Here is a 576,716-nt window from a genome sequence, read left to right on the forward strand (position 1 = left end):
AATTCCTTCTGAAGCAACTGAGGTCAAACTAACGGGTTTGTGACTACATAGGTCTCCCTTTTAGAAATGGCTCCATTTGCTATTGTCCAGTCAGACAGTATCATGCCTGAATTGCTTCCTACCATGTCCAGCATTTCATATTCCCTTTTTTGTCAGAATTTTAGAATAGAGTTAATTTGATATCTCTCCTTGGCCTGGGTGAATTGTTCTTTTACCTTTGTTTCCAATTTGGTAATTTCTATCACCATGATGTTATTATTTATTCTGTTTCATATCTGGTCAATATTAATGAAAACAAATAGGAAGTAGTAATTTATTCTTTAATTGTAATAGCTTTTTCTCTATTTCCATTGACTCCCACTGTATTGAAGTCACTTTTTTTTTTTTTTTAATATCTCATTTTATCTGCATGACTGTTTTGCTGTTTGTTTCAATATACCTTCCAAAATGTAGTTCAGTTCGACTATTGGCAATTTTCACTTTACCTTACATTTTGACCTCTAAAACACATTGGCCTCTGATGACATTTTTTTCTAACAACCTTCTTGAAGAAATTCATCCTTTGACTGGAGTAGCAAAGGAAGGAATAAAGTCACTAACAAGACTTTTTAGATTATCAAAATTTGCCCTTAGCGGTATAAAGCTTTATTTGGATTGTTCCATTTCATGTAAAGAAATTTCCTTCTTTTTTTTTTTTTTTGACCAGTTTCACATAATATTTGTACTACTTATTAAAGCAAAGACAGTATTAGTTTCAGCTCTTGCTGACTTTTGACTGCGTGGTAAACATTTGCATTAATCTGGCCCAAATGTTTTCTGTTTGATGCATGCAAGCCAGATACTATTTCCATGAGTCTTCACTTTTTAGGCATTTTTTTTCCCCACCTAAAATGAAATGTTTTAGTGTAATCATCTTTGATTTATTCCAATGGGAATTTTGTAGAATAATTTTCCCACTATGAAAAAAAAATGAAATTAAAGAAAAAATAAAAGAAAGAAAGAAAGTTTCTTCTCTGATCCTAGCAGAATCCTTTTTCCTTTTTCCACCCACATCCCACATCCTCCTTCTTGGGAAATGACCTCGCATCCTGTTCTGTGGAATTAATCTAGTGACAATTTAGTTGTTTAACACAAGCTCCCCATTCATGTAGATATTATTTTTAACCTTGGCCCATTTTTTCCTTCTGTTCTTTCCTCTTCACAAACATCTCTGTCATTCTCACTCATCTTATGATCCAGGTCCCCTACAATTTTTTTCTGGAATTAACTTTTTCACTTTCTACATTCAGATTTTTTTTTTCTTTTGTACTTTTTCAGTCTCTGAGGCGGCAAGCAGATTCTTCAGCTTTCCTCTCTTTCCCAGACCATTCCACTTACTCTTGTTGTTGCAAGCTTCCCTGACTCACTGGTCTCTCCTGAATTATATTTATACAACCTCTCATTCAACAAGTTCCTGTAAGTCCCTAGCTGCCTATTCAGTTTGTTTCTTCTTGCATTGTTTCCTCAAATTCACAGTTTCATTCAACATTGTCTCCAGGCACATTTCTAGTAAGGTCTTCTCTTCATGAATTTTACCAGATGACACTTCAGGCACACATATCTTTCCAGAGAATAAGACATAACCCACAGCTTCTGCATTCAGTTCACACTGTTCCTGCAATTTTTCTTGTACCCTCCATGTCTGTCTTGAATCCTTACATAGTAATTTCCTCTTACCTGTGCCTTGAAGGTGAAAATCCATGTTATTTCTGGACATTTCTTTCTTTTTCTGGGCTTCTCTGATGTAAGTGGCATACAGGTTAGTGGGACTAAGTAGTTATGCTGTTATCAGCTCAGAATACTGCAGGACAGAGGGCTGTGTATTGAAGGTTACAGAGTAATAGGAGCAAACTTGGTTCACAGTCCATCTCTTTCAAAACCAATTATCAAACAGGATGATGCTTTCCACAGCTATCATATACAAGTTTCATGTTGAGACAGCTTCTGAGTACTGTCTAAGAATTCATCTGCTTTTACTTGGTGAGTGGTCACTGGAAAAAGAACAAACGAGAATATAAGTAAAACTTGGCATCTGACATACATGTAAGACATGAACAAAGAACAAGGTTGAGAAGTTCTGGAGAGTGCACAGGGAAGGATGAAATTTCAGTCAGGTTAAACATTATCTGGGTAACTATTCAGATACAGAGAGTATAGCTGAAGGATCCTCCCCTTCTCTGAATAAACTAATCAAACTCCCAAACCATGCCCAGCGAACCATGAGCGTTTCTCAGAGGAAGCACTATGGGGCTCAGGCAGACACCAATATCTAGGTCACATACAATTTATTAGACAATTCAAATATATTCTCCACTACTTTGTCCAATATCTGCCACAAATTTTACTGTAAATGTAATTATTTCCAAGAAGCAATTTCTTATGACTAGATTAAGTGGAGCACTTGCTATATATTTCATTCAGATAGAAGCATCACTCTGGAATCTGTGTTACAAGTAAAGATTGGAATCCTACAATAAGAACTAGAGCTTTACCCCAGAAATGTGGATCAGGGACTGGAACATAACAGACATGTGTTGGACTCAGCTTGATCTGCAAATGGCCTGGAGACAGAACTTAGTGCTGACTGTCCTTGTAGACAGTTTTATTCTATTGATCTCCAAAAAAGTAGTATTTTACAGTAAGACATACTTCTTACAGGATAAAGTTAAACTGTTTTAACTACAGGACCTTTTGTCCCACCAAATGTCACTAAATAATAATTGTCAAAGAATGGTAACTGCATCCATTCCTGTTTTTAATCAGTAATGAAAGGACATGCAACCGACCATTCTACTCTTTTTTCATGACTTTCGTAATAATTTCTGTGTGGAATGAATAATGTAGAGGTTCACAATCTATGCTATCATGTCGAAATAACTTATTTGAAGTACTCTAAACAAAAGAAACAAAGTTTAGTTCAAGTTCCTCTTGGATTGGATGCAGGTTCAAGAGGGTTGAACATACTCTCATATTTCTCTAATCAGCTTAAGTACTGCATTTAAATCAAATCAGGAATGTGCAACAGGTAATGTTTGTGGTATTTATGGTAATAAGGGAGAAATTCTGAAGTGGTTGAATGCAAATTTTTTGTCTCTCTTTTGTCTTGATAGATTTTAGAACACATTGAAAACACTGGCTGAAGCACACACCATTATCTTGTTAGTGATCATCCTGCACAGAAATGCTTTGAATTCTGCCTTCTTTAACTATTTTAAGGACACCTGAACATTCACAACCAATAAATCTGTTAAGCCACCCTTGGAGATATCCCATCTCCATTTGTACAAGTTACTCTGTTCAAAATATTTCCATATTTAAAATCATTTTCTGGGTTTTACCAGATTTATAATTGTTCGAGGCTTGCAACAGAAAACCCCAGCTGCATGACAGACTGAGTTATTAAGTGTTTATAGAAATCTGATCAAATGAACCATCAGAAGCTGAGGGGAGCAGCGGGGCGGGGGGGGAAGAATGGTGAAATCTGTCTTAAACTCCAACGTAATAACAGCTTTCCTCATTTTACAACTGTGACATGAAGAGGGAGCTGTAGCTCTTCCGAGACACAGCTCTGCCCGAACCAGCCTATCCAGCCGAGCACCCCGGCTCCTCTCTCCGTCCTCGCTACCCTCTGTTCCTCTCTCTCCTTCCCTCACTCACTTACTCTTCCTTTTTTTTTTTTAAAAAAAAAAAAAATCTTTTTTCGTTTTCCTTTTTTTTTTTTTTTTTTTTAATCCCTGTGCCCCTGTGCCAGTTAATTTAAATGTATCTGTTCAAGTGGAGATAATCCATGCAAATCAGAGGCACTGGCTCCCAGTGCTTGATTCACAAAGAGAACTCAGCTTCAGGAGGTCACTCGTTCACAGCTGCTCCTCCCATTATATTTTTTTTCCCTTATTGCAGAACTGCTGCATGTATAGAGTGACTGAAAGGACTCAATTTACTGCAACTGCTGCTTGGGTTTACTTTCTTTAAAGGGGGACTTACCTTCTATCAGTCTTGCTAAGGTAGGAAGTTGATTCTTCTAAAGACGTGTAATGCCTCCAGTGTTTGCTCATTATCAGATCCCAGTATAATGATGCATATTGTCCGAATTAGGTCCTAATATAACTGTGCCAGGTGCCTGGTGATTTTGTTACTTTTGTGTAAAGGTGCAACTGTTGAAACGGCTATTTTACTGTTTATTTACCCAGTGCTGCGTACTCCCCTGTCCCCGGTCCCCTTTCCCCCTTCCTCACCCCCTTTCCTTTTGCTTTTCATAATGGCAGGTAAGATCTTAGCACAGCAGCTTTCTAATTTGCAAAATCTAATCTTCAGTCAAGTTTGTATTTTCTTTTAAAAATATTTTCTGCCTTTGTAAGTTAATGCAGTGCTCTGTACCCCCACAGGAACCATCAAGAGAGCTTTCTGGTCTGAAACATTATTAAAACGCTATCTTTGGAGCACAACAAACTGTTGAAAGGTTTTAAACAAAAACAGAAAGGTCACCTTTTACTCTGCAGTGCTGTAAATAAGAAAACTCCAGGCCTCTCTGAAAATGGGCCTGTCATAATTTTAGACCACAAGATAAACAAATAGTTAAAAGGATTGCCACCAGAAGTGGTGAAATGGAACCCTCGCAGATCTCTGTTAATATCTATTGTTTAGAAAGGTTGGAGAGGCAGTGCTTGCTCTACAAACAAAGTGCAACTCAGAGACAACTATTTGGATATGATTCTTAAAAAAACTCCTTAAGAAAAGGAAAGTCAGGTACTACTTCCATAGTTACATTCTAACTTTGACCACCCCTCACATGAAATACTGAGCTAACACGTCTGACAGCACACAATGGTTTTATGAAAGCAGACAGTAAACCTTACACTTACTTATGTGCATTTCTTTGAATTTGTTGGCAGAATTTTAGGGATGCAAACTATAAAAATAACTATAAAACCAACTTTGGATGCATTACATTACAAATAATGAATTTTAAAAGTAATATGTTGGAAGAAAATTAGAATTATTCTGACTTACACTTGCCCCACAGTAAAGTTCTTGTTTGTTGTCATGCACAGCTAGAGTTAAGAAACAATGATTAGATCTGAAGCCACCCTGGTTTTGTACAGACTTACTAACACACCCAAGTTGATCAAATAACATTTCTGTGAAGCTTTAGACAGAGTTTAAAGTGAAAATTTAGTTGATCAGTCAGGAAAAAGAGAGATCAGTTCATCAGTCAGGAAAGAGTCTAAGATACTCCAAACACAGCCTTTCTAGTATCTTCAATACTAGAGGTACACATTTTCCATTTTATCTTTCTGGATTAGAAATTTTTGGCTAGCATGCTTCGGGAAAGATGACTTGCTCACTATATTAAGTATTTCAGTGCCTAAATTGTTCATCTTTTCTCTTTGATAAACAATCTGCTTTTCAGAAAAAAAAAAATGCATTTTGAGTTCAGAGTACAGTACAGACGTAGAGACCCATGTCATTTTTAGCATAGAGAAGACATCTACACAAGTATTGCTGTGTAGAGAGCAATCTTCCTTTCTCTGGCATTTCTTAGGTTACTGTACATAGATTTTAGCAGATAAATGTTTTTTGCTGCATGGCATTTTGGAGATCCTATTGGTATGCAGGTTACTTTTCAAGGATGGCAACTGAAAAAAGAAATATGTTTTATCGCAGTGTGCAATAAAAGCCCTTCACAATGATGTAAGTGGAGCCTGACCTTTCATTCTTATCCTGTAATTAGAATTTTTATTAACTCTTTCAAGTGCATAGATTTTTGCATGAATTAATGTTACTTTGGGAGACAGAGCATGTATTTTTGATCTATGAGTTCTAAAAGTAAAATTTTAGACTAATTTTTAGAGAGAAAAAAAAAAAGAAAGATTCTTCTGAGCAACTTGTTACACAAGAAAAGAGATTTGGTACAGGCATCCTTCCTCCTCCTCCAAAAAAAAAAAAAAAAGAAGGTGGGGGAAGGCATTTCTAAATAGAGACTTCTATGGTTTTTTGAAAGAGGAATGAATGGACTTCAGAGAACAGAGCTGAAATTAAGGAAAGACATTAAGGATCATTTGACTGAGTCCCTGATCAGGATAAAGTTGGGAAGTAAAGGTGATCCCCGTGGAGTTTAGCAATATACAGAGGTGGCATTAGATGACTCACCACTAGACATATGAAAAAGGGAGAAAAATGCTTTTCCATGGAAGATATTTTTGTAAGTGTATTAAAATATTGTTGTAGGAGACAGTTATTTCTTGCTTCCTTTCTACCTTTTTACTGATTGACCAGCGTTTCACAGGGACAAAATTGTTCCTCAGTGAGTCAGCAGCAGAGTTTTGTATAGTACTGAATTTGTAAGTACTGAATTTGCTTGTAGGTTCACCAGGTTTACCTGACATAACTCAGTTTAATTCCTTGATACACTGAAAAAAATGAGAAGGAATCAGGTGTTTAAGTTGTTGAGGCTTCTGAAGGTATTTTTGACAAACTGTCAAAGGAGTGAATCTGTGTTTTATTTCAGCGTACTTTATACTATACATTTTTCTAAACAAGATTGTCTGTGTCCTCCTATGGTCAGTTCCTTTTATCTATTGGTGCAGTCTGCTCCTCTGCCTTTGCAAAGTTGCCATGGCTATAGTAACTCAGTCAAATGTCTCCTCAAGATAAGTTACCTAATACTACACTGTAGTGTGCCTTGCAGCAGAATCTATAAGATGGAGTAAACTTTGTAGCTGTATATAATGCAGAACTCTTAGTCCCATCAGGCTCTTTTTAGCTGGTTTTGCAGAAGACATTTAAAAAGACAAAATATCATCTTAAAAGGATACTATAGAGATTGCTAATAAATTCCATCCAACTTCTTAACAGTCTTAGTTGTTTTCTGCTCTAAGAAGGTACATTTTCTGAACTATGCCTTAAAATATTCTAAAGAAGGAAGATAATTTGAGAATCTTAAAATGTAAGGTACAGAGCTTTTGAGAAAATATACAAGTATAAATGGGAAATCTGATTGTCATCAAAGTCCTTGGACTAATTTGTCATTAATACTTTCTATAATTGCATAGAAAGAATGTGTTCCCCACAGCTTCTCATCAAATTGCATACACACTTGTAATAGGAGTCTCCTTTTTCATCATGGTTTTGTGCTGTAAAGTAGATTAATAAAAAGGTACATCGCAAAGTACAGACCTTGCAGTTCTTTTGCAGATAATGCATGCTATACCTCTAGGGGTTAAAAGCTGATTCAGATCTGTAACTTGCCTACTGACAGCCTTTGAAGTTGATCCTTATTTATTTATTTATTTTGATCTAAAGGTTTAGATTGACATCCTTTTATATGTTTGGAATTCTTCAGCAGATGTAAAATGCTTGGTAATGACTGAAATTAACCGGCGGCTCTATATAGCCATCTTCCCCAGGAGCTACACTGAAGCTTTAGTAACAGTTGAGTACTTTATGTAAAAGAAAAAAAATTTAAATTCTCCTGAGAACATTTCATTTTTCTGTCTGAAAGTACTCCATTTATAATTTCTAGATGTGTTTTATGTTAAGCTGGACCCTTTTGCTTCCCTCTATCCACAATATCTGTTCTGAGGAGTCTACATGAAAATTTTCACAGATGAAATGTACTGAAAGAGGGTCAGATAAAAAGAAAATAAATGCAGTGGAAATTAATCTTTAAATGGCAAGCCTCTGAAACATTGAACTTGCTTATCTGACATTTTGTTGGCGAGTGTTATCTCTTGATGAGAAATGAGCAAGACCAGTCCACACTGGAAAAGTAATTGTTGCTTTACTTCTGTCTGTTTATTTGGGATAACTTGAACTGTCTCCCGCTTTTTTTATTTCTCTCAGTGTGAAAAGATTAACTATTAGAAATGCAGCCAGTAGGCATCTGACTCAAAAACAATGCTCATTTGACCTCTGGACACAAAGTATCTAACCCAAACAAAAATCTAAGCAACCTCAAATATCACTGAGTGGTAGAAATACACAGAATGTGGGTCACTAGAAATTCAACACTTAGAAATCAAAATAAAATAAACCACCAAAATCACTTGGTTAAATTAGCATTTATTACTTCATTCTACACCAGAGTGTCTCATGCTGAAGTTTTGTCCAGTGTGCTTGACATAATAAAAAATTGTGGCAAAATGCTTCATTAATTTTAACAATTGCAACTGAAATGTTAGGAGGAGGGATAAAGGGAAAAAGAAGGGCAAAAGATACATAAATACCAAACCAATACATACTTACTTCTCAAATGTTGGGTTTTATATGAGACAATGAGTACATAAGAATTAAGACGTATTTAAAGTCTGTGTGATGCTGCCACTGCTTTATATAAAGGTTAAATTTGTCATGTAAGGGACTTCGTATCTCCCACTGTTCTAATTCTACCAGTTCAGTTGCAGAGGAGGTGGTTTAACCTTAGGGAGAATGTTACATGAAAGTGAATGGATAAAAATCCCTCAGTAGCTAGCCACTTTTTCTTACTTCTCTTCCTACCAAGTTATGAAAGAAGAACGTAAAAGAGACAAAACACATCCATGTGAGACAAAAGTCTGAAAGAGGGATGCAGGTTCTGTCTCTGGAGAAATAAAGCTACTCAGAACAGGCATTGGAGCCAGGACTTCAATATCTGACTCACCCCTACGGTATAGTCTATGAGTTGGAAACTACCCTCTAAGGAAGAGTATGAAATACTTGTTAAAGTCAAGTGACACTCCCCATGCAATTTCTGATACCAGATCTTTGCACTATCTGCCTTAAATGAATTCCTAGAAGAGTAATACTATGGTGTTAATTGACAACCTAAATACTTTTTTAAAAAAAAGACATTTCAGAATTTGCTTTGGTGAACCTGAGGACATATAATTCCCATCATTTTTGCAATGGAGGCAGAATGCTTTACGTGGAGCATATAGGGGAGGTACATTCAGTTTTTCTCACTACAACTTCATCGTCCATGTTGATCAGTGAACAAGCAGCTCAGAAGGGGGGAATCCACAGGGACCCCAAGTGTAAGCAACCCTTGTACCACATTTCCTACACCTGCATCAAACTTTTCCAATGTTCCAGTAGCTTCTGCACTTCCTGTGCAGTGATTTGAGTTACCTGTTGTCTTCTTTTTTAGGGGATGGAGGAAGGTGCAACAAAGAGATGCCTGAAAGTTAAAGGAATATAAATATTGAGCTTGCCAGAATATTATGCAAGCAATAAATGGCAAGATCAGAAGTGTTTCACAATTACGTATTATGTCGGTAGTTTTCATGTGGAGCAGTCAGGACACAGACACAGGACTATGGAGGTAATAGGAGGGACAGCCAAGGAAAGGCTGCTTAAAAGTACAAGATGTAGTTTTCAGCCAGAACATTTGGGTTTAACTTATTTAGATATTATGTTAATAGATTGTGAAAAACTAAATACAGCATAGTATTTCTGGGGATCTTCCCTGTCTTGTTTGGCATGTGCCTTTTCTCTGATGTTCCAGTCTCTCCCACAGACTTCCCTCTATCGCCTAAAAAAATCTACCAAAAGTGTATCATAAAACCTGTTTAATTTCCTATAGAAGATTATACTAAGTGTGCTTTTAATGTAATGATGTCAGTGGTGGATGATAACATGTATTAGGTAGTGCAAACTGCTGATGATCTGTCAGGATAAATCTGTTTATTTCAGAAATAGCAGTCTGACAACCCCCTGTTGTTAATCATGAAAGTACATGCTAATGCCAGTTACTGTTTGGTAGCAGTCCCTCAGAGAAATGCGTTTGCTAGATGTTTGCTTTAAAACTGAATTTGGTCTTTAGACCAAATTTTGCAATTTTTTTGTATATGTATTTTGTTTTGGTTTGGTTTTAAAAGAGAGGCTAGAGCAAAACTGCTGATCTACAATTTAGGTTCACAGCAATTCAGAGGAAGGAATGACTTGTGAAAAGAGAGAGTGGATTATAGGATTACACAGCGGTTCAGACTGTGCCCCATGGCAGGGTTCATCTTTAGTAATTTCAATGCAGACCCATTAGTGGTGAACAGAAAAAAAGCAAAAGGAAATTTAGGGAGTTCTTTTTCCCTAGGAGTCATTCTGCTTCTATTTGTTTATTTATTTTTCAGTATTTACAGCAGTTCCTAATTATATATCCTGAACTATAAAGACCATATCCAGACGATGCTCATACCATTCCTCTTTAATGAGGTAAATGGCAAAGAAGACGACACAGCTTTTATAATGTTGTGAATGTGATCCAGCTTTTGTGTTGTAGAAAATGAATGTGATGTATTTTGAGTGAAACATAAGTGGAATACTGTGGTACAGTTTGTAAAATTTTAGATAAAGAGGTATTTTGTCTGACTTTATTGCATTTTGACCATTTCATGAATGCCATGAAATGCTGAATAGCATAATAAAAAATGATATTTATATTGACATTTCAGGATTCTAAGTATAAGCTGAGCAAATCTAAACAGACTTCACTATCTCTGCAGCTGTTTCTCCAAATCCATGTGAGTTCTGGCTAATTCACTTTTTCTCCCTGCATACCCTCAATTGGCCCTAATATAAACATCTCTCTCTAAAGCAATTTCCCCCCGGAAAATTATGCACATCTTCATCTTAATTCAGAATTTACATGTGTACTTTGCATATTTTTGCATCAGTATGTGTGTTTTAAATTAGATAAAGGTCACTGTCATTCATAATCAAGAAGAAGGTGTATAAAAGGTCAGGATTCAATAAAAAACCCTGATTAGATGTAGAGGTTTGTTCATATGATTCAGTATATCATTGGATAAGTGGAAATCATGAGTCAACAAATTAACCTTGATATAATAGGTTACTTGCTTCATTAGGATCAGAAATGAGACTCACTTTTTTTTCTTTCCAATGTACTCTTTGTTTGTCTCCATAATAAGAAGAAATACTGTGGTGTTGATAGTTACACAACTGACTATTTTTATAATTTAATTTGGCCTAAAATGCAACACAAATGACAATTCTTGTGTTAAAGGAAGTGAGTCACCAAATACATTTGCTATGAATATAAATATCGGTGAAATTAAAATTATCCACTGTAAAAATAGGTAAGTTAGTTAAAATAATGGCCTATATGTTTCATATAGGCTTTATCTTAAGCATACTTAAGAACCAGTGATGAATGAGGCTTTTAAGGTCTAGTGCCAGGAGGAGATCTGGATGCATGAACTATGTGCAAGGATAAATTTGCACTCCACATAGTAGTTCTTCCACAAACTTTCCACATGTTCATGGGTAAACCACCTAGACTGACTATGCCTTTACATCCATCTGCAAAAAAAGGAAGAATAGTTACAGTGCTTATATTGTAGGAATGTTTCTGTTTCTGCAGGCATGGATTTACTAGTAGGGCTAAGGAGATTTTAGGATTTCCGCCACTACCCTGTTCATTACACCATATTCCCAGTCAGTTATTGCAGTCAAAGTGGCAGTATTGTGGATCTCTGCACTTGAAAATATCTAAAAAGTCTTTATCAATATTCTACAGAATAAACAAGAAATATCCAAAGTGAAAGGAGTCCATATTTACAACATAATCTGGCCTAGGAAAGACAGTATCATTTATATAAAGTAATAATGTCGTATTCTCAACATCAGACGGTACAAACTTGGTGCAGTTTTTATGACTCCAACCTAAACTTTTCCAAACTGATTTTTTGGTGGGTGTTCTTTTTGTTGGGTTTTTGGTTGGTTGGTTGGGTTGGGTTGGGTTTTTTGGGGTGTTTTTTTCAGTTTGGGGGTTGGTTTTGGGGTGGGGATTTTTTTGGGTGGAAAGTGTTGCAACTATTTCGACCTGTACCATAACAGAAAAATCTATTACAAAAGCAACATTACAATTAAAATAGTTATACATATCAATGTTTCAGACTTTGTGTATTTCTTTAATCTTTCTTCATGTCTGTGTAGAACAAATATCAAGTTACTACTTGTTCTTTTTTTTTTTTTCTCCTTGGCAGCATTCTGTACCTATTAAACCCTAAGTATGAAAGAAAATTAGACTTGCCTGTTACCACTATAAACTTTCACCCAAAAGTTTTCAAATAACATGTAGGTAATCTCTCTTCTATAAACATCAAGACTTGTGGTTGCTCATAATTACAGCTGCAAGCATCCCAATTTAAACTGACTCTTTTCTGATGTTCATATACCTCATTCTTTCCCAAATATAATGGAAAGAAAAGACACCAAACTATGGCAAACTTTCCTCATTTACAATATTGTTTGGATTTTATGCATTTTTCATACAGTTATAGCATTAGTGTATTATTTCATTTTTTTAAGATCAGTTGAGTATGAGCAGGACTTTCAGATTAGGCCTTAGCAGGTGAGATTGTAGTATCTGTTCCTGATAATTAAAAGGATCAAACAACCGTTTTGGTTATGACCAGGTTTAGCTTACTGTAACTCCCAGCTTCTGGTTCTCTTGTGTTTCATAGGTTTAGAGCCCCAAGTGGTTTGATTAGTGCCCAACCTTACAATGCCCCGTTGTAGGCAAACTCCTGATATATTCTGGGTTTGGAGGTACTAATCTACAGAACAACATGGAGTACATGAAGTGTGTACCTCCATAGAAGTCTACATAAATTAGGAATGCACTTTGGAAGCAAATCTCCTGGTACTACCATTGCAGAAAGCCACTAGCTTCATTAAGCAGAACTAGCTCTCAATAAAGCCATTCTGTCTGCCTTGAATCACCTTCATTTCCCTTATTAGAACTTCTAGGAGGATCTGTTCCATGATCTTCCCAGGCACAGAAGTGAGGCTCATAGCTTGGTAGTTTCTGAGGTGCCCTTTTCAATGTGTTTTTTTTAAATAGGTATAATGTTTTCCCTCTTACAGTCACCAAGGACTTCCCCTGACTGCCATGACTTTTAAAATATCATGGAGAGTGACTTGGCAACTACATCACAGGTTGGACTTGATGATTATTGAGGACTCTTCCAACCTTATTGATTCCATGATTCTCTGATCAGCCAATTCTCTCAGGACTCTGGGATACATCCCATCAGGTCCCATAGACTTGCATATGTTCAGGTTCCTCAAGTGGTCATGAACCTTGTCTTCACTTACAGTGGTCCCTGTCTTGTGGCCACTCAGGAGGTGTGAGGTAAGAGTCTGCCAGGGAAGACAGGTAGAAAAGTTGTTGAGAATCTCAGCCTTCTCATCTGATGTTACTAGCTCTTCATTCTTGCTCATCATGGGGGGTATATTTTCTTTAACTTTCCTTTTCTAGTTGACATACCTGGAGACATCCTACATAATTACTTCCTCATTCTTGCTGCAGACATAACATAAAAGGGAGCTTTAGTCAACTCATCAAAGCTAGGAAGTATATCAATCAAGGAACACCCTTCCTGTACTATGGCCATCTCCTGTTACTGTCAACTGATTAGGAAGATGCTCCTCATAGTCTCTCTTCTCTCCATAACATCTACAGAGTAACAACCAGAATTGAGTCCTAAGAATATGAAAAAAACAATTCCCCATGCTCCACTGAAGCTGAGGAAGTGACATAAAGACACTGCACAGGACTGGTGCATAACTTGGAAGAGTGTAAAGAAAGATAAAAAATAGGAATTTTGAAGGCAATAACACATCTATTCCAGGCAGTTTTGTGAGGGCTTTCTCCATAACAAGGTAGGAGGTAACATTCAAGTGGACAAGAATAAGAGTTAATGTAAAATGAGGAGACTTCTTCAGAGTCCTCTCCTTGAAATAGTGTTGTATCACCCATATTTGCAATTAGGCTTTTCTGGAAGGAAGGGACATTTCTCTTTTCTTGCAGTATCTCATACAAATCTTTGGTCTATGACATCATGCATTAGTCCCTGCCCACACCAACTTGATTTAGCTGCATAGATAATATCATTTTGTAAGTGATTCATTTAGCCCATCACATTTGTGCTGGGATCTCTGTGAGACTTGTAAACCAAGAATCCCATAGACTAACACTGGTTTGTATGATACCTTTGGAAAAGTCACCTAGGTCAATTTTTTCCAAACTTGAAGTTGTGAATTTAAGTTTCATGTTTAAGCATCTAAATTAGTGGTCTGATTTTAATGTGTGCTGACACTCACACTTTCAATCAACTTCAAAGGAGTTGTGAGTGCTCAGAAGTCTAAACCTATGAAAATCAAGCCAGTTAGTCAAACTTGAAAGGTTTCTCCTATACTATTATTGTTATTTGCATTACTTAGTAGCTTGAAACCCCAGTTATAGTACTAAAGAGCTAAGCACTGTATTTTATATATATATATATTTTTCCCCTCCTTTATGTGTAACCTGGCATAAAAGGATGCTGTGATAATTGTTTCATTAATATTTGTATATAGCTTTGAAAAGTAAATGTTTTATAAACACAGAATATAATTATTCATGGAAAAAAAATGCTATTCCTATTATTTGTTCCTTTTTGAAGTTTCTTGAATTTCTAACCTGTTGTTAGGACGCAGAACTTATACTGCATTCAGAATACATCCTATATTAATACAGAGGCCAGATCCATAATTTGAACAGCAAACAGAAATTAAATTTGTATACCATGTTTTATTTGAACAGAAATCCACATTTAACAACTCTGACGTAACTGTCAGAGAAATTGTGTGTTTATGAACTACAAAGCTTTCCTTAGAAAGTTTTGTCTTATCCATACCTCTTTATTTTAATTACACCGATCCCTTATTAGCAAACAGTAGATTCTTTGTAACTGGGACCTACGTAAAGCTTGCTCTTCTCCCTGTGGATTCAATAACTAAGCTGCTTGAAACAGCTTTGAAGAAACCATCTTCTTTCACATAATGCAGTTCCAGTAGTGCTGATAAATTCTACAAAATGGTGTCAATTTAACTTTGTTTTCTTTGGAAACAAAACCAAAGGGGAAACTGGTAACATACTGGTGTTTTCAGAACAAATTTCTCTATAGAAACTATTTTAGTTTGAATGTTTTCAATACCACAATTTTATGCAACAGAAAATTAAAATTAAACATTTTGTTAAAATATTTTGCTTTTCAAAAAAAATGGTTTTAGCTCACAAATAATTAAGAAATAGTTCAAAGATAATTTTTAGTTTATTACTTTCAAAATGTTGAAGTGTTCTGTGAATCAGTTTTCAGACTCTAAAAAGCTAATGAAGTCAGTAGCTTCCCATTGACTTCAAGAACATAACACAACCACTGTGTCTGAGGAAATGCAATCATGATCTGCTTGCATTTTTGTGTGCCTAAATGCAATATGCATATGTATAATCCATCAGATCCTTTATCTTAGATTAAAACAATGTGTAAACATTTCTCAAGAAAAGGAAAACTGTTTGTTGTTTTTAGATATATATATCTTCATGCTATTACTCTTTGGTGGTGGTATGGCCCATGGCTATGACACTTTGGCATAAGCACTTCCTGCAGCTATCAGATCAGGAGTGCAGTTTTAATGTATGTAAAACTGCAGGTTGGTTTGTGGTTGGTTTGGTTTGTTTGCTTTTTTTAATAAGACAGGTGGTTTAAAATCAGGCACTAACTGACTAATAAATTTATCCATGCAGACTTTCACCCAAGCAACAGGAGTAAGTGCTCTGTCTGCTTGATAAATATCCAGGCTAAACAACAAATGTTGTTATTTGTCAAATAGTAACTGTTTTAATGAGCAATTCTTTATGATCTTTAACAGCTATAAATTGATCTTCCGAACTCAGATGTCACAGCATAGTCCCAGTATTTCTAAGAATCCAGCTTGAAGGAAACTACAGTACAAAAGAAGGAAATGATTTAATTTACTCCAGGGACAGAGTATATTAGGCATAGTAATGAGGATTTTAGGAACAAGCAGCAAGTTAAAGATATTATATTCCTTCAAAGCAGATAATATAGTAATTAATCTAGACAATCATTGTGTGTCATCCAATACTTAGGATTTTAATATAAGTAATCATCATGACTTCTATTTAGACTTTCAGACCTTTACATCTTGAACCATTAAAAATAATGATATATGTTTTTAATCTGTTTGGTGTAAACTGATTGATTTCTTGCTTGTAAACTGCACACTCTTCAGATAGATCAATTTCTAAATTTACCACATCTAATTATTTTCTTCTTTGAAAGGTATAGATCATTTGGGGCTCCTTTTTCTTTGCTGACAGTTTCTTGACAGCTAGCACAAATAAAAAAAATAAGTCCCATAGAAGAAATAAGTTTTATTTTATAAAAGGTTTAGCATAAGTATTTATATCCTTTGAGTACAAAGGGTTGTGCATGCTTCCTTTATCTTGTAGTCTCAGGTGGCAGCATTAGCAAACCAACATTTTCTGCATTTCATACATAATGTTCCGTGTGATTATAAACCTCAACCTGGATAGCTGAATGAAGTTTGCCCCAAAATGGAAAGAAAGACATACTCCTGAGAAAAAGGACTAAGGCCTATACTTTTTTGAGATCTGGGAAAGTTGCTTCTTCGGTAACTGCATAGAGAGATCAAACGTGGTAATAAAGGCCCACAATTCTAGCAGGTTTCCCTAGAATAGTACTTCAGAAATGTGAGTTGTGAAGGAAAGGCAATCTGTTCCAGATACTGATTAAATTTCAGTCATCTATCCAAAGCAGTCCCTAGTTGCTTGTAAAATGCTCCATGTAATTACAGTAACTACAGTTTTAAAACCAATTTACATATTAGCCTTTATCTTGAGTCTCTCTTTGTGGGTGCATTTCTTTAGAATCAATATTCTTAAAATATACATTAAAAAGCTATCTGAATTTATAGCCATGTAGATTTTTAAAATTCCATCTCTAATATTTTCCTCATGGATTCCTCTAGGCTTTTGGAAGAGCTTAACTGTAATCAAATATCACACTCTGGATGTTTAAGTAACATTGTTCGGTGGCCCTAATGGTAAGTCACAACTGTATTTAAAATTGTTGAGAAGTTAGGAGCTGTTGGAAAATCAAGCCAGGATATATTAAAACGCTGCCAGGATAAAATAATATCAAAGGCTAAACTTTGTTCTTTTCTAGTTACACAGGTGCAAATGTCAAACTTGGCAAATCCTTTCAAAATTTTGTGTCCCCTAATCTTTCAAATCTTCTCCTTGCTGGGCATGGAAGATTTCGCTAATGCATGAGAAACATATGTAGTTACAGGATGAATGCTGGCCAAATAAAAGGGTACTGGATCATTGCTGTGATATTCCAATTTTAAACTAATGTAAGTGTGAATTTTGGAAGGCAACTAAATTGACTATTTCATTAAAGTTGTACTGGCTTAAAACAGAAGAAATGCAGGGAGTGATTAAAACTCCTCACAGTCAGTAAAACTGTTCCCACCAGAGTTGTGCAGTGCAGCTGCAGGTAGTTTAAAACATTTCTTGTTGTTGTTTTATTCTTTGTTAAAGGTGCATTTTGTAACTGCCAAGTACAGTAAAGTTCCTTGCTTATTCTGCTTCTTACTGTTACCAAAGCTATTATCCTAACTGGGGCTATTAACATGAATCACATTTATATTTATGTAGGAAAACTAGGGTCACTAGAGATAATCCAAAAAGTTGTTCCACAATGGATTATCTAGAAAACTGCTTTCCAGAACTGTCACATAGCAGAAAAAGGGCAAGGCCCTTGTAACTCTCGTGATTGATCCTCTGTCAAGTCATGATTGCTGCCACCAGCAGGTTTCATTCCTTCAGCAAAGCAGTAGGAGCTGCTGCATTTTATGGTAAACAGTAAGGCTTCCAGTATCCTATTCCTTTCCTTATCTCTTTCCATACCTCATTCTCTCCCAAGAGATAAATTTGCAGTTAACAAAAGATAATATGTGCAAGATCTTTATTTAGTACATATTACTATATCTTAAAATTAGTGCCCCTTCTATGCTGCCATTACGTTTATTGTTCATAGCTATTATATCTGGCCAAGAAATGAGTTCTGCACACACTGGTGGTCATGTATATGACACCAAATGCTGTATTTGGGCCTGAGGAGTTTTCATAATTGGGCTTACAGGCCCTGAAATCCCAAGACTTAATTTCCTTGAGCTGTGAGAGTATGGAATGGTTCATCTGTTAAAGCTTTAAAGATAGGCTTTAGTGTCTTATTGGACAAAATTGTGTGTTTAAGATCTTCATAAAATAACAGAAAGACTTTAACTTAATTTTGGATTTAAATGCTTGTATATGGTTCCAGCCAAATACTCTGAAGGGTCTTGTACCACCAAACACTATTAGTTTGTTAGGCTGTGGTCAAGGATGTACAAAGCATTGTCTTGATCTATCCAGACCACTCTGTGTTTTTCTTATCCCCTGTTGTCTTTCAAAGTGTTATGTGGTTAGACTTAGATATTTCCATGTACTTTTCTACAGAATGTCAGAGATTATGTTGACTTTCCTAGTGAATTCTCACACTTGTAATTTATTTACATTCATTAATTTATTGTAATTAAATACCTACCTTTTCTCAAAGGTATTTGCCGACAATGATATCTGTCAGTAAATCAGGTAGATTTCTTGCTTTCATATCCACATATTAAGGTGCATGTAAGATTTGAATTAAACATTCACTTATTGTTTTTAAAGTTAACAGTTTTTTCAAATGGTTGTCAGTTAACCACAGTCTTTTTTGCTAAAGACTCTCCAATGAATGCCAGTGTATGCAAAATTCTCTCTAGTAGCCTCACTGGGCTAGATTTTGGCTTGCCTTGCATAAAAAGTAGAGCTCTGTCTGCTTTGACTTAGAGTTTAAAGAAAAGCAATGGAAATTCCTGAGCAAACACTGAAAAATTACTCTTCCCACAGTAGTCTGTCATCTTCCTATGTCAGATGTTACCAACCTCCCGTCTCTGCTTGTGGAGGAGTTTGTGTACACATTCTTTTGCATTGCAGGCAAATAGAGCTGGGAAAGCCTAATGAAATGTTGAAGGTGAGTATGAGCTAACCTAGCACATTCTGTCTGAAAGGGATTGAAAAGCATTCAGATGACCTCCTTTCTCTGTCAGAGCTCTGGGGTAGTCATATCTTCCTGTGGTAGAAAACAGCACCAACCAATTCAGCAAGATCTTGAAAAAGACTTTTGTCTGTTTCCTGAAAAGCAAGTTCATAGGTCACTTTACCTTTTCTCCAGCCTTTTACAGAAGGACTTACATCAACTGTAAATGAGGAGCTGACTTTTAAGGGAGGCTAAGCGACTTGTAATGAACTACAAGTAGGCAACACAGAGGTTTTTTTGAAGTTGTGGCCATAGTCTCTATCGGTCATTTCAATTACTGAATGTCTAGGAGTTAAATATCCAGGCCAAATTTAGCAGTCTGCAACAGCAGTAGTAAAATGCTGTCTCTGGAAAATTCTCTCATCTATAGGTGGTTGTTCATTTAAAAAAAGAAAATTAAAAAAATACTGTCCAGGTGGTTGAGACCACTATAATCCTTAGCGAAGAAACTTCAGGGGGTGAAAGGTAACACCTGTATTTTGAGTCCCACTTTTTAACCCATCTTTCTCCTTATAAATATCATGCAGAAAGTTGAAGAACCTAAAATTTCCACATAAATATTCAAAAATTATCTCTTGCTCTCCATACTTATGAATGCAGCTGATGCCTCCATTATTTCATACATTAGTGAGGCAACTGATTCATCTCTGCTACTCTTTTGTCCTCTAATATAATGTTTGAATCAGGAATTGTTAAAGTTCTCATTAGGTTTGTTGTGGGGTTTCATAATGAATTCTTTTTTTGCAAGCTGAAGAGTCTTTTGATTTTTGCTTGCATATTCATAGAAGAACTATGTCATAAACAAAGTCTATATCTGGCACCACTCTTGTTAAGCCATGCTAAGACTGTGTTGTATCTTTCTACACTTTACCTCATAAAGAAAGCAATGTCAATGCCAAGCAAGGAAGGTGAAGAAGGTTGCTATTTAAAGAATAATTTTCTGTCCCATGCAGCAACTTTGGAGGCACATCATAAACAAAAAGAATGTATAGTGTTTTTCTTCCACAGTACAAAATTCTGACTTGGTCTATCCCAACATAAAGGACAATACACTTCTCTGCAGGATTGTTCAGTACAATCCATCTGCTCAGCAGGAAAGCATCTCTCCCTGTATTTACATATAGAGAGATAAGTAAAAAACACACATATTTTCCAAGACTTTTTTTAACCCACACTCTCCCTTTAACACAAATGCCCACATGAATCAATGAGATTTACACTGTCAACATCAGAAGTAAAGCATATATTGATAGATAATGTGCATGAATGCACTGGTCAAGTAACAGATACAAGCTTAACTGATATGTTTCATTCAGTGGCAAGTAGATATGCTTAGAGCAGCAAAAAATTCTGTATCTCCTAATGATGTGGAACTGAATTCTTTATCTCCCCTGCTGCAAACTTGCTTTTAAGGCAGAACTGGAGATATCACAACTAAATAGGTATTTTGTAAACTGTACTTAACTTAGCTACCTTTAAGAAAAGTTCCACACCACATATTGCATAATCATTGCTGGAGATTTTATCTAGCTTGGCTGAAGGAACAACTTAATGCTGAATTCTTCTTGCCAATCAGTACAACAGAATTTTGGCCTTTTTCTACTCTTAGCTAACAGGCTAGTATTACAAGCAGAATTTTGACATCCAGTTACTGTTTTCTTTTATACTGCAGACCTGCTTAGGGTGCAAAAGTGTCAACAATAATACATAAAATCACTGTCATGCGAAATAATTGATTACCTGATCAGATTGCCACGCTATTTCTTTAATATTTTTCTCCAAGAATAATGATCATATTTATAGAAATATAATAATTCTCCATGCTAAAGGAAAATCCTATTTGACATTAACAAAAGGTCAGGTGTCATACTGTAAACCACAATGAGTATTGCTTTTAAATATTATTGAATTAAGAGGTACATATATTTGACAAAGTATAGAATTGCAATAACTGCAATAGTAGCAGTGCCCTTTTATATGCCGTGGATTTATTGACATTTTCTAACTGTAAAGATGCAAAACAATTTGGACATAATAGGCACCATAAAAATGTCTCGTTTTTAGAACATGTCTATTTCCAACAAGTCCTTCTGATTTTGCATGCACACGTTTAGACACTCAGATATCTGTTTGTGCATCCCACTGTGATCGTGGTTCATTTGGACAAATACATGTTCACTTTTTGAAGGCTTAAAAAAATAGTGCTACTGCCCCTGGAAGCTGATCCAAGACTTTTCCATGGAGTGAGTTAAAATGTGTGTAAGGGCAGCATCATAGTCTCTCCATGGTGTTTGCCTACACCACAGATCTGTCATGTTTCACTGTGATTGACTGGCTTTAACTGAAGTCTCAGGCCTTCTAAGGGTCAGAATCGTTGTTGGAATTATGCCAGAGCTTGTCTGGGTGAAACACCAGTATTTCTAGAACTGCCAGTGGGTTTCTAGCTGCAAAGGCAGCTTAACTAAAGAGGAATTTCAGCATTGATAGATTTGAGTAATAATCTTTTGCACATGTAATACCTTTTATGTGTACTTGCAGTTAATAATAATAAAAAAGCCATAGAGAAGGAGGCTCCTTCTGTTTCACAAAGCTGCCCCACACTGCTATAAAACTCTTATAGGAAGGACATGGACTTGATGGAGAGGATCCAGAGGAGGGCCATGAAAATAATCAGGGGGTTGAAACACCTTTGCTACGAGGACAGGCTGAGGGAGCTGGGGGTGTTTTGGCCTGGAGAAGAGAAGGCTCTGGGGGAGACCTAATAGCAGCCTTCCAGTACCTGAAAGGGCCCTACAGGAAGGATGGGGAGAGACTGTTTACAAAGGCCTGTAGTGACAGGACAAGGAGCAATGGCTTCAAACTAGAGAAGGGCAGATTTAGATTAGTTATCAGGAAGATGTTCTTCATTGTGAAGGTGGTGGAGCACTGAAACAGGTTGCCCAGGGAGGGGGTTGAGGCCCCTACCCTGGAGATATTCAAGGTGAGGCTCAATGAGGCCCTGGGCAACCTGATCTAGTTGGAGATGTCCCTGCTGATTGTGGGGAGGGACCTTTGGAGGTCCCTTCTGGCCTGGACTATTCTCTGATTCTATGAGTCTTACAAGAATAAACAATTTATTAACCAAATGAGTTAACTTCCACTTTAAAGAGATATTGAGCATTCAAATTCGTCTATATTTTCAAACAACTTTATCTGGCAATATCAGATGAGCCTCTTATAACAGAAGAGGATGTGAGGTGTTTATTGTTTGTTATTACTGTGGTAGGTTGGTGTGTTTTTTTTAATTTGCAGTGTATCTTTCGGTATTTAGTGACACAGCCTGGCCAAAAAATCCTCGATTGGTCAGTTCCCTGTTCAGTGTTTAAACAGAGATATTTTCACCTGAAAATTTGTCCTTGAAATAGTTTCCTATATTCAGAATGTGGATTCAAAGAAAGGCAGCTATCTAACAGCTTTTCATCATCCACTTGTCATCAGAAAAAGTGCCATTCAGGTTACCCTTAACTCCTCCTTCTTTTGTTCATCCTTTCTGGACTTTTTAAACTTCTGGATTGCTAATTCTACTAACTATTCTATTTAAGCTTCTGGATTGCTAATTCTACTAACTATTCTGTGTCTATTCTGGCTATTCTCTGTCCTTTTTCCTTCAAACTCCTGTCAGCTATTATAGTCAGGAGGTGAAGAATTGATTATAAAAAAACAGGTAAAATTGAAACATGTGGTAATTTTCTGTAAAATTAGTTTTTTAAAAACAAACAAAACCCAAAGACAAAACCTGCATGTATTGTATCATCCTGTATGTTGGTTGCATATAGTACCTCAGGTTTTGATGTGAAAATCGCATGATGGATATGTAGAAGGCTTGTTTTCACTGAACAGCAGCACAAATACAGTCACATGTAACTCAAAGTCAGCACTCAATTTTCAAACATGGGTGCCTTAACAACTTTGCCAAATCTTGCATTCAGTGTATTAAATCAGCACTTAGGCAAATAAAGCAGCCATTTGAGTGACAATTTCAACATACTAATGAGGTATTCAAATGTCAGTAACTGGAAAACACATTGGCCTTTTGAATTTAAGCCAAAATTTGGTTTAGGTTACACTAAGTAGGTTTTCAACTTTCTAAAAGGATCAAAATAATTTCTGAGTTTCCCTTAATCTTTGTGGTAGAGGGGCAGATGGGATCAGATTTCTTTGTGAAGTCTTCACTGTTTTCTTACCTTCCATTGTTTTTTGGTGTGAAACTTTCCTTTGTCAAGGGTGGTGGGACTCTGAAATAGGCTTCCCAGGAAGGTAGTGGATGCCTTCTTCCTGGGGGTGGTCAAGACTGTGTTGGATGAGGCCTTGAGCAGCTGAGTCTAGTTGAGAGGTGTCCCTGCCCATGGAGAGGAAGTTGGAATAGATGGTCCTTTCCAATCTAAGCCATTCTATGATTCTGTGATTTTATTAATAATTTTTTGTATTTGCGTCCATAAGCACATCAAAAAGTATCCCTATGCAGACATTCTCAATTTCACTCTAGTTCTCATGACAATATGACTTGTTCCTTTCACAGGTGATTACTTGACTTCTGCTGCCACAAAACTCTATTGCTATGGCTGTATTCCTTTTCTGCCCTCTGTCCATTTCCAAACAAGTTTAGCTAAACGTAAAGGGATCCATATCGGATATTAATTTTGGCAGACACCCAGACCAGATTTTGCTCTATCTAAACAGTTTTGTTCATACAGATATCAAGACTAAATTTCATTGGTATTCTTTCTTTTTTTATATGTACTCATCCATTTCCTAAAAAATGTTAAGACATTGAAAATTATTACAGATCATATTGGTCACAGAGATGAAAGGTCTCTCTTATGTTTTACTTTTCTTGTAAAACTATGAAATGTATGTTTAACTATGACTGACTTTCAAGAACTAAAGTATGCCCAATGACATTCTTCTTATTAATTAATAACTAGTTAACTAATAATACTAGTGTGCTACCTGCAAGTTCTTGTTCTTACTCGAATCCTATTGTACTGAACTCTTTCTAAACAGGTTAGGAAAATTCTATTGTTATATGTAAGTGCAAGGCAATATAAATAGTATAAAACAGAAGAAGATGAGACAAAATTCAGCAACATAATAAGCAGTATTCTTTGCAAACCATAAACCTTACCATTTATAGGGTCAACAGAGCAAAGAGGTTTTAAGGGGGAATTTGAAGTGGAATGATGATGTGCTATTTTGCAGACAAATTAGCTCAGATATCATTGGGCATGCTCTCTTCCTATTCTGATAATGTTAGCTATTTTAGCTTATTTGCTAGCTCCTTGAAATTGCTAGGTATCCATTTACTGGATTAATTAATTAAACATATTTAAATTATGCAGTAGTCATGGCTTTGGAAAGTTAGGGTAAATAGCATAGGCTTTATTAATATTTTCCCTCTCTTGCAGTTTTCCTATGCCAAGTCTCTAATTTTCATTAATTTTACTTTTTGGGGTTTTGTGGGTTATTTTTGTTCTTTTAAATATTTGTTAATTTTTAAATATTACTGGTTGTTTCACCACTGTCTGAGAAAGGAGCAGGTGTCTTTTCTCCAAAGTGACACCACAGCTGATCTGTGGAGCAACTGAGAACAGAATTGTCTCTAGGGATGGAATGCACCCAGTTTTTACCCATGACAAGCTGTTAGGGTTGGAGTTTTAATAAATTACAGGGAATCTTTCTTATCCACCACTTTTATATTTTCAGAGCATTGTTCTGGCCTTATACAGGAGACAGGGAAATGTAAATGTCACTTCAGTTTAAATGGGCTTGTTATACCACAGCATCTTGAGTTTTTTTCCCTACCAGCCAGTGCTTTTCACTGTCATATCCTGTAAGCACTTTCCTTGCACCTGACTTAAGAGACTAATCTTCCATTAAAACATGTTCAAACTGAGTAAATGCAGAAATTGCAGCCACTTCACTCAAATGAAATTAATCAAAACCTTGTAAAAATAAATAAATCAGGGTAGCTTTGGTGAAGACATTTTGCTGTTTGGTCTGTAGCTAAAGTCCTGTTACCTCACCATTTTCCATCTGGAGAGCAGGCTTTGCCCTTAGGGCATGGACCTGTTTTGACAACAGTGTGAAGAAAATGCTTCTAAACATAGGTCTTCAGCTGTGGTAGAAGTGCCCTACAGACCTCACTGTTCTGGGAGCATAGTCTACCTTTAGTAGTGCACTCCTCAAAGATTGGCCATATTCTCATTTTCTTCTCCAGGATTGTGGCTATTTATTTAAGTGGAACCATAAATATGGCTAACAGCATGGATAATGTTTACTTCTGACTTCCTGCTTTGGTTCAATGTTACTCTACAGGGTAGAGGATGGTGATGTCGCTGACTGTTTCATGGAGGAGAAGCTGCCTCTACCAGACAACTAAGAATTACAGGCTGACAGGGCAAAGGAGGAGGGAAAATATATTCTGACATGGTAAATCACTGGGCTAAATTCTGTGTGCCTGAACTGCACTAAGAACAGAAGGCCCATGGGGCAGCCTTCATCTTTGTAATGTACAGAGCTGAGCACATTCATAATTCTCAAAAAATGACTATATTAAAAGAACAAAAGTCCACAAGCACACCACCACCAAACCTCTTCTACTCTTTCCCGAACTCCAACCCTCACAATCCTTGAAAAACTCTTGGAAACTGCTGCACGGCAGATAATTTATTATACAAGGTCACACTTTTCTACAACCAAACCCATCTCTACTAATGAAACTAGTATAAAAATTAAGGATAAGCAATGAACCATTTAATTTGGAGAGAACCATAAATAGATGTTATCATGCTAGTTGCAATGAATGTTCAACTGCTTCTAACTCCAGGCATTTTGTAACTTTCTAAGTTGAATCTGTGGATGGTTTCTGTTGACATTTGATTCCAGTAAATGATTTATAACCAAAAGAGTCACTTTGCCATACTGATGATGGTCTCTCCTTTTGTTCTTGTTTGTTTCATAACATCATATTTCATAAGCTGGCTTTTGCTGTGTTTCAATAGGAAATTGGAAATCCCTTTGTCTTATGAACATATCTCTCCCAAAACTACTCCCTGAAGTTGTCCCTGTAAGAAATGGAAGACAGCAGTGTTGTTGCTGAGAGACATATCATACATTGGAATGTTCTGGCCAGGGAGGTGATGGAGTCACCATCACTGGAGGTGTTTAAGAAGAGACTGCATGAGGCACTTAGTGCCATGGGTTAGTTGATTAGATCGTGTTGGGTGATGGGTTGGACTTGATGATCTCGAAGGTCTTTTCCAACCTGGTTAATTCTATTCTATGCTGTTCTAGTCAATTTTAAATCAAGACAAAAGAGAGCTGGATTGGTACCAGATGTTTTTCTGGAGGTCCAAATGTAACTAGATACTTCAGAAAAAGTTGTTGTGGGACAGTGATTTAGAATAGCGTACAGCAAAATCAGGCATAATTAAATGCACAAACTCCCTTTCCCTTTCTAAAGCATTAGGGCCCAAGCACTCTGATCCCAAGTACCTTGACATATAAGATCTGGTATTTTTTGGAAAGTTTCCTTTCATAATGTTAACAAAAGACAGTTAATGCTAACACGTTTCTGAGACAAGATTATATGGAGCACTTTTGCAGCTGGTTGTGATTTGAATTACGAATTTGCACAAATGAGTAAAAATGGTAAGAACTCCTTTACACTGCTTCACAAGTTTCAAGTCATTCACATTCTGGAAAAGAAACCTATTAGTATGGCAGAATGTCAGTTTTCTGCTTCTTGTGTTTTTATCTTTCCAGGCATCTCAGTTAATATTTGATACAGACCAGCACAAAAATTATACTCCATCAAGGACAAGAAAGTCGAGAAGTTCAACATACTGCTAAATCACAAGACCTGCTGAGGGTCAAGGGGGATGGGTTATATACCATTTTTTTGCTAATGGATGGGGTTTAAGACAAATTCTAGCCTATAGAGAATACAATAATATGAATCAACATGCTGTTAGTAAGAGAAAACATTACATATATGCAACACTGGAAGTTCTTAAAACCCTCAGGAAAATGCATTACTAACATTGCTGAAGTATTACTAGAGGATTGGGTTGTTTTTTTTTTTAACAAAATTAAATCTTTCTTTGAAATATCCAACTATATATAGAATATAGAAACCATAAATAATTTAACTTGCACATTACACTGAAGATATCTGGATAGTTGTTAACAGTTTAACAATATATTTTTTCTGAAAATATTCATAACCATTTTCTGAAATATCACCTACAATTTAAAAATCTGACTCTTTAGATATTGTTCCTGAAGCAGCAAGATCCACAGCATTTCAACACAATGAGCCATAGTAATTTGTGATGAAACTCCACTGATTTTTGTATAGCTAACCCTGATGTAAATTAAACATGACATTTTATTGTTCTGGTCATCTTGTACAGCAGCCTTTTTTCATTTATAAAGCAATATGGTTTAATATATTCTTCTTGCCCTCAGTCCTTCTTTTGAATTACTTAGTAACAGTTGTAAATAAGCAAAGCTCATATGATACTCCTGTTACTTACTTATTAGCCTCACATTCCATGACAGATTGTACAGCATATTTGGAGATATGCACTTCAGGGGACCTCCATCTGATACATACATACAAGTCATGTTAATATTAATGAGAAATTTAGATAGCATATCACAATTAAACACCTTGTGTGTAATGCAAATAAATAAAAATCTTTTACACTTTTCTCCAAAAAGAATTGGGCAGAAATATTCATTCTCATGCCTGGATATGAGAGAAATGTGAAGGTCACAAGATACGCAGTGAGAAAAATCACAGATTCTTTCCAATTCACTCAGTTTTGAAGGCCTGTAAATCACAAATGTCCCACTGTAGCCACTTTGAGAGACTACAAGGATACAAAAGACTTGTGCTGATACTTTCTTCAAGGATAAATGCAAAGCTGCTTCTCAGCCAGGTGATCCATTCAGGTAATACTGTTCTTTTTCTACACTGTACTGTACAGCCTTTCTCATGCTCCTTCTTCCAGCCCATAGTTCACTTTTATGCTCCCTTGAAATCCTGGTCTTCAGCTCGGAGCTCTCAAAGTCTGTTTGGCTGAGGAATATTCTCACTTCCTGCTGTTCAATATCCTGAGCAGGGCCCTAATTTACTGCTCGAGTTAACTTCATCCAGGCCATTAGGCTCTTGTAAATCCCATCACAGGCACTTTATGGGATTCTTAGTTTTATTTTATTCTGAAAATCCCAGTGCCCAAGGTTATCAGATACAGGGAGCTTCAGTCCTCAGTAAAAACACAAAGCCTAACAGTTAAAAACACAAGAAATAAATAAGAATCTAAATTATAGTTATTGAAGGGGCATTAATCTCATTATTTCTAAGACAAGACCTTGATTTTGCTAGAAGCATAAATCACAATTATTAAACACTTAGCTATTCTGTACCACTCTTCTAGGAAAAAATATTATTTCAAGAAAACTAATCTTAGGATATTTTGTCTTAATACATTATTCCTTGTATTTCAAAGAAAAATGGCAGCGTTCCTCATGCTATTAATGTCTATCATTTTCTATTTGGTCAAATCTAATATCTTAAGCTAAATACTGTTGAAGCCAACTGTGCAACTCATAAATTCTGTCTACCTAACCACATGTAATGTTTTGTAATACCTAAAAACTGTTATGGAGGTTTAGCTGACAACTGTAAGGATGGCATTCATCACTCAGAAAATACACAGAATGACAGGACTGTTTAAAATTATCTCATAACAAATGCCAAAAGGGGGTGTGTGTGTATTTTTTTTTCCTTTAACTGAATTTCTTCAGTCTACTCAACAGACTATTATTTGTTAATTTCAGAAAAATGCTAAGAAATTAGAATAGATTTTGAAATGAAGATCCAGCCAAGCTCCTCTATTCTAATAGTCAGACATACTAAACAATTACATTACAATAAACCAACCATCTGAACAGAAATGATAATTAAACTAATGCATTGGCATGCTTCATTGATTTATGAATTTGTTTAATGATTCCTGTTAGAACAGCAGAAGCCATTATGCATTCACTGGTTTTAAGAGACAATATATAGTTGTGTGACCTTTCACTAAAGAAGAAATGTAATGTTCCTGAGCTATCAAAGAAATTGTAAAAGTGTTGTTATGACAAACTTTACAACAATTTGAAAGTAGCATCCTAAACACATTAATTTTCTTCATGCACAAAGCTGTTCCCATTTTCCACACTACTCTTCAGAAAGAGTAGAAGAGTCTAACTAGTCAGTGCTTGCATGTGGGTTCCTCTCTGAAACAAATAAGAGAATTCAAATGTGAATATATCTGAATTTGATTCCAGCTGAACACAACCAACAACCCCATGTTCCTGGCTAAAAGGTAGTAGACCACATTCCCAACTCAGTTACTGTTATTCATTGGCATTTGGAGTGTCCATCCAAATTCTGAGCTCTGCTGTGAGAATTGTGGCTAAAGCATACACTGAAGCACAGTGTCTGACCCACAACATTTATGATCTAGTCAGACTGTTGGGGAAAACTGAAGCATACAAATGAAAGAATACACATAATAACATCCTGCTGAAATCCAGGGAGATTTTACTCTATTTCAAGCTAATTCTCAGTGATATTGAAAATCTTATACGCAAAGAACAAGCAAATATATTACCTTGCTCTTACAGAGATGGGGAGCATAAGCAGAAAAGATGGAGTGTATTATCCAGCTCTGTGCAGGAATTTTGAGGCAAAATTGAGTCTTAAAAACAGGATCATGGATTTTTGCAAAGGGTCAACATATCTGCTTCCTTTCCGCAGACATATCCTGCTCTGCCCACAGCAGTTTTGTAAATCTTTGCGAATTCCACCCATAATATGCATCCATTAGTGCTAGTAAAATCCACAACAGGTACTAAGAGTAAAAAGTATAGAATGTCTTCAAACCTTGACACAGCAGGAGACATTGTGAAAGTAAGGAAGGAGGAGGCTTTTCATTTAGCTGTTTTAAAATAAATGCAAGGGTCCAGAGGATGCATTTGGCATTTGTCTGTGTATTTGCTTGCTTTTGTTGTTTTCTGTCATTGTTCTGTCATTCTATTCCCCTTGATTTCTGTGTAAACTTCTTTGTTTGTTTGCTTTTCTGATAACTTGTAGAGTAAACTATTCCTTCACAAGAGAAAATACGTCTGGGAGAATAAGATGGGGAAGGGTTTCTAGCTGGAATACTTTCAAAATGGTATCATAGTTGCTTGTGACTTTGAACAATGTGAAACATTTGTTTGTCTTGCTTTCTTTCATTGCTTTTCAGTCTTCTTCAATCTCCCAAGCAGCTGATAGAGCAAATCCTCTGCAACACTAAATGCATTTCTTCTTTTACTGTTAAATCTACATTTTCATGCGTAGCAGAGGTTGCACATTGATACATCTTTTTAATTGAATGTGGAACTTGTCACACTAGGTTGTAAGTCCCTTGAAGTCCCACAGCCCATTTTAGACTGAGTTGACACTTCAAAGAAGAAAGGGAACCAGAATGGAAAGCTCTTTGAATCACAAAAAAACAAATGAAAACACTCCATCAGACTTCAGTCTTCAATTATGCTTTTTCCCTGTGTATTTTTTCTGCCAAAATCCATAAATTACTTTCAGAATGGCAACCCAATGATCTTGAGACAAAAATCTTTACCTATAATTTTTGCAGATCAGCTTATTCAGGCAATTGTACCTTTTTGTATGATTATAGAGGTGGATGAGAAACTGAATTTAGGAGAGGGACTAACTCAGCCACAGAATCACAGAATGGTCTGGGTTGGAAGGGACTTCCAAAGGTCATCTAGTCCAACCCCCTCTGCAGTAAGCAGGGGCATCTTCAACTAGATCAGTCCAGAAGATGGACTTTGTCTTAGTGCTAATTTTTTTCTCATTAGCTGAGGCTGCCACTCAGATTCATCAGCTGAGGATAAGGCTTACAGGTGGAAGTATGGAAAGATCCTCCTACAGCTATTACATGTCCTTTAATTTTATGTTGTAACAAATGCTGTTACTTTAGCAGCAGCCTGTAGTTTCACAAATCTTAGAATAAAAACATAAGGAAAATGGATATTCTGATTTACATTCTTTCATGTCTTGATACATGATGATCATTTGATCACCCTTTGAACTCCTTACAGTATTGATAACAAAAACTACTGTGATACCATGGATTATTGAAGCACTTAAATGAAGTGCAATGAAGCAAGAAAAATGGATAAAGAAAGAGGTGAGAAGACTACTTTGCTACATGAGCATCCAGCCTGCCCTGCAGAACTGCAGTGGCTGAGGAAAACCACCACCCTTCCTCTTGCACCATTAAATTACCTGCAGATAGAAATGTGTGGACACAGTCTTTTGGTCACCAACTTGGTGTGAAAAACAAAAATTAAAGCCACAGTAGGGTCTCTTTGCTCTTACCTCAGAAACAGTGTAGCAACTGACACCCATTGCACTCTTTAAAAGCTACTGAAATCCCAGTGTTATGTTAAATTTGAATACTTCTTTGTACTGCAGGTATTTAAGCCAGAAGAATAGATATTATTCCAGGATTTAAAACATTGTTCAGCAACAGTTTGGATGTGAACTCCTGCTGTAGTCACTATAAGTTATCACATAGCTCATGGCCTCTCTTTGTCCCATTCTCAGTTAATATGTGGATTTTGTGTAACTCCCACACGTGCTTATCTTTGTGCATTGTAGGGAGGCCCATTGAAGTTAGGAGGACTTTTCAGTTTACTGAGTTTCAGGTTAAGCACTTCCATAATTCCTTGATGAGGAAGAAGAACTGGTATGAAAGTTTATGATCATTACTGGCAGTAAATGATAAACTCTTAGCAGTGTCAGCAGAGACTGCAGTCAGAGCGAAACTGTCTTAAATCTAGCAAAATCAGTGAAAATTCTGACTGAGACTCCACTTGAAAGAGCAGTTTGGACGCAGAATCAGTGTGAGTCAGAAACTTATTCAACTGTCAGTCTCAATGTCTTGTGTCTGTTAGCATGCCTAGGTTCATTGTTATTGCTTGTCTGCACATTTGCTAAAATGTAGGCCTACATTTTTCTAGCCTACACATACTTCAGGTGTTACAACTGACTGGACTATGGCAGTTAATCTAAGTGAAGCTTTAGGCATAGGCCAGTGGATTTGACTTTACGTGTGCTTCCTCTCACCTCAGAGAGTAGGCAATTTTTTATCTCTCACTAAAATACTGTACTGTTGTTAAGCTACTTAAATAGTAGAGTTATCAAGGCAGTAAAACCAACTTAATTTTAATATTTGACATTTTACTAGCCATCAGCCCCATGCAATGAGGACATGCACCACTTGCTTTTAGAGACACCAATATCTCTGTCTGGGCTAGTAAATGAAAGCAAAGTTTAGTGTACCTGGCATAATATATGAAGCCTAGGAGCAGTGAAGAAGAAAAGAAAAAGGAAAAAAGGGGAAAAAAAAAAGCAGCACACAACAAAACCAACCAACCAACCAAACCAACAAAAAATGCACCAAAAGAAAAGAAAAAAAATCTGAGCCTATGAAGGAAAGAGATTGGTGAAGTTACCATAGAAGAAATGTTGATGTCTTGTACTGGATGGCTGTATCAGAAACAGTAAATATGCAGGATAAACTGGGTTTAGGGACAAGAGGGAAAGCAACACAGAGAATCTGAGCTGTTAACTTCAGTCCAGATTAGGATAAATTTGTCAGGGAAAAACAAAAGACTTTTAGGTAAGATTATGACTTTAAGCAAGGCATATTTTATAAACAGCATCTACCAACAAGAGCCACAGAAAGTATTTCACACCAGAGAGTTCACTGAGAAACACCCTTTTACAGCCTCAATGCCATAGAAGGAGTTGGGAGGAGGCAGTGATTAGAAGCAATTAGTAACGAGAGAGCTGTAGTGCAGCTGCTGGGGTGGGAGCAAAGCCTATTTCTGTCCCTTCCCACACCCACTCTCCAGTGGCTGTGGTGCAGGATGTGTTTCAGAAGAGTACAGCTGATTGTGGTTTCCTTTGGGCTTGGGCCTGGTATTTGGCTGTTTCCATGGCAATGGATAAGTCATAATATCACAGAGTGTTAGGGGTTGAAAGAGACCTTGAAAGATCATCTAGAGTCCAACCCTGCCTGTCAGAGCAGGATCATGTGGTGTAGGTCACACAGGAATGCATCCAAGTGGATTTTTAATGTTTCTGGAGGAGACTCCACAAGCTCTCTGGGTGGCCTGTTCCAGTGCTCCATCATCCTCATAGTGAAAATATTTTTGCTTATGTTCATGTGGAACCTCTCTTTGACCTTCCTGAGAAGATCCTGGCTCCATCTTCCTGACACCCTTTTACATATTTATAAACATGAAGGAGATTACCCCTAGGTCTCCTCCAAGCTAGAGACCCACATCCTTCAGCCTTTCCTTATAAGGGAGATGTTCCATTCTCTTAATCGTCCTTGTATTTTTGTTACCATGTCCCAATCCTAGTCTCAGGAAAACACTTGAATGACTGAGCTGGAGTTAGTCCTGAGGTCCCAAAAATGGCTGTGATGCTTTCACAGGGAAAGCAGCCTGCCTTGTGAGTGGAGTGAGTGGAGTGAGTGACTGCTTGGTTTTAGAGAAAGGCTTGGTGTTTTCTTTATGTAGAACTATCTCCTGAAAAGTATTTGGAGGATGTGCTAAAGGCAGCTCTCCAATAGGCTTTCCCCAATTAATTCTTGCCTTGTAACAAAGCTAAGTATTTGCATAAGGGACAGCACTTGTTTTTTCCTAGATCCTTTTCCTGACTTGAAATTGAGAGACTTGCTTTTGTTAGTTTTAACTTCCCTCTCTTCATTATTCCCTTCCCTATCAGCAGTTGTGTTCTTCTTTTAGAATAGAATAGAATTAAGCAGGTTGGAAGAGACCTTGAGACCATCAAGTCCAACCTATCATCCAACATCATCTAATCAACTAAACCATGGCACCAAGCACCCCATCAAGTCTCTTCCTAAACACCTCCAGTGACAGTGACTCCACCACCTCCCTGGGCAGCCCATTCCAATGGCCAATAACTCTTTCTATGAAGAACTTGTTCCTAACATCCAACCTAAACCTCCTCTGGCACAGCTTGAGACTGTCCTCTTGTTCTGGTGCTGCTTGCCTGGAAGAAGAGACCAAGCCTCACCTGTCTACAACCTCCCTTCAGGTAGTTGTAGACAGCAAGAAGGTCTCCCCTGAGCTGCCTCCTCTCCAGGCTAAACAACCCCAGCTCCCTCGGCCTCTCCTCATAAGGCTTGTGCTCCAAACTCCTCACCATTTCTCCCCTGTATCTTAGTTTTCCATGTTTCTATAGACTTTGCCCAAGGTCTTCATTTCCTCTTGGCAGGCTGGGTCACATTGCTGAAGGTGTTCAGCTATTTAGGGTTGAGGTTTGCTTTACCCTGAAAAAGGAAAACAAACCACCTAAGAAAATTATAATTAAAAAAAAAAAAAACCAAAATAAAGAGCAGGCAGATAGGCTTGATAAAGGATTTATAAAGTCTGGCTCTCACTGTTTAAAATGGAAATGTGCTATTGATAACCTTTTTTTTTTTTTTAAGGCAAGTAAATAGATCTGTAGGTGAAAAACAGCTCCTGGACTTAAGCCACCAATGTTTGTAAGATCTTTGTTTCACCACAGTAGTAGAGTAGGCCATAGAATTTCTGATTAACGCAACCAAGTGTTCACACCTTTTAGCTCTTACATATAGCAGTTTACACAGACCCAAAACCAAGCATGTTCTTTTGGCAGCACAATTTGAGACATTTTTACCCAAAAGTTGTTTTAAACTGTGGACTTTGTTTTGATTTCTGAAGCGGCAATCAAAGGGAATTACCTTGAATTTTGGATGTGTGTTTGGTCAACATCAAAGTTATGTCAAATTGCAGTTGCTCTTAGATGCGCTCAAGTCTTTTGTTACTGATCAGGCAAATATCTCTAAAATAAGTAGAATTCTTGCATCACTAATTCAATCTGAACATAATATGGTATGTATTAACAGTCTACAGAAACAGTTTGTGTTTACCAAAGCATTTGTATGATTGAGGATTGAGCTTGGTTTTTTGAGTTGATTTGAAAATACTGAAGCTTTGATTTATGTTTTTTGAATAGATTTGAAAATACTGACGCCTTTTGTGAAATAATTTTACTATTTTATGACATATTAAAAAAAAACACAAAGGCAGCACATCACCAGCTTCATAAGGTTTACATGGAGAAGGTGCCCATGAGTATGATCAATACAAAAAACAACAGAAGAATTTTCAGCTGTTGAAATAAGCAGCAATAGTTTGCAACCCGATAGTGGTGGGGGGAAAAAAATCCCAACCTGACTGATTTTTTATCTGATCCTCTCTATTCTGAGTATGAGTGACTGTAAATTGTGTGTCTCTGGAGAAAGAGAGTAGAGATGAAATAACCTGAAGTAATTGTTTAATTGCTTTGACCCATTGAAGAATGAATTTTACACTGGAGAAAGAAGGATAGCTGAGCCATGCATGTATAATCCAAGTGTTTGATGTGTTATGGCCCAGTGTAGAGACACACTTGTCTTCTACATCTGTGTCCGTAGTATTTCTGGCTGGTGGGCTGTATGCATACAAACAATTACAAACGCTGGACATACAGGGAATTGAGGCCAACCAAGTGTAACAAAAATTAAAAAAAATTTAAAATGCATCAAGTGCTGCTTCCAGAGAAATAAGCCATGATGAGATGGTGGTCTTGTGGAGACTGATAGTGCCCTTGAAGTCTGTTTCAGCAGTTGTTTTTTCTGGTTTGACCAAAAAGTAGAGCTATCTTCCTGACTCATACATACAGCTATGATGTGTGAATCTGGCAAGAGTATTTGGCCAAAAGTTTACAGTGCACCTGGGTTCTGCCTGAGCACCTGTTTTATGCTGATTTCAGTGCAGATAAAATTCTTTCAGGGAGATTTTATGACTATAGGATACCTCATATTGAAATTTTCTAGAGTATTTTTATTCAGGGCAGGTCTTTGTTTTACAAAACAATGTATTTCAAGAATGACTCAATGAGGGATGTTCAAATTTATATTGCCTTGGGAGTGCTAGAAAAAATGCTGGCTTCCTCCAGTGAGGAGAAATGTGAGTAATGGCTTATATGTAAGGATCAGTGATAAAATATTCTTTTACTGACTTACTTTTCTCTCTCCATCTCATCAACATGCTCCTTATCCACAGGTATTTTGACACAGAATACCCTTAGGAAACCTCAGTTCTAAAGTTCAGGGTGAAATGAATGACAGGCTACATTTTGTGATTTCTAGAAGCTCAACATTTGTTAGATGAACGTACATTTAAAGGTCCCAAAGAATTTTTTACTTGGGTTCATTAAGTGGTAGTAAATTTGCCCTTTCATTACATAATCTCATATATGTAATCACATAATTTGCTGATTACTTCAATATATATTTGGTGGGAGTATATGTAGATGACTTTACCTCCTGAAAGCTGTGTGTCTCTGCTGGTGCTAGAATGCTAATAAAATGACTTGTTGCAGTCCTGTGCTGTGGTTAAAGACAACTTCTCTCTCTCCAAAACACCAAAGGAAAATCTGTCCCTGGTGTCTGTGGTCTCTCCTAGTCTAGTTCTTGTTTACTGTAACTGGGTGGTTGTTGTTGTCTTGTTTTTCCCAAGTCTGTGGCAGTACATTTTTTGCTGCTGCTCCAAATTGTTGTTTTGTTGGTGTTGATTTTATTCTTGCTTGATTTTTTTTCCTTTTGTAATATCATTTTATTTACCTATATGCTCATAAAATTCTGGTTTATGTTCAGTGATGCTTGAACTGATGTGGTGTCAGGACGTTATTGCCATAAAGTCTTTAGCCTCTGAGCTGTCCTTCTTCGTCATTTAAGCTTGAAGTACACATTTGTTTGGTAATGAGTCAGACTTCAAGAATGCGAAATTCAGTAATGTTTAGCAATAAGATTTTCCTGTCACTAGTATGCTTGGGTTAATAGCATCATGTAAAAAAAAAATGCACTCTATATATTGTCCATAAAATTCCAAATGATAGTTATGCCTTGCATCATTGAGAAAAAATGAATAAATAACACAAAAATGTCAATAAAAAAAACAAAACACAAAACCAAAAACACTCAGTCTGTAAGACCAGTAATATATCTTGTAAAAACACTCAGTGCAGGTTTATAAAAGTAGCCAGAAATTCCAAATATATTTCTGGCATGATGAATACAGCAGAAAGTAACAATGATCAGCTAATAATTACTGTGGCAAATCTGGGCCCAGATTTGGCTCAGTCTGCAGAAATACCAGAGTTAGTTTGGACTCTAATCATATAAATGCAGCAATAGTGTGTGCTGTTACTTGTTCCCACAACAAACACCCTTGTGTTGAAGCTCAGCAGCTGAACTTCATGGTTTCTTCCAGTACGAAATACTTCAGTTTAGGGTGAGATGAAGAATTTCAGTGTTGGAGAAAAGCTGAGGGAGCGTCTGTAACAAATTTCACTGCTGCTTTTCAACAGGTAAAGGGTATAGTTTGCAGAATACCATTACCTATCATCTTTAGGCTCTCTTACCAGCAATCAGTTGGGGAACTTAGGTTGCCTCACTTGTGAGTGCTCAGGAGAGGCTTGGCAAAGTTGTGCTATGCAGAAATCTCCCTTCTGCTCTTGGAGCCATATACATAGATTGACAGTAAAACATTGATCTGAGGGTCAGGTGTATTTACTTCGAGCATTAAATGTGAATGCTAAAGCTCTGAAATTACTTTGATGTGTATGTTCAAAAGGCCTCCTGATTTCAACATTTGCAACTAGGTAGAAATCATACACCTGAAGTTATGTGCATTTTGCAGCATCCTGCTGAATTGGAGTTACTTTGTCACTCTGGCTAGAGTAGATTTCCTTATTCACAGTTCTCTGCTAAACTGTGCCATCTCTTTAAGATGTTTGCAATTGTCTGTATTGTGATTTGCTCCAAGACAATGAAGGAGGAAAAGTATAGGAATTTTTATTGTACTTATGATATGATTTTCTCATAAGTGTCAGTATTATTTTGAACAGGAACTAAAACTTAGAAATATTTATATCTTTAATATTTCTTTGCTGAACTTGAACAGTGGGCTGTAAATGTAGAGCTTTGAAGGAATCATTTCAACACTCAGCAGTACTATTGTCAGACCAGGTGAGAGGATTCCTGATGCTAGTATACAAAAGAAAAGGATCATTCTGCTGTGTAAGCATCCTCTAATTTGAAAAAAAAATATACTTTAATGCAGCAGTAGTTTTTGGAATAACAGCTGGTGCTGTCAACACTGTTGCACTGGGAGAGCTGTAGTGGTAGAAATTTGGTTCTCACCTACGATGGGAACTAGCATACGCGCCTCTCACTTTTTAAATTTTCTCTGGGAGAATTAATGTAGAGTCACTTTAAAATGTAAATGTTGTACATAAAGAAAGATCACAAGGAGGAACGAAGAGTAAATTCCATTTAGCCTTTTGCCATAGCTATGTATTTTGAGGCCAAGAATAATTGCACTACATCTGGGAATATAAGAAGACACCACATGAAATAATTATTTAGAAGTTGGCATCTAGCATTCATTCTTTGCAGAATGAGATGCTAAGCCAAAGATTCACAAAAGCAAAAGGCATCTCAGTTAAGATGCCAGATGTTTCAATGCAATAGTACTTGTTTCACTACCTACTTCCAGCTCATAATTCACTTACTGATAGATTAATTGATATTACATTATTATTTTTGTTCTTTTCAAATGTAAATAAAAAGATTGTGGCAGACTCCAAACGGAGACATTAATGCATTCAACTATATCCTTTTATAGCACTTCTGTTAGACCTTTATATAAAGGTCACAGATGGGAGGAAAACAAAATGTGCTACCTCCACTGTCAAACGCAACAGTTCTTGAGACTAGCAAATTGTCCTGTTACCTGAATCTTGTATCCATTTGGGATTAAACAAATTTTTTTCCTACAAAGCATTCAAACGTGTGTTCTGTCTGGCATGATATATCCATCACAATACTGGAGCTATTGTTCTAGCCTTCTAGCCCTGAAAGTGGTTTTCCTCTATGGATGAATTTATTTTAAAGTGCTAGATCATCTGAAAAGCTCTATATTTGGGGGAGGGGGAGGGAGGGCTTGTGTTTGGGCATGAATCAGGGAGGAAGGAGGTCAGGAAAGTGGGAGGTGCATTTATTTTCCTCCAAAAGAAAGGCATAGGCAGATTAAATAGACTTTTATTTCTAATAAAGGGTGGAGACAGGATAGAGGAAGGAACTGCCAGAGAAAGTGCATGGAAGAAAAATACATTAAATAAAGCATCACTAAAATGTGTGTAATTTATTTGCAGAATATATAATCATGCAGGAATAGCTGGGCTAGGTTTCACACTGGAACTGCATATTTTAGATATTTTCCATCCCTGTTATTTCTGTGACCTTTGCTGTTGCAGTACTGTTAACTGGAAGAAGTGTGTTCAGACTGGTAGAGCCAGTGGCATGCTGGATGGTTTCTCTAAAATGGGGATATCATAAATTATCTCAACATATTCTGCACCCCACAAGTTACCAATAAGTTGCTCTCAGTATTAGCTGTACTTTTGCCTTCCTAGTAAAGAAATGCATAGATTTCTTTATTCTATGGTTCAGATTCCACTTGCCCAACACCTGCCAGAAATAATAAAGACTTTCACTTGATATTTCCATATACTTAGCTGATTTCTAGAATATATGACTTTAATTGATGATTGTGTGTTTTTTCAGACTGCCTATGGTGTGATAGTTGTTCTTTGTTGAGGGGAAAATGCTGTTTTACTGAAGCTGAAGTCATTAGATCAGTCTTTTCCACTGCCATTATGTTTTAGAAAAATAATCTTTAAGGAAAAAAATACCTCAGTCTTCTCTGAATAATGCTTTTTATCCCTGTTATCTGTGACACAGACCTTCACAGTATAGCTGTTCATTAAAATGCTGTTGCACTCAAAGTAGACTGAAGTAACTGCTATCAATATCCTACAAAAATGGGTTCTTTCTGCAACTTTTGATAGTGACCACTTTGTTCAAGTCTTGTTAGATAACTTAGGATTTTGTTTTCTTTTTAAAAAGAACACTTTCTTGGAGGAAGCTGATATGTAGTTTACAAGTAAATTGTTTAAAATTGATCATTTTGGTAATACTGTGCCAGAAAAGTCGTCTTTTTTTTTTTTTTTTAATAATGGCACTAGCTATTTTACAAAAACCTTTGAAGGTCTTAAACTATTGTGTTTTTTTATTAACTACAGTTTTGTTCCCTATGCTCTATTTAAAAGCCATGCCTGTGCTGTATGTTTTTGAAAGTGAAGTCACTCTTTTCAAACTAAGTCAAAAACTGCCATGTTGTGTTATTCAGTCTACAGAACTAATTCTGGCAGTAAGTAAGGAAACAATAAAAAAGAACTGCCAGGGGTAAAAAACCCAACCTACTTCATACTTGAAGCAGAAAAGGAGGTGCTAACAGGGACTGAAATTGGAAGTTATCTTTATCTAGTTTCTCATGTGGCTTTGTCTACTAAAGAAACTTATGCAGAAATAACTTCTATAGCTTACATCGTAACAAGGTATTTATCTGATTCTGTCATTTACAGAATGAATCAATGTGGCCTCTTATGATATACAAAGATTTTTTTCAGTGTCTAAATACTGTAAAAGTGTTACAAATGAGATTAAGGCTTAAATGGCAAAACCCATCTTTTTGTTAAATTAAACCAAAAATTTTCCTTAAAACTGTTGTTGGGGTGGGGGACGACAGTCTTGGGTTTCAGTGAAGTGCTTTGCTTATTTTGTTGATTTCTTTTTTAATTTCTTTTTAACCATACAACCTGATGACTGAGATGTCAGTTCTCAGCTCTTCAGGATTTCCCTGTGGTGCCTGCTGCCCTTGAACCTCAACACAGTCATGAGGAGCAGTTACGGGTGGCACCACCCAATTCAGCTGTGGGGTGGCATTAACCTGGCATCAGTACAAGGTGTGGGGAGCATTGCCTGCAGGAAGAGCTCTGCAGTGGTAATTAGTGTTGAGTTATGCATCCAATACCTTAAGTTTTAGAAGAATTTAGCTTATTTTAAAACAGTACTGCTTTGCTGCTTGTTCCTCCAAGAATCAATTAGCAATGACAACACCAAAATACTAATAAGGCTTTCTTGATGGTTGTTATGATTATAGTAAAATGATGCTTCTAATCATGATTCATAAGTGCTTCAGTACTTGTAATAAAAGGGCAAGTTTTGCTATTTATTGACTTCATAAAGAGAACCCATAAAAACATTAAGGTCAGCTTTGTCAAACTGTTAATTTTCAGAGGTGCCATAGATGCACATGGTCTGACTTCTTTGGTGTTTTGTCTGTGTCACTTGCCCAGAAATCTGGGCTTAATGACTGCAACAGGGGTTGGTTAGATCTTGATATTCTCTTGGAAGGAGTTAGGTGTGCTTTGTCAGATAGACTTAATGTCAAGTAGCTTTCCTCTTGATTGGTTCAAATGTGTGAAAGTTCAAACAAAGAAGAGCCATTAAAGCAAGATTTGAATTCAGACCTGATTTAGAAACTTGGATCTGTGCTTATAATATAAACAGATACAGTTTTTGAAAGAGACTTTCCGTAGTGCCTTTAATTATTAGAAAATTATATTTACACAGTTGAAGCAAATTTACAAATCAAGATATATTTCAAAAACTCTTTTCAAAAATTCAGTTGAGGATTATTTTTCCAGACTTTTAAAAAGGCTTTCATGATACTTGAGTATCAGAATATTTTACTTTCCCCCTAGCCACCTGATATTTTTGCAAATAAAAATCACTTAATAGCCTCTTTCTTTCTTTGTGGAAAGTATAATTTGGTCACAAGTTTTCTAATATAGCATAATATGGTATTCAGTACAGTTATTAGTACAACAATGAATAACTTCCACAGCTAATCAATGTGCTGTTATTTTGCTTTTGTAAACTGCTGGTGTTGAACATCTGTACATGGATACAGGAAAATATACATGCAACATTTTAATACTGTTTCATTTCCAAATTGATGGCTTTGGAGTGTCATGAGAGTATTAGGTAATCAATTACAACAAAATGATTTTGTTCTTGTGGGACAAATCTCAGGTCTTACCACAAAGTCAACCCAAATAACTAACAATTAGAAACATTTCAATACCCAAGGGCAGTATCTCTCAATATCTGGATAAACAGTCCTTATTTGGCAGACATCAATATGAATGCCATCATATTTTAGATCTATATGATTCTAGCTAGTTACTTACTTGATGATGAAATCTAAGCCATGACAGTAGCCCTGAACCAATTTATCAGCACATTATTTGGATGCTGACTTCAGTCATTATCTCTGGTTTTGTACTGTGTGGTTTCTCTTTGGGTTAAGGTTGCTGAGGATTCTTGGTCCATAGAAAGGAAACATAGCTAAGACAGAAGTTTAAAAGTTCTAGAGAACTGGAGTTCATACATTTGGCTATGGATTTTCTTCTTGTATGCTGTAAATTATTTGGCATAAATTTGAGTTTTCACATGCTGTCCAATAACACTTTTCTCCCCTAAGGTTCTTCTGCAATTCAGTCTCATCTATTTTCACCAACTTCCAGTCACAAATGCCAGAAGACCAACTTAATGCTAATGAAGTGTCTAGCCTGGTAGATAAACCCTCAAGGAGGCAAGAAAGAATTTTTTATATTAGAGTGGCATTTCAGAACTAATCCCACATTCCAAAAAGTGGCATACTTGGGTTTAGCAATCTGCGTTAAATAAGCAGAAGGTAAATTTGCAACAGAAGACTTATTCTGCCTTCCCTGAAGCAGCCTGTTATTTGAGATGCCTTGCTCAGTAACGTAATGTGGATTTGTAGCTGAGTGGAAGTACTTCGAAGTCCAGTGGGAAACAGATAGCATCATCTTTGATTTCTTTTTGTTAGTTCTGCCTTTGAATTAGTAATACAAAGAAGGATGAAAGCATGAAGTAGTTCTAAAGCTGCAGGATTTGGAAATTTAGATAGAAAATATTCTGTTTTGTTTGGTGGGGTTTGGTTTTGTTTTCTTCTTGGGAGTGGTGAGGAGGAAAGGCACAGGGCAGGAGGGTGGTGGCAAGGAGAAAAAGTAGAGTTGTCTACCTGCTGAGGAAGCTGATCTAACTAAGATGCAGTATACGAATTATAGCTAGGAAAAACTTATCTAACATTATCTTTTGAATGTAGTTCTTTGAACTGAGTCCTATGTTTTCCATTAAAATGTATGATGAGCTATCTCATCACTTGTGATCAATATTAACTGATTGTAACCACTCTAAGATTACATTCTGCACTCTGACGTGCTTTCTGGCTCTGTGACAAGATTTCAAATGGGTACAAATTTCAATTTGTTGTAATCCAAACTCAGTTCCAACTAGATTCTTCTGGGTAAAAAAAGGCTGTGCATACTACAGCTAGTACTGGCTCAGTTTATTATTGAATTACACTACAGCCAGTAGCCCGTGAACCACAAATATTCAGTCCTACCATAATCCACTTTGTATTTGGGATCTTGCAGGCTTCTAATTCCTTGTTCATCTGTGTTACTCCAGAGCCTTTAACTACCCTACCAGAAAAAGCCTGTTATCTACAGTGAAATAAAAATCAATCTTCAAATAAGATTTTTTTTTAATCATAATACTAATATTTTGAGTTATACCTTGTTTTGAAATTCGTTTATTCCCCATAAATTCTTGGAAACAAATTGATGGTTTACAGAAACTTTTGTCTGAGTGTGAGGAATTGGGTATTCACCAGACAAGGTGATACATGTAAAAGGAAAATTTTCAGTGTTCATGCATGCCAGAGCAGAATTATTCCCAGTGCTCACTTATTAATTTCAGGCTTATGGGAAGAATTTACTTTCCTTTTTAATGCTACCTCTCACTGTCACAATCTACTGAAGAAAGAAATGTGAATGTATTGTCAAAAAGGCTACTCTTACAGGTCTTGTGTCCCAGAGGGAATTGGAGAGTTTGAGAATTATGTTGGAGTAAATTTAATTTTAGACATTTCCTGAGTAATTCTGCAGATACATGAAGGGTGGTTGGTTCAGATTTAAGCCAGGATAAGAAGTTAAACTTAGGCTGTACTTTAGTATGAAAACTTTGGAGTCGATACCAGTCTAAACAGTTTTTAGTTATTCTTTGCTGTAGCTTTTGTGCTCTTGCAGTTTCCTGTATCAGCTCTACTAGTATCAGCATCAGGGAATTGAAATTGGGAACAGATCTAGATTTTTTTGGACATAATTCTTTTACAATAGAGAGCTGGGAAAAGGAAAGGTTAACAAAAGGATTACAGAAAATTTAAACCATTTTTGCTGCTGAGCATTTAATGTTGTCAAATCATTTTGTTTACCCATAAGCCACTGATTCTCTGTGTGTTTTAAATCCATGGAGAATATCTCCAAAGGACAGTAAAAAAAAATAAATATTTTTTAAATAAATTCTGATTATATAGAATTATAATCTTCCCTTGCAAGAAAATGGGAATTTGGTCTTCCACTGGCTGATCCCGGCTCAATCCTGTAAATCATGTGGTCTGGGGAACATACAGGTTGAATTGTTCTAGTTGTAGTATGTTGCATATAAAAGGGCCCTTTCTGGGAACTAAATCAAATTTTAACTTACCAGTCCAGGCAAATGTAGTGGGACCCTCAGAAATAGTCTGTGTTGAATGGAAATAAACTAAATAAACCTTCCTGTAAGGCTCATTGAGAACACCAGGATCTTATATTTGAATGTCAGAGTCCTCATCTGGATTCGCTCAGTAGAATATGGATTTATACAAGATACTGCATATTTCCTACCATTTTTTAGAAACTCTCACAGTGCAAGAAGTTCATAGGGAGCCACAGTAATAGTTTTATATGTGCTCTGATTAATAGGGACCACCCTATGTCTTGCATGTGTGACATTTGAAAATATCTCTTATTTAATTCTGATGAGACAGATCTCAGTAAGAACCTATAACTGTTAATGGTTACTTCTGAAAGCTTGTGTATTAGCATTTCCAGCTGAGACTCAAGCAAAGTTGGAGGGGCATTATTTCTGTGCCCGGTAGTAATTTAATCATGTAATAAAATGCAAAGTCAATACAATTGCATCAGTGCTATGATTCTAATACATGGAACCTCAGAGTTCTGGAAAACTATCCTGGCTAGAGGCTTCCTGCTGTTTCAGATGATTATTGCTTCCCTAGTGAAAGGAGAAGGGGAAACGGTTCAAGCAGGTAGCAGTTTCTTAATTTTCTTCCTTAGTCTCACATCATTCACATATGGAAGAAGCAAAATAGTTTAACACCCAAATTTAAACATAGTAGAGATGTATTCTCATGATGTCAGTAATAAAAGTATGTGTAGAGCAACATGTATATTCTGGAAAGGAAACTAACTGTAAAAGCCAAGAATCATAGTCTGGCACAAATCTCATTACAAGTCCAAAAAGACTTGATGATATGTAGGTAGGTGTAGCATAACAGCAGGACGAAACATGGAAAAGGGGGGTGGGTAGCTGTCTTCTGTGTTAGTAGTACCAGAAAGTGCCAGCTAGTGTTTTGCATTAGGGGTAGCTAAAATTGGTAGGGGTGAAGTTCCACAAAGCTATTTCTTTGTATCACTCTGAGTTTGAAATAAGCACAGTCCAACTGTAGCAAGTTTTTTTTTTTTAATACAGTGAGGATCTGGCACAAGCTATGAAGACAAAAAAATAGGGAGATTCCTTAAATTATCAGGAGTTCAGATCATGTTTGGAGAAATGTTATTCTGTTGTCCTTATAATTGCTATGATTTTTATCATAAGCATTAAGTTTTCTTTATGGTGAAATATTCAAGATGGTTTAAGAAACATGCAGCTATATTTTTTAAAGACCTGCTGGGGTAAAATGTAAGAATAGATTTTTTTGCTCACTTTAAAATGTACTCAGATAGTAAAATGCACAGGCAAATAAAATCAATTTGAATAACTGCATATTCAAAACAGACATCCTCTGAAGGTAGTTACCTGTGTTCTATGACACAGTGTATAAGCAATCAGTGAAATTTTTCCCAGTGATTTTTCCCTTTGGTTTATTCATCGATTATATTTCATTTTTCTGGGGTAAATACATCATAGCAACACAAGCATATTTATTAGCAAATGAGCAGATAGGCCCATCTCAACAAGACCTTTTTACAGTAAATCTTTGCAGTGCATTGGGTTTGGGGAGACAGGAAGGTGGTCTTCTTGAAAGTGTCATTTCCTTTATATTTTCAAGCCCATTGCTAAGCAATCTCTTCGCTTAAGGAGAGGGCTGCAGCTACTGACAAGGATATCCATGTCAATAAGGTAATCAGAGCAAGACAGAAGGGTCGAAGGGGATGGATGGGCAGCAAACAGATTAATACAATTGGCACAGAAACTGCACTGCAAGACACCTGGCTGTTGTAGTGCCCTAGTTCTGTTATACCTGCACTTTTCTAGAAGCTTTCTTGTCATGTATTTGAGCACTAGCCTTGAAAATCTTAAACAGCCACATTCCCAGCCCTTCTCAAGGTAGATACTGAGTGCCAGAGTCATGAAGTCAAAGTAGATGGTTGCTTAGGGTAGACGACTACCAGAGGCAGCAAAATTAGCCAGGGCCTTGCTGTTATTTTGTCTGTCACAGAACCCTTAAAAACCAGACTTGTCACTGAAAAAATGGTCTGAGGGGTGTGGGGAAAGAGCTACTTTGTCCATTACCAGGTCTGGACTGGCTGGAACTGATTTTTATCCCATCATCCTAGGGATGACAATTTTTTTTATTACTCCTCCTCCATTCTAGGAAGCTTTGAGTTAGATACCGGGCTGCTCTTTAAAGACAAGAGTGGCATATTCTCTCTATAAACTTAGAAGTCGTGCAAAGCAGCAACTTAATAATTATGTTATTTCCTTCATCCAGTGACACTTGTAAGAATTAAGAACATTCACAAATCTGAACAACATTAAGAATAAGCAGAGAAATTACTTACTAATCTATCCAAAGTTGCATTACTACTGCTTAGTATCTGAGCTCAGTAGTGGGGAAGAGAGATCATGATAAATGACCAAGGAAGGACGTGCTTCAATAGAGCTCTGCTTTGGTCTGTAAATTAAGCCAAAATGAATTGGGCAGAAACATACTTTGAAACAACCGTCATCTTGCCCTCTCCTTTCCCCCTGAGTACATTAATGATTACAAGATGTGTGCTACATATCTGAGCAGCAACAAGAGCCTGCTTCCCAAAGAGCAGAAGAATATGGGAACGCACCCAGAGGAAACATACATTAGTGAACAGGCTCTTAACATTAAAAAGTACTATCAGCAACAAGGGATTGTAATACCACACATATTAGAACCAGGCTTTGCTTCTGTATTTTATTGGCATGTTAAATGTACAAAGTAACCATTTTCAAATAAACAGAGAATTGTCCCTTCTTTTTTTTTTTTTTTTTCCAGAAGGCTTGTATTAAAAGATCAAATCTTGCTGACTTTTCTCCACTCCATACAATAGCACTTTACATTCCCTGGACATGAAATGGCTTTCTAAGACTTACTGCTACTTCATAGTCAAGGAAACTGCAGCACAGATAGGTAGAATAACTAGCACAAATGGCCAGAGTAGAACTTAGGTTCCTTGAAATCATGTCCTTGAAATCATGTCCTATGCTGCTGGTAAGCAGCTTTTTGTCAACTCTTTAGTGACTTTTTTCTTGTTGTTAGAAGTAAGGCAAATTTAAAAGAGGCATAAAGAGAACACTGTTTTAATGAAAAAAAAAACCAAATCATAAATCTATCTTCCTGTGCCTCGTTATTTTCTTCTCTGAGACATCTGGAAGAAAAAGGCCATGTATTTCAATCCCTTACACTGTCTGCTGTGAATGTATTTGTTCTGTATGGATTGGGAGGGTATGGTCTCACCAAATGACATTTTTCAGATTCGTTTACCCTACAGATGAAAGGTCTCTGCTTTGGTTCTTATGACGTGTTTTAGCTAAGCTTTATTTTGCATATGGTTAATATTCTGATATCTGCCCTCTAACAGTTCAGAATTGTGCCTTACAAGGAAACAGTCTCTTTGGTGATCTGATTGCTGTAGATCACAGGATGTTAGGGGTTGGAATGGACCTCTGGAGATCGAGTCCAACCCCTCTGCTAAAGCAAGACCGCATAATCTAGCGCAGGGCACACAGGAAAGCATCCAGGCAGGTCTTGATTGTCTCCAGAGAAGGAGACTTCACAACCTCTCCGGAGAGCCTGTTCCAGTGTTCTGTGACCCTCACGGTAAGGAAGTTCCTCCTCATGCTGCAGTTTATATCCATTGCCCCTTGTCTTTCAGTGGGTTAATTTAGCTCTGCATTAGGAAAATACACTTTTCATAAGACATGTCTCTCAAAGTCTCTCTCCCTTAGGGTTGCCTCTCCTAAAGATGAGCCAAAGCCTTTGTGCTGGTCTTAATAGCTGTAAGGAATGACATGCTGGGCTCTATATCCTCAGTTTCTAGTTAGACTAAATTATAAATAATTTTACTAAGCATGTAGTATTACTTAAGCTATCAACAAAATTGTAGTTGCATTTTACTGCATTATTGAGAGTTTAACTAAATGAGACTAGAGTGTATTTGGGCTTATTTTTCTGTCTGATCACTGCTGCTACACATACAATCAGACTTAACTTCGTGTGATTTATTCTCTAGCTATTTTAGCAGGAAAAGTTGTATTTAATAATAAAAAAAAATTAAAATAAAATAAAAATTCTTCTCTTATCACTCTTGCCTCCAAAATTATTATAGGCTGAATTAATGTAAAATCTATCGCATTATCCAAGGGCATTTTGTAAATAGCTTCAAGCCAGTGCTAGCTTTGGTGAAGATATAAAGGCATAATATCAAAACCAGCAGTAACTTTCAATAATTTGTTTCTGGGTTAGCAAATGTAGATCAAAATGTATATCTATGTGATATGTCAAGCATATATTATGGGTTGTATACCTTCTTCAGCCAAAGTCAGAACAAATGGAGTAAATGTTTCTGGTTTCTGAAAATACGTTGGCATCTTTATGATAGAAGGGATATTTCTTAGCAAATCAGTGATTTTCATTTGTTTCACCTTTTCTCCTCCATAATTTTTCAGAAATAATGAATTTGCTATTTCCAGTCCGGATTAAATATTTACTTTGTTTGACAATAAGCATGCATGTCCATGGATTTAGATGTGTGGGGTTTTTTCTTTAAAAGAAATGGAAATCATCTTTGTCTAAAAATTCTGCTTTTAAAATAACCTGGATATATAATTATTTCTATTGGTCATACTTATTTGGCTCTTAAAGATCAGCTTCTTTCCCACATTTGGATAATGGAGATAAGAAAGCAGAGTTATAAAGATTTTTATGCTAATTAAATGTTTTTTTTTTAAAAAAAAAAGCCCCAAAGTGTCACCATAGTCACCAATAATGCATATTTTTGCCTTAAAAAAAAGTCATCACTAAGTAGGCATGTTAAATGAATGTAGGACTTGATTGCATTGGGTTCTGTATAGGAATGCATGTGTGCATTTGCACACATTGATGTGCTAATGTACATATATATGTTAATGTAACTTAGTTTTGCCTTATCTCTTATCTCAGTCTCTTCTTTCTTTGTTAGTTTCTGCCCTTCAGAAGCAAACCACTGATAAAAACAGTTGGTGAAGTTCTATCTCGATACTTGAGTTTCAATTATTTTCCTCAATTCTTTTTGATCATCAGCTTGTATTTCTCACCCACTGGTTGGGAGACAGGAAATCTTGGATGTATTTCATGGATCTCATGGACGCACCGTCATCTCACTATCATTGTCACTGGTTTATTTGAATTACTCCAGAAGTTTTGCCATTCATTTTTCTCAGCTGGGCTAAGAATTGATGACAAATGATAGAAGTAGGGCAAAGGTAACTTTTGCAGACCTAGAAGCTTTCAAGATGAGATTACAGGAAGTTTCAGGGCACTTCATCAGCCATTGCCTCTCTCCCTCTATTTCTTCTTCCCACTCCTTTTCTTTTTCAGAGAAAAAGAAAAAAAAAGGCAAAACATTGTTTGTTTTCCAAAAGCCAAACCAAAGGTCCCTGTGGACAGCTGTGCATTTGTGGGCAAGACTTTACTAAAGAGTGCGGGATGATTAAATGTTTTCCATGTTTGTTTATTTTTGTCAGTACAGAGCTAGCAACTATTGTTCAAAATTTAGAGATGCTTTAGAGACCACAGTAGAGTATCAGATAATCTCATTAACCTCTCTGCTCAAGGTTTGTGGTTCACTGAGTTTTCTCTAGAAATAGACAACTTTTTTTTTTTAACTTTATGGCACCTAGGGATGCCTTCTTTATTTAGCTGAAGTAATCTCATAGATGAAGTGCTGACAATGGTTGGTGTACTGCTGTTTGTCTCCTGTTTGGGTCTGTAATATGTGGTGTCTCCACTGCCTGTTGTTGCGCCCCTTAGCCTGCTTGTGCTCCTGTGAGTCCACAGAGGACCAACTTCAACAAAACTCCCCTGCCCCTCTGTGACTGTGGAGGGAGGCCTTGCTGCCTCAGGGCCCAGCTGTGAGCTGAGCGGCTGCTGAGGCTCTCTTACGCCCCACAGGGTTTTAAAATTCCAGTTGGCAAAGGAGTACTCTGAACTGAATTATTCTGGCTGCTGCAGGAAACAAACGGTGGCTGGAGTCTTGCCACCTTTTTGGTTATGCAAATCAGGAATTATGCAGAAGAGCTATTTGAGTCTTGTTTTATTTTTGCTTAATCAGTTGTCAACATGTTTATACTGTTCAGTCACTGTCACTTGCCATTGTTTTGCCCTAACTCCACATTCACAGAGGAGTTCATCACAGGGAAGGGCAGGTAAAAGGGCTGTTCCTTTGAGAAGCAGCCAGGTAAGGCTTGCAGGCAAGCAGCATTCCCCAGAGGTACAGGAAACCACCTTCCTAACCATGCACTGCAAACCCCATCAGGCAGAGAAGAAAACAGAAATTGCTAGCTCTTACATCGGCATATTAGGGCCATGCCAAATTGTTTCCATTGCATGCTGGCTTGTCGTAAGAGAGATGCCTGTCTCTAAGTGTTGGGCAGACCTAGGTTAACTTTATTATCTGTAATCACATTATTCTGAATTTGCTCCGCCCTAAGGTTGGTATGTGGTGCAGGGCCCTTGAAGAAGAGCCTTCTTCATGCTAGGACGAGGGAATAATGGTGCCAGCAAGAAAAGAACTTTTGTGTCCACACTGCCACCTACCTGGGTGCTGTGGCCTGGAAACACCAAGACAGGTAGGTGTGCGCCTAATAGGCTCACACAGTATAAATCCATCGTCCTTACTAGGAAACAACTGCATGAAACTAGCAGTGTTGACCCACTTGTCATTAGGGGAGAGCCCATTGGGGCTCATAGCTTATACTAGCACAGGAAGTTATCATTCCTGTTTCACAACACTAGCTCTTGTAAATATGATGTAGAAATCAATAAGTTGATTTTTTTTCTTTTAACTCATCTTCCAGTTTGCAGGTTATCAAGAAGTTCCTTCAGTCTGGCTTTGTAAAGATCTTACTGTGTGTTCTGTCATATCAACTCTAATTTTTGAGTCGCATCTTGAAAAGACATGCTTGCTTCCTTTCTTGAATTGCAGAAGCTATGAAAGATTCTTAAATTCTCAGATCACCGTGAATCCTGACAGCTGTTCAGGATTCAGAGACCAATTGATAGTGTGTGTTTTGCACGATTTGGGAGTTGTTTGGGGTTTTTTATACTCCTGTAACTTTACCATAATATGCAATCACATTCAAGCAGTGTGTAAATGATGCATCCAGTGTCTACAAAAAATTGGTCCTGCACTACATAATTACAAATTTATAACTATTACAATTGAGGCTTAGAGAGTATACAGAAAAATATTCATATCCCTCAGCTAAAAAACAATCTTTCTTTCTTTCTTTCTTTCTTTCTTTCTTTCTTTTTTTTTTTTCTTTCCTAAAAACCATAGAATTGGTGGCAGGTAGGAGCGGTGCTTTGTTCTCATAAATGAGAAGAGCTGTAAACATTGATTAATCTTCATGTAAATTCTTTTTGCCACAGCCCTGCTTGACAGATCATTATCCTCTCAAATGCCTGTCTCTTTAGCCATACTGCCTTGAGACTTTGTCATACTCTATTAAGTAAACTGGGTTGTGCATGGCTTGGAAAGGAGAACAATAGAGACTTGGATGTTGCAGTCAGGGCTGTTGGCAAATTAATAGATGACACCTCTTGCCACTTACAGAAGCAAGAGGAGTACTAAATCATTTCATCAACACAGTGCTCAGCAGTGGTGTTTTGGCTGGGTTTACCATGGCTGATGAGAGACAAAACTAAACTGTAACAGTTGCTCAGCTCCTTGTATGATTGTTAAGCCTGGAATCTTGGCCAAGTTCCATTTTGGGTCATTATGTTGTCCTTTCTGCTGTTCCCCTGTAGTTTCAGCTGGGTTAATTCTTTTTTTGCTTCCCCTTCTGGAACCTGCTATGTGGCGCTGCTAGCACTCTTCGCTGTCATCTCAGAGGCTGACCGCATGTCAGTGGTACATGGACATGAGGGAGTAATCTTCATCTAAAGCCTATAAAGTATTTGATCTAAAAAGATGAAAGAACCCTAAAAAAGGAAGCACTATCACTGTTATTAGATAGCAAATAGAAAGTAGTTCCTATTATCATCATACTGAGGTGCACACTTCATGTCCAAGAAAAGGAAAAAGTCTTTTGAGTTGGTTTTGGTTTCCTCATTGACCCATTCATATTACCTCTGACAGCCTGCCTGACAGTATTGCTTTTATCCAGTCACTGCTGACCAATATGCATTTGTCACATTCCAGTACCTCCAGGGTAACACTTTGCCAGCTAGAGAGGGAAAGATGGAAATTTTATTATTCAATTTCCTCTGCACAAATGACATTGTTCAAAATACATACAGTAAGCAAAGCATTGTCCATCCAGCACTGAGGAAGGGCACCACCCTGAGTACTTGGTAATCAGAATCTGTATAAGTGAAACAAAAGCAGACTCATAAACCAAAGTTTTTCCAAAGTAGTATGCTCTGAAGTATAGTGAAACAATACTAGTTATTATCTATTCTAGGTAGCATATAGGAAATGGCCAGTTAAATATAAAATATTTCAAACACAGTTTTGCCAAGTAATTTATGTATATTCATGGAATATTTTTTATGTAATCAAATACTTAACATTATCTAAATATCTTATAGCTTTCATTGTTGTCAGATGCCTTTGTCCATTGTATTATGTTGTTAAGCAACCTCTGTTCTGTATTTTCATAGGCTTCTTGCTAATACTGTGCAATAATAGTCTTTGTCCTTTAGCTGAAGGTGTGGGACTAAGTATTACTTGGAGAAAAACAAACGAAATGAACATGCTGACCTCATTACAAAATAAGTGATTGCCAAACAAATATTTCTAGCTTCTTCCTTAGAAACAATCAGATAAGAAAGAGACAAGTATGACTTCTGTTCATCCTGTAAACACTTTGCATAAGTGTAATTAAAGACAAACATTTTTCTTTTCCCACAGTCAATGTCCAAAGATTTCTTACTGAGGTCATGGGGGAATTATAACACTTGGAGGGGATAACAACAAAACTGAGATCCTTTGTTGAAACTGAGATTTCAGATTGCTTTTATCTTACTTCACATTTTATTTCAGAGTGAAGATCCAAATAGTAATCTTAAGGATGTCTTTGTCAAAAATCTTCATACCCCTACTTCCACTTTCATTTTTGAGAAATCTTACTGTAGCATAATTTCTTCCTTGAGAGGTGCCCCAAACATACCGTAGTTAAAGCTATTGGGAGGGAGGATGGTAAATCCAAATGCTAGGATGTTTAAACCCCATTTTATGTCTCTTCTTTTCTTAAGTAAAGCTATAATAATAAATTTCTCTTTTGAATAAAAACTTAGCAGAATCTTAGAACATTGGATAATTTAGCTTGGAAGGACCCCTAGCACTCAAATATTAATATAATCACTGGCCAAAGAATATATTTTCTTAAGACTTTGAGCTAACTTCTTTAGGACTCATTTTTTCTCCTAGACAATGAAAAAGTACTCTGTTAGGTAATTTTAGCAGTTATGACAACTTGCATTTAGTATCTAATTGTATAAAACCAAGAGAACAAATAGTGAAGTTGTGGAGAAGGTTATGGTTGTAATATGCTTAGAAGTTTAAAAAAACCCTATAAAGACAATTCTTTATCAAATCATGCTAGATATATTGTTGTGTTTGCATTAATGTGTTAGAATTTTCTGAGGCTGTTTCACAAAAACAAAATTATATCACTTAATAGTCTTACTAAACCACATGCGTTAATGAAAACTGAAGTGTTTTGAAATCTAGCAGAAGGGTCAAGAGTTTGGCATAATGAAGTCTCTAAAAAGGTTTACACATATGAATGGTGGGATAGCAATTTCATATTGCTTTATGAAGAAAGAATACTAGTGTGGCCTGCAAATTTATTAATATATTATTGAGTGAGGAAGTGTGAGCATCAGTAAGGATAGAGGAATAGTTCTAGGAGTAGAACCAGAGAAATTCAGAGGCAGAAAAATTAGACTTGGACAACGTTAAAGCTGATACCTATGGGAAAAGTGTAACACAGACCAAGAGTACTGAAAGTTTCAAGAAATGCTCTGCTGTTAGTGAAAAGTGAACTAGGCTGGTGTATGCAGTAAGAAATTACTCATTGTTGCCTGCCCACACATGGGTGTCAGTGAACTAGGGTTGTGGAGTATGACAGTGTCTCTGCTGTAGCTACAAAACTATTTAATCAACATGGTAAATACATTAGCAAATCAGAAGGTGTCTGAAGAAGAAATTGAGCATGCTAAGAGATAAATTGCTGTCACAGATAGATTAGGCTCAAGCACTGTAGAGTGCCTTGCCTGTCAGATCCCCCCAGCCTGCTTCTTTGTTTAAAGGTTCACAGGATAAAAAGTGGAAAAAGTAGTGGGCTGGGTTAGTTATTCTGCCAGGTTGGATGGCCTATATGCCTGTGGCATTCTCCTCTCCTTTCCCCCACCTTCTGTAGGATCTGACACTATCACAAAAATGAATGCACACTTATGTGAATAAAATGTGGATAGGTGGAGATCCTGATAAATGGCATATGTAATCCTGGTCACAGGATAGCAGTTGGTATGTGTGTCATATCAGGTAACAATGCTTACATGCGTGCTCACAGCTGACACATTCATCATTTGATAGGATCATATTTATGTCTTAATTTGCAACAAGTAATCTAGATCTTAGGTACCATTTTCCAGCTATTACAACCTTAATTCATCTTCTGGAAATACATGGCTAGGCCTTCAGAAGTAAAACTATTATGATCCTTGAGGCGCCTTCCAACCCTAAGAATTCTATGATTTCTGTCCTTGTGGCATTTCTTTCCTACTCTTATAAATCTAGTTCCTGGCCTTTCTGCCACTGAAGAAGTGGCATTAAGTGGAATATTTTAAAGTATTATTTCTTTGAAAGTAAACAATCAGCCAATATCTCAAGAATTCCTACAAACAGAGTATGAACTTCTGGTCTCCAATTGTTTGTTTATGTGTGTTTACAGGATGAAGTTTAAGGGGAAAACAGGACAGGAAGAGTCTTAGAAAATGAACAATGGAAGTATAAAATTTATTAAGATTGAAAAGGAATTGGATGTGGTTATCCTTTTTATCTTTCAAGGAAAATCAACACTTGAAGTAAAGCGATGTCCTTGAGAATCTCTCTGGAATCTAGATTACAAACAATATTCTGCTAATTCAGCATAAACCTTAGATTTACTTTTTTATGTCTTTGAGTCAAATGCTGCAATTTAGATTTAGTATTCTTGGGGACAAGGGAAGGACTGAAAACTAGCAAATAACAGACACAGGAAGTGAATTGGCTCCAGTTGTCCCAATGCGCTAGAACAACAATAATACTGGGTAGAACAAGCAATGGAGAACTCATCCAGAACCGATTCTGGCATTTAAAGTCTAGCAATGCTTGCTGCTGTGCTCTGAAGAGGCTTCAATAGCTAAAATGGCATCAGGAATATTACACTCCATATTGAGACTGAATCTTGTAATAATTATAAAGTGAGTTCATGTTCTTGGATGTGAAGAGAAACTAAAACAAAGCGAAACGGCATTAAGTCCTGACAGATTCTTTTATTGTTAAATTGTGTTTTCTTTGGACATCTGTTCTTTAGAAGCTACTGATAACCACAAACACCTACTTTTACAGTAAAGATATGAAAATTTTTTTAGTCTACTGTGGGCAATGAAAGGATTAGCTATAATCATATCTAGGCACCAGTTGTTGTTCTGTAGCTCTGTAACTGTAATGAAAGTCCATAATCTACTTCTTGTCTTGCAAATCCTAATTTGCAGATGTTGGTAGCAATTGGACATAAATGTAGTACTGCCATAATCTACTTTCTGTCAGATCTCCACAAGAACAGAAATGAAAATAGAATATTATTGCATTTGGAAATGTGGTGGGTTTGTTTTTTTTTTTTTATTTAAAAGGTCTTTTAAAGCAACCTGTTTGATAATATTTCTAGCACTTGCAGGCTTTCTGCTTTTAAGTGATGGGGGGCGGAATTGAAAGCATTTAATTTAAATTGTTTCATTTTGGTTAATTTAGTCAAAACACTCAGAGCTAGGGTATTGCTGAACAGCAAGCCTTCTGCCTTAAGAATGCAAGTTTCCTACTAGAAAAAGACCATACGTCAGCTTCTGCTGTACCCTACCAGCCTACAAACTCTTCCTTTCCTCTCTCCCTCTTCTTGCTTCAAAATGGGATCAATCAGAAATTAATCTTTCATTTCCAGAAGAAACTGTTTTAGAAACGCTGACCCAATTTCCTCATGATCAGACTTGGGAATGTTCGCATTCAAAATTATTTTGATTCCTCTTTTTATGTTTCTGATTTCATCAGAGTGTTCTTTAGATAATAAGATGGACTAAATTGTTTTCATCCACCAAAGTTTGGGAATGTGTTGCTAATGCAGCTACTTTTGAGTGAATAGTCTTTATTCTGAATAATTATGCATTCCATTCAGGACCTTGCTGATGGGAAGCAAAGAGTTTCTTTCCTTCATTTGCAGTACTTAAGTGAAGAGCCAGATGGGTCCAGTAGCTAGAGCAATAAAAGAAGCTCTGCTTATGCATTTGGTTGGAAGTTCAATACCATTGCATCCCTAATAGCAGCTGCTTCTTTTTGAACCTGGAGTTATGAAAGATGAACTGCATTAAGTGGTAAATCATTAAATATCAGCTGAGTAAAAATACTGTAGTGTGTTGTCCAAAGTAACCGGTATCAGTCTCCTCACATGCAAAGAGTTGCTACTTAAAACAATTCAGTGAAACACTGACAGAAGGGCCAGTACTCAACCCCTGTGAAACAACCTCACATAGTTTTGTTTTTTTTTTAAGGGTTTCAGCCCATGACTGATGATCAGCATATACCCAGCTTAAGAACTGATAATGGAGTTTTGTTAAAATTCCCAGTGTGTGTGCATATGTGTGAATAGAAATGCTTATATATCAATTATATTGGAATTGGTAATTCTATTTTCATTTCACTTTTTCCCTGTTATGTGATTGTCATGTCTAAAATCTGTTTAAATTCTACCTGCCTGATATCTCAGCTATCTTCTGAATGCTGCATTTGCTAGTTTTATCTTGCTTTTATGCAGAATGTGAAGACCACAAACAGAAAAAACATATGCTGTTTGAAAATCAGATCAAATCATGAAGGATGCTGATGGCCTGAATAAAATTGTTTCAAGCTAGACCTTTATTTGTCTGCAAGAATTAGTTTCTATAAAATGTCAGAACAGATTAGTACTGGAAAGCTCCCTATTGTGTGTAGTCTCACAGTGTTTAAACAGATCATTTGTGGAGTGAATTTTTTACTCAGCTTTGCTGTCTTGTGTACTTGCAGGGTGTTTGTTACTGCTTTTCTCAGTGTACAAGCTGTCAGTCCTTTATCATTTTGCATTGTCATATGCTCAAGAATGATATAATAAAAGAACCATTACTATACAGATCTCAGCTCAAACTTCTCTATCCTCTTCTATACCAAAATCCAGGAAAACTATGATATTCCCACTCCCTAAGTTAATGATGTTGAAATAGGCAGCCATGTAAATATGAAAGAGATTAATCTCACCATTTTTAACAGGGAAAAATTTTGTCTTATGAGGCGACTTAGCTAGAATTTGTATTAAAACTTTCAATGTTCTGCTGATATTTGTCTGAAGTACATAACACGTGGTTCCTGAGTTTTTAACTCAGAATGCAACTAGAACCACTAGTTCCACTCATTAACACAGGTCTGTGGAACTATGCAGGATAAACCTATGAAATGGGAAAAGCTTCATGAAACAATAATGCTATCCAGATTTACCAATACACAGACGTACTGCAGACTTCCCCATAGTTTAAGCTTGAAAGTTAGAGAAAGAGTTCAAAATCCTTCTGTAGTTACTTTTGTGTCCTTCTCTTTCCTCATGTAAGAGGCAGGATTCTAAAATGAGTACAAGAGCCTCTAAATGCAAAAGCCAGTACTGCAAAGAACTATGCTTTTTTTACTTAACTCTTTCCATGCATGCAATAGCAGAAAACATCAACAATAACAACTGATATGGCTAGAGCTAGAGAAACATACTTTTCTGGAACATGATATAAATAGTATTTAAATAAATGAAAGTGTTTAAGAGGATGTGAACCTATGCTATATATCATATATCAGTTTATGATAATCTTTGATACTTGCTGAGGCATCAGAGAAGAGTGCTGTCTAAAAGGCAGAAATTCATGGGAATCACTGTCTGCACTCTTGGCATGGGTGTACAGTGAAAATAGGATCCAGAGGACTTCTAAGCAATGAGGAAAAAAAAAATGAACTCACTAATATATAGTATTAACATCACTTTCTTTTCTAATGCTCAGACATATGGTTCTATATGTGATTGTCCCCAGCCTGAACCATGTGTGATTCAGTTGCTTTCTGAAGTCCAAAAGCTTATTAATTGGTTATTGCAATTGATTGGATGCATTTTACTGTCCTGATCTAGCAAGGATGCTATCTGACTGTGTAGTCCAAGAATAAATGAAACAATAGACACTACCAAGATAAGATGTTGGCATTAGAGTCTACTGCTAGCTTGCTGTCTCTAGAGATGCATTTTGGCACTTAAATATTCCATGAATGAAAACTTTGTACAGGCAAACCATGCTGGTTTTTATGTTGAAAATAAGTAGCTGTCATCCTATCAATTAATTATAGTCTCAGGTATAGACTAAGTGGTCCTTTCCCTTACTGTCTTAAGTATAACAACGGACTACAGTATAAAGGTGATTGAATTTGACCTGTCGGCAGTCATTGCCCTTAAAATCAAAGTGAAAAGACAACTGTCAGGACTAATCTGAAATATGTAAGCAGTTACATCCATCAGCCATATTCTGTAGTAGCCAAATATGGCTTGTTGCTGTTAATTTCTATTAAAATTATTGCAGATATATAATAACACATGTAACTTCACACAGGATATAATCTAATTCTGAGCTATTAAAAGTCCTGCTTCTGACTCAGTCATGGCATCTTTTGGCTGTTTCTTCCATCCTCAACTTAGGTAACACAGAAGTATTAGATCATGCTTCCTAACTTTGGTTTCCCTTTCATCACACTAGAAGGTGTGTCCTGCTTACTTGGTTAAGTATCTCCTGGCTGTTCAGACAGGACTGTTGACAAAACAATGTAGCCCTTACATTTTCATTCATTACTGTTAGGGTATAAATTAACTTGTAAATCACATCATTCTTAACATTAAAAAAATAGGCCTCATGGTGAAGCACATCATTAAGTGTTTGTGCAATTAAACACATCAGATACGTTTAGAGTGGCAGCCTCTGAATGTCCTGTATTTAAAATGAGTTGTGCTGGAATGAGCATGAGAAAAATGTAGCCACCACTCCTGTCAGGACAAAATGTCAGTACCCGCCACTCTCAAGAACCCTTTCTTAATCCCTGTGATTAAGTGCATGAATTTATCCACCTCCTCACTCCATTTCTTATCTCTCATTTGTTTTTATATCAGGAACAGTGATTGAGATTCAGTCTGAGGAAGCACAAAATGTAGTCCCCATATGTGGAACATATACAGATATTGTCAGTCTCTCCTTACCAAACAATTATATTAGATGCATACTAGTATAAAGTTGTGGTGTTTTGGTGATGTGTTTTTTTTTTGTTGTTGTTGTTTTTAAAGGCACAAAGGCATTGTTATGTCTTCCATCTGCTGCTGCTTCTTACAATTTAACTCTATCAAAAAATTCAGTAAGAACAAGCTTTAAAATCTTAAGATAAAACACTAAGAATCCTTTACTACCTGAAAAGCTCAAAGATACTGTATATCTTTCAGCTGTTTTCCTTTCATTTTAAAAAGTTGTGCTAATCAATTTCTTTTCAAAGCACTCTAGTTCCTAGCAGTTTCCTAAAACTGGAGAGAAATTGCTGCTCTTTGTACGCTAAATCAATCTCTGAAGAACCTTATAAGAATAAAATAGCTTAAGGATGAAACAGCAGTAAGAACAGAGATCAATCTACCAATTTATCAGTCTATCTATTTTCTTGCCAGATCTATCTATAATGGTTAAAAGTTTTAAAGGACACTAAATTTAAGTATTTTGTATTGCTTTCCATAAGGGCAGTTCAATTTATCTGTATTCTTTTGGAAAGATGAATATTGTCACTGCACATTATAGGTTTGTGTTGGCTAAAAGGAGTCAGGAGCATGACAGCGTTTATAGAAAGCATGAGCTCAAATGTCAGTAGAGCATCCAAAAATGGATGAAGCATCACCCAGCCACTGCAATCTGTTGAGTGTTTCATGACAGCTGTATCTTCTGACCAAAGCTGGTGTGTGTAGATAGTCATGAAAGGCACAGAGGAAGTGTACAACAGCTGTAGAGAGGTGGGGGGTGGGGAGAATTCCAGCTTTAACATTGGTTTTAATTGCACCATAATGCTTTTTTAACAAACACCATGGTATGTAGCTTAGACTCTGGTCTGATTTAAAGCAAACAATAAAACACAATGCATCTGAAAAGCAATTGAAAATTCCTCTGCAGGAATGTTTTGTCCAGGCTAAGCATTTAATAGAGTTTCTCTCAGAGTTTGCCCTAAAGATACTCCTGCCATAATAAAAGAAATAATAAAACTGCCTCAACTATTGTGTGTCAACAAGACTATCAAAGCAAATATTCTTGTTATTGACTTACTAATGTGAATGGAGAGGTGGAGGTTAAATGTTCTTTCTCTTAAAGAGGGCGGCTCTTTTGGCCATCAAAATTGAGGTGCTAACTCTATGAGGTGCATTTAAACTTAATACCAGCTGACACATTATATCATTGTGGAACAGAGTAAAATCATTCCAGTTTTCTTATTTTCCCTAGTGTGTGGATCTACTTTCTCCCCCAAGGCATACAAAACTGCCACCAGACTTTATCACTTTTGATACAACCTCTCATAAGCTGGCAAGCCTTATAGATGAACTGGCAAGCTCGACAACTAATGAAATCAATGGCACAGGCAGTAGTGAAGGGAGGTGTAATTGTGAAACACAGTCTTTGATGTGAAAGCCCTCTTTTACCTTCTTATCTAGCCCTTGCTTTCCCCTAGCCATGCCTCATATTGTTCTGTCACTTTAGTATGTCAGGGTCTCTGTTATTATAACTCCAGGTCATCTTGAAGATGTTGCTGTAAACTGGTTCAGCATGAACAATGGAAGTTTAGTTTGTCCTTTTGATAATGCTAATAAAGCATACTATCTGGGAAATAGAATTGCTTAACCATGTGCCAGTTCTGAACATTTCTGAAGTCAGGAGATGTACAAATTCAGATAAATTTAAAATCTACAACTTTACAGGCAAAAGATGAACTTCAGTTCCTAACTTATTGAAGATGATAGTAATTCTGCTATTGTAACTGTAGGAATTTTAACATTTTATTATTTAAAAACATAGTATAAAATTACAATCATAGCATAATGGACGCAAAGCGATATGCCTAAATCTGCAGGTGTTCTGAGTTTATTCGATAATTCAATGGTTTTTTAATGCAAGTGAGTCTCAACGGGGGTTATTTTGTAGGTTTGATTTTGGGTGTGGTTTGGTGGGTTTTTTTTGTTTGTTTGGTTGGTTTTTTTTTCTTCTAAGAGGCTATAGCTGCTGCTATATAGCTCAAGAGGGTCCTCAATATCTCTGAAGAAATAATCCCTCCCAAAGCAAGGTAACAGTTGTCTATGCAATCTATCCAAAACCAAAATTCTCTTGAAGACACACAAGCCAAAGCTCATTTGTAGGACCGGTGGTTCTTTTATCGATCCCAGAAAGGTGTCAGATTGTAGTATGGCTGCAATATCCTTTAGGGCAGCATTGTTTGTTTTTTACATCCATTCAAACACCAATAAGATGAGGAAATGCATAATTAATAATAATAGGAGTGGGGTGCCAAAGGCCATGACTTGTCTTTGTGATGCGTTGTGTTACGTATCTGAACTGCTCTGCTAGTTCAACTACCTTACACAATGTTGACCTTATCTACCAGCAGACCTCTGTCACTATTTGAACAAGGAGTGGGTTAAAGTAATTTCTGAGATATCATTCCACAGTGTTGAATTACACTTAGGAAAAACTGAGATTTCAAAGACATGTATGTATAAAGGCCATACTGGTTTAAAATACCGGTTTTGCTTCTAGGTCAGTGGGAGGCTCTGCTTAACTGCCACATTAGCTCTTGCAAAATTGGCATTTATATCTCTTTATTTTACAAGTTTACTCTGAAAGAAGCTAGTGAAACAAAACATAAGTCTACCTTCCTCCTGAAAGTCACTTTTATGTTTCTCATTTTTTTAACATGGCAAAGTGGCTGTAAAATGTACTCTTGATTCTTAAATAAAACAGCATGTAAGTTAGGGTAAGTATGGGAAGTGGGCCCCTTTCTCAAGGTTTTATAGACCGCACAGGACCTCAAACAGGAATATCGATGCTAAACGAAGATTTATTTTTTTATTTATTTTAACAGAGTGCTTCATATTATTAAGAAACACACACACACACCAAAAAAAAAAAAAACAAACAGCCACAAAAAAACCCCACCAACCCCCACAGCAGATACTTCTAGGAAGCTCTTAGGTCAAGGAAAACTGTTTGTTAATAATCAAGAGGACAAAATTAAGTTCAATTGTAATACAATTCAGGAAGAAATGGGTGATTTCAGAAGAGCTATTCAGATTCCTGTGAAACTTAACAGGGAACTGGACTGCCACTATACGAAGAATAGGACAGACCATATAATTCGACATCTGGGATCCAGGAAGACCCCCAGTTGAGGGTACCATTGAAATTCAAAACCAAAAAAGAAGTGTGTGTGGGGGAACCCTGAAATAGCTGCAATTGCGATGTCCGCCTTGTTTATGATTAAGGCTGATTACAAATGTAAAAACTACATTTCATTGTAAAAAACTGAGAACTGGAAAACAGAAGAAAAAAGGTTTGGGGATTCAATTTTTAAATTTTTACACCCTAGGATTAACTGTGGAAAGGAATTGAGCTGAAGCATTTGGGGGATTCGTTTTTTTTTAAGACTGCATTGTGTGCTCTTTTTTCCAAGGTAAGTGAATGTTAAGCACACTGACATGCTACTGCTCCATGCTTCCATGCTAATAAGGCATGCTTCCCACAGTGTGTGACAGAAAGGATGAATACCATGCAGTGCTAATGGTTAATTTGTAGTGGCATGTGTGTTTCTTGAATGTTTGTGAAGTTTCATGATTCGCCATCACACAATTGAATCATTCCTTTTTTAAGATATAGTAATATATAATGAGACGAAGCAACGCTGGCAGGGGTTTTGAAAGATATATTGTTCTCCACTGCCTATTCACTTTATTGTTATTATTAGTATACTAAAAATATGCCTTAAATTTGCTAATTTCTGACTATTTGGGGGATAGAGTGAGTCCTCATCAAACAATTTCAGTATTGACCATGGTTTAAAATGTTAACTGCTGTGGAATCTGTCACACATAGTGTCAAACCACAGTGATGTTAATCTGTCATGGATTTGAAACTCCTTTGGGAAGCACATTTAGACTTACTGCTGAGTGAACATGACTGCTAGGATTACAGAGGCCATGGACAGTGAAGAAAAGCAGTAATACTACTTCTAGCTAAAAGGTAAACAATAGGGTGATTGTCTGCTTATTCTTTGGGACTAAACAGCCCAACTGCTGAGAAACTCTAGGTAAAAAACTGCTATCAGCAAGGAGTCTTGATGTTTTCCTTGTGGAGCTAGATGTTGTCAGGGATTCAGCTGAGCCACCCTAGTGAGTGTACAGGAAGCAAAACAGGATATTCTTGTATAGGCCCTGTTTTGTGTAATTATGCAACACTTGAACTCTTGTGTATATTCCAGAATGGGTAGCATACCCCTAAAAGGGAGCCATCAGCAGCAACTAGTGAGTGAAATTGTCTTATGAAAAGTGCTCTTGATTGAAATCAGTGTGTTTACATTTTCATTTATATTTGCTAAGGGTTGTTCCACCTTAGTGCACCTTCAAAATTAAGAAATTATTTTCACCCAGTGTCATTTCCTGTGTTTGTTTCATTTAACAGGCAATCTAAATAATTTCAGCTGTCTCTTAAAAAGAAACAATAAGGGAAATGATCAAGGAAATGTCACTTTATTGAACATCCTCAGATATTTCTCAGGAATATGCTGGATTTGATGAAACACAAACTAATTCCCTGAGAATCATCTGAGAATCTAGCTCCATTTGTGCCAGTGACTCCCAAATTTGAACTGGGGGGCCTGGATACCCAGAAAATCCTGGCATGTGCAGCAATGTTTTTTAGACTAGATGTAATACCAGGAGGGAAAGAATACTGGAAGCAATGGCTTTCTGTATATGCATGCACACATGTGTATCTACATAAGTATGCCATCTACATAAGTTGTATAACGTTTTTATTTACATGATTTGTTTATCTGTTTTAATTAGTGTCCCTTTTGTTCTGTTTTTTTTGGAAATAAACCCCACTTGTTAACTTTTTAATAAGCCCTGGTTTTAATAGCCTGAATCTTGACATGTCCTTTATGTATCACAAACAGTAATGAGGCTACTTTTACAAGAATAGGGATTAATTATTGGAAAGTAATTTTTCTTTTCAGTAATACTCATATTTATTCATTTCCTTTTAATCTGACAGTGATGATGCCCAAAGAAAAATCTTTGGCTAACACAAAGTAATGGCATCCTTTTGTGGTCTGTGGCCTATAGCACAAGCATGTATTTTCTCCATCTTGTTACAACAATATTCAAAAAGAAATCTGTCCCTCACAAAACAGAAGAGAACTAAAATACCCTTCATTTGAAAACTGGTAGTCATGCAGAGAAAAAACCCAAATTCTGCTGTTAGGAGAAGCTGAAGCCGTGAATGTCAGTCAGATTGAAAGAGTGTAAGTGAAGGCAAAATATGGCAAATTATTTGTGAATTTTTGTTCTTGATCTTCAATCTAGCTGATTCCCGATAGCTTGCCTTCATCAGTACTCAGTGCATCATCAGTCTTTATTGTGGAAATTGGAGGGAAACTCAGCTTTAGTTTTCATGTCCTGCTTTTGTTTGCAGTTTGCATAGAGGATATAACCTACCCCTTAGCATAATTTTCATGAAATTATGAGGAGAATGGTACTGTATTTAACATTTGCATTTAACGAATTGGGTAATAATAGAATGAGCAGAACAGGCACAAAATGCGAATGTCTCTTCTCCATAGTTCCAGGAAGAATTTAAGGGTGAGGTTTCACGGGACTGTTAAGCAATCTTACCTACTTCTCAATGTGTTTTTAAAAATAAAGAAAAATAGCTGAAGAAGGAGAAAAAATACACTATTTTTCTTTTAATTTAGAGAGTTCAATATTTTTTTTTGCTAGGGTTTCAGACAAACACTAGTTTCAGCACAAGGGAAGAATTAAGACCACATGGCTGTGAACAAAGCAGGGGAGTAAGGCTGCTTCCCCAGTCAACAGCAGCAAGCTGTCAAACTGGCTCAACTGTTGTGTGAAATCTCAACCTAAAGAATATTTAGTGAAAAAATATCAATTATTTTGTTTTCTTGTGATTTTAGCTTAAAAAGTAAGATGTGTTTGTTTTTCATACTGAAAGAACAAATTTTAAAGTACTGTTTTGCAGATCCCCAAATGAAGGTATGCATAAGCAATCTTTCTATGGTAATAAAGTGAGACTGTTCTGTTGTGTTTTGGAGGTGTTTTTTAAATGGAATTTTGTTATTTTACCTCTGTATAACATGGGTTTTGTGCAATTTTTTCCTCTTCTATATTTTTCTTACCTCTGTTTTTTGGGCTTTGTTTTTGTTTTGTTTTGTTTTTTCAGATTTGGTTTGGTTTTCTTGCTTCCTTGTGTCCATGATTAAGATTCAGGCAGTTCCTTTGTATCTGCTTATTCCCTGTACTTTTGTTGTGGTCATCAACTCTCAGTATCTTAGTGTGAACTTGATAGTATTTCAGAATGTCCTGTTTCTTGATGTTCTTGCCCCTAGATTCATGTTATTTCATGACCTTTTCACTGAGTCTTGGCTTCTTGCTTATTTTACATCTTCTAAAGACAAGCAAGCTCAAAAATGCTTAGGAGGTATGACCGGGAAAGACAAAATTGGAGTATCACAGTATCGCTAAGCCATGGCACCAAGTGCCACATCCAATGTCCTCTTGAACACCTCTACCACCCATTCCAATTTAAAGAAGGGTTTGTTTTTTTCTGCCATAGTTTTAAAGTAGTCTCATTATTCTTAGGAGCCTGGCACATAATTTTTACATAATTTTTGAGTGCTTTAGACATCCTCTAGGTTTCTACAGTACATAATTTTGAGGAGATTTGGGCTTCAAATTTAGGCAATAGTTGAGGGGAGTGTCACAGTCTCTGCCAACTTTTCTGCAGGGGCATAGTAGGAAGCTTTCTGAATAAAATTTTGATTTGTTTTTAATCAAGTACAGCAGGGTAGGTTACGGTGAAGTCTGTATGCTAAAGACCTTTTTAAAAAAGCTTCTCCTCCACCCCTCTTCTTCCTGAAGGTCTCTGGAAGAACTGTCCTGGATTGTATCCAACTCTTAAAGTCATTGTCTTTTTCTTGAGGTGCCTATTCGCTATCCCTAATGTTGCTCCTCTGTCAGCAACCTCAGCTGAGCATTACCACTGCAGGTTCCCACCAGTAGGTGTGGTGAGCAAAGTGTTTTCAAAAGGTTAATCAGCAGCATTCATTAATAACTAGGTAACAGTATCCAGCCTGCAGGCTACTGGTTGTTGGCAAATCACTCACATGGTGCAAAGCTTGTAGTTTTTGTTCAACAGGTTGAGTGCCTTGTTGCCAGGTTTCCTGCTGGAGAAGGAGTTTGGCAGTACTACTGGGGTGTGTTGTGCAATGGCATTAATTGAAAAGCTTCACTGCTGGCACCTCCAGAACTTCCTCAGGTGTCACAACTCCATGCTGAACTTGCTCACAGGAATTTGGTATTTTAAGGAAGAACAGAAGTGCCTTCCTAAAGATCCTGATTAGCTCCTTGAGTGCTTCCACCTGTGGTGTCCAGTCTTGCTAGACTGAAATACAGAAAAATTTCCTTGATCGTTTGATAGTCTTTTGATACATTCCTTTCATGAGGTTAGGAACATGGATAAACCTTCCTACAACTTGCAGACACATAGAAGAGATCAGCTTACAGAGGAACAAAATTATCTATATTGTACACTCCTGCAGCAACACAGCAAGTCTCCTTCTTAACTGTGTTACTTTCATGTACATGAGTGAAGAAACACAAACACAGTAAATAAGTGAGGACTTTGCATCAGGTTGATCACTAGGTAGGCCAAATAAAGGTGCTCAGCCTGGGTTAATGGCGGTGATTGAATCCCATTACATTGCTTACTGGTGTACTTTTCAAACAGAAGTTTGTACTTGGCCTCAGGTTTTGTTGCTTTAATATCTCTGTCAAAAAGGTGCCAGTTCTTTATGTGTTTTTGTATATTAATTTAATTTTCTGCATTGTATTTCTACATTAATTGCCTAGATGAATCCTGTATTAAGACAAAAAACTAAATAAAGAAAGCAAATCGCAAACTTTCTGCCTTTTTTGGAAGGCAATAAACTGCCTCAACAACAACAAAGAACAGAACCCTTTTCTGAGGCAATACAATTACAAAAATATTTGGATTGTCTTTTAGGATTTTTGACCTTAGTGCATCAGAATATTTGTCAAATAGGCTTTTGCCTTTCTCTGAGTGGCTTTTAGCGAATCCAGTGGGGCTAGTTATGGTGTGAATTATTATTGAATGAGAGTAAGGAGATCAGAATTAAGACCAGCTACAGTCAGAAGGAAAGAGGGGTTTATCTGGTTTGTCTATGATAGATCTTTCCTGCTGCTAACTCCCTGGTCCTTCATTTAGTTTCTTTATAGAGACTTTTGTTAAGACTTCCAAGAGGTCCTAAGAGGAAAATTGAGCTTTTTATGTTGCAGGGCTTTTTGTTGATGTTGTTCAGAAGCAGGAAAACAATCAAGTTGTTGGGTTTCTGGTAGTGTTGATTTCTTTTCCATTCATCCTGCAAATATATGTTGGTGATATTGATTAAAAAAAAAAAAAAAACAAAAAAAAAACCACAAAACAAATTGAAAAAATAAAGAAAATAATCAAAACGACAATCAAGTAATATGAATTTGGGCTTTGAGTAAGCAAGAGATGGAGCTTTGAGCTTAATCTGCAGATGAGGATTTCCCAAGTATACAACAGAATTATGTTTAGACCTTACAGCAGGGAGGGTTATAACTTCTGTTTTCTAAGAGAACAGATTTCCATCTGATCTTGTCCCTGTTCAGAAAGGCTTAATAACTAAAGAAATCAGGCAGTTTCTCACAGGATTCCACAAAAATGAAACAAACTGGTTTAGCCTCTGAAGTTAGTGGGCCACTTGCTGGGCTCAGTGGTGCAAAATGACTCATCTGACGACCTGAAGGCTTCCCCTCAGGCAACCTCAGAGTCCTACTTCCTTTTGCACAGGGAAAGCAGTCTGACCAAATCTGGGCTGCCTCTGGCTGTGCCTCTGTGTGAGCCCCTGCAACCAGCACACAGTAGGCTGAGGCCTTCCTAACACCCCACTCTCAAAGGAAGCCTTATTCCTGGCTGTAGGAATAGTCTTATTTTTTCTAGGGACTGGCTCTTTCATCCTTTGTAATGCTTGTATGAAGTGACTAAAGTAAACCAGGGTATCCGTGTGCTGCAAGATGGCCAAAAGAATTTACAGCCTTTGGAGCCAATGGGACTAAATTTGCTCAGGATCATGGCCTTAGTTAGCGTCGTGCAGCAAAAAGGCCTAGAGTTTAGTAAGGAAACTCTCTCAGGGATTTATAGTATTGATGACTGTAACCAAGCCTGGCAGCCCTTGGATCTTGCAGCTCTCCCTGGGCCTAATCAAAGGCCATTGACGTAAACTAAAACATTTGACTTCAGAGAGCTGTGGATCAAACTCTGCATCTACACTGACTGAGTTTGCCCTCTGCTCAGACACTACCCCACTTTGAAATCTTTTGTTCTGATAGCTCCCTACCCTCATTCCTCTCTTCTAAGCTGCTAGGACATTTCACAGGTAAGATACCCAGAAGTTACTTTTGCCTTCTAATGGTGCCGTTTTGCTTTATACCTAACTCAGTGCAACAGCTGGCTAGCAGGAAAAATCCTGTTTTCCTGATCCCAGGTGTTGAGATCACATGATTTTGGAAGGATGATTTGACAGAAGACTAACCCCATTCAACATGTCCTCCCCTTCCCTGCTCCAAAAGGAGTCACTGTACTTTTAGAAGATTTCTCCATTTGCCGTGGATTAGTGTAATGTCACTCTGAGACACGAGTCTCAAAAACCACATTTAATGTATGTTATTATACTTACTATGATTCTCCTCTCTTTTTCTTTTTTTTTCTTAACCGTTAACTTTCAGTCAAAATTTAGCATCTTGTTTTTGACAGGAGTTTGTTCTTGATTTTCAGCCAGGTATTCCTGCCCATTGCAGGTAAGTCACAACAAAGATGAAATGTCTCTCCATTCTTTTCTCTACAGACCTTGGTGTTTCCTTTCAGGCCTAGCTGTTCAGTCTTTATTAATGAGATGCCTTATACTGCATTCTTTTGCCCAGACACTGATGCATAAATAACTTCAGATTTACATGATTAGCTTAATGTTTTTCTTCAGATATAAACTCATTTTAATTTCTTTCTTCTAATTTAGATGGTGTAAATATCATCTACTTCCATAATATTCCAATTTCAAAGTATACCCTTGAACCTCACTTAAAGGCTTGAGCTCTTTTACTTTGGGTATGCATGTTTTCAAAATAAACTCGTAAAAGGACCACAATATCTATTATTCACTTCCAGCTTTCAGTACTTTCAACACATCTTCCTACCCCTATTGGATATTCTAAGCAAATGTTCTCAGTTTCCCTTAGCACTGTAATGAGAAAATCTCCCTATGTATCCTCTCTTCTCTGTGTTTTGAAAATTAAAGCTCCGTCTTTAGCTTTATAAGATGTACAGTGTATCTTCCTGAAAATAAAGTTCATACCGATTTAAGCTACTCAGCTGTTTCAGAGCTCTGCTTTTATGTCATGCTTATGGATTTCATGATCTTGGAAGCAGACTTGTATATGAAAACTGTATTTTCTAGTGATGCTCATTAGCAGAGGTATTATTCTTCAAGTTTTATTCCAGTTTATTTCAATTCTGTTGATTTGAGAAAGTGTTGAAATTCTTATTGAAAAGTCACTCAAAAAAAAAAAAAAGATTACTGGAAACAAGTAAGAGAATAGTTACTGAAATATGTTTGAAGGTCTACTTTATCTCAATGAAATATCTTGTATTAGATAGTTTTCTAGTGATTGCTTGTTCTGCTCTGGTGTAAATTAAAAGTGAGTTATTGTAAGTTAAGTTGCACAGGTATTGTGACTCTGAGCAAAAAAGCTGCTAGTGCCTTGAAGAAGTAATTCACAGGTGATGAAAAAGAACTGCAGTTTCCAAAATCACCAAGAACCAAGCATGTTTTTTTACTTATCATATCTCTTTTTTTCACTTTCATAGTTTCATAGTTTCATAGTTTCATTCAGGGTTGGAAGGGACCACAAGGATCATCTAGTTCCAACCCCCCTGCCATGGGCAGGGACACCCCACACTAGATCAGGCTGGACAGAGCCTCATCCAGCCTGCTCTTAAACACCCCCAGGGACGGGGCCTCGACCACCTCCCTGGACAACCCATTCCAGGGTTTCACCACTCTCATGGTGAAGAACCTCCTCCTCACATCCAGCCTGAATCTCCCCACCTCCAGCTTCATTCCATTCCCCCTAGTCCTATCACTACCTGATATCCTGAGAAGTCCTTCCCCTGCCTTCCTGTAGGCCCCCTTCAGATACTGGAAGGCGACAATTAGGTCACCTCGGAGCCTTCTCTTCTGCAGACTGAACAGCCCCAACTCCTTCAGTCTGTCCTCATAGGAGAGGTGCTCCAGCCCTCTGATCATCCTCGTGGCCCTTCTCTGGACACGTTCCAGCACCTCCACATCCCTCTTGTAATAGGGGCTCCAGAACTGGACACAGTACTCCAGGTGGGGTCTCACCAGGGCTGAGTAGAGGGGGAGGATCACCTCCCTCGACCTGCTAGCCACACTTCTCCTGATGCAGCCCAGGATCTGATTTGTACCTTCTATGTCAACTGTGACCACAAGTTCTCCCACTTTCATCAGGGAAGCTAGAAATTTACCTTTTATGCTGTGTAAAGTAGCTTCTTATTCAAACAAATGGAAAAACATATTGGAATGTTTTCTGGTTAATTGGTTGGAAGAAGCTGAGGTCCTTGCCACTCAGATCCTTCAGCAAATTGCATCTACATGATATTTGTGCACTCACGGCTCTGAAATTGTCTAGTTGGCAGTGAAGTGTGCGACACGAGGAGTGAGAAAAGGTACTAATTCTCATGACAACAGGAATTTCTATCACTCCTACTTGATAATTTGGTATTCCTTTGTCTTACTTTAGTAAGTAAATCTGCTACAGATAAAGACTTCCTAGCAAGATATTGTTTTTTTAAATTATATAGAGGAATTTAGAGAATCTTAATTGTCTTTATATTTCTGTTTCTGGAAATTACTGTATCAATGTAATAACCCTGTTGTTCACTTCTCCCAGTGGGATTGCCACAAAGAAATAAGTCTAGGAAACTGCCAAGGGTGGAAGGGACAGGATGAGAAACCCATGCTTTGCCAGAGTCTTCTGTATTTTCTCTTACATTGACATGCTCATCAAGTCATCCCTACAAGAGGAAGTAGAGAGATGTCTTTATATAGAAGTGAAAGCTCCTCAAAGGTGGAATTTTATCTGTAGAATCAGCAAAGAAAATTGTGTAGGGCTGGCTTCAGATGTAAACACAATGTGCCCAGCAGCACTTTCATCATTGACCTCCTGATTGGAATTAGGACTCTGACCTTGTGTTGTTCTAAATTGTCTGTCAAGCCCCTAGCTTTTCTCTCTCCTCTCTTTCCTGTTGCTACCTCTTCTGAGAAAACTGTGGAGATGTAAATAATGTAATAGATGCTGTTGCAGAAGAGAAATATGAAGTTGGGGCTGAGAAGATGGGAAGGCTTGTGCTTTTCAGAAGGAGTGAGAAATAAAGAACTGCATTTTTGAGAGATTTAAGAAAGATATAATCTACTGTTAAGATGAAGAAAATAGAGAAAAGGCTTCTCCATATATACCCCTGAAAGCTCATTGCATTTCCCTAGTGCAAAGTTTGGCACAACCACACTACATGCATATAATGATCTTTCCAAGACTATGGCACCTCAAAAATCTTAGTGGTTCTGCCATGGCAATACTACCTACTTCAATTTTTGGCTACATCACTGAGTACAAAATTGAACTACGGACTTCTTTGTCCCAAGCGAAGTAGAACAAAACATGTCACCTCATAAAATCCAAAATATGTATATCAAACTGTAGAGACTTTTATATTCCATGGGCTATGGCCATGGCCTGGGAAATTTATGAAGCAGGTTCAGCTTTGCATTCTGACAAGGTCAGTGTGAAAACTTTGGTGAGAATAAAGCCCACAGAGAAGACTATGCTGAGTCTCAAAACAGCCACTTAAATACTACTTTGTTTCTGCAAATCTTTTGAAGGCTTTCTATTAACTCAAAGCAAAGCAACATGAAGTTTTAAAACCACGGATTTGCTGCAAAAATTGTTTTATATCTCCCTATCATTTCTAATTACATGGCTTCTCTCAAAACAGGTGCTTTTCTTTCCAGAAGCCACGTTAGTGGCTAGAGACATGGAAAATAAGTTTCCCAAACAGCTACTTCTGTTACTGAAAAATTCAAATTCACTTGAGGGGATTTCCACTTGATTATAAATATCCCCTGATGAATAAATGAGGAAAGGAGGTATCTTGCATGCTAAAAGTTTTTCTGTTATCTCATTATTTACTGGGACATGGAACTAGTGTAACATTTGTCTTTGTCAGAAATAAAAACTTAAGCTAGGTTTGCAAGTTGCCTTGATTTTTCTAGCTTTCACAGGAACTAATTCTTGGGACTTATTCTGTGAGTGTAAATTTCACTAAGTGCAGCTGACAGAACATTGTGAGGTTATGCAGGACACTTTGCTCTCTTTACCTGGTTCCACTGTGTCTTTTGAATCCACGTATCTCATTCATAGCTTCTAAAAATCCTTCCTTTTAACATTTGCTTTGGTTTTCCTTTTTCTTTTAATACACTAAGGGGGTGTGTGTGTTTTAATTATTATGTCAGTGTGTAGAATCAGTAAACAAAAAGCCCTATAAATTTCTCCTTTCTCTCTGAAATTTGATTCTGAGCAGATTGTTCTCAAAGCTGCTCTGAACTTCTCCCTTAAGACAAACAAAATTTTCTCTTCAGCTATGGAAGAAAGTATTGCTCTCTTACCCAGAATGGAGCATTCCCAGGAGAAATACTGACTTGTATTCAGAGCACTGCATTTTATCATCTTGAGAGGCAGGCATCCAGTCTGTCTTCCAGCTTCTAATCTAAAAAGATGAGTTTTACGACTTATATACAGGTCCAGATTTCCTATTGTCCTCAAGCCTACATAATCATTCATGTAGGTGAAAGAAGTGTGTAAAATGCTACCATATCAAGATGGCTGTACCTTACTGGTCTGACTATAAGAGATAAGGCTATAAAACACTTGGGGGGCCAAAATTCTGCTTTCTGTGTATGTGGATTGAACATGTGGCCTGTAACCTCTTTTCTCCACCACCACCTCTGGAAGTGTTAACTTTTAAGCAGGAAGAGGTAGGAAATGAAAACTGAGTCTTGCACCAGGTTCTAAATGCTTCTTTACTGAGAATCAACATGCTAGGCATGAAATCAGCAAGGCAGGTAGGCTCTGGTCTTCCTATGGAGCAGACTTGGTATGGAGAGGGTGGCAATAGTGCAATGCCTAAAACTGACTTTCTGAAATAGCAACTGTTTCTCAGTTTTCAAAGTGACGGAGATTTCCCCTGTTTCCAACTACTGCAAAGGGTGTAGGCAATACAAGGGAAAGTGTAAATGGAAAGATGGTCTTGTTTCCAGGAGAATTAACACAATAAAATTATTGTATTCTGTTTCTTAAAGAGCTGTTCACATGCATGGTTTAAAAAAAAAAGTGGAGGTGTACCTACAGCAGATTAACATCAGCATAATCTTTATCAAATACTAAAGCTGTTATGTTTAAGCTGCAGACATACATCTCAATCACACAATTTTTCAGTGAAATTGTCTAAGCTTTCCTCTACTGTATGGATGGATAAAGAACACTGTACCTTTCCTTTGTTATTAAATCTTGCCTAAAACTGTAAAATAATACATTGAAATAGGTTATATATATGTTCTGGAATCATTAGGGAGGAAAAATTAAAAATCATGTAAAAGAATCTCTTCTCCATGAGCTTGTAAGTTGTAGGCTGACATGACTCTTTTATATGGGTCACTCAAGATAAAGATAAATAAAAGAGGTCCTCTTCTGTGTTGCAGATATTTGAAAATTATAATTTTAAAATAACTACATCCTTTAATCTTTGAGGAAAATTCTTTCTAACACGCTATATTTTTAAGTATTTAGGCTCTTAATTAGACTATTATGAACCAAGGCATTAAGGAAAGCTGTTGAACCCCGACCTTTCCTGTCTCTCTTACTCATTGAAAATAGACCATTTCTAAATAAGTGACCATTGCCAGCCTGAGGCAGAGGGCAGCATTCACCACCTTATAATATGCTGCATCTCCTGATGAGTCTCAGCTCCTTTTTAACTTCCCTTTCTCATACAATATCTATAGATGTATTGAAAAATTGATTGCTTCATACAGCTTATTGCAGAATTGTTCAGTGAATAAATGACATTGTCCTTAACATCCAGTTATAAATACATTTTAATTTTGAACTCTACATATGCTACTTCCCTGCTTAAACTAGCACCTTTACTTTCAAAAAATATGCCACAAACCCAGGCATGCTATAATAATAATAATACTTATCATCAAGTATGTTCAGTTGTTCTTAGAGGATAGCATCAATATCTCAATTTGATCCATTAGACACAGATAACAAGCTTCTTACTTGAGGCTTCATGTTGATTCAAACTGGTAAAGGAATAGAGCTCATATATCTTAGGTGTGGACTTGATTTAGTTTCCCATTTGCTACTTTGGTCTGAATTACAAAATAAGCTTTTTTAAGCCTATTTGGTTTACGCTGAAAGCTGTTACTCTCTTTTTCTCTGCTTTGACAATATTACAGTTCTCTTTCAGAATCAAATTCTCATATCCCATTTAGGCTGGAAAATTCCTTGAGTACTCAGTTACTAATAACTCTTGTTTCACACCCCTCTTCTCCATAACCCTTATATATTTTTCCTAATTTTTTTTTTTTTATCAGATTAGAAATATATGGAAAGCATTCCTTGGCTTCCAGACATGCAAATAACTTTATTCTTATTATTTAAGATGGAACCACAGATAAACATGTTTAAAACTTAATTAAAATAAGTAATAAAACACTTATCTTCTTCATTTGCCAAAGAATAAGTCTGTGTCTGTTGTCAAATACCTGCAGTTAGTAGAGGAGAAAGTAAGAGAGGAAGATGGATGGAAAGGTTATGTAGGGATGGGGTTACTGTGCTTTCAGTTAAGCCTGTGGAGCAATGAGTTTAGCCACAAAGCAAAACACCAGAGTAACTTTGCTGAATTGAGTGGAAATTTGCTTGCTTTTATTAGCTGTAAATTGAACCGAATGCATAGATTTCATATAAACATCTCCATATTTTAAAGAGGATAGTAGAAAACCAGGATTAACCAGAATTTCACAGATGATGACAAGAGGGGTTCCACTGTGTTTTGTTTCACAGGACGTCATTAGAGAGTTTTAAATCTGCACTGGCCAAGGTTGCTTCAAACCCATTTGCAGCTGACCCATCACTTTGAAATTTAAGAGAAATTAAACATTTCAGGAGATTTATTTCAACCACCGATAGAAAACAATGGGGTCCCATGGCAAACTGAGAGTCTGCCTCTTTTAAAGGAGCACACAATACTTCAAGAAAAAGTATGATGAAAAGAAGCAGTGGTGTGCAAATCAAAATCACCCCTTTGTCTTTCTTGCTGGTTCCATGCTTGGGAAAAAAACAGACTGTAGGGAAGAACTGAAACCTGTCTTTATTCAGCCTCCAGAGACAATTACTTTCCCTCTGGATGAGAAAGAAATTTGGGGTTAATGGTGGTGGCAGACTTCCACTTTAATGACTTTAATTTTCATGATCAATACAGGCAGGTGGCAACAATGCTCACTTCAAATAACTACTTATTGAAGATTACAAATTGATTGGTTTGGATTTGGAGTTTGGGGTTTTGTTGTGGTGGGGTTTTTTTGTTATTATTAACGTCCTTCCACTGCTATATGCGATTCTGCAGGTTTTCACCTTCTCTCTCTGTCTGCAACATTATTCTAACACTCTTCAACATTTACTCCTCAAGGTTTATAACACTCCTTTGGCTAGATAAATACAGATTTTTCTTTCTTTATTTATTTCTGTGATTGGATTTATCATGTTTTGGTTTTTAGTATTTGTAATGCCTTTATTTTAAATTCACTAATATTGTGGGTTTGTTTAATTTGGTGTTTCCTGCAGGTAATAGCACTCCAGGGACATCACTTCATCTGAGACTGGACATAATGAAGCCAAATATTGAGTAAGAGACCCATAAACAACTGGAGATCCTACTGTGCTAGACTCAATTGGACTTCTTCATTGCTGTTTCCTTTTAACATTTCTTCCCTATTCAAAAGTACTTCTGAGCAAGCTGAGGTCAAGGTAGGCCTTCCTGTATTTCTCATATGCATTTACCCCACATCTGAATTAACTCTGGCAGATTTCACTAATGTTGTTTGTTGCAATGCTGTCTGTCAAACTCCTGAGCCTGCAAGCTAGCTCAGGACTCAGGCTAAGATACCAAAATTGCAGCATGACATGCTACCACTTAAGCACTTAATTATATGTAAGTAGACAATGATCCACATTGTACCCTCTACAAAGAGCCACAAGGAAAAATAAAGTCTTACTGCTTTACCAGCCAAAAGAATCTTTGCCAACACCAGGTGGTGGGAAGCATGAGACAAGTGAGACGGGTGACTCCTGGCATTGCTTGTGCAGCCATGGTGACAATTGAAAAAAAAATGCTGCTTTTCAGAGAGAGGCCAGGAGCTTTTGGTGTTTGGTGTCAAGGAGCTGAAAAGGGTGCCACGTGAGGCTGAAAAACCTTGTAGGGGCTCCTAATGAACCATTTTCTGTCCTCCTTGTCCTATTTGGTTGACTGTACTTAGCTGGCCACTGTGCTCTTGTGTCCAGGTTTTGCCAAATGGTTATTTTCCTGCTTGCATTTGTTTATTCTGTATTCACATCTCTGCCTGGAAGGGTGCAGCTGAATATCAATGAAGCTATTGGGATTTTTCTGTTGAATTCAGCTAATCTCTCCTGGAGTTCTCCAAGTGGTCTCATTTAATTACCTTGTTTCAAATAAGAGTTTTATTGGGAAATGCAGATGAATATGAACATGAAAGTCATCCATAAACATATATTACGCTTCTGTGGCTTTTGTACCCAACTCCTCTTTTCCAGTAATACTGGACAATCTCAAAGACACTGGGCAGGGCCAACTGGGAATAAAGTGAGTTTAGTGGCATCTGTAGGTCTTACATGTTTAATAGCTTCATGTAAGGTACATAGTAGAATAGAATAGAATTAACCAGGTTGGAAAAGACCTTCGAGATCGAGTCCAACCTATCACCCAACACTATCTAACCAACTAAACCATGGCACCAAGCACCCCATCCAGTCTCTTCCTAAACATCTCCAGTGATGGTGACTCTACCACCTCCCCAGGCAGCCCATTCCAGTGGCAAATCACTCTTTCTGTGAAGAATTTCTTCCTAACATCCAGCCTAAACCTCCCCTGGCACAGCTTGAGACTGTGTCCTCTTGTTCTGGTGCTGGTTGCCTGGGAGAAGAGACCAACCCCCACCTGGCTACAACCTCCTTTCAGGTAGCTGTAGAGAGCAATAAGGTCTCCTCTGAGCCTCCTCTTGAATACTAATATCATGCTGTAACTTCTTAAAGAATTTTTTGTTATCTTAATAGAAGAAAACCTGTCTTTGTAAGTTTAATTGGTGAATCAAACTATGTTATATAAACTTAATTTTGTGCTAGGGATGTAAATGGTATAATTGAAAACTAATTGCTAAAATCTTCAGAGTGGTTGAAAAATCTATAATCTGTATATCCTCCACTTAGTTTAGAAAATTGAGGCACTGTGATTTGCACTTCTGTGTTTCTGGTTCAAATTTATAAGATAATAATAGCAACACATTTGAAGGCATATCTGTAATGGGACCTAGAAATCATGCTGCAAGGTGCTTAAGGCAGTGACAAGTGTCACTTGAAAATAGAAAGGTAAGCAGTCAGTGATGTCAGTCCTTTCCAAGATTTTGTTGTAGGTTGTGCGAGGAAATCTCATATTTTTTTAACTATGGAACAAAACATTACTTGAAAGAATTATCTGTCTTGAGGAAAATGTGTCTATTATGTGTTTAAAGAGAGATTTACTTTGTACTGCATGAAAGCTAGATATGCAAATGAAGTATTTGCTTATAAATTCTTATGGTTGTTGAAGATATTTGACTCAATTCTTTTCCTTCAAAAGAAAAAAAAAAAGTATGACAAAGAGCAGGAGTTTAAGCAAATGGCTGGGATCCAAAGGACAGATAATGCAGGCTTCAGCTTCATTTTTAACAGTTCACTTGCATAAGTGAATATGTTCTCTATTTAGAAAAATGAGAATATGAAAGATGTAGTGTCAGTGATTCTTTAGATTTCCCTTCTATTGATCAGAGTGGAAGAATTTGTCTTTCTATACACATAGTTCCTTTTTTCAAGTTCCCAGCCTCAGTACTTTTTGTACTCCACATGGAGGATGTATGCAATTATGCCTTACTAGTAAAGCCAGATAAAATAATACAATCGCATTGCATTGTCACAGAGATAAAGGATATGATAGCTTATTGTTTTAGCTGATCAGCAGGATGTCCTAGCACAATGAATTCCCATCTCCTGGCTTTGGCTCCTTTTCCAATTCCTGAGAGGTACAACAAAGAAAAATAATAATGATAGCTGTAGTCCTTTTGCTTTCAGTTTGTGCGAATATTGTAGTAGTGGAGCCTCCTGACAGGACAACAACTACTTACACTTACCTGAAAACCAGTGGCATCACATACTGTAGTGTGACTGTATTGTGAGTCTATTGAAATGTTGAACTTCTTTGATAATAATAGTGCAGGATAATAAAAACCTGTTCAATGTGTGTTTACCTATAGCCTGGTTATAACTGGTACCTTACCTAAAACCTCCCTTCTTAAAACAGGTCTATTGTAAGTCCTAAACATAAATACCAAAAGTTTCCTCCCGAAAGAAGTTCTTGGAATTTTAGTTCTTGGAAAATGCCATTCTGGACTGTATCTGTCAATTATTGCAAGCATTTCCACAAAAGGGGCAAAGGTTCTAGATCTCATCTACAAACCCCTATCAAAGGACAGCAGTAAAATCATTGAAATATTTTTCTCAGAAATAAATAATGGACAGCTTCTCTACTTTGTATACTTAATTTCTTTATAGCAATTGTTTCTTCTTTTGGTTTGAGCAATCAGAAAGCAAAGACAGAGCATCTTCTGCATCTGTTGCTCTTCATAAAAACACTTCCCTGCTACCAGCCAGAGCTTTAGCTCAGGCCATATCAATTTTTGAAGGAACCCCTTGTTAAAATATTCTCAGCACATCACTGAAAATAGGGAATTAGGAGAGATGAGACAGTTTTCTCTTCATACATTCTATTTCCCTGAGGTGCTGTGAAAGACATGTGAATTTCACAGGTACAAAATGTATTCACCCACCTCTTTCTTGCACCCCAGAGGCAGAGTACTGTGCAAAAGCCCTCAGAGCCATGCTCAGGAGGCTGTGAATATTTGAAATGCACTCACAGACTGAGATTTTGCATCTGTACTGGCAATTCAGGTTAAACACTCTAAGTTTTATGGTGAATTTCACAAAATGGGATCGTTCAGAGACCCTGGATTGCACATTGTAGTGGTGTCCTTCAAAATATTCACAATACCAGCTTCTACCCCTCCTCCCATCACTCAGCAAGCAGCATAGCTGGGCTGCCTCTAGTAAGGGCCTTAAAGATCAGCCTTGATGTAATTCTTTAGTTGGGGGATCTTGTGCCCTTCTGAGGCCACTAAGAAGCAGCAAAAACTATACTCCTGAGTCTATAATAGATGTAAATTGTGCAGATGAAGGAGAGGAAGCCCTAACAGCCGTTGAATGCAATCTGTGAACACTACTGTTTCGTTTATAGTGATGCTACCTAGGCATTTGCACTTAAAAGGAACAATAAAGAGGTGTCAGAACAATCGCAAGGCTGCAGAATTTAAACTACAGTAAAGACGTTTTGAGCCATGTGAAACGTTGCCTGAAAAAGATCTGCTTTTTCCGTTAGTTTTTGGGGTTTTTACTGAAGGCTGTTCTAGTTCTCCTTGTTTTATGACACGGAATCGTTCATTTGCCTTCAAAGACTCAAAATGCAAAAAGGTAGCGAAGCAAATTAAGTTCAAAACTGCAATGACTGGTGAAAACTGCATAAAGTGTGTCACGGATCCTCTTTATTTCTCTAGTTTTGAAGTAGCTTTGCTACATAGCTAAATGGTTGATTCATTAACTTGCCATCGAATTCTGAGCAGATAGCAGCAGATTCACTGTAAAGTTCCACTGTTATTCTTGCTGACAGACAAAGGGCCAATACTCAACTGTTGCAAACTTTGTATGTATGCGTGTACTGCGTTGAAGTTCTGAAGTTCTGTTGCCTTTTAGTCTCATGATTTGAAGAGGGTGTTTGGCATAGGTGATAAATTGCACATTAAACAATTAGAAGAAAATGTCTAGTGGCTGTCAACCAACATACAGTTACTGATTAAGAAAGAACAAGGGGCTTGCATTTAATGTCCTGTTAAAAGCACAATACACTGTGATTGTGAGTATGATTATCTGTGGGTGTTGTTACTTACCAGCTGCAAATGTGAAAGCTACATGTGCCTAGAAAAACAAGGAAATAGAAGCATTTGCTGTTGAACTACAACAGGTGTCTTCAAAGTGAATGTGGAGTCTAAAAAGGAATATGTTGTTTGTAAAAAAAAATAATAAAAAATATTAAAAATGCACATATTAATGCTAAGGTTGGCTTTGTTAGCTACAGCAGAATAGAATGCATTATAGGACCTGTTGCCATTCTGGGTCTTCTGAACTTCCTATTATCTAATTTTTAATAATGTAATTAATTTGAATTCCATTAGGTCCTGGTTAACACCTAGTTGGGACAAAAGGTACCATAAATGCAGTAAAGTCCCATACTCTTGTGTCAAGCAGTAAACTTAAATGAACTTGCAAAGTCATGGACTAGTTCAATTTTGTAAAGGAAAACCTGTCTTTGAAACCAACTAAATCAATCCCTAGTTCAAATTAAAATTAGAGTACCCTGTGAAGCTCCGCTACACAACACCAGTAACAATCAGTGCTTAAGGTTCAAGCAAATAATGGTTCATTTAAAAGAAACTGAATGAGAATTACTGACAGAGAAAGTTTTTGATGCTGTTTTGTCATTAAAGTCAAATTATAACATTATTGTCTTAATCCCATATGTCTCAATCATCTCTCACTCCTTCTGTCTCTCTTTAATGCATAAAAGGCCCTGTGCATGGTTGGTCTTGTGTCTTCATCTCATTAAAACCTTGCCATGCAAATGTATCATAAGTGTTGCCTGAAGACTTCTGTCTCATGCAAAATTTAGTTTAAACTCTGCTGGCATCAAATAATTTGTTATGCACAAACCTTCTGTTTGGTTTTCTGACGTTCCTTCTTAGCTGGCTCTCATGGTGATTCATTATCTCATGATATAGATTTCCAAGTATCATCTTTATATTGATTTTTATATCTGTAATAACTACTCTACAGAATATGGCTCCACTTGGTGTCATTGATCGCATCAAAAATTCAAGGCTTACAGAAATACTAGAGGGCTAATTGGTAGCAGAATATTTCAGACTTGATCTTAATGCAGTCTTAATCATCTGCACTAACCTTACTTGAAAATTTCCTTGTTGAAGCTAAGGGAAACTAGTGAATAACTGGAAATGACCTGGTGAGAGCAGGTAGGACCTAAGGACTGTAAATGTGGAAAACAGAGATAACAGACAAGATCTGAAAAAACAACTTTCTTTTGTCTCTTCCTCTCCACATACATATTATTCATAAAGAAAAGGCAGTACATAATTCTCCGATTAGCTGTGTGGAAAAATGCATGCTCACTGCATCGCATACTGTACAGGAGGCCAAATGGAATTGAACATCTCACTTGATGGAAAGAAAGCTATTAGATCTGACAAGTTCAAAAACGTGTGCTGTAGGTAACATTTTTTTTAATAGTAATCAAAAGAAGGTAATTTTCATCTTTAATATTTTATGCAAAAATTAAGGGCTCTATTTGCAAGCTTAAGACCTCAGACAATCCAGTCTTGTCTAGGTTTGAATGTAGAATATTTGAAAAGATGGCTCAGAGCAGTAATCTGTGAGTCCTTCAGTCTGTTTTATTTGTTCTAATGTGTTGTTTAAAGCTTCTATCTCTTGTTAAGTTTTTCACCAACATGACTTGTCAATGACAGGGAGGTAATATGTGTGTCCATACTTTTTTCATTACTGTATTTGTGACACTTTTCACTATGTTATCTTCTAGGATTTCGCACTACTGAGTTATATTCTAAAACTTCAGAACAACTGAAAATAAACTGCACTGATATACAAGGGATGTTTTTTTTTAGAACACGCAGTGATAGACGAAGAACGTGTAGAGACAGCAGCATGTTACAATCAGGAAAGATAATTTCTCAGAAAAACTGCCCTTGTAAATTGCTAAAAAGCTGTTAAAAAAAAAATTTAAAAAAAAAAGTCTCCCAACAGCCACATGGTCTGTGGATTAAACATAGCAAGGCAGATTGTCCAGCTAGTACTAAGAGTATCAATCAGGTCTACTCAATCACTTCTTGCCAGTAAAAGACATTGAAACAGCACCAAGTCTGCTAGTTCAGTCAGGCACTGCATGCCATCTGTGCAATAGGAACTGCCTGGTATGCTTCATAAAAGATTAGAAGAACAGTTAGAAACATGGGATCTCCCAGAGGAATGTGAGAGACATCATATGTCTGGGAATTTGGTGAGAATAAAAATGAAATGTATTGATAAACTAGACTGGAATAAACTTGATCACTTTTTGACCAAATTTGTGGGGAGATCTCTGTCCATACAAAGCCTCTGTGGTAGGCAAACTTCTTTTTTTGCACTAGACTCTATCACGTCTGTCAGCTTAGCAGTAGTTTCTTTCTGAACAACCTAAATTTGGAACTGGCTATAAGAAATCCACATTATTCTTGCAAAATCCAATCGAAAACACATTACACGGTTAACGCATCCACACACCCCTTATGCTGTTATGTTTCTGTTGTCACTCTCAGACTGATAGGAAATTGTCTACATCAACTGAATCTTCTCAAACGGGAATCTAGAGGCTCTTTTCATTTCAGATTTTTACTGTATTCATCACTATAAACTGCAGAATGTATTCATGGAGTAAAATGATCGGTCAGGGAGTGCTGTTGCCTTACTTTTAGAGAAAGGGCCAAAATATACAAGGTCAGTCTACACACTGCTTGTTCAGAGCAGTGAAATGACTCCCAGAAAATTTGTCCATCCCTGCAGAACAATTCCTATGAATAATTCTGTACAAATACACTCCTTGGCCATAGCATGCATGAGGGATTTATGGTTTGTCCCAGGATCCAGAGGCTATTTGATGAGAGAAAACAATAGAACTGGAATGTAATCTAAATCTACTATTTCCAGCCTTGTATTTCCCTTTTTACTTAGTTTATAATTGGCTACCATTTAAAAAAAAATAGAAAAAAAGTTGCACATTCACTGACTTTTAGTATGGACTTGTTACACACCTACTATTTACCAACTGTTAAGATGCACCCACTATTTACCAATTGGTAGAACTGGTAGGTGAAACAAATTGACAAAAATTAGATGGCTGAATATTTGTACCTGAATTCAAATACAGACACGGGGGGAAACTTCTCCTCTGTGCTCCCCCCAACAAGATAATACAAAGGGCTCCTAAAAAACAGTACCAGAGCAAACATGACCCAAACATCTATTGAATCTTTGCCTTTCAATCCTCTTAAGATGTTTTTCATCATTATGTTATTAATTTTTCAAGGATGAAAAGTGAGCAAAAAAGCTACTAGTGCTTCCAGCAGAAAGGAAACTTTGAACAGTAAAAACTTGAAATCACTTGTTTGCTCTCATTTCTACACAAAATGTTTTTATTCCATTCATTCTTTTGTTTACATGAAAGTTTAGGGTTTGAAAGAAAAGAGCAGTGGTCTCATGCCTTAGTCACATGCTATGAGAAAATGGAAGAATTTCAGAGTATAACTCACAGCTTTTAGCAAGCATCATTCTTCAAATATATCCCTTATTTTGTCCACCTGCCAGTGTTCATAGTTCACGACATGTAGCTGTGAGGCCTGGTTGTGCTGCAGGTCATAAGAGTAATTCCCATCGATTTCAATGGGTATTACATGCATCCTGCAGCGGGAGAGTAGGACCCTCAGGTTTCACTGAATAGCAAATAGTCATGTAAAATCCACGGGTCCTATTCTTTCACTGCAGGATATGTTGAAGTCAATGGGAGTTACTTGTTAGATGCTGTGATGGAAGAACTTACCTTTATAAGATAAAGCTGTTTATTCATTGTTGCATTTTGATGAATTTTTTACAAAGACCCTAGTAATCTCATTTTTTCTATAGAAAATATGTTAACTTCTGATCTTCTTTATTCCATTTCAAAAACAAAGCTGACCCCAAAGAAAATAAATACAAAGTGAAAGCCCACCAAAGAAATGGGAGAAATCTGAATTTATCAAATCACCACGAATTCAGCATAAATGCTGAACAATTCTTTGTGAGAAACTGAAATGTAGTTATTCTCATTAAACACTCTCTGCTCACATCAAGTATCCCAACACAAATATTCAGTGTTAGAGCTACTGATCTAAAGTGATCTAGAAGCTGGCAAATCAATACAGAAATTGGAATCTAATTCTCAACACAAAAACTTTCTAATGGCTTAAATTTAAAGGCTTATTTTTCATCAAAGCGATGTTCACACCCAGAGCAGAATTCAAATATCTCCTTCATTAGCATGCTATAACATCAGCTGAAGGAAAAGGTTTCTTCTCTTCCCCTAGCCCTCTCCTACTAGTGCTAACCTTGGTAGTTTGAAAGCAGCAAAGAACTTAAGAAATGTGGGCAGTCTATCAGTTTGCTATGGTTCATTTTAGCTAATCCAGACATCCAGCACAGCAGGGGGAAAACTGCTGTATCTAGTGAAACAAGAGCATGAATAATTAAAACTCTGTTATTAATGAACTTTCAGTCGTTATGTAAATGAAACTGATTTCAAGTCTAATTTGTCAGCCTGAATTCTTTTTCTGTTCTCCTTTTGTCTAGGACAAGAACTCATCATAATGGACTTGATAATAAAACACTAGCAGACATGCTGTGTGCAGTGCCCATCTGAGTTAGGCTTTTAGCATGGTTAATTGATACAGTTACTGCAGGATACATCTATAAGGCATTTTGTATGGCTTTACATTTTACAAGGGTGTTTTTTTTCTATTTTTTAAGCTTTTTTTTTATTTTTCTTTTGACAGTGCTAACTATTCTTTGCACATTCTTCGTTACCGTTTACCTTTACATGAGAGGTGGCTTGTAATTACTGGCTGGTAAATACTTTCCTTTACATGTCATGTGCTGTTCAAAGACAGCAGAGTTCAGAAAGGTCTGTGGGAAGGGAAGTCTGTAGTTATCAAACAATGGCTAGCAGTCACCAGGAGAAAAAGCCTGTCAAAGCACAAGGCTATCAGGCACTGGATCCTTACCCCATTGTCTTGGATTAGGTGTCAGTCATCATCCTGCCCACTATGAAATAACCAGTACTGAAGTTAGGTAGAAATGAAGAGCAGTCCTTTGGGAAGGGTGAGACTATGATCCAAAGGAAACACTGAATTTTACATTTTACTTTACCCAAAACCAGGCAGGATCCTCTGAAAATAGGCCACACACTGTATTGAATTTGTAAAGGTGATGAGGTTGAAGGGTGGCCTCCACCATTTAATTTTCAAATTATGATTTTTTTTGAGTCTTCTTATTGTGCCCCTTAATTTTCAACAGTTAAGTCTCTTCTCTTTTTCTTTTTTTTTTTTTTTCCTCCCTATTACCTCAGATTTATATTGTCAGGATAAGATGTTTAAAAGAAAAAACAAAATGCCAGTGAAGGTTCAGGGAGGATAGGAGGATGAAGAGCATATATTTCCCTGCGTACCTTGTGCTAAGAAAATAAGAGATTAACAAAACAGTCATCAAAATAGGATGAGAAAAATAAATTTGAAAAAATCAGCAACACAAAACCACAGGATCAGCCTAAGCCTAACCTCAAGAAGGGGCACGAGAAACTGTCAATTTTAATCACAAGAAAACATTGAAGTTGGAACTGTTTATTTTATCCTGTGCCAGAAACAATGCCTATCTTTGTCTTTTGCTTTTGCAAGATTTTTTCCATTTGTTTGTTTGTTTTAAATATCAGGTGTGCTCTTTGTGCCAGTTTTTTTTCCTCTTTTTTAATCAGCTTGCTTTCTTTAAGAAGCCATCTGGTTGGAGCATGGCCCCTCCAATTCTGACTGGAATCACTTGCATCTTGTGAAGATTCTTTGGGAGTCTCTTCAGAAGGATCATAAGCTGTATCAGCTACTCTGCCCTTTTTGGGTGATTTTCCACTGGAAACTGGGGCAGAATTCTTCTGGGGACAATTTCCTTGTAATTCACATATTTGTGCAGCTAGGACTGAGGTGGGTTTTCCATTCCACTTGTTCATGTCCTCCCCATGATCACGTAAGTAAAACCATAGGATATGTCATGGCAAGCTTGCTCCTCATACCCAAAACATGGGACCATATATGTGGGGAGTAGAACATGTTTGCTTGGATTTGCATAATCTTCTGGGACAGTTCCTTCACAGATGAAACACAGGGCCTCTACAGAGGAACAGGGATTTCCATTCTCATTCCCAGGGCCTTCTACTCATTTCATCTGTAGTTTGTCCTTGGCCATCTTCCAAAGGCAGAGATAAAGGTTGAGCAACCAACCCTGGCTCTTTCTTTTGTTTCTATGATGACCTTGATTCATTATCATCCTTTGCCAGAGAGGCTCCTTTCCTTAGATATTTCTTTTTCCATACAGGGGCAGCTGATACTAGCACAGGCAGTTTCCCTGGTATAGATGTCATACCTGTTGGTCTGTAGGCACAGAGAACTTCACTCGCCCCTGAGCAGTTTGAACGGTGATGAGAAGGTTTCATTAGGCATGGGCCAGGCCTCAACACAGTGATTTCTCTGTCCTGGGACTTCCCAGGCTGACAACAGAATTTTTCCAAACTTTTCCCCAGCTTGTCAGGATTTTGCACTTTTTCAGGGTGAAATTCAAAACCACTAGAGGTGACCACCATCCTATGCACTTACCCATATTCTCCCACATATCCTGCCATTTATAATTATCCATCCTTGGCACAAATCTCCCATTGGTATTCTTCTGAGAGTGCTCTGTACAAAACCTGGCATGCCAGTAACCAGCACAGCTCCAAGCCATTCCCCTAAAGTGACACTCAGCACTGCAGCAAGCGATACAGGACCCCAGCATATCAGCCCCAGCTGTCCCCAGAAAGCAAATACATCAACACAGTGAATATATCATGTCGGGGGGCTTGGGGGGAGAGAGGCGGGGAGAGTATATATACAAAGCTCTCTTAACAAGTGTCATGCCTTAATTGAATCCTCTCATTATATCACTTCCTGTCTCAACCCTTTTGTCTCCTCCCAAAATCAACTGTTTTAGTTAAGACAGCTGCTTTCATGCCCCATGTTGGGCACCAAATATGGACTGTCATGGGTCAACATAGCCTGCACTCACAAAACCCCCCAAACAACAAAAAGAAAAAAACAAAAAAAAATCAACCCTGACTCTGGATTGAGATAAAGAATATAATGAGATAATATAATGCAGTTACCTTAGCCTGTTTTCAGCAAAGCACAGCAAATGCAGAAGCAGTAGAAGCCAGTGATCCCCACCTGCTAACACACAGCCCTTATGTTACGATCTGAATGTAAAGCCCCGTGATACTTTGCTCTAGCCAGCACTTTTTTTCCCCCCATTTTCTCTTCCACCTTAGGCTTTCTTTCTGTGCCATCTTTGTATATATGTCTAACTAAATGGATAATGTTTAGAATTATCTTCTGAGGCATTTTTAAAGTAGGTTGACCTGTTGGCCCTTCTTCAGCCTACTGGGTGAAGTCAGAGATTGTTGTAGGTGTGGGAGACCCAAGGCAACATGTGAAGGCCTAGGAACTGGAAAGAACTAAAGCAAAAGGAGACAAGGAAGTAGGTGGTGAATGTAGAGAGAGGTGGAGAGGTGACATTTCCTTCAAATGATAATGCTGGGATACAGCAGTAGCAGCAACCAGGGAAATGATGTGTCTGTGGATAAGGAGAATAGAGAGGTAGAGCTGAGGCATATAGGGATGTGGCATTAAGAAAGGTCAGAAGGTATGAGAAGCTGGTCATATAGCCTACAGCAGGATTAATTTTTTTTGCTTTGGTTAGAGATTGATGAAAGATGCTACGAGAATGGGAACCTGAGTGATTTCTTTTATACAGCTTCCTTAGAGATACTCTTGAAAGTGAAGATTTTCTGCAAACGTTGTGTTAGGTATTAGCAGGATTCTAAAGAAACTATTGCTAACTGTAATGATTTTCAAATAAAGCTTTTGCCCTGAATTCACATTCATACATTTTATCAGTGCTAGCATACAAAGACGCTGGATGTAGACTGCTACACAAAGGGGACAGAAAGGTCCATCCAGGACTTAGGGGCACCTCTCTCAGTTCTTGGGTCAGCTTGACTTGTTCAACCTCCAAACCCTAACAGAGCTCACCTGAAGCCTGAAAAAGGGAATGGCTGTCTCCCAAACCCCTGATTGGCTGGGAGGGCTTCCAAGTGTACCCTTAATCCACTGTGTCACACACTAAGTTGTTGTATGTCCAGCAAAACTCTGTCCTGCCTGGAAGAGGCCCAAATGCCAGGAAGGGGGGGGGGGGGGGGGGGGGGGAGGAATATTTGGCACTATGCCTCTTGCTGACTGGGGCAGACACCAACATGTAAGTTGTAAAAGGTAGTCAGGGAATATTGTGCAGTTTCTGACAGAAAACAAATTTTAAACACAACTAATTTCTGTCATCTCTTGAGCAGGGAACTACATGATGCTCTGAGGTTTGGTGTGAGAATATTACAGGTTGAGAATATCTATCAGAATGACTTTTATATCTGTTAGCCTGACCTTATTATTTTTAAAATAATAAGAATTACGATTATTAGATACTTTCTGAAGCTTAAAAATGTTCTTGTAACATAAACATAACGTAAAAATCTATTTTAGCTCTAAGACTAGAGTTGAAAAGAAGGAAAAAGAGAAGATAGGGAAAGAAGTTACATGTTTCAGGAAAAGTTCTGTACGACAAAGCAAGTGTTTATAGAATGCTTAATTTTAATTCAGTGCAGCTAATGTCCTAGTTTATGTTTGGAGTAATAACAGCGTAACACAGAGCTGTAGCAAAAATTTGCAGGTTTCCTTTAGGCCAATAACAGTTGCTATAAACACGTCAGGCTATTTTTAATTATTATTCTACTCCATCTACATCCAGCAACTGGAAGGGAGGGGAAAAGGAGAGGGTTAACAGTTTTTTACCGTTTAGAAGGATTTTCTTCTTGTCACATTTAAACTAAATATACACAGGTGGCTAGGTGGCACTGTGGATTAATGTACTTTTGAATTAATGTGCCTAGAGTGACTTGTATCACAAAGTGAGCGTATCTGAGGTGCAGATTTGCTTCCCCTCCTCATTCACCATGTGTGCAGTCTTTTGGGTTGCATTATTATTCATATGAAATAGATACATGTGTATTTATGGGCCTATATACTACTTTGCAGCCACTGTGCTGAAGGTGGCTGGTTTAACATTAAGAAAGTCACCTAAACTGCAGAAACTGGTTTAAAAAAAAAAAAAAACAAAAAACCACTAACCTTTTTAGATGTTTAACATTGAGTGAAAAACTAAAGAAATTTAAACAATTACTTCTTGAGCTCTATAGGAACTGAGTGTGCTTCAGGGAGCTGTGGGTTCATGCTGAAGCGTGAAATATCCAGAATCACAGACTGTAACCCTACGGAAATCCAACCACATCAAACAGATATGCACACAATGTGCAAAGCCATCAGCAAACAGTTTTTATTGTAAAAATTATAGTTTTTTTTCAAGAATGGTCCTTCCAGTGCAATATTCATTAGATGTAGCTTCAATAGCAACTTCTGCTGAAGTTGTTGATTGCAGTAATGTTTGCATGAAGCCAGATGAACCTTACTTTTCAAAGGAGAAGTGTCACCTATATGAAATACTTTTCTTCTTTAAGAAATAGGCATTAGTTTTATATCACCAATAGAATTCAAATATTGCACATTCTTAGCTTCATCTAGTCAACTCCAGAGGTAATAATCACTATAGGAATTTCAAAAAGGTAATTACTGTGTATTGCTTAATTATAGTTTATTAAGATCAAACATACTTAAGTATTTAGTTAATGTAACAGGAAAACACAGTCTGTGTTTATAGTTTTAAATGCAAACAGAGCAATCTGTACAAAGTCTTAAAAATAAAAAAGTGAGTTTTAGGATACAGCAGTTCAGGTGTCAAGACTACTGAATTAGCCACCTTCCCTGTTGTAATATAAAATAGCTCTTGTGGTGTGAGGCAGCAGTTCTTTATGACAAATGGTGTATTCTGATGGTTGCTACTTCTTTCTGCTAAAGTGGAATGCTGAAACAGAGGAAAATGAACATGTATGGATTATTAACTGCTAGATATTCTTTCATATTTATTATTAGTCAAAGGTGCATGCAATTAGTTAAAAAAACAACTTTGTAAAAATCTACATGCCTGTAAAAAGCAAAGTGGTTAAGAAAGAAGTACATAACTTCTAACTAGATGTATTTTGCTTAAATTGAACATGAAGCTACCACATCTACTAAAGGCCCTTGCAGCCAGGAGACTTGACAGCAGTTCAGTCAGACTAGATAATGAACCTAAGTTACTTTGGATTTTAGCTGACTTTGAAATTAAAGTCTGAAACTATTGGATGCTGCTAGGAGAGCTAAACTATAGCAAAATGGACTTAATAAACTCCATTGTGCAGTTAGATCCCTAGTGAGATTTGCCTTCCATCCATGACCAATTGGTATTATTTTTTTGGTGACTGGTACTTTTGTCTGTGAGGCTGGGATTCCTGGGAGTGATTAGCACTTTTCAGCAATGATTGACAGGTTGTAGCAGCAGTGAGACAATAGGAAGAATCATTAGGAATTCAAATGCAGATTTTTGTTTGCATGCTTTAGGACTGATTTGAGTGGAAGTGAAATCTAGATATGAGGGTAGAAATCAGCTATTATTTTGTCCATTTTTATAAAATACAAAAGGGGAAAAATGAAAATGTGCTGAAAGAGAAAATGGAAAAGAGGATAGACAATAAGATCACATTGTTGAAAAAAAGATTCTCCTTCAACATCAGTTTGGGGGAGAGGTGGGTGGTTGATTTTTATTTATTTTTTTTCTTTCTGTGGAACTTGAGTGTTTTGTACAGTAGTTTTGAATACTTGTCAGAAGTAACAAAATGATGCTTTCAAACTTTCAGAGTTTGTAGTTGAAATATGTTTTCCACATACTGAAGAAAACTCATGTGTAAGACAGCAAAGATTAGTGTCATTCAGCAGAGAAAATGCATATGCTGGGGCTTGATAAAATTATCTCTTGCATCTAAACAAGGGGCCATAGGGAAATAATTATAGTGACCAATTTCAAGCATTGACCAGCAATTAATAATTATTCATAATGGCATGTCAGTGGTGTAAATTATGTAAATACAGGAGTTGTGTCCCTAGATACTGATACCAAGTGCCTCATAAGTATTTTTTTTTTTATTCAGATTATAAATGTAATACACTGTACATGACAATTTAATCTAGTTTGGCATCAAAGCTACCAAGATAATACAGAATTATACAAGCCTAATCAAAGCGGGAAAAATCAGATGAACATCATTATTTTGGAGAGCTAGTTTAATGGGAGCTGACATTTTCAAAAGAGCATGGATTCTTTCTCTTTTTTTCCTCTTTTTTTTCCTCTTTTTTTTTTTTTTTTTGTCAATTAATATGAACTAGGTTTTCGAAGCAATAGGCTAACAGAACAAAACACTGACTAAAATTACAGATGTGAAATTATACTTCATATGTTATGAAGTATTAAATATTTGAAGCATTTCAAGTATGATTCTCTGCAGCCCATACTATTTGCATTAAATGATCATGGCTCTGAATTTTTATTCCTAAATTTTGTTCTTTTCAGGGTGTGCTATAACAATCTTTCAAAATTGTTATATCTTTTTTCTATCTTGTTTCTATCAACAATGTTCTGTAACTTTGATGCTTCAGATCCTAATACATTCAGATTATATTAAAAAATACATTATATTAGCTAGCATAAATTTCACAGAAATGTGTTATGTCTCCCAAGTATAAAATTGCAATCACAAGGGAAAGGGCTTTTGTGAGGGTTACAGCTCTATGCAGTTTGGCTTTGCTGGACTTGTTAACATATGGGCTGAAAGTTGTTCCAGAATTACTCAGTTATTGATGAAATTTGGTCCTGATGATATTTTATTCCACAAACTGTATGATGTTCACATGATAGTTTTACTACATGCAGTTTATGACAAATGCTCATTTCTTACTAATACCAGACATTTTATAATGTTCTTGGTGTTGATGCAGAGTGATTTTGAATAAACTTCTATAAAAGTGCCAGATATTCTGATGCCAAGATGATGACTGAAATACATGTGGCTCTAGCTTAGTACACATACACAGAGTAACTGTTGCTCCTGTGTCATGCATTAGCATGGGAGTGGTTTCATCTCTCCTATCTACGTTCAGGTTTTAATTCTTATAAATCATTTATTGTCAGCCAGAACAAACAGAACCTATCTGTTTGCTTGTAATATTCGTCATGTACTTGTCTCCGACTGAAGCAGGTGAAGGCTTTGCTGATTCAGAACTTGGAGGGATGTAGTGGCACTAATGTTTGCTCAATCAGGATATCAATAGTTAGGATTAAGAGATAAGGTGGAAGAAAGGTGGAAATGTGAGGTGGAGAGCAAAATAAGAGGTACATATTTGTGAAAATGTTGTAGTTACTTTTCAGTGTTTTGCCAGCCCAGAGTGGAGCACCTGCTGTTGCAGTGTGAGTAGTAGCTCCTGCTGTTTCTAGAAGTGAAACCACCCTGCCTGTACTTGCCTGTCAGTACTGCTGAACATTTCTGCTTTAGGTCCAATTAGAACAAGATACTCACCAAAGAAGGCCAGTACTTCAAAATTTTTTTAAAAGGAATGAAAAAACATCCAACTTGCTTGCCAGCTGAAGCCTACCCTTTTTTGTTGTTGTTGTTTGTTTGTTTATTTGTTTGTTGTTGTTGGGTTTTTTTAGTGAAGAACAATTCTAAACTTAGACCTATTCAAAGCATGGTCTTTGTTGTTGGTATTTCAGTGCAATTCCTCATTTTTCTTTTGTGTGGTCTTATTTATATCTCTTGCTAAGCAATACCTATTTGCTTATTCTCACTTAGCATTAGAAGATTTTTTTTTTCTTTATGAGCATTAGTTATAGAAGTAATCTTTTTCAAAAAATAAAGAAGTCTGATTGTGCCTTCTGCAATAGTCTAGACATTCTGAAAAAAAAATAGCTAGGGAAAATATCTATCCACATTAGGGGGAGGAAGGAAAAAAAAAAAAGGTAATTTAAAAATAACTCCAAGATAAAGTGGACATATGGTATGAGATAAAACATGTAACCTAACCATAAAGATATTTGCATTCACACTGCCTTTTTCTGGCTCTGACAGTGCTCTGTATGGGGAGATAAGGGCAGACTTATAAGGCTATGATTCAGTAGAGGCTATTTCGACAAGTTTCCACTCTGAGATTCTGTTCATCAACCTCTAATTAGCACTTCATCGCTTTCAGCTTTGTGTCACCCAGCTGGCTAAGGAAGATGACACCTCCAACTTGAACTGGGCTTTTTTCCATTTTCTTGGAGCTCATCAAGACATGTGGTGCTTTCTTAAAGTGCAGCTGGTGCTGGCACTTTCACTGTAAATTTAAATCGCTGTGTTTGGAAAAAGGTGATAAGAACAGTTTGTTTCATGTCCCTGGTGTTTAGCCTGAGGCAATTCCAAGCAAATATATTCAGGGCTCCTTCTGGTTTGATCTGCTACACTTTTTTGTATTATTATTATTAATAACAATTCTAGAAAATATGCACCTAAAAGAATATCCTACACAGCATATATTTTTTCCCCCCACAGCCACTAAAGTTTAAAAGAAAACAAACCTACTTTAAGTTTCCATTTAGATAAGTAGCAAAGATATGAACTTTGTGTATAAGTTTGAGGAAGGAAGAATCATATTTTTATAAGTAATTTTTCTTTCATTCTCCAATTAATACTTAATGGTTTGGAGAAAAAGACATTTCCTTTTTCTCAATTTTATATTCCACTTTATTGCTCATAATATAGATAAGTATACCTTTCTTCATTGCAGATTTTCCTCTGCCTATCCAATTGTTATATTACTTAAGAAATGATGCTAATAAACAGTGGTGTGTATTTGCCTTTTGTGTAAGAGTCTCAAAGTACTTATGCTTATAAAAATATGTCTAGAAAGCCAGCTTCCAACATTTTTAACTGCGTCCATTACACTCTCTTCTTATAGGCTTATTTGTATGCATTCACACTGTTAAGATCTGAAGGCATACTGGTAATTGATAAATTTTCTGAAGGTATACTGGTAATTGATGCATTTTCTGCTTTGTATACTGTGCTAAAATGAGTACAGTGTTAAGAAAATGCATTAAGAATTTGCGCATCAACTTTTCTGTTTTCAAAATTTCCATGTTACTATGTAAATCTCCCTAATTCTGTGTACCCCCTATTCACCAGCTTAGTTACAGAATCAACCAAATTAGAGAGGAGATTCCATCTCTAGAGAGCAGAAATTGTATATTTACTTAAGGAAACTTGAATACTTTTCAAACTCCCAATTAAAAAGAATATTTCTGTTTGTTACAGAGTAGGAATCAAAAATCATAGTTGCTAGTCTTTTTCCTCCCTTCCAATATTTTTACTAATCCTTACCAGACATGAGCATAAACTTTAGAAATAAAACACATATTAACAAAACTTCTATCAAATTTTTACTAGGTATTTTGGGTTTACTGCTGCACATTTTAATGCTGTTTAAGACCTAGGTCACAAGTACCAGATAAATGGCATTGAAAGTCTAAGAAACTTCAATAATGACCCTACAGAGTGAGCACAGAATTGTGCCTTTCTTCCTCCAGTGAGGCAGAAATGAAAGCATACATAAGAAAAAAATTCAGCTATATCAATCTTTTAGAAACTGAACCAACACATTGGCTTAGATCTAATTTTACATTCTGACTAATAGATCTGGTTAAAATTGACATATTTCCATTGCTATAGAAATCAGACTCTCTAATTTCTGTATATATGGAGAAATGCCAGACATGTAGATAATGGCATCATCCTGTATTTATAATATTCCATTTTTCTATAAATATAGATGTTCAGTGATTATCAATAGAGCTGCTCATTAAAATTCAGAGTTAGTACAAAATTATGCCATTTTGTCTTAATATTTGAAAACCTAAAAATATCTCTTTCTATCTTGTTAGCTTTCTGAAAATTCTATTTCAGTAGGAAATATTTCAAGTAAAAGAAGCAAATTGTCCCATCCCAGTACTCTAATGATTCAGAAGACTTTTTTTTTTTTTCCCAGCAAAATAAATATTACCAAAAAAGTTTAGTCAAATATTTAGTGCTACCATTCCTACTGAAGGTGAGAAATAACTGACTATTTCTCTGAGTTTTTGAGAGTCAGCCTTGTTAGGAATAAGATCAAGCTCAATTGCAGTCTTGCAAAATCGATGTTCCTTTTACTGCATCCCTTATACAAATGGTTTTACATCGTGAAAGGCTTCCTTTAATGATTGTTTGTTCCTTTGACAAACTAGCTAATTGCCCACTGCTCTATTCATCTTAATTCAGACTCATTACCCTTCATTTTTCCTCTACTCTTCAGCAGCTACTGCAATGGCCTCACACTGCTATCATAAAAGGCAATGTAGAACTATTCTGGTATAGTCACACGGGTTTCCTTGTGCTACCTGCCAAGCAGATACAAAGTAAATGGCTATCCATATTCCACATGCTTCAAAAGCTCTTTCTGAAGCCTTCACTCTTACATTCCTACCCTAGTACCCAAAATCTTACTTCAGCAATTTCCTCTATCTTGATACTGATCTACTCCCAGGGGTCTCAAATTAACCCTCCACCATTTGAGAGATTAAGTATGGGCCAAGGTATATCCTAGAGAGATACGTGTAACAACACAATGAGAATTTTTTTGACTTTGAGGCCCAGGCTTCTGCTTTTTGCTGAATGACACCACCTGCCAGGCATAGCTGATTTGGTTCATGAAGGCACAGAGCACTGGTTAGCTGCAGATTGTCAAATATATTTTATGAAACTCTATGTCCAGGGAGTTTCAGGCAGTCAAGTGCATGAATCTCACATTCAGTATGTGGGAGTTGACTGATCTCCAGCCCCTTGTCTAAGGATTGCTTTTTTTTTCTCAGCTGGGAAAAAAGTTATAAATGACAATTCCAGGTTTCTCCCAAATTTGCAAACAGAAGACTAGATTCATCTTGGTCCTGGAACTGATGCTACTTTTACCTCTCCCAGCAGATTTCAGAACAAAGGTATTTTCTAACCTTTGGCTGTATAAATAACTATGTGAATAAGAGTCGCTGGTAGTTTTCGCATAGTTTTTCTTTTCCTGTTTACTGAACAGCAGTCAATCTCTCCAAGAATGGCTCATACATAGGACTGGATGGAGAAATCTGCATGAGATCTTCTCATTAACTGAGGATAAGAGATATTTCCCAGTGAGGGCCCAGTTCTCTACCTAGAGAAAGACAAGAAAGGAATGGTAGCATGGACTATGGGTTAGTTGCTAGGCACTTGATTAGTCCTTAGACCTCAAAGACTCAGCATGGAGAACTACCGAGATAAATAATTTGTGTTGGCTGTTTCAACGCTTGCTTTTGCCAGAAAGTGTCAGTTTTCCCTTGTGTAATAAAATAGCACTGATGGCAATGGTTACATTCTAGTATGTTTGGCACAGGGTAACCTGTATAAACATATATTAAATAACTGGTAAAAAAAAAAAAAATGATCATGAAAATGTTTGTGTGAATAAACCCTACCAAATAAACAGATACAGGTTTTTCAGTGTTATTCAGCACCACAATGATAACCCAACAGTAAAACCAATATAAATAGATATAATTATATGAAATAACATATTGTCAGAAGCAACAAAAAATTATTTTGCATTGCTTAAAAAGGATAGGTCCTCAAGCATGGCAGCAGTTTCCTATACACACCTACCTGCTCAAAGCCATACTGGGCAGAATGTAAGAGCAACAGAAGTGCCAAATTTGTGATGTCTGGTTTTATTATTTTTTTAATTTGGAATTCACATTCCATGAGCATTTAGCATTTATATAACTCTTAATTCATCAGTATACAAACATGAACTCCAAACAGCTGCAGTAGTGGCTCAGATAAAATATGTGAAGATAGGCTGTTGTGCTCTAGGTTAGTACAGCACAAAACACTAAATGGGCATGGAGATACTTCCCTTGTCCCCTTGTGCATGAGCCAGCTTTGATCTAGCTATGTGCAGCCACTGTTCGCTGCTCTGTATTGGCAGCACAAACCTCCCTAAAGCCATTGCAGAGATGTGGGATGACAGTAAGACAATTGCTGCTTTTGCTCTCTTTAGTGTAGTGAAGCTCGCTTAGTAGTTTTAACAAAACAAAACCACAACCCACAAAACAAAAAACAATCTCTGACTGCATGCTTTTCTGAAGGTCTTTTTTGGTGTATATTTACTCAAAGCTCCAGGAAGTAATCTTACCAGTCCTATCATTACCAAATTAGTGTGACACATACACACATTGTGAGATTGGCTTAAACATCATGAAATTAAAGACCTAGAGGGGAAAACATTTTTTTAATTTTTATTATTATTATTTGCTTTCATTTTTGTGAACTTTTGGGACATATGAGGATCATATTTTCAAGCTTTTCCTGACCCGATATTTTTAAGAAACTGGGGCTCTGAAAAACGGTATTGCCAATCTCCATAAACCATGAGTTGCCAATGCATACTGCAGTTGAGCTGGGCCAAATGCTTCTACGACTCCTTGGGCAGTGCTGACTTCTAAGCAGTAGCTACATTTCTGCTTCATCTAAGTGAGGATGGATATTTCTGAAACCTTTAGAGACCCAAAAGAAACCCCAAAATTTACCAGTTGTGGTAGAGAGTTATGAGAAATACACTGAAAACATACAGTTGCCATTATTTTTTTCTTATGACTTGATAAGCATGTACTTAATGGTAAAGAATCTAAATAAAATGGGTATAATTGAGCCACAGAATGATAATTCTACAGCCTTGATTGTAAACTTTAATGAATGATGATTTTTTAAATAATTAAATTCAAAGCAAACCTTTGACTTTTGGAAATTCATAGGACTTAGGGTATACATTATTTAAACCCCCTGGATAATATAATCTTGGTCTTGTTCAAGTCAGACCAGGTGAGACCAGGATTTAAACAGTAAGCCTTCAAACTAAATTTTTTAAAGGTTTATAACATGTTTGTTTCTATTCCTCTGATTGTGTATTAGATTATGCTACTGTTACTTGATCTGTGGTGTAGGAGAACTTATTTTCTGAGAAGGGGGTGAGAAGTTGTTTGTGTTTTATCTAATGCTTGTTATCTTAGCACAAAGCATGCCTTACTTAAACTTCAAGGTTTGATATGTATTTTACATGGATATGTCCTACTGGAGAATTAATTATACATATACAAATGAGGATAACTCTTCTCTTTCCCTGCATTGTTTTGCTCTAAGTGAAGCTAAGCTTCTGCAAATAAAACTTATATGTGGAGTATTTGCCTGTTATGTGCATTTACAGCCTGTGCATAAAGGTAAGTGTTCTTAATTCTGAATTCTTTCTGTTTCATAATGTGATTGCCTTACAAGCCAGAAACAAGTGGTAACGGCTTAACTGTGCCAACAAAGCACTTCACATGGGGCACAGATTTGAAAATGAACTTCAGCACAGACCTTGTAGACATCTGAACTCTATAAATCCACAGGTGTTTAAGTAGCCCTAAGGGCTAGGTCAGATAGCAGACTTGTTTCAGTATGACTTTACAAGGATTTAGTACTGTGTAAACAACACTGGCAAGGTTTTCTCTTTACTGCTGAATAAAACCAGTAGCAGAAAGAGTCACCTTTGATTTTTGTACCATGAAAGGTATAGTGTTCTTTTATTCCATAAACAGTGTGTGCTAGGATGCTTTTGAGCAAGTCTACATACAAAATTAAACATTCTCTGCATGTGTGGTTTGAGACAAGATGACGTGAATGCTACCACTTTTCTTTCTTGTTGTTACTTTTGTTTGTTGTTTTTGAATTTGATCTTTGTTTTGGAAGAAGCATTCAAGTAATTTTGGAGAAAGATAAATTAGACTGTAGTTTTATATGCTTATGCAGCCTGCAGATCTTAGGGTTTCCACCTAGAGGAGATAAAATTTTGTAAGCATATGGGCTTATTTCTCAGTAAAGTAACCCCAAAGCATAGGGTAACTTGCATAGAAATACTTCTGAATTAATGCTGATGAGAAAAAAAAAATGTAACAGACTGGCATGTGGCATGCTAAGAACAGTATTCTATTTTTACCATGAAATCTTGTCTGCTAGTAATAGTGAAGGATTTCCACCAGTAACAAAACAAACAAACAAAACAAAACAAACCTACAAAAACAACAAAAAACACCCCAACAACACCCTCCCTGAATAACATGGTGAAACAGCTTGAATGGGGAAACTAAACTAAGGAGGAGCACTAAGGAGCTGAAAGGAGTGAAACAGCACTCGGAGGGAAAACAAGATAACTGGAACCTGAGTGGAGTACGATAATTAGGAACTGGAGAAGGAAATTAAAATCTTTAGGGAATTCAGTATCTGAGAAAGGAACAGAGAGACATCTATTGAGGTATATGAGAGGACAATTACTCAAAAAACTTAATTAGCTTGCATACAAAGCTTGGTTGAGACTCCCCCTTGTCCCTGTTTTCACATTAGTATATGATGAGAAAATAGAAACCATTTGTTTAGTAGTTAACAAAAGCTTATTGATCAGTATATTAATCTACAGGAGTGGTATCTAATGATTAATTCAGCTATGTTTTCCTGCAGCATTTTGGTTTCTGATCCTTTGCCTCTTATTGTTTAGATTTAAAGGTATTTTGAGCATAAATACAATGGCTACAATTTAAAATGGATCAATTGCCTAAGTGATTTAAATACGTTTTACCATAGCTAACTACAATACTTATGATATGTGAGTTCTTTGTGTAGTCAGCACAGTTGCAAATATATATTGTACAGTTTGCTAGATGTTTGCTAAATTTTTATGGCAGAGAGACACAGAGAGACAGTTTTCATTACCTTTACTCTGTAAGAGTGCACAGTCTAGGACAGAAGTCCAGTCAAGTTTACAAGTTTACATGATATGGCCATTTTTGCTGGGCCAAAATGTTTGCCCCATACGTACACATTGAAACTGATGTGCTCTGTGTCCTCAAGCTGTCAGCTATCCTGACATCTGTTTACTTTTCCAAAAGTCAGTTTTCTTCCTCAGTCAATGACTGCCTGTAACACACACAAAGGTATGACTTCCCTTGTTTCAACTTAAATGAATTGAAACTATTTCTTGAATGCAATGAGGAGAAAAGCTTTTCACTTTACTGCATATTACACAAACTAATTCTATGGAAGCATCCCTATGGCTGCATAAAGAAGAAAATCTCAATTCTGAGACATGTCAGGAATTTAAGAGCATACAGACCTTGTCAGTGAATTTTCCATATTTTGCATCTTACGGTTCCCAAAAATATTATCTGATAAAATGTTTGTCTGCTTTGGAAGGATACCCAAATTATAAGACCATTCAAAAGATTCTGAATTAAGTCTTATTTTTGCCACCAGTTATCACTATTTTTAATATATATTACCAAAAAAAAAAAAAAAAAAAGTGTTATGTTGTCTGGGAAACATTTGTTTCAAAGCATTGTAAACCAAGAACCTTATTCCTGTCTTTTTTTCCCCCCTTCCATTCTTCAGGTTATTTTTAATACCTTCCTCTTTACAAATCATGTTAAGTTTTGCGTATGCATTAAATGAAAGGATGAAAGGCTTTCAACTTCCAGAGCAGCTCTATGAACAATTGTCTTGTGTGTACGTCAACTAGCACCCTAAGTAAGTGCAATGAATTTGGTTTGTGATAATTACAAGGTGCATTTGACTCTGTCTGCATGATAGATTAGCAGTTCCAAATAACATCATATGCAAATGAGAGGAAGTCCTTTCTCTATGCGCAGTGTATTGTGAAAAGAAATATAAATGCAGCTATACCAGAGACTAGTCTGTATGTATCCACTTTCACCAATATGAGAAAACGTACATGAAATTAAATTTTGACAATGTTTACACATAGTGGTGTGTGTGGTTTTGGTTTTTTTTTTTATTTGGGTTGGGTTTTAGACACTTCAAAGAATAGTTCTGTCTAAAATCTGAATGTTAAAGAGTTCAGAGGAAAACATAAACTAGGATACGTCTTTTTTAAACTGGGCACAGGGGCATTATTCTACATTATCCAAATATATTTATGGAGAGACACAAAGAGAAAATATATATAGACATCCTTTGGAAATTTTAAATAGTTAATCTGATTGTTTTCTAATGTTTCTTTTGGTGTTTGGATTTTTTTTTCTCGTGTCATTTTGCATCCTTCATTAATGGAAAATCCTTTTTATTTAATTACCTCAGATTCAAGTGAGAAAATTTGTATTAAAAAGAATGTGCTACTACTTGTCTATTGCTGACAATAAATTCTCAGGTTCAGCAGGATTCACTAGCAGTTTAGGCCTACACTTTCTCTTTTTTTCCTTTTTTCTTTTTTTTAATTTTATTTAGGTAAATTATATAATAGATATGCAGCAAAACTGAATCAATCCCATGAAGTTTCACCATTGTCACTGGCATTTTCATATATTGTAAACATCTTGATGCTCTCAAATATTAGTGTAATAAAAACTATGTGAGGTGCCTACAACAAATGGTGTATTCATGAGGTGGGTCTTTTAACAAGGGGTGAAAGTTTGCCATACACTGATTTTTGTTGTAAGGCAGTCTGTGGAGAGCTAACACAGGGGTGTTTTGCATTTTCCCCCAGGTATCCAAAAGCTGAACTCTGTATAGTTATCACTGCAGAAGTGAAGGTGTGCTGTTTTTAATGGGGTTATATGTAACTGGCAGACCTTCCTGGATTTGCTGCCTGATACAGGAGCAGGTTGAACCCATTAACTGGTGTTATTACCATAACTTTCAGTTAGAGATATTCTGCTGTTCTCTGTTAAGAATAAACATGCTACCTCCCTTACTCTCAGCTTTTCAAAGAGACTGCATTTGGTGCTGTTTTTCAAAAACTTTGTGATTTAATAGATAATCAGGAAGTTTAATAGAAATAAAGAGCCTAAAAGTGGTAAAGACCATAGAGACACATTGAGGAGGACATTAAAATGTTACTGCTGTACTGTGATGCTATGGACATAGAGACAGAGCTTCATGTGCTAAGTGGCTTTAAGGATGAAATAAGCAGCTGTATTGCACAAAGTTTTAGCAACAAGATGCTTTCATTAGGAAGAAAGATAAATACAAATGCAAGACAAGAGAAAATATTTCTCAGTTAAAAGGACTTATGCTTTGTGTAACACACCTGACCAGCAAAATAGTGAGTTATCTATATTGTCATGAAAAATAGCACTGCTGTTTCTATCATTTCTCCTTTTTTTTTCTTCTTTATTGCTTAGCTGCCAATCTTTAATTTGATGTTAAGAATTTGGTCTCATGAATTATTAAGATAGAATTCTCCTTTTCTGACTTTATTCATATTTCTCAGAACTACTTGCTTTATACCATACATCAAAGATAAAGTTGAGACCAATCCCTGAAATGCATGGAGACATATTGGCAATTATTATAAACCACCATAAAAATTAAATCTATATTTCTAATCATCTAATGAAGTATTGGAGAGGGAATTTCGAAAATTGATACATCTTTAAACCCAAAGAAACTGTAGTCACTGTTTATAATCTCCAGGATAACCAAGTCACAAATGCAGTGAGCCTTGTAATTTATGGTTTAGTTTAGCTGCACCTCTAATTAAAAGCAAACACAAAGTGTGTTTGCAAGTTCCCTTCATTTGCATGAGAACAGGCAAACCCTTTCTCAAATAACTACTCTTTCTTCACTCAAGTTGCAGCTCTCTTCTGAGAGCTCTGAAAGGAGCTGAAGTTAGTTGATAGAAAGTGGGTCCCAACAACTAATTCTAGCAGGGAGGTCACTGCCATTTCAGTCTTTTGTGTTGTCATTCTATTTTTAAAACGGCAAGGAGAAATCAGAACACTAATAAAACAGCAGCTGCCAGCAAATACTATTACCAAAAAAAAAAAAATAAAAAAATAGGAATGGTAGGCAGAGGTTTTAAAATCTGTGCCCACACCACAGGAACAGACAATAATTTTGCATTAGTTTAAACTTCTTTCAAAGGTAACAAATGAGGTCATCTTGTGCTTTGGAGATCATTATATACTGCTTGCTAATCCAAGGATTGTCTCTAATTTTTTAGAAAGATTTCTATTTTTATAGTTATTATGAACTAATTTACAGGACCAATTAGAGAGGCTCTAATTTTTGTGTTATATAAAAGTAATTCTGAAATAAGTATAGTAAGGATTTTTTTCATTTCCAGACACTAATTTCCCTTAACATTTCAAAGGTTACTTGCTCATGAAAAGACTACGCTTAGGTATTCAATATCATTCTCTGAATGCTGTCTCTGCATTTGTCTGTTCTTAATTCTGCCTTGTTATGATGTCGTCTTCCTGCTTATTTTCCATTGTTGTTGTACAAAATGGTCTTTGGCAATTAGTGGTGCTGTTTTAAACCTAGGGTGTATACATAAAACAGCAGAAAACTGTCATCCTATTTAAAAAAAAAAAAGCATGCACATCATTATCACTGTGCATGGGAAACCTGTTATATGAGGCCAATACTTCATTTGAGAGAACAATTTAATTGAATTCTGATACAATTAAATTGAACCTTTGTTGAAATCAAAATGACCTTGTGTAAATGTGTTTCAGAAATTCACGCAAGTAAAAGAACAGGTACAAGAATGCAGTAAATGCAGTGTATTTTACAAGGTTGTGTTTTCATTAAATTGATCACAATTTTGCCCTTTTTTTTTTCCATCTATGGGGAGGGAGTAGATTAACAATTTTCAGTTTTTAAATATTCTTGCCTTATAAATTAGTTCCTTTTCTTTCTGCTTTTATACTCCATGCTTCATATAATAAATGTGCTCACAAAAGACTTGTCTGAAATAATGAAGCTGTTAAAGAACATTGTAATTTTTTACTTTAATAAAATTAATCTGTCCCTGTAAACCATTGGAAGGCAAACTTGCTCTTAGAATGCATCGCAGTACCACATTTGTGACACTGATAGATAACTATTAACTCCTTTTAAGCTTTAAAATGCTTCAGAATGCCAGAGTAAAGAATCTAAAACTGCAGATCTTATTCAAATGAATCAGGATAGAGCAGATGGTTGAAGAAGGCACACAAACAAGAAGTAAATCTCCTGTTCTCCCTTTCTGATTGCTTTGCCCACAGAGGAATAACGATTCAAAGAAAATCAGTAATCATGGCGGATATCATTAGCATATTCCCAATAAGGGAGCTTACATAAAAATTCCCAGAGAAAATGAATGGCTGCTAGTATGCATCAGTGTGCAAACAGTGCATTTTCAGCTGCCTCCCAAAACACAGATTTTCCAGGACTTTTAGAAATGAAGTTTGAAAAACTGAATTAAAATAATCATGCATTTGCTTAGAGAATGGACAGATGTTTTATTCACTAGTACAGCAACATTTAACATTCATGTCAGTCACAAAAATGGTTCTGCACTTAATTTTAAGACATCAGCAAATCTTCGATAATATATAGGAGGAACCTCTTGCTACTTGGTTGCTTCTGTCTGGACAGCAGTGCACAAACTGCTGTAAATCCCTTCCCCAACATGTTTTCTGATTATATTATTGTGAATGCAGGTAGTAAACGTCTGCCTCCTTGTTGGTTCACAGAAGTTATTAAGTTGCTCACAAATCAGTGGCAAAGCAAAACATTTTCTTAAAGTGTTGCAGAAAGAACAGTAAGCTAGACAAATGGCTGTTTTCTTGTCTGTCCACAAGCAATGGAAAGCCCATTAGCCAGTGTAAATGAGCATAGCGCTATCTCAACAGTCAAGCTGCCGTCTTTCATTTGATTGAACGTAGGATTTGGCCTCTCATTTTTACTTTTTTACTTGGGATATTTCAAAGTTATTTTTCTTTTCTCACCCCCCCAGAGAAAAATGAGCACAAATTGAATAACTGCGAGCAGCATTGTGACATTCTCCTACGTAATGCAACATTGTGCTATTCCCATTCACGTTAATTCCATAGTATAAGCAAAGTCTGTGAGTAAATCATCTCTGCTTTGGCCTCTGGATTAGGCAGCCAGCTGCCATTGTTGCAACTGGAAAATGCATGTCTAATTTCTTGTGTGCCAGGCTGAATATTTATAACCTATTGGTTCCCAATACAACAGACCAACAGTCACTAAAATAAGCGCCTAGATGGTTGATAAATCTTCTTAGAAAAGCAGCCATGAGACATGGTATTGACAGGTTTTGTTGCTCGAATAAGAAAGAAACTAGGTAAGGGTGACTATGTCCCTGTAGATGCCATCAGTGATTGTGCCAGCAGGAGGCAGATGGTTAAAGGATACAATAGGAACTGTCACAATAGTTTCAATTTTATTGTTGAAACCAAAACTTTTGGTGGCAGTGGACAGATTACCTTCATTTTTCATCCATGAAACATCTTCAACATTTCCTAAAAAAAAACTTTTAAACTAGCACTGCAACCAGTAATGCCTTTTATATAAATTAAGATGGTAGAAACCATTAATAAAATGCCTGTCAACAAGCACATCTCCCTTTTCTCTTTAGCAAAAAGGAAAGAGATCATTAATTACAGTTTCTGTCACACACAGAAGACATGAGTTTTGTTCTGGCCTCTTTGCACTCTAACAGCATGAATTCACCTAGTGGCCACCTATTCTGAAAAATTTGAAAAGGGATATATCCTTATCCATCTATGCAAAACTTTCTGAAGACATTGCATGTGTCTGCCTGGGCAACAAATGTGGTATTTTGGGTTGACACTGAAAAGGAAGATTATGAATATGGATAGGATGCAAATACTCCATCTATCTTAATCAGAATACAGGAATTCAAGCTGTTGTACAAGGAGGGGGATGCAAGGGGGCGAAAAACCTTAGAAACCTAAGCTGTTGGGGCCTGATTCTGCTCTTACTGCTATTAGCTGGAGTTTTACATTGGATGTTAAGTTCAGGATTGGGGATTAAATTTACAGGATCGTTTGTAATGTTAGCATTTTACACACTGCTCTGCCAGATGCATTGACTTTGAGATTCCTTGCTCTATTGACCTTATATGTATTTTAGGTATTTGCTGGAAGATCACTACTAATCGTTCATTTGTCACATCTGAAAAGTATATATTCATGTAAATTTTTACATATAAAAATTAAACAAAAATTCCAAATTTGAGAAGAAATAACAGTTTGGGCCAGGCAGTTTTAACTATTTCAAATTATCTACTCAGGAAAATGCAAGACACTAAAGATATTTGTTTCTAAGCTTTTCCCAAATCCCTTTTTCCTATCAATTTTAGTAGGTGCCTGTGGCACATATAAAGTAGGAATTCTGAAGAAATCTTAAAGATTTTTTCCATTTAATTTATTTCTGTACATTCTGTGCAAACTCATATTTTTTCTTTAGTTCTCTGTTTTTGTTCTACACTATCTCAATATTTAATGAAACCCATACAGAAGATTGCTTTCTCTTTTGAAAGAAGTCACTACTGAAATGTGGCAAATCATAAATCAAAATATGTTTTTATTGTGAGGACATGAGACCTTTTTTTGGTATTCATATCTAATAAAACAGAAAATGGATACAATACTCTCATTTGCTCAGAAGGTAAATATATATCTATTAGAGATGTCTGAAATGTGCTTTGATTTCAATATGTGTCTTATCAATTGTAAATGAAAGGTTTAAACTGGTTTTTGAGGCCTCACTTTTTTACCAAAATATCTGTTTGGAAAAAAAAAATGTTATTAGAATAGAAATTTAAGACCAAATCCTTAGCTGATATAAACCCAGTGTAGATTAACAGGTTTCCATTATAAATGCAGAATATAATTCTAGAAATGGGAAGTTTAATGACTTATTGCTTCTAAATTCAGTGTTATTACTTACAGGTCCTTGATTAAGAAACATTAAATTTTACATGTTTTTTTTTCTGTTATTGTGACTGTAAGTAGACCAATATTTTTTTATAGTCCAATATATAAATACAATATATACTAGAACAAAAGCCTTTTTATTATCTAGCAAATTTAATGTCAAAGTTAAATGGATTCCCAGTCAAAACCATAATAAGCTGTCGAAGCCTTCCATTTCTTGCATGCTTTTTTATGGAGAAGGACAGTCAAGGCCTGTAATTGCCCCTAGAAATGTAAACAAGTAGATTTAGATCACATGTTCTACCTTACCCATTTCTGCAATTATGTGCTAAAATCTGTAGTAAGGAACCAGTGCTGCACAGCAAAAGTCAGTAGCAATCACACATTTTAAAGCCATGGAAATCACAGCTCTATGTTTTTTAATGATTGTCTCACTCTGAAATGTATGGAGTTTAGTCTATTCAAAATTTACCTCTTACACGGATGATTGAATTTGAAAGCAGTGTAATACTTTTTTTTTTCCTTTCCTTGCCAGTGTAGAGTCAAATCTGTGATGTTCTTGCTCTGATGTCAATGAGAAAATTTTGTCAAACTGTTTATTCTGAGTTTGTCATCTCAGCTGTACTATAGGTTTTGATCCAGTTCAATACACAATTCACATCACTGAGACATGTAGTATGAATGCAGGTATTTATCTGTTGTTTCCAAAACATAACTGACCGGTCTGTAAAGCTGCACACACTATTTTTTGCCTGTAGGTCCTTCAATCTATAGTGAGCATAATATTTAGTAGCATTGGTTAAAATGTTATGTCTGAAAAACCTGTGAAGTATTCAGAGTCATTTAATCTTTTACCAAGATTAAATCAAAATAGCCTTATATCTCTTTTGTGCATTGTTAAGTGCTCACCACAATTTGTCCCCCCAATGGTGTACTGACAGATTGAGCCAGAACATTTGACTGTAATTGTGATGTTAACATTCCTAAACTATATTTATGAGAAGAATGTTAACTCTGTGAAATTAATAATTTCACCAGTTTTCTATGTTTTTTTCTTCATAAATAAGCAAGCTATTTTTTAGAAATTGCCTGTGACCAATACTTTGTTTTTTCTGAAAGGCTGCAAATTCAAGTTTTGGAAACAAACCAAACCAACACACACCAAAGAAGCAAACAAAAAGAAAATAAAGTTTTGACCCATATTCCTACATTTTCAGAAGCAAAAAAAAAAGAAAACAAAAAAATCTTTTGAATATCTGCCCTGAGCCAGATTCTATAAATCATGAGTTTCTTATCAATAAGAAAAAAAAAAATGGCTGGAAACATACAATACAATAGGCAGGGCTAGGAAGTGTAGCATTTAGTCTAGTTGTACTGTAGCTCTAAAAGCGCTTTAGGCAGATACATGAAATCTTTTAGTTTTTCTTGACTTTTAAACCACTAGATACCCACCTGCACTTTCAGTGATTTATGGCACTGTAACAAATGTAATGGCTAATGAAGACAGTTTGTTCCCCTCTAATTTTGGAGAGACATAAGACATGAAACTGTGCAGCAATTTCTTACCTACATATTTCAGTCTATAAGGGGAAACAATAGGAGAGAACATGGCATGTATTAGAGAAGTAAATTACAACGTTATACTCCTTGGTCTAATAAACCACTGTTGGCTGTCATACCTCTGACTACTGAGGTGTTGTTTTGCACTACAGTTTAATCAGCTGGGTCTGGGCTGCTCCTTGTTGTTCATGTGCCTTAGGCAGTATAAATGCTGTGATTCACATGCACAAGCACATGAGCCTGTGCTGTGCATTTTATACAATGTTGAATAAAATTATATGTTAGAATGATTGATCACATATTTCTTAGCTACTTAAATTATGAGAAGGTAGAGATTAAAAATATACAGAGTGATTCACAAAATTTTGAAGCTACTTAGGTGTGTATTTAAACTCAGCTGCTTGAGGTTGTAGCAGAGGTGAAACCAACTCAACAGGCTTTCTGGCTATGCTGGATTAAAATGTACCTGTCCACACTATAGCATTTTTGAGGTGGTTGCAAAAATGAAATAGCGATGATGTTTAGTATTTTCACTGTAATTTTAATTTGAAAATAAATGTATATTTATAGATACACACCCCCCACCCCCCCAAAAAAAAGCAACTGTTTACATTTGTTGTGCTTCAACAAAATTCCGAATGTTCTGGAGTCCCCAGCAGGGACACTAGTCTCATATCTGTCATTTTGCTGTGTTCACCCATAGTCAGTTACTAAAAGCGATAAATGGAAGAGAAACAGTGAACTCAGAAGAGGAATAATATTGGGCAGTCATGTTATTACTGTCTTTATGTTACTAAGACCAGATAATTGCACCTCCTCATGAAGTTTCTTATCCTACCAACAGGTAGGTTATAAACAACTACTACTGGGGCAGTGTGGAGGAGACCTGTTTCCAAAGCATCTCTCTTTTTGGCTTTAAATCTGCCCAGATGATATGCAGCTCCTTTTAGAGATGTAGTAGTGTTCTGTGATAAACTGAGCCATCTGGACCCACAACCTCCTGAGGTTTCTACAGTGACCAGATCAGATAGAGTTGGTTTCTTTGAGTGACAGAATAGAATAGAATTAACCAGGTTGGAAAAGACCTTCAAGATCATCAAGTCCAACCCATCACCCAACACGCCCTAATCAACCAAACCATAGCACCAAGTGCCCCATCCAGCCTCTTCTTAAACACCTCCAGGGATGGTGACTCCACCACCTCCCTGGGCAGGACATTCCAATGTCCAATCACTCTTTCTGGGAGAACTTTCTCCTCACCTTGAGCCTAAACCTCCCCTGGCACAGCTTGAGACTGTGTCCTCTTGTTCTGTCACAGGTTGCCTGGGAGAAGAGACCAACCCCTGGCTACAACCTCCCTTCAGGTAGCTGTAGACAGCAAGAAGGTCTCCCCTGAGTCTCCTCCAGGCTAAATAACCCCAGCTCCCTCAGCCTCTCCTCACAGGGCTTGTGTTCCAAACCCCTCACCAGCTTTATTGCCCTTCTCTGGACACATTCCAGCAACTCAACATCTTTCCTAAACTGAGAGGCCCAGAACTGGACACAGGGCCCAAGGTGTGGCCTAACCAGTGCTGAGTACAGGGGCAGAATGACTTCCCTGTTCCTGCTGGCCACACCATTCCTGATGCAGACCAGGATGCCATTGGCCTTCTTGGCAACCTGGGCACACTGCTGGCTCATGATCAGCCAGCTGTCAACCAGTGCCCTCAGGTGCCTTTCTGTTTGGCAGCTCTCCAGCCACTCTGACCCCATCCTGTAGCACTGCATGGAGTTGTTATGGCCAATATGTAGAACCCACCATTCAGATATGTTAAATCTCATGCCATTGGACTCTGCCCATCTGTCCAGCCTGTCAGGGTCCCTCTGCAGAGCCCTTCTCTCCTCTAACAGATCAACACCTGCCCCCAGCTTGGTGTCATCTGCAAATTTACTGATGATGGACTCAATCCCCTCATCCTGATCATCAGTAAAGATATTGAACAGGATCATGGAGAAGTGAAGATTTCTACTCTTTAATCACTAAAATAAAAATCAGTAAAACTAGGGAAACCTTAATTTTAATGGAGTATCTAATAACCATGGCAATAGGTCTTCTGACAAATAGCCCACAGGAATCCCATCTCCCACAACCCAAAGACTGTGGGAGCGCTATGGTCCTCATGGCAAGGACCTCCTTGGCAGCTAATACATCCAAAGATTGCTTTGAATTTCTCTATGTCTTTTTCATGCCCTTAGTGGGCATACTTTTTTTTTCCCCAAATGTAAGTCTCATGCATGTCCAGAGATAGTAGTCTGACTACCAAAAAAAAAAAAAATAAGAGAAAAAGAAAACCAACAGAAATTTCTTTAGCAAGCTTTTTCTAGTGAACTACTATTGTCTGTATTTGTTGACATGTCAGGCGCAGGATGCCTGGCAGGCTAAGAATAAACAAACAAACAAATAGCGAAGGGAAAAAAAGGTCACAAAACCATCATGAACTAATATCTGGATCACCTTGCACAATTGTCAAAGCATACAAGCAGGCACAGAGAATGGAGCATACTTCATAGAACGAGGAAATCACAATCCACTTACTCCAGAGTCAGGATATCTTGCTGGACAAAGCATCTGTCATTTGCTTTTCAGGTGTCTGGAACACCATCACCTCTTCAGTGAAAAGAGCTGACCTGTCTGAACTTTGACCACATCACAAAACTAGGAAAGCTTTGCAGTATTTAGTGCATTCAGGTGAGGTCAGAATTGAGTAAGCATAATAAGTGAGTCATTTATAATAAAAAAGAAGTTCCAGTGGGAAAGAAGAAACTTATTCAGTAATAGGGACTTAATGTTACAGCTGTCTGCTTTGTACTTGGCCTTGGAAGCTACTTTCTGTGTATAAGCATCACAGTTCTCAATCTTACTCTGTCTTTTTAAGGGAAGATAGGTTAGAGGCAAATTAGTTGGAAGACTTGTTAAACTTTTACTTTTACAGATGAGCATCTCTGCAGCCAAGCAATGGGTTCACTGGCAAAGCAATACAAGGTAGCTCACTGAGATAGTCATTTCACCTGACATGTAGTAAACAGTATTGACTCACTTATTTCCTACTACAATGCCTCTTACCAACATAGCCATTAAAAGGTGAAATATTCATGTAAAACACAGAAACAAATTAGTTTGCCATAAGTTTTGGATCTTGATGTGGATAACTAGAGTCTCTTGAATATAGTAATATATGGTCCTTGAGCTCAGAGGAATTAATCTGGATTTATTATACATTTGATCCAGTTGGACCAGTATACATGTGCAGTGTGTCTGTTGTATCTGCCATGTGAAGTTCTTATCCGTTTACACTTTATGCAACAGTAGTGGTAAAAAAACCTCTCTTTCTCTTCTCTTAGTGGAATAATTATTATCCAAGCCATATTTCAGTTGTGATATTTAGCAGACCAGTTCTGACATTTCCACATCTTAACTTTTCAAACTAATTAAATATTTGAGAAGTAGAAGACTGTACACAAATTCTCAAAACCAGGACTGGTGAACACACTGCACTGAATAATTTTAAAACAGGGCAGAATTGCACTTTTCCTTCTGCTTGGTGCCACTGGTCCATCCTCAGGCACCATGCACCCTTTGATCTGCCCTGTGTATGTTGTCTTCATTTCATGGAAAAGAGTGAAAAGGAAAAATCCACATGAGTGGGGGGGATGGGGTTGAGAAGAGTTCATAAAGAGAAGCAAGGGTTCCCCCCTTCAGTGCATTACTTTCTCCGTCCTGCTACCATCATGCAGTTGCATTGACCTTCTGCCCCATTCAGATAACTGCTTTGTAATACAGAATGAATAGCTTTTTGACAGACAGTTTTATGTGAATTTACTGTATATCTCTTGTTTGCTTGCACTGTAGTAAAAGCCACATAGCCAGCAGGACATAAGCAGTGATGTTAGGTGTTGGCTTCCCTCCTTCCCTTCCTCCCTCCTCCATCTGAGCCTATTTCCACATTCTATGGAGGACCACTCAAGCAAGAAAGCTCTTTTAACCGTCATTCATGGAAAGAGTATTAGGCTGCATATAGTTGGACTGGCACACTCTCTGGTTGAGCCTCACTGATCGGATGAATTGTTTGAGCCATGCAAACAGGGAGAACTGTTTCAGACACCCTAGAATGGCATGCAGGGATTTAGCAAAGTGCATGTATAGAACAGCCTTTTTAATCCTTGTAGACTCCTTCTACAACAGAGCACATTCAGGAATGATGAGAAATGGCTCTTACTCTTTCATAGCCTGAAGAAGGAAACAGAATTTTAGATTTTGTTGGGGTTGCTGTAAGTGTGTTTACTACTTCAAACAGAAACTCTGCAAGGCACAGGAACAGGCTGTGCCCACATGCTGAGAGATGAGCTGTCGGGGAAGGCGACTAGCCTGGATGGGCAAGCAGCTCTTGAAGGAATTAAGGGGAAAAAAGAGGGTATATTACCTTTGGCAAGGGGGTGAGGCAACTCGTGATATGTTTAAGGATGTTGCTAGATCATGTAGGAGAAAAATTAGAGAGGCAAAAACCCAGTTAGAAGTTAAGCTGGCCACTTCTGTGAAAGACAGTAAAAAGCATTTTTATAAATATATTAATGCTAAAGAGAGAGGCAAGAAGAACCTCCACTCTTTATTGGACCTGAAGGGGAACATTGTAACTAAAGATGAGGAAAAGGTTCAGGTACTAAATACCTTCTTTGCCTCCATTTTCAACAATAAGGCAGGAGGACTTCAGGATAACTGACGGACAGGTAGATGGGGTCAGGGAGCAGTATAATCCCCCTGAAATCAATGAGGAAGGAGTTAGGGACTTGCTGAGCCACTTGGATACTCACAAGTCCATGGGACCAGATGGGTGAATGGTGCCACATCCAGCTGGCAGCCAGTCACTAGTGCTGTCCCCCACGGATCAGTGTTGGGCCCCATGCTCTTTAACATCTTTACTGAAGATCTAGATGAGGGGATTGAGTCCATCATCAGTAAATTTGCAGATGACACCAAACTGGAAGCAGGTGTTGATCTGTTAGAGGGTAGAAGGGCTCTGCAGAGGAACCTTGACAGGCTGGACAGATAGGCAGAGTCCAACATGATGTCATTTAACAAGTCCAAGTGCTGAGTGCTGCACTTTGGTCACAAGAACCCCATTCAGTGCTACAGGCTAGGGTCAGAGTGGCTGGAGAGCAGCCAAGCAGAAAGGGACCTGGGGGTTCTGTTTGACAGCTGGCTGAACATGAGCCTGCAGTGTGTCCAGGTGGCCAAGAGGGCCAATGGCATCATGGCCTGCGTTGGAGAAGAGGAGTTTCAGAGGAGACCTAATTTCTCTCTACAACTACCTAAGGAAAGTTGTAGCCAGGTGGGGGTTGGTCTCTTCTCCCAGGCAACCTGTGACAGAACAAGAAGACACAGTCTCAAGCTGCACCAGGGGAGGTTTAGGTGTGAGGCGAGGAGAAAGTTCTTCACAGAAAGAGTGGTTGGTCACTGGAATGTCCTACCCAGAGAGGTGATGGATTCACTGTCCTTGGAGGTGTTCAAGAGGGGATTGGACATGGCACTTGAAGCCATGGTTTAGTTAGTCATGAGCTGTTGGGTGACAGGTTGAACTGAATGATCTCTGAGGTCTTTTCCAACCTTATTGATTCTATGATTCTATTGCAATAAGTTTTCTTTTAAACTTTTCCTTAAAATGAATAACAATCTCATGCAATACACTCAGATTAATGCTTCCTGTCTCCTTTAGACTGAGCATACAGTACTGACCAATGACCTAATAGTAACATTAATTTTATGTATCTGGCAGTTCTATGTTTGTTTGGAAAACTAATACTAATGTAGAGTCAAAATACACAGTGATAATTGTATTTAGAAGTACCTATCTGTCAGTTGAAAACAGAGGAAAATACCTGCATGTGTACTCCAAGTGAGTAGAAAGGTTATTGGGAAAGTTTCTGGAAGCAGAGGGGCTGACTAATGCTAAAAATACATTTGTTCACTCTCTTTATAGCTGGGCCTTTCTTATTAATGCCTCTTAAATGAGAATCACAAGAAGAGACAGTATGATATTTTGAAGAATATGAATCTGAGGTGAATGTGTGTTTTTTGACCTCATTGATTTAAAACTAGAAACAATGACAGCATGAATACTTGTGGCTCAAATATCTTGATTACTTATGTGGCTTAGTGACACTGCAAATTGAAAATTACAAATAATCACAACATCCCAGACTAGAGTTTTGTTGTTCAATTCTGTTGTTGTCAAGGTGCAAAAAGAATGAAAAAAAATACCATTGTCATATATTTCCTTCTTCATATATTAGAAAGCTTTAGCTTCACAATTGTTTTCATTGTCTTTGTTCATAGCTGGGGAACTTATTCAGTGCATCTTTAAAACAATGAATTGTGAGAATAAATTAATTGTGAGAATAAAATAATTTGCCACAATAAAGTAGGAAAGTATATTTCCAAAATAAGTCATAGTGAAGTTTACTTTTAAATCAAATGTAAAACTAAACAATGGCAGACTTAAGCCATCTGCATTCCAGTATGTAGAACAAAAAAAAAATGAGCTTTTTCCAGCAAAATGCAAGAGCTACATTTTAATCTTTGATCAAAGTGGAGGCACTTAAAAAATATTATTAATTAATATCATGTCTACCTTAAAGTTATGTTTGATATTTTCTTTTACTGACAAACATTGTTGTCCCAGTGTTTTGAACACTAAATCAACCCATAAAACAAATGGCAGTAGCCAATTTCAACAGTGTTTTTCTGATGGAATATTAGTCTTCTGTTAAGTAAAGGGAGCCTGTCTGAAAAAAAAAAAAAAAAGAAAGAGGAAAAAAGAAAAGGCAACTAGTATTTGGAGAGTGAAAAATGAGAGGAAACAAGAGAAAGTGAAATACAAAGAACAGAGTGTCAGTTCACTTATTAAAATAATATACAAGCTTTGTTGCTTCTTTCTTCATTTTATTGAAACTTTTACAAAATATCCCTTATATCAGCCACATATTAAAATGTTCCTTATCCAGAAGAAATAATGGGCATGTTTTTCTGTTCTTTGAAATTAAATTTGTTTTTAATTTCACAATACATTTTGTGTGCTATTTTTGTTCTGTCACAGTACCTACGAAGTGACAAATAAAGCCCAATTCAAGTCACTGCTAACTGGAGTGCTTTTAAAGAACTATTTATCAAGAATTGGTTTGGCTAGTAAATGTTAAGGATAAGGACTGTATCATCAGTGGCTATTAATTACCATCAATTTATCAAGTGATAGCAAAATTGATCCCAGTTCTCATAGACAAGAACCTTAGTGGAGATGTCAGTCTCTTGCACATCCTTTGGCTGAGGACACCAGCTGTCTGTTCAGTAACTAGCGTGATAGCACTCAGGTGTCTGTTGACTGGCAATTTAAGAGTCGAATCAAAAAGATTAATTTAAATGACTCCAGTACAAAGTCAGCGTCTATAACTGCAGGAAATAACTTCTCTCTTCCCCGCTCCCCTCCCTTTTTTTCCCCTTTTTATTTTCTTTTTTCTTTTATGAATGCCATTTCCTTAGATATACATGTTCATTCTAATACTTCTGGAAGTACCACATCACTTTACTAGTAATCTAATAGATCTTTGGACATCCACAGGAAGAAGCATGTTTTAGTTCTGACCAGAGGCCTCGAGATCCTAGATAGGTGTCCAGAGAACATGCATAGATTAATTCTACAGTGTATGTACAACTGAGTCCAGAAACTCAGACCAATGCTTACAAAGCTGCAAGATTCAATAGGAACACTTTGTAGTTTCTTGGGTTTAAATAAGGGAAGCAACAACCTGGGAAAACTTCCCTTGTGTGTACTGCATCTTTCTCCATGTGGTAGGATTTGCTTTATATATGCATTTTTTAAATGAAAATGAATTGTCACCTGCCATGGTGTTCTACTTGTTTAGTTCTCTCCTATGGTTTATAATACAATGTTCTGCATCAATTATAAGCAGATGAGAGAAGGGTTTAACTGAAGATTTTTCCCTTGTAATCAACTGCAAAAAAAGACCAAGGTCATGTAACAGATTTCTTTTTGACTCTTACTTAGCAAATAAGGCTGTGTGAATGCAAATTGCTTTATTGGTGAAGGGAATTAAAATTATAAAAAGATAGGCTTAAAGAAATGCAAAATCAGGACTGTGTCAGAACAGGGACAATATAATTGTGGTATGGATTCCCATATGGGACTAAATTATCTAGATTTTAGTAATGTCAGCAGTTCTATGTGACTGCTGGAATGCAGCCAATGTGACACATTTGCTTCATCTTTTAAGATGGTTCTGATTCTACACAACTTTAAATATGCAGAATGCAGTTTGCTCTAGGTGTCATAGTGGCACTTCTGTGCTGCATAATTTTGCATGTTAATTTTATTTAATAGAAACATAGAAGTGGCCTAAACTGTATCCTAATCCGAAGTAAAGTTATTAAAATGTTTGCTTCAGCTTATAGTTTCTTCAGGAAAAGCCTGCTTAGCTCTGTGGACACATCAAGGTTGACTCCTTTTACAGTGCATTCCATTCAGTAATACTATTTTGTAGCAACTCAATAAAGCTGTTAGTTTTTCTGGGTAATTACCCACAGCCCCCTGCAGGACAAATTAGCATTCATGACCTGAATAATGCTTACTAGAAAGAGTTCAATGGAATTTACTTAATCAGAATCATTACTTTCTCGTGGCTATGCTATTTTTAACTTGGTCCCTATTGTCTGCTAATAGCAAATATCCTGTCAGTGCCAGGTCCAAATTGGCACTGGGTGTATAAGGAGAGAAAGATTATCCTCCTCAAAGGTACACAGTGTGTTTTTAAAGCTTATGGACTGTATTCCGCAATCTTTACTCAGACTGCTTAGGCAAAAGTGCATTGAAGTCAGCAGGAGATTTGACAGATGACACAACTGTTGAATCAGACATTATGAAGTGTATATATGTTTGCTAGGCAGTTCATGATTCATAATTTCTGGTAACCATGAAAGACTACTAGAGAGGACTTTCAAAGGTGATTTTTCTTTTCTGGGGTTGTAAGAGGAGGAAAAGTTCCTGGCTGTTTCAAGCTGCTTTGTAGGGTGGTTGTTGCGAGTTTTTTAATCACCTCTGATGCTTTCCAAATTTTATAACATAGAAAGAGATATTGCTTTGATGGTCTGTGTTTTACCTTCCACTTCTTGGTTTAGCTGTGTTTTTCATGCATGTGGTGTATCAATCACAATAATAGAAAATGAGTTGGACCCACTTTGTACAGAACTCAAGGACTTAATCAGTGTTGTCTCACCAGTGGCTTCAACATATAGTCCTGTGACTTTGAATTCCTGGCTAAAAGTACTATGCTAAAGAAAGCATATGTAGAATTGTAGTCCTCTGGTGCCCTGTGTTCTTCAGAAGAACATGTATCTTTTACTGTTCTTAATGTGCATTTGTACAGTAAGATGTAGCTAAAAGCAAATTTTAATGACTGATTTAATGGCCCTATAAATGGATGTTGTCAATAGGGGTGCTGGAAATACAGGAAACTCTGGAGGACTCTTCAGGGAAATAGTCTTAGTGAAAGGGGATATATGAATTAGTACCAATATACAACACATAAATAGAGGGTAATTTTCACTTTGATGGCTCTCTCCAGCTCAGCCTACAGGAGTCAGAATAATCCCAGGTGAGATTAAGCAAGGAATGGGACCAGCTGAATAAAATCAATGTGAACTGTTGAGTAAAGAGAGACTCACTGAGGTCAAATTTATCCTCAGCTATACGTTAGCACAATCTTGTTCAGGATGATCCTGACTTACTTGTTTGTGTAATTGTCAGGAGGTATTAAGCAGTGCTGCTCTGTGAGGAATGGAGTAATAGTATTGAAGTCAGCAGTACCTTTTATTGTTTATAGGTTAAAAAAAAAAAAAAAAAAGGAAAAGAAAGAAAAAAAAAGGAGTTGTCTTTCAGGTTTACTTTTCTTTTCCCTTAACGGTAGAAACTATGCCAGGAAGTTGCAGGCAGAATGTTTCCTCTCATCATAACTGAAGAAATACAGTCTGTTCAAGTGAAGCAGGAACAATTGTTTCCTTAAGGAGAGTGAACATTCCAGTTTCAAATGCGTAAGATGAAATAACAGGTTAATTTATTTTAGATGAGCATCATATTGTTTATTTGAAGAGGAGACATAATTATAATGGAAAACTTAATACTAGCAGAGTTTACAAAGAAGTCTTAGTCACTAAGGTGGAGTTTGTGAGTCTGTTTGGCTTTGGTTGGACTGACTCATTTCCAAACTAGACTGTGATGCCTTCCTCTTGGATAATATCACCCTATCCCACACCCATCAATTATTTTAAACTGCTTTTTGGGATCTTCACATCCGTCCTTGAATTAAAACCTTTCCGGAAGGCTAAAGTCAGAATCTAAAATTCTAAATTGTCAAGTTCAGGGTTTTTTTTTTTGCAATTCCTTTAAGAGAATCATTTAAATTTTAGATAAAATGTGGGTTTCACCATTGTTACGTTCATATGCTGTGAAATTTTGAGAGACCCTCACAATTAAAGGGTTTGGTTGTGAAAGTACTTCTTAGGAAGTCAGAATTTCACATTTCCTTCAAAGTTACTTCTCTCATCAGGAAGCTGGCCAAGGTAACAATAGGGGGGAAAATAGTAGGGCAGCTTCATAGGAATTAGTTTTGACTTTTCTTTCACTTCTGCTTTTTGACAAAATGTTGCTAAATCAGTCTTTCATATTTCACTACATTAATAAAAAATGTAAACTATAAACGTTTGACATTCTTTTGATTTCTAGTTCACATAGTTAAGAGAAGATCTGAAGTGATTTTAAAATAAATGTTAAGAAGTAGAAGAGAATCAGCAGATGACCAGACTCCCAATTTTTCTTGAATATCTATGTAAGAATAAGTTACACATGCAAAACCTCAAACTGAAGCTAAAATTAATTTATTAAAGTAATGAACTTGATCACCAACTCCCATCAGGACTGTTCTCTGAAGACAGTATATCAGACTTGTAGCTGTTTTGGTGGATGAGCAAGTAATGAAATTTCAGTAATTTCAAACACTCTGTTTATTGTCTGAGGATTTTAAAAAGGGCTTATTGACAGTGCCTAATATAAAATAATTATAATTCTTCCATAGATACAGGTGGGCAGTATAGAATGCATCAAGCATTCAGCACTATGTGTCTGGATGGGATCATAGCTCTTTGCCCAGAACTGTTTATTCATTCTGATGCAAGAGCAATTAGAACTCACCCACACAGAAACTCTGAATGCCTTCCCAATAAAACTTGCAGTAACACTGATAACCAACAGTATCTGTGAATATTTCCTTGATGAGGTTCTTAGACCCATTTTCCCCAGATGCACTGACCTCTGGAATTAAGTTTTGAAAGTTTCCTGCTACTTACAGTTTGTGCATTATTAGACTACCTACCCTGGACCTGAACTAAGGTGGAAGCACAGTTATCTAGTCAGTATAAGATCATAATGGACTTGTGTAGAAAACACAGAATTTAAAACACCAGCTCGACTAACTCAGAAAAGTTTACAATTCCAAGGAATAAGGAACATGAAGATATTAAAAAAACGGTATTTGGACTGATACATTTCTGCAGTAGTTTGCAGGCACAGAAAAATTAAAGCCCTCATCCCTGACACATGCCAATCGTGGTTGTGTTTAGTGTCCTAGGTGGAGATAAGGGACCAGTTTCGCTTTGCTCATGAAAGCAACAGAAGTGTGGTGCTGACTCCTCAGGCAGCCATAGTCTGGGAACATAGAGCTGTTGATTAGAAGTGAATAACTGAGAGGTTGACATGACTTCAGAATATCTCACATCATGAATCAGGCCCTGGAGTCTTAGGAATTCATGATGGCACTCCATTTTGTAAAATAAAACTAAGAGGACACTGGGATCCGTGTGCCTATCACTTTTCAAGAAAAAATATGAATTATCATTGCTGAAATTCTTTGTTTATCTTGAACAACAAGCAAGTATTCTGCTGTAATGAAAGAAAAATAGTGTAGTGTTTTATCTCCTAAATCAGGAGGATACTTCAAAATAAATATTCAGTAACTCTTTAATGAATTTGTTAAACACTTTCACCAGCTAAAACCTCAGCTAAGAAGTGATGTTCCACCACTGAGGCTCTTCATAGAAGGTTCCCTGAACCTTCAACAATTCTATGTATTGCACAGTGGCAGGACATGGTCCTAACCTATTAAATGGTTTGATTTAGATATTTATTATTGCTGTGTGCCTCCAAGTAGTCATAATACCAGCTTCTTTATTTCCTACTGGTTATTTCTGTAAATGGGGATTCCACTCCCTTCACCATACTACTGCTCAAGCTTCAAAAGATATCTGATTAATATCCACAGAGACCTTTCATTAGCCTCCATTTAACTTTTAATAGCTTTTGCTATGACAGCACAAAAATCATGCCAATGGTGAGGTCACTGGGACTTTTGTGCCATTTTTGCCAACCAGTATGATTGTATGCATGTACTTTTTGTCTTTTGTCCAGAGGACCACTGTTATGGGGAAGCATGGTCATAGTCTTTTCCAGGTCCAAGGCATTTGACAGAGGAGATAAGGGTGGGTGGAGCCCTACGCACAAAATCTTGCATACGCAGTGTTAGGTGATTTGTGTAACTCAACCTTTCCAAAGAGTGGATATTCTTACTGCAATATTTGAAAAGCTTGTCCTAGTCATTAAAAAATGTATAAGCATGTGCACTGTCAAGATTTATTTATATTGTGGTGAATGTGTAAAGATATTTGAGTGGGCTTTAGCAGAAACAAATGCTTTAGATTTGCAGGCAGACTGACATAATTCTTGAGAAAAAAAAATTACTGGTAAAGCAGTGTGGTATGTCTTCTATAATATTTGAGTGGGAGCTTTTTTTATCAATACTCTAGTTCTGTCAAACTGGAGACTGTGACCTTTGGAAAATAATGCCTAGTGACATTAATCTAAATCTAGTAGAGGGATTTGTATCATCACTTTGGTTTATATCTGCATTATTGTAACGCATAGGCTGTCATCTGCATTTATATAATACGAGACTGATTATTCCTTATCGCACACAAAATGGAGACCTCAGGAAAGAGTTCAGTTTGGACCATTTCCAGGGGTATGTGTAACATGTTATGGGTAGAGTACTGCTTTTAAGGCTATCCAGTGCAATTTGCACTTTTTCTCTTCAGTATGTCTTAGGCTTGACAAGATAATTGCCCCTTATAACACACACAAATCCTAAAACACATTCATTACAAAGCCATCGTATTGACATATAGATACAAATATCAGTGAAGAAATGTAGCTTATATTCTTTATACAGGATGATACATGTGCAATATATCTTTGTGGGTAAAATAGCAGTTAGTGATTGTAATAAACTGAAGATGAAGAAACAGAATTGAGAACCTTGCATGTGTCAGTCTTCCACTTGTCAGTGGAACGTAACTTTAAAGAGGTGGTAGCAATCAGAGTTTATTTTTTTTATTCTGAAGTTTCTTAGAAGTTTGTGAGTATTCTAGATTTCAGACTTGTGTGCCTATATTGCCTGGGCATATATAAATGTACTTTGAGTGTGTACATTTGTATGAACATAATATATTCATACTGGAATGTCTTATATGAGTTGTTTATTATTTATTATTATTACATTCTAGAAATCTGATATATATTTACAGCAAAATATAAAAAATTATTCTGTCTTTGAGTGTTTGTAAGCTATGAATGATGTATCTGCCTCATTACAGAACATCATTTCAACACACTTCAGAAAAAATGCAAAAATTAGGTTTAAATTAATTTTGTTAATTTGTTTTTTGATACCTGGTAGGGAGACTAACTTTCCAGTAGAATTATGGTATTATAATATATCATTTATTATATTCACTCCTTTGCATTTTACAGTTCCTTGATTACTGTTTTGGTGTTTGAGGGGTTGGTTTTGGTTGGTTGGTTGGGTTTTGGTCAGAGATTATAGTCCATATCTTGATAAATCACTAAGAGGGGGGGAAAAAAGGGGGGAGGGGACTTTTTCTATACTTTATTCTGAAATTCTACAGAGTTCTTAATTTTCAAAGCACATAATAGGTGTTGCTGGTCTTTTGATATGATTATACATAACTTAAAACATTGTGAAAATGTGATATAAGATAAGCCATGTCGTATTGTACTTCCTGACTATTTCTTAAGCTATAGTTTTTATGTGATATAATCAAAGAGGATCCCATTATAGCAGCATCTAGATCTCACATTCCAGCTTAGTGAGAGCAGTATACATGACAAATAACAAGGCGAAGCTGGTCATGCAGAAAGCAATCATTCCCTTTAACCTCTCTGATGAATCATGTTATGTAAGCTGTGACCTGCTCTTCCTTTGGAAGGCAGTTCATATCCATTCATGACAGTAACAGCGGATTCTCTGAGAAACTTTACATTATTTTTAAAAGATAGGTCCAAGTAATGTGAAATAAACATATATAAAACACAATACTGCACAATATTGTTCTACTGCAAGTCATGTTGAGCAATTCTGAATGTGGATAGAAAAAATCCTTTCTTCAAAAAGGGCTGTGTTTGCCTGTTCCTCTGCACTTACAGGAATTATACCTTTGCTCAGTGGCCTTGATTTGCAGCTGCAGCTAAAAGCACCTCCATTCAGTGAAGGTCATTTTTGTTGTCTCCTAAACCTAACACAACATGTATGAAATCAATGACCCAACATACTTGACAAAATTTCTTTTTTATTAAGGAGTTCCCAGGCAAGCAATTTTTATTCAGGCCTTGCATTTGCAACACCAGCTGTAACTGTGAGCAAGTGTGCACACATAACATTCTGCTTGCTTGGGACTACTGACAAAACCGTGCTGAACAACTGAGGGTTTTGAGGTTGCATTACATCAGTTGAGCCCAAAAAGTCTGGCTAAGCACAGTGAAAAACTGATGCTCTGGTGCAGTGACTCAGTGTTCTTTTCTGTTCATTTATTTTGTCAGATAGAGTACTTCTCCATTATAATACAAAATATTTTGTAGATCTATCCTGAAAGCAAAGATCTGGGAGTATATAAAAATTTCTGTACTATGCATAGTAATTTCCTGTGGGACCAGCTAGATGTAAAAGTGCACAGTAACACTGCAAAGGTGGCTGAATTGCATGTGTGAATTGCATGTGTAAATTGCAGTAATTGTAAAGGAAAATAAAGAGTATGCTACAAATTTCTTTTTTGATATGTTGACGCAGGCACAAAGTTTAGAAAATCAGTACAAAAAACATAAAGGACAAATGAACCACATGGATCAGAAAGCAAACAACCTCAAAAAATCTGCTGCATATTATGTCATCCCTTTGCTGTAGGTCAGAAATAACTTTGTGCTGCTAATTATAGATATTTATCATAGTTCATATGATTTTGTGGGGCCTTGTCAATGATCAAAGGTGGTTCTTTGGATGCCTGTCATCAAGTGAGTTAGTAATTGTAGAATAGCTTATTTACTGAATCTAATATGCCATTAAATAGCCTTATTTTCCCCTTTTCAGCTGTTAATGATGTTGATAAAAGGGCAGCTCTGTTTTAGTGAAGTTGATCTGTTGCAGTCAGGTACAATAATTATGTAGTCTTATGTATACTATATGTTTGCATATTAGCACATGAAAGTTGTATTACACCAATGTTAAAGGCCTGTATTACAGTGAAAATAGCAGGCAGACGTGAATTAAAGTGAAATGGCCTGTGGAAGCTTTGTTTTAAAATTACTGATTTAAAATAAAAAATAAAAGCAAAGAGATGGTGAAATCACTATCATACATCTTTACAATATGCCCACACTGAGTTTTGAAATTATTGTAAAAATGTAAGATGGAAATGTAGACCTCAGCCAAAAATGCTGCATTTGAGACATGGGGACTGCTTTTATAAATCATAATGAACATACGGAATAGAAAAGTAGAGAAGAATTTGAATTGAAATTGAAGTAAATAGTGATGCTCTTAGGCTGATTTACAGGTGGGAACTTTTCTTCCCCTGCTTCTCTGAGCCTTAAAGTACTTTTGTTCTAGCCTTGCACCTGGATTCAACCTGCGTTCTTTGAATCTACTTGCATTCTGCCTAGGAAAACCATTTATGTAAAGAATGACCTCTCTCTGGGTTTTGTAGCTTGTTTGTGGTGCATATGAGTGTGCCAGTTCAGAGCCCTCTGTTCAGTGTTGTCTAAGTCCTTGAAGAGTTCTTCAGCCCTGCTAGGCCACAGAAGAGCCTATTGAGTCTGTCAGCCTTTTTTTCCTGCCAGTTACTTTTTTTTATGAGGCTGATAAACTCCTGAATTGTTGTAAAGCAGCTGCTCTGAGGAGGATTTAGCTAATTCTCAGGGTGCTCTGAGTGTGTGTGAGATATATTTACGTCTGAACTATGACGGTCCCTTGCATTGTAAGACCTAGGTGACCTCTTTTTAGATCAAAAAGAGGTTGCTGGAATGTAATTAAAATGCAGTGTTACTTCCTTGTAAAGCCGTGGTAAGCCAATAAACACTTCTCTTTCCTCATCTTTTTATGGGTACATCTGCACTTTCAGATTGTATTCCCAATTCAAGTGTTGTCTGTGCCAGAATTTGGGTTTACTTTATCTGAAAATGTCTCAGATAGTATTGTTAAAGTTCTCCTAAAGAAAAACAAACAAAAAAAGGGATGGGGGGGTGGAAAGTGTCCTGTCTTATAACAGCCAGTTCTGCAGAGATTCAAGCTATAAATTTTCATATATTGCTCAAGTAAGCAGAACTATGTGCATTTTATTTTTTTCTCTAATAATCTCAGATGTAGTTTTGTTGTAATGTAGTACACCATTCATATTGATTAACATGTCTGTAAGTGAGACATGCATTTTATAGTCACATTCCAAAGTTAAGCATGAAATCAAATTGTAAGTAATGACATTTTCAACAAGGGTGAAATTTTTTCAGTTCTGTGGCAAAAATTTGTACTTACTGAAAAAAAGGTTTGATTAAAACTAAAGCCAAATTTACATTTGTAGGAGTTTCAGCACTGTTGTTTGCAATTTGTTATATGCCTTTACCTGGCATGCTATTTCACCCCTCATGACACACATCAATACCTTCTTTATGTCTGGCTATTACTACTCATTTAAAAATCTATTTTACATGATTCTTTCAGCCAAAAATGGACCATAATCACATAGAATAGAGAGTGTGCCTCATAAATTCTTGAGGAATCAATACTTTGGCTGGGAATTTGTCAGTCTTACAAAGCTATGCATCATTAAACTTTACTATTATTACAGTGGACTGTGCTTCAGAGTTCACTACCTACCTGATATTGGATGAACCCATTTAAACCAAGGAAAAGATATGAGACACAAATGCTTCTGCACTGACATGTATTTATCCAGATAAAGTTTAATTTATAAAATATAAGTAGCTCTTAAAATGCTTATTGGTTTGTGGGCAAAGTTCAACAATATCATTGTTAAAGATTATATGCTGATAACAAGTTATTGGCAAAAGATTTTAAACTGAATCCATTCAGATTATTTCAAATGTGACTTATTTTGCCCATAAGATCTTACACATTAATCACACAACAACGAATTTTTAAGAACAAATATCCATATGAATTCAGATACCATATCCAGCCAAACCACATTGGCAGGAGTTTTCATTGATATTAGATATAAAAAGGGTTTTGTCACTATTCTTAGTAAAATATATGTATTTGTGCAAATACAAATATATATTACACACTACTGATTATGGGATATGCATCAGCATTTTGTGTCAAATATGTTAGCTCCTATAATGAATAGTGAGGATTTTTACATGGCTTAGGCAGAATAATGAATTAACAGTGAATGCAGGAATTTATGGATGACACTCAGGAGGAGAACTGTTTATTTCTACTACTCAAGATTAATTCTGAATACTGAAAACACACCCACAAATCAGGATTATCTTAGAGAAGAGTTATTAACAGAATACAAGCTAAATTCAAAAGAAGACTATTTGTATGTAATAAATGAAGCAGATTGTATACATTGCCTGCCTCGAACGCTTGCTTGATTGACCAGTTCCTGAATTTGAGAGCTATTACATTCCTTTGGGTAGCCCTCATCTGCTCTTCCACAGTGCTTCTGACTATGGGCCAAATAGCAGTCTAATCAGCTGAGAGTACTTGTGCTGACACCCATGGACATCCTGCTGTACCTATCATATGTGAATGCTTGAGAAAATACTTAGAATAAGGATTAACTAAGTATTTCCTCAAGAGCAAGGATCACAAATAACCAAATTTGTTCAAGGGGCTCTCCGTTCTTCCTGCCTCAAAGAAATGTGGACACATGCAAGACTCCAGTGAAATCACAAGTTTCTAAAACTGTAAGTATTTTTGCTAGTCCCGGGAGAAGTCACCTGCAAAAAGATAAAGGAGAAAATCAATAGTTTGTTGGAAGGCATGCACACAGGCATATGCCCTCTCTATTGTCTCCTTGAGGTTGCCACACCTGCCTGTCTGCTGTCTCAGCATCATCTCTCATACTCAGGAGATCAAAAAAGGAGAAAACAAAAAGGGTCATTAGTTAAGAGGCGCAGGTGTGAAGAGACTTTCTAAACCGCAGACTTTGTACACCTGCTCTAGGGAGCTTTGCTAGGAAATTGGAGCAGGTGTACTAACCTCCAAGCCTTGCCAGCCTTGTGGGGATTGCTGGCTATGGACACTGAATGTTGTGTGTATGCAGGAGAAAATGCAGCTCTCAGTACCTCTTTGTATTGTGATTCAGTGCATTCATGACCCAAGGCAAATTATGGTACTGAGATCTCTTGCACAGCTGTAAAGGAGCTGTAAATGGGCTCTCATTTAAAGATAGAACAAATTCTCAGATCAACTATAAATCTTAAATTAAAAAAAATAAAAAGTGTTACTGCTTTGATTACTTTGTCCATTTATCTTCTATGTCTTAAGTACCAAAAATAATGTAAATACACAGGTGTAGGCAGGAATATTGCACTCAAGTTTACCAGGCTTCCCTCAAACATGTTCATTTCAGTTGTGTTGCAACAAGTATTGGGTTTCTTGTACATACTTTTTCCAGAGTAGATTGCGCTACTGGATTGCTTGCTCTTGTTTTGATAGCATCTTAAAGGTATCCACAAGATCAGGTTTATCTTTCCAGGCCCAAGCATATATGAGGATTTGGTTAAGTGCCAAAGTAACAGTGCTAGAATCAACGTTCCAATAGCACAGTGCTAAGAATGCTGTTTGGCAATCATTAATGCCTCACCAAAACCCGCACTTCACTTGAAGTGTTCCTCACAGATAAAAGCCAGATTGATCCCTCAGTACACACACTGTCTTTATATATATCTAAATACACAAAATATCTGTTATGAAGGTTTCTCATCACAGGGGAGAATACCTGAAATAAATGTAATTAATATGGTGGAAGATGAAAGTAAAACAGAGTAGAGAATAACATAAAAAGAGCATGACTTTACAAAACAGGGGTGCATGTGGCATGGCTGATAGAAGGTTCTTAAGGTTTGAGAGAAACTATTCAGCTTTTCATTAGTACTGGGCAATTCCTCAGGGACACCGGCTACATGGAACTGAAAAGATAAACTTACCCTTTCACACACAATCCCATTCAAAACCTTTCATAGCATTTCCAAGTTGGAGCACATGATAAAGATGCAACTGCTGCCTTCATTATTGTCTTAGTATTATTTCATTTATAACACATACTTGCATGCCTGGCATTTCACAGATATAAGGCAATCCAAGGACTCTATCCTTGGCATCCTTCAATCTAATCTGATCAGCACAAATCACATCTAGAGCTATAACTAGATATGTGTCTTTTGGGGAGGGGAAAAAAAAAAAAAAGTGAAAACAAAAGAAAGGCTTTCTAGAAGTGTGACAGGTTTTGTTTGATTTTTGTTAGCCTTATTGCTTTAGTAATATTGGTCTGTTAAGGGGAAGAGTAGTAGCAGGCTGTTCCTTAGTAATGACAAGAGGTGAAATGGGAGGAGAAAGAGAACTGAAGGAAGAAAATGAGGAGTTGCAGGAAGGGGAATGAGGTCATTGAAGACGACAGCCTGAAATAGAGTATGAAGTTGCAGAGACAAAAGGAGCACCGCACAGTCTGTGGTGTCAATGTGGACTATCTGGGGATGGAATGGGAAGCCAGAAAGGCAATGTACTTCTATTAGAGTCATGACAGGGATCCCTGAATGTGAATAATAAAAATCACTGATTCTTTTAAAGAAACAGAAAGGTGTTTTGTAAGCTAAGTGCTAATGGTTTGAGCTGAGAGTGCAAGAAAAAGCTTTGCTAGCTTGAGATATGTGGAAGTTTGCAGGAGAGATTCTGCCTCAAAGCACCTGTATAAATGGTGCACAATGGTTGCTGCAGGCTTTAGACATGTCTTTTCATCAGCCTTTTGAGTCTAAGACACTTTGTGACACATGCTGAATCTACACTGGGCCAAGCCAAAAGAAACATCCCTGCTGTCCCTCCCATAGCCTTCTCATCCTTTCGTCCTTAGCTGCCTGAGACAGGCCACCTTTCAACCCTAGTCTGAAGGTCATCTTGGTATGCATGAAGTACAATGTTCACCCATTTAAACATTAATACTTTCATAGTTGTGGTGAAACAAGAATTTCATTTAGGCTGTTAGTGGCTACCAGCAATCCCAATTTTTTTTCTTTAATGCTACCACTCAGTGGATGCTGATGTACTTCTCACTGACTCCAGTCTGTCTAGTTTCAGCTTTCTGCATCTGTTGAAGCAGGCAGTCCTACCAATGTGGCTTCAGTCTTCAGAATTAATCTGCCTAACAGTCTGTTCTGTTGACATTTGAGGAACATACAGCATATTTTGAGCAAATATATTCTTGTAGGAAAATTTTTGTTAGACTGCATGGAGAATCTTTTTTTTTAATTTTCTCTATTAAATGCTCTACTGTGTTTTTGACCTTCCATATATATGGTATAATTCCATATTTTACTTTATAGTTTTTTAGAATAATTTATTCTCAATTTTCACTGTCGCTTCAACCTTGTTTTGTTCTGCAAGATGTTTGTCTTTTAGGACATAGACACCCATTTTTAAGATAAACTAAATTCACTTTGCTTTTTATTTTGTGTTCAATGCACTGGTAAAACTTTCAGAGTGAGTTATAGGTGCTGCACTCTTTATGCAAACAGCTCAGAATTTATAAATCCTTCTTGAAGTGTCATTCAGTAAGTATTTTTCTTTAAAATTCATTAAGAGTAGATGATTAGTGGGAACAGTTTCTCCTTCAAATCCACACTGCTTGAAGTCCTTTCTATGCAGCCCTTATCATCCTTGTGGAATTCAGCGATTACATATTTGACTACAATTCACAAAAGCTTACCACTAATGTAAAGGTAATATATTTGGTGTTTTGATATAATCTATTTTGTGAGCATGCCTGTCGATATCTGTGAACTTCTCTCAACACACTATATGGATGTTAACATTTTCCTTTTGAATATTATTACTTCTAAAGCAGCAAGGATATTCAGGAGGGAAGAAAGGCAGGGATGTTTTGGATGATCTGCCACTTACAGCCCAGGGGACTACAGATATGGCTAGTCTTATTTTTTTATTTATTGTTAAATTAAATGTTCACATAAAGCCTGAGAGATTTGCATGAATACAACAACATTATTATTAAACAGGTGTGATCCTTGAATTTTTCAAAACTAATTCCAGAAGAAAAAGAAAATAAAAAAAAGAGAGAGAGCAGAACTCATGTGATAAAGTGTAACAAATAGTGCCTCTTGCCTTGTCAAGAAATTACACTGCATTCTTGAAAAATTATCAGCAGTGGTAATTTTAGTACTTCTTTCATTTAATACTTTTTGCATTATTCACACAAAGTCTGTAAAGCCACATAACATGCACATTTATATTCTTTTTCCTGTACCAGGTGCCAATTTTATTGCAAAACATAAATGTATGCTATACAGAGGCTCATTTTTCTCCTCAAAGAAAATGAGATATGTTTGTGTTGTTTTAAATAACATTGGTTGTATTAAAACATCTGGTTACAGAGAGCAGTTGTATTAAGCAAAGGGTTATGCCCATCTATCCTGGTGTATTCAGGACAAGGCCAAATTTAGCATTAAGTGGGTGAATGAAAGGTGAGATGTCAAAAACAGGTGTTCCTGGCTGTGCTGTCAAATATTTAAAATGTAACATCTGCTGACAGACTCCAGTGAAACACAGTAATGGATCAGACTTGTGCAGTTAGTGTATGTGCTAATTCCTTCCCAACACAGCTGATATGTCTTTTGTATATCAGTCCATAACCTTAACTGCCCTCCATTGGCGGAAGCACTGGACCTTGGGGAGCTGCAATGCCTTTGCATTGCAGAGCTTTTGCTCTCCATAAAAGTGAAGCCATTATGGCCCTGCATGCTTACTGGTTTAGGTAGAGCAAGATCAGATAGCAGTTTTGTGGTCCATATATTCACCACAATAAGCAACTGTGCATGAGCAAGCATGTGTATGTTAAAAGCACGTACACTCAGTGATGGAAATTCAGGAAGTGTAGTAAACATCCTGTCATCCAGACAGAAGATAATATATAGTTATCCTTTTTATACCACTACAAGCCACCCAAATTGAGGTTGCATCAGTGAAGGTAGTTTCATTAACTCCTGAACAAGTCCTGTTGAATCCCTTCCCTCTTCATTAAGTGTGCCACTAAAGGGTCAGTATAAGTGAGAAGGCCAAGACAGGTGCTGCTAATTGTGGAGTCAACTATGAGAAATAGAAACTCCTCTGTCCTCCTTGGAGCAGAGGTAGATTGATGTTCACAGCTGTTTGTAATGCTATCAGACATTCTTACCACTAGCACAAGCTTTATTCAGTAAGTGCTGCATGTAAAATATGGATAATAAATGGTTATGCTTATCAGTGAGGAATCTTTAGCTAATGTTAGTAGCCACATTTCCAAATTTCTATAATGAAAGATTTGACAAAGATTCACAGACAATTTTGCTTCAAGCCTTTTCTTTATTTTCAAACCTACATTTTTCTCATTTTAGTAAAATGTCAAAGGATGCCAAATTGCTATTCCAGAGTCGTGAAGGACTGACATGAAGAAGTTGATTATTTTTTTTTTCCCCCCCTGTCTGTTGTCAGTCTTTCTTTCAAGAATGAAATTTTAGTGTTAGCTTTTGTAAAGCAAAGTCACTTCATCACAAGTTGGAGGATTCCAGTGAAGACTTTGCAACTTGTCAGTAAATCTTCGAAACTGTTGGAGGTAAGAGAAGACAATATATCAAAACATTTCCAAATTTTATCCACTCCCATCTTTGCAGTTCCTAGGAAAATGGAAATTATGTCCAAATTCTTGTATCTTTTTACTTCATTTCTGTGTGTCTTGCCTTCAGCCAAGTAAAGGAACAAAAGTTAATGTTGCTCAGTCACTTCCATGTTCCAGCTGTCCAAACTAAAAGTTGTACACTGAACCAGGCTATTTCCTCACATTTGTTTCTTCTTCGTGTGTAACTGGATAGAAAGACAGATGGACAAGCCAGGCCTTTGTATCAGCACCCTTCTCGCTCTATCAGATAGTTTTTCTCCTGCTGATTAGGACAGCTAGCAAGCCAGATGAGGGGAGGAAAAACTGGTTTTCACAACTGCAAGAATCTTTTGTGGAGTAAAGGGAAGGAAAGTGAAGAATGATTTATTTCTTAGCAACAGAAAAATTTCATTGCTATGTCAATTATAGAACTAGAAGAGAGCATTGTAATGTCTTGTGTAGCACAGACTTCACACTGTCCCTGAACCGATCCCTCCTTAACTGTAACAAATTTTTCAGAAACCTGCGGTCTTCCATTTTTTAAATTCCAGTCTTGGAAATTACAGTAGTATTACATATTGTGCCTTGTTCATGACTACACTGAAAAATTAAGTATTGTTTTTAGGGTCTAGGACACATATTTATCCTCCTTATTAGTACAGAAAGACTTTAGTAAAGCAAATGCTTTTCCTTCACTGAGCAGAAGGAAAAAAGAATGACTGGAAAAGGCCTTAGTGAATTGAGACATGGTTCTAGGGAGGTCTCCAAGCTTCAGTAAGCAGAGCTGAGGAAAGCTGGGATGAGGTTGATCTAATGAGTGCATCATGACCCAATGAATCAATTGGTTGTTCCAGCTGTGCTTTGCCTTTGCCTCCTTATTTGAACTGATTTGTTCTGCCACTTTATTGGTGCAGCTGAGTGATTTTCAGAACTTACTGGTGTTGTTTAGCCTCTCCACAATTTCTTCTTAATCATGTGATCTCTACAGTCATCGTTATAGTTTTAGCCCCAGCATGACTTTGTTCATCCCCTTTCCTGTTGTGCAAAGTGGTTAAGCCCTCATTCATAGCAATTTGCATATCTGATTGTAAAACTGGAGTGTCTAAGTTAAAGACCAAGCTGTATTTCACTGAAGATAGTACTTAAGTCACGATTTTTTGAGTGCTGATATTCTGCCTCTGTTCAGCAAATATTCTGGACAAGACATGCACAGCAGAAATGAACTTTCATAATAGGAAAGAATTTTAGAGCATTGCATCGTAAACAGTTTGGTACAGGCTTGAGATATGCAGAGATAGCAAAGGTATATAATACAGAAAGTCCTTGCTGTGGGAATCCTTAAACTTCAGCTGAGCTAACCTGTGAGTTCACATGTAGATGCCAATCATTTGAGCTAGTGGTGCAGTATAAACATCCTGGAAATGAAAGTACAAGTGTTAAGGCACATACCAGTCTTTTTCTGTAGGCTTCAATTTCCACAGAATTCCAGTAAAACTGAAGATTTTGTTATGGCCACATACTTATTGAAAGATAAATGAACTAATGTATCTTATTTAAATTAAAAAAAAAAAAAAAGTCAGACTGACAGCAATGTGTCATAAAAGACATAAAAGCAACTAAAATCTCAACTCAAGATGAAAAAAATTGTTATAATTTTCTCTTTAAAAAGAGATTTTTTAAGTTTGAGAGTCTAGTCTTGCATTCTTTTGAGAGGGAGGATATTTCATACTCAGGCATGTTCTGGAAATTCATTGTGAATTTTCTTAAACAACTTTGCACGGCCTGATGCCTGAGAAGTAAAACACCACATCATATAATTCAGGATTGTTTTAAAACCCTGTAAAGACTTTCTCTACTTTTTCGAGGGCCACTTAATGTCATTTCTTATGTGTATATCAGTGTGAACTCTGACAGTCCCTGTGAAATTAATTTTACTTTTATTGTGTAAGTAGAGAATATTGAAGTAGAAATGAGTATGTGTGTGTGTGTGTGTATTGTTAATAAGTACAGGTACATTTCTAAAGATAATAGGATTATTCAAAATGTTAATTATTCTAATTTGCTCCAGTCTGATAAGAAGTTATGTATTGCTTCTCTCTCTTTCCCAGAAATGGCATCATTAAGTGTGTCTCTGAACTATTTTATTGTTAGGACTTGTAAAAGCACTGTTTTTTACAAAATAAATGGTGCCACTGAAAAGAGGGTGTCTTGTCTGTGTTCACACAGAGTGAAAAAGGAAGAGAAAGGAAGGTTAACTGATTGATTTTCAGATCCTCCAGTACTGTCCAAAACTCACACTAACCAGTGACATTATTTAAATTTTATTCAAAATGTTTAAGCTTCTGATTTTTGGTCACATGCTTAAGGATCTGGGGGAAAAAATGCCAAAATTTTCAGTCTCTCTTAATTTGAAATTAGTATGATAAAAAGTCATCTGGGTTTGTTTCACTGCTAGGATGTAGACTATGTTTAAATCTGGCCCTTGAGTTTGGACTTGGCTCCTACAACATGCTCTTAATCTTTTCATGGATTCATAACACTAAATTATAAGAAGTTGATGAGACAATAAAAATTTCAGACAAACTTTTAAATTATCAGTTTTATTTGTACTGTGAATAGTTTCAGGTTTTGATTGCAGGGGGAGCTGCTGATATATTTCTATCACTTCCTAAGAATATTTTTATGGAAGCATAACCAGTTGGAATATGTTGCTGCTTACTGAAATTTCTTCCAAAATTTCAGAAGCTTTATTTACTTATCAAGAACTAATAGAAGAATTTTTAATAAATTAAAATATTTTGTATCCTCACCTGGCATATATACAACTTTTTTCTCTCCCTGCTCACGCTCACCCCTCACCCGCCCCAAGCCGATTAAAGTACATTATACTTCCATGTCCGTTCCTCCCCTACAAAAACTATTTTGCAGATGTATCAGCAACGTAAACTTCTTTGTATTTCTCTCTTTACATTTACATATATGTATTGATCATTTAATCTTTTTTAAAAAACACTGCTAAAGATGCAAAGTAATTAATTTTTGACCTTTCAGAGGACTGCAAATAATTCTAATTGGGTGACGGTTGTTTTTATGGTGGGAACACTTATTTCCTGAAGTTGGATTTTGATTGACAAAGTCTAATTCATGTTAAAATATCACATAGCCATCAGGTGGTTAAAAGCTTTCAGCTGTTTCTAGCTTTGCCTAGATTTGAACCAGTGACCTAAAGGCAAAAAAGCTTTGTATCTCATTAGCAAAACCCTCAGCTATGCTGTACACCCATTCAATTCAGTTCAATTTAAATGAAAAAGTTTAGCTGTGATATGCAACATAAGAGAAGCATTTTACATTTAATTTTCCACGTGTTTTTTTTAAACATTGGTAGATGAAGAGAATTTCAAAAGGGAGATGATTTTTTTTTTAATTAACATGTAGAGACTGCCATGACTATTTAAACGCCAGAAAACTCTAATCTAAGCAGTAATATTTCCTGCTGAGACTAAAGAAAAAGCACACAATAAAGCAATTTTGCTTCTTTTCTGTTCTAACATATTTCTAATAATAATGATCATTGTCTTCAAACTCTCCCAACATTACTATTTTCTCCTTTGCTAAAGCCATTAAAATGATTAGAACTTCAAGCAGGATTGCAATTTTTAAAATTCTTAACTTTTCCCTTTCTCCAAACAGAACAGGCTGGGTTTAAAGTATGGCGCACATCATAGTAATCCAGTCTAACGCTTGTATCAGTCTGGCTAAATTTCTTCAACAGGTTTGCCCAAAACTATGTTAAAAAACGTAAATCACTGGATTTAACTTGTAGAGAATGATGAAAGCTGAATTCATGTATATACATGTGGTGGTACAAATGGACTCTTTTATTATTTAACCTGAATGAAAGCAATAAATTTGAAACAGGTTTAACTGATGATATTCATAATCCACAACAGATTTCATTAATGTTGTTGAATGAACATTGGTTTTGTTGAGTAATCTCTCAGATTAAAGAAGGGACAGATAACTCAAACAGTCTGTTGAAATTCATATTATTTTCCTGTTCATATTTTGCTCTGTATGAAAGCTTTAGTGGTCACTGCAGTTTTTAGTTATTAATACATAGAATACTTGCTTTGAATAACTCCTAAAACTCTAGTACTCCAGACCAGACATGCTCAAGAGAAGACAACCTTTTCAATGAAGTTAGTTTAGCTCAATTCAAATGTGGAGTTTGAATTCAGATTGGTAATTTTTAGGAGACTTTACAGACTGTGTTAATTCCCCCTTTGGATTGTGGAGAACATGATTCTCCTGTAATTTATTCTGTCCTATAATTTAAGAAGCCCTTTCCTGGCAATTAATGTGAAAGCAATATTTAGCTGCAGGGAACCTTTATGGTGATTTGAATTCTCTAGATGAGAAGGATTTGAACGCAAGCATTGTGGGTGAGTGCTGACACAGACATCATTGCTAACTTTGTCTCCATTTGATAGTGATGGAACATGTAATACAAATGTATGACAACAATACGCTAAACAAGAATATTTTACCAATGAGAGAAAAAAGTATATGCAAGTCTGAATGATTATATTACCAGATTACTGAGATAACCAAGATGAACTGAAACACTCAGACTGAAAATTTAAATATAATGGTTAAGATTTGCCCTCACTTAAACTACTGAAAGTCAGAAACAATATTTGCGCTGACTGCAGTAGAGCTAGGAGTCTTCTGAGTCTTCCACATGGGTATAATTTGGATGGGATGAAAGATTTAGAATCAGCCCTATGGAAGTTGATTTTGTTAAGGAGCTGTTTTGACATTCTTATCCTTCTTTGTCATGTTTGGGTTTTTTAATGAGATACACAACGCCATGCTTCTGTTCTTATATTTTAAGCAACCCACTTGGCTCTTGCATCTAAGAAGATAAGTTGGTATGTAATCTGTGAAAAGAGCAAGGCAGATTGATTACTAGTAAAGTGCACATGGGTATGTATACTGCAGGAAAATCTGAAAAAGGAACTGCAAACATTAATGCATTCAGCATCACATGTTCCATATTTCTGCATATAGTCATTCCTATGCTTCTCATCAAATGTCATTGATATGTATATTTAACATATTTGTTTATTTAGCTGTATGCTTATTTGACAGCAAAGAACATCACTCAAATGTTTCTCCAATACCAACTCAGCAAGATATTTAATCATCTCCTTAAATTAAAATATCTACTTTATCTCAACTAGAACAATGAGTATCTTTCCTCACATGGTTTAGATTAGGCAGGTGCTTAAGCGTCTTCATGAGCTCAGTAATAACTATGTAACTATGGCACAATATGTCCAATGTCATAGACATTCCTTAAATTTTACTTGCCCGTCACTGGGAGTAGAATTTGTCCCATGCTGCTTTTTCTCCCACTGTGCATGTTTTAATTCCTGAACCACACTCTCCACATTAAATATTTCTCTGTGACAATTCCAGTAACATTTTCTAATCACAAAATAATATTTACCATCTTCCCCCATGTGGTTTTCAGAACAGAGGGAGCTGCTGCAGTTCTGTAGAGGTCATGAACCTGCTTGATGAAGCACAGAAGAATATGAAGTATTCTACTGAGCTTAACAGGCTTTATTAATGTGCAAATTTAATACACATTTTTATTTAAATTTATCCAAAGGCTAAAGGACACATTTTTCAATTGTTATTCTGCATTGAGTTTTGTGAGATTAGTTTTGCATGTTTTTTAAAAAGGGAGAGTGATTAGATATCTATAAATTATATTCCATTAATTACAGTCACTGCAAACTCACAGTGCTTTTGGACTTTCAAGGGAAGAATCAAGCAGCAATTTAATGTGAAACAGATTTGAACAAAATTCTCTGCTAAATGTCCCTAAACCACATTCAATCTGTTTTGACTAAGACCCAAACATTATACATCTTTTTCTTTGAAAATTCAAAAGTAATTCTTTAATAGAGTATTTTCCCTTATTTTCTACTTCTCATGCTCTAATAGAGTTCCATCCATAAACCAGAGTATTTTCCCACATTGCCATTGGGGAAAACATTTTCAAAGGGTTTAAGTAATTTTTATACTTGATGTTTGACTAGTTCCTTTTTGGTTTTATTTTTTAAGGTACTTAAAGTAACTAAAGATTCAGAGAAATGATCATCAGGGTTTTTTATTTGTTGTTTGTTTTTTTCATAAATATATGTTAATTTTGGTGAAAGACAAATGCCTTAATGCAAGTATATACTACTGTAAATTCTTGTATGATATGTATCTTTAAACACCTCAGCTTTTGGCACTGAGATCTTTGGCACACACTTCCTTTGCAGTACAAGTGCTGTGTGAGATGTAATCATCTTCCACTGTTTCCCCATGCTGGAGAAGTGCTTCTCTCACTGGAGACCAGGCAGGTTGGAGGACACACCCATATCTCAGTCATGTCAGTAAGGAGTCTGAAGGCTTTACTTTAAACTGCTGACCAAGGTATCTTTAATCTCAGCTATGAAACTATGCATTTAAGCAGCTGAGCAGCATGTATGCATTCCATTCCCCCATATTCAGCAGAGGGGCAAAGCAGATAGTGGGAGAAGGTATCTGGCAATTTACTGCAATTACATTTGCCGCAGCCTATTGGTAAATGCCCTCGTTCCACTGAATTTTCAAAAATACCCTAGGCATTCCTAAGGGATTGTCTCTTATTAATACATTTAGGTGCTTAAGTCACTGCCAAGGCGTGGCATGTTGCAAACAGCACCAGTAAAAACACAGCTGAATAAGCTTTAGCTACAATCTATTTCCTAGTGTTCAATCTTAGAAAGAAATGGAGCATTGCTTCCTGAAAAGTAGTAGTGAGATGCCCACTGAGCAACTCTGCAGATGCCAACCCTGCCATCTGGCACAACCCCACACACTGTAAATATATCCCAGGCACAAGTTAAAATTAATTTAATACAGCATTTCAGTGCTTGTTTCATTTATCAGTGGAGAAAAGATATGTGCCAATTAGGATTAAGCTGTTGTTTCTATAATATAAAGTAGCCAGCCAAACCGGGACTTCTGCTCTATAACCAGAGCCATTTTGTGAAACTGGAGCCTCAGTTGCTCACCGGCTCCATCATTCCATTTTTCTGATGCCCTGATAGGAGCAAACTGGCATTTGTTTAGTTTGTCCTTATAGCTTTCTCATTTATGCTGAAACTATTGCTAATAAACATAAATATGTGTATTTCAGCATATGAATTGTTCATTTCAGTGAAGTTTTATCTGCTTACACTGTAAGTCTGTATTTGTGAACTCTTAGCACTGACATCTGGATACTTGGCTTATAGGACTAGATCTTCAACTGCAGGAGTTGGCACTGCTTGGGAATTTTAAGTCATCTTTATACTTTTTGATCCTGAAGTATTGTAATTATGAAACGTGTCAGACCTGTTCTTAGGTCTTAGGAGTCATTGCATCAGCCTGAAGCCTGCATATAGGTGCAAAGTCATCCTTCCCTCCAGCCATGTCATCTTTCATAGTTGAAAGATTTCATAGTGAAGTAAAGGGTTTTATTGTCAAGGGCGTTGTCTTAGAAGAGCTTTGCACCAATGCAGAAAAAAATCCTTTCCTTATCAGAACATCCAATATTCATAACTAATATTTGTTGGGCTGCTATAAATGCTTCAAGAAAGAAGTAGAAGGCAACTCCTCTTGTTGCATGTAGTCATTGCAAACAAAAACTATTACAGTAAGCTAGTCAGTCTCATGAGGAAAGCTTTAAACTATGTGGGCTAGGATTTGGGGAAATAACCTTGTAGTAAAGTGATGGAACAGAAGTTAGGGTGGTAGGTTGATAGGAGAAAGAGAATCACCTGCAAGGCTAAATCCCACTCTCAAGTGCCTGTGCACGTCCTGAAAAGTAAACAGGAGGAGCTGGAGCTTGACACACAATCATAGAACCATGAGATCTTTGGGGTGATGGATGCAGTTTAGTGGCTTGTAGAACTGGAGTACAGCTAGGGGTATGGTATAGGCTTTAAAAGGCAGATGTGGAAGAAGGCAATTGAGGGAGTGCCATTTATATGAAAGAACAGTTCAAATCACTCTTCTTGGAGCTTTTCTGAGGAAGAGGTAGCAGGCTGGTTGAAGGATGACTTTTGAGGGAACTGGTAGGAGGAGCTAGTGTTGAAAGACAAAGGAGTTCAGAAAAGCTGGCAGAACTCCAAGGGCAGCCTCATCAAAGCACAACACCATTCACAAAAACTGAACATTTTGGATAAACAAGGATAGCTGGAACTCCAGTCATGAGCTCCAGTGCAAAAAGGATGTAGATAGAAAGTGGACATATACAAAATAAAGGAGAAGATGCTAAGAAGGAATGTAGAAGCCTTGCCTAGGTGAGCAATAAGGCTTATTACAAAATGCAAGCCTCAGCTACAGCTGAAACTGGCAAGCAAAGCTAGACTTGGAACTGGCAAGAGATATCAAAGTCAACAGGAAGAGCATCTACAGGTGTATTAGCAGGAATAACATCAACTTGCTGCTGACAAGTGCTGCTAAATAGTAGCAGCAGATGCAGATAAGGCTGTAATGACAGCATCTCTCATGCCTCTGACTAAACACACAGGATTGAAAGAAGACAGAAATTGCCAGCAGTGGGAGAGTATCAAGTCAGAGTTATCTTGAGAAACCTTGACTCATAGCAGTCCACAGCACCAGATAGGAGGCATCCAGATATGCTGGGGCAACTCACTGATGAACTGGCCTGCTTGTGGTTGGTGAAAGAACCTTTCTCTATCATCTTTAAAAGGTCATGGAGATCAAGGAAGGCAGCCAAAGACTGGAGAGAGAAACAAAAGTCATATCCATCTTCAGGCATATCAAGAAAGGCATCCCAAGCCTGGTCATCCTTACTTCAGTCCCTGGGAACATAACTGAGTAATCTTGGAAGCAATTTCTGGGCATGTGAAAGAGAAGGTGATTGGGAATAACAGGAATTTACAAAGGTGAATCATGCTTTACCAAGCTGATTACCCTCTATGATGAAATGAGTAGGCCTGTAGGTGGCGGGGGATATAGACAGCATCATCTAGAATGATCTTAGCAGGGGTTTCAAAATAACTTCTCTTCAGGTTGGGACATCAAAGTTTAATTGAGCGAACTACTATGGAGAAAAATTGTTTGGATCATCCAGAGACCTGGAGGAGGAGACACTCATCAATTTTACAGGTCTAGGAACCTGAAAAAACAGGAACTGGGAAAATGGGACCTGTTTATTTTCAGCAAGAACAAATGTAGAGCCCCAAACCCAGGAAAAAAATTATGCATCTGTATAGGGTGTGGACACAGCAGCTCTAGAAGAGAGCTGGGGATTATGTTGTACAATAGGCTACACCAGAGTCATCAATGTGTCCTGGTAGTAATGAGGACTAACAGCATAAAGGGGTTATATAGCCAAGAGAATAGCCAGGAGATCAAAGTGATTATTCCCCTTTGATTAGCATTTGCTAGACCAGTTTGGGGGACACAGTGCAAGACAGACATTGAAAAACCGAATCAAATTCAGTGGAGAGCCTACAAGAGGATCAGCAGCTGGAGCACTTGGCCTGCGAGGAGAGTTGAAGGACTGGGGCTTGCTCACCCTGGAAGAAGGGATGGCTCCAAGTAGACCTAATAGTAGACCTCCAATATCTACAATGAGGTTACAGAGAAGATTTTGCCAGGCTCTTTACAGAGATGTGCAATAGGATCGTGAGAATTATCAGAGGTTTTCACTAGATGCAAAAATCATATTTATTTTATCCTTATGCTATGAAAATTAGATTTTGAGCAGGTTGCCCAGAGAAGTTGTAGAATTTTCCATGTATTCAAGTGTAAATTTCTTCTTAAATTTTTGCTTCTTACTTGCTTGGTCTAAATTCAGTGTTGAGACAACTTTATCACTATTTTAGACTAACCAGGTCTTTTCCAACCTGAATAATTATATGATTTTTTATTTTCAAAGGTTAGACTTACAAATTCTATCTAAGGAAACTGTTAATTTTCACATATTATTGACTTGTAAGGAAGATTACATGTAGAAAATCCCCAGGATCTGACCTACTTTGCCTAAGTGCAAATACAGATATGAGAAAAGAGGGGAAAAAAATCCAAGGGCAACAATTTGGTGGCATTCAGCTTGCCTGATTTTGTGTGCTTTATTATTCAGCCATCATATCCTAACGCTGCATTTCTTCGCATCAAAAAAGAATTGGCATATTTTGTTGACTCTTGAGGGGTTTTAGATTTTTGCAGTAGCTCAGGAAGGAGAAGCTGTTTAGCACAGGTGGTTCTGTAATTACAAAGTGGTGGGAAAATTCGGTGTTAAATGATCTTCTGACTAGCACTTGCTCATACATACACTATGATGAGGGGTAGGATTCAAATTAATACATTGCTCTGAAATATAAATTATGGAAGAGCAGAGACTGGCTCAGGTGCCATATGGGTCAGATAGATTACACTTGATTAGCCACCTTCGTCAAGTATCCCAGGACAGATCCATTCTTAACTGAAACATATGAGTAGAAGTTGAATTCACAGTGGGGATCTTAAGTTGTAGTGTCCTTGTGATTGACAGTTTAATTCAGACCTGTAGCATTATATTATTGTGATTTACTGTATTTTATGCTGGAGGACACGGATAGGTGATTTAGCTTGCTGTTTGTGGATCTCATCTGTTAAGCAAAACCACAACCATGTGGCTTGGAGCAATGTGATGTTCAGTAGCCCCTGCTACTCAGACCTTGAGACAACTACATTTAGGAGGGAGGGAAAGCCACTGATAAAGTGGTTGCCTCATCCAAAAATCATGAATGAAATGGCCAGCTTGGAGCTGTCAGCTGCTTTGGGGGAGTCTGTGTTGCACCACTCAGTCATGGGGGCACAAACTCATAAAATGTTCAAATGCTATAGAAGCATTTTATGTCCTACCAGTAGTTTCAGCTCTTACTTTTCCATATTGTGGCAAAACTAGCCACCATGGAACTGGTGTATGCATGCAAGTATCCAAGGATTTGATTTTGAGGGGGAAATTCTGCCCTGGTTTTGTATATAGTAGTAGTAATAGAGATTCTAGGGCAGCAAAAAGGCAAAACACTTTTCAGTAATTCAAATCCAGGTGGCTCTTCTCAAGCCAATTTGGCACTTCAGAGCAGAGGCAGCTTTTACTACTGTGGCATTACTTTTCTTTTTTCTTTTTTTTTTTTTGGAGGGGGAGACCCTTGCATCTGTCATGCCGAAGAAGTTGCTGAGTTCTCAGGTTCATGAAGCTTTTAGAGATTTTGCCATCCATTAAATCTCTACATAATAAGTGAGATGTAAGTGCTAAGTTTGGATCATGGTACCACACATAACTGATAGTAGCCCTGCGGCTATCCACTGAATAGCTAAATATAAAACTTTTGTTCATAAATACAGATTAAGATGACATACTGACTGTTACAGCAGTGCTGCAGTTGTGGCACACGAATGCATGTGTGTGCATGCAGACACAATGAAATGGTAACCTCTGTCTAACTCAGGAACATTGTATACTCAGAAGACTCCAAAGGCTCACTGGCACAGTCCCTGTGATTGTAGAGCTGAGTATTTTCTATCCATTCCAGGGGAATCTTAAATGCATGTAGAAAATGCCTGCCTACACCTAAAATTCTGATGACATCCACTAAATGAAAATGAGAATATTCTGTCTTACACAAAGCTCCCTTTTTTTTTTTTTCTTTTTCTTTTTTTTTTTTTCATAAAGAAATCAAAACCAGTTGCAATTAAATGGCAAACAAAGGAGGAACTGGAATCCATAAAACATCAGGGGCAATGTTTAAAGCAACCAAAATAAAATCAGTTCCTTATTTCTCTGCTGTATTTATATATAAGTGCACTTATTTTTAAAGTACTCTAGCACTTAATTTTCCTTTCCATTGTGTTTTTTTTTTTTATTTAGATTACATATGGTATTGTGATAGGATGTTTCAGAAAGCCATAAAGTGTTCCTGCCTGTAAAAGCAATGTCCTTTCTTGTTAATGCCAAGAATGCTTTTCCCAAAACACTCATTCTCTGCTCGAGACACTGTAGCTGCTAATGAGGAAAACACTGCAAGCACCTCATTCAAATGTTTTCTTTTGTTTATCTACAGGGAGTTTACCCGGTAATAGTGAAGAATCCCTAAGTATCAATGAGTCTGAAAGTACTCACATTCTGCCAAGAATAAAGTTGTAAAGCTTTGTGTGCCAACACTTTAAATTAATCTAAAATAATGCAAAGGGGACTTTGTCATCTTGGAAGGCTTTTTAAAGCCCCATTGCTATTGTCTCAATTAATAAGAATATTCCATATCATTCATATGGCTGTCTTCCCTCTATTGCCTATTATAGTTTCGATAGATGATGTCCCTCTGAGAATGCATGTCAGAACTGATGGAAAGAATGATATTGGCATGTGACAAAATATACCTTCACACTACTAGCTTTGCAGCACATCACTAGTTTCCTAGGCAGCTCTGCTTACTCACAACCTTCTTTACTAAGCATCACTTAGTGCCCAATGCTAATCAATCCCTTTAGATGGCATTTATGAAGTAGATAGCACATTAATTTGGCATACAAATTGAGACACTATCTTTGATGGTGAAAAAAAATATATTAAAATACCCATGCTCATATTTCAGTTTCATACATAAAACATAAATAATGCAGTAACCCTCCTCAACATTACAGACAGCTTCACATTTCCTCTGTTGAATAGTGTTTAAAATCTACATCTATCAGAAACTTTTAAAAAATAAACAAACACATAAAAACCCCAACAACCAAGGGGGGAAAAAAAAAGGCCATAAACAAAATATCATGCCTGCCAAAACACTTTCTTTATGTTCCCACCCACAGGACCCTTAGTCACAGTCCTGGCTCAGTATTTCCTCATGAGATGCTGTTTAAGAGCTTTTTAAAAAAACACAATGCCATTCCCATGATATATGCAGGTTTTAAATTTGTATTTCTGTATAGCCAAGGCCACTGTGTTTTGTTATATATATGTGAAATCAATAGATTGCCCAGGTCTCCATTTTTACAGGGGATACTGCATCATTAAATACTAAAAGAATATAAAGTAACTATTCAAACTGATTAAAATATTTCTTAACCATAAATTATTATCCAAAAATATTTTTCAAGTAGATAAAAAGAGTTGTCAATTTTGCATAGTGAATGCCTCATAAGGGGCTCATTTATGGTTGAAAACTGAATAAAAGCAGTAAATTAAGAACAGACGTAACCATAGAGAAGCTGTAATCCACAGCAGATTTCCTTGGTGAATGAAGTATTGTTGTGTGGATTTATCCTCCTTGCTTGTAGAGTTAACCAGTCACATCTGTGGCCAAAGTGCTGTCTGTGCACACAGACAAGTTGGGTTCAGTAACCCCATGGAGGTAAGCACATGCTGGTTTACACTGTATTGATAAAGTGCAAAATAAACTTCACTGGCTGTTTCACTGAGGCATGCTAAGTTGAAGGGCAGATAAAATATTGAAACTGAATTCCTGTGACTTGGAGACATAAAAATGCTAGGATATTTGAAAAACTGGAAGCAGCAGCATGCTTCTCCTCCATTTTATATTAGTATTTCAGGCCTTGTTTTCTGCCAAGTTACAGCAGTCTGTGTCACTGACTCATAGAGTCAGTGTTTGTACTTCCTAAATACGATAATGAATGGGAGCTTCTTGAGCTATAGTGTTTGTGAAGGGAAAGCCACTTGTTATAAATATTCATTTGACAAAATGTAAATAGTTTTATAGGAGTGTAAACTGTTGCAAGTTATTTGATTTGGTACAGTTGTCCCTTCCATGTTGTTTGTCACAAATGCACATAATGAACCAGCCCGGATGGCATGTAGACTTGACATTGAATTGGTTTAGCATTACTGCTGTTTGTTTAATGTTGTGATTACAAACCAATCAGATAACTCATGTCCTTTGCCTAGAGAAAGCCACAGCGACTTCCATGTTTCTTATGCCTCTCCAATGCTTTGCTTGTTCTAGTAGTTCAGCATATCATTGGACACTAATTTTGATTTTACAGCAGGAGGTTGGATCTATTGCAAGATCGTTTGCTTATTAACTAAGCATTTTAAAAAAGAAAAGAAAGGCCCTTTAGATTGTATTTTTGTTATTGAGGGCTTTTTTAAATTTTAATGCATATTTCCCTGACACAAATAGATTTCATTTGAAATATGCTGCTTTCCAGCCACATATGAACTGAATAAAAAAGAAAACAAACAAACAAACAAATTCACAACCAAACAGGACAGACAGCAACAAGTTTTGTACTTTAAAATTCTTCACACTGGTTGCTTAAAATTCACTGTCTTCATAAAGACTGTATTTTCATTATCTAAGTATAGAAACACATCAAGATTTGTTTCCTCTTCAATTCCAACTGTAGAGGACATAGTAAATAATTATGATCATTGCAGCATCAAAAATTAACTGAAGCACCTGCATCTCACTGTGGTGGTGAGAGAAGGCCTAGCTCTCCCTCCCCCACAAAGAAAGAAACCACGGCTGACTCAGAGAAGCAAAGAGTAGAGCTGTATTCACAAGCAATATGGAATGCAGGTTGTATATCTACAGTATTTACAATATATACAGAAATACACAGCAAAGAAAGTAATACAGGACAAAATTCCCTCCTCTGGACAGAGGAGGGTTTCCCCCTCTGTACCCCCTCTCTCCCCCTACCTCCCTTTTTTCCCAAAATGGGCTAGAGAGAGAGAAAAGGTAATTAATAAGGATGAAATTTTGTTAGGCCTCAAAGTGCATGCAGGGATTAGTCCTCTTATCTGTTATCCAAGGTCATTCCGGCTAGTTGCTCAGAAGCAGACAGGCTGGAAAAGCAGAACAGCCTAGACTAGAGTGAGACTCAAACTGAACTAAAACTTAAAGTTGCATTCTACCAATCTACCAATGAAATTCGTTTATAATATCTGAATGTTTTCAAAATATTCAGCCAGAGTTTTCCAGCAAATGTCCCTTTCTTAAAGGCACAGCCTAAAACAGTCACACTTACAGAAGACATATTCAAAGTTTTGTAGTCTTTTTAGATTCAGCCTGCCTGTGAACTAAAAAATGTATGTATAAAATCAGTCTCTTGCCTGTTTGAATTGTGTGCTCATATAAATGGGTACATACACATGCATAACCATTATTACATGTGTGTAGAAAGAGTTCTTACTGAGGTTTTTACAATCAGGAAACATTAACTGCCTTTCTGATACTTAACTTGAACTGAGTGAAAAAGAATTTGCAAACTCTTATGTCCCTTTAAATTAATCAGGCACTTTGAAGGTGGTACATATTATGTCTGATTTTGGTCCTAACATAATTTGAACTTTAAAATCATTGTTGTGATTTTGTACTGAGCAAAAAGGTCACAACTCTGTGCCAACTATAATCATTTATACAACAATAGTGAATTTGGCTTAGGGGCAGTCTTGCTATTTGTTTCTGTGGTCAGAGTCCTTTTATAGCTATTGTTTAGGTCTAGATTGTGTTTTCTCAGAAACAAAACAAGTCTGGTGCTTTTATAAGGTAAAGTGAATAAAGTACTTTGTCTCTAAGTTTTGTCCTGAAATCTTTTCTGTGAAGAAAAGAACTTCTGGAAAGTTTACAATCTGGAGGACTTAATTAGATTACAGGGTTTAGGCTTGTTTCAAGACTTCAGTGAACTTCCATCAGCTCCATAGACATGGCCTGGAAAATAAAAGGTTGTGATTTAAACAAGAATGTTTTTTTAATGTTTACTGGAATTTAACTAAAACCCTTCCTATGAAAAATTCAGAATAGCAAACTGACTCAGTTCTGTGAAAGATAGTTTTCTGGAATAGTTGGAGATTCATTTAGATCTGTCAATTGTAGATGGATTTGGAATATATTTGCCTTTGTTTTTTCATTTAGTAAGATCTCTTTCCGAAGAGGTCAGCAGGACTTTTCTGAAGGGATTTAATTAAAGTTAGCAAGTAATTTTGTGTTCTGCAGCATGTTACATATTGTGAAAAGGTTATGGATTCACCCAGTGCAGCACATCAACAGTGTAAAGGTGATAGGTGAAATTCTTTTTGCTGCAAGTGCTGAGATATAATCATTTAAAAGGTCACTTGCACTCAAGAAGAGCATTTATGTAAGAAGTAACTTGTTTTGGGATATGTTGCATTTTTAAAGGTTAAAACAGTGTCTTGCTGACCAATGTGATCAGTGAGAACTAATTTTTCTTGTTTCTTTTTTACAATTTCTGTGTGTTACATCGATATTTAGAGCATTTATTAACATCCTGTGCAACACATTGATTTGAAAGTTCTAAATGCTATGATTTTTCACAGAATTGCTAAAACTTAAAACATAGAATCTTTGCAATGTAGAATTAGTCTTAGTCTTCACATGCACATTGCGATGGTGATAAAGCTCTAACAATTCTAAGTGTAAGAATACAGGGGACGAGATTTATCACAGTGCAGAGTGTTATTTTGTATATAAATGGTGGTTCTGATATGAAATGCCATTTATCCAAACTGGGGGGGGAAATTTGATTGTTTTATTTTTATAAAGTGATTTGGAACTGAAATAGATTCTGTAGGTATAATAGATAGGCAATAGATATTTTAAATGATAATGTGAAAGACTGCAAAATCAGAAGGGGTTTTTAGGGAGCTGAAGAAGACTTTAAGACAATTATTTAATTCTTACTACATTTATACAGAGAAATTTATATGCAAAAAAAAACCATGTTGGGTGTTTAGAGGAATTCTTCCCTTTTCTTTATAAACACGTCAAATTGTCATTAAAATTCTTTAAGTCACAGTGTTATTTCCACTCATACTGCTCGCTAATCCACAGGCATCAAGGAGGAAAGAGATCTTTTGTAACTGCTCTTTGCTGAATAAGATGTTATGGTCACTCTTTTCAATGATCATAAGGATTGCCGGTACAGAAGAGCATTTTATTCATCATTTTTTAAAACTGCCTTTGTTAAACTGTTATCTTGTGGAAATTATACTAGCCACGAAAAGAAAGCTGTTTTAATCAAATGGCATTGATCACTTACATCCAATGAACACTGGACATTCCAGAGTAAATTATGTGAGCGGTTAAAAACGGGGTGGAGGGTGGGAGGTGGGGGTGTACATAAGGAATTAACAGTTAAAAATTAATTGCTTACATTTGTTTTGGGATAATTTTTACTCAAATAAAGTCATCCTCCTTAATTTGCCTTGCTTTCCATTTGAAAGAGGGTGAAATCTATTTCCTGGGCAATTTTGCACAGCACAGATATTAATACTTTGGGGTTTAATTGTATCCTGTGTTTAAATACACTCTGGGTGAAACCCTAGACCTCTGCTTAATTGCTGTGAGAAAATAGCCTGATTTCTCTGAGATTAGGCACACGCTTATGTATACTTTGACCCACGAGTGCCTCCTTCAGAATTAATCTTCTAAGGTAGTGGGATTTGCTTTTGTACGTGCACTAGACCCATTCATGACAAACAGTGCCTAATAAACCAACTTCACCCTCCAGACCTCTCTTTTGCTGCCAGACTTTTTCTTCAACTATTCATTTCACACATCCCTTGTCCAGTTGCTTATTAGCAAATAAACTTTAAAGCAGCAATAGTAATAAATTTAATGATACCTCTTAATTAGAGAGGCTTAAGGTTTAAATAATGTGCTATAAAACTGGAAATGTAAAGAAATTCCTTTTAATTGTTAGGCAAAAATATTCTGAACCAGATCCAAATATGCTGCCTGTTAGACAATAAATTTTCCCATATTTATTTTTAAAATTTCCTCAGTGCTAGTCTTCTCTTGAACCATCCAGACTATAAAAGCACTTTTCCCTCTATCATCTGCATTACGATTGTTTCTGTAAGATGTAACAAAAAGTTCTGGTTTTCAAATATTTATATTAGTCAAAGTTAGTCCTGTTTATACTTTTTGGCAATATAACTTTTTCCTTAAAAATGAAGTACTTCACTTTAACTAAACAAAATGTGTTGAAATGGATGGTCTTTATAAACTTAAGTATGCTTGGCAACAGAAAGGACTAAGGCTTCAACCAGAAAACACTGGCTCAAGTGAGTAGCCCCTACTCATACAAATATCTCATTAACTTCAAAGGAACAATCTGTGTGCGTTGCAGTTTTCAAAGTCTGGCACTAAAGCATGAATCCTGACTGCAAATGCTGAGACATATGCAGAAGTTTACTTCATTTTATTAATGCTATTATAATCAGGACCTGGGATCATTAGCAAAGTATTCTTTTATGTGTTTTTTTTCTACAAATAATACTAATGCCTGCAGGAGGAGGTCCTAAAATTAGAAGATAAAGACATTTGTTTCAGTTTTGAGTTAGCATTAGACAAAATGACCTTATATTTCCATAGTTCTGCAAAGTGGTTCTCTGTATTTACATGAGAAATATTGAATCCAGGATCCACATACTACATTTGTAAGAGTTTAACTGCAGAGTTTGACTACACTTTTCAAAATCAGTAACATTACAGTAGCAGAAATAATAATGTAGTATATGAAAAAAAATCAGATCAACTGATTCTTTTAATTACATAACTGCATTAGAAATTATATCAATAAAATATTATTTAACTTATATAAGTTTATATATGTTCAAGCAGACTTTTGGCAACCTGATCTAGCTGAGGATGCCCCTGCTTACTACAGAGGGGGTTGGACCAGATGACCTTCAGAATTCCCTTCCAACCCAGACCATTCTATGATTCTATGATTCTATGATTGATTCTATGATCAGTTACTTTGATTTTTTTGTCTATTGTTTTCTGAAGAAGTGATCAGAAACAGATTGAAATGGAAAGGGGTTTTTGGAGGTTGGGTTTTTCGGTTGGTTTGGGGGTTTTAGTTTGATTTGGGGGCTTGTGGGGGGTTTTGTGTGTGTGTGCGTAGTAAACTCTCTAGCTATTGTTACAGCAATAAGCCTTGATTGGCTGATACTGAAATATATGGTTAGGACTCTCATATGGGAAATGCAGTCTTCATTAAACAAGCCTTTTAACAGCAAGTCAAGCTTGATTAAAATCATATACAGATGAAATAATTTCTTTACAATTCCTTTGTAGTTTTGTGCATTCCAAATAACTCTTTAGGCTTAATGATACCTAGGAGACAGCAGGGTTACAGCTTACGACTATTGTTACTTCCAATTATTGCTCAGAAGTCAAAATACATGGTATAATTTCAAATAACTGCAAGTGTATTAATGTGATATATAAATGTGAAATGAGTTGGGCAAAAGTAAGCATTACAGAAGGCAAGGAATTATGGGCTGCTGTCTAACATGGAATTCCTTCGCTAAAACCTTAAGGGGTACAAATTTAAAATCAAACAGGAAACATTCTGTGAATCTTGTTATTGTTACTCTAATGAAGCTGTGATAGCACAAGGCAATCCTAAATTACCTCGTATTGTAAAACGTAGCTACCATTTTGTCTGCTTAATTTATATTTTAACAGTCATAAAGAGTTTACGCTTCCTAAATTTAGAAGCACAATGTAAAAAGAAGCAAACCACTAAAAGCTTAGGAAACCACTGATTCTTTTTCCTGGCATCAAGTCAGAATGAAAATATTGTTGGTAATACTAAACAAAAGAAACAAAACAGCTCTCTTAAATGTATTGGTTAATTTTATTAGCCAGAGTCCAGTTAAGTAACTATAATCCTGTTGATCTTTATTACTGATGTGCATTCCTTCCATAGCATAAATCTCTATAGGAGAGAGCTTAAGACTTCATGGATGGCAGAGGCCCGTCGCAAATGACAATTCACTACTAAACAAAGCAAGAAAACAACTCAATCAAAAGGTCAAATTCCTTTCTGTTGGTGATGACAGAAGGATGATAAGAGGAAAGCCTTTTTCTTTACTTCCTTCTTTAAATGCATCCCTTCCTTAGTAAAGGAAAGTCTTTAAACTCCCCCTAATCAACAGGACTTCAAAAGTAGGTCCACTCTTCCCTGCTAGCAATGAGTAAGTCTGACGTGTTAGTAACTAGTTGTCAGAACTGGAGGGATCAGTTCATGTGAAGCTCTTTTTTTCAAGTACTTGGAATATTGACCTGTTTTATCATTCTCAGCCCACGCACACATTTCTCTTCAACCTACCAGCTGATAGCTTCTGTGTACTGTTCCAGTGGAACAGCCTTAATGCTTAGGCATGAAAAGCATCAATATCTGTGCCATCTTCCCAGAAGAGGGATTCTCGAAACTTATTCTTAAGCCACTGGCTTTTGTCTATAGCTGCTATGAGACAGCTTGTTTGAGCATGAAGGTTGCCTCTAGATTTGAAAGACTACTCCTCCTATTTTCTTTTTGTCAATCCAAACATGGAACTCTTTCTACCACGGGTCTGCTCTCCATGCTCACTTCCACAGACTGACTGTCCCTGTCTGGAGTGAGGATTGCGCCTATACTCATTTCATTGGAGGAGTTTGTATGCAGTTTAACTGGTCACAGATGCTTTTTTTTACGAACCAAAGACTTGAATCATGTATGTTTCTGTGCAGTTTTCAGCAGGAGCAGAAAAAATGCTGCACTTGCACATAAACTCTGGTGAATCCCACAACTGTGCTGAAGTTCTGAACAAGTGACAAGTGACAGCAGTGCAAGGTGCAAGTTATGAATCACTTCAGTCCTGCTGTTCAGTATTTCATATATTCTTTCTTCCTCCTTAAAAAATACACACATGGGTTTGCATCTACTATGCCTATCTATGCTATACACAGCCAGAGTGTATGAATCCCATTTTACAGGCATTGCTGTTTGTATTTGTAGCCAAAGCAATCTTCTGCTGCAACATTTAATAAAAAGAAACAAGTATGAACAATGAAAACAAAATATTGTGGCAGATTCTTAGCTACCAAAAAATCAGATAACACCACTAAAGCAAATGGAGCTGCACCAATTTATATTGATTCAAAGTCTGACTTAAAGTTTTAAGGAATAATACTTTCTGTTACTTTCTCTAAAAAATATTGTTGTGTATTCCATGTTGCATATATATGCACATGCAAAAAACTGCCTTAATCTGGAGGGATTAAAAAAGGGAACATAGGCCAAAAGAGATATCAGTAGATGGCAACATACCAGTAGATAAAAGTAGTATGATCTTTTCAAATAATTAATATGCCTTCTGTGATCCTAATTGAAAACCAAAGGAAGGGATATAGACCATTCATATACAGCCCTTTTTTAGATGGACGTTCAATTTACCAATAAATATTAATAGCTGTAGTTTAAAGTCATAACCTGAGATTTATAGCATTAAAATTTAAACTGCCATTACCCCAGAAAACAAAGAGAGGGTAAGGCATCTGCAAGTAGGGAGCAGAGAAAGATCATATAAAAGCAGTGATCTATCTGATCAGTATTCAGAAGTTTACATGTTCTGTTAATTTTCTTGAACTCATTTATTTTACTTTCTTCTAAATTTTGTGGCTTCCCTATACATCTGACCTATTAGATCTAAAATCACCACTAGTATTTATTTTTTTACCAAGGAATAACTTTTCTGAAGAAACAGTCTATATTATCTAACAGCAGGTTGTTTATACACCTAAACCTTTTCTTTCCTTGCCAATTATTTATTAATGCATCCATAAATATTAATGATCTAAGACAGAATTGTTTCATAACACTGTTCTAGATATGTGGTTTAAGTGATGAATGTACCTGTGTTGTAGCCCAACATACTCTTTCATTCATTGTCTTTTTAGGTTCTTAGTTTCACACTTCAAAAGTATCATGATCACAATAGTGAGCCTCTTCATCAACAAGAGTCCCTGAAAAGAAGGTAGATAGTAGACTATCAGGCACTCTTAAACAAAGAATGCATTGGAGAATGAGTACCGAATAAGATTGTACTCTCCTGGTCTTTGAATAAAAAAATATTTTAAGTGCACTACCAAATTCCAATCAATTAAGTGGATCAGATCTAATTGAGAAACTTTATATAGTACAGTTTGCCTTTAATCACACTTCAGTCTGCAATCAGTCGGGCTTGTCAAAACTTACAGATGTGACATTTACCAAGAAATCATTATTTTTCTGTGTACAGCATGTCAAATTCTAATATTGTTTCATTGCACATCTAAAGTATTAATTGAACTGGCATCTGTTTGCTCACTTGTGAAGCATTCCTGTTTCTCAATAACATTGTTACAATTTCTCTTTGTGTATTGATGGAAAAATAACAGAGTTTTATTCCCCATACTTTTTATGGTAGGTCAGTTCAGCAGCTTTGTGGTAGTTAAAACAAGATAGCCCAAAGAATGATGACATTTGAGAGCAAAACTGTTAAAAGATACTGTTTTGTAGAAAAATATTTTATTGCAGAAAAAAAACCAAAAACAAAACACCATTGGAAACTGTGTTTGAAATTCCTCCAAATATTCTTCCTTCCATTACGTATCACTTGTTATAGTTTAACTTACACGGATGCCACAACATCATTGGTACTTACTTGCATTACATAATAATTATAGTATACTTGTCATTCTTGATATTTAAATGAACAGGTTCCAGCAATAACATTTTGAAGCAGAACCATTATTAGTTTAGTTCCCTTTACAGGACACTTTTTTGATTATAGCAAGATTGAACTTTTAATCTAACATTTGCAAGTTCCTTTTGCTACTTAAGAGCGAGTCTCTTTCTCTTTGTTTGCTTTTTATCACTGAACTAAACTTTTCCTAGTCTCTTTTTTCTTTCCTCCATTTTTCACTCTTTAGTGTGACTTCATTCTAAATTCAGACTGTAGAGACAATATTATGCTTTAAATCTCCTTCAGTTAGTGATCCATAGCACACACATCTCAATCTATGATATAACATTTTCTGCTGAATAATGTCAATGGTGCCCTGCACATTTATAGGTCTCACTACAGTAAAACTTGAACAGGACTAACAAGTCAACTCCACTGTCCAGACAATATGTAGTCTTGTATATTTGCAAAAATATACAAATCTGGCAAAACTGAATATCCACAAGGTGGATAACCTTCCATTCATGTAGACATTGATAAATATTACACTTAACATCTATTTACTTTTACTGCTCTGTTATCTCCATCTTAATTTCCATTATGGAAGTTTATACAACATTTTAAAAGTTCATGTTTATAATTATAAATTTTATACATATTTGAGATCAAATTAAAAGGTTTTTGATATTTTTAAGAAGCAAACTTGAAGTGCTGTGATTATTTATCTGTGACATCTTAATTCCTGAGAAACAGGAGTATCAAATTACTTGTTGAAAATAAATGCATTGAAACAACTTGTAATTACATGCCTATTTTGTTTGCATTTGGTTTTGCTTCTGCTGTTTTTCCTCTAGGACTAACAAATTAAAATCAAATGCCACCCTTACCAAACACCAATCAAATGTCCATAAAAGTAAAAGAAGCAAAACAAGACACAGTCTGCCCATGCTTATTTTACTACTTGTTTCATGTTGTTTGCCTCTAATTATCTTAATAATTAAAAGATTACCAACAAGAATGTGGAAGACAGTGGCTAGTGCAAAAGTTATCCATGTCAGAGCAATGTGAATAGTACTGCTCCTCCTGGCTAGGTGATCAGGAAAGATCAGTTTCCCTGAAATACTACAAAGTATAGCACAGTGATTAGTGAACTACACACATTAATTTAAAAGATAAGAAAAGTCATTAAACAGATCAGCTTATGATAGTCCTTGGTCCCTTTTTTACATCTCTTTCATAGTTATAAATGTATATTATTTCTATTAATGTATTGATAACCCTGGTATTATATACCAGTGTTACTACTTATCTATAATGTAGCTCATCATTTGTATGTGTTGTCTATACATAATGCTTCTCATTTGGATGAAAGCAGCATTCATTTGAGTTTCATAAACAAAACTTCTGGTGCAGGGGTTTCCTCTTTCACATTGCTTGAATGTATATTCAAATCCACCTTTAACCATCTGGTAGAGCTAGACATCCATAACATTTTCAGCCACTAAAGTACTCAGTATTATCAGACTATTCAGAAAGAGTGTTACAGAGAAGGAAGAAGCTCTTGCACTGAGTAGATAGATTTCCCTGATATTTTAGGGGGGATATTTCTATGAATGGGTTTGCTAAAATGGACTTTTACGTTTTTAGGCGAGAGATTGTTCTACACACCTCCATCTTACAATACAAGAGTAAAGCTTCTTAATAACTACTTCATGGTAAGGTTTTCCCAGTAATTTCTCCTTAAACGCCCCTGAAGCATTGTCTGTTATGGTGAGATATTATAATCCTAGAGGAAGCAGTTCACAGTATCAGTTAAATGTTTTTATTTAAGAACAAGAAGTAAATCCTTTCTTGGCCAATACTCTTAGGTGTATACTCAGACTTCTGGTTACTTTTAATCACTTTATCAAGTGGCATCCCCTGTCCCAGCCTCTTTATTAATGGCCAGTTGTAAATGACTTTAGCAAATGGACCACCATTTGTCACACTGTAACAAGTGACGCACTGTACTGTATTTCTAGCCTTACCACTTAATTTAAGCATTGAGATTTATAGCTTGTCATCATTCTCTCTATCTTTCTGTTCCTCCTTTGTGCTTTCACAAGTGCTAAAACAGGTTGTTGGGAAGGGGGTTTATATGCAAAACCAGACATTTTTGCCTTGGTTCAGATAACCGAAACACTCAGTCAACTCCTTCACCTCTATAGTGAATTCTCTTGGTGGTTTTTCTTCTTCTGTTTAATTTCTTCTCCACATTTAACTAGTATTTGATTAAAATGTCCCCCTGTTTTACAATTTCTCTCAAAATAATCCCACTGTAACTCCACTGCAGTCACCTGTGTATACACTATGTTTGTTTATTACTTTGAAAGACACATATGGTACAGACAGCAGCCAACTCATACTGCAAATTAAAAACTTTTGTTTGAACTTGAAATTAGTTCTTGCTTCAGTGTGCTACTATGCTCCATGCTATCACCCAATTTCCCTGGGCTACAAATTTGTAGTCCTCTCCTCTGCCTAGGTTATATAGATTTTTATATAGATTACAGACTCTGTGTGTGATTTATATACTGCCACATGGAAAGTGGCAGACATCCAAGGAGTGACCCCACTGGTTTAAAGCTCCTATGAATCAAACATCTGTTCTGTGTTCATGTGCATTTGTTTGTTTGTTTACTTAAGAGCACCAAGAGTTGGCCTTGCACATGCTTGCCCTGTCTCCTCTAACCGATCAGATAGGTTGTTGGGGTTTGCTTTTAATTATAGTACATTAGAGATTTTTTTTTTTTGGTCATCCTCACACTGCACATTTCCCTCCAAGCTGGTGAGACCACTGGTCAACACTGTGAGTGCCTAGCTTGACCTGAGGGTTTTGAAACAAATAATTGTGTCTGTGGAAGAGTGTAGATTGCAAACATTTTTCCTGTTTGTCTGCTGCCCAATATCTTGTAAAGTAATTTCACTACTATAAAGTGAGTGCACAGCACAAATTCAATGACACACATGCATAATTTCTAAGTACACTTGTGCTGGTATTTTGCACAGCTGTAGCTTGACAGAAAAGGTACAGGTTAGCAAAGGATCAGGATCAGTAACATATGCTATGCGTGCTGTCTGACAGGCCAAAGACAGTGAAGTTAACAGCCCACGTCTCAGTCTTTTGTAGCACTTGTGTCACCCAGTGTGACCAGCTCTGTTTTCTGGACTTAAAGAATGCTGAAGCCATTCCAATGCTTCTTCCTGAATCCTTGCAGCTACAAGCCTAAGCAGGGGCTTGTCATGTGAAAATTGTATAAGAAGCTTTCAAAATTCCATGTAAAAAATGTCATATGACTAACTTTTCAGAACAAAGGAGCTAAAGTTCAAGCAAAGTGTTTTAGCTAGAATTCTAGTTGTACATGTCTGCTTTTCAGCGGTTGTAAGGGCAGCCAGGAATTGACTACTTTACGTGCCTGCTGCAGGCTGCAGCCTCAGCTGAGACTGATGAGCTCTCCATGTTTACTAGAAGAACAATTATTTACTACATTTAGAATAAACCAGGTTGGAAGAGACCTTCAAGGTCATCGTGTCCAACCTATTATCCAACACCACCTAATCAACTAGACCATGCAAAACTGGAAGAGAAGAAAGCCTTACCTGTAAGACTACGCAAATTTGGGAGCTGTCTGCAGTCTTTGGGCTAGCTAACAATTGGGCCCAAAACATTTTCAGTTTCCCATGGGTACTTAAAAAACATAGCTCATAAACTGGGATAGGAACTGAGAATAGAAGAACTGCAAAACAATCCATTGATCTGCTGTTTTCCAATGTTATCTACTTTGAAACTTCAGGATCAATCCCAGAGAGTCTACTAACTTTATGGGAATTATGAAGTCACAGAATTACTGAACTAAGTGAATCAAATCCAATTCTAGAAAAAGGAGGTAAATTTTTGTTACATTTTGTGAAGCTGGACCTGTTAACATCACTTTGAATTTTAACCTTGTATACCTTACAGTAATCCGTTATTTTCTATGGCATTTTCTGAAATGCTTTGTCTCCTCTGATGCAGTTCCACTGCTTCACTTTGACTGTGATCCTTTGTATATGCTGGCCAAAATCACATTTGTTTGTTTTCCCAGTGCAGTATCACATTGCAAGCCCTTATTTAATTTGCTGTTCACTACTAGTCCTAAGTCTCTTTTTTAGTGCTCTTCAAACGCTATCTTCCTTCTGTAGTATACTTGCGTTTCAGATTATTTCCCTTAAGTATTTTATTTTTTAGTTTTCATTACTAAATCTTTTTCTGTCTTGTTTTTTAGATTGACTCCCCAGGTCTTGTAAGCTCTCTAGTTCTCACTGTCATTTATGGTCATTTAAATGAAGCTTCATAGGTAAATAATGTATAATTAATTTGCATTCCCCTCCTCCACCTTTTTCAATTAACTGACAAGTAAAAAGAGGAAAATGCAAGAAGATGACAATGGAAAAATGGAGAAAAAAAAGTTAAAAGTTGAATTAACATCAATGCCCACAGTATTTCTCTCAGTGCCTCTAATTCCCCGTGTATATATGAATATTAGAAGTCAGTGTGATACCTTTATATATCCTCTGACATATCTTAATATGCTGAAATAGACATCTGTTTTCTGTTGGATGGAATATAACACAATAATAGGGAACGTTTTCTCTTTTGAATCTCCATGTTCTTCTTTTTTTTTAATATATATACAGGAATGCATTCAAAAATACTGCAGAGAGCAAAATTGTTCCTGTTACACAAAACAAATTGCTAGCATTTTACCTCTTTTCAGGACAAAGGTGCTCATTTTAGTCAGTGACTACATTAATTGTGTACAAGACTAGAATGTAGCTTCAATGTCATCAGGATGGCTCTTTAAGCAGTGTTTTTCCAATTTCAGACACAATTCTACAAGCATAATCTAAGTCATTCCCTCTGGATCTGCTTCCATATACAAACACACTTTTGAGACCTCTGCTGGGGTCATCAAGACCAAAATGAACCAAATAAGAGAAAAAAAAAAATCTTCTGCACCACAGTTATTTAGTTAGTGACCCAGCCTTACCCTTTAAATATAGCAGGATCAACATACTGGGGTATGACCTCAAAAAGCTGTCATGTCACTTTTACTCTGCTTTTCTTTTCAAATGTTGTGTAAGTCAGGGAACTCACTGCAGTGTGTGCTGTATCATATATCTAGATTTATTTCTCTGGATTATGGGAAATATCTGTGGAGTGGGTGTGTTTAATTATTTGCAGATTTATATTGGTATTTTAAGATTGAAGTAGCAAAACTGAAAAATAAAAATGTCACCAGTAAATTTTTAGCAACTGAAAGTGCTCACCTTATTAGTATTCAGTAGTTCTGTCCAAACCCTCAAACATTCTTTATTACTGCTCTCAATCCACCCCGGTTTAGTTCAAACTTGGACAAGTCTTTGGCTAAACAAGAATTATTGTAACAGAATTGCCAAAGCCTTTTTCCCCATGTAAAATCATGTGTCTTCAGCACCTCCACCTTCACCCATCTTTTTTTTATTATTTTGAGGCTCAATCTGCTGCAGTATTAATGGCAGGAAAATAACTAGATTTTTTTTTTTTTTTGTGCCAGAGGTTTATTTTGTGTGTTGAGAGGATTTTCTTCATACTAGTCTGAGACTGGAACATGAAGGCAAAATCCTCCTTTTTGTACTTTTAATAGCCCCAAAATCCTATATTTCTGTTCACCTAGAAAATAACCTGAGCATATCCAGATCTGACTATTGCATGAATAAAATATTCTGTGATTATTTGATTTTACTTATAGCTCATGATGAAAATAATTTTGTCTTTACTAAATGTGGAAATGTAGTTCTGAGATAATAACTCACAATCATCCCATCTTGTTTCAGAATAGCTATATATTAATTTCAATTTCACTGATATGCAGTTCTTATTGCGACAATAGGCAGGAACAGCATTTGATAGTGTGGGCAGTTCTTCAGTTGTTGTTTTGTAGTTAACTGCCATTTCAAGGATAAAGGAAGAATTCCAGATGTGAAATAACACATTTCAATTTATTGTCTTTTTTAAAAAGTGACACTTCTATGCCACTTTATTTATTTATTCTTTCATTGTACTAACAAATATGTTTTAAAACATAGTTCTCTAACCAAAGCCAACCACCTGTAAGGAAGCAAAAAATGTGACATATATTTTTAGAATAGAATAGGCTGGAAGAGACCTTCAAGATCATCGTGTCCAACCTATCATCCAACACCACCTAATCAACCTAATCACCTAATCCTAGTGTGTTAATGGTTTTGGAAAAAAAATAAAAAAGGGGGGGGGGAGGGGGGAAAGGGGAATAAGGAAAAAGGGAGGAGGTAAGTCTACCGAGAAATAATTTGGAGTCAGTTTGGAAGTAGAGAAGTAATTTTATTTTATTTTTAATAGTATATATATATAACAATAACAGGAAAAGTTAGGAAATAATAATAGGAAAATATATAAAACCAAGTTCAGATGGCCTTGTATTTCCGCCAATGCATATGGATTGCAGTCCTTTGGAGAAACGTGGATGCAGCAGGGAGAAGTCCAGGCCTGACCACGTGGCAGAAACAGGAAGCCAGCAGCAGCTCTTGGTCCTTTTGCACAGGCAAGGCAGGAGCGAAACAGAGAGAATAGTCGCAGTGCCCTCCCCTTTACAGTCTTGCTGGACAGGAAGGGGGAGTGGAACAGATTACCTCAGACCTGGGGGGACCCCTCCTAGGGAGGGAGGAACCAAGTCCACCTGGATCAGATTTCCTTAATCCCTGGGGAGAGCAGGGCTCTTGCAACTCTCCCTCTCCCAGGATGGGTGCAACCCAGCACACTACGGAAGAGGGGTAATAAGAAAATAAGAAAACAGTTAACATTTAAATGAAACTGCTCTATGATTATATATATTTATATATATATATATATATATATATATATATATATATATATATATATATAAATTCAATTGCAACTGCAAAGATAGGCTTCTGACTGTGTTTGCCTGTAGGTACAGACTGCAGTGGGAAGCCAATTCCCAGTTCTGACTGCCTGCAGGTATTGACAACAGTCAGGAGCCAGATTTTGCCTCTGCCTGCCAGGAGTATTTGAAAACAATTGGGAGGCAGCTCATGACAGTGCCTGCTAGCTGGCACTACCAGTGGTCTTTCTGCAGCTCACCAGTGGGCTACAGGCTATTGAGTTATACTGGATCAAACTAAGCTCCAGAGGTCCTTTTCAACACTGTTTTCTAAAATAGTATGATATGACTTGCAATAAATTTCAGGGGTGTCAAAAGATTTTAGGAGAGGCTTTGTTTTAGAAGATGCTAATGAGCTCTGCTGATATATTATCCCACTAGAGAGGAGAAAATGAATTTATTATGGCAACTGGAGACTTTCTATGAAAGTAGCATAAATTTAGGAGCTCTGCAAATTATCCTCTACTAATACCCTGAGAGAGAATGTTAACTGAATAAGTTGTATAGGAGCCTCTTATAACGACTACAGAAATGTCTATCCATGCCCACCTCCATCACAAGAAAAAAAAAAAAGCTGCACCAAGTCACTGATGGATGTGATGGTTCACAAAAGCCTATTCAGTAATTCAATGACTAGAATTAACTCACAAAGTCAACCAGAGCTGAAGAGTTAGAGGGTGGCAGGAGGAACACAGGTGCTCTAGCTCTGTTCCCACGTCCATCTGCCATAGCTTTTGTCATGTAGCCTTTAACACAATGAGTGTCAGGGGAACAGCTAGAACTGTTTTATTAATGTAATGTATTGCACTGAAGCCAATACATGTGAATCTGGACAGGGTTTTTTTTTATTTCTGCTTATTGTATATTGGACTTACTGTATGGACTGTATATTGGACAGAACAAATGTACAACATTGGGGTTTGCTTCTTTTCTGGATGCTAATTGCTGAGTGTTTTCCTTCAATTAAATATGATCCAGTGTTCTTCTCCAGATGTAAATGTTCTCTAAAAGCTGACACAGTTGAGGTAACTGAACTCAACGCTCTCTCCTCTTGTCAATAGTTTCAGGACAGTTAATAAGCTTGATTCTTCAAAGTGTGGTCTGAGAATAACAACCAAAATTTACATCCAGCATTTTAAGTTCATCATTAGTATCTCCATGTTAAAAGTCATGGAAGGGTCTGGATTTATCTCACAGAATGTGTGGCTCTCATCAGTTGCTTTCAGGTGTTTGTTCAGTTATGAACCTGAAATCTAGCTAGGAAGTCTTCTGATAGTGACAGGTAACAGCAGCTTTTATATAAAGATATGCAGAATGAGAGGACAGCAGTATTTGTAAGCAGGGACTGCAAGGCAAGATGGCCTGTTGCCTTTTTTCAAAGATGTTGGCAAAATGGCTTCTAATAAAGGCAGTAGTGAGAAATAGTTCATAATATTTCTGACTAGGCCAGACAGTGTCTCCTTAGTGCAAGGTGAAAACCAGAAATGGCAGAAAGATTTCCATTTTGGTAAGAATTCTGTACCTCAACCAAAACCAAAAATTTAAAACAGAGACTCTAATATTGCAATGCTGCTTTAGCTTTCTCCCAGTTAGGACTAAACAGTGCTGTTACAGAGTATAAAATTATATGTACAGCACACATAAAAGTAGTCAGCTATTCATCAATTTAATGAGGTTGTACAATTTGAAAGCACAAACCACACAACTAGAGCTAATTAAACAAGTCTTATGAACAAGGCACTCACCAAATTTTTGAATCTCTGAACTTACATTTCAATCTAAAAAGAACAACTGATTTGAAGTAAAAGGGTTTATTCAAACTTAGGACTGGTAATATTAATTTATTTTAGAATATCAGTTATAAATGCACATTTTTCATATTTTCAAAGAAAATTTGTTGGGTTTGAGTTAAACATCACTTACAAATGAAAATGGCAAAAGCTTATGCTTCAAGATTTTCTAATTATTATTTCTCTTTACAAAGTAATCACTAAGTATTTATGTAATATACTTATTTTATATGCTTCAACCTTTTAAGATTCCATTTTTCACAATTTCTTGAAAGAACAAATTTGGTTTTCTTTTAAATTCTTAAAGGTCAATTACTGGAAAGTACTTTGCAGTACACAGATGACACAAAACCCAGTAGTCTTTAATACAAACCAGACTGAGTAGTTGAATGTACATCTGTAGCTTAAAAAAAGAGTAAGGTTATGAGACTGATGCTAATGACACATACAGTCCTTAACTACTGAAGTCCAGTGGTGTCTAAGCCTCTCTAAAGATTTAGAAGGCTCTTTTACCTATTTATTTGCACATTGACACTTTCTGAGAACAAAAGCATTACATTCTACGTGGGTTTAGAGTAAAAGAAATAATTAGTTACACTAACTGTGGTTAGTGATGAATACAGTTTCTAGATTGTGACCGTTTGAGGCCTTCTCTCTCAACCCACTACATAGATTAAATTAACTTGTTTGGGGGGGTGTACATATGTACATATTATTTCCAGAGCTATGATTTCTGCCAAACTGTTGTGCAGGCTTTAAAGAATATGGTAGAAAGAATAAAGCTACAATCGGTCAAGTTTTAGTCTTTAAAAGTGAAGCTCATTTTATTGTTTAGAAAATGTCCAGTCTTCTGTTGTCTTACTCCTTCAAAAAGGCATTCCCAGAGTGCTTAAACCAAATATTAAAATTTCATTCTTTCCTTATTTGCAAGTTTCCTTCTTCTACTAGCAGCTGAAAACACTTCAGATAAAATTAAACTAATATACTCCTATTGGCTGTAATTGTCTTGGGATACTTACGATGCTTAATAATAGTGACATGAATTACAAAAGACTTGTAGTAACTGAGTTAAAAGTCAGTTATTCAAAAGCTGTCAAGAAGTTTCCAGAAGAATTTGGTGTCTTTCCTTTTTATCCATTATGGTTGAGTTCAAGACAATCCTTGAGGGCATATATTTTCACATGCATGAAAAAATCATTAAGTATTTTGAAAGCAATAGAAATCAAAGGCAGTTAAGTTCCACAAATATAACAAGTATTTATCTCACTGAGTTCAGAAAAGAAGCAGATGGACTGTATTTCCAGTATTATTAAGCATTACAACTTGTTTAAAAGCTCCTGAATTTGCAGTGCAGTGTACCTGAATCACAGATTGTATATTATTCCCCAGTCTCATTAAAGCTTTCAAGGAGAAAGCCATCCTTAGTTCTACAAGCTACTGGTGTGTCTGCCAATGCAATTTATGGAGCAGGAGTGACCATTAACTCCTACTCCTTTAAAACATATTTTCTCTTAGAGACCTTGACAAGTTAGACATAGGGCAAAAGTGTAGTTTATTGACTCCTGATTGAAGAAGATGGAAAAGTAGTCTACTAAAAAAGAAAGTAACAAAAATAAAGCTTGAATTATGTATACTGTAAGGTAATAAACAAGATGTTCTAACTACTAAATCCTCCCATGAGCATATATTGTTATTTATTACTTGTATTACACTGGAGAAGTTAAAGTAGGGCCCTGTTGTGCTCCATGCTGTATGGACAGGACAGAAGCATTTTTGTCTGGTAGAATATACAAAACATATTTTCATGAAAACATATATTAATAATCCTAACTCTGTCATATATTTTAAATGGTAGTCACAGTAGTCATCTATAATTACCTATCAAAACTAATATCAAAGCAATATTTGCATTCCATTCATGCCCACAGACCCTAACCAAGATTGGGGCAGCAATGTGCTGTTCCTACATTGTATCAGAGCATTAGCACATCAGAAGTCACAGTATCACAGTATCACTTAGGTTGGAAAGGACCTCGAGGATCATCGAGTCCAACCTATCAACACAGACCCCATGCCTAGACCATGGCACCAAGTGCCACGTCCAATCTCCCCTTGAATGCCTCCAGGGTCGATGACTCAACCCAGAGTAGATTACATCTGAAGCAAATAGAAAAAGTGAGTTCAGTCTAGATCAGTTCCCTGTTGTCTTGATTCTTGTGACAGTAATGAAGCCTTCCTTGGTCCAATACTTCCTCATGTAGTATATACTCATGGCAGTGGTCCTATTCATTCCTGTTTGACAGACTGCTGCCAGCACACCATTTATTTAGCTGGTTCTATTCATGAGTAAATAAGTTTTATTAAGATAAAAATGTAAATTATATTTAAAGATACACTAGTTTTAGCAATACTTTTTCTATTTTAAGTATTTCTACTGCTATCAGTGGGAATAAGATTAGATCTTGTTTCAGCTCCAGTCCAGAGAGCATGACGTCATTGCTGAGGTACATATGTGGTTGTGGGAATATTTACAGCATGTAGTGGTATTTCTAGAGACAAATACAGAAAAGAAAAATAAAATTCAGCAACAGATAAAGAATACAGAGAACACAGCTTGACAAAGATGTGAAGTCCAAAACACTAAGGTATCCTAACCACCTTCACTGGAAAGGGTTTCATTGTGCTTTCAGTCACATTGCATGGCCTCCCAGCATAACTGTCTTGTAAGCAGTCTGATTTTGATACAGGATGAGCCCATCTAATTACGTTGTGAATTTCTGGTGAAATGTGGATGCAGATTCCAAGGAAATGTTGTTCAAAAACCTGGAATCTATGGACAGGAAATGACATCTTCCTCTCTTTTCTCATTTAAAACAGTCAGAAATTCGGCAAACTTAGTAAAAATGTCAAATAAATAATCTAAACTATTTCAAATGGAAAGTATAAACAAAGCTTTGAAATTAACCAATAGGAAAGTCAGAACTTGTATACTCTACTACTTTTATGTTGCATCTCAAAAGCACAAATTAAATGTCAGAAAATAATTGATTTTCCAATCTTGGGACTGACAGCTACTTCATTTCTTTGATATTAAATATAGTATTAAAGTAATGGGAAACCCACAAAAGCTCCTTAACTTTCACAGAGATTTCTTTTACCCTCTATTTGTTTTGCTCTCCTCGATTCTTTCTAAGTGGTAAATGGGAAACCACAAATCCCACAAATCTTGAAAGATCCATATAGATCTTGAATATTGAAGGTCTTATTCCTGTGTCCCAACCCAAGGGCACACAGGAGAAGCAACCCAGACTTCACTTGGAGAATGACTGAGCAATTGCTGCTGAGAAAATTACACACAACCAAAAAACCCACCACAGCTTAGTGCTCAGTAGTGAGGAAAACAAAACAAAACAAAACAGAACAAAACAAAACAAAACAAAACAAAACAAAAGAAAACTCACACGTAAAAGCCAACCAACAAAAAACCTACAATATATTAAAAGAGGAAAGGAAAATCATTAAACCCTGGATGAGTCCATGATGCCCTCCCAAACCAAAGACTTTTTAGAGACCTTCCTCCTCCACTTGTTTTTTAGGTCATTATAAAAAATGATACTGGAACATGAGAAGTATAGAGAAGGGCACATAGAATGATCAGAGGTGTGGAACCATTTTTGCACAAGGAATGACTATATGATTTTCAGTCTGGAACAGATGAGTGATGAGAGATATGGTAAAATTCCATAAAATCAGTATAGCATGGAGAAGGTGATTAGGAAAAAATTATTCACTGTCTCTCATAACGCAAGAAAAATGGGCATCAGATTATATCATCACACAGCAAGTTAAAATCAAACAATACGTAACAGTACCTAATAGTGCCTAAATATTTCTGAAGAGGCTGTAGATAATAGAATTTGCATGGATTCAAAAAGAAATCAGACAAACTCGTGGCATCCACCCAGAACTGGCTCAAAATACATCTCACTGGAGATGAGTGAGAGATGGAATATTTACAGAATCATAGAAAGATAGAATGTTTTGTATTGTGTAGGACCTTTAAAGGTCATCTAGTCCAACCCACTTCTCTACTGTTATAGTAGAGAAGCATCACTAGATCTGTGTCCTGTGGCTATACTCTTTTCTAAGCATCTGCTTCTGAGCACTGGACTATAATGACTTTAGTCACTGGACTTAGTGAATAAATAATACTATTCTTACATATTAGATGGTGTTTCCAGAAAGTACAACCACATTGGAATCCTCCTGCTAGCATTTTCTGTTTATGTTTCTGTTTATGTCCAAGATGTAGAAAATTCATAATCTCATTGAAAGCCATGGTGATGATGCTAAACACAACTGAAGACCCATCCCCAAGGTGTCTTTTACAGGGATTCTGTACACAGCTGCACCAAAACTTGATCATTTGGTCATTTATGCTAGACACAAGGGATCACCTTGGCTAGCCTGTGTTTATCAATTAATTTACAATAGTAAATCAAATATTTATTAACCAAAGTAAGGAAGAAAGAGGCACAAAGAATCCAAAGAGAACAGACTGTCTTTCCCCTGATATTTACTGCCTGTGCAGGTATGTTGCATTGCAGCAGCCCCAAAACATAACTGCTGTCAGACTAGTATCAGTAGACTAGTATCTGCCCATTGTAAGTGCAGATCAGGTTCGTGATCATCTGAAGAACCTGAAAGTGTTCAAGTCCATGGGACCCGATGGGATACACCCACTGGTACTGAGAGAACTGGCAGATGAGGTTGCTAAACCCCTCTCTATTATATTTCAAAAGTCATGGCAATCTGGTGAAGTCCCCACAGACTGGCAAAGGGGAAACATTGCCTCCATCTTCAAAAAGGGCAAAAAGGAGGAACCAGGGAACTACAGGCCAGTCAGTCTCACCTCTGTGCCTGGAAAGATCATGGAGCAGATCCTCCTGGAGTCACTACTCGCTCAAAAGAATACTGAAGAGGTGATTGGGAACAGTCAGCATGGCTTTGCCAAGGGCAAATCCTGCCTGACCAACCTGGTGGCCTTCTATGAGCAGGTGACAAAATTAATAGATGAGGGGCGAGCAACTGATGTCATTTACCTGGACCTGAGCAAAGCCTTCGACACTGTCCCGCACCACATCCTGGTCTCCAAACTGGTGACACATGGGTTTGATGGGTGGACCACTGGATGGATAAGGAACTGGCTTGATGGCTGCACCCAAAGAGTGGCTGTCAATGGCTCCATGTCCCAATGGAGACCAGTGAGAAGCGGAGTCCCTCAGGGATCAGTCCTGGGACCTGTCTCGTTCAACATCTTTGTGGGGGACATGGACAGTGGCATTGAGTGCACCCTCAGCAAGTTTGCTGATGACACCAAGCTGTGTGGTGCAGCAGACACGCTGGAGGGAAGGGAGGCCATCCAGAGGGACCTTGACAGGCTGGAGAGGTGGGCACAGGCCAACGTCATGAAGTTCAATGGGGGCAAGTGCAGGGTCCTGCATCTGGGTCGAGGCAATCCCAGGCACAAATCCAGGCTGGGCAGTGACTGGCTGGAGAGTAGCCCTGAGGAGAGAGACTTGGGGGTGCTGGTGGACGAGAAGCTCAACATGAGCTCTCAGTGTGCACTTGCAGCCCGGAAAGCCAATCAGGTCCTGGGCTGCACCAAGAGAAGTGTGGCTAGCAGGTCGAGGGAGGTGATCCTCCCCCTCTATTCAGCCCTGGTGAGACCCCACCTGGAGTACTGTGTCCAGTTCTGGAGCCCCTATTACAAGAGGGATGTGGAGGTGCTGGAAGGTGTCCAGAGAAGGGCCACGAGGATGATCAGAGGGCTGGAGCACCTCTCCTATGAGGGCAGACTGAAGGAGTTGGGGCTGTTCAGTCTGGAGAAGAGAAGGCTCTGAGGTGACCTAATTGTGGCCTTCCAGTATCTGAAGGGGGCCTACAGGAAGGCTGGGGAAGGACTTCTCAGGATCTCAGGTAGTGATAGGACTAGGGGGAATGGAATGAAGCTGGAGGTGGGGAGATTCAGGCTGGATGTGAGGAGGAGGTTCTTCACCATGAGAGTGGTGAAACCCTGGAATGTGTTGTCCAGGGAGGTGGTCGAGGCCCCGTCCCTGGAGGTGTTTAAGAGCAGGCTGGATGGGGCTCTGTCCAGCCTGATCTAGTGTGGGGTGTCCCTGCCCATGGCAGGGGGGTTGGAACTAGATGATCCTTGTGGTCCCTTCCAACCCTGAATGAAACTATGAAACTGTGAAACTATATCCAGAGGTGGGTTTGTTTTGGTTGGTTGGGGTTTTTTGGGGGGAAGGGTTTTTTCTTGTTTGTTTGTTTTGTTGTTGTTGTTTCTTTGTGGGGGGTGCAGGGGGTGGTAGGGTGTTTGTTGGTGTTTGGTTTTAATGGTGTAGATTCTCTTTCAGTGTTTTTTACCATTGTTTTTCTGTTCAGTTAATCCAGGGCACCCAAACTCTGGAATTAAAAGGCAGTAGTTATTGAAGCTGCTAAAATACTGTGTTATCCCAAAGACTGATAATCTTGTGGTTACTACAGTATTACCCATCCCTCATGTTGGCTTTGCTTAAAGTCTACCACATCATGTACACGCACAGACAACACTCCTCTAAGCACAATGCCTTTCAGTGGCAAGTAAATCTACAGAACTGGAGAAAATCCTCACTTCCAACATTTTCTCTCTCCTTGCTGTAATCTGCCCTCATTGCTCACTTCTTCCACCTCCCTTCCACTTTGGCTTGCATTTTTATGCTAAGATTTGGGAGCAAAGAGGGGGAAAAATGAGAGGACATAATTTAAAATAGAGAGTGTGTTGTGTCATGCTTTCATGAAAACTACAGGGGGGAAAAAAAATGTGTCGAGTCCCAAATCCTATCATTACAACTTACCTTGATTTTTCCTCTAGTGCATAAGATAGAATTGACAGAGTTGAAGATGTCTGTAACAACAACGACAACAAACATACAAGGTTCTTTTCCCATTCGTGTATTTTACTCAAGTTTTCATAATACTCTATCTGTATTCTGTGTTCTGATGATACAATATAATAAGGTTCCCCTGGTTTTCCACTTCCTTTTACAATGCTTCTCTAAATAGCAATGGGAATTTACTTACTACCTTGAGGAACAGATCCAAAAACTCTATGAAAATTTTCAGTGTCTGAAATGATATACAAAATGGTGAAGATTAGGTTTCCTTGAATTACAGAAATATACAGAAGTTATGCCTTTCCTTACTTATAAAATATTTCATGCCTGTCTTTGGAGACCAGAAAAAGCTGAAGTTTGTAAACCTTTTGCCTCACTGGAAAATAGAAATGAATAAACTAAATAAAGCACACCATGGGAGCCCACTCCATCATCCCTAAATCCACTTTCTCTACAAATAGGCAGATGTTTGCTCCATATACTCTATCAGACTAAACATTTTGTACTCTAGAAATGTCCAAGGCACTGTTCATAGTCCAAATATATTGTAATTCCTGAAACACAAAATAAGAGAGAAAAGAGAATCCACGTTCTGTTGATTTTTAGGATATATTTAGATATCTATTCTGTGATGTGCACACCAGCACACTTTCACCAACATTTTCAATATCAGTATGAGAAAGATTTAAGGCAACAAGCCCTTTCCCTCCTTCTGACATGTAGCAAAGGAGTCAAACCTTTTGCATGTCTTACGAATTGCCGGCTGCTGGTTCAGTCGCTTGTCACCTTCATGAGCTATTATTCAAAGTGGTAAGCCAAACATGGGGCAACTCACAAAGAAAGAAATAGAAAATTTTTCTTGTGTTGCCCCTCACACTATGTGCTGTGCTACGTAGATTCTGATTATTTGGATTCATACCTTTATATCTTTTTTACTCGCTCCCTCATGCGTATTTCTTAAACTCTGGCCAACTTTGCTGCAGCTTTAATATCTCATCATGTTTTCTTGCAATTCATCACTCCAGCTTCCAGCAGCCTAATTAGATGCCATGTAACTGAATTTAACACAACAGAATGTATAAAAAATATTTTTTTTCTAAATGTTTTAATGTGCCAGCATGTTAGGTACTGAGCCATGAATCTGTGCATAATGGGGAAATAGAAGCTGTATGCCCAATGAAGTACATCTGCTGTTTGTGAATTAATAAGCACATCTCTCCAAAGTAAAACAGTATTTCAATTTACAAACATTTGCTGTAGCTATTGGCATGCCATTGCTACATATTCCTGATATTCACAGATCTTCAAGCCAGCCTCTCTCTCTCCTTGCTCATGACCAAATTCATGTCTTTAGCATCTCTTTTCTAAAGGTCAGTCTTTCTAGTAGACCATAGTTTCTATTTCCCCTTATTTCTATGAACTTCCATTTTTATTTTGTTATTTTTTTTACTGCTATTGCTTCACTAGAATTAAGAGATAATCCCAGTTCCAAAGGAACGCATTGGGTGCAGTATGCAAATAATCAATATTTCATTTTTTTAACTAAACACCCCAAGACTTGGACATCTTGATACTAGTCCACTTCTATTTGTATTGGATTTTTTTCTTAAAACAGTGTATGATGGAAGTACTACTCAACAGTTTAGGAGAAGAAACAAAGGTACAGAAAGGCTAACTGTCTGAATAAAGATTATACATAAATTGTGTGTCACAGTGTAGAAATTAACCTAATACTTCTGAATAGTATTTAAACACCTTAACTCTGGGAACATCTGTTCATCCCATCTTAACTTTAAATTTCTACTACACCCCTATTTGATCTGTTGATCGTTTAAAATGTTTGTAGCATCAGAAGGATTAAGTACAGAGCAGTTGTGTGGTCAAGAGAGGATGACAAATTCAGACTAAGAAGGAAAAAAATTAAAACCAAATTAAAATACGGGAAGTCCACAAAAGCAAGGGTAGGCACAAGCACTGGAAAAAGGCAGCACATTTAAAATTTATAGAAAATTGAATTTGATGGAAGAAGATAGGGAAGCAAGCGAGTGGAAAACATCAGAGATTATCAGATCAAGGCCGCAAGTTGATTTCAAGAGTTTGTGGGGAAAGGGGTGAAAAAAACTGTGATAGAGAGGAATGGACAGAGAAAATCAGATTTCCTTAGAAAGAATGAGAGAAGGCCATAGATACATTTCAGCTGGAATGAACAAGAGTGGATTGGTATTTTGGATCTACTCTGTTAAAAAAAAAAAAAAAAAAAAAAAAGAATTGTAAGAACCTGGAGGGTTTGAACAAAGGAACTGCTGAGTACGATATCAAATCTAAGTGGTGCTAACAACATTTCCTATAAAAGTGGGAAGTGAGACTGTTTTTGGCAATTATTAAGCTAATCTTTACACCTTAAAAATGACACATACTTCAGTAGCTTAGAATTATCCCACATTTCCTGGCTTTACATATATTACCCAGTGAACACAAACATACAAACAATAGAGTGACTGCATATGTGTGCACCTACAGGTAACTACTACCCCCTAGACCTGTTTTATCTTTTATCCAACCTTAAAATTATGGTATATAGCACAAATAACAATTCTCTGCCCATTACGCCTGCTAAAACGCATTTATATCCAGCAACAAACCAGAGGAAAACTTCATGTGGCATTTTGATTACACAAGGAGACCAAATTGATAAAGAGATGCAGCATCACAAATAAATATTTGTAAAGGTTTGTCAGCTCCAATGGAGTTGTACTTCTATAGACTCTGTTTTTTCCTATGCACCTCTGCAATTACTCACTTCACAGAAAAGGGATGATGCTGCTAAAATGATGGAACCTTAATATAACCTTTTCAGCAAGAGATAAAATATATTGATTGGTGACTGGTGGAGAACATCATTAACCAGTTCAATGTTTGATTTAATTTCTTTCTGTCTCTTTCTTTCTCTTTCTTTCTTTCTTTCTTTCTTTCTTTCTTTCTTTCTTTCTTTCTTTCTTTCTTTCTTTCTTTCTTTCTTTCTTTCTTTCTTTCTTTCTTTCTTTCTTTCTTTCTCCTTCTTTCTTTCTTTCTTTCTTTCTTTCTTTCTTTCTTTCTTTCTTTCTTTCTTTCTTTCTTTCTTTCTTTCTTTCTTTTTCTCTTTCTCTTTCCCTTCCTTCCTTCCTTCCTTCCTTCCTTCCTTCCTTCCTTCCTTCCTTCCTTCCTTCCTTCCTTCCTTCCTTCCTTCCTTTCTTTCTCTCTTTCTCTCTTTCTCTCTTTTTTCTTTATTTTCCTTCTTTTCTTTCTTTTCTTTTTTTTTTTTTTCCTTTATTTCTATCCTTCCTTTTTTCATATTTATTATTTGGTTGCCCAGCAGGCATCTCTGTACTGACTGACCCTGCCAGTTCAACTATTAAAGAATTTATCTCTCTGTGGAGGCCTGATGTAAACATGATAATCTGTTTGGCGGCCCTTATGATGGCCTATGAATAAAACATATGACAACACAGTTTGAGCTGAAGAGCTTGCTACCTGCTACCAAAGGGAATGTTTGGAAGCTCCCTGATGGCTCCACCATTCAGAATCCCAAAGGTTGTCTACTTTATACTCCAGCTAACCCACTCAGACTACTTACAAAAGGTGCAACTAACATCTTCCCTGACAATATCTGTTTTTATAATGGGTTATTAAAAATGAACTATGCAACAGATTAAGGGTTTTGATTGCATATCTGTCCATGAAGATAAATAAAGGATTTTCTTCAAGCCAAGCTAGTATTTCTTAGGAGTAACTGGAGAGGAAGACAGGGAAAAGAGAAAGGGAGGGAAAAGAGGGAGGGAGAGAAAAGAGGGAGGGAGGGAAGGAGAGTGAGAATGAAGGAGGGAAGGAAAAAAGCATACACTGATTTTCTTTAGGGAAGATCCTAAATTCCTTATATTAGGGTGTTAAAATAGCCACTGAAGCTTGTATATAGAATACAAGTTAAAGTATCATGGTTGAACTCAGAAAATGTCTTGTGTTGCATTTTATTTATTAACTACTTTAAATAACTCGACCTTTTTCTTTGATTACCTGTTGAAACCAAGCAACTCTGATTCCTGGTTCTGCTCACAAGGCTGAAAATCATATCTTGGCAAATTAAAGAGGCAAAACCTGTTCCTAATTCTTAAGGTGGATAAAGCCATTATGGAATTGTTTAATGTGACCTTTCCAGCACAAGAGAACTGTTGTTTTTCTATTTTCAAGTTTGTTTTTAAAGCCTAGTCATTAAAAAATGCTTAGAAGACATTTTATTTATTTTTTCCTGGAAATCTCTAACTTTATGTAGAAGATTTGGCCATTAATCCTTTAATTATGTTCCTGAATGTATTTAATTTTTGACCTTCTGTACTAGGAACCATAAAATGGACATTTTATATAAAGGCTCTTTTATACTACTGCCTAACAGCTGCTATTGGACAAACAACTTCCCAGGGACTCAGGGACTGTCTCTTGTCCATCAACAGTTCTCTTTTCAGCAGCAAACAGTACACTGCGCAGAGCACTTTTTACCCTGTAGCTTCCTTATTTCTTGTTATTGGACACCCCTTACACCTTCATGGCCGTAATGTCCACATGAGCCTGAAGTAAGAATAAATTAAACAAATGAGAATGTTTAAGGGTTTTTTAGCAAATTTAGGCCATCAAGCTGTGCAAGTGAAAAGTTACTTGAATAATCATTACAACACAGTAAGTGAATGGCAAGGAAATGTCTAGTTTAAATTAAATAAAATTAATAACTTAACTAAATACAGGTTTGATCACCTTCCTGATGAGCCTAATTTATTATATGAGGTATTTCTTATGTTAAAACTCTCCAATTAGTACTTTAGATGTAAAACCTTTTATTCTAGATTTTGATTTTAGGAACATAGAAAAGGTCTAACTCCAAAGCTAGCAGATATAATTATTTTTAATTAAAATACAAATAAAAATGACGTGCAAGTGGTTGAATAACATTTGTGGTTTGGGTTTTTTGTTCTATCTTCATTTGCATCTTATAGTTTCATAGTTTCATAGTTTCATTCAGGGTTGGAAGGGACCACAAGGATCATCTAGTTCCAACCCCCCTGCCATGGGCAGGGACACCCCACACTAGATCAGGCTGGCCAGAGCCTCATCCAGCCTGCTCTTAAACACCTCCAGGGACGGGGCCTCGACCACCTCCCTGGACAACACATTCCAGGGTTTCACCACTCTCATGGTGAAGAACTTCCTCCTCACATCCAGCCTGAATCTTCCCACCTCCAGCTTCATTCCATTCCCCCTAGTCACAGTATCACAGTATTGCTTAGGTTGGAAAGGACCTCGAGGATCATCGAGTCCAACCTATCAACACAGACCCCATGCCTAGACCATGGCACCAAGTGCCACGTCCAATCTCCCCTTGAACGCCTCCAGGGTCGATGACTCAACCACCTCCCTGGGCAACCCGTTCCAATGACGAATGACTCGCTGGGTGAAGAACTTCCTCCTCACCTCGAGTCTAAACCTCCACTGACGCAGCTTGAGACTGTGTCCCCTTGTTCTGGTGCTGGTTGCCTAGGAGAAGAGGCCACCCCCTTCCTGGCTACAACCACCTTTCAGGTAATTGTAGAGGGCAATGAGGTCACCCCTCAGCCTCCTCTTCTCCAGGCTAAACAATCCCAGCTCCCTCAGCCTCTCCTCATAGGGCTTGTGTTGCACACTGTTGGCTCATATTCAGGTGGCTGTCAATCAGCACCCCCAGGTCCCTCTCTGTTTGGCAGCTCTCCAGCGACTCCGACCCCAGCCTGTAGCTCTGCATGGGATTGCCGTAGTCCTATCACTACCTGAGATCCTGAGAAGTCCTTCCCCAGCCTTCCTGCAGGCCCCCTTCAGATCCTGGAAGGCCACAATTAGGTCACCTCGGAGCCTTCTCTTCTGCAGACTGAACAGCCCCAACTCTTTCAGTCTGTCCTCACAGGAGAGGTGCTCCAGCCCTCTGATCATCCTTGTGGCCCTTCTCTGGACACGTTCCAGCACCTCCACATCCCTCTTGTAATAGGGGCTCCAGAACTGGACACAGTACTCCAGGTGGGGTCTCACCAGGGCTGAGTAGAGGGGGAGGATCACCTCCCTCGACCTGATAGCCACACTTCTGCTGATGCAGCCCAGGACCTGATTGGCTTTGCGGGCTGCAAGTGCACACTGAGAGCTCATGTTGAGCTTCTCGTCCACCAGCATTCCCAAGTCTCTCTCCTCACGGCTGCTTTCCAGCCAGTCACTGCCCAGCCTGGATTTGTGCCTGGGATTGCCTCGACCCAGACGCAGGACCCTGCACTTGCTCTTATTGAACTTCATGAGGTTGGCTTGTGCCCACCTCTCCAGCCTGTCAAGGTCCCTCTGGATGGCCTCCCTTCCCTCCAGCGTGTCTGCTGCACCACACAGCTTGGTGTCATCAGCAAACTTGGATCTTGGATGATTAGAATGTTCATTGCATATTTATTAAGTATTTTCCAGTATCTTGCAGGGTCCATTTTTGTGGTCATTGTTAATACTGACTGGTTATCTTCATCAGGAATTTTGAAATCAATGGGAAATATGCTTCAGTTATGAATAAGTATATAGTATTTCACTTCATATTGGAATCTGCCTTTGATTGCAACAGTATCACAATTTGTTCTTCAGGGCAATCAGGGCAATCCGCAGCGAATATATACTGACATTAATGAAACTATAAGGATGTAAACCAACTGAAAATCAAGACCTGTAAAGCGTTTAAGAGCTACTGGATTTTACCTGTCTAGGTTCTCCATAGCTCTTAACCTCTCTTTGTTTTCTTCTGTCAGGTGCATTTCCTTGTTCAGAAAATATAGACTGCCTTAATTATGCTTTGGAGTCTTGATGAGAATAGAAAACAAGTTTCTGAATCTTGTTTGAGTGTTTCCAGTGATCAGGAATTTAGATGGGCTTTTGGGTTTTTTTTTCATTATTAGCCTCATCTCCTTCGGCTCAGGAAAATCACTGTTTGTCATCTCTGTAACAAAAGTCCTTCATATTCTCAGTTTCAGCCAAAATCTTTATTTGATCCATACACCATGAGAAGGACAATAACTCTCTCAGTGCTGTGCTTGTCTGCTTGCAGATTCACTTGAAAATTTTGGTCTTAATCTTTGTTTCCTTCAGGATGTTCCCACATAGATTTTTTCAATTATTTAATTATAAAAACAGACTAGAAAGATTAAGTAGTTCTAAATATTTGTTATATGGTAGCTGTGCTCAGATACAAAATTCAGAGGGGAAGACATGACTGTTGTGGGTTTAAGGGTGGATGTCTTAACCATGGAGTTGAAAGTCCTTCAAGGACCAGAGAGTCCAGAGAGGTGGACACTGGAAAGTGTAATCTTTTGTTATTCCATCCCATCATGCCTGCATCTCCCCTATATAGACAGACATTACAGGCTATTCTGCCCTTTATCCCCCCTCTCTCCTGCTCCCAGCACAGACTGCTATTTCTTGTTTGGTATCTGGGGAAGGCTTTCAGCCTTGAGTGGTCTGGCTAATTTTTATTGTGTCATTCAGGCCTGAGTAAGGAGATATGGGGGAAAAAAAGGGGCATTGAGGTTTGGCGTTGAGGCCTGGTTGGAGGGTAAGTCTTAGAAGGTATTTGGCCTAATGAGGTTGTTATAAGCCCACGTCAAAGGACTGAGCTGAGGCTGAATATGAATTTGTGCATTTCGTATGTTTTTTGTCCTGTTGTATATTGTTGTCAGTAGTACTTCCATTTAAATTTCCATTCTTTCCACTTCTGTGTGGAACATTTTTATTTTGCTCCTTTGGGAAGGGGTTAAATAGCTTCTGTTCACTCAAATCCAAGACAAAGAGCACAAAATGTGAAAAGGAAATTCTTTGTCTTTCCAAGTGTGTATAATGCATTTCATGAAGGAAGGGTCAGGTTAGGTATTGGCAAAAAAAAAAATTGTCTAAGCAAGATCTATAGAAGTGCTGCATTATATTGCCTGTAGTATCCCCATCTGTACAGAACTACAGAAAGCAGAGTGGATCCCACCTTACGCAGAGGGTGGACTAGATGAGTGGTAAAGATCCTTCTTAAGCCTATTTTTAAACCATAGTTTTCTAACATCAGTGTGACATAGTGCTACATGGAAATAGATTACTTTTATTTTCATTCTGAAACAGAATTCAGGCTCAAAGGTAGGTGACCCTAGATCCACCACTAGTGAAAGCTATGTTTATAAGCCAGCAAAAAATACTATTTTGTATGCTCTCAGCAGTAGTAAAGAAAAAAAAAAAAAAGATAATGGAATATAAAGAAATTGTTTCCATTCATCTAAACCAATGCAAATAATATTGTACACTGAATTTAAGAAGGAGTCTTCACAGGAATCACATGATACCTGCAGGTAGCTTTGAAAGGAATTTCCATGTTTGTGTACAATCAGTGGCCTCCAGATTATGTTCTTGTTTGTGAATTTTCTTAACATTATGGTAGTAAGACAGGAAATAAAATTCACTTAATAATTAATGCTTTTCAAAGTTTAAAATGAAGGGGGGGGGAGTAGATTTCATGCTTATCATAACTTACCTTAGAAGAAATCATTCGCTTAGAGTTTACAGTATCTGACAACTGTCTTCTGTGTCTTTCTCTTCTACATATTAATATAGCATCCGTGATATATATTTTTGTGAGGACTCTCATGAGGTGCTTCAGTGATATTTTGAGATACAGCAGATTCCCAGAGTATATATTAGAGTCAAGGTAGAAGTAAAAATTTCATGGAACAAAAGAGCAGTGGGGGTTTTTATGAGATATGAGCAGCTGTCATTTTTGAAAGTTCCCTCTCCAAATCACTTTCAGCTTGGAATATACTTTACACAGGCTAAAGGATGCCAATGCCACATATCTGGCTACTAATTTGGGGCACAAACTGCTGTAAGGAACTGACACTCAACAAAATTATTTACATTTTTTATTTATTTTTATTAGCAAGAAAATAGGGGTGTTGAAAATTGGGTGTTGAGAATTGAAGAGAATCCAACTGAAATCTAAAAAAGCATACAGAATGAAAACATTAGATATAAATTAGAGAATATTCATATAGGACTAGTCCTTCAGACACACTCAAGAGATCAGATTCGAAGTGCCTGATAATGACAGGAATTTTACTAGTGACATATGCCAAAGGCAAGCACAGTTCCTCCAGAGAAGGTTTTGATCAGGGAAGCCTCTTTACGAGACATTGCCTGAGCAGTCAGGCCAGATCCACTGCCTAAGGCAAAAATAGGGAAGGTCTCTTTGTGCTTATTGTGTATTCAGAAGGCTTTGTCTCAAGTCACATCTCAGCTCTTTCCAGCTCTTTCCAATTTTGTGAGTCCCCATCCAGTACAATTTTCAGTGCTACACAGTTTACAAGACATTAAAATTTATTTCTGTCTATCATATCAAGTATTAAATACCAGTAGAGTATTTACTGGAAGTTTTATAATAAATCCTAGCCTATGGTGAAATTACACAATAATGATCATAGTATCATAGTATCAGTCAGGGTTGGAAGGGACCACAAGGATCAACTAGTTCCAACCCCCCTGCCATGGGCAGGGACACCCCACACTAGATCAGGCTGGCCAGAGCCCCATCCAGCCTGCTCTTAAACACCCCCAGGGACGGGGCCTCGACCACCTCCCTGGACAACCCATTCCAGGGCTTCACCACTCTCATGGTGAAGAACCTCCTCCTCACCTCCAGCCTGAATCTCCCCACCTCCAGCTTCATTCCATTCCCCCTAGTCCTATCACTACCTGAGATCCTGAGAAGTCCCTCCCCAGCCTTCCTGTAGGCCCCTTTCAGATACTGGAAGGCCACAATTAGGTCACCTCGGAGCCTTCTCTTCTCCAGACTGAACAGCCCCAACTCCTTCAGTCTGTCCTCATAGGAGAGGTGCTCCAGCCCTCTGATCATCCTTGTGGCCCTTCTCTGGACACGTTCCAGCACCTCCACATCCCTCTTGTAATAGGGGCTCTAGAACTGGACGCAGTACTCCAGGTGGGGTCTCACCAGGGCTGAGTAGAGGGGGAGGATCACCTCCCTTGCCCTGCTGGCCACACTTATCTTGATGCAGCCCAGGATCTGATTGGCTTTGCGGGCTGCAAGTGCACACTGAGAGCTCATGTTGAGCTTCTCGTCCACCAGCACCCCCAAGTCTCTCTCCTCAGGGCTGCTTTCCAGCCAGTCACTGCCCAGCCTGGATTTGTGCCTGGGATTGCCTCGACCCAGATGCAGGACCCTGCACTTGGTCTTGTTGAACCTCATGAGGTTAGCTTGTGCCCACCTTTCCAGCCTGTCAAGGTCCCTCTGGATGGCCTCCCTTCCCTCCAGCATGTCTGCTGCACCACACAGCTTGGTGTCATCAGCAAACTTGCTGAGGGTGCACTCAATGCCACTGTCTATGTCACCCACAAAGATGTTGAACAAGACAGGTCTCAGGACTGATCCCTGAGGGACTCCGCTTCTCACTGGTCTCCACTGGGACATGGAGCCATTGACAGCCACTCTTTGGGTGCAGCCATCAAGCCAGTTCCTTATCCATCTAGTGGTCCACCCATCAAACCCATGTGTTACCAGTTTGGAGACCAGGATGTGGTGCGGGACAGTGTCGAAGGCTTTGCTCAGGTCCAGGTAAATGAAAGGCAAGAAGAGTTACTAGCATGTCAAAAGCCTCTGATCAAGATTGTTTGGGTTCTACCTGCACACATGCGGAGTCCAAAAATCCAAGGTGGTTTATTAATTTACACACTTTTTTTACAAACACATGGCTTTGAGGGTGATGGAACACTGGAACAGGCTGCCCAGAGAGGTTGTGTAATCTCCTTCTTTGGAGATATTCAAAACCTGCCTGGACATGTTCCTGTGAAACCTCATGTAGGCGACCCAAATTTATCAGGGGAGTTGGACTAGGTGATTTTCAGAGATCCCTTACAACCACTACCCTTATGTGATTTTGTGACTGCACAGACAATTAATAGGATGTTTACTTCAGAGTAACCTGGATGACTTGTCTATACAAACCTTCATGTAAGATTACTGCTATCTTATATAAACCATTCAAGTTATGTCATTCCTATAATGAGATGTTTACTATTTTTCCCAATGTTAACATCAACTATTCAGTTTTTCATAGTTACTCTGAGAAAAATAGTGTCCAGTCTGTAGACCTGACTGGGAGGGAAAATAACACCTGCAAAGTATAAATCTGAGGCTACAACCATAGTGAGCACTATGAACATCTGAGAATGTTTTATTTTTAAAGTACAGTACTTTTCTTGCTGCTGTCCTAAAACAAAATAATTCTTTCACAGATTATTTTGCTCTTTTCATGAGGAAAGCACTGGTGTTTTTGCCTGTTCATCTTGAATAGATTTAACATCAATATGGTTGTTTTGTGTACCTTCAGCTTCTTGAAGTGAACACCTTATCATGCCAGAAAACCTTTTTTTTTGCTCATGCACCTGTACAATGATTAATAGAGGTACAACCGTAGAAAGAGCATTTGGCAGTTAACAGCTGCTACTAGCACTCTGGAGAGTGCACAGAACCTTGCAAAATTAAAGCCGCAGATTTATTCTTTAAAAACCAAACAGAACTCCTGAGTCACATGTGAGGTGTAGATTGTGCATCATAATATCAAGTATGCTCTTTACCTCTTTGTCTAAGAGTGACAAGTTCAAAGCCAGCAGACATATTACAACAAAAGACTTTTCAGAAAAGTGTCAGCACTCACCTGGAGGATATTGCCAACACAAGCGAAGAATTAGCAAGCAGTCAAATTAAAACAAGCTAAAAAACTCACAGTATGAAACATAACCAACTGGTACACCTCAGCCAAGATGAAAGCACCCAGCTAGTCTCAAAAGAAAGCATGTTAAAGATAATAAAATAAGTAATAACTAGGACAGCAGCACCAAACAATCCCTGCTTGTTCATTACTGATCAACGGCAGTTCAGTGCTGAAGCCATAGCTATACTTCTGTGGAGCAAATCACAGAAACAACCAGGTTGGAAGAGGCCTCACCCAGTCTTTTCTTAAACACCTCCAGGGACGTTGACCACACCACCTCCCTGGGCACCTCATTCCATTGGAAAATCACTCTTTCTGTGAAGAACTTCTTTTTAAGATCAAGCCTAAACTTCACCCTGTGGATCTGGAGACTGTCCTCTTGTTCTCTTCCTGGTTGCCTGGGAGAAGAGACCATCCCTTCAGGTAGTTGTAGACAGCAATAAGGTCTCCTCTTCTCCAGGCTAAACAACCCCAGCTCAATGAATGTTGATCTATACCTGTGGCGGAACAGTTGGTAGTGGCTGATTACATGAAGCATGTATGACTAAGTCTTGGATTTACTAAGTAGCAAAGTCTTGGATTTATTCTGTAGCAAATGTTCAATGTGAGCTTCAAAAGAAAACTAGAGCTATTCTTCTTGACTCTGAAATGACCTGTAATATCATTTGCAATAGTAACACACTAGACAAGATAACAAGAAAACTCATACATAGATTGTAATAACTAAAGAAAATATTTTAATGCCATGAATTCAGCACTGGAAGGTTCTCTATAAAGTTAGAAAGTTTGGGTTTGGCACAGTTTTGATTCCCATCAATTCATCAAAGGTTTATTGACCAAGATCTTCAAGTGGGTTTACATCTACTTCCAATATCCATTTAGCTTCAAGGAATTTGTAATTACCAAGGGTCTGACAGGAATACAAATGCTGGTATAAGTGCCAGAGGTGACTGTCTCAAGAAAAAAGAGACTAAAGCCATGTTAAGATAGTTTTGATCTAGCACAGCTACATTGTCAGAGTTCTGTACTAAGCCTGCTTATGACTGTTGATATAGAGGATGTTACATACATGTTAGATACTGGTGTTAAACTTGTGTTTGATTCCCTGGAAGTCTGCTCTTTGCTGGTTTAGGAAAATCTCTCTCTTTTGTATTAAACCTGGGCCTTCTTGTATTGGGTACACTTGTTTATTCAGGTCAAAGTAATGTCATACTCAAACAGCTTATGTTCCCAGTTCTTGCAGATTTCTTAACATTGCTACTAAAAAGTTGGAGAGAAAGCTGGTTCTATGCACTTGTAGATATCTCACTCATGCTCTGAGGCTTAATATGGATGATTAAATAAATGGATTTAATGGATGTGCTGGCCCTCTATTCCTCCTTCTTTATCAAATACCTTTGAAGTACTCTCAGTGCCAGCTATCAACTAAGAAAAAAACATCAGACTAATGAATAGGCCCAAAGTTTCCCTCCCTTGTTCTCCCCTGAGAAAAGGCCATGACATACTGTTGAGGCAGTACAATCCAGATTTACTGTTCTCCTTATTCAGTCTAAGCTAAAAAATAACTTGCACCAAATTGAAGATTAGTAGAGTATCTGAGAACAACTACTTGTCAAGAAGAGAAAGTCAGAGTAAAGACTTGGCCACTGATTCTTTTTGGAAGGAAAGGAGGAAAGTGCTTGAGAGATCAAATTCAGAAAATGTCTCCGCTAAGGAATTTGTGCCAAAGGGGCAGTGATAAGACACTGACTTACAAAAGGAAACCAAGGGCTAGAGACATTGAAAGGAGAGGCGTCCCACTGTGGAATGACTGGAATGCTCCAAAAGGGAAGAGTGTATTGACCGTCTTGCTTGATTTGCATGTTAAAAGCAATTACTGCCATACAGAAACATACTGCTGCCCTGCTATAAACAAAGCACTCGAGGCCATGCCATTGTTCTCTTCCTCCACTGTTTTCAGGACAGGTATAGGACGTGAAATAGCATATCTTTCAGAATATCCCATTCACAGAAGAGATAATGAAAGTAAACAATAATAGTCACTTTTGAATGATTGATTCTACCAGAAGTAGGAGTAAGGCTCACTAATATACCAGCACAATTTTAACTGCTAACTCACATAAAACTATATATGATGTTCCAAATTGTCTTACAGTTTCACAGAATTCTCCAGGCAAGATCTATTTGAGGCCAAGATTAACAACAGCTTCCATAAAGAAGAACATACATAAGTTAACAGGTATTCTTTTGTGTAGCAAGGATGAAAGAGGCTGGGTAACAGAAAACCATGAAGAAATGTTCTGTTGCATGAATTGTCCAAACATTTACTGCACATGATGAGTGCTTTTTGAGCAGTTCCTGACATAAAGGAAACAACATAGCTTTTGGAGACACGCTTCTCCATTAAATAAATATATATCCCAGTTGTTATGATGAGAGGATCCATTCCACTGAAAATTTAGAGACATACTGGTTTTTGTCATTCTGCCTCCAGGAATATCCACTCATACTCTTATCCACTCATTAATGAATGTTTTTCCATTTCATACTGTGTCATACAGATTGAAATTTGTGAGAGAATAACAAGTAATTCTAAAGCAAGTACTCTTAGATCATTTATCTGGGACAAAACCTCTTAATTTTTCATATATCAATTCTCATTTTCTTTTTGCTTTTTAGGGCCTTGAACTGACCCCATTAGATAGGATGTTTGTCACTGGTTTTAACAAGAAAGTTATAATCAAAAAGCAATGGTTTTCCAATTTGTCTGCTAAGGAGCTTTGTAGGTTCCAGTATAAGTGAGTCAATGCTGTTAATCACAGAACTGATAGCAAATTGATCAATGAACCATCAACACAGACATAGCTTTGTGCCTGTTTCATACATGTTTCTATCTAAAGGATAAATCTGTCCTAGGCATTGCTTAATTTCTACTCAAGGTTTCTGGTATCAAGTAAATTGGTATAGATACAGATATAGTTATGGATACATATTGGTTTTCACTAAGCAAATTAAAGTGTCTTGAAACTAATAATTTGTTATAGCTAAAGGGTAAATATATTTGTCAAGATTTTTAACTAGAACTGAAGTAAAAAGTTGTCATCAAAGATGAATGTTTTAAACTTGACTTAGTATAAAGCCAGTAAGGCAATTTACAATTGTTTCAGTGTGTTTCAAACGCCATAACCAATGATACCAAAAAGAAAAATGCTTTGTACTTGAAGTAGATTGACATCATGTATAATTATCTCTGCAACATCTTCTTTCCCTCCCCAAAATGAAATAAATACTAAAGAAATAGAAACTGTGGGTTCAGAAACAGGGATGTATTCAAAAGGTGAAGCTTGAGAAAGCAAAATTTTCAGAACACAGTCCCACAGTGGTCAAACAGCAAGTACCTGGTATGTTTGGTGGGCATTATACATGTATCTTATGTAGTGACCTACATTCTGATTTGGGTAGAATTCATGTTTGCCAGCACTTTGTAAAGGTTGCTTGAAGGATCAAACTAACAGCTATCCTTGTTCTTTCAGTTCTAGACATTCCCTCATATCAAATGAGTTTTCAGACTCACAGAGGCAAATGATGCTGTATTTAAACAATGTGAAGAGTCAGTTTGAAACCTCTCCTTGGATTAATGACCCTCAATGTATTTCAATTAGATGCACAGAATGTTAGGCAACAATATGAGACTAGTAGCATATGTCTTACACATCCACGTATGTGAAGTGCCTAGGCTAATTCCAGACTTTGTATTCATGAATTCACCTCCTCTTGCCTCCAGTGCAGCCACATCCACACAGCCAGGTGGGAATTTGTCCTAGGCTATTAAAACTTTCTAGAGAGTAAGACAAATCTTTAAAAAGAGGCAGTTTATTAGTGATGAAATAGCAAAGTAAAGGTATCTAAGCAAAGGATATTTTGTATTGGATATATTGTTGGCTGAACAGAAAGAAACCAGACTTAAGTTAAAGGACAAGGTGGGAATGGTTATTTCCTTGTTGGTGGTTATTATTTTTTTTTTAAGTTATCAGTCATTAGAGAAAAAAAAACAATGCAGTGAGAGACTTGTAAAATGGTTCTTGTCATCCTCAAGGACATTTCTTTCAGTCTTTCAACAACAGAACTGGTCTATATCATAAGTCTTATTTATAAAGAGGCTTTCAGGCAATTTCACACTGCTTTTCTCTGATGCTGCCCAAAAAAACATGTAAACCTGAGGGATTAGTAGTGACTTAAAGGGAAAATAGTGTAAAGTTACAGGATGAACTGAGCCAGTGCAGCTGGCTTGATGCACTGTTCCCTTGGGCTACTGCAATGAATGAAACTTATCTAAGTGCCCCAGTCCACTCCCACACTGCCAGTGCACTTATTCTTTTGTTTTATTGTGCACTAGAAACACTTGGTCTCAGGGGGCCTTCAAGTCTTTAATGGACTGGAGAGTGGAAAGAGAGAGGAGTTCACCACCTAGGAGCTGAAAGTTAAACCTGCTTTTATGTTTCTTTTTTGACAGTAACAATTGGGAAGCATGGTAAACAAAATGTTTACTCACCACTGCAGTTGGTAGCCTATTGTAATTCAATTATTTTTATGTTATAATATCTTACATGCAAAATAATTGTGACATTAGTTATCCATTGTAGGTCTGTCCTGGATTATAGGTGTCAACTGGATTGTGTTGCGACTGGTTAATGACACTTTACACCACAGAACCTTATTTTGAGAATATATATTTCTCTTTTGTGAAATTTTAGCTGCTGAGGAACTATAAAATGCATAACAAGACTGTGTCTGTTTTCATCTTTTGTTTACTATATTAACTGACTTACATCTAGTCAATCCACTTTACATTTAAATTGCTAATAAAAGTCTCATATAAGCAATTGTCTTTCTGTAAACACAGAGAATGTAAACCAATGCAAATTTCACTTTGGTCTTTAATATGCACAATTCTATTTTTAAATGAACGTCTTTAAAACTTATAATCTCTGGAAAAATAAAGCCTATGTAGCTCACTCCTATTTGCTAAATTAAATGCCAATTTGGTTTAGATTTCTTGTGTTTGCAGTTGTGCAGACACTTCCAACAATTCCATATGTTGGAATATTTAGCATTCACTTGTCAGAAAGAAATATTGTGAAAAAGGTTAAGAATATATTTTTAGGTCCTTCTGCTATTGAGGTCAATAGCAATATTGTCTGCCACTTTAAAGATGGAATTGGAATATTTTTTAATAGCTCTGTAGTCCTTGTGATCTGTGTTTTAATGTTCCTACTCTGTGTGTAAAAGGCTATTGAGGGTGGATAAGAGTTGAGTTTTGCTTAGTAAATAGTGGATGATCAGACTTACTCCTTTATCAGTGAAGTGCCGTGAGGATTAATTTGTTAATGTCAGTGCAGCACTTTGAAGACATAATAAAGAAAACAAAGTTACTCTGGTGATGAGTGCCACAGAAGTGTCTATAAATGAATAAAGTGCTGTCTAAGTGCTAAGTATTATTATGATTACTGCCTGCAGTTGCAAAGAAGTGGTTAAATACAGTGGGATGTGGGTGTAAAATTACATTTTAAATGGATCTATTTTTGAGATTACTTATCAGCATGATTAGGGTGATAATAATTACATTTATCATTAATAATACATTTTTGAAAAGTTAGGCAAAAAAAGCTAACAAGTTTGATTTTGATTTTGCCAGAAATGCACAGTGCTTTCCAAAAGCAATCTGTGGAACTTGTCTCTGGAATGCAGCTGTGTAAGATTTCACTAACATCTTGCAGGTGGAGCCTAATTTTAGTTCAATCTTGAGAAGGGGGAATTGTTTTCTCTGATATGCATAGCACCATAACAGCAGCAAAGCAGGTGGAGCTTTAGACAAGTACTTGTTTACTTTCCTGATTAAAAAAAAAACCACACCAAAAAACAACCACCACCACAGATGATTCATATCGTTAATCATAGAGTTTTGATTTGATTTTAACAAGTCTAACAAAATAGTCTACAGCACATTTGACCTACTGAGTCTCAAATGTGGAGCAAACCCAGCAGAATGGAAAATGTTCAGAAAATGAGCATTCATTCCTAAATATAGTGGAGAAGGAGCTGGTAAATGATGGGAAGGAAAATTTAGAAATACATCTGCTCAGTCATAGAGTGAGTTGAGCATCAGTCTCAACACTTTGTCAGCTTCAGCAGCCTCTTGTTAAGACTCAGAAGTTAACTTTTTGTACAGCATTTGGATTCTTGAACTTCAAAACATGGAAATGAATCAGAAGAGAAAAGCTAAGTAGCAACTCACTCAGTACAATAAATCTCATTAATTTATTTTTGATCAATTTATTCTTTAAGCTCACCAAAAATCCTTATTAACTGGTGATCAATAACTGGTGATTTTTTAGCATTTCTTAGTTTCTACATGGCACAATACAGTATCCACAAGGTAAACAGTGTATTATTTAGCTAGAAAGGCTGTTTTGCTATACATCTTTTCAAGGCCTCCACATTTTGGTTTGATACTGAGGTTTTCAATTCATTGCCTTGAAAACCCAAGGGTCCATACCAGGCCTGTGTTCCACATTTTTTTATGAGGTAGACTATGGAGTTGTTGATCACACACATCTGATTCGTAGAATCATAGAATCAACAAGGTTGGAAAATAACTTAGAGATCATCAAGTCCAACCTATCACCCAACACCTCATGACTAAACCATGGCTTCAAGTGCCACGTCCAATCCCTTTTTGAACACCTCCAGCGATGGTGACTCCACCACCTCCCTAGACAGCACATTCCATTGGCAAATTACTCTTTCTGTGAAGAACTTTCTCCTCACCTCAGGCCTAAACTTCCTCTTGTTCTGGTGCTGGTTGCTTAGGAGAAGACACCAACCACCACCTGTCTACAACCTCCCTTCAGGTAGTTGTAGAGAGCAATTGGTACCATAGTTTAGTTGATTAGATAGTGTTGGGTGATAGGTTGGACTCGATGATCTTGAAGGTCTTTTCCAAACTGGTTAATTCTATTCTATTCTGTTCCATTCTATTCTATTTTATTCCATTCTATTCTATTTTATAATATCTCCCCTTAAGCCTCCTCTTCTCCAGGCTAAACAATCCCAGCTCTCTTAGCCTCTCCTCATGTGGCTTGTGCTCGAGGCCTCTCACCAGCCTCATTGCCCTTCTCTGGACATGTTCAAGTGTTTCAATGTCCTTCTTAAACTGAGGGGCCCAGAACTGGACACAGTATTCAAGGGGTGGCCTAACCAATGCTGAGTACAGGGACACAATGACTTCCCTGCTTCTGCTGGCCACACTATTTCTGATGCAGGCCAGGATGCCATTGGCCTCCTTGGCAACCTGGGCACACAAGTGTCAACCAGTACCCCCCAGGTCCCTTTCTGCCTGGTTGCTCTCTAATCACCCTGGCCCCAGCCTGTAGCACTGCATGGGGTTGTTTTGACCAAAGTGCAGCACCTGGCATTTGGATTTGTTAAATGACATTATGCTGGACTCTGCCCATCTGTCCAGCCTGTCAAGGTCCCTCTGCAGAGCCCTTCTACCCTCTAACAGATCAACACCTGCTCCCAACTTGGTTTCATCTGCAAATTTACTAATGTTGGACTCAATCCCCTCATCCAGATTATCAATAAAGATATTGAATAGGATTGGGTCCAGCACTGATCCCTCGAGGACACCACTAGTGACTGGCTGCCAGCTGGATGTGGTATCATTCACCACTGCTCTCTGGGCTCAGCCCTCCAGCCAGTTTCTAACCCAGTGCAGAGGGCTGGTCTCCAAGCTTGGCAAGGAGTTTGCTGTGGGGGACAGTGTCAAAGGCCTTGATGAAATCCAGATAGACTACATCCACAGCCTTCCCCACATCCACCAGGCAGGTCACCTGATCATAGAAGGAGATCAGGTTGGTGAGGCAGGACCTGCCCTTCCTAAATCCATGTTGGCTAGATTGTTCTGCTGTATCTGATTGTTCTTGGTTGTTCTTTTCAGATGACACTAACTGTGGGATTTACATTTCAGGTTAACTTTATGCATTGCACTTATTCAAACATATTCACTGTAAGGTTAGTCCAGTGTAAGATTTGTCTAATCTACCACAGAAAACAGCATTGTTGTACTCTGGGTCTTGCACAATCTGTAAGGAAATCATGGCTACTGGATTAGAAAACCTGCATCTCCCTGACTCTTGGTTTCTAAGAGTTCTTTCAAAGTTAACTTAGTGGACAGGATCTAGATCCAGCAAGGAACTGTTGTTTCATGTGTCATTATATTCAAGTATTATTTTGAGGAGTTCATACCCTTGACTATATAGACCTTGCCTTCCAAACACAGAAATAGGTGAAAATTTGTCTCCAAAGTTTTTGGTCATTTCTCAAGAAGAATAAGATGCTTCTGTATTAATAATTACACGAACTCATTGGTCTTCTTTTCCTTCAGACAAAAGAGTAGGAGTAAGGAAATAATTCCCAAGAAGGGCAATAGTTAATCAGTTCAGTAATCATCTACTTATGTTATGATACAGGAGCACAGGAAGTTCCACCTCAACACAAGCCTTTTTCCTGTGAGGGTGATGAAAAACTGGAACAGGCTATCCAGAGAGGTTGTGGAGTCTCCTTCTCTGGAGACTTTCAAAACCTGCCTGTATGCATTCCTGTGTGACCTACTCTAGGTGATCCTGCTTTGGCAGGGGAGCTGGACTAGATGATTTCCAGTGGTTCCTTCCAACCCCTAGCATTCTATGATTCTATGATTTATTTACTCCTAACAGTGATAATAATGTAATATTTCCTATCCAAGGGTCCCATAGTACCTATAATTTTCTTCAAACAGCTCAGCCACCTCAGAAATGCAGCACGCTCTGGAGCATAATGGCAGAGACTGTTGACTTTTCAAGAAGTAATTCTAGTATAAAATTGATTGGTAGTGACATGCCTATGAAGTTCAAAGACAGAGAAAAGAGCTCATCTTATTTCATATCTCACCTTATTTTAGCACTTAGGAGAAGTCTTCCATGCATCAGAATAGAAAAGCACCTTATACTGAAGGCATGCTTTGTTGAGTTGTATGTGTTATCTCCTTCTGTATGTACAGACCCTGCATGATGAATCAGCAAAGAGGTCTGGGCATCAGTGACTGAAATCTGGTCTTACTGCTGTCTATTCCAACTCATGCAATTGTACCTGGCGAAGAACAAGGTGTGTGCTAATCTGAGGATCCACCCTGAAGTGATCCTGTTTATGGAAGTTTGTGAAGGAACACCTGGCAAGAATTAGCAGACTAAGGACATGAGTTCACTGTCATTTTTGTGAAAGCAATAATAACCCTGGAAATGCTCTGTTCAAAATCCTGTTCTTACTCTGCCACTGAAACCATACTGCCCTCCATTATAGGTCAAATTTATCACTGATGCTGAATGTCTTCTACTGAAATATTTAACTGAGTTTATAGCATTTATAGCCAGTACCATAAAAATGAGCTTTCAAAACCACCAAGAATGATATCCACAGTGTTGAAGAAGGAAGGTTATACAATAATTCCTTTTAATCTATATTTTTTTTTTATTGATTCATGCATTCCCTGGGAGCAAACTCCAGCCACATGTGTAAAAATGCTTACTCTCTCAATTGGAGAACTAGCAATGTTGGTACTTAAGCTTATATAGATTGCCACTGTGACATGGCTCAAAGAATGTTATTGCCATGCTATAATAAACAAGAAACTCCACAAAATAATGTTTGCTTCTAGTACTATTTGAACTGCAGCAACACTGGTAAGAATGATATTCAGATTATCAGTAGAAACAAGTCTTTGACTCTGGTTTGCCCAAGTAGACAACAGAAATATGTGAATATATGCTATCATTTGAAACTAAGCCAACATTTAGAAAAATATGACCTGAGCATGGTTCTTGTCTTTGCTTAGTTTCAGTGTTTCTTGAACTTAATGGAGAATGTTTCAGCATTGCTAAGTATTAAAATGTTATCAAAGGCTTTCTAAATATTGCCTAAGCTCAACTGATTCAGCAAATATTTGCCAAGTCTACATTTATCCACCTGCATTTCTGATGCCTTTAGTTTCTGTTAAAAGTCTTTCTAGCATTTCTGTGGTTTTGCTGTCAAAGCAATTTGTGCTGACAAATGTTGTTCTAATTTATATTTTAAGTGATGGAAATGGACCTCTAAGACAACAGAAGCTAAATATGCTCAACAGTGAACAAATAAGTGTAAGAGTCACAACTGTGTTTTAATTCAAGCTAAAGAAAGTGAGGGTTGCTCTCCCCATGGTATTTCAGCACTTCCTGTGTCAGCTGATGGTAGATAAGTTACTACACTGGTAGCAAACAGAAATCCTCCTCAACCAGTGTTTTCCAGTGTTAATCAGGATAACTCTTTTCAAGTGATGCACCGGCATAATATTGAACTTTCTGTCATTAACTGTTAACTGTAATCTGCAAACAAGAACTGTCTGGGGAAGTTAGACCTTGTGCTTTACAAAAATAACAGTCTAGGTCATAGATTTTTTTTTTTTTTCCAGCACCTCACATTAGAAGTAATTTTAAAAGACCATATACTTCCTTTAAGTTGTTGACAAGGACAAAAATAATCATTAAATGTAATGCTGCAAAGAACTAAGTGGTCACAGTAGCACTAATGGGGGGGACATTCTTTTTCATTGTCTGTTTTAGGACATCATCAACTACTTTTAAGGATATTCCCTTGTCCATTTCTCTTTTGTCATGTTTTGTAGGAACTAAATCTGCATTTTCCTAGAGCCAAGTTATGTGGAGAAAAAAGATCTGATCCTACTTGTGTGTGTCCTTTCTGGTTTTGTGAGAGAGATCTGCTTTTCAACTGTTGGTGTGTGCTGCTATGGTAAATCTCTTGGTACAGATAGGAGATCTCAGGGAGCGGCTCTGCACCAAGAGCAGTGTATGGCTCCAAGGAAATAAAGTCATAATCTGTCTAGGAGTACTTTATCTCTATAGTTGAAGAAGCATTAGGTATGAAATTTTGTAAATGCAAAACACCAGTGATCTTGAATTTTCTGTTTCTGATGGTTATAGGAGAATGGCCCTACTGCAGATGTATTTTTGAGATAAAAGATAGCTATAATATTTTAATTCCTCAGAGGAGATCTCTGACACAAAATTCAATTAAGAAAATATTTCTTTCAGCCAAATTATGGAAACAGAGCAGACGATTTAATTGTGAAAGAGACTGGAAATCAGTGCCGGCCCAGAAGTCAGCATTTATGGATCTGTGCTGCAAATAACTCTGCTACATTTCTTCTTTATTTGATGAGGATTCCTGAAACCTAACTGTCAGCTCTTCTGGTCTGCATCCCCAGTTCCCTATTCTTGTTTGGTAAGAGCACATCTTTTAAAAATAAAAAGTCATTTTGGGGAAAAAGAGAAAGAAGTTTTTTTAATTACCACTGAAATTGTCAGAGACTAATTGTATGTTAGCATCAAACAAATACTGTTGATGTTGTTGGGTTTTCTGGTTTGTAAGTTTTCTGTTATCAACAAACATAGGCAAGTATCTGTTGAAACACTATGTGATTTGTTTACATTGTTCATATAATTACAAAGCAAGCACAATGGAAATAAGTGGTTTCTGAATTTTATGTGGAAAGTATCTGGCCAGAGGAGTGGGGGAGAACTCAGCAACTAACTAGCGCTTGTCAGCTGCTCTCTAAAATATTGCCTAATTTACAGTTGTTGCATATTAGCATTGCTAAGAATGCTAGGGACATAAAGTGTCATGTTGAATATAGGGTGATGACTTCATACTAAAGCAAGTCTGGGGATATGACCAGTTTGCAGTCACAGAGAAATCAGGTTTAATTAATTTGAGTGCCAGCACTGTGTATAATTGCACAGCATGAGAGTTTGCATGCAAATTCTAAAATGCTGATTGTTGAAATACTTGCACTTACTTATTAATACATTGGGAGTAAGCAATCCTGGCCTGTAAGCTAGGTATAGGAAAAAAACACAGCATTGTCAGGGTAGTTTGCACGGCCCTGTAGTTAGCAAACAGAATTCAGATAGTTCTGCTTCTAAAGTGACAAGCATAACATATTAGTCATTCTTGCGGGTGACATACCTTGTAGCCCACTCTCAGTGCGCAGCTGAAACAAGATGATCTATTATTATTAAAGTTGTCAGAAACATAACAGCAGGATTTGAGCCTCATTTATTGTAGACACTAGCTACAACTCAATCTTGCTTTTCAATTTCATTTTTTATTTACTTATTATATATTGTCACTATTCTCAATTAGAAAAAACAGCTTGCAGGCAAATGTAATGTAGAAATTGTCATAGCAAAATTAGCTCTCTTGTGTGATGTTTTGTACCTTCAGGAGACAATGACAAAAGACCATATGGAGCTTTTTCTCCGCTACCCAAAAATTACCAGTCCAAGGCTTTATTCTGGACTTTAGAGTTGCCAACATTATGTTCTGAGGCATCAAAACTAGTAGCCTGAGAAATGGAAGTCGTATATAGTCCTGTCCAGTTTTTAATCAGTATGTTGGTCTTAGCCGTGTGTGACTAATCCTGTTTGCAATCAATTTGTCTCAATATTTTACTGCAGCAATGAGTTTCACTGATTAATTATATGCTTAATAACAAAATAGCGGGAACACTTAAAACAGTGTTCCATAATTTGGATTAAACTCTTTTGTCTGTTGATACACACCGGGAAAAATCCAGAGGTCCTTTCTTGTCATTCATTAATTTATACATCAGCAACATCTGCTGCTACCTTTCTCCTTTCTAAACTCGGATAGTCCACTGTACTTTAGTATCTCACCATATGGAAGCTTCTTCCTATCTTTAATCATGCTGTTGACCTTCTCTGGGGCTTTTCAAAATATCTTTTTCAAAATATATTCATAATTCAGAAGAAAAAAGGTTGAATGTACTTGCTCATCACACAATTTCTGTATACATCTAGGCAGTATAACAGAGGTTAATACAGGAGCTTGCTCTGTATGTGTTCAAAAATTTGCTAGTTTTTTTCTGTTGTTTCTTAAAGAATGTTTTTAATTTGCAAAACATTAACATTTGTCAGGATTATTTCCAGCCACACAGAAAAATACTCCTTTGTGTATTTTGATTATTTAAAGCAATTTTGTTTCTTTAATGTATATGTGCATCCAGCACAGCATGTTCACTGCTTTGAATGAATATGTAGGGAATGCTGTTAATTTCCTCATGTGCATGTACAGGAATGCTTTTATTGTCTACTGCACATGTTGAGATGGGGTTGCTTTGTCTTCGCTTTCACATTATTTAATGCAGACTTCTTAATATTTGAAATGTACCACAGATTTAAAAATTCACCATGAAGAACATATGCTAGACACAGTTATGGTTTGGGGCTTCCCAGGATCCCCAGATGAATTCCAGAGTGCTTTGTTAGGCACCAGAGCTTTTTTACAATGCTCAGGGTTCTGTATGGTTTGAAGAGGAGTCCAATATAACTAGATGGTAGCTGGAAGTTTTTACTTCAATTACAGCAAGGAAAAATATTGATGCTCTAAAAAAACCCCACACAATTGATGACTTGATTCAATGAGTTTAAGAATGCTCTAGAAATAATGAGTTCCAAATCTTTCCCCTAAGGTATACATTTTCCTGAGCACACCAGATCCTGCTGCATAGCCAGCAAAAGATGCTCAAGGATGTCTGCACCTCTAGCATGCTCTGAAGTAGTTTTCCCAGGGTCTAACAGCTTGAAAGGAGCATCACAGGGACAAGATTGATAAGATCAGTTGCTCTGTGATTGTATGTGTTTTCAGTCACCAAGATTCAAGTACAACTTGAAAATATCTTGTTGTGAGGATTATGTGCCTCATCCTGCCTTACATTTAAGCATGTGTCTCATTTTAAGCTGTGGTGGTGAGAGAAAGTTCAGTTCTCCCCCAGCTTTAGTTCAGTTCTCCCACACACACAAAGAAACTACGGCTAACTCAGACGGAGAAGCAAAATGGATAAGAGCTGTATTTACAAGCAGGATGAAATGCAGTGAATATCTACACAATATACAGTATTTACAGTATGTACAGAAATATACAGCAAAAGAAAATGATGCAGAACAAAACTCCCTCCTCCAGCCAGAGGAGGGTCCCCCCCCGTACCCCCTCTCTCCCCCTACCTTCCTTTTTTCCCAAAAAGGGTTAGAGAGAGAGAAAAAGTAATTATTAAGGAGGAAATTCTGTTAGCTCAAAGCGCATGCAAGAATTACTTTTTTCTTATCTGTTACCTCAAGGTTAGCTCTGTCCAGCAGCTGTTGCCCAGAGACAGAAGCAGACAGGCTGAAAAGACAGAACAGACTGGACTAGCTGAGATTCAAACTGAACTAAAAGTTGCATTCTACCTATCTACCAATGAAATTCGTTTAGAATATCTGAATGTTTTTCAAAACATTCAGCCAGAGTGTTCCAGCAACTGTCCCTTTCTGAAAGGCACAGCCTAAAACGGTCACATAAGCATATAAATAGTTCCATTCACTTTACTGAGATTATTCTTGTACATATTTTTTAAAATGTGCTCAGGTGATTTAGTAAGTTGTGTTCACAGAAGGCATCAGAGGCAACAGTAAGAACCAATGTGATGGGCCAACTGGAGACCAACTGTCTAGTGGAAACATCTCTTTTCTGTGTCAAAACCACCAGGCTTATTCTTCTCCAGTTTGAAAAGCAATCCCAGTTTCTCAGGAGTTCTCACATTCTTCCATGTAAGGCCATTGTAGTGTTTTTTCTTCAGAGGGAATTTTCTGGCAGCACTCACAAGCTGTCCTAGCTATGAGGATATATTTTTTTGTGGTCTCAGTTCAAGTTTTGTCACATGGTTTATCATATTTATACTGTGCCTCACTTTGTATTCCAAGTAAACTCAGGTATCACAGAATCACAGGATGTTAGGGGTTGGAAGGGACCTCCAGATATTGTCTAGTCCAATCCCACTGCCAGAACAGGACAATAGAATCTATCACAGGTGGCACAGGAATGCATCCAGATGGATCTTGAAAGTCTCCAGAGGAGATGACTCCACAGCTTCTCTGGGGAGCTTGTTCCAGTGCTCTGTGACCTTCACAGTGAAGTTCCTCCTCAGGTTGAGGTGGAACCTCCTGTGCCGTAGTTTATATTCATTGCCCCTTGTCCTATAACAGGGTGCAACTGAGAAGGGCCTGTCCCCTCCCTCTTGACAACCAGCCTGCAGATATTTATAAACATTTATTAACTCCTCTCAGTCTTCTCTTCTCCAGACTAAACAGCCCCAGGTCTCTCAGCCTGTCCTCACAGGACAGTGCTCCAGTCCCTCAATTGTCCTAGTAGCCCCCCATTGGACTCTCTCAAGTAGATCCCTGTCCCTCTTGAACTGGAGAGCCCAAAACTGGATGCAATATTCCAGGTGAGATCTCACCAGGACAGAGTAGAGGGGGAGGAGAACCTCCCTCAATCTGCTGGACACACTCCTCTTAATGCACCCCAGGATACCATTGACCCTCTTGGCCACAAGGACACATTGCTGACCCATGGATAACTTGTTATCCACCAGGATTCCCAGGTCCTTCTCCACAGGGCTGCTCTCTAGCAGATCTCCTAACCTGTACTGGTGCAGTTAGTGTAACTTCCGCGGGTATTTTTGACAACAAACAACATGACATTTTCCCAGTGTTTTTAGTTTCCAGTAAAGCCCAGTGCTGAATAGATAGTTGATAGTATAGGATTTTTTTTTTTTCTTTTTCTGAAACACAAGTCAAGCACAAGACTACAAAGCGGATAGCTGGGATTTAGAAAAATGTAACTCAGTATTAATGTTTAATGGATGTGGTGCATTCCTTGCTGGGAAATGCTACAAATCACTCATTGATAGAAAACAACGGAATATTTGAGGAGGAGCAGGTGAATGAAGATTTCATGTGGTTCAAAACTGACATGGAAACAATGACTACATGAAGCCAGTATTATATATCTTTGTGACAAACAGAAACTTGACTCTGACCATTTCCTAAAGACAGAAAAAAACAGAGTGGTTTTTTTATGGTTCTTTTGATTCTGCTGTATCTTGGGTATATTCTTATTTCTTCTAGCAAGGAGAAGTAAGATTTTCCACTCCTATCATTCTTAATTAGAACCTTTTTTCCATCCCAGTTTTTAGTTTACCAGACATGAATGCTCTTCACTCTGTTTGCATATAGCATTAAATGAACTGGCTGTACCCAGAAGACTTGATTCTGCCATCCTTATTCCTGTGGAGATTGATTTTGATACTGACTTTACCCACCCTGGGTCATTCCTTTCTTCTCAATAATTATAGTGAAATCAGCAGGACTGTTCATATTAGTAACTGCTCACTGTGTAATGTTGTTCAGAGCATGGTCCAGGAGGACTAACTGATGACTAGTATGTTAGTCTGTGTGAGTATAGGTAGCTGAATCTGGTCTACTGAGTAGTTAGCTTAATAGCACTTTCCAGAGTAATTACTGCTTAGTATAATAGAGGCAGAGCTGGATTCTAACATGTTTTCTCACTGTTTTGCTTCTCACATTCTTTTTTATTTCTGAAGTTAGTGTATCTGGCAAAATGTTTTCTTAGAATAAGCAAGGTATGTAATTTTAACCAAATGAGCAACTTGGAACCAAACAAAAAAACCAAAACAAAACAAAAACCCACAGCACATTTGTTTATAACTTGTTTCTGCTTTTGTTTCAGAAAAGCCTATTACATTTACTCTTAAATGATACAATATGACTGGTATGGTCTTGTGGTCTAAACAATAAGAATAGCTATTTCTCAGACTTTACTCTCTGCAGCTTCTCAATGTTTTTCATTAAACAACCAAACTTGTAAACTCTAATTCATAAATTCACCTTTTAACCTCATTGATCATCATAATGAAACTTGATAGCTGGATATTCACAGCATACAAACTCTGTTGTGGTTCAGATCTTGGTGGATTCCTCTTCTGAGAGATTATTGGAACTAGGTTGCTTTCTGTTTGGGTACAGATTTTGAAAAGAAATTTTAATATTCCTTTTTATTTAAATAAATAGATGTTTATTTGAAAGGAAATGTGCTTGTACCAAAAGGTCATGGAAAGCTTACTATTTTAGACAAAAACATTCCTGGTATTTTGTAATTTCCAAATTTTGTTAACCTTTCCCATGTGTAGTTTAGGTAATGGCTAATCATTTTCTTCTTTCAGCTCTTAAAAGCGGGTATTTTCCCCTTTACTCTGAGATGAATTTATATCAATGGGAAAGTAATGTGTAAAAATACAGAGCATTATCAATTTTAGCAGTACAGTTTTGCCTTGAATGTTGGCACTGAATACATATTCCTGACAAGCATTGTGAACCTTGCTATCACTACTATTAGGTTAATACTGAAACTAACACACAAGCCTTATAAAAAAACCTTGCATGGCTTTTAAGTAGTACATGTGTTTTATGTTCTGTGTGGAGCCTTTTATGATGCCTTTTGTCTTTCTACTATTTAAGCTGATTGATACTTCAATGTAGTCGAGGCATTCTGACTGCATCTTGTGCACCAGAGGTTTTTGTATCACCTGAACTGGAACAAAGGGAGAGCGCTTCTGGTCTAAAAATGCTTCGTGTAGGCTTACACATGTTAGCTATTTATCTCTGTACACTTTAAAAAATATATTCACATTTTAATTTCATAACCAGCAAACATACAAATTTGAAGAACTACCTAAACATCTGGCCAAGTTCCAGGCCAAACACACTAATGATCAGAGAAAATAATGACAAGTTGAATTCTATACATTATGTAGGAGAACAGTCAAAGATAATGGTAATGACCCTTCTTGACCCTAGACTCCTCTTCTTTGAAGCTCATTAATAACAAGTGCTGTGACGTTGACATACTTGTTGACAGTTGTTTAAAGCTGTTAAATTGAAAATACTCCCTTTTTTTCCAAAAAGATTTGGTTGTTTCTTTGGTAAAAGTGGCCTTCAGGCAAACACATGGAAAATGATACAGCTTATTAGAGCTTAAACACAGAAAAACTCTTGATAGTTAATGTTCACACATCACTAATAACCTGAAAAGCTATGGGGTTTAGATTGTGCTATTAAAAGCAAATTCCATGTGATATGTCGCACAAATCCTAGTCATACAGGGGTCCAAATGTTAAAAAAGTATCAAATCAGCTTTCTCTATGTCCCTGTTCATTATTTTGCTGACTTGGAAACCTTGGAGTGTTTTGTGTATCCGTTTCATTATGTCCAAAAAGCATGAATTGTAATGGAATTTACATAAAAATCCTGCTGGAGAGTGGAGACTTTACTGCACAGTCAGCTGCCCCCCTAATCCAATCTTCCCCAATGCAGTTGGCCTGGTGGTTGCCAAACTCTAACAGTGGGGATCTCCTTTGTTAAGGAAAGTATGAATTTGAGCTTTAAAATGAACAGAAGTCTTTTCTATTACACAGGATGCCTCCTCTTGCTGAGTTTACATGAGATGTCTAGCAGGAGGTGTTATTAAATAGCCTCAAAAATTAGGCAAAAAACCAATTATCTAGAAAAGGGACACAAAGGGCTTATAGAAATGAGCATTTGAATTTTCATTATTAAGTATCCATGGGACACCACACCACTATTTGAATTTTGTTATTAACCCTTTACATAAAAAGGATTTAATATTTTTAATCAGTTTTGAATTACACTTTGAGGAAAGCACAAGAATTTTAAAAAGCCTTCTTCATTTCTTTCAGTGTTATTTCAGTGCTCTCATGTTTGCACTTATCTCAAAAGAGTTTTAACTTTGTATTAGATTTTTTATGAAGGTTGATTACATGGGCATTTTAGTCTCACCTTCATTCTTTATTTAGCTGAAGTTCCTAATCACTTCAGTGGGTGGTAGACACGACTCAAGTGTTCCTTTAGATGAATTTCAGCTTCTAAAAAATCTTAGGGATTGAGTAATGTATTCTTGTTTATTTTTTCCACTTTACAGATAAAATCTAGTGAGCATTCATCATTACCTGTATGGAAGTGCTTTAAAGCAGTTCAGTTTAGGCTGGCAGCCATTTTCTGAGCTTCAGCAAAACATCAAAATCAAAGAGACAAGAAATAATTTAATCATAATATCATGTGACCCTTGTAAAAGAGATACATGGGGGGGGGGGGGGAAGGAAAAAAAAATGCTGGTAGGTAATGGTAATTCTACCTGGATCACTTCTTGCTTTATTAACAGCAACAAAAAAATATTATGCTTTTATGTGGACAGAATTTGTTTCTTCATCTGAAAGGAATTTTTACAAATAGAGTACAGCCTTTCTATTGAGGTAAATACAGTCTTGGCCTTGTCTGCTCATTTTCTGACATTGTGGTTAGTTTTTGGATGAAGGAATGAAGGAAGCGTACGACCATGCATGGTCAGCCCCCCTTGAATATTACCCATGAGTGCACAGTGCTAGTGAACTGAGAAGAAACTGAAAGGACTGCCAATTTCTTCCCCCCCCCCCACCGTGGTACTATAAAGTCAACATGATAATGTGGAAGCCAAATGCAGAAAAGCACTGTTATGAGAGGAATCAAATATTTTGGGACATTCAGAAAAGCTCTACAGAAAATCAGACTCAGATCTGCGGAGTCATTGTTTGGGAAAAAGCTCTGTTTGAAGATTTGCAGAAGGATTCATGACTTATCCCTGTACTGAAAAACATATAACAGAGGAACCTTTAATATTTGTGTCCACATCTTTAGCTAGTGGAAAGGATGCAGTTCCATTAAGTTGATGCAACTGTCCTAATTTGCACCAGCTGAGCTTCTGCTTCTTTGTTTGTGTAGCCTTATCGGCACCCCTTCCAAGGGAAAGCAAACATTCATTGTTCTTTCCTGGGTCAAAGAAAAGTCAGTGCAGAGGGATCCCCAAGTGTCCTTATCTCTTCTTTTTTCATTTTTGTGACCAGCACTATTCACATACAAATGATCTGAACTGACATAGCAGAACTTAATACATATGTTGCCGAATGTACCTGATGCTGGATGATGGGTGAGTAATTTCTATGGTAGAATTCATGTATTGTCATTGTTTTATGCAGTATAATTCATGCTATATTAATTCAACTGAGAAAACAGTGCAATCTGAATCATAGTTCATTTCTGATTGAATTAAAATCACCTTTTCCCCTAAAGATTTGCTGCTTAACCAGTTATTTCATTGAACATTCATTTTAGACCCTTTATTATTTTTTCCTCATAGTGCCACAAAACCTGTTCTCAATTAGCTCTTTTTTCACTCTAAGTCAAGGCAATGCCATATCTGGATCCATGCAGTACTGTCTGCAAACAAGCAATTAGTGACTGAGGCATGATCACAGAGAGATAGATGATGGTGTCTTCATTTGCATTCACATACATATACTCTTATTGCACATTACACGTTATATTGCTAGCTATGATTTTATTATTTCCCATATAAATACTTGCTGAAATTATCATAAGAAGTAATGTGTCATTAGAATAAGAGTAGCTGTCTTGATTAAGGTGAAATTTGTATCATGACGGGATTTGGAAGTTACTGAGAAAGGTTTTGGAAAGCTATTTTCCAGGAAACAATTAAGGAAGGTAGGTATTTCCAGTCATCCAGCTTCTTTCAGAATTAATTGGAGGGTCAATAATTTGCCAGTGTTAATTAGAATGTAAGAAATATCACAGCAGCACTGGAGTCCTAGGATCCATCCGCTGCTGAGACATTTGAAAAACCTTCAGGACTCTGGTTGAGAGTTTGATGCAGAATGTTTCTTGTGACTGTCTCAGAAAGGCTTGCAAATCCCATTAAAATGCTGTAACCAGAATGAAAATTGTTTGGAGCAGTTTCCTTGTCCCTGGTGGAAATCACCCGTTCCCAGGATATTGCTATCTTGGTTTTGCCAAGGACAATATATCCCCGAAGCTCACAAAGCACTTCGGAGTAAGGAAAATGTTTGGCCTTTAAAATAGACAAGGTTGTGTCACAAGTCAGTTATTTTAAAAGAAGGAAAAAAAATTTAAAAACCTCTGGAGTAAGAATCTCTGCAAGTTTAAAAACTTTACCCTTTTCAAGTGGTACAAGCTGAGCAGTGGGCTCTCCTTGGCTGTACATTGAGCACTTTATCCACGAACAAAGCGAACAAAGTATAAATATTTCCAGAAGTCCCATTTCTATATTTATTTTCAGAGTGATGTCACTTCCTCTCTTTGTACAGATGGTAAGAGAGTATTTTTTTTATTACTGGAGGACTTCAGTCCAAAGAGAACTCTATTTTCAAAGAATATAGGGACACAGCTGGTGTGCAAGCTCTGTAACTGCAGCAGTTCTCACTGTAAATGAAACAATGTTACTTTCCAGTTCCTCACCCAAATTCTCTGTAATTTTTTTTTTTTATTTTGGTTTAGTACAGGCTAAAGAGCACATTCTTTTGTGGGGAGTCTCATGTGAAAATACTGACAGCCAATCACCAGGGAGACTCCAGCAGCAATTACTGTAAACTCTACTTCTCCATCCAATGGCATTAATATTTTTAATAATTGTCTTTCCAAAAATAGCTATACTTGTGAAGATCAAAAATGAACATCACCATATAATCCTGTTATCTTTGAAGTATCTTCTGCAATGGGTCTTTAAATGCATGCTTAAGCACACAAGTAGTATATATTTGATGCAGCAAGCTTATCTGAATCTGACTCTGATCATACTTTCATCCATATGAAAATGTCCTATTGCATTTTATAGAAATGGGTTGTACTTATATACCCTTTTGTTTGCTCTCTACCACTTTATAACCAAGAAGAGGCTCTTAGGAGGCAGAATATTTAGCAGCATCCTAGGCATACTTTAACTTACGGATGCACTTCCCTCATGGAATAGAAGGTTGCTTAGTTTATAAATATCTTCTCAGCCTCCTTCTGTTCAAAAGGCCAGTGCTACTGGGGCTCAATCACTGGTGGATAGGCAACCTTTGCTGTCTGGCTACAAAAGACAATCATCAGGTTTTACCTTCTCCTGCAGGAGTTTGCATTAACTGCATGATAGACCTATGTTCAGGAAAGAAGGGATCTGCCAATGCTTTTATAGCCACAGCATGCAATTAGATGCACGAGTGCCCTCCTGAGCCGGGCGATGGGGTCGGGGAGCAGTGTAATGCCATGGTAATCCATGAGGAATTAGTTCAAGACCTGCTGAGCCACTTGGACACTCACAAGTCCATGGGACCGGATGGGATCCATCCTAGGGTGCTGAGAGAGCTGGCAGATGAGCTGGCCAAGTCGCTCTCCATCATTTTCCTCCAGCTCTGGCTCACCGGTGAGGTCCCAGATGACTGGAAACTGGCCAACATGGTCCCCATCCACAAGAAGGGTCAGATGGAGGAACCTTGAAACTACAGGCCAGTCAGCCTGACCTCAGTGCCAGGGAAAATGATGGAGCAGATTATCCTGGCAGCAATAACTGCGCTCCTGAAGGATGGCCAAGGGCTCAGATCCAGCCAACATGGATTTAGGAAGGGCAGGTCCTGCCTCCCCAACCTGATCGCCTTCTATGATCAGGTGACCCATCTGGTGGATGTGGGGAAGCCTGTGGATGTGGTCTACCTGGACTTCAGCAAAGCCTTTGACGCTGTCCCCCACAGCAAACTGCTGTCTAAGCTGTCAGCTTGTGGCTTGGACCCCAACACTCTGTGCTGGGTTAGGAACTGGCTGAAGGGCTGAGCCCAGAGAGTGGTGGTGAATGGTGCCACATCCAGCTGGCAGCCAGTCACCAGTGGCATCCCCCAGGGATCAGTGCTGGGCCCCATCCTCTTTAACATCTTCACTGATGATCTGGATGAGGGGGTTGAGTCAGTCATCAGCAAATTTGCAGATGACACCAAGTTAGGAGCAGATGTTGGTCAGTTAGAGGGTTGAAGGGCTCTGCAGAGGGACCTCGACTGACTGGACAGATGGGTGGAGTCCAATGGGATGACATTTAACAAGTCCAAGCGCCAGGTGCTGCACTTTGGCCACGGCAACCCCATGCAGAGCTACAGGCTGGGGTCAGAGTGGCTGGAGAGCTCCCAAACAGAGAGGGACCTGGGGGTGCTGATTGACAGCCGCCTAAACATGAGCCAGCAGTGTGCCCAGGTGGCCAAGAGGGCCAATGGCATCCTGGCCTGCATTAGGAATAGTGTGGCCAGCAGGAGCAGGGAAGACATTGTGCCCCTGTACTCTGCTCTGGTTAGGCCACACCTTGAGTACTGTGTCCAGTTCTGGGCCCCTCAGTTTAAGAAGGACATCGAGACACTTGAACATGTCCAGAGAAGGGCAACAATGCTGGTGAGAGGCCTTGAGCGCAAGCCCTATAAGGAGAGGCTGAAGGAGCTGGGATTGTTTAGCCTGGAGAAGAGGAGGCTCAGGGGTGACCTCATTGCTCTCTACAGCTGCCTGAAAGGTGGTTGTAGCCAGGTGGGGGTTGGTCTCTTCTCCCAGGCAACCAGCACCAGAACAAGAGGAAACAGTCTCAAGCTGCACCAGGGGAAGTTTAGGCTCGAGGTGAGGAGAAAGTTCTTCACTGAGAGAGTCATTAGTCATTGGAATGGGCTGTCCAGGGAGGTGGTGGAGTCACCATCCCTGGAGGTGTTCAAGAGGAGACTAGACATTGCACTTGGTGCCATGGTCTAGTCATGAGGTCTGGTGACAGGTTGGACTTGATGAGCCTCGAGGTCTCTTCCAACTTTAGTGATACTGTGATACTGTGATCTCATTAACAATGTTCTTTAGAAACATTTTACAAAACAAACAAAAAGACACTTGTTTCCTCTTCATTTAATTACATGTAATGCTTCACTTGGATGGTGTGACCACAGTTATTAGAGTAGGGCTTGTTATCCAGCCCAGTATACTGTGTGATGGTTTAAGGAAGCCAAGCAGAAATTCAAAGTCACACATGCCTCCAGTGGTTCAGTCAGGATTAAAGCCAGGGTGTTCTTACTCTTTCCTTCTCCCCACTTAATCAGGTGGCTTCCCTTGCTGCTGACAATATGCATCTGAATTACCACGTTTGGAAAAACTGCTGAAGAAAGACAGCATTGTATCACACCTCCATAGCCTTGGAACTTGGGACAGGTCAAGGGAGAATTAGCAGACGGTTACAGATAACATATTTTTTCCACCAGGAATGGCCAGTTTAATGTAAGAGCCCTATCAAAAAAGCTCAGGGCCCTACAGCTTTGCCTTGAGCCCCTACAGAAGGATTTCAGGAGCTAGATTTTCCATATATAACATTTTGAGATTTGGAAGTTTTGGATTTGCTGGTTTAGATAGGACACTAGGTATCTTTGAGTTGATACAGCAATTTTGTGTTGTGTTTTACTTACTTTGTGCATTGTTACATTATAGAGGTGGTCTCATCAGTAGTGTCATTTACCCTCAAATTTGTATGAACATTATTTTGAAGCACTTCAGATATTTTCATTTTAATGATACCTACAATTATTAAAAAAAAAAGTGTTCCTATGCAAACATAGCAACTTCTTAAGAAACTCAGAGTTCCTTAGAAAATCTCTAAGACAATAAATTAAAATAACACCTAGACTAATTTTGAGCCAATATGAAAAAATAGTATAAAATTTTGAAAAAGAGCATTTTACTTTGCTATTTGAAAGTAAGTGTTTTCATAGTGTTCTGGCTAAAGGAAAACAACAGCAATTTTAGAGCACAGAGGGTAGAAACACCCAGCATTGGGTGAACCTTTGGACTAGCTAACAAAAGCAGTGCCACAAGAAAAAAAAATAGTAATCACTTCTATAATATAGAGAATGCTAAGATCATGTACTAACAGTACCCTGAATGTTAATTACACAATCTTGAAGTCTATTCAGTATTGCATAAAGAATCAATTCAATGACTTGAGATCGTCTGAAACATGAAAAGGCTTCTTAGTCCGCCTTTGTACCCTGATGGAGGCACTTTCAATCAGTAGAAACCAGTACATTCATTTCTTATTGGGAAATTATTCAAAAAGAGAACTCCTCTATGAATTGTTTATAGAACAAACTAATCTGGTGTCTCTCCAGGAAAGATGCCCATCTAATGTCTGACATTCACAAGATAAAAGAAAATTTTTGCTGATGTACAGATACATGCTGATGCTGAACGACTATTAAAAGATAAAAAGGATCAAAAAATTCACCACAAGTTTTTCTTGCTGATAGAACATGTTTTATGTAAGTTTTGGGGAAGGAAAGACAATATAGGAGGAGCAGGTCAAAGTGTAAAACCAGAGTATTCTTGTTATGGATAACAACACACAGCAATACACAACATAATAAGAAGCAATCCAGAAGAATACAGCATACATTAATAATTCCACCAAACTTCAGAAAATCATTAAAGCATTGAAATTGTCACTGAATTTGCCCTGATCTGATGTTCACACAGTATGATTTCAATCTTTCCAGTGATTTCATTAATTTCAGCAGATGTTTTGTAATGGTGTTTTGAGTAAACTTCTGTTCTAAAAGCCCAGCCAAGCACCTTCATTTAACTTTGTCTGCAAAGTTTCCAAATTGTCTTATTCTATAGAATAGTTGAAATGAAGTTTAGGTAAACACAAAATTGTAGAAATTAGTTATGATAAAGTCATCTGATCCATTCACTTCCCGTATTTGGCCATCTGAGTTTCATGTCGAGCTCCTATATCCAACCAGTTCAACGACGTACTTGAGAAGACCTTCAATATGCCACTTTGGTATTAATGTTAGAATATGGTCTAGATTCACTTTAGGATATGGTCTAGATCTCATATTTCACTTAGTATCTTCAGCAATTTACCTTAAACAAAACCAGGAAGGAGACAGTGCTGGCAGGAGGACAGAGAAGCAGGCTGGTGCATTTGTACCTGCCTTGGTGGCTGAGCACCATTTTACCTTTCAATGGTGCCATTTCTATGAAATTTCAGTTGAGTTCTTCAGTCAGTTGTGCTTTGTGATCTACATGTGAAATACACTACAAAAGAGAGGTATATTTGTTATCAAGGATATTTATACTCAAAAAAAAAAAACATTTGCATTAAAAATTGAGTTTATATTGTACAAAAATGTTTTTTCAATCCCTTTTTTAATGTTCTTGCATTGATCTCCAAGTGGCTGTTTTAACATTTCCATAAACTGATTAAAACCAAGTTAAGCAGGTAAACCAAAAAAGGATTCTTTTACCTGGGCAGTACTTTTTAATCAAACAGTTCACTTAAAGAAAAAAATAAATCTGTTGAGACAGATGACAAACATGAAACAGAAAGAAGGAAGACAGAGTACAGGAAGAGTACAGGACAATAAAGAAGTTAATGATAGGAAAGACTGAGAGATTGATTAAGGCAAATCAATGTATGTATGGTAAGAAGTTTGTGGACACAGACATTAAGTTTTCTACTTAGAAATACTATTTTCTTCTTTTTGTGTGTGTTTGTAAAAGATAAAAGTATAATATAATCCTCAGGTCCGACATACTGAAAGCTCAAAGTATTCACAGCACCGTCACTAGAACTGAGGTCCAAAAATAAAACCCAAAGAAATAGATGGAAGTAGATGTGATGAAAGAAGATAGGACACTAAAAGAAATTATATGCATGAATGTTTAGGCTTGGAAAACCAGACAGAAAACAACAAAACTGAAAAAAGAATGATTAAGAAAAGCTGTTCTTAACTGCTAAAGTAGAGTATATTTTGAGGGGTTAAATATTTTCATTGATATTTTCTGATATAAACCAAGCAAACTAGCTCAAAATAAGCAAGATGTTTTTAAGGAGGAGGAAATTCTTGCAAGATTTTATTCTTTTTTTTTTCCCTCTTAATTTTTTTCTTTTTCTTCCTGGTATAGTATTTCTAAACTCTTTAGCTGGTGTAGATTCAGTGCAAAAGCTCACCATTTCCCTGTCTTTAAAGTCAACATAGCTACATTTTAATAGATTACTATGTTACACAGGGTTAATGACTGTTATTTGGGGATTCTTCATCATGAAATGTTAATGGATAGATAGAGCATTATATGTAAACATAAATCACTGCATTATATTAATATGTATATTAAGTATAATATGACTGTCCACTTTTGAAGTTAAATGGTAACGATCTATCTGCGGGCTGCGTTGTCATTGGGATAGATGTAACTGCAACCCATAGCCACAAGCATTTTTTATTTTTATTTTTTTTTTAATACCAAGGAAAAGCCTGGGAAAATTTATGCAGCTTTTAACCACAAAGATTTCAATCCACCTGTGCTAAAGTTAACTCAAGATAACTGTGAGCTGTATGAGTTTCTGTCCAGCAGGGGCTTACCGTATCACAACACCACTGTGTAAGTGAGAGCAGTCTCCACAGAGCTGCTGCAGCCCGGCCTGTGAAAGGCAGCTGGCAGCAAAGCCAGTGGTGGGCCTCCCCAGCACAGCATAATGCACTGTTCAGATTTGAATGATATGAGCCCTGCTGGGGTCCAACCACAGGCTCCGTGGCAATTTGCTGTATCTATGAAAAAAATTATAAATGCATATCTGTGAGTAGTGGAGAAATAGCAAATACGTACACTATCTGCATAACAGATTGGAAAAAAATTAGGTAGGAAATTTAGGTTATTACTCTGTTTACTTCAAAAGATTCTTATAAAAAAAATCCATTTCTCTTTTAGGTAGTATGTATGTTTACAGTATTTCTTAATGCTGCATCTGCAACAGAGAAAAAAACCAACCACCCAGGTGAACAGTACAAGCTGTATAGTACTTTCAAACTGTATAGTACTTTCAGGGTCATTCATGCTTCAATTTTATGATTTCTTGGTGATTGTGTGCAAGTTTGTTTTGAATTATTATTTGATTAAGCCAGGACTTAAAATTATCTGGATGCCTTCTCAGCACTGAAGAGCTTGCATACCTTGTAATTGCCTCTAATGTATTCCAATTTTTGTGTGTGTTTGTAGCTATGACATCTGGTTCTTTGCCAGACTTTTTGGGTGGCATTGCTATATGCTTAATTTTCAAAGTGCTGAGTGATGCGGTCATGAAAAATACCTCCTCTTTGCCCATAAAAAAAAAAAACAAAAACCCAACAGCTATATCAGAGATGTTAAAATTTATGTTAAGTCTATTCAGTGAAACATAAATAGTCATCACTCTGAGAACTTGTTATGCAAGACATGAGCCTGCAATATGCTAGGCTCTTACTCGATATTCTCAGCACCCTCCACTTTTAGTGAGTCGCTCAGCACCTTGTAAGTTCTGGCCTCAGAAAAGGAGCATGAAAGGACCCAAAGCAAACTGACAAACATTCATCTGCTTATTGTACAACTTTTCTTCTCTCTCAAAAGTAACAGTTCAAACAAAGGATTAATTTAGAAAGGCAAAAAAAAATAATTAAATTTGAAAGAAAAGGAGGTAGGAGGATGTGTGAAAAAAAAAAAGTTAATAAGGGTATTTGAAGAGGCAAAGAAATTAGAGAGATGGAAAACCTGATTTTTCTTTTAAATAATGTTAGGAAGGTTGTAGATGTTGTTTAATATTGTCCTTGAATATCTTGCAAGTTGCACAACCACTTTATGAGATGCCAATTGCTGAAATACAGAGTTGTGATTTAAAGTGACAATGTCACCTTCGTTTTAGTCCAAGTGATGGATTTTGTTTTGAAATGGGTTATGCCAAACCAAACACAGAGATGTGTTTACATTTGGGTTAATTTTAATTAAAATTACTCAAGTTAAAAATACCACTCCCATGACTTCCTATTAAAATTTTTTATCTTCTAATGTGAACTCAAAATGGGCCTTACAAGATACAAAGCAGTCAGGAACGGAACTGGTACATCCAGATAGCCAAGACAGACACCAAAAATCCCAGACTGAGTATATTAGCTTTTCACATTTCCTTCATTTTAAATAAATGGCTATAAACAACATAGGCAAAGAGTTTTTAAAGCATGTTCTTAATGGATTGCACTTGGTTTATGTGAAAAGCTAATATGGAATCCTGGTATCATTTTCTTTCCAATTTTTGTTGTGATAAAGTATAAAAATGGTGATATGGTGGAATAGAAAGCCTTAAGTCTTTATTTCATTGGATTTTTAGTAGCTGATTGCATAATAAATCAAATTAATTTATATAACAACTTTATTGTTAAATTCTCTAGATTCATTAAAGCCCTGGAACTGCATTCTAATAACAGAATATGACCTCTTTTCCTAGCTGTTTAATCCATTTTCAAGCTGCATACACCTCTTTGAATACGTGTTAAAGTAGTAGCCTCATTTGTCAGGGAGCTTTCATAAAGCTTTGAAGTGTATCATTAAAAGGGACACTGTCAATTTGGATTTTTTCAAGATGACCAATTTAAAAAAAAAAACCACAACCTTTTTCAATGTTGGCAGATTTCTTCCAATTTCTAGATAATGTCTAAATTATTTTTTTTTTCTTCTCTGTGAATGTTTGGAAGCATCATTTAAAAGACCAGAGACTATTACTGTCATAGCTATCATTATTAATCCTGAACATTTTCATTTTCCAGCCCTCACATCCTTTTTTCTAACAGGACTTCAGCCCAGTGCGTACAGCCAGCCTGAGTCCTGTGACTCATTTTAGCATTATTTAAAATCCCTGAAACAGGACTTTACTACAACAGTGCTTTGTCCTGTGTACTGCAAGGTTTTTTTAATTCTTTGACTGCTGGCTGTTGTTTGGACAGGATTTTTAGGCCTGAGCTTTCCAGTACCTCTCTCCAGCAGACCCCTGTCTGCAGAGACCACACTGCCAACCAACCTTTCAGTCATGGGTCTTTGACAGACAAGCTGTGCCAGATGTAGCTGCCATGATTTCAGATATTCATGCTCACAGCTGTCCATTTTACAGTTCTGCTGGAAATTACTGTCAACCTACAGGGTCAAGAGAAAGAAGCATATGCCTGTTTTTGAGCCACCTACATTCACACCACCTGTTAATTTAAACTGCCAGTGAAAGAGCCTTTGCTCTGATCTTCTGGATTGTGGATGGGATCTTCCAGGGGAGAGGCAGGGTGTAAAGCTAGGAAGGGAAGTGGTAACATTCAAAATTGTGGCAGCTTTGTCCTTCTGTTTATGTAAGCCAGAGCACAAACTGCGTGCACTGAGTAAACAGGAAAAAAAATAGAGAAAAATAAAAAAGATCTTTAATCTTTTTCAGCTATACAGTGCGACAAGTTTTTAGATGAGAAAGCAGCATTCAAGTTCCCAGTGTCCTTTTAATGACTCAGTGAAATGTATTTTATTTTCCTCATAAAGTTGTTAAACTGTGAATATTTTATCCAAGTGATAAAAGTTACTTTTTACTCTTACAAATTGGGCACAGAATATTTAAATATAAAAGAGAGAGGGAACAGTAGATAAGATAGCATCTAACAATTTATGGGAATGTGTTTCAAATTACAAGTAAAGCATGTGCATGCACACATGAATACAGCTGCGGTTTCCCTTCAGCATTAGGTAATATTCTTTTATGAAAGAAAGGAGTGAAGGCTCCTGCAATTCTGTTCAAAACAAGAAAATTTATATATTTTACATAGCACTTTTTATACTGCTGTGTTATGGTATGTAACATACTGGAAGTTCTCAGTCCCAAAGAGACCCCCAATAGACCCCCCAATAGACCCCCAAAGGGTAGACATGTAGGTCTAAGAGATGAAAAAAAATCAAAGACATGATCTCTTGACAGAATTATATAACCTTCTCACACTGCCTCTGAACTTCATTGAATCCTCGAGGTGACAGAAAGTTGGCAAGCTAAGCAGAAGCAGCTGTTTGTGATGGCATGCCTAAGATATATGAATCTGTTCAGTGTGATCAATGGCTGAGCGTTCAGCCGCCGAAGTCATTGATCACCACGATGACCCTGGTACCTGCTAAGTCCATCAGATTGCTGTGGAGGCTTTAAGGAGAGAGTGGAAGACAGAAAGCACGACATAAACAGCAATGGAAGGAGAAAGACAGAGGAACAAGCCCTCCTCGTAAAAGCTATTCAGGAAATTGCAAAGCTCGTTACTATGTGTACGGTACTTGATCAAACTGTAATTTTGCTTTAAGGTGCATACCTGAATAAATGCTGAGAAATTCCATTCTATACATAGCATGGGATTGCCATGGAAGCCTGCCTTCCTTGACATTTCAGACAGGGTGAGGTCTATGTTCTCCATTCTCCTTTGTCAATCTCAGCTGTAACTTGCACCAAATTTTGATATCCTCTCTACAAAAGTTCTTTTATATATTGAATGCAAAAAGTATAAACTCAGAGTATATGCCACATTTTGCCAAAACACAATGTTTATTATGTGAACATAATCATTCTTACAGAGAGTAAGGGTGAGTTTTATTAAATAAACATACTTAATACTTGTATGCAAAAATATTTTACAATTGAATTGTTTCACAAAAGGAACTATTTTAGTACAGTTGCATCATGAAAAATAACTTTGTTAGAATAGCAGAGAAGGTTTTCACATATTTTGAGTTTCATAGGATTTATCTAATTTTCTCAGTTCACCAATAAAAATTTAATGTACAACTTTTAACTAAAAAACCTGGAAAACTCAAATGGGCTGCAAAAGGCCAAGCTGGATTCCTTGTATGTCATGCATGCTATTATTACTAAAGATACTACCAGTTAAACCATATCAGATTTTCTGCTACCCTTAGTTGGGATTGCTCAGTTCTAGTATATCATAGAATTTAAATGCACTGAGACTGCATAAATTCCATTGTTGAACAGTATGCAATGCCAAAGGAGAATTCAATTCACTCCATGACAATCATAGAATCAATAAGGTTGGAAAAGACCTCAAAGATCAGCAAGTCCAACCTGTCACCCAACACCTCATGACTACAAAACCATGGCACCAAGTGCCATGTCCAATCCCCTCTTAAACACCTCCAGGGATGGTGACTCCACCACCTCCCTGGACAGCCCATTCCAATGGCGAACGACTCTCTCAGTGAAGAACTTTCTGCTCACCTTGAGCCTAAATTTCCCCTGGTGCAGCTTGAGACTGTGTCCTCTTGTTCTGGTGCTGGTTGCCTGCGAGAAGAGACCAAACCCCTCCTGGCTACCACCTCCCTTCAGGTAGTTGTAGACAGCAATAAGGTCTCCTCTGATCTATTCAATATCTTTATTGATGATCTGGATGAGGGGATTGAGTCAGTCATCAGCAAATTTGCAGATGACACCAAGCTGGGAACAAGTTTTGATTCATTAGAAGGTAGAAGGGCTCTGCAGAGGAACCTTGACCGGCTGGACAGATGGGCAGAGTCCAACAGGACGGCATTCAACAAGTCCAAGTGCCGGGTGCTGCACTTTGGTCACAACAACCCCATGCAGTGCTACAGGCTGGGGTCAGAGTGGCTGGAAAGCAGCCAGGCAGAAAGGGACCTGGGGGTGCTGATTGACAGCTGCCTAAACATGAGCCAGCAGTGTGCCCAGGTTGCCAAGGAGGCCAATGGCATCCTGGCCTGCATCAGAAATAGTGTGGCCAGCAGAAGCAGGGAAGTCATTGTGTCCCTGTACTCAGCACTGGTTAGGCCACACCTTGAGTACTGTGTCCAGTTCTGGGCCCCTCAATTTAAGAAGGACATTGAGACACTTGAACATGTCCAGAGAAGGGCAACAAGGCTGGTGAGAGGCCTCGAGCACAAACCATTTTTTCCAATAAAGCAATCATACACAAATGTGAATATACAAAAGGGGTCTGGTCCAGAAATGAAAGCCTCTCCCAGTAACTTGGAATCTGGATTTAGTCCAAGGAGAAGATCTGTTGAACAAAACCAGTACATTTCACATTGGCACAATTAAGCATGGAAGTGCCCTGTAAAGGCAAATGTCTTTGAGGCTATTGATTTATTTACAGTTAGATTTGTTTCACAGGGCTCTATTCTGAAGGGAAAATTTTCTCACATATATAAATTGTTTATTTTCATACAAAAAAAAAATTATAAGAATCTCAGCTACTTGCATTTAGTATTCATGATGCACCAATTAGATTATAAGACTTGAGCTTAGAGCCAAAGCACTCAAAGCGGAAGATTAATTTGTCTTCACCAGGAGAAAGACACATCCCTGTTTGTTGTATTATTCTGATGCATGCATTAATATTTCTTTTGTTTTCATTTTCTCATTTTTTTTTAAATTATATAGCAGTTGGACTACAAATACAGCCACTAGTAAGATATAGTTTCCAAGCACATAGGATCAGTGGAAGAGATGTTTTCTTTTGTCCTGGTGCAAATTGGGAGTGCTTCTTGTGCTACCATTGGGATTACAGTATTATAAAAATGAGATAGAATTACATTTTTAATCTTCCTTCCTGCCATGTCTTCATATCCTTTCATATCCTTGTCTCCAGATCCAAATGCTCTTTGATTTTTGTGAACTTCTAAGTCAACAAAGATGCATTGTCATGGTGATAACTGCTGGATGACACTCTTGAAAATAACTGAATTAACTGGTTATAGTACAGTTCCTTATTTCATTATATGACTGGGATATCAAGACATCTCATTTTTCTTTCTCAGTGGAAAACACACAATAATTTACACAACTCTTTCATTGTGACATACATTATTTCAAGGTTTGAATGAAGGGAAATAGTAAACCTGACAATTTTACCCACACCAATAAATGATCTATGTGGTTTTTCAACCCCACCTCTAGTGAGTACATCTGTTTGCACCTGGATAAAATGTGATTTGAAAATCTCAGTTCAGTATACATTTAATACAAATCACTAGTACTGTTTGTCATGATTGCATCTTTGATCTCAATATGCAGATCTTTGGCTATGCACATATAAGGTATTCTTTATGGGTTTTCATTATATCCCCTAATATTGAAAAACAAAACAAGCAAACAAAAAACTACAGGAAGCCAAAAACCCACCAAACTCATCTTTGGCATTCAGCTTTAGAAATGCTGTATCATGACAGACATTAATAAAATTAGTTATCAAAATTGATCCCACATACTCCACCAATGCCAAATGTTATTAGATGTGCTTGTCAGTAAAACTGTCTGCCATGGCATTTCTAACCTGGGTAGATCTCTGTCTTACTTATTTCTGAGCTCTTCTGTTATATAGTCCTATCACCCCTCTTCATTCAGTCCTGTAGATTAATGAGTTTCACAGATATTCCATCCATTTTTATCTTACGGGCAGACAGAAAAATGTGCATCTCATTTTGCTTGGAACTCCCAAAACCTATTTGAATTTTTTTTTGCAATTCTGCAGCAAAAATGGGAGCACAGTCAGCTAGTCCAGAGGAACCCTTAGACACACACAGCTAGATAAATTCCTGCTGTTCACTTTTGTCTTGCCTGTAGGCATTTTTTGACAGTTTTCAGTTCAAGTGCACTTTTGCCTCTTGTTTAATTTAAATTTGTCTAACAACATAATAATACCTTTAGGGAATATTAGTGTTACACTAAGACCATACATAAATTCTGTATATACGTGTGTGTGTGAACATACATTAAGAAATTAGCACTGCCTTCTTTGTAGCAGTTCCAATCACCAGCTTGGCTGAGCTGTAAAATAATAATATGATCACTTGCATAAACAAGGGAAATAGACAGTGTATTGATTAGACATTATAGAGAGGATCTTTAAATTTGAGTAGAGTTGAAACTAAGCAACTAGAGAACTCAGCAGAAATTGAGCAGTGTCAAGCAGTGTATCTTCAACCTGGGGAGAGGGAGAAGACTAATGTGTTGAGCACCTGAAATTTGGAATCATAAACCTGAAACTCCAGAGAGTGTTTCTGAACTTTGAATTTTGCTGTCAGGCAACCCAGTCTCTCTGTCACCCAAACTTCTCCTTTCTTTGGCAACCATATGAAAAGAGATCTGCATCAGCAATCAGTGCCAGACTTCGTGTCTTCTTGAGGCAAGACATTCAGGCTGCAAAGAGCTAGTGTCAGGGAAAATGGGTGATTCTCCCAAGAAAATGTTTTGGTGGACCAAAAGAGAGGCTCCACGATGAATATCTGGAATACAGCAGCACTTGAATAAACCTCCTGCAGAGCACAGGGTGGTGCTGGGCAGTGGGAGGATGCCAAGAGCTCTTTCAGTGCCAGAGAAAAAGGGGACCCTGCCAAATTGCCAGAGTGAGGTTTTAGAGTTTATAAAAAAATATAGTTTATTATACTCAAAATGAGGAAAGGGATGAGGTTAAGTTAAAGCAGAAACTAAAGAAAAATCTACTTGGGAGAAGGAATGAAAAGTGGGGGGGGAGACAAGCTGGTTTTGAAAAATTAAAGGCAACTCGCAGCAAGAATTTGTAAACTGCTGATAAGAAGCCTAACAAGAACTGTGTGTGCCCTATAGAACAGTGTGGCATGCCTTAGTTGAGAGATTACATTGTATTATACCTCATTGTACCCTGTGGAAAGCACACCCTTATAAAAAAAACTTTAGAAAATGTTTAACTTTTAATTATACAAATAAACATAAACAGGTGAAGTGCTTGATAAAGTTTAAAATACTTTAACAAGTCTGGGGTGTTTTGTATAGGTAATTTATTCCTAATATATGCTGGGTAGGTCTTTCTACAGTCCTAGAGAAGAATGAAAAGGATAGGAATGTATGTTCCAGAACTGGAATATTTGTAGTGGACATGTACAGTAACAGTCCCAAATATATCAATCTTTAATTCAGTTATACTTCATAAATTCATACAATTAACAAATTAAACAGGAATATTCCCAGAGGAACATATAATAACTCTGTCCATTTCTGTATTTTTCTGATCATTCCTGTTGCATGAATCTTTCTTCATATAGTCTTTAAACCCATAAAGTCACATATCCTCTTCTCTGTACTGTAGTAAAATTGTGCAAGGTCCAGAAAGCATCCTCTAATGACAAGGCACTGTTCTGTGAGGGGTTTTTGCAATATCTTTTAAAAGTCTCCAGTCAAGAAATATATAGTTTGGCATAGATTTCAAATTGTATATGGTATAGATAATTTCACCCCTATAAAATTGTTATTATATAGACTATGCATCAGATTTTGAGCTAGTGGAATTCAGCATAGCTCTTCCCATTTTACACAAATCAAATTTAAAATAAATTATTTAAGTGAAGCAAGTTATAATACAAATATTTTGTAATCTTTCACTATACGTAGATATTGGATTTTTTTAGGTATAAATTGTGGGGCTTTAAAAATTTTAATGTTAGTACAGAATTCCAAACTGAACTTTAAATGATCTTTACATCCTCTGTGGGACATTATTATTATATACAAGGCTTATATTATACGCACAAAGCTGCAGGGAAATACCTGTTTTAAACTACTGGGACTAGCACTACAAACATACCCTTGATTTCAAAGGATATATATGTGCATCTTCAGAAGTAGTGATGTGAAAAACATTGTAGATTCCATAACTTTTAGCTTCTCCATCAGAGCCCCAAGAATATAACAGATTCACTGATGGATTAGGAGACAGTGCTACCATATGACATGATCTCAGAAACATCAGGCTTCAGCACCTCAGCCAGAAAAGTCTTCCCAGATCCTCAAGAGACATCCCATATAAAATGGACTTTCGTGTTATATATGATCAGATTCCTTGTCATATGTGAAAAGTATATTGGACACATTTTTCCTTGTATTTTCATAATAAGTCTGTGCTTTTAGGGTTTTTAGTATCTTGAGTTATAAAGCTGCTAGAAAAGCCACTATGGCTCACATGGAGATAAACTCTAAAGAGTGACTTCATAGTGCACAATCAGGAGGGTGATCAGATTTTGTTATCACTGACAAAATTTAGCGTGGTTCTGACTCCATTATACTTCTCTGGGACAACAGTGGCCCAGATCAACTCTCTACTTAATCACGGTTTCCAAAAGTATTTAAGACAGTAGTTACCCAAGACCTTACTTGACAATGAGCTGTGATAGTTTATTACATGTGATCAAATCAACAGCTGTGAAGAATGCATGTAGATGCAAACAGTAGAGTATTTCATTTAATGCAAAAAACCCCAACCAAACAAACAAACCAAAACTAATTGACTACTTAAATACAGTTTTCAGAATACGAAGAATTAAGTTTTAATGCCTTATGTGTATCATTCTTTCCTACATGTCTGACAATAATCAAGTCTAATTCAATCTATCTAATGCATTTCTAATATGCTTTTCACCTTAGAACCTTGGCATCATTAGGAACTTATCTCTGTTCCCATTTTACCTGGATAGTGACATCTTTTCAAACCAGACAATATTCTGTCAGAAATATCAAGACTTCCCATAATCTGAATTTAGTCACCCCTGCGTACTTGTAGCTTCCTGACTCCTCTTGCTGTCTGTGTTTCGATATGGAGTCCCCAGGATCTGCTCATCACTCCTAATTACTTTTATTTTAGCCTAGGTTCCTGATTTCTGGGCCAAGAAGTTTAAAGAACTATGATGTACTCTGATGAAGCATTTAATCAGGGCTGAGTAATCAAACAAAAAGCTTTTCAGGGCAGGGTGGAATATGGGAGGAACCATATTGTCTGCCCCATTATTGTGTTTCCTGTTCTCAGCCTTGAAAGATTTCCTGCAGGGACTAGAAGACCTGCCCATAGCTTGCTGGAAGAGTTCCTGAGTAAGTAAAAGCAGTGTACAAAGTGATAAAACAACATAGAATCAGCAAAGTAGGAAAGATTTAAAGTATATACACTTTATATCTCCTAAAGCCTTTGTCACTGGGGTGCAAAACTCTCTAGAAATATTTGTGGCTATGGGTGAGGGGCAGGAGAAACCTACACATTAATTCCTAAGAGGTGTTATCAGATGCATCAGGGTTTGGCTGTAAATTTGACTACATTGCTGTGGTGCACAGAGAAATGAGTGAGGAAATATCTGATTAAAGTGTACATTGCTGCTGAGGCAACTGAATGTTGCCATAGCAATTGAGATGAAATGTGCAAAGAGGTGAGATAATTAAATCTAACCCCTTTAGTAGTTTTGATAGTCAATGCACTGCCAATAGGAAAAGTTATCTATAGGTTTAAAGATAAAACATACTCCTTGTGGAAGGACTCCTTGTTGGTATTTTGCTGCTCTCTTTCTAAATCCATTGCTTCAGTTAACTAATTTTAATGTTCTCTTTAATAATCAAATACCGTTTTGACCTTGGTCTATAAGAGCCTAGAACTTTTGCTAACTTCCTGTATCATGGGAGCTGTCTACACAAACTATCCAGAAAGTTTTTATTCCCTCTTCCTCTCTGTGCAGTACAGTAAAGCCTGGGCTGTCATCTCAAAGCTTACAGTTCAATAATATCTAGAACGTGCTGCCCTCTTCAGGAACGAGCGATTAAAAATAGGTGATTTGTTTATTGATTCACAAACTGTAGTGAGGAAACAGGAACTACAGAACTGAGTAAGCTGGATATTTTTCAACATTTGAAATGCCAGTGCCAGAGACACTGAAAGTAGTTGCAACATTAATAGACAAATCTGATTTTAAAAAGGAAATAAAAACCTCATTAGCACTTCTTAACACAAAATTTGAGAACTGGGTGATCATATTTATATCCACTCAGATTATTTATTTCAGCCAGTAAAAGCAAAAGCTGGGAGAAGCCTTGACTCACTTCTAAAGTAGCAATTCTGTATTCTGTATACTAGCAAATAACCTGTTATTAAAAATTATTTGTTCCAACAATAACTCATGCATTAGCTGTCACACTATACATATTTTACTTCAAGCTAGTCATCTGAATCCATGTAAGGATTTAAGCCACAATTTAGCAGAATATTAAAACATGCACTTAAGTGCAAACATTGATGCAGCGACTTCCAGGGGATCAGTCCGGAGGCTTGCACACATAGCTGGTAGTTAGGGCACAGGCCAGTAATTTTCAGTTCATGTCTTGCAACGTTGCAAGCCATCTTAATAATTAAGCAGTAAGGAAAACAAGGCAAAATCTAAGCTTTTGTGAATGTAATTGTTTCTGAAGTCAGTGAGAACTTCTGTTAATTTATGAAATGGTGACATTTTATTGGTTCACAAATAACTTTTAAAAAAACACCCAAAACTATAATGGCTTTGGGGCAAGGGTACTCAAAAGATCAGTGGAGGAAAGGAAACTACTAGTTTGTGGAAATGGAAACATTTTGGTAGTGGATTAATAGTTACCTCACTCAAATGGCTTTGTACGCTGTGAGGGCTAAGGGCTAATCATCTCTGGGAAAGATGCAGAGGCTGATGCTTTGTGGGAACCTGGCTCAACTGGGATGCATGTTCAATAGGTTCGTTTTAAGCTTATGTGAAATATTGCTTCTTTGGCTGAGGGAGACACTACTTTCCTGCGTTCCATAAATGAAGTTAAAGAGATATCTGCGCTACATCTCACATGAAGAAACAAACAGAAAATGTAGGCCCCAAAGAATGGAGCAAAAGTGGCTTTAAGCCATCTCTGTAGATGTTCAGATTCAAGGCTGGATACAGGCCAATGAATCTCCACGTAAACTAGAGCAGCCCTCAGGGACTGTTCTAATTTACATTAGCTTTATCCAGGCTCCCTATATCTTGTGCTGTGCTACAACCTAGATTACATCTGTATTTCTGCAGCACTGAACACCCTGGAAACTCCCTTTTTGCCCAAGGTAAACTCCTTGAACAGAAATAACTCCTGTACCATACCAGGGAATTCTTTTCTATCTGGACACTCCCTTACCTGTAAACACCTACGTTTCATCCAGTGGTATACACGTGGTCATGGTGAGAATGTGGAATCAACCTTTCATTTGTTTTAGTTTTCCTCTTTAAAGGCAATAGTCCTACACAGACATCAACATTTTTTTCTAAGTGGTTTGTGTCTGTCTCTCTTCATTACAGTAACATTTTCTAAACATAATTGTAAAGTGAATTTCTTAATTCTCTCCCTGCCTGTTTACTTTAGGATTTAATTTTCTCAAGGCATGAAAATAGCTAAGAATAATAAGAGGGTTTTAAGTTTTCTCTCTTCTTTGGCATAAAACTCTTTTAACTCTGAAAATCATGTGCAAAGCAGAATGGTAGATTCTATACCTAACCCTGGCCACTTCAGGAGCAGTGAAGCGTATTCTGTGTGAGAAATGATCCCAGAATGTAGCCTAACGTCCTGAAACTTTTTATTCACCAACTGCACAATTGGGACATATAGCAAAAGATGCTACAGAAAAATTAAAAGTCCTCTTCCTGTAGACATTGAGCGAAAGTGATCACTCTCTGTTCAGCCTTCAGTCAAAATAACAGGTAGCAGTGATTAATTTATTTTTTTCTAAAGAAAACAGAATAGCTATGATGTCAGGTACAAAATATATTGAAAGGGATAATATAAAAGAAAGTGGGGGAAAGAGAGTTAACGAGTATCCATTCCTTCATTTCCACATCACAGTTAAAGCATGCTGATGAGGTGTGGGGTGTACTTAGTACTTTCTCAGTACCCCAGTCTAACCACTGCAAATATATGACCTATAAGCAATCTCTTAGTAAAGCAAAATGTAAAGGCTAATTATTACAACTGTGAAAAGATTTCTTTTTAATTGTAATATAAAATTTTTATTGAGTTAAGAAGAAAATATTTTAACAATTCATTGATAACTGTCTCTTATCATCTTAACCCTTCATGCAAATGCTTTACCCTGGTTTCTCCCACTCCATAGCAGAGTGACAGGAAGTTAATTTTCAAAAGCACAATCACAAGTTGGACGCCAAGATCCTGTGTCTGTATTTTATGAACACTACGCACATAAATTCCAGCTGGCATGCAGTTCTAAATACAGATAGGCACAATAGCCTGTGCTTTTTTCCTAATCTGGTACCTGCTAAGTATATGTAATATATATTCAGAACTGCATTAAACTATTGATCTATGATTTGAACACATATTCTCATTTTTTTTTGTTTGATGCTGATGCATTGTTTGGCAGCTAGAATCCCTGCAGATAAGAGTATAATAACTAACAACATTTCTTTGCTTTCTAGGGTATTTATGGCAGGATGATGAATTCCATCTTTTCCAGTATGGTAAGCAGAAAGCTATTCCTGTTTCTGATAACAAAGAATATAAGATAAATTCTTGTAGGAAAACACTGGTAAATTGATTGAGAAAGAACTGCAACGTACACTTTGATAATTATATGGCTTATAAAAGGGAAAATATTAGAACATTCAAATCCTGTAAGCTACCTAGAAAATATTTGCAGAACATTATGCTAATTATTCAAAAGAAAAGAAGTTAGGATTTAATATCCTTCTTAGAAATGCTGCTGGCCCCAGAATGCTGAACTTTTTATCTTTCTTAATATGTATTATAAATTCTCGTGAATATAAATACATTGTTCTGTCAGTGAAGGCTTATAGAGGGTAAATTCCATGGCATAGGCTGCCATTTGAGTTGCATAAAATTGATCTTTATTTATGTTTCACTAGGGCTTTGCTGTATCTGTGAATTTAAAAATATGTAGTTTCCAAATGTAGCCATCACTTCTGAATGCTATCATGTTGTTTAAAAAAAGATGTTTTCATTTGTCATTCTCATTTTTACCGCTGCAAAAAGGCAATATTTATTTTGCCCCTTGATCATAATATCTTTGCAATCAAATAAAAAGAAAACTTCATCACACTGTATGTGTAAAGGTCATCCTAAAATGACACTTCTGAGCAAACTATACTGAATCCTATGAGTACATTGCTAAGGAGAAATGATTTCCAACAGGTCTTGGGCATTTGCTTTACAAAAAAAAAAAAAATAGTAAAAATTCTTTCCCACTACATAAAAATGTAGTCTAAAATCAACATAAAACCACCATGAAGTGAAACTACTGTTAAAGTAGAAAGAAATATTACTTAAAAAATATCCCACCGGAACACAAATTCTGACTTTAAATGTGACTGCTTCTTAGAGTTGTATTTGAAAGATCTTCCATCTAATCCCAAAAGGAACTCAAAACACTTTACAAAAGGAGATTGTTCATAAACTTTAATGTGTAAGAGCTTAAAACTATGATAGATTTAAAATATGTGTGAATTATTTTTTGTTGTCTTTGATAGAATCAGTATCAAAGTTGCCAGTGTTCAGGAAAACCAATAGCAAACCACAAGTTTTATGAAGAACTTTAGGAATGATGATTTCTGAAGAGTGTGGAAGGTTATTTGTTCTTTGAAACTTTTTTCCTAGTAAAGTTGCAGATGAAGCCATTTTGAAATACTTCATTTTGACTTATTATGTCTAGTCCAATAATAATAATAATAAAGTCTACTTTGGCAAAGTCTGTAAGGTAGTTTTACCTGTCTGCTAATGGGATACTTCAGTATCCAGGTTGAGGATCCTACAGGGGCATATCTAAGGTTAAAGAAAGGGAAAAGTCAAGCTGAACTGGGGGAGGGGTAAATTGTTGGTTTTGTTTTTGTTGTGTGTTTGGTTTTTTTTAAATACCAGTCCAAATAAGCATGAGAACTACATTTAACCTTCTCCATCCACAAACATAAAAATGTTCAAGAAGAACTCAAGAGTCATTTTTAATCAAAAAGATTAACTATGTGACAGTGAAGTATGTTTGGGATTAAATGATCAAAGGGCCTGTCTCTTTTGTGTATATTTGCCTATTAGCAGTAGGTACTTGGCACAAGGATCATATGTAGGTTGCAGCCACAGACAGACACTTGCACTGCATACACCCTTTTCTGCAATGTTCATTAGGCAATAATATTGTCAAAGCTAAGTGTTTACCAGCAGCTTTAGTCTACTTAAAACCATTTTAGCCTGAGGCTGATCTTGTGAAGAAGGCTTGGGGGAAGGGCAGAAGAGAGACACAACATTTCATTTTATCAGGAAAACAAATGTATTCCTGCAGTATCCTGATCTGAGGTAATTTACAACTCTAAATTTGCATGTTAAGTGAAATTATAATTATTTTTATTTTGAGGCCAACTGTATGATTTACACTGTAAGCAATGAAGATAGGACAAAGGCTTGGACCTTAAGGGTTACTACAACAAAGACGGTAATAGATTATTTTTGTGAAAATTAAATTTTATATGTATAGCCACGTACACCTCAATGAATCTTCCCTGACTTATTCAGGAATATAGAGTTGCTGTGCTGATTATGGATTTCCTTTATGTAAATATTAATTCAAATATATATATATTTCCAAGTTGGATGTCTTTTGTTTAAGGAATGGGAAACTGAGCATCCTCATATTACTCCCTTTAAATATTGCCAGGCTTTTTTTTTTTTTAATCTTAAAACCAAGATAAATATCACAGAAGAAAATAAACTGTTGAATATGATTAATATCACTTCAAGAAAATACATTTTCCTTCTTATTTCTAACTCTAGCTGTGGTTAATGAATAAAGATTAAATGCACATTACTATGAACATTCACAATATCTAGATTTTAATCTAAAATGTTTGGGTTTTTCTATATATGTTAATAAATGAACTGTTACCTCAAATTATACCTAAATATATAACATGTAGTGGTAGCATTTAGGTAAATATATAAACATTTTGTTATGAATTTTTAATTCTACTTTTAATATAGGGAAAATCACATTAGATAAACTGAGAACAGGAAAGACCCAGTAACATGCACGGAAGACCACTGCAGCTTAAAAATTAAGAAAACAAAAACAGTTCTCACTTTCCTCTCAATTAAAACTCTGTGCAATTACTCTTTCAGATTATAGATCTCTTTTGGGACTCTGGTTACACAGAACTTTTAGGTTCATTTCACAGAAATAATATTCATCTTAATTAGCAAAAACAATTGATGGGCTTTTCTCTTTTTTACAAAAGGGAGTTCATTCAGTGTACTGATTACAAGTAGTAGATTATCCTGATAAATGAAAAGTTCTTGTCTTTCTGAAAAGCAGCTGAATATGTTATCTGTCTTCAGCCTTGTAGCTTCTTTGTTAGACATCACCTTGTTGAGACAGAATGACTTACTTGTAAGTGGTTGACCCTTTTTTTTTTTTTGTCTGGCACCCTAACATTGCTGGGCATCATGCCAAGATGGATTCTGTAGCTGTTTATGACTGCATTTAAGGTTCAACTATGCAAATCACCACTATTAGCCAAAAAAGGCACAGCAGATTTGTATCTTTTGGTGGGGTTTTTTGTTGTTGTTTTGTTTTGCTTTGTTGTTGGCAGGTTTTGGGGTTTGTTTGTTTGTCTTATTATTCCCATAGCTCAGAAGGTCAAAGTGTTTGTTATCACAATTTTAAAATATAGTTTGTTAAGTAATGACCAGAAATATTTTAAGAGATTGTAACCTTGTAATATTTTATTTGAAGTGAATTTAGGACACAAGCATCTCTCCTCATATGCTACAAAGGAATTGTACAGAGCACAGGAAGATATATGAACTGAAAGGGGGGGAGGGGGGGAGAGAGGGAAGCACATATACAATTTTATGTGTTTGTGAACAACTTAGCTGCACCAAACAGAATTATATGAAAATAAGAAGAAAATGAACTATGACAAACAAATCTGTGGAGAGTGTAGTCTCCCTCCTGAAGGAACCCCTGATGAAGCTTGCTGCATGGAGCTGCAGAGAAGGGCAAGGCTCAAATATCTTCCCTGCCTACAGCTCATTCCATGTTGCCTGAAAAACTTTTATTAGCTGGTGTGAAATCAGACCTGAATCCAAATCAAATCCCTGGCTAGTAAATATTCACAAATATTTGTGTCTCCATTTTTTCCCACACCTATTTCCATTCAGCATCTTTTTGGTGGATTGCAGTTGTAAGCCAACACAGGGTACAACAGTCTGGTAGACTTCTTGTTGCACCAAGCATTTAAACTGTGGTGGTTTGATGGGCTGCAGCTTGAGACATTTCTGTTGGGTTTGGTGTTCCTCATTCCTGCTGCCCTCCCTCTCCACTACCAAATACCTCATTTCCATGACATTTGAGCAAGATGTTGCTACAGAAGATCTTTGGGTTGGGTTTGCTCTGTGTTTTGTGCATACTAACTCCTGATTTGAATTCTTTGATAATCATATTCACAGGCTGTCCTGGTCACTGTTATCCTGCAGATTAGCTGTTGATTTGTTTCAGCTCTTCAAAGTAAGATTGAAACCATATTTACAAAACTAGATGCAATATATGTTATGTAGTAAGAACTACTGCTTAAATCAAAATGTGATTTAAACATGTATAAAATGATTACTCATAAGTAGAATTTGAAAAACAGTTGAGTGCACAAGATGTCACAAGAGAAACTTTTTAGAAGACATATATATCCACCATATCCTAACTTCCTGACAAACTTAACAAAAGGACTAATAAATCTTACACATGTATCAACAAATGTATCTATTAAAAAAATACACAAAAAATATTCTATTAACCCAAGACTTGAAGGTTCTTTGACAATATAATGCAAATAGCAATAGATACTGTGTAATATCTACTATAGAATATAGACAGATATTTATAAGGTAATAAATAGACAATATAGTAGATTGACACATTTCTTCCTAGAGAAAATGGAAGCAGATTTAAATATGAGCAGTGCAGAGTCTGTTTTCTAATAGAAATTTGGTAATACTTTGGATTAGCTCCAAATTTTGTAGCAGAATCCAGCGTAGGAACATATGTTCCTTCACCACTTTTCTTTATAGTTGTAAGGCAAAAGGCATTTTTAAAAGATTCTACTGACTAAGAAAAAACAATCTGAGGGTGAGCTAACAGCGGCTGAATGTAGTTTTCATCTGTGAGATACTTTTTATTCATCATCTGTGTTTTGTGGATTGTAGTAAAACCCACTTCAGCAGGAGGAAAAGAATTACGGGAGAAACAATGTGAATGAGTGCAGAATGCAGGCAACTAACTAATCAAAGTCTGATTTTTCTGTTTTAGTTACCATCCACTCAAAACAGAAGAAGGACTCATTGATCTTAATAGGGTTTCTTCCCCTATCTATAACTGGCAGGATTGTGACTGTACGACTTCCCTAAATCACCTATAACAGTATTTCCCCGTGCTTCTCCTAATGCGTGAAAGAGGCTTCCAATAAAGTAGGGAATATATATTAAAGTGGGACAAAAAATAAAGGTTGAATTGGGAATATGGAGATTTTCCCATCAAATTCATAAGGGTTTGTACAAAGAAGTAGAGTTTGAGCCTTATTAATACAATACAAAGCCCTGGAATTTATCAATGGTTACATTACTGTGCTTTACCCAATCCTCTTTTAAAGAGTCCCTTCTCCAACAAAAGGCACAGAGCACTGTATTATGGTAAACACCAGCAACTCTGTCCACAGTCAAATCTAAATAATACTTAAGAAACAAAATTCAAAACATTAGTAATAAAAATACTTAGCATGTATTTCTTTCCTGGGAGCCTACATGGAAATTGAATTCCACTGAGCTGCACTTACACAGAACAGAATTCAATTAAAAAAAAATCCGCCTGGATTGCATGCTGTGAAAAGCCCTTGCAAATTTATTTTAGGGACTTCGGGTGTGGAGCCTGGACATAGTTTTATTTTATTTTTTAATGGAATCATTCTTAATGTCTAAGGTTATTCTTTACTTGCCTCTGCTGCACAGTTTCCATATATAAGCCAACTGAGGACAACTCGTTATTAAAGAAGTCAGCAGGTGTCCTGTGCTCTGAAACATATTAAATAAAGAACTCAACGGGATCGTGTTGACTGTAAGCTCCACAAAGAAATTAAATAATGGAGGCAGAAGCTCTTCAACAAAGACAAGTTCTGCATGTGTAACAAATGTCTTGTTTGAAGATGGAAATTTCTAAAGATTTTTACTAGATTCTCCATTTTGGAATTTTTTAATAATAGACAGTCTATAGATTTTAGACACTTAAACTTTCTGACCTGATTCTACTGCAATAGAGAGTGATCAGAACAGCAGAAAGTGAATAGTCAAAATCTGCTACTCTCTCTTCATTGCTCGACAAAAGAGCCTACAAAATGGCCTTGTCACCACTGTGAAGTTTGTTGAATTGTCATTCCCATGTCAATATTAATATGAAGTAGATCTGGGAAATACAAAGAAAAGAGTAGAAAAGGGTCCATTGTATTTCTGGTTAACAGTTCTCTAATGTACGAAGCTTTCCAGTCACAGAAATATTTAAAGTACCACCCCCTTTAAAATTTAAATGTATTTTGCTATAAAGTATTTTAAAATCACACTAGAAAGGTTCAAACCCAATATAAATATAGGTTTGAACTTTCCTTTTATTATGAGTAATTGAATAATTGCATCAGACAAATGATTTCATAGTGGGTTTAAATATAAGGAGTCACAAAATTTATTGTATTTTCATTTACTAAAAAATGTTGTCGTGACATCATTGTTTGAAGGAAACTGACAATTAAGAAATCTAACTCATTCTCTTTTAAATAAAAATCAAACTGGATTTAATTATTAAAAAATAATAAAAAAAAAATTTGACATCAATAGAAGTAAGTCCAGGCAACTCAGGCTCAATTGGAAAATAAATTACACTAAGTGCATCCAGACTCACCGAGCATCTTTAAGAAACAGAGTGTTCATAATGAACCAAAGTCTTCCGACAGCTTAATATGACTTTAACATTACTAATATGAAAAAAAACCTAAAATTACAAAAGCCTTTGTTGACCAGGTGTTTTCCCTTTTTATCAATACAATATATTCCTATAATGGCCATCCCATGCTCTGTCATTAAAATGTGAGCTTTCCTTTCAGGTGCTTTGTGTCAGACGTATGGAATTCTCATCTGCAGTTTTTTGCCTCCAGTCTCCAAGTTAATCACATAGGGCTCCTCGAACAACAGTTTGCTGCAAACACAGTTCCATGTTTTGGGACTCAGCGAGTTAGTATGAATTTACCAGAACAATTAAAGACTTCTTCTCCAAAACCCACTATCAATTTTAGTACAAGGCATACACTATCAATTTTAGTACAAGGCATACAATGACACATGTCCCCATGTGATTTATAAGTCAGTATTGTTGATGAGATTTAACAGCCAGTGTTTTTAGAACAGGGGATGCGGTCTTGGTTTGGTTTCCTCACCTAAGCCTCTGTGTTTGTGTAAGTGGGGCCCCATCTTATGTTTAATTAGAGGTGAAAAGTAATTACATCCTGATGTCATTCACTGATATTCATTTCTTCAAGAAAGAAACAAAGGATTCTCTAATATTAATTATTCCAAAGTCACAACTCAAACTTGAATTAGTCATTATGTTTGCCAGTCTCTTCTTGTCAGCCTCAAGCCTTTTGAATGGGTAATTATGTGTTTACTAGAAGTATTGCCCATACAGTTTGCTTCAGCCTTAACGGATGATGAAGTTTTTTCCTGTCCTGGTTTTTCTCATACCATTTTTTCATTCCAGATGGCATTCTCAGATCCTCCAGCAAAATTCCATAGGGAATCTTATCCTTTCGTAAAATTAAATATATGCACATAGGTCTGCCTGGGTCAAAAATTATACCACTGCTGTTTTACACCAATCCAGGGCCAAACACAAAAGTACCTATAATGGACTATGTGCTACAGCTGTCAGGGGAGGCAGTGGCAAATCTGAAAGCTAAATTTGGAGCAACAGGCAGGCTGAGAGCTATGCTTGTGGCTCGATCTTTACAACTGTCTACCACTGTAATCCCAAGTCAAAGAACCTGGTAGGAGTGTGGAAGTTTACCCTTGGAGATCTCTTGAGTGAAGTACAAATGGCAATCTCTAAGTGCACTGTAAGAGTGAGTGTAGCATTTTGATCCTGTGCTTGAGCATGTGTATGATTAAATTTTTATTAAAAGGCAATGCTCCTGTTTGGATGATAGTTAATTATATATAATTAAAATGAAAGTATTAATAATATTAAACATATCATCAGAGGTAAAGATAAATACATATATTGTAGTATGATTAAATAAAAATATATAATATTGAGCATATATTATCTTCAATGAATTATGTAAAATAGCAAATTAATGACATAATATATGAAGTCATATTATGTTCTGTGTGCTATGTAAATTAAAGGCCTGGTTTAGTAGTTCTATGTTCATAAAACCTATTTGATTTTGGGGAAGGGGGTCAACATTGAAAAAATAATTCAAGTAGCCTTAATTATTATAAAAAGTCCTAATGAATCCAGATGCTTGGACTATTGGTACATCACGTGTGAAAGACTCATCACTATGCTAAATTAGGTGCATTTTGCCCACAAAAGAAATCTTTTTGAGAGTCATAGATTAGAAGTTGGACATACCTGATTTCAAGCTAACTCTGAATAACTTTTGATTTTTAAAATATTTCCAGTAGGTCCTAAATATCCATACACAGGGTACTCCTCTTGCATACTGCTTCCTTATATCTGATGTATCTAATCTCATTTTGCCCCATTAAAAAAAAAAAAAAAAGAGTACTTAGTGAAGAAACAACACAACTTGATCTCTCCCCATAGATACACCATGTTTTAACCTAGGATACTCATTCCATTTGTCATTCTGCCATTAGATATAGCAAATCTGTATCTCTGTAAATTGCTATGAAAGCACTGAACCTTTGTCCTGTAAAATTTTCCTCATTAACATAGTGTAATAAGCTGAGAAATATGTTAGATTTTTAAATAAACCTCTAAATTCTGTAATTTTTAATCAGAGAGATGTTTTGGTCTCTGAAAACTATAAGGAACTAGTATTTTGCTAACAAGATCTTAAGACCCTTGGCAGAATTTTAAGGATTTTTAAAAACCTCTGTATATGCATTCTTTAGCTAGATTTTGGCATTGTTTCAGTGTAACTCCTCTACAACTTAATCAGTTTATCTTATAATTAAAAACAAGGAAATAGTAACAAAAATACATAATGTACAGTACTCATGTTTATAATAGAAACATCCATAAAGAAGGAAACATGTTCTAACTCTTCTCATTACCCCAAAGGGAATTGCATCTTTAATCACACAAAGCACAGCGGCTTTCTAATTTTGTTTAAAGTGTTTCAGTACTTACAAAAAACAGATCAGGTTATTGTAAATCTAGAGCAAATTAGAATCATTGGCCTCTGCTCAGCTGTATTCAAGAATACTATGTAAATCATAAATTTAATGGCATACTACAACACACATCTGTTTCTATTTTGTAGAAGTTAGTAATCTAACTTCAGAGTATTTAAACATTACTTACATTAACTGGAAAACTGTGAAAAACAAAGACTGCTATAAGTCACAATGTGTTGCTGCATGATGCTAAGGGAAATATAAAAATTGCAAGTCTATACAGCAAAGCATGTTTTTCTGAGATATGCACCATTGTCTGTTTCATGACCTTGCAGCTCCTCTGTTTACCAGGGAAAACACCACTTCCACAAGCAGAGCTGCATTGCAAAGTACAATCTGCACCTGCACATAGTAGATTTCAATTTATATTTTTAGTAGCAAATGTCTTTCACAACAAGGAACAGATGATGCCTTAACTCCATAAACCTATGCAGGTAATGACCTAATGACTTTTCTCATAGTTAACATTCTGTAATCTAAATACATAATCTGCAGCTCAATATGCTTATTGCAACTCATTTTAAAGATTTTTTTTGTCACTAGAACTGATAAAAATGTTGTGCTGCATAGATCCATTCCCAGTATACACTTATGGTATAAAACTTACTTTGTGGCCTAGCATAGGCACTACCTTATAAGTCGCTTCATGCTACAGTTCTTACTGAAAAGTTTAGTTTACTAACAGATTAATACACTGTCATATACTGTATAATAAATTAGGCATAATGCACAGTTTATATCATTTGCAAAGAACCAATTGTGTGTGATTTGTTTGAGAAATAAATCACTGTTTTCAGCTTCAAGCTGCAAAGACATTAGTTTCCCCAAAGGAAACAAACGCATTACCAAATATGTACTAATCTTTTTGAAAACATAGTTGAATTCAGTTGCAAGGCAGAATGGAGTTGGCCTGCCAACTTCAACACTGCAATAAAAGATCTAATTTGTAAGGCTTACTATGATAACAGATTGTAAGGTGATAAATTTTGACCAATAAATTCCTTGGCAGCTCCAAACTAGGTTTCACTAGGTGGCAAAGTTAAAACGTGCAGAATATTAAATTAAATCTTTATTCGTAAAAATTAGAATGTCAAACCCCTAATTTCATACAGAATTTTCCCTCTTCAAATAATCTATTTATTAAAAGACAACTAATCTTTTGGAAGTCAGATGTCATTGATGTGCTGTTTTGCTGGTGCTAAAATTACCTGTGGCAGTAGGTACTTTGCATTAAAGCTTAGGGTGCATAAAGCTGAATGGGATTTATGTAAATAACTGTATGAATATGTATCTCACCTTTTACCAGTGCTAATTTCAACGAGCTGTATTTGAGAGGGAATTATATTAATACATACAATTGATAGGGAATTTGCACATTAATTTTACTATCAACCAAAATTCAAAAGAAAGAGAATTAAACTGATGTAGCCGTATAGAGAGGCAATGGGCAGAGAAAACAGAAAGAAGAAGCTGGACACCTAAATAGTACAATGAAAATTTGTGGTTTATTCTACAGTATGATTTGGTGGTTGCATATGCAGGAAATTCTCTCATTCCTGTGTAAATGCACATGGAGTTATCACTGTGCTTTCCAAAAATGCAATAAAAGCTTAAGTGTGTTTTCTTAATGATATATTAAAAGCAGTACTGTGATTTACCAGATATAATACGAAAATATAATATTTTGGTGCTGATTATTCAACAAACAACAGCCAGTGTGAATAGTGAGGTGGAGAATAGCATCCTAATTAATTATTGAATTTATTTCAATATTTATAATTAGCAGTAGTACTAAGCAGTCAATGATGTTCCTCACAACAGGAGCATGGTAGTAATCTCATTCTTTGACTGCAGTGTTTTTAGAAAGGTGTAACCATGCTTTCAATCAGTTTCAAATACTATTTGTCAAAAACATCGAGGTCTGTCAGAAGTAAATGATCATTTAATTAAAGAAAAAAGGTGGAATATCTTTGATCCCTATACTTTAGTGATATTAATTCCCATGTGCTGCAGGTGTTTGTAATGTATAACAAATCATTACTGAAACAGAGGTTTTTATAGGCAGTTTCGGTGAAGGAAAATGACTGTTCTTAACAGCTGCCAGAGTTACACCTGGCAATGTAACACAAGCATGATAAAATGTAAACTAGAAGATGTAAATCTGAAAACATACCTGGGTCTCCCTCTCCATACTCTGCCCATACCAGCTGAACTAGATTGCAAAGCAGTGCTGATGTACCAAGTTGATGGGGAGGGGGGGAGAGACTGAACTTGCTGTTCTTTTTCAGCTTTCTGACCAGTGATCCATGATGCATCTCTGATATCCACTCCAGAGGGAGCCAATCACATAACTGTCAGCATTTCAATGGCAATCAGTACCAAGAGGAAAAGATATATTCTTATAAAAAAATACAAGAGACCAACTCTTTGGTTTAAACTGGGGAAAAAAAAAAAAAAAAAAAAAAAAAAAAGGAGATAAAAATCCAAGTGGGTATAACCAATCAGCTGAAGTTATGAGCACTTCCAGAGTGCCATGGGAACCAAGAAGCAGAACCAAATGAACTGTATGTAAAGCATAACTTAATACACCATCTTGATTAAAGTTGAGAAAGTCTAAAAAGTTGGAAAGTCTAAAAAAACAGGAAAAACAACAAAATCCCCAGTTGTTCTTGCAGAATAGCACCCAGTGGTACACTGGAAAAACAGTAAATGTGGACTGAAATATGCAAGTTTGGAAGCAAGTATGGCTCTCATGCCCCGCCTTTCAATAAGGGAATTCTAAAGTTGCAATCATGAGGTGAGGTAGTCTCAGTAGGAGGTTCTTTTCTGTTCATGATTGATCCTGAGTACCCTGTTCTTTCCCCTTCATAACCTATTACCATATCTCTGAACTTGATTATTGTGACTACGGACCAAATTTTCACATAGGTATTGTATAGAATTCCAACAACCAGACTCATAAAGAGAAACGTGGAAGGAATTTAAGCCCTTAACTTTAAAACCCCCTCTGCTTCAATGCTGCCTACCTGGGAAAGATGTTTGATAGGCACTTCCATTTTTTTTCTATTAAATTTACTTACAGCTGGAATGCTTATCATGCTTCAGTCAAGGACCAGACTAAGGACTCTGCACCTACACTTTTGTTAAAGCTGTCTGTAAAACAAACCTGAGCAGTTAAAGGCAACAGCCATACTCTTAAGAGCACCTGACATCCACCAAGACGGTTGGCTGGTCACTAAACCCACCAGTAATCACCACTTTCTTTTAAAGTTTTATTCTACAACCAACAGTTAGAGACCTATCCCAAATGTGTGAACGAGGATCATATCTCTTTGCTGCCTCAATAGATTCAAATGTATATTTCTCCCCAGCTAAACAGTTCTCTAACCCATAGGCCTGAATGTAGATGGAGATATTCTCCACTTTTGTTGAAGTCACACACCAGGCAGAAAATTATTCAGGATTCAGTGGGCTACAAAGTGAGAGCACCAGAAGAAACTTGACTGTGTAGCTTAATGACTTGAGCAACCAGGTGGAATGGGGGTGCGGAGGCTGAGTTCTGGTTCACAGTCCAAGAATTTTATGTATTTTATCCCATTACTTCTCGAGGAAGTAGGTTTAACCTTTCTTCCAATGCAGGCATCTAAATTTTTATGGGTTTGTAGAGCTATGCAGATAAATGTATCTTCAAATGTTGGCCAAATGTCATCAAGAAGATGGATTTTAATGCTGCCTAGGATGATTATATGAGATGATCGGGTAAAAAGAGAAAGACCTTCATGGATTCAGACTTCCAAATACAATGGTTGGTCTTTGAATTCTCCATTCTTTGTTCATCTTTTTTTGCATTACTTTTCATTTTGTGACATCAACAGAACAGTGGCTGGAGACCCAGGTATGACTGTTAAAAGCACTCTTTAATGAATGTATGTTCTAGATCTGCAGTTGCAGTTTGATAAAGCAAATCATAAGAGGTACAGAAGTTTATCATTGGCATACAATCCTTCCATTCAGTTTCAAATCTTCCCATTCTGTTATATCAAGCAGTAGGGTAACAAGAGGTGAGGAGAGGTGGTGAAAATATGCAGTGACCTCCACACACACCACTCAGAATATGGTGTACTTCTCTGCCTGCAAATTACTGAGTGCAAGAGATACAGAGATTTATCAAAGTCTTTGCAAATTGGTTAGTATATTTGTATAAAGGGGAGAAGGAGCTCCCTACCTGATAGGCAAAACTATATTTATTTTAAATAGAAAAATCTATTAATTTCTTAGTATTCTCTTAGCCCTTCCTTCATTCCTTAAACAACATTATTTGCTGCCCAAATACAGAAGCAATGCCTATGCAGACATAGCAGTAGGAGGAAAGGGAACCTAGAAACATGCAAAAGTATTTTGAGAATTGGGATCTCACGACATATCTCTTTCCCCAAAAGCTCACCACTGCAGTTCCTTTCCTGATATGATCATTTCAGCTTCTGTGCTGAGCTTTTCATATGAAAACAGGGAATTGTACTCGTCTCTTTCAAAACGTGTTCTGCTACATGACTCCTAACAGCTCAATCTTGAGAACTCTTTGGCCTTTACAAATGCCTGCAGCACTAAACTGTAAACTTTCCTCTACTGACTCATACCCAAGACCCAAAGTAAGGAATGTACTCCTACAATAACACTGAGGTCCACTGCTCCCCCAGATTTACTTTTCAGAGAGTGGAGAGGCAACTGCAATATCCTAGCATAAAGATAAAAAAAATGCATCTAAATTAATTGGTAAAAATTGCATTGGTCTCTGGTGTTTTATTAATGTGATACAAATTCTGTTTCAGAATACCTAGTTAACATGGAACACACATGCTTTTGTTTCTTAGAGGCATTTTCTCTGAACAAGGTTGTTTTCTAATATTACTTAATGAAACAAAATTAAATTAATTTCTGTCTAAGAAACAAGAAACAACATCTTTGTTGAATAAAATAATCTTAATTTTCATGAAGCTATTTAAATTAAAACCATGAGTTTCTACAGTTGGGAAAAAAAAAATCTATGGTTAAAATGTTTGAAGCCCATCAATCTCTTTAACCACACAGCTAATGTGTTCCTTCTGTTTTCTTTGAATGAAATCACCATGAGTGGTTAGATGTTGATTTAACATAAAGCAAATGGAAATGGGTGTTTCCTTAGTCATGTATTGAATTTATTTTTAAAAACAATTAGCAAGTGTTATGAGTAAGTCAATGATTTTGTAATTTCTTAAATAATGGTATAAATGATGAGTCATTAAAATTGATTACTGAAGTAAACTATGTCAAATGCAAATTCATATTACATTTATTTGTTAGGAACAGCTGCAAAATTCTTTTGTTTTATTGATGAGTTTAATTTTTCCCCAAGTGACACTAAAATCAATTACTTAGTTTAAAATATTGGTAATTGTCAAGATAAATTTCCAAACTTTTAAGACAATACATTGGGTATTTCCTCTTATGGGTTGTATCATTCACACTTTATTTATACAAATTTGTCTGCAAGATTAATTGGGAAGTTTACTTAATAAAACAAGCAAAATTTGGCCTTTTCAGTTCTGTGTTAAAACGGTAAAATCATGTAATAGTTTATTTTTCCATGTACCATGGAAAAAAACCCAACCATGTGTTTACATTATAGCAATTAAACTGCATCTTTATATTACACCAATTGCAGCTGATGCTACTGAAATACATGTATAAAACCTCTTCTGTCAGTCTTTGCTAACATTACATCTAACTGTAAGTTCATTGATACATTATTCACACAAGTCATACAGATAGGAGGAAATGTCAGTTGCTAGTATTTAAAGTTCAGGCATAAAGCTCCAGCAATAAAAACCCCAGGTTGCGTAAAACCTGTGTAAACCATTTCTCGTGGGGGAACTGACACTTAGGGTAATAGAAAATATTATTTAGCAAGATATGAAAAGATTTTAAATTAACCTTTTTAAGAATAGGCAGATGTAAGATGCAAAAAGATTGCCAGTCAAGTCTCATATTACAGACAACATAATTTGTCTAATTTTTACTGCAAGTTAAATCATCTTTCTCAGATGCATCTCCTTCAAGTACACAGCTGACAGTTAAATCTTTTCCAGTTGTTACTGTCCTACATGAAGTCCCTAGAAATGCTTAACTGATATACTATTCCTGTGTTTATTTCAAGAATTACTGTGAATTTTAGTTTTTCAAGGACATGATCCAGCAGGTTCACAAAAAAATTCAAGAACAATACTCACAGAATGAGTGGCTTAACATGAAATGTCACAACATTTAGCATTGGCAAATGGGGCAAATAAAATTCTATCAAATGATTTTGCTAAGATTGTATAATTTCTTTTAGTGTTTCAAGTTAGATATTTTGCACTGTTGCAACAAAGCAAGGTTTTAATGAAAATCTACCTGTTGATACTCAGTTATGGAGTCTGTATTGAATGAGATCCATATTTTACAGGGATATGGCAAAAAGCAAATAGCAGTTTTAATAGTATAAAGAACCTTGATTTGCAATAATTCCTTCTTATACAGTAATATTAAAATCTGGCAATAATTGTGGCTGAGTGAAAACTAAAGAATCACATTCAAGTATGCCATGGGTATATGTGTCTATGTGTATACAGTTTTCCTCTTTCAGAGAAACAGATGCTGATTCATGTGAATAAAATTAATCACTTGAATAATAATATTTTACTTTGCCAAACCAATATACACCTCTGCCAGGTATTCTTAATCCAGATTTAATGAGAATTAATGGAAGCATGCGTATTTGAAATGAATGCTGAAAGGTCTATGTCTGCATTTTTACCAATTGCTTAAAACTCAGTTTTATGACTTAGAGTTGTAAAACTTAGACTTGTAAAACTCCATTTCTGTATGTAGAAAGAAATATAATTCCAGGAGTTTTTTGCTGAAAAGCAGGAAAATAAACTTCAGTCCTGCAGTTGAATCCACATAGTTGAATTCACTTTGACTTCAGCAAATATTAACATAAGGGCTAGTTCTGTAGTCTGTTTTAGTGGGTTTTGGGTAAAAATATTTTACAGAAATCAACAGACTTTATGCTCCAAATAGAATAATTCCTCTCTCACATGTCCTCACAAAGGAAAACCACCAACTCCACATAATTCTTGTATTCTTTACTCTTTTCTGGCTAAATCATGCTCTCATCAGGTAATCAAAAGGCTGATAGTTTGGGTCTATCACTGCTTACCTGCAATTACATTTATTAGGGGAAAAAAAAAAAAGAAAAAAAGTAGGATTTGCTAATGACATGTTTTAAAACTCAGGTAAAATGCTAGCCAATCAATATGTATATATTTACATTTCTATGACCCTCTTTTAAAGCATGGTTCCGTAACAGATGCATCCAACCCTTTCAAAGTTTAGTTTCTACTAACCTGCACTAAAATGCCTGTATGACTTAATTGCACTCAAAATGCATAAGGGGTTATTTAGACATGTTTATACAGCTATTTATAAGAATGTTTTCAGCAAGAATGGGAAAATGGCTATATTAAAGATATACAAAGATATTTAAAAAAAAAAAAAAAAAAAAAAAAAAAGGGTGGGGGAATGGAGAACTTTCTCTTTTGCTACATTTTGCTCTCACAGTAACCAGTACTTTCAAGTGTATCATAGTAGATACAAAGCTATGACATAGTCACATGATCTCCTGTCTTCCCATGATGACTTAGGTTTTGAGGCAGTTTGCAGATCTAACCCTGTAGGAACTGGCCTCAAGAACATGCACTTTGGCACTACTAAAAGGCTGGGTCTGCTCTTCCACTTCCCTGTCCCCTCAACAGGTACTGGGAGTTGAGGAAGATCAGCATGGATATGGCATGTCCATATTTCAGTGATTTTTTAGGTGCTAATCCCAGGAATTATTGCTTGCACTGTTTAAAGTTTAAGGTGGTTTTGAAGAGCCTTGGACCAGCTCTACAATTCTTACTAACTCGTACTGTAAAATCTTAAGGATCCAGTGGCCTTCTAAACATTTCATGTTTCTCTAAATACACATTACCTGTTCCTGTTCTTGTTCCAAACATAAATACTAAATGTCCAGGTATGCAAAGAAGTCAAAATAATTAAGCTAAAAATAAATAATTACCATTAACAATGGTAACCAGGATCCTGATTTCCTGGTGTAGTGCGGGTGCGTTAAACTGAATTGTCAATATGCTTTGGACCTAAAAGAGTTGATGAAGCCCCGAGTGGTCCTGTCTTGTGTGTGTGATTCTCTGAGTAGAGTCAATTTCAGAGGATTTCATTTCGCTGCTGCTGCTAGAAAACGGTGGACATGGTTAAAAAAAGTCCCAGACAACGGGAAGGGGTTGTTATCAGGGTAGTCTGAACAGTTTTGCTCTGTGTCTGTGTCCCCACTGTGGCCTCTGCAGCCCTGCGCTAGTTGCGCGCAGATCCTGCCGGGCGCAGAGCTGGCAGGGAACGCTCCCCGCCGGCCCCCGCGGCCTGGCCACGCTGCGCTCCTCGCAGAAACCAGTCCTGGCCGATGCCCAGGCACTTCTCCCTCACCTTAAGGGGTGTATATGGTTCTTTTGCACATCCCGAAAGGTCAAAGCGGTTCCTCAGTATTTTGCATCATTACAGGGAAAAAAAAAAAAAAAAAAAAAAAAAGAAAGAAAGAAGACCAAACCCGCCCAGCAACCTCGAACCCGGGCTGTCAAGAGCAGCTTTTTGGAAAGAATGCAACAGCGCTATTGGGCTGCGTTTTGTATCTGAGCACGGGAATGAGTCAACTTAGTCTCCTTTCAATCGTTTCCAAGTGCTGTTTACCCTGTCCTGACATGTTTTCCCTAACGCATCCCCGTGCATCTACACGTCGTCCTTGACGGCTGGTGCGGGCGGAGCGGCGCAAGGCACCGCGCTCGAGCCGGTCAAGCCCACTGCGAGGACATGAGGAGAAGGGGCCCAAAGAACCGAGAAAGCTTCGGGGAGCCGAGCTCCCCCTTCCTCCCGCCCCTCGCCTGCTTTGGCTCGCTAGTCGCCAAGCCTTATGAATTATTTTTGGGCGAAGACGAAGAGGGCGGGAGAACACACACACTGCTGCAGTGAGTTGGCCCGCCGCGGGCAACCCCGTTCCGCGCAGCACCTGAGCGGGTCCCGGCGCACAGTGTAGGTGCACGGTCGTGGCGGGCGCTCGGAAACGGCCAAGGAGAAAGTGCCGCGGAGACGCCTGCCGGCCTGCAGCGCGCCAGCAGCCGCCAAGGGAAGGGAGAGGGGGCGGCGGCAGGCTCGAGGCCCCGAGCCCGGGGAGCGCCGGGGCCCGGCGTGCCGGGCAGGGGCGATCAGCGGCTCAGCGGCGGCAAGCGGGATCTTCTCGGCGATGCGCGCCCCTCAGCAGCCGCGGTGATAGGTGGGGAGAGGGCAGCGTTGGCGCATAGCCGATCTGCCTGGCCTTCGATGCCGAGCGGCCAGGCTTTTATTGTTAGCCTTCACCCCGTCCCCAGCTGGAAGAAAACAGGGGCGAGGGGGGCAGAGAAAAAGGCAGGAAGGGAGAGATTTTCGTCCTTCGCTGGTGCTGCTTTACGTGATAATATGTTTATATGATTAGCAGAGCCCAGGGGTGGGGAGCGGAGGGAGAGGGGGTGGAGATTGGAGGGGGAGGAGGCTGGAGGTGACTCCAGTTCAGAGCCGGCGGAGAGTCTGTGTCAGGACTTCGCAGTCCCCAGTCACACACGGAGAGGTGCATGAGCAAAGAGGAGACTGCGATACAATTCATTGGGATTTTTTTTTTTTTTGGTGTATGTATTGCGTTTTCCCCATTGCTGCGCGCGTTACTAGCTCAGCGCTCGGCGCCTGGTCACCAGTCGCTGGCGGGGCAGCATCACCGGGAGGAAAAGGAGAAAATCCGAGGAGGGGCCGGACCCGCACCCCGCCAGAAGCCAGAATGTCATCCCGGGAGATGTAAATCCGGTCGGTGCGAGCGATAGAGACACAGATGAGGGGGGGCCCATTGTAACATTTTCGAGTTGTTCCCCGCGACTCCTACTGCTGGCATCGGCTCCTGATCATTGCACAGAAAGGACTCCAGAACCTGGGCACGCACACTGCGCGCTGCGCCCACCGTCCTCTCCGTTTTGTTTTTTTTTTTTTTTTTAATTGCCCCCCTTTGTTTTTTGTTTTTCCTTTGGTGCGTGCGTGAGCCTGGCTGCATCGTACGTTTCGTGCGGAGCGGAGTGTCGGAAACTGCAGGAAAATGTTGACTTAGCCCCTGAGAAGCCTCCCGGCTGGGTGCTTGGAGGAGAAACCTCCTTCTGCTCTGCGCTGCCCCAGCCCACCGAACCGCAGAACCAGCTGCCTCACGCGGGGCTGCCTCGCGCTCCCCGTCCGAGCCCGGCGCTCGCCCGCTCCACCGTCGTCGCCCCGGGACTAATTCCACCGCCCTCTCCCGCAGCCCTGCGCTTGGAGGGGTGACCTGGCTCGCGGGTCCAGCCGGGGCGAGACATTCCAGCCCGCCTTCAGCTCCGAGACAGAGGTAAGAGAAGCCCTACGCTGCTGCATCGCCGTTCGTCTCTTCCCGCGCCTGCTCCCTACTTCTACCCGTCCCTACCGAGCTGCTGGCGGGGAAACGTTTTACTTTAGGGTCTGCCTCGCCTGCTGGTGCCCAAGGCCGCTGCACCCCCCCCCCTCCTCCCTACCCCCTCCCGCACTCCCGCGGGGGCCGCTACCCCCTGCCGCCGGAGGAGGAGAAACGTGCCCCTTAGTGAGGCCGCGGCCCTTGGGCGCGGGAAGCGCGGCTGCGCCGCTGACCTGCACCGCCGCCCCGCACCGCCGCATTCCTCCCGCGCCGGGCCGGGCCGGGTCTCGTGTTCCCCTCCCACCCCGGCCCTGCGGAGGGGTTTGCGGCAGGTCCCCGCAGCTCCCGGCCGCCGCCGGCTGGCCGCCCTGCTATAGGGGGCAGGGGGGCTGGGGGTCTGCCCGCGGAGCAGGCCCGGCCGTGGCTGTGCGCTCCCGTACGAGCATCGCGCAGCAGGAAAAGTTGCATCCGTTCAGTAAATAATTACCTGTTGCGGGTTTATTTTTGTAACTCAACCAGGCGTCCATCCACCAGCCCGTGCCGTGTGTGTGTGGGGGGGGTGGCATTGGAAAGAGGAATCAATAACCTTTTCTCGGCTGTGGACTGGGAACAACTTTTTTCCCCCCCTTTAATTATTTTTATTTTATTTAAAAAATAATTTCTATTTATTTTCACGTGTAGAAATCTGGGGCCATCTGGAGACAGAAAACAGAGTGTGCCATGAGGCACCGTTGCTGTGTCTGGCTCTAAAAATAACATCTTCTTGTTAGTCTGCACTAGCCCTGCTGGGGTTTGAACGTGGATTGTGGAAAGTAAAGAGATCTGCTGGCGCTCAGGTGTGTTTTTCTTTGCATAGAAATGCCCCTGTGCGCGACGGAAGGAGTCCTGCAGAACAAATGTTCTGCTGTTTGGTTTTCTCAGACGCTCCGGCTCCCTCCTTTTGTTGATTACCACGAAAAGAGGTGCCATTTCGCATCGTTCTACAGAAATTGTTTGAATTAATGCAAGTGTGAATTCTTACCGTTTGAAGGAGGGTATTAGCATATCAAAGGTTTCTTAGCTCCGGCTCAATTGAGAAAACTTCAGCTTGTCTTCCATTTGCTTCCAAGCAGAGGCCCAAAGGGCAGTGGGAATTGTAAAGGGGTAAAATGGGGAGGTGGATTTGGGTTGTGTTTCTGAACTTTTGCTGCTCTGCAATTATGCGAGTGAAAAACAAGGTCCCTTCGCTGTAGAGCCCTTGCGAGCGTTCGGACAATTACACCCTATTGATTAATGGTTTGTTTCGAAGAAAAAAAGTGACCTTTTATGACAGGCACTGTTGCGTGGTTTCTGATGTCTCCTCTCTGTTGGAGGCTTTGGAAAGCCCTTTCTGCCGCACTTAGGCTCTAGGTATGGCCTACATGTTGCTGCGTGCGGACACTGAATGGGGGAAGACCTGCTAATTACTTCGGAAAACAAATGAAATCTTGTAATAAAAGACGTCTCGATTCGAGACCTTTGAAAGAAATATGCTTTCCTCCTTAGTGAGTGAGTAGGCTGGAATAATACTTTAATAGAGAGTTTTAAAAGAAGTTTTGATCACCACCGGCCTTATGCTTCAGTTTCCTTTTTGTTGTAGAAAAAGTGAGAATGAGTAATTCCTGTAATCAGAGATAGTGTGTTTGCTAAGATAACTTTATTTGCGGTTGGTATTACTGTATCATAAATACTTTGAAACCAAGTATGGCAGGAGTGCTGTTTTGGTATCTGTAGAACATTTATTGCATTGTAAGTTGTTTTACATGATTGCATGTTTGTAGTTTTTTGTTCTTACTATTTCCTTGAGCCTGGAAGGGGATATGGCCTTCTGTATTACTATCTCTGCAGGTCAGTATTAATAATCTAGCAACCCAAAAGCTAAGCGATATCTAGTTATCTGTCAGGAAGTTGGGACATTTCCCAGGGACCATATGTTTATTGTGGAGTGTATTCTGGTTCGTATCTCTGGGAAAAAAAAAAAAAAAAAAAAAAAAAAAGAAAGAAAAATAACAACCAAAAAAACCACCAAAACCAAACCAAACTTCCTATTCTTGCTTTGCTTCTTCCTTCCTTCCTTCCAAGTCTTTTACTTGAATGATAGAGATACTAAAGCATGGTTTTTGTGTTTTTGAAAACGTTGATTTCAGTGCTTTGTATGTAGCATTTGGTCTGTTTTTGTGGTGGTTTGTTTTGGTTTTGTTTGTTTGTTTTTGGACCTTCTGGTTCTCCATTTGATGGGGGTGTGTGTCTCTTTTTAAGCTGTGAGAGTAATGTGCCTTTCGTGTAGGATGTCTTCACTCACACTTCAATTTACTTTCATTTAATGAAGCAACTGAATATATATGGTATGCCTTGGTGAAAACCCCTGCAGTTAATTAAACAATTCATATCGATTTTTGTTATTCTTAAATGGACACGACCATTTGGGCATTTTGTAAATAGATGTGTTCAGTGGTCCTAAAATTGTGTGTCATTATTTTTAGGTAATTTTCAGCAGTTTATTTACCTAATGTCTTCAGCTGTCTGAAGTAGTACCTTTTGGTGGTATAAAAAGAACATATTGATGTAATTGCCATTATCACACTTAAGTTGCTGCTAACTAGTCTGCTTTGAATGCCGAGTGCTACAAAGAAAGCGCATTATCTTTTCAGCTATTAGAGATAATCTAAAAATTGTCTTGAGAATGTTGTGCCTTGGATTATCTGATGGCAACTCCAAATTCGACAGATCTCTGAAGGTAAAAGAAAAATGTAGTGGAAAGAAGATTGTCAATACTCAGATGACAAAATTGGCCCACTTAGAAAAATTAATGTGTTGCAGCAGCCCTTCAGCTGCCATTTTCAATCATCGTGGGTTACTGTGTGTTGGCAACAGCAAAAAGCGTAGACGTTCATATAGCTCAGGGAGCTGGTAGTTGGAGGAATCAGGATATTGAATCATGTGGGGTAGCACAAACCAATTACTTCAGGTTTTGACTTGAGAATTTCCAGTAAACATTTTTTTCTGGCGCTTAGCTCCCTTGTTCATTAATAGACCAGCATCAAAGCAGGCAACCAAACTTCCAAATGTTATAAAAACTAATGTAAAGATACAGATCTCACATGTAGTCTTGCAAGTCTTAATTTAAGACAAGCAGTTGGAGTTTTTATTGCTGCAATTTTCACAATCAGCAGAGACATTAACACCAGGCTTCTGGGTGTTTCCATTCTTAAAATGAGCAAGAGGAGAGCTTTAAAAAAACCCCAAAGTTTGCTTAGTTAGTTCTTACTTGATCACTTCAGCAGCTTTTCCAATGTTTTATTTATATCTTATTGCTTTTAATACATAAAGTCAGGAAAGGGGGTTACTCAGGAATTCTAGTATCTAGTGATGAAACACCTTACTAAAATTTAAAGAAACCAGGTAGTTTAACCTTAAGTGTTTGTAGTCTTTGTGGTTAGAAATATGTAATAATGTAATAATTTCTGAAAATGCAAATGTAGACATGACGTTTTGATTAATATATGATTTTTAAATGGAAATAGATATGATGAAAAAATGCTACACTCTTGAGTGATAGCTTTTTAGAAAGGTCCATAATTTTTACTGAGGGGTGTTGAAAAGTTTCTAGTTAGACAAAATATTTATCAAAACTGTGTTTGCAATGCATTTCTATATAGTGTACCATGAATTCATACAAATATCCATTAAATGTAAATAACTGTTTAATGCTTAGAGAGTGGGTAGAGACATAATAATACACGTTTTACTGAAACTTGGACTAAAAAGTTTATATATTTTCAAGCCTTTGCTCTTCCTGTGTTCACCTAAGATGTTGACATAGAGTTAATTTCTAGTACTGCCCTTGCTAAGGATAGTACCGTCTCTGCTAATGAGGAAGAAAAATCTGCTAGTAACCATTTGAAATTAATTTATATAAATAAACGTTCTGGGTCTCCATTTCTAAAGAAGAATATCTTTGGATGACTGATAGCACAAGAACTGGAAGTAACGATTAATGATTTTACCTGGTGAACTGCAGCGAAGTTAAGCTATGCCTGGTGTATAATTGAAATCATATTCATGCATAGATAGACAAGCAGTCAGTTATAAAGCAGTATATTTTAGAGCACAGACTAGTGAAACAGTCAGACATGTTACTTGGAGATGTCATATTAAACACTCTGGATGCTTTTCTTTAGGATTGATGTTTGTGGTGTACAAAAGTGAATTGAAATTGCAAGAAATTCACTTTTCAAAGTATTTATGTTCAGCTTTTAAACTTAAAAGCTGTCTGTTTTTCAAAAACCCTCAGTTTGAAGCTAGTCACAGATTTAAACCATCATGGTTGTAATTCGGTGTAAAGAAAAATGGAAAACCAAAAAAAGCTATTTTAAGGCCATTCTCAATACTCTTTAACAAGCATGTTTAATATGTGAATAATTTTCAAAGGTAGTTGCATTTTGTTTCAAACAGTCGTTAAAATCAAAGTAGTAGGTGACTCTGTTGGAATATTGGTGACTTGTGGTTTAATGTGACTATAAATATATACCTGGTCTAGAAAATACTTCCAGTCTTTATTTAAGCACTGTGGTTCTTTTTAACATTCTTCATTTAAGAGGTGAAAGATGACAGGCTTAAAATCCTTTTCAATAGATAAGTTTCTTGGAGCTCACATTTTTTCAACTTGTAATGTACGAGATGTATTTTTATAGCATAGTCTGTGAAGGTTATGTCAGTGTAAGCAATTTAGTTACAGAAATACAGTTGCTTAATGAATGGTAAGGTCTTCCAGGATTCTCTAGATAAAAACTGGCAGTTAACTAGATTGGTTGATTCTTGAGGAAAAAATCCAAAAGCCTTCAATTTTGACATTGTAGCATCTCCAGGTTGTTAGGTTAAACAGAAGAGTATTTTATGGGTTTTAGCAGAGTATGTAATGTGCTTTTCACATATTTTTTTTAATTATTTTTTTTGGAGGTACTGCAACGATTCAGCTTACTCTAGCCTGATATTTGCCCAAATTATTTTAAAAGACATAATAAGAAAAAACATTGCAGCCTGACTGAAGCAAGTACAGTGCTTAACACCTGCAGGTACAGTGCAGTCTCCAACAAAATGCTATTCATTGTTAGCCTGGCACAAAGCAAGCTTAAATACAATTTGGTTAATTACAAGAAAAATTCATTTTTTATGAGTACGGTACTTCATGTTTGGGGAATGTTTTGTGTGTTGTCTGCTAAGTAAAATCACATCACACTTGTATAAATTTGTTCAATTATCAGAGCAGCTAAAAGAAGGGGGGAAAAATCAATTTACCCTGAAAAGCACCAGAAATAAGATTACCTTGGCTAGTACAAACTTGCCAGCACTGTCTAAATTGCTTAATATTATCAAAAGTTACCATTTTTCATGTTCAGTAAGAAGGGTATTGACTATTCTACATGTCCAGGTCTGCTATTTGGCTATTTCTTTGTAAGATACGAGCATGTTTTATTTGTATTCCTACAATAGCAGTTACAGATAAATCGGAAGATCTAACAATAACTTCATAAAATAGATGGAATAATACCATTCACTGGAGAAATGGTATTTACTTGAGATAAGTGATCGCAACTAGTTTTTTCTCCGGTCTAGCTTGTTGTTCTTGTAACAGACAAATGTAAATACCTTTGCAGACATTTCACAGTGAAAGGCAAGAGATAAAATGTAATTACTTTTCAGGGTGGCCCTGATGATGCCCATGTTCTTGTCCGTAATACAAAAAAATGTCTGCTCATCACCTTAGAATATGAAGGCCATTGTTACTTCTGAATGTAAAGGGTTTTTTTACTATTTTTAATGTTGACCTCAATATTTATCTTCAGCTCTTCTGTGTAAGCTGGCATCCTTACAGCTGTAGATTCTAGTCACTGTTACCCAACTGAGCATTTAATAGAACACCTAATGGACTCTGCTCCTGTTTTTTTTTTTTTTTGAATGCATAGTATCTTGCTTCATTCAGTCACCAAAACTAACTTTGCTACAAGGACAGGCAACACGACAAGTTAGAATCAATGGACCATTTGTAGGTCACAAAGTCAGTTTACTGGAATTTCAGAGGAAACTGGTTGAAAAGAGAGGACAAATGTCACTTTGAATAGAGATGTTTAAATCAGACTTCTGCCTTAGGGTAAAATTTAGGTCTGTTGTAGCCTGGATGTAATGTCTCCCTCTACAGAGCACAGCATTAATCATGGCTTGACAAGTGATCATGGGCTGAGAAAAATAGGGCCTGTCTTGGTTATGTGGCTGATTGTTTGTTTGCTTCCCCCTCACTCCCCTGCCCCCCCCTCCCGCCTCCCCCCCATCTTAATCTCTTAGGAGCACATTATAAACACTAACATTTACACAAAAAGATTAAGTATCAGTGTCTGTATTTCAATAGTGAAAGTAGCTTCAAAGAAAATCTAGTTAGAGCTAATCAGAAGCTCCTGAGGTTTCTTACATAGATGCAATATTAAGAGTATTTTCTTTTTATTGTAACACAGTTTTTTTGTTGTAGGAAATTTATCCTGTGCCATTTCCCCATAGAAATATAGTGAAGTCATATGCCTGTTTTGGCCATTGGTGTACTAAAGTCTGAAATGATGGGTCTTCTCACTTTAACAGTGTCTTACACTGTGTTTACCACCCAGGAAAGATACACCCTTTTGCCTAAGTGGCAATATAGGGCAAAAGTGGAACAATTTAAAAAATCTAATGTGGATCCACTTGATGCTGATTGATGTTTATTATACTGTGTTTATATTTTAATTACGTGTTACTTGGCCACAACGAGCTACAAAAGCTGGTCTGAGATAACAGGAATGAAGACTGCTATTTAAGATCCTGAATTCTGATACTGTACAGATAAAAGCGTATTTAATATGTTAATTCTTAAATTAGGGATGTCTTGATGCAAAGATGAGGTGTTAGGAGTGTTCATACCTTTTACAGCAAAGAAGATTGTTAACAAAGGGATTTTTCATATTTCTTCTTTGCTGCTTTTGGTGATGGGAACAGTGTAGGGAGCAACTGGACACTCGAATGTAATGCTGCTGCTAGAGACCTGTATGTAGTGTACAGTTAGATTTGAATCTGCAACTGTTGGAAAAACAGATAATATCAACAAAGTAGCAGCAAAACAATTTATTGCTGAAGAACTGTGCTTTAAAATTTAGGCTACTTCTGTTTATTCAGTTACCTCTGGATGTGATAAAATCTCAAATCTCTCATTTAGAGTGGGCTGCTGCTTTCCTTTGTGTGTGCTTTTGGTATTTTCCTATCAGTTGACACCTCAAAGCGATTATTGCTCTGAATCTAGATGACAGAATAATCTAACACCGATTACTGTTAAAAATTGTTTCTGGCAGCTGGGGAAGGGATGGCCGACCTTGCTTCTGACTATCATGCTTGCTTTGCTGTTGCTGGGATCTGGTGTAAATAGAGTGAGCCTCACTCAGATTTCGTACTGCAGTGGTGGAGAGAGAGCATACGCACGCCAAAAGGAGACTTCAGTTCACCTTTCTATATATTCTCTTACAGTCTCATGGTTTTTTTTATGGCACTCGAGTCTACACCACTGTGAAGAGTGTGCAGAAACAACTCCCTCACAATATGCAGCACTGGTTTTGAATAAAGTGACATCTTAAGAAAAGATTCCCAAGTTCTGGTTTTGACTCTCTATTTATCTGGCAAATTGCCAATGCCTATGTTGATGGTAGGTGTTACGGTAAATCCATGATTCTGATAGTGGGGAATATTAGCATGTTTCAAACCGCTACAGTAGGAAACATTCCTTTCATCTGATCCAGGCATCCTTTTATTCATTCTTTTAAGCTTAATTTAGACTTTTTCTACATGAAGTGTGACTGACTTATAAAACTTTGCTTTCCCAAAATGAATAATGATTGCGTCTTTGGGTTGAACAAGGTGAAAGTTTTCCGTAAGACCAATTCAGAGTTGTTTATTTTTTTGGTAAATTTGTCCTTTAAATATTGAAGGGCAGTTTATTTTGCAGCTTTGATTTACTTCAGTCTGTGAGGTATTTCCTAAATGCAGACTGTCAGTCAGTGAGGCCGATTCTTGTGTAAATCACTATGAAGTTCTTAAAAGAGAGAAGATGCTTTTGCAGTTGATGTGTATTCCTGGCTAGGCTGCTGTGCCAGGAAAATGGGCTGAGGCTGGAAGGTTTTTTAGAGAGGAAGGGGAGTTGTAGGCTGACATAATTTGAAAGTGAGAAGAAATCCTTTTGCCCTTGAGGCAATAATCTTACCCAGTGCTTGAGTAGAGCATCATCTCTTCAAAATGTTATTTTTTCCCCCCCTGCTTTGCTTCCTCATTCTTTCTCTCATTTGAGAAGGTGTGTAATAATGTCTGATAATAACTGTTTGTTGATCCAACTGGTAAAGTTATTCCAGCAGCAAAGAGCTCTGTACGCAGCAGTGTCATCATTCTGAAGTGAACGCCCCAAATTTGTCCTATATTTGTCCCATGTAATTAATAGCTCTAGTCATACTAGAATATCATGAGTATTCTTCCACTTTTTTTGTTTTGTTTTTAAAGCTCACATTAAAACCTTGAAAGGTTATATTTTGGAGTTTGTTTTTCCAGTGAAACTTAGTCACACAGGTCATATGTGACTTCATGCCCTATGTATATGCATTTGTTTCATGAGTCAAATGGTACTACTTGCAAAATAAGGTGAGATTTGGCTCTGTAAGAGAGACAAAACCACAGGTATATTTCTTTCAAAGTTATAAAAGAAATTAATGCTGTTTGAATAGCTTCCCAGATTTTTTTTTTTTAATGTATGGGCTAAAGGTTAGTTAGGATGAAGACTTAATTTTGATCTGCTTAATATTTATAGCTTCAATCTTTGAAGCTTTTTCACATTTGCATTGAAGAGAGTTTTATCTGGAAAGCTTATGCTATTATGGTGAGCAAACGTACAACATTTTAAAGTGAGCGTAATGTCTCTTGGAGGAAAAGTAGTTTGCCTCCAGTTAAATGAAAACTACGTTGTTACTTCATGATTTGATATAAACTGATAGAGACTATTTTTAATTTTCAAGATAACTTACAAGTCAGTTCTGTTGGTTTTTAAACCAACAGAAGTGAAGTACATGAGTAATTGTATCCAAAAACAGCACTAGGTTTTATCTCCCGGTAATAAATAGAATGGGAGATGGTGCCATTTGTTTGGTTTTGGGTTAGGGAGATGCATCAGATAGGATGAATTTGTTTTCTTTCTTGAGGTGGTCTTTTTATTTCTGTTTAGTTCTGGGCAAGCAGAGCTATTTTCTTGCCTTTTTTTTTTTTTGTTGTTTATTTGGGGGTCTCGTTCATGTGTTTTTTTCCTTTTTTTTAAAAAACAAAATTATTCATTTTATTTTTTTTTTTTTCCCCCTGCCCTGAAAGCATTTAGGTGACTTTGAAAAAGAGATCCATATTTTGTTACAGAAAAAACTTAAACCTGAATGTTTGATTTTCTGAGGGGACCAGATGAGAGACAGAGCTGAAGGGAAAAAAAGAGATTTTTTTTTTTTTTTTCTGTGTTACCTTCTTATATCAGATAGCATTGGAGAAGGATTTCTAAGGGAATTTCTTTAAAATCAATGATTATTTGGGTTCCTATGCCGGTTGTTACCCACATTTTTCACATATTTTGGCTCATTCTTCTTATTACCTGCAGAGGGAGCATGTACATGAGATAATCAGAGTAATCAAGGCATTCGGGACTGAATTGTTTCCACTAAGTACAATTTCACTTCACAGTGCTTTCTCTGTTACGCAGAGCAGAAAGGCTATGTGAGATAGCTTTTAAAAGGCTGTTTATAGGTAGCAATAAATAACGATGGGCAAAAATTTTAAAAGTCAGTAAGCAAAAGCTGACTTCAGAAATACTTCCTATTTCAAAGATGTGTGCCTTTTTATTGAAAGTTTAAAAAAGAACAGAGGAAAACAATTCTTGTATGTCGAGGTGCCGGAGACAGTTTTGGTACTGTGTATGACGGGAAGCAGATTTTTGTTGCATAAACTGTCTTCTCTGATTCTAAAAATGTCATGTCAACACGGGAGAGGCAGCACAGTACTTTTCAGGTCTTCATTTCATCTTATGCAGTTTAGTGTGCTAGCCAAAAAGCAATAGGTAAGTCTGTTTTATTTATGCAAGCAGTGTTATGAGTCATAATCAAGGTGATCACAGGTGCAAGGCTAGCTCTTTATTTTGCTTTTTTCTCTATTATGTAAAAAGGTGAAGGAGTTTAATCCAAATATAATGGATGAATTCATACAGTCAGACTAAAGCAGGCAAACAGTGGTAAGGACTGCTGTCTTAAGCTTTAGAAAAATACTGGCAACAAAGAGCAAGGAGGTAGCATAACCTAAATTGATTTGTGAATTGTAACTTAAAAACTAGCATGTAGAATCAGAAATAATTATTTTAAATAGTGATTAAAATTTATCCCAGTGAAAGAAATGATCTGGTGTTTTTCAGGTTTTATAATTCGTATTAAAGTTATCTGGGTGGTGAAAGTGTATGATTCTTCAAAATGTTAATACTTCAGAGAAGAAAATATTACACATTTTTGCTTGCTGAGCAAGAAGGACAATATATGGTGCTTAGATGAATTCTGCACTACTTAGCTCTGGAAAAACAGTGGCAATCATTTTACTTTAAAATATTTCAGTAAATTTAAAGGTGATTTGCTATGATGCTGTTAGGAAATAAAGCAGTATGCATTCATATTCCAACAGAATTGCATATTTCCAAAACAGAAACAGCTCTCTGTAACATCTTCTGTAATAAATCTGCCACATAAATTGGTTTGAGATTTGATCTCCCCCCCGCCCCCCCCTTTTAACTAACAGAACTTTAAACTTAACATATGTTCTGCCTATCATGGTCTTAGGTTTAGTTTGGATACTCCTTTGAAACACTGGGAAAGATTTACCATATTTAAAAGAGCAGCAACTCGGTGTCCATTTATTATTTATACTGGCTAATCCTTGCTAATGTGAAAAGTCAGCTTGTTATTGTAACACCAAATGGCCCTCTAAGTAGGGAAACAGTTAAGTAGATCTCCTGTAATAGGTTGTTGTCTAATAAAGAGATTTATGGTATTGGCAAGGGCTATTGTATAGGTATTACCCTCTCACAGCATGATCATGTATTATCTTAACAACTCACTGCCACATTTATGTTGAACATTTTCATAACAGGGTAAGAATATTAGCCACAGCAATTACACTCCAATAGGATTATAATGGTAAGATTTACAGAAAAAATATCAATATGTCTCTTGTAGATTTTGATAGGCACTAGGAGTTGAAAAGTTGCATCATCCTTTTTGCATGGGAAAATGCTGAAGTGTTAGTCACAATAAAGACAAAGACGTTTCTTAATTTAATCTTGTTGAGGAATTACAGGAGGCAAATGGACATAATCTTTCTTTACACAGTATGTCTTTTTCTTCCTTGGTGAGGTAAAGGTGTTTCAGAAATTCCGTTCAGTGGAGATTGCCATACAATGTGAAAACCAAGATGTACACGTAACTTTAATTCTGTTGTGGGGATAAAACAGCAGGGATTAAAATGTATTTTTCAACACTTGTATTTTGAAGGTAGGACAGTGGTAATTTACTTGCTACATTGGAAGAGCCTACTTGAATAAAAGGTCACTTGGAACACATTTTCTGTTTAGTAGCACCAGGTTTGTTTTTATGGTGATGCGTAACTCAGATACTTTAAAAAATGGAAGCTTAAAAACAGTTACTGTAAAGTCATACATGTATAGTTTTCATGTAAGTGACGTTCAAGCTGTTCTTAACTCTTAGAATTTTCCATCTTTTTTTAAAAAACCAAAACAGTGAGATATTAATACTTACGGCAGAAGCACTGCACCAGTCTCATTTAATAAAACTAATTATGCTTTATCAATAAAAGCACTTATGGGAACTGATTGAAGAAAATACATTAGGTTATACAGTCGTTTATGAAAAATTATCCTGAAAAGAACAGCTGTATGAACGGCAAAGTGTAGCAAGATAGTTACACATTTCAAGACAATACCTTGAGATGTAATTCAGTAAATACTTGAATAATGGGTATTCAAACAAAATATCTTTTTTTTCCTGATTTACTGTAACAAAACTGTAATTAGGTTATTCCAAATTAAGAAAATGTATAGATGGCAGATCTTACTGTGGAAGAGCTTTCCATACATGATCCATGTATTGTATATATGCATGGGTAGTATGATTTGTAAGACAACATTTCATGGATGTTTCGGATTAATTCTGTGTGTAAGATTTTGTGTAGACTTTGTGCTGTACTTATCTGCTATTATTGTTACTGATTAACAGAAGCCAGAGGAAAGATGCACCTGATTCTTTTAACATGAAATGTGCTGGTAGAAGGTTATAGACTAGACTAGACTAGACCAGGTTGGAAGGTATCATGGCACACAGATTTTAAATATTTTCTGATAAATTACTGGAAAAAAAACCCTGTAGCCTCAAAATTGCATTAAACAAGGAATATTTGAAACTATTTTCATAATCATGATATCGGTATATGGCTTCATCTATCATCAGTAACTTGTGCATCTTGCATTTGCACAACTAGAGCAAAATTTGGCAGCTTTATCTTTAGTTTCATGTCCAAAACAAGAATTATCACCCAAAGAATAATGTCTTCTATTTTAGAAAATCTCCTGCAGGTTCTTAGATTGGCTTCACATTTCATTCATTTTGAACTGTGGAAAACGATTGTATCTTTTGTCTGTAAGTAAAACGAAAACACAATAGGATGAATGTTACCCCCGCTGAATGTGGAGCTCCAACTGATTTCAGAGCGTGAACTGTGACTGCATTGTTGAGGGCAGTGCTTGGCTTGTAAACTCTAACTAAGATGAAGCCAGTACTTAGAATAAAAGGGCAAATAAGGCATAGAAATTCAGTAGGAAGCGAAGGATTTTTATCAATGCTTTAAATATTAGAATTATTTATAATTTATTTTAAAAATAACAAACATATTACTTTAATAACATTATTTAGTTTTGAAGTATTCAAAATAGGTTGTAGTGGATTTGTTTTTCATGTATTTATCATTCAAAAAGTTTTCCGATGTTTTAGAAGAAAATTTCTGTGTTTGAAAGAGGAAGATGTATGCAGAAGTACTCTGATCCCATTGTTAGCCTTATGTGCTGCTCCTGAAACATTTTTGAAATACCTATACACAACTGTAAGATAAAAGTTCAACCTTTTTGTACAAATGCCATAATGAATGGCTTCTTAAAATGAATATTCTTCTGTTTGCAGTACAATACATCAAAGGACAAATCCACACTGTAGGCATTTTTCTTGTAGCGTGCATTAAGAATGAAGCCACGCTGAGTCATACTTAACTGCCCACAGACAAGTAACCCTGAAGAAGGGATAAGTCTGTAATTTTTTTGTTTCCTCCCTGCTTTTTTTATTATTATTTATATCTTTCTGTCTGTTTGTAACAGCAGTGCTGTTATGACTAATAAAGATTTTGTATTTGGCAAATGGGATGCAAGTAATCAGCATTTCTTGGCTCATAACTGACAAATCTGCCAAACGGAGCACATAAAACCAGTGTAACCTTTGAAGGATACCTGTGAATGAAATTCTTCTTTGTACTTCCGTCCCCTGTACAGAATTCATATATCTTTACTACATCTTCACTTCTAACGATAGTATTTTCAATTATAGTTATATTTACACCAATGTTTGGACAGTGATATGATTAGAAAGTACTCTTTTCAGCCTTGTTTGCAACATACGGTCCCTTAGATTTATTATCTTTTTAAAGGTAATAATATAATGACTTACAGTTAAATCAGCATTTTCTGGTTACTTATTACTGACCAATTAAAAAATTTGCTTTAATTATGTTTTGCTTAATTTTTTGTCCATCTTTGACTTTTTAAATTCTCTTTGTATTTTAAATATAAATACACAAAATACATCAATACCTGAAATAAAGCTGCAGCATTAATGGATTATTAGAACCAGTTAGTAAGGATTTTCTGAAAAACCCGCAGGGCAGTGGGGAAAAAATTCGTTGCTGTTTCACTGCTGTGGGTAAGCAGTTTGCACAACTATGTTCACAATTTCTGCACAGTTGAGAGGTATGATTAATATCTGCTCACTCACTTAATCACAGCCATTATTTAAGATACCTAAAAGAACAACTCTTAGGTCTTGTACATACAAGAAATATGAGCTGCTACTAAAGCGACTGAGCAAATATGCTTGGTGGAATTTTATTGTCACCTACAAATGGTATAAAAAAAAGTAGCACCCAATACTATGCTCTACAATTCTTAAGTCTATCTGAATGTTGAATTAATTGTATTTTTACTCAGTGTTGGTGAAAAACTGTGAATGTTGATGAAGAATATTCCATTAAAAAAAAACAAACAAAAAAAAGGGAGCACCCTCTTTCCTACAGGCTTGCCATGGAACTCTGTGGTGACATGGTCTGATACGTGACTGTTGTCATCCTCCTTGCAGCGGTAGTCTCTGTCACGACTGCCACTCAGGTCTGGGAAAGTCTGAGACCTTATATATGCTGCAGATCCACATTCATGGCTAGATTCTTTTGGTTGCTTCATAATAAAGCAAAGGTGTCATTAGAACTGTTACAGCTAATCATCATGAACTGGAGATAAGTCTCATCTACTCTTCTCCCTCAAAAACATCCTGTGATACAAAAGTGCAATCGTCGTAAGATAAGGGAGCCTTGTCTGTGCTGTCTGCAGATGAAGATCCTCAGAAATCAGGTTTGTCCTTTTTGTGTTATTCACAGTCAAAAAGTCAAAATCTCCATTTTAATGAATGCATTTCAAAAAACAAGACAGGTTGAGAAGGATACTGTATTTCTTTACATGCTCCTTTCTCTTAAACATGGAAGAACCCCTAGGCTATAAATTAAAGAGCACTTTACTCTGTGTAGTTGATCTCGGGCTGCCCAGTAGCAATGAAGAGTTTAAGTTTGAAAACAAGAAAGAGATGTAAATAGCTTGGTGGTTTAATGTTTTGCACTCAGTCCTTATCTCATGTCCTGTTTTTGTCAATATTTTGAGAATTAAGAACTAAGTGGGAGGAAAAGTGGAAGAATGTTATTATGCCAGAGAGGCATTTTTGTGTAAGCCTTTGTAATGCCTTCATGTAAATGACATTCACTATGGAAACTGTAAGAGCACTTATGAGTGGAAAGATGCATCATGTGCTCCATGGGAGCATATTTCTTCCTGGAAAAGGCGCATGTGTGTGCTGTGGCTGGAGAGGCTTTGAACATGCTCCCTGTCCAGGGTTGCAGGTGAATGGTGCTGGAACCCTGGAAAGCTTGCAGGATCAGTGGTGTGTCTGGACTCTGTGCAGGCTTATGGATGTGTAGGATATAGAGATACTTTAAGAGGATAGTTGTATTTTGCATGGCAGATTGTTCTTTAACGTGTGTTAGGTTTTTTATAGTTGTTTTGGTGGTTTTTTTTTTAATTGTTGTGACATTTGGTTTCACTGAATGCTTATTTCTGTGGGGGGAACCTACAACAGAATAGCTTTAAGATCAGAAAGCCCTTAGAGTTGTGTTGGCAAGCCTTATTAAACACTGCAGCATGGTTTAGGGCAGAAAGTACTCTGGTGCATACTTGGAGCAGCAGAGTTCCCTAGCACAGCGGTGTGAGTCACTGGCAATACTTGTAACTTTGCTGGCTGGATTCCAGCCAGAGTTGTGGTTCCTAGCGTCCTTTTTTTTCCCCGACATGGTACAAGGAGAAATGTAGGTTTAGTTATTTCAAAAGCATCATAGTTGTAAGCTTTGTTGACAATTCTTGTAAAATATAAAATTGTTCTACAATGTTTGTTGCTATCCCCACCACATTCTTAAAAATTAATCATCTTGTTGAACAGTGTTTCCCAATCAGTTTGAATTTTTGATGTTTTAGCCCGTAATAGAAGGGCACTGCTGCTTTTCCTCCCCTATCACAGCCTGTTCATCCACAGTTTAATAAGTTATATCCCAGCACCTGCAATAGAATGCCAAGACAGAAAAAATCTGGTAGTTATGGCTTATTGAATGGGGCTCAAAAGGAAAAGTGGGAAATGGACTTCAGTTTAACGTCCAGGTTTTAAGAAATCAATACCATGTGAATGTTGAAGCAGTCCATGTCTGCTGTTTGGAAGTTAGAGCTATTAGTTGTCATTGCAAGATAATTTCCCAGAGAGGAATGCAACATTTAGTAGCATTTTTAAATATTTTGAAGTATTTAGATGAATGTATTTTTATTCTTAGATGCCTTAGAAGCAATTCCTAAAGACTGTGTTTTTCATAAGTATTTCTGAAAGTAAATGAAATAATAACAAAAGTTGAACAACAGCAAATTAAATGTCTGCTCATGGATATGTGTGTGGTTGAGTACATATATGCCTTAATACTTAGTACTGTACTTAATACAGTACTTAGTGCAAAATACAAAATGTTTAGTTTATCATGTAATAAAATTGTGAGGCAGATCAGGAGAAGAGATGTTTGTCCAGAGACGTGGACAACAGTCACTGCCAGCCAAGAAGCGCTTGATTTCCTTTGTTCTGATCTTAGCCAGCTGGACTGTGTGTACATGTTCTAGTTAGTAAATAACAACACTGTGGAAAAGCTAAAAAAAGTGGTATTTACTTAGCTGCTATAACAGAGAATTTTGCTTTTATTTCAGTGACTCAAAATCATTGGAGTGAAATGTCAGGCTGTTGAATCTTACGCTCTTCTTGCTGCAAGCTCTCGCATTGTACAACATAGTAATCTTGGGTTAGATATTTTTAGTTCAGAAGATCTATAAAGCTGCTATTTTTAGGTCAGAAATGTCAAATCAGCTTTTGACTGAAGAGATATTAAAATAAAACTGAGTAACTTTTACAGAATATGTTGATAATCAGGCAGTGTCAGGTGAAGCATTCTGTCGTGCCTCCTCTGTCTGTGGCTTCTCATGTATCTGAGAAGACATGCCTTTAGTGGTTGGGTTTTTTTATTTTATGTTATTTTTCTTCTTCTTTTTAATTTTTGTCTGTGTTATTCATCTTCATATCTTTCTTTTCCTCCCAGAAATAAAATCTTAGTTCATCTGAATAGTGACCTGTGACTGAAATGTACGCTTTCTACTGTCATAACCTCTTCTGGACTTGATTTTTAAGCAAAACAAATGCCCAGAATGTGCAGCAGACATACTGAAATTATGTTCAGCTTTTTAAAATTAGATAGGTGATTTTTAGAATATGATTACTTGCAGAACAGCAAATAGTTCTAAATAATTGTGTGCAGGTACACACAGAGACATGCATCTCATTGCAAATGTGTGCTGGCCTCTCTTGCAATACTCAGTGCTTTTTCATGTAGATTAAAAAGCAGATAGTTGCAGTAAGCATAGCTCATGTTTGTGTCCTGGATGGAAGCCTCGTACATGGTATTATAAGAGTGTGCCAACTGATCCCAAATGCTGGCAGTCCGCTTGAAGATCAGATTATGCTCAGATATTTAAAACTAGTAAGTCCTTCCCTTTGCTGTGCTGCTTGTTTTCTGTTCCCTATCGACTTGCATTCCTTCATTGTCAGTCTTCTGCACTTTTAATTGCCTCTTTATTTTGCACAGGCTCCTGCACACATTCACCTGTGGCTCAGCAGGACAAGCCTGTCTGCACTGCTGTGTCTTTGGGCCTTCCCTTTTCCATATGCTTGTTTCCCTTCTGTGCGATACCCAAGGGCTTTCCCACTGCCCTTGAACCTAGCGGGGGGATGCCATCTTCCAGCTCTGGCTGCTCCCTTCGCTTTCCCTCCACCTTCTAATTTTTTTTTTTTTTCCCCTCTTCTCTCTCTCTCTCCTTCCCCGCTTCTCCCCCCCTTGCCCCCCCCCCCCCCCCGCTCCCCGGTTCCATGGTGTGACTCCTGGTGAGTAACTGGCAGTACAAGGGAGTCTACCTGATGTTGATTTCATTGTGCATCTGATTTGTAGTCTCATGCAGAAACGCCCGCAATGCAGAAGAGTTGGTAGTGTTATTTAGTGTTAGAAATGTAAAATGTTGAAGTAGATAGAGCACTGCTTAAATCAAGGTGGCATGTGCAGCATGTGTGTAACTTGCATGGTTTTGTGAGTGTGAAGATTTTGCACAATGTAGTACCTTTAGCAATCTGTGAAGTACTGCACTCTAGATTACATTTGGAGTTTTTCAGACTGCTGAGTGAGAAGCTGGTAAAACCACATGCATTCTCTAACAGAGACAACTTCTCTTAAATTTACTTTCTATCTGTTGAGCTGTCAGCAGCTTTGTCACTAACAGCTTAAAACTATATTCATGAAAACAAGTGTTTGCTGGATTTCAAAGAAAAGGCTATTTTTGTTAAAAGTAGCAATCAGACCAAAAGGTTATGCTATCATCAAAGTGTCTGTAAAAATATGCTCAAGACCCTGTTCTGTTCTTCACTATCACAGGAGAAGATGACTTGTAAATTGCCTTTCATAAAAGTGAGTTTGATTTAAGGTATTAATAAAATCTAAATTTGTGCATTCTTGCTGTGGGGACTTGGAAGATTTTAATTTAGGGAAATGCCAGAACAATTTTTTTGTGCTGAGTTTGATGAGTGTTATGTGAGAATTCCATTTTACTAAATTAGGGCAGACATATATATTACACTGTTTACAAACTGTTATTATTAAAACCTTCTAAGTTTAATACTTAATATTCAGTCATCTTTGAGAAAAAAATCACCTCATTTTTGTCTCAGTGTTACTGAATTCTTATGTTAAAATGGATTAAATTGAAAATGTTAATCTAAGTAGCTGTGGAAAGTTGTGACCTGGATTTGAAATAGCCGGGAGACTGTTACAAGCAGCAGTAAATCTTCATGAACATGTAAAGCCAGCACATGGCAGGGGACATGTCTGATGTGAGAATTAGGGCAGATGGAAGAAGAGCCTGAAAGCGAAGTTGTGTGCCAATATAGCATTTTTCTATTCTTAAAAAAAATTGTCACTTTAATATAAAGCTGTATTTTTGCACGTAGCTCACATTAACTTAAAGTTTTAAAAATGATAATTTAAATTTGAGTTGTGTTTAAGTCTGTTTGTGGCACTGAGGCATCTGAGTTCTTAATCCCTATGTGCTTCCTGGGAGGACAGTGATTCTGATCTTTGAGATACGTATGGGAATTACAGGTGCAGACTTTGACCTAAAGAAACCATCAGTCTGAGGAAAAAGTAGATACTAAATGTACTTAACTTTTGTTTTAACCTTTTCCCTTCTGTCCTTAAATGACTGTGTTTTTCTTAGCTAAGCCTGGCTTCAGTCCTAATTCTAAGTACTATAAACCGTACAGCATCAAAAAGTTCCGGGTGTTAGTTGTCAAGCATTGGCATGCTGAAATTGCTTTACTTTTCCTCATTTTGCTTCTGACATGTCAAATAAGATGTAGATGATGTCAGGAGAATATGGTAATAATAATAATAATAATAATTTCTAAAGTCATATTTTGACTTGAAGTTAAAACACGTTTAAGGAATTCATAATGGCAAAATCAGGGGAAATTAATTGCTAATTTAAAAAAAAGTAGATTAAATATTTTCTACATAGTACTTTAATCCAGTTTTATCTCTTGTATCACTGGATATTTTTCATACAAATTTCTTTTTGAGTAAATGAAAGAAAAGGGTCTTGCAGGTACAGGCTCACATGTGTGTCCACACAACAAAATCATCTTGGAGTATTATCCAAAGGTATTCTAAGAGTTAAAGTTTATTATTGCAAAGTGGACTTGATTATTTTTAGTTTCTAAAAAAAAAATCCTCAGATTGTTACCTCTCAATTTTTAAAAAAGCATTTTAAAAACTGCTGTACAATTGCGTGGTAACACGAGCTAGAGTATGACTTTGTTCATTTTATTCACTACAGAGAAAGGCTGATTGGCAGGCTCTGGCATTTGGCTGTCCATGGGCTGAACTGCAGGGCTTGAGCTGTGCTGGCAGTGCTGTGTGTAAAAGTTTGTGTTATGTTTGCCAACTGTGTTCTTGGCTCAAGCTGATGTTACACGTCTCTCGACTCTGAAGTGCTCTTATTTGCCAAATTCTACCTAAAAATGTATATTGGAATTCCTAATTAAATAAACCCCTTGATATTAATTTTATGCCTTGGAAAGGCATGCATTCCTTCACAGTAGATGCTGCTTTGGTGGAAATACAAATAAAAATTAAAAAATCCCAAGATGGATTAAAAAGCTGTAACTGCTGTTAGGAAAAAAATTCTCTTGCAAGCAGATTGGTAGCTTTGGTTTCTCGTAAGAACTGAAATTGTGGGGATTTACCAGATACTTACCTGAAATGCTTTGCATACATACGTTTTTGTGTTTATTTTTGAAGTATTTTGAAAATTGTTTCTCCACAAATTATAATTGCAGTTGGTATATAATTTTGTTGGTTTTCCCTGCTACATAGCAATATAGCTACCTTTTGTTGCCATAAGGTAGCGTTACCAGTTGAATGATAAAGGTATAATTTATGCCAAACCAGTCTAGAAGCTTTTTCAGAAGACCGATAGCAACTGCTTTTATACATACTGCTATGTAAAATGCTTATTAATGTTAGCAGATGTTGCACTTTAATCCCCCAGAATGATTGTTCGGTAGCAGCAGGAGATTTATTAAGCTTGAGTTGTGTGAAATTGTGTGTGCATAAGCTGCTATTTAGATTGTAAAAATGCCATTGAAAACTGCTAAAAAGTTCTAACTGTAATTGGCAGAGAGGTATTAGCTGTTCTAAAAGAAGTATATGTGTACCATTGGCCCTTGTGCTGTAACCTCTCTATCATTTATCTTCTTGTATTAATGTCACTAAATTATTAATTCATGAGCAAGGTTGGATAGGGTGAAGGCACTATTTAAATGTGTGGCACATGTATCCTTATCGCTGGAGACATGAAAAGAGTCATTTTGTGTTATCTATAAAATGGAAAGGACATTTAAAATTTCATTTACGTTAATCCACTTCACTTCTCAGTGAAACACCTAGATTATAGCTACTATAATATAGTGTTCTTATTAAAATTTTGTAATTGTTCCACTCTGTTAGCTTATAAATGCTGTTGACAGACAAATGTTGACTTATTTTTTTCTTGCAGTTGCACGTACAGTTCATGAACTGCAGCAGAGCAGACGAAGAACAGTATTTTTATTACAAAAAAAAAGGAAAAGAAGACAGAGTAAAAGACAGTAACTATTTTTAATTGCAAAAGGCTAAATAAATTTTCATTTAAAATCATAACATAGCCAAACTACAGGAAAATACATTTCCCCCCACCCCGCCAAGTAGCAGTGCCATTGTCACATTGAATTAGCAAGACCTGTATTATTTAAAAGAAGTTTTAAATGTGTGACACAAACTTCTTGCTCTTCTTGACAAAATCACAGAGCATCAGAAGTCATTTTGGTGCTAAAAATGTATCTTAATTTTCATCCATGCTGTATGGATGGTTTAAAAATACTAAAATGTATGGGACATGCAGTGTTTTCGGTCACTCTGGTGAAAGTTATTCATTCTTTTGAACACTTTAAAAAGTATTTAAAAACAAGTTCTTCAAAGGAAAGCAATTTAGGGATACTTTGCCCTCTGAGTGCTCACTGAGGCTGGTGTGGCAGTGCTGGATGTACCCCATATTCCTTTTTGTTTAATAGTTAGTTAGAAAATACTAGTTACAAAAACACTTCGTGTTTGCCATTTCACAGTGCGTGGAAAAGGCCTTTACTGTTTCTGCAATACATCTAATCTATCTATTTATATTATTTCTCCTCACCTCTAAGGAAGAGAACATGCTGTGTAGGATACTAGAGAGAAGAGCTTTAAAACTGTGGTTGGTACATGTAAGCAGTTCCATTGAACTGTGATTTAGAGCTCTTTTTCCTCAGAAATTGTCCAAATGTAATCATTATAGTTCTTTCATTTAGTCTTATTACAAAATGAATAAAAATTGAACTGAAATAGTTTCTATTTTGCTATTATATTTTGAAGAAAAAAGGAAGCCCACAGTTTACCCCAGTTAAAGGAGTGGTACTGCTCTGGTGAACGACTAAGAGTTATTCAGCTGCCTTGTTAAAGAGTAGTCACCTGAACTGAATGTTCATTCTTTATTAATTTGTACAAGAAAATACTCTTAACTGCAGTCACACCATTAGGTGCACAGGCAAAGCATACATCTTTGCAGAGCCCATCGTCCAGTGGCAGAAGTGAGTTCTTTGTTTCGTTGCAGAATCAGGCCCTTTCTGAGTAGATACTGAAGATGTATTTGACATGTTTATTGCATATGTTTTGCACATTCTTGATGATGTATGAGCAATGGTTACATAATTTGATTGTATATTCGCGTCTAGGTGCAAGGAAGAGAGTCTGTGCAGTGCTGTCATATATGGCTTCACACCTATAAGTTCTTATTTTCACCACAAATGTGTATATGAGAAAAGTGAATTGTGAGGGAAGAAAACCAGAATTTGTTGATTTTTACTTCTTGATTTTTGAATGTTCAGCCTTTTAAGTGCTACTGTTATGTAAAATCAGTGAGCTTGGAAGATGTGTGTGCTGATTTTTTTTTTTGTACTTAATGTAAAGGAATCCTCCAAAGAGTTATGTACATTCAGTGAAGTTTCTGCCTGTAAGTTGTACTTGCCTGGAGAATTTCCTGTGTGCTTAGAAAGTACTTAAAGAGCATTCTTAGTTGATTTTTCTTTCAAAGGTGATGTATTTGAAGTCTCCATCATTTCTTCCCTTCAGTTGTCAAAATTACAGGTTTTCAGGTGGTTTGTAGAATAGAACAGAACAAAACAGGTTGGAAGAGACCTTCAAGATCGTTGTGTCCAACCTATCATGGCCGAGTATGGGATGATAGCGCACAGCATTTCTCAGATTTCTCTGCAAGATGAATCCACTACCTTTTAATAACTAAATGGCTTGTGAATGATTTGGAAAATACATTTTTATGGAGTTAATCTTAGAAGTTTATTCACCATTTGTTGGTTTTAATGGAAGTAAAATATGTTCTTCTGAAGCTCCTGATTAACAGGCTGCTGGTAAGAAAACAGTAGTCTCTGGTCACTGTAATCTTATTTGTGCTTCAGAGAAAAGAAACAAAACTAGTAATAACTTGAGAAGGAGTTATTTGAAAGAAGAAAAATACTTAAGTACAGCATATTTTAAAACATAATTAAAAGCATACATTATGGAAATGGTGTTTTATAAAATGCATTATAGTGATGCTGTGGTGAATTTTAATAGTTGAGGATATGATGGAAGGAATATTTAAAAATACCTTTCTCTTGCTGTCTGTGTGTTTAGTCACAGGTTTTTCACATCTCTTCAAGTGCTCATCTGATCTATTTTATCCCAGATTACCTCACTGCTCCCAAGAAAGTTCTTTTGGTAATATCCATAACCTAATATATGACAGATTTTGGTCATTATTATTTCATTTAGTGGTCATATGTATAGACCAAGAGGGAATCTGAATATTGATTCATTGAATGGCTAGTAACAGTGATTTATGAGTCCAGGATTCAGTGCAGTGAGCCAAACACAGAAGAGATTACATCTTATGTGCCACCATTGATTTTGTTTCATATTTCACTGCGCAGTGATTAGACCATGATTTCACAGATGTTAACATTAGAACTATATTCCTTTCTAAACAAAAGACAAAGAATAAATTACGTTGCATTGTGTGCATATATATGTGTGTGCTACTGATTTTTAAAAAAGAATAAATATTTTTCAGTTAGTTTTTAAAGAGTTGGTATTTCTCTGGCAACAACAAAGTTTTTCAGGAGAATGTGTAAAACCAATGAAAATGTCTTTGCTGCCCACACAAGCTTGTTCTTGAAACTTGAGCCATACAATTTATATTGGACACAGACCACATAACACTGATCTTAAACAACACTGATAGAAAATGGCATGCTTTAGAATGGATGCTAAACCAGCAACTTCATGAATCTTTTTGATAATATTCCTTGGTATATGCCTAGAAAAGAAGTTTTCTGTGCAGTAGTTTCCAGGGGGTTAGTCCTACCAAACTGAAGTTTGTGCGTGAATACCAGATGTTGAGGATCCAGCACAGCTGTCCACAACCATGGTTGGGTTTCTGGTCCAGTATATTGGGGGTATATAGCCCCCGTTAACCCAGTTAGAGCATGGGTAAAAGTGCTGTAAATGAATGCGTAAAAATGTGTTCTATTCTGCGCTTGCCTGTAATATGAATTTGTTTTGAAAGTTAGTAGCTTGTGGGCGTTTTGTTGGTGGCTCTATGCTGGTCTAATGAGGATGTCTTTTCTTTCATGTGTCAGCTGTGAAAGGCATATCTGAATGAATTTCTTTGCTTAAGCCCAGTGGTGAGTGCTCATAAAGCAGATCAGGTGTGTTAAAAAGCCTTGCAGTTAGCTCGAGCAACACCATGTTGCTGCACAGGTACGGACACGTTTGAGGATAGTCCCAGGACTTAATTCTCTTTGGTTTGTTTTTCAGTCAGCTTCCACTTCAAACAAGTTCTTGGCTGTGAAAAACACTGGATGGGAGGGGAAAAAAAAAAAGAAAGATCAGCTAAGTGGCATAACAGCTTTGAGAAATACGGGCTTTTGCAAAGCCTTGTCAAGACTGTCAACAAACAGTTTGCTGTCTTACAAGACTTTGCAGTGTCTTTGGTTGATGTTAGTCTAGTGATTTTATTTATTTATTTTCTGAGGGAAAGGAATGATATCTTCTAAATAGATTATTTTGAGGATTTCTCGTCTGTGAGAAGTTTGAAAAGCCTTTGAATTTTCTTCAGCTGTTAAATTGATTCTTTTGGTTTGTCATATAATTCTTGGTGGTTTTTATAGCTATCCATTCTTGTTTATTTTTGATGTTCATAAAATCTGTCCTACGTAGGCTGAAAAATGAGAGCTATTTGTTTTGCAGTTTAATGAAGAGAATGGCAAACAGCCTCAGACTGTGCCTCTGGTGTCCAAAGTGATCAGCATATTTAACATGCTCAGCGTGACACTAAGATATTACAGCCAATAACGGTTGTAATTGACTTGCAGCATCCCTTTCCCTCCCCCCTTCTTCGAATGCTGGGGATTTATCTTTGAGACCCCAGGAAGATCTAGAGACACAGAGGGCAGAAGTGTTAGAAAGATTTTACCTGCACTGCTTGACTGGAGGTGTCTGATGTAGTGGCACAATGTCAGCTCAAATGAAGTACATGGAATTTGCAATGAGGATCAAGTGACACCCCCAACCCCCACCCCCCCCCACCCCCCCTTTGATTCTGAGCATTTAGCAAAGGCAAAAAGAGACATTCAGAGTTGGCGAAAGGAGAGCGCCTGGAGCCAAAAAAAGCCATTCTTATTAGTGCTAGCAAAGGTTTACTTTGCTGGCTTATTGAATGAAAACTCCCTAGAGTGTCCAGACTTTATCCTGTGTTAACAAGAAGGGGCAAAGCTGGCTTGTTGGGAAGGGACTGCCATGTAATGTGTGTGTAAAACACAAGAGTGAGGCCAAGCTGGATTGGAGTGGTGATGAGAAGAGAAAAGAAAATCTTTGTCTTTTCCTCTCAAATCCTATTTATTTTCTCTGTGAATGATTGTGGTAAACCACTGAGCTGCTGTGGGCTGATAGATTAACTTGTGATGCTGCTCTGTTAAAGTAGTGTTAGTATACTGTTTAGGGTCATGTCTTGCATAGGCAGATTTGGTAATTTGAATGATCTGCTGCCGTGATGAGCTGGGAACCCAGGCTGGTGAGGAGTGGGTATTTCTGTGGTGCAGAAATAGTGCATGTTTATTGTGCACTGTTTCAGGCATTCTTCAGACATAGGTGTGTCACTTCTAAGCACAGCACAGCTGAATGTATTGAAGTGATTTTTTTTTTTTTTTTTTTTTGCAAGATTGGATGACCTCAGTCAAATTTTGTTACTGTATTTTTTTCCTTTCTATGATAGTATATGCCTTCCATGAAACTTCGGAAAAGATGTTTTACGTTACAAATCCTGTGTTTGCAGTGACAACAAACTGGAGTGTTGAACACGGAAAATAAGTCTTTGTTGACCAGTTCTAGACAGAGCACGGTTAGCATTTCCTTTCTTCTTGTAATATGCACATGTTTAATTGGAACAGATCAGAATAATAGTTTACAATAAGTAGTAGAAGGATGCTAACTAAATCAGCATGGAGTCTTGCTTGTCTTCAGGGTTTGGGGTTTTCTGGTTTTTTTGTTTGTTTCTTTGCGGGTGTTTTTTTTGGTAAGGTCTTTTACTGAAGATTTTCTACAATCTGATCCTGTAGCTCTAATGCAGTTATTAATGTAAGTCAGTTTTTGAATAACTATATTGAAGACAGACCTAATGCATACTGAATGCATCTGAAGATCTGTTCAATGTTGAAAACTGGAGCTGACTCTCACTGTAGATACATGTAAAACTAGCTCTTGAATCACAATCAGTGTTAGTCTCATTCTAGTATTTTGCTAATGTGGTTTAGACACTCTTACTCGTCAGACTGCTCTAATTAAATTCTTATGTTACAGATTATATGAAGTTTAACTTTTTTTTTTTTTTAAATTGGGAAAGCCTCATGATGGGAAAGCACGTGGACACATGATTTCTCAGGAGACTAAGTAGTCTATTATATTGTATGAATATATATCTACTCCCCCTTGCCTCCTCTTACCCCTCCTTTCTTCTGCAGAGTGTCTCAGATATATTGCAGAATTACTTAGTTTCATAAACTGGGTTATGAAAGGCTGTGGGGGTGCTGCATGTGTGGCAAGGTAGGTCATGGAGGATTTATAAGGACTGCCTGGATCCTGCTAGTTCCTTGGTGCCAGTGGGCTGTGCAGCAGTGGCTGATGTTCCCTACCACTCTGTGTCTCCTTGTCTGTAAAGCTAGTGTAAATTTTGTTTCTGAAATAGGGATCTTAAAGCTTGACTGAGGTTGCAAGTGCTTTGCAGTGCTTCTAAGATGATTTTGAAACTTAAGCACTATATTGTAAAAGATACCAGTGTTCACCTGAAAGACTTCCAGCTAAAGAAAAACATCCTTGCTTAGCTGGAAAGATCTCTGTGTCCCCCTCTGTCTTAACAACCTCAAAGCTGGATGGAACAGGAGGGAAAAGGCAGGTCTTGAACATGCTGTGTCAGTTGTCCAGAAACTCCTAAAAGCCCCTTTTTTGGCTTTTGAAAATAAAACCTTGGGAAGGTTAAACAGAGTGGAGTCAGGATGCAGCAGTCCTTTAGAGGTCTTTCTCTTTAGAGATGAAAGCATTTCAAGGAGCATGCTTGGAGCAGCTTTCTCTTATCTCTGGGGTGCTCTTGAGCAATGTTGATGGCCAACAGCGGCACACATTTTGCAGCAGTTGTGTTCTGTCTGTAAAAAACTTCAGAAGTACAGAGGAACAGGGAGGCAAGGCAGAGGCACCAAGATACTCAGGGCTCGAAGCACAGCTTATGAATGCAATATGAAGAGATGCCCAATACATTTCAGATCTATAGGTGTGAACATTAACATTTCCATTACTGATCTGGTCTTTTTTAACAGCACATATGTGAAGAAATTTAATGAGCTAAACCACTCTGTTTCCAGCAGAGGGTTGTGGTTTTTTTTCTGTGGGAGACTGCAGTACGGCTCAGATGTAGGGATTTAGGTTACAACTGAAGTTTTCTGAGAAGCTTTTACAGCACTCTGAAATTCAAGCAACCTTTTGCTGTAGGGAGTTTCTCTGTGCTCCTCCCACAAGCCTAAGTAGTCAGTGATCCAGAGAAAAGGTTTACCAGGCTCTAAGGAGATGCATGTTATTTGCACAGGGCAAATGGTCTCCTTTTTCAGTTTTCAAAGAAGTAACTTAATATGTCTTTTCCTGGTCCTGTTTGTTTGGTTTGGGATTTGTTGTTGTTGTGAGATGCCACTGACAGTCTCCTTATCACTGAGAGATGGATGCTCGGAAGGATGTGGCTGATGGCAGTGTCTATATCTGGAGTGCTCTGGCTCCAGCTTGTGTCTGGGTACCTTTTTAAGGATTAGCTTTTGTTCTGTTGATGAATACTTGGTTCAGTGCTGCATGTTCTTTTATATGAAGCCACACAGAGTTTCTGAAATACACAGATTGCATTAAAAATGGTTTGCTGTAAAACTGTTAATTTTTATTGGAAAGAAAAGCAAGAAGCAAACCAAAACCTTATTGCATCAGTTTTCAAATACTGCCTTTTTTTTTCCCCCTTGCTTTGTTAGAAAAATATTTGTTACTGATAATCTGATAGGAGCTGTTAGTTTATTTGGAATTATTTTCAAAGCAGCAGAGAGTTAAATTCTGTGTCTGTAGGCTACAGCAATCTATAGAGAACAATATATTGCATAAACCAAAAAATTCCTGAAAATATTTTGCATTTATTCTTAGCTGAATAGTTTCTGCTGTAAGTTTTGCATCTATTTCCTAAGGAGGTGTTTGGTATCACAAATGGTGTTTGATTATTTTGGTTTGAACACCAAGGATGATAAAGCACCTGTATATGTCACTGTCCCCTTAAGGGTAAAAGGAGATGGCTTAAAATCCAAGTGTGTGCCAATGATGTTATGGAAGAAACAATAAGATTTGAGTCTCAAGAAGTCAAAATTTTCTGGACAGACTGGGAGCAATCATAAGACTGACTCAATTCCACTTTTAGCCATTACTGTTCCTCATTATTCTCTTGGATTATTCTGATTGCTTACTGAAATTACACCGATTAGTCTGCAGTGTCTGTGAAACAGTTCTATGATTTTTCCTTTGGGTGCTACAGGTAAAAAATTAATCCAAACTCTTCCCAAGCTTTTAGCTTAACTATCTCCAGGGTTTTTTTTGAATATATCATGGTGGCAAATTTTTTTTTCTATACTCAGCAGGAGATCCATTGCAATTGTAATTTCTGCTGAATATAGTACATCCTTTGTGGATTTTTAGATAATTTTTTTCCAGTTGCAGAACACTCTCAGCCTAGTGTGAAAGATTGAGAGATACAATATGATTGTCTCTTTGTAACTGCTTCTGGGTTGTCCTGTAGCAGCTGGTATATCACTATCAAAACTGAGGGCACATCTTTTACCATTTAGCACATGGGACTGTGCCAGGGAGAGCCATCCTCTGACTGTCTTGTACTGAAGTGCTCGCTTTGCTATTGCATGCTCTTTGTTGAAATACATGCAGATAAAAGTACCTGAGATTGAAGAGCACCTGTCTGTAGTTGGAATTTGGAAAAAGGGTTTGTTTTTCTCTCTAAATAAACATAAAATCATTCAGCCTCAGATGTCAGTTCTCTTTCATTTCCCTGTGTGCAGAATCACAAGCATGTTTACGTTGTATGAGAAGGATGCTTATGTTGAAGCGGCATCACTCCTCTTAAATATAAGCCAAGTAAGAAGCCTGCATGGTGATTCAGTAATCTTCTCTTCTGCCACAGTTTCATTGCCTTCCTTGAGAGCCAGAGAAACTGTTTTCTCTTAATTCCTGTCTTTCTCGCCTTGGGGAAAAAAGTGTCAGCGTTGTTGCTGTCCATGTGCTCAGGGAGCAAATTTATCATTGATTAATATAAAAAGTGTTATACTTTTTCTGCTTTAAAAATGATCTACAGTTCATAGTTTCTTTTTTTTCTGGCATTACATGTTCTTCTTCATAGTCCTCCTTGTCAAAAGGGTAAATGTGTTTTTAAAGCCCTGAATATACTCCAGTACTCATAAGAGGGCTTTGGATCTTACCTCTTAAATATGTATGTAGTCATTGTTAGATGCTTTTAAAGTAACTTTAATTTCATATCTTACAGAAATGCATTGATACAGTCCTGTCCATTGGTCTTGGAGGGACCAAGCTAGTGTTGCACTGGAGTCAGTTCTTTGAATCTGTAATTGCTGCAGCATTCAGATTCATTCTTCTAGACTTGTTTCACGTATTGGTAGTATATAGGGCCAGATTTGTAGTTAAAAATAACTTGGTTTTATATGGATATTCATTTTTCTCTAGTTTCCCAAAGCCTAATAGTTTGGACTTCATAAAGTGAGATATGGAAGAGGATGTACATAGTTACTCAGCTGGCTGCTGAGAGAATTAAAGTCATTAGTGAAAGGGAGCACTCTGCTGTCAGATCTTCTATCACAGCTACTGCACTGTATCACTGTAATTACATTCTTTAAATGCAAATCATAATTTTAAGAATTCTTCTGTTGGTGCATTGTTTACAGGAGTAGTTCACTTCCTATTTCTCAGTCAGAGACAAATCTCATCAGAGACTAAGAACAGGAGAGTCTCATCTGTTACGTTCCTGTTTCTCTGAAGTTATTTATTGGGTAGAGATATGCCAAGCAGTAAAGTCATATGAAGAGGCTTCCTCAGCAGAGTTGCTGTTACCACTTCTTATTTGTGGAGAACGACCTGTGTCACGTGGAGCCATGGCAGGGAGGATCTTACTCTTGAGCAGGGTTTCTCCATTGTTCTCAGCCACTCCATGTTTTAAATCCCTAAGAAATAGGATAGTGCCCTAGATTTAATTTTATTGTGCTCTTTGAAGTGGGGAAATGCAGGTTGTGTCAGATTTGGGAAGTGGGAAGAGCTTAGCCTAGTCATCTGCAAATCTTTTTTTTTTTTTTTGGTCTTTTTTCCCCCATGTGATTTAGTTCCAATTACATGAATAATATTTATACTTACAACTTTAATATGTATCATTATTTGGCATTCTGTGTAATGATCACTGACCTTGAGAGATTACGTTCCACAAACCTGCCAGATTCGCAGCTACAGTGCAGGTGTACGGTCAGTTTTATTAAAAATTACAATCTTCATGTCAAGTAAAATTTGGTATTACAAATTATCAATGATCTGTTCTTGATGGATTTTTTTCCCCTCTTTTTCTTCCAGATCCTCTGCTTCTCCAGGTATGAAGATGAATAATGCAGACCACTGTTTTCGATGATCCTGGGCTTTTATAACTGGATTCATTAAGGAATACAAAGAAAATTCTTAGAGGGAACGATAATGGTGTCTTCTGGCTGCAGAATGCAAAGTTTTTGGTTTCTGCTCATTATCAGCTTCCTGCAGTGCACTGAAGGTAAGTTTTAGTTTATTTTTAACTTGAGTTTGCTGGTGAGATGGTCTATACAATTAATTTGTTAGATGACTTGAAGTTTTGGGGTGTCAAGCTAAAAGTATCTGCGGCATGTTCTACGTTTAAAATTTACAAGGCTCAAATTGTGTCTTTTATTGAAAAAAGAAAACTTTTTTTTGTTTGTTTGTTTGTTTTGATACACTTCAAACAGCTGAAGGGACACTTAACTTTCCTTGATTGGTGGGGGTCTTACATTTGGACTCTTCCTGTTCACTGCTTGTTTTTTTTTGGTTGGTGTTTTTTTTTTTTTCTGTTCTCATTGTGAAAGCAGCAGTATATAGATAGGTTAAATATGATATAAAATACCTAAACAGTGCAAATGGAATACCTGTTCTGCTTTTCTGATTTGCTGGTTGAAAATAAAATGGCAAACGCATCATTAAGATTAGAAACAAGCAAGTTAAATTTCAGGAAATAAAATGCTAAAGTGCATATAGAAATAGCATCTACTTAAAAAATATTTTTGCTTAAAAAAAAATAGAAAAAGAAAAAAGAAGGAAAATATTTCACTGCTATCAAATGTGATGTTTAAAATAGCCCTGCCTGCCCCTCTCTTTTTCCCAAAGCTATACAAACAAAAAAGATCTACTCCCCAAAAATGTCAAACCCCAAGATTAAGAATTTAAACATTGTATAGAGTCTGACATGTTCGCTGTGTAATCTCCTAAACGTTTATTCCCTCAGCATTTACTATAGATTAGCACAGCTTGGATCTTGAGTTGTATGGACAGACAAGCTTTGCTGAAATAGGTTGTTCCTATGTATGTGTGAACACACATATATATACGTATCAGAGAGTGCACCTTCGTGGAGTTTTCTGAACACAGGGAAGTCTCATTTTACTTAAATAGCTTTCACAGTCAGTTTTCCTCTCCCTCCCCTCTATCTTCTTAAATGTTGCCAGTGTATCTTAGAAAAGTGGCATTTTCCACAACAGACTGCAGATTTTGGGTGGTTCCATCATTGATGGGCTTTCTGATTTGGTAGCTGCTGTACCAACCGCTGTCTTGGTTGTGTGTTGAGTCTGTGGAGTTTGGTATAATTTCACTTTTTTAGGAAAGTGCCAATAGCTGGAAGGTAAAAAGCTTTTCAGCTTCTTTCACAGGTAAGGAAGGTAAATGCATATTAGGAGAACAGAGTTATAAATCTTACTATTGGTTGGTTTGGTAGTAACTTGTTAATTATAAATGTGGCAAAAGTGGTGGCATTAGTTGAAACCAGAGATGTGTGAAGTAGAGACATCTATTTACATTTTTTCTGAAATTTTAAAATACTAAGGATTTTATTTGTTATTGTAATTATTTAAAAACTCTATCTAGTAAATTTTAAAAAGACTGAGATACTTGCAGTTTTATCTTGTTTGGTGGCAGAAAACATTTGATGACAAAGGAAATGCAGGTGACTTTCTCTGGTTACAGTAGCAAATGGAGTGCTGCAAAGAGTGTTTTATCTGCTGAGTTTGGAAAGAAAAAGTCAACTGAGAACTTCTGCAGATTGAATTTTTGCCATTTGCAGAAAGCTAATTTTCATTGTCATCTGTAATATTTCAAATTCATTTTGTTCTGTCTCTATTTTTCTTGCTTTTAGTAGCCAGTAGCAATCTTTTGATGCTTCAGTTGTGAATTTACTTTTTTAAAGTCTATACAAGAGCTGCTTTTTCAGCTAAAAGAAACAGGGAAGGAAATTGGGAGCAGATAACAGAATCATGCCAAATTAATTGTAAATTCTTAAAATAAATGAAATATTGTGGCTCTGTATACTGGAAATGAATATTAATATAGAGTTGGCTTCCAGCCACAGAAGCAAAATGAATACCGCATTATTACACTTTCTCACAAGATTACATTGCCTTCTGCTTCAGTAATAAGAGATGCCAAGTGTAACGTGCTTTAGTAGCACTTCATGCCTGGAAGTACGAACATGAACAAAGGTTAAAATAAGAGCATCTAACTCCTGCTAGAAACAAGAAATTTTTTAACTCTCTTACTTGGAACTTAGAGGTTTTTATAGAAATCTTATGTCTCTGCAGTCGTTGCAGTTGGTGGGGGTGACAAAACCTGGCTGAATTCCTTGTTGTTACATTTTAATGTTTCTGTACAGAGGCGGGGGGGGGGAACCAAATAACATGGATGTGGACAAGTGATTCATTTGGTCATATAATGAAACGTTTTACAATTAAGGCAAAGACTTCATTGTACTCACATTGCCTTAACTTTAACTCACCAGGGGATTAGCAAGCAGGTGCAGTTATATAAAGGCTGAAATTTTATTTTGATGTCACCTATCCAAATAGGAATCATATCTTTTGTTAAGAAGGTCTTGGTTTTACTTTGTTTTTCCTGGCTAGTGCAGTCCAGGTGGGATTGCTTTTGAAGCAGTCCATTCCTTTAGGTAAAATGAACTTGGAATGGAGAACTGCTGGCAGCTGGAGGGGAAAACCACACCAAGTTATTACACACTGCTGGTACATTGATGAACAGCAGCTCAATGTTGTTGTGCAGAGGCTCGAAAAACATTGTTATTGCCATCAACAGCATGCATTGTAGGCCTAAATAAGGAAGAGATAAGAGGCTGGAGAAAGGAAGGAAAAGCTGAAGTAACAAGTTTGAGTAATAATGTCATTTCCAGCCTTTTCCTAACACATTCTAGTAGAGGTATGTCCCTAAAACTACGATTTTATTACAAAAGACAGATTGAAAGAACTACCTTGGAAAGTAGTTTGAATTGGAGCTGGGCAGGTAGCTGTGTGAAGCCTGGCCTAGTGTCACAGCTGATTGCCTGGGGCGGATGGGAGCCTGGCTCTGGTCTCATAAAAGGAGAAGGTTCATGCTCCTCTTGGTTGAGTCGCTTTGCTTATCATTACTTACCTGTTTCTTGTGAACTGTAGGAAATAAATTACTTTTGACACCACATCTTTTTCTTTTTCCCTTTCTAATTAGGTGAAATCATCCAACAAGTTAAAAATTATCTGAGAAAATACAGAAAGTCAGAGTGTGTGATCACACAGGCCTTGTTTCCATAGCAAAGCAGAGTAAAAAGCTTATTATGCATCTTATTGGTTTCTCTTCAGCAAGTTAAGACAGATACACTAATATACATATGAAAAAAAGATGTCAGAGCTAAAAATTCTGATTAAGATTGGGTTTAGGACTGTGTAAGTTTCAATATTTTAAGCTTTATCTTGCTTACAGAATCCACCTTTTGGACTAGTTCTTTGTTTTTTATTCTCTTCTGCTCTTTGAGAAGCATGAGTGCTTGGGAAGCACTGAAATAATTTTCTTAATTTACATTTTATTTTAATCAAGGTTTAATAAGATTTTAATTCATTTTATTATGAATTGTTCTCCACACCTTGTCCAAAGAAAGAAGCACTGTGCTTTCATTATCTATTTAATTCTGTTTTACTAAACAGTATTCTTTTTTATTCTTTTTTAAATCCAGACTGTCTTTGTCTCTGAATGTACATTTTAATTAACATTACATTGAGAAATACAAATTCCTGTATATTCTACTTACACCATCCAAAGAGCTGAGTGTTAAATTGGATGCATTTTAAGTGAGTATCCAACATTAATGCATTTATTAAAGAAAAGTCATACTGAATACAGGTAATGTACATTGTTGGATCACTACAAAAATTATTTGCAATTTCAGTGTATTGCTTCAGGTCTTCAGCCTCCTGTCAAGCCACTAAGATTTAGAGTGTCTAAGGTACTCAGCAAACTGAATAAACATGTCAGTTTTCCCACACATTTACTAGGAAGTATTAGTAGGATTTCGCACAGGATAAAATATCAAAAGAATATTTTACCCTGGTCTTGAGAAGAAATCAACTTCTGTTGTTTGGCAGATGTAAGTCCTACAAGGGGTGAAACCACTTACGTAGTCACACAAGGGCAAATAAGAGCACTAATTTAATTCCTAGCCAGGGAATTTATCCCACAGAGCATTTGTAAACAAATCCAGCATACTGGGGCCACCCAGTTACTGCCCACCCTTTAGAAGGTCACTAAGAAGCCTTCAACAGTATTCGCATCTTTTGTCATATATTCCTAACATGTTTTGTGATTCTTTAGCAAATGTTTTTTCTTAATTGTTTCATGCATAAGAAAACACCCATGTGAAGGGAGTGGTTGGATTTATGCAGAAAAAAATGGATTCACTGAATCCTGTTTTCTTTCCTGGATGAGCAGGACATTTTTCACTGGGATATTCTGGCTCATACTTAACTGGGTCATCTTTTTCCGTTTCTAAAGAAGGTGTAGATCCAGTGTGTCTTCTAAGAAAGAAACTGATCTAAACAATGGAAGCAAACTTCTTTTTAAAGAAGAATATCTGTTAAACTTTTCAAGCACATTTACAAATAATAGAGACTGACAGACTGCCTGGAAAAGGCAGAGATTATTTAACATGCTGGCAGTGAATATCCTTTCATATATTCCCTGAGCAGCAAGGCCTGCAGGATCCTGTGCTGTAACATTACATTTTTGAAACCAAAGCAAAACCACTAGTATTTTAAAATGTAGAATAATGCATGAAAAACCATTTAAGGTAGAGTGCTAGCATTTATATGAGATACTGCTAGGAGATGTTAATGTAAGGGTTGAAGCAAAGAAAAAACTATAGATGCATGATTACGATGAGATGAATTAGGGGTTTGATACAGTGTCTTCTTTCTCAGTTACTTAAAAACATTCTTCCTTTTAAGAGGAGCTCTGTATTCAGAATAAGAAAACAATACGATGTGCAAAACTGTAGAAACACAGTGTGCTGTACTTAACAGCAGATGTTACGTTTTCCGAGCCCTCTAAGCTATTGGTCCAGTTTACCATCTTCTGTTGCCATAACCTGGGGGGGGGGGGGGTGTCTCTGTGGTCAAAGCAAGCTAGGCAGCTGACTACTCTAATGAGAGGGGATTGACTTAACCTTCATCTAACCTGTGCTAACAAAATTGCCTGAGGGACTTCTATGAAATACAAATCTGGGTATATTTTAGATTAGTTTATTACAATGAGGTACCTTTCCAAGAACACAATAGCAGAACTTGGACATAGATGAGACTACTAAATAAGTAAAAAATGACATAATTTGTTTTTATTAACAGTTGTATTTTGGAAGTACTATTTTCATTTCTGTTTTCTGTCAAGTCGAAGAGTACTATTTTCTCAGTAAAAGGAATTTTTATATAGCTATAACAACATTTTCTTGTCTTAATATTGTACTTTGAGGTCATAGTGTAAAATGGAAGAATAACTGCCTGAAGCATCTGATATTAGTGAATGCCTTAGTACTGCCTTTCTTATTACATTTCATGTCCTTATGGTTAGTTCATAAAAATTATCACAAAGTATGATGATTATAGGTTTAATATTCATTGCCAAGTTCTACAAGCACATAATGGGTTTTTTACTTGTAAGCAGATAAATTGATGCTCATGATCTACCTCTGTGAGTAAGTGGTACATAAAAGTAATACATTTTGTGCTAGATATTTGTTGTACAGATGCCTCAATAGCATCAATTGTATGTAGGAATGAAAGTGCTGCAGAAAAAGGACTTATGTAAACAGCTCTATCATATTTTGCCTATGTACCCTCTTCCATGTATGTGATAGTGTTCCAGGCTGTGTTACATGAGGAATATGAGATAAAACCATGCACAGGGAAAAGTTCTTGGCTTTTTGTCCATCGATACTCTCATTATAAATGAGCATAATAGTATAGAGGATACCAAAATGTTGTTATGCAGTTGTATATATTTATATAGTAGTCTTCATGGACATTTTACAGTGGCTAATTAGTGTAATATTTACTTGTCAGCATTGATTGATTGTTCCCTCTGACTATTTTTTAAAAATTATTATTTGACGTTGTGCTTGGATAATGTGACTGTAAAGCCATATTGTTTGCTTTATTAAATGTTGCCCAAGTGTAAGATTTTGTATTTTTAATACAGAATAAATTTTGTATGAATAATTCTGTAAATAAGCCATACCTCAAATAAAAAAACATTCTATGATAAATTGAACATGCAGCTTGTTTATCAGAAAGAACTGATAGGAGCTGCAAAAAACCATTTTGCTTGAAGGTGCTTCAAATTCTTGCCTTTCCAGGAAGGGCACTCCACTGGCTTTCAACACTCAGTTGTGCTAAACTTCTTTGTGTCTCTTTCTTTTGAAAAGTAAAGAAAAAAGAGTTGTATGAATGTCAGCTCGGTTATGTGACCGTATGACATTAAGGTTACTCATGTAAGCAGACAATTGTGGTGGTAGGGGAGATTCCTGGGTTCTTCCTTCTGAACTTGGACTAACCTAGGTGGTTGAGAATGTTTCATCCTTTTTTTATTTTTTCCCTGTGGTTTGTACTAGCTTAATAATCACTCAGTGTATAAAATACATGTGTGGCAGACTAGTTGGGAAGTAAAATGCATTTTTTTTTTTCTTTTAGTCTGTTGCCTGAGCAACACATACATGTGAGAAACCCAGGGGGACCACATAACTTTCAATTGGTGGATACAGCACTCAGTGACTTTTATGAGGGATCTTGATGATGGAAGGAGAGATGGCTTTTGTGTTCTCCCTTGTCAGGGAATTTGATGTCTCTCTCAGGAGTTAGAGAGTTTTGTTCTGTTCTAGCAGAAAGGTACTATTTGAAAAAATTTCCTGTTAAATACTAATGCGGTTCATTTAGGAAATGTGAGAGGCAGTTGACACTGAAACCAGATTCTCGTAACTGCTGCGTTTTTCAGTTGGGAAGGCAATGAGGCATATTTACTTTCTAAAGACTTCAGCACTATTCCATGCTACTTGTTTTAACCATCTTCCTAGTTAGCTTCAGTCAGATTTGCCTGTTTGCCGCTTATACTGTTTGACTGTGCATGTGACTTGATCTGTGTTATGAAGTATTTCATGTTAATTTCACTTCTTTCTCCCCATTGAGCTGCCCCAGTTCTTCTCTAACTTAGGCTTGCTGATTGCCTTTAATATTTTGTCTGTCTTTAATTATAAAATGTTAATTTAAGAGTAAAGTTGGGATTTATTCTATGCCACTGTTAACGTTTATGATTGCAACTCTCTTGGAAAAATGTGGATTTGTGACTTAGAACTAGTCGTGCTTTGTAGTGGCTTAAGGTAAATACGCTTTTAGTAAACAAAACCAAACAGTTTGCTGCTTGCACTTTTGCTTCAGATTTGCAACAGATGAAGCTGGCATGTGTGAAGGGTAGAGCATGGAAAGTACTAGAGGATAAATGAGTGATTTGTGAATGGATTGTTACTTGTAAGGATAGATAGAATCCACAAAACATCACTTCTTGTATTAGTGTACCAGCTGGAAAAAAAGTAAATACTTTAGCATAGCATATCATAAAGTGTTTGATTTACTACTTCAAATCCTGCTCAGTAATAAGAAAACCTTTATCTTCTGTGTCTTTATACTAATGGAAAGACATGTATATATGTTTTCATAGGTATGAAAAGCATCTGTGCAAATACATTTTTAAAAATTCAGAATACAAGAGTCTCAGTCATCTATATATGAACTGTCTTGAAGAATTTATATAATGTCTTGCTCTGTAGAGTACACAAAGTGCTGACACAAACATATTTGAGAAGTCCATCTATCCATCAGTGTTTTCTTCACCAGTTGCACTGTAATCTTGTAATACAACAGTTACTTTGTTATGCATATTATGTATAATAGTATAACGATTATTTTCCTGTATAAATTATTTTGAATTTCACTCTGTTGAATCAGGAGAGTCCTTATGCAGCACTGTCAACAACTCCAGTTGTTATATCTAACCTTACCTCTCCTAGCTCATGGATTTATGAATCCATTGTAAGAGCAGTTATACATTGCCTGATTTTTAAAAAAGCTTTTTTAATGTAATTTGTAACATTTAGTGATTCTGGATATATTTACCTCAAAGACTTGTCTGTTTCCATTCTTTTTAATTCCTTTTTTTTTGTTTTCATATTGGCTGGCTGATTAAAATTTTTTAAAAAGGGTGAAAATTAGGAAAATCTAATGACAATAATGGAGGTAAACTATACTAAAGAAACTATTTATTCAAAGTATGAATGATTGTGACATGACCAGAATTTATTCTCTTGATCCTATTTCCATTTGGATTGAGGGATCAGATAATAACAGGGTTAAAATTGGGGGGGGGGGGGGGGGGGAGAGGAGAGAAAAAAAAGTGTATTTAAAAGCATTCAGAGATGTTAAGCAACAATAAAATGCTGTAACCATTTAAATGACAGCAGCTGACTATTTGAATTAACTTTGTGTTTGGCTTAATTTGGGGTCCTAATTATTCCTAACTTACGTGAGTAGATTTCAATTATACAATACTGCAGGGATTTGTAGCTAAGGCAACTAAAGGAATCATTTTACATAAAGTACTTTTGTTCAACTGATTAGGCAGGTTAAAATGGAATGATAGAAAGTGGGAACTCTTACCTGATAAGGCCCAATGAATTGTTTTCAGTAATACTATGAAGAAATAACATGAGGAAATCTCATTATTGAAGATTTTGAGCATTTTTATGCAACATATTTATATCTTGATGATGTGGTGTTAGTTAACTACTCACAAGTGATTCTGATGAGTATTGGTAATTCACATTTCTGTGGTACCTTAGTTTGGTCTTCCTGAGGTGACTTTTCCTAAAAGCATTTAGCAAAAAATGTAAAGGTTAAAAAATATTTAAAAAATACATATTTATGCAAGTTACTGATTCAAGTAGTCAAAACACCCTATGTTTGCTGCATGATTTTTCATGTTTTTGACATAAACAATCTTTTGAGACATACAGTTCTTGTCTCCAATATCCATTTTATCTAAAATTTCTCTTAAGATAACCTGGGGTAATTAGAGATGAAGGAGATACTGGAATAAAAGACTCTGGAATCACTTCTTGTTTGTATTACCCACACAAATGTGTACCTGTTACTGGGAATTAATTTTTGAGGCAATCACTTGTATAGTTTGAGAGAAAACAGATTTTTTATATATATGTATATAAACAGTGTGTACATTTATCCTTAGCTAAAATGCTTATTTTTGTTCTCTGAGCATTTATAAAGTTACACCTCCTAAATTAGATCTGCAACATAAGGTAGGTGCCTCCTTTTGATGATGGTAGACTTAACATCCCTAGTCTTAGAATGGTTATTTTTGTTTTGTTCTGGGCTTTTCATACTCACCTTATTTTGTTTCCTTAACCAGGGTATTGAAGGTTAAAAGAATGCTTATTCTGCTGACTCAGGAGAATAGACAACACAACAGCATGTCTGCAACTTAAAGTGATAAGTCTGTTTTTAGAGCTGTCAGATTTGTCCGTGTCAGTTGAACATACTCCTGGACCTTTATAGTTAGAGACTTTAGGAGTACCGCTGTTGTTGTTTTCTGTGTGTATTGTGTTTTGGAGATCAGAGCTTCAAGTACCTCTAATGAAGTCAATGTGAGGATTTGACGCTATTTAAAGGGAGGGGAGAAAAAAACCACCTGCCAAGCATATGGTTAGAACATTTAACATTAATTTCCAAATCAGATCCCAAGTAAATATTTCTTTAAAAAAAAGATAAATCTGCGCAGCAATAGATCAGTGTGCATTTCTTTCTTGCCCTTGACAAATTTCAGTTTTCTGTGGAAGATAATGTATTTTTGATCATATGTCTTGTGTTAACACATATTAACACTACACACTTTCAATTAGTACTGCTGACAAGTTATTTAGGAAAGTCTCTGGAGCATGTGGAGATGTGTACAGTTTTTTCATGTCAGGTGTTTGCTTTCCAAACTGGAAGCATTAAGATTCAATTATCAGATGATGCTTGTAGTAGGCAGTGCACCTTTGGAAGACCATCAAGGACAATGCTACGGGTGTCCTTCGAACACCTGGGCGGGAGGACATCTGCACATGCCCTGAGAGCTGACATCGTGGAGGTCAGGCATGGCTGCACTCCTGGGTACATGCACGTGAGTAGGGTAAGACAAATAACACTGAGCTGTAGTATTTTTACCTGATGGTGGTGAGGAGTCTTGAACCCTGCTCTCTCTCCCCATGAGCTCCCTTTTGCTGGCTTTGGCACCTGTGTGATGGCCCTGTGGTGGACTGATAATAGGGAAGAGGACTGACAGGAGACAGTGTTTCTTCTATGAAGAAGCTACACTTCCAGAAACTCAAATAGCCTCATTGAGTCTTGGTGCTTCTAGTTCAGAGTTTTTTCCTTCACTGGCAGTCAGTATTGGAAGCTTCAGAGGAAGGAAGGTACCAAAATAAAGTGCCCAAAATAGCCTGCTTACAGTAGGCATTTCTTAATTATCCACTGTCATTGAGTTCCAGTAGATAGAGCCTGACTCATTGCTTAATTAAATGTGTTTTTAATAATCTAAGTTATGTCTTTAGGTTTTGGAGTGCATTATTGTGGTCATGAATATCCTTGTCTTTTGTGGATTTCACATTTTAAAGCCATTATAATGGAACAGATTTCTCCATCTCTCTCACCCCATTTCCAAATCATTTAAGGAGTATATGGAGTAGCACTGTTGACTTGAAAAGTTTGTCATATGGTTTCTCACCCTCCATCCCCCTTCTCTGATGTTTGTGCCACCTCATAAACCTCAGCTGTGCAGAGGAAATCATTCAGCTTCTTTGCATTGTCTTCCTTAGCCTTAGCTAGTCACCTAATTCAGGGAACTTGTCTCTTCTCACACAAAAGTAGGCTTCCTACTTTTGTTGTACTTAAGAGAATTTCTGGCTATGAAATCACTGGAAAATATTTTGGAAAAACACCTGTGAGTTTAAGATGTGCACAGAACTAGGCATGGAAAATTATACCACAAGCTCAGGAAACAAAAGCCGTCACATATTGCTGGTTTGGTTAACTTTCTATAGTAATAGGAGTCGTAGTGCCAGATACTTTTTTTTTTTAATTTTGCAGCACAGTTATAAATGTTGCAAGGTCTAATTGTGGCAAACTTTTCCTGCTCAGCAGATTTTTCTTCTTGCTGAGCAAGTAATGTGCTTATATGAGTGATATTTGGATGTGTAAACTTGGTTTATGGATTTTTAAGGGCTCTTTAAAGTCAAACTTAATTTTTAATTTAAAAAAAAAAAATTGGTTTTAATGAGACAATTTTATGGCCAGCACATGCCCCATGAGAAAAAGAAGTTGTTACAGATGGTCCAGAAGAGAGGGTCTGCTTCAGATGTAAAAATTTTGTGTCAGCATTTCAACATAGCGTTTTCTTAGGGTATCTCTGTTATCACTGACACTTTCACATTGACAAGCATATGGGATGTAGTGCTGAATGTGTAAATTGAAATGATCACATCTAGGATTTCTCTCTACCAGGTGCCAGCTTGCTGCTGCAGCTCTGCTCTTAATGGTGAAGGGGAGGTGCTAGGAATAGTTTCATTTGCTAATTACCTCTTATCTTCAGTACATAGTCCTTGGGCAAACAGCTTACCCAGGTGTTTTTGAGAACACCTATCTGTACAGTGCAGGATTGAAGGTGGTCCTATGGTGACAGTACAGAGTGCAGAACATGTAAGAAATCTCCATCCATCTGTGTTTGGGTTTTTTGTTGGTTGGTTATTTTTCTTTTATTTTCTTTTTTTTTCTTTTCTCAGTCTTCAATGATGAACAGAAGACAAATCTGAGAGAATTTTTCTGTATCATTGTGACTGCTATTCCAAAAACCCAACAAAAATGTGTGCATGTCTTTGTTACAGTTCTTTGATAAAAAACCTGATTGTCCTGTCTCTTGATTTCAGCAGAAAGTACATACATGCCCGTAAGAGATTTGCAAGGACCTGCAAGTTAAAATAAATACAGTGTGGTGGTTTAAGGAAGTGGTAGAGTTGAAATTGCTTTTCAGTAATTCTTTTCCAGGATCCAGTTTAACAGGATTATATAATTTTACTAATACCAGTTTGATCTGTCATTTATACAGAAAGGCAGGCTTTCTGAAGCATTTGCTTACATGTTCTTTTTGGGCTAGACTTAATCACTTGCAGAACTGATAATATTTTCTCATTCTTCAAGAATTCATATTACAGTCTTACTTTTAATATGACTGCAGTTTGAGTATGGGATGGTGAAAGGATCTTTTTAATTCATAATCCAGTAATTCATCCATCTGAACTGTGCTTCCCTTTACCTGGTATTTGATAAAATGAATCTGAAGAAACTTCAAAAGTGTAGATGTCGTCCAGTTGCCCTTTTAGCTTTCTTTAATGGTGTTTATAGAATAGATACATTCCTTACTATATGTAAGTAAAAGATCTGGTTTTTTACACTTCCTTTTTGTATTTTTCCACACTCCTCATAAGAGTTACAGTTTTCATTCTCAAGCATTCTCTGCAGTCCAAAATTCATAATCACTTGGGCATTTCACTTACATATGTATGCCCAGTACAATTTTATTAGTAATTGCACTTGCACACTTGTTATATTACTTGCCTCTAGTTTGCAAGCTAATGTTTAGTAGGATTCAGAAATCATTATGTAGCAACTTGTTAATTAAAAATCCCAAACAAACAAAACCAAGGGAGAAAGACAAACCAACAACCAACATTAAAAAACCCAACCCAAAGTAAGAAAATAAAATAGCCTGATGGATGATAATACAGAATCATTATGGCTGGAAAACACCTTTAAGATCAAGTCTAACCATAGCTCTGCTAGGGCCACTGTAACACCATATATTTGAACACCGTATCTAGACAGCTCTTAAATGCATTCAGGGATGGCAATTCAACCACTTCCCTGGCCAGCCTGTTCCAGTCTGAGAACTCTTTCAGTATAGAAGTTTTTCTTACACCTCACTTAGCATTACTTGATGCCATTTTTTCTTGTCCTATCAGTTGTGACTTGTGAGAAAAAAACAACACCCACCTCTCTACAGCCTCCTTTCAGGTAGCTGTAAAGAGCAGACTAAAAATGTGCAGCTATTTCAGCCACTCCTTAGAAGACTTATTCTAAAACCTTTCACCAGCTTTGTTTCTCTTCTCTGGACCTGCCCCAGCACCCCAATGTCTCTCTTACGCTGCAGCACCCATAACTGAACACAGTACTCAAGCTGCAGCTTCAGTACTGCTGGGTGCGGTGGGACAATCCTGCTAACATCACTGTTCCTGAGGCAGGCCAGGATCTGTTGTTCCTCCTGGGCACACTGCTGGCTCATGTTCAGCTGGCTGTTGCTTCCTGCCAAGCAGCTTTCCAGCTGCTCAGACCCAACCCTGTAGTGTTGCATGGGGTTGTTGCAGCCCAAGTGCAGTTGACCTCTCAGCAACTGCTTACACGATTGGCCTCAGCCCATTGATCCAGCTTGTACAGGTCCCTCTGAAGAGCCTTCCTACTCTCCAACAGATCAACACACCAGCTTCACTTGGTGTCATCTATAAACTTACTGAGGGTGCTCTAAAACTCCTTGTCAAGACCATTAATAAAGATACTATACAGGAGTGGCTTCAGCACTGAGCTCTGGGGGCACTGCTTGTGACAGCTGCCAACTAGATTTAACTCCATTCATCACCACTCTAGGCTGGCTATCCAGCCAGTGTTTGATCCATCAGAGTGGCCTAGGGCAGCCATCTTTCTGTGTGTGTGAGGATGCTGCGGGGAACATCATCAAAAGCTTTACTGAGGTCTGGGTAAACAACATCCACAGTCTTTCCCTCATCTACCAAGCAGGAGACTGTGGCAAAGAAGATGAGATTTGTAAGCAGGACCTGCCCTTCATGAACCCATGCTGAAACTCAGCCAAGAGTTTGGAATCCTGACAAAGAAAATGTAGTTACTAATGGTACACTCTTTAAAACCAGTTCTGAAGGGGCAATAGAATATTTTAATACAGAGTTAATTGATAATTACAGAATCTAGCAAATCAACAGGATTTCTTAAACTAGTTTGGAAATAACCATCTCTTGATGTGCTCAAACTGAGCTCATGCTGCTGTATGATATACTATATGATAATTTGTCTTTAAAAGCAGTGGTCTTAAGTGTATTCAAGAAACATGAATATTGATCTGTTTTAAACCTGTTTTCAAGTATCTCGGTTTGTTTCCAAGGTTAGTTCTCATATGGTTCTGTGGAAACAAATCCATGCATATCTCTGCCTTCCTCTCTTTCATTTGTCTGTAATTTATTTGGCTTGCAATGTTACTGCAAGAGAACAAGGAGGTTGTGTTGAACAGCTAGAAAAAAATCTCATTGTCACTTTTGAGTAAAAATGAAAATAATCAAGGTAATACCTCTAGTTAATACATGAGGCAAGGCTGCAATTATTGATGTATTTCTGAATGTGTTAGGCGCATAACTTCACTTTCAGTCGGGGAGAATTAGGTGCTTTGAAAACATTTAAAAATGTAGCACTTGACAAGAATTCTCACTTAACTGGAAAATGTTTCCTCATAAATGGTTAAATTTCTCTCTGCCTTTGTTTAGACTAGGAAGACTAATCAAACACAGGCCACATTTACATCATGCACCAGATTATAACAAATTAATCATCACTTCCTTTCATTCTTGTCGTGACTCTTGACTCTGTTCATCTTCAGCTCCTCCTGTGCTGGTTCTGGTGCTAACCTTGGAAGGCTGTTTGGGTACCTGCTCAGCAGAGGCAGCTTGCTGCAGAATCATGTTAGCTGTACTGGGGACCTGATCCTGCGAAGCAAGCTGAGCAGGTTAGCTGAGTGTCCTGGAAACTTGAAGCTCAGAAACCTTTCTCTGTGTTGTTACCTTGAACCACCACCAACCTGTTAGCTGGAACATTTCTCTTCCCTGCTTCTCCATCTTCTTCTTCAGAAACTTAATCAGGAAACAAAGTTTTGATGGCAGGAGGGAACAGCTACGTGTTTCCATAGAGTTTTATCACCCCCGTCTAAAGCCTGATCTTCTATTAGCAAACCAATTGTCAGTAAATTTCCCAGTTATGAAAAAAATAAAATTACAGAAAAAAATTTAACATGAAAACATGGGGGTAGATGTGCAACAGAGTGTATCACAGCTTTCCACTTCACAGAGTTCTCAGAACATTTTATGAACGGTCAACTTCTAGTGCTCTTGCACTAACATTTCTTCATTTTATAGATTAAGAAATCATGGAATGAAAGGCCAAGTTAGTTGCCCTAAAATATGCAGGGAGTAAACACTGGAATCCTGATGAGCATTTGGAGATACTTTCCTCTCAAACTAAAAATGCTAGAGGAAATTTTATTTTAAAAATAAATTAATTCACTTACAGTCAAGTCATTTCCTCTGGCATCTGTTGCATAAAATACACATTCACAGATGAATAGTTTTAACTAAAAAGTCAGCAGGTACCAAAAGGATAGTTATAAATATATATTTGCATCCTACAGGTGGTAAAGTATCCTGAATTTGTAGTTCTAAAAGGAACGAGTCTGGAATAATACCTGAGTGTGCAGTTAGTCTATGCAAATCAGACTGCCTTAAAAATCTGTGTGTGGGTTTTGATGTAATGGATTAGATTTTTTCTCTTCTCTTTGCATATCTAAACCATTGGCAATGCACGTTTCGGTTAGTGACAATCTATAGTAAAATAAATATTCATGATAAGTGAATTGAGCTACCTAAAATTAAACTTTCTCCATGTGCTTAATCTGTATTGTTTTCTGTCTCTGAGTTTGTAGGCATCAATTCGGCAAGCTCTGAGAACAATTAAACTTCTCAAAGAATTTTTTTCAATCAATTAACTCTAATTTACCTCTTAATCTGATTCTGGAAGTAGAATTGCCTGGCTAATTCACGATGACTACAGCTTACTTAAAACGCAACAACAGCAGTGGTCAGTTTGCTTTGTGTGTTTTGCGGACTTAAAATGGATATCCTGGTTTCTCAATGAGTTTAGTCCCAGCAGTGGTCTGCCCTGGTATTGAATGGGGTTTGCTCCTCCTCTGCCTTAGCCCCAGATGCTGATTCCTCCTCTACCCAGTTGTCACAGCCATCCCTGCAGCCCTGTGCTGATGGGAGAGAGGGTTTGGCCTGGTCACAGTGCTGGCCTGAATGTTTTCCCAGCCTTGGAGGTGGCACAAGGGCCTGGACCTTGATGGGGACATGAAATAGAACATGGGGCTAGCCCCTTTATGTGTCAACACAGATTCATGATGAATAAAGTTAACTCTGAAACTATTTCCTCCTGTTGTCCTAGTTTCTACAAGTTTAATTTTTCTGTCCAAAGAGAGAGAGATTTTTTTAAAGTGTTGATGTGACTAGGGGCAACCACTTCATTGTAGTTGCATGCTATAGGTTCTTAGGTGTTACAAAAGTATATTTATGGATGCCATTGACATTTTATATACATTTTAGGTGACTAAAGTATAGGCATGGAAGACTATGACAGTGGCATTTTCCAACACTTTTTTTCTGCTGAAGTGCCTTGACCCAAGGGATAGTGGGTAAATAGCAAAGACCAAATAATGTCTTGCACCTAGGAATTTATTTCAGGTCTCTGAAGAACTCATTTACCTTGTTCAAAGGGTGATTCTTTAGCTGACTCCTAGACCAGGAAAACCAGAATTTTCAGAGAATACCTTCAGGCCATGTAAGGCCGGAGACCTTTTAACTCTGACTTTCATTATAATGGCTTCCTCAGTCCAGGCGTGAATAGGCATGTGGAAAGCTGATCTCTTCATCTTGCAGTAGCCTGAGCAGAAAGTCAGCAGTGATTTCTTGTCTTTCTGGTATTTGCTGCTGTTTCACAAGTTTTACTGTGAGATTTTTAAGCTCAGCTGATACCGATTGTGTAGAAACAAACAATTGAAAGGCGACTGGACATTTTTGCAAAAGAGTGACTTTTTTCACTTCTATCCAAAACTCATCATAGAAAAAAGTTCCACTAAATGAAATAACTAGGAAATATCTGTAGTGAAATATTGTAACTTGGAAGAAAAGATTTAGTGATTTAAAGAATAATGTTTATTACATTGTATGTTAAACAGTAATTCTTAAAATGGTGAAAAAGTTTAAACAAAATTTGAATAGAACATATTAATTCAATTTATATATCCTGCAGTGAAAGTTTGTTATTTGGCTTTAGTACTATAGTGTGTTGCATCTTATAGCTGCAATTTAATGATTATTTGAAGGATAGTTTTACTTTTCCCATCTTTTTTTGCTATATTGCATGTTTCTTTCAAATCAGCTTTATACCAATAAGACTGCATTCACTTACTGTTTTGAAGTGTCTGTCTATCTATCTATATGTATATGTGTATGTATGTAGGGAAATAAAGGGTGAGCTATTGACTCTTGAATTGTTTTCAGTGTTTAGCATGTAATCTCCTTTGTTAGGCCAACAACCAAAAGTACTTCAGCACATTGTTGTGCAGTTCAATTCCAAGTACAGTTTTCACTGTTCTGAAGGGTCTTATAATTTGATTATTCATATGACAAGCTGCTGGTGCCAGGGAGCATTTTTTTAATGTGCAAGTTGCCCTGTACCATGTGGAAGAAGCTAGATCTGTGCTGAACACTGTAGGTTCTTACGTGTTTAGAACAATTAAAAAAGAAAATCTTCTTGTTATTTTAAGAAATACAGACTGTATTCTCTCACCTCTTTAACATGGTGTATTTTCTGTTATTGGAGCTTAATGGATCTGAATTGGAACAGAGGAATTGAATGTTACAGCAGCACCAGAAATACAGACCTATGTTTGCTGCTTTTGCTTAAGATTTGGCTAGAGGGAACTAGTAGTGACAGGTCTCCCAAAGTGATACAAAACAGTAATAGTCAGTAATGGGCAAAACGCATTCTAGATGCTAGTTCTATTGCTCACATGACTTCCATAAAACACTAAAAAGAGGCATTAGTAGTAAGTGAGCTATGTGTGTGCTGAATACTTCTAAATAATCTGGATTTGTACATTATAGTAAATCTTCAATTTAATTTGAATGTAACTTCATTCCCTACTGCAAGGAGAATGGTGTCCTACTTAACACCATTTTTAGAAAATAAATTTCTACTCTAGAAAGCAGAGAAAAATAGAATTTTCCACATATTTGATATGACTAGTACTGGAAATTGTGAAAGGCAGAGATGCCTGATAGGAGACTAAGTTACTCTACTTTGATGGAAGGGAGAAGGAAGGTAGCCCTGAGCGCATGCTATGAGCAGCCCTGGGGGGATTCCCATTTTCAATAAAAGAACAGAGGAAATGTAGCTGGGAGTGACTCTCTGAAGCAATTTAGCTATGGGCAGATGAGGAGCTGGAAAACCTGCCAAGTGAACCAAGACAGTGCTAGACCTAGGAAGGGCTTCCTTGGGAAGCAAGCTCTGCAAATTTGCTTTTGTATTTTATATTGCTTTCTTAACTCCTCTTAATTTTGTAATCAGGAATGTGACACTTTCACACTTCCCAGTTTTTGAAAATACTTATATTCTTAACACATACAGGGACTGTCCAGTACAGGAGACTGGCAGCAGTGGGATGTATTTCCTGCAAAGTTGCTAGTGTCAGCCTTGCAAGTCGTACTGTGAGTACTAGGCAGGAGGAAGATGCTCCCCTGCCTGATGCCCTGCAGGCAGCAGTGTCCCATTTGGTGGGAGGCAGATAGCAGCAAGGTGAGATGCTCCGGCAGGGTGAGAGGAAGAAAGTACTTCTTATGCAGAAAAAGCTGCAATCTCTGAGTTCAATTTATTGTGTCCAAGAGACATCAAGTAATATGCAAACCCTCTCCCCCTGCAAAAAAAACCCGAACAAATAACAAAATAAAGAAAGAAACAAAACTCCACAAACCCCACAACAGACAACAACAAAACCCACCACCCAATATTGTACAGCTCTTCTAGTTAATTTTTGGGAGGCTGAGAATATTTGGAAGGTATCTGAGGCAGAAACATCTCTAGTCACCCACTCTGGATTTCTCCACGGTGCTGTGCTTCATCAGGGTAAATGCAAAAAAATCCTCCAGACAAAAACATTTGGCCATACCAACAGAGTGTACTTCTAAACAAGGAGTAAATCCAACTGAGTTAGCACTACAATTATTATTTCCTATGTTGTAGATAGATGTTTTGATGCTATATGGGTCTAGAAATGTTAATGTGTATCTTGTATCTCACTGAATTGGGTTGTTAGCCATAATCTCTTGAGAGATCTGAACCCTCTCAATTCCTTATCATCTGCAGGAGTTTCATTTTCTTTCTAATTTCCCCTTCAGCTGTTGCTCTCTATTTCTGGCTTGTCTACAATTAAAAAAAGTTTTTAGAATTCATTTCTTGTTAATCCCTTTCTTTTGCAGTGTTTCCCCTTGGGGCAATTCTTAATCTCCCAGAAGCATCAAGGCATTCAGGTTAATGTTGGTTTTGTGGCCACTCTGGATAAGAGAGTATTCTTTAGCACATGTTCTTTTTTGTGTTTTGTGTCTTTTTTCCTCCCCTTCATCCAGTAGAATTGTGAATTTTTAGAAAGGTTTAGAGTTCAAGCTGCAGATGTATTCAGCTGCTAGTCTCTGCCTTCCACCACCCTTCCCTATTTCCTTGCCAATTCAAACAACACTTTGCAGATTTTCTTAATGAAATTCAGTTCACCTTACTCAGCCTAAAGTAAGTAGTAGAGGGGTGTACTAATTTAACCTAGAAACTCTTATCTCTGAGTTATCTCAGATCCATCAGCCTAGGTGCTTGTTGAGACTTGGATCTGAGTCTCAGGAATGCAGATTTCTTGCCAGAAATTTTAACTGCAGTCTCTAGGCATAGCTAGCATTGTCGAAATAATGAAAAAAAAAGTCTCATTACTCTTCACTTTCCAGGGGTGAGAAGTGTGTCAGCACCTTCCCACCATGAGTACAAGTATTTATGATTGGGTATTGGGTATATATCTTTACTTAAACTTAATCTGTTCCCCAGTCTCTTTATTTTTGTTTTTTTTTGTCTGTCTTTTGCTTTTTGCCCACTGAAATAAAAATTAAGCCATGCTGTTCATCTGGGGACAGAGCTTGGCCATGGGAAGTTTTTTTGCTGAGGCTGTCTACTTCTGTGGTATAGTCTCATAATTTGAAATACCTACTCTGCATATAAAACCATAAGAAAAGCATGAAGGAAAAAAAAAAAAGGACATCACAGTGATGTGTTTTTCATCTGTATGGAAAGTGTGATTCTCTCATTAACTTTGTTAATACATTTAATAAGAAAAGAACCTGCCAGAAACGAAGATATATCAGTAAAACTCAAAATATTTGGCATCAAGGTGGTAAGAATACTCATTGAGATAAGGTTTATTTTTAAAATTAAGACATCAAAGCTTAAGAAAAAAATATTTGTTTTTCCTTTGACACAATTATATACATTACCAGTGTTCCAGTGAAGATGACATTTCTTGAAACAAAACACTCCATTTATACAGGTTGCTGAAAATTCAGCTCTCAAATTATTCTGACTTCAGTGGTATGACTTACGTGTATAAGCAGAGCCTTTAACATAAAGTGACTGCAGCACTGGCATCATCTTTCATCTCCTTTCCCTCCCCTGTCTCACACTTACTCCTTCATTTTGAAAAGGTCATATCTCTTAGTGTAAATGGTCTTGTACGACAGTACTAATAATAATAGAAGGGAAAGGCAAAGGAATCTCTTATTACAGAGAATTATCAATACTTTCCACCTTGCCTATGTTTCAATTGCTATTAATTAAATTACCAAATCCTTCAGCTGCTGAGAGTAATAGAAAATTGAGATTATACTAATTTGTGATTAAAATAAGACATCCACTTAAAAAAGCATCTCCTGTACCCCAGGACTTGTTTCCAGCTTTACTCTGCCCCTCCCTACAGAAATGTGGTCTGAACCTGGTAAGTTACGCGATACGAGCAACCCACTTGCACTGTACAAAAAAAATTAAGGCACACCACAAGAACACCTATCCAAAACAAGGGAGGAGCAGTGAAGATGAAAGTCAAACTATTTTTTTTCCCTTTCCTTTTTTTTTGTGGTGATACACAATTATGCCATTTGAAAAGACAGCATTGGGTTTTTTTAAACTCAGTTTGTAGCTGGAGAATGGGATTTTCCCAGTACAAGTTATGAGAAGACAAATTGAAGGATAGAACCCATGATATTTTTTTGCTCCCACTTTTGGGAGGAAATGAGAGATTTTTATGACCCTTTTTATTTAAGGAGAAAAATAGAACCCAGGTTGAGTTTGATGTTACGAATATTCCCTTGCTTATAGTTTTGAGGTATTACCAATTTATATAGGTGGATTTAATTTCCATGGAGTAAAATCGATGCTAATTCTAACATGTGGCAGTCTACTGTTACTTCTTTTGCTGTTTTACATTTTCTGTTCTGCTGCTTGATTACTTTTATTGTAAACCCACAAAACAGCTGGCATAATGTTCAGGTAAAAACCATACTTCTGCAAGAATGATGAAGTGTTAAACTACTTTTGCTCTGACATTTTGGGCAGCTAGATTTTAATTATTTGACTGAAGTTGTTAATTCAGCTCAATAAAAACCATACGTACATGATTGATGTTGATGTCAAAATGACACAAAGGGTTCCCTGTCTTTGATTAGAAATGCTACTATCATGTTAAACACAGACTACAAGAGCATCTTAAATTGTATTGATTCTGTCATCCTTCTTTCTAATGTGCTGTTCAAAATCAAGGCAAAGAATGACACTGTATTCCTCTTCCTAGACCTCATTGCTTCTCTGTGAGTTACTAAGAGACAGTCCCCATGTCCTTCACTCAATAAAGGACTGAATGAAACAGGGATTTAGTCTGACTTGACTGTCTTGCTTTAAGTTTCATTTTGTTATATATTCATCACCCGTCTTGGGACGTTGTATCGAAGCATATGCTTGGGGGATGCAGCTGTCAAGCATTATTCCAGATAAAGAGAGCTCAAGCTACATCGTATCAGAGAAACTGTCCAAAAAATCAGATACTGCTTCTTTCGGGGTTAGCTTGACTTTTGCTTAGATGTGGTATGAAAGAGCTTACAGAGAGGAGATGCAGTTCTTGGCACATTCTGACTAGTTGCAAATTCATGAATGTTCTGTATTCTGCTTTTGTTTAAGGCTTAGTCCTTGTAACCCCAAGTGTTCAGTTATTCCATTCCTGTTCCATTACCTTGTTCTTCTTTTCTCAAGGAGACAACAATGGTAATTCTCCTATGCAAATGATCAAATTCTTAATGGCAGTATTTTGTAAAAAATGATAGCATTTTAGGAATAAGAAGAGAGTAAAGGAAGAAAAAGTTTGTCTGTGGGAGTAATCCTGCGGAGGATGGGTCATACAAAGTGGTTGAATCTCTTCCTTAGGTGTGTCCTCTGGTGTGTTTTGTCTGACCCTTAAGGTTATAAGCTTCTAAGAAGTAATGGTTAAAGTCACAGGTTATAAGGTGAATCTATGTTAGCAACTTTTCAGCATTTGAAGGGGAAGGGGCAGTTAAGAAATGCAATATCCCCCTGTATTGAGTGGAACATTTAAAAGTATGTGATTCAAATCTTAAAATTCTATATTCTGCACAGAAAATCAAAAATTAGAACTAAATCTTACTCAGTTCATACTGTCCTGCTTAAAAGTAAAACTTTTATAATCTGATGTTTTTCCTAAACCCAAATATTGAAACGCAGCATGCTTAATTTTTAAAATTTCTTTCACATAGGCATTCTGTGGAAACATAATATAAATATTATGTACTGTGACTTGGCATTTATTGCATTTCAAATTTTATGCTTCAAAAGGATGAATTAAATAGGAATTAAGACTTCCCCCTTCCCCCCCCCCCATTTAAGCAGTTGCTAGGAAAGAGGGAATAGTCTGAAAGTATCATCTTGAAATCATGAATTAGAATGAGTTATGCCAAGTAGCTGTGGAGGCCGTTTAGTATTTCAGAAATACAGCAGGGGAGCTTTTTAAAAAGACATAATTAAAAACAACGGATGATACAGGCTTTTATGGATCTTAGGTCCCAGGCTTCCAGAATAATTTAAGTTCCTCTAAAATTCCTCTTGCTGTTGTTTATTAGCATTTTTGTGATGCTTCCCTTTAGTCTGTATATTCAAATGGGAAGATTTCAGTGGGTCAGAACTGTGCTGGTTACTTCTGTAATATTTTGGTCAAATATTGTTTGTTTGGGTTTATACAGTAGAACTTTTGAGAGAGTATTCAAATAACATTTGTGAGTTTTCATTGTTTTGAAAATCTTGACCCATATTGTACCAGTACAGGTAAAGTTACTTCTGTTGTTCTAAATGACAAAGTTGTTCAACTGACTGAGAGTATTTTTCTTACCTAGTTAGCAAATTGTATGTAAATTACTTGTAATCAGCTCTCTACCGCTTTAGGCACAGAGCACCATGCTTTAGAACAATTCTGCATAGCTACACAGTGATACATCTTCAATTTCATTGTAGTATGAGAGGTTTTATTTGGAGGAAATTTTCTCTACTGCTAACAGTGAAGATTATAGTGCATATTTGAAAAATGGAGACCGTAAAAGCATGCAAAACATTTTCAGTACTACAACAGTATTTCTGAAAAATGTTAAATAGGATTTTGAATTGAAACCTTATTCTTCTCATATTACAGTGTTGGATCTGTAATTGTTATATACTGTCCTCTAAGTTTCAATGACATATTTACCACTATAGATGTGGGCCAGTAATGCTGTGAAGCCGACCATTGGCATCTTTAAACAGGATATTGTCTAATGCAGTTTATAGCTTCATTCTCTGTACCATTAAATAAATAAAGCATTCACTATGTGCATCAGTGCCATCAAGCATGAATACCCTGGTGGACTGGGAATTAAATGCCAAAGTGAGGGTCAGAAGCAACAAAGGCTGAATAACACTCAGCAAATGTATACATATTAGGTAAGGAACAGTCCCCCTGATGCAGAAGAAATTGAATAAGCACCTTGCAATGTCTAGATGGAGCATAAAGGCTTCTTTTGTTTGCCTGAGCTGCTGTCATTGACCCAATAGAATATTCCATATTATAACTGAACAATAGTTTATTACAGGTCAAAGGAAATCTTGGGGTCCTAAATTTTTTGTGGTGTTACACAATTAGGCCTGATCATTGTACAATCTGTAGCCCCTCTGGCCATATGAACTAGTGAAATACGTTTTTAAGATGTTTGCTTAACAGGGAAAAAATATTATCAGGGTTTAGCCAGGTTTTCTTTCTCTTAAACTACACTTACAACTTTAGGGGCTTACAGGTAAGGAATAACTGGCTGTGCTAATTGTGGTTTTTAGTAATTAATTTTTGATTCTATGAAGTATTCTGTTTTTTTCCAAATTCAAAACATATGTGTAGGTGACAGTGTTGCAATCTGGTTGACAAGCATGCAGTTACTGCTGAAGTAGCTTTTTTCCATCTAGTTTAATCAGTTTCTCTGAAAATATCAATTATGTTTTATGATCTAATACAAATAAATGTAAAACAATGTGTCTAGCAAAAGTTCCCAGAGGCTGAATATAGTTGTTTCTTTCTTGGGTTATGTTTGAACAGTTCCCATAAAGAAACATGTTTGTAAATACTTAAATTTGTTATTCTTTATAGGTTTACCTGCTTCATATTACCCTGTAGTGTAAAAATATCCTGGAAGTATTATTTTTGTTATTATAATTTAACAGGACTGAGTGCTTAAAAGAGTTACCTCCTTTGCTTTGCTTGTCTGAAGCAAAGATGATGAGTTTTTTGGCTCATCTAATGCAGGTGATTTTATTTTAGCATTAAAGTATCCTCTGTAAGCAACAGAAATGAAAAGGCAAAATTTGTATTACAAAACCTTTGTTAAAGGGCAAAAATTCAATAGGTGACTTCCTGGTAAGATGAATCAGAGCATAATAACTGCTTTGGTTGAGCAATAACCCAGAATGCTGGAGTGTTGATAACTGTCCATGTTCTTGGGCTTGTTTGTTGTTGTTGTGCCTTCCTCCCCCCTCCTCCTCCCCCCCCCCCCGCCCCTCAGTCTTCATATATAAAAATTAACTTGGTCGTAGCTCTGTCAGTGGACTGGGAGAATAACTTTCAACAGTTAGAAAGAAAAAGTGTGGTTTTCCACTCAGTTACTTGAATCTGTTCTGCACAAAGACAGTCAACAGCTGAAAAAGTATGTGAATTGCCTAAATTGGTGGGAATTAAATAATGAAAATTAAATGAAATTTGGTTTGGAAGTAAAAATGGGGGGGAAAAATCAACAATGCATCAAGCTGTCATAAGAGGCTATTCAGTTTCTTGCATAGTTTTAGTAATTTATCTCCTGAACTGAACTGGTGGATGTGCTGATATATGATACTACACACTTACCAAATTCTGTAATTTAATCCACACTGTAACTCAATAGCCTTTTGCCTAAGATGTTGTAATCTCTTTAGGATGTGCTTATCCATGAAAGTTGAGCCTGCTAGCCACTGTGAAACTATATGGGCAGAATTTAGTGCCCATTTAAGTAGTCCAGTGCCCTTATCATTAGGTGTATTAACAGATGTGATTTTTGCAAGGTTTTGTTTCCTTAGACCCTGAAGTTAAATTAAGGTAAAATTATAAAAAATATAATAGTTTTATTCCTACAAGTGAGAGATTTCAGACCAGATCCTCATTAAACGAGAATAATTTTACTTGCAATTTCGCTAGTCATGGATTCAGTGCTATCTTTCCCCTATTAAGATTCGGTTTTATGATTGTGTAAATATCTCTTGTTTTCCTGAGAGTCTGAAAATAGACATATAAACCCTAGAACTGACAAGCATTTAGTACCTCCACTAATTTCTACCTCTGTTTATATGTTCAGAGCTAACAAATATAAAAAGGTATAATGTGGGGTACTTCGAGGCTTTCCTTTAATCTCTTTTAAGGCTCTTTATTTGTGCATTGGATAACAGCATGGAAAAGGTCGAGCTACTGTCTTTTGATTATTCAGTAGCACAGAGTCTTAGGGCCAGAGTTACAGCAGGCCTGCACCTGGTTATATGGAAAAGGTATTCAGTGTTCATCACTCTTAACGTGGTCTTGAAAGTTTGATTCAGGTATGTAAACCCAGGTATTTATGTTGTAGTAATGAGGGGTGGGTGTTGTTTAAAATCACAATGAAACAAGAGTTCTTTATGATTAGAAATTCTTATTTCCTAAGCAGTAAAAAAAATCAGTTCCTGCGTATTCTTCCATTTTAATGATTGTACTGCTAGTTTTGTGGGATAACTAAAATAGTGGCATACAAACAAAACTACAATAGGTGAAGTGAGTGCAATACAGATACTTTATTACTTGGAAGTAAATTCACAGAAACTAGACAATGAGGTTTGACTATTTTGAATTTAATAAATAATTTACAGAAATTACTTAAAAAAATTGAATAAATGACAAATTATCACTTGTCTGGGTGTAAGTGCAGACCACATAATCACATCAGGTTATTTTTTGGCTGTATTTCTGAAGACCTTACTTTTATGGAAGTAGTAATGTAGCTGTAATATCTTTTGTCGGAGAACATTGAGGTGAGCTTGTGGAAATACCCCTTTCCAAATTCACCAGAGCCTAGTAGCTCACATAGCTGGACTCAGATACTCTTTAGTACTCAGTGCAACTCTGGAGGAAAGCCATAAATCAGATTTTTGGGCTCAAACATTACTGGTCAATAATATTAAAATGTCTTCTGTCTTAGTTAGAAAGATATTTTCATCATAATTTTCAACCAGTCCAATCTTATGTGTAAAAGAAGATGCCATTTTTAAAACATTTTTGTAGAGCTAGTTTACTATCAAAAAATTAGTTATTCATTGTCAACAGCACAAAACATAACCCTGTTAGATTTTTCAGACCCCTTCATCTATCCATATAACATTTTTACTTGAAGTTCTGAAATGATAGTCAAGATTTTGTCAATTTTCAAAAAAGTTCTAGTAAGTGTGTTGTACCACTGTAATGAACACATTCAATTTGTGCTTGTATAGCACAATTCCTTCTTCAGCATTCTGTAATCCCTACTTCATTATCCAAACAAGATTTCAACTTCCCTTTCCAAGTGTATTCTCCTGATTAATTGGCCTATTAGCTAGAAGATAACCTCATGCAACTGAAAGGGTAATGTAGCAATGTCGTTTTGGGATGTGTGTGGTGTTGCCCAGAGACCAGAAGAAGCACCCCTAGGATTATGTCTATGACAGACTTGAGATTCCCTGTTTGTGCTTTAATAAGCAATTGGAATGGCTAATCTGATAGTGCATAACTACAGTAAGTAGTGAGTAGTAATTGCTAGAAAAGAAACCAATAACTAAGGAGGGGTGATTAAATTTTTTTATTTTGTGTTTTTTAAAACTTTATTAGGAATGGTGGGCTCTACCATTCCACTGAAAGATCCTGAATAAACCTGACTGTTTGGATTCTTTGTCCTGTACTGCAGGAATTGAGGGATTTGTATTATAGATGCATGTGGCGCAGCGCGTATCCTGGGTGGACTTTAAATTTCAGAACTGGTCAGAAGGAACTGATTTTTGTGTTTAAGGGACACTGAGTGTTCCTCATTGCTTTAAAGCATGCCACTTTTTAAACATGCAGAACTCTTCGTGGATATGTCTTGTGTTCTGCTTACCTCTGCCTTCACTTGCTGTGCTAACAAGGACTGTTATTAGTGAGCGTCTCCCTCCTGTAGGTGCTTACACATAAATCACCTCCTCATCCTCTGTTGGATTGATTTTGTACACCATGTAATGGAAATTCATAGATTCTGAGCCATTTCTGTAGTGTTGTAACAGACATTTTGCCTCAGAGGAGTTGCAGGCTTCCCATGCTGATGCCTTCTGCCTTCATACCCTCCCTGACAACCCACAGCAATCTGCCTCGGAACCCACGGGGTTTACAGAAGATGGTTCTGAAACTCTCTTATCCCTTGTTCGAAATACTGCTGACTCCTGACTTTGTGTGTTCAGCCTCCTCTGATCAAACACTTCAATGTGGATCCAAGAAAACTGCATGAAAAATTATATTAAACCCATCAATCAATCAATCACTAAAATTTACAGTAAGTACATTGCTCCAACCCCTGCTGCATACCCCCGGCCCCACACTTCCCAGTACAGCAGAAGTCTGTCATTTCAGCAGTCCTGGCCTGGTTTTGCAAATGCCGGCAAGGTCCACTTTGATGTGGACTGTACAATTTTATTTGTCTTGGATAGCATAGTAACCTCAACAGCTGATGGATTATACTATGGCATAAAACTTGAGTGTGCCCAAAGCTGCCCAAGTCTGTAACTGCTCCGTGATACATTCTGCTACCATACCCTCCCTCAAACTTGAAGAAAGGCAATATAGTGTTTTACAAGCTAATTTTGCTTGATCTTGCCAGTCTGTAAAACAATAAAACATAAACACCAATTTTGAAATCCGAGATGAAGAACAAGTAGTTTAAATACTGATTTTGACTGATTTTGAAACCATAGCAGTTTTGCCCATGCATGAAACCTGGAACACCACATTAATTCACCCGATCTGTTCCCGACTGTTCCCTCCTGAGGTGTCAGGGACTCTTGTCTGTGTCATGCCAGCTGGTGAGGTACACTTATTGGGTTGAGAATGGCTCTCAGCCAACCTGCATCTCTTCCAAACATGTTGAAGGACTAAAATTTAGATTTGAAGTATTTAGTGACTCTGAGCCAGCTCTTCAAGTTTTTCTTTTTTCTCATCCCTAGTGATTCCTCCTTTGTGTTTTTGGGGTTTTTTTTTTGTGTTTTTTTTTTTTTTTTTGTTTGTTTTTTTTTTTTTTTTTGTTCTGGAAGATGCAAAAAATGAGGTTTGCTGCTTTGAGACTTCAGCAAAAGTTTCTGACAGGCACCAGATGAAGAAAAAGTAATCCATCATAAATGTTTTATGTTACAGTTAAGAAAGAATTCTTGCTAAGCAAGTGCAGTTTTGGACAGTTTTGGGGAGTTGGTTTTTTTTTTTTTTTTTTAGTACTTATGCTTTTGTTTAGACTCTTGGACTCCCATTAATTTGGCAGATGCCTTACTCTGAAGAAGTGTGATACTTTCCAAGAAATATAACTGAGTCGTAAAAATGACTGTTCAAATAATTTGAGAAACTGTATTCAGTGGGTGGGTTTTTTTTTGTTTGTTTGTTTTTTTAGTTTTAGCCACTTTTCTTTGGTGTATATATATATGTATATAGTTGATCTTCACATTTTTTCTTTTCAGTATCAGTTTATCTCAGTAAGTAATTGCTAACTCTGAAAGTAGTGATTTGTAGACATTTGCAATATTAGCGCGGGAGCTTTGGAGATAAGACATTCAGTTAATGTTAGGCACATGGTCTCCCACTCTTTAAGATCACTGTGCTCCTTGCACATTTAGTGGTACCCCCAAATGGGAGCTAAAGTCACTGGTCATCTGACCAGGAGTCAACTGCTTCTAACCTGTAGGAAATGTTTTTCTGGGACTTAGTTCTGAGTTTTAGCACTCAGGGCTGTTTGCAGGCATCTCCTTCCACCTGCGATCTGGAAGTCAACACATGTTGTTGCATTTAAAATCTTTCAGAAGTGAACCTGCCAGGAGCAGCTGTTTTGGCTGCTAGTGCCATCTCCCACCTTTTACCCAAAAATACTACAGTGCGCAAGGACACTTAAACAAGGAGCTGGAAACTTGGAGAGTGTCGTCTGTACTTGATGGGTTGAATGTTTATCTCCTCTGAAGGTGCCTTAAGCTCCAGGTTGAAGACATCTCTGCCCTTCCTATCAATAATTTGCTTGAGGAAGGTTTAAGAAACTCTCAAGATGCTGTTCTAGAATAGCCTAATTCTGGTGTTAGATATATATTCTCCAACCTCAATCAAATATAAATTGTCTTAAAGCATGAAAGCCTCCTGCCAGTGATCTCAAAAGAGTAGAAGAGTAGAAGCTTCTAAATAGGTCATTCGCTCCTGGTCATTCTCCTGATCTGATGTGGTAGTCTATGCTCAGTTTTAGGCCAAGTGGCATTTGTAGTTGTAGCCATAATTATTTCATCAGTCCTATAATAAAAGAATCCTCAGCTGCCTTTGGGTTACAATTTTATAATAGGTTTCTGGAACAATCTGGTACTGAGAACTCACAATGGTATTAATGTGTTTCCTAGGAAATGCTAATTAATCCACACATATCATTTCCACCAAAAAGCAAATGCTGAGTGGTTTATTAACCTTTTTGTCAGAGGGAGGTAGAGGAAATATGTAGGCCTCAACATTAATCTGCCCTTGCACAGAGATGGGTAGAGAAGAGGTAGAACTGCAGAGTTTATTATTTCTTCTCAGTGAGTGTGCCAGTGCCATATACCAAGTTTATTATCAACTTCTGCCCACAGGGAAGTAGGAGAAAGAAAAAAGTCATTAGTGTCTGCTTAGCAGTAGTGATGTCAGGAGTCAGTGCTGGGTTTATTAATTCCCCAGTGCCTGGGACGAGAGGAAGGCAGGCAGGGGGAGGCTGGGGAGGGCCAGGCAGGCACACCACTGTGCTGCTGGCAGGTAGTGTGGTTCCCTTGCAGGCACTTCTCAGTTTGCATTTAATAAGCAGTATTCAAGCACTACTGGTTTACTTCTTCCCTCTCTAAGAGAGAAGAATAGTGGAAGCATTGATTTGCTAAAGAACAAAAGTCTGGGAAATGCTAAACAAGCATTAGGCATGAGTGCTGTCCTCTGCAGGCATATAAATAATTGTGGATTTACTTTTAATTTCTGTTCATTCTGTTTATTCCACTCCTATGAAAGGTTTGTTAAAGTTAACTAAGAACAGTAAACGTGGAAAAATATTTTTTCTTCTGATCTCTGACTAAATTCTTGGGCCCAAGAGGATGAGATTAAACTGGTTTAAAAAATTTTACTTGGCGTGGTCATCAGATGCAAACAGTTTGGCTTTTTGTTCCAGGAGAATGCTATGCTTTTTTAGTATGTCCATTTGTAATGTAAACAAGTTGGACAACTTAATTTAAATGGTATTAATTCATGTGGATTTGAAAAGGTTCATGTTTATTTGAATTCCAGTCTGATTTTTCCCCCCCAAAAGTCCAACATAAGTAAAAGATTTGATACTCATTTAATTAAAAAAGAAAAAAAAAAAAACCTCTGTTAAAAAGGGATCTATTTACCCCTTCCAATATAACAAAAAGAGGGACAATGTATGACTCTCCATTGAAATACTGAGATAGATATGTCTGCAGACTGGCAAAGGGAAGTGCAAATTCAGTTTGAAATGATGTTTATCAATATGCTTGATTATCAGTCACTGAGCGATATTTTAATAATAAGAAATAATGATAATTTAAAAATAATTACAGATGTAAGATAGGATACATCAATTGTCTAAATGTAGGTTTCTTTCCGACATTTTAAAAAGATTTTGGACAATCTGATTTACATTCATCCATTCTGTTTTCAGAGGTGTAGGTAGCAGTGGCTTCGCATTCCATACCTTCTTTGCTTATGCAGCTATTCCTTGGCTTAGCATTTAATTATTATTGTGTCAACAGACTTCTCATCTCCAGTAGGTAAACAAACACAAATGTTACTGGATATCATATATGGGAGTACTATGTGACAACAGAAACCAAAGGCCTCTCTGAGCTTACTCAAGGTTTCCACCTGTGTGAAACCTGTGAAGCAGAAGAGCTTCTGTCCATCCTGGGAGTCTGAGGGATCTTTCAGATAATCCTGTCTCACCGCTTGCTAAGGAATTTCTGAGTAATGCTTGTCACCAGAAGGGATCTCTTTTATCTCAGTTCTTGCCTATAGCGTCAAATGGAGGAATTCTGTTTCCCTGTCAAGCACCCTTGGGAATTTGCAAAGCACCGTGGAAGTGGCATAAAACTCTGCTTTTATCATGCAGTTATCATAATTTAGGTGTGGAACATGCCTCATTGTTTGGGAGTTATCTTGAATTCACCTTTTAACACCAAGAGCTAAAAAAGACCAGAGAATGTACTTGCCAGCAGACCGCAGACTTAAGGTACTGAAATAAAATGAAAACACTGCCAATAATTTAGATAAACTCTAAGGGGTTTCTTTTATCTGTCTGAAGCTGATGGGATTGTTTTTGCAGCCCTGTTGACTGGGCATCAGAGGCTCAGTCTGAAGGTTTCCCTTTATGGAGGAAGAGCTGGATTTGAGAATTAGTACTCAGACTGGGGGATGCCATTCAAATTTACATTACCTTCCACTCTAGATTTCTGTGAGTGTAACTTAATTAGTAAGTTGATCTTAACCTTTTCCTCCTGATGCTTAATTTTTAGAAATGCTAACAACCTTTGGGAATGGTTAGGTGGAGCTATTCCTGTCTAGACAGTAAATACAGCTTAATGACTGTCCTAGTCTTTAAACAATCTTTTAACTCCTTGTGAAGTACATGCTCCCTTATGCTTATGAGGGTGAACAGGGGGCACCCTCAGCATCTTGACCTCTTTTCCCATAGAAAAATCCCCTTCGTATGAGCAAACATTTATTTATTAGGAGTCAAACCGTACTAAAGTATTTAAATGCAAATTGTGCATGTAATTTTTTTCTAATGCTCAACTGCTGTCAGACAGGGTAGTAAACAAACCCTCTAAGGTTATAATGGATTTGTGGGGACTGACCCCATCTTTGTCTCTCAGGGATACTAGGACAGTGTATTATGCTTTCTCCATGTACTCTCCAAAATATAGTAGCTATTTTAGCATAATCTACAGAGTCTGGGGAGTTATTACTGACCTCTGTGTTTGCTTTCAAAAGACACCATTCTTTATAGAAGTTCGAAGCCAAACATCAAAGTATTAATTTTGATGGACACTGAATTTCACAGAAATTCTGAGGGAGTTGTCAAAATGTGAAAGCAAACATCACAGAGGAAAAACAGCCAAATGCTGATTCTAGTTGCTTTATTCTGGTTTTGTATAAACACATTTGTGATGTTGCATACTGCGGGATGTGTACTCTTTTGGGGATGGAGGTGTCCTTGATTTCTGTCTGAGGCAGTGTTTCATCTCACTTCCTCAGAATCTGGTCCTGATTGACAACAGACATTTGTGTTTTTAAACTGGTTGTTAGAAGTAGTCACAGTGCCACAAAATTAAAATAGGAGACATATGTCCCTAGAAGTGTGTAGTGAACGTAGTCTATTCAGAGTAGTAGTTTCCAGTGGGCTAGCAGCAGGAAAACATAAAACACGTGCATTGAAGGATTCAAGAGACAGTCTTCCATTTGCTTATCCTAAAAACATGTTCTTTTGGAAAATAATCTACAGAAGGCTTTTGTAATCTATCACAGATTTTACTCAAACCTTTGCAAGTAAGCTTCTGTAGCTCACTTTCTTGGGATTGTCCTGTCTTCAACTGCTAATGCTCAAGCTTAAAGTTCATGTGTAAAATTTGCTTTTTAAATGAACAAAGTGCCATACTTACTCGTGTTCTATTATTCTACACAAGACAGGAAAGTTAAGACTTAGGGTCTGTTCTATAATTCAGGGTTTTTACTGAAATTTGAAGGCAATTTAAACCACCTACTTATTTCAAAGGTAGTATCGATAGACCACCTGCTGTTGACATGCACTAAGAAAGATGGAAGGATGTAGATGAGTTTGTGATTTGCCTGTCTTTGAATACAAATGAGACTAACAACCTCCTGTCCTGCACTTTGGCAGTCAGCTAGCAGAATGTTTTCAGTGTGCATTATGGCAAAGTGAGTGTTGTCATCATGAAATAACAGTAGACTTTGTTGTTGTTGATGACTACTTGTTAGCAGTATATAATTCAAGTGTTACTCAGAATATTTCAGATACATCTCTAGCTGTGTATTTTGTAACTGGTATATGACAAGGAAACTTCCAGCTGAAACTTGGGAAGACTTCTCTTACCTGTATGTAGGTGGCTGTTGAGGGATTTGTGGTGGAGAATGAGGTTTAAGCCGAATTAGCTGAAAGAGGTGAGAAAGTAGAAGTCTGTTGATCCCTATTCTGTGGTCTTCTAAGCTCAGTAAGAATTTTAAGGGAAGATGGGTAAACTTGTCTAGTGATTGTCTATGCTTTTCTATTGAGAACTCCAGGAGACTGAAAAAGTAAAGATTACAGAAATGCAAGCTTTTTTTTCTTTTAATGTAGATGAAGAGGACTTTGTTTCTTCCACCAGCCTAAAAAAAAAATTAAAAAATAGGAGGCAAATGATTCAGAGCAGGAAGAATTCAGTCATTTCTTGGACCAACAAGATAAAACTCAGAACAATCGAGACTTCCCCACAGTTGGCTGCCGGTGAAGGTTTTTGGACTGATTTTCATTCATTGTTTTCAGTGACCCTTCCTGAAGAGCCTGAATGACCATTTTAAAGTTAGCACCTCTTCTTTCTTCACTTGTAAATTTTGAAAGCACTCCACTGTGATTCATCTGTGGCTGCAGACTGCCACTGGCTGTCTCCTCCCATAGTATCAGCCATCACTTTGAACGGTTGCCTCCTATTGTTTATGCATGGCTTCAGAAACAACCATTGTCACAAAGAAGCAGGCTATCCTTTCTTTGTATTTAAGATCATAGATCCAAGTGAAGGTTTGGGAATGATTTGATAGCACCAAATACAATCCCGATGTCTTTGTAAACTGATTTTACAGTTTAATCTAGCACTGTAAGACTTCCAAGACAAACAAATGTCTGCTTGTCCTTAAATGGGCAGGTATCATAGCAATAGTTTGTTTAATGGGATGCTTTTCTTTCTGGAAGTCTACTTTGTCTCAGTTCCTATCAAAAAATAAATCAATTTCCTGTGGAAACTGGCGTAAATCCCTCAGATTGTTTCACGTTTTCTGCAGCTTTTGTCAGAGTTGCTGTTAGCTGTAGCTGGGTATTGTCTCCTGATGAATTGTCGCATTGGATGAACAAAACAATATTAATCTGGTTTTGTTAATCCTGTTTTGTAATTAAATGCATCTTTCATATAAACTCTGTTAAGATTTGAATGAAAGGGGATTTATGGAAACATGATCTGTGTTTTATAAGGTAGTTTTAGGATTATGAAATACAACACTGGGAAAAAGAAAAGTTTGACTTGGTCACAGAGTAAAAAGATTTTGTCTTTGTTATTCTTGCTTTGCCAGTGCTATGAAAAAAAAACAACAAATAAGAGCATTCAAGCTGGGCTGCCTGTAGTTTAACTCTAATTCTATAGGCTGCACACTTTTCTCCCCAAAATCCCCACAGCAAGTGACCTTGTCAAACAAAAGTGTGGAATAATGGGAGGCAGCCCAGGGACTGTGGCTCATTTACAAGCAGCTGTTTGCTACTGTCAGAACAAAGGCAAATCAAAGTTGCATTAACGGGGTATGACAGGCACAGTGAGCAACTCCCCAACAATGTTCATCCTCTTGTGTTGTTCTGGTTATAATAGTGGTTTGCCTGAAGGAGAAAATGGTCATAAGGTTAAGTCAGACATGTATGTTTTCAAAAGCCTTTCAAAATTGCACACAATTTTCAGCTGATCAGCTACTGAAGTTTTTAAACAGAATTAGTGTAACAGCAAATAAATAGATATTTGTGTTAGTGCTTGGCTTTTTGTATGAGAATTAGAGCTACATGGAGAATTAACAGTTACGTCTTTACAGCACAATAAGTTTGTTTTGTTATCTGAACTTCCCTTCTTGTCTGATTCAGACAATCCAGGAACTAAGGCAATTGTAGGTAATGTCACTTTGGAATCCCTACACGGCATCCAAGCACATTTGGAAGATCACTCTCTGAGTAGCTTTTGTGGTTTACTGCTTGACTAGAACTTTTCTCTGCACCTTGCAAAATAGCACCAATCTTAAGTTGAATCTGGTGATGATCCTGCTGCATCATGTCAGCTTCCAAATAGTGCAGCCTAGAGCAAAGTATCATGGGGGTTGAAGTTCACATTGTAACATGAGAGGCTTCCTCTTCTGGTTGCTGCTTTTGGTTTCTGGGTTTGGGGTGTTGGTCTTTTCTGCTGGGCTGGGAGGTAGATTGCTGGCTTTTGATGCTGCTTCTGCATTTTGCTGCACATTTTCTGCAAATGGCTAAGGTAATTGCACATTGTATTACCTCATTTTCCAGTAAAATTATCTTTATCTCAACCCAGAATTTGGGGATTTTTTTTGGTGTTACTTTCTCTCACTTTTGTGTTGGAGAAGAGCAGGCTGTGTTTACCTGGCCCACACGGCATGATCTGATTCTTTGGGAAGGAAGCTACCTAAGCGACATACAACTTTCCTTGAATTTGTATTAAAAGTTTACCCTGAATCCTGAGAAACAATTTGTAGTTACTGGGAAAATTCAGCACCAATAAAGAGCATAGGAAATTTCTTCTGGAATAGTGGAAGTTGTTAGGCAAAAAGGGGCAAAATCCAGCATGTGAGTGAGCAACACTCCCTAATCATAACTGGGGAGCACTGCTTACTCACATGCTGGATTCTGGAGTAATGGAGTACACAGTAGGTAAGTTTCTAGCCTTGCAGGTGAGGCTGTTGACTTACTTAAACCTGCACCGTTTACACTAATCTGTTGTCCACAATAATTATGTAGCAGTTCAACTTGCTGAGAACATGTTTGAGAAAGGCTTGGGAGGACAGGAAATTCAGACAGAAAGGGCAGGAGAATTGCTGGACGTGAACTTTTATAACAAGGCCCACAATAGTCAGCACATTTCTCGGTGTTTATTGTACCTCGCATAGGGTGATAAAGGCTGAAGGCAGAGTGACTTTAACAGTCCCTGCAGTGCAGTATTCCCCGAGAAATACAAGGTTTAAAGTGCCTTACTGCCATTAAGAAATTTATAAATAAAAATAAGGAAAGCGGTAAGACATTTTTATTGGGTAAATGGCTATGAGTACTGCGCCATTAATAACTGGTCAAAAAGAGCTGCTTGTTCCAAAAAACAGCTGAAAACCAGTCTTTTATATTTAGCAAGTATTTTGTTATGAGTGTAAATTGCTGAATGTCTTGATTATTTTGTAAGAGGGAGACTAGTAAGTGGAAGAAGAGAAAAATGCTTCTAAAGTGAAGTATGCTGCAGTTCTAAGACAACTGCAATACATTTTGGTAATGGCATTTGACATCTGCTATGTTTCATAATTCAAGATATGATGCACTGTTAGAATTTTAGCAATTTAAAGTTCAGTTATTTCTTTTTTAGCCCAATTTGTAGTTTAGTTAGGTATGTGGAGAGGGTACAGATATGAATGATGTGGATGAAGGACGATTATGATATGGCCAGGGTGTCTCCTAACCTTTATAGACAGTGTGCTTGAATTCTAAACATCTAGGGTAAAACTTTCAAAAGTGCAGTGGCATGCATGCATGCAAAGTTGTACTGACAACATCTTTTAAAGTGCTAACAGGAATGTGAATTTAACTTAATTTATTCTCACAAGCTTGCAGTTCTAGCTATATGTGTTATAGTATCATGTACAGGTGCCAGCCGAGATTATGGTTCCATTGAGCTCTACTCATCCAAAAAGTTCTATATTTATCAGCATGGGGAGCTTGATGAGTTTCCTCTTTCACTGCCATTATCAACTGTTTTGAAATATTCAAATCCTTAAGTGGCATTGAAAACTTAACCCAGTGTCCAAAGCATGTTGTGTATTTTGAAGTGAGAAATAGAACTGTACTTGTAAAAGTGTTCTTGCTTTTAGCTTAACCTTCAAAATAGAACACAAATTTGCATAGGAAGTTTGATAATGCTACTTTATTTCTTTGAAAGGTTTACGTGTCTTGTACTGTTCTAGGTGTCACACAGTGTGCAGCAGTTTTGTGTCGTCACCTTATATTCAGTATATTTAACAGTAATTAAAGCAATGGAGATTTTGTTTTGTTCTGAATAAACTCACATGACAATATCCTAAATTCTGTTCAGTTAATGGTCCTGCTCTTGCTGGGAAAGGAGGACATTTTGTGCATTACTTTGCTTGAATAGCGCTAACGGACTAGCAGATGGTCACTTTCCAACTGGTTTGCCTTGAAAAAAAGAAATTAAAATATTATAGTGCCGGGGAGAGATGTTGTAATGTGTCCCTTTCAAATTAACAGGTCGTTTTTTTCTACTATTTTATGATTGTAAAATAGCTCAATGTCACATAAAAGGTTAAAAGCTGGAGTAAATGGCATCATGGGAAATTTGAAATAAATAGGGTCTCATATGGTTTATGGCTCTATACTTGAACACACAAGGAATATATTTCTCTCTTTGAAATGGCATTCTGTAAGAGCTTGCCATGTTAATATGAGTTGTGGTCACAATAGATTCTATTTAAAGTAGTTTTAATTCACAAGGTAATATTTTTTGTTTACTAAATTACTCCTTGCAATGGCCACTTAATCAAACTGCTCACAGTCCTAAGAGAAAATGTGATATATTCAGGGAAAAAAAAATTTAAACCACATCTTACAATTAATTAAATTATTCTGCTGTTGTCTTAGTGGTTACTTTTCATTGAGCGCAGACCATCAGAAGTGATTAAGTTTTAAACTTCAAACTGTCAGGCATTTTATATTAGTGCCAGATTTGTTTTTTGTAGAAAAGCTGCTTCCACTATCGTGTTCTATGATGTCTGAGTTCCAGCAACCCTACTGAGTGAGACTTAAACAAATTTAGCTCCTGTATCTGGTCCGTGACTGATTTATTGCTATGCAGGTGGAGAAAGGTGATGGGAAAGCCCTTGTCAAGCCTCTCGCTAGTGGTCGCATTTCTTCTTCTGATACATTGTCACCTGTGGCTGTTACAGGTTTAGTGCCCAAAGACTGAGATGCTTGAACTGTAAAATCAAAAGTGTTTCTGATTTGTAAGTTGGTAAAATTGTCATGGAAATAGGAAATGTTTTGCCTTTCAAAATCATTAGCAGTGATAGCCTTTAAAATTATCAGTCCCATGAAGCTAGGTTCGTTCTTATCTTGGATCTGATACCAAAGCAATTTTCATTGTTCTTTGGAGTGGGAGGTTGTGAACTACATCTAATTCCACTAGGGGCCTGGAAGGATAGTTGGGGGAAAAAAGACCCACTGGAACACTGTCCTGCACCTAGGGCTTGTTACTTAACATAAAGTTTATGTAATTTTTCTAAAGAGGAGTGCCATGGTTTGCTGTTTTGCAGTTTGTTTTCAGGTCTTGTCCTGCTCTCCCATAAAGAGATCTTTGTATAAGCTGCCTATAAATGAAATGAGTATCACAGCCAATTTGTGTCAAAGTGCCTTTAATTTTTTATTTCTGTTTTGCTTCCAGTCATCTTTGCTTAATATAGTTCGTAATCTGTGAGGAAATACAGAACACATTGCCTTTATTTCTTAGTAGATGAACAGCAATAGTAACTGCAAAAAGAGGCTATTCAGATAGGTGATGAAGCCTGAAGATACCATTTCCCTGAAAGCTAGCTTAGGCCAATTAAAATTAATAACCATTTCTCATAACTACTGCAGGAGAGAGTTGTGAGCATTTCTGCATGATACTGTACCAAGGACATAGTAAAATCGCATTCGAGCTCACAACTGTTTTAAAACTGCTTATCTACTGTTTAGAGGTACCACACCCAAAAGATGATGGATAGAAACTGCTCAAACAGAGGACACAAATTCTAAAGAACAGACAAATAAAATTGACTGACTGAAATATGGTTCAGGGGAGAAATACTTGATTATTATGGCATCCTACCAACAGAGGAGATGCAGGTATTTTTTTTTCCCACAGTGGATTATGATGGGGCAGGATCTGAGATAATACTAAACTCCTTTCCAGCATGTTGTATCACTGGGAAAGTCAGTGACACGATTCTTTGAATCACAAAGAATGTGAAAATCTTGGATGACAGAAATAGATTGTTACAGAGATATTTAGCCCTAAAGGTTTAAGATCACTGAAATTTGGCAAAAGACATAAAAGTAAACTGGTTGCTGCCAGTGTGCTCAGGAATCCAGACTAATTTTTCAAATAAGAATAAAAACAGTGGTAAGAGCACGCCATAGTAAATTATCTGTAAATCAGCTAAAGGCCTTTTTTCTTCTGATGGATGCTACTTGCGTATTTTGGAAATGAATGCATTTATACCCAAATGGCACAGTCATTTGCTTTTGCCTTATCTTTCCTAATGGAAACCTTTATTTGTCTTTTTTTTTCCTCTTTTCTTTTAAGTTCTTAAGGTGATTGAGTTTTAGAGGCGTATACAGTGATACAGATATTAATATGCATTATTGTAATTGGCTATAATTAATCCATAATTGTACCTTTTAAACTGGGATGATAACTACAGGGGCTTTGGTTTTAAAATGGTGTATGAATTAATATTTCTATATGTGATTTAGGTTTTATATCTGGAAGAGGTATTGGGATTAAAGAATATTTTCAGTGGGCAGGAAGAGGCAGGAGTCGGTTTGAACCTAAATTATCTCATGATGCTCTGATCTTACGAACTGTTTTAGAACAAAGGTGAAAAATGAATTTGCCTGAGCTCTCACAGCTGTCAAACACCTACACTGGGCTTCCTGGGAACAGGAATATGGATGGGATTTAGGTTGGATTTGGAGAAAAATTTGTTTTGATTGAGTTTGCTCTGGAAGAAGCATTTATTGCTTTTTATGCATTGCATGTCTACAGATCTGTTGAACAAAAGTTTTTACCAACATGCTTTATGCAAGTTTATGTTGGAATAGTTGAATATTATGGCAGAAAGTGGTGTTGCGCACTATATCTTGAGATGGTTGTTTTATCTGCCAACAACAATGACAAAAAGATTGTTGGTTGCATCAATAAAATTAAGTAAATAGCTTTCTCTGAATAGAAACTTGAACAGACAGGAGAACGTACTGTTAACGTGTTGTAGCCTTTTGAGTAATGGATAGAAATAAATCTAAATGGCTTTTACAGAAATGTGATGTCATGATAAAGTTTGGAATTATATAATGGGTATCCAGAGTGTCCCACTGAAATGTGGATCCTCAGCTGAATCCTTTGCATTGTTTTAAGTACTGAAAGAAACAAAGATATTTGGAGTAGCATACAAATCACTGGGGCTTATCAGTCTTGTTAATTTGAACCTATTTTCCTCACATTAAATTTATAAAAAAATGTATTTAAAAAAAAAAGGGGGGTGGTGGTTGTTCATTGGAACAAGAATATAGATTAAAAGATTTATCCATTGGTAAAATAGGATGGAGACAAGGAACTAGTTGCAGTGTTTTGAACAAAAATCAGTTGCAATTCTGGAAACCTTTCTAGTAGTGTTTTCTCTCGGTAGTTCTTAAATCATAGAATCATAGGTTGTAATTTTTTTTTTTTTCCTTTCCATTCTCTCTGGATTTTCTTTTGCTTAAAGTCATCTGGGAACATAATGTACTTGCCTGTTGTTCCTCCCATTTCCTTACTTTGAAGATACTTCCTCTAAAACCTTTCTTGAAGGATGAGATAGAGACACTAATATAACTTTTTCCCCTTTTTGGCCTTCCTGGTGTTGAAGTGCTGGGAAGTTTGGTATGTGTCCAGTGATGATGTGTGATTACAGCAAAAAACAGAAGGAAAAAACAAGTTTGGATATGTTTATAAAAGGTAATTATCATCACAGAGTAAAAAGACAATGATGCAGTAAGCTGTCTGAATGACCTGGCATGGAGTCAGTTTTTCATCTATTTTGTTGTGCTTTTGAAACCATTTGTTTTGTCTTGTACTTCCCCCAACCCTGTTCATGTCTTTCGTGTAGGCATATTGACTATCCATGAGTAAAATGAAATGGCTGTTACTTCTTCCAGGAGAGCGTGCTCAGGGGAGTAGGAATCCAGGGGAACTAGAAATGCATGGGACTTGTGAGAGGTTGTGATAACCAAGCACAAGATATCAGCAATGGTAAATTGGAAATCTTTCTACTAAACACAGCTGCTTCCCCTACCACCATCAAGCCTGTTTCTAATGGAAGAGCTGATGGCAGTATGCTGGAGCTTGCTAGTTTTTGACCATCAGCAGACACAAGAGGCTGATGGTAGAGAGTGCTGTGATGCCCTGGCCCTTCTCAAGGAAGCTGCCTGCGAGTTACAAGGTTGCCTGAGAGGAATAGAAAAGCTACTTTCTCAGTCTCTGACCAGAATGCATGATAAGGGTTGATGTCAAAAAGGGCAAGATTGGGCTCACAGCAATTATGGCAGAAGCATACTGGTTTCCTTGACAACCAGATTGAAGATTCTTTGTGATTTATTATTTACCACTTCAAACTCTCATTCTCTGATTTAATTAGGGAGAGGGATTTCCATAAGGCCCCTCCCTTCCAAATTTAAATAACCCCACACTGTTGTTAAGACCAGTTACACCTGTCCCAAATGAATGTGGCTCTAAACCAGCTACAAATTAGGCTGGACATTTAGCATTTGAAATTTTAGGCAGATTGCTCAGGCAGCAGTTAACTAAAATTCAATGGATATTATGTTGGGTGATGACTTGTTAACCTGCACTTTCTAGCAGGAATAGTAGACAATTGCACTCAACACCTCCCCTTCCATGCTCTCCAACCTCTCCGCCCCGCCAAGATTTTCAAAGTCAGGGACCTGCAGCAAGTGATACTTCTCAGTTGGCCTTAGAGCTGTGGGAAAGATAAAATGGTATCTTCAACTCCCAGTTTACCTTGCTTGGACAATTCACATAATCTTCTCCTTTATTAGCACTCTATCAGTCATTATTGTGTGAACAAAGAGGGAATTTAATACTTGGGATGTTTTTTACCACTACCAGCAGGGGTAGCTACTTGAAACGGTGTAGACTATAAAGAAAATATGTGTCATTTTTTAATTATAGGGGGGAATTTTAGATTTAATTGTGTTTATTCCACTACATGCAGTCTTTCAGCTGTACCACCCCAGTTTTAATTACAGAAGTTTGTACACGTTTTGTCATCTTTACCACATGGAGTTGCTGAAGTGAGTCAATAGGTGTTGCTCGCTCTTTGGTGGGCTGAATGTGAAGCTCATTGAGCTAGTAAAAAGACTTGCAGTGACCTGAACGCTCTAGTGTCAAGTCGTAGCTCACTAATGTACTAGTGCCCCATTAGGCTGTTGAGGGAAACTGACTGCTGAAGATGCTTCTTTAAAATAGAGTAGTCTAATGAAGCTCATTAATGCATTTTTCATTAGAACAAGAATATTGAGCGTCCAGGTTAAATTCTAAAGAACCTATCCTGCACTCATTGAGGTTAATGACAAAACTCCCAGTGATATTAGTGATGCAGGATGAGAACTTAATTGTGGTAATTAAGATTCTGCTTACCTAAAATTCTCTTATTATTTTCAAGTAGATAAAATATTATAAAATTACTACTATACAGAGTTGTATAATGTTGAAAACACATCCTTCAGACATGACAGCGTATCAGTGTGAGCAAATACTATTACTGTATTTTTGCATTTTATTCATAAATTACCCTTGTAATCTTCTAGAGGGTTGGGGGGGGATGGGGTGGAGGGGTAGGGCGAAGTTTCTGGCTTTGGAGTTCAAAAGTTGTCATTATTGTGTGTTTAAAAATAACATGGGCCGCACATTACTGAAACACAGTAAGGTTCTGGACTTCAAAGTCAGCAGTGGGAGAGGTGGAAAAGACACTGCAATGGTACCGTGGGGGTGTGCAAGCTGCAGCAAAGCTCAGCTTGCCTTGGGGTAGCGCAGAGTTGTCAAAATCGCCGTTCGTACACGAAGACATGAAGAGAGGGTCTCCAGCTTTAATACATTCCAGGGAGTCCAAAGCCGCCGTTAGAAGGATTGTGTCAGGTTGCCCAATTTAAATAGTTACCCTAACAGCTGCTCCTTTCTGCCTCCTTTGGACGCCCCCTAACCTCCGCCTTCTCTCCTTGGCAGCCCCGCAGACTTCATGACACCGCCCTCGATCACGCTGCCGCAGCGGCCGCTTTAATAGCTCCCTAGGCTGGTTCTGGAAGTTCCGCAGTTAGCCAGACCCACCGTTCGGAAGCAGCAGTGGAGGGGCCCGGCGGGGGCTGGGGTCGTCCGGGCACGGCTGGCGGCTTCGCAGCTGCGGGGCGGCGGCAGCCCGGCGGGACCCGCGGCTCCGGGCAGCCCCTGTGCGCCTCCCGCCCCGGCGGAGAGGTCAGGAGCCGTCCCCTCTGACTCGCTGAAGCCTCCCGCCTGTTTGTACATCTAAATAATGTATGAAGAAAACACGGCGCTTTCGGTGAGAAAGTGTCAGTTTAGGTGGTGTGGAAAAAAGTGGAGCAATCAGATCTTTTATACTTCACAGCTGCCTCCCTCTGAAATACTTGCTTTAGCGACAAAATTTTTTTTGAAAGAAAACTGTGACCTGTTATAGTGAAGCACTATGCAAAATACACTAATTACTGAGGAAACTACTTGACCTTCTGCATCAGTAGTAACAGTGCAGTCGTTCTGCCTTACTGGTTATTCATCTTACACTTGAGCATCTAAGGATGATTTTTAATGTTTTTTTTTTTTTTTTTTTTTACCCTGTTCTCGTGTGGAGCTTTCCAAGTTCTTCACTTCATTGTTGCTTGTATTAACATCAATGAACAAATTTGTAAGCACAGGCTTTCAGCTATTAGATGTGTTCTTCTAAATAGAAGTAATTTTCAAATGCAAAGTTACCCTTTCTGTGTTCTTTTATGGTGTGTATTCATCCCTTTTGTTACTTTCTAACGTAAATAGCATTAATTATGGAACTCTTATCTCATAATTATGGAAAAATTGTTTGCTTTCTGCCTTAGTATTCAGTTAGAGATTTCAGGGATCCTGATTTTTCATTTATTTCATTTGAACACTCATTAGCTAGTTCTCTAAAAGCTGAGAGCATTTTTGCATCCACATTGTGACTGTTAATTCCGGGATTATAACCCTGAACTCAAATTCATTAGCCCTGAATTTGAGTCCAGGTGGACTTTAGCGATACTATCGCTTTATCTCTCTTTTCTTTTGTGTTTGCAATTAGGCATATGGATATGCAGTAGTTTGACAGGGTATCAGACGTGTATTTTCTTTATTCACTCTAGAAATGATACCTCTGTTGCTATTCTTACTCCCTTGATGCTCAGGGACCATGTTAGAACTGCATATATTCCTTAGGCCTTTTAAAATTACCTGCTTATCAACAAACAAATAACTTTCCTTTCTTCATCCAATTTGTTATTCAGGGGATACTGTCAAGTATCTGTGTAGGATTATTCCATGATTCCTTGAATGAGCAAGCAACATAACTATGTTGTAAAAACGATATACGATGTATCTCTCTCCTCTCTATAGCAGTCTTTTAGAAATCCACAAATATTTCATAGAAGGTAAGGTCAGGAAGAAAGCCTTTCACTGTGACAGGTATTTTCCAAGATTGCTTGCTACTCTTGTCTCATACCTATTTGCTGGAATATTTGAAGTGACAGCACATTTACCTTAAAGTACATTCATCGCATTGCTCTTCCCCTTGTTTTCAGAAGGTATGACTGTGTATTTTGGTTTAGCAGTTCCATCTTTGCAGTCTTGAGCCTTATGTTTCCAAGGGTTCTATGTGTTCCTGAGCCCTCAAAGTGTTCTAGAAGCTATACTGAATGAGAAGGGGTGTTCCTGTGCTATTTTCATACTCAAAAGCAGTCTTTAAGTGGCTTGCCATAATTAAAATTAACAACATATTTTTTTCACTCTAATTTATACTGTGACAATTGACTCCACCCTAGCATTTTATGAAAACAAAAGACTATATAAACTGTTACATTATTGCTTGATAAGATTTCTGATATATTTGTAGTGTTTTCTGTAAACAAGAAAATGCCCACTTCATAATTTTTGCAACTGTGATCTCAAGTATTACCATATGATAGCAGTTGTACAATATTTTTAATTAAATCTGTGGGGGTTTTTGGTTGTTTGGTTGTTTTTTATCTTAAACTGTGGCATTTATAGGCTAACTTTTTCTTTAAAATTAGTCAGAATTATCAGGATCCAGTTTCTGCATTATAGTGAGAGGAAATGTGTTGCTTTCTTAAACAGATTAGGGTATAACTTGTTTTAAGAAGGTAATGTGCACAGCAAACCTAGGGTTATTGGCACCCAATGTATCAGCTGCTGGTATGATTAAGCTTTCACCAATGCACATATTCCCAAATAAATGGTATATCTCTGCATTATTTCTATCAGCCTCTGAGGTAACAAAGCTTTGGGTTTCTTAAAGATGGAAAGAAAAGTGCATTTCTTTTGTCAGCTCTTCACTCTGAATACTGCTGATGGAAATTCCCCTTTCTTCCTCTTTCTCTGTCTCTCCTCAGCACATGGTTTCCAATCAAAATGATTGAGATAACTGGAAATGTAAATTGTTGTCAAAATACATTTAATAGAAAATAAAAGAATATTTGTTTTAACTCTGCTACCAGTATCCTGTGCAGAGGAAACAATTCAATGGGAAATCCTGTTGACACATTTCTGACACATTAGCCTTTGTGTGTCTTACCTCCCTGTTTCAGAGACTGCTTCTGATTCAGAAGCTTCTCCTTCCTGACCGGTGGTGTGCTCAGAGAGTTCAGTCAGTAAACTGGAGATAACCTCCAGAAGGTGGATTTACAGAGACCATGGGACTGACTTGCCTTGAGAAATTTTGAAGATGCAATGTATTTAACAGCAAGAAAGAAAAGGGTAGACTGCTTTTTGTGAGCTGGCAGAGGATCAAGTGTGTATGATGTGAAGGAAAAAAGGAAGGAGATTCTTGCAGCCTGAGAACAGACATCTGGCTGGCAGAAGAAAAGAAGTATCATTGACAGATGAATGCTGTTTCAAACTGGGGTAATTTTAGATCAAGAGGGCAAAGTTTTGCTCTCATGCATACAGCTCCCACTGAAAGGGATAGGAAAGGTGCATGCATGTGAGAATAAAATTTGATTCTAAGTGAGAACTGCATATTTTTACACTAGATATTTAGACTTTCATGTTTGGATCACATGGTTTCCATCTGCCATATGCAGGCATTGCTAAAATGCTGCCGGGAACCAGGCTCAGGTTTGGTGACTTTCGTTAAAGGAATTAGTGGTTTCTATCCAGTTTCAGTGTGGCTGGATTCAAAGTGCAGAAGCCCATTTTTACAGTTTAGCATTAATTAGCACTCTTGTGGCAGCCTCAGCAGGGAGGTGAAGGATTAAATGGGCATGAAGACTGAAGTATCTCTTTTCCCATAGTGGTGATTCCTTCAAAATAAGGTTGAGATGTGATGGGCTAATGCAGGGATGTGTGCATGGCTTCTGTCTAGACTATTCTTGTTTCGAATGATTGAAGGACTTCAATCTACAGGTCTGTCAATGTAGTACTCTTCTGTCTCCTGCTATTAAAAAAAACCAACAACACAACAACAAAGCCAACCCAAAAACACAAACCCAAAACAAAAACAACCAAAAAAAGGCAAACCCCAACAGAAACACAACCCAAGAAAACCCTTAACCATTCTGCCTTCTCACCCTTGTGAATGAGGGGTGAGAACTGTTTATGGGAATTTAAATGAGATCTTGCCAGCCATTCATGGGAAGGATCAACACTGTTACATTAAAAGATTAAAAGGCTGAGATGCTGCTGCTCACTTCAGGATTTGCTGAATCATTCAACAGGGTGCAGAAAGCAGGTAATCTCTGACGTTTTTTGCTGAAGAGAGCCTCACAGGGATATTTTGGAGAATTGCATGAAGACTGAAAAATGTATAAGGAAAATTGTGCTAAGTTTCTGTGAGCCTGGAAGGCAAGACCCATCCTAGTGTGAGTCAGAGGGTGTGACTCAGGCTTCTGTTCTGAATTTTGTTGATCAGACATGCTGTGCTTTATGTTTATGTACACTGAATATTAAGTATCTAATTACAGAAAATTACTTACAGTTGTAATTCTGCTACTCACACTGAATCACGAAAAGCACTAAAATTCTACAAAAATTTCTGAATTTTATTTTTTTAAAAAGACTAAATCATCACAATCTAATGAACTACGTAGTATTAATAAAAAGCAGTCATTAGTTACTTAATATTTCTAAAAGCTTTTGTTGATAGCAGTTCATAGTTCTATTTTGTAGGAAACAGGCTTCCAGATTTCAGTAAAGTAATTAAAATATGAAATAGTATGTCTGAGAAATGGTATTATAGAAACCAGCATTAAAAAATCTCCCCTCATAGCTAATATATTCAATAAAAAGTTGCCTTGGTTTGGTGTAATTTAAATGGTCTACTCTGTTCCTCAGGACTTCGAGCCTCTTTGTTAAAGTTCAAATAATGAACATACTTTCATATACCTTGTTTTGAGTTAATCCCATTTTTATGAATGAGTAAAAAAATGAGCAAGATACCTCTTATGAGAAAATAGGTTTCCTTCAAGAAATAATCCCCTTTCTGTAGATCTCCCCTCTCTTTCAGCATCTTAAATGAAAATAATGAGTTTATACTTAAAATGGCAAAAGAATACAGCTGTAGAAAAACTATTTTTTAAGTGATTTCTTCCTGCCTAATTTTACCTCAACTGAGCAGTGGAGTTTTGTCTGCTGGGCTGCAGCATGGGCTGACTGCACAATGGCTGCTGGGTTTCCCTGAAAGAAGAGCTGAGTGCTGTGAACTCCAGACCTCTGTGCAGTGTCAGAAGCTCTTACTGTGCCAGTGTAATCTTTTAATAGACATGCTTGCCAGTATTACTTTTTTCTTTCAAAGACAGAATTAGAAAGCGCAGTTGTCATTTAAATTGCCTCTATCTTTGTAGTAGTTGGTAGTGATCTGCTGACCAGGGTTGGGTAATTTAAAAGCTGTTTAACAAAATAACATGCTTGTCTGTGTGAAATATATACAGTGCTGAGAGATGGGGAGAAAAGTCTTCCTTGACATAGTTTATGGATTCTTTAGAAACCGCAGAATGCTGAGACTTTTCTGCAGAGTTACTAAAGCTTTGCAAAGCCCTTCAGATGGTGGAGTATGTTCACCCTCCGTGTGCACATGTATATGCTTCAGTGGGAAAGGGAGAGGATTCTTAGCACAGTTTTTGCCAGGCTTTGCATTTGTTGAACGTATATTACTGAAATGCTGCCCAAGATGCATTACTTTATCTTGTGTAGAACGTGAATCATGTTGCATGATTTGTTAAAAGAGATTGAGACAACTGTAAACATTCTGTTTGAAAAGATGTGCTCTTTTCAAAAGACCTTTTTGTTAGAGCCAAATAACACAAGAAGCAATGTTTCCTTGCTCACAGGGACATATATATATATTTCTGCAAATATTTGTTTTGGATTCTCTGTTCTTTTGGTATCTGCATTCTTTGAAATAATTTTATATTTCCATGTTGACTTTCTCCATGCTTTAAGTTTTAATCAAAGGTTCCTTGCTTCTGATGTTGAAGACTACTGATGTTAGCCTGTTTACATTCCACTATTTTTCCTCTGTATGGGGTGAACATTCAAGTGTGGTGGTGTCTTTTTGCTTTTATCTGCCAAACTTAGCAGAGTTCCTTATTATTGACAGCTCAAAAAGATGGTATGCTAGTGGGCAGGATGCTGTGAATTATTAACTTATCTTTGCACTTGACAAATTTAGGTTATCTTTCTAAAGACAAATCGTTTCTATGAAGGAACTAAGACAGTAGAATGGTAAATAAGGCATTGCAAACATAGGTAAGACTATTTTTAGCCAACTATGAATGCAACATATTTCTGAAAGATGGTTCTGTGTTACATTTCTTTCTTAGGCTAAAGTACAAGAGGAGTGAGTATTGTTAGTGGTGTTTCATTTAGACTTCTTAGTGTGTTTTTCTACATGGATTCATCAATAAAGCCTTAAAGAACGTGTGTTAGTGCTGAAAGTCTCCTCTACTTTGCCTTTGAAATGTGATTTTGCAGAAACCCTTTATAATTTTCTTTCAATAAAGAGTCTGCATTCAACTAATTTCTGAACAGATAAAACATGCAGGAAACATATGTTTGCCAGGAAGCTTTTCTATAATCAAACTGGTCTGCAGGACTGAAACCACGCTCTTCTCGTTAGGTATTAATCTTCTCTCATTTTTGGAATAAAGAAAAAACCCAACAACACCCACAACACTGGTTAATACATACAAACATAAATGAATGAGAGACAGCATATGTTGCATTTGGTAATGGACTCTCACTTGAGTTAATGTTTACATTGTGCTGGAAGTTCCAGCCTGAGAACCAGAAAGGTCTTTGCAGTCGGGAAGCACTTCGCATTCTTGGGCAGCAGACAGCAGCAACATGTCACCCGTGGCACAGTTTGCCTTGAAGCAGTTAGCAAGAGGATTGGCACTAGTGATTTCAACTGCAGGAGGACAGACAAACAAGATAGGTTTATGCAACGTACAGTAAAACAAGCAACAAGTTGAATACAGGTTGGTTAGAGAAAAGAGTGTAGAAAATATTTGTGAGGAATTGCGTTAGAGATACAAAGTCACCGGTGGCAACAGTAATTATTGACAGAGCCACGTACTTCTGAAAAACTCTGGAATGATGCAGAAGCAGGCAGTAGCGTTCAGATGCTGGTCCTTCAAACTTTCATCCTGTGGCAGTGCATCTGTTTATCAGGAATTATCTGCTGAATGTAAATGAATTTCAGTCCTAAGTCATTGCACCTGTTGCCAAGAGGTATTTATTTCAATCACTTGCCTAAAGCACTGGGAGTTATTGCTTGACGTTTTGTAGCTCAAAAAAAAAAGCTGTCATTTCAAAATCATTTGTTCAGAGAGGAGAAAATGCAGCAAAACAGTTCATTTTACCCTAAGCACTGCTATTTGGCAGTATTCACATTTGCACGGCACAAAGCTGCAATATTGATTTTTTTGCTCTCAGGGCCTCCCACTAGTTCTTTCTTCGATTGTCAGGGTTGCAAGATGGATTGAATTACACTTTTCTTGTTGATATGCTTATTTTTTTCTTTGTTGATAGGAAAAAAAATTGCAAATAAAGCTTCAGCTTAAAGATCACAGTAGCTTTGTTAATGGACTTTAAATGTATTTATTTTATTTAGTTAAAATTCTTCCTGCACCATAGACATTCCTTAGAGGAGTCTCCCCACATAACACATGGTACATTGGTTTTCTTTATTGCGTGCTGCTTTTGCAATATAACACCTACGTTGCAATCTCAGGTGTGTCTTCTGTTGCCTGTGATATAACCTTGCTTTAGTATTTTTAATGTTGGTCCTAATAAAGAGCTTCTCATGGATGCCTGCAGGGGGAAAAATTGCGAGATAAAACACATTCATAGTACTTACAGCAGTTGCCATAGATGATAAAATAAGATTTGCAGGCAGCTGATCTCTGTGGCAAACTACAGAGGTCTTGTATTTGAATTCGAGTTATTTCTTAGCAGAATTGGAGAGACTGCTGCAGGATCTGCAGTAAGAGTTCGTGTTTGTCACAGGTAGTTCAGTGTGGATTTGTCATTCCTGACCCCATAATGCTCTGTTCCTCTGACCTGCTGCTGCACACAGCACTGCATGTGTAACTACCAACAGACACCTCAGCGGCTGCACCCTACAGACCCCCTTCCTGACTGCCTGTCTGCGAAAATCCCCTTGGGACAGCCAAAGTCTTGTTCCCTCCCTGCTGATGGAAACTCAGAAAGTTTTATGGGGGCAGGTGGCCAAATCTCCAGACAGACCATGGTAATGCCACATGCTGGAGGAAGTCCGGCTGAGTGCAGGACATACAAGCATCATTGCCACCAACTGGAGGGATGAGCTTTAAGTGGACGGCATTAAATTTGACAGGAGCAGTAGGATGTAGAAATGGCAGTCACTAGCAGTATTATATTTGGTCCCACTGTGGCTGTCGTGATGGTAATTAATCAAAGGAGATGCTGTATGCATGTAGTGGGGGCTTTTTGCATACTCCTCTCTATGCCCATTTAACGCCCTCACTGAGCTGTGAGCAGCTTCTGTCTTTGTTGTATTAATTTTCTGCATAGGAGGAACATGTGGGGTGTTAATATGATGGATTCGTGGTTTAGCTTTTTCAGCTTTCAGCTCATGATAGCTGAGCAAGCCTCTAATAATAGTGTCTGCTATTGTGCAGGGTATTTGCAGCCAAACAAACAGCCAGGAGTGAATCTGAGGTGGAATCGTGGTGCTTTCTACAGCAATATGGCTTCTTCCCATAATAACAAGTGCTGAACCATTTTGGCAGAGCAACAGTACTGGTTTCATGTATGGTATAGTTCCACAAAATGTAAAGTAAAGGCAGACCCCGTTGCTGCCCTCTGACCTCCGCCTTTCCATAGTACCAGTGTTGAATTCCCACTCAGCCAAAGATCTGGTCCTCTTGATGCCTCATCAGTTCTTCTGTGATAGACAGAGGTTAGAGTCAGACCAGCCCCTTGCATTAGTTTGCTATAGAAGTTGGTCAAAAGCTGGTTCTGAAGAAAAGGGAAGGCAGAGGTGTGCAGATAGTGAGTGGCAGATGGGAAAATGGGTTATGGCTGCCAGGGAGCCACATCCTGCCATTGGTGTGATCATTACCAACATCTCTCTTTTGCAGTCCTAACAGATAATCATCTTCTTACAGGAGGAGTTTTAATCTACAGATCATTAATTCATTAGAAAAAAAGTGAAAGCCCCTGGTTTGTGTGAAAATTTACTATCAAGGGGTTATCTCAAGTTGTTCTTGATCTATTTTAGATCCTTGCTTCCTTCCATCTTCTAATGCACCATACTTTTAAAGAAAAGTTTCTGTGCCTTCAAAACACCGTAGAGCTCCAGCTTTCCATACTTAGTAATTACTTCTCTTTGTAGTCACAACTTGTTTCCAGCACTCTGCACTGAAATATTAATGCCCTTGTGCTAATGTATTAGGATGACTTCTTAAAAATTACTAAATATCTGCAAATCTGCTGGCAATTTAGAGGGGATTTATTATTTTAAGGAATTAGGTATTTAACAGTACCACATTACCCAGCTTGTCTTCCAAAAAGCAGTAATGCACACATTCTGTAAGAAACAGAAGTAGTCTGTTTAATAATAATCTAGTAGTAGTAGTGTAAAAGTCTGATATGCAGCTTCATTTTTCTGATGCAGAATGTTTTTTTGCAGAAAGAAATGTCTCTAAAAGGGTAAATGTGTGAATGAATATCTGAACCAATGTTTTGTTTCTAAAGTTTTTCATACAGCTTCATTAGAATAGAATAGAATAGAATAAACCAGGTTGGAAGAGACCTTCAAGATCATCACGTCCAACCTATCACCCAACACCACCCAATCAACTAACCCATGGCACCAAGCACCCTGTCAAGTCTCCTCCTGAACACCTCCAGTGACGGCGACTCCACCACCTCCCCAGGCAGCCCATTCCAATGGGCAATCACTCTCTCCGTGTAAAACTTCCTCCTGACCTCCAGCCTGAACTTCCCCTGGCGCAGCCTGAGACTGTGTCCTCTTGTTCTGGTGCTGGCTGCCTGGGAGAAGAGACCAACCTCTGCCTGTTTACAACCCCCCTTCAGGTAGTTGTAGAGAGCAATAAGGTCATCCCTGAGTCTCCTCCTCTCCAGGCTAAGCAGCCCCAGCTCCCTCAGTCTCTCCTCATAGGGCTTGTGTTCCAAGCCCCTCACTAACTTCGTTGCCCGTCTCTGGACTCGTTCCAGCAAGTCAACATCCTTCCTAAACTGAGGGGCCCAGAACTGGACACAGTACTCGAGGTGTGGCCTAACCAGTGCAGTATACAGGGGCAGAATGACCTCCCTGCTCCTGCTGGCCACGCTGTTCTTAATGCAGGCCAGGATGCCATTGGCCCTCTTGGCCACCTGGGCACACTGCAGGCTCATGTTCATCCTACCATCAACCAGCACCCCCAGGTCCCTCTCTGCCTGGCTGCTCTCCAGCCACTCTGACCCCAGCCTGTAGCACTGCATGGGGTTGTTGTGGCCAGTGTGCAGAACCTGGCACTTGGATGCGTTAAATCTCATGCCGTTGGACTCTGCCCATCTGTCCAGCCTGTCGAGGTCTCTCTGCAAAGCCTCTCCAACCCTCTAGCAGATCAACTCCTGTCCCCAGCTTGGTGTCATCAGCAAATTTACTGATGATAGACTCAATGCCCTCATCCAGATCATCAATAAAGATGTTAAAGAGGATGGGGCCCAGCACTGATCCCTGGGGGACTCCACTACTGACTGGCCGCCAGCTGGATGTGACACCATTCACCACCACTCTCTGGGTTCGGCCATCCAGCCAGTTCCTAACCCAGCTCAGAGTGCTGCTGTCCAAGCCATGGGCTGACAGCTTGGCCAGCAGTTTGCTATGGGGGACGGTGTCAAAGGCCTTGCTGAGGTCCAGGTAAACTACATCCACAGGCCTCCCCACATCCACCAGGCGGGTCACCTGATCATAGAAGGAGATCAGGTTGGTCAGGCAGGACCTGCCCTTCCTAAATCCATGTTGGCTGAGCCTGATCCCTTGGCCATCCTCTAAGTGCTGTGTTAATGCACTCAGGATGACCTGTTCCATGAATAGTGTTTGTTTAGTTGTTTGGTTTTTTAATAGGAAAAAAACATGTTAACAATGAGAGGTCCATGAAAAATATATATCCCTTTGGGGAGGTATGAAGAAATTCTGTGTAGTACCCATGAACAGTCTGTGGTACTGACCATTTATGTATTGTATGTATCAAGTATGATAATCTAGCACTGGCAAGTCCACCTCTAAGCCATTCCCCACATATGCACATCTTTTAAATACCTTCAGGGATGGTGACTTAGCCACTTTCCTGGGCTTGGTAGTCTTTGGTTTAATTTATGGAAAAGATACAGTAAGGAGCACTGAAGTTCAACTAGGTAAAGTATCAGCATGTATTTTAGATTTGATGGTACAAACCCCCATGCTGGGGACATAAAATAGCAAAGCAAAAGAAACCAACTCTTCCTGGATAAAGTAAAATGCAAATTAAGAAATACTAAATTGAAACTGTTTTTGTGGCTTTTTTTAATGTGATTTTTTTGGGTTTTGTTGAAGTCACTTCTGCATTTGCAAAGCCTGCCTACTCTGCTGCTTCCTACTTTCAGAAGGAAATGAGATGGGAACAGCAACATGTAATGTAGCCATGCAGACAGGCATCACTGTGTGCCCTGGCAAGGATGAGAACAAGCAAAGAATTTCCTCCTTTTCCATATTAAGGACACAGCAGCTGTGGTGTTGGGATGTGACAGTTTCATGAAAGATGCTTCACTTAACATACTACCAGGTCAAACTGTTCAAAGGTGCACCTTAGCACAGCAGCGAGCGTTAGTGCCTGTGTGACAGTAAAAGAATAGTCCAATGCAATGTATCTTTTAAACTCAATCCCACTCTTTTTGTGGATTTTGTTTTTAGGTTTCAGCCGAGCAGCACTACCGTTTGGTTTGGTTAGGCGAGAGCTCTCCTGTGAAGGGTACTCCATTGATCTCCGGTGTCCAGGGAGCGATGTTATTATGATAGAAAGTGCTAACTATGGACGGACAGATGACAAGATCTGTGATGCAGACCCTTTCCAGATGGAGAACACAGAATGCTTCCTTCCAGATGCCTACAAAATTATGACACAAAGGTAAATATATATAAATATATGTGTGTGTGTATATATATATAATTTTGAGGACTAAAGAGGAAAAATGTCTGAATTAATACAGTATAGGGTAGATGCAGTAGGGAATACTGAGTTGTTACCAGTTTGTTATTGAGGTAGTATTGTTTCTATCTGGTAATAAAAACTATCAGTTTCAATTAGAGAGGTTTGTGTTTTGTTTTGCTTTGGGTTGTTTTTTGTTTGTTTGTTTTTTTAAATATTCTGTAAGCAAAAGTTAAAAAGCAGGAAGATAACTGCAAGAAGAATGGAATAATTCACTTAGTTGGAGATTTCCTGTCTCCTTGTCCTTTAGGTGGTCAAACATCACTCAAAAAACATGTCCAACTGGCTGCTGCATTTTTTGGTAACTTCTACATTCCCTAGGAAAGTTACACATTTCCTATGAATGTAATAAATCACTCCTGTACTTCCCACCTGTAAATGCGTTCAGTGGAAAATGCTGGAATGAATAAATGCCAGAATGGTTATAAGTTGTTATACATGTGTGTACAGAAGCATATATGCATATAAGCAAAAGTTACATTATGTCTTAGTGACAGCAATTGTCATTCTGGGAAGACATCAATCAGAAGAGCATTTTTAGAACAAAGGTGTATCAGAACTAAGATTCACAGAAATTCCTGTGCTGCAGGCCTCAATACAGGCAGCAGTCACCTAGTACTGACAGTTGTGGAAATGTCAGTAGAGATCTGTCACTGGCGTTGTTACTGGCTTAAACTGCAAGACCTGAATAAGTTCAGGATTGGGGGAAGCCTTCGTCCCAGTGTGTTTTTCCTAGAATGAGGAACGTGAACAAAAAGTAATGAGAATAACCTGGGAGTTTTCTGGTGCATGTACAAAGTATGTTTCACACTGATGTATGAAATTAAATATGCAAATTGTCCTGCATGCTCTGCGTCATTTACTACGTTATGTTTGAACATGGTAGCATTCAGTAAACATATGGTCACCTCTTAAAAATTATTTTCCATTTTGATTTCCCAATCCGCTCAAGTTGTCATGAGTGTGGGTTTTTTTTACCATTTTCACATGAATAGATGTATGTTCTCTTCTTCTGTAGTCAACTATTTGGGGCAGATTCAGTTTCACATGCAGGTAAATTAAGGATATCAGGTCTTTTATTCTTTTTCTGTGTTCAACCTGTGACTTACTCTGTGATCAGTAAAGGAAATGCTCCATTCCTGCCATGGTAAAAAGGTAATATAACTCGTTCAAATCATGTTTAAATTATTTTTTTTGTGTGGTTCTGGTTCGTTGTTATTAATTAGATCAAGACAGCTTTCCATAGAGACTGCAGAAGCAGTGTCATCATCCTCTAATCTGTCAAGTCCCTTTGAAACTACCTTCAATTGCTTTTGTAAATGTAGTGCCTCTCTGTAGACTTCCTTGTTGTGTAAAATGCATGTTGCGTTTTGATCAAAGTCCTCCTTATGTTCATTGCAAATACTCAGATTATGGTCGTCAGAGACAAATACAGAGGCACAATCTTCCTGTGACATTGGACGGTTAGTGCCAAGCTTAAATTTCAGTCCTCCCCTTTCAGTTAATAAACTGTACGTCAGTGATACCAGGGAATATTTTTGAGCTTAACCAATCTTTTACTCTTTTTCCTACAGATTACAATGAAATTGTGATAGCATGTATGTCACTGGTTCAGAGTATCTGTGCTCAGAGAGAGCTTTTGCTTTCTGTTCTTTTTTTTTTTTTCCTTCCATCTGAACAAATGGCAAAGATCATTTGACGCTTTGCTTTCTATTTTTGTCTGGCGTTTGTAGTCATTTGGAAGTTTGCTTTTGTAGTTTTCTTTCTCAGATCCTGTCATTAAGTAGAAAAGCTGTCTCTTGCCCTGTTTAATCTTTTCTCGAAATTGCTCAATTTGTGGTATATTGCAAGCACAGAAGAACATTCCAAATTTCTTATGAAATATTAAAAGTTTTTATATCCCTTTACTAATAACTGCATTGGTCATAATAATTTTTTGTTGTCTAAGGCAAACTGTTTTTTGGTATTCAGCACATGTCCTTGATCTGGTATCTAAAAGTATCACATCAGCTGCATTTTGATGGCAGCAATTGCATAGAAAATCTCACATGAAGGACTATCAGATTCGTTGGATTTCTTATTTGTTCTTTTTTTTTTTTTATTTTGTTTGGTTTTGGGGTTTTTTTGGTCATTTTTTTTTTTTTAATTGACTAGAAAACGGGAATCTGTTAGAATGTTTAATCAGATGGAAAACTTCTTCCATACCTTTAGAAATAAGCAGCAATCGTGTCTACATTGCTACTTAAAGTCCTACAGTATTTACTTTTAAGCTTCAGCTAGCAGTGGTTTTACCACTGCTTTTGATCACTGAATTCAGTTTAGACCTGCAGTTAAGTGGAGTTCCACAGCAATTATTAAATACTCATCACTCATTTGCAACGTCACTCCACAGCTTTTGCACAGCAGCTACATTTACTGAAGTTGCAACATTAAAACACTAGCTTAATTAGATCAATACTGTGAAATCTGAAGACTGAAAAATAAGATGAGATTTCCACATTTACAGAAAGTCAAATGCCCTGCTCCCTTACCAGAGAATTTGGGATACTAGAACGCAAACTTTGCCAGTGTCCACTGGTGCATCAGGTTCTCTTTTTTCAGAACAATCTTTTCTTCATTCCTTTCTTCTTTTCTGTAATTCTCAGAAGATTTTTCATAGTGCTTTCCTAGGAAGCCTGACTAGAACACTAGTGACTTTATCACTTTGCCTTTACCTTTGTAAAGTAGTTACTAAATTTTTAGTCCCTGATTGAAATTACATCCCAATTCTCCAGAATAAAGTCTTTCAGATGTATTTGGATTCCATGTAAACTTCAGTTTTGAAGAAAGAAACTAGACCTTTAGAAAATCCTTCTCCCTTTCACACGTTCTGATAATTAACCCCAGTATTTGCATGCAATCAAGTTTGAGAAATCCTACCACGTGCTAAAGTTGAGTATAGAATTAAGCTTATTTCTAGACTATTTGGTGAGGGAGTTGTGCAAATGAGTGTCAGAGGACACATGTTTCAGGCAGTTATACCTTAAAATAGTCAGACTTCTTGGTTCTCCATTGTCCTTTAGCAGGGACAAAGCTCCCCTGTTTCCTCTTGATTTAAAAAGAAATTAAATGAACAGAGAAGCGGAAGATGCAGAGCAGCCTGAGGAAATTGCTCTAGTTGCTCACTCACAAAGTGTGTTTGTGTGGATGTAGCCAGAAACTGACATGAAATTTTGAAGTTGATAAGGCTGACTAATAGTGCTTTTTATAGGCACAACAGAGATTTGATTTCAGTCTTAAGTCCACTTCCATTGTAAGCAGATTGCAAGTGTATTGCGTGAGTTCTATTCAAACCGCTTGTGTGTTCAGGAAGGCTTGCTGCTTCCAGTATCATCTAAAAAAGTCCCACTCTGCAACTGCAAGGGTGGAACATTGGGATTAGGACAGGTACTAAGGGTTACATAGATACCACGCCATTTTTGGATTTGTATATGTAATTTTACAGGGAAGTTAAAAGCTGCTAAAACGCATTTTTATGTGCTAGGAATTAAAAGTAGGCTTTTTAAAGTAGAAATTATAGTCTTAGTCCTAAACTTCTTGTTTATGAAAAATTCCATATTAATGTGAAGATTAGACAACATTACTGTCTTTGTGATTCCAGTACAGTGCAATTAGATGGTTTGTTTTTTTTTTTTTCCTGTGTATAAGGTGGTAGTGGTGGTGGGGACTGGAACTAGATGACCTTCGAGGTCCCTTCCAACCCTGACAGTTCTGTGATTCTATCTATTGAAATTGATGCACCTTAATATTTTCAGCAATTGACAGTTATATCTGTGCAGCATCCTGCGGAACATTAACATTTTGTATTTAAAGAAAACATAGCCTGTTAATTCTGAATCTATGGCATCATTTATGTAGATGTAAAATTGAAGCATTTATTGTTAACAGCCAAATTAATATTAACTTAAGAAAGAAAATACAGTTTCCCTCCTAGTAAAGGCTAAAACACCTTGACTTTTTAAAAATAGGATTTTCTGATCCCTGTTCTGACACTGGGGGCATAGTTGTGATAATTAAAAAAAAAGAAGAAAAAAAAAAAAAAGACAAATTGGGAATGTTAAAAAGGCCATGCAAGCACCCGCATTAAAAACTACAATCTCTCAGTTGTTACAGTCAGTTTATTTTTGTTCCACAACAGGAAAGGAGGTTACATCAATCCTGCACTGAAATGGCCTTGAAATTCTATTTTCATCTACAATATATACTATGATTGTAGTTTTATGTGATCTTTGTGACTTTACTAAACATATTTAATCAGTGTAATTTCACTATTTAAGTGTGCAGAAACAAAGCAAGCCTCATTATAATGCATAAACATAAAAATATGTTAGATATGATAAATGAACTTAGGGAAATGTAATTTTTTTTAAAAACCTTCCTTTTTAAAACATTACTGCAGGAACATAAAAAAGGATTAAAAGAGGATTTATTCCTCTTCAGCAATGAGTGGTTTTGGTGTGGTTTGTTTTGGTTTTTTTTGTTGCACATATCCTCTCCCATCTGTAACACGTGCAACACATACACTTTCAATAATCATATCCATCATGACACCAGTGAAGGGTTCATGCTTGGGGTTTTGTTACCATGAATTTTTCTCACATGGTTAATACTCTTAACCTGTTATGTCCTTCATCTGCAAGACAACTGAGGCAGCGTATCCATTCTTTCTCCTGTGACTTTATTTCTTTTTCTTCAATCTTTCCTAACAGTATAGTAGGAGAATGGAGATGTTCATTCTTTTCCACCTATTTGCATGTCCAATAAATACAAATTTTTGGAAAATCCTATATTTAAATGAGGGTGATACTTTTTTTTGAAAGAAAATGAGTTCTCTGAAGAAGACACTTCAGCCCTCTGTCTTGTTCCAGCTTGTCAGGTCTGCAGAGAAAACATTGTTTGACCTGTTCCATGATGTGAGTAAATAAAGGAAATCTTCCATTAGACTCCAGGCTTGTATGGACAGTGGATAAATTTCCTATAACTGATTAATCTCGGTGATCAGAGTGAAAATGTCTTTCCAAAAGCAAACTTTGTACAGGATCTTTGCTGATAGAAGGCCAAAAACCTGCTGTGGGGATCACTGCAGAGCTGAATTGGAGCCCTTGCAAGACTTCCACAAAACAACATTTGAGCGTCCCAAAAAGACAGAGCCCACAGTTGATTCAGTGTTTAAACTGTAGCACGTTTCAGATTTCATTTTTTAATGTGACTTAAAACAATTTTCACAGGCAGGATTTTATCCTCTGCCATTCACGAATGACTGTGATTGTGGTAATGGCACACTTTACTTCTGGGGTCTGCCAGGCTTAGACAAGGGCTCTGCTGACCCCTGCTGCTATCTTGCCTTTTTCCTTTGCTTTTCCTTCTGCTGCCAAAGATTGCCTCCCTTAGCTAAAGATATTATGTAATGAAAAGTGTCTCAGAGTAAGAGGTACACCTTGCCTTTTTCTGCTTTGTGGTCATTAATAGCTTGAATATCTCTACTTTTTGTGTCAGATAAATACCACTGCTGATGATAAGATATCACAGGCTGATGTGCATGAGGTACGTTCTCAGAATTTATGCACATCAGAGCTGCTGTGCTACTGATGCTCGTCGCATGTATGAGGTTTGTCTTTTGCTTTGGCATGCCAGCAGTTTCTGTTACAACTTGCTGACAACTGCTTCACAAAACATTTACTATACAAGATTATGAACATTATATATATATACACACACATATATATATAAGCATCCTTTAAAAATGAAGGCTTCCACTCATCTCAAACAGATGTAAGTCGTAGTACCGCAGTCACCCTGTGAGTATTTTGATGTAGCAGAAAATTAAAATGCTCTTTACTTTTAAATTAAGCTTTTCACAATACCAAGCTATGGCTTGATTATTCGTTTTGTTTTGTTTTGCCTTGGATTGGTTTTGGTTTGTTGTCTCGTTTTGTTTTGGTTTGTATGTGTTAGTCACAAGACTTAGTTATGACTCAAATGTAAAGAAAAAAGGCAGAAATACGTGTAGCCTATTTTCACCAACAAGGCATAATCACTGAGCCTAGAATATTCATGAAGCATTTATAGTCCTTGGCTTTATTACAGCGAAAAACAGTAATACAAGTGACTGAGAAGAACCTTATCTGTTACTCTGCATTTTCACTCTCATTAATTCTTAATATTCCTGTGGTAAGTCTAGTTTACTCATTAAAAATAGGAGGGTTTATTAATGGGGTAGTTCCATAGCGGCATTACTTAATACATTAAATAAAAATCTCCATATTGTAAGGTTCTGAGCAGTCAGGTAAGGTGAAAGAGCTTTATAATGGAATGTGTTCATTTTTTTGCAATGCTTTCTTTTTTCTTTTTTGCACAAGAAATTACATTACACATGTGTAAACACATTACACACATCCATGCATTGTTGTAGTTACAAGCTAAAAGGATCATTAATACCAGCTAATGACATTTAAAATTTAGATTTTTTTGCCAAAAAAGGACATAGGTGTTTTATTAATGTATTCATAGCTTATACTTAAGTTGTCTCCTTTCCTTTTTTATAGGCAAAAACACTATCAAATTCTTCTTAAAGTCAGTGTGTATTTTATATGGGGGGGTAGTATATGCATATTCCTCACTATTTCCTTGCCATTCGTGGGTGAAAATAAATATAATAAGTAACGGTACATAAGTATACATAATTTTTAAGTACAATGTGCTGTTTCCTGTGTATCTGCGTGTCATATCAAATACAGGGTTCAGCCTGTGATTTCCTTGTGTTCTTTTTGTTATTTTGTGCGGTTTTTTTGTTGTTTTGGTGGGGTTTTCTTTGGTGGTGGTGTTTTTTGTGGGGGGTTTTGGGTGTTTTTGGTTTGGTTTGGTTTGGGTTTTTTCTGCTTTCTGAAATGGGCTCTGCTAGGTGTGCATACTGTTTAGCCTACAGTTAATTATGTGGTACATAGTTTTGGTATGTAGTTATCCGTTTTGGCAATTTACTAATTTTTTTGAGAACTTTACTTAACTTTCAACACCTTTCAGTTGAATGTTGTCTTTCATAGATTTGTAAGAATTTGATACTTTTTTCTAAGTTCTAGTCTAGGCAAAATAACTTCATGTTTCAGCTGCACTCAGGACTTTATTACTGAAAAAAAATACCTGATTTTCTTAGATATTGCTATGTCAAATGTAGTTAATATAGAATAATACTTTAATAATTGAAGCCTCTTTATTCCTCCCACCCCAATGTATACTCTATAATACTTACCCAAAACAGCTACATTATCTGCTAAGTTGATTTAGGGCTTTGTACATGTGTTCATATAGCCATTTATCTCAACCCTTGCTGGGGAGACCTTTATTAAGCTGTGATGACTGCTGAATATGAAATGTAACCAAGATTATTTTTTTATTCAAATATAATTTAAATATTCATCAAAGAGGAGTTATGCTTGAAACTGACAGAGACTATTAACATCAAAAAATATAATTAACTGCACTGGGTATCATGAAGCGGAGTTAGCCAAATAGCTGAGAGGTCTAATTGCTCTGGAGTCTGAGAAGCAATAGTTTTATTTTATGCTGTTGCTGTGGAATTAATAGTAATGTGGTTTGCTATGCAAGGCAATTAAAAGCTGTCTGTTATGGTTCATTGCACTGTAGGAAATCCGTTGAATATCACTTAGTAAACAGAACTGACATGGAAACTTGATCTAGTGGAAAGTGTCCCTGCTCATGGCAGGGGGAGTTGGAACTAGATGATCCATGAGGTCCCTTCCAACCCTGACAATTCTGTGGTTCTGTGAAAAGGTACATGAAGATAGGCAGAGCCAGGGTATAGATCATAAATTAGGACAGATTAATATGAATTAAATATATGTAAATAAATTTTAAGTAGTTTCTCGTGTTATAAAGTCAGCAGTAGGGATCAAAGTTAGAAGTTTTCATTAGTAACACAAAGAAATAGAATTTAAAAAGTATTATAGTGAAGCTGTTTAATTCAGAGGAAAGGAATGAAGAGTAAAATGGGTTTAAAAATTAAAAGGTAGCTACAGAGTAATATAGAAATGGGCAGGTCTCATACTCTGGAAATTTCCTTCTGCCACAGTATAATCTCCTGCTTATAATAAAACCCCACACCTTCTGACCTTTGTGGCTCAATTAAACATTCTAGCCGAATTCAACAAAAAAAACCTCCCATAGATTCTGCCTGTGCCCAGGGTATACAGTCTAAAAAGGAGTGACCATATTCATAGCATTTTGACATTAATGAGGTTGCTGAAATAGACGAGTTTAAGGATCAAAGGTATGAGCCATAACAGTATTTTGCAGCATTTCTTTTTTTGCTCTCTAATAAGAAAATTGCTATCTAATTGCTTAATAAATGGGCCATGAGTACTGAAAGACAAAGATAATTTCCCTTTTTGCATTTTATTTTCTACATATTGCACAACAATTATTGGCAAAAAACACTGTGGCCACAAACGAAAGAGGGGTTGGGTTTTTTGGTGGTGTTTTGGTTTTTTTTTAATTATTTTTTTTTTTTTTCTGTAATAACTGTGAATGAAAGGAGTTTGAATGTGTGTTCTTTGACTTAGTATGGTAGCCAACTTGTATGCTTTTTCAAGAAGTAATCTTAAAAACTCATGTTGTACTGGCAAAACAAAATCAAACCAAGAATTGAACTGGAATTCCTGGTTTATATATAAAGATTGGATTCCTGTCTCATATATTATTTAGAGTGCTTATCCTGTTTATATCAGTGACATAAGAGTGCCTGCTGCTTTCTCAGAAGAGTACTGTCTTTGCCGCTTCACAGCACAGTGCCTTGTACTCCCAAGCTTGCACATGGTGTTAGCAGATATTTAAAGCACTTCAGCCTAACATTTTATAGGTAATGATGAACTGAGCCTATAAAACAAGTTACTGCAATGAAGTTAATGCAGTCTTAAGAGTGTTACATAGATGGAATGCCCAGTATTCAGCATATTTTTGGCTTGCTGTAGACACATCAATGGGGAGTAAAAGTTCTTATCACATAGATTTTTTTTTTCCCCCCACTATAATACAGCAGCTATTGAAACCTTTGAATTTCAAGATGCTCTAGCACACAGACATTAAAAACAGGAAAAAAAGAAGTTGGGTAGAAGAATAATTTATTTAGTTGAGCAAACTGCCATGACCACAGTCATACAGTTTGAACACTTTAGAGGAAGAAAGTCTTACTACTTAATGACACTGAGTTGTATAACATTGCATGAGGCAGAATAACATATCTTGCTGTTTTATGTGCAAAAGCATCTATATTCTTTTCTTGGTAGCGATCTGTGATCTTCAACCTTACTATTCATTGCTTCTCAGATAATTGCTTCTTGTAATATGTATCTATATGATGAAGAAGCAGTTTTGTAATTTATTTAGTACACACATTTTTCCAGCAGTGTACAATTGTCTTTTCACCATAACTCAAGTTTGTGCTCCTTGTCCTCTGTTTAAGTATAGCAGTAATGTGACAGTTCTGAACTTAGAATCTTTCCCTGTTTACTGAATTTCTTAACAGCACTGAACTCAACTGTACTATTGCACTCATGTAGGTGTTACTAGAATGTAGTAGCACTGATCCTGCCTTCAGTATATTATTTTAGTGCCAGAATTATTGGTTGGTATAGAAAACATCATTTACTTTGTATATTTAGCTCCTTAGATAACTTTGCTGCCTTTGTGACAGCAAAAGAACACCTCCTGGAGTTACATTTGAAACAGGAGCACTTTGGGTAATGTACTGTAGACAGAACACATATGAGTTAGTGCTCAGTTATCATAAATGCCATCAGCAATGCCTTGTTGCTTTCTTATCAGCAGCTTCCTGCTGTCAGCCCAGTGCTTATTTCAATAGAAAAGGATTTACATCAGATGTAATATAGCATTATGTATGGCTGACGTGGGGTTTTTAATTGTGCAGGCACATGCAACTCCTTCAGTGGTAGACAGTTTGATAAAAGGATTAGATCACGAATATTTTTTGACACAATTAAACATTATCTGTGCTTTAACAGAATCAAGGCAGTGAATTTTCTGTTGTGATTTTTTTTTTGCAGAGGTAGTCGACTTGCATTAAAACTCACACAGGATTTTTGCAGATGTAAAAACAAGCAAATAGAAGCAGATCCCTCTACTTCATTGGGCTTAAAACTGGAGGTTCCAAGAATCAGAAAGTGCACAGCTCAAATCAGTAACTTAATCCCCTAACTTCAAATCACAAATAAGAAAGCAGTATTGTGTTTTCCAAGTTAACACAGGGATACTTTTGCAGAGGAAGTCCTATATCTGGAAGCCCTGCGAGCTTTCTAGATGGTAATTAGATCCAGACATCACAGTGGGTAATGAATAACAGTGTTTTGGCCTCTTGCTCAGCATTTTTCTTCAAGTTCTATTGAGCCGTAGAAATTGGTCACACCACAGCCCTGTGGAATTGGTAGATATGCCGTGGTAGGCACATGGCCTCTGCTGATGAAAATTATAACCCAAAAAGGGGGGTATTCCCTGAGGCGAGTTTACAAAAAACAATTTATTCTTTTTCACCCTGTAAAACTCATCTTACATGCAGGATCTCTTACATTATTACAAACTCTAATCCTCTGAGTGGGTAATTAACGGACCAGAAAAGCCATTTGTGGAAAGAAAGAGCCATAAGGGTGAAAAATATTTCTCCACTGAATGATCTTTAAGGAGTAAATAATTACAAGAGTGAGAGGTTTGGGATGACCAATCTAAATCTGAACATAATTAGGATGAACACATTTTGAAAATCAAAGCAGTTGGCATGTGCAACAATTCTCATATCAGAAGACTAATTAAATATTTAAAAGCCCAAACCCTCTTACTATTCACAGAAAAATAACCTGCCACAAAAGGGTCTATAACTTTGCAGATAATTAGGAAGGGTTACGGGGGAGGGGGGGGATCACAAATTGTCTCCAAGGTTCTGCAAGGTCACGTCTTATTATGGTGTATCTTTTATATGGTCTGATAACAAGTTTCTTGCTAATTTAATCTAACTAGGGCATCCCATAGCGATTTCCCATTTCCCTTGTTAAAAATGTGATCATTTTTCTATGTGCAAACTGCAATAGGTGAACATTTTTATAAATAATTGCTCCTAATTGATACAGTCTATAGTACTTTAATTATTCAAGGGGAATGCATGTGTTAAAGTTCAGTTAGGGTTGCCACCACCACACACCCCCATTTGAAATTGTCCTCACATTTCCATTGTAGAGGGAAACCAAAGGACACTGTGAAATCATGTTGCCTTGATGGCTGGTTGTGTCAATTAGTAAGTCTTACTTTCATGTTAGAGCCAAGATACATCTATATTTCTGCAAACAGAAGAGCTGTGTTAAGCTCAGGAGTCTCATGGTGAATTAAGCTGAATATGCATTTAAGTGACCTGGAGGTCCAGTTCAAGTATGAACACTAGAAGTGTACTGAGGCTTTTACATTTCAGAAGTTGCAGTAACAAAGCACACCTGTCATTTGTAGTGTCTTATTTTAGTAATTAAAGTGGGTGATTTTTAAAAATACATTGAAGATCTGTGGAAATTAATGTGAAGGGTAAAGCTTCATGTTTTCAATAGTATAATTCTTCAAGTTACTCATTTGATAATGACTCAGAGGCTGTTTTAAGTTATATAACTTCTAACTACACAACGAATATGCTACATACCAAGCTATGGATAGAAAGATCGACAGTGCTGCAAAAAACAAAAAATAGTTGTAAATGGTTTTAACTCATCCTGTGATCTTTACCTATGGGTCTTACCTCCTGCATGTTTGTTGCAGCATTTTGCCTAAGGATTAGACACTATGCTTCAGGATTTGCACCTGCATTTTCTATACACGTCAGTGCTGTGCTTCAGAAATAAATATCGCTTCGTAAGGGTCTGATACTATTGCCCAAACCTATGTTTCTCCTCTGAAACCTGCTCAACCCACAAGACGTGATGCTGCACTGAGGCTCATTCCATGTGAATAATCTGTGCATCTCCCTCAGATATTATGATGCGGCACTACTAAAGTTTTCACTGCTAAATACGCATAGCTGCAGGCTGTTTATTTTGTTTAAATGGTGGAAGACATAATTGGATCTTTAGAATTGATATGTTTCAGAAATGTGGATCTGCTTGGCTTAGTTGGTGTGCTAAGATACACTGCCTGAATCCCATGCTGCATTTTGCTTGCAAATAAATGTGAACATAAATAACATGATAGGAACATGAATATGACTTTATTCCATTTCTTTTTCCTCAGGTGGGGTTGTGTTAGAAACATTTCCTCTACAAGGCAGGTTTCCTCTGCTTCATACTGTTGCAGGGTTTGGGTTTGCACCTATGCAGACATCACCAGGAGATTTTTCCTATCGCACACCTAATTGTATTTCTTGGTACCTTGTTTTCCTGTCTTTGCATTACAATCTGTTCATGGGCTCTGGTAGTTCTAACAGAACAGGCCTTTCATATATGTGTAGAAAGTACTGGGGATAGAAAGATGGTATTATAAAAGCACCCTAGAAATTAACAAGGGAAGTCAGGAGTTACGTATTTTACTGAAATCTACATTTCTTTTTTTTTTTTCCCACCCTTTCCCCGCCTTCCCCTTTTCCCCCCAATATTTTATTGGAGCACTGGAGCAGGCTCCCCAGAGAGGTTGTAGAGTCTTCTCTGAAGGTTTTAAAAAGCCACCTTGGTGGGTTCTTGTGTGGCCTGCCATAGGTGATGCAGCTTTGGCAGGGGGGTGGACTTGATCTCTGGAAGTGCCTTTCAATGCCTAACATTCTCTGATCTCATGCTCCAGTTTCAGGTTAATAACAACAACCCCATAATAATAGAGGTTGCACCAATAAACAAAGTACTGGAACAAGGATGAAATGTACCACATACATTTAAACTATCAGAACTATTTTTTAAGTGGGAAGATTTGTCTTTTTCTGTGCATCTACTGAGTTTAGAGAATGTGAACACTAAAAGACAAGCAGGTCATAACTAGATGTGTGAAAATTGTAAGGAGAGGTTGAAAGCAAGAATTACTTTGACTTGCAAGTCTGATACACATTCATTGATAGTGAAGCAGACTGGTTTGTACTAAGAAAGGGCCTGTGGGAGTTGCATGTTTTCTTTTGTGTTCTATTGTCTATTTGGAATTTTCATCCTTAATGTGTACGTTAGACTCCCACAAGATTACCTTGTATAAAGAAAACACAATTAAATACTACTGCATATTTATTGGGTGAACAAAGCTATGGTGCATCTACTTCTCCAATATCAATTATACATTACCTTCCTTATGTCATGTTTATTCAGTAATTGGGAAGATTGAACAAATTGTCACTATTATGTGTAAAAGAAAAATAGAAACAATTTTCTCAGGTTGTTGGTTTTTTTTCCCCCCAAAAATACTTTTCATTCAAACCCACCAAGTTTGTTGTTGTAGTGGTCATATTGCCAAGTGCATAGAAAGTTCCAAGGCTGGGTTGTGAATTTTCAAACCAATTTCTATCATGCCTTATTGCTTTAGCAGTCAAAGGAAAATCTTTAGTATCCAGAAGCAATTCTTAAAGATCACATTCTCTTTATATACATGCTTATGTATGATCTCCCAGTTTTGCCTTAGATTATGACAACTGCTACCACTGCACACTAAATTAATTTTCCCTCTGAACTAAGAAAAACAAGTGCTATTTCCAACATCCCCCCCCCCACCCCTCCCCCCATGCTGGTTCCCTCCTAAAAATTTTATAGATTCTGACTTGAAAATAATTTCTAGAAAATTTTATACATGAGTAAGCAAAATTACCTGTGTGGCGTCCTGGGTTGTGTAAAGATGGTTGCAGGACTGTGTCTGTCTTCAAGGAAGCATGGCTCTGTAGGAGTGTGCGTGCTTACTTTTCCTGCATGAGCAGGGTTGTGCTACTACTGCTGCGATTGCTGGAGTACTATGGATAGCATACTGATGGCTGGCCAGTGCTGCTTCAAATCAGGGCTTTCTAGCAAGGCTGAGGGATTTTAGCAGGTCTTTTTTTCAGGCTTTGGTTAGGCCAAATTTTCTAACTCACTAGTTTTCAGAATGTAATAATGTATTTCTTTTGAGGTGAAATTGGAACTCAGGATTTCAATACATTCCTTTAAAAAACTTTATCTACTGTGGTGTATGTTTGTGCATACATGTATATCTATACACACCCCTCTAAATCTCTGTTTTCTGGCTTTTATATGGAACTTTCATGCAAGTTTGTAAATCATAGCGTTTAAGTAATGTCTGGCATTTTAATACATACGTAATTTTGAGTTTAATAGCAGGAGTGGAGGTTTAGTGTGCATCCATACAAAAGCAGAAGCACATCTCTCATGGCAGTCATAGACCTAATAGGAATACACATGTAACAACAGCCAATTACTCTGCATTGTACCAGAGGTTTTACTCAGAGGTTCAGGAATTTCTCATTTCAAAATACTCTGTTGTTAAAAGTCAATATATGGAGTGTAGTCATTCCACATTCCCATCTCTCTTTACTCAGACTGCAGCTCACCCATGGTGAATAAGGAACCAGAAGACCATATGGACTATGTGGTGCTACAACTCAGAGTTTATGTGCCTCAAGTGGTGTTTAAGCAGATTGCTCCAGGCGATATGTAGGAACATGTCATCATGCTAGCTTTTAAGTATTTAATCAATATGCTGAAAGAGAAATATTGTCAGATTTGACTTAAAAGTTTCAAAACATACTAAGATAGATTTCTTAAATGCATTGACAGTTTTATTAAAAATTAATTTTGTTTCTTAAATGTGGCTTTGTACTGTGGGGTTTTTTTTCCCTTTTAAAAGTGAAGTAAGCATGACTTTCTGTGTTTGCCTATTTTACCTTGCTTAATGTGGAACACTACATTAACAGAAGTGCAGGATTAAGAATACCCTGAATTATTTTGATAGCCCATTTCTGGCTAGACATGAACCCACGTCCTTTTCAAAATACCATAATATTTCTTTCATGATACTGTCTTTGTCAAAGTTATGTATACAAAACAAAAGCCTTTGAAGGATTAATTATAATGTGGATATTGTTTCATACATACCTTAGGTTAGGAAGAAGTTCTACACAGAGAGAGTGATTGCCCTTTGGAATGGGCTGCCTGAGGAGGTGGTGGAGTCACCATCACTGGAGGTGTTCAGGAGGAGACTTGATAGGGTGCTTGGTTGCGTGGTTTAGTTGATTAGGTGGTGTTGGATGATAGGTTGGACACGATGATCTTGAAGGTCTCTTCCAACCTGGTTTATTCTAAAATTCTATTCTGAATTCTAAATTAATGATGCAAATGGCAAGAACCACTGGGAAAGAAACTGTATCTTGATGTGACTGATGTGACTTACCCATAAAGATGACCTTTTTTTTTTTTTTTTTTTATTTTTTTTTATTTTATTTTATTTTATTTTTTCTTAAATCCATGAAATGCTAATGCCTTTCCAGAATCTGTTGCTCAGATTCCAGCTCTTCACTTCCTGGTCCAGTCATGATATACTGTGTTTCTCGTTCTGTTGCTGGAGTATTTGTTCAAGTTCATAGATTTTGCATTTTTAATCTTCCCTAGAACAGTGGTGAAAAATGGCCTTTGGCAGAAGATAATGAAATTTTCTTAATTTATATTTTCAAGCAGAAGCTTCAATTGAAAATGGCATCCTATGGCCTGGAGACATAGCTCTAGTGTAAGTTTCAGGGGAGCTGTAATAATAATGCAGTGCCAGCAGTGACGAGGAACGATGGGACACTGAAGAAGTAATTTCAGAAAGAAAAGAGCATGTACCAAAGCTTTGTTGTAGCATATCTAATGATCTGCTGAAGATTCCCAATGACTTTTGGGAGCATGACAGGAGAAACCAACGTTATCTTGCCAAAACAGGAGCCCTTGCCTAATCAGCAGAACAAGATTATTGATTAAAACACCTCACAGAATACATTACATGTGGAATCTCATCTCTGTACATTGCATGGGGAAAAGTGTAATAATGAGCATAAGATAATACAAAAAAAGAGCAAAAGCAAATTTTTGGGAATTGTACAAGTCAAGATTAAGAGTTGAAATACGAACAAATTATCATGGAAAGTACATCTGTCCTTAAAGCTGAGCACAGAAGGGAGTGGATACAGCAGGGACATGGCTCCATCAGGAGCAGAAGCTAACAGCCTGACTGGAGCTGCTTTACTTGCCTTTTTTTCTGTATGCATCTGAAATGTGAAGGGGCCACTCCTCATTTGCACAGCCTTCTTCCTGAGGTGGAAGGAGTTCAGATATAACTGTTAATTAAACACTCCATTTGATTTTTAGATTACTCTAAGCAATGCATCTGCATTACAAAAATGTAACCTTTCTTCATTCATACCAAAGTACTGAAGAAAGGAGTGTTAGAGTACACAGTTGTTCCATGCATTCATGAGAATAGCAATACTTCCTACATTTCCCTTTGCAAACCTTTTGTCACTGTTAGCAGAGGAACCTGAATTATCATTCCTCCAGCGCTACAGTTAGTCTTAAATTGACAAGATTTCAAATATAAATCGTATGCTACCTTTCATAAATCAGCTGTTACTGAGTTTGTGTAGAGTTCTTTGCAGATCTGCTTTATTTCTTTGTAAATGACAAATTCATTGTATCATAAATTGTTGTGAAAATTGTCAGTGTCTTAAGTGTGAAGACATTTCTCAGTGTGAGATCATCTGAATTTTAAGATTGTAAAACAAAACCTGAGACTACATATTTTAGCATACACTAAGGCAGTGAAGTAGGTTACACTTAAATGATATTTAAAATCTACAGAAAAATTTACAGACACTGAAACACTAAAGAATTGTGATTTAACTGCTTAAGTAGGCAGAAACTGACAGCCGGTGTAGTTGCTGCTTGGTTTGGGGTTTTTTTGGTTTTTGGGTTTTTTTTGAGGTTTCACAGGAACTGAAATATGACAACGGTGTAACAGTTACCTGAATGTTCACTTAAAAACATGAATGTCTTAATCAAGTGTCTTTAAATTGAAATCTTATAAATGCACAAAAATCACAACCTTACATGAAAATTACTCTGGTTTTATAAAATGTGACCATCAATACAGAAAATCAGTGATTTGAATGAAAAAAAACCCTGCAGCATGCTGCACAAATCCTATCCATTTAGTTACCCAACTAAATCTGGGGAGGTGGTATTGGTGTTTGTAGAACTGCTGTGTACTGCAGTAGTGGACATAGCTCATTGTTTTGGAAATGGGATCTCCTTCATTATGGCCAGTGGTTAGCAGAAGGTGACCATGTCCACAGAGGGTGAAATCTTGTATGAAGAAATAGTCAGATGTTTTTAGAAGGTCAGCAACTTCCTGTAAACACCACTCAGTGCTTGAAGTTTGACACTGACACTTAAAGAAAATGCATAATTTTCTTCTGAATTATTGTTATGTGTTCTTCCAATACAAGCGGGCATGAAATTCATCTCAGTTTCCTAACTGATGGCAGTGTTATGAGTCTCTCACTGGTGGAAAATAAAAGACAAGAAAACAACTTTTTGTGGGGAAACAAGAGTCCATCTTATGGAAAAAATTTACAAATACTACTAGTAGGTTTGTTGGTTTTTTTTTCCCCCACAGCATCCCTGACCTTCATCAGTTTCATTCTCAAGCAATTTCTCAGAATATGTATCCATTTTATTTTATAACAAATCAATATTTCTCTCTTAATTGCCACCCATTCAAGTGAAAAATGAAATTTTCATACAGCTCAAAGCTGTGGAAACCATTACACTGAATGATGCACTAAACAGTCTTTTTCCAGGGATTATTTTGTCCTTAGTGTAAGGTTTTCACTAAAGAAACAGGCATGTAAAGAAATTAATTACAAAATCTTATATCCAGTGTTTTCTCATGTTTAATCTGACCTCCAGCATGGAGCATGAAAAAGCATATATGGGGGTTAGAACAGAGAGGCCAATGAGATTTGAGACCGTATTACCTTTTACTGGCTTCTGCTATACAACACACACAAGAGCAGCACTTTGGCCTTTATATGAGTACAAAAAAGTGACACTGTTGTGCATTTTGCCTGGAGCCCTCTATATAGGAAGGACATGAACCTGATGGAGCAGGTCCAGAGGAATGCTGTGAAAATGATCAAGGGGTTGGAGCATGCCCACTACAAGGACAGGATGAGGGAGCTGGGGTTGTTCAGCCTGGAGAAGAGGAGGCTCTGAGGAGGCCTTACAGTACCTGAAGAGGCCCTAAAAGAAGGATGGAGAGAACTGTTCACAAAAAGGCCTCTAGTGATAGGATGAGAGGCAGTGGCTTCAAACTACAGAAGAGCAGGTTTAGATTGGATGTTAGGAACAGGTTCTTTACCATGAGGGTAGTGGAACACTGTAACAGGTTGCCCGGGGAGGTGGTTGGAGCCCCATCCCTGGAGATATTCAGAGTGAGGCTTGACAGGGCTCTCTGAAACCTGATCTAGTTGAGGATGCCCCTGCTTACTTCAAGGGGATGGACTACATGACCTTCAGAGGTTCCTTCCAATCCAGACCATTCTATGATTCTATGATTTTCAGTATTACAGATTCAGTACAGATTTTATCTGCAGTGTGGGTGCACATTTCATAACTTCGGCATGAGTCTGAATACCATTGAATGTGTCATATTTGTTGTGGACTCTCTACTGTGTGAGCTGTTGCCATGAATTACAGTGCTATAGTGGTGTTATACCTGTGCAAAAGCTGCACGTGGTATCTGCCTGTGCTATCTGGAAAGTTACTGAGTCACTGCCATGAGCAGCACAGAGGGGACAGGTGAATTCTTCACCATCTATGTAAATCCATGGTTATGTATACAGAAATCCCTGGCTATTTTCAGTTAGTTCTGCAATTGTGAGCCTTATGAGGCCAGAAATAATTAGCTTTAAAAAAACCAAACCCAAACTAAAACACTGATAGAGTCAGGAGAGTTGTTTGCTCAGCAGAGGCACAGCATATCCTGGCCATAGTTCTGTGTTAGTTTGATGAGTATACAAAAAGGATAGTGATTTATATCAGAGTTCTTCAAATGTGTTTGCTCTACATTTTATGAGGTAGCGTGAATTATTCTTATACCTGTTGGGAGCGTACAGCTGTGGAAAATTGTTGATAGAAGACAGATTATTTTAGCTTGGCGTGTGGTATTCAGGGAGTGTGGGAAGTAGCAGGCCAGTAGAGAAGTTGATGTACAGCTGGAGTCAAAGGCTAGGCTATTACTTAAGTTCAGACTCCTGTTATTCAGTTTGCTGACAAACAAAACTAACCCATGAGAAGATCAGCCAAGCTCTTTTCCTTTTATTCACCAAACTCCCTGACCTCATTTTTTCTTTCACTTCCTTCTGACTGCTTTTTCTGAACTATGTTTTGACCCTCTCTTTAGGGTTATATGATTGTTATTCCATTTTTAACTTCTGAGTTTTTGGTTTGTTTTATTCTTCTTCAGAAAAATGAAGAGTTGACTAAAATATCTTGATTATTATTATTTAAAAAAACCTTTTGAAAACATTAAATTCAGTAGATTTTGTGGTTAGAGGCATTGTAATTAAGTTCTTCGTATGAAAATGCATTGACTTATATTGTTAAGCAAATCATATATGTTTCAGTAATTAGCCTCCCCTAAAATATGTTAATGGATTTTCTTGCAGTTCTTTTTCTTTGCTTTTCTTATTTCCTCAGACAACCATTCTTTATGTCTTCCTGTAGCCTAACAGAGGAAGCTTTGAGTCCACCAATTGTCTCTAAAATGATTAAAATGGAAATGCTAATGCTCTTTGTCTACAATAACTGTTACAACCAAAGTAATTTCTTTGAATCACACCAAAAATATCTCTGAAATGTAAAACCACTCAATAGTCTGTATATCTCTAAAGGTGAAGGAATTGCTCATTTCTGTTATGTATTGTATTATGTATTCTGGTACTGTATTCAAAGGTACACATTTCTTTTATTTTATATCGTCTTTGCTTTTGCTTTGATTTTATTGAGTAGTAGTATCAAATCAGTATATATTTGGGACAGCTATCTCTACTGGTAGAAATGACTGACATAAGAAATAACATCTACCTGCAAATCAAATTTTAAAGTATAAATCCTCAACTGAAATATTGTCTTGAAGCCGTATTTATGGACTTTGACTTATGTAGTATTAATTACTTTCATTGTTTTATGTATTGGACTGCCCAAGTGTGAAGAGAGTTAGCACTGCATATAGTACTTTAGCATGAACTTGTAAATTAAATATAATTTTAAATTGATTAACTTAACTTTATTTTCCCATTACAGGTGCAACAACCGAACACAATGTATAGTAGTTACTGGGTCAGATGTGTTTCCTGATCCTTGTCCTGGAACATACAAATACCTAGAAGTTCAGTATGAATGTGTTCCTTATAGTAAGTATAATCTTTTTATTCTTGCTCACTTCCTCTGGCCCTCACAATTAAAGCTGGAGTGCCATTAGATGGAAAAGAAGCATATGTTTCTGGCCCACAGACCCATTACGCATGCAGAGCACTTGCAGACTAGGGTCTCCAATTAGCTTCACAAAGTGTGGAAGGAAGCCATGGTGTGGTGCTGGCCAAGTGTCTGTCTGTGTTCTTAAGTGTTTGGCTTTTAAGGCTACTGTTTTTCCAGAAAACAAACTCAAATTAGCTATTCAATAGGCCAGATAGAAATTTGTACTTTTGCCCACTACCAGTTGCTGACAAATTGGCTTGGCTCACAGACATCTAAAGCAGGAATTGACTTCAGTTTTAATCATGATCTGCTTAAAAAGCTACCTGCTGTTGTGATGACTTTGGGTGCACAGCAAAACCCAACACTGACACTTGGAGGCAATGTCTCAGTTTGGGGACATTGTAAGAGGACTTTGCGCTTCAAGGGCATATTACAAGTGAACACAGATTTAGAGTGAGTAATTAATAAGTTACTTGGACTTGATTCTTAAAAGCAATGGGGAAGAGAGTGAGAAAGATATGTTCACTTTTAATGTAAAGAGAAAATACAAGTTGTGCCATGGATTGACTGAAAACAAAATACTGAAATCAAATTGAGATAGAAAATTCTGAAGTTACGGCTACTTCAGCAGTTTTGTACAATATTGTCTCTAATGCCAGAATCCAGTAGCTTTAGGCATACTTCTTATTTCCTTGCAATAATTAATGCCTCTTTTTTCCCCCCCCATGTATGTATGTATGTTTATAAAAGTTCTACAGATTCAACACTTTTAACTGGTTTTGCTTTCTTGTAAGGTCATTCTTTGCAGGGACTTCTCCCTCATCCCATAACTCAACAGAGAAATAGCTGTGTTTGCAATGGAATCTGAGCAGTGCACTGATCATTCCCTTAAGTTATTATTAAGTGTGAATTTCTTGATCTGCAGTAATCCTTAACCAAAGTCACATTTTCTGTTGGTACAGGAAACAGGCCAGGTCTGAGATGCAAAAACACTGTGGTGACAGTCTATGTCCAAAAAGGAAAGAAATGAGTTCTGGCATAAGCAAAGCTATGTCAAAACCATCCATACTGTTTCCTGCACAATTTTAAAATTTAGTCTTCTTAAACTGAAATACTACTTACTCTTACTCTTCACTACATTGAACTTTCACTGTTGTAAAAGGCCAAACACAGATCATCTGTTTTTTCTTCATTTCTGCTGTGTCATTGTGCAATGGTTGCTTGCTGATTTTTTTTTCTGTACCATTTGTAGGATTGGAAGCCTACTGCATACAGTGATCCCTAGCACCATTCCTCCTGTGTGTAGTATCGGTGGCTTGTTATAACTGTTCTTCTTGTGCCACTTTTGAGGAGTGCTGTCTTGCCCCAATCTAACCAAAGTTTTGTTCCACTAAGATCACTTTCACTTTAGCGCTATTTTCATTTCCAAATTCTCAGAAAGAGGGCAGTGCATCTGATTCCAAACCATAAGGTCAGTCAAATGACAAGAGGTTGTTTCCAGTTCCAGTAGGCTAGCTCATAGAGAAAAAGTGTAATGCAAATAATGTTCAAACATAATTTTTTATGCTGTTTTAGGAAGAGAAGTGTGGATATGTTCTACCGATTGGGTATTGCTATCTACGTGAATCTTTTCTTTTCCAGTTTTCAGAAGTATAGTGCCACAGCGCGGCCTACCCTGTACTCTAACATGTAGTTGTTCTACTTTTAAAGTGCTTGTTTTTGTTTACTGTCAATTACATTGGTCTACCTGTTGAATTATATAATTCTGTGTCTATCATAATTCAGGATTCTGGATGCTTCTTGTCTTTCAAAGTCTATAAGTTTTGGAATATGTAAACTGCAATATGTACACTGGTGACTCTCTGCCCAATTCCAGAACTCTAAGAGGCATTACTTGTTACTACCAGCAGTCATCAAAAAGGTTGCCAGCTACTAAAATTGGTTTTGAAGTTTGATTCCAAATCACATTGTACTTCAGTAGCCATTTCTGTTACTGACCATCTTTCTTCCCTGTCCCACAAAGCCTATCCTATTTTGATGCCTGGTAAAATCCAGTTACCAAGTTTGTTTCTTGTTCACTTGTTCCAGTGCTCCATAACTAAACATACAGAAGATCTGAAATCATTGTTTGCAGATAACAGCTGTCCCTGCATGAGATGTGTTTGGAAGGTGGGATAGGATTTTGTGGGTCTAGGAAGGGAGGTTTTCAGCAATCATAGCACTTCTAACAGAAGTTCAATTATGATTCTTACTTTTCCTGAACTTCATCTTCAGTTACTGCAAAACTGCAAAATTTGCTGTGTCTCACAGTGGCACCTTTCAGTCCATGCAAGATTACAAATCACCATTATATCAGTTTTTGTGGTAAAAGATGGGAGTTCTTACACGCTACAGTTGGTGTCACCTTTATACAGAATGCAGTTTATGAGTTCCTTTGTGCCCTGCTGGCCTCCAGAAATACATAGCTGCTTTTCTGATCCTGTATACTGATTGAACTTCCTCTGGGTTTTATATTTGTTGCCCTCATAAGTAATTAATGAAAAGCTTCCTTTTTTTGCATCTGAAAGTGTAGACAAAAAAAAATAAAAAATCAATTGATATGCACTTGGATCTCCAATGAAGCTCAAGTTCTAGACAAATTTGATAGGCATTGCTTTGTCCTAGAGTGTTACTGATTAAATTACAGAGTACCATACCTGACATTTCTCTCAATTATGATGTGCAATATACTTTGATACTTTGTCTGAATAACGAAAGTCAGCTGTTTTTTAAAGAAGAACATTAAAACATTTTGTACATCATTTTTACTTTGAGTCTTTTTTGGACTCAGGGATTCAATTAAAAAAAACACTAAACCCACATTTTAAAGTGTATTGATGGGACTTTGCAGCATTTGTTTATTTCAGTAAGCCCATCTGTCCCTGAAAAATGTGCAGCTGTACACCAATGCATGCAGAGCAGGCATGCCAGTAATGATTTTAGTTATCGCTACCTTTTTTCCTCATCTCCTATTACTAATTCTAAGCAGGTACAATACAGTATTGCACTTTGGCAAGGAATAAACTCACACATTGAATTTCACTAACAGAATCATCCGAAAGTCGTTAACACTGACTGAAACTCAGGAATTCACCTCAGAATACATCTTCTGTTTGCTTGGATAACTCAAGAATTACAAATAGCAAAAAACCAAGATTTTACCTAAAGGTGTATAAATGAACAAAGGCTGGGAAAGTGCTCCTCATTTTGAGAGTATTAACCCCCTCCCACTCCCCCGTAAAGTTTTGGAATTGTTCCCTGAAGAAACAGTAGATCAGCTTAGCCAGTACTATTCTCTCAAAACAATCATATGTAATTTTGTTACATGAAACTGAAAATCTGAAACTTTATATGGAACATACAAATATGTTCTCTGGGCTAATACTGCAATACTGAAAATGTAATAGCAGCACAAATAGTTTTGATACAGTTCCTTGGTAGCGGCAGCTGCTGTTACACAGATTGGTACATCTGTCATTTGCCAGGTCATTTTATGAAACTAAGGGAGCATACTTAAAAGGCTACTGAGTATATGAAATAGATTTTATTGCAAATAATGATTGGAAATCTATTTACTAGCTGGACTTCAGTTATATGTCTTCCTGTAATATGTTCCTTAAAACTTCCTTGGGGAAAAATTGCTGTAGTAATATAACTTTGTTAATCGGGTTCAGTTTATATTTTCCATGTATGGTGGCCAGATGGATGTTTCTTTTCAATGCTTAGTATGACTGTCTTTGCATACTAGCTTGCTGACTGGGGCTTAAATCGATGATGCTGGAGGATATCTAAATAAGCTAAATGTTTTTCTCTTCTCTTTTCTTCTTGCTTACTGTTCTTTTGCTTCTTTTTTCTAGATGTTTTTGCTTATTCCTTCTAGTCCGATTTTGCAGTTATAGACTAAGAAGTGGCAAAAAAAATCTCAAGATTCACATTCAGAAAAACAAAATAAAGCCTAGTGAGAGTTAAAGGATGCAAGCTGCTTTCTTTACAAGAAAGAAAAGCAGAGGAATGTGTGGCACAAAGATGGGGGAAGGTTTATTAAGTACACATACAAACCTATTTAATGAATATACTGCATTTGGGATTTATAATGATCTAATTAATATGTATATGTGCACTTGCACATATATGATAAATTAATGTGTCATTAAAAAACGAACTTGATCTCATTATACTTTGAGAAGAATATGTATAGCATGCATTAGTAAAGTCATTCATTATTTATTCAGGTTCACTAAGTGAAACTACATGCCAACATATCTGTATTGCCTTCTTAATCTACTAAAATGATTGATCCATGTTCACTTGTGTAACCGTAGAATCTCTCTCCTGCTAGGTTTTCCTGTTGTCTGTTTTCTCTTTATCCAATATAGTGCAGTTCTTATTCTCCCTATATTTAGCGTCTGTTACTAATTTAATCTTTAGATTAATAGTCAATTTATGTTAATCTTCTTTCTTTTTTCCTTGCACTTTTTTATTTTTCTTCCGATGCTTAAAATAGAAGTGGAGCAAAAAGGTAAATAACGTATACAGTCCAAACCCCAGCTCCTTGTTATGTGCCTTATGGATGTTAACCTCTTCCCTTCCCCTCCCCACAACACTCTTATATTATGATAATCAGCAGGATCTCATAAGTACACCTCATAAAGAAGTCGACTGTTTGCAATAAAGTGACTTGGCTGCTTAAAGTAGGTGGCGGGGTATAGTGTCTGAAATACTTGGGCTGGAGGGAAGACTCCCTTGCTTTTTTCTCTCCCTTTCTCTTTGTCTTTCTTTCCCTCTCTTTCTCTCACCCTTGGGTAAATTCCTGTTAATCAAGTGTCATCTTGCCTGGCTTCCAGAACCCTCTCCATAGCATGCCATGGTTACAGGGTTTCCTGGTTTGTTTCATTCATTGCTTTGGTTGTGTTTTGTTTTCTCTGCTCCGAATTGCTTTCTTTATATACCTGATGATTTGTTTTGTTCCTTTAATTTTAATCGAGGCACCTCCTTTTTCAGCCTCACCACTTCTTAAAGTTCTAAACAAGTCGATGTGATTTTTTTTGGACTGAAATGACCTAGCGCACTGCTGCACACCAGTTAAAAGCTCTGGAGCGTTAATGTGTACTCACTAAAAGTCTTAAGATGAAAATGCAAGAGTAGCTCTACATTTTCAGCTGTCTGTGTATGCCATTGAGCCTTGTTCTGTACTAGTGAAAAGTTTCCATCCACTTTCCAAACTGGTACAGCAGGAACATGGTAACTTTAAGAAAAGTGGATGATTAAAGGTGATAATTGCATTAATTGTAACATGAGGTATAATCTAGTGCCAATTAAATTGATTTTTTTTCTTCCTGACACAGTCATTATGATTTACCTACTTTTTTTTTTCTTTTTCTTTATTTTCTTTCTTTCTATTATGAGACAGTCTTAATTTGACATAATTCTTGTCTTACTTTTCTCTGTGACTGTTAGTTTTTGTTTGCCCGGGGACGTTGAAAGCAGTTGTGGACTCACCGTATTTATATGAAGCTGAACAAAAAGCAGGTGCTTGGTGCAAAGATCCTCTCCAGGCTGCAGATAAAATATACTTCATGCCATGGACTCCGTATCGCACTGATACTTTGATAGAATATGCTTCTTTAGAGGACTTCCAAAATGGACGCCAACAGACAACGTATAAACTCCCAAATCGAGTGGATGGTACTGGATTTGTAGTTTATGACGGCGCTGTCTTTTTTAACAAGGAAAGAACTAGGAACATAGTAAAATTTGACTTGAGGACTAGAATTAAGAGTGGAGAGGCCATAATCAATTATGCTAATTATCATGACACCTCTCCATACCGATGGGGAGGAAAGACTGATATTGACTTGGCAGTTGATGAGAATGGCTTATGGGTAATTTATGCTACGGAGCAAAACAACGGGATGATAGTAATTAGCCAGCTCAACCCCTACACCCTGCGTTTTGAGGCCACCTGGGAAACAGCCTATGACAAACGGGCAGCATCCAATGCTTTCATGATATGCGGTGTCCTGTATGTGGTGCGCTCAGTGTATCAGGACAATGAGAGCGAGACTGGCAAGAATGCCATCGATTACATCTACAACACCAGGTTAAGCAGAGGCGAGCACGTGGAAATTCCTTTCCCCAACCAGTACCAGTACATTGCCGCAGTGGATTACAACCCCAGAGACAATCAGCTGTATGTATGGAATAACAACTTCATTCTGCGATATTCTTTGGAGTTTGGCCCACCTGATCCTGCCCAAGGTAAGAATTTGGGGTTTCTCATTTTTAATCTCTCTGTACTTCCTTTCAGATAACTGTGTTACCATAGCTTTGGTCTTAGACTTGGTTCCTTTAGCAGAAAGGCAAAGAGGGGTTGTTTGATTGCTCTGCACCAAGCAGTACAGCATTAAAGTGGTGCAGGGCAAGTCTGCAAAACTGTAATGACAGGCAGAATTGCTTTACTGGGTTTACAGGCATCTGCTTTTCTGGATGTGGCTCTGAGCATCCTGATCTTGTATGAGGTATCCCTGCCTGTGGCAGGGGCGTTGGAACTAGATGATCCTTGATGTCCCTTCCAACCCTAAAAATTCTATGAATTTTTTTTTTTTTAATGCAAATAGTTAGCTTTTTATTGAGAATGGATTGGGGAACTGTTTATTTACTTTACAACATCAATCAGTTTGACTTCTACAACTAAACTAAGTTTGAGTTTATTCATGCTGAGCCAGAAGCCCGTTCTCATCCATTCAGTGTTACCTGACTTCTGAATTGATTACAACGTACGTGCAGACCTTTTAACTTCTTGGCACCAGCAGCTGAAAGTGATGTGTGCTGGGAAGTCCCAGAGGAGATGTATGGGGTTAATGTGCAATACCAAGCATTAGTATTTTTCTGCAGCACTATTTTCACAGTTTCTGATGCAGGGTTAGACGAGATGATCCAACATATTTTTAGCAGGTTTCTCAGTAATCCCATTACAATTGCAATTCAGCTCACTTGAAGTTAGAACAACTACCTAAAAGGAAAGACACTAACTGCCAAAATAGGAAAGAAAAATGGAGGTCTTAGGTCTCAGAAATCCCTAAAAATTATGTGAACAGGCATAGCCAAGTATTGACATCTGCAGAGGAGAGTAAATACCAAGAGAAATGCTCTGTGGCTGAAGATGCTTGTAGCAAGAAACACAATGTTGATAAACTGCTTCAGCAAGGAAGGTAATAACTTCACTTTTCTCACCTAACTGGTATGCATGTTTAACAGCATGTTTCTACTTCAAAAAAGTAGTAATAATGACTTCTCCACATGTAAAGCAGATTCATAAGCAGCAGTACAAACTACACACAATTATTTCAACATATTATACCCATATAGCTTTCCCAGGTACAAAAATAAGTAGGACACAGCAGAGCAAGGCAAAAACAATATGTAAGTGATCTCCAAAGCCAAGTGATATTTGTCCAGTTTGTCTCCTGCAGACCTCCCTGGAACACATGGCCAAGCTCAACTATATTCCAGATGATGTGGGTCTGTGCTCTGTCTGCAAGGGCCGCTGACCTGGCAAGTTTGGTCTCTCTGTCAAGTTAGTCCATTCTTTAGGGAGGCTTTGGACTGTTCTTAGCAGAGACATACCAGCCTCTGTGATTAGAAAAAAAGTAAAGCTTTCATTTGCTTACATTCTCATGCATGTCACTTTTCATTCGGTTTAACTAAGATGGAGATGCATTCTAAATTCTCTGAAGCTTTAATAGTAAGAGGAGAAAATGGAGGTGCAGCTCTAAGTAGCTTTTGCAGTTCAGGCAGCTGCCATGAATGCGGCAAAAGCTAATCTTTAAATCATTGCATTGAAGGAAGAGTGTTAAGGAAGAGCAGGGATTGAAGAAAAGGCTTTGTGGAATCCTTGCTTTGCTTTACTAAACAACCAAAGGTCTCCAGTAAGACATTATAATGTTTTTATTATGAGAGAGTCTCCAAGATCCTAAGTTACGTGTGCTGGCCGTATCCTATCTGGCCATTCCTAATTTCAGGAAGAGATTTGAACATGTACCAGCATGCTGTCATGTTCCTGGGTTCTTTACTGGCATGCAAGGCGGGGGGGAGAAAACTGCTTTTTCCAAATAGATCTAGAGAAGTGGTCCAGGGCACACTGCAGGGTGATTGCCTCTCATCTGAGTTCTTTGCCCAGTCACCCATGAAGACAGAGAAGGAATGCTTTGTGAGTGGTTTATGAGTTTTGATTTTAAATGCATGTTGACATCAGCAAATATATTTTGATTATGTCCTTTTTAAAATATTGAAACCATATGAAGACTCTAGGCTTACTTGAGAATGTGAGGCTTATGTTAAGAAATGGTATTTTTCCTTATGTAAAGCCAATATCCAATATTTTAATTTTATATGGATCTTTACAGAGACAATCTAAGAATATGCTTCAGTTCATTTCCTCTTCTGGCTAAGTCAGTTGCCTGTAGTTAAAGACTATTAAACTAAAGGAAAAATTATCTAATGTGATTGTCCTTGAGATGTACTGCTATAAAACCAAGAAGAAATTCTGTACAGTTTCTAACTCTTATTTTGTCTGTATCATATTTTCAGTTCCTCTTTGTTTCAGCATAAAGTCTGTATAAATTGAAAATCAGTCCTTCTGTTGTGACAGAGTTAAAGGATCTATATGTGTAAAAAAAATTTTGAGTTTGTTTTCTCATATGGAATTAGATATTCAGCAGAATTGATGAAAGGCATTTGGGGTTTCTTTCATTCTGGTTTGGTTTGGGTTTGTTGTGATTGAGTAAGGTTTCTTAATCATCTGTGCAGAGAGATAGGTGTTAGGATAACATTTATTAAGCTACCTAGCGCAAGAACCTTCCCTCAGTGTCTTCTGCAATGGTACTTTAATATCAAGTATTTAATGGTGTCACAAGGTCAGTGCCTCAAAAGTGGAAGTCATGGCCCTATCTGTTCGAATGGTTAATTTGGGGCCATTGTGGGAAACGCCACAATCTGTATTCCCTCTGTTGCTGTGGGAGCAATAATGATATATAGACACACACTGATTCTTTTTTTCCCCCCATCTATCTGCCTCGATTACCAGTTCTTGTCTACAGCATTGCGTCCAGGTACCAAGTGCTTAAAAAACAAGTCTTTCTTCCTACACGAAAAATGGATTTGTCACATTTGAGCCACACTTTTCAGCTCCAAGGTTTACATTTGCTTCTAGGACCAAAATCCAAACCTGCCCTTTTTTCTCTCTCTTGTTTCTTTCATTTTTATTCTGCCTATCTAAACCTCTAAAATACTAGAGGTTATAATTAACCTAGTGTTGACCTTGCCCTTGCTGCAAACCCACACCATTTTGTCCTCTAGCAGCTGTTCATGTTATGTCCATCATCCTTGCTTTCTTAATCTGCGGGAGAACTATTCAGATTTTGTGGATGCTGCAGCCAGGCTGCTGTTTTACCCTGGCAATGCAGTCTGCTGCCCTTACAGCTCCCCACTTAACCTCGTTCTTCATGCGTTGTGTTTTTCTTCTCTCTTCTCATGGGAATTACAGTACATAGATGTAGAAATGTTTTTCAGAGCTACGGCTGACATGTACTGCTCAGAAATTGCAGAAAATCACATTTCTAATGTTAAGTGTAAAAATTACATTCAAAAATAAAAAGCTTAATTTAGAAATAAAATAAAATGCATCAAGCTCTGCAAAAAGCCACTATGAAAAATGCAAAACACACCAGAGTTTTTCTACCTTTGATAAATTGAATGGATGTGTCCTGTTACATTCTTTCTAAAGAAGGTAAGCAAGAAATTTTAAGTTGAAAGATCAGGAAGAATGTAGGGAATTTTTCCCCTAAAAAATTATTATAAACATTACATTGTAAGGTTCCTTGGTAACAAAAAGGAGATAAATCCTTTTGTTCTGTGTTAATGTGTTAGGGAAAAATTTAATCTACATTCATGCTAGTTTTCACTAACTGTGTAAACTGTTCAAACTGAAGTTATCTCTCCTTTTCTACCATGATATCCATCATTAAGTATTATAGGATCACTGAAGGAAAATATAGATGTTGTGAGTGTGGACAGAGCAGAAACTCTAAGAATACTATCACCAAGGGCTTGAAATAATAGGAAACTAATGCAACTAAATCTTGGAAACACCAAGAATCTGCAAAGTCAAGTCATGCAGCAAATCGTTAAGCAAATGAGATCTTTACTATTATATTGAATCTGATATAACACAGATTGATTAAATAGTGGTTGTACAAGTAAAGGCAACATCATGGAGACCAGGTAGCATGCTTCTGAATCATAGGTATTTTGCTATTTTTGTTTCGTATTTGTTGTTATTTTCAGGATATAAATTTATAAATGTCTGTGTAAACATTTATCTTTCAGCTAAATGGGATATGGCAGGGTCAGCAGAGTACTGGCTAGCATAATAGGTGGAACCTATAGGTAATTAGCTGAGGTTTAGTGACTTCCCTGCTCTTCACTGAAGCATGAACAGGCACACGGCAGTAATAAGCAGAAGGCAGGGAAATACAGATTTGCTCAGGTTTGTGATCTCTGTTGCTCTACACAGCAGCTCAGCATATGACACTTGATGAAAATGAAGGTGGGCACATAGATCGTCACCTGTCTAAATTCACATTCTCATGGTGTTCACATTGAAATACCTGACCTGTAAGAACATACCTTTAGCTGGAAAACCCATGCATCTGATTTCTAAACTTACCTAGCTGCCAGAGATAAAAAAAGAGCCATCTGTATTTTCAAAAGTGGCATATCATCTGAGCATTTTAGCACAATTTTAAATCTAGGGTCAGAGCTGTGTTTTGATAGGGTTTTTTATTGTTTTGGCTTAGTTTGTTATTTAAAAGAAAATTTATGTCTGCCTCATAGGATCATAGTATCATTCAGGGTTGGAAGGGACCACAAGGATCATCTAGTTCCAACCCCCCTGCCATGGGCGGGGACACCCTACACCAGATCAGGCTGGCCAGAGCCTCTGCTTAGAACAGAGACCTGTTGGCTAAAAACAGTAGCTTGCTTGTGTAACTTATCTAAATCCACTTCTCACTGTCAGTTGGGGAAACAAAGTTACTATTCCCCTGCTGTCCTAGGGAATTGCATTATGTTTTTTATAGACATCACACTGCTAAACAGGTGTTAAGTTTTACCGCAGTGGTATCTTCATTTTTAGAAACAGATAGTATGCATAACTTTTTTAATCAGCTTTTAGGAACGGCATGAAACATATGTAAATTAATTACAGTCAACTTGAGTCTTTGGATTTGCTTCCTATTGCTTTTTCCTTTTTTTAAGTATATTTTTATTTTAAATTTAGGCTGATAATGAGACACACCCATACTTGAAAATAGAAGGCAGAAGAGGTTTTTTTGGGTTTCTCCTTGGTGTGTCAAGCCTAGTCAAAAAAAACTAATACAGATTCTTCAGCTTTGTAGAGGCTCACACTTGCTGCTTGGAGCAGTTGGCTAATAACCCTGATGTGGAGTTTGCGTGTCTTACTTGCAGCATATTGATCATCACTGTTATCATCTTGTATCAGTAAAGCATTCCACGAGACAGTGCATGCGAGCTGGCAGATGCCATCACACTCAGCTTTCAGAACAATACCATACCTATCAGATCTATCAGGTGGTGGCAGCAGCTATCATGTGTCTTCTTGCAGCTCAGGAGACTGGTTTTACAGATTAAGTTCCCCAACAGGTCATTAAAACCAAACTGATCTGCCTTTTAAAGCCAGATGTATTCCTTAAAGTTACATGTTTGGTCATTTCTTACTTTCTCAGCTTTCTTCTTTCCCAGACTTCCAGCACTGTCTGAAGTTTCCTGGAACATTCATAAATATACTGACTTCTACTTTTAACAATTTAAGGGAAAATCTTTCAGAATTTGTCTGCTTGGGTATTTTTTCAGTTTTGTGAGAGAGGTGAAGTCTTTCTCTTAAAATGTGAGATTACATGTAAATATATTTCTAAAGTGTGTACTCTTACTGAACTATGCAGGTTGGTTTTTAATCATAGGTAATAAGCTTTGAAAATAATTTTAATATAGATAACTTTCAAATTAAACCTATGGCTGCATAATGACAGCAGGATATTTTAGCTCAGCGTGCAGCACAAAATATGTTTTGAAAATTGTTAACTCACTCCTAAACCTCAGAGAGTTGGTATGAATTCTCACAGTGATACTTTGCTCTTGAGACAAAACTATCCTAAACATTATAGGTTTTGAGTAGTAATTGCAATAATGCTAATACACATTTCAGTGATTAAATATGTACTAATTAGCACAATGTGTTAGGGGATGGATAGTGATAATTAATTGTCCCCTCCATCATTCTTCATACCCACCAGTTCTCTGTTCCCAGGACCTGATTCAGCAGGCGTTGCCTGACACTTCTGCAAGTGATTGCAAATGCTTTTGACAAATGTTAATTGGGAAAGCACTAGAAGGCTGGATGCATTGTAATCAAAAGAAAATTACAGTAGTTTCACAAGATGTTGGGTGAGCACTTGCAGAACAGATCCAAGGATTTCAAAAGGTTTCATAGTAGCTGGCTACACCATGGGTTCAGCACAATTACACAGAATGTATTCAAGACTGAAGGAAAGACAGCCTCTGAAGAAATTTGTCATTTGTGAGCAAGAGAGAGATGAAAAGAACATCTTTGTATTTAGTCTTTAAAACCAGATTGTGATGTTCAAAAACTCCAGTCTAAATTCATATGACAATAAAAAGATAATTTCATATTTGAGACTCATAACTGCAATATAATTGAGAAAGGATTTTGAAATAATTATCTGCTAAACTACTGAAAGTTATTGTTATTCAAAATACTAACTTAAAAGACATCTACTGAAAGAAAGCAAGGCAACTCTTTTGTTTTTTCTTTATGATTTAATTTACAGAAGATGCATTGTCCAGTAAGTCAGAGTACAAGAACCTTGCAGAAGAAAAGAAGCAAAAAAGCCACTTAATCCCCTAAAGTTAATCCTAAAATTAGCTTAATTTATTTCTGTACTAGTTAGGACTTAAGAAGTACTTGATATGAGCTTATTTATTCTCAGCACAAGGATCTGTGCACTTTTTTTGCCTATCAAAGGAAGGTTTGGAAATAATTAACTGTTTCAGTTATGTTGCTTACTTGAGTTTCTTCTGTTGCTCAATACAAGTTTGAAAGCGATGAACAGGAATTATCTATTCATCTGTGAGGAAGAGACTATTATCTCCACTAGCATTAACTAGTAGTATTCCTCCAAAGTTTTAAAACCCCAGCATAGCTTGGGCTGTGCCTCACCTACTCTAGTGATGGTGGGTCAGGTGAGTGAGCAGCTGTGAGGCCCAGACAAAAGTGTCAGTGTTTCATTAAAGATTAAACTAGGTACTTTCCACTGGCCTGAACAAGTTGTGTCTTCATATGTGCCTTATCAAAAAAATGATGTTAAGGCCTGAAATGTCCAAATGTGGGAATATCAGGTACATGCTGAGCGCTGCCTCTGCTTGGAGCTAATTGGGGGTGATGCAGCTCTTTCCAGCAGAATGACTGCCAAGTAGGAAGATGTTATCATAATTATTTTCCTGGAAGGTGTGTGCTTGAAATTTTGGGGTCTGTTTGGTGTTTTTTTTTCCTAATTGTCTCATTAGTTACAGCCCACTGCCTTTGTCGTGAAAGCTGGACTGCATTGTTTACTGCACACTGATTCAAATGATTCTGTCTATTAAGAGTTATTCCTTCTGCAAAAGGGATTAAGTAATCTTCAGTTGCTTTGAGCGTGTTTGTTATGTACTGATAACTCGCTAGTTAGTACTGCCTTTCAGCCTTTGGAAGTGTAACTATCAATATTTTTTTATTATGGAAGGGATTATTTGGAGAATATGCTGAAACATCATACTTGGTACAAGCTGGGAGTGAAAAAAAAAGATATAAAAAAGCAGTCAAAGTTATATCTCAAACACCCAGAACAGCAATAAGAAAAGAGCAAACTTACGATAAAGGAAAGCAGGCACCAAATAATCTTTAAAAACTACATAAATAGCGTTTAAAGAACTTTAATAATGCTAAAGTAATTTACTTTATTTTTACTCTATTTTTTAATGTGCAGTGCCTACCACAGCAGTGACAATAACTTCTTCAGCAGAACTATTCAAAACCACTGTGTCAACCACTAGCACTACATCACAGAAAGGTCCCATAAGCACAACATTAACTGGAGGAACAAAGGAAGGAAGCAGAGGACCCAAGCCACTGCCACCCATTTCCACAACCAAAATTCCTCCTGTGACGAGCTTTTTCCCTTTGCCAGAGAGATTCTGTGAACCAACCGAGGCCAGGGATATCAGCTGGCCTCAGACACAGAGAGGAATGATGGTTGAACGCCCTTGCCCAAAAGGAACACGAGGTATTGAAAAGTTTGTCTTGATTTCTGGTAGACATTTCAAAAGCAACATGTCGTTCTCTCATCTTGTGGTTTTTTTTTTTTTGTCTCAAGCTCTCTGTCACACAATTGTTCATTACTTGGAGAACGTGTATCTACAGGCAATGGTCAAGTTTTAATCTGCAAATGGCATCTGAGCATAGCTGCAGAATTATCTTGTGCATACACTGTTCAGAATCCAGGTCAAATTGTAGGGCTTTGTTGGAGAACTATTGTGAAATATGCTTACAGCTGCCTTTCTCATTAAGAGTTCCCCTCTGGATGAGCTCCAGGGAAAATCAAGGGCTTTTTGTTTGTTTGCAGAAAACGTCTGGTACTTTTCACTGACTTTTTTATTGCTCCTTGTAATCTACATTATTTCTTTTCATTTTCATCAGTTATTGTTAACTGCTGCCGTTAGCAGCATTCAGTATTTAACATTGCTGGGAGGACAGTGTAGCCGATTTCTTGAATGCATCCAAAAATGTTTTACATGTCACTGTAGTTTCATACGTCTGTTTGTAGGAACTGCCTCGTATCTGTGCTTGGTCTTAACGGGAACGTGGAACCCCAAAGGCCCTGATCTTAGCAACTGCACCTCACACTGGGTAAATCAGCTGGCTCAGAAGGTTGGTTGAAACCTTTTAGTCTGGTGTACTCCGCTGATTAAGGATTTTGACTCTGAGCACTATAACTCAGTTTATTGAAGCCATCTTTATTACTCAGTGTTTTATTAAAATAAGAGTTGTTTTGTGCATTGATCAGCATTTAGATTCACGTGTGATCTTGTATGCTCTCCTTTTAAGTTCTTGTATTGAACCTGTGATTATGTGTTTTCATCGCTATTTAAAACAAAGCAGCTTTGCTGATTGTTCAAAAGCTGTGTTTGCCAAGTAAGTCAAATATTATAAATCAAACAGCAAAAACTGTGGTATAGAGCAAGGGTTTTTTGGTTCTTGAAAAATTACACTGTAATAAAAAGATTTTTGTCTGAGAGTATTTAATAACTGTATGATTAGAGCACAGAGCCACCTTCTGTGTATTTCTTCCCTACTGAGATTTGCTAAGTTTATGAAAACTGGATAATTTGTTGTCAGTACCAGGCTACTTGACTTTCAAATGCCTCAAGCACTAGTATGAACAAATAGATTTCTTACTGTCTGATAATGGCAGTAAAATAAAAGTGAGGATGAATAGAAGATCTAGCCCAAAAGTCCCAGTCTGATTCCTGGTTTTGATGGCTGTTAAGAACTGCTTTTGTGTGTCAGGGATCTTAAGAACCTTTAATCTTCTGAGATAAAGAGAACGTTATTGGTCTCAATTAGTTGCAGATCTCAATGTATGTGCAAATGGTTATTTCACCACAACAAAGGTACACAAGGAATTGGAATTAGGAGCCGCAAGCAGAACAAGGGACCCTGCTGAGATAATATAAATTGTCATTTCAGATCAGAAGTGGAGAAAATGCTGCTAGTCTGGCCAATGAACTGGCTAAACACACCAAAGGACCAGTCTTTGCTGGTGATGTTAGTTCATCAGTGAGGCTGATGGAGCAGCTTGTGGACATTTTGGATGCTCAGCTGCAAGAACTGCGGCCCAGTGAAAAAGACTCTGCTGGAAGGAGTTATAACAAGGTACATGCTTCACGTTACCTGCTCCTGCTGAGATAACCATTCCCTTTGGTTTTGTGTTTTTGTTTTCCTTTCAGAATTATTAATCTGTACTTTGTTCCCATGTGCTTATAGTTCTAGAATAAACATGTAAGAGAAAACAGTAGTAAATATGCAGCAGAAAATTGCAATTACCTTCTTTAGGGAATAAGATATCATTCACAATAGCTGACTGGCCCTAAACTACATAACTGTCCCCCTTATTAAAATCTGGAATGCGTTAAAACTAGCAAAAGGGAAATGGGCATTAGCTCTTAGAAATTCTGTAGCAAATCAGTGTGTGTATCCACTGATCCTTTTAACCCTGAACATGTAATAAGATCAGTGGGATTCTGGATAGGTGCAAAGTTTTATTTTAATTTGACTCGCTGCAGAATAATAGCACTTCCTAGCCTTTTAAATACATCACTTAAAATTGATCTTTATAAAAATGCTGTAATACACATATCTGAAGTATGATTGTTTTCTCTGGAATTACCCTCAGAGAAACATTTCAGAGAAAACATGTATTTGTGGTTCAAATACAAACCACAATTGCTACTTCTCTTTTTTTCAGAGAAAATGCTGTGTTTCCCAGTCTCTTCCTTACATCAGCTTAGTCCACAAGCTACAAATTAATCATTTTTTCAGCCTTCTACAGTCCTCTTGTTTCAGCAGTGGTTTTATTTACATTCCCTAGCTGCCCTTAAAAGATGTTTCCCAGAGGCAGATCCAGTGCCCACACTGAGATTTTTCTCCTTTGACCTTTTCAAGAGAATCCCACCATTTAGGCAGAGATGTCTGGGCACCTGTATAAAGGTTGGGGAAAAAATGTTTCCTATGTGATTTTTTTTAATAATTGTCACTGGACAGAAACTAGATCAGTGTCCAGGCTGTAGCTCAAGTTTGGGATATGGATCACCAGAGTAATTTTTTCTATATTTCTGAAGCTTTCCAGAATGTGTCTAACGTCTGATTTTCTTTTTTCTTACTAAAAAGCTCCAAAAACGAGAGAAGACATGCAGGGCTTACCTTAAGGTATCTCTCCTGTGCTGTTACCCTGCTTTCTCCCTGCTTTAGCAACCTGCCACGCTTTATCACCTTGCTGCATGATCCTATGTATTTCAGTCTTTGATAAATATGAATTGTGCCCCGTATCAAATGTACAAATGTTGTCTTTGGACAGGTGTAACACTCAGAAAAAAAAACAACAATTAAAGATCAAAGTTTATACCTCTTTTACCTCAACTTATTCAAAATGAAAAGAGCAGAAAATGTTATTATCTGAATTGGAAATAGCATCTCTCTTATAATACAACTTTGTGTAAAGGAAAAAGCTGGCAACTCAACAGAAATTACTTCAGCTTGGTAGTATTTTATATCAAAGACTGTTTAGAGTTAATTTGCTTGCATGAAATATGTACATTATATAACCTGCTTTGTTCTTTGTGTATTCTTATACTTCGTAAAATCACTCTTTCCTACAGTTGTAAGAGTTTTCACAAAGACCGGATTTAGCGACTTTAGGATAAAATGACTTCACTAGTAAAATGTGTGCCACATGTCCCATTAACCAGGCAATATGGAAGGCATGTGCACATTGCTAGCTGATTTTCAGTTTCTTTCATCTGCTGTAGAATTGTTCTGTGTAGTGGCCAGCTCCTGTTCTACAATACAATACCAGTAATACCACCTTGACCTGTGAAGAAAAGAAAAAAGTCCTGGAACAGATAAAGTCCAACTCTGAAAAATTTTATTGCATATTTTTTCATAGTTTCTTATAAAATACTGATTTTTACTTGTGTCCTTTTTGATAAAATGTAGGAATGATTTTTGAGAAAAACTTGCAAACACTTTGCAACATAATAATTCAGACTCTTACAGAAAAGACATTTCTCTGTACAAGGCATATCTGTTTTTTATCCCGCAGCCCAGGAAGTGGATAGGAGATGTCTAGTTGTACAAAAATTTGAGAAAAGAAGACAAAGATCTGTAGAGAAATTTACTTCTCAAATATTAATAGTTGTAATTAATTTTTTTCTTTGAAAATATTTTTAATAGTAAAGGGAAACCCAGCAGATTTGGTTTGAGTAGACAAAATTTTCTTACTTCATTTTCTCAATAATAAACATGAATATGAGAAAAACAGTAATGGTGTTGATCCAACAGCTGTATCACAGAAGCCACCTGGTCTTCCCACCGCCTAGTGACCTCTGTCTGAGAGGGGGAAGTGCCTCAGAAATATTAGTGGGCAGTGATCATTTTCCACAGGAAAAATGCAAAGTTCAATTTTCCTGTAAGAAATGTAAAGTGTTTCATATTAATGAATGCATACCTTCAGTGCTATATGCAGATACAAGAGAAAACTAGCACAACCTTCATTTCCAAAGGGTGTCATTTTCTGTAGGTCTCAAATGGGCTTCTCTGCTTAGATAAGACTAATAAACCTCTTGAAATTACAAATCAAAAGCTGACTTACACTATGCAAATGAAGCAAGTTCCCACTTTGTGACAGAGAATTCATTGTACCTGAGATTAGAAGCTCCAATCTGTATTTCTTGGTGACTAATGAATCTGGCCTCTGCAGACCGATTTCTGTTCCACTCTAGTTAATGGCTGCAGCAGTATCAGTGTGAGCATTTTGACTAGACTGTCTCCCATTAGAGAAAGGAAAAAGGCTTTAATGCCACTTCGAAGTATCTTCCACCTGCCAGGAAGGTCGTGGTGGCTCACAATGCAGACAGAAAGAGGATATTAAAATGGATTAGGCTAATTAATCTTTCTCTGACAATAGCCTTGACCAACTTTTCCTATTCGTTTATTTGCACAATAAAGTATTGCAGACCCACATCTTTCTGTTTGCACAATGTGTTCTGTTTCTATTCCCAATGCTTTTAAATTGATCAGACAAATGATATATATGCCTAATGACACATTATGGCTAGGTAAATGGGACAGAGTAAACGGGGTGTTTCAGCAATGCATGGCATACTCAATGCACAGCATACCCAGTGCACATTATGCACTAATGTAAGAGCCTGCTTTCAATTGATTAACTGATTATTCTGATTGATTGAATTATTTTGTAAAAATAATGTAATCATGTCACTGAATTCTTCTTCTTCCTTGTTTACTGTTGCTTATATGCAGCTTAATGAACCTCAAAGTGTGATGTTAGAATTGTTACAAGAAAGAGTTTTCAAAATGGCTTTATTCAATGTTTCAGTTGCCTTCACTGATAACAGGGACAGTCAGTGGACATCTTGTTTGCTCTATTGATTTCCTTTTTTGACTGACCTTCGTGCAGGAATGGGAGTTAGTAATCCTTATAAGTATCTATGAGCAGGTACAGGAACAGGAGAGGAAACAAGAGGGGGAGTGAGAGTGGCTCAGGCTAATTTATATCCAATGAGTCAGCTTCATTTCATGCCTCCTGTAATAAAGAAGGTAGTTTGTCATAGGCAAGTAGTTCATAGTGCTATTGCTGCATGAATTGGGCTAAGTTTCCAGAAGAGTATTATTGTCACTTTAGCCTAAAACTGCAGATTTTTAAACAGAAATTACATACTTTGACATTAAGATGAAAGCTTCAGGCAAAACTTCAGGCATTTAATTTTACATTTTGCAGCACAGTAATAAGACCATCTTTATATCTTGATACAAGATGAATCAAATCTACATGTTTACCACTTAGAGACCACACAGTGCTAGTGGCTAACTGCACTTCTATTAATGCTAATCCAGCAAGAGGATGGAAAACATTTTTATGTTGAAAATATTTTTCTAGTGCCATTAGATCACAGTAAATCATTCTGACAGTTAAGTATTATAATTGTCACCATATAACATTGGAAATTTTTCCCAGCTGCCTGGGGCAATCAGACCTAATGATAGTGTGCTAATACATGCAGGCAATTGTGGATACAGTGGACAACCTGCTCAGGCCTGAAGCTCTGGAGTCATGGAAGGACATGAATTCTTCAGAACAAGCCCATGCAGCCACAATGCTACTTGACACATTAGAAGAAGGGGCTTTTGTCTTGGCTGATAATCTCTTAGAACCAACTAGAGTCTCCATGCCCACAGAAAATATCGGTAAGTACATTTTCTTTTAAGTGTAATTTAAAGTGCTGTCTATCTTGTTAGGCAAAATCAAGAAATGATATTCTAGACATCAACAGGCTTTTTGAAAGCTGTGCTGCATAACATTTAGTGGAAAGGTAAATGCTCCTAAGTGCAGGAGACATGCCCTTTTTGTTTAGTTCTTCAAAATTAGCATTCTTCAGTGTCATTAATGCAGTGTTAAATGGAAAGTAGTTGGTGTCACAAAGTTGATTTACCACTGAAAAATCATTAGCAGAATGTATGGTTATGAAGAGTGCTTAAATGGCATGGTATAGATTTTTTGAGGTAACTGCTTTCTGTAGAGCTGCAGAAATGTTTTCCTGTTATATATAGTTTTCCTAATGAATTTAAATTACTTTTTTGCAATGTACTCTGCCAGTTAAGTATTTTTGGGCTCTCAGAACATAGGCCAAATGTTTATATTAAACATCACTGCCTTCAGCTAAAAATGTGTTCAGTGAACTACATCTCCCATAATGCAGAATAGCTATGCTCCAGAGACTGCAGAATAGGAGAAGATAAGTTGGAGCATTCTTTGTGATTTAAGTGGTGACAGGGAATTGAAGGTGTTTGGTATTAGAGATGTGCAGATACTGGTACACAGAATGTGTTAAAGCAAAGATCATTGTTATGCATAAAATTAAAATGCCTTCATAATTGTAACAGAGATCAATGTGGTCTCAGTGAGGTATAAGGAAGCTGAAAGTCAGCTAATTTCAGTGGTACCGAGATGGCAACTTGGAACAGACTGCAGAAATGAAACTTTTCAGTGCCTGTATATTTATATCTGTAGAAGATAATTCTGCCTAGATTTCGAGTAGGAAAGGATGGGAAAAGGTGTTACTTTCCAAAGTAATTGCAGTAGGTGTTTCTGAAGGATTGTGGGTAGAAACACAGAAAATTTCTCTCAGTATGTGCAAGAGCAGTTTCATGTAGTTCAGTAGGCTGTCTGAGTATCACTCTTTGTGATGTCTTCAGGTCATGGTTAGTAACACATTAATGATGCAATGCAAGACTGAATTCCCAGCACACATACATATTCACAATTTTTTTTTTGACTATAGTTTATACCTGTAGTTAGGACCAGTTTAGTATACTGCAGGTATTTGTAAACAAACTGACCACTCTGACCTCTATGATTTTACATATCCAAGGAAATCCAACCTGTAATGATAATCCCAAGAAAGCTTCTCACTATACACTTGAAATTAAAACTTAAGTATGACTAAGTAGCTTTTATGTTTCCAATTTTATTTTTTTTCAGCAGAACCAGTAAAATGATGTCTTAGAAACTTTGATACAGAATTTGATGTAGGAAAAAAAAATAAATACTGATTTAGCTAAATACACAGCATAAGTATATTTAGTTATTCATTTGCTTTCTTTTAAAACTCTTTAAATCAATGCTTGTATTTGTCAGCAGGAAGATACTGCATAGATAGTAGGAGCTTTAAAATTGACATTACTCTGCAACATGTGTGTGATATTTTTACGTGGGTGTTTTAGGGGCATGAATTAAAAGAAGGTTTGATGTCATGTTATCACTATTAAAGTGCTGTCATTTTAGTAGTGTGCACTAGGTTTAGCTAAAGCTGCTCTGTGTACTTGAAACGTGCAGTACAGATCTGTCTTACGGTGGCAAATGAGGACAACAGTGTGAGAAAACTAAATAAAGAGTGAAGGGGGAATATTGTCATCTGGCTTATTGCAACCTGGCCAAAAGAATTCCTCTTCATTCTCCTTTTTTACCTTTTTTTTTATTTTTTCCTTTTTCCTTCTGATCTGCTTAGTTTTGGATGTTGCAGTGCTCATTACTGAGGGTCAGGTGCAGGACTTGAAATTTCCTCAGGGCAGTAAAGGAGGCAACTCGATTCAGCTCTCTGCAAGTACCGTGAAACAGAACAGCAGGAACGGTGAGTCTTGTATACAGAGCACTGAAAATCCATTAACTTTTATAAAACCTGCATTACCTCCACAAGTTAAAATATCAAAACACAACAAAACTGCTCTGTGGCCTTCTCAAGGATACTGGTTACTTTGGCATTTTTCTTCAAGACTGTAGCCTGAAAATGCTTCTGTGATTACAGACGCTTTATTGTCATCTCTTTAGAGTCAAGGAATCACAGGATCACAGTATGTTAGGGATTAGAAGGGACCTTGAAAGATCATCTAGTCCAACCCCCCTGCCATAGCAAGATCACCTGTACCAGATCACACACAGGAACACATCCAGGCAGGTCTTGAATATCTTCAGAGAGGGAGACTCCACAACTCCCCTGGGCAGGCTGCCTGTGTTCCATCATCCTCACAGTGAAAAATTTTTTCCTCATGTTTACATGGAACTTCCTGTGCCTCAACTTTCACCCATTGACTCTTTTCCTGTCATTGGGCATCACCAAGAAGAGCCTGACTCCATCCTCTTGTCACTCACCCCCTTTACATATTTATAAACATTAATGAGGTCAGCCCTTAGTCTCCTCCAAGCTAAAGAGACCCATCCTCTGTAACACGATGATGTTTGTTGGTGTTTTTTCTTTCTTCTGTAGGGTTAGCAAAACTGGTTTTCATCATTTACAAAAGTTTGGGCCGTTTTCTCAGTACTGAAAATGCAACCATAAAGCTGGGCAGTGACTTTGCTGGGCGTAATAGCACCATCGCAGTCAATTCCCACGTCATTGCGGCCTCGATCAACAAGGAGTCTAGCCGGGTGTACCTGACGGATCCTGTGCATTTTACACTGGAACACATCGATGTGAGTTACGATAATTAATTAATGGGAAGGTCATAAAATCAGCAAGAGAGAAAAGCAATGTAGGAAAATAACCTTTTTTTTTTTCCATTTGAATTTTAAATGTTGGACTAGGTCAGAGACACAAGCTTAGTTAAGTCTATGAACATAAAATTAAATGAGCATGGTTCAGTGATTATTAGAACTTAAGTGTATTCTTAATGAAAGCTAATTCAGTAATCAACATGAAAATGTAAATGACTAATTTGTTTCTAACTGAAAATTAACTCTTGCCTTAGTTGCAGGGTAGAAAGTAATTGTTACGATTCTTAGATGGTCTGATAAGCAAGTTTTAATGATACTTTAACTTCTTTCATTAATATTGGACCAAGTTCCAGAAGCCTATATATGTTCAAGTGAAGAATAATATATTATATACTTTGCATTTGTGTGCATTCCCTTCATGATAGTTTATTTGTTGTGTTTCTTTGTTCACTAGTTTAGTCCTTTATGTTTTCATGTCTCAAGCAGGGAAAGTAAATAACTACTACCATGACAGAGAAAATTCAGTTGGATTTTCCTCTCGTTTTACATCCTTTTATAAATCCATTTTGATTGATTTTCATCAAAATAGATGGACATCGATGAATTAACTTTATCTTGATGTCTATTCACATGCCTTTGGCCTGTCCAAAGGTGAGAATCAAAGGAAAAAGGTCATGTTTTCAAATTCTCAATTACAAGACAAAAATACTTGGAATACATTTGCAGTGGTAATTTTGCAGAAAGCCAAAATGGCTGTAATGTACCATCAGTGCATAAAATTGTGAGATGGAAGTTGTAATTGTTTAAAATTCGATCTACAGTAATTGAGACTGCTCTTTAGAATGTTTCGGACTATAAAGCCCCTTTTAAACTAGATGCCTTCCATGTATAACATAGTCCACAATTTTGCTGATGAAAAACTTTATTGTCTGAAACATGCAAAGTTTAATCTAAATTACCCTTTACACATTAAACAATTGTTGCAGCCATCTTAGTGTGTAAAATCCTCATTTTATGTTATCCTTTTATCTCCCAGCCTGACAATTATTTCAATGCAAATTGTTCCTTCTGGAACTACTCAGAGAGGACTATGATGGGATACTGGTCAACTCAAGGCTGCAAACTGGTTGACACGAATAAAACTCATACAACATGTGCTTGCAGTCACCTAACCAACTTTGCAATTCTTATGGCTCATCGGGAAATTGTGGTAGGTAATGATGTTTCTAGCCATTGGCAGGGAACTAATTGAAAGATTTAACTTCAAATTTTTAGCAAGATCCAAAGTTGCTGAAGTTTCATAAGTATTTATAGCTTCTACTGACTCTTTCCAAAGCAATTTGCTTTCTGTAGCACTTCCTCACCCATAAAGTTACAAGCAAAATAATAGAAAAGAAAAAAAAAAAGAAAGGACAAGAGTTTGACTTTGAGATGTATTTTAAAGTTAGTGACTAACCCTGCAACCATTTTATAGACTTCCCCTCAGTACAGCTGGACACTATCTGTAGGTGCTGTGCAGCTGGTCCCTGAAAGCCCAAGTGCCAGCTCTCCTTAGGGCAGGAAGGTCAAGGAGCTTCCATACTGGTTGTTTAAACGCCTCTTCGTAATCTGAAATTTTGTTGTCTGGTTAAAGCACTTAGTGGGTGTCAGTGGGCTCAGAGCATGCAATATTTGCAAGGATATGAGATGTCTCATAAAGCCATTGTATTCAGGAAGGTTGATCAAGAGATAACTGAGATAACAACAGTGTCACAACTGAAGTGAGCAACTTTCTTTAGCTAAATGTGAGATTAGAGATGGAATTACACACATAACATATTTTGCTTTGGCTTAACCAGTGTGTAAATTGTTGCTTGCTTCTCTGCTGTGGAGTTGCAGGTCCATAGGAAAGAACACGTACTCTTATAGGAGGTCCTGGGGAAAACACTTCTATTTCTTTGTGTCAGAGCCTAGCAGCATTTTCAAAAGGTTATTTTTTTCTGCTCTTTCTTGTCTGACAAGTTTACAGCAAGCCACAGAAAAAGATCTGACCTGGCTTAATTCATGTTTTTCTCAAAGACCTGCTCCTTTTTTACTTAATCTAATACTGCTCTTCTGGGAAGCTGACCTGAGACTGGGAAATTACTGAGTACATTTGCCCATGTCATGTAATAAGCAAGCAACTTTTCTGGATGCTACCTGTGAAAATAGGGGGTTTGTTTATAGGCATAAAGAGTCATGTTAATTTTCTCCATTCTTGGTTATTTCTAGTACAAAGATGGAGTGCACGAATTGCTCCTCACTGTCATCACCTGGGTGGGAATTGTCATCTCTCTTGTTTGCCTGGCCATATGCATCTTTACATTCTGTTTTTTCCGTGGCCTGCAAAGTGATCGTAACACTATTCACAAGAACCTTTGTATCAACCTGTTCATTGCTGAGTTCATTTTCCTAATAGGCATCGATAAGACAGAGTACAAGGTAAGTTTTCTCTGTTATGTGCTGATTTTGTTCTCTGAAATGCCTGTTTGAAACAGATTTGAATTAAAACGTGACAACACTGCCAAGCTTTCAGCATTCTGACACAGCAACGCTGAAGTAAAAAGCTCAGTGTGAAAATAAGATAGACATGTTCATAAATAGTATTTACATCCATTAAAAATACCACTGTGGCCTTAATTTCCCACTTACTGCAATGTTTCTCATTTTCAGTTGAGAAACACCAGGTATTAATGAAGGAGTTGGTTAAACTTTTGAAAGAGGAGATGAAATTAAGTGTGGACGTACTAGAAACATACAGATGTTTTCTATGTGTCTATGTGTATATCTATGTGTATATATGTCTCAACTGCTTTTAACTACTTTTACATATATATTAGTACAAAGCCTTATCTGTATATTTACACGTTCTTTAAACTGCACATTCATGGAAGGTTTTTGGCAGCATTGGTAACATCAATTCTGAATCAATTCACTCAGTTGAAATCTAATAATTTGGTACAGTTTCATCCAGAACTCAGCCAAATGGAGAAAACTCAGATTGATTTCTCATATAACAGCAGAATCTTCCAAATTATAGCAGATAAAATTGGCTTGATGTCTGCTTCGTAATTTTAAATTAGCAGTATTACATTATGCATCTAGACCCAACTGTTCATGTCTCAGATTATCTAAACTGTAAGTGCGAAAACAAATCAGTTTCAAAATTAAAAGAATTGCTTATAAAATTAAAACATCCACTCTACAATTGAACACTGGGAGGTGAGGTCATGATTTCCTTATCTTCACTCACACTACTTAGATAATTTACTTTCTGTAGCTATTGAGCCTACATTAATATTTTCAAATATTCAATGTATGTTTTAATGTAGGGAAAATACTCCCAAATTGGTGAAAGATAACTGTATATGCTGTTTTATTGCACACTGTTCAGCTGGAGGTGTAATAATGTGAAGATTTTGTGGTTTATATTTCCATCTTTTCTCTTTTTTCTTCACAGATTGCATGTCCAATATTTGCAGGTCTCTTACACTTTTTCTTCCTGGCAGCCTTTGCCTGGATGTGTCTAGAAGGAGTGCAGCTTTATCTAATGTTAGTAGAAGTATTTGAAAGTGAATATTCTAGGAAGAAGTACTATTACGTTGCTGGCTACCTCTTCCCTGCTACAGTAGTTGGTGTCTCAGCAGCTATTGACTATAAGAGCTACGGAACAGAGAAAGCGTAAGTAATTGCAAGTGACCTGAGTGTTTTTCAAGTGAATAATTTTTTTAAAGCCTATTAGCTGTCACAGGGTCCCTGACAGACTAAAATACCATCTGAAAGCTTTATTTGTAACAGAATGGCAACACTGTGCACAAATTACAATCAAGTCTTTTGTAATTCTCTAGGTTCAGAGGATTTGTACTCTAGAGAGACTGATTCTAAATTATGGTCTTTCTTTGAACACGAAAGACTGACCTGAAACAAATTGAAAAAGTAAATAACTTTTTGGCCTCAAATGTGTATTAAGTAAAAAAAAATCTCAACTTAAAGTATCTGACAGGACTAACCACCTAGTTTTAAGCTAATGCCTCATTAGATCTCTTTGTTTAACTGCCCCTCTAGCTAACTCTCATCCTGAATTACAACAATACGATATTTCAACCCATATATTTCACTTTGATAATCAGGAGAGTGGGATTAAAATTAGCTACTGCCTTTTCTATACAAAAATACAGAAATATATACATATAAAGTGACAGAAAGTAAACAGAAAACATTTCTGAGGATTTTAGTTGCTGGAGGCATGGATTTTACCTTCCAATACTGTTTACTTTGATGAAATTAGTTACAGAATGGAAAAGATACTGTTGACTACAAGAGAGCTGCTTAATTTTACTACTGATGAAAGACAAATAAGAGCAATTCAGCAGGGAGCTGGGCAGTATGAAAAACGAATCGCTAAGTGAAGTCGACCCTAATAGGTTTACATGTTACTTGATCTGGTATTATATGTATTGTTTCTCTACTGTTCAACTCCCAGTTGGGACAGCTAATTTATACCAAACTCTTTTTCAGTAAAACATGGCATCTGAATATTTTCTGTCTTGTATTCCTCAGGAGAAAGCACTTCGCATACAATAGAAAGTTAAAAGCTGATTTTGAAGCCTTTACATGGAAAACATGTGGAAAATATTTACTGATGTTAGATTCATTAGCCTGTGACCAAGTGTTTTGACTGAGAGAGCTCATTTTGCTTTTGTTTCCTCGTAGATGTTAGCTGTTCTTGTAATATATTTTCAAGTTCAATAGGTTATTGAACAGGACTCATTAAAAGAGTTTCAGGTTAGGAAGAATTGTCCATAGACTAAGTTGTAAGTTGTATTATGCAATATTTATTGTTATTTACTGGCAAAACTTTAGCTTAAGAAGTATTTCTGCAGTTTCCATTTATTGGAGTGAGTTGCTAATGCAATTGTCCACTTTTCATTCTCTGTTTCTACCATAATAGTTGCTGGCTCCATGTAGATAACTATTTTATCTGGAGTTTCATTGGACCCGTTACCTTTATTATTTTGGTAAGAACTTCTTTTGTTCATTTCCTTTCTTGTTGCCTCACAGTGAAGTTGAAAAAACTGAATAACATCAGTCAATACCATCATTATTTGCAAGACATTTCATGAAAATGCTTATAAACAATTTGTAATGTGAACAGTGGTTGTATAAATGTTTAAAAATCTTTTAAAAGTGCTGACCAATGGATTAATTGTCAAAGCTGTGGTGGCACTTCAACATAGCCATGTTTTCCTACTGATTTGAATTCCAAAGGTTGTATTGACATGTGTGGTCATACGAAAAATCAATGAAGTACTAAACACAGGGTTTTTTTAAAAGGAATCATTATTATTGTTTTCAACTGAGTCACTACTGTACACATTCCACAATTTAACTGTTAATTATCCAACATCATTATCTCAAAAGGGTGCTCTAACTCATTGGATAATTAAATGAATACTATATTTCATTACATTTACACAATATTTGTCCTTGTACTTGCATATGCGTATTTTTCCATGACTACTGATGTATTTATGCTACGTGTAATGTATGTCAGACATAAAGTTCATCTGTTTTTCTAGAAAATAATGGAATATTACATAACCAGTAAAAAGCATATGCACATTCTTGCAGTCGCTTGAGTGAAGTCATTGTCTGCGTGCACACCTATCTATATACCCACAGCAAAGTGCTCCATTGTCCATTTAAGATTCAGTGTTGTGATCATAAATGACTCATCCGTTCTCTGAGCGCTTTCAGGTGAAGAGCACACAGTCATCTGTCAACCCAGGGAAATAAACCATCTCCCTGTTACTTCAGACTAATAATGCCAACACTCCACCACATATGAATTTGAAAGGAAAATGAATGTGCATTTTGGCTCACTTCAGTTTTCTCTGCTAGTTCAGATATACTCTAGAAGGCCAATCTGGGGAACATAGCTTGTGTACATAGTGAACTTTTCTCTTAACTACTAATAGTACAGAAAGATTAATTACTTTGTTTTCATGCTTTTGAATGTGTAAATAGTTACCTGTTCTCCTGCCTTTGTGCAGTAGTAGAGCTGTGAAATGGTAACAGAGATCAGTTCCCTTGAATTTCCAAATGCAGAAATTGCATTTGGTTACTATTTTTCACACTGAAGCACATAATTGGGCATAATTTTGGAATTTCTGACTTTCATAAATCTGTATGACAGATGTGCTATTTCAACACTTTCTGTAGCTTATACCCCTTTTGTACATTACCCCTCCATGTGAAAATAGACTGGTACTTCAGTTATGGAACTTTATTAAAAATGTACTTTTCCAGTCTTCTGTAGGTACTTTCTTTCTTCCTAGTATCTTCAATATTGAAATAAGCTTATGTATATTTATGTTGGTTTTACTCTCTGATTATATCAAAAACTATTTCAGGCCTTGAGCACTTGCATAAGAAAAGATAGTTGTGCAGTGTAGAAGTTGCTGGAGTTCATGGGCATATTTTCAAAAAAATAATCATAGATGCCAACACTCATGTGCATATGAGTTGAATTAGAAAAATTGCAGCATTTTAAAGATTTAAGTATAGACTATAATAATTGGACACAATTTATTCTAAATACATTTAAATTAAATCAAGTCTCAAGATGATACTCTCTTTCTTAATTAATCCTACAATTGCAATTTAAAGATATACTCAGTATTTCCAATATGCTAGAGAATATTTCTACGCACAGAGGTGTTTCTTGCAGTTGTTGCAATCATTACTAGGGAATAGTTCTAAGTTTTGTGCCACAATAGTTCATTTACCCCCAGCCCGATTGTGTGGTGGTAGTTCTTTTTGTGTCTAGCTTTTTATTTTATTGTTACTGGAAGTATTTTGCTAAGTCACCTCTATTTCTCTCCCATGCTTTAAAATAACGTTTCACATGGGAAGCTTTGGGCATTGCCGATGGCTTTTTCACTTCCTCATAACCAGGTCACAGTGAGAATAGAGGTGAAGGACATTTAATCATATTGACCATGTACAGACATAGTTCACTATTATTTACTGGCCATGACATTATTATCCTCCAGCAAATCATTTAGGCTCAGACACAAAAGGCCTTTGGGAGCAGCATTCCCAACTTCAAAAAATATGAAACAGCAGGTAGCAATCACAGCACAGTTCCTGGGAGTAATTCTTCTCTAGCAATTTCTTTGCCCTCTAATCATCCCAACTGAGAAAGCAAGAGAGACTAGAAGAAGAAGTGTGAAAAGTGTAATGACTGAAAAATAATATGTCATGTGCAGTGTAACTGAAGAGCTATATTTGTAGTGTAGCTTACTTTGTGTCAGTAGCATGCAAGAATTTCACCTTAGAAAGCTTTTTAACATGTTGATCAAATCACTTTTATGATTATCTGTTTAATAGTACTCTCAATGCCTATAAACTCTTTTGGGGGAATATTCCTTACTACTTTAATTTACAAATTTTTCTCCTGAGTTTATAAGCATTTGCACTTGTATCTGTGTACAGATTTGCACAAAATGAGGGTGGGAAGCACAAAGTTCCTCAGTACGTCTTCTGAGGAACTTTCAACTTCACTATTTCCATAGCCTGTCATGCCTTTGGGCACCAGGGTTATTATATCTATGAGAAAAGAGCATGTAAGTAATGAGCAGTGGGAAACCATTAGTATGCCTGAAATGATTTAATGAAAGCTTGGATCATGATACGTCAGGAGCTGTTCTTATCATTTGGACAGCTCCATCTGCATCTTTAATAATTAATTCAGTTCAGTAAGAGTTCAATGTGCACACTCATTTAGAAGCCTGCTTTAGAGAGCACCTCTCTCACTGCCAGTCCCAGAGAGAAACAGGCTTCTGCATGGCTAAGAGCAAAGATCTGGAGATACAAGAGGAGTTTTAGAACTGCATTTGCCAGGTAACAAAAGCTCCGGGGAGTTCAAAAAGGGTCAGAACATGTGCAGTTCAGCTAGGTTACTTCAGAGTGGTGTTTCTGTTCTTCTGTCTTATCATATCCATGTCAGCACTGCAGGCTGTGTGGAATGAATTTTAAGCTGCTAAGCTCAGGTGCACGTGATTCAGTTGAGCAGGTTCATGGCTGTAAAACAAACAGTGCACTCCTGTAACCTGTAGTCAGAAAAGCCTGAGTATTTTGACTTCTATCTAAACCCATATTCATTCATATCCAAGGAATGGGTGATGCTGGTTAGACTTTGATTCAGCCAAACCTACTGAGTTTGCTTCTTGCAGGTGGAGCCAATATATTAGGCTATCACAGCTTGTATTAGCACTAGTTCCTAGGATGTCCTGTTGCATTACTTCACCACAGTCAGTGGATATGTAAAAGCAGATGCATACACCTCTAGCTTTGTGTATGGAAATGGACTTTATTTGTAAGCTTATGTATATAAATCATACACATATATCTTTCTATAGTAGAATTTGATAAATGGTATTAATCCATAGCTTGGAGGAAAATTTATTGTAATCTTTGCGAAATCTAGACAAATCTACTAGTTCATTGTGCCTACAACTAATTCAAATCCTGTCCATCTACTTCTACAAAAAAAAAAGTTAATTTTTCTTGAAGACACTGCCTCTCTCAAAATCATACAGGTTTCAGGTGCTAGAAAGACAAAATTCCTGTTTACAACATTTTTCCTGTCCAGTGCTTCCTGATTTCCCAACCAGAAATCACAGAATTACAGAATGTTAGCAGCTGGAAGGGACCTTGAAAGATCATCTAGTCCAAACCTGCTGCACCAGAATTACCTAGAGTAGGTCACCCAGGAACACGTTCTGGTGGATTTTGAATGTTTCCAGAGAAGGAGACTCCACAACCTCTCTGGACAGCCTGTTCCACTGCTCTGTAACCTGCTCACAGGTTTCACTGCTCACAGTGAAAAAGTTTTTCGTCATGTTCACGTGGAACCTCATGTGCTCCATCTCGCACACGTTGCTCTTTGTCCTATCATTGGACATCACTGGGAAGAGCCTGGCTCTGTCCTCCTGATGCTTGCCCTTCACGTATTTATAAATGTGAAAGCGGTCGCCCCTCAGTCTCTTCTTCAAGCTAAAGAGACCCAGCTCCTTCAGCCTTTCCTTATAAGAGAGATGATTAATATATAGAACATATTGAATAGTACTGGTCCCAGTACCAACCCCTGAGGGACTCCTCTAAATACAGGCCTCCAACTAGACTCTGCCCAGTTGACCACAATTTGACTTCTTTCCTTCAACCAGTTTTCAATCCACCTCACTAACCCATCATCCAGACTACAATGGCACTCTGTGTGTTGGCTCTGAAAGAAGCATGATCTTCCAGGGTCTTGCATTTGATTATTACTGTAAAAAGGTTTAAAATTTTCTATTTTAAAGTGGTTACTTTTTAATGTATATATCTAATTGTCTTTCTTTCCCATGGAATCCTGTGAATTATTTTTATAGTGAATAATATACTTTAGAAATTGCATCAAAAGCCTACTATAAACATTAATAAAATACCATCTGTCTGCATTTTCACATATTGTAAACAGATAATGTTTTAAGAGATCTCATATCTCCATCTACTGTGTGTTTTGTCACTTAGTATCACAGCAGAATCTTCAAATCCAAACCTGATGCCTGAGAAGACTTTCAGATTCTTCTTTTAGCCTTTGAAAGAGCTATGGTCTGATTTTTAGAGGTGCAGCATGGAAAATATTTTACTGGCTTTGTCAGGAGTGTAATTTCACAATTGGTTGATATATATATACACTGTGTGTTATGTGTGTGGCTACACAATATATTTGTATTTTTTATTATCATTGAAGGAGATAGGTACTTTTCAAATGCAGATTTTGGATGGACACAGCCCACTTGTCAAGATAAGGCCCAGCCTGTCACTAGCTCTTCACATTACATGAACTGATGAGAAAGTCATTGTGTGCAGCCTGTTTTTCCTTTTACTAAGTTTGCTTCTGAAAGCCAAACTTGCCGTTCATGTAGGTCTTTGTGTAATCACAGAGTACTGTGTGTTTGTGGAGAAAAATCTTAAATAAAGGTGTCCTGCTGAGACCATCTGTCAAATTTGGAAAACATTTACAGATCGATTTACTTAGATGAGTAGCAGTTCTGCTCTCAAATAGTTGTGAAACATTCAGGTTTGGAAGGGAAGTCAGATCTGTGGCCCAACCTCCTGCTGAAAACAGGCTCATCTGAGCTCAGACCAGGTTGCATAGGGCTGAAAAATCTTTCCCTGTACAAAGTTGGTACAAATAAATGCAAAAGTACTAAATGTTTCCTCCTCCTTCTTCCCCAAATTTGTCAGCAAGAAAAAGTAATTCAACCATTCGTTCTAAAAGTAATTATTCTGCAACAAGTTTCCTTCCCTGGATGTTTAGCATCTTCTGTAATAAGAAAGGCAGGATGCCTAAAACTATTTTACTCATGAGTTCCTCCAAAACAGTAAATTTTTACATGAATAGCATAAGCGATCCAAAAAGGGATCTAAGAAAGGTTTGGTTACTGTATTTGTACGTAGGCAAAGTAGGCTTTTGACCAAGATACAATATGTAACAGAGATGGTAGAATGTTTGAACAAATAGCAAATTGTGGTCTTTTGACTGCTGAAACTAAAAAGTATGCAAGATGTCACAGAGACAGAGAAACTGGTATCATATGTTCTGTTGTCATAGTTACTTCAGAGTAGATATTTTGCACTTTTTTTGTTTTTTTCTTCTTGGAAAAACTTTTTCAGTTACTGCAATACAGCATTATTATTTCTGTGGCTGCTTTTGGGTGTCTGTACCTAAATTAGACTTAAAGTGTCTATTAAGAATTGCTATGTACAGTTACTCCCTAGTCCAGCAAGGACATACAGACAGACAGAGCTGAGTGTCTAAATAAAACCTGCTTCATACGCTGGAGCTTGGTCAGGCTCTAGGGTAGGGCCATGTTTGCTTGTGTTGCACCAAAAGAATCCCTCTATATAAATATAAGCTTTTGCTTTTCACATGTCAAACCAGCACTTCAGTTGTACAAAGAATCAGTGGATAAAAACCTCATTTTAGAAAGCAGTCATTTATGGGCTAAGCCATATCTATGAGTTTTTGATCCAAGAATGATGTTACTAGTACAATACAGGATACTCCAGGGTAGCTATTTAGGCAAGGATTAGCTTCCAGCTGTGCTGCAAATACTGTTCTGAACTGGATTGTGCTCTCCTGGTTGTATAGCTTGCAGCCAAAGTTGCTTTACATTAGGATTGGCATGGGGCATGTCTTCTAGCTCTTAATCTGTTTGTTTTCATGAAAAGTAAATTGAAGTCAGTTTTTTCATAAGCAAGCAGGAGAAGTTCATGTTATGTCAGCTACCAAAGTGTGCAAGAAACTCTTTCAAATATAGAGGAAGAAAATCTGCTTGCAAAGTTTTGGAAGCAAGGGTCAGGTCCCTTGTGTTTGACTTACCTGTGCTTTGAAATCCTTGCCTTTGCATACAGCACCTACAGGAAGGCTGGAGAAAGACTGTTTAGAAGGCCTTGTAGTGATGGAATAATGGGTGTTGATTTTAAAGTGGAGCAGGGTAGATTTAGGTTAGACATAGGGAGGAAGATCTTTACAATGAGAGTGATAAAATATTGCAGCAAGCTGTTCAGGAATGTGGTTGAAGTCCTGTCCCTGGACACATTCAAGATCAGACTCAATGTGGCCTTGGGCAGCCTGATCTAGTTGGAGGTATCCCTGCTCAATGTAGTGGGCTAGAAAAGATGAAATTTGAGGATCCTTTCCAACCCAATACAATCTGTGAATCTGTAAGAAATGCCTTTGGTACTCTTCATATCTGTGATTCCATTTCATAACAGGAAAACTATAAAAAAATTTTCTTCAGTATCTTCCCCGGTGTTATCCACATGAATGACACAACAACAATAAGCATATTCCTTTCCTTCAAGTGGCATGCAGTCTCACTTTGACAAAACCCAGAATACAGAGGGAAAGAGAGCACCACCTATGTCTGTGGCCCTGTTAAGTTTGATGCATTTGCTACATGTTTGTTTTTCTTTTCCTGTTTCTTCAATGAAATTTAAGCTGTTTTCAAGACTCCAGTGGGATTTAGAGGAACAAAATGAAACAAAACTTAAAGAAAGAAACCAGCAAAGGCAAAAAATATTCCAGAGGCAGGACAGGGTGATAAAAAGACAACTAATATTATACAGTATAGTTACAGGATCACCATAACATTGGAGGAAGTCAGTGAAATGGTTGACAAGGGCAGAAATGACAGGCTGGCCACAACATGCTGGAAGACAGAGCAAGACTGACAATGACATGAGCTAAATGTGGTGATTTATGATGATGTGGTTAGTTTTGAAAATTAAGTGAAACAAGGATTTCTAAGATTTTTTTTTTCCCCCTCCTCCGTATTTGCAGACCTTTTATGGAGTGTCAATATAGTTACCCAGTTTCACTACATACTTGAAAATACACTACAGGTTTTTTTGTTTAGTCTGTAACATCATCGTTATTCAGCCTATTACTTGAAGTAGTTTAATTTAATTCTTACCTGTTTTGACAGCTGAATCTTATCTTCCTGGTGATCACATTGTGCAAAATGGTGAAGCACTCAAACACTTTGAAACCAGACTCTAGCAGGTTGGAAAACATTAAGTAAGTGCTTTGTGTTCAAGTATGAGAACTATGATTATTTTCTGATTGCTGAACTGATTGAAAGCTACTCTCCATTAGGAGCACATGCCATTGTCTCCCAGCAACTGCAGATGTCAATTAGAAGCAAACAGAGCCAATCCTGCTTTTGTTCCATTGCTGCTGTAATGCCGCAAACACTGGTCAAAATTAGATAATTTCAGCCTGGAACTAGTGCCAAGAAACTGTTTCACGGAAGTGCCACAGCACTGTAGTAATTCCATTTGCATTTAAAATGCAGTTCAAAAGTGGTGTTCCTGTTTGCATGTCTGATATGATTATATTAAGTTTGTTTTGCTAAATGACTTTTTGATTTAGGGATTCTGAGCAGTTTCTACTGGTAATCCTGGTCTCCCAAGAGATTTGACTCTATTATTTTTGTTAACTTGAAGATTATCTGCTGTTTTCATGCTAATTTAACAAATGTTTACTTTATCATGACGATGTTCTGCAGTATCCCTTTTGCAGAATAATATAAGTGTTATTTTATAAGGCTTTGGCAGCTCTTGCTTCTTTAGATAGTCTTTTACTGTTTTCTGTGTAGCTTTTTGCTGTACTAAAGGTTTTTGTTACCAACACTGAAGGGATGCTGCAACTTTCTAAAACTGAGGGTTGGATATGAAAGGGTCTTACAGATTTGCTTGGAATGTTGAAAATGGTGGAGGAAGATTTTCAGTAAGGCTAGTATTGTGAACTAGATGTTCTAGATAGGTCAGTATCAGCTTCATTGCATGTTGCATGGTGAGAGAGAGAGAGCTAATCTTTAGCATCTCTCTCTTTTCTTCCTTTTCCTTTTTCTGTCTTCTCATCTACACCAGTAATTACCGTGTTTGTGATGGCTACTATAATACGGACTTACCTGGGTAAGATAGAACCCTACATTAACAAATTTCTGGCATGATTTTTAACTTTACAAACTCAGTCAATATTGTGAGTTTCCCTTAATTTTAATTAAATAGTTTTGAGATACCTGATTTGCTAAAGAATTTTTAACTATTATATGCCTTTATAATTTTAAATTGCTTGCCTCTGCATTTTGAATTTCCTAATTTTGACTAATTTTTATAGAAAATTAAAATGCTCTTACTTATTTCTGTTTCAATTCTGTCTAATAATTTTGTTTCTCTTTTCTGCTTATAATGCTTTCTAGCTATGAAGATAATAAGCCATTTATCAAGTAAGATCATTAGTTAGATGTGGAATTCACTGACTAAATTCCCTTTCCCTTTCATTCTGTGCCGTTCTCTACAATTCCTTTTCCTTAACCTATTCATAATGGAATCTTTTTTAGACAATTCTGTAGAGCAATATCCATATTTTTGTCACATTTCAGCAGGGTTTCTTCATGTGGAAGTTAGATCATCTAGCTTCAGTTTAGCTGAGTGTATCGGAGCATTAAAGATTTGGGCTGTAGGCTTTTAATCTGCTGTTTAACCTTTGTGCATTTGTATTACATTATTTGGTGTTATATGGCAGCACCACTGTTTAAAATCTATTGTGTGATTAGTGGCTAAGCCAGATTTATCAATCTCTTTTATAAAACCAGATAAAACAATGGAGTAGCTGGGGCTTGCGCTGTACTTCTGCATTTCAAAATAGTTTTGACATCCTATGCAGTTCTTGAGAAAGAAAAAGGTCATACCTACTCTTGCTGTTTTCACTGGAGACTAATAGTACTAAATGGAATTGTTCTTTCTTTAATAGATAAAAGGTTAAACCCAAGGAATTTTTACATTTGAATATGAACCTAGTAAAAGTCAACTGCAGAAACTGAAATGTTAATATTGGATTTGGCGACAAATATTCTCATAAGTAACGTTATTAAAATTTTCTTTTACAGATCCTGGGTCCTGGGTGCATTTGCTCTCCTGTGTCTCCTTGGCCTAACATGGTCATTTGGCCTGCTGTTCATCAACGAGGGGACTGTTGTGATGACATATCTCTTCACAGTATTTAATGCTTTCCAAGGAATGTTTATTTTCATCTTTCATTGTGCCCTTCAAAAGAAAGTAAGTTAACTGTAAATATGGATGCACAGCATACCTTAACACTTTTAAAATGCCACGTATGACTTCTTTTAAAATAGAGAAAAAAATAGCATTTTCAGGAAATGGAGTGTGCTGAAGTTGTTTGAGAAGGGGACTAGGATTCTAAAGAAACTCTTGCAGTGTGTGCTTACAGGAGTCATAGAACTGCTCTGTGGGCTAGGAAGCTTTAAAATGGTTGCAGCATTTCCAGCTTGAGGTTGAAAAGTTTTGAGTCTTTGGAAAGAAAATTGCTATAGAAAATGTTTTGTTTCACATTGGAGATGTGGTATGTATTTATCTGGACTTAAAGCCAAAAGTCAAATGAAACAAATCTGCCTCCACTTCAGTACAGGAAACAAAGAATCATTTATAGTATCAGCCCATCTTAGCCTGGAAACTCTTTCCAGAACAAGGCAGAGGACCTCTCCTGAGATCCCATTAAGCTGCTACCTGAAGCTACAGGTGATAGGCAAGGATTCTACTCTATGTTGTTCATTAAAAAAATGGAAATGTAGAAATTAATTTTATTATGAATTTCAACACAGCGTATTAAGAAATAGTCATTAACACTAGACAACTACTAATGAGGAGAGCTTTCCAAAGATACCAGCATGTGTATGCAAGTGTTTGCTTACCCTAGCAATCCAACACCTTTGTGCTCTTAGCTGGAAAAACTGGAATCCTCTGGCAAGAGCCTTCCCTCACAGGTGGGATGTGCTAAATGAGTTCTGATCCCTGTAACGCAGTGGGAGCAGATAGATCTACAAGGAGCAAATCTGCTGGGGACGGGGAAGGCTTGCAGGGTAGAGTGAAGAAAATAGAAGAAAAAGAAATGAAGGGTGCAGATGGATTGGATTCTCTCTGGGTTCCCAGCATCCCTTCTCTTCCCCAGACTGAGGATGGAGACTGCTTCCAAGGATTAACTGGTTCTGTGGCAAAGGACAACAGAAAAAGCTCATAGCCTGTGTTACGAAACATGGCAAATGAAAGTAACAAGAGTTTAGATGAAGGGTAATCATCAAAAAAATCCCACCCCAAAAAATTAAAAATGCAGTACATATCACATTAGGAAACACCCAATTTGCAATATTTAGATTCTAAATATTTTTACCAGTTTTAGACTGGAGACCTAGCAATTATTAACTCCCATTATAATTAGCTCACCAGAGACATAATTAACTGATATTTATAAAATGTTTTGAGACCATTGGATAAAGCATTGCTGTGTAAGCACAAAAATCACACTTTTTTGTGTACTCAACTGTACCAGCTCTAACAGTGGCATTTTAACACTGTGGTCTAGACAGTGGTATTCAGCCATAATTTAGGAAAAAGTCTGGTAGACAGAAATTATTTTATCTGATGAACACAACACTCCTCTTATTTTGAAAGGACAAAAGCACACATAGAAGACTGAGCCCAAGAAGAGAGGGAAGAAAATACAAACATTCTCAAAAGGCAAATAATTTCTAGATTAGCATTTCATATAATGTTGCCCTTTATACTACTTTTATTGCACTTGAAAATAAAAAACCTATTCTTTTTGTATTTCTTTTTACAGCTGTGTATTGTTTTTATATTAAGTGGAGTCAGCAAAAAGCAATATTAAAACACCAGTCAAGTGTGAAAAAGCATAACCTATAGCAATAAGATTTATACCTGAAAGAATATTAAAGCTGCCATTTAAGATTTTTAAGTTTCAATGCCTTTGACTGGATATCATCCTATCTTCTGTCTGCATAGCTAATGTAGTCTTTTTATTCTGTTATTACTAGTTGGTCACTAAATTGAACAGAGAAATAGAATTGTGAAAGTGAAAACTATTATGTTACCAGTTCTGACAAGATGATAGTGCTGTTGCTTCCATCAGTTTCCAACAAGCTGTAATTTAGAAATAATGACAGTGGAATGCATGGTACTGACAGATAATGTACATTCACTGCAATATAGGCATTAGGCAAAAACAACCCTGGAGGGTGGTATTTGGGTAAAAATACAGTTTTGATTGCTATTGTCTCTACTATGTAGTGGTTTGGAGCATTTAATATCCATTAGTGTTCAGGAATGCATTTTCTTAGATGTTATACCATCTAGTGATGATATATATAGAGTTATATTTTTCAAACTGGAGAGTTAAAGATTGTAATTCTATGTCCATGTATTTCTGCTTTTCCTTTTTATGTTGCTTTTGTGCTGATACAGATAGGTGTTCACTTAAAATATGTACCATATACTTTCATAAAAAGATGAGTTACTGTCCCTAGCTTGAAGTTGAAGCAGTAACTTTTCAAATTTTCTTCAATCTTGTGGTTTGCATAAACACCATAGTATGTATTCCTTGTAATACTGAAAACAGCACATGGCACATGTAAATCCACACTATTAACTTTTTTCATTTTCCCCATCTCTTTTTACATCCACATAACTTTCTTTTTGTCCTGTATATTCATAGGACAAGCGTCAGCTCAAAGACAAGATTAGCTGAAATCCCACTTTTCCCAGAAACTTAGAAGTCTCATCAATGTAGAAGAGGCACTTAGAATCCAATGGAAGATTAATGAATTTATTTACACATCTTTACAAATACTATCTGCTGTGTTCTTTCACTGATGCTGTCATGCTGCCAAGATGTGTGTGCAGTCTTCTGTTACCTGAAAATAGTAGTCAGTGTAGCAGTCACCAAATATGAGAGAATTAACTGCTCTGTAAATTAATCCTCATTATTTTTGCTACAAATGTTAACACACATAAATTACAAAGCTAAAATTTTCAGTAGGTCAGTGGAAACAGAAGGTGAATAAATGCAGGCCAAACACTGGAATCATTAATAAGTTGCTGTTGCTCTGTCAGGCAAAAAATATGATATCTACAGGTATATTCAATTTTTTATGTTCTGCAAAGACATTTAGAGAGGATTTTATCTTCTCATCCTTAAAGTGAAAGATGCTTCATTTCCCAGCCTTCATAGTTCAAAATTTGACTCTCAAACACTGGAGCTGGAGCTTGGCCTAGAGTGGGGCAGAGGTGTTTGTGAGTCTGATCTCAAAGGAGGTGTGAGCATATGAACTGATAATCTGTTTCAGTTACACAGAGGAACTTTACATGAAAATGCCTTTATTGTTATTGCAGGTGTTGCACATGTTCTTGGAAGGAATAACATAATGGGCAATACCATGCTGTGCAAAGGCTAGTTAGCTCAGGCCTTTTGCATGCTAGGTTGGGAAGATAGGCTTTCTATGGTTTCTGCTTCAAAAGCTCATATAAAAAGGACTATTTTCAGCCAGCATTCAATTCAGGTAAACTTAACCATATTAATCTACAATTAAAACCAAAATCAAAACAATCCCATAAATAACTCAGTTATTCATTCACATCTAAATACACACAGATCTTGAAAATACTTCATCAGAAATCCTAGGTAGTTGAAAATGCAGCTGGCAAGTAGGAAAAAGTACTTAATTTTACTAATGGCCAACAATTCAACAGACAGGAATTATGTATTTGCTTGAAAAGTGTGTGTGTGTAGTTTCAAGACAAGGCTTATGTGTTTCTGACAATGGAGATATTTCATGCAATGTTTTGTGCTAAGCAATTTCTTTTTTCCACTGTAGGTACGTAAGGAATATGGCAAATGCTTCCGACATTCCTACTGCTGTGGTGGACTACCAACGGAGAGTCCCCACAGTTCAGTGAAAGCATCAACAACAAGAACTAGTGCTCGCTATTCCTCTGGCACTCAGGTAACAATGATTTTGACAGCATCTTTTAATTAACCTTGCTTATAACAAAGCCTACTGAGATGTATTACAATCAGAAGGACTAATTGTCTTCTCATTTATCATTTAGTTGGAATGTACATACTTCCTTGTACTTTGGTTTAATGGAAACACCTTTTTCTTGTAATTAGGGACTGACTTTTAGGAAGGTTTATACCATCGTGTTTCATACAAATGAAATTTAATAAATTAGACTTCTAATTTCGAAAGAAGGAATTCCACTATGTGCTAGAAGAATGGCGTACTTTAGATCAAATTAAACACAAATATTCTGCATAGTATCACATAAATGGGAAAAAGTCTTTTAGCAATTTCCTAAGCTTCTGTCTCACTGCTTTATGTTAACAGAGTCGTATAAGGAGGATGTGGAATGATACTGTGAGAAAACAATCTGAATCGTCTTTTATCTCAGGTGACATCAACAGCACTTCAACACTTAATCAAGGTCAGTCACTGGGAACATTTCAGTTTTAGAAGCCTTAAATTTTATACAGATTATATATCATTTAACACAGAAGAATTGAAAAGAATGTTTGGAAAAAAAAAAAAATCTGGAACAGATGTTCTCTAAAAGGAGAGTTTTAAAGTCATCCACCAGCACATTTTAAAACCGTGTTCCCTCAACTGGCCCCCTGCTGTAGAAGTCGAATTCCTCCATTCGTGGGAATGTATTTAAATAAGTTTCATTAATAATTTAACTTAAAAGCAAGATCATAATTTTAAATCTTTCCTAACCTTGATAGGTTAAATCTGAAACAGAAATATGAGTGCAGTAACATTTGAATGCATATTTGACTATGATTTTTAGGTGCAGAAATTTTCCCAGTGAAATTTAATTGATATCATTTCTATGCAAAAGATGTCTGTAAAGCATTTATCTTTTATATTTCAAAGAGCATCATATTTGTCACAAGGGATAGAATCCAGATTTTTCAGGCACAGAGAAGCCAAACCCCCAAAATTTTCAGTTAAAATAGTATTTGAAATCTGTAACCTCATTCTCATGTCCAGTTTAAGAGACAAAGGTATTAATTGAGACAGAATATCCCTTCCTTTATTTCTTTCCCCCTGTGTTTTTTAAAGCAGTTTGAGCTAGCAGCTGAGGGAAGACTGCTGTGCAAGGCAAGTTCAAAGCCTGTTCTTCCACCCACATCTGTAGAAGAACAGGTAGCCCAGATCTCATTGAGACCAATTCCTGCTAAATTCAGAAAGTTTAGAACACAAAATTTACCTCTGTCAGGGCTGCTATAAAGCCTCCATCAATCACAATTAGCAAATTTTCCTCCTTTGTGTTTTCTTTTTTTCCAGATTTGGTAGAAGGGACATGTACTAACTTACATTCATTTTGCAAGTAAAAACTGATATTTTTCAAAAGAAAAGAAAGCATGATTCTGGTTTTGCTATTTGGCATATAGACCTGTGTTTTACTGCTCTCTGCCTCTGAATCTTGTATATTCCTCTGGAAAAACATCAAAATAAAGTATCTTCTAAGCAGAAAATGTGTATTTTGTATGCCCCAGAAAGAAGTATATTCTCTTCCAGTGTTTCATTAAAATCCCATAAATATACTATATATAAAAGTCTGAGTTTGCACCCTAATTTGATGTCTCTGACTCCTGAGATTTGTTCTAAGTGTGCTGTACCCTCAGATAAATTAGTGTTGAATAGCAGTCTTGGAAACTTCTCCCTGCTTTGGAGCTCCATTCTCAAGTCAGTGGAGATGCTCTGCCATGTTTAGAAAAATGTATATGATCTTTATTAAATTATAGTATTGTCCCCATCTCAGTGATGCATAAAGATAAGAGTAGTTTAGCAATCAAGGATAAATGTCATTTATACTTGAAAATAAAAATCACAGAATCACCAAGGTTGGAAGAGACCTCAAAGATCATCAAGTCCAACCTGTCACCACAGACCTCATAAAGGCAAACAATTTTCAATTAAAAAAAATACTAAACAAATACATTTCTTAATTAATAAATTACAGATAGTAGTTCTAACCAAGAGTAAATGTAGTACAGAAAAATCATAGAATTATAGAATGATTTGGGTTGGAAGGGACCTCCAAAGGTCATCTTAACCGAAATCCCCTGCAGTGAGCAGGGACATCTTTCGCTAGATGGGGTTGCTCAGAACCTTCTCAAGCCTGACCATGAATATCACCAGGAATGGTGCCTCAACTACCTCCCTGGTCAACCTCTTTCAGTGTTCAGCACCCTCACGGTAAAGAACTTGTCCCTAACATCCAATCGAAATCTTCCCTTCTCACTCTATCACTGCAGGCCTTCGTAAACAGTCATTCTCCAGCCTTCTTGCAGGCTATATTTCAGTTAGTATTTCTAGTAGTAAGTGCATTACAACTGAAAAATGGTGATAAAACCTTTTTAGTTATCCACCAATGTGAAATTTAGGTTACCATAATCAAGCAAATTCTCTGTGTCTTGCAATTTTCTGCTCATTTCTGCTACCAAGTATTTGTGGTAATAGGAAAGAATTTATATGTGGAATATATACTGTCTTCTCTTTGCCAAATTCAAAATATCAATTGTATAAAAATATAGCTGGCTCTTAGTTGTCCTTGGGTCTGTAATACATGGGTCCTGATATACTGCTGTGCAACGCAATAGAAAAGAAAGTAGAATTTTACCTTAATGAAATGTTTAAAGCGAGTTTTAAATCACAGCATTTTGTGTATTTGCTTTTTAGTTTCTGTTGGCTTTTTTGTGTGTCATTATTCTAACCCATTTTCTTCTAGTAGTTAGAAATCAGAGATTAATTAACTTTTTAATAATTTCTAAAAATACTCTTGATTTTTTCTCATTATTCTGAGTTTAAATGGTGTTGTATTGACATGTAAAGTGGGTTTAAAAAAAATCTGTTCCTGCAGTATTTTGCTTCACCTTACATTGTTTACAAACTAATTGTTTAAAGAAAATTTATCATTCGAAGAATTACTTTTAAAAACCTGGCAGATAAATTTGCAGCATGAATGTCCCAGGAGAAAATGTGGATGCTCTGATTTCTCAGAGCAAATATTTTGCTTTCCCCTCAGCATGCATTCTTTTGCATATACTAAGATATGCTTCTTGCAGTTTCTCATCCACTATCTGAAAATAGCAATTCCCTTCCACTGTCCGTGTGTTTTTAATAAAGTGAATAACAGCTCTGATCCTGTCAGAAGTTATTTTTCAATACCTTTTCATTCAAGAAACTCATTTCTCTCAATTCTGGGTGGAAGTGTTCTGTATGATCATTTTTAAAGTCATAATAGCTTTATGTAGTACCTTGATCTCTACACATTTAATTGCTATTCTTGTGTAACAGTGATTTTGTATACATTAGTAAATGTCACTCTCACCAGATGTTTACTTTGGGGATTTGGACAGCACCTGTGAATTACTGGAATCTAACTGTATTTTCCTACTCCCATTTCCAAATACATAGCTCAAATACATTTGGAAATTTTCAGCTGAATTGCATTTGACAAGTCCTACACGATTCATGATGAATAAAAAATATTCTTTATTGAAACTGTCAGCCTAAAATTAAAGAACTGACATTTTTTTCTGTTTCTTTTGCTTTAGGAATGACTGGCAATTACCTACTAACAAACCCTCTTCTTCGACCACACGGCACTAACAACCCCTATAACACATTGCTCGCTGAAACAGTTGTATGTAATGCCCCTTCAGCTCCTGTGTTTAACTCACCAGGTGTGCTTATACTTCTTGAATGAAACCGCTTTTCTTGGCTTGCTCCAAATCCCTTCTTTTCCCTAGACAGAAACTTGAGTTGCAATACTCTAGCCCTCCATCCTGAATTTCTGTCAGTTCAAAAAATACAGTATTGCCAATGTCAGCTTGTAAAACTGCACTATATTATAGTAATGCCTTTGCCGTAACAGTATTTACCAATAATTATCCATGTTTTTAACACAGGTGGCATAAATCTTAATATACTATTACAGGACTGACACCACATGGTCCGAGAGCCCATCTTCAAGATATATATCACTTAGAGGTATCATGTCTATGCAATGTAAGGTTGATTCTAAAGCGTGCTGAGAAAAACCCGCTTATGGAACAGATTAGATACGAAAGCAGTGCAAGGCATCTTGACACCTTTGGATACCCCAGTGCAGAAAACTGTATCCAGCGTCAAACAGATCTAAACTATAGTATAGTGCAGCTTTATGGTAGATCATTTTCCTGTAGGAAAATCTCAAGATTAACAGTTAGAACAGTTTAGTTCTGTAGAAATAAACTGTGTCATCATTTACCTAACATTTTGTTGTTACATTGACTAGTTGCTATTTTAAACTCTGGTGCAATTCATCAGTAAATATCTAGCAGTTGCTGTTTGATGACTCGTAAGATCACTTTAGCATAACTAGAATGGTAAATCTTCGATGAAGAGCTCATAAAACCTTGTTTCCAGTTTTTATTTCAAATTTTCTTTATACCTGAACTGTAGTTTCTATTTTCATTCTCTTGTTTTCTTACTTTCCTTATGCTTTCCTCTAGCAACCTACAGAGAGACAAGTATGGGAGTAAAACTTAACTTTGCCTATCAAATGTAAATTTTTTCAGCATGATTTTTAATGGGCACAATTAAAACATAACTAGCGGTCATGAAGTAGACTCAGCGGGCAAGTGGTTCACAATTTGCAAATGAAATGTTTCCACATTCAAAAAGTACTTGCATACTGCTTTTTGGAAAACAATGCGAGGTCTGTAGCAAACCCTCTTGGTAGCATAAGTTACGCAATGCTGAAATAATTTGCTGTTTAAAACCAAAGCAGTGTCAAGCAGAAATGCTTAACAATTCACTTGTATTTTTACATTCCCACAGTAATCTTGCTACAGGCTACGGAAAGATTTCAACTGAATTACCTGATCATGGGCGACAAAATTTGCTTCCTCATACCAATTTGAATATATTCTAGCATCCTTAACTCTGCAGTATATCATAGAAAACTCATTTTACATTATCAGATATATTTTCGTATCTGTTTAGCAGAAGAAAAGGGAATTAAAATTATAGAATTAAATCACTTTCATGAGGGAAATGAATGCCAGCATGTGGTCCATGTGTTGCCTCCTTTTATAAATGCCATATGTTCTGTGCAGCTAAATCCATTCCAAGAAAAATCTTGGAACATATATGAAATTGCAAAACTACAAAGTTGTTTAATCAAGGCTTAAAGAGACCTTTCAAACAACCCTCATCACTGTTAAATCAGTACAACTGGAGAGGACTTAACAAAAGCACAAATACAAAATTATCTGCGAATTACTCAGAATTTATTTGGAAATTATTACTCTGTTTGTTTTTTTTAAAGTTGAAGACAAAAATCTCTTAATGAGAAATCACAATTACTTTTTACCTGAAAACAATATTTCCAGAGAAGATTGAATTTTCTAGGATAAGCTGCAGGTTTAATTACAAGGAAAAAAAAAAACAAAACACAAAAAAACCAACAAAACCATGGGAAAAAAAAAAAAAAAGGACAAAAGAAGAAAATGTATAATCATTTCCAAACCTAACTTTTTTATTATACTCCTCCAAGCCTTGCATATAATGCAGCAGCCTCACAGTGGTCAGTCTCATTTCAGTACAGTCACTTCATTCTTCCTTTACTCCCAGACATATCTGTAGATAAAGTGATTTTCTAGGAATGCTCTAACCATCAGACTTTCCATGATTCAGACTGTTTCATTTCTTTCAAAGTTTTTTTTAGTTTTTCTTTTGCTTGGGAAGCACTGTGGTGTCATAGTTTACATGTCTTTGTGTCTATAGGAAAACCTTTTTTTTTTTTTTTAATTGTGTTACCAAAATTAAAGAAAATAAAATAATTTTAAAAAAAAAATCCAAGACCAAAAGCATAAAGATCTTAATCATCATAAGACTTCATTTTTTCCCCCCGTTAAACTTCTTTCATGTTTCCAGCAAGCTTACCCAATCTGTCATTCCTCCAGCAGCTATGAGATATCAGCTGTGGCTGATTTCCTTTTCCCATTCCACAACTAATATTTATTCTTTGGTTTAATTTCTGTGACCCATACTTACAGAAATTCCTGACATTTCTGCATTTGACTTCCATGCCCATGGTAACTGTGGGCCTAACTCTTAATTAACTATTCTGGTTCATTCAGTGCTGTCACTGTGACTGATGCAGACTGCAGGCAAACTTTGACCTTTAGAAGCCTGGGGCCATTGTTGGCAGACAGAATATTAGTGGAAAAAAAAATTACATTAAGTGGGAAAATAAAAGCCGTTATTGCTTAGTAATCTAATTTGCTGAACCCTTGCTCTGACTAAGTTGCTGAGAAGCTCAGTAATTCTTCATCATGTTACAATAAATCATTTTACTTTCTTTTATATATCAGCTACTCTTAGGCCAGATAGCCTGAGCAGACAGACATGATGTGAGTTGTCCAAAGTGAGTCATTCCACCTGCTGTCTATCGTGTTGTTGGATGGTGCTTGTGGGCCCTGGTCCCTGTAGTGTGAAAGATGGCTGTCCTTGTTTAACATAAATTCTTTGTATTTATCCATTTTTTTTCATTCTTTTCTTTACTTCATCACAACAACAAAAAAAAAAAAAAAGGAAAAATGTTAGAAGTGTTGTTAAAGTAGTTGCTTGCCAATTATGTGGGTTTATGTTGTACATTTACCTTCAGTTACGTCTGTGATCTAACTGCTTTTTAATTTAGTGTTGTTTAGGACAAATTCTGTTAATTTTCTTTTTCTAAATCATGGTGGTGTACTTCAAAATGTAGATGTTTCCAAATGAATTGCTTTGCATTACATATGCAAGGGCATGGAGTGAACAGTTCCTTGTGGAAGAGTCACAGAATTGACACTAAATTAAGCAATTTAAATGCCACTATCCCTACAGGAAATACACATTGCTATTCTCAAAATACATCTTTCCTATAAGGTGTGCAACTGTTTACATTTGGGAATGTTCAGTAACGTAACTTAGCTCAAGCCTTACTTTCAAGTACAACTTTGTCCTGAACTACATTAAAGAATTTTGTTTAAAAAAATATAATTAAGTAATGAAAAGCACATCAGGCAATAACCAGAGCTTTCCTCTTCCATTTCAGGACATTCACTGAACAATGCCAGGGATACAAGTGCCATGGATACTCTACCGCTAAATGGTAATTTCAACAACAGCTACTCATTGCGCAATGGAGACTATAATGACAGTGTGCAAGTTGTAGACTGTGGACTAAGCCTGAATGATACTGCTTTTGAGAAAATGATCATTTCAGAGTTAGTGCACAATAACCTGCGGGGCAGCAGCAAGAACCACAACCTGGAGCGCACGCTACCAGCCAAAGCTGTGATAGGTGGGAGCAGTAGCGAAGATGACGCCATCGTGGCAGATGCCTCATCTTTGATGCACAGTGACACCCCAGGGCTAGAGCTCCACCACAAAGAGCTTGAGGCCCCGCTCATTCCTCAGCGGACTCACTCCCTTCTGTACCAGCCCCAGAAGAAAGTGAAGACCGAGGGAACCGACAGTTATGTCTCACAGCTGACAGCTGAGGCTGACGACCATCTCCAGTCCCCAAACAGAGACTCTCTTTACACGAGCATGCCCAATCTCAGAGACTCTCCATATCCAGAGAGCAGCCCCGATGTTGAAGAAGATCTCTCTCCCTCCAGGAGGAGTGAAAATGAGGACATTTACTACAAGAGCATGCCAAACCTAGGAGCTGGCCATCAGCTTCAGATGTACTATCAAATCAGCAGGGGTAATAGCGATGGCTATATAATTCCCATTAACAAGGAAGGATGTATTCCAGAAGGAGATGTTAGAGAAGGACAAATGCAACTAGTGACAAGCCTTTAATAACGTAGCAAAGAAATATTAAAGGCCATGTACAAGTATTAAAAAGACTTAATTAGCCCCATGCAGGCTCCCTCATAACTGCTTGAAGAGACAATTCTGTTAACCCTGTGGTTCTCCAGTAACGGGGATGACTGGACCTCGCAGTTCTGTGAATTTTTATAAAGCAAAAACTTTGTATATACACAGAGTATACTAAAATGAATTATTTGTTACAAAGAAAAGAAATACCAACATGGTATTTTAAGATATCTTCTGCTGCTGAATTTAACAAAATTGTGAAAAAAAAAAAAATATAAATAAACACTTTCCAACCATTTTATTGCAGCAGTTTGTGAACTAAATTTGTAAATATGGCTGCACCATTGTTTTTTTCCTAGGCCTACATTGTATTATATACAAGGCGTAGGCTCTAAAATCCTGTGGGACAAATTTACTGTACCTTACTATTCCTGACAAGACTTGCAAAAGCAGGAGAGATATTCTGCATCAGTTTGCAGTTCACTGCAAATCTTTTCCATTAGGGCAAAGATTGAACACATGTCTAACCACTAGCAATCAAGCCACAGGCCTTATTTCATATATTTCCTCAACTGTACAATGAACCGTTCTCATGAAAAAAAAAATGGCTAAAGAAATTATATTTTGTTCTATTGCTAGGGTAAAATAAATACATTTGTGTCCAACTGAAATATAATTATCATTAAAAAATAATTTTAAAGAGTTTGAAGAAAATATTGTGAGAAGCTCTTGGTTGCACATACGTTATAAGCTGTTTTTTCTTACACTCTGTTCATAGTACAGTAGTATGTTTAAAATGCAGTTCTACCCATTTTCACTTACTTTTCACTGTAAACGGTGTTCTGCTTTGACAAGTTAGTTTTTATTCTTACATTTTGGATTTTTATTGCCAAAAACCATCATTTGGGGGGAAAATTGTTTCAGAAGCCAATTATGCCAAGCCTTGCACAAATTTGGTATAGCTAACAAAGATTGTAACTCAATTCCCTGTTCATTCTTTAATCAGGGTCGGGTGGTGAAAGGGTTAAAGGGGACACTGGACACTTCTCACAAACTTCTCATAAATAAAAGGTGCCTGTCCTTTAAAAAAAATAAATAAAACATAACTATTACTCTTCCATATTCCTTTTGCCTATATTTAGTAATTAATTTATTTTATGATAAAAGAAAACCCTAAAGAAATGTAAATTGTTTCAAGACAATTCTGCTTTTTTCATCCCTTTGTGTAAACCTGTTAATAATGAGCCCATCACTAATATCCAGTGTAAAGTTTAACACCTGTTTGACAGTAAATAAATGTGAATTTTTCCAAATAGGTAAAATGTGCATTATTATGTATGAAGCATAATTGGCATCAGCAGTCCTTCAACCCAGCTCTATCATCTTTAGAATGGTTTCTTTACATTTCATGATTTAAGTGTCAGGAATACAACAGAAACTGTCTGTATAGCTCTACAGAAGAGAGGTCATCTTTACTGTTCATTACTCTAGTCACAATTGAATAGGGTCAAACTCAGACGTGGCAGGGTCACTAGGAAAATGTACTGTAATTTCATATATTTACATGACTTTTAAGTAGGCATCTGTACTGAAATTAAAAATAAGGTGCTAAATACCACTATCATATTCTTGGCAACAGTAATTGGCAGTTAATTATTAGTGATGAAGATACATTGTTGCAGTGGGGAAAACATGAATAAGCAGCATTTGGATGGCACTGCAAGTGCTATCTAAATAATTAATCCATCAATGGCACTGGTTTGAGTTAGATAAATAAGCATGACTGTCCCTATTTTTATCAGACTAGAGAACTGCAGAAGGCAGCTGATGCCTAAATTGTTACCTACAAATCAGTGGCAAAATTGAAAGTCTGAAGTCTTTGTTAGTTCCTTTGGCTCTTTTGTCACTCTCAATCAGGGCCACTCAAAGATAATGCCAAGGACTTTATTTGTCACCGTTTCCAAAACTGTTCTTCCAAGTAACTCTAAAATGAATGCCTTGTCATCACAGAGGCCACAGTCTCCTGTATGGCCACTGTAGCTAAATGTATGATGGCAACAAAAATTCATTTGAAAGCCGTATCCATTCTGTTACCCTCTAATGGATTGGAATCATAGAAAGTTCTTGTGGAAGATAAATCAATGCATTTTGAAAGAGTTTGGATTTCACATTAATAGTTTGGGCGAAACTTCCTGCTGTTGAGATATTTCAAACTGTAAAAAAAAAAAAAAAATCATAAAAATCCAGGTTGAGATGGAGCCATGGGGTTCCAGCAACCTCAGTATATGCGTAATCAGGACTGTGACACTGTAGCAATTATTCCTGAAGAGAAAGGCATCTTCGTTGTTGACCCTACTGATAACTCTTGCTAGCACATTCCTTAGCAGTTAAAGTGTTTGCAGTAGAGTCACTGTAACATTTAAAGTTAAATCAGAAATCTTGTACTTCTCTTCAGTAGAGATGCTTTAAAAATCCAAAGTCTCTGCGAAATAAGCTTTTGTTCCAATTCAGGGTACACAGCAGACATGAGCAAAAATGATTCCCTTGGTCTGTCTGACAACTTTAAAGCATACTTGCTGCCTTCTACCTAGGAAATCATCTCTTAGGGATTTAGAAATCGTGGTGCTCAAGTAATTGCCGTACACATCACCTAATAACCACCAACTTTCAGCAGAACCTTCAAACCTAGTTCAAGCAAGTACTCCTTTGTGTCTAACTAAAGGTGGCAAAACTACATACTGGAAAAAGGTTTGTAGCATTGTGGTCTTAAATATATATTCATTTGCAAATGTAACAAGTATTCATCAATCAAGAACATGTAGCTGATGAACCTAAGATGAACCAGCTGAACCTAAGTATCATAAGGGAATTCTTTTGTTGGCTTCTTTGTAACGTAGATGTTGCTTTCTAGTGAGCCTTTTTTTATTTTTTTTTTTTTCTTTTTCTTTTTTTTCTTAATGTTACGCTAGTGAGTGTCTTGTGTTTAGCTAGCAGCTAGCAGCCAATACCTTGCCAGATTTCTGTTGGTGTAACTTCTCAGTGTAGTAGGTTACAGTATAATTATATAGCCAACAGCTTACTGTAATTTCTTTATGTTCTCACGTTCCTGCCATCTTGTCTTGGGATCAGAAGGACAGAAGAATTCAGAGGAAGAGTTCAAGAATAGCAAAATAATGACAGCAGAATTAATGGAAACAAGTATTCCTTCAGGGTCATCAGTTAACCAGTTCCTATGATGGTGCCAAGTATAGGCTGCTATTTTAGGCACTGTCTTTCAGAAGAGCTGTAATTTTCTTATGGCTAGTAATCTCCTGTTAGTATCAGTGTTAACCCTACTGGCTCATTTCAATTCTTCCTTGTAACTTCAGTCCAGTTATATTAATTCCTACAAAAGATTACATGGGATGTGCATTTAGTGAACTGTTGTATAATGGTGCTATGCATTGTTTAATATAAAATACATCTCAATTCTACATAAGTGAACCGTAACATGAAGAAATGCAACAACTGGTAATACCTTTATAGTTTAAATTAACCTTTATCTGTGAATTCTACAATACACCTTTGCTTTTAAATTTGAAATGAAATTACTAATAAAGTTTACATATATTCACTTATGTAGGCAATAAAAGGTGTTTCTAATTGACATAAGTTATGGATAAAATATGTGTCATATTTTATGTCCTAATTTTTAAGGAAATTTTTTTTTTGCTGAACTCAGAGCAGATATTAACAGAACAACAACAAAAAAGTAAATAGTCCCTGTATACTGTTGTTATCCCACTTTGCTTCAAAATTTACAAAATGTGTCTTCTAGACTTGATTATAAGACAACATATGCTAGTGTAAAGTTTTATCCCCAAATAAAATTATTTTTTACATCAACAAAGCTACAGGCAGACAATTGTATATATACATGGCATCGTCTTTGGGGTTTTAACTCATAAATTCTAGGAGATGGTGGAGAATGAAAAGTGATGGGACACACAAATAATATTTAAGTTCCACCTCAACTGTTACCCTGCAAAGACACACCAGGGAGGTCACAGTAAAGCATACCTTACTTTTTTCTTTTGCAAATAGATCATGACAGACAAGTTCCACATTTACGAAGAGCTTTGCTACCATTTCAGTAAGCAAGGGTTTTGCTGCATGGCTGCACCATCAGGTGAGGACCTCACGTTTGTGGATGCCACTGGCATGTTCAGTCTTTACAACTACACCACAGGTTGTCATCCAGGTTTGCTCTGAGTTGGGGAGAAAAATTAGCACTGCAACAGTCCTGGAAGCAAGAATTCTGTGTCTCTCCTTTATATAAACACTTTGTAAATTAGGAGGAATTCAGTTAATGGATCCAGCTCAATCATCCAGCTTTGACAAAAGCATGGAGTACAGGTTCATTAGGACTATGTTTGTTTCAACAGTGGTTAGGGTTGGGTTTTTTTTTTCCAATAAAATCCTTCATGTGGTTTTTAGAACGATAACTTCCAAATCCTTTTATTCATGCAGGATAAATTCTCAATGGTATTTCATTAATTCATGCCTAAGAGCATTAATATCTCTTCTTACTGTATTATGTCATCATGAATCTCAACTGCTTCCCATCAAAGTTCCTGGCATGGGAAACAGATCACACCATGGTGCAGCCTGAATGGTTATAAATGCTATTGAAAATGACACAAATCTCAGCTCAGTGGCAGGAAGATGTTAAAAGACCACTCCATACAATGCACCAGCTGCTGAAGTCATCAGTCCAGGATCCCAGACAGAGGAAGTCACAGTTGCAGAAATAACACTCAGAATAAGTAGCTTTAAAAAAAAATACAAAAAAATCTACAGCGAGGTTCATGTAATTCTTAACCATTTCTTCCTTGGGTGCATACTGCCTTCTGTGTTGCAGCAGGAGCCCTAGCACAATGCAGACTTTGCACTGCCAACCAGTCTAAAGTTTAGAGACAGCAGAGCTGTGCACAAAAGCATCTATGCACATTAAGAGGTCTCTTTCACAAACAGGAAGCAGCAGGTTAGTATCTACAAGCTCCTTTAATGGAGAAGCAGGATCTCTGAGCAGCACTGATGCGAAATAATTTCTCCAGTCCTCCTGTAGCATAAGAATTCAGCCCTCATGATTGCTTAAGAGTCCCAAGGCTTAACAAGGTTTTCATGAAAATAATTAATTTTCACTCATTTTAGATATACCACTTTGCTGCTTTTTTTCTCTTTTTTTTGCATTGGCATGACATTCTTAGCCCACTTTCTATCCCATTCTTTATATCACTCACTGGTTTAAATACTTCCCCTCTGTCTCCTTTTGTTGACTCCTTTCTAAACAAATCCTATAGTTGCCAGTCCATGGATTCACTCTTGTTAGTAGACAGGGCAAAACTGAAATTATGAGTGAACTATTCTTGTTGATTTATGGATGGAACTGTATTTCCTATTCTGTGCTTTTTGCCTTTTTTTTTCTTGCCTTTTTTTTTTTTTTTTTTTTTTTTAATCCACATGGTCTCACATCATCTTTTGTTTTCATAGTATCATGTCACAACAGAATTTTTTTCCTCTAAACTTATCATAGTACATAATGACCTAAAAGTTTACATTTGACTTAGAACCCTGCAAAGCCTACAAATACTTTCAATTATTCTCCTGAATGTGTGCCCAACCTTGTATTTGTCAGCATTGCATTTCATCTGCATCACACTGCCCATTTATTCACTTTGTTAACCCAGGTCATTCACAATCTTTCCTAGTTCTGATTAACTGAAATAATTCTCTAAAAGCAAACAGTGTCACCTTTCAGGTATCATGTTCATCTCCTCTTTCAGGTAGCACCATTTTGAATACAGGCTATTTGGGCACTATACCATTAGCATTTTGGCATGATTTAAAACAAAATTTTGCTATTTAAACCTGCTCCACCTTCTAGTTTCTAATGCATAGCTACTTTAGCTCTTACTTCCTCACTATTGATTTGCTTTAACAGCTTATTGGTAGGAATATATTTACAAGGATTTTTTTTTCCCTAAATCCAAATAAATTACAGCAACCACTACTCTCAGTAGCTATATGATTGACTTAATGTGTTAGAGATGCACAATTTCCTTGCTCTCAGCAGTTACATCTCTTGGCAACATTTCCTAATATCCTAAATGTGGAGCTCCTGGATGTCAGACGCAAAAAACACTTCACTGTTCAAAGGGACACTTAGGTGGAATTTAGGCACTGAAATCCCAAGCTACATCATCCACAGGTGAAACAGGCATTACATCCTGGGCAGAATTAGCCCTAATCTTGCAGACATGTTTCTCTCACCAAAAACATTTTGTCATCCAAAGTTTTGTTACTGTGCACACGCAGCCACATTGTCACAGCAGTGAGCCAAGGCAAGCAAGGCACCACAGGCAGTGTCACTGCCTCCTCAGGTGTACCAGTGCAGCCTCTGAATGCCATAATCCAGAAATTAGGTTACAAAGGGGCTTCTTCCATCCCCTGCTGGAGCTACTGTCCTGATAATAATTACAATTTGTCTGGAGATAAGAGATAAGCCCTGTGAGTCTGACTACCTTCGCAGTGTAAATGCCACCACCGAAGCCCTGCGGCACCCACTGATCTGCTTGTACTTCAGCTGTCTCATTGAAGCAAGAGCTGCCTTTATGAGGCTTTCCAAATCCCTGTATCCTTTTGCTATGGAAAACAGGCTGTAAAATTTCTCCCAGCTCTTTGTTTCCATCACATGGCAGCTGAAATCTCTGATCACAATGAGTTTACTGTTTGTGTTGTGAAAGGGTCCACCCGTGCAGATCCAAAAACTCCATGGGTTTTTATAACACATAGCACATGTGAGGGGCTCTGTGAAGTTACTGAAAGGCCACATAGCACCATGTTTGTGGAACCAGCCATGCCACATGGCCTGCAGTAGTAGGTAGATGCTCTACAGCCACAGGTGGGTACCACAATACCAAGTTGTACTCACAGATCTGGGTTCCCATGCACAGCTATTAGCTAAGAAACTCAATCAAAACTGGGCTGACTGGAGTACTTAGCCCATTAGTGTGCCACTGAAGACTTACTGACAGCAGCCTGCTTCTTTTAGTGTCTACACTGAGTTACAGTCATGTTACTACTGCAAATGCTGACCTGGGCTTTTATTTCTCTCAGATAGGAGTAGCTTAATGTGAAGCTACTGCTAAAAAACTTCCTGAAGAAACAAGCATAGCCAGAATTCCTGATGAGAGGGTAGTCTCCATGACAAAACACAAACACATGCAACACTGAAGGTTTCCAAGCACTGCTGGAAGAGTCTGAACCAGGACTTTTTTCTCAAAAGCAAGGGACAGAAGGGGAATACAACTAGAGAAGCAAAGAAAATAAAAGGATAATATGAATCAAATGAGGTACAGGTTTCATTTTGGCATTGCACATTTCTCTTGTTTCCATGACCACCAACTGCTGCCCCTTCAAGGCAAGACAGAAAAATCTCACTGATGTCCATCCATCTGGGTAATTTGACAAAATACTTCAGTTTAGTGAAGCACTTCTAAATCTTCAAACTCATTTATCCACATAGCCTAGCACTACCAGGTCACAATTTGTTTGCAGAAAGCAGTCTAGAAATGTATTATTCCAAATATGCATTGAAATTTTCGAAGCACACTTTCAAAAATTTCACCAAAACAAGTTATTTCAATGGATCAACCCCCCTAACACTCACAAAACCACCGAAAATGAAGAAAATGGTCAATACACCTAACAAGAAAGTTGATTAGGCATTTACCTTAGAAAACTGGGCTAGGTAATTTATGGGAAGCTATGCCAAGTTTCCCTGAGAACAGGCCTGATCAGTACCAGCAAGGCAGTGCTACCTAATCAGAGATGCTAGTAATATGTGCAGCACCATACTCCTCAGCTTCACTTAAAGAGATCTGGTCTATGTCCACTTTTAAAAGCTTTATACCTGCAGAGAAAAGTTTGCCTCACATTGAAATGCTGTTGGCCTGAATGAATAATAAGAGTAAGTAAACAAAAGTGTAAGTCAAAGTGATACCTATACATAAGAAGGCTAACCTACGTTTATGGACAAAACTGCCCCACAAAGTGATGTGTAATTTGCGGAAGACATTACCTGATAAAACTCATGGTGTGCCCATCAAAGTTGCTGTAAATAGTCACGCAGAGAGTACAGAAAGCTACATTCTGGATAGTTTGACATCTAAAGCAAGCAGGTAGCTGTTGAAAGGGGCTGCTTCTATATCTCAGCAAAAGTTTGCTGTAGATTAACTGACACTTAAGGGACTACTTGGTCTCCACACGTCAAGATAAGAACATGCTACATGCTGCTTATAGTTATAAGTGTTCTAATTAGGTTGACTTGATTATTCTGTAGTTTGATAGATGCTGTATTTAAAGTAATTTCAGATACTAATTTTTAGACCCTTTTTTTTGTGAACTAGTAAATCAAGTGTGATTTATTCATGGAATTATTCTTTCCTTTCTTAATGCTTATTCCCTCTGGTTTGCAACTTTAATTAGAACCTGCTATCTGTTCATATTGGTAATGGTAACAGTTGTCACTGGAGTACAGATGCATAGATTCAGTTCATATTGCCACTTTGACTTTATACTTGAAACCTATCTTCCCAGCTATACATCTGAGAATACCATCCCTTAATGCTATATTTCACTGCCACCCTGAACTCCAGGCTCTAAACACTAACATTCTGGTTTGGTTTTAACCATCCAATAATGCATTTTCTAAAGAATAGAAACTTTACTGAAAAATAGCTTCATCTGGAGATAAATACCTGCCTGAAAATGTTACTCAGCCCATCCAGAGTTCTTTCGCTCTTTTGTTTTTTTTTAAGCTATAGATTTTCCCAAGGCAGCATTGTTTCTTGAATAATTATTGATCTAAGCAATTGTGTGCTAAAGTAGACTGATTCATTCATTAAACATCCACACAGAAAAGCTCCTGGTTGCCTTGGTGAAAACAAACAACTCTGCTTCTTTATGTGTGTTCCTCAATGCTTCCATAGTATATGATGAATAAATTGAAAGGTAATCAGCAAATATTTGATTTACATTTATCAGGAAAAGAAAATATAAAATATATTTCTTTGGAGCAAAAGAATGAGGATCTGGAAAATGCTTCAAATAACGCTAGTCTTGTTCGGCTTGCTTCTTTACACACTGATTTACAAGTTCCAGCAATTTCATAAAATCATAGAATGGCTTAGGTTGGAAGGAACCTTAGAGATCATCTACTCCAACCTCCCCACCATGGGCAGGAATGCCTCTCAAGTAGACTCACCTGATCAAGGTCACATCCAACTTGACCTTTAACAGCCCCAGGGAGAATTTGAAACTTGCAATTAGTGAGATTCTAGAAGTTTGCCAGCTAATTTAGATAAACTTTTCCTTCCAATAAAAATTAAGTCCTTTTCCATTATGTGATACAGAAAATAGTTTCACATTTTTGTGATTAAATATATCAGGAATAGAATGGTTTTCAAGGTCTCCTTTCATTACAAAAACACAGACAGGCTGCTCTCTAAATGGTCTGCATACCAGCCACCATACTTTGTGCTTCAATTTTCCAGAATGCTTTCCAACCTTGGAAAAAAATGTTTTCTCTTCACTACTTATATCTTTGTTCCTGAGTGCTTCATCCTCAATAAGTGTGTTTAACAATGGAGAGTGTACACTGTTCCACAAGCCCCCACTCTCCCCTTCCCCCCAAGATCAATACCTGTCTAAAAGTATTTACTCACCAAAAGGGCTATGATCCTTTTCTTTGTCATCCTTGAACTTCTGCTCTGCTCTGGAATCTTTGTGGTTGGTTTTGTTTGGGTTTTTTTTTGACACAGGTTCTTCTTTTGCTTCCTGGTTACTGCTTGACTCTAGTAGGATGTTTTTCCATTTCTTCACTCTGACATTTATTACCAAGTATACACCACAGCTTTTCCACTTGTCTAATCAGAGAGTTGGTCCAGCACTGAAACTACAGCTGTTTTAAACACACTGCCTGTAAGCACACATTTTATCTTCAGTTCCTATTCACAGTAGCTTAAAGGAGATCACAAGATGATGATCAAAACAGGAAAAGGGAAAGACTGACTGGAAGACTTGTTTTATAGAAAGAGAAGAAGAGTAAAAGGGCAAGTAGGACATAGAGGTAATCCATTCTATATTGGAATAGGGCAGAAATTATTGTATAATAATTTTGTGAATGTATTCAACTGAAACACTTATATTGTGACGAGCAAAGACTAAAATGTTGAAAGAAGCTGAAATAAAAGGATATTAAATAAGCCCTAGGTAGCTGACTGTGATATTCAAAGCTTTTTGAATCCTTTCTCTTTCCTATAACTGGCTGCTGACATGCCATTTGTCTTTAGAGGAGCTCATGCCTCCAACCAGCTTCTGAAAAACAAATAAACTATGTTCACTGTCAGTAGGGACTTAAACCCTGTATTCTTAAAGTAGTACAGAGAGCAAAAAAAACCACTCAAAATTCAGTTGTTCACTTCCTCTGGTCTGACTAAAATCTTCTTACAAAGATGGAGATATAATGAAGATTAGGAAACTCACCTTTTTGGCATGTCCAGGTTTAAGTCCGTGCCCAGTATACATTGCCAGTACCTTCTGCCTGGGTCCCAACACAAAATGACCACCAGAGTGCCTGTTTTAGTGATGAGTCTCACAACATATTTCCTTTAGCTAATACCCCAGATCTGAAATTTTATGTAACATACATTCTAACCATCTGAGAACTGAACTGCTACAGCTTCCTCAAAAAAGGTGATGGTGTCTTATTTTACACTTTACCTATACCCTCATCTCACTTCTCTTCATGTTGACTTGTTTACAGAGGCTACTACCTCTGTTCTACTATACGGAGGTAGCCTATACAGAGGTAGCGCCATTTATAGCCCAGATTTTGATGAGACACACATACATGACTTTGGAATAAAATCTGAAGTGAGTATTTGTCAATGTAGTTGAAATAGTAAGAACACTTCTTTTTTTCTTTTTTTTTTTTTTTTTTTTTTAATTTATTTCCAAAAGGCAGCATTTTAACATATCTCTGAACTTGACATAAAATGGGAACTTTGACAGTGCTCCCTTACATAATAGTGCATTAATTAATTCACTTTTCCAGATTTCTGTGGCAGTTGCCTTTTTCAGCCCTAACAACTAGTTGGATTGCCATAATTATAAAGAGTACAGGGTGCACAGCCTATGATCAGAAGCATGTAATATACTTGAGGTGTAAAATGCTACAACAATAAAGCTAGAATAAATGTATTGTTTAGATACTGGCACAACTTGTACCTTTATAGCTTCATCCAAATATTTCTGACTCTGAAATGAATGCCAGAGCATAATGTGTTGCAATTTGGTGCATTTATTTTTCATTTATTAATCTACAGGTTAAAGTTGAAGAGAGAAACATTTTAAACTACAAATATATAATACTTTATACTATACATTCATATTAAAGTGTTTTGTCTTTCACTGGAAGTTTGGGTAAGGGGCTAATAAAAACTTTTTACTTATGCATATGAGACACCATGATGAATAACTGTATGGAAATCTAACTAAACCACAACAAAAGTTAACTGCTGACACAAGTGTTATGATTATATGGAGGTTATTAATATTCAATAGGTGGAATGATTAATAAAAATATTAATAATGTTATTAATAAAAATCCCTTGGAAAATATTAATAAAACCTATTTACTGGTTCGAAATATTTGGTTGTGGAATAGATATTTCACTAGCAGGAATATGTAACAATTTAATCAATATGAGCGAAAATCCAGAAACAACAAACAGCAATTCAAACTGTAAAGAAAAAAGAGAACATTGGCAATATGGTGGCGATTGCCCACAAGGGAGGGGGAACGCTAGAATCCTCTAGAGCAACAGATCTTTAACAGATGCTTATAAAAATCAGATGATTGTCGTACCACGCAGCATGCATGGGGGTTTGAAAAAAACGCAAATGGCGTTGACCACGTAAAAGCTGCAGGAACACAGTTTCACTTTCTGTTGGCTTCTGCAGCTTGTCGCTGTAACACACACAGGGTTTATCTCCAAAGGCATTGTAGTTTTTTCCTATTTGGAGAGGTTCTTCAGCTGCAATCTTCACAGAGGTACTTGTTGCTTCTTCCAATAAAACAAAACTGTCCCAGGAACTCTTGGCTCCTCCTGGGTTGATCTCTCAGCCAGGCAAGACACATCTGTTCTGCTCCTGGGCTTTACAATGCTATACAGTGAGGGATCTTGCAGTCTTGTCTGGGTAAACTGAAGCATAGCTCAGATTCCAAGCAAGACTTGTGACTTCTCCCAGAGTTTGGACAATTGCAAGGCAGCCACACCTCAAGTACTGTGTCCAGTTCTGGGCCCCTAAGTTTAGGAAGGATGTTGACTTGCTGGAACGAGTCCAGAGAAGAGCAACAAAATTGGTGAGGGGTTTGGAACACAAGCCCTATGAGGAAAGACTGAGGGAGCTGGGGTTGCTCAGCCTGGAGAAGAGGAGACTCAGGGGTGACTTTATCACTCTCTACAACTACCTGAAGGGAGGTTGTAGACAGGCAGATGATGGTCTCTTCTCCCAGGCACCCAGTACCAGAACAAGAGGACACAGTCTCAGGCTGCACCAGGGAAGGTTCAGGTTGGATGTTAGGAAGAAGTTCTATACAGAAAGAGTGATTGCGCTATGGAATGGGCTGCCCGGGGAGGTGGTGGAGTCACCGTCATTGAAGGTGTTCTGAAGGAGACTTGATGGGGTACTTGGTGCCATGGGTTAGCTGTTTGGGTGGGTTGGATTGGTTGATGGGTTGGACACGATGATCTTGAAGGTCTCTTCCAACCTGGTTTGGTTTATTCTAATAAAGGTTATTTATAGATTTCCTGAGACAATGATGGCCAGAGACAACAAAGATTAAGAGATAAAAACCTGACACTTTAACCTATAGAATGAGTTTTCTCTAAATGTGGCTAAATGCTCACACAGCTGGCCCACTTGGACCCTAGGGCATGTTCAGACAAGCTTAGGCAATGTGGGCAATTTCCCCAAAAAATCAGACCTGCTGGCTCCTGCCCCATTCAGGGTGTTTTTGAGGTTTTTTGTCCCTTCAGGACAAGAAGTCACTCATGAATTCTCCACAATGCCTACAGAAAGATCATGTAAGTTGATCTATAAAAACTGAAGTGTCATCTGGGATTTTTTTCCTTCCATCATCTTTCCAAGACTCTAAACACAATTGCAGTTAACAAGCATATTGCTTTTGATTTAAACAGGCTTTAGGTCATCATACTGCTCCTACTACTTCAATTTAATTGTATTCTTATTTGTTACTCATTATACCTCATCTACAAGTGTCAGCTGTGAGCCTTCTTGGAAATGACTATATGTTTCTCTGTAGGAAAAGACAATAGATATTGACAACCTAAACACAAACAATGATGTGCTATAATTTTCATTCATTGTCTGGCACTCCAAGAGCTGGCCATCTCAGTATTTGTTTCAGTCTTTGTAACAAGAAAAGGTCATCAAGTCAATGACTTTACCAAAAATACCCAACAATCTGGTGTCTTACAGCATTGCAAGAAGGCTAAATGTCGTTAACATAGAGGGAGTTCAAGTATATTTTCAGTAATTGGGACTCTTAAGAGGAGAGGGCAGGCATATCAGCATATTTTATACAACCTCTAAGTTAGATTGCTGTACTTGTATACCACAGCTGCTTTCTTTCCAAGTTTTCATATTCATTCCCTAGCCAGAAAAAAATAACCAGGGAGAGTGTTACCAGACAGAAATCTATTTCTGTTTTGTACCATGTTATCTCTGAGCTCCTGTTGTAGCAGTGTTTCATTTAGCACAAGTGACTTGAAGCTCAGAAAACTACTTGTGATCTAGCAGCTGCATAGACTCCTTTTCCCCCTCACAATAAAATGCCTTTAGCTATCATTGTATTAGCCTGGGCCTTCATTCTACTGCCATTGAAATTAACCTTTGAAGTCTATCAAAGTCGATACAAGTTCCACCAATGTAACTTTAACTTGTCTTTCAGCTTCATAGAATATTAAGGGTTGGAAGGGATTGGAAGGGACCTCTAGAAATCATCTAGTCCAACCCCCCCTTCCAAAGCAGGATCACTTAGGGCAGGCCACACAGGAGCACATCCAGGCAGGTTTTGATAGTCTCCAGGGAAGTAGATTTCACAACCTTTCTGGGTAGCCTGTTCCAGTGTTCTGTCACCCTAATAGTAAAGAAGTGCCTCATCATTTTGAAGTGGAACTTCCTGTTTTCCTGCTTATACCAGTTGCTCCTATACCATCAAGAAAGACTGTCACCTTTGTCTTGACACCCACCCCTCAGACGTTTATAGACATCAATAAGATCACCTCTCGGCCTTCATTTTTCTTCATTTGCCACAAAGCCTTGCTACCCTGCCCTCCTCTCCCCAAAGAAATATTAAACTTTATGAATGTAAGGTCTGAGAAGAGAGAAATTGCTGATCTCAGAATTAAAGGGACCTCAACTAGTTTGGTCACCCAAAACTTGAACAAACAAACAAACAAACAAACAAACAAAAATATTCTGCAATCTATTCACAGACCACTCAGAGACAAATTTCAGTCCTGCAGAGTTTAGGATTACCTTTTGTAGGTTACAAGATGATTTGCCCGTATTATTTCAAGGTGAATGCATTTTTATGTAGCATATGCCTAATACCATGGGTACGATTATTACCACCATATAATGTCAGTTTTCATGGGTAATTAATTGATAAATGGCAGCCAACTCCTTCTTAGCTGCTACATAAGTCTTTCATTAACATATTTAATTCAATAAAGAACAGGATAGTAGAAATCGCGGTAAAGGACAGAGAATCAGTTTGTTCATTTTCATAGGCTGACTTCTGCAGCGCTCAGTAGTAGGGAATGGTTCATTGTTTTCTCTTACAATGGGTCATCTGCACTCAGGAGAAAATAAGAAGTAAAACCAACAGACACCATTCTTTTCCCAAAATAGCCTAAAATTAAGATGAAGAAAGGACAGGAATCTCACAGGTCTGTCCTTTCAGATTATTCACTATGACTGCAATATTACATGAAGAAAGTCAAGTGCACACACTGAGCTAACATGGAAACTAAAAATGGACCGAAAGGGAGCAGGACAAGCACAGAGAAACAAAAAAGTGCAGAACAATATAGAGAAAAAGAAAACTAGGAAACAAATAATCAATCAACCAAACAGACAACTACAAAAATCCAACCCAAACCAAACACACAAAACCAACCAACCAAAAAATTCTACCCACCCCCCACCTGCTATCCAAAAAAAGAATTGGAATGTATTGGGTAAGAAGGGTAAGCATTTTGATGACATGCTAAACACAAGTATTTGTCCAGTGAGATGTTTGAGCATGAAGACATAATGGCAATGAAGGAAGGATCCAAAACAGATCCCCCTTCTGTGATGTGAAGAACAAAGAGCTGCCAGAAATATTTATTGGATCTAATCTAGTATATTTTAAAATAAACCAATACCAGTTTGGTATATTTTAGAATCAATCCATTCTGATTTTAAAGTGTAACTAATGTAGTATATTTTAAAATAAACCAATATTCTAATAAGCATTAGCATCAATATAATAAAAGCTCCAGTTTATGTTTGTGAATACAAATTCTAGTTCAGCTTTGAAAAGATCTACCTAGAAACAATTGTTACATTTTTGTTTTGAGAAGAGGTTTCACAATAGCTACACGAATCTAATACCCACATTCTGTGATTCTGAGGTTAATACTTGTGAAATTAAGGTGGAAAATTAAAATACACATTTTTTGGAAGCATCTAGTCTACAGTCCTGACAATGCTAACTACTACTCATACCTTTTCCTGCAAAACTTTTACATTGTTGTTCTATGTCCAAAGAATAATGCACAAAGCTTTTCTAACAGTTCTTCATTCTAAAATAAACTGAAATTTAGTGACCTTCTAACAGACTGTAAAAGGCATCTCTTTGACTGAGATTTTGGTGGAATGCCAAAATAGAAAAGGTACATTTTAAAAAGTGCCTTTAGGTAGCTAAATATCTTTAAAATATTTACAGCAATGGAAACTATATGCCAAATTCCTGCCTGAATCATTATTGCAGTCCTGATAAAATATTGTGGCACTATTAATTAGGAATTATAATAACTTGGCTCAAATTTAGGAAAATAATCAGGCAACTATGTAACATTAGCCTTGTAGAGATTTTTAATGATTATTTAAATATGAAATAAATAAATAATAAATGAAGCATGCTACATGAATTTATAACTGATTTTAATGTGTCATACTTTCCCCTTTATTTTTTGCTATACCAGCATTTCTTTTTTGACCAATGTCCAAGTTCTGGAACTCCTCTAAAAAGAGAATTAATACAAAATGCATTGCAGTTGTGTTTCCATTTCTAAACCCAATTTTTAATTCTGTTTTAACCCCTTTATTGAAATATGAGGCAAACTCTTTTTTTTCATATGCTTCTTCAAGCTTCTATGGAGGTTCAAAATCACAGTTATTCTGCTGTACTAAACCTACATAATAAAGATAAATTTAATGTTCCCTTGGTGCTGTAACTCAGAAGTTAAGACACTTAGGAAAACAGTCTTCATATACATGAAAAATCTCCCTCAACATTTTTATTTTAAATACTTTTCCAGCATTATGAGGCAGACACTGTTATTAATGCTTAGTTTGTTTCACTGCACATGTTCCCTACCCTGGAGCAATTTGTCTGAGGAAAGATTCAAATAATTAAGTTTCCTGCAAGATGTTCTAGAGCAAAGGTTACGGGGCAAAGTCTTTTTGCACAAAAAGAATGGACCAGCATAAGCACCAATGGCAAATGGGAGAAGAGTCTTATGGTGCAGGTTCCTTTTGGAGAAGCTGCTTTCCACCAAGCTGTTTGTAAGCTTCAGGAACAGCTGGAAAAAGCCACAACTTAGATTTGCACTCATAGGGCAAATCTCCTGGGCCATCTAATTACATCGGAGAATTCTCTGCCTCTGTAAGACAAAAGCAGCAGTTAAGCAATAAACAATGAGAATAATTCTGTACTTAAACAACAGTATCTAATGTCATTTCAGACACTGAGCAAAGACATCTGTCCAGAGAGCATCCCGGATGGGACTTCACGGGATCATTCTAAAAGACAGAGAAATTGCTGTTACATGTCTAATTCCTTTAAACAGAATACAGAAGTGTAGAATGCTTCCATATTTATTAGTTGAGGCCATGATCCTTAAAACCATACAATATTTAATACTAATCACAGCAAAATTATAGGCAAAGTTAAGGACTTGCACTTCTGCTGATTTGAAGGCATTAGTAAAACATGTAGCTGTGTTCGTGAAGCTCTCAGTTCTCAGAAGATTCACAACACTTTCAATCATTTAACCTCATCTTAAAACTCCTCGCCTCTCAGACTTTTCCCTGTTACAGATACACAACCTTATGAAGAGGTTTAGCAGAAAAAAAGAGTGAGATATTATAACCTTTGCTATTTTATATTCAAAGCATTATCATTCTACCAAGCAAGGAGATAATAATCCTCTTATATTTGTATTTAACTCTGCAGTTTAAATTGGAAATACTGTGACTTATGAATCCTCACCTTTGTTTCAACCACATGTATTCTTAAAGGCATAAAGCAGCTACTATACAGATGCCATACCATACCAAACAAATGCTGAGCAACTGTTAAAAACATATTACAGTTCAGCATCAAAAATAAATTCACATCTTGCATCTCTTTTAAATTACCAGTCTTTTTTCTCAAAACATCAGCAGCTCTTTTGTTATCCATATCCTTAGCCACTATCATCTGCAAAAGGTCTGGTACACACAGAAATGGAATCTTAAAGAGTAGTGATGGAGAATGTATGAAAAGTGGTACAAACCAAACACTTGCTTTCTGAAGTCCTGGTGAAAAAAGGGAAATAAATGTTTTAGAGTGACTCAAAATCTTATCATTTGCCTACTCAGAAAAAAAGACCCAAATCATTCTAGTCTGGTAATAAACATTTTCATCTACAGAGTTTGGGTATGAAAAATAATCCTCCATCAATGCACTTGCCTGTACTTTTGAAGTTCAGGAACAGATGGGAAGGAAAAAATGTGGTGTTCCTCTTGCATCTTCCTTAATTTGCATACAGATTCATGTTACTTGTGCCAGTAGAGTCTTCCTCAATCACAAGCAAGCATCTGAAGTTTTGGTTCTCCTGTTGCTAAGAGAACAAGCTGGAAGCATTGGGTTGGTCTCCACCTTTGTTCTTCATCATAAAGGGAGGTGTGCTATTGTCACTATCGAAGAAGATGGAATTTAATTCTGCTTATATCTTGTGTGTCTCAGTTTTTGTCTCTATTTTCCTCTTTTATCCTACAATTTTATCCATTATTGTGCTGGGAGGAAAAAAAAAAATAAAAAGGGAAAAGTGTGACCTGACAATTTTTAAAGGCAATCTTGGGCTGCAAAGTAAATCCTAGGTCAGGACTATTGATTACTTGGCATTCATTGTTGACAGCATCAAATTGGCAAGGAAGATGAAAACCTATCTGGAAAGTGTTGTTACTAAGTTTATTAAAAATAAAATAAAATCCTGTGATGTCAAATCCAACTGTAAAAGAAGGGGTTGGACTACACTGACATTGGACTTCTTGAACTTGTGTCAAATGATAAAAATAAATCTACTTTCAGCTGTAATTGAAGATTCCTTTTCCCCAGGTAATTGTACAGCTAGATAAAAGCTGATCCTTCAATTTTACAGGTGGTAGGAACTATAAAATCATTGCCAGGGAGCAGATAGGAGGCTGGTCTTCAGCAAGGTTTTTCAACAGGGCTACTTCACTTCTGAAGGAATGTGTCCATTCATGCTAAAAACATTCTGTGATAGAGACTTAGGAACTGTGTTTGCAATTTACATGACACTTTAAGGAATACATCAAAATATATCTGGCTCAATTTTCTTTTTATATATATATAAAATCACACCTTTGGATTTACTGTGTTTTGTTTTCCCCCAGGAAAAAAGTAAATATCCAACAACAGAAGGTAGCTTTCAGTCCTGAGTCCATACATTTCCAAATTACTTAGGTGATATCAGCTTGTCAGCAGCCTCTCTGGCAGGAAATGCTGTGGTCTGAGAATCTGTTTTGCAGCAGTGGTACACTAATTCTTACTCACAACTGGCCATACAGAATTGCCAGAGAGGTGATGTTCATTCCATGTTGATAGCAGCTATAAGTGTAGGCAGCTTTCAAGTCACCTTCAGTTCAATACAATTAAGTGAAATTCAGCAGTACATAAACCACATATAGGCTCTTGACACAGGACTAGCAGTTATTCTGCACATAAAACACAAGCTTGCTGCTAAGCAATGAAAGAGATGAAGGAGATAAATAGGGCAAAGATCAAAATGAGGACAGTTCAAATTAGCATAAACAAAAGTATAGCATAACATACAAGACAAAATTGCTCTTTAGAGGCCATGGGTGGTGATTTATAAGCAGTTTCAGAAATAAGATTTCACATTTTAAGATACCAGCTCAATAGTTTCCTGAATAAAGGCTTCTGCTTTCACTACTGAGCTGTTGTTTGGCTGAGCGTTACAGTTTCCAGCTTGATCCTTCCTGGAACAGAAGCTTCCATGGTTGGTAGCACTCAAAATGCAAATTAAAACTTTGCAAAATTGTATTATTGGAAAACATTCACTCTCATATACCCAAGTTTTGTCTTGAGTCAGGCTTCCTTGAATGCTATTTAACCATTTCTTATATATTAATATAGACTATTTTCCATTTCTCCATACTTATTCCTAAGGTGCACATCACAGGTTCTCTACAGTTGCAGACACTGAAGGAACGAAGATGATTAATGTAACTGCCATGTGAGGAGAATGTTCCCAGGACAAGTATATCTTGCACACTGCATTTCCATAATAGTTACCTCTGAATTAAACAGTGAATTTCTAGGTATAGGCATACTGCTGGATGGGCTTAGCAAATTGGATGAGGAACAAAATTTCTTTTGGCAAAGGACCATTCTACACACAGTGCACTGTTTCTCACAGAAGAACTATCTTAGTTATCTTTGTAGAGCCTCACGGTGTAACATGATTTTATTTGTGTGCTTATGGAATTGCAAAGGCTTTTAAGACTTCACAACGTCAACCTGAGATTTTTTACTATCAAATGTTAACCAATTTTAAAATCTTTTTGAAAGAATTACCACTTCATCATGAAAACATTCTCAGGAGAAACAAAATACTATTTTATGTGAGAAGAGTCCTGAGCTTGCTGTGAATGAGATGTATTATCACAGAGTAGACAAGGACAGATCTTGTCTGTTGGGCTTTTTTGGTCCACTCACTGTAAGTAATTGCTAAATAAGGATATTACTAAACAGTTCCACTCAAAAGAAGCATTCTTAGTCTTTCTCATCTTCACTATGCACACAAATTAAATTACTACCAGAACTACCTGTTAAACTATGGTAACACAGCCTTTCTTCAGATGCTCTGAACTTAGTGAGGGTTAGTCTGAAGATTGTGTTGTCATAGGTATGCCAAGTTAAAAAATTGTTTTGCTGTCCCTAAATGTTGTTATTGTTTAACTGCAATTCAGTTCAAGTCAGTAAGAACCTATGAGACTCTTGTCTTCTCTTTGTCTTGAACAAGACAGGTGTATTTCCTGATTTTACTTTCAAGTAGTTGCTGGACATGAGATTTTCCAGAACTGAAAAGCACACTCAAGTGAAAAGTCAAGGGCTTGACTCTGATCAAATTTAGAGGTTGACACCAGATCCCACTGTGGCTGACCTCACATCGTCTGTCTATGAGTCTACTTTTATCTTCAGCATGCTTCTCCTCACAGCAGTGGGGCAAACTGCAGTCTTTTTAAGCAACAGAGATGAACATAGTAAAATAAATAACTGTTGCAGAAGAATGCAGACCTTGATAGCAGCATAAGATAGCTACTTAGGTCTGGAAGATCTCTTCATATTTTTCTAGGCTTCCTAGATTCAAAGTAAGTTGTATTTAGTTTTAAGCACTCATATATCAAGCTTACGGATTTTGAAACCAAACCAAAACCAAACCTCTACACCAAGAGGATCCCCAGGAGTTCAGCAGAATCTGCTGCTTTTTTCACATTTCTGCATTTGTAGAACAAGCTACTCGATCCTAGATCAGGTACTCTCTCCCAGGGGCTGGGAAACCAAGTCTCGTCTGAGCTGGGCATCACAACAAACCTCTCCTTCAAAGTCAAGATTCCCAGAAAGATGAAGTTGTACCTTTGAGAACACGAGGAGCTAAGAGCTCTACAGAGGCTGTGAAATCAACAGGACCATTGAGGGACTGATGCAGTATTTTGCCTTTGTGAAAACAGCCTCTTCTGCCTTTCAATCCAAACTGAACTCTGTGGCAGTTCAGTTCCTAAACCTGATTTCAGGACTAAATTCTCCCTTCTGCCTCCCATACAGCAAGCAAAGATTACAGAGCAAATAAAAAGCTACACATAGAGCAGCTATACTAATATGGTTCCTATTAACTTTTTTCCCTTCTACCCCTAAAAAGCTTTCTAATTCCTGGATTTCTTTCAGCTTATAGAGAATTGTGCTGACACAGGTAAAGGGGCAAATAGCAGCAATCATTTGCTCTTTTGCATTGATTCTGCCACAGAGAAGCATAAACAAAGCTTTCAAAGAGCCTGATCAACTTCTTGCAGAAAGACAACCCCATTCCTCACTAAATACACAAGTAACACATGTTTAAAGGAAAGGTCAAACATCTGTGCACAAGATGTACATGATCTTACATAAAACCACCAATTCATCATCCTCAAGCAGATATTATAGAAATTTTACTAGTAAGGATTTAATTTCTTAGTTCATCTAGGAATTTACATGAGTTACTCCAGGAAACCTAGGAGGGAAGGCAATTATAAAGGCAATAGCAAAGTTGTATGGGTTTAACCCACCTCTGTAAATCTCTGTACAAAGATATACATACAGAATGTTAGGGGAAAGCAACTATGATAAAAAGCATCTGGTCTCTGAGTAGCTTTAACACAATGAACTCTTTTAAAATGACAACCCAAGTACAAAGAAGAATAGTCTTTAGACCAAGCCCACATGATACTGTTGTTAGTAGATATGCACCATGGAAAACAAAAATTAAACTGAACTGCTTGTCAGGGTGAAAATTTCTCACTTATTTACAATAAAGGAAATTAATTTGAACATAGAAAGAAGAAATAATTCCAAAAGTAGTTTAATATCCTACAGTGTGGGCCAAATCCTCAAAGCCTCCAAGATGGGCAATATTTAGCATTCTACCACTCCAAATAATCACTTTCTTGGAATACAGTCCCAGCTTTATCTCCTTGGTCACAAATTTATTAGAAACTTGAAAGAAAATGATGCCAAAGGTCTGGGTGCTGGGAAGAAATCCTTCCCATCATGTGGAGGCCAAGAACCTCCACATACAAAAGAAGAAAATTTTATGTGGTGAGAGGAAGTATATACACAGGCATCTAATGGTAACTTTGTCTGTGCTTAGCTAGGAGAGAAGGAATGAGAAATGGCCATATTCTTTATTCCCCTCTGTCACAAGAGGTGCTATAGCCAGGGTTCATAATATACTTTTCTCAGATTTACTTGTAGCATAAGAACAATATCAACTATAAGGAGAACAACTGAAAAAGACTCGAAAAGCACAGCAATGGGGAAGGAAAATGTGGTGCCATACAAAATAAATACCCACCAGTGAGACAGACCACATCAACAACATAGATCAGCAAGAACGTCTAGGAGTAAGCCTGTATAAAGTTCATGCAATTAAGAAAAGAAAATCCTTTGACCCCATGGCATATCTTCTGAGATTAATATCCCATGGCTACAATTAAAAATGTTGTTTGGGTTGGTTGACCCTTTCTGCACATATACCCTGAACTTCTAAAGTATTTGTTCTTTAAGATGAGAGGAAGAGATCATGATGGTAAAAGAGGTTGGGTGTAGAACTAAACTAAAATGGAAGTTGCCATTGGCAAAATTCACTTTTTTTTTTTTTTTTCCCCTTAATTGATTATTTGACTGTTAAAAAAACCCAAACAACAAACCAAACAAACTCCCAAAAAAACCCAAGCAAACAAAAGGCCACATTTATACTGGTTTTTTCCCCCTCTGTATATCAATAGATTCAATTTTGGTAATTTGGTTTAGTCAAATGAGTCCACATATGTCTTAAACACCTTCAAATGCTCAAAATGCAGTGAATAGGAGGAAGGATTTCTCAATAGAGGCTAAATGCTCTCACAGTTATTTACAGTCATGCCCTGCTTTTTCCAGCAATATCCACAAACTTTGCAAGACAACCATAAAGAATGCCACCAATCTCTGTTCAGTGGAAAACAGTAATACGCTTTTGGTTTTCTCTCTCTATTGTCCAGTGACCTATAGCAATGCCAGCAATGCATATGGGACTGTTTGACATAGTGTTATGTGTTTCCTACAGCCTTCCATATAATTCTACAGAAACTACTTCAACAGATGACTTAATTATATCTGCAGTTATTATAAATCAACATAACTTCATTACTGTTAATAGACTTATACTGATTTATGCCAGCATACATTTTAATTTAAAAAACTTTACTGAGCCACAATTTGATGCAGAGGCATTGTTTAGTTTGTTCCCTTTTTGCAAATGTTCTTTGTTATGAAATTTAACAGCAAAATGTTCACAGTGAAGAGTTAAGTGGCATGGAGGCACCAAGAAAAGGTGTGTGATGTTCACAAAAGATCTGTAACAGTGCTGATCTTCCTTGTTTTATAAATCATCATTCTAATCCCACCCTATTTCTGAGTTCCATCAACTAAACTAACTTCACTAATATTACTAAAGCTATGAGAAGCGTAGATTTGCAGTGGCCATGGATTTGCTGTAATAGTTCCTTTTACCAAAAGCCTGCTCCTTCCTTTTTCATTATTCTGTGAACTGAAAAAAATTAGGCTGATTACTGCATAACACATAAATATGAACAAAAGAGAAACATCTGTCCATTAGTCTGGAGGTGCCTGGCTTTTCTTTGCTCAACTTCCCATATCATTTCACTATGCTGAAGTAATAGCATTTTAGTTTTTCAAAAAGGCACCTTTAATAATACAGTTATCACGAAGACACACACACACCACACCACCACCTCCCAAAAACAGACAGCTTTTCTTGCTCTCAGAAGACAGAATTTCATGCCCTGATGATTTTTTAAAAGGAAATGAAAAAGTAACTGTGAATAGTTTGAGAATAAATTACTCCAACATGAAGTGAGCTCTCATTCACTAATACTTACAAATAGCTTAAGCAAGGATAAAATAATGTGTACTGTAATTAATATTTTAATTTACTAAGAAAAGCTAAATAGTGATTAAACCCCTTCCCCTCCTGTTCCCCCTGATAATAATGAAGCTAGGCAATTTCAAGAGAAGCAGAGCAGCTAGGATTTTAATGTCGTTGATTAAGAACATGTTTCCATGGTGGCTATTATGTCCCTCTTTAAAAGATGAAAACAAAACCAAGCCTTATTTCCTTTTAGAGCTACAGGGTTTCTTCTGCCTTCATAAGACAGACAACAAGAAAAAGTTTAAGGATAATTAAAGGCAATTAGGCTCATCAAGGCTCATTTCTGGTCTAGCTCCACTTCTCCCTACAATGTGTGCTAATTGCTGCTTCAACATACCAAGTAGCATGGGTTATTTTCTTTGTACTTTCACAAACAAGATCAGCTTTGTCATTATGAGCTTTGACAGTGTGAATAAGAGACTCCTGATTAGCTTTTTTGTTTGTTTTTAAAAGATTTATACTACATGTCCTCCTGAATCTGATAATAAAGAATAATAAATTAACACTTAGCAATTGTTTAGTACCTTCTACTAGAGGATCTCAAAGTTCTTTGCAAACATTAATGAATTAATTCTTTCAACAGTCATGCATAATACGTACCATCATCATAATTTTGTGGACTACTGAACACAGAAACAAAGAGGCTGTGTAGTACATTCAGTGTCATAGTCAATGTATGATGTTGGTACCCTCTTCAGACACAACAAAAATATTGGCTTGTTTGCCATAAGCATGCCTCTTGTGTGACAACTACTATTATATCTTGGTTTGATTCATTGATAGTCAGGCAATTTAAAGTATTTAAATGTCTAAACATCAAAGAGAAGTTTCTAGTGGGAAATTAGTAAGAGGCAGATGTCCAGAACTAGATAGAAAAGCATTCAAGGCCATCCATCTATGTTATGTATTACAGTAGAGGATATTAGGTAGTTTAGTTATTGGAAGCTGAAAAAGTTCATTAGCACAGCTGTCCAATTATCAGTTCCTGACAGCACGATCATGACTGCTCAATCCTCACAGAGCTTTTCATGTAAAACCTCAATCCACCTACCAACAGCTTTCCAGCCTTGAAAGCAGTTGGATGCTACACAAATTTAATTTTTCCACCAGAAACTGTCTTTCTTTACTGCTTCTAAGTCCCTAACACGCAAACAAAAAACTTCACGCATGACTTCACGATTTTTAACATTCTTTTATGATTTTTGAACATTTTTTAACATTAATCAACAATACCTCCTCCAACAGTGAAAGATTCATAGATTCATGGAATGGTTTGAGTTAGAAGGGACCTTGAAGATCATCTAGTTCTAACTCCCCAGCACTGGCAGGATATCCTCCACTATACCAGAGTCCTCAAGGCCTCATTCAGCCTGGCCTTTAACCCCTTCAGGGAGGGTGCATCGATGACCTCCCTGGGCAACCTGTTCCAGTGTTTCACCACTCTCACTGCAAGGAATTTCATTCTAATGTGTTACAGTATCACAGTATCACCAAGGTTGGAAGAGACCTCAAGGATCATCGAGTCCAACCTGTCACCACAGACCCCATGACTAGACCATGGTACCAAGTGCCACATCTAATCTCCTCTTGAACACCTCCAGGGATGGTGACTCCACCACCTCCCCGGGCAGCCCATTCCAATGACTAATGACTCGCTCAGTGAAGAACTTTCTCCTCACCTCGAGCCTAAACTTCCCCTGGCACAGCTTGAGACTGTGTCCCCTTGTTCTGGTGCTGGTTGCCTGGGAGAAGAGACCAACCCCTTCCTGGCTACAACCACCTTTCAGGTAGTTATAGAGGGCAATGAGGTCACCCCTGAGCCTCCTCTTCTCCAGGCTAAACAATCCCAGCTCCCTCAGCCTCTCCTCATAGGGCTTGTGTTCAAGGCCTCTCACCAGCCTTGCTGCCCTTTTCTGGACATATTCAAGTGTCTCAATGTCCTTCTTAAACTGAGGGGCCCAGAACTGGACACAGTACTCAAGGTGCAGCTTAACCAATGCAGAGTACAGGGGCACAATGACTTCCCTGCTCCTGCTGGCCACACCATTCCTAATACAGGTCAGGAAGCCATTTGCCCTCTTGGCCACCTGGGCACATTGCTGGCTTATGTTTAGGTGGCTGTCGATCAGCACCCCCAGGTCCCTCTCCGTTTGGCAGCTCTCCAGCCACTCTGACCCCAGCCTGTAGCTCTGCATGGGGTTGCTGTGGCCAAAGTGCAGCACCCGGCACTTGGACTTGTTACATGACATCCCATTGGACTCTGCCCATCTGTCTAGTTGGTCAAGGTCCCTCTGCAGAGCCCTTCAACCCTCTAACTGACTAACATCTCCCCCTAACTTGGTGTCATCTGCAAATTTGCTGATGACTGACTCAACCCCCTCATCCAGATCATCAATGAAAATGTTAAAGAGGATGGGGCCCAGCACTGATCCCTGGGGGATGCCACTGGTGACTGGCTGCCAGCTGGACATGGCGCCATTCACCACCACTCTCTGGGCTCGGCCCTCCAGCCAGTTCCTAACCCAGCACAGAGTGTTGCGTTCTAAGCCTCGAGCTGACAGCTTAGACAGCAGTTTGCTATGGGGGATGGTGTCAAAGGCCCTGCTGAAGTCCAGGTAGACCACATCCACAGGCCTCCCCATGTCCACCAGGCAGGTCACCTGATCATAGAAGGCGATCAGGTTGGAGAGGCAGGACCTGCCCCTCCTAAATCCATGCTGGCTGGACCTGACCCTTGGCCATCCTTCAGGTGCGCAGTTTTTGACACCAGGATAATAATTATTGCCTAAATGTCCCTTCCTCAAACTTCAATTCATTTCCTCTCATCCTATCAGTATAAGCCCTTGTAAAAACGTCCCTTCCCAGCTTTCTTGTAGGCCCCTTTCAGGTACTGTAAGGCTTCTACAAGGTCTCCTGGGAGCTTACTTTTATTCTGGCTGAACAGCCCCAGCTCTCTCAGCCTGCCCCCATAGGGGAAGTGCTCCAGCACTCTGACCATCTTCACAACCCTCCTCTGGACTTGCTCCAGCAGTTTGATATCCTTCTTATGCTGGGAGCACCAGAACGGGACACAGAACTCCAGGTGGGGTCTCAGGAGAGCAGAGGGGAGGATTACTTCCCTCATCTTGCTGGTCACACTTCTTAAGACAGGTAAGACTGTTTGCACGTACAGATGCTTTTTTACACGGCCAGCCCCCATTCTTGGCAAGCACATAAGAGATTGCAGCTGATGCATTAATTTCAGTTCTTTGTACATAACAATTTGCTCAGGTATCACATGTCCAGAACACAGTGAATTAAACTGGACCAAAGTCCAGTCTGGATGCATAAGTTAGACAATTGTTCAACCTTCCTATCTTCCAGTCCTGGCTAGCAAATATAATCAAAACATTATGCTTCTCACAGAACAGATATGCTCATAGATCACATGTAAAACCTGGATAAAATTCTCTGCCTTGGAGGGACTTCAGTTCACATGTCCAACCTCTGTCCACCCTATTCACAGTCATGAGGTGGAGGAAAGGAGATACTTAACTCCTGTCTGAAGTGTTTTGTTTTGAAAAAATATTTACTATTTAAAAATAAGAGTACAGGCAACTACATGAGTAATTGCAATAGCACGTCTGATCTTTGCCACTTAAAACCTAATTGCAATCCCATCACCTGTGCTGTCTATCACACTGCTTTGAGAGGTAAGAAAAGGGATGAAATCCACAGAAGTTGAGGAGAGAACTGTACCTGGTTTGCCCCATGCTGGCTGACTGCTCTGGCTACACAAAAACTATGTAACAGGACACTATAGTGTCAGCCTCCACTCCACTGCCCTGAGAAGAGATTTAGGATCACAAAATTCCAGTTGCATGACAAACACATGATTTCAAGCAGCCTCAATGATGGACTGGCCCCGTAATTTCCTGTATCATCCAACTTTGAAAGCCTGTCCAATGAGCAGGATCATGCTACTATTTTTCTGTCTCTCACATATGCTGCTCACACCAGTTCTGCAGCTTTCAAGTGCTCCAGCATGTGTTCCCAAGTAACTAGGGAGCTTTAGGATTATTACTGACATAGTTTAGCTACACCTACTTATGGCTTCTCTAGGGTCTTCAACAACAAAAAAGAAACAATATGGACACCAGGAAATCTGCAAGTCTCTTAGCAAGTATCTTAATGCTCATATGGAAATGGATTAAGTTTAAACAGACATGACATTACAACTTCCTGTGGTGAAGGGGCTATTTGGAGCAGAAAAGCAGGTTTTTTAACAGATACAGTGTAGAGAAATGGTCTGGCTGGAAATTTCAACCAGTAAGATATGCCTTTGTGCAGCCATAACATGAAGCGGAGAGCCACAATCTCTAGCTGTAAGCACAGATCTCTCTGTTGCTACTTACCAGTCTTTGCAAGTAAGGAAGACCATGAAAAATGTCTTGGCTGTAATCAGACCATTTCTCTACTAATAACAAAAATGAATGTTCCACACAAACGTTAGTGGCTCCGCCGAAGTCCAGTAATAATTAAGTTCCTTAAATTAGAGTTAATTTTGCACATGCTTATATTCTAGACCTCAGTGTACCTTCATTTTTCCTGACATCTCCCATTTTTCTGTATCTCCCAGAACACAGTACAACTGCACATTGTCTTTTACTGAGGAAAGTGACACAAACCTTCCTTGCAAGTTTGAATATGAGAGTGTAGTCTATTTACAACTCTCAATAAGGTGTCTTTTGGGATGAAAGCAGAATGGCTTTTTATTTTCTTTAGGTGAAATGTAGCATATTCTATAGGTATTGTTAAAGCAAGAAGCACCCCCTTGGACTTCTTTTTTTTTTTTAAGTAAGAGGAATAAGATTTAATAAAAGAATGTAACACATTTGAAATGGTCAAAGATGAATAAGACAGCATGCCTCATTAAAAAAAAATAAATACTTTGCTCACTCCTTAAATGCTGCTCCCAGTCTCTCTTCATACCCCTCCATACTAATAATATCTCAGCGCAGCTAAAAGATTAGTTACAAGGTGCACTATGTTATTTTGATTCCTTGACATTTGCAAGTAAGAGACATAGAAGAATTATTCAGATTCATAAATTGAATAAAATTAAAAAAAAACACTTTAAAATAGACCACTTTGGGCATTTCCACAGTCCTTTTTAGCAGACCTGTTAAATACCAGTTATCAGACCTGATATACAAACTCCCTGAACAGAGTGTGATTTAAGTTTCAACTCAACAAGATGCTGTCTAAAACCTTACACATCAAGGATAACAAATTACTTGCTTAAAGTTATACTTAACTGAATAGGAGTTTAATATGCTCCTTCCTGCCAGTCTTCACACCTGTTTAGCAAAGAAAGCCTGGCTAGACCAGTCTTTCTAGCTTTGCTTTCTACATCTGCAAACATTTGTTTTGTAGGGTTAAGAGGGACATTTTGAGACCACAAGTTGCAATATCTTCCTCAGCCACTTCCAGATAAGCAGCAGCCGCTTTGGAGTCACACAGAATGCTTTGCAGTAGGTGGGTATGAGGCATCTTCAGAAAGTGTTTTAGAACTCAGGTTACAACAGAGATACACTTTATGCAAGAAGGGCAGAGAACTAAACAAATTCTGTTATTTGCTATTCACAGGGCCAATCTAATAGTACCTTATATCAATTCCCATGGTTTTTCTACTGACTTAAAAAGCCAGAAATCACTTTGATACTAAGGAATAGAATCCATGCTATCTTTTATCCAAGACTCTGTGAGTACCAAATGGCGAAAGGCACTGCAGAATTTCCCTCATGTCAAACCTCACATGGGTTTGCCCCACAAGTGTGGCAGGATATGGATTGGAGTTAGTCAGCCATTCGGACAGCAGTTAACTTAGAGCTTAAAAAGTGTTTTGACAATAATTGTTTACTGGATATGCTTCTGAGGTTTGGCTACTTCACCACTTTCATTTGTTTTTCAGGTTGTTTCTAGTAGATGGTTTGTTTCTGATGATGACAGCTTGAAAACTCCTTTCACTATTCTAACAGCTGATTAAGTGCCATTCTTGTTTTCAGACAAATAATCAAGGGTCCCATGAATCTTCTTCTACCCAGAAATTCACTTAACACTCAGATATTTGCCTTTCTGTGAAATCTCCTACTGCACAATGTAACGACAGCAAGCATTGTGCTATTACGTCCATTTTTAAGATAAAAACTAGAATATTCTAGGAAAGTAAGGGGGGGGGGTTATTTTTGTTCATTTCTTTGAGAAATTAGGCCTCTAATATCCTCCATGGCTTGTTATTGAGATTTCAGGCATAAATACACCATAGCTAAAACACCAATACCGAACAGTAATTTCAACTGATGAAGTACTGCATAAGGATTCAGTCATTTCCAGTAATGTTCAAATGTCCCGTTACATTTTTCAGTCCTAACCAATGAGCTATTGATTTTAAACTACAGTGTCATGGATTATGTTACTGAAAACGGGTTAGGTAGAAAATTCCTTTAATAATTTAACAGAGCTGAAAAGGGAGCTCAGTTCTTTGATTACCTGTGACTTTGATCTGGACAAGCAGGTAGGTAGATGGTTTACACAGAAGGTCACACAATTTCATTCACTTAACACTGGAAGGCTGTGGTACACATATACATTTATATATTTATATACATACCAGGCATTTACCTGATATTCACACTCCAGGCTTTTAATGGAATCCAGTGCAAGTCTGGATTGCTCTTTAGCTCATAGTAAAAGCAACCTAGGGTAGAATTCCTCTCAAAAGGTACAAAGTAAAACGTCCTTGCCTCCCCTCACCTTCCCCGCTGCTCTTGGAAAACAAGTATGGGGCACTGGAGGTCGAGGGTGAGGTGATCCTGATGGCGGAGGACACACCATCTGGGGTTTTCCCTGAGACTAAACAGCCTAAGGTTAAACAGCCTAAGGTTAAACAGCCTAAGGCAAAGCAGCCTAAGTTTAAACAGCCTTCCCCTGGCATCAGGACCTGTTCCCTCAAAAAAAGAGGAGGGTAATTGTTATTGGTGATTCCCTTCTGAGGGGAACGGAGGGCCCCATATGTCGGCCTGACCCATCTCATAGGGAACTCTGTTGTCTGCCAGGAGCCCAAGTTAATGATGTTACCAGAAGGCTGCCTAGACTGGTGCAGCCCTCTGACTACTATCCCTTACTAGTTATGCAGTTAGGGAATGATGATGTTGCAACCAGAACTCCCAGGGCTATCAAAAATTACTTCAGGGTCCTGGGAGATCTGGTTGAGGGGTCAGGTGCACAAATAATTTTTTCATCAATACCCTTAGTTGCAGGAGGGAATACCATAAGGAACAGGTCAGCAGCTATAGTCAACAAGTGGCTTAGAGGCTGGTGCAGTCAAAAGAATTTTGCGTTTTTTGATCTTGGAGAACTTTCTACTGCACCAGGTCAGCTGGCAACAGATGGAGTACATCTATCCCAGAGGAGGGGAAAGGTCACAGTATATGAGAATGGCCTGTCCCCCAAAGGTAAAAAGATTCTGGGAAGGGAATTGGCAGGTCTCATTGACAGGGCTTTAAACTAGTTTCGAAGGGGGAAGGGGCTGAAACTAGTCCCCTCAGGCAGGAGTCTGGGGGTGATAAGCTAGAGCCAGAGGTGAAACCAGCACCTTAGCTGCAGTGTATGTATACTAATGCACAAAGCATAGGTAACAAACAAGGGGAGCTGGAAGCCTTGTTGCAGCAGGAAAGTTATGATGTAGTTGCCATCACAGAGACGTGGTGGGACGACTCACATGACTGGAGCCATGCAATTGACAGCTACAGGCTCTTCAGGAGAGACAGGCAAGGAAGAAGGGGTGGAGAGGTGGCCCTGTACATCAGGAAGGCACTAGATGCCATTGAGATGGAGATTAGGGACGATCGGGTTGAGTGCTTGTGGGTAAGAATTAGAGGGAAGACCGGCAGGGCAGACATCCTGGTTCGAGTCTGTTATAGAACACCCAACCAGGAAGAAGATGTTGATGAAGCATTCTATAGGCAGCTTAAGGCTGACCTTATTCTTATGGGAGACTTCAACCCACCTGACATCTGCTGGTATCTCAACACAGCAGAGAGGAGACAGTCTAGGAGGTTCTTAGAGTGCATGGAAGACAGCTTCTTATCCCAGGTGCTGCATGAGCCTATCAGGGGTAAGGCTATACTTGATCTCCTCTTCACCAATAGGGAAGGGCTGGTGGGTGATGTGGTGGTCAGAGGGTGTTTTGGGTCCAGTGACCATAAGATAATTGAATTTTCAGTATTTTGTCAAGCTATGAGGGGTTGCAAGCAGGCCTCCACTCTGGACTTACGGAGGGCAGACTTCAGGTTACTCAAGGAACTAATTCAGAGGGTTCCCTGGGATAAAGCTCTTAAAAATAAAGGGGTCTAGGAGAGCTGGACCTGCTTCAAGGAAGAACTCTTGAAGGCGCTGGGACAGGCTGTGCCAATGTGCCAGAAGATGAGCCGCCGGGGCAGACGACCAGCCTGGATGGGTGATGAACTTCTAATAGAACTAAGGGAAAAGAAGAGGGTGTATCATCTTTGGAAGAAAGGTGAGGCAACCCATGAAAAATTTAAGGATGTTGCTAGGTCTTGCAGGAAGAAAATTAGGGAGGCAAAAGCACATTTGGAGCTTAGACTGGCCTCTGCTGTGAAGGACAACAAAAAGTCCTTCTATAAATATATTAATAGCAAGAGGAAAGGCAAGGACAAACTCCACTCCTTGGAGGATATGGAGGGAAATGTTGTATCAAAGGATGAGGAAAAGGCAGAGGTACTTAACACCTTCTTTGCCTCAATTTTTACTAGCAGTACAGAACGTCTTCCAGACAGCTGGCCTGCAGATCTGGCAGAAGGAGCCAGGGAGCAGCACAGTTTCCCTATGTTCCAGGAGCAGGTAGTTGGAGCTCTCCTCAGCCGCTTGGATCCCCACAAGTCCATGGGACCAGATGGGATCCATCCTAGGGTGCTGAGAGAGATGGCAGAGGAGCTGGCCAAGCCACTCTCCATCATTTTTCGGCAGTCCTGGCTCACTGGAGATGTCCCAGAGGACTGAAAGCTGGCCAACGTGGTGCCCATCCACAAGAAGGGCCGGTTGGATGAGCCAGGGAATTATAGGCCTGTCAGCCTGACCTCAGTGCCAGGCAAGATTATGGAACAGGTCATCTTGAGTGCAATCACACAGCACTTAGAGGATGGCTTTCTTTTTTTCATGCCTTTAAAAAAAGAAAATCTGTCAATGGGACAAGCAACACATTTTCATGCTGCAATAAAGGGTATGCATCCTTATTTTATTTAAAAGAATGAAAGTTTTAGAATAAGGACTACAGAACATCTGGTACCTATCACAGAAATCACCCATACTGGAAAACAAAGCACAACCTTATCTATCACTAGATGGAGACAGTGCTAAAAGGGCAATACCTGTGAAAAAGGAATTTCTACTTCCAGCTCTCAAGTATGGTGCTTCTATTTTTTATAGTATGTGTTTTACCATGTTTCTTACATTACAAACAAATCTATTCTAGTGTCACAGGGGCTGGGTACAATACAACTAGATACAGGGCAATACAGTAGGAGTGATTTACAGCATGTCATTTGTGTGAAACAAATTGGCACCTAACCTATAGTATCTGTCTTTGTATCTGGTTGAAGGAGATAACACTGTGAAGTACATCACATTTATTATCTTGCTATAACACAGATTTCTCTTGAAATGACTTGCTTTTATATCACCTACTCTTGCAGCACTTAGCATGGGTGCTTTCAAACAAAGAAAGGAAATAGAATAGAATAGAATAGAATAGAATAGAATAGAATAGAATAGAATAGAATAGACCAGGTTGGAAGAGACCTTCAAGATCATCGTGTCCAACCTATCACCCAACACCACCTAAATGGATGCCCTTACATTAAGATCTCCAATTTGATTCCTAACATACATATAATTTCAACCTGGCTTCGTCTAGTGAATTAACCTGACATCATTTACAAAACTAGTTCTCTAAGGGATTCATAGCATTAAAAAAAAAAAAAAGAAATTATCCTTAGTTAAAATCCATATTGTGATCCATGATCATAATGCTGGGTGTGAAATCACTCCTATGATTTCAATTGCAATTATTACTCAATTGCCTACGAGTGATTATTCCAGAGTGGCAAAAACAATTGCAAGAATTTCCTTTAATACTGAAACTTTTTCTCTTCAGAGACTCTTTTAGCCTTTGGCTTGCAACTCTATTACATGATGAACTTCCATTATGCCTCTCCTGTTCTTGACATTTTTACTCTTGTTGCTCTTAGTGAGTAAACTAGCTTCAGGATACATCTAAGAACATTAACATTGCAACTCAGTGAAGGTGATGGAAGTTGTTAAAATGTAAATGATCTTATGTAAATATTTTTCCCCATTTCAGTTTAATGCCAATAAGGAGGAGGAAGGAGGGGGGGGAATGGCAAGACTTATGACTTTATATATTTTCCTATTTTGTGATTCTTTTTTAAAGCAGTCAGAATTTTGAGTTGAATATCCATGGAACATAGGAATGGGGTGGGGAGGAGGGAGTTTGAGAGAAGGCTTGAAATGACACAAAGACACTGTAAAGCAGCTCACTGAACCTGTCTGGGACTTGAGAATGCCAGCTGCAGGGGTCAGATATTTTGGGTTCTTTATTTATCTTTAAACAAATAAATGTGGCTTGTGTATCCAGAGCAACATTTAGCAAAGCGTGGCCAGCAGATCGGGGTGGGTGACCCTTTCCCTCTCTTCAGCACTGGCAAGGCCACACCTGAAGAACTGTGTCTAGTTCTGGAAACCCCAGTGTAAATAAGACTAGGACATAGTAGAGAGAAGGGCCACAAAGATGATTAAAGGACTTGAGCATCTGTCCTAAGAAGAAAGGTTGAGAGAAGTGGGATTGTTCAGCCTGGAGAAGACTCCAGGGGGATCTCATCAATACCTAAAGGGAGCTTATATAGAAAATGGAACCAGTTTTTTTTCTGTAGTGATGTGATGTGTCAAGAAGCAACAAGCACAAACTGAAACATGAAAGGTGCTGTCTGAACATCACAAAACAATTCTTTAATGTGAGAGTGACTGAGCACTGGCACAGATTACCAGGGAGGTTGTGGAGTCCTCATGTTTGGAGATAGTCAGAAGTTGCCTGGGAATGGTCCTGGGCAACTGCCCAATGAAGTCCTTCTTGAAAATGATGGTTGAGCAAGATGGCCTCCAGAGGTCAAGTCCAACCTCAGTCATTCCATGATCTTTCTGATCTGCTCTCCCAGCTTTTCAAATAGTCCAGAGGTCAAGTCCAACCTCAGTCATTCCATGATCTTTCTGATCTGCTCTCCCAGCTTTTCAAATAGTCCCTGCTATGCCTTTTCCTGCCTGACCTATAGTGGCAATCCTATGTGGTGATTACCACTCCCACCTGTGCTTGTAACCTCTTGGTGGATGTATTATTATTTACTATCTTGGTGAACAAAGTGCTATCTCACTCTTTCCTTTTCCTTTAATTTTCTCGTCAGTCTTCTAGACATCTATTCTGTTTTCCTTGTCATACCTCTGAGAGTAACTCAGGTGCTTCTGCATCTTTATGGAAAATTTTGCATAAATTAAATGAGAACTCTCAGTTTATCTAGAAAAGTTAGTTTAGAGATAATAATTTTGTACTTCCAGCATTTGAGGGTAGGACTCCAATAAATAAATACAAGACAAAATTATGAATAAAATTTTCACTCAAGTAACTCTAGACAAATCTGGTTTTAGGGGACACAAACACATCAGCTGAGCATTTGCACAGACCCATCATTAGTCAGGCAAATTATTTAAATTTGCTGCTACAAACAGAATATTTGCAACCTAAATAAGCACACAGAATTCTGGGCACCTCATACATAATTAAAAAACAGTGGCCAAAGGTTTCCTCCCTAATGATTTTTTCCCAAGAAGCAGCAATCTTAGAATCCCTGTTAGAAATGCCTGGAAACATTACTATTAAAAATCAAACTAAAACAAAATGGATTTTTTCTTCTAACTAATTTTTCATTGCTGGTTTGTTTTCCTACTTTTCTTTTCCTCTTTCAGTTTAGAACAGGCACAACTAGCACACTAGCTTGTCTTTACTACAAAGCTTTCTCAGTATACTAGATCATCAGCAAGAAGAAATGTCTTTAACCTAGATTTAAAACCACAGCCTGATCCAGTATTTAAGGTCTTGGCCAGGAATTAGTTCCACATTTACCATCCATAATGGCTGAGAGGTCAGAGGCTACTTTACTACTCTCAAGTGAAAATGGAACACAAATGTACTGGAGTTCACTTGCTGCCAATTGTAAGGCTAAGGCTTATTTTGCAATAGGGCATGGAAGATTAAAACAACATAGGAAACTTGGCTAAAGAATAGCTCCAAGTGGACCTTAAATTACTTTCTACTACTGTACTCTCTCTTCCTCCCATTGCTCCTTCACTTCTTTGAAAGTTTAATTGTAAATTACCCTCTACTCATATCACTGTTTTTCCTCACACTAGTACAGTGACACAAAAGAGCAGGTACTAAATTCCTGCTTTAAAACCAGTGCCAATGCTTGGTGTCTCTGAGCTTTGGAGCACATTGAGCACTGGAGCTAGAGAGACTAGAAAGCTTGTTAACGTAAAATCTTCTTTGTGATACATTTTTTTGGCAATATATTTTACAATGATCTACCCCAGGGAGCCAAGGGGCAGTTGCTTCTTTATTACATTTTAGAGGAGACATATTATTAGCGTTCCAGTCTATATATTATGAAATTAAGTGGATACCCTTGGGGTTAATTCCTTGTTGTAATTGTAATGAAAAGAAACAATTTCTAGCCCTCCATTTAAGATCTATAACTATTAAAATCCACTAGTTTTAGTGACTCCTGGGGCCAGTGAAGTACTTCAGTGTATATGAAAAAAGGGCACTCCTACAGTGTCCAATATCAGTGATTTATAAAAATAACAGCCTCCAAGTGGGAAAACTAACAAATGAGTTTCCATTGAGCCCCTCCCTGCTGTTTACCATTGCATGCTGGATTCATCAACCACGTAAAATTATATGCATATCAGAACTGTGGAGCTGGGTTCTAAGATTGTATTTTGTCTACTAGAGTATGAAAGGTAGAGCAGAAGTCACAGAATACAATGATTAAAGGAAAAATACAGGGAAAAATCATGCCATACAGCCATAGAGAATCCTCTTAGGAATAAAGTGAAAAAGCTACATTTTTTTCAGAGGCTCCTCTGTAGTAAACAATCCCACTTGCTTCAATAAATGCTAACTTAAAAAAAAAAAAAAAAGGCAAAAAGCAAAGGTTAGCCATCTATTTCAAACCCACTTAGCTCTGAAGCTGCTTACTTTTGAAGATACATAGTAGTAACAATGCTACTATTTTCAATGTCTGTATTGAGCATGTGGCTGCAATTTCTGTGAGAATTCTTGCACACTAATGTTTTCCTACTAACTTTAATACAGTCAACTTTTATGTCATCTTATTGGGCAGGTTTTGCCATCTCTCCTATAGCCCTGCACTCCTCCGGATTTTTCACTGTGCCCAAAAGAGGTAAATGTTTTCAGAAATGAGATGAGGAAAAAATTATTTTAATACCACAGTTGATAAAGGGAGATGCTGGAACACTGCACTGCAGTATGTTCATAGCTACCTGTTACGAAATTATTTTTATGGACTGACTAGGTTTCAAATTGACAGCAAACCCTTAGCATGTAATGTAGTTTGTTATTAGCAAAATAAAATGTACATCATCAGATAGTATCTTCCAGTTTAATATGCTTATTAAGATCATTGTTTCTATTAAGTTCAAAATTGTATATGTGCATTATTGTCTAACACATCATAAATTCCCATTTGGTATACTTGTTCTCAAAGGTCTTTTCCAACCTGGTTAATTCTATTCTATTTCTATTCCATTCTATTCTATGCTGAATGGACACAGTAATGTAATAGCAGAAGAGTTTTCTAGGACTTTGTTTGAGTTGCCTTGTGAAAATCCCTTTAAGATTTAGGAATGGTCTGTCTTTTTGATAAACAGTCATTGACATAGATTTAATATAATTATCTCTCTCCTTTTATTCATCAAAGTGTAAACTCCCTTAGGAGAAAAGAAAAGGGTCTTACCAGACATGAAAGAAGAAAGAAACAAGTGTTTTTAAAAATACCATTCTAACATCTGATAAAATAGGATGTATGTTGCTATGTAGAGAGGAGTTCTAATGGTTATTTTCAAGGGAAAGAAGGAATGAGGCATCATTTTGTATGTCACTGATCAGTGAAAAAATGGGTTTATTTTAATAAATATTTATTGTAAATTCATGTTAATGTCACCTGTTACTATTGGCAAGCCAAGCTGGGGAATGTCCTGATTTCTCCAGTGTTTACAAACCATTTACAAATCTGATCATTCACAGCTTGTGCATTCTCTAGTCATGCCAACCAACAAAACTAGCACTGCTATCTCAGGCTGGTATCTTTGTGAGACTTACATTGCCAGCTTGAAAGGACAAAACCCTGTTATTCTTGCTTGCTTTCAAAGGACTCTAGAAAGTTGTAATGCAATAATTGCAATAAAAGATGAAATTGAAACACTGATAAGGAACTACAAATACTTTAATTTTTACCATTGGCACTGCTTAATGAGCTGAATTACGGATCTTTAGCAATTGATTATTATTAGAACATACATAAAATGAGCAGGTGGTCTCCATCTCACAGACAGATGTTAGCATCATGTCTAATGAAGTTAAACAGAACGTCTGTCAATAGAAAGGCTGTAAGTTTAACAATTTTTGTGATCATTAGATCTCTTTTAATAAATCAAGAGCTATTCAGAAAATACATAGCTACCCAGGAAGTAGAACACTTTCTAACACTGACTGAGCAGATGGTAGAAAGGGCTGCACTTCTCAAGGCCAGTTGCTAATTATCCCATATCAAATATGGATAGGATGGCTGCTGGGCAAATAACTGAACAGAATGCTTATACTGGAAGCCTCAACAAGAATTGGAAATCATTAAAAAATTAAACAGGGAGCTCTGATTTTTGAACTTCTGATCATTTCTTCTTTATGACCTTACAGAAATACATTTATTCAAACCTATCTGCAAGTCCCTGCAGTTTCACTGATGATCATATATTGAAGGAAGTAGGGCAGAGCAACGCACTGATAAGGCTGGAATGCTTGGAAAGTATTGTTCTAGTTTGCCATAAGAAGCATATCCATTTCACTCTAGCTTCAGAAAGAATATAAAAAAAATTTGTCATTAAGTCATTAAAATGCTACCAATAAAGCCATAGAAGTTCCAAAAATAGGTCCTTGTAATGTGTAAGGCAGCACAGGGGTGGATGCTAACTCTGTTTAACAGACAAAGATGATATAATACTCCTGAGATGCTGGATTATGCCTATTAACAGTGATAGTTGTACTAGGGATATTATTTTTACTGTGTACTGCATTTAGTCAAGGCAAAATTCATGTTATGAAGTTGAAAATAAACATGAAACACAGCACAGATCCTAATGTTAAATTAGAACCTGAATAATCTCAGTATAACTGACTAAAAATTTACTGCAATTTCAATGGCATAGTGTACCCCTTACTTTTTTTCTTGCTCATATCCCCCTGCCTCTGCAAATATGAACATCACTACATTTGTAGAAAGAATTTATTTACCATATGTACATTTTCCAGCCCTGAATGGCAAATACATATGTCATTATCAATATTGTTTGCTTAATACTGAACAGTAAACTAGTATAAGAATTCAGGACAAACAGCAATACTGGAACATTCCAAAAAGGTGGAAACATGCTTATGCTCAGTTATTATTCATAAAATAATGACCAAAAGTAGAAATTTGTTTGTACAGAAAAAACCTCCAAAAAGTGAAGTTCAGCTTAAATTATTTTTGTTCAGTGTTAAAACTTGACATCTTAGCTACTAGCATAACCTCTTTTGAATATACTCCTAAGATAAGAGGAAGAGGGAAAAAAACACAAGGTAAAACCCCTTCTCTGCAGTGTAAAACAATAAAGATGTGAAACACTGCAGTACTCTTGGCTTGTGATGAAAACTGGTAACATGTTTGTAGGTAGTGAAAAGCCCAACATAAGCTCCACATTGGTTGATTCACTGAAAATCAGCATTGAATTTTTCCACTGAAGTTAAGCTATAAGTTTGCTTGAATAAATGGACAAGTCACACACTTATAATTTGCAGCTGCATCCTAACTATGAAAGCACAGACAAAAGGCAGAAAGTAAGAACAAATACCACTCTGGAACCTATCTTCATTCAGCATTCACCTGGGAGAAGGGAATTCTGGCTTAGAGTTTCTGCATCAAATTAATACTTGGAATATCTCCATCCTAAATACCTCCCAGCCACCAGAGGATGTGAATTCAATCATCAAGTGCAGACAGAAACCAAAGCCATGACTCCCACATTCCTGATGGGCTCTCAGCACCACAGCACAACCAAATAAAAGCACTGTTAGATAGGTGCAATCCAGCCTGAAGGGCAGATTGGGATTGCCTAATGTCTTTGACTCTTTTGAGAAAACAAGAGGAAAAAAACCTTAGCATTACAGGCCAACACATAAAATAAATGTTATTTAAGGTCATATCTAAACTACTGTCTCCAACCACAGAGCACAGAGATAATTTACTCATGAGTCCTCCAGATTAGCACCATCATAACAAACTATCAACGTCAGCTGAATTTGCTGTAGAAGGACTATCTTCCTTTATCTTCTGACAAGCATTTTTCAAAAGGTGAAAAATGACCTAAGCAGGAGAATTCAGAGCAAGAGGAAGCATGCACCCAGCACACCACACCACTCAAGCACAGCTGGATGAAGGTTTTAAATGGGAAAGGGACAACTATGCTCCCCAAAGAGTCATTGTGTCTCTTCTTTAATCTGGCATATTTTCCATTGTGATTCATTTGCTACTTGCATAATCCATAAAAAATAAAAATGAGCAATCTATCGTCTACACACTCATGAGTTATCAGTTCTTCAGTGTGGTAGATACTTACAGGGATTCTAAACTGAAGAGATGGTGTGCTAGACAAGTATTGTATACAAGCACCTCATTCAAGGGCACGAGGAATTGCATCTCTCCATACTTTTTGTTTAGAAAATGTAATGGTCTGAACTTCTTTGTTCTCCATGTATATTAAAAGCAGATTCATTGCTGAGTTAAATAACCAAGTACTGTCTCCACAGACTTTCAAATAACAGTTTCCCTCCTTTAACTCTTGGCACTGCTACAGATGAATAACGGAATGTTGGATGGCTGCTACAGATCCTTGGGCTGTTCCATTTATGAGAAAAATTGAACTCTTTTGAAGCAGCATGTCATAGTTTCAGCAGAAAATACATCACTACTGGAGTTCCATTTTAATAACTGGATAAACCTATAGATCTGGCCAAGTTTTGTCTTCATTTTTACACTGGAAATGTAGAAGTTTCTCATTCTGGGGAAAAAAAAAAAAAAAAAAAAGAAAAAGAAAAAGAAAAAAAAAGACTACCCCAAAAGTAAGAAAGGTGTAGCCATCTGCAAAAGTAGAATTTAATTGTAAATGGAAAAGGGGGATCACACAGGTGTTACCAGACATTTCATAACCCCCAGCCCTCCTCAAAACAAAAGCTGGATCACTCACTGGACAATATATTTCCACCTGGAATAAAAAGTTTTAGTAAAACCAGTTTCATTAAGGAGAACTGGAGCACATTAGTTTGGGAAAGCATAGTAAAAGATTGTGAAACCATTCAAAAAGTAAGTAAAATATATTCCAAAAGCAGGGTGTAGAACAACTGATTGTTGGTACTGACCTAGAAATATTTGGACAGGCTCCTCTCCAGGCTGGAGGTGAAAGCAGGCACTGCACTTCTTGACACCTGCACTGCCTCATCAGATCTCTCCTCCTAGGTGATCTTTCTGGCTCAAATGTCATCTCTGCATGGGGCCAGCCAGGCACCAGCACAGTGAGGGACTTTAATGGTGCTGGATAGGTGTCTCTTGGGATATCCACAGAGATGCACTCCTGGACGCAGCTGCAAGATAAGTCCACATAGTCACATTCAATCTACTGATGCTGGAGACAGAAATCTCAGAATACATCATTTAGAACCTGAAGTCGTCTGCAAAATTCTCAGTACTTTCCACCATGTTGCCAAACCTCCATTTTTATCCTTGTCTTTATGTTTTTGGGGACACTTAACAAAATAGTAGAGTCCAGTTTACTGAAGATACATTTCTGTAATCTGGCAAATGCTCAAACCCTTGTTTACACCCCTAGTGAATCCTGTGAGCCATGCACGACCAAGCTGGAGTAGAGCATTTGCTCCCATTCATTATTCAGAAAAACAACATGCCAAAAGCTCAATAGTCAAAATTCAAAAGGGTGTTTGCATTGTCACAGGGCTTGATATTAGGCTTGATATTAGAAACTAAACTTAGCCATATTTTCCTATAAAGTTGATTTAGATTACATTGTGATAATTTTGGATATACTACTTATAATTTTACACTGATATTTCATATCTATTTATCACTTCATTTTGTGCACGTAGATACCCTTCAAGAATTCTGCTTGGGTGAACTTTCATCTTGTGGCTATTCTCTTAAAAAGGTAGCTCCAGGTGTAGAGTGAAAAAATACAATGCAGTTGGAAGAACACAGCTTCCAATCTTCTCTAATAATTCATTTGAGAACACTGAGTTAATAAAACATGGGAAAACAATATACATATTGTGCAGTTCTCTGTATTTATTTTCATTCCAAATTCTTGTACTGGTCACATGTCAATCCTCTCTATCTAAGCTGCTTGCAGCAAATACTTATGTTAGGAGCATGTATATAGGGATTTGTTACATATTGCAGGGGATGTTAAAAGTCTTCTATAGCTTCATATTTTATGAGTATATGCTTTAAGAGAGACTTGTATTTTTCAGGCTAAGATCACAGATGTCCATAATAAAATACACTGAAAACATACTCCAATTTCTTAGTTCTGTCTCAGAAACAGACTGAGAGCTAAACATTGCAAGCTGTGCAATATCAATACAGAGATTTTTGAAAGAGGTGGCACAGCATTTCTACCACTCTCCCTATGTGGGTAGCAATGAAACACCAGAAAGTCTGGCACAAAGCTGATATTATACTGTACTAAATAAAGTCAGATCACATTTCCTTCTACAAGAAGGTGACAAGGAAAGAAGAAGAGATGAATACTTTTTAAGTTCCAAAGACTCCGAATCTTTGTATGTCGGCGGTGGCTTGATTTTTGTTGTCTCATACCTTCCCATAGGTTTTTTGATAGCTCAGGAAAGAGTGAAGTCTCCAAACACAGACTAGAACATCTGTGGCCCAGATAAGGAAAGTGATAAACAGTCCCATGATAAATGGTATCTCAGGGAAGGATACCAGATATCTTGATGAGTACTAAAGAATTTTCATGTGGAGAACAAATACTATTAGAAAAAAAGGAAGAGGTATGATGAAATAAAAAATGTTTCATGGATATGAAGAAAAGGTTAAGATGAGGAAATGCAACTGTTGTCTTTCAAACTGCACTGAAAGTGATTCCTTCTGTGTTAATCTTTTTCAACTAGGGCGTTGGTAGCTTTTATTGAAACCTTCACTATTTGCATTGGACTCTGAAAATACTGGGTTAAACTGGATCACAAGTGTTTTGGAATTCTGATATTTTGTAAATGAAATTGAACATTACTGGAAATAACAGAAATGCTTTCATCCTTTCAAAAAGTCTCTCCCTTTCTTCCTCCCCTCCCCCAACACTGGTAATTGCCACTACTGCCTGGTTTTTTTCCACTTTTTAAATGTGAAGTTAAATGGAAAATATTTTCAGAATGGCAGAATTCCCATCATATGAACATTTAATTCAGATTTTGATGGCATGTTACTGTCCTCACTATGCATAATTCCCATTTAGAAATGCCTTAACCCTAGAGTTATAGTAGAAGAAGCAGTGCTTACTTTAGTATTTTTCTTCTTTAATCCAAGATAAATCTCTATAATTAGAATTGACTGCTTTTTAAAGGAACAGAAATGGCAAGTGGGCTCTATCTTAAATTAAAAGATCTATTACCGTTAGTCTTCTAATTCTTCTCAGCTATGTGTTGTCTCAAGAGGAACTTTCTCTTATGAAAACTAACTTGGTGTAGGTGCAGGGAAAAAAATCACATCTCTGGAATGACTGCATATGGAAGTTATATACAAGTTCAGAGCAATGGGAAACAATTGCCAAGTATGTCATGCATGAACGTTTTATTAACAAATGTATGCAGTATAAGCTATTTATCAAATATGATATTTTTATTGAAGGTTACATTTTCATTCCCTCATGCAAATGGGACATTGCATGGCCTAAAAGCTTAGGGGCACTTCTGGTACACCACAGCTTTGTACAGCCATACCCCAGAAGCTCTTGAGGCCAGCAGTAAAAAGTGGTCTGCCTTGCCAGGATATCATGTTATGTATTTTCAGTTAACTGTTCATTCTTTCTGCTCCCAAGATTTTCTTTTTTTTTTCTTTTTTCCCTGCATCTTATCAGCTTCTCCATTTAGCTTCATTGTGTTAGTGCCCCTTTCTGTCCTCCTCTTTATATGGCTATGGCTTTAACTCTGGACCTTAATGATCCTCTGATTTCATATGTTCATAAGTCTTTCCTTTCCTAGACAGACAAGCAGCAGATGCTCTAATATTTGCCAGATGACTTGAGATTTTCACAACCTGTCATGCTCTGGAATTAGTGAATATTGGCAGCACATACAACAGTAACAATTCTGGAAGCTGATGCTTCCAATTCTATTGGTTGATGCTTTTATTACAAAATCCTTCATATAACAGCAACCAATACCATTTGTCTAACTGCTCACAACATTCAGCGGATGGTATGTACCTCATATTAAAAAGAACTGTATCAAAACCATTCCAGCTTCTTTTTACTCCAGATTAAAAGGAAAAAAAAAAAGGGGGGAAAAAAAAAAGGAAAAAAAAAAAAAAGAAAAAGAAAGAGTACCTATCCAAATGAAACATTGCCCAAAAGCAAAAATAATTCTCTCACAGGTCCCTCCTCCAAATACTTTCTTTTGCTTATTCTGAAGTTTCATCTAGGCAATGTAATAAATTCTATATTTCAGTGTCTTCTGGTTTTCAGACCTGTATGTATTGCCCTTTAAAATTACACTGTATAAGCACACACTAGCATCCGCTGGAGGGATTTTAGAAGTCATCAACAGGCCAGATAGCTTATGGTTGCTGAACACAAGGTATTTTGATTCTCCTGGATAATTCCACTTATTTCAGCAGAGCTGAACCAACAGTGAATCTGAGCCCTCTATCTAAATTTAATCTGTTCATTACCTCTGAAGACTATTGCAAATAAATAGGCAATCAAGTAGCTAGAAGGACAGAAAAGAGGGATATGGTGTATAACAGCTAACCTTACAGAAGACAATCAGAGCACTGATTCCTTTCCTTCCAAACAGCAGACAATAACAGTTCAAACTAATCACAATTCAGATTTTCTTTTCTACAATTAATTGATACTCTAGAGACTTTATTCAGCTCACTTTAAACCAGTCCCTTGGTAATTGACTTCACCAATAAATGGATCAACCTGCAGGTAAGAGCTGGATTGGGGTCTGTAGAGCATAAAACCCGCTGCTTTATACTGCAGTGAAAGCTGCTCCACTACATACACAGTATATAAGCAGTTGTTGAAAAAGGTTTCAGATGCCCTGACAATATATTTTACCTTGAACTGGTAACACAAGCTCACTGTTTACCCAGTTCTTGGCTTCTTCACTCTACCTACATTGAAAGTGACACTTGTGAAATGGATATCTTTCCCCAAGGAGTAAAGTTAAGAACAATTCCGTTTACAAACTCTAGGCTAAAAAGGGCATTTCAGGTAATGCTTCCAGTGAGGACTGACTGGGATGTCTCTTTATGTGGAGTACACAACACACCTCTACACTCCTACAGATCCTGCCACCTGCCTGATACTTTCTAGTAATTTCTAAATTAAGTCCTATCTATTCAGAAAATTTCAACAGGCATTGAGATTCAAAAGACCTTCCAATGACATAGCAGAATGTGTCTTTGGGTCAAAGGAGAATCTTATCACACTGTGGTTTCTAAATCTGTCAGTATTTCTGAGGAACAGTGTGGAAATCTGATTGCTGAGACTGTGCAACAAGAATGAAAGCTAAAGAGAAAGATTTAAAATGTTAAAGTTCAGATATATCTTTACTATCTTTCTCAGCACATTGACATAAGGATTAAATACATTTTCTCAGAAAAGTGAAAAATCATTTTAATAGACTCTAGTCAAAATTAGGTAATGTGAGGACTGTTATCCTCCCACCTATTCTATCATGGAATAGAATATGAAATTCTATCCTAATTCTATCATGAATTAGGATATTTGGAAATAAAAGTCTGAAAAGTGTCTGTTTATTTTTGACCAGACTTCAGAATGTTGTGGTTTTTCCACTCTTCAGGGAAACCTTTAGTAAATTTTGGTGTCTTTGTGCTGCTATCTCTGTCTTTAAACTATTCTCCTGTCCTCCTGCTAAAAAAATCTGTAGTTCCATACAAAGCTCTTCCATTTTACAACAGCACTGAGATTAATCACCTAATGAGGAGCTTCCATTTTACTAGATCATCTTGGCCAAACCATTTAGTCTTTCTCAGCTCATGTGCATGACTAGCATATGGCTAATCACCAATGAATTGTTTAAATTCACCAGACAAAAATGTAACTCTTTGCTGTAGCTACTCCAGAAACCTGCAGCATAAATTTCATAAGTAACCTGAAGAGATAGGGGCAGGCATAAGAAGAACAAATTCAAAGTGGCCCACAGCATTTCTCTTAAGCTAATACAATTTTTCTTCATAAGGCTACTAGATACCCTAATATGGGTATTTGAAGGATTAAGCATTTCTATTTTCTGCCTAATCATTCAAAACAGGGTTGATTTCCATCCTTTTCCATGGCTGTTTTTAGCAGTTTAATATTCAGTGAAAAAAAGCATGGAGGACAATTGAGGAACAAAATGGTGAATTTTAAAAAGAGAAGGGCATTTTAGTCTAAAATATATTTGCATTTAAAAAGATTAGAGTAAACCAGGTGCACTTAACTGGAACTTGCTTTTTAAATTTAATTAATGCTCAAAAGACACTCTAAGATACAGTGCTCAAAAGGTGCTTGGAATGAAAAAAATTGTCCCCCAAGTGTCTGATGTGAAGAGCTCCTGGGTGACACTCAGAGTAATGCACTTTTTGAGCACTTCAACTTACTAGTGTCTTTCAGTGCTTAATTAACATAATTTGACACAATTATAGATATAAACACTTTATAAGTACTTGGTACTAGGAGTGTCAAAAAGGTGTTGATCTCCATCAATTTATACTAGAAACAAAAAGCTCTAGCACAGCACTCAAGTGCTTAGTAATGTTCTGTAGTATTGATACCATTCAAACATAGAATAGAATAGACCAGGTTGGAAGAGGCCTTCAAGATCATTGCGTCCAACCTATCATCCAACACTACCCAACCAACTAAACCATGCAACCAAGCACCCTGTCAAGTCTCCTCCTGAACACCTCCAGTGATGGCAACTCCACCACCTCCCCGGGCAGCCCATTCCAATGGGCAATCACTCTCTCTGTGTAAAACTTCCTCCTGACCTCCAGCCTGAACTTCCCCTGGTGCAGCCTGAGACTGTGTCCTCTTGTTCTGGTTCTGGCTGCCTGGGAGAAGAGACCAACCTCTGCCTGTCTACAACCCCCCTTCAGAACTATTGAGGTTGGAAGAGACCTTTGAGATCACCATCCAACCATTCACCTAGAGCTCACAATCCCACCACTTCTGCTAAACTAATACCATTAAACTGCATCCCTCAGCACCCCATTCACACATCTTTTAAATACCTCCAAGGATACTGACTCCACCACCTCCCTTGGCACAGCCCATTCCATGCTTGATAACTTTTTCTGTGAATAGTTTTTTCCTAATATCCAACATGAACCTCCCTTGACACAACTTCTGACATTTGTTGCACGTGAGAAGGGACCAATTCCTACCTTGCTCCAGCTTCCTTTGAGGTAGTTGTAGAGGGCAATAAGGTCTCCCCTCAGCGTGCTCTTCTGAAAGCTAAACAGCTCCAGTTCCCTCAGCTGTTTGTCTTAAGACTTGTGTTTAAGGCCCTTCATCAGCTTTTCAGAAACAACAAGAAAAAAAATAAAGTGTTTCCAAAGTGTCCTCTGGATAAATTCTTTAAAGATTTTACACATCCATGTAGCAAGCTAGCCAAACCCACTAAAACTGCATGAAATGCACAGTTATTCAGTTCTGCTTGTTAACTAGTTGCAGTAACTGGGTGAGTAAGTTAGCAGTATTTGGGAGGAAAGAGGAAAAACAAAATTATGCCATTCAGAATAACCATTACTACATTACCTACTATATTTACAGGTTGTATTTTCTGAAAGAGGATTGAGAATATGTAGGCTGGTATGTAGCACAGGCCCCAGTTATAGTGCTTAAGACAAGACTGAATTCAGACATGCCATATGGCACTGTACCCAAATAGGTTTTTTTCCTCTTTATGGTCCTGATTTACTTGAAAAAATACTTTGTAAAAAAAAGCCCTGCATGAAATGCATTAAATGTACTGTTTATTTTCTCAATACAGCTAGTGAGCTCTGCTTGCTTAATGCACACGAGGGTGTTTCTTTTGAAGCTAAACATTCTCCCAGAAGATACTGCTGGTGACAGGTTCCAACAGACAGAATTTGGCCAGCAGTGAAACCATATCAACTGCCTGCTGCACACACTCCATTTCTTGTCTGAGCAACAGATGCATGTTTTGTGCTGAAAGTTCATTGTCTTCAATGGGGAAAAGAGCAACAGCACAAACCTTAGCTTTGCTCACAGAACACTGTAATATCACCTCTCCCTCTCTTTTGATCCATGGATTATCTATTCATGGAAATAGTTTTTAATTATTAACTTTTTAATTAATAACTTCTATGCAGTACACAATTGCAAATCAGGATGAGGACTATGTTTTGTGTAAACATATGATAAAAGGATCTGTTTCTAGAGATTGAGTTGAGATAAAAAGTAAAAAAAAAAGTTTGCTCTTTTCTCTTTTCCCCTCTCTTCATATTTATAATTTAGCATACATTTACACAAGTTAGAGGCTGTGTTTGCAAATTAACTGAAGCCAATAAACCCTTATCTATATTATCTCTTTGTATGTGAGGTAGGTCAGCTAAATTTATGAATATTTCACCTGACAGTCACATTAATCATTTTATCACTTTGTAATAATTTTTGTAATCCTCCCCCCCAGCTTTTTTTTTTTTCCAGTCAGTAAAGTGCAATGATAATTGATCATGTTAAAGATCAGTCATCACATTAAGAAGATACTATCTACATAAACTAACATCAACAAAAAGAAAATATAAGAGGTTACATTTTCAAAGCCGTAACTCATTTTCACTAGGGTTAGTGCCTAACTGCTTTTGAAAACAGCCCGTTAAGAATAATCTCTATTTACCTTGTCAAGGGTTGGAAGTGTATTCTTGCAAGATCCATCCATCTTGATTTGGGATATGCCTGATTTGCCTTGAAATGATCTCTAGCATGTACAATTACTGGAACATTGCTTGCTCAAATCAGACCCAGAACATCTCTTCTTTTAGGTCTGGAACTATGCTAGAGAAGGTGTGTAAATGAGAATCCTGGGGGGAAGAAGGGGAGGGAGGGGGGGTGGAGGGGGAGCAAGTGGAGGAAGACAATACAAGAAAATTTGAGACAGTAGGAATTACAGAATCATCTGAAAAACTCACAACAATTTTTTAGGCACCTATCAGCAGAGTCTGCAAAAACTGTGGCCTTCCTTTCTCTGTCCAAAATTCACTATCTACCAGTTTAAGGCACTATTGCAGCAAAGCACTTAAGCACTGCTTAAATCCTCCTGAAATCAGAGGGATTAGGGTAAGTGAATAAAATTATGTGCATACTGAAGCACTTGGCTAGGCTGTTGAATTTGGCCATGAACAATTTTAAAAGATTACCTCACAACTGAAACTATTATTTCCCTGACAAAAGATGTATTCTGCCTTTCTCCCTCTAACACATTTAAGATAAATAGAAGGACAGTTACAGCTATAATTGGTTATTTTTCAGGAGTGGGGGGAGCTCGACATAGTCTCAAGTGAAAAAAATGGAAGCTGTTTTTTTTTTTGTTTCTTTTCTGAATGAATAGTTTAGGTCCTTGATCCCTCTTTCCTAGCACCAGTTCTGTCTGTACCAAGTTTCACTTTGTGTGTCTTGACCTTTTGGGTGTTGCTATGAAAAACAATAATGGTTAAAGGTTTTATCAAATAAACCAAACCACTCCTTCTCTGAATTCAACTGCATTTGAAGTCTAAAGCTGATTGAAAAACCTCCAGACTCACTACTAACTACAAATGTTTTTTGTTTTTTTTTTTTTTTACTTAGTTTAATTCCTCTAGGATCTAGCAGTCTCTTTCAGAGCATGTTGAAAACTATTCCAGTTTTAGCAGTTCATTTAGTTTGTGCTTAAGCTTACTAGGAATCAAACAATTATGCAGAGGATTCCTTAAATCCTGAAGGGAGCAATCCAGGGCAGGGTGGTGGTGGTGTGGAAAGTATACATAATTGACAAACAGAATTTACTCTCAATAAAATACAGCTAGATACTCTTTCATAATGAATGCAAGACAAGGATGGTGTAATAGCCTAAGAGGGAGAGCACTCACGACAAACAGGAAATGTGTGAAATTCCTTCTTATCGTTAGAGGGTTTACATGTATATCTTACAGGAAAAAAAAAATCCTCCCACTTAATCACAAGGTTTCTTCTCCACAGGTGCATCTGAAAAGAAAACTCCAAATGTTTTTCTGGTCTTTAAAGAACTGTTCTAGGATCACAACATGGGGAACTTGGGACTGCAGATCCCAACTAGGCAGAGTTCAATCATAAAACTCTAGATCAGGCAGCCCATTGTTAGACAGAGGAGATTAGACACTGAAAACTTAGTTCCCAAGCAAAAACTACTTCTGGATGATTATGATTTATATTTTGCTTAACTATTAGAAACTAGATTTAGCCTTCCTCTTGCAACAAATGGTTTCAGCTTAATGGCTGGTATGACTGTAATTTTTATATATTTATTTTATTTTTTAATTAGGAAGAAATGAGAGAAGTATCTTTCAAATGTGCATCTTTTAAAGAATCCTTGAAACAAAAATAATGTACAGTGTTATTGTTACATTATACTACTTTATTCACCTAACTCACTAGCAACAAATATCTTTTGCATGCATTGTTAAATGTAAATAAAACTGTGGTGGAACAATTGATCTAGATGATAACTGTCTGTTACTCCCCAACTGCCAGTATTTGATCAAATTTCTCTGGCATTGTGTGATTGTGCCAGTTACATGACAAATGGGGACCTTATGTATGACACAACACCAGAGTTCTTAATAAAAGAAGTCCTGGACCAATCAACCTCATCTTCTTATTCATTTTCAAACCCTGAATTCATTCAGCATGTATTATAAATCACTTTCTTCCCCAGACAATAGGCATTTGGGATTCTCTGGCATTCCAGGGCCTTTTACTCACACAAGGTGTGATTTTTTTCTACTCCCTGGTTATTGGTTGGTTTTGTCCTCATAGCTTTAGTCATAAAATAGCCTTTTACTTAAAAGAAATGCATTCATCAAAAACATAAAGATGAGTAGAAGTGGATATGCAAATGACAATATGCTAAGAAGATAATCATAACAGCTAAAATTGCAAAACTGTAAAGACACTGATGGAATGATTAAGACAATGCTGAACTATATACTTACACACACCCCTAGAATGGAATTGATATAATATTACTTGGTTAGACTATGTATCTTCAGACAGTGTCTTAATCAATGAAAGGGTTATAGTTTAGCATGACATCACAGTACTCCCATGGAAAATTTAAGCAACCTTAATAGCAACACAATCAAAACCACTTTAAAGCGTTATAAGTCACTACCTTTTGAGACGCAAACACATTTGGTCAGCATCGATCTTAATATTTTGCCTGTGATTATCTTCGCTCTGAAGAAGTAGGTGAAGCAGGTTTTTTTTTTCTTTTTCTTTTTTTTCTGTGAAGGGCAATAAGATGCACCCAGCAAATTGTGCTGTATCTACATCAGTCACCTAAACTGCAGTCCCAGATACTTATGAAAATAGGCACAGCTGAAGCCAATTCTCATTTATGTTCTCTGTGAAGCTGGATTTAATTCACAATTACCTTCTCCATGCCTTTGTCCAAATAGAACAAACAACTTTTTCTTGTTATTAGGAAGTTTTGATGACCGTCTTGACAAGTATTATTTATTTTAATATGCTGAGTTTGCATTCAAATATTCAGTTAATTCCATGGTCTGCTTCATTTATTAACTGCCACAGGTATGTTGTTCCACTTCCAATCCAACCTTTGCTCAGGAACTGGCTTAGATGCTTATATCTGCTGAGGAGAAGGCAAGAAAACCCTGTCTTTCTGCAAGCTTGTCATATGTTGTTATTAAACCTTGACTCTTCTGTCTTGACAAAACTGCAATAAGCTTAAAAGTGCTCTGCTGTGCAGATTTTTTTTTTTCCCCTTCTCAAATCACTCATATCAATTTACTTGTTTCCTCTTTATTCTTTTCCTCCTCACAACTCTATAATGAAAAGAGTCTGCAGGCACACCAGAGTGGCTAAAGCCAGGCTGAGGGAAACTTTTGCAGAAGCACCAGCACCAGCTACAGCTTGAGGTCCAGCGCAGTTGCAGAGGCATGGTAATGGGTGTGAGATACAGCTGCTGCAGATCTCACAGAAACACAATGGTTGGCTCATACTCTGGAGTGGATTCAACCAGATGGGAGGGGAAAGAGATAAGCAGGCCATTGCAATCAGTTCATAGGATGTGGGAGAGTGTAACGTGCTCCCTTGTGCTGGTAATGGAGAGGTGGAGATCTTCTGCAGACTTTCCAGAAAAACTGTGCCTTTATACAAAACAAAAGGTTATTTTTTGTTGTCTTAAAACATTACAAAAAATAAAATTTACATTATCAAATTAATTCACATTTCATCTTTAAACTTGAAGCAATTTTCTTCACCTAAAAAAACTTTCTCCTGTGTCTATTGTATGAGGAAGAGTATGTAATAAGTAGTATTGCTGGGTAATATGTATCACAGTATCACAGTATCACTTAGGTTGGAAAGGACCTTGAGGATCATCGAGTCCAACCTATCAACACAGACCCCATGACTAGACCATGGCACCAAGTGCCACGTCCAATCTCCCCTTGAACGCCTCCAGGGTTGATGACTCAACCACCTCCCTGGGCAGCCCGTTCCAATGCCGAATGACTCGCTCGGTGAAGAACTTCCTCCTCACCTCGAGTCTAAACCTCCCCTGGCGCAGCTTGAGACTGTGTCCTCTTGTTCTGGTGCTGGTTGCCTGGGAGAAGAGACCAACCCCTTCCTGGCTACAACCACCTTTCAGGTAGTTGTAGAGGGCAATGAGGTCACCCCTCAGCCTCCTCTTCTCCAGGCTAAACAATCCCAGCTCCCTCAGCCTCTCCTCATAGGGCTTGTGTTCAAGGCCTCTCACCAGCCTTGTTGCCCTTCCCTGGACACGTTCAAGTGTCTCAATGTCCTTCTTAAACTGAGGGGCCCAGAACTGGACACAGTACTCAAGGTGCGGCCTAACCAAAGCAGAGTACAGGGGCACAATGACCTCCCTGCTCCTGCTGGCCACACTATTCCTAATGCAGGCCAGGATGCTATTGGCCCTCCTGGCCACCTGAGCACACTGCTGGCTCATATTCAGGTGGCTGTCGATCAGCACCCCCAGGTCCCTCTCTGCCTGGGAGCTCTCCAGCCACTCCAACCCCAGCCTGTAGCTCTGCATGGGATTGCCGTAGCCAAAGTGCAGCACTCGGCACTTGGACTTGTTGAAAGCCATCCCATTGGACTCTGCCCATCTGTCCAGTCGGTCGAGGTCCCTCTGCAGTGCCTTTCTACCCTCTAACTGACTAACATCTGCCCCTAACTTTGTGTCATCTGCAAACTTGCTGATGACTGACTCTACCCCTTCATCCAGATCATCGATGAAGATGTTAAAGAGGACAGGGCCCAGCACTGATCCCTGGGGGACACCACTGGTGACTGGCCTCCAGCTGGATGTGGCACCGTTCACGACCACTCTCTGGGCCCGGCCCTCCAGCCAGTTCCTAACCCAGCACAGAGTGTAATGGTCCAATCCACAGGCTGACAGCTTAGCCAGCAGTTTGCTATGGGGGATGGTGTCAAAGGCCCTGCCGAAGTCCAGGTAGACCACATCCACAGGCCTCCCCACATCCACCAGGCGGGTCACCTGATCATAGAAAGAGATCAGGTTGGAGAGGCAGGACCTGCCCTTCCTAAATCCATGCTGGCTGGACCTGAGCCCTTGGCCATCCTTCAGGTGCGCAGTTATTGCCGCCAGGATAATCTGCTCCATCACTTTCCCTGGCACTGAGGTCAGGCTGACTGGCCTGTAGTTTCCAGGTTCCTCCATCCGACCCTTCTTGTGGATGGGGACCACGTTGGCCAGTTTCCAGTCATCTGGGACCTCACCTGTGAGCCAGGACTGGAGGAAAATGATGGAGAGTGGCCTAGCTAGCACATCCGCCAGCTCTCTCAGCACCCTAGGATGGATCCCATCTGGTCCCATGGACTTGTGAATATCCAAGTGGCTCAGCAGGTCCTCATGGATTTCCGGGGCATTACACTGCTCCCCGACCCCATCGCCCTGCTCCGGAGGCCACTCCTCCTGAACTCCTCCTGCCTTGCTGTTAAAAATTGAGGCAAAGAAGGTGTTCAGGACCTCAGCTTTCTCCTCATCTTCAGTCACCGTGTTCCCCTCCAGGTCCACTAGGGAGTTCAGGTTCTTCCTGCCCTTCTTCTTATTGTTAATATATTTATAAAAATGCTTTTTATTATCTTTGACTGAGGTGGCCAGCTTCAGTTCCAGCTGGGCCTTAGCCTCCCTAATTTTATTCCTACATAATCTAACAGCTTCCTTGAACATACCTCAAGAAGCCTTCCCCTCCTTCCAAAGGTGATACAGCCTCTTCTTCCCCCTTAAATCCTCCAGGAGCTTCTTGCTCATCCAGGCCGGTCGCCTTCCCCGCTGGCTTGCCTTTCGGCACATGGGAACCGCCAGTTCCTGTGTATGTCATAGTAAGCAGAATTACAGAACTAAAAATTAAGCAGTCCTAGTGGCATGAATATCTTCTGGATTGTGTTAACAAGGACTCTCTAGATAGGTGAGACATGGTTCAAAGAGAGAGTATAAAGATCTGAACATTGTCCATAGTGGTTTTAAATATTAATGAAGCAACACTGTACAGCTTTTCATATGCAAAGATGAATTCCAGGTAAGTTTTATGTAGCTGAACAGCTAATCTTTGTTACCTTATAGTCAAAGTTCTGATTTTTTAAATATTTCAGTGATTGATTAATGCATACAGGGTCAATTTGGAGGTCATTGCTTGCTTTGTTTTCTAACAATTTTTTCCTCCATTATGAAAAACTGCTAATCTACCCATTGCTCATTGCATTGGAATTTAGCTTTCGTGACTTGGATTAGATCATATTTTCAATATTGAAAAATTACCTCCTGACTTTATTTTTTAGTGACAAGCTTTTTTGCTATTCTTTCACCTCTTTCTTCAGATAAGAATAACCATTATCAGATGTCTAGGTGATTACTTACTTTCTCAGTACTCACAGGGTCATAACTGCTTGCCAGGCAAGCAATGCAAACCCTCATTAATAGGGAAAAAAAAAAAAAGGCAAATACATTTCTAATCAAAGACTTCCTGTCCTTATCTGTTCTGTATTTGAGGTACAATAGATGAGGGTATTAGGAAGTATGACTGTATTTCCAATTACTGTCCCCTAGAAAGGTATTCCATTGAGCTTTTTGCTAGCTATTTACAAACAAGGGAGAAATGTTTAATGGCACTGGTAAGTACAATGCCTTCCAGAAGTTTTGATTCAAGGCATACCTGCATAATGATATCAGCAAAAAAGAATAGGTCTATTCATTAGCAAATTTTTGTCTAAAACTCTAATGAAGAAAGACAATAATCCTTGTTAGCACTAATTTTTATCTAACTGATGGAAAATACTCTGTCTCCTCTATGGCAGTTATCTGAAGCATGAAGGACACTATACTCATAAGGGAACTGATAGCAGCACTGAAATATATACAGGATGTATTGTCAAAATACATATGGACTTTTCCACTCAGAGAATTATTTTCTTGGATAATCTTTCAGGATACCTTCAAAGTTGTGGAGAACTTCTGGACATTGGAACCATTCCTTTATCTTCAAGCAAAGCAGCTGCAATGGGGTTTAAAATCTGTAACAGCTTCAAGTCTGCAAAGAGTTCACAAGGACCACTTAAAAAAGTATTTTATGTAAAACACATTCCTTGTATTGCTTATTTCCTGCTGAAATGAACTAGGAAAATTCGCTGTTATGAATCATACACAGTAAAAAGTAGGACTCACCCCTTTCTTGCCCTTAAAGGGGTTTCCTTCTCTAGGCTCTGAATTTGGTCCCACTATATCAAATGCAGGCATTAGAAAGGAAATCAATCCAAAGACTCAAATTACTGACATTTACCCTACAAAGAAAACAACCCATATTGCAAACTCAGGTCACAAGCATCTTTTCTGTGTGTGTTACAAAGCTCTGGGTATCTTGTGATCACAGTTACACAACAACTCTAGTACAGAAGAAACAAAGCCTTGTTATACTATGAAAATATCAACACATATCACACAATTGAATTAGACTTCATAGGTATAATAATTAATATGTGCAAAAGGGAGAATAAAAGATCAAAACAACTTAATTAAATGCCAGGCTTTACAAGCATATCCTCACCTACTATAGACAGATTTAAAGGCATGTAGGCAAGATTCACAGTAGGCACCATTCTTTGGTTTTATTAATTACTGGAATAATCAAATAGCATTTACTGAAGAAAACATAGGATTATTTAATGGAAATGCAGAAGTTCACAGGAACCTCCAAGGTGCAAAGTAAGAAGTCATTTTATCTTGAACCAATTATAGATGTTAAAAACATTCTTGAAATACTTCCAAGATGAATTCCAAAAGAGTGAACTTTTTTAAAAAAAATGCATTTTAAATAATTTAAGCAAAATGTCATCACTGTAAAATTCCCCAAAAGTATAAAAACTAATATCAAATTAATTTTAAATTTAGAAAACATGCAGATATGGTCTGTGCAAAGTAGAGTGCTGTGGCAAGTTTTAATTCATTCAGCAGCACCTTGCACACTGCAAAAAGCAAGGTTGCTTTGTCTTGGCATGCTTCTGGGATAATATTTCCTAAATATTTTCATTTGGATAGCTTAAAAATAAATTTGGTACAAAATACTACATACAGGATCACAGAATCAAAGAATGTTAGAGGATGGAAGAGACCTTGAAAGATCATCTAGACCAATGCCCCTGTCACAGCAGGATTACCTTGAGCTGGTCATACGGGAACACATTCAGGCAGGTTCTGAATGTCTCCAGAGAAGGATACTCTACAGCCTCTATGGGCAGCCTGTTCCAATGTTCTGTCACCCTCACTGTGAAAAAGGTTTTCCTTACATTTACATGAAACCTCCTATGCTTCATCTTGCACCTTTGTCATATCATCACACATCACTGAGAAGAGCGTGGCTCCATCCTCCTGACACTCACCCTCCACATATTTATAAACATTAGCTGCAACAGGGCAGGGTTAGGCTGGACTTTAGGATTATTTTTTTTTTTTCACAGAAAGAGTGCTCAGGCATTGGAATGTGCTGCCCAGAGAGGTGGTTGAGTCACCAACCCTGGATGTGTTTAAAGGTTGTTTGGATGTGGTGCTTGGCCATATGGTTTAGGAGTGAACCTTGTAGAGTAAGGTTATCAGTTGGACTTGATAATCCCAAGGGTCTTTTCCAACTTGAATGTTTCTGTGATTAATGAGGTCACCTCTGAGTCTCCTCTTCTTCAAACTAAAGAGACCCAGCTTCTTCAGCCTTTCCTTATGAGGGAGATGTTCCACTCCCTTAATCATCTTTGTGGCTCTGCACTGGACTCTTTAAAGCAGTTCCCTGCCCTTCTTGAACTGAGAGGCCCAGAACTGGACCAAACATTCCAGATGTGGCCTCACCAGTGCAGAGTAAAATTCTGGTAAAAAATACACAAATATGCATTTCTTTAAAACATTAATAAGTTCTGTAGAGCTGTGAATTAATTGCTTACATGTGTGAATGGCTAAAGGAATGACTTTAGCCCAGTCACAGAAAGACATATCCAAGACATGCTGAATTCCTGTCAATGGACCTCCATAAGGCAAACCTCAGCTTCTTCAGCGAGGGCACATGCAGGTACACAGGCATCAAATATATCAATTGTACTAAATGTGAGATCAGCTGAAATTCCCGTTCACAAAATAAATATCTTTATTATCTCTCCTTTCCAATCTCCTAATTAGTTCTCATGTATACTCTTAGCACTTAGAAGATTCTTCACATGAAGAGCAAAAAAATTATGATCCTACTTTATATAAATATTCTCATTAAAAAAAAAAATCCTAGTCTAAATTCTGATGAAGTTAAAAAATAGAATTCTAAGGGATCTAGCCCCAAATTCAGTGATATCAGAAAGGTTTTTGCATTGTGTGTGAGGCAACTAACCCCAGGACATGCAGTTAATTAAGAACTGAGCTGGAACAAACCTTGTGGCTTTCAAATCGGAAGCTAATGTGTTGTCAGCTGGAATGCACGGTCCCCCCACAGGAGAGGCTGAAAATACATATTTCTAGACTGTGTTTCTCCCTGTGTCTGCTGGGGAGAAACCCAGAACTGTAAAACATACAGAGTAATAAATTGTAGTTAAAGAGAAGGGTGTTTTTTTTTTCTTCTCTCCCCTTCACCCTCCCCCCCCCCCCCAAAAAAAAAAAAGACAAAATATTTCCTTTCCTACATAAAAGTAAAAGGAGAAAAGGAGGATAGAATGCTAGTTGTTTGGGCAATAACAGTTAGTAAAGCCTTTTTTCCCCTCAAAATATCCCTTTCTTATACACATAAACTTGCTCGTAAATGCTGTCTGCTTCTGTATGGGTCCCCCCGAAGTTTTTCAATTTCTTAACCAAATTTTACAGAAGGATAGACTTTTTAAAGATCATTAACTGAATGCAAATTTTAGCACAACATCCAGGCCAATTAGTAAAGGACCATCCATAAAACTTGCAGCATGGCCACAAATGACACCAGATGGAAGAAAGCCTTATAAAAGCTCAGCAGTGAGCAAGGCTTCACTTCAATCTTGTATTTTTGCAAACACTTTATGTTTAACAACTAGAAGGCAGACATCCATAGAAACTGCAGTTAATTTATCGTGGAGCAGATTGAGTAGCACATTGTTGAAGTATTTACAGAACAATGTGGTGGTCATTGTGGTTTGTGCCTGTACTAGAAGACTGAGAGCTCATGGTTCACACTACAAAGCTGTCCAGGCAGTCTGGGAATTCATGTTAGTTGATTAGCTGCTTCTTGAAATGGTCTTCATTCTTCTTTGACATGTATTATTGCATGATATTCTTTCCATGAGCAGAGAATTCAGTGGCCATAATGTAACTACTTATAGGTACATGAATCTCTTTGATAATAAAATATTCATATTACTTAAGTAACTAAGGAACTTTCTTCCCATTTTCATTTACAAACTCAGTTAAGAAACAGCTTTATAAAAACTTAAGTTTTCAAGTGATTGGTGTTCATTTACATACAGAGACTTGAACAAAGACATTAGGTGTGTTTTAGTTTAATTTGAAACAGATGTGTAACTCATCATTGAAGCAAAGCTCTGCCTCATATATTTAACAAAATAAGATACAATGAAACCTCTCAATAAAGCCCAAACATTCGCTCAGATCCAGAACATCAGTGTTCTGTCACAAATTGTAGCAGAATGCAAGTTCATAAAATGAGACATTAGCAATGGATGATGTTACATTCATGAAGACATGACTTCCCTAATCCCTGAAAAAGGTCCTTCACTGTATCAGGAAAGAAAGAGAGATTAAGGAATCCTGCAAGTGTTAAATATACCTCTCTCTAAAATGAGATGCAAATTCCTCATTTACACACTTTCACCTTAACACTCCTAACCTAGTAAACTGCTAAAGATAAAAACAAAGCTGCATTATAGAGCCATGATAAAACAACCATTGCTTTGTCATAGTTTCAGCATCATTGGTGAGATACTATTGCCAAAAGATCTGCCAAGAAATTATATTTAATCAGTTCTTATAACCAACAAAGAGGATTTTAACAATGATACTCAAATTTAAAATAGTAACAAATATTTCTGAATGCATGCTATACTGTCCATTGTGCAGTCTGGAAAGAATATAAACTTCAATGAAAAAGGAAATTAAATTTCTAATTGACATCATTGTTATTAATTAATTTATCTGTTCAAAATCACTCTGTATAGAGAGGTTCAACGTGCAAAACCCTCTGATATTCAACCCATTATTTAAGTTAAACCCCTTTAATTCCATTAGGTCAAGTCACTTACATTTCTGCATTTACTGTTAGCTAATGCAAAATGCCAGCAAGGATTTATCAATCCTAAAACGGAATTATTCTGCCTATCTCTGAACCATTGCAGTTATCTGTTGAAGAATAAATCAGGAATAATAGGATTCTTGTTTCTCTAGACTATAACAATATAGTAATTTAGAGATAAAACCAATTAGTATTAGATCCCTTTTTACATCTCATTTGAATTGGTATTATATTGAATACTCTTATTCTTCACTGGGTAGCTCCACTAGCAGGATTCTAATATTGGCATGTCTTTTGTACTTAGTAACTATATGAAATTATTCTAGTAAGGGTAATAATAAGACTTCTTAGACATCTTTTCCATTTGTTAGTGAGCTAACACTGTAAGAATAATATTTAATGTTATTAATAATTCTCAATTCAAGAGTTAAGAATTAGATAAGGGATAAAAAAATATGCTACATTTAAAACAGTGTTTAATTTTGGTAGAGGTATGCAAATCAAAAACTGGAACAATGCCTGGGAGAAAAGTGTTTAAACATGCTTGAATTTCCCTTTAGTTCTGTTTAACCCTCAAGGTTTTTTTTGTGATAAACATTTGCCCTAACACTTGCTGTGCAAAGAATAATAAGAAAATCACCAAAGCTTCCCAAACCATAGCAGTGATTCTTCCTGAATCATTATCTTGCAGCTACCATAAGTAGCATGAAAGGTACGATTTCTACCACTCCCAGTAGGGATCCAGTGCAAAGTATTCATCATGATGTCTCACAGGGAAGAATCAAGATCTAGAGGCTACATCAGTACCTATATAAATTCACTATCCAACCCTCAATGTTAGAAGAAAACCACTCCTAGTACAGTAAATGCATGTAATCCATTTCCGGTTCTCAGGTAAGGCTGGGGTCTCTTCTTTTGTATCTCATTGATGAGCCCATTGACTTCTCTACTAATGGCAGCTCTCAAGGGCGAAACCAAAAATCTTAATATGACAAGAGGCGATCTAGGTAGGAAATACTTTTCTGAGAATGAAAAAGCAGTGCAGAGTATATGTTAACACACTGATGCAACACAATAAAATATATTAGCCTTTAAAATACATTAGAAGTTTTCCCTCCTTGACAACAACTTTAATCTTAGGGATGTCAAGACAGTTTTTGTTGGCTTTTAAATCCATAAAACCAATTACTGTGAGTCAGGAGACTGCCTTCGGAATACTTATTAATCAAGTTTACTTTTTAAAATACATTCTTGTTATTTTTAGCCTGAAAGAATTTTAGGTGTAACATTAGTTAAAAAATAGCTATGCATTATTTGAACAGAAACCAGATGTGTGTGTGTAAATACACACACACACACACACACACACATATAAAGACAGAAAGCACAGCCGAAAGAAGAATTCATTAATCTTTACATTAGCCTCAGTAGTTGCAAATACTGATTTCTACAGAAAAAGGCTGCTGTGTTCTAGAATTACATAGGTGAGTATACAGCATTCTTTGACAATACAGGATAGATGCTCTCAGGCAATGTCAGAGGAACAGCAGAGGGTGACTACAAGTACTAGTTTCTACCAAAACCATATGCACCTGTGTTTGTTCCACGCATTTGCTTTTGGCTCAGAATGTAAAGCTTCAAACAGTTATCAGATGGTAAAACCTGCAACAACATTTACAATTAGTGTGTATGATACAGATCAGTTTAGCATTTGCTGGAGGTAAAGGATAAGATGTAAACAGCCATATATACTTGAAAACTAAAGGGTAAGTAAACACAAATCAGAGTTATTTTGTGGAACTAGATTAGAATCATGACATTTAATCCAATTGTTTCTCTCTCCCCTGTTATTCTTTGCGGGAGATCTGAAGGCATAAAACTTCAAAAGTCCTATGGGGACCAAGCTCAGGGAGTGAGAGAAAAATCACCTGAATAAAAGGTCATAAGTTGTGGAAAAGGGCATAAAGTAGAATCCAAACACAAGTTCCATGTACGATTGAGTCCTAGGCTTATTGACATTTAAATAATCACAAAAAGAAATTTTGAAAAGAAGTGCACACATGTATGCATAGAAACAGACCAACCAATAAATCAATGGTAGAGTAAATATCAATTCTGCAAGGCAGTGAATTGTCACTGGTAACAAAATGTTGAACACATACATAACAGAGTACATGCCAAAGACTTTGTAGTTCGTCTGACTGCAATTGCTTGAGATTCAAATTAATGATTGCTTTTTTTTTAGTTTGTTTTTGTATTTGGAATCTAAGAATTATTTTATCCTTTTGAAAATTTTTGGCTTTAAATAACATTAGGTGATATCCAGCGTGCTGCGGTACATTTTATAATACCAGCATTTCAATCAAATTAACACAATATATGTAGAAAATGCTATTATTGTCATCATTAAAGTGTATCTGCTATAACTAATTATACTCAGAAAGGAAAACAGTGTCGACATGCATTTTTTCCTCAAAATGAAATCCAGGAATTGTATTTGATTGTATTTTCAAGCAGAACAGTTTCTGAATTGATCTATATTTCCACTTAAAGAATATCCTTTGTTGTATACAATGATTATTTTTAGAGTTTTGCATTTATACATCAGTATATATAAGCAGCACTATGAATACACATTAGAAAATGTAATTAAACTATTAAAAACATAACCTATTAAACTTGAGCCTATTAAACCTATTAAACTTAAGTTGTCATATGCTGGGGAAGCCATTCCACAAATATAAGAACTCTTATACCACCATTAAGAAATTAAAGCTGAAAAGAGTAACAGAGCACAGTTTCATAGCCACATGAAATAATATTTTTCTAAGTGTAACACATAATCAGAAACTAGCCCATAAAAAAAAAAATCACACATACTTGTTAAGAGACATAAATACTCATGACCCTAAAAGAGGAAAAATAATTTAATTTCATTACTTACACTGTGTAAGGCCTTCATCAGCCAAAGATTTGTTCACGTTTGAGCACACAACCAACCTCACACATGTAGTTCAGAACAGATTAGCTATTACAGGACCAGATCCTAAATAAGTGCTTGCTCAGATGGTTGGGAAGCTGTTCCTGAGATTGATACTCAGCCACCCTCAAGGCTGGCTATGATTTAATTGAGTAATCCAACTAAGTGCGTTTGAATTTTATTACTTGTGGAGTTAATGCTACGAAACACGAGAAAAATAGCAGCACTGCACCATTAGAGATGACAATTTTTGGTCAGCCAACCTGGAAGCATAATCATACTGCAATATTAATGCAAAAAAAAAAAACCCAAATCCAAACAACAAACAACTCAGGAAAAAGAACCAAAGAAATGTTTCTTTAATTAAAAATACCTGTTGAAATATTTAGTCATTATCATCATCAAACTATTTTCATGTATTGTTTGGCAAAATTAACCAAGCCAATATTGCAGGTATCATGATGTTTTAAAAGCCTTCAAATATGGAACAGAAAATTACTTAAGCATGCAAGGTTGGCACCAGAACAAAATTATTAAACTTTGTTCCTGCTTAGTTTCAGTCTTGTAGGGGCCAAGATGATTACCTAGTCACCATTTGCTTTTAAAAATGCATCTATCCTGCTGTGCCACTACCAGCTGATGAGTAATGAGGGGCATCGAATCAAAGTAATTAAGAGCAATATAAAAGAGATGGCGCATCTTAATGACAGGCAATACTAATTCTGTCCTGCAAATGTACACTACAGTTCAACAGTGACTGCAGAAAAAACTTATTAGTGGCAACTTATTCTGATGTTGTGAGTCACAGTTCAATTAAATTATTTGCCCTTTTAAAGTCCATCTAAACACTCAAATGATTATTTTAGCTCAGAGACCTTTATAAAGAATTTTTATACCTGAAAATGAGTATGTTTAATAACTGAGCATAAGGCTTCCTGCCCCAAAATGTTTGCTGAAATAGAAATGCTGTCCTCCAGTAGGCAGTGGGGAGGGATCAGAGAACCTTCCTCAGAGCACATGCTAGAAAAGGGGCAGGACTTAATACTACTCCTATTTATTATTTGCTACATCATATCCATTCAATGTTTTACTTTTTAAAGCAGGTGCAATCAGGAGAAAGTGCATCACATGACACATCAGTGATCAGCCACATACCACACGCAGTGCAGAGCACACATAACCCACAGGCTGTTTTCAAAATACCTAGTGAAAACAAATACACAAAAAGAAATCAAATCCCATTTGCTGGAATTCCTCACAGAAAACACCACCGCTGTCTTCCAGCATACATGGGATGACACTGAAGGATGTTTGATTAGCTCTTCAGAGTGTTGATGGTGACTCACAAATTATTGTGCTGTACTCCTTTTCTGGGGAGAGTGATAGGATTCAGGCCATATGAGAACAAATTAATCAGATTCACCTCTTTTTAATAGAAGCTGTTTGATTTAATAGAATTATATTCACTTAGGATTTGCCTTGAGTGGATAAAATAGTGCTGGACAACACTGGCAAGGTTTCTCCAGTCTAATACAATGTAATTTCCATATTCTTAATGCTTGGAAATTGTGTCTTCAAACCTGGATTAACCTGGTTTTAATTCATTGAAGTATATTGTATGATTACATAAGTGTTTCTAAGCAGTGGCAAGAAGATGGACTCTCCAGTCAGTTCAGGAGGCCAGCTGTCATTTAAACCATTTGGGACCAACAAGCTTTTAATAGGTAAAAGACTGAAGAAGGCAACCTAGAGCCTCGGTGTGAAAGTCCTGAGATAATGGGCCACTGCAACAACCTATTTTGTGAATGAGACCTAAAAAAAAGAAACCTAAAAACTTAAGCTGTTCCCAAAAGAAAAAGCATTTTAAGTTAATAGCCAAAGTGAAAAAGAAAATCCCACTTGGAATGAATAATTTTCCTAACACGTCTTTTTTAATTTGAAATAAGATTTGTGATAACAATGTTAATGCTGAGGATTTTAAGTGACAGAATATTATTCTAACTCATTCCTTTAAAGTCTCAAAAAAAAAAGTGAAAAAAAGGAAAAAAAATACCACAAAAGCTCCTTTGTTAGGCCTAGTATAGGCCACCTTAAAGCTTCTTTCAATCAAAGTACAGCTTCTCATTAAGGGAAAAATGATTATTAACATCCTCATTTTGCTTCCTCTTGTGAATTATTTGCATTAAAAAATGTGCACAGCATTAGTTTCAGGGTAAATGCAAATATGACAGCAGGATTTCTCACCAAGCTCTTTTTTATTATTAGCTTTTTTTATGCCCTGCATTTATTATTCCCTCATCATTTTTCACAAAGTATTAAAACGTTACATTTCCTAAAATAATAATATTTTCTTTCTTTTGGTAATTGTTTCAGTCCAGTCTGCAAAAGTCTCCATTACAGTGCCTACTGTCTATGATTTGGAATATTTTATAATAATTGTTCATCATTGCTTATGGCAGCCTTGGGCATTAGCTATCACAGTTACAGAATCCCTTCTCTCTCACTGAGTACATGATTGTTTTAGGTGAAGTTCACATGACAGTGCAGAGGGCAGGGGCACTGGCAAATCTTATACCGTGACTGCTCTTGGTAGACTCACAGTCTGTGGTCTGAAGATAAATTGAGTTGTTTTTCACTTTTTTAAGCTTCATCTGTCCTATGTCTGCCAGAAACAATGAGCCCAGCTCTAAAGCATATTTTGTGATTATTTTAAATAAAACCCAAACCCAAACCAAATAAACTATCATTCTGACTCCTCTGCCTGACATTTTAAGAGAAATGATCTTGGATGCCGAAGATTAGTCAAAACATAATGTGTTCAGTTAGAGCACAATCAAGTTTCTAGTGGCTTACTCTCTTCCAGGGTTGTGTTTGATAAACTGATTACAACTCCTGACTTTTAAATTTTTTTTCCTGGTCACATTAAAAAAAAAAAAAAAAAAAAGAAAGAAAGAAAAAAGATCTGACTAATAAAAGCAAAGTAATAAAATCATTTGATCATCCTGATTCACTGCACTTCATTGTGTCAAGCTTCCCTGTTGACTTTCAAATTGTTGTTGTCAAATTCTCAAGCATTTATTGCTCTCAGGATGACTTACATGTCCTCCTTTTTTTTTCTGTCACTGCGCTGATGTTCATCACCACACCATCACCACCACCTAATTGCAGCACAGCAAAGAATGCTTTGATAGGGCTCAGTGTATACGAGATAATTTTGTTTCAAAGTAACCTATTCTGCAATAAAATAATTCACTGTAATCTGTATTGACATGAACACTGACAACACCAAATTCAGAGACGTATCTAAATACATTTATAAAGAGCTCTTAGTTGATATAATTTTTAACTTTATTCCAGGGGAGTCCCTGAGATTTATCAGAGGATCATTTACCAGCATATAATTGAAACATTGCTACTGAATTTGACCTACTGATGTTGAAAATGAGAGGACTAGAACCAATAAAGCAGTTACTAGCAGGATGTAAGCTGGAAGCAGATCATATCCTATTTATATCTTTCCTATGCCTTATTCCATCTGACTTGCACAAATGTATTTGTCCATTTTGTACTCATGAGTGTCAGTATGAGTAATCTATGTAATTCTGAGTTCAAGTAGCATAACTTAAGTGCCTCAGAATTTGTTCCTTTTCTTAAAGTGGCTTCTCAGCTATTGCGAATTAGTTTTCTCCATTGTATGGTGGGAGAGGCATTTCTCTCATTTGTTAACTATAGATAATTACACCAGTAATTTATATTAGCAGAAAAGATACTGGTTGTAGAGAACTTATTTCATATTCTTTTCAGGAGGTCCTTCAGAGAACTAAGCCTTTCATTTAGGCAAGTAGTACAGCTTATTAAAATAAATTCAATTTAATGCCATCTAATTCTGCAATGATCAATTAATTATGAGTGGTTGTTTAGTTTCCAGTCCAAGATGAAGACATAAAATCATCACCTGATGATCAGAAGAGCATGTTTCTATGTTTTAAACCATACTGTAGTACTCAGTTACACCTTAAGTGTCTCATTAACTCAGGAGTAGTAAGGAAACAGCACAGGCTGCAGTGCAAGTCTATGTCTGTTTATTAACTTTTGCCAGTCATCTTTCTTCACCACACAGAGATTTTCTGAACAATGGACAATAAAACAATGCCTACTGTGCAGATATGTCACAAGCACAAGATCTGAACCCCTGTAAGATGATGATATTTTCAAGTAATAGTTGCAGTAACAGGCAGCATTTTTTGAGAGAGGAATTTCACATATTTGGTATTTTCTTTTAAAGGTAAAATAACAGAAATCAAACAATCCTCCCTTTATGTTAGGGAATCACTAAAATGTCTATTATAACTGTACCAGTCTTTAGACTTGTGAGACCAATGTGTAACCTACATATCTATGGCTTTCAGTGCCTTTCTAGTAACTGAAGGAGGGTCCCCATTCATACAGGAATAAACTGCTTCAAAATATTTTCATGGAGAATAATATCTATTTTATCAGCTATGCAACTGTATATATTCAATTTAACTTGATTTCCTCACTCTTATGTGTGCCATCACACCTCCAATAGAAGTTGAAACATCTATCAGAATATGGCAAAATATATATAGGAACAATAGTTCTGGTTCTTTTATGCATTGTCTTAACTGAAGATCCATTCTCAGAACTGAGAATAGAATAGTAACTCTTATATGTATTTTTCAATTCAATAAGATATGATTGGCATAGAATGGAACAAAAGAGATACCGGAGCAAGTATCTCCTGATAGGTAGCTATCTATGTCTTTGCTGAGCACAGCTCATCCAGGACAGAGAGATGGATGTCAGAGTGTTGATCCATTTGAGCCCATTCTTTTAGCAATAGGTCTATTGATAAGAAACAATTTGTTATTATTTGGAAGGAGCCAGGGGAGCAATGTATATCAGAATGTAATAAAATGAGGGGAAATCAGTTAAATAGAGTGCTGAAAGAACATCCCTGTAAAAAGAGAGAGGAGACAATCAAACATTTTTTTGTATAACAATACTGAAGACATCCAAAATTACTAAATATAAAAATAAGAAAGCTTCAGTACCAAAGAGATGCAAATTGGCGTCTCAAAGTACATTTCCAGGAGAAGTTCTGAGGGTCTTGGGTTAGCCTTTTCATTGTCTTTGCCAAAACAGAAATACTAATTGACTCTCTTGAGGCCAGTAAATTTTTTTTTTTTTGGTATTTAGTGATATAATTGAGAAAGTAAATAATGATAATCATGAACTCAATATGCTGCTTCTTCAGAAAGAATTTCTTCATGGGGTTTTACCAATAAAATTGGAAGAATCATACAAAATTGTTGTTTTAATTGCATAACAGAGGATAAACTATGAGGTGGTGTAGAATACATACATGGACCAAGAGTAAACACGAAAAGGGACATTTTCCAATTTGTCAGAACTACCTGGGTATAACTGCATTAAAACTGTGACTGCTTTATGCATCGCATTCCCTCTTCAGCCTCCACAGACCTATACCCTCTAAAACTTCCCTCTCTGATTTGCATAGTGATGCCGTATCAGTATGCAAGTCCCAGCACCATGCTCTATATTGTCATAGGCTTGGAGGTAGCAGGGTGCTGAAATTGCCCAGTTTGCAACAGACCATGCAAGTGGAGCTCAAAGAAACTGCAGCCACTTCATATATTGCAGCACAGTTTTATTTGGGGAACAAGGTTTTTTTTCTTCTCACTTTTTCAGGCTACAAGACATTCTGGGAAATATGAATCCATATGGATCAGTGCAGGTGTTTTTTGAGAGGAGAGCTATGAAGAAAGGTAGAGAGTGTGTAGAACTATGCTCAGCTGAACCAAATTTACCAGGCTATTACTGCCTGTGAGCCAAAATAGGAGGGAAAAAAAAACAGTAAAGTGCAGTCCAGGTTGATTTACACACATGAGATTAAGAATTTTCACAGGTTCTGCATCTTGCTGGGCAAATCAAACCCTGAAGCTTCATCTTGACATTCTCTTACACAAGTATTTATTTCTGCTTTCTAATTAATGCCTTTATAAGATGAAACTTTTACTTAGTCATGTATTTATTAATTTTAGCAGCCAGCTTAGTGACTCAGCTTTCTAGGAGGCTATCTTCTATTTTCTTTCCTTAAAAAACTGAAGCAATTATTTGTGCTTATGAAAGCAATGGGAACAGCAATGCACTAAAGTTGAAAATATATGAAATTATCCACAGCTGTGGTAAGTGTTCCTACTAACTACCCATTCACTGACCTCCTTGAATTACTTACTTGAGAGAATGACATATTTGGCTATCGCCCCACTGAAAATGTCAGCTGAGCTTGTTTGCTGAGAAATTTTGTTCACATTGATTAAAAGCTAAAAATCTTGATGCAGTAAAGGCTTAGCAAGCACACAGCTGACTTCAGTGATGGCATCTACATAAATAATTGCAGTTTTGCTTGAGTCTAGATGATGATGCCTTGAGATTTAGAAGTTTCCATTACAATGGGGGGAAATAGTTTAAAATATACAAAAATCCTACAATCTTACATGGTGTCAAGATCAGTTATATGGAAATATGGTGTCAAGAACAGTTTCCCCCTGTTTTTTAAATAAAACTGTTAAAGCCAGAATTTATTCATGTAAACTAGTTGGCTATTGTACAAATAATATTTCCCATTAAAAAAAATAAATAAATCTGCATATGTAGTACAATGAGATGGTGGAAAACACATATAAAATATATTTTAGTTTTCAAAGCACTGTGTATTAAGGGGAGAATGCTGTGGCTGAATGGAATAAGATTTACTGGTCTTCCCAACGTTATTACCCTTCTGCTGCTGCTAAGGCATCTTTCTTTATTGGTTATACCATTTGTATGTGAATGAATTCATCCAGCAAACATCTTTTGCACTTAGTGGAAATGAAACATAAGAACCATCAGAATGTAGGCGGAAAGGTGTATTTTAAAAAAGGCAGCAAGTTCAGTAGAACAGTTGTTCTAGCACTTATTAAAACTTTCTAAAATGGTATTTCATCTCATGTCCCTAATTACTGAACCACACTTCTTGTATACTGACAGATAAACCTGTTTAAAAATCCTGAAGAGGCTGAAGAGAAATGATGTATCCAGCCCAAAGCACCTTCTGCCACATCTCTGACAACATTCAGCTCAAGGCACTCTGACCCCTCAGTTGATTATCTGTGCCTCAACAGTGCTGTCTACAAAAAATGCCAGAAAATTAGCACTTCTGAATGCCTGTTTTGCATTCTTCAAGTACATTATTAGAATTCTTTTGTCAAAAGAAACATGCTACATCATTGTATTCATAATAAATGCTCTTTGATTTGCATGACTTTGTGTTTGTAATACATCCAAACAAAGATCTCATTTGTTCTGCTGGCAAAAGCTAATCTGTGCAGGGATTTTTTTTTTTTTCATTATTTTCTGCAAAAAAAATAAAAAGCATTTCTGAGCCTAGAGATTGGGTTAGCTAAAAGCTTCACGTTCATTATCTTTAAGATACCATGTTAATGAAAGGATTTTAATCATTGACATTGCTATGTGAATTATTATTACACAAACCCCTGCTGTTGAGTAAGACAAAATTAACCCAGTGTAAGGGGCATTAAAAAAAATCGCAGCTAATTAGTAAGCTAACAGGAACAAAGAGAATGTATAACAAAGATGTTGAGAGGAAGACACTCACGTAAAAGCTGTAGCTTCCATTCCAACATTGATCTTTCTGTGTGGAAATATTTTTTTTTTTTTTTCTGGCTGATTTGTACCATTAGACTTGAGCATTTTTATGTTTTGTAATTAGTTTTCTAAGCCACAATGTCTCACTTCTCTCAAATTGTGGAAATCCAAAGGCTCATAATAGAAAATGGAAGGTATTTAAAAATGCTTTTAAATTATTTCCCCAGCGATCTATATCAGAAGCATAAAGTAATTCTCTGGATTATTCTAGGAAATTATTTCCATATCCTCTGCTGTTCTCCATGAATTGCAGAATACTTTAACTAATCTAGCCAGGTTCCATTGGAATAAGCCCTTCATTTTAATGGATAGATACTATTGTCCAGGTTGCAATTCCATATGGAGCAGATAAACGAAGCTATAGGTTTAAATCACTGCATGGCTTCTCTTCTACACTCCTACTCATGCTGGTTTCCAATGGGCAACATATCATTGCGCTGATGTAAAAGCCAAGGATGAGATGATCAAACCTCAGAGAAGTATTCATGCTGGGTGCCATTTGTTTATAATTGCTCTTTGTAAGTTACAGTTTCAGATAAAGCTCCTAAAATGGAATGAAGAGAAAATAATAATTAAGCCTGTTTCTCTTTTTCAGCCTGACAAAGGCTTTACTTCTTTTTTTTTTTTTTAATGTGTTTGTCCCACTCAATATTCCACACATTTCCCCCATTCTCTCTTTTGTTCACCAGCCTTTTTGCAACCTGATAATTAAAACTCAAAATATTTGCTGTTGTTTTCTGTTGTTTTGTTTTTTTTTTCAACCAAGCCATAATTTGGGTTGCTTTGTAAATGTGGAACAACAATCATCTAGTTCTCTTGTGTGCCAGTAATTTAGTATTCCAATAATCTCTAATTGTTGGAAGGTTTAAAATGAATTGACATTTCTAGCAGTTTCTTTGGGGGGGGAAAAAGTGAACATAACATTTACAGCATATACTCTTCTCCCCCCTTATCTTTAGTGTTTGTTTGTTTTTGTGTGCGTGATCCATTTTTGAGGGAATTAAAACACAGGGCAATTGTTGAACATAAAACAGAAGACTCGCTTCAATATAAAAATAACATTCTTGCACAGGGGCAGTTTTTGCAACCAATATCATCGCTCTGCTAGTGCTGGATCATTCCATTAGCTCTTTTATCCAATTCCAAAATAAATGAAAGAGGTAGTATTTAATATATTCTGCAAGGGCTGGCACATTTCTGTTATGTATCCATTTCCATGGAAAGACATTATAGTGTTTTAAAAATGTTGATTAACCATGATAAAAAAATAAGTCAAAACTGTGTTATTTTCTCAGCATACATAATGGGTCCAGGAAGGTTAATGACAAGCTGGGAACTAGACGCTAAGCACCTCAGAATGCATTTTAGGGAGTAATAAAATATATCTTATTTCCAGAATCCCTGGGCAATGTTCTTCTCCCCAAATTATCAAATCTGTAAGGAAGTGCCTGAATCACTATTTTAGTCAGAACTGTGGGTTTTAATCAAGCCACTTGCTGAAAATTGATTTAGATATCCAATTTATATAGCACTGAAAGTGTTTGCCAATGATTGGCCTAGAATCAAGTAAATCAGTGATAATGCCCAGAACAGAATCTACATCATAATTCTTACTCCCAGTGTATTTTTCTTTTCCTTTTTATTGGTTTTTTTTTTTTTTTTAAATTTTTATTCAATGTTACTACACCAGGAAAGAAATACGTTTTCCCCCTACATTATAAGTTTTCCTAGAATACTACTTTTAGAGCACAAAAAGTCTTCCTAAAACTGTATGAAAAGTCACAAATGAGTGAGCTGAAAACTTAGGAAGAACATTCAAGTTGCAGATGAGAGAGACTGTGGACTTCTCTGACTCCTGTAGAAATTTGAACTGATTCATTAGTCCATTTGAGAAATGACTGGCAGTCACAGAAGACAGCATCCAGGCTCTCATGCTGAGGACCTTCTCAGTGTGAAGCAGACAGCCCTAGCCCTGGAAGTGAGGAGCATTCCAGGGAGCCCGAGAAAACAAAGATGCTTAGTAACATATGCTCTCCCTGCAGCCAGTATCCTGTCTCACCATCCAGTCTTCAGATAGATCACATCCTCTCTCTTTAAAAATAGTGCTGTACAGATGTGGATTATACTCCTTGGATAATCACACATAATTCACAAGCTTCCTTCCAACTTTTACACTATTCTAGCAAAGGCTTCCTACTCATTTTTCCTAGCTATCAAAGTTCCCCCTCCCTCCTTGTACTAAATCAGTCAGCTTAACAGGTTAGCACCTATTGTGAATTTTACAATGGGAAAAACTACGGGTAGCTTTAGCTGTAACAACCCTTACTGACATACTATTCATATGCTGAATTTGACAAAGTATGAATTGAAAATAAACAATTTCATGACAGAAAAGAAACTGAATTAATTTTTCAGATAGCCACAGCAAAAGTCTGTTGTCTATTGAATGCTGTATCTTTACTGATGCTGGATAGCTACACATTTATGAAAATTAGATATAGGTCTGTCTATGTGTGTATGGTTTCACATTTAAGTATGTATGTGAATTTTTCTGTAAGAATTGTATAGGAAAATTGACTGAAAAAATAAGATTATCAACCCTAATCCATTTGTGCTTTTCAGTTTCATATGCTACATATTTTTTCCCCTCCAATTTTGTACATATGCCAGTAAAAACCACACACAAGCAATAAATGTACAATACACAATAGAAATTTGTTATTTATAACATAGAGATGTCTTTTCTTCTTTATAAATATAATTTAAAATAGCTACTGAAAATCTCAAAATATAGAGATCCTGAAAATATCCTCTTTGAGGAAGTATTTCATATTGCTAAAAATGTTTCTAGCTTTGCCTCTTCAAAGAACTTTTGCATATGCTTTCATGTTAACATGCAATTTCTGCTGTTAAACAGGGCTGAAATTCCACCTTTATTTTTATTTTTTTAATATTTTCTGACTATTCCAATGGTTAAAAAATGAATTTTATACAATTTCTTCATGTCTTTCCTAAATGGTTTACAAAAGTTTTAGATTTTTTGTCTTCTCTCTGCTACACTACAAAGTAGTTATCAGAGCCCATTGTGAACACTTTGGAAAAACACAGCCTGGCTGCCAAATTAGTACTATTTGGTGCTAATATTACTAATTCAACATTTGAAAGGGCTGCTCACTGGGGAATAATAACATGTTCTCTAAGTCACAGGAGAAACTAGGGAGATAGTTAATGGGTGTTGGCTCTGCTGCACATACTGTGCACAATGCTGTTCACATTGCAGCTGACTGTCAATAGATGTGGAAGTAATTGTCAACAAGATTTATGGTTACTTTCACATTTATATAGTTAGAGAAGAAAGGTTGAAAGAGTTTTGTGAAGTTTAGAGCTGACTTCTACTGAACCATAGCAACACACGCTGATTATCACTAATGCATGTCACTGAACAGATTTTTTATCTTTGGAGGCCTTAAAAGTCATTCTTTCTTGTCAGAGCAAAATCTTCACAATCCTCAGTGTTTTTTTCTCTGAGATCAATACCTGAGCTCTGACTTGAGTTCTATCTCACAAACTATCCATTTCTCAGCATACAACTAGAAGCATCAAACTTTTTAAACAAAAGAATTAGGGCACTCAAGGTAATTAAAAAGCAACCACTAGAGAGAAGCAGATAGTTTTTACTTGAAATTAAGAGTTATAAGGGGGGAGAAAGGGGAAGCAGTGGATCATCTTTACAAAGTAAAGACTTTAGCTTACCAGTTTGAAAGTGCACAATGCACTGTACAAATTCCAGAGGCATGAATGTCAACTAGTGTCTTCATCAGCTTCTGTTCCAGTGGTTTATGCTTCCAGAGAATGTTTTTAACCAAGCTTCACCGAAGCAAAACTGTTAGACTTACATATAATTTTATGTACATATCTATTCTAATTTTAAAATGATAGATTTAGTCTATCAAATGCTACATAATTTAATCAGAAACCAACACTCAGTATCTCAGGCATTTTTGTGTCTACCCAGACTGTACAAAAAAGTTTTACTTTGAAGGCTCTCAGGATTGAATCACTTGTGGGTGTATTTCTTTGATTCAGATTGAAATCAATTGAAGTGAACTTCTTTACATTTTTTGCTATAGAAGACCCCTCCAGATGTAGCATCTTTTTAACTAACAGCTCAAGACTATGATACATGAGACAGAATGACAAGAAATAGCCACCTGATTTTTTCAAACAAAGAGTTCTAGGAAGACAGTGGCTATAATGAGTACTTACCCAGTGCTGTTGGATGTTGCTGCAATCTGTATCAAGATTTTGGAAAGGAAACAGGGAAGATATTTTAGGCCCAGTTATTGTGTGTGAAACATACTCTTACAGTATTAGACAAATAGACATGTGCAGTAACACCATCAGTGATAAAGATAATTAACTGCTCAGTCACTGAGGTGAAAACCTACTTGTCCTTTATCTTGTCCACACATAATTAGGACTATTAAAATCTTCATTTCTATCTTCTAGATGGTACTGGTACTGATAAAAATCTTTGTTTTACTGTATTTTAAAATCCAGTGTACCTACAAGCAGCAAATATGTTTAAAATTGCTCCCTGGAAGCACATTTCTGTTCATCCGTGGTTCTGCAGTTACTTATCAGGAGGCATGACCCTAATTTCAAAACTAGACATGCAAACACATGCCAACCAAGCAGCTGATAAGTGTCTGAGTTCACTTCTTTGTTGCCAAAGAAGGTACAGCTTATTGTAAACTAATAAAATTAAAATTATCTCTTCTTAAAACCTGATCTTGTCTTCCAATTTCAGACAGCATTTCCCAGCACTGATGCAGCTGTTCAGAGTATTATCTTGATAATGAGGTACACCTGGATAACAGACAGAACGAGAGTCAGGATGTGTAGAAAATAGGATGGGAAAAGAATATGGCAATTTCAGATTGGGCTAGCCTGAAGTATCCTAGCATGTGTTAGGAAAAAAAAATAATTCAGATAAGCAACTTATTTATCTAAATGTTATTTATATAGCAATCATGGGTTTTGCAGGAAGACATCTGAAATTTTAAGGACAATTGAAAACAAAAAAAAAAGAAATCCATTACTAATAAGAAAATCAAAACAGTTTGAAACAGTTTTCTGATAATTAGGCAAATGTTGTTATAAGATACAATATAGGAACGAGCCTGCACACATCACTGTGAAAATAATGAACTGCAACCTCGGTGTTGAATGTTCCCAACAATTAGAATTAATCTAATGTGAAAGCATTTTATATCTATGTTCCTCTGGTTTAGGATTTCCTGTTTTCCAAAATACCTACTATTTTACTTTGCTATTTCACATACAAAAAAAAAAAATTATATGGGAATGGTGTATTTGAAATAATATCCTTGATGCCATCAATGCATGGGAAACATGACTGATTTTTTTACATAAGCTGAGAGCGCCATGTTCCAAGTCTTGAACACATGTGCATGCACACACAGGAGCTGCCTTTCCAACTCTGCCTATATCGAGCGTCCCCAGGGTTACTCAGGGTTACTCACTGACTGCACATCCTCAGGCAAATTTAGTCCCTTATAGTCAAATAGTTTCCAGAATTAGCAGAACTCTGAATAATGTGAAGTCCTGAGAAATCACTGATGATCTGCATGAGCCAAAATAAGAGCACTCTCAGAGATGTAAGAGAATCAAAAGGTAATGCAAGAGTAAAGCAGAGTATTGACAAGGATAATTTCTGAGAGAATTGGCCAGGTCATCTGCCAGCTCTCTCAGCACCCTAGGATGTATCCCATCCAGTCCCATGGTCTTGTGTGGATCCAAGTGGCTGAACAGGTCTCTAATTACTTCCTCCTGCATCACAGGGGAACTATACTGCTCCCTGACTCCATCTGCCAGCTTAGGAGGCCAGTTGTCCAGAAGACAACCTGTTCTGCTATTAAAAATTAAGGCAAAGATGGTATTAAGTACCTCAGCCTTTTCCTCATCTTTTGTTATTATGTTCCCCTCCATGTCCACTAAGGAGTGGAGGTTGTCCTTGCACCTCCTTTTGCCACTGATATATTTATAAAAGCATTTCTTGTTGTCCTTCACAGCAGTGGCCAGTCTAAGCTCTAAATGGGCTTTTGCCTCTCTTAATTTTTTCCCTACATGACCGAGCAACATCCTTAAACATTTCATGGGTTAACTCTCCTTCCTTCCAAAGATGATACACCCTCTTTTTTTTCCCTTAATTTGTTCAGAAGCTCATTGCCCATCCAGGTTGGACATCTACCCTGGCAGCCCATCTTCCAGCACATTGGCACAGCCTGTTCCTGTGCCTTCAAGATTTCTTTCCTGAGGTAGGTCCAGCCCTCCTGGACCCCTTTGTTTTTAAGGGCTGTTTCCCAAGGTACCTTCTGAGTTAGTTCCTTGAGTAACCTGAAGTCTGCCCTCTGGAAGTCAACTTCCAGTGGCCCATACTTGTTTTGCAAGGGCAGCTGGGAAGGTGAGGGGAGCCGTGAGGGTTTTACCTTGCCTCTTCTGACAGGGAATTGTATCCATTTCCTGCTGCTTCTTGGGTCACCTCCTTCTGCTAGGGGAGTCTGCAGAGCCTGGTTCTTCAAAACCAGCTCCCTTTCACATGCCCTTATAGTCCTAAATCAAGCAAATTCTTCCTTCAGTTGAGCCACTAGATAAAGCAGATAATCGAGCTGCTCACACCTAATGCAGGTGTTACCTCCACTGCTCCCCATTTCAAGTGCCAGGCTCCAGCACTCTCTGCAGCCAGTTGCATGGATGCCTGCCTGCTTAAGTTTGACCTCAGTCTGGGTTGACACAGATCTTTTGAAAACAGCTTTGCAGCGAGTTACAACCATCCCTATCCCTGAACATGTGACCTGGCTGAAGAACAATTCAGGGTTGAGCCCACGTGACTCAGTACCTCTCTCCCTCTGGTGAAAGCACCCACTCACATCTCTTGTAATCCTTGTATTTAAATGTTCTTGTCTTATTTTTGTAAGAAAATTTCTAAGGATTTAGATTCTACCATCCTTGAACATTACTGTGGCCTAACAAGTAGAAACATAACAACCTGAAAAATAACTTAATTTGTTGGACAATTAAAGCTAATTTGTGTGAGGAAAGATGCAATTGTCAATTTGCAAAGAAGTCAGGAGAAGTTCAGGAGACCAAAAAAAAACAAAACCCAATAAACCCTAGTGCTTATACCACAACATTATTTACCATGATTTGTTTTTTTTACGTTATCAACATAGCTCTTTCATCATGCCTACATGATAGAGAAAGTAGCGGGAGAGCTATTTTAATTACAAAGAATTAGTGTGGCACATACCACCATTTAGCAGTTGGATGGTATTAATGTTGAGTAAAGCAGTTAAGTTTCCAGAGATAACATCTTCATTAGCAGAACTATGATGTCCTGCACTGGCTTGTTTTTAGGTCCACTAGGCTGAAAAAACAAACATAGTAGGAGAAATCTTCAAACATTAAGAACACTTTTTTTCCTGTGTTTCCTGCAGAGAAAGAAGTATGGAGATATAAAAAGAAAATCTGGTGACTGATGCAGTCATCTGATGCCCTCTTTCCTTTGCTCCCAAGCACGTCAGAGGCACTCAGCTGCCTGACACCAGCCCCTCACCCCCTGCTCACCTTCCCTTTTTGTGTGTCAGTAAAAACCCAGTACAGATAAATTAAGGTAGCTCAAAGCATATCCCTGGGTTTCATCATCTCCTCAGTTACCAGCCATAGGACAGATTACAATTTCTCAGATGCTAGGAGAGAAGATATTATAGCAAAGCAGTAGTGCCACTACAGATAAGGTTAAGATGGCACTTCCATTATAAACACCTATTTTCAGTGGCTTATAGCTTCAGGCTACAAATTCCTCTCAGGCTGAAACCGGGCATATTTGGACTTAGCTTGGTAATGGCTTTCCCTGTCTCTTCATACCATTTTGATTAGGTGTTTGCAATATGAGAATGTAAACATATACATGTTTCTGATCATTTCAAATGGTAATGAAGTTCATTTCTTTCATGAAAAAGCTTGGAGGGCAGAATGTTCCTGTCATTCTAACACCCATTTTATTGCTGCCTCTTTCACCACGAAGATAATTTTTAAAGTGACAAAATTCACATCATTATTTCCAAAAAACATACAGGAAAACTAACGTGTATGGTCTATTCCAATATGCTCCGAAGGACACGCTGTGTCCATCCAAGTGGCAAGACCTCACTGTACTCACCAATGCCACAATCTGGGCTGGTCCTCCATCAGGGCTAAGACAAAAGCCACCCCTAGCAGAATGGCATTCCTGGGAGTTCAACATAATGACCAAAACTTTGCCATTTTGGGATGAGGAAAAAACAAGCATCATTATAAAGCATACAAATCTCATTATTTTAATGAGCTATTTATTCTAATTGTCTAATTATTTTGAATTATACCTCATTATTAAAATCCTATCTTTTCATTTTGATCTTTAATGAAGGATGTAATGAAATCTCTAAATACAGTACTGCTTTTTTTTTCCCTTTGGCTTTCTCTTCTCATAAAATCCAGAATTTTTGCTGAAGATGTTATTTCTCATGTGTCCAGTTCTGGGCCCCTCAGTTTAAGAAGGACCTTGAGACACTTGAATGTGTCCAGAGAAGGGCAACAAGGCTGGTGAGAAGCCTTGAGCACAAGCCCTATGAGGAGAGGCTGAGGGAGCTGGGATTGTTTAGCCTGGAGAAGAGGAGCCTCAGGGGTGACCTCATTGCCCTCTACAACTACCTGACAGGTGGTTGTAGCCAGGAACGGGTTGGTCTCTTCTCCCAGGCAACCAGCACAAGGGGACACAGTCTCAAGCTGCACCAGGGGAAGTTTAGGCTCGAGATGAGGAGAAAGTTCTTCACTGAGAGAGTCATTGGACATTGGAATGGGCTGCCCAGGGAGGTAGTGGAGTCACCATTCCTCAAGGCGTTCAAGAGGAGACTGGACGTGGCACTTGCTGCCATGGTCTAGTCATGAGGTCTGTGGTGACAGGTTGGACTCGATGATCTTTGAGGTCTCTTCCAACCTTAGCAATATTGTGATACTGTGATACTGTGATCAATCCTCCAAAACAATAATGTACATAGACCTGTTTGCATGTCTGTCTACCTGCCTGTCTGTCTTTATCAGCTACTACTAAATAAATAAAATAACTGTCACAAACCTGTTAAATGAGACAAATTTTATGTTACTTTTTCTTTGTATTTCTCTTGTACCAAGAATTATTCTATCACAAGCAATGCACAACCCTTCTGTGCATTTAATGAGCTGAGAGAGTGCTGTATCAATCAAAGCATATTCTTAGAGAGGCAGACTCACATTGGACAGAGTAGAAAAGGGCATCAAAATGGGAAGAGGAAAAGGAGAGAAGACATACCAACATTTCAAAAGGGAATATTAAAATGATTGAACATTAAGTATTAATTTTTCATTGTTTCAAAATTTATTTCTGATTACCCTCATCAATTTAATTTTTGCCAGCATACCTTTTACACACTAGCACTCCTCTGTAGTTGTGGAATATATGTGGTATGTACATCTCACAGCTCTGCCAGGCCACAGTAAAACTCCTCTGTACATTCCTTGGGGTATTGGGCCCAGACACACTGGGAAGAGGAGGCAATGACGATGGCATTATGTTAACTAAATCATTCTAAAGTCTATGGCAGCACCATATTCATAGTTATGTTAGAGTGAGGACATTAACATATGGCAGACAGAGACAGCAGGATGAAGCATGTGGAAGGAGGCAACATACTTCATGCTCTGGTCACTCCCACTTGAAACATGGCAGGACTGGAAAGAGGCCAAAGGCAAAAACAGCTAAAAATTGAACTACTGTGATTTTTGGGAAAAGACATAGAAAAAGGGATATGGTAAAAGTTATAACAATGATGGCAGAGCAACAAAATTAGGAAATTCTCACATGGAACCTACCCTCCAGAAAGGCACCCACTGAAACAGAAAAGCAATGATTTAAGAGTACGCATAGACTGTACTGCGGGAGTACACCAGCAATGACTGCAGTACACCAGAGATACCCACACTAGCTTTAAACTACTGAGCCTGGGTACTGCCAGCAGTCAGCTACAGCAGTGCAGAGCTCAGCATGAGCTAATTTACCCAGCTTCTCAGCAAAGTAAATTGGCTGTGCTGAGCTCAGTGCTGCCTTACTTAGATTGTTACCAATGGTTGAATTTAAATCTAGCTCAGGTTCCTCTGCATTACACTGCAGGCACATAAACGATTGCTGGGTAAACCTACTGAAAGACTTGTAGAAAGACAGTTTTTAAATAAATTGTACACCTATGGAACTCCTTCAAAAATATTATTAAGCTAATAGTATAGTGCAATAAAACTCCTCCCAAAATACTAGATACATAGGCAGTAGGAACATTCACAGTTGCATTACAGAGAACAAAATAACTGCAAAGGCTATAAGGAAGAGGTAATATTATGCTGCAGGGCATAAACCCCAATTTAAAGCTCCCTATAAACTTCTGGTCCAGGTAAGGTTTGGATGACAACCCTGTATGGTGTATTTTATATTCCTAGTTGGATGTCCTGATTAAAGTACTTTTCCAGTGACTGCTGTAGAAGAATCTTTCCAATATCTGTAAGCCAGCTTTACAAACACTATTTAAAAGCCCAAGTCCAACCTGACGAGAGGAATAACTTTTTAAGACAGCATAGATATACCAGCAAAAAAACCCCAGCAAACCAAAACCAGACCAAAATATCCTAACTTAGGAATGTTTACTATTTAGTTCTAAATTCCAACTCACATATGCAACCACCTATCTCAAATGTTACTTTAATGGTGAATAGATTTATCTGTCATGGTTGTGTCAGATGACTGTATGTCACATAAAATATTCCTTGAAGAGATGGATGCTTTTTCCTCTTTGTAAAAAAAGGTTGGCCATGGTTCAGTGAGACTGCAAAAATACTTTTGAGTTAGGCATGGGCTGGTGATAATCCTTAGTGACTGAATGTCAATGGGTGAGAGTGGGGAAGGAATCCCACGTAATGGCAGATGATGGTATGTGAAAGTGTTAGTCACACTGGCACAGTATCACTCTATCAGACTTTGTAAATGAAGGGCAAATTAAATTAGGTTAAATATATGGTTATTTAACAACATTCAACCAAACATTTATTTGCTGGATAGCAAATAAGGCCTATATTTAACCAGAGATTAGTGCATTCCAATTTTAATACCAATGCAGTTTGTTTTTATAGGAGGATCTAAACAGCACTTTATGTTGACATTTCTATTGCGTATTTAATGAGCACATATCAAATATGCATGGCAAATAAATACTGTGTCCCACGTAAACCTTTCCCACACACTCCCTGGCTTTTCTGCTTTGAAATATATTTGTTCTCATAAAAATGGATATCACTACAATGTAACTAAATCTTGTTTCAATTTTTTTTCAGACAAGAAACAGAAATCTAGATCATTATAAGTAGTGCTGTACTGCTGTTTGAAAATGCAGCCCTGAACTGCACCTCTGCCTCCCTCTAAGCAGTCTGTTGAGAAAGCACCCTTCTGACAGAACAGATTAAGACTATCCAAAACTCCTTAATCTGCTGCCATGCTGTATTGCATATGATGCAGCACCAAAATCAGACCTGGCAGATGATGTTAACTACATTCCTCAGCCTGCAAAGATAATTGGTGTTTTTTTGTGCTCAGCTAGAGCAGAGAAACACCTCATTTGGTAGCATCTGGTTAGTTATAGGTACATTGGGGTATGCTTCCAGCGCAGTGTTCAGTTGTTCTGGATAAAAGATTCAGCATTCAGATTCTAATGGATCCTAGGTGAAGTTTTACTCCACTGGGAATTCTAGGGGACATACAGAAATATGTGGCAGACATTTACTATGTAAGAACCTAAAATGTTGTCTCTTCAAAGAACTGTTTACACACAAATTGTTAATGATATTATATAAAGAATAAATTATCATATGTCACTGTACATATCTTCTGACTACTTGAAATTTTCCTTTTAAATAATGTTATCTATCAAGTTACTATTTGGCTGTCTTGCTTAGCTTGAATAGAAAGCAGGGAACTCCCTTCTCTTTGCAAATATATTAACGTAAAAGCAGCTACTGTTTGTTTTTTTTTTTTAATTCAAAAAGGCTTTTAAGATCATATTGTAGATTTTTTAAAGGAAGGACAAAGATCATATTTGTCTGGTACCTTCAAGTCCAGAAATAACAAAAAACCAGAGTCCTTAGCTCAACAGATTCTGAAATGCATGCTTATTTCTGCACACCTCCAGGTTCTGGTATTTTATAAAGGAGCTTTAATGCTAGTCTGCCTAGTAATTCACTATGGGATGTCTTTATATACCACTGACAGTAATACAGCTCATTTTGGGTGATTAACTTAACCCCTAGTATTGCAAGTGCCTTGCTACATTAGCATATCTTTCAAGGAATAGTTGCAATGTGAGAAAATTGCCTGTAGGATTATTTGCAACCAGAAAGCTGTGAAATGTAAAATAAAATTGAAGACTATAAAGTAAAACACCAAAGCTACCTAAAATATTAATAGTCAGTACTCCAAAACATAATTTAGAAGAATTGCATGAGGGAGTGAAAATTACTAATTTAAAAACAGATAGCCTTGGCAAAACAAAGTCAGAGGTTTAGAACAAACAATAGATAATACAAATTCATTCTATACACAATATGGAAAAAAATGCAAGCAGAAGTAGCAGTTTCAGTAGCTGAAAAAGGCTGGGACAGAAATGCCCGCCCAAGCAAGCAATGAGACCTGTACAAACAAAACAATAAAGTTGCACTATATTGAATTTAGGCTGCGGTAGAGAAAGGAAAACAAGTACTCTTTAAGCCACCTAGTTTTCTGTTACATTTTCATTCTAATTGAATAGAGGCAAAATTTGCAGGCAGAAGGATTTTCTTTTTAATTGATGCTTTTGGAGCTGAGAGCCATTGTCATGCTGTTCCAAATCATGTTTTCACCTGCTCTCTGTGGGGCAAACCATGCTGGAAGTTTCAGTCAGGTTTCTGTGGGAGATTACAAGCTTCAAAGCTAACATTGTGAAACCTGTTTCCCTTTTGATATACACTTTTTCTTTTAAGAAATTTCAGAACAAAGGAATAAATTCAGATGAATCATAAAGGCACGGAGAATAGAAGAAAAAGTCTTTAGGCTTGAATCCGGTCCTGATTCTCCATGACGCATGGCAGGGCTTTGAGATGTTTAATCTTCTTACTGAGGCACCGCCCCAGAGAAGTTCTTATGCCACGTACAGCTCTAAGTGCTAACACTGGTTTGAGAGCATGAACAAATGTTGTGTCAGTTACTGAGGCTGCCTGTCATCCAGTCTTGGCTCTCCCTCTGCTCAGGGTTACACAGACCGGAAGATGTCCTAAAGGCCTGTTTGAAATTCACAGCAGATATAAGACTAGTCCAAGTTGCACAGAACACCTTTGAGTCAAAGCAATGGACCACTTTATCCTTACCTTGACTTTATGTGGGGTGATTCCAGGTCAAAACTAGGCAAGAAGCTGTGATTCACCGAAACCCACATGTAATTCTGACAGTCTTTAATATATTGTGGCTAGGGCTGTTCTGTGAAACTGCATTGACATCATAGCAGGTGCATGTTTAAACCTTGCCAGAGATATATGCACTATACAACAAGGAGGGGCATTTCTGAAGCTGCCACATATACCAAGTCAATTCTTCACACATGACTTAGGAGGAACATGCAAAGGCCCAATATTTATTGTCATATTTTATCTGGTGTTTTTTGTTTGTTTTCTGAAATTTTCAGTGCCCTAATATAGAAGTCTCCCATAATACAGCATTAGTATATGTTCTATGGGAAACAATAGAGTCTTGGCTGAAAGGGAATTAACTTAATGACTTAATAGCTGTTATCCTGCTATTTCCATAGACATTTAGAGTCTACAGTTCAAGATTATAAAAACTGAACTTTTTTTTTTAAAGTTCTGGTAGTTAAAAATGTACTGGAACTCCATTTGTGAGCTAGAACTATGGTTCCAGCATATATTTAAAAGTTTGTTCCAGTTGACCTATCCATCCAAGAAGAAGATGAAAAAACAACGCCAGCAGCTATTTTCAGATTGCTTTCTCTAAATACCAACTGGAATACAATACTTTCAAAACAAAGGTACTTTTTTATTTTTCTTTCTTAAGCTATGAAATACAGAGCAATAAAGGAAAGGCACCTTGTAGTGAATGTGTGGAACCTCTTCTCATTATGCCATATTCATAAAAAAGCAGAAGTCATCTATGAAATGACTTACAATGGATCATAGACATTATTCTATGAATAGCCTATTGCAAGGCTACTGTATCTTTTTTTCTTTCCTTCTGTCTTCCAAAAAAGGAATCTTCCTAAAGAACAATGAAGTTGTTTACAAGATTGTGACCCTTCTCTGGACAACCAGTTACCCAAAACCATTCAGAGCAATATGAGGATTCTAAATCAGTGTGGGCTGGTGGGATTAGGCCCACCTTCCATTTCTGTTGCACTGAAAGTATTTTGACTTCAGTCACAGAAATAGTCATGAAAATGGCAGTGCTTTGTCTTCTGAACTGGATTTTAAGAATGAATTTGTTCTTCTCTGTAAAGAAAAGCTTGCCTGAGCCCAACTTCATAGTTCTTTCTTTGTGGTTTCCCAAAATGTTTTCACATCTACCTGCTTCCTTTGTGTAATGAACTGATCTGACCAACAAGATTTCACCCAGTGAGGGCAAATGAGTGAACTTATAAAGAAATCTGCAAAAACTACACTATCCAAACAGACATTCTAAGAAAAGAACAGAAAAATAAATTAAAAAAGAATAAATTAAAATATCCAGAGATAATACTGTAGCTAGAAGAGGACTAAATGACCACTGACTGATTTCCATTTATTTCACTACTGATTTCTAAATTGCTTGTTGTATCCTATGTGTGCTAGATTCCTTACTGATTTCCATGCCAGAAGTTAGTGCTGATTTTGATGAGCAGGGTGTCTCATCTCCTATGAAATGTAAGAGTTAAGCTAACCTTGTTTTCCCCCCTGCTGTAGAGAACTTTGAAGAGACCACTAAGCTTCTCCCAGCTGTGAAATACCATGCCTTTGCAATCTCCATTCTGTGGATTCATGATCCTGAGGCTGGTGACCACACAGATACCAGGACTACCTTGAGTAAGCTCATGCATTCCTTTCAGCAGCTGAATATTTCTAAAAAGCATTAGTATTTTGATATTTTCACCTTTTCTTAGGAAGTGACACTTTTTGTGAGGCTGCCTGGCCTAGATTGCTCTCACCTGAGCTGTTAACTTGACTGTTCCAAGCATTTGGCACCCATATACCTCCTGAAGGCAGTGTGGAAAGTGTTCTTAAAATTTAGGTCATTAGCTTTGAAAACATATGCAATACAGTTAGATTACTTTTTTCACTATCTGGAGCAGTGGGCACAAAAAAAGGCTTAAAACTTGGAAGGGTTTTGTTTTGCTTTGTGTTGTAAGTGCCTCCATTCTATTCAGGACCACACAATTCTCTCACTGTAAGAAATATTTTTTACTGAAATACATGACACTTCTATAAGAATTTGTAGTTACTTGACTTTTGTGCATGTGTGTTGATAACAATGCTGTTTATTATAGAAGCCTAAAGTGTCTCTTTGAAAAGAAATTACCAAACATAATATTTCTCTTTGAACAAAAATATCCTGTAAAAAGATTATTTTCATGAATAGAAACACTTTGCTTCAATTTGTGTCTGCAATTTCTAAAGACCCTCTTAGATAGATCTCATTTCTATGAGGATTTGATAAGACTACTCTGAGGAAATAATAAACAGATTATATTTATACTAGACTTGCTAACTAGCACTCCGAAAAGGCTTTTATGCATGAGGTCTTTTTCCTTGAATTGATCCTCACTGGGATGAAACTATTTCATAGGATCCTGCTCAGTCCCTAAGTATGCAGGGACGTTGTTCTGCTTGAATCCAGATTGAAGAAGAAAAGATCTGTGTTTCCTGGAACAGTAGTTGATGACAGTGCACTGACATCTCCATAAAAAAATTAAATAATTAAAAAAAATAGTTAAACCCCACAAGTTATCATTTCCTCCATTTCAGCATTCTTAGGGAGGTCCCATAGTGTTGTATCTACGATGTCTGATCAGTTTCTCATCTGTCAGCATTCATACCTAACCAGTTCATCCAGGAAGGAGGAGCTATCATGCGTTCTCAGATTTCAGTTGTCCTTAGTAAGGATTGTAAAATTTAATACTGAGACATGGTGGAAAGTTCATGGAGGTGACTTTCACAAATACAGGAAACCCTAACTTGTAACTTGTACAAATGATAGCTTAATATGACTGAGTGAACAAATTGGTGATTTTCACATATAAATATTTAGATATTTAATGAACAGAGGCTCCGTGAGTAACAAGTAAGTCTCCAATGCCTAGCTCACAATCTTCAGTAGAAAAGGATTCTGAAATGGAATGCCCCTGAAGAAAAGAGTTGATGTAATACAACTGGCCAGTTTGATTCTGCTGACCATTCTTACTCAACTCAGCTGTCAAAATTTTTGTTTGTTCATTTGAATGGTTGACTTATCTAATCTGATTCCTACAAGATTAAAGACTCTGAAAGGTCTGTCTTACTTTCCTGTTGCATACAGAACTTTGTATTGTAGAATTCAGTCTATCTAGTTTAGACCAACAATAAATTAATTCTTCTGCTGAAGGACCATAAGAAGCTCTCTAGATGTTTTCTGGGGTAGGATACCATGAAGCAGTAAAGGACAAAAATCATCCTAGATTGTAGAGTTCTTTGCCACAGTAAGCAGCTGGAAGTAACTTTGAAATTTTCAATCATGAAGAAATCTCCAGTGCACTAAAGGTTACTGTTTAAATCTTCCTGCCCCACACATCTGTTGCCATCGGATCTGGCTGCCTGGGACAGACTCAGGAAATAGTGTAGAAACAAGGGGCACAAACATATTCTGAACAGTTATCCATAAAATATTATGAAGGAATATATGAATATATGAAATAATATGAAGGCATAAAGAGTAAAGAACAAAAGCTTGAATTAAAAGGCTATTTTTTACACCACAGCAATTTGTTGAGGAAAATCAAAAGTACAAAATGCTTTACGATTATTTTCACAGATCCCTCATGTTCCCTAGCATCAGAATTACAAAGGTATAATTAGTTGCATTTATAACTTCTGTCCTCATTTGCAGTGAGAATCTTACACATTTTCATTAGAGAGATTTCACTTGGAATACTTGCCAAACTTGCTATTTTTACTCTTATTTTTTATTATTATATCTTTTATTCTATTCTTCCTAAGAAAATAAATGGCAAAAGCCTGACTCATTATACAGGATCTCATAAACCTCTCATGTTTCTTGTAAAAAATGTTTTAGGCTAAGATTGGTACTGATAAGCACTTTTTTAATTGCTAGTAATGCATACACAAAGAATATGATAGATATTATCACTGATATTTCTGGTGAAGCTACAGTAATCTCTGTATCAGAAGTCCCTGCCATCATTTTTGTCTCCAGAGGAAATGGCTTGATTAGGGCAGTCCCATTTTCTCATCTGAAATTTTAGCAGATTAATACTTTCATCAGGGCATCAATTTGTCCTACTTTTCTTTTTGCTGCTCTTTGTGAGTGACACAGCCAAAGGAATGCACCTCTTTAAACTGTCATTCTGTTTAACTCCTCCTCTGCAATTATACTGGCATGCATAATACATCATAACAAATTGGATTTTGCAAAGAAGCAACAACAGAAATTATATTTGCTTGTGGCATAAGATAGAAGCTGTTGTAATAGAAGAGGGAGAGGGTGAGCAACAGATAAAGAAATCTAATGAATTAAAATCACATACAGAAAACAGTACTTGCCTTCTGTTTTCTCAAGGATTCTTATTTAGCAGGAAGAACAACTGCAAAAGCAAAATGAAGGGAAAAAAATATTAAAATAAATGAAATGTTTTCACAATTAACAAAGAGTACAGTTTTGTACAATGTGGGGTTTTGTTTAAACAACATTTTCTTCTGACTTATGGGTTAAAAATTACTGCCTTACTTCAAGGAAAGCTTTTTGTTTGAACAAAAATTGTTAAAGAGACACCATCAGGTAAAAAGTCCTACCTCAGATAGGACAAGTGTCCTTACTGGACATTTGGAATAAGGAATGTTTTTTTCCCTTCCCTCCTTTACCACATTCTTGCATGGTTTTCCAAGTCTCTCTAAGTCTAGCATGCTCCATGGCTGGTTATCCTCCTTCATACATCTAACTGGCAGAGTTACAAAAGATACAGGGCAACCCAGACCATTCTTCAAGTGTCTGTCTAGAGCCAGCAACATGATGTGATTGTTCATGGGACTTCAAGACAGCAACCAGATAAATTTTCTGCATCAGATCCCTCAAAAAAGGCAAAATATACATTTAACAGAATATCACCAAAAAGTCGTTTGGTTTATAAAATAATTTAGACAAAACAGAGGATTATTTACAGTGGAATACTGAAAACACCCTAATGTTTCAACTTTATGATTGTTTTCAAGACATCCTTCAAAATTTAAAATGTGTTTTTCCCATACAATTTCATAGTATCATAGTTTCATTCAGGGTTGGAAGGGACCACAAGGATCATCTAGTTCCAACCCCCCTGCCATGGGCAGGGACACCTCACACTAGATCAGGCTGGCCAGAGCCTCATCCAGCCTGGGCTTAAACACCTCCAGGGACGGGGCCTCAACCACCTCCCTGGACAACCCATTCCAGGGCTTCACCACTCTCATGGTGAAGAACCTCCTCCTCACATCCAGCCTGAATCTCCCCACCTCCAGCTTCATTCCATTCCCCCTAGTCCTATCACTAACTGAGATCCTGAGAAGTCCTTCCCCAGCCTTCCTGTAGGCCCCCTTCAGATACTGGAAGGCCACAATTAGGTCACCTCGGAGCCTTCTCTTCTGCAGACTGAACAGCCCCAACTCCTTCAGTCTGTCCTCATAGGAGAGGTGCTCCAGCCCTCTGATCATCCTTGTGGCCCTTCTCTGGACACGCTCCAGCACCTCCACATCCCTCTTGTAATAGGGGCTCCAGAACTGCACACAGTACTCCAGGTGGGGTCTCACCAGAACTAAGTAGAGGGGGAGAATCACCTCCCTTGACCTGCTGGCCACACTTCTCCTGATGCAGCCCAGGATCTGATTGGCTTTGCGGGCTGCAAGTGCACACTGAGAGCTCATGTTGAGCTTTTTGTCCACCAGCACCACCAGGTCTCTCTCCTCAGGGCTGCTTTCCAGCCAGTCACTGCCCAGCCTGTATTTGTGCCTGGGTTTGCCTCAACCCAGATGCAGGACCCTGCCCTTGCTCTTATTGAACCTCATGAGGTTAGCTTGTGCCCACCTCTCCAGCCTGTCAAGGTCCCTCTGGATGGCCTCCCTTCCCTCCAGCGTGTCTGCTGCACCACACAGCTTGGTGTCATCAGCAAACTTGCTGAGGGTGCACTCAATGCCACTGTCCATGTCCCCCACAAAGATGTTGAACAAGACAGGTCCCAGGACTGATCCCTGAGGGACTCCGCTTCTCACTGGCCTCCACTGGGACATGGAGCCATTGACAGCCACTCTTTGGGTGTGGCCATCAAGCCAGTTCCTTATCCATCTAGTGGTCCACCCATCAAACCCATGTGTCACCAGTTTGGAAACCAGGATGTGGTGCGGGACTGTGTCGAAGGCTTTGCTCAGGTCCAGGTAAATGACATCAGTTGCTCTCCCCTCATCTATTAATTTCATCACCTGCTCATAGAAGGCAACCAGGTTGGTCAGGCAGGATTTGCCTTTGGCGAAGCCATGCTGACTGTTCCCAATTTCAGCTTCAATTAATTTCAATTCTATGTCAGGTGCTCCACTTAGTTTTGAAAAAGCCTTGCTGGGACAATGAATATCTTTTTCCTTTGAAAATACAGTAATTTTGGCTGATTATTTAGAAAACAGAATTTTGTTAGTAAAATCTGGATATTTAATATGAAGTTAGAAATGCATTGTTCAGAAGCCCTGTTTTAACCTTCCCTCCCTGCCATCTTGCATCTCCCATGATGATGTGCTAAAAGTCTTTCATTCAAACTTCAACAATCTGGGAACATACAAACATGTAACAAAAATAAAAGGATAGGTCAGGAAATAGGGATGTGGAAATATAATAAGCAAAAGCACAAAATTTAAGAACAGTAAACAGTGACATCTGTGTGAAATTCCAAGCTTTTCTGCACCCAGACTTTATAGTAATAGACATTCCCTGGACTGTTTCACCTAGCTTCCAGACAGTAATAGTGATATAGGTGGTGACTCGGTACAGCTATAAGTGATCTGGATATAAGAGGTGTCAGTGTTAAAGTGATACAAGATGTGAATTTAGACAGTGAACATTTCAAAATACTCATGTTAGAACTATGTGGCACATCTTTGTAGATAAGAGCTTCATTCTTGTCTTCTCTAAAATTGTATTCTACTAACCTTTAACTTTATGATGGATGATAGCTCCAGGACCATTGCAGGCCCTCACAACATAGAAGCATTAGAATAGCAATTATGCAGAGAGGAGAAATCATCATCAAGATGACAATTTCTTGACTGATCTTAAAATAACCAGGTACTTTCCTTCCTATAATTAAGCCAAGAACTTCCTTCTCAATTAGACTGGCAGAAATTCCTTCTCAATGAGACTGGCAGGTGGATAGTTATCTCCAATAGCACTAGTGTATGTCATAGGGGTAGAAATGAATTAAGAACTGGGAAATAGGGGAGCCTTCTGTGAGCAGGCAAGTTTGTCTGTCAATTATTTCAGTTGCATTGGCAGGCTGGTATCTGAGATGCAACTACAGCCAAAGTTGAGAAAAGTGGTGTCTTTGTAGCTCATACTGTGTTAATCTACTCTTCATATTAAGATAAGACACAATCACACAATTATTATCATATTTGTGACCATTTTCAAGTGCCCTCCAGCTACTGCTTTCCCCATACTAACACTGCCGAAACAAACCACTTGGGTTTCACTGTGAGTAAAATTAATATCTTTTGAGAATGATTAAAGAACAGGCTCTAAGCACATTTCTGTTGTTTAGTATCTTCCTGTCACTAGTTGCAGTAAAACTGTGTTTTCTATAATAATCTTTGGCTTGCACATTTATTTTCATAGTAATTATGTGACTGTATTGTTACACAGATAATTGTGGGAGTTGCCAATTAAATTCTCATTTATGTTCAAGCATGAGCCTGTTCTTAGTTCCTTATGCACATGCATAAAACAAGTCTGTCTCTTGCAAACTGCAGTTTGCTTGATATATGCAGTTTTTATAGTTTATCAGATATTATTATGCTGAAGACTTCCACTCTCTTCATTTTTCCCCTACAATGCAGTACTGCATAAGAATGTACTCTATATTCAGGTTTTTTTCAGACCATATTTTAAACTTCATTTTTCTGAGCTTTAAAAAACAATAATGAAATATTCTCAATGAATTATGCCCAAAGATTATAATCAGTTCTGTATCTGGGTGAGACTTTTAAAAATAATATTTTCCTTCTGTTGAAGTTAGAGAGCATATTTCATGGCACAATTCCTTTTTAACAATAAGAAATTCATTTCTATGCGTAATGAAGAATAACATGCAAGCAGAATACTTGCATGTTACCAGGTAGTGCTGTCCACTGTGTAACAGGGAATTTCTTACAGAAAGAAATCTTCTGAGATTGATCTAGCCTTTTAAGACTTTTATAATAATCAAAGAGAAGAAAAAAATACTGGATCACAGGTACTGATACCAGTTAAAAGAATATTTGCTGGGTTTTTAACATTCCTTTGAGTTATATGTGAACCTGAACAGTACAATAGTATGCAGTTCAGAAAATAAAAGGAGCAGTCCTTACTATTTGTCCAAATCGAACAGGAAGTTGTCTAGGGGCACTAGATGCTGAAAAATAAATTATATTTAGAAAAGTCCATTGATCTAATGATTTAGGGTATAATTAACAATACAGGAAATTTGGTTAATTCTTTTTTAATGAGTTTTTTGCCTACTGGGTCCTTCTAAATACAAAGAGGATCAGCCACTGAAATCAAAGGAAGTTTTGCAGTTCACCTCAATGAATCCTGACCTGCAAATCTGATTTTTTAACAATAATACACACACTGATCTGGAGTAGTGGATACATAGGCTTTGCCTGAAAATCAAAGGCTGAAAAACAAAGGGTATACTGCCTTGGCAGCCTAATTCATGGGCGGCTACATTATTGCGCCCAGAGGTTAAGTGTCCTCAGACTGCAAAAAAAGCTTTAGCTATTTTCTCATAAAATGCAGCATATGATACAGATGCTTAATGGTCTCTACAGCTGCTGAAGTCATAGTCTCAGAGGGCTAGGAGGTTCAGTAACTTCCGTAACTTTTAAATACTCATTGCATCTCACTGGTGAAGCTACAAATCTTGTAAGATCAGTCTTTCAAAAAATACCACTTTTATCCATATGAGATGTACCAGGAGAGCAGCTTATATAATTAGATCCATGGTTGATTTTCATTTTCTAAACTTAGAAGATACTTTTGAAATTGTGCAATACCAGAAGCTGCTATTCAGACTTTCTTGTTTAAAGATTTCTTTTGAAACAGACAACTCGGTAATGGCAAGGGCTTGAGTTACGCTTACCACCTTGTTACATTTAAAGACGACATCCACTGAAAAGACTTTGCAAATCTCATGGGCTCTTCTGCCCAGAGCTGCTGAACAATAGCAAACCTTCAACAATGGCATTTCATCACATTCATCACATCCTACAACATGACACTTCTGCATTCACACTGCATCTTTCCTAGCTTAAGAAGACCAGAAAAAAAAAATCCAACTGTAGGGCATTCCTGACTGAGGTAATCAATGCATCGTTATAACTAGGGCTGTCATCATAATCTAGCTACGAAGAATTCAAGCAGCAGGGCTGATGCCCAAAGAGACTAAAGAACCATACTGCACAGCAGGGAGTGGCAGAGTTGTGGATGGATGGTTTAAAACAGAAACGCCCTTGATTTCTGGCATAAGAGTTAATGCCAGTCAGCAATATAAACTGAGACTTTTCTCTTCCTTCTTCAAATATGCCATAATTTCTCAGGCCTCACTGATAAAACCAGCCTGAATATTCAGTTCAACTAGAGTAATCCATATATTTATAGAGTAACACATACTTTAAAAGGCTCAGAAATGAGATAGACAAAATTCAACTATAAACTAGCATAAAACAACTTATCCTAGACCTGAAACATCTTAAGAGTAAAACTGGACCATGAAACTGAAACTGCTTAGAAATAGTGATATAGCTTTATTTGTAAATAGGTGAAATATATTCACCTTTATTGGACAAATACATTCAAGTTTTTCTTTGATGTCTTGGTAGCTTTTGAAGGAAGAGACAAGAGCATGTGGATTTCAGTCCTTCTCAAACAGAGGTTTACTTCATTTCTTTGCTATTCACTATTTCAATCACTACATTACTCTCAATGAGTGAATTTGTCAGATTATCTAGACTTACATATCATAGAATGGTACAGTATGGAAGGGATCTCTGGAGATCATTGAGTCAACACCTTACCAAAAGCAGGACCACAGAGGGCAGGCCACACAGGAACATGTCCAGGTAGGTTTTGAACGTCTTCTGAGAAGGAAACTCCACAAACTCTCTGGGCAGTCTGTTTCAGTACTTCATCACCCTCACAGGAAAGGAGTTTTCACTTATCTTGTGGTTGAACTCCACAAGCTTGTGTATCATAAAACAATGTTGATATTAATCTCTCCCTGTGTATTACCACATCTCCCATATATAAAGTGATTAGATAAGATCACTTAATTTACAAAAACAGATTACTATATTTGAATCTAGAAAAGCCAGAGTGCTAAGGGGCAGAAGAAGGCATTATGAAGAATATGAAGATGTATTCTGTTATAGAAAATATTGGCCCCAAATCAGCCAGTTCAATGCAGGGGCAAAAAGAAGGAAATAGGAAAGGAAAAAAGAAAAAAGGTAAAAAAGGGAAAAGGGAAAATAAAAAAAAAAAAAAAAAGAATAAAAGAGAAAATATTAGAAAAGGAAGAGAGAAAAGGGGAATGAAAGAGGCTCTACACCAACATAATTGTCAAAATCATAGCCTGTCCTACCCATGATTTCTTGCCTCTAGGGGGAATATTTTGAAAATTAAAAAGGAAAATGCAATAAGGAAATAAAAGAATCAAATTTAAACAGATATTTTCGAGTAATCTACTAAAAGGCACTGGCAAAAGATCGAGTGCAGCACGCCTATATAGAACATGGACTACTTGCCTGTCATTCCAGTCATTTAGCTGGTTTTACTTCCTGCAAATATCAAGTCTATGGATTAAAGGGAACATTATTTCTTTAATGAGCAAATTTGTCACAAAAGAGAAGGTGCTAGGGCAGTGACAAAAGCCTCATTACTGAGTATTCACTATCAACTTTCTGAGAAAGACTCAGTTCCTGGTAGGAATGCCACTGATGAAAATCACAAAAACACAGGCAATGGGACACTGGCATCCTCATTTTCTCTCCTTTGATGACCTTCCCTCCTTGTGCAGTGAGCAAGTTCATGCTGGTGCTGGAGCAGAGGCTGCCTGCTGCTCCTTGAGTTGCCTGCACCGCACCTGTTCTGTACCAAGCACAGGATTGCAATCTCCAGGGTTACCATCCGTCACCTTGCAAAAGCACTAAATTAACTCCAAAAGAAAGAGATTCCTACTGCAACTGTGATGTGTTAGGAACCGATGCCAAACCTATGAATGATGAGTGTTCTGCTTGCCATGTTGAAATTGTTTGTCCTGTTGTGCATATCCATAAATTAAGCAGCTGTTTGGTTTTTTTTTCCAGTTAAACGCAGCCCTTGCAATGCATAATAGGTCATTCAGATGTGTGTCTAATCTGCCTATCCTCACTGAACAAAGGACTAGATTCAGGCTTATAAACAAGAAGTCAGTTGTTGCATAGTCATTAAAAAAAAAATAAAAAAATGGCAAAAAGCTGTGGCATTGAGTTCTGAAAGGATTAGCACTGGGAAAGTCTCCAGACCAATAAAAAAAAATCAAGACCCAGTGTGTCCACACTCCAAACTTGATGGCATATTTCCCTTCCAATACTCTGTGCTATTTCAGAGACTAAGAAAAGCTCATGTGTAATTAAAAACAACCACGTATTTGAACTTACTAAACTGACCTTCAGACCACATAGTCTTTTTCAATAAAGACCATGCAAAATGTTTTGTTAATTATTCATTTTAGTATTCAGCGGGTAGGCAGATTCCTGTGGACAGGTGAATCTCAGAATCACAGAACTGTTAGGTTTGGAAGGGACCTTAAGAATCATCTAGTTCTAACCCCTCTGCCATGAGCAGAGACCCCTCACACTAGATCAGGTTGCCCAGAGCCACATGCAGCCTGGCCTTAAAAACCTCCAGGGATGGGACTTCCACCACCTCCCTGGGCAACCTGTTCCAGTGTCTCACCACATTCATGGTGAAGAATTTGTTCTTAACATCCAATCTGAATCTCACTTCTACTCACTTCTAGTTTTGCTCCATTCCCCCTAGTCCTATCACTACCCTACACCCTAAAAAGTTCCTCACCAGCTTTCTTGTAGGCCCCCCTGGAAGGTCACAATAAGGTCTCCTTGGAGCCTTCTCTTCTCCAGACTGCATACCTCAACTCCCTCAGTCTGTCCTCATAGGAGACGTGCTCCAGCCCTCTGATCATCCTCATGGCCCTGCTCTGGACACATTCCAGCACGTCCAGATCCTTCCTGCAACAGGGTCTCCAGAACTGGACACAGTAATCCAGGTAGGGTCTCACCAGAGCAGAGTAGAGCGGGGGGGGAGACACCTCCCTCGACCTGCTGGTTATGCTTCTCTTGATGCAGCCTAGGATGTGATTGGCTTTCTGGGCTGCAAGTGCACACTGGTAGCTCATTGTTGCTGGTTGCCTGGGAGAAGAGACCAACCCCCTCCTAACTACAACCACCCTTCAGGTAGTAGTAGACATCAATAAGGTCTTCCCTGAGCCTCCTCTTCTCCAGGCTAAACAACCCCAGCTCCCTCAGCCTCTCCTCATAGGGCTTGTGCTCAAAACCTCTCACCAGGCTCGTTGCCCTTCTCTGGACGCATTCAAGTGTCTCAATAACCTTCTTAAATTGAGGGACCCAGAACTGGACACAGGACTCAAGGTGTGGCCTAGCCAGTGCAGAGTACAGGGGCACAATGACTTCCCTGCTCCTGCTGGCCACACTATTCTTGATACATGCCAGGATGCCATTGGCCTTCTTGACCACTTGGGCACACTGTTGGCTCATGTCCAGGCAGCTGTCAATCAGCACCCCCAGGGCCCTTTCTGTTTGGCAGCTCTCCAGCCACTCTGACCCCAGCCTCTAGAGCTCCATGGGGTTGTTGTGGCCAAAGTGCAGCACCCGGCACTTGGATTTGTTAAATGTCATCTTGTTGGACTCTGCCCATCCGTCTAGTCAGTCGAGGTCCCTCTGCAGAGCCCTTCTACGCTCTAACAGATCAACATCTTCTCCCAACTTGGTGTCATCTGCAAATTTGCTGAAGACTGACTCAATGCCTTCATCCAGATCATCAATGAAGATATTAAAGAAGATGGGGCCCATCTTCCCCATCCCCTGGGGGATACCACTAGTGACTGGCCACCAGCTGGAAGTGGAACCATTTACTACCACTCTCTGGGCTCGGCCCTCCAGCCAGCTCCTAACCCAGCACAGAGTGCTGCTGTCCAAGCCATGAGCTGACAGCATGGCCAGCAGTTTGCTGTGGGGGACAGTGTCAAAGGCCTTGCTGAAGTCCAGGTAGCCTTCCCCACATCCAACAGGCAGGTCACCTGATCACAGAAGGAGATCAGGTTGGAGAGGCAGGATCTGCCTGTCCTAAATCTATGTTGGCTAACCTTTATAACCCTGAGAGCTGCTTACATAATAAACTTTTCCTTCACATATCAAATAAGATTTTTTTGGGGTGTCTTATTCAAAAATTTGCAATTCGTGATACCTTGGAGCAAATAGATAATGATGAAAGCAATGTGTCAACAAGAGTGATCCTCCCATACTGGATCCTCCGTATGAGCTGGGCTCACTAAATACTGCAAGTAGGAAATGAAAGCGGAGTTGACGATGGAGTAGAAGATAGAGCTGGGTTGCTAACTTCAGGAATTTTAGGACAAGGAACATTTCCAGTCCTTACCTCTCTCTCTCTCCTTTTTTTTTCTTATTTCTTCTTTCTTCCAGTTAGGATAAACTAACTGAACTACCCAATATCTGCATTATTTAATATTCTGTTCAGTTTGGAAACCATTCATGCTTTTGTTATGTAATGGCCAGCTCTCTAGGACACTGCCTTCTCACTTTGTGGGTTTGGGGTGGATAAAGGCTCATAAGACCACAGCAGTTCAGTTAGGATACAGCCAAAATCATGAAGAAGTCTGGGCAGATCTCAGATTTCATGCATGCTCTTGCTGCAATAATTATGTAGGCACTTCTTAATGGATGAATTCCTGCTTATAGGATTTCATTCCTACCTAGGAGTATCTGGATTATTAAAAATGACAAAGAGCTCCCACAAACTGAAAAGTAACCTAAAAATAGTTCATTAAATAAAACAGGAAAAAACAGTATAGTGTTTTCTTTCACCCAAGTTTGCTATTGTTGCAGGTTTTAGATATGCAGAACTTTTAATCTGCCAGAAAAAAAATGTCTTCTGCTGGGGAAAAATGGGACTTTTTATAAAGAAAAGAGAGGAATGGTAGATTAAAACCCCAAACTAAGATATTCATTTTAAAATATCTTACTAAAACTTCTGGCAGCTCTAGTAGTTGGTGACAATTTTGTCTGGGAGAATAAGTCAATGCTGGTAAAGATGCAGACTGTTAGATGACATTTTTCTCAGGTGACAATGTTCTACTATGTCATCTGCTACTGTAATCTTTTCCTTGGCTTTGGAATAGTAGAGAAAAGAGTGAAAAAGGGATTTTGATCAGAACAAATATAGGACTGAATTAAGACTTTCTACATTAATCTCTTCCTCAAATCCTTCTGCTTAGGCTGCAAAGATTTCAAATGGGGATACCTTCTGGCTGGAGCTGTTTCAGGGCCCTGGTAGGTCTGGGTACCACACCAACAGCCACTTACTCTCTCCACTCATTCTCTTCCACTCTGATAATCACAGCAGCAGGTTGATTATTGGGTTATAAAATACAAGGGATTTAGTGCTGACTGCAGCACTGTGTGCCTCCTCAGATTCCTCATTGCAGATCATTTTCATAAAATTTGTCAAGGGTCTCGTCTGAATTGTATTTTCACATAGTTAATCCTCTGTCTGTACAGCAATCTGGTTCTGTGCTGCTTACACTGCAAAACATGCCTATGACTGACCTCTGCACACTCCCTGCACATTCATCAGAACACAACTGGTTCAGCCACCCACTTAGCAGGTCCTGACAAACACAGCTACAGACACATGTGGACTGACCACAAAGAAAAGCAAAGACAGTGAGGAAATGAAAAAAAAAAAAACAACCTAGAGTAGGTAATATGAGATTATTGCTGACAGACTTCCCCTCAATACACCCTGCAATGTGTAGGAATAGTCTGTGGAAAGGAATAAAAGTTATCTCTGACTTCAGGCCCTGAACCTTGGCAGGGTTCACAGAAAAGTTCACTGGAAGCCAAGCACAGCAGTTTATGATAAGGACAAATTAATAAAATGGAGAATGAACTTAGCCGGTGCCCAATAGTAGTAGGTAGAGAAAGTTCTGACTAACAAAATAGAGTATTAAACCACAAGTTATCTGCTTGACCTCAATATCAGTGAGATAAATAGTTGAAATTTTTCCCATCTGTTTTCTGCTTTAGCCTGTTCATTTGGTGTATTTTTGTTTTCCTTTCTTTATTTTTAATTATGGATGGTGAAACTGTTACCACCTTTGATCCTACCTGTGATCATATTCAAGGTATTTATTCCCTGCAGCTAGAATGGTTTTGTTGTTGTTCTTCTTCCTCCAATGCCTCACTACTTAGAGGGCTGAAAATGACCACAAATAACTGCCTAGAAATAGGGACAGAACAAGAGAAAGATAGCACAGGAATGCATTGTGTTTTATCTGACAGACAACAATGCTCTTCTTAGGTTATATTTCCATTCCAAAAATTAAGTACAGTGGAAAACAATGAAAGCATTTTGTGAAGGAAACAAAGATTATATTATTCAAGAAGGAAAGGAAGTAGTACAAAAATACCTCCGAAGGAGACAAGAAACAAAATGTCAAGTACTTCAGGGTTTATTTTTGGAAGTTCCATGATTTTGTTTTTAATTAATAACTCCTCTCAAACAAACAATGCTTTCTTCTATACTCTCCTTCAAACACAGCCCATTGCTATTATGCATTCGTTTATCTAAGTTTTGTTAGATGACTGATTTTTGGGGGAAAAAAAAAGGTAAAAAGAAAGAAAAGAGCTTGCTGTGCATCTGAACTGAGAAACAGGACTTTGTTCACTCACACTGAGGATGAACTGACAGTCAAAACCAGAGGTGTTCTTTTGTCTGAAGGACAGCTGCTTAGTTAGCAGAATGCAATGATGTTTTCAGGTTAATTCAACTAAAGTTAACTTAGGTTTCCTATTTGACAAAGAATATAAAAACAGATTAAGTTTCTTAGCTCAAAAACTGTGGGAAATGCATAAAACAAACATGTCTCAAAAAGTAAAAGAAATGTGTAAACATAGACCTTTGAACAGAGTATTTTTGTTTCTGTAACAATATTACAATGCCTGATGACCCAAATTCAACAGCAGTGTGGCATATAGTTTTTTATATAGCAGCACAGTCAGCTCTGGCTATTATTCCTAACACTTCTCTCTTTACATACATTTTTTAAATTGTCTCTATAAACTACAAAGTAATACTGCAAAGTAATACTGGTAGTTGCAAGATTTCGTCAAGTGGTATTGCAAAGGTACTTTAAAATAATTTCTTTCCTGTGTTCATATTGCTTGTATTCATAGGAAACAGCTACTGAAGAAGACACCTTCATGCACACATTTATTCCATTTGCCTGATTGTATAAAACATTTCTTAGTAGTCTTTTAGCACTAAAAATGATTACTTTGTCACTAATGATCTATGTTACCATATTTCCAATATTTTGCTACATATTCACAAGCCCATTCTTGTTTCTGAACTACAGGCTCATAACCACATATTTACTTCTGATAGAAATAAAATGATAATTTCACTTAAAATGAAGTGTATGTATAGTAATTCTATTAACTTTAAGAGGTGACACTCCAAACTTAAAACATAACTACACTTAGACTCCACTACTTAGTTCTCAACTCTCAAGGTTGTTACTAAGCATCTGAGAAGTGCACAGAGGAATAAAAGGGAAATAAAACTATCCCTGTTTCTCATTTTCTTAAATTCAGAGTGTTTTTGTATAACATTGCTGTAGTGACAAAATATAGTAAGGAATAAATTCTTTATAAGCATATTCTATTTAAAATTCTGTATTCTCATTTTCTTCGGATAGCAGCTTCTAAAAAATACCCACCCCCTTTTGTAATACTGAGTGGTGAACAATCACTATCACCCCCAGGCTTTCTCTATGTAATGTAACAGGAGCCTGTGTTTAAACACACTCTGAACATCTGACATGTAGATGCTATACGATAAGCATCTGTCATGACAGTACTATCTGAAGGCCAAAGCCTCCCAATTACTGTCTTAACCCACAAAGTACAAATTTTGAAGATCGGGATTGAAATACAGTATTGATGGTGAAAAATAGACATGCTGTTGCTGTAGGAATTCATTACTGGGTTATTCAACTGTGTAATTTTCACAAGCACTAAAACTTTCTTAAGAATACCTACAAGCCACCAAACCAAAAAAGGGCAGTAGTTTTCACTCCCAAGATAGGGATGGCTGAAGGCTTGCAACTTATTGCAGGCAGAAAGCTCCTTCTTCATCTGCAGACCTGCAACTTCTACCTGCTACCTGTTTCCCTGGTAGCATACAAGGGGGAGAAACCTCAGCATGACCAACAGATTGCAACAGGTGACAGTAGCTAGAGATCTCCTTCCACAGGGAAAGTGACACCTATCTGCCATTAGACTCACTGTTCAGGTTAAGTTTGTTACTTGGGGCAGTACGAGGCCATCTGAGCAGGGGAGCAGGGACTGGAGAGGCGGTGCAGTCTCCTTCCTTGGAGGTTTCCTAGGACCAGCTGAACAAAGCCCTTAGTCTCGTCTGACCTCCAGCTGGCCCTACTTTGAGCTGTCAGATGGACTACAGACCTCATGACGTCCCTTTCAACCTGAATTATTCTGCAATTCCATCAGGCCAGGAGAACATGTTGCTCAAACTACTGGCAAACCCTGCAACTGCATCCTCCCTCAGCTATAGTGGTATTAAATGATGTGAAAAAAATATTGAGTAAATTTACACCACCCATCAAGCTGGGAACACAAATTTGCAGAAAAGAGATGTAGAGCATCTTCTCCTAAAAGTATATCATTAAAATTTTTTTGCTTTGTAGCTTTAGGCCAGGACAGCTCAGATTCTGTAAGAGGTTTTATGTTTTAACGTACACTAGCATACGTATCAGCAACTAAAGTCACCCTAGCTTCAGTAAAAATTCCATTGTGTTAACAAAGCCAAAAAGAAGAGCAAGGGCAACTCATTATTGTGGCAGTTCATTGCAGCTGTGATACACAAAAGCAGAGGTAGATAGCAGCAAGATAGAAAGTTCTGTAGTAGTCCAACCACCAAGAACAGTCACTAGCGCTGTTATCTCTCATTCTTTGCATCCCAGCTTAACACAGTCTCATTTCATTTTAGCCACACAGCACATTGTGTCCTTTTCCTTGCACTCTCAGAAGGTTAGCTGTGCAGTGAGCTTAGTGGAAGGCCATACTCAAATCCAAGGTACAGGGTGTAGAAAACAGAGGCAATTGCAGGCACCTGGTGTCAGTGTCAACCCATTGCTCTGATTCTCTGTCCTGCCCTTTTTGTAACCTGCCATTAAGTTGAGATGGTCTAAAAACATTTCCAAATCTGAGAGACAGTATTTTACATGCCCTTTCCCCTTTGCTCTGCACTGGCATAAAGAACCCGTGTTATGTCCCTTAGAAGCAGTATCAATAATTTAAATGACCCTTTTTGGGGATAAAACCAGTTTATCTCCCTCTGCCTTCCTGATGTGAAATCTGCATGCCTGGAGTTGCAAATCGGAGTAGTTTTACCACTAGTGACAAAGCAGTATTTTAGACAAACTGCTTCAAAGGTCAGACTGTTAAAGAGGCAGAAAAAAATAATAATTACCAATTTTGCTAGGAAGCTGCTGTTCTTTCCCATGAAAAGACACTGTGAGCAAATCAACACTAGCTGCAGAGAATACTGTCGGAGTGCACCCAAAGAAGATAAGAGTAGCTCATATCTTTTAAAAAATACTGATGAAAACCTCTGTCCATAAATAAATATTTATGATGAAACAGCTGGTTTTAGCTGGAGATGCTTAACTTATAAGATCTCAGTTTTATAATCAAAGTGAACAAGTTCCAAGAGCACAAACTGAAATGTAAATATCCATTTTGGCGGCTCTGACTGAAGAATGCTTTAACACAAATTTACAAATAAGGAGGGGGAAAAAAAAGAATATGTGAATGTGATATCTTTATCAATAACTACAACTGCTAATGAGAAATTTCAGCTGAGCAAAGATGCAGACATCTTATTTATTCACTTTATGCATGACTGAACAGACCCATGAGTAACTTATTTCAGGCTTTCTAGGCTTTGTCATATCACAGAGCCACTGTACTCTCTCACCACTGTTCTAGGATATAATCCAATTGATCAAACCAAGAATGTGAGATTTCCTTTTTCTCCCTGTATATGGAAACAGCCTGTGCAGGTAATTTCGCAAGCAAGCCCCCTGCTCAAATGTAACTCAAGCTGGTCACTTTTACTACCAAGCAGTACTTAGCTAAGTGGGATCTTAGCTCTGACAAGATTTTTTTTTTTTTTTTAAATTTTTATTTTCTCCTGTGCTACAGGATTAATGCATGACTTTAGGCTATTCCCACAAACTATATTTACAAAATCTAGCACAGGCAAGCTCCCAATCCATGATTAAAACCCCAGGCTTTTTGGTAATATATAAATATTTGCTTTCTGCCTTTCTTTTTGAGAATCTTTATTTCTAAACGAGGGATAGCCACACTGATCTCAAAAAGGAGTTACAATACTGCAGTAGTACCTTGAAAGACTTTTGCACTGTACATCAAGCAGGAAAGGCTGTAAATGAGCAAACAGGTCTTATATCTGTACATGTCTACAACAAGCTGCTGGCCATATTATACTCCTAATGAAAAAATATCAATGTCAGAACACCCCTTAGGACAAATTTCATCCTTGCTGGTAGTCCAGGGAGAATTTACAAGGACTAAATGTACATAAAGGTTGACTTTTCAGTTTACAAAAATTCTGGCAGTTATGGCAATGAGAGTGGTGGCTTCTTTGGTAAAGGGTCTTAGCCTCACATGTTTTCATTATAACACCTGTGCCTACTGAAACTTTTCATAAACTTAATGTGTAAAAATGTTAGGCTTTTTTAGACCCATAAGCTTTAGGAAACATTGGAAGATTGGATCAGATTTCTTACTATATATGTTTACCCAGTTAGGTATCTATTTATTGATTCACTCTGTGTGTTTACACAAAATACACAAATGTTGTGCAAAAAAAAAAAAAAAAAAAAGTAGCAGATGCTTTAGACAGATTAAATATTATTTTTATATGTCTCTGAAGTCTGTGCCTCATATGAATACAATAGACAGGCAGAATTTTCTATTGTTCCACTTCAAAGGATGCAATTATATTACCTTAATTGAAAGCACTGATGTGTTTTCACCAAGGATGTTTATTTGTATTCTGACTACTGAGATATAAATATGGGACCATTTGCTATATTTAGTTTTCTACTTACATGAAACTTTGTTCCCTCCATTTTATCTATACAAAATATCATATTGAGTTTACTTCCAATGCAGGAGCTATGAAATTAAACTAATATGATCTAAAAACTTTTTTCTTAATGAGAGCTCTGATCGATTCTGTACAGTCAAGGAACTTGTTAATTGTTGGGCACATCAGTGAGAAGTGCCACAGCTTTTTGACATATGAACTGCAGCAGAATCCAATCGGTTGGGAATTCAAACACTGAGGCACTGGCATCCATTAGTCCAAAGGACACTTGCAAGGTTTTTACGTGTCATTTAGTATCAGCACGGCCAACATGGATAAACCAGAACTTTTTATAGCTTCTGCATTGCTGAAAAATACAGATACATGCTCACCTCACCATGCAATATTCATATCAAATAACTCTAATTCCTTTCTAATTTCACAATAAAAATACATTACTTTGCCTCATACTTTGTTTACCCCATTGCAATTCTGTTTAACCTAATACATAATGAGGTCTGATAATGGCTTGACAGTAGCACACTGACACCTGTGGTCAATAGGTCTGAGAACTGCGCATTCATTAGAGAAACATTTCACTCAGTAGACCTGCTATATAACAGTGATTTTCCTGAGATAATTTGCTATTAACTCAAGAATTGTCATTTAAAGAAAATCTCAAGATTATTTATCAGGTCATGGTATTCCAGATTTGTCACCTAATTAAGCTTTTGCTTGACAAAAGGGTATGTCTTTGGGCTTTGCTTTGACTCATGCGATGTGCAATAAACTGCAGGTTTAGACTTGCTTGGTTTTTTGGACTACTGGTGATTTACACTTGAATTTGCATAACAGCACCTATGAGACTATTTCAGAAATGCAATTCCCAACACAAGTCTAAAAAATGCACATGAAGTACCTAGCTGTAACCTTATACAGTCACATCTGTTCACCTCAAAATTGTCTAATTTGACCTTTTGAATTTAGCTGGTTTTCTTGATATTCACCCAGTGTTCAGTCCAATGAGAAAAACATTTTGGATTTCTCACAATGTACATCTAGCCATGAAATGTCATTTCTCTGGGGGGATGATCAGAACATGTTTAGTGTTACTCTTGCATTAGTTGACACATGAGCACTGATTAGATGAAAAGGTCTACAGCCGTCCTAGACTGACAGTATACAACACAGTGCAGGTACTAATCATGCTTCCCCTTTAGCTTGGAGCATAGAAATAAGTGATTAAGAAAAAAAAAAAGGAGGAACAAACTATCCAGAATCGAAAGGAACAACAGCAAGGGACAAGGGAAATGAACGTCTCTGACAACTCCCTAGCACACCCATCAGAACCCATAATCTCAGTAGTTTGGGGGAGTTTATTTTTCAGATGCAACAGGAACAGAATCAAAATACTGTATGCCAGTATTCTGGACTTCCCAGTGAAATGTCCCTTAAAGGATCTTAAAGTCTATCTTCTAGGTGTGTTGGGAAGACTTCAGCAAATCCTAAGATTTTTATTAAGGCTTGTCCCAATGTCTCACAGCTTTTTCTTCCAGAGGGTAGGAAAACAGACTCACAAACAGCAACAGAGAAGTTTTCACTTTTCAAAAGCTATGGAAGGTAGAAACATCCCTGATTAACAGGGAAGGTGCCAGATGATTGGTGCCTTGTCAATGTGACACTCGTCTACAAGAAGGGCCAAAAGGAGGATCCAGAGCCTGACCTCGGTACTGGGGAAGATTAGGCGTGGTTCATCTTGGGTGTGCTCACACAGCAAATGCAGGATAACAGTGGATTCTGGCCAGCTAGCATGGGTTCATGAAAGGCAGATGTTGATGACCAACTGCATCTCATTTTATGACCAGGTGACCTGCCTAGTGGATGAGGGGAAGGCTGTAGATGTTGTCTACTTGGACTTTAGTAAATCCTTTGACACTGTGTGCCACAGCATTCTCCTTGAGAAATTTGCAGCCCATGGCATAAAGAGGTGCGCTCTTTGCTGGATTAAAAACTGGCTGGACAGCTGGGCCTAGAGTTGTGATAAACTGAGTTAGATCCATCTGGTGGCTGATCACAAGCAGTGTCCCCCAGGGCTCAATATTGGGGCCAGTTTTGTTTAATATCTTTATTCATTATTTGGATGAAGGGATTGAGAGCACCATCAGCATGTTTGCAGGTAACACTAAACTGAGCAGGAACATTGATCTGCTTGAGGGTAGGAAGGCACTGCAGAGAAATCTGAACAGTTGGGTTATGGTTGGATTCGATGACCTTAAAGGTATTTTCCAACCTTAATAATTCTATGATCCTATGATTCTATAATCTCTGTCAAAGACCAATCTGGTATTAGAGAATTTGGTTGCCTCAAGATGCCACTAAACTGCTGCAACCAAAATCATTAGCAATAGCAGATAGGGGAAAAGGGCTGTCACTGAGAGAATGAAATGCTTTTGCTAATCCATCTTGTAGCAATACTCTTTTAACAAGAACCACCTCCTTCATCCTTTGCCAAAGCTTTTATGAAATAGCAAATATATCTACCCTGGGATCAAGCAGCTCAAGGGTCCACATGCCAAGGTACTAAGATATGTAAAGCTAGGTAGAAATGTGGGAGTTCAGTAAACAGGAAACATTAACCCTCTTCTGGTATGATACAGGACAGCTACACTGTATTGCTGGTCTCACTGCATGGGACAGAAACTAAGGCACCTCTCTTCTCCTTAAAATCTATATCCTCAATAAATAAGATGATCTTCCTTGTGAAAGAATTTCTATCGTGTTATACTTATACGTGTTAGTGAACTGAGTGAGACACTAGAGCTGTTTTGCCTTTGCTGGCATTTATGCTGATGTAATTGTCCTTTTAGCAATAAAGTTCCTCCTTTGGAAGAGCTCATTCTAATTCTTTGTGCACCATTAATGGCTTCAGCTCAGTGGAGACCAGATCCGAACCACTGTAATTTGTTTTCAGCGATGCAAAATGCAGTCAAATCAAGGTACTTCCTTAGGATATCTGCTATAGAACAGAATATTAAAAAACTCTCCAATTTTAAGTTTCAGTGAAGTAAAGTTTTTTTGTAAGAGTTTTTCTCAGTTCCCCTGCACAAAATAGTTGATGCAATGTGATTGCTACCAACCTCGACAGCTTCCTATAAAAAATCCACACACAAACCCCACAATGTCTTTTCACCAACTGCAAAAGCTGAGAACATTAAAACACTTTACAGATGTGACTATGCAAGTCCTTGAATATCCCAGGAATCCAGGTTTTAATGCTCATATCTTTAAAATTAAACATACTTGAGGATTTGCTATTAATCATATAAAATATCCTGGTTTAGGTAAATATGATATAAGGATTTTCTGTTTGGCTAAATATTCTTTAATGTAATTAAGCAAGACATGAGAATGAGTAGCTGTGTGAGACTGCAACATCTCGCATGTTGTGAGTTCTCAACAAGAACAATGCACTAAGAATTGCTTTGCTTTAAATGAAACAAACAAATGAAAAACCCCAAGTAAACAGCCAACATTCCCAATGGAACAATTAATATGAGCAAAGGTCTCTTCGAATCCTTTAACAATGGTGCTAATCTTTATATCACAAGCCATAAGGATGATTAAATGGTTCTTCTGTAAAATGTGAAAAGATATACAGAAGAAAAATATTTAAACGATGCCATACTAAATTAGGATTTTCAAGCCTGTGCAGAAATTCTGAGGAAAATCTATCTACAGGATAGATTTTCACTTTATTATAGTAGAACTAATTATACGTTCATTAAAAACAATGACTGTTTTATGAAATGTGGTTCTTTCTGATGCATTTTTTCTCTTAATGAACCCAAACAGATCTAATGCTGATATTAATGTTTTATACATAAAAAATAGGAATAAAGTATATATGGGGGACAAGCTTTCTTCTGCTCTGATTATTTGACAGCACTCTAGAGAACCAGGACCCCTGCATATTGTGGCCATACAACTTAACTGAACTTAAAATTCTGATTCCTGAACATTTCCAGAAAGCTATACTTCATATACCATATGACAGCTAACTTAACATTTCCATGCAGTTATTAATCTACTGATGTAAGTAGCAGTTTTTATTATTTAAGAGAAAGCTTTCCAGAAATTTCTTTTTTTAGTTGTTTTAAAACTAAAATAATCTCAAGCAGATATTTTTTGTTTTAAATATTACACAATTAAATAAAATTTTGTATTCTATGCATTTCCTTTTCATAAGGGAAATGTGTAAATCATGCATTTATTAGCCAATATTGTTCTGTTTTTCAAGCTAGTGTCAAATTACATGTGTCTGGTAACTCCCTTTGAAGTAAATGAGCAGCATTTATTCTCAATAAAGCTTTCATTTTAACTAGGCGCATTAGATATCATTATTGCAAATTCATTACAAATTATACTCCAGATTTCATACAGAGTTTATTGCACAGCCCTTTCTTATATTTAAAAGTTAACTAAGACAACATTAGTTTTAGTAAATGCCCCACAGATACCCAGACTTTAATATGAAATTATTTTTCCTTGTTTTCTGTTATATTCACAAAGCACATGTATAACCTAGGTTTATATTTCACAACTGCTAAATTAAGTTCTATATTTATTTTCATTCTAATTATATATCTAAATTCATAAGTATAATTTAAAATGAGGCATTGCAAACTTCTATTTTGAATGTAATTATTTCTAAAGGTAAGTGAAATCTAAATAATTGCCTAATTATAAATAATCTTAATGCTGCTTTATATGATCCTTCTTTAAAAAGTGATTTCTGCTTAATGTACTGCTTTCAGCTTGTTGCACTACCTACATCCATTACATTTAGTAAATTTGTGGAACAAATCATAATTTCTGTTCTGCCTCCAGTGTGGATATGAGAACTGACTGGAGCTGTTGTCACTATTAAGCTGGAGGCTCAGTAATGGTGTACACAGTGTTTCTGGTACACAAATCATACCTGTTGGTCTCTTCATTGAAAGCTGCTAATGTGTCTGATGTGCACACCAGAGCTGTGAGGCACTGCACACACAAACACAAAGCCAAAGGAAAGAGCAGGACACAGAGAGGAAGAGATCTCTTTCTTTCACCAGCAGCAGTATCACCAAGTCATCCTGGCAAGGCAGCTGGAGACTTTGCCTGCCCCTGGGCTTCCTCAGAGGCTTCCTCCAAGTAAGTCAAGGCCCACTTCCACTAAATTGACTTTGCTCTCACCTCAGCTCAGCCTTCTGCCCCCTAAAGAGGCGCAATCTCATACAAACATGCAGGGACAGTGAGCAAAGGGAGTCAGTGATGAGTTGATCCCAGCACTCCACATGTTGATGTTGTACCAAGCACAGCTGGGCTTCTCTCTCTGACTGCATACCCCTGCCTTTGCCTTCATTGCACTTGTACTCACTGTGGCTCTGAACAGAAAAAAAAACCCAACCAAACAAAGAAGGGGCACAAGAGAGTATGAAAGGGGAAAGAATTCTTGCAGCCTCTGAATGGACCATAATTTGGGTTCTAGTAGCTCAGAATCTCTGTATAAAAGAAGGAAATGTAACTAAGAACAAATTGACAGATTTTTTCTGTCAGAAAGAAAGATTTATCACTTCTTCTTTTTTTTTTTTTTTTTTTTTTTTTTTTCCCCTCTTTTCTCCTTTCCATAGAAATGCCAGGAATGAATAATATCACTGAAGCAGGAACAACAGAATATATGTGCAGCATTACCCTTACAAGTTAGGAAAGTAAAGAATGCAAATGGAATAATCGAATGAGGGAGAAAGTACATTAATGATCACTTTACCTGTGTTTTTAAATATTTGTTTTCTCTGTTTACATGTAGATATTTTGCTTCTTGCCCTCCCCAAATTAGGTAGGAAAGAGGAGCCAGTGTTCAGATAGAAAAGAAAGCTAGAACTCCAGCTGTGCCTGCAGCTAGAAAAGCTGTATGAAAGTGGCAAAAGAATTATTGTGTTCTTAAAAATGGCAAAACAGCAGCAAAGTACAAAAGAACCTTTTCCCTTTGCCTCCCATTTTTCAATCTTTGTTTCAAATGGGAAAATCACTTCAAAATGACTGTTCTCAAACAATCACCAGATTCACAAGATCTATTCTATCCTCTGAAAACAGAAGAAAATATATGGAAAAGATCAATATGAAATGTAACATGGGCTGATTTGCAAAAGCTGTCAGAAATCACAATTTCCAAGACCTGCAGGTGTCTAGCAATTAAGCACAAAAACCTCACTCAGCTTTGTTAAAATAGTTCTTATATAATTTTTAAACAGAATTTATAAATTAATAAATTCAAATAGATGGAAATTCTAGAAATAAGGCAGGAAGACATAATTAAAGGCTTTGTCAATTACCATTTTTTGCTTCTGGTTCTTTCAGTATCACAGAATTTCTTAGACATCCTTAAAACAGACATGGCCAAATTTTTACTATCTTATAAATCAAGACTGATTTGAATAAATCTTCCCACTGAAAATTAAGAATTGGTGTTTGCACAGGAGATTACAAAAAAACAACCAAACAAAAAACCACAAACAAAACAAAACAAACTCAAACCAAAACAATTAATTAAGTCTCCATGGAAGTAGAAAATAGAATTTCATAATGTTATTTCATGGAACCTCAGTAACAGGATGATATTATCTGGGTTTGTAGAACTTGGGCCATCCTCACTGTTTTCCTAACTATCTGACACCAAACTAAGTACCAATGCTGCCCCTGCAGTAACTTCCCACTCTTAGGGCTGAGCTGTACTCCTTGAGCATAGCTTGATTAATTCTGTTGCAGGGTTATCCTTCATCTTTAACACCAACATCTGCATTACTGAGCACGGCACATATGAGCTCCAATCTCAGAAACAAACTTCCCACTCACACTCACTATGCCTTCAGCAGCATCACTGGCCTTCCAGGCAAATTGCTTCATGTTTCTGGGCAAAATCACCCAGGCTCTTGCAGTACTGTGACCAGAACACTTCATAGTCTATGTTTCTAACATGACCTAGAAATTGTTCACTATAAGAATCTCCTGGTATGAACAATTCTGGCTGCAAAAGGTGCTATGCTTCCAGCCACCTTCCAGCTTCGTCTGGGATTTGTTAGTTTAAGTAGAACACAGACATAATCACTGAAATTACCTCCATGACAATACAGTCATTATTTTGGTGATACCTACAGGCTGATATCCACAAATATAATTCTGCTGTCTGGACTGAAATTAATTATGTAAGTTTCCTCAAAGCCTCTGTATACCACACAAAATGGATTCCCCCCCCCCCCCCCCCCCGGCTAGTATAATAACAATATTTGTTATAAATTCATCTCCTACACAAGTTCAACAATTTTATTATTTTCACAATTGCAATGTATCCCAACAACTTGTGATGATAATGTGTCATGTGTCACTTTCATCTGCTTTACTGTTATTTGGTGCACATAACCCTTCTTTTAGCACTTCTGAAAAAAAAAAACAACCACCCATGTTCTCTTTTATAGACATATCTAAAGGCAATAGGATTATCCTCTCAGTGCCCTCTGTAAAAACCCACAAGTGATAACTGACTCATTCATGTAGTTGCTGCCAACTCAGAGCCTCACTGTACAGCATTACATGTGGGCAATCAAAGATACCTGTGGTAAGAACAGCCTTTATATTGCTGTTAAGTCCAAGTGTATGTCTGAATTAGGGCTGGGCTGGCCACTAAATGAGTGGCAAATGCTCTCTATTAACTCCTCTTCTCCCACAGGGAAGGAGAAAGAGAATAAGGGAGAGAGAGAAATTTGAAAAGACAATTAAGGTAACAGAAAATAACAATAAAATGAAATATACACAAATACATACAAAACAAATATGCCAGTTAGTCACTGTCACCACTGATGTTGTGGCAGAAGTCTTAGCCTGGAATCAGCAGTGAACGGGCACCAGATTCAAGATCTGAATTCTGGAACTGGATCTGGAACTGTATTCAGGAGCTCATGGTTTGGAATTGAAGGCAGAATGGACAGAATGCACAGATGCTGGTCATTGTAAAAGAGAAAATTGAGCCTTATGATCCCTCAGTTTTATATTGAATGTGACACACATGCAATGGAATATATTAGTGGTTAGTTTAGGGTCACCTGAACTGCCTACTCCTCCCTGCAGATACTTTTACTCTGAAACCCCAACATGATACAGGAGATTTAGAAGTGACCTTGGTCTGCCCACCAATCCTTGGCACTAACCAGTTTTATCCCTGCAGAAGAAGACATGATCTATGAGAACATGCCAAGAATTTCAGAAAATGCAGTAATTCAGAAGAAGCTGAGATGAAAATAAAATCACTGAACGAAATTTTTCCTGTTCTAAGTCAAACCTGGACAGCATATACACAATTTTCACTGTCATTTTCATCAGCTACTGTTTCACCACATCTCAGGCTGACAGTGGCCTACTTGCACCATGGCTGCTTTGTGTGACCTGGAATGGTGACAGTGGAAGCTCATCCTCCTAAAAAAAGATCTTGTATTTTCATACGAATTCCCTTTGCTTATGAATTATTTACTGCCTCAGACTTTTTAATGTTGGGGTTTTTTAAAAGGGGATTTAAGTGGTACCCAAACAAAAGTGTTCAGAAAATAACAACTTGGCTAACGTAAAGTGCCAGGATAGCATTAACCTTACTGTTGCAAATTAACTTTATGTGCATTATAAAACACAACTAAGAAAATAACGTAAAAAAAATACTGTAAGATAAAGTAAAACCAATACATAATTAATGCCATAATAAAAGAGCAATATGATGGAAAACTGTAATGGAACTAAATACAGCACTGTGAAATGCAGCCCATAAATGTGCATAAAATATGCATAAAGGTGCAACTGCTCTCAGCCTGGTCGCACAAAGGAGGATTTCATGAAGTGACTAATGGCTCACTCGTTCCAACCTGTAGTCTAGAAAAGTACTGAGAGACACAAATTTTATTTGTCACTTGAATCATTGGTATTGACTGAAGGAAGAGAAAAGCACCAGGGGAGGGTAAGGTGGGGGGTGAAAGGAAAGGGGCTACCAAGAAAACTGAAAGAGCATATGAAGTACTGCAGTCAGCAGTGGAAAGTTTTATTCTGTCATCATTTATTCATACTGTGGTAGTACCTAAGCACCGTAATCAAGGATCAATGCCCTGTTATGATAGGCTCTCTGGAAACATTTTTCCTAAAGGCAGTATCACCATCTGATTTTATTTGGCGTATTTTCAATGCCACGATAATTATTTTTCAATTTACAAATAATCTACCAGAAGACCCAAGAGGACCATTATATGATATTTTTGCTCTTTGGTATTTTAGTATAATAGTAGTTAGGAGGTTGTTTAATTAATTACTTTTGTAGTTATTGCCCAATGCCATTAAGAAATTATGAGAAGAGGTCCAAACTATATTTTTAATTACAGCCTCTAATCAGAATGAGGGCTACACTGTATCCCAAATACACACCAACTACTTTTTCTGCAGAAAAAGATCAGTTTGCTGAAGGACTCTGGTACACATGCCAGACTTGGATATCTGTCTTGGGTTCAACCAGGGCAGAGCTGATTTTCATAAGAAGCTATAAGGAAGTGCAACCAGGAAAGCTGAACTGAACTAGCAAAGAGGATATTTGATACCATGATGTCATGCTCAGTATATAACTGAGGGAGCTGGCTGGGGGAAGGAGGGATCATGGTTCCGGAGCAGGCTGAATTTCAGGCGCCAGGTGATTAGCAATTATATTGTGAATCACTTGGTTTATACATTCTTTTACTAGTTTAATTGTTGCTATTAGTTCTACTCTCCTTGTGTTCTCCTATTAATCTCTTCTTATCTCAAACCATGAGGTTTAACTTTTTCTTCTGATTCTCTTCCACATTCCAGATAGGTGGTAGCGGGAAGACAGAAAGTGGCCATGGCTGGGCTTAAGCCACAATGTCCTTTCACATGCTGAGCATAAGAATAACAAAAGTTTAATATTACCCAATGAAAACATTGAAGGCTTCTGAGATGGACTGCTAAATTGTCTGTATTATGCTGTACTTTTCAGTAGTGAAATTCATGACCCTTCTTTTTAAGATGTATCCATCTTCCTTCTGTTTGACTATCAGCGCGGACAGGTACCTGATTTCACACGCACAAAACTGGGATGCACAGCTATCTGCCTAAATTACTTGAAATTCTCATTTAAAATATTTGTGAGTTAAGAGATGAAATTAAGAATAATTTCTATTTTACAGAGCTTCTGTTTCCAAGCTAGACTGAATCACATGACTATTTTATGTTATAGTCTTTAGAAAAACATTTCTGTTTTTCAGAATTGTAATATGACACATTTCCAACATACAAGCTGTGTGTTAGATCCCCTTGCTGAAGCTGGTATTTAAACAGAAAGAGAAAGCTTTTGGTTTAGGATGAATTATGGAAGAGTTGGTGCTTGAAAAGAAATGTGTGCAGAAAAGCTTTCTTGAGAAGTAGAAAAATAAAGTCAAATTACTGAGGATGGTACAGCACATTTTCTATTACTTTATGAACACACTGCAGCACCATAAAAAGCAAACAAACAAACCAACCAACCAACATTAAAGCAATAGTTTAAAAGAAAGTTGACTGTATATCAAACAATATGAAAAAGAAAGAAAACCTGGCTTTGACTAGGATGAATTATGTTTCTCAAACCTGCTATTTGAAATGGTAAACAAAATAATGGATAACGAAGCAGCAATGAATATAATAAACTTATGACTTTTGAAAGGCTTTTGATAAAGTTTTTCACAAGAGGCTAGTAAGGAAATTTAGTAACCACAGGATAAGAGGTAAATTCTTGTCAGTGATTAAAAGCTGGTTAATAGAAAGGAAGCAAGGAGGAGGAATAAATAACCTCTTCTCAGTATAGGAAAGATTAATAATGGGATACCCTAGGCACCAGCAGCAAGGCCAGCACTGTTTAATATATTTAATTATGATGAGAAATAGACCAAAACAAGACCCACAGTTCTGAATATTTCTGTATGCAGGAAGCTTTGAAATCAGGATCTGGCATTCAAAATTTGTATTTCAGGCTCCTTTCAACAAAGTGCTCAGAAGAAAATTGTAAGCAGAATCACAGAAACATAGAAACTTAATGAACCTGGTCCAGAATATGCAACATTAAATGAAACAGGCTATCCAAAAAGCCTGTATTTCAGTAGTGACTGTTGTTATTTAAATGTATGTGCATTTTTGGGTTTGGAAGAATGTAATCGAGAAAACTGTAATCCGTGAAACAGCATAAAGTAACATAATGCTAACATAAAAGAAGCTAACAGCCACTGAATAAATCTTTTGGCTATATTTTAAATTAAATCTGGTGGTGTGAAAAGCTAGGGACAGAACTTCAGTAGTCTTGAGAGACTCGTCAGTGTTACATTCTTGTTGCACTTATACACCTGGCAGCAAAATACTTTCCTCTCTGTGAATTTCTGCAACTTTTTCTGGAACTTCTAGGACAGTTGTAATTGAATAATATGTACAAGTAGACTGTATTTTGCATTCACCTTCTGGACCATCACAGAGAAATAAATTCTAAAATATATTATTTAAAATTATTGACAGATCCGAGATGAGATGCAAGAGGTAGCACAGGGATTAATGACAGGTCTCACTTAGCATGGATTTAAAGTGGAATTGCATCACTACATGTGCATGTTGGAACTTACTCTATGCTAGTACATAGTATTTCAGAGATTAGTGAAAAGATGAGGAAAACGTAATTCTTCACAGCTCAAGGGGGCTCACTAGCTTTAGGAATTTAATTTGATGCATCACTGGGAGAAAGGAGGAAAAGCTGCAGGGCAGTATTGGGAAGCAGAAGGAAAAAGGAAATACAGTCTCTTACTCTGGGCAGTACACAACTCACAAGTTGGACTGACTGTGTGTACTAGTATCTAAAAGCAACAGAGAGTGGGAGCAAATTACAGTAGATGAGAGAACTATTAATTTCTTTACTTGTGTTCTTTTTTCAACCATAGCTGGAAGAAGGATGATTAATTAAAAAACAGGATCTTCACACACAGCCACAGAGATCTATCTGAAAAAGCTACTACAAAGTATTTGTTCCCTAACTATTTGAGGTTTTAATAAAATACTCTACATAACAGAAGACCGCTGTCCAGTTCAGCAACACAAGTAAAATTTGCAGAGAATTCTGATGTTCTAGAGAGGACAGTGAGTGGACAGGCTATGCTGCATATAGTGGAAATTGTATTTACCCTTGGCTATGCTCAACTGCACTGGTAAATAAAAGACAGTTCTTTCTAATACAGACTAACACAGAGCAAGGAAAAACAAAAATGGCAACAAAGTCTGCAAAGCTGCCTCTTTAAAGTCAGGATTTTGGTCCTACAGAGCCAGTTAGCAAGAGCATGTTAATCAACACAACATTATAAATTAAAATTGACAAGTAAAGGGATGAATTATCTTTGAAAGGGAACTTGTTCAACATTGGGTTTAGGCATTCAGAGAAAATTAAATTCAAGGAGTCACCTGCAGCCATGTCGTTATTATAACAATCTTTAGGACCAAACTGCTAACTTAATTTTCACAAAATCCCTGTGAATAATGGAACTTTCTTAGCCAGAAAATCAATCACTTGCATGTTTCAGAGAAATATCTACTTGCTTGGAAGCTGAAAAATAAGTTTTTACTGTTTTTTGTAGATTTCTGTTACCTCTACAGGAAGGTAACAGCAGAGAACAGTCTTTGGGAGAGCATTTATTCTTTGTATTCATATCCTTCCTTCAAGGGACATTTAACAGAAGAGGATTGTTTCAAAAGTCCTGATAATGCTTGCTTGCCCTGCTGCAACAAGCCCATTGATTACATTTTTGGTTTTTTTTGCCTGCAAAACCCAGGAAGGGTCTGATGTGCAGACCATCCGTGTAAACAGCCAAATATTTGCAGTTTGTCTGATCCTTAGTGTTCAGTTTTGTAATGTCATTGTGTAACATACTACTTCATTATTATTTGTGCTAGTCAATACTAAAACTATATACCTTCAATGGTACAATGCTCTTTCTGAGATAATAGAATTAATATTCCCTGTGTTTCAGATTTTTGATCACACTACACTGTCATGCTCAGCTGTGGTCTTGCTCTCCAACATCATTCTGTGGCATACAGACATATAGCTAACAACAGACACAGATGCTCTGAGTTGAGATAAAGAATTTAGGAGGGGGATGGGAGAAGAAAGATATGCAGTATATAAAGTCCATCTATTAACAAAATCTTTTTCACTTGCTTGATATTATACCAATTAAAAAAAAAATCTACTGTCAGTTCTTGTTTTGATACATGATAGTTGTTCAGTGCAAACTAAATTGATAATTTAAATCAGTTTAGCAATTTTTGCATTTGAGTAGAGAGAATATGTTACATTGTAAACAAAAGAGCTACATAACAATTAACTGTAGTAGTTCCTTATTTCATCAAATGAATCTTGACACAAAGCACTAAGCTTTTTCTCCAGCACTAAGTCTCCAGGGAAATGACATACAAGCTTTCAACACCTTAAGAAAAATTAATTACATAAGATATAATAGACCAAATGGTCAAGCATAAGGAGTAGCATCAGTAGTGTTGACGAGCTGCTATATAGCAAAATTCTCCCATTACCTCTTTGTTCAGATAGCTATAATATATAATTATAACAAACTGTCGTGAATGTCGTCATTGCATGTTGAGCTGTTTAAGGTCTCTTACTACTTGCAAGTCGCTCCTATGCATCTCATATACAGATAACATCACTTCTAAGTGAAGAAGACTGGGGTAAAGACATGAAATCATGCTCTTTTTCTACATTTCTGATACTTCTTTGTATTTTAAATTATTGCTTAGATCAATTAATGCTTTCATCTATTATTAAGGATTCAATGGATCGCCCTTTTGTTGATTATACTTGAGATAAGATGCAGAAGACTCTCAGTACATGTGTTACTCAACAGATCTCTGCCATTAGTTATTTGCTAGTAAAAAAAAATAACAGCAAATATTTTTGTGTGAAGCACAGTGTTTTCTGTTCAGGTTTGAAACTCAAACATTGCTTAGAAAAGTACTTGTTCATTTTATATCTCAGTTATCTTTTCAAACAGTATTGTTTTTCCTACTCCTTTGGAAATTGCTTATTTGCTGAGAACACTGTGTGGGCAATAATCTGTGTAGGGTACCCTTTCGATGGGTCAGGATCCACAGTACTCTTTTATCTATAAATGTTCAGAACACTCAAACTATTTTAAATGGAATTTTAGCGAGTAAATAGAAATATATACTCCCATTCTGATCATACAGTACATGCCTTAAAAAGAAGCTTTTTATAGAGTGTTGCTAGTTTTGCATCTCATCCTTCTTGAGACAAAATACAATTTTGATACATTTTGAATGCAGCTATCATGATAGCAGTGTGCTTTAACAATATATACAGGCAAGCCTACCATCAAGAGAACCAAATTAGACCGAACCAAATTCCTGTCTGTCTAAGCAAGAATCAGACTGTAAATAAGAATAAGGTAACTGGTAATACTAGCCTAGTTCATAAGCCAGAAGATTAATTAAATTAATTCAGCTACTATTGTATTTAAGAGTCAATTGCATATTGTTTGGTGCTAACTCCTGAGTTTTGATAGCTTATATTCCCTGTGACTATGGAGTTGTCTGGGAATCTGACATATCAAAGATACAACTTTGGCTCTTTTTCCCCTAGAAAATAATCTCTTTCTGTAGGCAATGACATGCAGCTGCAGGTGTCACACTTGCAGCTGTCCTCACCTGAATTCACCATCCTCAGTTTCTTTTTGCAGAATTTGTGCCGCAAAATGTCAGTCTGGATCTGCTCACTGGCTGTTGCCTCAGAAGTATGCACTGAACAATCACTGACCATCTTTAGTTGTTCTCTCCTGCATGGAACTAACTGGTGGTAATGCCTTCCCTAACAACATGTGTTATCAGATATGACAATAATGGGGTATTACAAACTATACGAAATCTGCCTGTGCCCACATCCTGTCTTGCTCAGAGGCCAAGTCCAGCAGCCCATACACTGTAGCATGTCACAAAATAACTTGACAGAAGTATTTTTGTGGCAGTATACCTTTCCAACTAACCGAAAAGCTGATAGGCAACAAGGAAGAAGATATCTTATGCTTCCCAAGAAATGGGAACTGCTAGAAGCACTGCAGATACTGTTCTCCATAGGTTCTGATAGCATGCACAGCTCTATAAACTTTTCTAATTCAGGCAGAAACTCCCACATCTTTGTCTGGAATAGGGAGCTAAACAAATGTTATAAGAAAAATAAAAGCCTCTAAAACTTATTATTTTGTCTTAGGGGAAAATGAAAATATAACACTTGTGTTCCTCATATGATTTATTGCTGCTTTGTATCTTTAGGTTAACACAAGTCCATTCTGTTGTTCTACTTGATGGCACTTTTTTTCCCATGTATGGTTGAGCATAGTATAAACAGGCCAATAACTGTCAACACATAAGTTACTGCCAACGTTGCCTTGGGGCCACATTAACTTCTACACAAAATTTTTCTCTTTTTCTTTTTTTTTTTACTACATTAATTAATAGATTTTCTTACATGTATACATTTAGCATTTTCTTGTTTAGCTGACACGGTCTCCTTTTGGGGTTTCCCCTGTGGGTGTGGGAGAAATAGACTGATGAATTATAACTTGGTGGAGGCAGTAATGATAGCAGAAACTGAGAAATGGAATATTTGCAAAATGCCAGAGGTGAAGGAGTAAGACACACATGATTAAAGTTGCCATAAAATCAAAGTCATCAAAGCAACAATAGCAGTAAAAGATAAATATTCAGGCAGTGTTGGCTTCCTCAGAACATCTAGTGGTGCCATGAAGCATATTATTTAGGCAAGTCTGTAAGGCATAAAGGAGGTTTGGATTGGTTATTTTTCTCACTGACTACAAAAAACATATGGTGAACTATAAACATTCTTTGCTCCGGGAATTTCATCCAGGACAACCAGGGACTGCAAATTCCTAATAGCATTCAGAGTGCAAATATTTACAGCAACCTATAATGAGGACTGACTGAATGGAAGAAAGGTAAAAAACCTGGAGATCAGATCTGGAGAGACAAAGTGCAGCAGAACCATAGAGAAAGTAGCTTAGCAAACAGCTCAGTTAAGCAGGGTGTAACGGCTGTCATTAATAAAAAGTACATTTCATTGTGGTCAAATTTGAACAGTTAAAATTTTGAAGTACTGGTAGTTGAGTCACCAACACCTTAAGTAAGAAGGGGCAAAGGAGGAATTTGAAATCAACTGGCCTTTTAGATATAATGTAAACATTTTTTAAAATACAATTTTATGGTTTGTAACTTTATTTCCAGAATTGTTGGTAAGAATGTAATGCTCTGCTAAAAGAAGTTTTGCTTTTGCCTTTAAGATTAGGAATGATAAGGGAATGTGTCCAAAACACACTATTTGTTTGGCAACAAAAAGCCCTCCAAAATGAAGGTCTGACACAGAAAAGACCCTGTGGGCATCTCTAAGCCTGGAGAATCTCAGAAGATATGAGTATTGCTACATATGAGTTAGTATCCCTTTGGCAGAGGGTGGTAAGCAACAGGGAGAGAGTTCCCACACAAGTTAAACTCATGTTACTCCTTTTTGATGTCAGCTGTAAGTAGTTATTGAGAAAGAACTGAATTATACTCCATACATTCCTTTCAGATAAGAACTCAGGGGAACAACAAAAGAGGATGATGATTGCAAGAGGAAGCAGAGAAAAAGATTAGAAATTAAATGATTAAATATGAGTGGTAGAAAGAGAAACACATTGAAAACCTGCTTTTTAGAGTTACTTAAAGGTGTCAATATGAAGCAAGGGCTACAGAAGAATAAACCAGTGGTTTTCAAAAAGGGAGAACAGCAGCTGCTGAATGCTTCTTTCTTGTTTGTAGCTCAGATCGAGCATTTTTCTGTGCTAGACCAGGGAAACAGCACATTCCTCATATGGAAAAACCTCAAAAGGTTCAGGACAGCATTGTAGAGCAGTGATGATAAACAGACTTGGTGCCTAATGTCCCATTCATCATTAAAAGATCTATGCCTCATTGCTCTTTTGTGCAAGTTTAGATTTCTGACAGGGATCAAGTTGACCCTTGCCAATGGTTTGCTAGAAGGCTGTGAGAAAAATGACAAAAAAAATAATAAAAAATCAGCAGAACTAGACCAGACTTTACATGATCCCAGCTTTTATCATAAACCTGGAATTCGGACCAGATTTGTTAAAAATTGTTTTCAGTGACTCACAGAAATGCTCACCTTGCTCTTTCATCAGTACAACAGGTAACATACGGATATGTTTACACACAGACTGAGCAATGGGTTTAGTTTGACTTAGGGGTTCAAAAGCAAAAATGAAAAATACAAAACTATAGCAGATCCAGAACTCACAGCAGCAATCAGAACTATACTAACAAAAAAAGTCATACCAAGGAAGACAAATCAAATATTTTCCTCTTTTGCATAGTTCTCTAAAAGATGTTTACTGAGTACTGGAGACACATTTAGACATAGGCTTTACTGTTTTACATTCGACATTTTCTCTCCATTTGACAGCAAAAAAAATGGATTTCAGGTTTAGCCCTAGAATCAGGAGATATTCTAGCCATGCTGCCAAGTTACTGGCTTACCTGTTCCCCCCAGTACAGAAATTGTAGCAATACATTTGTTTCCATAGTTACAGGATGATGTTAAGGAGGGTGGAGATTTCCTGCTTCAAGGAGAGAAGTTGGGCTGCAACGGAGAAAGCTCTTATCTGACAATAGAGAAAGGCCTTCAGGGAATAATCAGATACTAGAACTTCTCCAGGTGTGACTCCTTTGCTATTAATGTTGTTCTACCATTAAAGCAGAGATTTCAGAGCTTTCTAGAAATCCCTAATTCTGATGGCAGGTTGAATTGAGCATCAAAATCATTAGGGCTCATTTTTCATTTATCTAAACAGAAAAATAAAATAAGCCAAATATAAAGTTTTTCATAAAAGGCTTCATATATGTATACATACACAAATAACCATGCTTTAAAAATTGTATTAAATGAAGCTTTTAAGAGCACAGTAAAGTAACATTCCTAAACACAATGTACTAGCACTTCTAATATATGCTAGACTATTTATGTCTCCATCTGTTCAAAAGACACTGTCTGATCCTTTATTCCTTCAAGTTCTTTATTTTCTCCTCATTTTGTATCTTTGACACTACAAGCTGAATTTGGACACTGAAATATTTCTCACATTTTAATGCAGTCTTCATGTTATCTGGTTTTTGGTTCCATTTTCTCTGAAGACTTTAGCAGCTTTAGTGAAAAGCAAAGTCTGAAAGCAAAGTCTGGTGCTATCAAAGATACTACAAAATCTATATGAAGACAAAATACGTTTATTGCTTAACTTTTGTGTTCAAACTCATTGAAACCTTGTTCAGTAGAGTGCAGTGACTTGAATCAGGAAAACAAAAAATTAAACTGCTCCTACCAACTAATTTTAAAAAGGCAATACTTAAACAAAATCAAACTGAATTGATGTTGGGTCCATCCAGTCATCAAATCTGATTTTCTAGTTTTATTATGTAGACTCCAGGCAACTAGTTTAAGGACATGCCTTTTCCTGAAATAGCACATTTGCAAGGTTCCAGAGGGAATAGACAGAAATAACTAAACCCCAAATCTTTGGAACATATGAAATTTGTCTGATTCAGTATTCACAAATTCAAAGCTCTTTCCAATTTACTGCAGTCTAAATGTTGTGGCTTAAAACTCTGTATCGCAAGTCCTCTGCCACATTTCCAGTGACCAAAAGCAAAGCTAGAGACTCTCCAATGTTCCAAAGCATTGTCTTTTGATTTTTTTGACTTATTAAAACTGAATGCATCAAAAGGGAAGAGATGCAAACACAAGGATGTCAAGGCAGTCTCAAGATAATGCCCAGTGATGTAGTTCTGCAAACATATTAATTACCTATAGGTGAAAAACTCAAAAGAAAAATATTATTCATTATCTACCACCTGCTTAGTCACTGAGCTCCTGGGCTTGTTATTTACAAATTCTCTCCTATGTTTTACATATGGTGTTACCTATTACAGACAAGGCTATTTCTTCTGAGGAAAAAAAAAGAAAGAAAAGAAAACCAGTATATACTCTTAGCTATTTGAAGGCACTGTTATCTCTGAAAATGCCATAAAAGAGACATTAGCTGTGGAAGAATTACGCTACAAAACACTGGTCCCTAATACCATAAAATTTACAGCATCCATTCTCTGTCAAAACAGAAGGGATGCTTCAGAACTAAGCATCCAATTTATGGTCTGTATTACATAAAACATGTAAAACTGGAAAACTACCTCACAATTCTAATATCACACAATGCTTTAAGTATGACAAAAAAGCAATTTCAAAGACCCAAATCATGCTTGAAGAACTTATTTCAGAAAAACTGAGGATGGGTTTTTAAATTTTAATTTTTTTGTTGTAAAATATAACTTTCTCAGTTACTGAATGTCTATGTTTGCAAAGAAATGCATTTTTTTAGTCTTTTTTTTACTCTTAGATACCATAAAATTCTAACCTTCATTTTTATCTTGCCAAGCAGATTTTTTTCCTTTTCAAAGGGACTAACCTCAAGATGAAAACTCTCCCAGTGGAAGTGGATTCAAAATGTGCATGACACTGTAGATAATATATGGTATTAGATATGATATAATATGATATTCCACCTAAGAGAGTTTGACTACATTCACAGTATTATTGTATTTCTTAGTACTTCTGCAGTACTGAGGCTATTCTTAGACAAAAAATAAACAAACAAACAAATAAAAAAGCATGAAAGAAATCTCCTTCATTCTACCAACTTTCCTTCTCTAGAAACTCCTTAGCAAATACAGTCCAAGCACTTAACTATAGTTCAATCTATTCCAACATTCTTCCCTAGAAGCTGGAATGCAGTAACAATCATAAGCTAGAGCTGAAAACCTGACTTTTTGATTTTAAGAGTATAGCTTGGAGACTTTCTTAAAGGCATTCTAGCTTTTCGTTCATACATGCACGGTAGACAAGAATGCTAGTGCATCGAATACAGGTGCTCCTTTTGCAAGGCAGGCATAATCTTTACATGAAAGCACTTTAAAGATCATGTAGTGAGAAGAGTACAGACAATTATTCTCTACAAATAAACAGATCTTTTCCTATAATTACTAAAGAAATAAATTTTACTCTATTTTCCAATGATTATTTTTGTAGTGCTGTACTTCCTGAATCTAATCAGTGATAAAAGTAGATCTAGGGAATACTGGAAAAAAGCCAAAAAAAACAGAGTTGAAGTCCAGTCAGAAATATTAAGTACCAGGATCTAAAAACCCAAGTGTATCCTAAGAAAATGTTAAATGCAATGATCCAGTAAGATTCTGAGATGAGGGACCTGTTGGCAACAGCAGTGAACATCTAGAGCTTTCCTTGCAGCTACTGAGGATTATAATGAAGGCAGGAATCTCCTAATGGGAAAAGTATTCTTTAGTTTAGCGACATTATTCCAGGACACAGCAAGCGCTTTCCACAGAATGAAAATAGTCCCATACAAGAGGATCCATGTGCTATTATCTTTGTCCCACTTGCATAAAGCCAGTCTCCTTTCCAAGGCATCAGGCTCACTCAGGAGCATGCACTTCCCTGAAGAAGCAGAACACTGTGTGCCCTTCTCTTAAACATGTTTGACCACAAGTTAATTCATCATAATGACAACATCATACAGATTAAATATGAAAGCTCTCAAAATAGAGATTCACATTAACTGTGTCAAAATTAATGTACAGGGTCCAGAGGGTAGCTCTGTGGAAAATTACAAATAAACAAAAATTATACTAAATGGACAATGGTGTGAAAAATTTGCTTGGTATTTCTACAGAGGAAAAGTGATAAAAGGCAGCTCTGCAAAGGTTCTAAATATATTATAGCTATTATAGTTTGTCCTCAACCTCAGACTAAGTTTTTATAACATAAGGAGACAGAGATTATTTGTGGTTTGGCAGCTAAAATGAAAGAGAAAAATGTTCCTGAAAAAGTAGTTCAGAGCAAATCAATCTTAAAGTGATTATGACTTCTGTTGCTGAAATTTAAACAAACAACCAACTCACAATAAAACAAACCCAAAACAAATGCCCTCCATTGAGAGCAGTCATGAAGAAAACGATGTGTGGGTGTTGGTGGATGAGAAGCTGGACAAGAGCCAAGTGTGCACTTGCACCCCAGAAGGCCAATCACATCCTAGGCTGTATCAAAAGAAGCATACCTCACCTGAGGTACTGCTTCCATCTCTGGAGCACTGCATCCAGCTCTGGAGCCCTCAACACAAGAAGGACATGGATCTGATGGAGTGGGACCAGGGGAAGGCCACAAAGGTGATCATCTCTCCTACAAAGATAGGCTGAGGGAGCTGGGGTTGTTGAACCTGGAGAAGAGAAGTCTCCGAGAAGACCTCATAGTGGCCTTCCAGTAACTGAAGGAAGCCTACAAAAAGGCTGAAGAGGGACTGTTTACAAAGTGATAGGACAAGGGACAATGATTTTAAATTAGAGAAGAGTAGATTTAGATTGGATGTTAGGGGAGGTTCTTTACCATGAAGGTGGTGGAACACTGGAATTGGTTGCCCAGGGGGGTAGTTGAGGCACCATCCCTGAAGATATTCAAGGTCAGGCTCAACAAGGCTCTGAGCAACCTGGTCTAGTGGAGGATGCTCACTGCAAGGAGGTTGGACTAGGTGGTCACATCCAATCCAAACCATTCTAAGACTTTATTGTTCTACGTATCTGTTGGTATAGTCACACACTATGCCAAAGCAGAAAAAGATTAGGTTTGAGTTTTCTACCTTTGTAATGGAAAAAAGGAGGATGACTGATGATGCCCCCCTTCTCTTTGACTTTGTATAGAGTACTTAGTGAGTAAGACAGCAGAAAAATAGGAATAGTCTTCTGAAGTGTTGTAATGATGGCACTCAGCTGTGCAGTCTAATGTGCTTCATATTGTCCCTGAGGTTTTGAATGTTGAACTATTTCAGGTAAGAAAAAAAAAAAAGTTTAATATAAGATTATGGTAGCGTACATCTTAAACATAACAGAACCTTGCTATGTGAGCTTTAATTCTCTTAGATAGGTGTGCATCTTCATGTATATAATATACATGCATGTATAAAAACTGACCTTTAATTTTCCACACCTTGAACAAATACATGCTTCTGAGCCATTCAGTGAAAAGGAAACAACAAACTGACAACTAAATAAGATATAATCCTAACAGGTAATGTTTTTTTTATTCACATGATTCCAAGTCCTTGTTTTCACACCAGGGAATGCTTGAAATTCTCCACAAGGTTTTCATTTGAAAGCTAGGGAAGAGTCAGATAAAGCCGATCCAACCCATCACTGACTGTTATGATTGGCTTTGTAGCCCTTGAAACCTTGGAGCAGCAAACCCAGGCTCAGATCAGAATCTGGCCCTAAGCCTTTATGTTTTTAGGAGCAGAAAATGAGATTAATAGTGTTTTGAATAAATAAAATAAGCATCATAGGCCTGAAAGATCTTTAGAGTTAACTCCAAGTAGTTGAATGTAAAGCTACACATTTCTGTACCTTGTCTAGATTCATTTAACAGATCTATACAGAAATTCAAGAGCTGACAGATAAGATGGAATGCTTTCATGTATTTAATGTCTCTCTACCCTACTAAATGAGAATTGTAGAGCCACAGTTTAATGTGATTGTAAAGAAAACTACCCTATCAAAAATTTAAAATCGACTTAATTTTTAAAAATGCAGGAAGAAAGAAATGTTAAATAAACATAAACCAGTGGTATCTGAAGTATTCAAAGTTGCAACAGTCTCAGCGATTATTTTTTTTTTCCTGTCTATTCTCAGCATTTTTAAAAGCATTTTTTAAATGCAATTAGTGAGAGAAGTTTGAAAGGAAAGCTTGACAATTCTGTTCAATAAAAATATTTATTGTTATTTTACTGGTCTGAGAATGTCATGATTTTTTCCTTTGGGACTAAGAATTGCACTATAATACCTTGATAGATCATAACTGTGCGGTTATTATAAAATGTTGACAGATAAGGCTGTGATTTGTGAAAGCTCTATATGAATTTTACCTTTAATTTCTGTTAACATTTGACAGAGCTTCATGACATTAGAACCACAAAGTTCATTGAAATTCAGCACTAGTTAAGAGCCTTGCATACATTTCTCATTTACAGATAACACTTGTACATCTCTTGACACAACGACTCAAAATGAATCTCGTCAAAGCTGTAAGAAATACAGAGTGTTTTATTTCATAATAAAACTGAATGCATCAAAGGGCCTCTGTGTTGGTAAATTACTGCAGTTGGGCACAGGGAGGATTTTTAATTGGTTTGCATCTTTCCTGCTCTGACAATGTTATATCAAACACATCAAAAAGTAAATAAATAACTGAGGTTGCCCCCAAGGTGACATGTCAGGAGCAGTGCTCCTGAAAATTATTACCAGAATCATGAATGGTTCATACAGACTAACAGCTTCTGAAATTTTTTGTTTATTTGTGTAATAAAGTATGGACACGCTTTGTGAGTTATGAATTAATATTTAATGAAATCTAGCTTTCATAAGTGACATCTTTACTTATTAACATAATCAGCTATTTGAAGAAAAATATAACAATACTAATATAATACAATAACTAATGAGCAATAAACAATAAGTAAACAATAAATATACTAATCCTAAGACTATAAATCTGGTTTTCCAAAAATTTTATGCATGAGTCCTACTTTACTGACTAGGGCGAAGTATTATTCAAAACTGCTTCTATATCAATGATTCATGGAAGATGGAGAAGTAGCCTGGGAAGAAATAATGAGCAGTTTTTAAAAGCTGCATCGTATCAGTGCACTTCTTCAGAGGTCCCTCAGAGGGAAAGTGACACATTAGGGAGAACAACAGTCCTCAACAACAAATCAGCTGTAGAAGCTAGAAGTCAAGCAATTGAAGCCTGAAAATTTACACAACCTCCCTTGACAATCTGCAATGCAGAGCAGATAATCCAGACATCCTCCTGAATATTCTTTCAGGCCTAGAAAGAGTATATTCTTGCTCAAGAGCTATTGCAGAAGTTGTGACTGCTCTATTTTTCTCCATTAAATAACCTGGAGTCTAACTAATCAGATATTTCTTTGTGAACCACTTGAGATAGTTCTTGAGAATGAGGATTAAAAAGCATCTAATAAGAACCAAATTTTCTTCACTTCATACACCCTATTGACTTTCAACTACTATTGATTGGAATAGAACATGCAGACTAATGGCAGGCTCATCTTTGCTACTTTACTTCTAGTTAATTATCATGATAACAGAACTGGATACAGGAACACCATATTCGCCTTTCTGTGTGGGATGAAGTTAATCCAACTCCATAATCTGTTTCATATTTGAGAGTATTAGGCAGTTGGTATTAGAAGGCAGCAGGTATTTAGTGGAAAGAACTGCAAGATTAGATTTATTTAGCATTATTCAGATTTACAACCAAAAGCTTTTAACTGATGTGTGAATTCTGGACAGGAGTTTCACTGCTTTTCTGTTATTATGATTATTTGTTACAAGTGTTTGTCTATGATAAATCTACAGAAGTGTATTATCTTTTATCATCGTGACCAGGGTCATTTTGGTTTTGTTGAGATGTACATAACTTGGGTTGCATGTTTACTTAAACTACTTAGATAAGACAATCCTTCCACAGCCCAGACACTACTGAGGAGTTCCAACAAAATTCTAAGATTTTGTTCATATTAGAAAGCAGATAACAAGGTATATTCTGGTGATGATAAATATATAAGGCCATTCAACCAAGTACTGATTTTGGATTTTCAAATGCCAAGAGTATGGATGTCTTCCAGTTCCCCTGAAGTAGTAATTTGATGGGTTACTTCTATATCAGAAAAATCTAGCGCTGAGAACAGAACTAATTGCAGCTAGTGAAATGTAGATTACAAATGATATGTAATGGCTTGACAGAAGGACCAAGATTTCAGACTTTAGTGTGATGATCTCACTTGATCTTCAAACCTCCCAGGTTGTGTTCTTAGCACAAAATAGAATGTTGTGTACAAAGAGGCATGTTTTAAAAAAAAAAAAAAAAATAAAAAAAATAAGGCAAACTGGAATGGGTAACTTACTTCAAATGACAGCCTTCGATAACTAATGCTTTGGCATGGGGAAGGTATTGAGAATGAAGATGTTCCATTTTTTTTTTGCAGCAATATGAATGAATGTTGTGAAATAAGACGTTATATTTTCTTTGTCTACTGTGAACTATTTCTGAGGCAAGTATCATACTTCTTGACATGTTGCACTGGAATAACAACATACCAAAGCAGGGGGTTGGGGGGGACATAACAGATACATAAGAACATGATCAAGTAGAGGATCCTTCAAATGAGCATCACAGAGATAAGAAAAGAGAGAAACACTATTCATTTTTGACAGTGTTGCATGTACAACTTTAAGTGACTCATCTCTAGATAATCTATTTCAGATACAAAACTAGTAAGACCTTTCTTTGAAACATAATCTAGTCAGATAGAGTTGAAACCTTAAAGGTCAGGATACATTCTAGAATTCAGATACATACTGAGGTGCCAAACACATTCAACTGGAGAAATACACCCCTTAATGTAATTCCTATTGCTGTTCCCTAGACCTTTGTGAGGAGGAGTGAAGTGAGATTCTTGTATTTTCTTATGCTAGCAGACAGCATAGCAAGAAAAATCTGTAAAGGTCTGTATGTCTAAAAATTGTGTGAAATTTGAGACACAATTACAGAAGAAAGAGATGAGGAATAAATAGATGGCTGAATTAAGATGATCAAAGTACCACTACTCTACATCATTGAGAAATCTTTGGAGCTGCAGCCAGATAGCAATGTATAACTTCTTATAAAAGGTTGTTGCAGTTTGAGCTGGGTGCCCCCCCTGCAATGTTTACTTCCTGTGTCCAGAAGTCCAGCCCAGAGGGGTGGACACAGGAAATTATGTAGTATTTCTTACCACAATCCTTTGCACCGCTATAAGATACAGTGTGGAGTCTAGCACCTTCTCTTTTCTTCCTCCTCCATCAGCCGGTAACTGGGGGAGATATCTCCTGGCTTTGGGCCTGGCTAGGCCCAAGGCCATGGCGGGATGGGCAGTCTCAGATCTGGCCAGCTGAGACTAGCCTAGCAGTGGGAGGGGGAAGAAGGAGCCCTGGGGGTCTTGGGCGTACCCTCAGGTAGGGATGGGATCTCTCTGGGTCTGTTTTGGGGATTTTTCTTTGTCGCTGCACTTTTGGCTTTCTGTAAAATTTCACTGCTTTCTATTTAAACTTTCCATCACTTTTGCAATCCATTTCTCTGAGTGTTTATTGTTGCCAGTGGTGGGGAAGGGGGGCTGCCTCGACCCAGCACATTCTTGGTAGCAGAGGATGGTTACGTGTGAGGAGGGGGTCTGCCCCCAACCCCCTTACAAAGGTTCAATCAGTTTTTAACTGGGCTCATTCTACACACATCAAGTGATTATTTTTTTCCTATATAAATGATTTCTAAGTATAAACAAAGGAATTAAGATTAGAATTCTACCATGCCCTATTTACAGGATTTTCAGAAGATGAGAATTCACTGCAGCAGCATGGATTCCAACAACTGGAAATATTCTAAAGGTAAACATTCGAGGTATTCTTTTGTTATATCCTTCTACAAATAATGTCTTTTCAGGTATTGTGAAAAAGAAGAGAAGTGATGCATGTGAAATAGCAGCTGGTATGCAGCTATGGCCAGCCACCAATAAAACCATTAAGTACTTGAAAGGATAAAATAAAACTGTACAAACAGAAATGACTTTTGACAGTGATCTATATCCTCCCCATCATAAAGGAAATCTTAGCTGACTGACACATGAGAAACTGTAATAAAAAATTAGAAGCACAATACCACAGTCTCAGGCCACATCAATCTTTGTTTCCAGTGATAGCCTCTGACTTTGAGTCAAACTCTCACTAGAAAATTGATGTGCGTTTTCTCCTCAATGTCTGAGAGCCAATATTCATGTCATGCATATTTTTCTGAACAGAATAGGGAAAAATACCTGGGACTTTTCCCAAACATGATCAAAGCATTAATCTTACACAGTCTTTGAAAAGGCCTGGATGTGACTCTCTCTGGATGCCAGAAATGCTGATCCAAGTTCAAACCGGATTATAACAACATGGCATATTGTTTTCTGTACTGTCTCCAGCCTTTATACTCCCTCTCAGCACCTATGAATATAGCACTAAACCAAAGGACTTCATGGTAACATCATGTATTCTTCCACTTTCATTGGGGGCTGAAAAAAAAAAAAAAAAAGAAAAAGAAAAAAAAAGAAAAAAAAAGAAAAAAATATATTTGTCTCTAATTCAAGCTATAAGACAGTATTGTTTAGCTGTTACATTTCTATTTTCTTACAAGTTGATTATTATCACAGATTCCAGACTCTGCCAAGAATTTAATAATAAATAATGACTCTCCCTTCTCCAGAGATCAGGAAAAAAAAATAGAGAAGTGTGTGTGTGTGTGTCTGTGCATGAGAAATGGAATGAGGGAAAGCCAGTTCAATGAGATGAATTTTGCTGAATGCTGTGAGGTTGAACGTCATTTTTATTTATTCCTGTGGTAAGTTTCATAAGCTTAATTCTCCTCTCTGTGCTAGTGAAATTTTTTTTCTTCTGGTCACAGCTTCGTGATTCCAGTGGAATGTAGCTGTCAGAACTTATAGCAAGGAGTATATTTAACATATATAGGGCTCTGAATATCAGGGAATAAAACAATCTACAACATATTCACTAGAGAGCCTGAATGGAATGCAGAACAGAGAAACGATGCTTGCAGTTGCTTGCAACTTCTACCACTTTGAACTTTCACTGTTATTTGCAGTTTCTTTATAAAGACTAACTTATAATAAACACACCTGGAGGTCAGAAACCATCACTGCAACATCTGTGCTCAGGCCACTGAATTATATGTTCATAGAGTGATATTTCCCAAATAGCAATAGAGATTTTGAAGTTGTGATCAATCAGAAATCTGCAGTAATATTAAGTGAATCAAGATAGCTACATAATATACCTATGAAATACATACAAAAAAACATATTTTTAAGGATTCCCCAAACAAAAGCAAGGGTGCTGAAGTTGTGGATTAACATGTGAGGGAGAAAAATTCTCTAAGAACTTTCTTCATCAACACTCCTCTAATCTTTCTATGTCCCCCTGGCAGGCAACAATGTTCTCCTTCCCTCCATCTTTTTGTGCCTTGGTTCTAAACTACAGGCCAATAGAAAGTGTTATTTTCACTTAGAGTAGGTCAGGTTTAGGGCTATGACAGAGTGAGAGGCAGAAAGAGATAATATTTACAAGACACAACCACATTGTCATCAAAAGAAGTAGGAATAGAAATCGGTATACGCTCAAGAGACAAGATCCTCTCCTGAAAAACCAGTGGCTTCTGCCTCTGTTTCTGTTGAGAGGCATTATTATTATTACTATTAAAGGATGAAGAGTACAAGGGAGAGATTTAGAGGCATCCAGGGGATGTGTTATATTATGAAACGGTTGTGATTGCTGGTCTTTAAAAACAATTAAAAAAAAAATCTAAGCATGCCACTCTGGCATATTGCACACTGTGACACTTGTAAATACCATCTTTGGTCAAAACAGCTACCAGATCCCTACAACCTAGAAAAACGTACCCATATTATGTACACCTACAAAGCAGAGACATTTAGAATTGAAAGCTCAGGAATCAACAGAATTTTTGTTTTCAGTCTAAACAAAGTTCAATAGCTTAACAAGCTTGATTCAGAAACAGAGCTGCTTAATATCAAGCACAGAAGCTGAAATCTAAGTAGAGAGAGACCAGAACCCAAGACTTCAATCCTCCTGGCAAGTGTCCTAATCACTGAACTACAAATTTGTGTTTCTCTGCTCTCCAGTTTTCTGCATAATAGTACAGCTGCACCTGCATGCCACTGCTGTCTATCTGGTTAGGGAGGCATATTCCCGAGAGGCAGAAATACCTACTTAAATCTGCTCTGCTAGAAAAAAGAGGTGGAAGTACTGGAAAGTCTGTGAAGATGCTAAGAATCGAGTACAAGCCTGCATACTAAGTACTAGACCGTTGTAGAGAAGAGTTCTTCTCCTTTTATGTGTGTTTTAAAAGATAGCAATGCCTGAAACTTGTAAGGGGAGGAGGGATGTTAGTATAGGTACCTAACTGAGGAGGAAAAAATGACTCCCTGAGGCCCCAGTTGAGCACTTTCTACTTTCCTGTAAGCCAACCAATGACAGCAGTTTTGAATGCCATCCTGAGATTTTTAACTCTCCCATGCACTACTGAGAGCCTCAACACCCGGCTGTGACTTCTGGGTTTACACTGGACGCCTAAGAACTGAAAACCAAGACAGCACACCTTGTACCTCTTAGAGAATTTAGCCATTTACAGTGCATGCCTCAGCACTCCTTCCAAATTGACTAATATTACTCATTGCCTAAATATGGGTAAATCTGAGTTATTTAGACACAAAGGAACTAAAAGATGGTTGTACAGCTTACAGGTACTTCAGATATACTGGCATAAGCTTATGGTTTGAGTTTCTGTTAATAGAACCGACCCAAAGGACAGACTCCAGATCACTAAAGAAGAGACATCAAAATTCAAGAGTCTTTCTGCAAGCTGCCTCTACAGTTGCCCCCAGTTACCAATTAGCCAAATAAATACTGGGTTATAGCCTTTCTGTTACAATCTAGGATTTGAAAATTCAGTCAGCTTTTTTCACTTTTTTCCATGTCTACACTCCAAATATTTTGTGAATTTCTATTTGGTTAATAATGTAATTCTTTTTTGTGAATGTCATCTGTTTTCTAAATATCATTAGATGTCATGTGTTTGGTTAATGATATTAATTGTGTGCCCTGGCTAAATAAAGAGGTCAGACTATTTACACAAGTCCTAAATTGTTTATCACACATAATAGAGAGAAGCCAGCCTGTGATACAACAGTGGGAAAAACAGATATCGCAGTAACAGTATGTTCAAAACCTAAAGTATAAAAATTCTATGGAATACTAACATAACTATAAATAACTAAAGACATGTTATAGGTAAGTCTTGCTCAGTAGTCCCAGACTAGAAAACTCAGGAATTAGGAAGACTTATAAAAGTCACTATTTTTGCCATTTTTGTCAGATAACAGCTGGAGTGAAGATTGATACTTTTGTTTAATATGTTTATTATTGGTTTACACAACCTTCCTCAACAATCTGCAATGCAGAGCAGATAATCCAGATGTCCTTCTATATATTCTTTCAGGCTTAGAAAAAGCAGTTCAACATTCTTGTTCAAGAGCTATTACAGAGGTTATGACTGTTCTACTTTTACTCCAGTAAATAACCCAGAGTCTAACTAACCAGATTATTTCTTTGTGAAATACTTGAGATGTTTCCTGAGGATGAGGATAAGAAGACGTCTAATAGAAACCAAATTTTCTTCACCTCATAGACCCCATTGACTTTCAACTACTATAGACTTCAATAGAATATGCAGACTAATGGCAGGTTCATCATTTCGATATTTCTAGTAAATTATCACACTAACAGAACTGGATGCAGGAACACCACTTTCACCTTTCTATGTGGGATGAAGTAATCCAACTCCATAACCTGCTTCATATTTGAAAGTATTAGGCAGTTGGTATTCAGATCCCAGCAGAAGGTATTTAGTGCAAACAACTGTCAGATTTAATTTATTTAGCATTATTCAGATTTACAACCAAAGGCCTTTAACTGATGTGTGAATTCTAGAGAGTCATTTAAATGCTTTTCTGCTACTATGATTGTTACAAACTTTTGTCTTTGACAAATCTACAAAAGTGCTTTGTTTAATCTGCTTTTTACTGGTTAAGCCAAGTCCTCTGTAGGTACTTGGCGAAGAAAATATAGAAAGGAAATCAGGTGTCAGTGGATGTAATTTTGAAGTTTACACACTTTTTTAGCCTGGCAAGCAAAAATATTTCACCCAGGATATTATGCATGCACTGGGCTGCCAAAAATATGTTTAAATGTTACAGATCTACAATGCCATCTGGCCAAGCAGCCTTTCAGATGTAGTCTAGAGACATAAAAGAGAGACATGGCTGGATATCTCATGAGGTGCATAAGGGAATTCTATCTCCAAGGTGTGAAAGATCTTATCTAAAATATAGCAGACCACTGTCAAAAGAAGCCACTGTTATTTCTTCCAAGAGAATAAAGGAAACAAAGCAGGGAGAAACTTCATGAGCTCCCAAAAGTACAATGTATTCTAGTATATACTGTGGATATATACTTATATACACAGAGACTCACATATATTTACATCTATATGTGACGTGCTCCATGCAAAGGTCACATGGCTGGCCACTGATGTTACTTGGACTAATATTAGCAATAACTGTACAATGCCAAAAAGGAGGGGGTCTTGATGTTCTAAATGCTTCCAGTTACTCTACCTGCTTTACAAGTGCTAGATAATATTTTATCAGCTTTATAGTTTTGCAATTGAAGTCATTCAGTACTGTGGCCTCCCTCCAATTTTCTTATTTTGCCAGCATTCATAACCTCTACAAAAATATTTTTGCAATAAAGAGGATATGTATTCCAAATTGAAGAAAGTTTAGGTTTCATGCAAAGAAAAACTAGCAACTTGTTGATAAGAACAAATGTTGTGTAACATAATAAATTAAAAACATAACTGCTAGAAAACTTATGAAGATTTAATACAATTATTAATACTAGAACAGGGGGGGAAAGGCCCTCACCACCACAAAACAACCACTGTCAGAAATACACTCAATAAATGTAGCTTCTTTCCTGATTGTCAGCAGACCACACTTTCACAAATATATAATTTTTTTTTTCAACTAACTGTATGATTCTATTGATTTTTTAAGTAATTATTTTTGTTAAAAGGGTTATATTAAAAATTGCTAATACCCAGTATGAAAGATTCTGATTTACGAAGAGTTAAGTAGTGTCATGCCACTTTAAAAATATTATTAGTCTGATTTTTAATGATTTTGGTTTGTTTGTTTGTTTGTTTTTTTTCCCTGAAGAACCATGGCTGTTAAGTCTCTGGGACAGACAAACCTCTGGGAGATTTATCTAGTAGATAGGACCAGAGATTTTGAAATCGTTATACACCTTCCCATGGAGAAGAAAACAAACAAATTTTGTGTGTCATTGTACAAAAATGAGATAGACTACTGTAAAATTGAATGGCTAAGGATAGCATCAGTTATCTTAGATAAACTGATGAAAAGCAACTCCACAGGGCATAATTTTGGACAATACAAATACATCCCTTCCCCAATCAGAGCCTTCTGAAAGCCTGATTTTTGGGAGAAAATAACCAAGAATATGTTATTCCTGCTGCACTAGGAATAATGTAATTTAGAACAATAAATAATTGTCCATGCATTTTAATTTTCTGTCACTGATACAAACTAATTGAGTTGGTGAGCTTACTACAAACTCAGAGGAAGGCAGATATCTTCTTATCTGGTTTGCTTAACAGTGTCTGTGTCAGAGCACTGAAGAATCTGTCACTGAACAGTAAAAGCAAGGTCTACCCTGTGTTATACGTAGGCGGGTAAGTATCTGTATGGGCTTGTCTCCATGTATGTCATTTTCTAGTGCAAATCAACAAGCACAGTTAAAATTCACTCCTGAGTATTTCCAACAATTAATTTGTTTGCCATTTTTAAACAACACAGGGACAGTGGAATACACAGCCCACATGCTGTTCATAAGACTGTAAAGTGAATGCATCACATTCATTTCCTGTTTTGTTTTTTTCAGGCATATCTGGATACTAGTCACTCCCTACCCATGTTACCCCAACACATGAATAGATTTCCTATTTTTTGAGCTACCATCTTCACTGAGAGAAACAAAGAATATGTGTGCTCCCCACACATATATGTGTTTATACACCATGGTAGTTTTAAGCTATGCCTTTAAAACTTTTTCACAGATCTTGGACAGAATGTAGTCAAATGTAAATAAGTCACAATTAGGTGTGAAAAGGAAAATCATGATAAATTCTAAACAATACCATTGGAAAGATAATGGACTTAAGCTAGTAATGTAAACAGTTTCTTTCTCTTCTCACTTCCTTAGGCTGGGAGATACTAACTTGCTTCTGCTTGACCTTGGCTGCACTGCTTTTGTTGTGACTGCTATTAACTTCTTTGCTTCTGTCTCTTATCCCTTTTGTACAGGGACTGAGGGGGAAGCAGAGGGGGGAGAAGCTAGTTGCTTCCCCTAGTCCTTGACCAGGGGGTCCTTGTGTTGTTTATTAATTGTAAAAAGCTGTGAATATTGTAAATACTGTATATTTTGTACATATTAATTGCATTTCATTGTAGATTGTAGTTTTGCTTGTAAATACAGCTTTCATTTGCTTCCAACTGAGCTGGTCTGGCAAGTTTAATATTGGGGAGGAATTTTCAACCCACCACATGTACATGTGTCAATACAACAATATAAAGCACTAACCCAACACAATTAATCCTCCTTAGAAAGCACACAAAGAAACCTATAAACCAAAGGAAACAATTCAGTATCTTTTCTTAGCTATCCTGGCCACAGATGCAGTAAAAGTCACAATTTAATATTGATCACCAAGCCCTTTCTCTCAGCTGATGAGCGGAAAATTCACCTTCAACAGCCACTTGGGCCTCTACACTTGATGACTCTTCCTCCATCCTATAACTATCCTATCAGAAGAATCTTGCCTGCAGCTTTTCCAAAGAGGTCAAAAAGAAATCTAGTGTGCTTATTGTAGGACAGTCAGTCTCTCAATCTCTTCACATCAGCCAACAAGCTCCTTGGCTGTTTATGGCAGCATCCCTCTTACTCTGCCAGAAACACTTTGTCAGGCCCCAAAAAGAAACAGTAATCCAAGATAAAAACCTCTTCTTTCCTGTCAGGATTGATAAGAAATCAAGCTGAAGTATTTTTTTGATAAGTATGAAAAGGCAATATTTATATTAGAGCAAAACCTAATATACACTGTATGTAATTTGATTAAACAGAAATCGAAGTGATCAGTGTTAACAAGGGTCCACTTTGATAAACAGAGAAATGTTAAACAAACTCTTCCCAATTAAAATTGTGGCCAGACTGCCTGCTGCTGTGTTCAGTGAAATGAGGGTGGCCTTCACAGAGACGGTTGCAGCAGCAGCTGGCAGCTGTCCAGCATAGTGCTAAGGAGAAGCATCTCTCCTTGCTCAGGTACTTATCAGCACCTCCAGCAGCGAGGCTGGCACCACAGAGTCCCGAAAGAGCAGATCCCCACTGCACCCTGTGACAAGATAGCTGGCCACTCACTGTGTCTAAATTACAAATCCACTTGCATGAAAGAGAGCCTGCCCCATGCCAGAAAACAGACAAAGCCTATACAAAGATTCAGGCCTCAGAAGGGATAAAGCAGCTCCTAGAGGAGAAAGTGATTAAATAAAGTCCAACAAATGATGTCAATAAACAAGTTTTCAATTACCAAAGGACAGCCAGGCAGCCAAAAAGAGTCTGCTAAAAGCTGTAATCACACCACTCTACAGTACCCACTTCAAAAAGTACAGAAACATATAATATATTTTGACTGGAAAAGAACACGTAGAACAGACTATTTAAGAAAATTGCAACCTGCTACAAAAACAAGCTTGAGTGCCTTCTATTTAGTAGAGTGGGGCTGCATTTCAGATCCCATTTCTTACTTCAGGTGAATTATATCTCTGAATCACACAGCAGTTATCTGCCTGCATCTGTTTTTCTTTGACACCATTATATTCTGCTGTCCTTGACCCTAGCTGAGACTGACAAGCTCTGGGGACCACTAATGGGGCTAAATTTTCTATGAATATTTGCTTGTATTTATAAATGAATTTACTTAAGCCACATTAATGTCACTTGTGTATTTGCTTTCAGAAAAAAACTTGTTCATTTGGGTTTTCCTGGCATAAATGTTTACTAAAGTAAATTCCAAAGATGTAGCCTGAGGTATTAAGATCAGAAACAGGCTTTTAAAATGTACTCAACTGTGTCAGTGCATTTTTATTGGCACAAGACAAATCATTCTCACTCAGCCAAGGAAGAGAAAGAAAATTTGGAGATTTCCTGACCAACCATAATTAACCTACATAGCATGAGGAATAAGTGCTGAAAGCAGAAAACTGTTTGTAACCAAACAAAACAGTTTCATATGTTACAAATTGTATTTAAATATTTCTGCAGGCTGGATAGTTACGGTCACAGCTGACTATGACCAGAGAAGTCTATTAGAAACAGAGTTTGTGGCAAATTGTTCATTGACCTGAAATAACAGAACACAGTGTTTAACCATTAGGTCACCTGTGGGTACTCCATCTTCCAGTGAGAGAACAAACAGGAACTTCATGTCACAAGGTGGCTGATGAGTGGCTTACCAGATACAGCCAAGGTCTTGACAGCACTTTCTGCATTACAATGCCATCTTTTATCATTTATGCTCCTAGTAAAGACTATAGACTGGTTTGCCACTGATGCTGCCCAAATTTGTTTATGGTCAATGTACCCTTTCTCTTTTCCATTTTATCCTCAAGCTTTCCTTTAACTCAGATGTAGTCAGCAAGATGTCCCTACACACAGGTTTTGCTAACAGTAACAGCACTGCTGCCTGTTAAATGTTCTGATCTTTGGGATAAGCCATAATGATTTTGTACGCAGAATCACAGCCCTGACCATTTAAATTTTGCTACTTTACTTAATTTTTCAGAAAGCTAAACATTAAAGCTTTTGGAGGTCAGCCCTTGCAGCAACTGGACTAACACCAATATTCAGACAAAAAGTTAATGCAAATAGACACCCTCCTCACTCGATACAACTCTTCAAAGCACCAAGGACACAAGATCAAGGCCTGAAGAGACTGTTTATGAGAATAAAGTATATTTTTCTTGGTCTTTTTAGAATTGGGGTAATTATAACAGCCATAACTGACATGAAAAAAAATTCTGTCAGAGCTGAGATTGAATTTCCCTTGCTGTGGGTTGCCTTTGAAACTATGTGAAGGGGTTTTGTTTTGGGGTTTTGTAGGGGTTTTTTGTTTATTTGTCTGTTGTGGTGGGGGTTTTGGTTGGTTGGTTAGATTTGGTTTGGGTTTTATTTGTTTGGTTGTTTTTTTTACGGAGAAAATCCCTGTAACCTGTGAGTGTGGTAGGCAAGAGTTTTAGAGTTTCTAAAACTAAATATTTTGCACAAAGGTTGTATCATTAGCAGATTTTCATCACACATTTTTAGTCACTGACAAATTTCAAAAAAATGAGCTGGAATGAGTGACGCCAAATTGATCTGAATCATTGAGTGGTCTTGTCTTTGGTCTCCAGTTTCCTTTTCCTACCAATATCAAAACAGAAGATTCACTGGCTGTCTCAGTCCTTCGTGTCATAATAATATTAATAAGCTTTGTTGCACTCAATGAAACTTAGAAATAGTGGCTAGAAAAAAAATTTGTGTATTTCAATATTAGATCTCTACAGAACTACAATAGGTAATAATATTTTAATACTTTTTAGGTTTCTTTACTCATTCTCCATTAAATATTCCTTTTCTTTCTCCATATCACCATCTCACTGTCTTTTATTTCTTCATAATTGGCCCTAACAGAAAATATCCCAGTGCTGTTACTCTCAGCTGCCACCAAATACAAGCAAATACATCTCTGCTCTACCTCTGTAACAGTATTTTTAAGGTTAGGAGCTTACAATGAATAAGGAATTTACTTGTTTTGATAGACAAGATATTGTGCTACAACAAACTTCCTGAAACACCACGAACCATCAAAATTTTGTATTGGACCTATGTCTCCCTGCTTAGTTATTTCATCATGGCAGGTCCCTGGGAAGATCAAATTTGAGAAGTGGATTTGAACATAGAGCATAAAGAACTCTGAACAACTAATTTTTCTAATTAAGGGCCAAAAAACTACAAAAGAACTCTGCTTTAAAGAACTCTTGTCTATGTTAAGAACTATGTTTAACTGTGTTAAAAGAAAAATATTTTCCAAATACAGCCTTTCAGAATGAAGGAAGCCTCTGTCTCTCACATTTCCAGTTGCATGCTAGGACACAGAATGAATGTAAGTCTGGGGCATCTCCCTCAGTCAGTTCCAAAGGGGAAAATGCTCCCAGACAATCAAATAGACTCTGGGCCACGTTGCTTAGGTCACAAAAACCAAACAATGAGGAAATCAGCTCCATACATGTCCCCAGAATCCCAGGTCTTCCAGGTTTATTAAAAGGAAATGAAACACAAGCAAACAGCACAGTATGGGAGAACTGTCTGTGCAAAAAATAATCCCAGGCTAAGAATTCTAGCCAACCTCTACTGAAAGCCCGAGACACACATTGCACATTATTTAGGCAGTATTGTCTTCCTTCAGCTTCAATTATCATTTTGTGGTGGCTGAAGGCAAAGGACTATTCCATCCTTTGCTTCATTCCCAGATGTACTGGCTTCCTTCAAGCAGCTTTGCCATTTTACATAGACATAGGAGGGCACAGTTTTCTCTCTCTGTGTTGACCAGGGAGAAGTTTATAAATCACAAATTTATTCATAAACTCTCATATGACACTGTATTTTTTCATATACCTGGCCAGATTTGTGAAAATTCAGAACCCAGATATTTTATTCTGCAATAGTAATTAATGTATTAAAGTCTTCTGAGTTCCATGCTCTGTTACAAACAAATCAGTCTGCCTGCAGAATTTATGATTAAGACATGATTCTGTTTGTAAAGCAAAACAGATTGAAATTATGATCTTGGAATATTGTGATGTCATTGGAAAATGAGCTATTTTCAAAATGTGGCCATAAATGTTGTAATTCCTGAGGGAAATGTATTAGGATTGGATCACTTTGAAAATTATCTGGCCCCTTTGGGAGTCCTAAAATAGGATCTGAATCCACCTGAAAATCTGTTCCAGTTGTGCGTGCCAGTTATCTGAGAAACTAGAATGTACTGGAATTTTCTTCTTGCATGCTTCACTGCATGATCTATGCATAGAATTAGTGTTCATCAGCATGAGCTATATGTCATGCAATGGGACTCCTGCTTGTTATCCAGCTGTGAGAAACACACAAGCTGTAAAATAACTTAGGAAAGGACTGAAAGAGACCGAAACCAATGCAAATGAGCAAAGGAACAAAAGTGTAGCACTGCTTCTAAAGAGAAATGGAGAAGAGATGGCTAACTCAGGGTTAGGATTTAGCAAAAATTTTCACACCAAATTACTTGGTCTCTTGATGTAGATGGCACCTTGTCAGTTCTGCAAATTTGACATTTTTCAGGGATACTTCTCTGTGAGAATAGTTTTGCCCGTGAGTGTATACACAAGTCCTTCCCCTTGACTTGACAATTTTGCCACTTTTTTCTTTGTACGGAAGTAGCCTCAATATCAATGCAAAAGATGTTCCTATTCTAATTTTATAGTAAGTGCTTACTCACTTAAAAAAACAAAAGTTAGTAAATTCCCAGAGTTAAGAAAAATCCCAGAGAAGTTGCAATGCTTGCTAAGAAATGGCTAACATGAAAATAAGTAAATAATCACACTTATGCACTGCAGACTTATTACTGCCAAGTGTGCTTACAAAGGAAGTAGTAAACAGCTTTCAGACTTAGTCAATAGTTGAGAAACATTATTATTTCTTTTGAATGTGTGTATGTATGCCACAGAGACTTGTGCACTTTGCAGACTACTTGACAGCAGTCTTTCACTCCAAACTATAAACATATTATGAATTGTGAAAGAGAAAAAGTTTGGCTGCAGGCAAACCATCAACAAGACATTATCCGTTATTTTCAAGGTGGCAACAGTTATCATCATGATTATCATGATCTTTACTTACAGAGAACAAATTCTTTAAAACATTTACCCATTAGAAGAAAATATGCAAAACAAAGTCAATATTTAAAAAAAGAACTGTTAAATAATTTGTTACAAGGGTTTTAAAACCTTTAGTTTTAAGCTTTTAACAAAGAAATCTTGAAACTCATTAGAATTATTCTTCATTACTAAATAAAGTGTGGAATTACAGAACTGAAAAATGTTTCCAGAACATTTTCTTCCTCAGAGATAAAACGCATTTGCTGCCTCTTAAATGCTTTAAAAATAAAAGCTTTCTTTATGACATTGGGTGAAAATATTTGCTGCACAATAATACTATTGTGTGAATTGTGAGATGCTTGTATTCAATAAATAAAATGGAAACAAATGTGCTTTGATCAGATCACCTTAGTACACAGATAAATTAGTAAGTATTAAGGCACTGTGTTTTTCAGTTAAATCCCAGTAATTCTACCTCAAACTTTTTTGTCATGTTTTCTTTGAACTAAATTCAGCTTTAAAACCTTAATTATCATATATTTCTGCCCATTTATGAACTGACATCTTACAGACTGATAAATATAAATTGGTAACCTACCACCATTCACCAACCCTTGAATGACATTACTTAGCTTTAGAAAGTCCATGTAAGAAACCATATGTAAGTTTTAGAAATCTCTGCCTTTTGCAGCAATACAGTTTCATCTAGAGACAGTCACGCCCAACAGTGAGAATCTCTTCAGAATATTTGAAAAAAAAATATTAAAAAATGCTAAAATCAAAATCATGCATAAGACACAGCCACTGAAGATACTGTTATTCTCTTAACTATATAATGGCTTATCTGTCTCATGTTGCATTAGTTCTTCCAGTAATAATATTCATAGGTAGCAATTGTAATTATTTTCCTTTAATTATGGAGCTCCCTGAAGGTGCAGTCACAAGCCCATGAGGCTAAACCACTGGGAGTTGTTTCCCTAAATAAGCACCAATGAATGATCTGCCAGTCTTTGTGTACAGCTGAAATATTTTTGACAATTACTTGTAAAGCAACACCTTAAGCACTCTTCCTTACTCTTTCTCCGGATAATTGTACTAAAGAACAACCACCACCACAACCACCACCACAACCACCACCACAACATAGAGACAGTCACTATAAAGAAAAATCCACTTCCCCTTTACAACCTGAAATGTCTATATTTCTTTCATGCTGAAAACTAGGGCGGGAGCAGGCTATGATATTTTTCTTGTTCCAGATCCAAGTTTTATTTTTAGATATGTTATTACTGCTGAAGAAACAGAGAAACTCTGCAAAGAGTGTTTGTGTACCACAGTTACATATTTTTTCCATCTGGGGGGAAAAAAAAAAAAAAAAGGAAAAAAAAATATTCTTCAGTCTCCTTTTAACATATGGAGTTTGTCACATCAATCAATGGTGGAGAACATGTAGTGGCATCCATGTCATATGGGTGACAGGGCTGTTTTACATAGTATGAGTATTTTAGATTCATGCTTTCCCAAGCTACAAAGCACAGACATTCTACTTAGCAGTATCAGTTCTTCCAAAGAAGAGCTGTCTTTTGTCAAGTATTTTCATCAGAGAGATGTAAAAATGTTACAAATCATCCAAACAGTAATAATCTAGGTACTTCAGCACACAGTCTTTCTCTAGCTTGCATAATAAATTTGAGCTGGGTGATTAAAACATATAGGGATTATCACTAGGGAAACCATTCCCTCGCCTATACTCAAATAGAAACCTTGTCTTGCTTTTGTGTGTGGCTCAGTGAGATAGTATTTCAGAGAACATCAACACAATTTCTAACAAAATCTTGTCCCACTTTCTTGTCTTCTAATTTTAAAAAGTAAGTAGAATCTGTGTTTTGTCTCAAGCCCCACATGAATCTTAAAGGGTATACTTTGCCACTTTCCTTTTACAGATCACCTACTACCACCGTGTTGGCTTCTTTCCTACACCCCCCCCCCCCCCCCCCCCAAAAAAAAAAAAAAAAAAAAAAAAAAAGAAAGAAAAAAAAAAGCCAGCTCTGTATTGTCCCTGTCCTTGTCTGCAGATACTACAGCATTGTCAGCAATTATCTTTTACCCTGGTAAGCACTTACTGACAGCTACTGTTCAGTCCATTGGCTTGTTGACCTCTCTGCAAATAGCTGGATAACTAATTTAGAGTATAAATGCCTGAGATAATTATAATTCAATTTAATTTCCTTTCAATGATTCACACACAGATGTTTTGATATCACTGAAACTATTAGCCAAAGGGACCACACACTGTGCAGTGCCTAGTGCCTACAAACTTAGCATTGTGTTTTAGAGAATGTGAACAGGCTATGAATGCAAAACTACCAGTTTCTGTGCATGATAATTTCTTAGATTGAAACTGTAGTCCTCAAACTTCATTCCCCTAGGAGGCTCAGCCTAGAAAGCTTGAATTTTGGTGTTTGATTCTTCAAAATTAAACATGACAAATGCTTATGAGGCATGCCAGTGCCTATCTGCTTCTCCTTCTGTGTAAAATCTGCCAGGACAATTTTCTTTGTATGGGACCTGTATATGTGAATGTTTTCCAGGTCATATAGCCTTCAAAGATGGCCACTCCACAGGCGAAATTAGCAGTCTTCATCTTTCCCTTCACACTTTCTAGCTATTAATTCAGTGAATAGAACATTATCAGAGAACAATACAATTTAATGTTCACTTGCCTGTGGGAATTCAAGTTATTTCTCCTAAGGAACGCCTCAATCTTAGTGGACACCCTCTATTGTTGAAACTGCATTGGTGATATGTACGCTTAAATATTCCTTTAGAAAGAGAAAAATCAACTAGTTCAATCTTAGAATATTGACAGTGAGGTGCTCTTAGTTCTGCCGGTGAGATGGTCACATTGAAATAGGCCTTTCATTTGCAGTTTTACTGGCTGAATGCAATATGCTTTAATAAATAAGCCCTTCATTTTTCACAAGTATTCAAGATCTACCATATTTGCAGATAAATACCCAGCAGAAAAATCTTTACAATAACAAATTCCCAGCTAGTCAGTATAAGCAACAAATCCTTCAAGTTGGCCTTGCGGTGCTCTAAGTGGCAAAGGAAAACAGAAATCTACTTTGTCACTCCCAGAGATCTAAGCAAAAATTAAGAAGTCATTGTCATATGGGTCCCAGTTGATCCTGATGACAATACTTGACAAAGCACATATGTCATCAATGTCCAGGATAAGAAATGTATTCCTGTCACAAAACTTACTGGCATTAATGTCCCTGCAGGAGTTTGTCTAGAAAAGCAAGTTGTCACTGCTGCCTCTGAGTGTTCCTCTCTAAGGAAATGTATCACTTTGCTTTTAGAACAAGACAAGTAAAATAAAGCACTGAGCATGACACACAAAAAAACAACCAAAGAATCTTGGTTGTACAAGTCCCATCCATGGGACTTGTACAAAAAGAGATCAAGTGATACAGATATTTTATAAAAGGCATGGCAGAGCAACTGTGAAGAATATTCTTATGACCATCCTGATACTGATGCACCTTTTGTCCAGTAGCCTGCAGATTTTGCAAGTACACAATAATATGCACGTAGAAAACAGCAAATTTTTCTGCATGATGCACTTTTAATGGTTTTCTCTGGTTAAAGAAAATGTATCTCAGTTCTGCAAAGCTGATTCTTATCCCTGGGTGTAACTGTTTCCCTGGGCTTCTGGCAGCAAGCAATTGTTTGTCAGATGTGATGCTCATACGACCTTTAACTATAGTGATGCTAGCAACTGCCTTTATAGTACTTAACACATAAAACAAATTATAACAATATCCTTAAGATTAGCATGTAAGTAATAGCGCTATATAAACCCTCATAAAAATAAAACATATGGCTACAATAACCGTATTAAAACAGACGTAGTTCTGGTTTAAATAACCGCATGAACCATGTTTGGAAGATATTATAATATTTACTGATTAAGCACAAGGAAACATATTTTGCCATCCTCTCACAAGAAAGAAATCAAATCCAGTTTCTGTATTTCCTGTAGGTATCAGAAGGCCAGCTCATGACAAAAACCCAGCAGCAGCATCTATGGAACTTCAATAATCATTTCACAATTTCAAACAAACAAAGAAACCAATGAAAACAAAACCAACAACAAACCACCAAACGTCTACACCTCCCTTCCCCCCCTCATTTTCATGCATCCTTTTAGTTATTTTCCAAAAGGGTACAGTGATGTGTTATAGCCAACAAAAGAACATGATGCATATCATTAAGTGAACAGTAAATCATCTTCCTTTCAGAGAACTGGACCTCTTGACTGCATTGGTGACTTAAAAAGTCAAACTTACACTGATGCTAAAAAGCCAAACTCACACTGACGCTAAACTGTCATGGGAAGATTAATCAGAACAATATATCTCTCTTAAGCCGTGACATCATTTAGAGCAGGGGAAACCTAAAATGCAGTATGGATTTGTCTGAATGAGCGCTGAACAAAACTAAATATGTTGACAACATCTTTCTCTGGGTGGAAATTTGAGGAGGAAACCCTTGCTTTGTCACAGGACTGGTGCTTCCAGTCACTTTAGCAGTTTCATTTTTCAGCCAAAATGCTGAAACCTAGTGTAAATGAAAACAAACAGAAACATTACTTCCTGAGACCAATAGAAGTTAAATCAAGAAGATTATCCCAATACGTGGGGATTAGTAGAAATGTCTTTTGCACCTCAGTTGAGGATGGACTTGTGTGTATGGAGGAGAGAAGTTATACAGAACACCCAGTAGGGAAGACATAGTCAGCTATCTCCTACATTCCACAGTGTCTGTGCTTCCTGTGGTGTCAAAGTTGCCCTAAGCTCAGTGCACACCAAGGAGGGATCTGCAGTCTCAAGGATGAAGCAGATCCTTACCCTTGCATCTTTGGGCCCTTCAGTTTCAGAAGGACATTGAGACTCATGAACGTGTCCAGAGAAGAGGAACAAGGCTGGCGAGAGGCCTTGAGCACAAGCCCTACGAGGAGAGGCCGAGGAAGCTGGGATTGTTTAGCCTGGAGAAGAGGAGGCTCAGGGGAGATCTCACTGCTGTCTACAACTACCTGAAGGGTGATTGTAGCCAGCAGGGGGTTGGTCTCTTCTCTCAAGCAACCAGCACCAGAACAAGAGGACATAGTCTCAAGCTGTGCCACAGGAAGTTTAAGCACAAAGTTCTTCACTGAGAGAATTGTTCGCCATTGGAATGGGCTGCCCAGGGAGGTGGTGGAGTCACCTTCCCTGGAGGTGTTCAAGAGGGAATTGGATGTGGCACTTGGTGCCATGGTTTAGTCACAAGGTCTGTGGTGACAGGTTGGACTTAATGAACTTTGAGCTCTCTTCCAACCTTGGTGATTCTGTGATTCTGATTCTATGATTCCCCAAGACCTGACCTCAGTACAGTGAGCCACTAACTTACAGTCAGACAAAGCAGAGCCAATAAAACACCACCAACCATTTTTCATTTGCTTATGGACAGGCAACTTATGATGATACTCTGATGATTACTTTCTATTGAATGAATTGCCTTCTGACCTGTTCTCCTCAGTCATTTTCATTGTACTCTAAATTCCATTTACCATGCCAGACCCCCAATTTTATCAGAGCCACTAACAAAATTTTCCAGAGCAGCAGCATTAGCTCACCTTCCTCATTTCATCCCTGGTGTTTTGTAGTTCAATTTATAGGTAGAAATACAGACTTGTTGAAAAGTACCTCCTTCCCTCAAGGGTAACCTTAATCCAAACCCAAGGGCAGAATCTGGGCCTAACCTTCAGGCTTTTTCTCCCAAGAGTTGATATATCAGCAGATGATCCATATAAGTCATGTGATTGTCTCTGAATAAAAAGCAAATTTGCACTATCAAAAACAGATTTCCATCATGAAGAGATTCACAAAGATGTCTGAAAAGGGAGTACATTGGTTTTTTTCCTGATAAAAATGGGAGGAAAAAAAAACCACACAAAACCCCCCAAAGCTCCAAATAAATGGAACCACTATAATGCCAATAGAAATACACCTGCATTAATTAATTTCTCAATCCTTCTGCATACTCATATTTAACAGTTATATCTGCCTTATACAATCACTAAAGTAGATAAGAAAACTAGAAAACATTCTGTGTTTATAGTTGAAGAATATTATGTGAAAAAATATTATGTGAATATTATTTGTCAGTTATGAATAGAAAAGAGGATTGGTAAATTTCTCCTCCCACCCCTTCCCCCCTGGGTAAAAGTTTTAGATTTGCTTAACACTAACAGTAGCCTGACCTAGCAAGGCATTTCTTTAGTCAGAATGTCTGCTTTAGCATTACTTAACACAACTTGAGAATTAACCATTGCTGAGCTCTCAAGAATATGTTCAGGGCAATTTCAAGTTCATTTGGCAGCTAGGAGTTCAGGACGTGATTGTGTCAAAGTAAAAACGAACACTGTATTCAGTGCACTGGACTTGTCAGTTCATTTACACAGAGCATAAATAACAATAATCCAAGGATAGATCCCTGAGGTACTTCTGTAATGACATCCATTAAACCTGACATGATGTTGTTTAATAACACAGGCTGTACGTGCCCTCCTAAGTAGCTAGCACCCAGTTAATTACAGATGATTCCATAACTAAAGCACTCAATTTATCCTGTAAAGGAATATAATTTACAAAACAGACAATAACAAACAAATTTAAACTTCACTCCATACACATCCTCTGGAAACAACTTGCATTTAATCGGCAGTGCTTGAAAGCATCTAAATTTCTTATTCTGAATTAAGCATAAACTCTTGAGTATTATTCTGCTCAAGAGTCTATTATTATTGGAATGGCAAACAAATACAGCATCCAGTCTTTATGCTGCTGAACTGCCAGCAAGGGGTACTCCATGGGAGCACACCCAAACTAGATTACTGGTGTTCAAACTGTGCCTCTTCAAGGAGTGCTACACAGTTTCTGGGTAATCTGCAAGTCTGAGCAGGGCAAGCCTGGCTTAGGCCGAGTCCCACTCATTCTGGATGCAGTCTGTGCTGCCACACTTCTCCCCAGGGAACAGTGAAAAATACTGAACGAACATACTGGTGCTAAGAGGGCATCAATGCTTCTTTTGGAGATGAAGAAAAGGAGCTGATGTGATGCCTAGTGACAACCAGAAAGTGTGAGAGAGGGAGAAAGGTGAGAAAGAGAGAGAGATCAGAAACACTGCCTTGGCTCGCTCTCACACTTAAGAATGAAGGGAGAGTAGCATGTCTCCATAGCAACCATCAGAAAGCATGGGAAAGCAGAGAGCAACAATGATTATAATAAGATTAGAAGAGGTCACACAGATCATCAAGCAGTCCCCCAAAATCTCAGGCTATCATGTAATAATAGCCATTTAGTCTGGAAGCGCTCTGTAGAACAAATAGTCCACATCCACACATCACAAGCTTCCTCCCAACTTACGACTAATTTAAGATTTAGTTTAAAATACAAGAAAAAAAAAAAATCAATTATTATACTCCAAAGGAATGTAGAGTCCGAGAAGGAGTATCTATATTCCTGTGAAAGGAATGAATCCACTTGCTGGATCTGCCAGGCGATTTTAGGATTAGTACCTCACCTCTTGCTGTTGAGGAAGGCAAGCACAACAAACCACTCATACCTGCCCTGAGCGGTCTGATTCCCAGAAGAATTACTTCTCAATACCAGTTTTAGGAATCGTGTTAATTCTCAGGGGATGAGCAAGTGGCATCAATGAGATTTTTAAGTGCTAAAAGGAATACACATTCACTCTCTTCTGCATAAATCTTCTCCAACAATGTATCATTATGGGGCAATACAGATGGCACTTGTTTCTTAAAGAGGTACAGTGAAAAGGGAAAAAGGCAAGGGGACCCCCACACACTAGCTTTTAGTTGCAACTCTGAATTCACTTCCAGAAAGCAGCCAGACACGACAGTGGTGAAAAGACATATGGCTTGCGAGAGAAGGAACAACTTACTTCTCTCACTAGTGGGTGGGTGAGATTTTTCAGAGGGCAGAGATGAAATGCATTCTCACACTCCTCCTAATAGCTGGAGTAGGGGAAATAAATCTAGTAGCAACTTGCTAGACATCATAAAATAAAGATACTGAGTCTGAAACTGAATGATGTTCCACACCTTTAGAAATATGCTGAATGTTGTAATTTCCCTTTGATACTGGAAGGAAACGTGGGAGAGACAAGAGTGTTTATAGTTTAATGCACTTACACTTGTTATTCAGAGACAAGTGACTTTTAATTTTCAAATCCAATCCCATGATTATATATTGCTTTCAAAACCACACAGATGAGAAAACCAGGCAATGCATGGTATAAGTCTCAACTAAACTGATGCTGACCTGAGCTGCAGTTCAAGGTGAAAATATCTAAATAATCCCTGTATGTTCTGTGTAATTTCTGACTAGAGAACAGTCAGGAAAGTCAGCTCAACCGAAAGTCTGAATTCAGTATGCAAAAGACACAATTTTTCCATCCTTACATGAAATGCAGCTAAGCTTTATGGCTGCTTTACTCCAGAATGAGATAATCCACATGGTGGAATCAATTTTAGTTGATTTGCCTTAACCTTCCTAAGTCCTTATACAGATATGAACTTAATTTGTGTTTTACTGACTCTGCCCTTCCTTCCTCTGCAGGTGTCTGTCTCAGGCTTTTGTATGTCATCTACCTGAAGCACCATTCCTACGCCTGTTTTCTTTCTACTGATACTTTCTACAACTGTGGCAGATTGTATGATTGCATTGTTTTTCCTTTCCTATCACAGGGTGTGTGGGGGTGAAATCTAACATGTTAGCTTCTTTTCAGTATGCTTGGCAGGAAGGCATATGTGTTTCTGCATCCCACACTATTTTCTCCATCCCCTGTATTGCTGTTTGCAACAGATGTTTTCTCTGGCCTTTGCTTCTTCCTGTCACAGAGCCCCTGGCTTCTGTTGGGACATTTTTACCCTCTCATTTTGAAGTCTCGGACAGCTTCTTCTGCCAACATTAATGCTATCACATGTGCTAACAAGTATGCCACATGTGTATAGATATGTATCATAGGTGTGGCAACAATTACCATTGCACCAAAGGCTTAGAATCCTCACTGAGTTAAGGCTAAGGAAGGCCAATAAGCACACCTTTGTCCCATTCATGCATTATAACAGCACTGGCTTTACACCTGAATGTTCATAGAAACTCATCTTGCAGTACTTAATCATTCCTGCAATATTTTCTCTGTAGGAAGGATTTTTCCTCTTTTCATTAATTTTGTTCAGTAAGAAGGAAATACTTCCAATTCCACAGAAGCTAACCATGTGCTAAGGCCACTAATGAGGGGCAAAGTGTGAGGCAGAGCATGCCTGGGTAAGAAGTGTTGTTCCCTGTTCCCTTATCTTTCCTTTAAATACTCCCTCTCTAACAGTAAAGCACATAGAGGAAGTTCAATACACAGCCTTGAGCTTTAAACTTCTGCTTGTCCTACAGGGGATTTCCTGCTCTGTCGGGTGAATTCTGCTTAATAATACTGAATTCCTGTAACAGAACAATTCCTTCCTATGGGAATTTAACAACTTCAAGACTGTTTATTGTAGTTTAGCTGGTGATTTTCCCTACAGCTTCAATTGTATTTGGTTTAATTTCATAGACAATGTTTATTCCCTTCTTATATTTTTCTTCCACATTCTCCCCAGCTCACTTCTACCTTGCACAGAAAGATAAGAAAAATTCCTTTTAGTTCATATTATCTAACCAGTATGTAGGATGCACTTAAACCCCCCCACAGAGAGGTGTTATTTGCAAAATGTATTACCTTTTCTTTTCTTCAAACACTGCGTGTAATCTCTCCCTTGCTCAGGTCTCTCTGGTGTGACATAGGTAAATTCCACAATAACAAAACGAGCTCAAACACCACCTCACTGTATGTTATATGCCCTCCAGGAGACTTTACTCGTATATGGTTATTTTGAACCCCTAACAAAACAAGTACCACAGCTCTACACAAACAAATTTGTTCAAGGTAAGCAATATTTTGTTTATACCTAAACTAAGAGATATGAAGGTATTTCAGCGCTGAATTATTCTTTCCATTTGGTCTAAGCAGCAGAACAGGGTTAGTAAACCCAAGGATCTTGAACTACGCACAGTTTACAAACAGCTCACATGATTCCAGCCTGGACTTTGCCTAATCAGCAGCAGAACACAGGAACTGCTGGGGAGCATGGAGCCGCAGGCTGGGGAAGAAACAAGCCAACAACAGGGAGTACCAAGCTCAGTGCTGCTAATTCACCCTTTGACCTCAACGGAGGCCTTGTTCCATGGCAGGACAGACTATCTGTGAACATGCCTGGGATAAGAAAGGGAAAGGAATCATATGGTTGGAGGAGACATACCCATATATCCTTATATTCTATATATTAGACAAGTCCTCAGGGCTGAGACTACATTAGGGCTTATGTTAGGGCAAAACATCTCCCCAGAAGCAAATCCTTACTACAAGGCTTTCTGAATTACATTCATCTGTTTGAATTTCATGTAGGAAATATTTTGTCTGCATAAAGGAATGTGTGTTCAAGGAAAATATTTATACAATATTTTACAAATGTAATCAGAGTCAAAATGAAAAGTGGAAAATGTTCCCATTCTCTTCTCACTCAGTTTCTTATGAGCAATTGTGAATTAACTGAATTAGTAGTATCACCACCAGAGAAACTTCTGTAATCTACAATAAAACTGCATGCATCACAACATTAATGTTTTACTTATACTGCACCTGGGATTAAGTAGATTTCTATTTGAAATATTCAGCTAATAATAAAATATCTATCAAATAATAAATATCTGATGAAACATATTTGAATCTCTACTTTAACATTTTAACTTTTAGCAAAGACATTCACCAAAACCAAAGATCTTATACTGAGGTGTGCAATTGAGTTTTCTGAAGACGTCTGTTAAAATGCTATTTAGAGCTAAACATTTGCACAATGGAAATCATGAAATGCTTGTTTGTTTGTTTGCTAGTTTGTTTAACTACATTGTTTTAATACCCTGACAGTTTGCTAAAAGTGAAAATAAAATCAACCAAACAGTTTAACCAAAGCACACCAATCTTACAACATATTCAAAACATGTAAACTTCTATAATATATTTTTACTTTTAGTCTCGTAGCTAGTATGGAGTACTACAGACCACCTTGATGTTACATAACATTACAGTTTTAACAGGGAGATATGCTCAGTGATAGAATAATTTTTCCTTCTGTAAACTCTTTTATTCTAATGAATGTAAAAAATTTAATTAAATGCTAAAAGTAATAGCAGAGTAAAACACTTCAAACTGAAGAAACTATCTTCAACATATGCCATAAGGTTTTGGTCCAGACCACCACCACAAAGAAAAAAAATAAGATTGTTTTATTTAATATTTGAGTTTGTAAGACATTTTTATTACCATGTAAAGTTTCAGAAACATTTCTGAACCAAAGAAACCAGTTTCAAGTTAACAACTGAGGTTCTGGATCTACTTCAAGGCAAGCAAAAATTAATACTTGAAAGTTTAGATGTCTGAAGGCTGTGAAAAACCCTTTGATATTTTCCACTTTGAAAATAGTTCACTTACAAATTTTAACTACAGAACAGATAGCCATCTGATGGCTGCTCAGTGGATCATGGTAAATGAAATCAGCTTCAGTCTGTAACATTTATGTAGTATTCACGAGCCACATCAGGGTGCTGAAAAGCCACAATGCTTTTTATCAACTTTGGAAGTATGCATGATGAATGGCACAGGTTTCTGGAAGCATTTACTTTCCAGATTAGGCATGCCTACATGCTTTTGAAATTATTAGTAGTTTAGACTAGGCAAACACAACTTCACCTTATTTACATATCCATCCCCACATATTTTAAAATTGTTCCCTTAATAACTGCATCCTGATAGAAAATGCAGGCTTCCTACTTGCAGTCCAATAAGAAAACAACACACTAGTTGACATCTGCCTGCATATCATACAGATTACAGAAAAAATAAATCTACTTGGCAACATGAGACCATGAGAAACAAAGCTATTGGTAAGCATTTTACCACTGACAGTCATTGTCCTATATGGTGAAAAAGGTGCCTTTTCAATCAGTAAGAGCAAATATGAAATTATGCAAGAAGAAACTAAAAAAATATAGTGTTCTCATTGTAACACACTATACTGAACACTATTTATATTTTAATATCTCTGAATGTGTTGTCATTTATTTATTTGTAATGTAGATTATACTAATACTGATTAAAGATAACAAAATTTTTTGCACCAAATTCAAAGGTCCTTTACCACCAAGTAATATAAAATAGCCCAAATGTAAATATGGCAAAGTAGTTTGGGAGCTTCAGAAGCAGATTCAGCTCTCCTAACCTGCCTTGCCTGAGGACATGTGCCTATGTGCCAACTTGTGTGGCATTCTGCTCTCTTTTTTTTTTTTTTTTGGTCATTGATTTTAATTTTCCTTAACTATTGTGCTGAAAAAGGTTATTTAAATAGTTGATTTTCAAAATAATATTGCATTAGTTTTTAGCTCTTGTAAATGCAAGCATTTCAACTCTGAGCTATGGTTTGACACACTGCAGTGTCTCTAACACTGTGCTGAACTCTTTGCATTCATGGCTGTTTCCTACACAACCATAAAGGTTAGAAAACTGCTGAGGACAGAAAAGACTAGTAAAGGGAAATCATCACATCATTTTTCATCTTCAGTAGCTGCTAACAATTATTTCACATTCTAGAGTTGATGTTTGATTTACTGTTCCAAAGTTTCAGCTCATTTCTCCATGATTAAATCTGGTGTCATACTGGATGAGAAACTGAAGGATTCTGTGTGCCTAAAAGATACCTGACTGGGGCCCAGACAAGTTCACTGCCCATAATCTATTTCAGAGAGACTTCCACTGAGTCTAAATGGATTGTACTGAAAACTCAGGCCAAGATCCACAAATGGTTTGGGATGTATATCAGGCTTGTACCTCTTCTGAGGCCCAAACAAGTATCTGTGCATAAGTGTGTAGTGAATGTGGGTCACTCCTCTGTATGCAGATGTCTCAGAGTATTTCCCATCTCACAAGGCTGTTGTGAGTATATATGTTTGTTGACTGTTCTCAGATTGTAGTGCTGGTGGTAATCAGTGTGGCTTCTCCAAGGGCAAATCATGCCTGATAAACTTTTTGGCTTTTTATGATGGAGTCACAGCACCAGTGGATAAGCAAAGAGCAACTGATGTCATCTACCTGGACTTGTATAAAGTGTTTGGCACTGTTCTGCGTGGCATGCTGGACACCAAGCTGAAAAAGCATAGACTTGAGGGGTGGAGCACTCAGGAGGCAGTACTGGGTCCTGTGTTGTTTAGCATATTAGTCAGCAATACGGACAGTGGGATTGAGGCCCCCTCAGCAAGTCTGCTGACAACACACTGGAGGGAAGGAATGCTATCCAGAGGGACCTGGATAGGCTTGAGAGATGAGCCCAAGTCAGCGTCATGAAGTTCAACCAAGCCAAGTGCAAGGTCCTACATCTGGGCTGGGCCAAGCCCCAGCACAGATAAAAGTTCAAGAGCAGTGTCTTGAGAGCAGTTTCAAGGAAAAGAACTTGGGGGTGTCAGTTGACAAAAACCTCAATGTGTGTTGGTAATGTGTGCTTGCAGCCCAGAAGGCCAACTGTGTCCTGGGCTGTATCGAATGAAGTGTGATCAGTAGGATGAGGGAAGTCATTCTTCTCCACTCTACACTCTGGAGTATTGCATCCAGTTCCATTGCCCCAGCATAAAAAGATACCAAATAGCTGGAATACCAGGTCCAGAGGAGGACTGGAACACCTCCCCTATGAGGACAGGCTGAGAGAGTTAGGGTGGTTCAGGCTGGAGAAAAGTAGGTGTCAGAGAGACCTTGTAGCAGCTTTCCGGTACCTGAAAGGGGCCTACAAGAAAGCCAGGAAGGGAATTTTCACAAAGGCTTGTTGTGATAGAATGAGAGGAAACAGACTGAAGCTTCAGGAATGCAGATTTTGACCATGTATCAGAAAGATAGGTGTCCCTACCCATGGTGGGGGGGGTGGGGGGTGGGGGGGTGTTGAAACTAGATGATCTTTATGGTCCCTTTAACTCAAACCATTCTATGATTCTACAATATCACAGTTACAGAGGAGAGGGAGACAAGAGCTGTAACAACATCTGATAGATGACATGGATAAGTCGTCAGCTCTCCCATCACAATCCAGCACCAGTTCTTTGGCGACTACATTCACTCTAAGCAATCCCGAGTTTAAGTCACAAACATTAGATTACAAAAAAGGTCAAACAGGAAAAAGGGGCAGAGAAAACTCACAGGATTTTCTTTTCATACTGGAGATACTCTGATGTATCAGGATGAAAGGAAAAGACACAGAAGGAAACTTGGCAGTAACACCAACTTCTTTTCAAATATATGTATTCATATTTGCCTCTGTAGGAGAAACCTTTTCAGCATTCATGTATAAAGCTTCATTTAGAGCCTGGATGGTCGTGTCCATGTTCACTTGCAAATAAAGCATTATTTATGGGCTGATCTCACAAATATTTTCTACTGAACATATGGGTGAGTGTTCAGCCAGTGTAAATCAGCAGAACCACCAATCTCATTTACATTAGCTGAGGCTCCAGTATATTTATTGCATTAGCAAGTGATTCATATGGATAGGATTTACCCTGGTAGCCATCCATAGGTTGGTTAATCCAATCTCCAGGTTAATAATTAATTCAGCTTTTGCTTTGCACAATGCAGAGCCTTAAACCGTCTGTTAATGAACATTTTGTTGTATCTCATACACAGATTTAAGATCACATTGTATTCCTAATATTTTCATAGAAACCAACTGAAAAGTTACATTAGAATAATTAAGGATTTACAAACTAACAATAGCATAAAGTATTTAGTCATACACATCCTAGGCCATAAGGGTGCAAGACATAGTTTAACCCTGAGCACTGCCTGACAGTAATCTTTTGGCTGCCGTTCAAGATGCTCAACAATTCAGGGGATTTACTCAGCAACCTTGGTGTGGACTCAACTTCTCAGAATATTATACCAACATCATGTGGGTTTCTGGAACAAGAAGAACTGGAAGCACTTTTTCCCTGCAGATCCTCTTTGTTGAAAGAGGGAAATGTTTTCTTTTATCTGAAGAGCTTTGGTAAAGTCTTTTTCTGTAACACCCACAGTGGTCCATTCCTACACATGAATTAGCTTTGCATCATTATTAAAAAAAAAAAAATTAAAAAAATGTCAATCCAAGGTGCATCAGTAGCTTTACTTGTGTTTCATCTGTGGATGAAGTGCTAAGACAAATCTAAAAATGACTAACACTGTCAGAAACAGGAGTTATGCAACAATGCACAATTCACCTCTTTTGTCACTGGGAGTGTATGCAACCACAAAGACCAACATTGTACTGTTCAATTTGCCTGTTTGCTACACAAACAATGGGTACCTTGACAGGCTTCAGAGGTGAGCCAGAGCAAACCTCAAAGTTTAACAAGGTCAAGTGCAAGATCCTGCACATGGGTTGGAGCAATCCCAAGCACAAATACAGGCTGGGTGGTGAATAGATTGAGAGCAGCCCTGAGGAGGACTTGGGTATATTGGTTGATGAGAACCTCAGTGTTGTAGCATGACCTGGCATTGTGTGTTTACAGCCCAGAAAGCAAATTGTATCCTGAGCTGCATCAAAAGAATCGTGACCAGCAGGCCGAGGGAGGTGATTCTCCTCCTCTCAAGTACTGCATTCTGCTCTGGTGTCTCCAGCATAAGAAAGGCATAGACTTAGAATCATAGAATCAACCAGGTTGGAAGAGGACCTCCAAGATTATCCAGTCAAACCTATCACCCAGCCCTATCCAATTAACCAGACCATGGCACTAAGTGCCTTATCCAGTCTTTTCTTGAAGATCTCCAGGGATTGCGACTCCACCACCTCCCTGGGCAGCCCATTCCAATGGCCAATCACACTCTGTGAAAAACTTCTTCATAATATCCAGTCTGAACCTCCCCTGGCACAACTTGAGACAGGGTCCCCTTGTTCTGTTGCTGGTTGCCTGGGAGAACAGACCAACCCCCACCTGGCTACAACCTCCCTTCAGGTAGTTGTAGACAGCAAGAAGGTCTCCCCTGCGCCTCCTCTTCTCCAGGCTAAGCAACCCCAGCTCCCTCAGCCTCTCCTCATAGGGCTTGTGTTCCAGGCCGCTCACCAGTTTCGTTGTCCTTTTCTGGACACATTCCAGTACCTCAACATCTCTCTTGAATTGAGGGGCCCAGAACTGGACACAGTACTCAAGGTGTGGCCTAACCAGTGCCACACAGGGGAAGAATAATCTCCCTTGTTCTGCTAGCCACACTATTCCAGATACAGTCCAGGATGCCATTGGCCTTCTTGGCCACCTGGGCACACTGCTGGCTCATGTTCAGCCTACTATCTACCATCACCCCCAGGTCCCTTTTGATTATTTTTAGACTTCTGGTATCAACCTCATCATTTCCCACCTACATAACCAGCAAGGGGTAGTATAGAGGGCTGTACTACATTAGGCAGCCTTCTGGTAACACCCCTGACCCAGGCCCCAGGGAGGCAGCAGACTACCCTGTGGGAGGGGTCCGGCTGACACGCGGGGCCCTCTGCTCCTTTCAGAAGGGAATCACCAATAACAATTACCTTCCTCTTTTTTTGGTTTTTTTTTTTGGGGGGGGGGGGTGGGGGTGGGGGCGGGGGCTGGGTTTAACAAGTTCTGATACGAGGGGGATACTGATTTGCTTTAGTCAGTCCCCCAGATGGTGTTACTTATGTTTCCAAAATCACCTCACCCGCAACCTCTAGTGACCCATACCTGTTGTGCAAGGGCAACTGAGGAGATGAGGGGGGCTGGAAGGGGTTTTCCCTCCCTTTTCTGATGGGCACCTGTATCCATTCCCCCTGTTTCTTGTGTCACCTCCCTCTGCTAAGGGGGTCTGCAGAGCATGGTACCACAAATCTAACTCCTTTTCACATTGCCTTATAGTCCTTAGTCTTTCTACTTCATCCTTTAGTTCAGCCACTAGGTTAGGCAGACCATCGATCTGCTCACATCTAATGCAGGCATACTGGTCTAGTGGAAGGTGTCCTTAGCCACAGCAGGAGGTTGGAACTACATAATCTTTAAGGCCCCTCCCAACCCATGTATTCCGTGATCCTATGACAGTGACAGGAGGTAAATCTAAATTTACGCCTCCTGAACTCCTGCCTGCCTTTTCTCATTTTTCTCTCAATTGCCTTATTTTCCATATTGTTTCCTGCAGCATTCATGGCTTAAATTGTGAACTGTGGATAAAATACTTAAAAAATTCTTATTTCCCTCTAGATTTTAAAGTTACTCTTCCCCCCCCCCCCCCCCCCCCCCCCTTTGTTTTTCCAGACAACTATTCAAAGCTGTTGCTCAAGTAAATAGTAATAAAAGGAAGCAGACAACTGACCTCCTCTGTATTTCTGGAAAAATAATTAGTGACATTCTCTAGAGACATATGTGATATATTACCACCTGTAGGAGGTTTAGAAAGGCATATTTCACAATGCCTGTACAGTCATAATAAACTCACATATTTTAATGTAGAAGTAGCATAACAATGTTAAATGGAAATGTGGTTTTTAAGCAACGCATTTCAAGTTTTCTTGGGCTGATACCCTCTCTTAAAACATCTATAATTATAGACCCGATGGCACAAAGACAACTGATGGTGGAGGCAGACACAATCGGCTAAAGTTTTCAACACTCCTTATCTCATCTAACAACCAAAAACAGTCTTTCTGCTAGGATTTTGCAATAGAAGAAACAATGTAAACTAGGCACGCTCATTTTTCATCTTCTCCTTTGAGGATTTTTGCTTGTCACTACATGCATTTACCCCTTCATAAGTGAGACCTAGAAGCTGCCTTCAAAATAATATTTCAGGTAAAATGTTGAAAAGCATGATTGCCAGCCAGTGATTTCAACCAAGATATCTTATTTCCTCTTTTACGACCAAAACTAAATATTAAGTATAATTGAAATCTCATTCCTTTCAGTTCTTATACATTTCTAGTAATGATAAGGATTTCTGATTTGCCTATTTCCCCTCTTTAACAGAGGGAAAGACAGACAGAAAGAAAAGTTTTCCTCTCAGTTATCTCATTTTTACATACCTAAAGTAGTACATACAGTAATACTATATATAGTACTTCAAAGGAAAACATCCCCAAAACCTAAAACCAAAATCAAAACACAAGAAGGAAACAAATGTACAACACAATACTTTTTCATAATCAAATGATTAAGTCAGTTGATTACCTGAAAATGGTAAATGAAGTTTACTGTACAGTGACCTGAAGAAATAGAAGGACAGGATGTAACTGTGCTAACAGGCAAAAATATGTTAAAGAACTGACAGATTCCTATGTCACTGAAGTGCCATAAAGCAGTGTTCAGAAGGCTATTCTTTACAAGTCTGTCTTTTTTATTGTTCATGTCAGAGTCTCTCCACAAGTAAAAAGTGGCCAGGAGGGTAAAAGATGAGTGGCTGCATTCTCACTCTCTCTGTGCATTACAAGAACAGAAGCTACTATTGCCAAACCTTGTAATCCTTTGTATCTGTCGCTAGACATACCAGTGCACTAATGGAAACAAGATGATACAGCCTCCATAGCACTGCTCACCTCCTAGTTTTGGGGCCAGACAGTGTAAGAGGGAAATCTGTGGTATATGTCAGGTCCAAGATTCCTTTCAGAATGCTGTTCTGTTCTCATATACCTGCACTTGCTCTCAGTCTATTTTCCAGTGATTTGTTACAACAGTACAATTTATATGAGCTTTTGTTTTTATTTTAATCAGAAACGGGGCAAGGAATGCAAGAAAATAAGCCCCAGCAGTAAGTGAATTCAAAGTTCAGCTCCAGAGAAGTATGAATCAATTCCTGATTGCATGAACTGGGGACAAAGCTTGGAAATAGTTCTTGATTAATAATGATCATGTTATGAATAGATTTACCAGAAGGAGGAATGCAAATCAAAGATTACATGATAATTTCTATAAGAACTTCTTAGGACTGGAATTCAGATTAAAGATGACTTGGAATCCATACAGAGGTAGTGATCTACTATTTGTAATTTGTGAGAGCAATCAGGTTTTTAGTATTAATTGTATGAAGGTTTCTCTTGATGTAACTTTATGTTCTAACTGATTTTTTTATTTATTTTTTTTTAAGAACTAAAATGTATATCCCCAGAAGCATAATGGCAAGAGAGATTTTTTTTCCACACTGGTGAAAACAACGGCATTCTGCACAAGCTTGAAATTATATAAGCCAATTCCTCATTCAAAAGGCATACAACAATCACAGTTGACCTACCTCATTATATTTCTCAGAATGCTATCCTAAAGCAGCTATGGAAATTTGGGGGTTGGGCTTACTTGGGCCTAATCACGTGAGTCTAAGTCACCTCTTAGCAAAGGAGCCTGCAGCCATTTACAATTGTCCATCTACCAAAAGGTAGAATTGGACTGTAAAAACAAAACTCAAAATCAGAACAGCTGTCAGTGAAGTCGAGAACTTCTAGCTATTTCAATGCTAAAGTGAAGCTAGTAGTTAAATTGAGGAGTTTTGTTTGGGTTTTGGGGAGCCAGTTTTGATTTCTGTTTTGTTTTGGGTTTTTTTTTAGTGCATTTGTATTTAAAATTGACTGCAATGTTTGTAGGCATATACCCTATTATGGACTAAGACTAATACATCTAAAGATTAATGGATCTCTGCACATCATATGTTGCATTTTTTGATTTAGTTGCCTTAGCTACAATATAACTGCAAATAAAAGGACATTTTTTATTCATGTATGTTAGTATATTTTCAAAGAAAAGTACAATCAAATTTGACACTAAGAAAAATAATTTATAGAAAAGTACAAACAATACAGCAGGTGTATAGGCAAACTGAGAATAAAATCTAGGTCTTTCACTTCTCTGAGCACGTGCATCCTGTGACTGTATGTTTTTAGAAGCAGAAGCAAGGGATATAAGATCCAAGTTAGTTAAGATTTCACAGAGCAAATTTGATGATCCTGCAAGCATGCTATTACAAAAGCACATACTTTCAATTCTGTCTCAGTGCATCAATGTCTCTTTTCGTTTGCTTTGTATGCTTTCTAACCCTTCAAATCTATAATCCCAATACTCAAAAGTAAGTGTACAATGACACAGCTGAAAAATTCAAACCTACCTTATATAAGCACACTAATTCCCCATCCTGGGCTCTGCTGATGTACTCGCATTTGTGAAAGCCTGAGTTGGAAGCGTTATGTAAGTCGGCCTCACCTAAAGTGAGCCTGCATCATGCATGCTGCTGTAGGAAGCAGAGTGCAATGTGAATACACATATAAAGCTGCTTTTCACCTCACAAATATTTCCAAGTAAAAATAACTCTTTCCACCTGTGAAAACAACCTTGGGGTTTTTATAAGGCCAAGGTGAAAAGGAAAATGCTTTGCCTTTTCACAATACTAGCATTTCCCTGTGTAGCTGAGGAAACATTTCTGTTCAGCTGTCACACTGCTCATTTGAATAACTATAAACCAAATTTTGCATTTGGATCGTGCATAACTTGTACTCATTTTAAATAAATGCCATCTAGGACTAAAATCTGACCTGATTTTTCCACAGGAGTATGGACAGAGAAAAGGTATAGGAAGATGTGATGAGATCAGCTCACAGCTGATTCAAATTACTGTAGAGTCACTAAATCTAGAACACAGACTCACAAAGAGTTTCTTGAAGATCTCTAATGAAAGGAGCTACCAGAAATGCCCAGTATTGTTAGCTAATTCTTAAACTGTGACAAATGTTTTGCTTTGTTTGACATCTCATGAGTTTGTCATGACTTTGTATATTATTTACCTAAATAGACTCCCCCTTCTAATTTTACCAAACAGCTCTGTAAGGAGTTGTATGTCACAGTTATTCAAATCAACTGACATATTCAAACAACTGAGCTTAAAGTTTAGTTAACATAAGTCTTGACTTTGGCTGCAAAGTCAAAAGTTTGGAGGTCTGCAGAGGCAGAGCACAACTGCATTGAGTCATGAAGCACGAGAGATTTGCATTTCTCCATTCACACACACAGTTTTGGGACTAGCACAAGGGCTGAATTGAGTTTATATCCTTACTTGTTCTAGTCACTGTTTGCTTGTCTATCACAGTAGTAATTTGGTTGAAGGTGTTCTTCTCACCATCTCACATAATCCTGCTCAGATACACCCTGGAGAAAAAGAAGAAATTACCCCATACTCATCCATACAGCAATCAGCTGCTGAGAGGTAACATCAGGATTCAGAGACTTTTTTCATCTTATTCAACTGTATTAAACAGCTCTTGAAACCTCACAGTAATATGAGGAAATCAAAGTAATTAACCTAACAACAGTTTTAAGAAGCCAACTTAACTCTGACTGCTAAAATTATAAACTAAATGGATTGAAACGATTCTTATCAATGTTTCTAATAATATCCACATTCATGCTGAACACAAATTTACTTCTCCATGTCTTTCCCAGAGTCAGTCTTGCTTTTTTACAGATATATGGGCATTGGTTGCACATCTTCTAGCTCTTCTTTGCTAACCTGCCTTAAGTGAGCTCTCAGAAAGACTCAAAGACTCTACTATTTCCCTAGCTATCTGCATCCAGACTGTGGAATCTAATGCATTTAACCCTGGTGCTCTGTCAAAGTTAATAGTCATAATTGCCTAATTATGTGCTCTAGTATGATGGTAAAACCTTTTAACATTTCACTTTTCCCCAAGGAGAGTGTGTTGCAGTTTCTGGAATGCTGCCTTACCCTTCTTTTGGGAATACTTAGGCAAAGAATTCATTTTGCTCTCAGCTAAATGAACCTTATGCTCTCCCTTTGTAGCCATACTGTCTCTTTGCCTGGCTGTTTTACATGAAGAGTATACATCTATATTGAGATATATAGCAAATTCACTAGCATGCTCTGCTTGCCAGATTCCCGTCTCACTCACATTCATTTAAGTCACAATGTAAGTCCTTTTGTTGAGCTAATCAGAACTGCTGTAGCTGTGCAATGTTACACTCATTATGATTCAGACCTTATGCATGCAAAGGTTGTTCAAGGCTACTTAAGTTAGAGTGGACCTGTGATAACTCTAAACTGTACCAGAAGATAGACTCTGGTCACTCTGTAGGTGAACCAAACACAGTTTTAAGTCATTTAAGCTCGATTTCCATCACCTTGTCCCTGTGAAGCCACTACATCAAATCATAGTGAGAGATACTAGATGTAAGCAGTGTTGATAAGGATAACTACTGAGTACATGCTGAGATAGTTGTGAAAAGGAATTACCTTTTTTTTTTTTATTGCACTCTGCAAACTTTATGCAAGAGAGATACAAGTTAAGATCATTGGCTACAGTAATGTTCTAATAAATCTAAAATCAGAAGTACACTCACTCAGGATTAAGTTTTGTAAGACATACCTTCCTTCCTTATTAATTCACGTTTGTCTTTATTAGACCTTCAGTTCTACAGTTTAACATTTTGAAAGTTTGAGTGTTTATCAGAATCTACACCTGATATCATTCTCTTTATCTGCAACATGTTAAACACAATCACATCAACTGAATGTCTGAGGAAACTAAAGCTCTTTGGAGCCTAATGCAGGTACAGAATTTAGGTCCTCTGCTACAAACACAAAGATGTGTTCTCAGTCACAGTCCTTTCTATATCTCCTCCATATGAATTCCTTCCTTTAGGTTAATATCTCCATAAATTCTGCTTTCCTTCCCACCTACTTGGCAAGACAAAGATTTATATTTACATCATCCTTTAAAATGAAAGTTTTTATTCTCTCCATGATTTTTATTTGAAATAAAGGGATACATTTACACTAAAATTCTGAAGAAGTAGCTTTAAATTGCAGTGAGAGTGGAACAGCTACAACAGCACAGAACCTTGCATAGGGAAAAAGCTTCCTGTTTTACTGACCATCTCAAAAGTAAACTGGCTAAAGCTGGTTTGCTTCCAAAGCCTGAGTTAACTCACATCTAAAATAACTTAGCTACTTTGAAGTTTAAGCACACAGATATTCTAAGTGTGAGATTTTTTTTCCCCCTTCTGTGCACTTATTAATTGTTGATTTATTCTGAAATAAAACCAGTATTTAGTCCTTATTAGCCAAGTTTCGTGTTGTGTCCCCATAACTGCAGAATTCTGCTTCTGTTCCTCCATCCTACTACAAGACTGTGCTGCTATTTGACCAGCAAGATATGTAAACTGAAACCCTGGAACTAGGATATCTAAACTGTACGTTAAAGATGTTGCATATGTCTTATTACCCTCCTCTCTGGCAACTGGCTGTCCCAGAAAAGGACTCGACAAACAAGGAAAGTGCAGCAAGTGATCATACATAAATCACTTTTACTAGGCTACAGAGAAATGACCTTGCAGGAGGACATCCTTTCTAAAGTAGCTAAATCTGCTGCTGACACAGAGCTAAGAAGTAGTAAATACAGAGGAACAGAGCAAACAAAGTCATAATGATTTGGATAGAATTAGGCTTATGGGATGCTAAGTAGTTTATGCAGTGCCATGTAAAGATGTAAAAGGTAATGAGGCTAGGAACCAAAAATAATCATGGAGATTGAAGTCTAAATTAAAACACAACACAGAATACAGACCAGGAAAAGGAAGTAGGAATAAGATAGTTTAAAGTGTTTTCCATGATCACCCACAATATTTGGCATCAATAAAAAGGAACACAAAAGTTTGGAGCAGGAAATTGGATAAAGTAGGAAAGAAAGAATACAAAGAGAATTATAATTTATCAATGAAAGGCATTCTGGCACCACATGAAAGAATATTGAGGCCACATGTGGGATATTGTATGCAGTTCTGATCCCCACATTAACACTGCACACAGGACATCACTCAGATGAATAAAGTACTAGATATGCAAGAAAATATCTTACATCATTTGCTCTGAAGAATGATTAGTCAGTTCCAGCATTTGTAGGTTTTCAGAAACAATTTATAAATCATCCTATTGTTATATGCCATCCTAAGAGGAAGGGTGTGCATTGATGACAGACAGATAGTGAATTCAAGTAAAATGGTAAACTAGATATTAGAAAGTACAAACAATAATTCAGCTAGATGATAAAATACTTTGCCAAGGCAGATTGCAGCAGTTGTGTTTAAGCCCTCAAAAGCAGGCTGCACTCATTTAGTCTGATTCTGCAACTTTTAACAGGCAAGCATCCTAAGAACATAGCAAGAGTTCTGCATGAAAAAATACATAGAATTGAACTTATAACCCATTCGATTTTAAAGAATTTAAAAAACCTGAAGAGATGTAGTCGATACTGATATCAATGTTAACTGTGTAGCTAAAATTTCTGCACATATTATTGGAAATGGCTGGGTCAGAGGCTGTAACTCGAGTGAAGTGTCAGCAGACTTAGAGACATGGTCAGTGAATCCACTCATTTAACTGAAGGTAAGAACATGCTTAGGCAATATGGTAAGCTGAGGGTATATGCACAAGAGATTTTTAACTGTTTGGCAGGGTTTCCTAAGTATGAACTCTGCAAACTTCTCGTATGTTCTACATGTATAGGCCCAAATAGAAAAAGCAATTACATATCTTTGAAAAATGTACCCAGTTTCACTCATTGCATATTCTTAGGTATCTTTTAACATCTAAACACTACAAACAAATCTTTCAAAACACCTGAAAGAACAATTTGGCTATGAGATGCTATAACAAAGTGGTTTTACAAGAAATTATATAAAACATTCTGTTTCCTGATATTAATTTTAAGTAACCACATACAGAAGTGACATAGATCACACCTTCCTCTTCAATTTTAGTCTACAGAAATACAGACATTATCAAACTTTTTTTTCAGAGAAAGAAAAAACAAGATATCATAAATGTGCCTTTCTATGAAATTACTGCATGTTACCAAATTACTGCATGCTACCAAGTAGATGTTCTATTTATAAACATTCACAAGTTAAACAATTGGAAAAAACCACAGAGATAAATGTAAAGCTGGTTTTCTGACATTCACTGCATTGGAAAGTGCTGGTAAATCAGTGTATAAAATGCAGCTTTTATTTCTTTTTACAAACTATTAATTGAGAAGCTATATGGATTCAATAGATATAAATTAATTTATTTTGAGAGTCTTTAACTAGCTCCTACTCAACCAGAGCATATCAAAATCTTCTGTCTGATATATTTGGCACTCTCACTAGATGAAATTCTGTGAGAACAGCAAAAGTGAGACACATAAGAAAGGTGCAGGGAAAAATTAAACCTCTAAACCTCCTAAAATCAATTAAAAAAAAAAGAAAATAAGAAAACTCAAACCCCCAAACAAAAAGACAAAACATCCTCCCCCCAAAAAAACAAATACACAAACCAACAAAACATCAAAAGAAACACCCAAACCCCGAACACAAAAAGTTGAACTAGATCTGAACTATTTGTAGGACATATAAAGTAAAAGACAATCAAGCAGATGGGATGCAAATGAAAGGGAACAGAATTTTCTAGAGAAATGGAAGGTAGCCTGGGGGAAGCCACCAGTAAAACAAAGAATTGAATGAACTGTTACAAATGAGAGGAAACATGGAAAAAGAAGGCAGAGGGAGTACAAAAGCCTCGATGCCCAAAGATGAAAAGTCTCAGAAAGCATTTTCTTTTCTTTTTCTTCCCCCCCTCAAGTTTGTCCTCTAATAATTTTTTTTTTCATTAATTATTTCTCCAGAAACGGGAAGACTGGACTGTGATGTAAACAAGTTTTAAAACCTGTTTCACTTTTACCCTTATATCCTCACATGTAAAAATTAAAACTCTGCATTCCAGAATTGGTTGCTGACAAGTTATGAGGCAGCTTTGTTTAGAGTTTTAAAGGTATAGCATCAAAACTGCCAGTGGGTAGATTTCAGGGTTCATGGAGTCCCTGACAAAGAACTCCTATGTTAGAAGGCATTCATTAAAAGCTTTTCACTCAAAAACATTTACAGTCCTTTGCTTCCCATTCAGTGTCTCCTAAACATCCACACAGACAGTGACACATCTGCAGAAGGCCTTATCAGTACTCTTGTAAAACATGCTGGAAATAAAATGAAAGGAAACTCCTTGATAGTGAAGGAACAATTTTACAAGTGCGGAAAATATGATCTCACTTTCCTGAACCACCTGCTTTCATAAATGAAATGGTTTCTTTTTTTCCCTCCTGCTCAGACAGGCACATTCTTGGTCTTACAATCACTAAAAATGTTGTAATAGAGTAATTTTGCCCAGTTTTTCCTTCCTTATCAGTTTGAACTTTCAAGTTCTCCACATAGGTAGCAATGGATTGTGTATAAGCACTTAAATGAGGAAATCAAGCTAGAGAAAACAATTTCTGTATTTAAAAAAATTTTTGGAAAGACAGTCCTAAAAGTGTAAAGATTAATTTTAAGTATTTCTCATTAAAGTTCAGCAGGAATTTGGCATTTTCCACCATAAAGTCTTCCCAAAGCACTCCATGAAAAATCAAGAGAGTTCTAATGCAAACTGACACAGTTCGGGTATTTCTCTGTTCTGTTTCTGACTAAGAACTCACACGCAGTTACCTAGACTCCGAAAACATTTTAGCTATTTGCCATGTAGTCTAAAATGCCCTTTTCCTTTTGGCTATTAGCTTAAATATTTCAACAAAAATTCAGCCAAGCAATATATAGAGCTGCCAGGTCCAGTAAGGCAGTATTTTCTTATGAAACAATCTTGTAGATATAAATCCCAAAGCAGTATTCTTGATCCAGTGTGGTTTTCATATTTATATCATCTTTGGAAATCATATCATCAGCTAAGCTCCTCCTAGGTCTTTTAGCAACTGTGTGCTACAAAAGATAGAAATAATGAAGAAAAAAAGAGAAAAAAGTCATGCAGATTAGGTGGATGATCACATTAGATGCAAAGAAAGAGCAGTTTGGTTCAATATACATCAGCTCTTAGATGAAAGATGTGGAAGTGGTGACATTTTATGGAGTAGAGGAATTACTAACATGCCACAAATGTCCCACACATTTCCTACATTTCTCTGTAGGTATGACAGTGTGCTACTTGTGTCTAGAAAACAAAGTGATTAATACATTTTATTTTATTGTTATTGATATGTATTATGCCATCATGATTAACTTAATTAAGAATTATTTCTCCCTTACATGAAGAGCTATTTCCTGTAACAGTATCACAACTAAGTTGTCTGATGCTAGCCACATGGAGTCACAGTGTTATGGATAGAAGAAAAACTATCAGAGGAACCAGAGTTCCTCATCAGACAGATCCATTGAGGGTTTTGGGTGGTTCAGACTTATGAGACTGAAATGAAGGATTTTTTTTTTTCTCTAATAAACTTAAATCAGAATAGCAAGGCACTCAGCACCCATATTAATATAAAATGGTATTTTGTATCATTATCATAATATGGAGATCATATACAACGCTTCAGTTTATTTTCCTTTGAGTTTTTCTAAAGCCAAAAATTATTTTGTTAATGAGTCTGCCTCGGGGGGTAGGAGGGGAAATAGGAAGGCAAAAAAAAATCCAAACAAACAAACCTGCACCTAAACTAGCAGCGTGAAGAAGGACTTTATTTCAGCTATAAATTTGTCATCTGTATTTGATGTTCTCATTAAAGCTGTTCATTACATCACTCTACATCTCCATCCTTCCAGACACTTTGAGGAATTCCTAACTGGCAGAATGAATTTTCACCGTGTCACTCTCCATGTACTGCCTTCTTAAACTCCAGATTTTAAAATTTAGTTTTATAAAATCCGCAAGACAGACACTGTGATAGAAAAAGGATATTTTGGAAGAAAAAAGCATGATATTAGGGTCTCAAGGCCTCTTAAAAAGTGAATGGTCAGCATCTCAGAAGGATGAAAGAGTACATTTTATGGTGGATGTTCTGTTTATTATATGAAAAAAACAAAACCAACCAACCAACCAAAAAAAAAAAAAAATCCCAAACCCAAACTCCTCTGAGACTTCACAAGCTGGAAATGCAGTTTCTTTGCTGTCTGTTACACTTGGGTACTTCTGTTTAAATTATCCATTCCATAGATTCCTTTTTGTCTTAACTTGAAGCTTGTCACATTAAGACATGATGGTACACTAATGCAAGCAATTTTTATCTAGCAGATACAAATGGTATTGACTGCTATCTCCCTATACTTCCTTTTCTACTGGCTTAATGTAAACACTTCCAGTTAAAGCAGCTAGGAAGTCACAGATATAAAACACATTTCTGAAGTGAATATTCAGATCATTTACATTCCCAAATAATAAAAGCAAAATGCATATTGTAATCCCAAAATATTAATATAAACATAAAATAGGTCACTGAATTTAATGCTCAAAATCTTACACCGAGCATTTGTGCAACTCGCTCAGCTCCTGTCCCTGAACAGGAAAACAAGGAAAATTATGTCAATAATGCAGGACAACACAGAGGTAGATCAGCTAGTAAAACTTCCCTCATGTTAGTCAGGATAACTATGTGAGAAATTCAGCATTATGCTAAGTTTTGTCACTGCATAGGACAGCAGTTGTGGCTTACAACCTTGTGGAGGGGAATGGGCATGCATTTCCTCTTACGCTGTTTTAATGCTCCTTTAGACAAGTGAAGCTTAAGAAGTTTTGAGGCATCTCGCCTTGGTGAAAGAACATTTCAATCTCATACCTCAAATCCAATCTCAAATCTCCAGCTCAGTCACACAGCTTGTGTGCTAAATAAGCCCCAAGAAAATGGTGGTGATCCCAGTTAGAGAATGCCAAAAAGGAGGAGGAGGAAAAATGATTGCATCACAGGATATATGCATAAATGTACTCCCTATTGACTGTCATTTTACAAAAATACAATTTGAAAGCATTCTGCATTTCATGTAAAGGTGCTTTGTTATAAACATGGTACTCTTTCTAATCCTTATGCATTCCTGAATCACAATAAAGTCCTATTAGAGACACTTTTTTTTTTTTCCTCCTAAAATGCCCAATTATCAGAAATTTCCTTAGCCATGGGTTTCAACTAAACCAGCACTTCTATGAGATTTCAGTTTTACCAACTGGCCTACTCCTTCCTTTATGTTGATCCTACAGGACTCATATTGTACCCTTTTTTTGTTTTGGTTTGGTTTTTTTTAAACATGGCACTTTTCAATTTCTCTCCAAGCCAATTTATCTTTCCACATTAAAGAAGAATGGAACAGAAACTGTACAGGGTATGCCAAAAATAAACACAGACTTGAAATGTCAGTTATAAGAACAAGGTTATACAGTAACTACTCTGTTTTCAAAATAGCTGTAAAATATCACATTATGCTTTTCATTAGAAGAGACACTAGGCTAAAAGTACCACTGCATTGATGGAACTTCCCTGTGTGGAGAGAATGAAAAATTGTAGAAATAGTCTAACAAAAGTCCAATTCAGATTTTATTTCTAGAACTTCCAGCCAACAAAATGTTTCTATTTATGTTTTTAACAATTCTTCTGTTGTGAGTAAATGGGTGAAAATACTTGCATGAAATAAGTTGCATAGAATAAAATAATTTTATATGACCAGTGTGACTGGTTTTTTTGTTATAAAAAGAGATGGAAATTTCCTTTAGCACTAGCTCACAAAACATCATTCTTTATTCTAATGTTGGTCCTTTTTTGGCCCTAATTAAACAAGACAGCACTGTAAAGAGCTTTCTACTTTGTACACATATATCCACTGATGTTTGCATGTATAACAGCAGCTTATGGCTCAACAGCAAGGTATTCTGGATTGGAACATGCATATGATTCCAGATATCAAAGTTAGCTTTAGTTTCACTTTGTGAGTTTCTAAAAGCAGCTGTGCTTTGTTGCACTTCCTTAGATCCCAATAGTGATTTAGTTCTGAGGATTATATATTTGTCTCTTATGTGTCAAAAGTCTTATCCCTAGTGACATTACAACTCTGTTTTTGTAT

General features: G+C 37.4%; 1 protein-coding gene and 1 long non-coding RNA gene across 22 annotated transcripts; one reads left to right on the forward strand and one right to left on the reverse strand.

The window, feature by feature from the left end:
- The first annotated feature begins 3,889 nt into the window (after positions 1–3,889).
- ADGRL2 (adhesion G protein-coupled receptor L2) lies at positions 3,890–402,720 on the forward strand. Of its 21 annotated transcripts, XM_068141119.1 has the most exons (27): positions 3,890–4,043; positions 16,873–16,947; positions 77,507–77,689; positions 225,038–225,079; positions 275,626–275,815; positions 331,147–331,360; positions 351,832–351,941; positions 357,502–358,302; positions 366,165–366,461; positions 367,002–367,105; positions 367,925–368,110; positions 369,125–369,163; positions 372,037–372,220; positions 374,041–374,163; positions 374,797–375,002; positions 376,060–376,233; positions 377,274–377,483; positions 378,502–378,722; positions 379,993–380,059; positions 387,584–387,675; positions 388,530–388,574; positions 388,862–388,888; positions 389,552–389,720; positions 393,350–393,478; positions 393,863–393,959; positions 397,099–397,227; positions 400,626–402,720. In XM_068141119.1, the coding sequence occupies exons 5-27, from the start codon at positions 275,743–275,745 to the stop codon at positions 401,378–401,380; spliced, it is 4,452 nt and encodes a 1,483-aa protein (XP_067997220.1). In that variant the 5' UTR covers positions 3,890–4,043; positions 16,873–16,947; positions 77,507–77,689; positions 225,038–225,079; positions 275,626–275,742; the 3' UTR covers positions 401,381–402,720. The 21 variants fall into 21 exon arrangements, 20 of the variants coding, with proteins under 20 accessions (XP_067997220.1, XP_067997235.1, XP_067997236.1 ...); XR_010987661.1 differs by lacking the exons at positions 3,890–4,043; positions 16,873–16,947; positions 77,507–77,689; positions 225,038–225,079 and adding exons at positions 243,728–244,599; positions 398,038–399,956 and having other exon boundaries at positions 400,626–400,670; XM_068141134.1 differs by lacking the exons at positions 3,890–4,043; positions 16,873–16,947; positions 77,507–77,689; positions 225,038–225,079 and adding exons at positions 243,728–244,599; positions 399,904–399,956 and having other exon boundaries at positions 400,626–400,704.
- A 17,007-nt stretch (positions 402,721–419,727) lies between these two features.
- Positions 419,728–458,675, reverse strand: LOC137442165 (uncharacterized). Its single transcript, XR_010987598.1, has 7 exons — positions 458,564–458,675; positions 458,333–458,429; positions 454,004–455,000; positions 451,496–451,679; positions 450,018–450,149; positions 443,735–443,956; positions 419,728–419,860 (listed from the first exon to the last, which is right to left on the reverse strand). It is a non-coding gene; the product is annotated as an uncharacterized lncRNA (long non-coding RNA).
- Positions 458,676–576,716: the final 118,041 nt, after the last annotated feature.

Source organism: Melanerpes formicivorus, unplaced genomic scaffold, assembly GCF_026170545.1.
Source record: "Melanerpes formicivorus ecotype bairdi unplaced genomic scaffold, bMelFor1.0.p_v2 SCAF_7, whole genome shotgun sequence".
Classification (NCBI taxonomy): domain Eukaryota; kingdom Metazoa; phylum Chordata; class Aves; order Piciformes; family Picidae; genus Melanerpes; species Melanerpes formicivorus.

What these genes read in the sequence shown, in the direction of transcription:
- ADGRL2 (XM_068141119.1), top strand. Translation starts at nt 275,743, where the DNA reads ATGGTGTCTTCTGGCTGCAGAATGCAAAGTTTTTGGTTTCTGCTCATT. An exon ending in TACAAAATTATGACACAAAG is followed by an intron (nt 331,361 to 351,831) that starts GTAAATATATAT and finishes TTCCCATTACAG; the next exon opens with GTGCAACAACCGAACACAAT. An exon ending in TGGCTCATCGGGAAATTGTG is followed by an intron (nt 376,234 to 377,273) that starts GTAGGTAATGAT and finishes GGTTATTTCTAG; the next exon opens with TACAAAGATGGAGTGCACGA.